The sequence below is a fragment of the Eleutherodactylus coqui genome, chromosome 3 (assembly GCF_035609145.1).
Source record: "Eleutherodactylus coqui strain aEleCoq1 chromosome 3, aEleCoq1.hap1, whole genome shotgun sequence".
Taxonomy (NCBI): Eukaryota; Metazoa; Chordata; class Amphibia; order Anura; family Eleutherodactylidae; genus Eleutherodactylus; species Eleutherodactylus coqui.
The window spans coordinates 281,977,987-282,554,702 of NC_089839.1; the positions used below are offsets into that span (position 1 = coordinate 281,977,987).

At 45.1% G+C, this 576,716-nt stretch overlaps 11 protein-coding genes and 2 long non-coding RNA genes across 23 annotated transcripts; 5 read left to right on the plus strand and 8 right to left on the minus strand.

Annotated features, from left to right (window-relative positions):
- Window positions 1–9,390: 9,390 nt before the first annotated feature.
- Window positions 9,391–34,019, plus strand: ACOT11 (acyl-CoA thioesterase 11). 5 transcript variants are annotated; one of them, XM_066597557.1, is made up of 17 exons: window positions 9,391–9,565; window positions 9,786–9,919; window positions 15,818–15,981; window positions 16,332–16,401; window positions 17,696–17,756; window positions 18,506–18,607; window positions 18,783–18,918; window positions 19,938–20,097; window positions 20,323–20,442; window positions 25,151–25,295; window positions 26,411–26,466; window positions 27,477–27,543; window positions 28,605–28,688; window positions 30,693–30,826; window positions 30,898–31,029; window positions 31,107–31,230; window positions 32,664–34,019. In XM_066597557.1, the coding sequence occupies exons 2-17, from the start codon at window positions 9,915–9,917 to the stop codon at window positions 32,805–32,807; spliced, it is 1,704 nt and encodes a 567-aa protein (XP_066453654.1). In that variant the 5' UTR covers window positions 9,391–9,565; window positions 9,786–9,914; the 3' UTR covers window positions 32,808–34,019. The 5 variants fall into 5 exon arrangements, with proteins under 5 accessions (XP_066453654.1, XP_066453658.1, XP_066453656.1 ...); XM_066597561.1 differs by having other exon boundaries at window positions 9,786–9,896; XM_066597559.1 differs by having other exon boundaries at window positions 9,789–9,919.
- A 2,597-nt stretch (window positions 34,020–36,616) lies between these two features.
- Window positions 36,617–52,039, minus strand: FAM151A (family with sequence similarity 151 member A). Its single transcript, XM_066595013.1, has 9 exons — window positions 51,980–52,039; window positions 51,596–51,809; window positions 48,845–48,985; window positions 46,916–47,065; window positions 45,082–45,241; window positions 44,617–44,844; window positions 42,079–42,218; window positions 39,304–39,441; window positions 36,617–38,387 (listed from the first exon to the last, which is right to left on the minus strand). The coding sequence occupies exons 1-9, from the start codon at window positions 52,037–52,039 to the stop codon at window positions 37,723–37,725; spliced, it is 1,896 nt and encodes a 631-aa protein (XP_066451110.1). The 3' UTR covers window positions 36,617–37,722.
- Window positions 52,040–54,550: 2,511 nt separating this feature from the next.
- TTC4 (tetratricopeptide repeat domain 4) lies at window positions 54,551–79,943 on the minus strand. Its single transcript, XM_066597571.1, has 11 exons — window positions 79,836–79,943; window positions 77,224–77,346; window positions 76,955–77,060; window positions 74,571–74,732; window positions 73,347–73,424; window positions 68,052–68,176; window positions 65,680–65,766; window positions 64,413–64,630; window positions 62,145–62,229; window positions 58,005–58,087; window positions 54,551–57,831 (listed from the first exon to the last, which is right to left on the minus strand). The coding sequence occupies exons 2-11, from the start codon at window positions 77,326–77,328 to the stop codon at window positions 57,729–57,731; spliced, it is 1,152 nt and encodes a 383-aa protein (XP_066453668.1). The 5' UTR covers window positions 77,329–77,346; window positions 79,836–79,943; the 3' UTR covers window positions 54,551–57,728.
- Window positions 79,889–84,864, plus strand: PARS2 (prolyl-tRNA synthetase 2, mitochondrial). The gene is made up of 2 exons (XM_066597570.1): window positions 79,889–80,051; window positions 83,411–84,864. The coding sequence occupies exon 2, from the start codon at window positions 83,419–83,421 to the stop codon at window positions 84,805–84,807; it is 1,389 nt and encodes a 462-aa protein (XP_066453667.1). The 5' UTR covers window positions 79,889–80,051; window positions 83,411–83,418; the 3' UTR covers window positions 84,808–84,864.
- Window positions 84,865–89,585: 4,721 nt separating this feature from the next.
- TTC22 (tetratricopeptide repeat domain 22) lies at window positions 89,586–111,872 on the minus strand. The gene is made up of 7 exons (XM_066597573.1): window positions 111,267–111,872; window positions 100,977–101,032; window positions 98,820–98,935; window positions 97,131–97,249; window positions 95,709–95,870; window positions 94,887–95,039; window positions 89,586–92,278 (listed from the first exon to the last, which is right to left on the minus strand). Exons 1-7 carry the CDS (start codon window positions 111,825–111,827, stop codon window positions 91,748–91,750), a joined length of 1,698 nt encoding a protein of 565 aa, XP_066453670.1. The 5' UTR covers window positions 111,828–111,872; the 3' UTR covers window positions 89,586–91,747.
- Window positions 111,873–215,126: 103,254 nt separating this feature from the next.
- On the minus strand, window positions 215,127–222,968 carry LOC136621809 (uncharacterized). The gene is made up of 2 exons (XR_010791276.1): window positions 221,678–222,968; window positions 215,127–221,643 (listed from the first exon to the last, which is right to left on the minus strand). It is a non-coding gene; the product is annotated as an uncharacterized lncRNA (long non-coding RNA).
- An 11,983-nt stretch (window positions 222,969–234,951) lies between these two features.
- LRP8 (LDL receptor related protein 8) lies at window positions 234,952–469,528 on the plus strand. 3 transcript variants are annotated; one of them, XM_066597574.1, is made up of 19 exons: window positions 234,952–235,079; window positions 236,525–236,647; window positions 354,257–354,385; window positions 383,294–383,422; window positions 432,664–433,032; window positions 433,127–433,249; window positions 437,855–437,983; window positions 443,385–443,504; window positions 444,321–444,446; window positions 445,761–445,932; window positions 451,627–451,854; window positions 452,518–452,636; window positions 453,966–454,105; window positions 454,391–454,532; window positions 457,659–457,811; window positions 460,745–460,981; window positions 462,438–462,506; window positions 463,898–464,076; window positions 467,117–469,528. In XM_066597574.1, exons 1-19 carry the CDS (start codon window positions 235,004–235,006, stop codon window positions 467,153–467,155), a joined length of 2,802 nt encoding a protein of 933 aa, XP_066453671.1. In that variant the 5' UTR covers window positions 234,952–235,003; the 3' UTR covers window positions 467,156–469,528. The 3 variants fall into 3 exon arrangements, with proteins under 3 accessions (XP_066453671.1, XP_066453673.1, XP_066453672.1); XM_066597576.1 differs by lacking the exon at window positions 437,855–437,983; XM_066597575.1 differs by lacking the exon at window positions 236,525–236,647.
- On the minus strand, window positions 340,888–348,739 carry LOC136621813 (uncharacterized). The gene is made up of 2 exons (XR_010791277.1): window positions 347,449–348,739; window positions 340,888–347,414 (listed from the first exon to the last, which is right to left on the minus strand). It is a non-coding gene; the product is annotated as an uncharacterized lncRNA (long non-coding RNA).
- On the minus strand, window positions 397,434–406,702 carry LOC136621811 (uncharacterized). Its single transcript, XM_066597577.1, has 2 exons — window positions 406,568–406,702; window positions 397,434–399,723 (listed from the first exon to the last, which is right to left on the minus strand). Exon 2 carries the CDS (start codon window positions 399,720–399,722, stop codon window positions 398,043–398,045), a length of 1,680 nt encoding a protein of 559 aa, XP_066453674.1. The 5' UTR covers window position 399,723; window positions 406,568–406,702; the 3' UTR covers window positions 397,434–398,042.
- On the minus strand, window positions 455,061–455,753 carry LOC136621812 (uroplakin-2-like). The gene has a single exon (XM_066597578.1). It carries the CDS (start codon window positions 455,739–455,741, stop codon window positions 455,109–455,111), a length of 633 nt encoding a protein of 210 aa, XP_066453675.1. The 5' UTR covers window positions 455,742–455,753; the 3' UTR covers window positions 455,061–455,108.
- Window positions 469,529–506,016: 36,488 nt separating the features above from the next.
- On the plus strand, window positions 506,017–511,656 carry MAGOH (mago homolog, exon junction complex subunit). The gene is made up of 5 exons (XM_066597579.1): window positions 506,017–506,173; window positions 508,800–508,858; window positions 509,734–509,844; window positions 510,946–511,028; window positions 511,462–511,656. Exons 1-5 carry the CDS (start codon window positions 506,086–506,088, stop codon window positions 511,559–511,561), a joined length of 441 nt encoding a protein of 146 aa, XP_066453676.1. The 5' UTR covers window positions 506,017–506,085; the 3' UTR covers window positions 511,562–511,656.
- Window positions 511,657–519,824: 8,168 nt separating this feature from the next.
- On the plus strand, window positions 519,825–532,903 carry CZIB (CXXC motif containing zinc binding protein). 2 transcript variants are annotated; one of them, XM_066597580.1, is made up of 8 exons: window positions 519,825–519,921; window positions 523,724–523,807; window positions 526,198–526,254; window positions 527,119–527,200; window positions 527,800–527,831; window positions 528,645–528,722; window positions 530,790–530,855; window positions 532,682–532,903. In XM_066597580.1, the coding sequence occupies exons 1-8, from the start codon at window positions 519,916–519,918 to the stop codon at window positions 532,757–532,759; spliced, it is 483 nt and encodes a 160-aa protein (XP_066453677.1). In that variant the 5' UTR covers window positions 519,825–519,915; the 3' UTR covers window positions 532,760–532,903. The 2 variants fall into 2 exon arrangements, with proteins under 2 accessions (XP_066453677.1, XP_066453678.1); XM_066597581.1 differs by lacking the exon at window positions 523,724–523,807 and having other exon boundaries at window positions 519,829–519,921.
- A 1,137-nt stretch (window positions 532,904–534,040) lies between these two features.
- CPT2 (carnitine palmitoyltransferase 2) lies at window positions 534,041–549,833 on the minus strand. Of its 4 annotated transcripts, none has more exons than XM_066597583.1 (6): window positions 549,743–549,833; window positions 544,693–544,873; window positions 542,921–543,001; window positions 542,722–542,828; window positions 537,498–538,802; window positions 534,041–535,990 (listed from the first exon to the last, which is right to left on the minus strand). In XM_066597583.1, exons 2-6 carry the CDS (start codon window positions 544,848–544,850, stop codon window positions 535,680–535,682), a joined length of 1,962 nt encoding a protein of 653 aa, XP_066453680.1. In that variant the 5' UTR covers window positions 544,851–544,873; window positions 549,743–549,833; the 3' UTR covers window positions 534,041–535,679. The 4 variants fall into 4 exon arrangements, with proteins under 4 accessions (XP_066453680.1, XP_066453681.1, XP_066453679.1 ...); XM_066597584.1 differs by having other exon boundaries at window positions 549,711–549,764; XM_066597582.1 differs by lacking the exon at window positions 549,743–549,833 and adding an exon at window positions 549,650–549,740.
- Between the last annotated feature and the right edge of the window lie 26,883 nt (window positions 549,834–576,716).

A 576,716-nucleotide genomic window follows, 5' to 3' on the forward strand; every position in this document is an offset into this window, starting at 1 on the left:
CGCGCAAAAATATCGGAATGAAATATATAGCATATAAGCGCATTATTTCAGCGACCAAAATTTCATTTTGCAGAAAAATATAGGTCTTGCCCTATCTTTGGACCGTACAACGCTGGAGGCTCCATTAATTCCTAAAGGAGCCATCAGAAAAGGGAGGTTGAGGGAGTTTAGCAGCGGCTAGCGCTGCTAAAGGCTGGCTGCACATTGCCGGCTCAGATTCCAGATGCAGGATCCCGCAGCGGAATCTGACCCTGTGCCCGGCGGGTGACCCCTGGCTTCTTTTCTTCTTACCTGTACTGTGTATGGTCCAAACGGTTCGCCATCGGACATGTAAAGATTTTCTCGTGCTGTCGCTAGGCGATGATGCACATTCCGCAACCTGTCTGCAATGTTAATTGCAGACGGGCTGCGGGTCACACAGCTTCCATTGCATCGTTAATTGCGGACAGACACCGCACTAAAGTAGAGCATGCTGTGATTTTTCCTCTGTGAGAAGAAAATCGCAATTGATTTCTACTCGCGTGCAGGAAAAGCATGCTATGGAAGGTATTTGCTGCGAAACCCGGCGGTGGCCGCAAGCTCCTGATTCTCCTAGTTCTGCCCACCAAGGGATTTCAGGGCTGCGACGTAATTTCCCTGTATTACGCCATAGCCAGCCATGTGAATGGCCGGAAAAAAAAATCGCAAATAATAGCTGCAACCAAGTCATTCATGCGATATTATGTTGATTTTGTGGTTATTTTTTGTGCTCGGTGCATTTAGCAGGTTAAATACATGGGCGTAAGTGCATTTCAGTTGTGCAAACATGTTGCACATATCGGCAGTATCTAGCCAAAGTGTAAAGTAGCACTCCGCGTGCCCAGGTGCTCTCTAGCCCGGTGCGGACAACCATCATCAGGCTGTATACAATACCTACCCGCAATTGCACCGTCTCTGAAACGGACAAGCAGTGCGTGAAACAAACCGTAAACACTCGCCCTCCTCTGCAAAGAGGTGCCGGATTACGACCCGCGATGCACTGGCTACCCACCAAAGCATAAAAATCGCAATCAAGTCAAACGAACTCTGATCACTATAACCGCCGCCTTTATAACATAGCGGGACCCTCAACGACATCCCAGACTACGACAAAGAGTCAATACCACCTAACCAAACTAAGCAGGCTGCCAAACTCTATCCCCCGGGCCGCACACCCCGCTACAGCGGAGCGTATTTATACATCTCAAACTCCCAACAGCAAGGAGGCCCTCCACAGCTCTTTCAGTGCATATAGACCGCAAACATACCACCGCCGTCCTCCTCCCGCAGGCGGGGCAACCGCAAGTCGTCCAGAATGAGCCGCAGCACTCCCCCACCGATAACAGAGCGCCTCAAGGCCTATGCGCTCGACCCAACAACGGACACCACACGCCGACCACCCAGACTAGAGGAAGACGCAAGTGTGGCCTCAGGCTCGACAACACCTCCAAAAGCAGAAAATGAACCAACGCTCAGGCAAGTCACAGCGCAGCTCTTAGAGGCCATACAAACCAGTACCACCTCCTTAAGCGGGAAAATAGAGGAGGTCAAAATAGATGTAGGCTTGATACGACAAGACATGCAAAACCTCAGAAGCAGAGTGGGGGAGGCCGAGACACGTATATCACAGCTCGAAGACACCATGGCTCCAATACCAGAAAAGCTCACAGAACTCGACAAAGCAGCAAACACCTGGTTCCAGCGAGCAGACGATCTAGAAAACAGACTGCGTAGAAACAATCTTCGGATAATAGGACTACCGGAACGCGCTGAGGGTCAAGATCCTTGCTCATTTATGGAAACCTGGTTGAAAGAACTTTTACCAGAGGCCAAATTTACAACGGCCTTCGCCATCGAGCGGGCCCATAGGGTCCCGGGTCGTCCGCTGCCTCCGGGGGCGCCCCCGAGACCGATGCTGGCAAGACTACTGAGCAGCAAGGATAGAGACATCGCCCTCCAGGCCGCAAGGCGAGCGCAGAACCTCCAATACCAGAACGCTAACATCTCTTTGTTCCCAGATTTTTCGGCTGCCCTGCAGAAAACCAGAGCGTCCTTCGTAGCAATCAAGCGCCGAATGAGGGAAGCCGCTATACCATATTCCATGATGTATCCAGCCCGCCTACGTGTGGTCCACAATGAACGAGCTACTTTCTTCTCCACTCCAGAGGAAGCCGAGGACTGGCTTAACCGCATGCCAAGATCGCCCAGACGCCAATGATCATCGAACAGGTCTACCCTGGGAGGGGGGGGGGGGGGCGATGGACTTGGACTTCCAAACTTGGTCAATCTATTGCTTCACATAATTTCTAAGAACCCACACGTATACACCTGCATTTGACTCCTGTCTGGCTCTCTCCTTCCCCCCCCCCCCTCGCTATTATACTCCCCTGTCCTTCTGGAGGGCCCGGCCCCGGGGGGGGGGGGGGGCGAGAGCCTAAGACACTTGACTATAGTCAGTATTACATCTCTCCATGACTCCCAAGAGAACGGGGAGATATACTTGAGTATGTCCCCGTCCTGCCCCCGCTCTCCCCTCTACTCCCCACTAATGGCCCCCCACTCCCCTACACACTACCATATGGTGAGGTGACCTCGAGTTCTTTCCCCCCCCCCTTTTTTTTTTTTTTTGAGAAAGGGGAGGGGAAAATTACAGATAGAATTTACTATATGCCATACTAAAATGTTTTCTGGTCTAAATATGCATAAGATACTATAGTCGGGCAGAGAAGTTAATGTACCTGTGATATTGGGGGCCTAGAGTTCTATGCAGATTTAATCTGTCTGACTGTGCCCAGTTGTACCATCGTGTTTTAGGTGCACAGTCTTCCCCGTTATCACACGCACGTTCAAGTAATGTTAAACGTTATGATGTTTGTAATACCTAGGCAATTCGCTGTTGATGTAATCACAATCGTTAAGTTTTGGACAAGTTTGTGCAGTGCAACACACGGAATTTGTTCTAATCGGAGCATGGGGATGCACTCCTCGGCCCTTGTTCGGGGGGGCCTGGTGGCTGGCCGGGCGCGGGCTCGACTTCGTTCGGTGGGGTACACTCTCCCGCATAACTATAGAAACACTCGAGTTAAATGGCCAACATAAACATACTCTCCTGGAACGTGAGGGGAATGGGAGCCCCCAGAAAACGTTCTATGATTTTCTCATATGTCAGGAACCATAACCCCCACATAGTGTGCCTCCAGGAGACGCATATGATCTCTGAAAAAACAAAACTATTACAAAAACCATGGGTTCAATGGGCTATACACTCAACTTACTCCTCATATGCCAGAGGAGTGTCCATACTAATCCACAAGCGGCTGCGGTGGGAGCCGGGACGCACAGTCAGAGATCCAGAGGGCAGATTTTTGTTCATCCAGGCGTGGATAGAATCCCAACCCTACGTAATAATCGGGTTATACCTCCCCCCACCAGCCAATATAGCAATCCTATACCAGGCAGCCCAATTCGCCACCCAGTACCCCAACGCTTCCATAATATGTATGGGCGACTTAAATTTGATACTGGACCCCCAATTGGACAGATTTGGCACCCCCGCAGCTCACCCAGCCCAAACCAGCCCCGCACCTCTGATGCAATTCCTACAGGAGGTCGGCTGGCGCGACGTGTGGAGAGTAAGACAACCGGCGACACGTGAATACTCGTGTCATTCCATCGGCAGGAACGCTCTATCCCGAATAGATTACTGTCTTGGCAACGCCAGACTGTGCACTGCAATAACACACATTAAATACCTTACCAGAGGTATATCGGACCATTCACCTATACTCGTAGAAGTCTCCACGCCAGACACACATGCCCATAGGCATAACTGGCGTGTACACCCATTCTGGTTAAACCTATTCGGTACAAATGATAGAGTACCCAACCAACTTTCTGTTTTCCTAGAACTAAATCAGCCAGATACCGACCCGGCGGTGCTGTGGGAGACATTAAAGGCCTTTTTACGAGGCGCTCTAAAATCGTCCATCTCATATATTAAAAGGGAGTCTTCTAGGCTGGAACGCGAGATGGCGTCTCAATACGAACGTCTAGAGGCAGACTACATTGCAGACCCAAACGACGAACGCAGAGAGCAGTGGCTACGGCAGGGCAGGCAATATTTAACTCACCTACAAGAGAAGGCTCGTAGAGCCTCCTTCTTTGTAAAACAGGGGTTTTATGAACTTGGCAATCAGTCCAGTAGCCTATTGGCCACTCTGGTACATCAAAATTCGGCATCGCCGTCGATACTCCGTATCGCGTCGGAAACAGGAGAGATACTCCACCAAAAAGACTTAATAGGAGCAAGATTTCAACGCTTTTATAGAGACCTCTACGCTACTGGACTCCATGTCACACAACAAGAGCTAATAAGCTACCTGTCTAACCTCAATTTTCCTACACTCTCTCTAGACCAACAGACCCTAGTAGATGCCCCATTTACTCTAACAGAACTCTCGGAGGCTCTTCAGGAAATGTCCAATGGTAAAGCCCCAGGCCCAGATGGCCTACCAGTAGAGGTATTTGCAAAGTACCAAGAAATACTCCTGCCCACACTGCTCGAGACCTATAATGCTGCCTATAACAATAAAACACTACCCCCATCCTTCTATGAGGCTACAATCGTACTCATCCTAAAACCAGGAAAAGACGCCCTGGATTGTGACTCGTATAGACCCATATCCCTCCTTAATTCAGACTATAAACTCCTGACAGAAATGCTTGCCCGACGCCTCAATAGCGTCATTCTAGACCTGATACATCCAGACCAAACTGGATTTATGCCGGGCAAATCCACAAGAGAAAACCTACGCAGGGTACAGGTAATAACGCAAATCGGAACGACAGATAAGGCGGATTGGGCCCTGGCTTCACTAGATGCAGCCAAGGCCTTCGATTCCATAGAGTGGCCCTTCCTGCTCCAGGTGCTGAGGAGATTTGGGTTTGGAGACCGCTTTATCCAGTGGATCTCTATAATCTACAAAACACCATTGGCAGCAGTCTCCGTGAACGGCACCTGTTCCACATATTTTCCCCTGTATAGAGGTACCAGACAGGGGTGCCCCCTCTCCCCGCTTCTCTTCGCCCTGGCTATGGAACCGCTGGCCCTCATGCTCCGAGCAAGTCCCTTATACCACGGGATTCAAATCGGAAATCGGGAGGACCGCGTGGCGCTATACGCTGACGACCTTATGCTCTTTATGGCAGACCCAACAACTACCTTGCCTCATGCCATAGACGTCATTAACACGTTTGGATCCTTCTCAGGATTACAGATAAATTGGTCAAAGTCCGCCTTGATGTTAGTATCCACACAAAACCCACTACAATCATTGGACTCACTGTGCGGACTACGAGTCTCTAGAGAATTCAAATACCTGGGAGTTCAGATCACCAATACAACTACTAGAGTCCTAGATCTGAATGTTTATCCATTAATAGACCTATATAGATCCAAATTCAAAGTATGGGGATCACTACCCCTGTCGGTCGCAGGTCGTATTAACCTGATTAAAATGATGGTCTTACCGAAGTGTCTATACATCTTGCAGCACATCTCCGTTCCAGTCCCGACTAGATTTTTCTGAATGATGAACTCCCTCATGACCTCCTTCATATGGGGCAACTCTCGCCCAAAACTTAAACTCTCCACGCTACAGCGACCGAAGGACGAAGCCGGGTCGGCACTCCCAGACTTACTACTATACTACCTAGCCGGCCAATTGATACACTTAAAATGCTGGCTGGAAGACGGTCCACTACCCAATTCAGAGGCCCATCTGGCCCAGACTCTGAACACTTCTAGCCTCTGGCCGTTGCTGGAGCTTCCCGCCACGGCGAGGGGCAAAATACTGCCTATACATAGACTGGCTATGCGGGTCTGGCGCCAGGCAAGGGAGGTGAGCGGATTCTCGGATATAGCCGCAGACATGCCATTGTGGAGAAACCCTGGGCTGGGGGAGCTGCGGTTGCTAGCTGACCTAGAGGTATGGGAACAGCATGGGATAGCTCATTTAGGAGACCTATACAACTCTAATATCCTGCTATCCTTTGAGCAGCTCCAGGCCCAATACCAAATACCTCGACCTCACTTCTACAAATACCTACAAATCCGGCATGCGCTTCAGACCCAATTTCCGCCCACGAGTAGCACTATATCCCATTACCCACTAATTGGAATATTAAGATCGCAAGGGCCCCGCGGACTTATCTCGACATTATATTCCCATCTAACAATTGCAAAAGCCACAAGGAAAATCCCCCCTGCTTTGACTAAGTGGAAGTCTCTGATCCCAATGCTGACGGAGGAGACATTCCATGAGGTGCTGGAGTCGCCGCTGTCCGTCTCCCCCTCAGCAAATAATAAGTTGACTTAACTTTATATAGTCCATCAGTGTTACCTCACCCCGGCGAGACTACATAAAATGGGCAGGACTTCATCCACACAGTGTATCAGATGCACCTGCTCGTATGCTGATTTTTGGCATATGATCTGGGACTGCCCGAGGATCCGATCATACTGGGACGAAGTCATAGATCTGTTATCCACAGTCCTTGAAATCCCAATCCCTGCCACACCAGAAATCTGCCTTTTTGGTATCCTCGATGAGGAGCAGTGGCAACATTATCACAGAGTATTCCTGAGGGAGGTACTGTTCATGGCCAGAAAGGTCATCGCGATGAGATGGATGGACCAGAGGGGTCCGACTGTGGCAATGTGGAAGAAAACCACAAACTCAATTATACCCTACAACAACATAGTATACAAAGCCCGCAAATGCCCGGATAAATTTCAAAAGGTGTGGGGCCAGTGGTGTGACTCCTCGTTGACCTTGTATCCCCCGAAGCCGCTCACATTAGCAATATCAGCGCTACAAAGGCGATAGTAAAACCCTCGAGGAACTGCGGTGAGACAGGGGGATTCGGCCCCGCGCACGGTCAGCCACCCGGAATATCATTATACACCTTTCTTCTCCCTCTGAAAATAAAATAAAACACTTTGAGGGTCCTAACTAGAGATGAGCGAACACGTTCGGCCCCGCCCCTTTTTCGCCCGAACACCGAACTTTGCGAACACCTCGGTGTTCGGGCGAAAAAGTTCGGGGGCCGCCGTGGCAGCGCGGGGGGGTGCGGCGGGGAGCGGGGGGGAGAGGGAGAGAGAGAGGGCTCCCCCCTGTTCCCCGCTACTGCCGCCCGCGCCGCCGCGCATCTCCCCGCCCCCCGGCGGCACCCGGACACTTACGCGCGAACACTCCAGTGTTCGCTAAAGCCGGTGTCCGGGTGCGGATGTGTCCGTTACGGACACGTTCGCTCATCTCTAGTCCTAACCCCGTACCGTAACACGCCCAGCCGATTGGCACATCTCGATGCAAGTACATACTTAAGTGCCTAAGATAAAAGCCACAACAGACCTACGCTTTAAAATGGGCTTTAGCACGGCTATACCTCCCCCCATTACCCTTACCCACCTTCCTACTACTCCTACAATACGATATTATACTGTATGCCTGCCGCCTCTCCCTTGGCTCAGGGCCGGGAAAACCCACTAAATATGATGCAAACTGAAATGTACAAGCCCGATTGGCTTATGTTGCATGTAAGACTTTGTACTGCACAATGTTTCTGTTTTCTTTTCTGTATTCGTTATGTTATTAACTTGTCAATAAAACGAGTTTAAAAAAAAAAAACATGTTGCACATTTGTGCGTCTGAAAGGCGCTTATGCCGTGTGAACAAGCCCTTAGGCCAGCGTCACATGGGCATATTGGCCTGCGCAAAAAAAAAAGAGCAGAACACATTAGGATCAATGGGCTTGCTCACACATATTTTATTCGTGCAAAAAAAAAAAAAAAAAAAAAAAATCGCAGTGTTCTCTATTTTTCTGTGCATTTGCGCACCAGAGATTCCAATAGAAGTCAATGGCGCAATACGCAATACGCTAGGAGATGCATGATATGCTGCATTATTTCACTGGGAAGAAAAACACGTCCAGAACTCAGCCATTTGAATCGGTGCGTCTTTCTATGCCGCACGCAATTGAACATGCCTTGCGGGTGCAAGAAGTATAGTAAAATATACTGATGCGCGCACAAAGACGCAATGTTGATTCTACAAAAATGGGGGGGCCTTACTCCGCACAGATATAACTGTGTCCAGGGGCGTAACAATAGAGGATGCAGGGGACGCGATTGCACGTGAGCCCAGGAGCCTTAGGGGGCCCATAAGGCCTCTCTTCTCCATATAGGGAGCCCGATACTATGAATAAAGCATTATAGTTGGGGGCCCTGTTACAGGTTTTGCATTGGGGCCCGGGAGCTTCAAATTACGCCTCTGAGTGTGTCACAATGTTTTTCCTATGAGGCTTGAATTCCGCACCTGTCAAAATCTGCGCAGCTTTACTTCAAGGCCGCATCATTAAATTCCGCTGCGGAAAAGCTTTGTGGTGCAGAATTTTTTTGGGTGAAAGTCACTAGGAGTTTCGAATGTTAAAAATGCATCGCACGAAAGTCGCAAGTTCGTGCGTTGCTATAAAAAGGAGGCTTCATAGGATGATAAAAAAAAAATACAAAACGCAAAAAAATAGGATTTTTTTTTAATCGCAACATCGCATGAGTGAAAACATCACAAATGGGAACGAAACCATTGAAAGTCATTGGTTTCCTAACGCCGCGTTTTCACTCGCTCTCGCATCGTGCGATTTTATCACCCACGTGAAACCACCCTTAAAAACGCAACTAAATCTGCGCTACTTGACAAAATCTGCATCTGCAGACAATTCCGTGTGTGAAGGTTCCTGAAGGTTGCAAGTTCGATCCCCACATGCGTCAGGTAGCCGGCTCAAGGTTGACTCAGCCTTCCATCCTTCCGAGGTCGGTAAAATGAGAACCCAGCTTGGTGGGGGGTAATTAAGTAATAATTACCTGAAAGCGCTGCGTAATAAGTTGGCGCTATACAAATACCAAGATTTATTTATAGCCGAGACGATTCTCGATTGTACGACCCGGTGACGTCACCGCAAACTCGTCCGTGCAGCCTGTTTGGACGCATCATTGACTTGTTCAAACACGAATTGTTCAGTCCCTGAATGGCGTATGAGAGGGACTGAACGAGCGCCATTTAACCCGGACGATCAGCGAACGAGCCAACGATCATTTTTATGCTTGCGTAAAATGAACAAAAACTGAACAATTCGCCGTTCAGCCGTTGGCTCGCGTTCAGACCGAACGATTCTTTTTCACTTTCGCTCGCTTTTAATCATTGCGTCTAATAGCACCCGACGTCCCGGCTGGTAGAGGTGGTCTGTCTGTAGCGATTGCTAAATTCTGTCCCTCAGAGAAGAGGAAACAATCAGCAGCGACACACGCCGCTCTCCTCACATCTGACACACCACTGACCCAAATCACCAGCACTCAGCGCTCTCCTCCTCCCAGCATTCCCTTCCTCTCCCTCTCCCTGCCTTCCACATGCACAGGACGACTTAAAGTGGCGACGTCTGCAAGCCTGAAGCCGTGTTTCTGAGGGAACCTCTAATATACGGGCGATACAATGTATTACATAGCGTTATAATGTCTTTATCTAAGTACCGGGTGATATAATTAACTCTTTGTATCCTGGAAGGCGCTGTTTTAGCACCGCCCTGATACAATCTAGTCATGTTTGCCTGCAGTAGAAGTTGTAGTGTTTGCTGGGAGCTCAGTGCACAATGTGGCGCTTGTCTCAGGAGCCTACAGATGCGTTATACTAATATGTAATCTTCTTCTATTCCAGCAGGTCCGGCCGGTTTAAGGTTCACTCCACGCCTGTGTTTCTGGATTAAGGAAGTCCTGACGCTCGGGGAGGGACACGAATACTATGCCCTCGTCTGGGGACAGGCAGCAGGTGGAGGGACGCTGACCCATGTCGTAGTAAAGTTTACTCTTTTTCATATACTCTGTTTTGCTGTCATTAACCCTTTCGCCGGCTTCTATCCAACGCTGCGCACGCTTTATATAACTTGTCCCGTGGGTTATGTAACTCTCCGACGCTGTGTGTATTTGCTTTGACTCCCTCTGTCTGGTACTGCGGTGTATAACCAGCTCTTTCTTCGTGTGATCGCATTACTTAGTTAATGCGGTATAACATAACTGGAAAGTTGGCCAGGGTAGCAGTAATAACCAGATATATCGCTTATTATTATTTATTAATCATTTGTGTATGGTGCTAGTGTTCACCACTTTTTTTAGTAGCATGAAAACTTTATTAGGCTAGTTGTTTGTTTTTTGGGGTTTTTTTTGCAAAAAATCCACACGTTTTGGTGTTTTTTATGCAGTGGTAAGGTATTTTTTTCTGGCTCCAGGTATTTGCTTTTGGTCAGTAATAAAACATTAAAAGCCTCCGTAAGAGACTTATTCACAAGGGCGAGCGCGATATCCAAAATCGCTCTCGCCATCGTGCGTCTTTCACGGCGATGCAAAGTGTTTTTGATTAAACATGTGCCTGGTAGGATTGCGTGGTTTGTTTTTTTTACCATTGACTTCAATGGGAAACATAGCCTCACATGCACATCGCGCAGCAGGCCAGTGCCATGGCCTTTAAGATCCCATTGAAAGCAATGAGCGAGGCGTTCCAAGGGAACGCCAAAAGATAGAACACGTTGCGTTTTTTTTCCCCTCACAGCATAAAACTCACATGAGAATATCGCTCTTGTGAATAAGCCCTAAAGCTGCCTCTGCACGGGCCATGTCCACAGTAGGCATTCCAGAACGGAAAACCCGCATCAAATGCGCAGATTTACGGCTCCTTCATACGAGCGTATGTGGAAGTGCGCACGCTTCACTGCAATGTATTTGCGCTATGAACAAGGTTGGTTTGCGCACATTTGTGCATTTTACTGTATTTTTTTGTACATGCAAAGCCTGTTCATATCCGTGCACAACGCAGCCCTAATTTTAAAGGTTATTTAGCCTAATGAGGTTCAGGTGTGTTCTCCCCCCATTAACTTCTAAGGGGACCTTTACTGCACAAATGCGCAGGAAAATAGGCCATGTTCTATTTTTTTATTTTTTTTTGGCGCACACAAAAACGGCAATGTGTACTAACTCATTGAGAATAGCGATCTCTATTCTCTGCATACACTCTGGCAGACAAAATTACTCAGAAATACGGCTTAGCCTAGATGCACCCTGCATAGAGATGAGCGAGCACCAAAATGCTCGGGTGCTCGTTACTCGGGACGAAATTATCGCGATGCTCGAGGGTTCGTTTCGAGTAACGAACCCCATTGAAGTCAATGGGCGACCCGCGCATTTTTGTATATCGCCGATGCTCGCTAAGGTTTTCATTTGTAAAAATCTGGGCAATTCAAGAAAATGATGGGAACGACTTCTGAAAAGCCCTCATTAGCAATGCACACCTTAGCTAAGCACCACACTACCTCCAACAAAGCACAATCACTGCCTGCATGACACTCCGCTGCCACTTCTCCTGGGTTACATGCTGCCCAACCCCCCCCCCCCCCGCACGACGCAGTGTCCACAGCGCACACCAAAGTGTCCCTGCGCAGCCTTCAGCTGCACTCATGCCACGCCACCCTCATGTCTATTTATAAGTGCGTCTGCCATGAGGAGGAACCGCAGGCACACACTGCAGAGGGTTGGCACGGCTAGGCAGCGACCCCCTTTAAAAGGGGCGGGGCGATAGCCCACAATGCTGTACAGAAGCAATGAGAAATATAATCCTGTGCCACCGCCATCAGGAGCTGCACACGTGGGCATAGCAATGGGGAACCTATGTGCCACACACTATTCATTCTGTCAAGGTGTCAGTCAGACCGCGGTTTTTTATAAATACAGGCAGGTACAACTCCGCAATGGGAATTCCGTGTGCATCCACAGCATGGGTGGCTCCCTGGAACCCACCGGCTGTACATAAATGTATCCCATTGCAGTGCCCATCACAGCTCAGGTAACGTCCGATTAAATGCAGGTGGGCTTCGGCCCACACTGCATGCCCCAGTCAGACTGGGGTTCATTAGAAGTGTACACATGGAGTTACAACTCCGTGTGGACCGACAGCATGGGTGGGTGCCAGGAAGCCACCGGCGGTACATAAATATATCCCATTGCAGTGCCCATCACAGCTCAGGTAACGTCCGATTAAATGCAGGTGGGCTTCGGCCCACACTGCATGCCCCAGTCAGACTGGGGTTCATTAGAAGTGTACACATGGAGTTACAACTCCGTGTGGACCGACAGCATGGGTGGGTGCCAGGAAGCCACCGGCGGTACATAAATATATCCCATTGCAGTGCCCATCACAGCTCAGGTAACGTCCGATTAAATGCAGGTGGGCTTCGGCCCACACTGCATGCCCCAGTCAGACTGGGGTTCATTAGAAGTGTACACATGGAGTTACAACTCCGTGTGGACCGACAGCATGGGTGGGTGCCAGGAAGCCACCGGCGGTACATAAATATATCCCATTGCAGTGCCCATCACAGCTGATGTAACGTCAGCTTTAATACAGGTGGGCAAAAAATTAATTGGATTACACTGTAGGCGAGGGCCCCAAAAAATTGGTGTACCAACAGTACTAATGTACCTCAGAAAAATTGCCCATGCCCAACCAAGAGGGCAGGTGAAACCCATTAATCGCTTTGGTTAATGTGGCTTAATTGGTAACTAGGCCTGGAGGCAGCCCAGTTAAAATAAAAATTGGTTCAGGTGAAAGTTTCAACGCTTTAATGAGCATTGAAACGTATAAAAATTGTTTAGAAAAATTATATGACTGAGCCTTGTGGGCCTAAGAAAAATTGCCCGTTCGGCGTGATTACATGAGGTTTCAGGAGGAGGAGCAGGAGGAGGAGGGTGGTTTAGTGGAGGAAGCATACACTGCCGCAGATACCAGCACCGAGCTGGGGCACGCAATTCCGGGGGTGGGTAGGACGTGAGCGGTCCCAGGCTCTGACTCTGTCCCAGCCTCCACTAAATTCACCCAATGTGCCGTCAGGGAGATATAGTGGCCCTGCCCGCCTGTGCTTGTCCACGTGTCCATTGTTAAGTGGACCTTGGCAGTAACCGCGTTGGTGAGGGCGCGTACAATGTTGCGGGAGACGTGGTCGTGCAGGGCTGGGACGGCACATCGGGAAAAGTAGTGGCGACTGGGAACCGAGTAGCGCGGGGCCGCCGCCGCCGCCATCATGCTTTTGAAAGCCTCCGTTCCCACAAGCCTATACGGCAGCATCTCCAGGCTGATCAATTTGGCTATGTGCACGTTTAACGCTTGAGCGTGCGGGTGCGTGGCGGCGTACTTGCGCTTGCGCTCAAACAGTTGCGCTAGCGACGTCTGGACGCTGCGCTGAGAGACATTGCTGGATGGGGCCGAGGACAGCGGAGGTGAGGGTGTGGGTGCAGGCCGGTAGGCACTCGTGCCTGTGTCCTCAGAGGGGGGTTGGATCTCAGTGGCAGGTTGGGGCACAGGGGGAGAGGCAGTGGTGCAAACCGGAGGCGGTGAACGGCCTTCGTCCCACCTTCGTCCCACTTGTGGGGTGCTTGGCCATCATATGCCTGCGTATGCTGGTGGTGGTGGCTCCCCAGCTGATCTTGGCGTGACAAAGGTTGCACACCACTGTTCGTCGGTCGTCAGGCGTCTCTGTGAAAAACTGCCACACCTTAGAGCACCTTGGCCTCTGCAGGGTGGCATGGCGCGAGGGGGCGCTTTGGGAAACAGTTGGTGGATTATTCGGTCTGGCCCTGCCTCTACCCCTGGCCACCGCACTGGCTCGGCTTGTGCCCACACCCTGACTTGGGCCTCCGCGTCCTCGCCCGCGTCCATGTCCTCTAGGCCTACCCCTATCCCTCAGCATGCTGTATTACCAGTAGTGCAGAAACAGAACGCTGTAATTAAATGTGCCGCTTATTGGCCCTTGGAGGCTGACTTCGCTTACGGAACGCACAGCAGAGGCAGAAAAGAATTTTGCGCAAGCCTGCTGTAACACTTAGCTGGCTGCGTATGAATTAGGACAACTACCCCCAGCAGAGACCCAGTACACTGAGAACGGTCACAGGCAGCCCAAATAGATTTTTTTCCCCAAATGTTTTTGGAAAGGCCCACTGCCTATATAGACTAAATATGTCTTCTGTCCCTGCCTCACCACTACTGGCCCTGGACAATGTAAAATTACTGCAGGATGCAATGCTCTGCACGGCCGATATACAAAAAAAAAAAATGTGCAACACTGCAAAAAGCAGCCTCCACACTACTGCACACGGTTAGATGTGGCCCTAAGAAGGACCGTTGGGGTTCTTGAAGCCTAAAATACTCCTAACACTCTCCCTATAGCAGCAGCATCAGCAGCACTTTCCCTGATCTCTGTCAGAACGCATCTGTGGCGAGCCGCGGGCGGGGCCGATTTTTATACTCGGGTGACACCTGATCTCACCAGCCACTCACTGCAGGGGGGTGGTATAGGGCTTGAACGTCGCAGGGGGAAGTTGTAATGCCTTCCCTGTCTTTCTATTGGCCAGAAAAGCGCGCTAACGTCTCAGAGATGAAAGTGAAAGTAACTCGAACATCGCGTGGTGCTCGTCTCGAGTAACGAGCATCTCGAACACGCTAATACTCGAACGAGTATCAAGCTCGGACGAGTACGTTCGCTCATCTCTAACCCTGCACAACATCTGCATGGGTGTCACTAAGGCTCCCTGGCCACAGGCGGGTTTTCATTGCGTTACCCGTGGCGATAATCCGGCCACGGGGAACGCAGTGAAAGCTCTCCATAGCATTGTTATGGGGAGCGTTTCTCCATATCCACGAGCAGAGAATAATTGCGATTCTTCGCTTGCGGGCGGCAATTCGCAGCATGCTGCAAAATTACCGCGATTCTCAGCAGTCAGCCTATCTGTCAGATAGTCTGACAGCGGAGATCTGCCTGCCGGCTCCTGCTTCCCAGGTGGCGGTATCCCATGGCGGATCTCCGCCATGGGATAATGCAACGCCCATGGACAGGCAGCCTTAGGCCTCTTTCACATGGGTGACAGCGATATCACCGTGAGAAAATCACAACAATATTGCATCTGTGTTTTGTGCGATATCGCTGTGTTTTCTCATGGCGATTTTGTGTTGCTCTTTTGCTAGGATTTTCGGGGGGGGGGGGGGGGGAATACAAGCTGCAACAAATTAGGGGGAGAACGCCAATTTACTTGTTTCTGGCTCTTCCATGCGTCAAAAAGTTAAATCTACGTTACCTATGAGCTGGCATAGATTTCTGCTATAATTTACGCCAGTTTCTGCTGAAAATTATTGTAAATTTGTCAAGCCATGATAGCCCTACCACTAATCTCCACCCAGTCTTTTTTAAGGGTTTAAGAGTTACTGAAACAGGGCAAAAGGTTGCAAATTTTGGGGCAAGTACAAAAACGTGTGGCTTTTTTACACCAGTATTCTGGAACACAACCCTATATAAATTCCTTCTCATATGGGAATCCATCCAATGGGTGCGTTCACACACAACTGATTTGCTGCTAATTTTGTTGCCGATTTAGGTTTAGATCTGCAGCAGATTTCATTGCTTCAGTTTGAAATCAGTTGAAAGGGAGAAAACTGCTGAAGAACTGGAGCAAATCAGCTACATGTGAACGCACCCTAGCTATGAGAGTTGCTACAGGACTGTATTCTAGCATCTGCCACCCCTATATGGAGTGCTCACATTGCCCATAGGAACCATTTAGAACAGTTCTTTCATTTTTCTGGTAAATTGCTTTTGGATATTAAAAAAAGTACATTTTTGTAGCTCATTGTATTGAATTTTTCATTATTTCCAGGTCACAGCTATCCTATCGTGCCATGGCGAGTATCAATGGAGATGTACGAAACCCCACGGAGGTGCGTATGAGTCAGATGGTGCTCCCGTGTCACGCCAACCACCGTGGTCAACTCAGTACTGGACAGCTGCTAAAATGGATAGACACGGCAGCCTGCTTGTCAGGTGAGAACACGCATACAACCCACTTATCGGCCTTATATTCAGAATAACCCCATAATTATAGCCAGAGTGCCCTTATAGTTGGTGCTAATAATCCCACAGTCATTGCAAGTCAGAATGCCCACAGGGCCGTGCCTCCATAATAAATGACAATGTATTATAGGTGGTTACAAGAAAGTAATAAGCCTCCTTTGCTTGTTTCCCATCATCTGTCCAGTAGGCTCTCCTAAGACTTACTATCCATAAATAATGTGGTAGTGTGCACTTGTTCTGTAGATAGAGGATTTGCATCAATGCTGAAATTTGTTGACATGCTATAAAGTAACTGCCTTTCTATCCCTCTTTGTCTACAGCCGAAAGGCATGCAGGGTGCCCATGTGTCACCGCCTCCATGGATGACATCTATTTTGAGCAGACAATTAGGTACGGACATGAAACATTACTAGAACAATGAATTTCAGAAACCTTTAACACAATTTTATTTTCCAGTTCTGTCATTTTTACTACCATAAGCTCCACTTGTGTATGATGGACCTTATAAAAGGGCAGCTCCCGCCATAGTATCCTTATCAACATATTGATGACATCATACTACTTAGGGTGCCCATATACATTAGGTAAATGTTGACGATATTGGCAGGATTTGTCGACCATTTAAATTTGTATGGGGGTCAACAGACTTTTTTTTCCTGATGGTAGATGTCATAGGGAAAAAAGGATCGAGCATGTTAAATTTCAGCATGCCCAATCCTTTTATCCTGCAGGAGATAAGCTGCTACCAGTGTCATCTGGCAGAGGCTTCATTCCTTTTCCTCCACTGAGATCACATACATGCTCAGCTGAACAGGTCATGCCTGTACTGTATATGGCTTAATTTGGAAGGGATAGCTGTCACCCCAATCAGGCTATATAGGGAGCTTTAGACGTTGGAAGCATGATTCAAGTATTTGCATCTACTCAAGATTTTGTGGTTCTCTTTTGGATGCAAGAATGCCTTCTTCACACCTCCTCCCAGTAGAGATGAGAAAAGATTCGGGTGCTGGCGGGGGTGAGCGGTGAGTTGCGGAAGTGAGCAGAGGGGAGGCAGGGGGGTGGGGGGAGGAGTGAGAGATCTCCCTCCTGTTTCCCTCCCCGCTCATCCCCGCCACCCCCTGCTCACTCCCGCAACCCACCACTCACCGCCGCCGGCACCCGAATCTTTGCTGACGAGCAGGCAGGTACTCGAAAAGGACGATACTCGCTCGAGTATTGTCCCTTAACGAGTATGCTCGCTCATCTCGAGTTTTGATATACCTGAGAAAATCCAGGTGAGAAACTTTTAGTCGTCCTCCTCAAACTTCCAGAAATCTGAGCATCAGTACAATGAACCACCAAGAAAGATGAACTCCATAAAGACTTTAAAGTGGCTGTCTGGTCCTGGACAAACCTAGATGGCCATACAGCATCCCTGACTACTTGACACACACTGTGCATTAGTATGTATCATTAGTCTAAGACACTACACACTGCTCTGATTGGCCAGTGCTGACGAAGGTGCCATCTATTTGTCCAGGACCAGAGGGTCACTTTAATTGGGTTTAAACCTAGTAGGGAATTTACCTTTATGGTCTGAATTGTAAGATGCATGATGGGAGTGTGAAATAATTGTATACTGGCTGTCACGTGAAGACAAATTATACTAACTTTTCTGTATGACTGCTTTCTTTTTGATTTCCAGCGTAGGACAAGTTGTTAACTTGAAAACAAAAGTCAACCGAGCCTTTAATTCCAGCATGGAGGTTTGTATTGATTATGATGACATTTGAATATGAACTTTTAGATTAAGACACATTTTTGACACAAGTGCAAGCAAATCACCAAGACTGCATTACTACTGGATTATCATAGTCATCTGTAGGAGCAATAAGGACCTTCCCTTCAATAAAGACACTTGCTCTGCAATACATTTATACACTGACATGCCAAGAGTCGTGTGGTGGCAGTATGTAACGCCCACACCTGCATAAATTGTGAGGAGTCATCTTGTGAGTGAGGTTGAACACTGTTGCACTGCTCTATATCGATCTCGCACATTCATGTCTACCAACCTACCCATCCTTTCCACTCTAAGGACCATAGACTATGTTCCCCCTTAATCTGAACCTTCCACTTCCATCTCCAAGATTTTCCCTGAGCTGCACCAGTTCTCTGGAATGCATTACCTCTGACAATCAGGTTATTTCCAAATACCCACCGGTTTAAGTGGGGCCTAAAAACACATCTTTTTAGCGAGGCCTTTTATATGTCCTAATCAAACTCCATTTAAACTTCTTCTATATTCCCCTTTGGAAACATGCCCCCTAATGCACTTCAAATTTGTATATATACGAATATCATCTGGTGCCTGCCTCATACATACTTTATATATACTACCCTATTTACGGTATTTAAGAGATGGCTGGACCACTCTACAGAACAAGCTGGAACAGTGTGCCCCTCTGGAAATTACACCCTAACCGCTATGTTCTTGTATGTTCTTGTCTCTTAGGTAGGAATCCATGTCACCTCTGAAGACTTGTGTAATGGAAAAGAATGGAAAGTCTGTCAGGCATTTGCAACTTTTGTTGCACAACCACAAGGCAATAAAAAAGTAAGACAATCCGAAATATAATATAAATTGTATCATCATTAGCGTAATAGTACAATTCTAATAAATACTAACTATAGCAGCTGTGTAGTAATGATTTCTGTAGTATGGTGCTTGGTGCAAGATGGTTCACTCTATTCTAGCCATGCAACTGCAAAGATGTATTAAATGTCTGCAGGTGAAGCTAAAGCCCTTGAGTCCCGTGACTGAAGAAGAGCACCTGGAGCACAGCATTGCTGCCGAAAGACGGCGCATGAGATTAGTCCATACTGACAATATAAAAGACCTGCTGACCCGAAGCACCCAGCGGGATGGTATGTGTTAGAGGGTCAACATTTTTATCTTTGTTGGCTGTTTTGGGGTTTTCTAACCAATGACAATTGTTTGTGCATAAAGGTGGGGAAACTCGGCAAAAGGGTGGGGACACTCAGTTTTTTTCAACGTTTTTATGCCTTTTTGTCAATTTGCCCTTTAACATGAAAGTCCACCTGCCTAATACCATATATGAGGGTGAGTCAAAAATTATCCGCACTCTGGCTGTAGAATTTATTTTAATCGGCTTTCAGAAAAAGCAAATAATTTTTGTTTGTTTTTTTAACATAAATCGGCCTGCTTTTCAATACGCTTTGTCCATCTGTCAACAAGCTTTCATACTCCCTCAGTAAAAAAATATTTGGGGCTGAGCTGCGAGCAATGAATGCTCCACTGTTTTCACCTCTTCATCAGATGTAAATCTTCATCCTCTTAGGGCTTCTTTCAGGGGTCCAAACAGGATGGAGCAAGTTCAGGACTATAGGGAAGATGCTTTAACATGATATTGTTTCAGTACAAGTCTATCCTGGATTATTGCATAGGCAGAGCCACGGCTGATTTGCAAATGTTTAGTCCACATGCACGCTCAATGTTGTCATCAGTCGTGGACGGACGTCTGGCTCCTTATCATGGCTGACACTTGTGCAACCTCCCTTGAACTTGTCTCTCTGTTCATACACACCTCTCCGCGACAAAATGCTTTCTCCATACTGAGCACAAAGTTTTCGATGAACATCGCCACCCGACACGCATGCTCAAACCATAAAAAAAAAAATCACTGCATGCTGCTCTTCCTTTATGCACATCACAAGTCAGGCAACTGTTTTTTCTTGCACTGCAGTCACAAATAAACTGATGTAATACATTCAAAGCTGCACGGCAATGACTGGGGAGACAGCGACCTACAATGGAAAGAGTTGATAAGACAGTGCGGTGAACAGAAGTTTTGATATAACTGGAGTGCGGATAATTTTTGACTCTCCCTCGTATATAAAATAGTTTTCTTGTATGCAAATTGTAGAAAGAAGCCGGGAAGGAGAGATGAATGGAGAAGTTCTTGCCCAGAAGACTCGTGTGGAGAGTGTTGAACTTGTGCTGCCTCCACATGCCAACCATCAGGGCAATACGTTTGGTGGGCAGATAATGGCCTGGATGGAGAATATTGCCACAATAGCTGCCAGGTATGAACCTTGGATTTATATTCTAAATTGCACCCTCTGTTGACTTTGACAATTGGAATCCTAGATGGCTTACCTCAGAATATTGGGCACATACTAAGACCTTGATAGATTCTATATGAATGTATAATGCACACTCTTATTTACGTCTTGTTTTTGGCATATACCACCCTTCTATTGTCATCATTTAACTCTCTTGGTAACTGGTTGCTTTTCTGATTTGCACAGCCGGCTTTGTCATGCTCACCCGACCTTAAAAGTAATTGAAATGTTCCATTTTCGGGGACCCTCACAAGTCGGGGACCGGTTAATTTTAAAGGCCATCGTCAACAATGCCTTCAAAGACAGGTTAGTACTAAATAGCCTATAATGAGGGCACATGATGTACAGCAAAATTCTTTTAATTTGGCGTCCGTTAGATTGGCATCAGTAGAGACATTTCTAATACAGGCTAGTATTTTCAGAAGCAAAGATAATTATCGCCCAATACTGGGTGTCGTTAAGTAGAGGTATTAATGTTTACATATAGCAAATTGGTAGAAATTAATGGCATATCCAGCAGATGTACTATTTTTATAGAACAGGTGAAGGCCTCCTCTCTCAAACTCCTATTGTTCGGGAGAATGAGAATCCGCTCACCCTAAATTCCACTGGGTGGGGAGAGAATGGCGAGCTGCCTGTGTATGTGCGCAGTTCTTGTCATTGAAGTTAATGAGAGTCATGGAAACAACTGAACACGCTGGCATCTACCTCACCTGGCGAGAAGGATTCAGGGCACCGGGCAAAGGGCTTTAGAATATAAAACTATAGATGAAATATTAATATAATGGCAATATCAAGTGTTATCAGTGGCTAAGATTGGGTCCTTCACAATGTGGTTTAGACCTGGTTGTACACAGGGTGGCTTAATTGCAACTTGCAGTCAACGTAGGGCCTCTTCATCAATGCTATGGCACGGAGGTGAGGTTGGCACCTGAAAATCGCATGGGGATTGAAAACTCACTTGATTAGTAGGGCGCAGTTGCACAGCACCTCTTTCACACTATTTTAGTCTGGCCTATTGTCTAGACTTCTGTGTGAGGAATTCTGATACTTCCAACCATTAGACTAGGTTTGGTAGCACCATACTGCTTTATTTTGTGCTTCATTGTGTATCATGTTTATCTGTGTTGAGGATTAGAGATGAGCGAGTATACTCACTAAGGCACATTACTCGAGCGAGTAGTGCCTTAGCCGAGTATCTCCCCGCTCGTCTCTAAAGATTCGGGGGCCGGGGAGTGGCGGGGGAGAGCGTGGAGGAACGGAGGGGAGATCTCTCTCTCCCTCTCTCCCCATCCCCGCCCCCCCCCCCCCCCGCGCTCCCCGCCGCAACTCACCTGTCACCCGCACCGGCCCCCCGAATCTTTAGAGACGAGCATGGAGATACTCGGCTAAGGCACTACTCGCTCGAGTAATGTGCCTTAGCGAGTATACTCGCTCATCTCTATTGGGGATCTTTTGTGGAACGGTGTCCTTATAAGGGCGAAAAAATTGTGCAATTTTTGTGCTTTGTGAAATGCACAAAACTCGCATGAAAATACAGCCCATTATTTTCAATAGGTGTATGTATATGGACGATTTTTGTCTCGCAGCGATGTGACACAGGGTGTCCATGTGCTGTGGGTCCTGAAAATGTTGGGCATGATTCGCTGTCGCTCATGCATCCTTAGATCTTCCTGCTGGTCTAGGGGAAATGTATGTGCAGTTGTTGCTTTCCACACTCTGCTGCAACCTCGCTCCTACTTTGGATTCCTGTTGGATGCTTGGGCTATAGACTAGGCTCCAGAGAACCAACATGTCAGTCTAAGCTTTGGGGTAGGGTCGCTGTTTGTGCTTGACCCTTGTGGGGTCTTCTGGTTCGGAAGCCCAATATCCACGGGCGGATCTGATTTACGGAATCCACGTGGGGCACCTGCGAATCAAGCCACCCATAGGGCAGCATGGGCATCCGCAAATGGATTAAAGCATGCTGATTTGCAGTGGACCGCCGATCTCGCAGGAGATTTAAAAAGAAAAAGAAGAAAAATCTGTACTGCGCATGTCCGACAGCGAGCCGTGAGGACCATGCACAGTACAGAGAACCCAGAAGTATAGAGGTGAGCGAGTATACTCGCTAAGGCACATTACTCGAGCGAGTAGTGCCTTAGCCGAGTATCTCCCCGCTCGTCTCTAAAGATTCGGGGGCCGGTGCGGGTGACAGGTGAGTTGCAGCGGAGAGCGGGGGGGAAGAGAGGCAGAGACAGATCTCCCCTCCGTTCCTCCCCGCTGGCCCCCGAATCTTTAGAGACAAGCGGGGAGATACTCGGCTAAGGCACTACTTGCTCGAGTAATGTGCCTTAGCGAGTATACTCACATGACTATTGGTGTATAGGTATACGTTTTATGTATTTGGAGTCCCACCTGACACTGGTTACATTTTTTGCGTATATTGGCCTAGACGCTAATAATGACTTTGCCCTTGACATGACATTTGCCTGCAGTTTTCACTGCTTATCTTGCAGTAGATTTACCTTCTACACCTGAAGTAAGTGCAAAGACCAAGGTCATCTGAGATAAAGCTCGGGAGAAGAGAACATTTATGGGTTTATTGCGCCGCTTTTGAAATCTCCAATCTGAAGAGCCATAATAACATATAATAGTTGTGGATTAAGTTGAACATTTCCCAGCATTCCGACAGCAAGTTATTGTTTATCTATTATCGCATGTATATTGAGACACAATTGAGATAATCTGTTTATTATAGTTTACTATTATTCCTATTCTCTGTCTTTTTCTCTCTCTTGTGAACTCTTATGCTATTCCTCTGTTATTCCTCCTGAAAATGTATATATTGGAAACTGGACATTACCATTCCTTTCGTCAATCGGACATGTAGCTACACGCTCATTGTCCAATCAGTACTTAGTGTTAGATCGTTCAGGAACACACTTTATTAATAAGGGAAATGGTAACGCCCAGTTGTCAATTTATTATTTTTCCAGAAGGAATAATAGACACCCCTGCTAAAGAAAAGTCTGTTTATTGGAAATGTCAGGAGAGATGATAGGAGCTTCTTTAACATACACTAGTAAAACAAAAAATTCCATCAAGTTAGAGCAGAAATGGGCAAATCATTGCTGGTCTTTTCTAGTGGCTGGTAAAGACCTGTTCAGACCTCCTTATTGACTTCCATTTAAAATCCCGAAAACGATAGCCCTAGACACAACCCCTCTTGGCAGGAAAACTGCTGAAATGAAGACCAATGGGTCTCTATTTCATCAAGTTTCTGTTTTGTTTTTTTTTCTTGCATCTTTTTCTGGAAGGAATTGCGCAGTCCACCACGTTATTCTCTCCAGCACTAAATACTGGAAATGAATGGAAACCTGGCAAAACAGGTATTCTTTTATTAATAGCCAAGATAGGTTGCCTACTTGGGATTTTAACTGGAATACCTGATGGGACCCCTGAACCAAAGCTATACTGATGTCTGAACAAGCCCTAAAATAAACTTTAAGGAACTCGAAAAGTTAGAACTTTTGTAGATGTATGGGTGACCTGGTCCTTGTGCTTTGTCCAGTCCTGAGTTGGAACCCCTTTTAAATAAGTGTATCTGATTTCCAGTCCTTAAATGATCATTTGAGGATGCAGAGGACTCCTGTTGCAATTTCTGAGGCACTAATGACCTCACCTGTGCAGTAGGAAATCCTGAACACATGATCGGTTGGGGATTTTGAGGACTGGAGTTGAAGGGAAGGGGCTTATTCCGCAGCGCTCTCAGGTAATTTTATTACCCTCCAGCAATCTAGGTACTCATTTAACCAAACTCGGAAGGATGGACAGCTGATTCAACCTTGAACCTGCAACCTTCAGGTCGTGAGTGAGAGCTTAGGACTGCATTCTGCTGCCTTAACACTCTGCGCCACACGAGGCCCAGAGTTGAAAACCACTGCTTTAAATCAAATACTCTATTAGAACATCTAGTGAGGGCAATAACAATTACTGAAAGGCCCCCCAAAATCTTTGCTTAGGGGCAGAGGCATAGCTTGAAGCTTCTGGGCCCCAATGCGAAACTTGTAACAGGGCCCCCAACTATAATGCTTTATTCATAGTACTGGGCTTCCTATATGGAGAAGAGAGGCCTTATGGGCCCCTAAGGCCTCATGTCCACGGGGAAAATCAGATCCGCTGCAGATTCTCCATGTAGAATCTGCAGCGGGTCCCTCCTGCCCCGCGGACATGAGCGCCGAAAATAGCAATTTAAAAACATTTACCTATCCGGCGCGGGCGGGGAATGTCAGCTGTTCCTCACGGCCGGATCTTCATTTTCGGCCGGCGGATGAATTCCTGACGCCGGCGGCACGTCGCCGGCACGTCGTCGACGTGCCGCGCGCATGCGCCGGGCACATCCGCCGAGCCGAAGCAAGGAAGATGCGGCCGTGAGGAACAGCTGACATTCCCCGCCCGCGCCGGATAGGTAAATACTTTAAATTCCTATTTTAGGTCTCCCGCGGATCCGGACGGCTTCCATAGGCTTCAATAGAAGCCCGCGGGAGCCGTCCCCGCGGGAGACCCGCACGAAAATGGAGCATGGTCCAGATTTTTCCATGCTCCATTTTTTTTTAAATCCCTTTTATTGACGATCCGCGGGTATTTATCTACCCGCGGGTGGTCAATGCATCCCTATGGGATGCGGATCCGCATGCGGGAGATCCGCTGCGGATCTTAAATCATATTTTGCCCGTGGACATGAGCCCTAAGGCTCCTGGACCCGGGTGCACCTGGTCTCGGGTGAAACCGCACCCCTTGCATCGCCTATATTTGCGTCCTTGCTTAGGGGGCTATAGTCATTATCATGAGGGCTCATCTGACTCGTCCCACAACATCATGGATTGCCGATGTTGTCCTAGTACTATGAAACCTGTGACTTTCCAGCTGAGGTAGAACTACAATTTTCAAGATGCTCTGCCATTCTCTGACCACAAAGGACGACAATTAGAACATACACGTGGTGATTGTCATTGTGTGATTTTCCTTGCAGTATGGAAGTTGGGGTCTGCGTCGAGGCCTTTTGCCATGATGTAGGTGTACCCCGAAGGCACATCAACAGCGCTTTCATGACTTTCGTCGTTCTAGATGAAAACAATCACACATGTATTTTGCCTCGCATCAAACCTGAGACAGGGGTAAGTGATTCTGCCAGGGTTCCCTGATTCAATCTGCTTTCTCAACATATTTTGACATGTACCATTTTTGTTATTTTTTTTGGCTGCAAACCTTTTTAAAACAATGGCGTATATCATCTGGGCATAAAAACCCTGCCGTTTATACACCGCGCGTGTGTGTGTGTGTGTGTGTGTGTGTGTGTGTGTGTATGAGATATATATATATATGTATGTATATGTATATGTGTATGTGTGTATATATATATATATATATATATCATTTATTTAGTTTTTTTGTGGCGATTTTCATAGATACTGTATATACTCAAGTATAAGCTGAGTCAGTAAGTTTTACCACAACAAACTGGTAAAACTTATTGACTCGAGTATAAGCCTAGCTAGACTTGAGTATATACTAGGTAAAAAAAAACCTGCAATACTCCCCTCCCAGCCGACATCTGTGTCCCCGGTGCAATGGTCTCCCTGGCGGTGCGGCAAGCTGCTTCAGACTCCTTTCTGCTTTCATCTCCCTGCTCGGTTTTCAATTCCCCCACCGTCAGCGCTGTGTAAGTAAGCACTGTGATTGGATCGAGCGCCAGCCAATCCCAGCCGGCGGCACTCGATAAACCGATCACAGCTATTCAGTGATGTCATGCACTGAATGGCTGTGAATGATCGAGCGCCGGCTGCGATTGGCTGGTGCTCGATCCAATTACAGCGCTTACCTACACAACGCTGACGGTGGGGGAATTCAAAGCTGAGCAGGGAGATGACAGCGGGGAGAATTGTCAAGCAGCTTGCCACACCGCCAGGGAGACCATTGCGTCGTGGACACAGACACAGGCTGCGAGGTGAGTATTGCAGTTTTTTTTTTGTATTGTTTTTAAACCTCGCTCGAATATAAGCCAAGGGGAACTTTTCAGCATAAAAGGTATGCTGAAAAACTTGGCTTATACTCGAGTGTATATGGTAATTTAATTTCACTTGATAAGGGAAACTTTATACAGCATAGAGCTGAAGGGTAATGTGCCAACTTGTTTTGCCAGATTATTTAGATATTTATGTTGTGTTTTTATATAGGACTCTTGTTTTTTTTTTTCGTTTTTTTTTAATATATAAATTTTTTTAATTCACAGGATGGAGAAAGACGGTATCGTGAAGCGATTGCTCGTAGGAAAATTAGACTGGACCGGTAAATCAAGAACAATACTGGTTGCTATGTATTCTGTTCAAAATTAAACTGTATCTCCTTACAATTCTATTCTTTGCCTAGAATAGGCACAGTTTTCAACCCGCAAAACCTTACTTATCTGAGGTCTCATCGGGGCTAAGGTGGCCCCATAGCAATAATGGAAATGAAGCCACTAGAGATGAGTGAGTATACTCGCTAAGGCATATTACTCGAGCAAGTAGTGCCTCAGCCGAGTATCTCCCCGCTTGTCTCTAAAGATTCGGGGGCCAGCGGGGGTCGGGGAGGAATGGAGGGGAGATCTCTCTCTCCCTCTCTCCCCCCCACCCCCCCCCCCCCCCCGCTCTCCGCTGCAACTCACCTGTCTCACGCGCCGGCCCCCGAATCTTTAGAGACGAGCGGGGAGATACTCGGCTAAGGCACTACTCGCTCGAGTAATGTGCCTTAGCGAGTATACTCGCTCATCTCTAGAAGCCACCTCATGGTTTATATTCACACCATCAAACCCCAACACAATGCTGCTTCACCTCCTTTCTACCCTTTCCTTGAACCAGAAAATGTCTTCAGGATATATTGGGTTTACATGGATTTTTAGATCTGTTTAGAAGAGAACAAGGACCTTGTAGAGGTTCTCACTGCCCATAGGAAGGCAGCTAATGTAACTGGGCCTCCTATTTAACAAGTCCTATAGCAAATGCCCCGACTTCCAATCTAGTAAGTCCACGTTGGATCCCAAGATGTTTTGTTCTTGGAGGTTTTTCTGATTAAAAAAATAAGAAAATCCACCTGCTCTATATTAAGCAGTTCTACTTGTTGTTTATCTTCTCCATACACAATCCAATTTTCTGCCCAGTTGTTGCAATAGGCACCTAAATTTTTTTACGCATGATCAACACAACCTTCAGCTATTTGCTTCATAGAAAATTTTTGGTGCTAAATATAATTCTAAAGTACCTTTTACTAGAATTAGACCCCGTTACTGAAAATTTACATTGTTTTCTTTGTGCTGACAGCAAATATGTCATCTCCTGTAATCAGTCAGAGGTGCCTCTGTCAGTCCCGTGGGACCCGTGCAATCAGGTAAGTTATTAAGGATCAGCATTCTGCCATGTCAGTGCCCTAAAGGGATTATCCAGGGCTAAGAAAAAATGTACTGTTGGGAAGTCAAGAAAAAGGGCATACTTACCTCCTTCAGTGGATCTGTGTCCAGCTCTGGAGCACCAGTGCCCACCAATCAGAGCCCAGAAGAAGACGGCTGCAGTCATGTGCCGTTCATTGTGCACATGACCACTCAGCCAATCACAGGCTTTATTGGTTATTCTGCCATAAATGGCACTTAACTGTTGAAACCTATGATTTGCTGAGCTGTCATATGCACAATGAATGGCATGTGACTGCAACTGTTTTTGCAGAGGCTCGATCTCCAATGCTGGACGGGGGGCAGTGAAGGGGATGAGAATACCTTTTTTAATCTCTATTGTACATCATTCCACAAAAATAAAAAAAAATTGAGTCCTGGAACCCCGCTTGAATTGGAAATACTAAAATATATGGACCATGTGTTGGGCCCACATGCAAAATCTATAACTGGGCCCCTTCATTGACTCTGTGCCATTTATAATAGTCGTGTCTTATATGGATAAGGAGCCTTTTGGCTTCATCCAACACCAGGAACCAACGGCAGCTGTAGCTCTGTCCCCGTTTATGGATAATTTTAACGAATATAGTTGTTGTTTCTGCGGTTTCTTCTTGTAGGTATTATTTCAAGAAGTAAAAACTCCACGGTATGTACCTATGTACTTGACTGTAAATTACAGAAGCTTTGCACCTAACTAGAAGACCTCCAGGACCTCATGCTCCCCATTCAGCCACTCAGTGCTTTCAGTGGGCTGGCTGGCTGGCTAATGCTGCAGCTTTCTATGTATGCTCCATTCTAACCTGAGCACTGAGCAGGGGGTTGGACCCGATGACCCTGGAGGTCCCTTCCAACTCTACCATTCTATGATAACCTTTCAGTGTAAAATGATCTATCCTGACGATGTAGACCTGGGATTACAGGACCGATTTGATGGACTTGTTATATATACTATAAGCTACTGTATGTACTTGGCTGCTTTTAGTTCAACTTTTATGTTCTGCAGGTTTACCTCAGCTACAACAATGTATCTGCCTTGAAAATGTTGGTCTCTAAAACTGACTGGGTCCTGGCTTCAGAAATTAACAAGGTACGAAATATTAATGCCTTAAATCACTTGTGAGTAGAGATGAGCGAGCGTACTCGGAAAAGCACTACTCGCTCGAGTAATTTGCTTTATCCGAGTATCGCTGTGCTCGGGTCTGAAGATTCGGGTGCCGCTGCGGCTGACAGGTGAGTCGCAGCGGGGAGCAGGGGAGAGCGGGCGGGAGAGAGGGAGAGAAAGATCTTACCTCCGTTCCTCCCAGCTCTCCCCTGCAGCTCCCCGCTCCGTGCCGGCACCCGAATCTTCAGACCCGAGCACAGCGATATTCGGATAAAGCAAATTACTTGAGCGAGTAGTGCTTTTCCGAGTACGCTCGCTCATCTCTACTTGTAAGTATTCTGTTTATTGCTGAATTCAAACACTCTAATGCACACATGTCATGCCATAAACTCCTTTTCTGGGAAGTGTTCTATTATGGCATATTCTAACACATCCATATACGTGAAAGCAAAACAAATTGTATTGGCCACTGATGTGTTGTCCTCATCGTTTACCCCTTTTCTTTCCAACCACCTATATACTTGCAGGGAGGCACTTCAATAGCCAAAAAATGTATAAGAAAAATCCTTGCTACTAATGGGTGTATCTCAGGCTCTATAGAGGCTACAGCATCAAATTGAATCTTGTTTTAAAGCTAAAAAAATTATTAGCTTTAAAACAAAACTGGAATACTGTTTCTAGCTACAATGTAGCCAGAGACAATGGAAGCTGAAGTGAGAGTTGAAGTGACAGCTGTACATACCTGCAGCTTTCATTCCCAGCTGTGTTTCTGCAGGCGATATCTCAGGCTATGTTGCTTTTATGGCATTTATTGTGGTCTTGTTTTAAAGACAAGTGTCTTAAGATGCTTTTAGACATAATGATTATCTTTAAAAAAAACAAAACATTAAAACAAGCAAAAATTAACAATAATCTTTCAAACGTGACCAATGACCCAAACAAAATCGTTTGAATTGTGAACTTTTTGTTCATCATTTAGTTTCGGCAGGACTAAAAATCATAATTGACTCATTCACTTGCGTTTAAACACTCCCTGCACTGTGTTTCATATAGGAATGTGAAACGCTGAGCGGGTTATCTGTGACGTCACTCACTTTTTCAATGGAGAATCGGCTCGTCCAAATAAGGCATTAGCTTGTTGCGTCCATAATACCGGTATGGAGCAAAAAAAGCACTTATTTTACACTCCCATTAAAGTGCCTATAGGTAACACATTACATTAGGCTTTGGAAGTTACTGGGTTACAGTTTGCATAGGGAGATAGAAAATTAGATACCTATAAAAAACATAATTTAATCTGCATGCAAAATTTGGTTGGAAGATTTGGTGTTTTTTTTTTAACGCACACCTCTTATCTGCATAAGAGGTGTGCGTTAAAAGTTCGCATTTAATTTCAAATTTGAATTTACAAGCAACTTTTGCTTATCAGAATATCCAGATTTTTGGTCTTTCCAGTTCATGCAATTTTATGAAGATATGTGCATATATGCACAGTCATTAGTGGTATGGTATTTATGAACTTTGCACATGTTGAAGTTTTTTTTCCAGGAGGTATTGTGTACCTAATTTTCAGCTTGGATCACTCCTTTAGCCACTAATATCAATTTTTAAGTGGTGTGTTTTTTTTTACTTACACTTTGCAAAATTGCATGAAGGTGCCTATATGTATAAAGTGCTGAGTGTGCCACATGTCTGCTTCCAGAAAGTATATTGAGTTTCGTATGAGTTTTTTTTAAATTTTGCAATTTAGGATTTATCGGTACATATTAACAGTGTGAAAATTGTAAAAAGATTACACGGCTAACCAGTCATATTTGGGGCGGGTTACAGTGTGATTGACAGATCTGCTGTAAAATTACAAGCTACGCCACAGTCATGGGAGATCACACCACCATTACCCTGTAAAACATTCCACCATACCTAGGACTATGAACAGCGTAAGGGAGGAGTGACCTACTATATGACAGTCCAGTCCTCCTCTTCACACAGGTCCACCTGTACACACTGGAGGATGGCAAGTTCCTGTCCTTCAAGGTCGAAATCACAGTATCCATCGATGCAAGACAAACCTTCAACCTGCTTTCTGACATGAGCCGTCGCAGTGAGTGGGACCGCTATTACAAGTGAGAGAAAGAACACAAAAATATCCCCTTCGTAATCTCCTCCGGTATTTTATACATTGTGTTCTGTGTAGGGAATGCCAGCTCTTGCAAGAAGTGGATGAGGACGATGCTATTTATCACGTAGTCAGCACTGTGAGGAGCGCAGATGGCAAACTTCAAGATTTCATCATCCTAGCTTCTCGGCGGCCGCCCTGTGATGTTGGGTAAATTCTGATTCTAAACTACTTGTCTATGTAGATCCTCCAATATAACATACTGATGGCATATTTGTCTTTTCCAGAGATCCTTATGTTGTAGCGTTTCGCTCTGTTTCTCTCCCAACTCATCCTCCATGCGAGGAGTACACCCGGGGCGAGACTCTCTGCTCCGGATTCTGTATCTGGTCACAAGGGCCTAGGACAAAGGTATTGTTTGCAGAATCTTGGGTCTTGGTGGGTGGGGGGAAAACCACCTCCTTGAGGAGAGTGCCAAGTTAGAGTGGAGCATTTTATATAGGCCATTCAATGCTTTCTGGAAAAAAGTATGCAAATAGGGGATGGAGAAGACTTTTTGGTATGGATTATATCCTTAGTCACATAGCCAAGGCGTGTTGAAATGGCAAACATTGACGTAAAGGCACCTTCCAATAGGTAGCGCTGGAGGTACTTTTCCATTGCCTATTTGCATAATTTTTAGTAACTTAGTAAAAATGAGCTGGCAGGGAGCAGCAGCAGTGCCAATAGTGTAAGGGCCCATTCACACGGGTAGATTTTCTGTCGATATCCCATCAGTATTTTTACTTAATATGGATTCATTGAGAATACTGTGTGTAGAAAACAAATTGCAGCATGCCCTATTTTGGTCTGTTTTCACAAACTAAAAATCACTCAGTAAAGTCTATGGGTGCAGAAAAAAATGCCATGAATACGCAGTAGCATCCGTATTCAATGCGATTATTTTATTTTTTTGCACACCTTGTTTTCTTTGGGTTGTGACAAAACTGGCAACACTTGGTCAATTTTACATTTGTGCACTAATACACACATACACATGGTTGGAAATGGTGCATTTTCACAGACCAAAATTGCATATGCCTGTGTGAATAAGCCCTGACGGTGCAAAGGTCGCAGTTCCCCCCCCCCCCCCCCCCCCCCCCGAGTCCTAACGTCTGATGGGGGCCTAACATAGGTAAACAATAGTACTATAAATGCCATGAGATAGTTGGGGAGGCTGAGTTATGGATTTTGTCATTATGGCCCAGGAGGTTCACATTACACCTTTGGTAACAACATTCTAATGATCGGTAGGACATCAAGGTCCCTTTCAAACTAGATTTTGAGCATTTATGTAAAATTAATATGCAATGCAAGTAGTATGAAATACATGCCGTATGTTTCACCAAAGAGTCATTTACAGGAAGATACAAACCATAGTAGCTGCCCATAACAGGAAGTCACTGCCTTAAATGTTCCTGCACTTAAGCAGGCCTCTTGGCCTTCGGGACACACAATCCCCATTATAGCTGCTCATCTGTAGTTATGCTCATGTATGTGGTTATAGTTGATGATTTATTGCACATTTGAATATGTGGCCATACAATGGTATTTCTATACCAATTTATTTTTGGCAATGACCGAACCTGCAGAGGCTCTAGTTAAGCCGCTATACTACAATGAACATCTCTCCACCCAAGTTGTTGCTTGGCTCTAATAGGACTTAAGTTTGAGTTGGAGAAAGGGCTGCAGTTAGAAATATCTGGTCATCATACAATCCAATGGTCATGGTCCTGTTGGCGTCAACTTTCATATCAGCGTATCATAATTGAATATTTATTCTTTTCTCAAAATTTCTTCTGCAGGTCTCCTATTACAATCAGTTTACACCAGGAATTGTTTCGCAAGTAACTACCAACATCTCTGGACTGTCATCAGATTTTGCCACAACCTACCAAGCCTGCGAGCGATTTCTTATTGAGAATACAAAGGATTCTAACCAGCAGTGAAGCTTATAGTGTATCTATAGTCCCATCCTTGGATTGAATACCTAAGATATTCATCAGATTGCTGCGTTTATCACCTATCCATAGGCTGGCCATACACATTAGATGAACATCCGGCCAATCATCTGATATGTATGGAGGGGTCTTGACTCTCCTTGAATGGCAGATGGTAAAGGAAGGCTTAAGGCCCTTTTACACACAATGATTATTGCTCAAAAGCTATCTTTTGAGCGATAATTGTTGTATGTAAATGTGTGCCCATCCTACACTTACCGTGCACTTTTCGTCCATCGTTGACTTCAGGTCCTCATGAAATCTTTGACGATAAGATAAGACAGAGCGCACGCCAAGTTCTCCGTGGGCAGCGATGATAACGTTCTTTAACAGCTGTTAACAGCCGCTGTCCTGCTAGAGAACAATAGCGATGTATTTAGAGAACAGACCACCTGTTCTCTAAATACATGCACATGAAGTACTAAAGGGCTGATTAGCCCATTAGTACCTGTGCAAAATGATTGCTCAAAACTGTTTGTTTCTGATGATTTTTTTTATTGATCATCTGTGTGTGTAAATGCACCTTTAGACATGTTGGATTTCAACATATCCAATCCTTTTCTTCTCAAGGGAAATAAGCCGTCTTCAGAGGTGTCTGGCAGCAGCTTATTCTACTCTCTGTATTGCGAATTCATGCATGTTCAGCGGAGCCCAGCTTACATACGTATGGGGGCTCAGGATGAATAACTGCCAGACGAAAAGAGCGTTCAGCCAACAGCTCTAGCCACTGTAAATCATTGTCCATGAATGGCAATAAGTGCGGAGCGGTGCAGCTTAATGACATTTTGATTGACTGTCGTTCTCAAGATTTTGAAACCCTTTGTGCATAAAACACTTTTGGATTCTTGTGTTGTCGTTAGTGGGATTTTGACTGTTGGGCCAATTATACACAAACATACTATGGCCGCATGTCCTGGCCCAACTGCAGGGTTTACTGACCTGAACCGTCACCGTCATAGGAATGTATGATTGTGAGAGTTCGAGTCCGTAACCCACGAGGTCGGGCCAGGACACATGTCATAATATGCAGATGTAATCCATTCATAGGAAACTGATTTTCTAGAGAGATTGCATAAACTACGGTGTGAAATAGTCAGTCTTGTTGATGTCTGAGCATGCAGTGTGTATGTAGACATATTAAAGAAGTGATGTGTAACATCACATGTACTGTGTTATATTAATCTGTATATTATGGATCTAGCTAAATCAACTTTGCGAATGACATCTGTTCTAGATGAATGGCTTCACCATGCCAAGACACACAAAGTCCTTTTTGTTCACCCCCCATGATAAACTGGTCCCAGAGCGTTCTGCTGAGACCTCCAGTCGTAATCTGTGGGCAAACTTGGCAACAAGTGTTCGATTTCTCTGCAGCACTACTACAGGTCAAATGACGCATTACACATTTCTCATTGAAAGCAATAGGGTGCGAGGTCCTCCACGGCAAAAGATAGTCTCTTCTTTGTAGCCAAGAAGATAAAAGGCGAAGAACCTGAGATCTCACTCATAAAGCTAAAAACTCCCTAACTATTTGAATAACTGGCTTTGTAAAGCAGAGATCCCTTTTAAAAGAAATTAATTTTTCATCTGCATCAGTTGCACCTTCTTAATGCCTTTTTAGAAGGGGAAATTCAATTATCTAATAGAACCTGGGCATTATATCAGTAGAAATGCTGAAAATAAACTACAAACCAGGGAAAGGAAAAAAAAAAAGTAAATACATTAGGGAGTTCTCATTAAAGGAGTTATCCTAACAAAATCACTTATCACAGGACAGGTCCCAACTGCTGGGACCACCAACAATCAAGGGTTCCCTGAGTCAATGGAGTGGTCATGCACATGTGGGACCACTGCTCCATAAGGGACTGACAGAGGCAACTGATAGCATGACTTGGCTATCTCCATAGACAGTAAATGCATGTACGCTGCCACTCCATTCACTCGGGGAGCATTGGTCTCGCAATCCCTGGGACTCTTAATCAGTCATTTATCTCCTATCCTGTTGATAGGTGATAAGGGGTTATCCTGCTAGAAGTATTTCATATTTGTTCAGCGTAAAATTACACTATCCTACCAAAAGTAATTGGACATGTGAGCAAGAATCAAAAGTAGTATTTATTTTAATACTTAGTGGAGCCTCCTTTGGCCCTAATGACATCGGATACTTTCCATGACATACTGTCCACTAACATCGGATACACTTCAGCCAGTATTTCCCTCCATTCATCCTGCAAACATCTGGCAAGTTCTCTTAAAGATGATGGTAGTTGTTCATATTACCTGACCCGACATACCAGTTTGACCAAAGATGTTCAGTAGGTTCAGGTCAGGACTCTGTACAGCCAGTCCAATCGTGGAACATTCATATCCTCAAACCAATGTAAAACAGCATTAGATTTGTGACAAGGCCCGTTGTCTTGCAGAAAGTATGGCCGACCATTCCCAGAGTATTACCAGATTGTCGGCAGCACGTTATTGTCTAGAATGTCAGGGTACACCTATGTCTTCATCGTTCTTGTCCCTACGACCAACGGATCAAGAACATGCCGTGTAAAACATCCCCAGACTATAATGGAACCACTGCCGTACTTAACTGTTGGCAAAACCCACTCAAGCAGAACATGGTCCCCAGCATCCTACACACCCAGGTATGTCCATATGATCTGAAGATGGAGTAGAGTGATTCATCATTCCATAGAATGTTCTTTCATCACTCAACTATCCAATGATGATGCTCCTTGTACCAGTGTAGGCAGGCGGATACATTTGTGATGGATGGCTTGTGTGCAGCAGAATAACCCAAATATCCAATAGCGTGCAGTTCCTGTCAAACTAGGGCTGACACCTCCAAGGGTCGACATCTTATGTAGCATTCTACTGATAGGGGTGTCCTAATACTTTTGATAGGGTATATTCTGTTTTGTTTCCAGAGCATGGAAATATTTAGATTTTGCATAGTTGCACCTGACAAAGGTCTTTGTCAAGTTCAACTTTGTCATTTGAACTTGACAAAGACCTTTATAAGGTTGAAACGTTGTTTTATGCTGGATAATTAAAGTGTTGAGATAAAGATCCGTGGATGCTGCTTCTCTTCTATCATATTGATTTCTGCTCCTTCCGGTTCAAGTGGATCCAGGACTGGCAAAGAAGCGCGCATTTTGTTTGCCCGGTTATTTCCTCCCTCTCTATATTGAGGTTTGGCGTGTGCTGTCGTCTCCCGTTCTCTGGTGGCGTGCATAGTTGCACCTGGTGCATCACTAAAATATTTGCACTGAGCAAAGTAGGTAAAAAAAAAATCAATAATTCTTTTTAGGACTGAACGTTCTAAATCAGTGCAGTAAGAGGACAGAGTTGGATCAGTATATTTTGTATAGTATCCTTTTACATGCCAATATTTTGAGATGAACTGTCAGCTCACACTGGACCTTCTTCCCAAACTATCTTAGCCTGTGGCCAAAGACAACCAAGTGCTCCATGAATGAGTAACCCTACCACCACCATCCCACAGTCCAGTAAAGAACTTCTACCAAGAGGTTTTGGGGAACAGGTTTATGAATAATACATACTATGTACATTCATCATCAACTGTTGGAAATGTAAAGCATTTTATGTTCATAGTAACATAGTATGTAAGGCCAAATGAAGACAGTGTCCATCTAGTTCAGCCTGTTTATCCTTCTGTGTTGTTGATCCAGATCTTTATTGAAGATTCTTTGTTTCAATAAACAAACAAGTCGGGTCTCGCAGGACCCAATAAAACCAAGAAATATATAAAAATTAATTACGAAAACATAACTGACCGAACCCAGACTTTGTGCGAAAATAACATTTCCTTTGCCCATCTTGTCGTATGGTTTGTCTCAAAAAGCCCATTTAGACATAACGATTATCGCTCAAAATTCGCTCAAAAGCTGTCTTTTGAGCGATAATCATTGTGTCTAACTGCACTGACATCATACAGTTTTCATTAAGCCATCGCTCATCGTTGTCCTTCAGCATGCTGAAAGACAACGATGAGCCTTATCAGGGATTCACAGCGGGATACAGCTGATACTATTGTTTCAGCTCCATCCTGCTCCCTGATGACAGGCTGGGTATGAAGAACAGAGCGGTCCAGCTGTGTTGTCCATACCCCACTCGGCTGTATAACAGCCGGGCGCTCCGTGCAGAAAAGATCTGGATGCAGAAGACAAGCGGGGACACCCCGCTTGTCTTCTGAATCCTCCGCTCTGAGCACTCAGCAGTATAACAGTAGGGCGCTCGGAGCAGGGAACAGCTGGATGCAGAAGACAAGCGGGGACACCGTGCTTGTCTTCTGCATCCTCCGCTGGCAGCGCAAGGTCATCACTCATCTTGCGCTGTAAATGACACAATGATGATCGCTCAAAAGTCGCTTGGGCGACATCTTTTGAGCGATTATAGTTGTGTCTAAATGGGGCTTAACACATCAAGCGATCTCCTAAGAATTAACCATATCAGCGCAGGCTTATCTTCATTGATAGATTATATTGCTCTAGGCTCCAAGACGAATGGGAAAAAAAACACACAAGAAAAAAAAAAAAAAGAAAACAGGGTTGCTGAGGGGGAAGGTCGGGTATAACTATCCCATGGTCAGTCCGATGTGTCTACCACTTTGTAGACAATTCCAATCTTAGTTTCCCTCTTCTTGAGCTATCAACGTTTAGGCAAGTTTATGGAATTTTATGAAAACAGGGTCTTGAACTCCGTGAAGGACACAAAGTCCAGCCAAGGCTGCCATATTATTGTAAAGCATTTTATAATGAAATTATCCAAAGTAGTTCATATACCTCAAGGTGGTCCTCCAGTGTTGTGCAACAAGTGAGGGTCCTTGAGTGATATCCCTCTACGTGCTATAGATTGTCGGGAACGAATGACGATAATCTGGTGGTAGTTTGTAATAGACACCCCTTTCCATGCAGTCTCTGATGGCCATCAATCCATGATAACCATCCATAAATGTTGCTTGCTCATTCGTGTGTTCCACAGTAAGAGTATACATGGGGGAGGCCTTCATCAGATCCAATGTATTCAGCCAGGTCTTACCTAAGGCAACTGCCTGTAGCTGGAAGGAGACCTCCTGCATGACTCCTTTGCACAGCTGAAGCATATCCTGCACCATCAGCTCTGTGTAACCCATGTCCAAACGTTCCTTAGGCCAACCAGGAGCAATTGTAACAGCCGAGAAGATGGCATTGATGCTACCAATGAAGTCTTCTCCATGGATATAACCAGGTGTACTGAAACTCTCATAAGACACATCCATGCCAATCCACACTGGAAGATATAGAAGATTTTGGTCATTTAGTCTTTTCAGAACATGGAGTGTCTCGTTGAGTGCGACATGGTCTGTTGGTTGAAGGAAAATTCCCCATGGATTATTGCTGCCAGTAATCAACTTTACAAGATCTTCCAGTGGATATGCGGCTGATGACTTTGCAATGCTCACCATTGGAGTAAGAGAACCTTTTGACTGGACTTCTACTTGGAGCGTGAGCATTCCAGAATTGCCTATAGTACACAAAAGGAGGAGGATGGTGTAAATGTACCGATATTTTAAGTATTTGTATGTGTCAACTATAAACCCATTAGGTAGGGCAGTTGTTAGCTGGGGCATTTAGCTGTAAATGCTGTATATATTAGGGAGGTCACCACCTATGGCCGGTTTCACACAGCTGAGAATCTCACGTGAGATTTGTACATTGCGGAACGCACAAATATAAACCCCTTTCTTTTGAATGGGGTCATACACATGAGCAGCATGTCCTATCTTTGGGTGTGCTGTCGCATCACATTGCCCATTGTTTTCAATGGGGCGGGCAAAGCATCGCATGGCGTGCTGAGTGCGATGCAAGGTTTACCATTGAAAACAAAGGGAAACACTCTGATCCTCTGCCACGTCTGTCAACCATGCTGGAGGATTGCTACTTCCCCAAAGTGATGCGAGATGTTTTCGATACAAAAATGCCTCCCATCCTTGAGGAAATCTCACATTGGCCGAGTTTCACAGCCCAATATCGCACTTGTCCTGTGAGATCTCTCTCACTCTCCCCCACGCTCGGATGAGAAGGCAGTTACTCGAGAAGAGCGATGCTCGCTTGAGTAACTGACCTTACCGAGCATGCTCGCTCATCTCTATTCATGTGTATTAACCCATTGAAATGAATGGGTTCTTTTCATGTGTATACTTTATCCATCTTGCAATCAGACAGAACGTGTACTTGAAAATCACCCGTGTAAATATATCCTAAGCAATAGATTTGAAATGCTGAGAACTTTTTCAAGTCACATTTCATCAACAAGCTCTTGTCTTCAAGCGTGAAAGACGGGAACTTGTTGATTGACATGTACCATACTTAGAATATTAATATCATTAAAGTGTCACTTTGGATGTTGTACTCCTATATGACCAGCGCTACTTGCTTACTGGCTAAAAGATTCTGAATGGTGGAGACATTGCCCTCAGCATCAAACCACTTCACCGAAATTCCATCATCATCTTCAGGATGAAAGTACATCTGCAGACGGCCGCCGGAATAGAACAATTTCTTCCTGTTTGGATTCACTTAGAAAAAAAAAATGTCAAAATCACATAGAGCGTCACTTAAAGGTAGAGAAAAGTGTCAAACATGTCCCTTTCCATACAGAGGAGGAACAGAAGTACTACAGACAAGTGCTATATGAATCAAACATAAATCAGCTTGGGAGCTGTATTCTAACTGCACTGACTTCTAACATGTAGTGTGTTAAGTATGTGACTTGGGATTAGTGACTTTGGAAGAGTCACATATTTAATTACTGCAGAGTGATAGGGAGGGGGGGAGGGCGTGTAGGCAGTGACCTGGGACTAAGTAATGGAAATGGGGGTGGAGTGGTGGAAAGGGTTAATATAATTAGAACTGTCAGAATAGTTCATAAGACCCATTTACACGCAAAGCCAATCTTTCAGAGGATTGAAAGATTAACAGGTTAAGCGATCGTTTTGCATAAAGTGCTAATGGACACTTATGTCCCTTAGCAGTTTATTACCTTCATTTGTGTGTAAATTAGCCTCCAGCAGCTCTTTGCAAATCCCAGCATGTGGTCTGGACTGCACTCATCTTTATTGTCTTCACACAGGCTGCTGTGGACTGTCAGCTGAATACAATGTAATCAGCTGCTCCCATGGAGAACATAGTATGTGGTTCCTGCTATCTCTCCCCGGCTGAAGGATAGATTTTATGCTCACCTAAAAGTCAACGTTCAGCCGAAGAGTGAAGGATGGAAGCACTTACAAATAACGATTATCGCTTAAAAGCCATCATTTGAACGGATTTTGAGTGATAATTGTTGCATGTAAATGGGGCAATAGGGATACACTTAAAATAAAAGATAACCAAAAGCTTCTAAACTGTATTGTGATTAGTGCTAGAAGTCTGACCAATACAGTGGATGAACTGAAAGTACTAATGTCTGAGGAAAACTACAATATAGCGGGAATAACGGAGACCGGGTTGAATGCTAACTGTGACTGGGTGGTGAACTAACAAGGTTATAGTCTGTTCAAAAGAGATCATAAAAAACGGAAGGGGGAGGGGTTTGTCTTTATGTAAAATCCTTTTTAACGCCCATATTACAGGAAGATATATGTGAGGGAGATGAAGATGTGGAGTCTCTATGGGTGGAAATACATGGAGGGAAAAACAACATGTTACGATCATGTGGGCAAACTAAGCACCGGGGCCCACACGATCGTGACCGTGGGACGGATACACACGGGTTTCTGGCAACTGACCCTGTGCTACCGGGAGGATGACATGGCCCTACCTAAGCGGGGACATCGCCCCCATAAAGGACGGCCCAGCAGTCTTCGGACCTTGGCCCTAGCTGCTTCTAGGAACCACGCACCAGAACAGGATACCTACACATGCCAGATGACAGGGACAACTGTACAGAGTGAGCTGACACACAGAGCTGTTAGTTGACATTTTGATCAAAACGTGGAAGCTAGTGGGCCACTTCATGGCTCCTGGCTATACCGCTAGTCCCTACACTAACCAGGAGTCCAGCAGCACCGGACACAGATCAGATAGCAAGCTGCAACAGGACAGAACAGAGTGAAGATCACACAGCAAGCTGCAACAGGACAGAACAGAGCACAGATCACACAGCAAGCTGAAGTAACATGACTGCTCACCCTGAACACCAGACAAACACTGACAGGAGCTGGGTTTATATGTGAGCAAAGACCCAGGGGATTGGCTAGCAGGAGATCACCACACCCAGCCAGCTCAATCATTCAACACCTGTGAGCTGTGCTGCTAGACCCCTAGTACTACAGGTCCCAGCAGCACAATGTAACACAACAATAAAATCTTAATTTTTCTATATGCCACCAAATATAACAGAAGCCACCGAAAAACTATTACCGTGTCAAATAGATGAAGCAGAAAATCACAAGGAGGTAATTATTATATGGGACTTTAATTATCTGGATATAAATTGTGAAACTGAAACCTGCAGATTTCATAACAGTAACAACTTTCTGTCAATAACTCAAGGTAATTACCTCACCCAACTCGTACAGGACCCGACTAGAGGGACGGCCATTTTGGTATTAAAAGTAACCAACAGACCTGACAGAATAACAGCAGATAAAAGAAGCAAAGGTGGAGACAGAGAGACTTATTGCCAAAGAGTAAAACTACCCCATATCTGTTAAGTATATAAATAGTAAAACGATTAATACTGAAAGTGTTGGCCCTTTAATAAATAATGTAGGAAAAATTGTAGAAGGTGATGAGGAGAAAACAAATCTATTAAATAGCTTTTTCTCCAGTGTATTCACAGAGGAAAATGAAATGTCAGATTAGATGCAGAGTGATAGAGTAAACTCTCCACTAAATGTCACCAGTCTAACACAGGAAGAAGTGCAGAGCTGCCTTAAAAAGATTAAAATCATCGGGTCCCGATCACAACCACCACTCTATTCAATCCCCTCCTCACTTAAAATGAGGTGGCCAGCCAGATTCGGCCCACAGCCTTGTGTTTGACATGACCTTAAGAGAGGCCCATTACAGCTTAAAAGGTGGCATATTTAAGAATAGATCCACCAAAAGACAGCAGGACACCCATGTGTATTCAGGACATTAATATATATAGATATATGAAGTGTGTGAAGTGGTTAATCTTGTCCATTACTTGCACTGATCTGATAACTTACATGCTATCTGTTTAAATTCTGATAGCAAAGGATCATAAATGTCATAATAGATCTCTTCAGGCCGACTGCTATCTCGGATGAACAAAAGGTCGTCCAGTTTTAGCGGATCCGAACTCCCCTGCCATAAAGTCAGGCTGTACCTGTGGTGATGACATAAGACACCGTTATCATACTGATAGGATCACTGATGTGCTGTTGTGTAACTTATCACAACTTACTCGGAAGGAACTTTATACACAAGTGCTAAAGAAATCAACTTGTCTAGTGGCGAAAGAAAATGCCCCTGAAATATAAAAAAAAGTTCTAAGGCTGTTTTCACACCTGCGGCGGAGATTCTGTTTTCCTGCTGTGACGATGCATGCAGCGTTTTTCTATGTACGCTAGACCACAGCCCAAGGTGTACCAAAATCCAACTTCCAATATCTTGGGCAACATCCAACCAATGCCTTGCATTTATTATCTATCATTCACATGCAGCGTGACTTTAAGACTCCAGGGGGAGCCTAGGGTGGCAGTACCAATGTAGTTCACTGATGGAAGTGCAGGGCAACCCGCCGAATTATCATGGCGTCATTAATAGGTTGCTGGTCTGCATGGTGAACTACATATATGAGAATGGTCTGGCACCCTGTATCCACTATGTGTGGGAGTATACGCCAAGCAGCCACCCCCCTCTGTCTCAAGAGGCAGTGTGAGTGGCTGTCTCATCGGTGTCCTGCACAGGTGTAATTAGCTCCCTCATTTGGTAGTCAGCTACCTGCATGATGAGAGGATGCATCTATATGCACTCCTTACTCAGTAAGTAACGGCCGTTTTCTGTGATTGTTTTTATGTTTCTCTATAATATATACAATTATAACTCCAAAACGAATGCTTCCCTATTACTATGTTAGCGCACAATATCGGAACTGGATTGTTCTCGATACAGTAATAGGGTAAAAAACCGCCCGCGCTATTCAGAACAAACCACCAGGATCAGGCTCCGAACACTTCTTGTTGCAAACTGACCTTGTCACCACCAGGCTGATGGGGGGAGAGGTGCTGAGGTGAAGGGAACGCCCAGAGCTTCTTATGGGCAGCCACATACACACCCTCACTGCTGTGCCCAGAAGTGGGAAGTGGATTGTTGGCGGTATGGCAATGGAATCTGAACCTTCACACCAGTGTCTAGTAAATTTTCTTGCTGGGTTGCCAATAGGTTGCTATGGAAGCGCTCCCACGAACCCTTTCTAGGAGCGCAGAATCTGCGCTTCTAAAAAAGAACGGATAGTGAGTGCCGACTCGCATGTTGGCTCCCTGGTGCGCACTGTCCAGGGTGCTTACCATAGGCTCCTATGGGAGCCGTGGAAGCAGGCTACCCGCACCACAAATGCGTGAACGAGTGGCTCCGCGGAGCTAGGGGCAGCCCGTTCATGCGCATAATCCCTGCATGTCAGCAGCGTGGTTTACACGTTGCTTAGCAGCATGTAAACTACTCTCATCTGACCGAGCCCTAAGGATGGTATTAGGCAGGTGAGGAGTAGTGGCTGGTTTCCTCCATACATAATGCTTAGGATTGAGGCCAGAAAGTTCAATCTTGGCTTCATCAGACCAGTAAATCTTGTTTCTCACAGTCAGAGTCCTTTAGGTGCTTTTTGGGAAATTCCAGGTAGACTTTCATGTGTCTTTTACTGCAAGGCTTCTTTCTGGCCAATGTGCCATAAAGTCCAGATTGGTGGATGCAGTGGTGGTTGACCTGGATGTTTCTCCCATCTGCACACAGGATGTTTGGTGCTCAACCAGAGCGACCACTGGGTTCTTGGTTACCTCTCTTACCAAGGCCCTTCTTCCTGATTACTTAATTTGGTGGGTTGGCAGCTCTAGGAAAAGTCCTGATTGTTTCAAACTTCTTCCATTTAAGAATTATGGAGGCCGCTGGGCTCTTGGGAAGTTTTAGTGCAGCAGAAATATTTTTGTAACCTTCTCCAGATCAATGCCTCCACACAATCCTATCTCTGAACTCTAGAGGCAGTTCTTTCCAACTCATGGCTTAGCTTTGATTCTAATATGCATTGTGAGCTGTGAGACCTTATATAGAGAGGGGTGTGCATTTTCAGATTATGTCCAATGAAGTGAATTTACCCCCGGTGACTCCAATCAAGGTGTAGAAACATCTCAAAGATGATCAAGAGAAATGGGAGGCCCACAGAGCTAAATTTCAATGTTCCATAGCAAAGGATGTGAATACTTAGGTCAATGCAAAATGCTAGTTTTTCATTTTTTTACATTTACAAAAATTTCCAACATTCTGCTTTCACTTCATCATTATGGGGTATTGAGTGCAGAATGATGGGGAAAAACGTGATATTTTTTAAATTTGCACATGTAAAAAAAAAGGCAAAGAAACTGAAGACTTTCCGTACCTACTGCATAAATTCATTGTACTATTTATGTACCGTTTATGTATTCCATACCTCGATGGTATCAAGTAGTTTACAAGTTGTTCTGGGGTAGAGAACTCCATGTATATGCATATATGACCACTACATATCTGCTTACCGGTCAGATTGCCTCAGGAGCCAGTAGAAATTCTCCCATGCTGACCGGGTGAGAACAGCCCGAGCCGGGAAAGTGATTCTTTGGGGCAGATCTTTCACCAGATTGTACATCCTCTCAACCATTTCTCTGGAGTAAGTTCTATTGGAGATGACTGATGGTAAGTATAATGTCACCCAGCCTGGAGAGATGGTGATGTTTGGAAACCGGTCTTGGATTAGTTTTAGAAACCTGCAATTATAGATTATATTGGTTACACAATATGAAAAAAGTCTACTTTCTTTAAGAAACTGTGCCCTCTCTTGTCCAGAGGATGCAGCTGGTATTGCAGCTCAGCCCCATTTACTTGAATGCCCATGGACCGAAGTGGCGCTGCCCATGGCAATTGGCTACATATTAAAGTTCTTGTATATACTAGGCTAGACATCTTGAAACAATAATTTTTGCACAATTTTACCACATACTCACCGTGTCGCATTTACTCCTAGGTCATGATAGACATTGGGACCTGCCATTATATCTGCATTTAGCCATACAGGTCGGTTTATGGGAGTCTTGGAGGACTTGGCAAGTAATATGTCAAGTGATGGGCCCACAGCATTGATACTCTTGAAGTCCAACTTGATACCTGGATGGGATAAAGTGATAACATGGATATCTATAAGACAAAACCATCAAAGTGGGTCTTCATATGGACTCTGGCAGTCTGATGTGATGAGAAGCTGCCCTATCAGGAACATAGATGTACCAATCAAATTCCAGACCACCATTAATGATTTACTGGCTGGTTTCGAAAAAACACATTTTCAGATACCTAAATAGAGCATTATCAGTCATTTGGGACCTGCATTAATTGCAGTGGCTATATCATTTTTAAATTGAGTCTGTCAGCACTTTCGCCGACGTGACATTGCTGACAGCGCTAGTTAGGGCAAAGGGGAGAAAGGTGTAAATATAGCTTTATGGGTGTTTTTAGGGTCCCCAGACTCAGAGAGCCAACTCTGATGCCGATACTACTGAAAACGTAATCAATGTTCTAAGTGTTATGTTTGTTTTATGAGCCGATTGCCTTTGAGAAAGGAAGACGCTATGTTGGTAATGATGGTGTGCGGCCATACTGGAACGCAGGCAGGGTGTTACCACCAAAAAGTGCATCTTCAAGAATATAAAAGGCTCAACATAGGAACACAAGAGGTAGGAGAGTAACACAGCAAAGAGAACAGAAAGACTTTCCTGAATCTTGATATTGTCCCGATATATCTATACATAGTTATTAGGTCGCCCATCAGCTGTATGTTTTCCAAAGTTAATAACGCCAATTTTGATCATCTCTCTGGGTATTGTAGTCCGCCCATTCCATTTATTACTTTAGTTGCCTCCTTTTGTACCGGCTTAAGCTCTGATATGTCCTTCTTGAGTAATGGTGCCCAAAACGGTCCTCAATATTCCATGTGTGGTCTGACCAGTGACTTGTATAGAGGAAGAACAATGTTCTCGTCATGTGCCCCTAGACCTCTTTTGATGCCCCTCATGATCTGATTTTCCTTGGCATCAGCTGCCTGACACTGGTTGCTCCAGTTAAGCTTACAGATAACTAACACACCCAAGTCGTTCTCCATGTCAGTGTTACCCAGTGGTTTCCCATTTAGTGTGTAATGCTGACATGTATTTCCTCTGCCCCTGTGCAGAACCTTCCATTTATCAGTGTTAAACCTCATTTGCCACTTTTCTGTCCCCAACTTATCCAGGTCCATTTGCAATCGCATTCTCTCCTCTCTTGTGTTAATTACTTTACATAGTTTTATATCATCTGCAAATATTGATATTTTCCTGTGCAATCCTTCTACCAGGTCCTGTACAAGTTGGGAAAGGTAATTATCTTTAGATATTGATAAAAAATGATCAGGTTTTAGCTTTCCAGTTTATATCGGGATAGTTCAAGTCCCCGATAATAATTACCCTATTGTCATTTGCTGGTTCATTTATTAGTAATTGATAGTAATAGATTTTCAGTAGCTCCTGTTATATTTGGTGGTCTATACAAAACCCCTATGAGGATTTTATTGTTGTTTTTCCTTCCATGTTTTTTCTCCCATAGAGACTCCATATGTTTATCTTCCTGTAATGTGGGCTGTGAACAGGATTTTACACAGGAGACAAAACCCTTCACCCTTTCTGGTTTTTATGATCCATTTTGAAGAAACTGTAACCCTGTAAGTTCACCGCTTAGTCAGAGCTTTCATCCAGCCAGGTCTCAGTTATTCCCATTATGTCATGTCATTATGTCAAAATTAATTAGTACCTTTTGAAGAATGAAGAACCGCATCCAGCCATTCTTGCAAGGTGTTATCACTATATACATCGGGTGGATGAGCCATAATCGGAATATTTGTCAGATTCTGGGTTCCATATCCTTGTACATTGACATCTGCTTCTAAGACCAGGATACCGCCTGTGGAGTCATACAAACAGTCATCAGGATTATCCTTTTAGCTGTTGTACGGGGGTAGGTCATGTACTTTCATGGATGTTCTAGGAAGTAGGAAACTGAGCACATGCCTTGGGTCCCCATTTCCTTAGGATAAAAGCCCCAGAAGTAACTCAGTGTTGAGGGGTGCACGGGGGAAATATTTTGGAACTCAACAGTAGTATTATGTGTGCTGTTTAAGGAAGTATTATTTTGATACTGCATATTACTTTGGGCATTATGTTGCAGTATTCCAGAAATTATGAGAATGGTCTAAAAAAGGCAAAATGAGCCTTCTTTGGTCAGTGGTGTAACTTGAAGCTCCCGAGCCCCAGTGCAAAGTCTGTTATAGGCCCCCCAACTATCATGAGCCATTTATAATGTTCATGTCTTATGTGGCAGAGGTGTCTTTGGGCCTCCTCAGCCACAAAGGTCCAGTGCACCAGCTACCTCTGCACCCTCCATAATGACGCACTTTGGTGCGTAAGACTAATTTTCTGCAATGCCCACCCTGTGTCCATTTAATAGTTATCAAATCTGTAAATGTATGTTCACACAGTGGAATCTGATGGCCCGGATTCCCTTTGAAATTAAAGAGATGCGAATTTGCAGTGCATTTGTGTAAAATCCACATAAATTACAATTATGACCTTTCGTCTATCACCTTTTGGGTGCATGTACTTATTGTGGAAATGCTGCGGATTGTTGTAGACAGGAGATCCGCAGGTTAGAGTTACCGTTCAGTTACAGCAGAAAATCTGCAGCATTTTTTTTCTCTACATGGGAACAGGATTTGCTTTAATCCCATTCACTTTGATTGTAAACTTTTCTACCGTGGAAAGTCTGCAGCGTTTCCGCAAGGTGTGAACGCGCCCTTTAACAGCTTTTTATTTTTTCCAACTATTACTTGATTGCAGACTGCAAGTAATGGATCTGGAATGAAAGGTTAAACTATACCATGTTCATGTTAGCCATGGTCCTGTGCATAGCCAGCCTTAGTTACATGCGACCCGGGCAGTTGCACAGGACGATAGCTACTAACTTGTAGAGAGGGCACTAGGTGGATGCAGGCTGGAAGTGATCAAACTACCCCCCTTAATTCTGCCCAGTCAGATGATATTCTCCCACTGGTGCCCCGCAACACAATTGCTTTCTTCTGCTACTGTATTTATGTTATTAGCTTGGTTCTGGTGCTGTAATTATGTACTGAGCTTGGTTCTGATGCCGTATTTATGTACTAAGCTTGGGTTTGGTGCTGTATTTAGGTTATCAGCTTGCTTCTGGCATTGTATTTATGTACTAAGCTTTACTCTGGTGCTGTATTTATGTTATTAACTTGGTTCTAGTGCTGTATTTTTGTTATTAACTTGGTTTTGGTGCTGTATTTATGTTATTAGCTTGGTTCTGCCACTGTATCTTTGTAACGAGCTTTGTTCTGGTGCTGTATTTATGGACTAAGCTTTGTTTTGGCATTACATTTACGTTATGTGCTTGGTTCTGGTTCCGTGTTTACTAGCTGAGCTGTTTTGGTGTGGAAATGCTACTAGCTTGCTGCTTTCTGTACAAGTAGAATACAGGCAGACTGCATATCAGTGCAAAAAATATATATATATATATATATAAAATTTTATTCTTAAGGCAGGGGTGGGGGGACCAAAAAATCTCCGCATGCCATCTAACCCAAGCTGGCGCTGGCCCTGCTATGTGATCCTATAGTGATATGAGCATAGGAACTAATGTGAGTACAGTAACATTTATATTTACTGTTCAGTGCTTCCTGCATCTGACTCTTGCTGTTTGCCGCATGATACCAGGTGACAAGTAGTCCATCATGGGCTGCAATTTCTCCTTGTGATACCAGATAATCCAACATGTCTTCTCCAGTGGGGAATGCAGGCTTTGCCCCTAGAAAGGACAGCAGCAGGTTAACAATAAGGGTAGAGGTGATCTACAGCGAGATTTAGCATAGCAACACACAAGGGACTTTGTAGCTCTTATCACTGCTGTTGACTGACCCCGACCAACTGACCATTCAGAAAAAAAAAGACAATTCTGTTTTTCCCTTTACAGCATATCAATATAATTGGTGGGCCCGATTTCTTTGAACCCAACTGATTGTAAGAACAGGGGTGCCCATTCTCAGCAGACAGGTAGCCATGTATCTGTGGTCACCATACATTTCGTTGGCGCTACATGGCGACTTGGCTTGCGCAACAAAATAATATGATTTGTCTGTCACATGCCAACACATTGAAGTCACATGACTATTTTAGGATGCGATTTGGATGGCAGATGTGCGTGATTTAGGATTTCCAACGCTCAATCGATACTCAAAAAAAAATGAAAAAAATAGCTTAGATGTCGCTAATGAGTTGTGGTTGTATACATGTTATGTTTAACTCTATGCTGGGAAAATCGCTTGCAAAGTGTGATCTACGACACAAGTTGTTTTTGTAGGATGGTGTCACAGTTGCATCACTTTGTGTGTAGTAACACGACCGCATTCACAAACGGGACTTGCAACATTGTAATGTAATCTCGCAATCTTTGTGTCAGTGCAGCCCTAGCCTAAAAGTCTATAGGAGATATGAGACAACTGGGTGGGCGCTACGTCTAGAGTTACAAAAAAAATATTAAGAGTATGTTCACAGGTAGCGGAAAATTCCACGGTGCAATCCGCAGCGTTTCTGCACCAAACAAGTAGTGTGAAAACATGCACCATTGGTACGGATTTTGACTCTGCGCATCTATGAACGACTGCCTGTTGACAGTGGATGGAGGCGGCGGGTGGAAGCGATCTCCAGCTCGCTCTGCCTCCATTCAGTGGCCAATTTTCGCTCCTGTGTGAAAGCATAGATCGTTGCGATGACTGTTGGGCGCATGAGAGTAGCGTTTTTGTAGAACGAACGATGCTTTTTTGCATGCGCACCAGTATATTTTACTGCACTATTTGCGTGCGGCAAACAGACGCATCGATTGAAATGGCTGATTAGTAGAGATGAGTGAGCGTACTCGGTTCGGGTGTTTTTGCACTCGAGCACTGCTTTTTCCGAGTAACTGACTACTCAAACAAAAAGATTCGGGGGGCGGCGTGGTGGAGCGGGGGGTAGCAGTGGGGAACAGGGGGGAGCTCTCTCTCTCTCTCCCCCCCCCCCCCACTCCCCTCTGCAACCCCCCGCTCACCCCCGATGCCCCCTGAATCTTTTTGTCCGAGTAGTCAGTTACTCGGAAAAAGTGGTGCTCGAGTGCAAAAACACCCGAAGCGAGTACGCTCGCTCATCTCTACTGATTAGTCTTAATAAGTTCCAGATGTGTTCTTTTTCCAGCGGAATCGCGCAGTGTTTCATGCATCTCCACGGGGACCTTTGGTGCGTAAATGCGCAGGAAAATTAAGCTCACTGTTTTCTTTGCGTGATTGAAATGCACAGAAAAAATAATTGTTCACATTGAAATCATCGAGTTCTATTCTCTACGTATTGCGTGCGCAACTACGCTCGTGTGAATCTAAACAGAGGCCTCATGTCCACAGGCGGCTCAGATTCCGCATGCAGGAGCTCGCAGCGGAATCAGACCCTGCCCATGGCCGAGAATCCTGCATACTCGTCCAGGTCTTCTTTTTTCTGTACTGCGGATGGGTGCGGAAGTGCCATCCGGAGCAGTACAGTTTTTTATTTAAACTCCTGCCTTCCCGCAAAATCCGTAACGTCAACTGCGAACGGGCCGCGGATCAGGCCACTTCCCTTGACATCAATGGAAGCAGTCAGTGTGGGAACCGCAGTAAAATGGAGCATGCTGAGATTTTTCATCCGCGAGCGGAAACGGCAACTGGTTTCCACTCGTAAACATGAATGCCTGCTCCTGATTCTGCAGCAAAAATCCGCCCGTGTGAATGAGGCCTAAGGCATGTGATAGAAAAAAGTTGTGAAACACTCCGACACTTTTTGTATAGACCCAGAGGCACAACAAAAAAACAGTCTATGGGTGTCACATAAGAGATTCATATAGCACAAATCTATAATATGGCACAAGGTGCAAAAAAACAAAACATTAGAATAACCCAAAAATACGGCCGCATGCTTGTATAATGAGTCCGAGATTAAGCAGGAATCGAAAATGGAAGAAAAATGTAGACGCCGCATCAGTGGTTTTCAATACAAGCCGTCCCCATAATAGCCGGACGGGAACATTTTCCTAAATAGGCATCATATATTTGTGATATGAAAACTTTTTAACTGTTCAAAAACTTTTTGGATAAACATTACACTGTTTCTTTTTTGGTCACAAACTGTCTATATGAGGCAACGGAACCTTCCAGTTCTCCTTCGCTTTCTAGCATCGTATCAGAAAAGATACTAAGGAGAAACATCATTCGCCTGCTGGGTGGTAAGCCGCTCCTTTATGATTAACATTGCAGCTATATGATACAGTCTGATGACATGCAGTTTACATTCCATAAGATTTTCATGCTGATTTGCTGTCCGCTCTGATGATTTAAAGCGGCAGTTGATCCCATACCTTTCTTCGGACCATGTCCCAGTGTCAGACAGAGCATCACGATGGTGATGCAAACCCCCAGAAATACACAGGCGCCCGCTACAGTCCTCAGGTCAGACATCGTGCAGCGCTTCGTCCTGGCCAAAAAGTTTTCCTCAGCAAGATGTTGAATGATCCTCAGAGAACGGCCACCTACCCTCTCCGGTTGTAAGTGGCCTCTTCTCAGCTCCACATTCTTGATCGGAGTCCAAAAAAAAAAGCAGTTCTGCCTTTTTCACAAAGAAGACGTCTTCTCACGTTGCAGTTTTGACTGAAGGGACGGGATGCACTAGTCGGACTCTGCACTTGGATCTTGTGTCAATAAAATTCCTTCACGCAAGAAAAAAAGTAATCCAGAGCCGTTACGAAGAGCTGGAGCAGCGATCTAAAGATCATATCTAATGAGTGATCTTCAATAAGTATCATTACACCTTACCTTATGACACCAAGAGTCGGGCCCCGGTCCTCAGCGCTCCGTATCCAATCACTCATCACAGCTCAGTTCTCTGTTTGTTACTAAGAGACTGATGGGGATTACAATTTATTGACCTCACTGATGGGCTTTAAACCTGCACATACATCTTTTTAACCCCTTAAGGACGCGGACCTTGTTTTTTTCCCCATTTTCATTTTTTCTTCTTGCCTTTTAAAAATCATGACTCTTTTATTTATCCATCGCCGTCGCTGTATGAGGGCTTGTTGTTTTTTGCGGGACGAGTTGTATTTTTTAATGGTGCTATTTAATGTACCATATAATGGACTGAAAAACTTTTACAAAATTCTAAGAACTGTACTACTACTTTTTATCAAAGATATTGACATTTTTTTAAATTATTTTCTGTCATCATCTTCTGACCACAATAACTTTTTTTTATTTTTCCATCAATATAGTTGTCCCACCCCTTCTCTCCCCCCCTCCAAGCAGTTTGCAATGGGAGTGGGTGCTAAGCTCTGCCCCCTGTCCATAGCCAGCTAAGCTCCGCCCACTCCTACCATTTCAACCTTCGAAGTGGAGGGTGGAGGAGGGGCAGACAGCCGGTGAGATGGGGGGGGGGGGGGGGAGGAACTGCTTAGATGGAAGCGTATAGCAGCCGGTGGTGAAAATATCCTCTGATATACGCTCGTGTAAAAAAAAGCCATAAATATGTATTTTTGTTTTATTATAAATATGGCAAAAGGGTTGTTGTTTGTTTTTTTAAAAACTTTTATAACTTTTTTTTTTCTACTAATTAGTAAAACTTTATTAATCTAATTTTTACTTTTTCTCTTAATCCCCAAAGGGAAAAACAACTTGCATTGCTTTGATTGTTCCTGCAGTATGATGTAATGCCATAGCATTACATCATGCGGTGATCCGGCATGCATTCTATCAAGCCACCCCACGGGCATGGCTTGATAGGCATTCAGCTATGACAACCCTGGGGCCTTTCAAAAGGCCCCCAGCTGCTACGACACCCGCATGGCTCCCTGCGATCCGGGCCGTATGGGAACCCGGACCATCGGCCGGGGGATTTAAATGCTGCGCGATCTCCCTCTATACATACTGTACGTTCTGTAGCGTTAAGGGGTTAAAGGCAGTCTTGGATGACTACTGACAGCCAGGCTCCTGCTCTAATTGCCAGATGCAGATAAACCTCCTGGCAGTTTAACCCCTTGAATGCCACAATCAATAGCATCTGAAGCATGTAAGCAGATGACAGGGGGAATCCTTCTGTCACCCAATGGCACCCTGCAGTATGAGTGCAAGGGGTGCTGATGCCAGCTGGAAGGCCTATTAGACCCCGACTACAGCAGGGTGTAATAGGCAGCTGTCATAGGCTTAGTAGAATGCACTACAGAAGGGCTCCCACACAATTGCGTTTTTTTAACGCGACTGTCAATGGAACTTTCTAATGTTAAAAAATGCATCACAAGTTTGTGCGTTGCGTTTTGTAACATTAGAAAGTCCCATTGACATCTGCGTTAAAAAAAACGCAACTGTGTGGGAGCCGTAAGTGATGCAGTGCACTGTCCTAGCGATTGGACCATCGCAACTTCAAGTGCCATTGAGAGACTAAAAAAATAGCGCAAACAAAAAGTTCAATAAAGTTTAACTTTAGACAAAATTTGCGCAAGAAAACTGTTAAATTTTTAAGTAAAGAAGCCCAAAACGTGTGTTGCTCAAAATATGGCAACCACATACACATATTCTAAAAACAACCGTACTATTGGCAGTATCATAGGAGAATATGATAAGAATACTGCATAAGACCCCACAAGCATTTGTCAGCGAAGGGTATGAGGTATTACAGCGTTCCCTTGGATGGGATATGCACACCTGCTCAGAGCTCTTGAGGAAAGCCAGCCGATAGTACAATTAAGAGGCGCAAGCCTTTAAATACGTTTGTGCATCTGGCGATACCTCTGTGCACCAGTCTGAAACCTCCACAGCTACGGGCGTACAATGGCTTCAGGTATAAGTTATGGCAGTTAGGCCTCACCTATATGTCAGAGTTTGGTATACAACTCTAAAAAGCTGCAATTTTGATGCCCGCACTTAAACGGCGACTTTTGTATGTAAAAATCTCACATATATTTAAAAGCAACGGGACGCTCTAAATGCACAAGACGTTGCAGCGATGGCGAATGCACCAAAATTACGACTTTTGGACATCAGAATCAGAATAGTGACATCTATGACTTAATAAATAGGCCCTATTGAGATATACAACGTGGAGCACTTCAGGTTTCTATGGGACCGATGGCAAGAAGACAGCAGCCATCACACTATTCTTTCTGTCAAAGATACCAGAAAGCCCAAAAGGACCCCGTTAAAATCAACAGAATCAGTCAAGATTCACCGGTTGGAAAATGGATCTGTCATGGCCGTGTTACAAAAACTGCAGTAAAAGGGGAAATAAAAAACAATAGGCAATCAAAGAAATAGATACCAGAGACTTTATTACATAGCAGGTATTTTTATTCCATATAGTTCCATAATCGGGGATTGAACAATTAGAAAACTTGGACAGTCCTGGGGTATTCAGACCAAGTACATATAATAAACATGTAAAAGTGTATTAAAGCATGACATATTTGTTGTTTCATTCCAGGTGCAGAATAACCCCTGAAATGACACACAAATGTACAGCATAAGGGCTCATGTCCACGGGCGAGTCGGATTCCATATATGGGAGCCCGCGCCAGAATCCGACCCTGCCCACGGCCAACGACCCTGCGTACCTGTCCAGGTGTTTTTTTTTTTTTTCGTGTACTGCTAATGTGTACGGAACTGCCGCCTGGTGCAGCACAGTGTTTTGGTTTTTTTTAAACTCTTGCTTTCCCGTGGCCCGTCCGCAGTGTCAACTGCGGATGGGACGTCTTTCTTTGACTGCAATGGAAGCCGTCCGCACGGATTCCACACCAGAATGCAGCATGCTGTGATTTGTTTCTGGACCCAAAGAGCTGCAAAACAAATCCGCATGCTTTAATTCAGGTGCGAACGCCCATGCTTCCCTATGGGCAGCTTGATTTGCAGATCATCAGTGCGGATTGCACAAATCAAATCCGCCTGTGGACATTGGGCCTAAGGTTAGTTAACCCCTTAGTGGCCACCAATATCCTTTTTACTAACCTCACTAATGGGCTTTAAACCTGCTCATACATCTTTTTAAGGCAACTGCTTAGCTGCCCTACAGCCAGGCTCCGGCTGTAACTGCTAGTAGCAGAGAAACATCAGATTCTGGCAGTTTAAGCCCTTATATGCCAAAATTAATAGCAACTGCAGCATCTAAGCAGAAGATAGGGGAAAGTGTCACCCATCGGTAGTGCAGGGTACCAATGGGTACCCATGGCAGCTGGATGCCTGACAAAGGCCTCCATCTCTTTCCCCCCAAAAATTGTGCCATTAAAGAAAACAACTTGTCCCAAAAAATCAAGCCCTCAGAGCAATGTTAACAAGTTATGGCCCTTGCAATGTGACGATAACAATTGCTTGGACCTGAATGTAAAAAGCAGGCTAGTCACTAAAGGGTTAACAAACCTCATTTACTCACAATGTAAACCAATCCTCCATAGGCTCTCGGCATGTTGCAGATTTCTCAAACTACAGTGTGCCTTATCTCTGTATTATCATTGCAGAAAAATTCATTGCAATTCCATAAGTGAAGTCTTTGGCTCAGTAGAATAGAATGAAAAAAAAAAAAAAATGGGCGGAGCGCCCCCAGTGGACAAATGGGTATAATGTAATTAGAACTTTCATAGGTGGTAGAAAAATAAAGACTACGGTAGTGATAAGGCCAGTTCATATAGATTTCAGGTGCCGCCAACCCAGATAAACACCACAAACTCCCAGGGGCGGGTGTAAGTAACAATACGGCAGTCAGAATGAAGAAAATGCAGGGACAAAGGCACAAACTCATATTGTATCAAGAAAGTACATGTTTCAAGGCAATATTGCCTCTTCCTCAGTATTGCTGGAGGCACACATCAGGTAGTAGCAGCAAGTATCCCTACGCAAGTTCACACAAGGAACCTCTACTAACACGCAGCAATACTGAAGAAGAGGCAATATTGCCTCTAAACACGTCTATACGATGATGCTACGAATAAACAGAGTAGTCGGGCTAATAATCCTGCGTTCCTGTGCTATCAGCATCAGGTTGTGCCTTAGTCCCTGCATTTTCTCTATACACAAGGATATTGGTGCAGATTTACTTCCAGAAAAATGACGCCTTGTGTCTGCTCAGCCTAAAGCAACTGCAGGGAGACGGCGTTTAACTCACAGAAAGAAGAAAGTGCATTAAAAAAAAAGAAACCTTTTGTGTTCATACATTTTTATATCCAAGGCTTAATTTTCTTTCTGCAGTATAAGATTTATTTTCAAGGCATAAATACAAAAAAAATTGAAAGTTCAGCTCTGACTGAACCCTCAGAAACAAAAAACTGGTTCTGTCTCTCTAAGGGCCCGTGTGCACCTGCTTATTGGCTCCATCCAGGGGTCCCATCAGGGTTTTAATTTAAAATCACGCAAACAGCACGCCAAGACAGAAACTATCTTGGCCACTAAGGAAAACTGCGAAAATGGAGACCAAGAAGTCTGCGTTTTGACAGGTTTGTGTTTCTTTATGGCATTTTGTACCGGAAAAAAAATAACATGGCGAATTGCGTTGTTGTTTCCGGCACAAAATGCTGGAAACCTGCCGAAATGGAGACTTGTTAGTAGTTGTTCAGCAGTGTTCCTGAATGACCAAGATAGCACCCCGGGACAGAACCTGTTTTGGAGATTTTAAACTGAAACCATGAAGGGGCCCCTGGACGGAGCTTAAAAAAAAAAAATAAATTAGAAGAGATCAGTCCCTTACTTGGGATCATCAGATTCAAAAATGGAGGGATGGAGTTTTTGATTTGAGCAGACCTGCCTACAGGAGGCCAATATGCAAGCCAAAACCATGACTCCCAGTATGGGTAGAGCAGGGGTACATGTGGCCTCAGACCTACGTAGTAGCAAAAAATCATTAACAATTAAATTGTAAAAGGACAATTGTGTTACTAAAACAACCGATTCTGATGTCACAGCACGGTCAAACCTTGTTCTGCGTCCGTAACGTCACATCACAGTCTTTCACAATTATTAGAGATATGTAATAGAAGTAATATGTAATGGAATCTTCCTTTCCTTATGCTCCATTAGGTGATACAGAAGTCACAGAGAGTAGCCCCCGGCTTAAAAGGGTTGTACAAGGTTAGAAATGGACATGACTGCTATATTCCACAAAGCTCCACATCTGTCCACGAGTTGCGTTTAGTAATGCAGCTCAACTCCACTAAAGTGAATGGGGCTGGGTTGTAATACCAGGTGGTGGACAGGCATGGAACTGATTTTTGGAAGAAAGCGGCCATGTTTTTGTAATTCCATACAACCACCGTAAGCCACTGGCTAGAGAAGCTGGACTCAATAGTCTTCACTTTGTACTGCTGAGGTTTTGGGTGGATTTAGTAAATGTTTCAGATGTGCAGATTCTTCCGCATACAACAACGGGCAAGAGGTGAGCTGAATATCGCGCTGAAGTCTTGCATTATATTCATCTGTCGGCTTTGCACCGAGTCAGTTCCGAGTTCGTAGATCTTTTACGTATCAATGTATCCTCTGACGCTTTTTGTCTGAAAAATAGGTTTTGCAGAAGGTGGATTTCTTCACAAAAATGAGGAAGGACGGCGTGCCGGCTTTCACACAAAACCTAAGAAAAAGCGAAGAATATGTCACAGTACAGCAATAAGTAAACTTACAGAGTTCAGTCAGAGTCACATGACTAGCACCACTATTTCTAGAAACTGTATATATGGGCATTATAGTACATGTCATCCTTTCCCAAACACAATGGCTTTTAATCTTCTCATACACAATTCTCACCTGCTGTGCTGCAGGACCTCTAGTAAGGTGCTCTCTGGATCCACCTGGTAGAAGCACTGAGATGTTTCATCTTCAAAGAAGATCTGCACAACGAGACGAGAAACTGATCAGATAAATAGTTTGCATGAAGCAATCAGTGAGTCCATCCATGATATGCTACAGTCACACATATGTATATTCTTACAGCACCACACTGCGGACTAGATAGGGGGATAACCCCTTAGTGACCAACCCTGTTTGCGCCTTAATGACCAAGCCAAATTTTGCAAATCTGACACGTGTCACTTTAACATGGAAAAACACCAGAAAGGTTTTGCATATCCAAGCGATTCTGACATTGTTTTTTCGCCACATGTTGTACTTCATTTAGGCGGAAAAAAAAGACAGATAGAATTTGTGTTTATTTATTAAAAGCGCCAAAATTGGGAAAATTTTGGAAAAAAAATCGTCTTTTTTCACATTTCCAACTGCAATATCTCAAATATGTGCAAACATAATATAGAAATTTTTGCTAAGATATATATTTCCATCCGTTTATTTTGGGCGCACATTGGAAAAACTTTCGTTTTTTTTTTAACCATTTAGGAGACGTACAAATTTAACATTACTTTTCAGCATTTTGAGGAACACTTTGTTTTCCTACACCAAGCCAAGATTGGAAAGGCTCATAGGAGTCAAAATGATAGATACCCCCACAAATGACCCCATTTTAAAAACTACACCCCTTAACGTATTCACTGAGCGGTGTCATGAGTATTTTAACCCCACAGTTTTTTTTTTTAGGAGTCAATGCAATTTAGAAGAGAAAAACGAACATTTCATATTTTTGCAAATATGTCATTTTAAAGACAGGACTTTTTTCTATAGTACACATGAAAATTAGGATTTGCACCCCAGAATGGATACCCGTTTGTCCCGTGCTCAGAAACATAACCATTGTGGCCCTAGTATTACGTCTGTATGCACAATGGGGCCTAAAATGGAAGGAGCAACCGGTGGCTTTTGGAACAGAAATTTTGCTTGAAGGAGATTTAGGCCCTATTGGACACTTGTAGAGCCATTGAGTGACCAAAACGATGGAGAACCCCCACAAGTGACCCCATTTTGAAAAGTAGACCCCTTAACGAATTTATCTAGGGGTACAATGACTTTTTTGAGTTCACGTTTTTGAATGAATCTAAGCCAAGCCGAAGGAAAAAAATTACGATTTTCATTTTTTTGGTAAGTCTGTCATTTTAAAAGCAGTTTTTTTGTACAGCACATATATGAATGAAGACTTGCACCCCAAAATGGATACCCCTGTTTGTCCTGTGCTCAGAAACATACCCATTGTGGCCCTACTCTTACGTCTGGATGCACAATGGGGCTCAAAATGAAAGGAGCAACCGGTGGCTTTCGGAACAGAAATTTTGCTTGAAGGAGATTTAGTCCCCATTGCCCACTTGTAGAGCCCTTGAGTGACCAAAACGATGGAGAACCCCCACAAGTGACCCCATTTTGAAAAGTAGACCCCTTAACGAATTTATCTAGGGGTACAATGACTTTTTTGAATGAATCTAAGCCAAGCAGAAGGAAAAAATTATGATTTTCATTTTTTTGGCAATTGTGTCAATTTAAAAACAGGTTTTTTGTACAGTGTACATAGGAATGAAGACGGTCACCCCAAAATGGATACCCCCGTTTGTCCCGTGTTCAGAAACATACCCATTGTGGCCCTAATCTACTTACAGGAAACATGGCAAGGCCTATAATGGAAGGAGCACCCGTTGGATTTCAGGGTACAACGGAATAAATTCAAGGCCCCATTGCCCACTTATATGGAAATAAAATTGACTTCCTAAAAATACCCCCCTCCCCCACCATCCCCATTTTTTGGCATTCCCTAAATATTAGATAAAGGTAATAATATAAACTGCGTTTTATGTCTGAAGACAGGGGAAATTACGGAGGCAGGTTGGAATGGGCACATGGGGCAATAAAACCATGTATCCCCCCTCCTCTCATGCTTTTTGGGGGGTATTTCGTGACCTCAGCGGCGGGGATGGGGTGTAAAAAGTGGCGCTCTGTGAGTCTTCGTAAGCTTGCTGAGGTGCGGCGGTCTCACACAGAAGACGCTCAACAAGCTGCTCCTGGAACTGCAGGAAGGCAAGCGTTCCCGCGGCTTCTTGTAAATTGCGTATTACAGGTAGCGGTCTGAATAACGCCGGGCTCACACGGCCGTAGGTGGAATCCGCTTGCGGAGGCCCGCAGCGGATTCCAGCTGTGAGCCGGCTGTGACCCTGCGTACGGCCGCATAATGTACTGCGGCATAACTGCCTACTCACACAGGCGGTCATTCGCAGTACAAATTTTTTGTTGTTGTTTGTATTTCCCGCACCGTCGCTTAGCGATGACGCGGGTACCCGAAGCCCGTATACAAGGTAGTTGCGTATGGGCTGCGGGTATATCCGCGACCACGGAGCACAATGGGCTCTATGCTGCGGATATCCGCGGTAAAATAGAACCTGCTGCGTTCTCTTTTCTGCGAGTGGATTACGCAATTCCAACCCACTAATGTGAGCGGAATTGTGTAATCCAATGCGATTGATCTGCGTAATACCGCGGATCAGACGTACGCGGAATCCGTAATTCCTATCCAGTCATGTGAGACCGACCCATGTTAGATCACTACCTTTTTATCATGTGACCGGGGACAGCTCAACGAGGCCACCCGTCACTGCTCCAGACTCTCGGCGACCAACGGCCGCCGAGAGCAAGGAGATTTTAAGTTTCCTGGGCTCCCCGACTCCTGCGCATGTGTCCGGTATTTTGCCGGCGGTCGCATGCGCAGAATCCGGGTAAGTTCACGGATGAGGATCACGTCAGGGTGCAAATACGGAGGCCTCCGGTAAAAAGTTTCATCTCTTCTCACTGATCGCATCGGTGAGGGGAGATGAAACTAACTTTTTTTAAAACTTTTACGTGATCGTCATTATCCATTGGATAACGGCGAACACGTGATCAGGAACCGCTCACCGCGGCCCCCTGTGACATCTCCAGGCTCTTGGCTAAGTTTTGTAGCCAGGAGCAGGGAGATTTTAAGTTATCCTGGCAATCCACAGCTTTTGCGCATGCGTCTGCCGCTTTGGCGACGGGCGCGTGCGCAGAAGCTGTGGTAAGGTCCGCGGATAAATCCGGGGGCCTTAGGTACGTAATTTCATCCTCCCTCACGGATATGGTCCGTGAGGGGAGATGAAATGTAAGCATTTGAAACTTTTTTTTTAAACTTTTTTTACACTTTTTTTTTTACTTTAAGTGATCACTGCTATCCATTGGATAACAGTGATCATCTTTGCAGTGACATCCCTCTGCTCTTGGCTACACATGGCAGTCAGCAGCAGAGGGATTTCAAATTTCCCGGGTCCTGAGCCTCTCTGTGCACGCGCCCGATGTCAATCATCGGGCGCGCATGCGCAGAAGGGGACTCAGGTCCCGGAAGACGGGGACACCGCTGAGGACCGGGGATGAGTATTTTCACCTCCCCTCATGGATCCGATCCATGAGGGGAGGTGAAATTAACTTTATGTTTACCTTTTTACAACGTTTTCGCGATCGCCGCTATCCGCTACCCTCAGGAGCCGGGAACCAGGAGATTTAAAACTCCCCGGGGCTCCCATTCCTCTGCGCATGCGCGTGACGCAATTCGTCTGGCGCGCATGCGCAGAAGAAGGACCCGTTCTCCGTGGCAGACATCGGGGAAGCCCGGTAAGTACTTTCAGCTGCCCGGATGGATCCGATCCATCCGGGCAGCTGAATCTTTAACTTTTCAAACTTTTTTTTACACTTTTTTGCGATCGGCAGGAAGGGGGGTGGGAGTCTCCGCAGCCCAGGATGACAGCTCCATGCTGTCGGCTACCTGTGGGCACCAACTGCATGGAGCGGTCATGTCCAGAGCCCACGGGGCTTTATTCTCTGTAGGACGCATGTTTTTACGTCCTCAGAGAATAAAGCCCACTTGAGCAGGACGTAAAAAGACTATGGGCTGGTCGTTAAGGGGTTAACCAACCAAAAACATCTATAGCCTATTCACAGGAAGCGTGGTAGTCCCCACTAACCTATGGCTGAAATAACTGAAGGACTGGCTGCCTTTATAGTACTGACCTCCAGATTGTGAGCCACGTATTTTTGGTCTGTATCCCATTGAGGCAAATCCTGTGAGAACATTTCATTCAGGTGATCTATAAATCTTAAAGAAGAAAAGGAAGAAACCATAATAAATATTCTTATATATGTATAACAGTAGGTCTAAAATATCCTGTATAGAATTAAAAAAAGAACCCCCGCACATGGAATTACTGATTGTGTAAACAGTTATTACAGATCAGGTAAGCGCCCTTTTTCACGGGCCGAGAAATCATTCAGATTCACGCGATCAGCAAGAATCCGAACGATTATTGTGCATTCTAAATGCATGGCTGAACGGCGAAGGATAACTTTGTGTCTCGCTCAGCTTCTGCATGCATAGAAACTGAGCGACGGATCAGCCCGGGTTAACAGGCCATCTACGAACGACTGCCTGTTTATGGTGAATGGAGAAGGGAGGGCCGGAACAATCTGTGGCCCCTGCCACCTCCATTCACTAGCAATGGTCATTTTCGTGTAAAATCACAAGAACGATCATCGCTGGGACGGCCTGTTGGGCATCTGCACCCGACAAATCATCCTGTGTAAAAGCACCCTTAGGGTGCCTTCACACTGGAGAAAAAAACCGTACGCGATTCATGCATTACGAGCCGCACAAATCTCATACAAATATGAAACCCATTCTTTTGAATGGTTCATTCACTTTTGCGAGGTTTTCCTGGATGGCACCATGTTGCAATGCTATGGAAAAAAAAAACAAAACGAAAAAAATTGCAGCAGGTTCTTTCGGCGATATCGCCTATTGTTTTCAATGGGTTGGCAGGCAGCAGCGCCAGCCCCATTGAAAGCAATGGGAGAACTCCGCGATCCTCTGCCACAGAATGTGAAAGCCGCGGTGGGGATTCCTTCAGCCCCACAGTGATGCAAGGCTGTTTCCACGTGAAAACGCCTTGCATCCACAGGTTTCACATGGATTGCCAGGGCGATATCGAGCTGTGATTAACGGTCCGATATCGCCCACCCCAGTGTGAAGGAGCCCCAAGTCACAGCTAAGTGTTATATTCATAATACATATGGCAGTTCCATGTATATATTAAGGGGGTTGTCTCACAAAAATTACTTATCACCTATGCACAGGATAGGTAATAACTATCTTGTCGATGGAGGTATGACCACTGGCAATGGAGTCCTGAGTGTCCCCGAATGAAGGGGGCGGTGTTTAAGCATGTGCACTACTCCTCCATTCATTTCAGTGGGACTGCTGAAGACAGTACTTATACTTGGCTATCTCCTAAGCATCAATTCCCTCAAGTGGGTTGTTCAAGGGTTTAAGGAAGTAAAGAGGTTTTCTGCGAGTAAGATACTGACGACATGTCCTCAGCATCGGTCACCAATATTTGATTGTGAGGATCCATGCTAAGGACACCTGCGCATTAGCAGTCTGAAGGAACAGAAGCCCTTGGGTGAGCTCTGCGGCCACTTCTCTGCATACTAGGCACACAATGTATATTTCATAGCAGCTGTGCCTGGTATAGCAGCTCAACCCCATTCAACTGAATAGAAGGGAGCTGCTCTCGGGCCATGCGAGTAACGAACATGACATTACAGGCCTAGGAAGAGGCCAAAGCACACACCAGACTGTGTGACGCATTTCCTGCAGCTACTTTAATTTTTCAAACTTTCGAAAAATCCCTTTAAATTTCCAGAAGCTTCTAACAATATCCTGCAGTGAATTCTGGCATCCCATTCCTTGTGCTGAAGACATGTATGACATCTTAATTATTTCTGTAATGCATTAGGCCTCATGTCCACAGGCGGGTTGGATTCCGCGTACGGGAGCCTGCAGCAGAATCTGACCCGTGTCTGCAGGCGGCGTCCGCGTGGATCTGTATTCTTCCAGGACATATGTACTATGGATGGTCCACATGGCTCGCCGTCGGACATGCGCAGTACAGATTTTTTTTTTTTAAATCTCCTGCTCTTTTTGCGGAATCCGCAGACCATCCACAGTGTCAGCTCCGGGAGGGCCGAGGATCAGACGGCTTCCATTGACTTCAATGGAAGTTGTCTGTGCAGGAACCGCACTGAAATGGAGCATGCTGCATTTTGTTTTCCGGACCAAAAGGTCCACAAAGCAAATCTGCATGCTTTAACTCATTTGCGGACGCCCACATACTTCCCTATAGGTGGCTTGATTTGCGGATGCCCCGCGCGGATTCCGCAAATCAAATCCGCTCGTGGACATTGGGCCTTAGTCAACCTGATCTGTAACACTGAGGGGTCTACCTGGAGTCTTCATGAAATGCAGAGATGAAGTCTGTCTGACTGTGTTCTGGGTAGAAGAACAGCACAGGCCAATGAAGTCGGCCATTTTCATCTAAAACCACTTGTGATCCAGGTACATTTTCAGAACTGGAGATGTCATTAAGCACTGTTCCCGATGTTTCTTCATCTTCATCTTCATCTCCCTTTTTACTTTTTTCAAGTAATTTTATACCTCGATCCTACAGGAAAAGTTCAATACATGTTATACTAGTCAGCGAAAACATAAGAGAAAAATATAGGAGTCAAAGAGTTATTCCAAGGCAGTGAGAAATCAGATAAGTAAATTGGAGGTCAAGATTTAAAAGGAACCCGTCATCACGTCTGAACACTATCAACTAAGTTATGGTGCTCATAAGACAGGCCCCAGGAAGGTGCTATGCCTACTTACCCAGCTCGCGCTCTGTCACCTGTGGACGTCGGTGTGCAGACAGTGCGGCAGGCTCATCTCTGCAGGTCATTACTCCTATAGGGAATAATACATGTGCGTACACAACTGTACGCTGCACTGTCCACACACAGACTTTCAGGGGTGACAGTTCGGGAACGGGAAGCCAGTTGAGTAAGCAAAGCACATCTCCGGACACCTCAGAACATTCCCTAGGAGCACCATAACTTAGCTTATGATGCTCACAAGTGATGATAGGTTCCCTTTAAAGTTCAATTCCAGAGAGAGATCATCCTCTCACTCTCAAAGTTTTCCTTATCTAGGACTATTTGCTGGATTGTCCTACCAGTACAACCCCATTTCAAATTGTAGTCCCTGGTGATGAGCCAATATTACTAGAGGAAAGCGCTGATCCCTACAGGACAAATGTGGTATTACACAGTACTCATTTAAGTGACCTAGTGACCAGATACTCCAGAGTAGGATACACTATTTGCACCTGCTCTCCACTCCGGTTATAATATTAATAGAGTAGGTCACCCTGCTATGAGATAAAATGAGCAGGGGCTGTTTTAAAGGTACAGTGTCTTTAAGAGGATGGATTATTTAAACTGTAGTCTGGGTGAACGATGACAATTTCATAAGGTATTCACATTCTAAAGTAAGCAGGAGGTCAATGCATCTCAGAAACCTGAGAAATAAAGCTTTGGAAATGGGACACTGAGCTATCTCCAGGTAGAGACATGATTTTCCTTTATTAGCCTGGAGATCTGATTTAAGACATTAATCCGCCATCCATAGTGCATCTGTAATATTTACTATTTATATGTCTAACATACTTGCCTTAATTGCAAGGAAAAGGGAATCCTTTTCTGCCTGCTTCTTCTTTTCTGCTTGCTTCAACTTCCTGGCATCTCGCTCTGCAGCCCTCTGTACAAAAAGAAAGCCTTTTATTCCATATTACCCAAAGAAACAACACAGAGCAATTCAGTGGCCCTAAATACCAATAAGAGACAAACAATCAATTGTCCCCATTTGCAATCTGTCCACCATTTGTTCGTACTTTGCAATACTAATTAGAGATGAGCGAGTATACTTGCTAAGGCACATTACTCGAGCGAGTAGGGCCTTAGCCGAGTATCTCCCCGCTCGTCTCTAAAGATTCGGGACCGGCGGGGGGTGACAGGTAAGTTGCGGCGGGGAGCGAGGGGGAGAGAGGGAGAGAGAAATATCCCCTCCGTTCCTCCCCGCTCTCCCCCGCACCGCGCCGGCCCCCGAATCTTTAGAGACGAGCAGGGAGATACTCGGCTAAGGCACTACTCGCTCGAGTAATGTGCTAATGTGCCTTAGCGAGTATACTCGCTCATTTCGAATACCGATCTGACATGTTTGTTATTGTGGCAAACGGTTGTCTGTTGTATTGCACTATTCCTCAACCAACGGCTCAGGAGGTACATGTAGTCATTAGGTCCCCCAGCTGTTGCTAACTGCAGATACCATTACACAGTTGTGGCACCAGGGATGCCAAAGCATTGCTAGAATTTTGCACCAATCAGACATATTTAATATTTTTCCCCCTTTTACTACTTGGCTCAACACCTTCTATTGCATAAATGTCGCTCATGGCCTATAAAAGGTTTAGGACGTTTACACTAAAGATTACAAAGAGTATAGGGAATGAATGTGAGCTGGTGGAGAGCATTCCCTGGTGTATACCTTTGATGTATGCCACTGTATAGGCATACACTGGCATATATTGCCCACTGGCTATCATGTTAAAAGGATACTCTGCAATATACTTATGTTTAGCAGGATGCTTCTAGGTGGAATAGTGTAGGGTATACTGATGTAAAACAGTCCGATGTAGGAAAATGGACACTGTCAAGTGAATGGGGGGCAAAGTAAATGTTTAAAGTATATGCCATGAGTTTTCCTTGAGTATACATTAAGTGCAATATGAATATACCCAAAGGCTAATGGCACACTAGCATATTTTCAGGCTGTGTGCTGTTCTTGTCAGCAATACACATGATTAGTCACCGAAACAGAATAAATTCCCTATAGATTCGTAAACCCTATCACCGAGGGAACCAAAAAATGTAAAATATAATATGAGCGGCGCTCGACATTGCCGTTAAAAGGGAAGATAGTCAGCACAAGAAATCAGATGCAGATTTTCCTTCCATTTTATAACGATTCCGATTGGTTCTTCTAACAGAACCTGGTATTTTATCCTACCAAGACCAATACTAAGTGTTGGCCAGGTGGATGTTTATTTAATTACCAGGTTCTCTAGCAATAGTTTCTGCTTGAATGAGGGGATTGCTCATCATTGAAATTGACCTGAGGATATTACATGTCACTGACACCACTTTGCATAATCAGTGGTAAACACTATAAGTTATCTTACAAATAGTGACAGATACCCTCAGGGTCATAGAGAATCTCCCACAGTAGAGATATATATATATTCATATTCAAGCAAGTGAAGCAACCAATTGTGAATGCCATACAGTTTAATAGAGGTTTTATTAAAATAAAATAAATTAACGGGGCCTTCACGTATTTTAGTTTATCTCCTAATAAAGGTTATATTTTACATTTTTTGGTTCCCTCGATGATACAGCAATACACATGGACATTTTTTCGCATGATCCATGGTCTGAGTGAAAAAACACATAGCATGTCCTATTACAGTCCATTGTCACAGATGAAAAATAGAACGTGCCTGTGCCCGTGTGCTGTCTGATACAACTTGTGCCCAAGTTTCTCAGGCGTAGCCTGCAATTACTCTAGAGTGCCAGTAGCCTTAGAATCTTAACATTTAATGCACTAGATGCTGAAATATGCTGAATTGCACAATACTATCACACATCCTTATTAGAGATGAGCGAGTATACTCGCTAAGGCACATTACTCGAGCGAGTAGTGCCTTAGCCGAGTATATCCCCGCTCATCTCTAAAGATTCGGGGGCCGGCGGGGGGAGAGCGGGGAGGAACGGAGGGGAGATCTCTCTCTCCCTCCCCCCCCCCCCCTGCCGCAACTCACCTGTCACCCGTGCCGGCCCCCGAATCTTTAGAGACGAGCGGGGAGATTCTCGGCTAAGGCACTACTCGCTCGAGTAATGTACCTTAGCGAGTATACTCGCTCATCTCTAATCCTTATACTTAACTGATAACCAGTCCAGCAGTAAGACTGCCAGGTTCTTCCTTACATGGAGTTTATCTGCTTTTGTCCTGGTTTCTAAAAGTTTCTTCTCAGTTGGACTGATCTGTAGGCCTTCATCGCACCACTTCAAAGCTTCAGAATAGTTCTTTATCTCCATGTAGCAAAGAGCACCTAAAACAGGGTCAAAAATACAGTTCATTTAGATAAGACACCAAACGTCTCCTCTTTTATTCTGGCTTACGTTTAGATCAAAACTGGCAAAAAAAGCAAACAAACTATATTTATCCTAAGAGATGCATTCCCAGAAACCAAAGATCCCATCTGCATTGGACTGCGAGACAACTGGATGCAGCAGGAGGTCCCCAGCTGTTCTGTCTGCAATACAAGACCCAGGGATCACTGCTATCAGAGTCGCATATCCGTACCAGTACAAGCTTAGCAATTATAGTAAACTAATTAGCTGTGCATCTAGTTTGCCTTAACCCTTTGCAATCCGATTTTGGATTCAGGGTTTCCTAGGGAGTTTTCTCTTTCTGCCATTATACAATGGCGCCATCTGCTAGCTAGAGCCAGTACTGCAGTATGGGACATGCTGGAGAGGCCCCCTGACAACAGAGCAGCCAGTAATACACAGTATGAACACCCAGCCGGATGTCTTCCGACATCGGAGCTGTACAGCCTTCAATCAGAATGTCTGAATACGTCAGACAGGGGGATTGGAAAGGGTTAACCCTTTACAATCCAATTTTTTGCCACATGCATTTTCCCCAGCTCTAATTTATTTTGTGCGGGAAAGAGGTTGGTGGATTACTTGGAACAACAACATAGAAAACCACACAAATAAATTAACTTAATGATTTTATTAGCAATTTTAGATAAATTAAAATGTTTTTATTTATTTAGACTTATAATTTTTTAACGTGTGATTAGAGATGAGCGAGTATACTCGCTAAAGGCAATTGCTCGAGCGAGCATTGCCTTTAGCGAGTACCTGCCCGCTCGAGCCAAAAGGTTTCGGGTGCCGGCGGCGGGCAGGGAGCTGCGGGGCGGAACGGAGGGGAGATCCCTCTCTTCCCCTTGCTCCCTCCTGCTGACCGCCGCTACTCACCACTCCCCCGCGCCGGCACCCGAACCTTCCGTCTCGAGCGGGCAGGTACTCGCTAAAGGCAATGCTCGCTCGAGCAATTGCCTTTAGCGAGTATACTCGCTCATCTCCTACGTGTGATACTTTTTGAAACAAATTGCAGGATGAAGTCCAGGCTTCCTAGTACATGTTTCACAGTAAAAGGTGGTTTCTCTCCTTCCCCCTTTCTCATTTCTTCTGCTGCAGACTATACAATCCTTTGTTTGTTTTTTGGGGGTTTTGCATTATGAAGTGCGTCTTTCCATTTAGTCGTTCCTCAAGGTCTTCCTCTCTTTCTTGAGTTTCTATTCCTCACATTGCCTACAAGCTGCATGATGAGATTTCTACTGTAGGGAAGATGTGCCTGCATTTTTTTCTCCGCTCTCCTTTTTATCCAATGAGTATAGGATGTAGCTGTTCACAACCACAACTTCCAGCAGCCAGAAGAATAACGTTTTCCACCATTTGTAGGACCTCCTTGTAAATGCATAACATCCGCAGTGCTGATCAGCCTTGTCCCCCCCCCCCCCCCATAAACCTTGTATATTCTAAAATTACTGTCGGCTTTTCAAAGTGCACAGGCTGTTTCTTCCGATAACCGGTGATCAATTGCGTTTGAGGGCCAAAGAACGTGCTAAGCATTGTCACTACCCTCCTGTCGTAGAAGGAGAGGCACGTCATTTTTAAATGGCTTTGATAGGCGCAGAACTGATATTCCTGAAGTTTTTTCTTTTTCAGGTCGCTTGGAAAATGCTTCCGAGAGGCCGTTACTGTTCCAGTAATGTGCATTTTTATTTTATGCAATTCTCAAGCAAGCTGAGGGCTTGTATAGAACCTATCGGCGAATATGTGGTAGCCTGAACCACTGGTTTGGCCTTGCAAAACTTGTGCCATGTGAATAAGAATGCGAGACATAAATGGCAAATCAGGGTGAATGAGGTTTCCGTTGTTGTCTTGCTGTAATAGGGAACATGAGAAAACACACGGCCATTTTCTGAATCACGTAGACAAAAAATTTGCAGGCCCCACTTTGTAGGCTTCTTTGGATTGTAGCACTTTGAATTGAATTCTTCCTTTGAAACCTACTGTGCTCTCGTCTATCGCCACGTTTCTTCCCGGTACATATAGATCTCTGCATTTACTGTCAATATACTCGCTAACATTTTTCGCCTTGCTCCCTCGGGTACGTATACCCCCTTGAGCTGTGACAGGAGAAACTAAATGGAGCATCCAAAATACTTGAAGAAAACGGCGACGAGAGAAAACATCCTTGAAGAATGGGGGTTTGTCCAGCCATTCTTCAGTAAAATAGTCAACCAACTGCGCTTTCAAATTCAGAGCCATATTCAATATGAAGGTGTTCTTTGGCGTTATTTCGTCTGGTGAAGCATTGTTCCAGTAGCGCCATACTGAGTATTTTGTTAGTGGGGTGACTTTCTGTATTTTTTCCGCTACATAAATATTTGTCACAGTCTCTATTTTGTCAAAAAGTTCATCTGTGAAAAACAGCTGGAAATATTCAAGTTCTGTTTTTGGCGAGGAACTTCGAGGAAGGGTGAATCTCTGTTGTGTAACGGAATATGGGAACTTTATAAGATCGCCATCACGATAAATCTTCCAGTTATCTGTAACAGGCTGCGTATTATTGTTGCTTTCTTCATCAGTAGATTCCTCAGATTCACTGGAACTAATATCCCTGTATGATAGAACAGGGTCTTCTTCATGCTCATTTTCATCACTAAAGTCTTCTTGACTGTCGCTGTCCTCACTAATCCATCTCAGAATATCTTCATATTCTGATATGGATTCATATCTGTCATTTTATTCATCGCTGTCATTCCTGTCAGCACTGAACAGCGCTCGATTCTTCATTTACTGAAAGACAGATGTTCCTTCTCCTCTGCTGCCATGTATTCTCTGTCAATACAGGAAAGAACAGGAGTGCAGTCAGTAAATGAAGAATCGAGCGCTGTCCAGTGCTGTTTCCAGCTCACTTACATAAGTGTGTTGGGTGGCCTCCGGCAGCAGAGCGGGGGAGGAAGCACATTCGGGCATTCACTATCAGCACTGATCAGCGCTGGGCTCTTCATTTACTGACTGCACTCATGTTCTTTCTCCCCTCCTGTATTGACGGAGAATACATGGCAGCAGAGCAGAGGAGAAGGAATATCTGTCTTTCAGTAAATGAAGAATCCAGCGCTGTTCAGTGCTGTCTCCAGCTCACTTACTCACATAAAAGGGTGTCGGGTGGCCTGCGACAGCAGAGCGGGGGAGGAAGCAGTGCAGAAACAGCATGTCGGGTCTGTCTCGACATCGGAGCTATAGAGGAAAATGATTATGTCGGGCCAGCCCCGACATTGGATTGGAAAGGGTTAAGACTCCAGCAAATTTCAATTGATTTTTTTTAATTACATGCTTTTTATTGAAGTTTTCAATTTTTTTTAAAAAACCGAACTCACTCTATCCCCCCCCTTCCAGAACCCCCTCCAACCCTTTCCATGTCCCCCCCGTCTCTCACGACATCCCAGCACAATGTATATTCTCTTTAATTCGAACTTCTCACTCCCGCCTCCAAGATTTCTCCAGAGCAGCACCAGTCCACTGGAACGCACTACCGAAGGCTACCCGAGCATTCCAGGACTCACAGAACTTCAGGTGTGCTCTAAAAACGCACCTCTTCAGGGAGGCATACCGCATTCCCTAAACAAACCTTTCTGTACTCCGTCTGATAACATGCTCCCTGACCTACTGACTGCAATCCCTGCTAGCCATCATAAACTGCCCCTGCAGCCATACTGTTTCTGCCGTCACACGGCTGAATGTCTGACCATTGTCTATGTGTATAACATCCCTCACTCTCCACCCCGCCATACCGTGCACATCTCCAGCCCCTTTACCTTCTGTATCACCCTATTATTTGTAGTATGTAAGCTCGTTGGAGCAGGGCCCTCACCCCTATTGTTTCCATCAGCTGATTACTATGTAACCGTGGTTCTGTAATGTTTGTATTTTTTGTCTTTCTGTATTCCCCCTGTCTATGTAAGCGCTGCGGAATATGTTGGCGCTATATAAATAAAGATTATTATTATATGATGTTTACTAGTAAGTTCAGAAATTATTGAGTGCTCCTTCTCTGCACAACTGTCCTCGATGATCCATTACACGAGTTCCTGATAGTGGCTACGTTGCTCCTCTTCCCCCCCTTCCATAGCCCTCCCTTTTGTTTTTTCAACTCTTGTTGATATATAGTAAAGTTGCCAAATATCTTATATAATAACCAAGAATATAATCACCCCCAACTCAGTTGTGTCCCAAAGTGACATTTTACATCAGTCCACTACTGTCACTACTAGCTTCTGCTACAAGGTTATGTGTCCCCCATTCTCTGTGTTCACTCCTAATTGCGTTTTCTCTTAAGTCCACGTGTCTATATTGCTTCCATCATTAACATTCGATCAGTTCAGAGGTGTCAATTCAAATGTTAACATCCCCATCATCCAAATCTTGTCATACTGGTGCTCCGTGTAACGTTTAATATATACCCCCCCCCCCCCTTTCCCAGGACAGGAACCAGGAAGGCTGCTTCATTCAGTCAATGCTGGGCTATCAGTTTCCTTCTGACATAAAGTAATCTTGCCACTGATATTTTTTCACATCTAGTTGTTGGTAAATCATACCCAAGTACACAGACCGAGGGGTATGATCTAGAGTAACCTTATACACATCTATTATAGAACGGACTTCTACCCAGCATCTATTCAGCTTTGGGCATCTCCATACCATCTGTATTAGCCCTGTTGATTGAATCTTACATCGCACACAGAAGGGATTGTCTCTCACTCCGATATTATAAAGACAAGCCAGCATGCGGTATACTCTATGCAACATGTAAAACTACGACAATCTATGTGCCTCACTTGGTGACAATGAGTGCCATTTTTAGGATCTCTTGGCATTGCGATTTTTCCATAGGACCTATGTCTCCTTCCCATTTGTTTTTTATTGTAACTAGATGTCGAGAATTGAGATGACCCTGCAGGTGATTGTATAGCATTGTTAAATTTCAATCGATCAATCCTAATCTACCACCTAATAATTACCAAAAATTAAGAAACATGAACATTCTACACAAACATAACTGAAAATGAGGATTACGATGACGGTTAGTCTGATCTGCATCCATCAAGGCTACTTTTCAGCATAAATAATGCACATTACCTCGAATCACTGCCTTTAAGTGGTCTGGCTTCTGCTTTCTTGCAGCAATTGAATCATTAAGAGATGAACGATAGTTGCCTGGAGGAATAGAATAGTTTAGTTTATGGAAAACAAATTTTAAAAAAATGGTGTCCTAACCTAAAACTACCACAAGATGGCAGGCCAACCCAATTACTGAAGGGCCTTTCCATAAAATAACTTTTATAACATAACCAATCTATATGCATGATCAGCAAGGTCTATCTGCTGGATCCTCCACCAACTCGATCAATCAGGTTCTGATGCCGTTCAAGTCTATAGGAGATACTGACATATCTAGGTGAGAACGTGCAACTACTTCTCTATCGGACATAGACACCACCGCTCTGTGGGATCCTCTGCCAACCTACTAGACATTTCAGTAGTTAAGACATGACAATCCTTAATGGGTAAAATCCGTATAAAATAATTTTTTTAAAACCCGATTAATACTGCATTAGGCATTTTGTGCCCGGTGTTGAGTCTTTTTCTCGTATACGTTGGGAAGACTTATACTTATGACGCAAGGCTACAATCAAAGTCACTGTGCAGGTACACATCACCCATTGACTCGCATTGTAAAAGAGAACCATATGATGGTGTGTACTATTATTGCAGTGGCCCACTGCTGCACTTTTCTATACAGTGAAGGAAAAGGTATGCCCAAACCTACCACGCCAACCGAGGGCAACACTCCGTTAATTGAATAGAGCCCTATGGATATTTTTGACATTTAGGTCGGAACCTTTACACCAAATGCAAGACTCAAAGGCTAAACCGGATACAGCTGGTGCCGAGAAACTCCACTATCCCTGCAGCGGCTGACAGCCGCGGCAGACGTTCCCTGCACCCCTGAAGTGATGCATGGCTGTTTTCACATGAAAATGCCTCACATCCTCGGGGCTTTCACATGGATGGCAAGAACAACATGGGGGCGGGATTCACGGCCCTTATTAGCGCTCGCCTGTGTGAAGTTGCCTTACTCAACTCTTTAGCTTAGGATAGAGTTTCCGCTTATCTGAGGGAAGAGAAGATGAAGGAAGCTTGATACAACCCATTAACTACACCTTTCTTGGCTTCGGTAGAGAACCCCCTTAAATACTACTACTTTTGAAATGACCATTTTCATTGTAATCATCGGGTTGGAATAAATTCATATTTGCGAGAAAGATGAATTTTCCATGATTTGTAGTAACGTGCGCCCACCTAAATGGAACTGGGCCGCCGCCCTGTTGGTGTACAGCACCGCGTTCAGCTCTACATCTTTGCAGTTTTTCTTGATGCCCTCTGTATAAGCAGTGATGGCTTTCTTGTAATTCTTCTCTTTAAAGTAGTCATTCCCCTCTTCTTTACAGGATTGGGCTTGTTCTGTAAGCAGACCATAAGCAACAATTACATAGTGTCACGTGACTGGTACATTGCAACTGAGGAGCATCAATCCTCATCTCATTAGTTATAATCAATGCTAAGGGCTTTTTCCCCATGACTTTAAATTGTTTCACAACCCTTCTGTCCTTCCTGCTTGCTGCTGACCAGACATGTGACTGCTGCAGCCAATCACTAACCACAGCAGTGTCCTTCAATAGCCAATGATTGGCTGCAGCAGTCACATGTCCCGGTCAGCAGCAACCAGGAAGGACAGAGGGGCTGTGAAGCAATTTTAAGTCATGGGAAAATAGAACGACGCTTTGTTCTAGAGATCAGAGCAATCAGACTTTTAAGAGTTATTCCATGGATTAGTGAAAGGAATTCATTTTGGTGCAATGCCTTTAAAGGGAGTTTGTCAGTTTCTATGAGCCCCATAAGCTAAACGCACGGGCTCATAGGAGCAGGCACACCGAGTCTGGGTATATATTATACACTCGTTGTAAAAAAAAAAAAAATCCCTCCCCTATAAGAAGTTGTCAAAATTGAATGAAACTTTCTCTGTGATTGTAACATTGATATAAGTGATTACAATATCAGAGCAAAAGACTAATTAATTGCGTAGAATTGATCCCTTGAAGGGACGACCTAGTACCCTGTTGTACCGCTTCCAGCTGGGATATGAATGTGATACTGGCGGGTATGGAGGCACACAGGTTCTGTATGGTATCCTGCGACACATCACTGCACATTTGCTGTAACTGAGCCTCCAAACCGTGCAAACTCATAGGCTGTCGAAGTTGTCCCAGATGGTCCCATACATGTTCTATTGGCGATAAATCTGGCGACCGAGCAGCCACTGAAGTGTGACAATGTTGTGGGGGCTCCTTTGACTCCCTTGTGTGTGCGGCCGAGCATTATCCTGCTGGAAGCCACCATGAGAGGAACACATGTGGCTGTAGGAAGTCCTGAACGTATCGCTGAGCTGTCATTGTCCCTCGTACCACTTAACAACTGTTGTATACGATGGCCCCCCAGGCCACCATACCAGCAGAGGACAGTGTGCTGTTCCACAGCAAAGGCAGAGTTGAGGGGCTCACCTCGAGGTCTCCTGACACAAACATAGTGTCAGTGTACAAACTAAACCTGAATTTGTCACTAAATACAACCTGGTTTACTTTGCAGCATCCAGTTTCGTTGTTCATGACACCACTACAAACTGAGGTAACAGTGGGTGGGTATCAAAGGCTGTACACGTAATGGGCCCTGTAAGATCAAATATTCTTCAGCCAAGTGCCTGGAAATGGTTCTGTTAGATACAGACCAACAACGATGGTGCCACCTGTCTCTGGATGGCAAACAACCGAACAATTAGAACTGCTCCTCCTTGTTGGACAACCAGACGATCTTCTTTACTGGTGGTCTGTCGGGGGGTCCTGATCCCGGTTTACTTGTGTGCCCTCATGCATCCACTGGTCCCAAAACCTCCTAACAGTCTGGTCAGAACGGCCCGGTGGGGGACAATTCATCAATAAGACCATCCATCTTCTTGCATCCCAATAATGCGCCCCTCTCAGACTCTGGGTAACGGGTGAAATCTCTTCTCTGCGTCGTAGAGGCGTCTAGTGGCCAACAAGCTCTAAAAAAGCGGAAGAAGAGGACACTACACACAAGAGGCCCCCCGAGAGCCTCTTATAGACCATGGGGGGGGGGACCACTCTCAGAACCCCAGGTGACAAGACCATTCATCTAATCACCACAACTTTAATAATCTGTATATTTGCCTGAGCTGTAACTGCATGCAGAGTTTTAATGCAAACCGACAACTTCGCCTTGGGGCTTAATTTTTTATTTTTTTTTTACAATAAGTGAACCCTCCCTCCTCAGTGTTCCCCCATTGTATGCTGTCAAAGCCGCAGCTGTATGCACCGGGGGTGGGGGGCTACATACGCACGTGCACAACATGAGAGCACCAGTCCACTTATTCTACATGCACAACTAGTCCGACGAGTGCATACAACTGCAGCTTTAGGGCGCACAGAGGGGTAACAGTGAGGAAGGAAGGTATAATACATCCCCAGACTCAGCAGGTCTGCTCTTATGAACCCGTGAGTTTAGCTTCTGGGTCTCATAGGAGCTGACAAATTGGTGGGGAGATAAAACACAAAGCATACAGATATTTTAGGATGATGAAGCTTTTATTTACAGGTCATTGACTAAAATACCTTCCACATCAAACAGCATAGACTGGAGGCAGGCCAGCTCCGGGTTTTTCTCTGGGTCAATTTCATCTGGAACTTCCTTCATAAACATAGGGATCTTCTCAAACTCCTGCAGTGTAATAGAAAGCGTTACGTCATCGTACATCACACCGGGTCATAAAACACAGCTTATGGTCAGAAGACAGCACAACAAAGGTATTCTCGAGGAACAAGTACTACAGTGATCCGATTGGTTGTCAATCAGACAAACTACCTACAAGGCAGAGTCTCACCTCCTCCCAGGTCTCCTCATTAAATGCTTTCTCGTACTTCTGTGTTCGGAACTTCTCCATAAACTGATCCATGGTTTCATCTTCCTCCGGCGGCTTTGGATCCATGACAGCAGCGGCTCTGATCTGAAACACAACCACCATTCATGAGATCCAATAGTTTATTTATTTTGGTTGCTAGGGACAACAACGATCTGAGAGGTTCTTACGTACAACTTACTATTTAACGGCATATTCGGTGGCGCATTGCCAGGATGGGCAAAACTTTAAACACAGGCCATGCCATAAATGTTTGCCAAGTGCAAGACTCACCCCTGAGACTCGCAACTATCTCTAGGATGGTGAAAGGGCTGCTGAATTCAAGCTGGAATGGTAACCGCGCACATCTGTGGTTTGTTCCGTTCACGTCTGGAGACAGCCGAGCTCGCTTGCTCAGAAGTTTCCATAACTCCAGTCAAAGTGAATAGATAAGCTGTGGCCTCATCTCCACTCCGTTGCAGTAGCCTGATTTGGTACGGCAGACATAACTCTTATTGAATTCCAAGGGAGCTGTGCCTGCAGTACCAACCTGAGCCACTACAACATGGACAGCACTATCTATTTCCAGCTCTGTCTGCACTGGAAGCAGACCAATCAACTGATTGGTGGGAGGTCCATCGCGGGATCCCTGGCAATCAACTATTGATGACTTATTTTGATAGATCATCAATAGTAAAAGTCCTGGACAACCCCTTTAAACGGGACCTGTCGCGGGCTAGGAGCGCTATAAACTCAGACCAGAGATACTTTTTATACTTACTGGTCTTCCTGGTCCCTCGCTGTCAGCCCTGAAACCAGTGCTCGGTCTGTGCATCATCTCTGCAGTCAGCGTGTGCGCACATACACAGAGAACAGTGGGTGCGCACTGACCGCAGATAGAAGACGGATTCACGGGGGCAGGGCTGACAGTCAGAGATCGGGGATCCTATGGGAAAAAATCCCGGATCCTATAAGATTAGTTTATGGTACTCAAGCAATGTGATAGGCTCCCTTTAAAGGGATTCTGTCATCAGGTTCATACTGCCTGAACTGGGACAGGGATGCCTGTTGCCCCTGTGCTTTACACTGAAGCACTGCAACGTTTCAGAATAAACTGTGAGCTGGGTTTACACGGGTCGGATTCTCACGGATTGGCTGCACCGAAAATACGCAAGAATTCAGCTGGAGAACCGCAGCTGCGGGTTTTGGAGCGGCTTCATTGTCTGCATTTCCGCTGCGGCCATCTCTTCCCATAGACAGGAGAAAGGCTGCTGTGGAAAAAAAATGCACATGCCGCGTCTTTAACGTCCGCGCCGCATGGCCGTTTACGCACTGTTTTTCCGCAATGGATTGGCCGCAGCGTGTGGATGAGATTTTTGCAAACTCTCGTCCTCTTTGTTGGCTAATCCCGGGATTAGGAGCCGTGCGGACAATCTGCAGCAAATCCGCCCTGAGTGAACCCAGCCTTAAAGTTTGACTCAGAGTTGAACCCTGAGTCCCGGGGGCCGGCCGTGCAGACTTCTCCCCGCCCGCTGCACGCAGACTTCTCCCCGCCCGCTGCATGCAGACTTACAGATCTCTTCGCTTTTCTATAGGAGAGAGCTGTCACGTTGCATGCAGCGGGCGGGGAGAAGTCTGCACGGCCCGCCCCCGGGACTCACGGCTCAACTCCGAGTCACACTTCAAAGTGAATTTCTTCTGAAGTGTTGCAGTGCTTCAGTGTAAAGCACAGGGGCGAGAGGCATCCCAGTCCCGGTTGTGTGAACCTGCTGACAGAATCCCTTCAACCCTAGAAATAGGCGCTGGGGTAAGAGAAGCCGAGACCGTTTACTGACGGTTATGACAAGGGGGAGAAGTTGTCAGACAAACTATATAAAAGGAACCCGATAAGATGACACAATCCCGGACCGCCGTCCCGGTCAGTCAGCGGGCCGCCGCAGCTCAGTCCTCATAATGAGGATTCCCCCCCCCAAAAAAAGGATTTCTGCCGCGATTTTATATCAGAAAAATCTATAACGGATTCCGAGTGAACAAACCGCGAGGCGCGCTACTCCGGCGGATCTACACGTGGAGAAACGAACCCACTGCTATCAACGGGCTCCTTCACAGGAGCGCATTATTTACATGTGTGAAAAAATACGCGGCGCGACCTCTGTGGTGCGTATTAAGCATCGCCGTATCCACTGAAGAGCGCGTGCTGGCGCAAAAACGGAGCGAATACGACGGAAACCGGAGTATTCATGCAGCAGACACGCCGGCCCTACAGCGGATTTTTCTGCGTGCGCAAACATGCAGCGTATTTACACGAACAAAAAGCGGCAGCAGCGGACGGAATACGCGCGTGTAAGCGATTGTCGGTCAAAAAACATGCAGCGTAATTATGCGGCCGCGGCGGCTTACACCCGAGTGATCGCGCCTTTAAGAGTTCGTCTACACGAAGGCGTAGTGGCGCACGAGGCAAAATCCGCGTGCGTCAAGCCAATCTCACAACGCTTTTTACAGCATGTACCGCACTAAACACAAGTCTCAAAAAGCGGCCACACCAGAGGCAGGGCATGCTGGTACTTGTAGTTCCCCAACAAGTGAAAGCCAGTTACCTTCCTATCAGCTGGTCGGCGCTCCTTGCAGTCCGGCTCCGGTCCTCCAGCACGCAGCAGCGGCACGCCCGTCTAGCACACACTTCCGGTTTACTCTCTGGTTCCGGGAGTCTAGCGGTGCGCCGCTCTCACCGGTCCCCCATGTTCTTCTTTTCTGCCACTTCCGGATTTCTTTCCCCCTGGAATCCGCCGTTGACTAGCCCAGTACAGTGCCGGGTGAGTGTGCAGGATGTGGGGGCGGCTGGCAGGGATGTGGGGGGCATTCCAAGTACAACCAGACATCTCTGCTTACTAGACTCATTCGCTCTCTTTAATGCCCCCCCTGGACTGCTGGGGGCGCTGTGTTACATGATCCCCTCCTGTCTGCTGAAGGGGTGACAGACAGAAGGCCATATACACGCTTTGTAAACACAATCCGGCCCCTAGAAGTTGTCAATTTTCTGTAAAACTCGGCATGCAGTTCCATCTCAGTAGATACGTAAATGATGAGAGTTGTGGTGATTAGATGAACGGTCTTGTCACCTGAGGCCCTAAAACTGGTTCCCCCCTGGCCTATAAGAGGTTCTCGGAGGCTCCTTGTGTGTAGTGACCTCTTCTTCGGCTTGTGTAGAGCTTGTTGGCCACTAGACGCAGAGAAGAGATTTCACCCGTTACCAGAGTCTGAGAGGGGGCGCATTATTGGGATGTGAGAAGCTGGACGGTCGTATTAACGAATTGTCCCCCACCTGAGCTGTTCTGACCAGACTGTTAGGAGGTGTTGGGACCAGTGGATGCGTGAGGGCACACAAGGTGACCGGGCTCAGGACGCCCCCTACAGACCACCGGTAGAGAGTAGCGTCTAACAAGCAGCCCCAACTGTTTCATTGTCCACCATCCAGATACAGGGGGCGCCATCGTTACACCCCTGTGTCTGTCAGAACTATTTCCAGGCACTTGGCTGAAGGATATTTGGTCTCATGGCATCCATTACCTGTACTGCCTATGACTCCCACCATAGCTTCCATTTGCAGTGGTGTCATGGACGGTGAAACTGGACGCTACAGAGTGGCACCAGGTCGTCTTCAGGTTTAGTTTAGGCACTGTTGACAGCTGTGTTCGTGTCTGGAGACCTAGATGTGAGCGTCTCTATCCTGCCTTTGCTGTGGAGCGGTGCACTGCCCCCTGCTGGTGTGATGGTCTGGGGGGTCATTGTATATGACAGTCGGTCACCCCTAGTAGTGGTACGAGGGGCAATGAGCTCAGCGATATGTTCAGGACATCCTGCAGCCTGTTCCTCTCATGGCGGCTTCCAAGAGGCAGCAGGATAATGCTCGGCCGCACACACAAGGGGGTCACAAGAATGTCCCAACAACATTGTCACTCTTCCATGGCTGCCCGGTCGCCAGATTTATACCCAATAGAACATGTATGGGACCATCTGGGACTTCAACAGTCTACAAGTTTGCACAATCTGGAGGCTCAATTACAACAAATGTGGCCTGATGTCGCAAGATACCATACGGAACCTGGATGCCTCCGTGCCCGCCTGTATCATCTGCGTTTTTTACAATGATACACTCTGGGGGTATTCATCTCACATTGTGGCTTTTGGGATGGGTTTTCACTCATTGCATCGCATGAATTGTGCAGTGAAAATCCCCTCCTTTTCCACAAGAGCGAGCGAGCATGCTGTGGATCTGGATGTCTGTGTTCTGCTGCGAGTCAATGAGGTCCCCCGGCAGTCTGAGATTCCTGCCGGCTCATATAGTGGAAGATAGATTTCCACTTTCACTTGTTAGTACATATCGCTCATTGAGCGCTGTGTACTAAAGAAAGTAGGAGGCAGAAAGGGTTAAAACCCACTTCCTCCTCCTCCGGGTTATCAGCTGTAACTTACAGCTGACAACCCGTCCTGCTTCTGATTGATTGTAGGAGCAGGGGCTTTAATCCCTGCCGTAATTTTACATACGGCTGGGCTTTAAGCCCAGGACCAAGCGCTGTAAATTTACAGTCCTTGGTCCTTAATGGGTTTAAAAAAAAAGAAGTAGCCAGTGCAGGACAGCGTGCGTAAAATACGCTGTTCATGCGCGGGTAAAAACGCGACAATACGCAGGGATGCGCAATTCCCTGCACCGATAAAACACTGTGATTTTTATGCAGCGTATTACCGTACTTTCTTGTGAGCCCGGCCTTATTCAGTAAGGCTAAATCTTTCCTCATGTCCAGGACCTCATCAGGAGTATTAATCCTACTGTACACCTTCGTGTCATCAGCACACAGACTGACCTTACCAATGTATTAAAAAGGATAGGACCAGGACAGACCCTTGTGGTCACCACTAGAATTTTGTCTCTGTTCAGAATACACTTGGTTAACGACAACCCTTTGATATCTTGTAACCGACTGTGAATCCACCGGACTATCAAAGGATTAAGTCCAATTTTCATTAACTGATCTATAAGCTCGTTATGTGGAGTAGTATCAGAGCAATTACTGTAATCTAGATAGGCGATATCCACGGCATCGGCTTCATCCACCACTTGTGTGACATCGTCAAAGAAATCAATGAGATTAGTTTGACCTGATCGGCCCCCGGTAAAGCGGCACTGTTTGGGATCCAACAAGATCTATCTGGCCTGTAGTTCCCGGCTTCTTCTCTACTATCCTCCTTGGGGATCCATCACAATGTAGTTTGATCAAATTACATACTAAGAACCTTGCATTATTTAATGTGGTTAGATTATAGGTATATATACCTCTGATAGTAAATTTATTTTGCGTGCTGTTGCCAATTTTGGTTTCTGCTTCTACTGGGGATCCATCACAGACTGTCTAATCCAAAAGCAATCGTCCTTATAATGAGTCTTATGTGGCTGCCAAATCTAAATGCCCAAGTTCTTCCTATATACATAGTTGGATTTTCCATCTGAGGGACAAATTGAACAAGTGCTTAAAGGGGTTGTACCCAAATTACAAGTTCCACAGGATAGGCAATAACTTGCTGATAAGTGGGGTTCTCATTGCTGAGACCCCCACGAAACTTGAACGGGGGTTCTGTATCTCTGTTTCTTCACTCCCCCTACACTGACGTCCCAATTAATGGAACGCTGGCCAGGTATATGCAGCCGCCACTCCTTTCAGTGGAGCTGGCGGAAAAACCCAAACGTTTGCCACTTGACTATCTCTGGCAGTCCCACTAAAAATGAATGGAGCAGCAGCACACCTGCGCGATCGGTGTGGATTTAGTCCGCTTCCCTATGCAGGGGGTGCAGAATGCCTACATTTAGAAGGAACAGGTACATGGGGCAGCCATTCCTGGAATCGGTGGTGATCTCATTGGTGGGACCCCAATCGATCAGCAAGTTATCCCCTATCCATAGGATAGGGGATGACTTATGATTCTGGTACAACCCATTTAAGTGCTTGTGGGGCTCTTAGGTGAGTCTACCCATTGAACAACCAGTGAACAATGTTTTGGGGCTGTGGTCCAGTACCAAGTCCATGGACAGCAGTGAAGCTAATTGGGGGAGCTCTTTTTTCTTCTTATTTAGTCTTATACATGATTTTTATTATATTATAACTTTTTTTTTTAACAGAGCGTGTGATGAGGACGCTCCTGAGGTCATCGCTACGCCATCTAGCAGCCAGAAGAGCGCACTACAGCGATGCATCCAAAGTTAAACGCCATTTGCTGTCTAGGATTTACCAACCTGGAAACCGGTGGATGGAAAACTCACCTGAAATTCAAGCCAAATCGAATGAGCCCTCCAGCAAGAGTCAGAGACTGTTGTATAAAGCAGGTTTAATCCGACCCGCCAGTCCAGGATGCTTCCACTATCTTCCCCATACTGTGCGCTCCATGGAGAAACTCATTCTAGTAATAGACCGGGCAATGCAGGAGGTTGGAGGGCAGAAGATTGACATGCCAACTCTTTGCTCAGCAGCGTTGTGGAGGCAAAGTGGGCGCTGGGACCTAGTAGGAACAGAGCTGCTCTGTTTGACGGACAGGCACAATCGGGAATACTGCTTGGGGCCCACGCATGAAGAGGCTGTTACCGATTTGGTTGGCACTGAAGGCGGCATCAGCTACAAGCAGCTTCCTTTACTGCTGTACCAGATCACACGGAAATTCAGAGATGAAAAGAGGCCTTGCTTTGGTTTGCTGCGTGGCAGAGAGTTTTACATGAAAGACATGTACACTTTCGATATAAATGAGGAAGCCGCCTATCAAACGTACAACAATGTGTGTGATGCCTACTCCAACATATTCAGCACCCTTGACCTAAAGCATGTCAAAGTCCAAGCCGATACGGGTAATATAGGGGGGAAAATGTCCCATGAGTTTCACCTACCTGCCAGTATTGGTGAGGACAGACTGTTGGTGTGTGGCACTTGTGATTTTGCTGCCAACGTAGAGACTTTGCACCCGGATGAGGAGAATTGTCCGAGCTGTAGAGGGCAGCTGACAGAAAGCAAGGGCATCGAGATTGGGCACACATTCTACCTTGGAACCAAGTACTCCCATATTTTCAATGCCGTATGTATTGATGCTGAGAACAAACCTGTTGTGGCAGAAATGGGTTGCTATGGCATTGGCGTTTCAAGGCTATTGGCAGCATCTTTAGAAGTTCTCTCAACTGAGGAAGATCTTCATTGGCCAAATCTGATTGCCCCATACCAGATTTGTCTCATTCCCCCTAAAAAGGGCAGCAAAGAAATGGCTGCATCGTTCGTCGCAGAAGAACTATATGACGATATATGCACAATTCCATGCATGAGAAATGAGGCCGTTTTAGATGATAGAGTTCACTTAACTATTGGGAAAAGGGTCATGGAAGCCCACCTGTTGGGTTATCCTTATGTGATTGTCATAGGTAAAAAAGCTTTAGAGAGTCCCCCAATGTTTGAAGTACAGAATCACAGGACGGGTGAAGTGCAGTTTCTTTCGAAAGAAGGAGTGTTAAGCTTTATACAAGACGTTCCAGTGATCTAGAGTATATTTTGTAATAAAATGTGTAAAATAAGTATATAATAAAGTTACTTTTTGTTAGATGGTCTCCTGGCTACATACGTTATCAGCTGTAGTCTGTGGGAGAACCCAGCAGTAAGTGTTCTATATGACTACAGTGCCTCCGCAGGCGCATTGGAGCATTACACAGTTTCCATTTCAAACAGGAGACATAATGCCTCGGTAGCACCACCTATTAGAAGGCAGCTTTCTTACAAGTTAAGGTTTGACCTTTTAAAAAGTCTTGTAACATGGCTGGGAATATAAGCCAAAGAAAGAATAATAACAGAGTACAGACAGACTGTTTTGGGGGTTTTGCCCCTCATCAGTACATAGTAAGTTTATAACAAGCGGACCTACTGTACTTTGATGAGGGGTAAAATCTGAGAACAGATATTTTTGGGTTTTGGAGAAGACTCTGGTTTTGGTTTATATTCCCAGTCATGTTATGAGGCCTGTTAAAAGCTCACACATTGACTTTGCAGGAAACCACCTAATAGGTGGCGCTGTAGAGGCATTGTACCATCTCCTATTTGCATACCAAATTTTCCCAGAGGAGCATGCATGGCTTTTTAAGTCTCCTTACACCAGCTTGGTGCTCTCCACAAGGAGGAACTATATCCCTCCCTATAGTTTCCATTGAAATGCATGGATGTGTTAGATCCTCCATAGGGAAAGACTATTTTTGTATCCACCCTCTGAGCTAACAGATGAGGATTTTGAAGATGGGATCTCCCTTCTATTAATTCAGAAGCCTTTAATGAAGTATTTGTAAATGGATTACATTTTTTGAATTTGACCTGTTTCATGCTCTTAAAGGGAACCTTTCGTTGAGTCTACTGAATCTGCCCACAAAAGGGACAGCTGAACCGTACCCGCATCGATCCTGGAGCTCCTGGCACTTGTGCAAGGGTTTGATCACCATGCTTACGACATCTCACGTCACAGTAGTAAAGAGGGGCGGTGTTAGGAGAAGTACGCAGCCTACAGAAATGGTCTTGCCATCCCACCAGAGGTGGTCCGGACCGCCTGTCGGACCTCTCGATGGTAATTTGTAGGAAATGTAAATACATTTGTTTTTAAGGTTGGCTTAGCCTAGGAAAAATAACTTTAGAAATGTGAATTACAGCGTTGTTTTATCAGTATAGGGGGGTTAGTAGCTCCAGGACTGATGATGGGTTCCCTTTAAAGTAATACAAAGAATTATTATCCATATAAAACAGGTATTTTATATTCTCTATATTTTTTTAATCTAACAAAACTACTTGTGATGCCTCAAAGAGCTGAAAAATGCTGCAAAAACAAGACTATGTGAGCTTGGTTTTAAAGAGGTATTACAGGGAAATAATCAATAGTTGATTGGCTGGGGGCTGCCGCACAAATCGGCGCCGCTGCACACAGGTATAGTGGAAGCTGCACCTGCAGTTACAAGCGGCATCCACTACATGGGCCGGAGCCGGAGTTTCCGCTACGTACCCCTGTGTGTAGTGGCACTGACAGTTGAAAAGATGAAATCTGTCATCAGCAAATCATCTATGTCTAAATGCACTTGAAAAGCTAGTTGGATGGCTCTTTACTAGAGATGAGCGAGTATACTTGCTAAGGCACATTACTCGAGCGAGTAGTGCCTTAGCCGAGTATCTCCCCGCTCGTCTCTAAAGATTGGGGGAGAGTGGGGAGGAACGGAGGAGAGATCTCTCTCCCTCTCTTCCCCCTGCAACTCACCTGTCACCTGCGCCGGCCCCCGAATCTTTAGAGACGAGCGGGGAGATACTCGGCTAAGGCACTACTCGCTCGAGTAATGTGCCTTAGCAAGTATACTCGCTAATCTCTACTCTTTACTCATAATTCTCTAATTATCTTCTAGATAGCCGATTGATTCCGTGGTTGTGGAGTATGTCCAAATTGGACACCCCCTTTAATATTTGCTGTGAATTATTTGTAAATGCTGTCGTGGAAATTTCCAGAACGTAAGAGACATGCAAAGTGATATGTTTGGCAGAGCTATGTACAGCCGTTTGGCCAGATGTGTAATGCATCTCTGTACAGGAGAGGTGCTGGTCCTCTGGAGCTCCTGCGGTGGGTAGGGTGGTGGGTTATCTTACCGTCTGGCAGGTTTGTTTGCAAAAACAGAATGATAAGGTCTAAATAAGTGAGGTGACAGAGTAGATGGTTGCAGAGTAGAGATGAGCGAGCGTACTCGTTTAGGGCGTTTTTGCACTCGATCACCGCTTTTTCCGAGTAACTGACTACTTGGGCGAAAAGTTTCGGGGGCGCCGGGGGTGAGCGGGGGGTTGCAGAGAGGAGTGGGGGGGGGGAGCTCCTCCCTGTTCCGCACTGCTACCCCCCCCCCCTCGCTCCACCACGCCGCCCCCCGAATCTTTTCGTCCGAGTAGTCAGTTACTCGGAATAAGCGGTGCTCGAGTGCAAAAACGCCCTAAACGAGTACGCTCGCTCATCTCTATTGCAGAGTAAAACTATGGATTCACTTTTTTGGTCTGTTTTTTTTTTTAGAATTTTGCTTTGGTCAAGGGCAACACAAAAATTTAGGGCAAAAAAGGCTGAAATTGGATATTCTGATAAGGCTTCCAGAAACTGATAAGGATCCTTATCACAGGTTCATTGTCCGTCTTTAATAGCCCACTCTGATATCGCAAGATAAATGATCTAGGAGACGGTGAACTTATGAAATACAGCAAGTCTCCTAGGTCAAAGACCACTTGTTTGCGCTATCGACTCATCACCGTAACCCCAGTGCCCCTCGTAATGTCCAATGCACCAAAATGATTCTACAGGTCTAATAACACTAGAACCCCCGTGGGAGTCCTTTACATTACTGTTCAAATAATAGCAGTGAGTTTGGAAGAGCAAATAAAGCGCAAATCATTAGAATACCTTTATTTCCATAAATGCAAATGCCCCGGAGATGCTACACATTCAGCTCCAAACCAAAACCACCACAACATGTATCCAGTTAATGCTTTATAGGAAGCGAAGAAAAAGGAATTTTTGGTTGTTCAAAAACAACAGTGTCAGAATCTTTCTATAAAAACTCATAAAATATGTCAGATTTCACTTTGCCTTGAATTACTGGACTGATATTTATCGGCACAACTATTGTTTTTGAGAACCTTCTGACATCTGGACTGCATGGAGTCGTCCAACTTCTGGCCCCTCTGAGCAGATATTCCAGTCCAGGAAGATTGTTCTATATTCCACAGTTCGGCATTTTTGGTTTTGCCTCATAAACTGCATTATTGATGTCACCCCACCAGTGCTCTATGAGATTGAGGTCGGGGATTGGGCCGGCCACTCCATTACCTCAATCCTGTTTGTCTGTAAACTAGATGCTGTTCGCTTACTTGTGTGTTTTGGGTCATTTGCGCCATTTCTCTTGGAGCCAGTCAATGTTTTCCTTTGCAAATATTAACCTATTCAGGTCCTGGCTTTTCAACGTGCCGGTAAATTGGATTCACTTAATGGTCTTCTGATAGTAGCAGTACTCACTGGTAAGTTCAGATCTTCTTTGATATGTCTTAAGGCGATCATTGGCTGAGTCTTTGCCGTTTTGGCTATTCGATCTACTCGAACATTAGTCCCCAGCTTCCTTTCGCGTCTTTCAGGTTTGGTTGCCAATTCATAGAATTTTAGATCATTTTAGTTGAGCAGCCTATAATTTGCTATAACCAACGTGCAACATTTGCTCGTTCCTACCTTAAATAAGGGTCAAAATTAACCCCTGTTGTTCCACAGAATTAATGACTTCTTCACTTTAATTGACTCTTCACTGCTGTTATTTTGAAAACTCCCCTTTCAATTAAGATTCGGTTACTGAGAATGCGTGGCACACACACCCCAATTGCGCTAATCTCTTCTTTTGAATGGCGTGATGCTGCGAGGAAAAAAATTGTGCCATGTTCTATTTTTTTTGTGTTCCATTATTTTCAATGGGACATTACATTGCATGGCTCTAGCCAAGCCGTGAAACTCGCGTCAGATCCTAGGAAATTCACAGAAGCGATGCGAGGCGTTTTTGAATGAAAATCGCCTAGCATCCGTGAGTAAAAGGCACGTTGCAAGCACAGTATCGCACTCGCCTGTGTGCAACTATTTTGGGAATTAACCTACTGATGTCCTATCCTGAGGATAAATCATCGGTAGTTAATCAATGGGGGCCCACCAATCAGTTGATCGGCTTGTTGTCAGTGCAGCAGGCCGGACGTTGTCATAGGTGGTCAGGAGAGGAAGTCTAATAGTTGGCTTCAGTCCCATTGAAATCAAAGGGAGTGCTACCTCCTATTATTCTTCTGGCTCCGGTCAGGATTGGACGTCCGATGTTGACAACAATAAAGAGCTGGAAGTGTAATAGAAGTGCAGTAAAGTCAGAGAGTGAAGTCTGCTATTAAACTTTTAGCACTGACCAGCAATGCAAAATTATGCAGCCATTGGCCACCACAGGTAGTGGAGCTTCAGCCATGGACCATGTGTTCTTACCCTGCAATGCTTCTACCCCAGGTGGCCATGTATGCCATGTATCTAGGTGATATTCACTGTGCTTTTAGTATGCAGCATAGGGTGTAATTATAGGCTGGGGTGTACCTTGATGTAATTAGTTTGAGTAGGGGGTCCTCGGCTTGGCTAGGAACACTGAGAAACTGCTCTACACTAGTGATATCCAAGGGGGGGGGGGGGACAATGGGAAGAAGTTGTGTCTCAATGACTTCTAATGTGCTTCAGTCATACAGATTGGATTGACACTGACAAACGTTGGATGATTCATTTTTATTTTTCTATAAAATCACAGTGTTTCTCTTTATTTACACATGAAGGTGACTACAAATACGTGAAAGAACAATAATGACCAAAAGCAACTGGACATCAGTAATTGTATGTTATATTAGATACATTGCTGTAACCAAATCACTGGTTGTGGCTTTATATTATATCAACTGGGTTGTCAAAGCTGGCTTCAAAGGGGTTTTGTCACTTTTTTGCTATTAACTCTTTCCAATCCAATTTGTATCCTGGTTTTCCTAGGGGGCTTACTCTTTTTCAGCCGTTATACAATGGCGCTATCTGCTGGCTAAAGCCAGTACTGCATGAGGTGACACGTTGGATAGGCTCCGACAGCAGAGAAGCTGGCAATATACAGTAAGAGAACCCCGACGGATGTCTTCCAACATCGGAGCTGTACAGCCTTAAATCATAATGTCTTCAGAGGTCAGACAGTGGATTGGAAAGGGTTAATGACCTCCTGATAGGTTATCAATAGGAGATTGACAAAGGTCTGCCGCTCACCATCCCCACAATCAGCTGATCTTCTATCAGTGCAGCGGGGTCGGATATTGTCATCGATGGTCGAGGTCAGAAGTGTAATCGGTGGCAACACTCCCATTGCAATTCATGGGAACAAAGTCATCCATTGCATTTCCAGCCCTGACCACTGATGTGGATATTAGGTCATGGTTAGAAGTTTAATAGACGGCTTTGCTCCCATGGATTTCAATAGGTGTGAAGCTGTCTATTACACTTCCGACCCTGATCGCCAATACAGATGTCCAGCCCTGTGCACTAACAGCAGGCTGGAGGACCAGCTGATTGACGGAGATCTTGAGCAGCGGATCCCTGCTGATCTGCTATTGATGACCTAACCTGAGGATAGGTCAACAGTAGTAAAAAGTGATAATACGCCTTTATAGTGGCCGTTTGCATTAGAGACCAACGCTAGCCAATTCTGGTAGGACTGGCCAACCATCTAATGTGTATTCAATGTTCAGCAGATGCAAGTCCTTCTGCCAAATGAACATGTTGAATGTCAACATGCCCAATGCTTCGTTCTCAAGGGACATAAGCTGTTGCCAAAAGGTGCCTGGCAGTGGTTTATACCCTCCTCCTCCCATGTATGCTTGACCAAACTGAGCGCTCAGGTGTAATGGGAGGGGAGGAGGAACAACTATCAGCCAAACAAGAGTTTGGTTAACAGCTATTGAAATTGTATGAGCACCTTTAGGTTTAGACGTCCCGTTCATCCAGTCCTGTGAGGCTTCAGTGTTTACATCTACTGATGCCATTGCTGAGAACGGCAGCTTTTCTGCATGTACAATAGATTGAGATGACCAATTAACCATAGTTTTATCCTTGATCTTTTCGTAAATCGTTAGGCAAATATTGTTTCAGTAATTTCAAAACTAATGAGTCCTGGTGATGATTGGTCAAGGTCAACAGACTTCAAAGCACATTTCCATCCCAAACATAAAAATTGCTTTATATTAGTAAATCAAAAGGTATAGCCGCAACCTAAGTAATTGTTTCTTCTACTGACATACTATTTTTTATGAGGCGACCATTTTTACAAAAATGACAGGAAGTGCAGCCATATTTGTTGTCACCTTTTGATTCTTTAAAGGGGTTGTGCCAAGATCTAATTTCACTGAGCAGCTCTCTGTTCTGTGTCATAGAGAGGGGTCCTGAGGCAGGGACTCCACTCTATAACTAATTATTTGCCCAAGCAAGACATATGAGTTTGGTGTCTTGGCAGAACCCCTTTAAAGGTCCATTATACTAATTACATTGTGTATGCAGCTTCTCATAGAATGGTAGAGTTGGAAGGGACCTCCATAGTCATCGGGTCAAACCCCCTGCTCAATGCAGGATCACCAGATCATCCCAGACAGATGTCTGTCCAGCTTCTGTTTGAAGACTTCCATTGAAGAATAACTCAACACCTCCTTTGGCAACCTGTTCCACTCATTGATCACCCCCACTGTCTAATATCTAATCTGTGTCTGCAGTACAGTTAGTCATAAACCTAAGCATGTTTTGGAAAATGGGAAGAACCTACAATCCCCATATAGATGAAGTTGATGATGACTATACCGGTGATGACGAAGGGTCTTTCTGCATTGCAGTATGACTGAGCTCTCCACTAGAAGGAAGCTGAGCGGAAACTCATTTTCGGTCTTGGTTTCTTGCCATTGATAGACTGAAACAAAAGCCTTACCAAGTCCATTTTCCCTGCCGCAATCATTGCCTTACAAAGGCTGACAATCTCCGCCGTGTTATTCCTGCATACAGTCTGCAGCTCATGACTTACACTCTCTACTTCATATTTCGTCTGAGCTTCTTTAACCCAAAATTCCACCTCCTGGATCAGCGTCTCGGCGTCGATTTTACTTTGACTGTAGAGGCTGAGTAATACTTCCATTAAATGTCTGAAGGTCTCTGTGGCCGGGGAGTCTTTGCTCTCCAGCTCTATGGCTTTCTTGAAGCACTCGCTCGCATTCTGTTCCTCACCTTTAACTTGCAGGCATTTTCCCTTCAGTAGCTGGAGTTCTGGCAGGGTATTGCCCAGGTCATACTCCGTGGCTTTGGCAATGCAAACTAAGGCATGATTTACGGAGTCTTCATCAATTAACATCAGCTCCTGCACCGCGTCCACACCCATGTAATAACAGACCTCAAATGGAGATAAACAGCGGTTGTAAGAACAATGGTGAGTACTACTGAGCATTACGGTACAGTCATAGGGACGTGCGGAAGCAAGCAGCCATATCATAAAAATATATTGAAGTACGCCCTCGTTTCATACATACTGTACATAGGCATCTTAGAAAATGCATCGAAGACTGATTCTGTGGTGGCTGATTCAGTTTTTGCATGCATTTTTAATTTAAGCAAAAGCAAAGAGGTAACATGACAAAAACTCAAAGCGATGGCCCTTCTTTAAATAAAAGCTGTTCTGACGATCCGTTGAGCACCCTGGGCATAGCTACTCCCAATGAATAGCAGTATACGTATGTCAAGTATAGCTACTATGAACCATGCATTTTCCCTGCCGTAGCTTCCGATGAATGGTCAATCATGTAGTGCATGGATGCTCCAGACTGGGAGCTGCTCTTATATAGCTACTGCTAGTTCCTGAGATTGCTCTTGAGCGGGCTACTTCCCTCTTCATTACATCCATATGTCCTAATAAGGTGCAGTAACTGGGTTTGCCCTCACAAAAACAGACATTCAAACAGGGATTCTGTCACCGGGTTCATTAAGTTTGACTCAGAGTTGAACTCTAAGTCATGGAGGCGGACCATGCTGGCTTTCTCCCTACCCACATCATGCAGCTCTCTCCCCTTTTGTGTATAGGGAGAAAGCTGTCAATCTGAATGCTGTGGGTGGGGAAAGGCTGGTGTGGCACGCCTCAGTGATTTAGCTCCGAGTCATACTTCATGAACGTGATGACAGAATCCCAATAAATTGGTTTAAAGTCTGATAAACAATTTCCCAAATGAGGTTCCTTGGAGTCCTGGGGATCCTCAGAGCTTAGGGTCCTGGTAGAATAAGTGTCCATAGGAGTGCCAATTGAAGATATAACAAGTCAATCGACGCTCATTCAAGAGGACCTTACACTGGATGAAGATCATCCGAACAACCACATAATCATTTACTACTTGCGATCGTTCATGCAGCCATTCATTTCCATGTTTGTTATACCTACATAAAAGATCCAATAAACTGACCACTGGGGCTTATTTAGAAAGGGTAAATAGTGGTGATTGCACAGCTGACCGCTATCTCACCTAACACGGTGCTGCAAATGAAGAGACTGGAGAAAGCTCTGAGAACCACAGGATCAGGTAGTTGAAATCCAACTGCGCAATTCGTATCTCCCTTGACATATTCGTCATCGGGAGAGAGAGCCGAAAGGCCACGATCGGTGTCGGACTTGGGTGCCCATCAGTAAAATTTGTTCCGGGCGCCTGCTATACAGCTACATGTAAGTACTATCTGATCCTTGTTCTCAGCCAATATATTCTAAATACACTTCCTTTCCGCATGGCGCTTATCCACCGAAGCATATGGAGGATCCAGCAGGTGGGTATTGACGGAATCCCGTTCAACCCCAATAGGTGAGAATCCCGGAAGTGGCATCTATGGCATATTCTATCAAGCGTAAGATCACAAGGGATGGTCACGTCGTGGCCAAAAAGGACACCAACAGGCAGTTTTATCACAGAACAATTTTTTAATGGCTGTGCGATTTTTGCAGGTGAAGAGTAGTATTTCCTGCTGGGAGTAATAATCCCTTACTAAGGGGAGAGGAATGATGGTGTGGTGGCCCAAAGTTAATGGGGTCCCCTCAAGAATGTTCTATGTCTGTCTTGTGTCACTGTCTTGTTTGTGGAATGCATCAGATTTATGTGTATTATTGTTTGCAGGACTAAAAGAGCTAATGTCTGGTATGTTCTGTCCTGTCTGGAAAATGTATCGTTTTGTGGTCACGTGATGGTGCAATGTATATGTATTTGCAAGAAAGCAAGGAGAGGAGTTCTAAGTTAGTCAGCCACATGGACACTACAGAGGGGCTGTCAGATCGGTAGTGTGAAGGCATGGAGGAAGCTGGGCGATTTGCCTGCTGCTCAGCTTGGGCCCGTTCAACACAGGAACCCTCTGTGCTACTGCTGAGTACTAAGAGAAAAGAACCGCTTGTCAGCGAGAAGAGAAGGAAGAAAGTATGAGTGTTTTTGCCGGTGGCGAAAGGGATTGCCAGGAGTGAAAGAACCTGCAGATAACTTGGCCTGTGGATTGTTGCCATACCCCGTGGTACTGTCTCTTGCCTTGGACTGTATGAATTGGGCATATATGCTTATGCAGCGCCAGGCCATAGGCAGCAGAAAGAAGCATTAAGACGAAAAGTAATGGGAGGCCCCTGGACCGTCGTCAGGAAGCCGGGACTGACCTGCTACTGTACCTAGATGTCATCTCAACCTGCCTATGCATCTATATCAATAAGTTAACTAGTCGGTATATTATATTGACATATAGGATGGCTGAGATATTGCTCATTGTATGTAGTGCAGTGAGCGCACTGGGCCATGCACCACTCGGGCACGGGCCTAATGCTAGCTCAGGGATCGCCAAGGGATTGACCAGTTCACCTGTGGGCCATTCTGAGCGTAGCCCCAATACACATTGGATAATAGTCTGGACTTACCGAAATCAGTGAGTCAAGCTGATATGCATCCAACATGGCCTAATTAATACATCAACCATAGATTGGCAATACTCACTTGTCCCATTTCCAGATATGTTTTCAGACAAGGATATACATCTATAACGCTTTCCAGGTCCGATTTGGCATTAGTAAGAAGAGTTCTGTCTGGTAATCCTCCCAACCCTAACTTGGCCCGTTCCAAGTCTCGCACATACATCCAGAAGTAAATCTAAGCAGAAGCAAATGCAGAAAAGTTGGTATTCAATGGAAAGAATGCAGATGGAGATCAATTGATTGAAAATCTCACTAGGAACGGCTTCACACGGACGCATTTGTAATGCACAGTGAATAGAACCCATTGATTTCAATGGGTTTGTTCATATGCACGTATTTTGCGTGAGCATTTTGGACATTTTTTTGCGTATTTGTGTAAAGGTCCACATAAAAGTCAATGGGTGTACGCAAATGCGCACACAATATGCAAGGAGATGTGTGAAACGCTGCATGCATAATTGCACTGGAAAAAGAAAGCACTTGGAACTAATTAGCCATTTCAATTGGCGCATTTGTTTGCCGCATGTAAATGCACATGCCATGTAAGCCGAAAAAGTACAATGAAATACGACAATGTGCGTGCAAAAAAAAGCCTCATTCGTAGCGCAAAAGCGTGCTAAGGTGAACACAACTGCACTTATGCTCATGTGAAGCCAGCCTAAAAAATGAGGCAGTGGGTATAACATTGTATTTATGCACATTATAGATAGTTAAGAATGAAATTCAGAGTTGACCTTATATGTAAGGGGGTCATTAATTTAACGATTTTGTGATTAATTTTTCCGTGATTGGGGGGAGCAGTGTACAAATGATTAGGACGCCATATTTTATAGTATCTTATTACCTGGGAACGCGTGCAATAAGCTTGCCAGTTCAGTTTGGGGTCTTGAAGCGCACTAAGTGCCATGTTACAGATTCCAGTAGCCATTTCTTGCTTTCCCAAGAAATGAAATATTTTGGCCAGCCGGTTTAGGATCAGAGGGTCGCCTTTTCCAATTTCTATTGCCTGTTTGTGACAAATAAAGACATGAGTTCTTGACAGATCAACAGTGTATACAAAAAGACGTAATGTGAAGCTCCTGGACCCCGATGCTAAATGTGTACATACCTACCATGTATTACACTATCCTACCAAAAGTACTGGACATCCCTATCAGAAGAATGGATTGTGTCTTATTAGGGTATGACCTAAACCATGTTACATGAGATGCCGACCCTTGGAGGTGTCAGCCATAGCTTGTGACGCAAACTGCACGCTACTGGATATACGGGTTATACCGCTGCACACAAGCCGTCCATCACAAAGTGCAATGCAGTGGGGTGTTGTCATTGAACAGTTGAGCAATGGAAGAAAGTTCTATGGAGTGATGAATCACACTACTCTATCTTCACATCAGATGGACGTACCTGGGTGTGGAGGATGCTGGGGAACACCTCTTGCCTAACTGTGGTGTGCCAACAGGTAAGTACGGCGGAGACTCCATTATGGTCTGGGGATATTTTATGTGGCATGGTCTCAGTATGTTGGTTCTAGTGACAAGAACCATGACAATGAAGGTGTACTCTTATATTCTAGACTATAATGTGCTGTGGACAATGTAGCAATACTCTGGAAATGGTCGGTCATACTTCCGACCAGACAACGCGCCTGGTCACAAATCCAATGCTGTTTTACTTTGGTTTGAGGATATGGATGTTCCATGATTGGACCGCCTGCACAGAGTCCCAACCTGAACCCTACCGAACATCTTTGGGACAATCTGGAATGCCCGGTCAGAAAATCTGAACCTCATCCATCTTCTTTAAGAGAGTTTGCAGGATGAATTGAGGGAAATATCAGCTGAAGTGTATCAGACGTTAGCAGAAAGTATGCCACGGTGAGTATCTGATGTCATTAGGGCCAAAGGAGCCCCACTAAGTATTACCATATGTAATAAATACTACTTTTGATTCTTGCTCAGGTGTTCAATTACTTTGGTAGGACAGTGTATCCTGATCCCTGGTGTTGATTAGTGGTCTAGGAGAACTGGTACCTCTGCACTCCATATACAGCTATGCCCCTGAATGTCTATTACTATCCCAGAACACGTCTACTGCAGTTTATAAGGGTTATGCCAAGATGCACAACCCCTTCCAGAATGTGATGCCTGGGGAAACACCTGATCGCCCCGGGTCCTACCTTCTTACTGACATACAACCTCTACCGCAGGTTACTGTAAACAGTAATAATAGAAACATGTGGAAAACAAGATTTTGTTCAACAGACCTTGCTAAAGCAGTCCAAGGGATCCGTTCCTGAAAATCCGTAGTCGTGAATTCCCATAGGCGTGGTAGAAAACGTAAATTGTTTATCCAGCATCATTCCAATGTAGCACCAGGACAAAGCTAAAATATATGCAATATCGTAAATAAGGAAAGAAGATATACATTCAGCTTATTCACTTTATAGGGTGAGAGGGATCATAACCAATGAAAGGGTTAATAAAGACTTGACCATGGCTAATAGATGTCCAGCCATGTTCAATCACGTCTGGATGTACAAGTGGCATACATCATGCAATTGCTTGTTGTCATCATCTATCGACCCGCCATTCCAATTTTTGCTACCGAACATGTTATATATAGTACTTCGCAAAGATGACAACCTTGCTGACAGTTTCCAATTTTGACCAGCAGAATTGTGGACTCTGCTGTACTATATCACAGGATGCAACGTGGGGTCGGTAGTAGATAAGTAATGCAATGTATTTACAAAGTCAGTCAACTGAATGCAGATTAGATCAATCAGGGGCGTAACTATAGGGGATGCAGAGGATGCAGTTGCACCCGGGCCCCAGAGCCTTAGGGCTCATTCACACGGGCGTCAAAATTGCGTAGACAATAGCTGTGCAAAAAAAAATTGTGTGACTGGATGACTTCGGGGCGGGGCTTCATCACTGGGGGCTCCCTTCATCTCAGCGAGGGTGGAGGGATTTCCCTGCAGGGGAGAAGGAGGAATTCCCCTGTAGTGGGGAGAGAGAGGTTGCACTACAGGGGAGAAGGAGGAATTCCTCTGCAGGTGAACCCCTCTAGCCCTGCTGCGCAGAAATTCCTCCATTTCCCTGCAGGGGAACCTGTCTATCCCAGCTATGGGTGAATTCCTCCAGCTCCGCTGAGATGAAGGGAGTCCCTGGCGATTAAGTGCGTCCCCCGGGGCTTCCCTTCATCGCTCTCTTTCTCTCCCTGCTGCAGGAAAATTCCTTCATCTCCCTTTGCCGGCTGGCTTGCATAGTCTCCCATAGGAGTCTATGGAGACTTCTGCGCTTTGTGCACCAAAGATTTTGTCATTGCTGAATTTCAGTTGCTAATTAGAGATGAGCGAGTATACTCGCTAAGGCACATTACTCGAGCGAGTAGTGCCTTAGCCGAGTATCTCCCCGCTCGTCTCTAATGATTCGGAGGGCGGGAGAGAGCGGGGAGGAACAGAGGGGAGATCTCTCTCTCCCTCTCTCCCCCCTGCTCCCCGCCGCAACTAATCTGTCACCCGCGCCGGCCCCCGAATCTTTAGAGACGAGCGGGGAGATACTCGGCTAAGGCACTACTCACTCGAGTAATGTGCCTTAGCGAGTATACTCGCTCATCTCTATTGCTGATGTCTTATCTTTTTAGGTGCGATTTTTTTTTTTTTTTGCGCCGAATCTCCATAGGAAACTATTGGTTCTAATAGTTGCATTTTGTTTGTGCATGTAAGTTAGTTACAGGTTTCGCATTGGGGCCCAGGAGCTTCAAGTTATTCTTTGAATGATAAAAGTCTGACTCTTCTAGTGTAAGAAGATAAGAGTCACATTGTCGATAAGTCTTTTATTACTGAAGGAAACCGGAATGCCGACCAAGTAATTTAACGTAACAAAAGGATTTGTAAACGGAGTCTGTAATAAGAAACGTGCGCCTGTTGTACCCCACACAATATACGTACCTTTGTAATGATTGTTGGACGACTTTGCAGCTTCCCGTAACAACATCAGTGTCTTGTTATAAAACGGCAGCCGCTTGTTTTCTCCTTTTTCCTTTTTTATCAATATTTCATCTAACCTGTAATCACGGGAAGGAAGCGATGTATTATTATGGCGGTATAGCATGTCAGGACAAGGCGACTGCGTCAGTGAAGCGTAAGCAGTCCCTGCCGTCTGCCTAAACCCCATAGACTTTGAAAGGTGCGGCTGCAAACGTACTCGACCGCTGCTACATTCAAGATCCTCGTTGTGGATTTTTTCAGCAGTGTTTGGATGAGATTTGTTAAAATCTTGTCCAATTAGCCGCTACTGTAATTACGCTACGGATGTTCCACACACAAAACCATCATGGAGAATTCATAGCATATATGTTGCATGCAGTCGTACCATCAACTGAAAAGTCCATAGAGTTAAAGGGGTTGTCCGGGAACTTTTTCTATAGATGACCTATCCTCGGATGATCGGTGGAAGTTCGCCACTCGAGATCCCAACCGGCTGTCAGTATGGACAGGTAGCAGGTCATGCTATCTGTATTGCAGCAACTCAAGTTGGTATTTCATAGAATTCAACAGGAGCTGCACTTAAAATACCAACTTGGGCCACTGCACTAGGGAAAGCGCAATCTGCTTCCTTTGCTGATCCCCACTGCTTACACAACTGACACTTGTGCTGATCGGTTGGGATCATGAGCGGTAGACTGCTGCCGATCATCAATAGAAAAAATGGCCAAGGTCCTGGAAACCAGGGGGTTGCCCAAAGATATAAACTTGTTCCCTATCCACAGTGATTGGTCGGGGCTCACAAGAACGGAGCACCCGTATCCTCCCCTGTGCTGCTGCTCTACTCATCTCTATAGGACTGCCGAAGAGAAGCGGAGAACAGCTCTCAGCCATCTCTAGCAGGTCCATAGAGATGACTGCAGTGGTAGTGGGCATGCTCTACTGCCATTCCATTTATAAGGGCAACATTGCTACCTCCGTCACATGATGGATACCAGCTGTGCCCGATGGACCCCACTAACTGGGGTCTTGCCCATCAAATATAACACAATTTATCATGGCTCTAAAGCGGATGTGAGCGCAGCCTTAACATGTGTTCACACATAGGTGACTTGGGGTGGGTTTTCCACAGCAGACAATCTGCACCAAAATCTGCATTAAATTGCGCAACACTGATGCAGATTTTAACATAGATATACAGCAGACTTCACTCCTTCCAATAGGGTGGCTACACAGGAACATATTTGCGTGCGCAATACACAGGGAATAGAACCCGTTGATATCAGTGAGTCCATTCACATTACCTTTTTCTTTTTTGTGCATAGAGAACCTGCTCTATTTTATGCGCATTTGTACTCCAAAGAAGTCTATGGGCTGCACAAATGCACACGCAATATGCAACGGGGTGCGCAAAATCACAGGGAAAAGAACACATCTGGACCTCATTAGGCTAAATAGCCTTTTAAACCAAGGCTGTGTCCATGTGAACATGCCCTGCACGTTCAGAAAAAGTACAGTAAGATACGCAGAAGTGCCTCGTTCACGGCGCAAATGCATAGCGCTGAGGAGTGAGCAAAAAACGCAGGCATGACCCGCACATTACATGTCCTATTCTCATCTGTGAAAACAGACAAGAATAGGACACGCAATTTTTTTTATCACACGGATCATTTTATCACATGGGTCAATGTGAAAAATCATCCATCTGCACAGCCTCATTGGCCATCATAAGGTCATGTGCTGCCAATGTAATCCATGGACGGCGCACGACTCCTGAGGACTGTTTCATTGCAGAGTCACATCTTGTTCACATTTTTTTCAATCTGTGTTTTTAAAGCTAAGCCAAAATGGAGACAAAATTAATTAAATTGCATAAAAGTTTTATACTTTTTCTGTATTTAGGATCCATTTCTAATTTTGTCTAACTCTGCGCTGTCTGAAATGGGCGTTAACTGTAAGTCGGCTTATAATGAATGGCGGTATCTAGAAGGAAAATCCAAATTCTCACATTCCAAAACTGGCGAACTTTGTTTCCTAGTTATGAACCCTAATGTGTTGGTTTGGTGAAGGTCGACTTTGAGCCATGAATCAGTGTGTGCGTGGTGAGATTATAAAACTTACCTCATACAGAGAGATGCCATTGTGAAAAACCAACTTCTTTTCTCTTCTATGGAGATCTGTACAAGAAGACATTGAATATTAACACATGTATGCTCTACACATCGCTTATGGCACATCACAAGAACATCTCCAGTTAGCAAAGGCAGATTGGCCATAAGCTCCACGGGGAGAAATCCCGGCCGGCCGGTTAAGTCAAAGGCCGGTTAAGTCAAAGGCCGGTCTGGTCAGCCAGGGCTGGCATCAGCACCTGGGCAGTGCCCGAACCAATTGCACTCAAGTGGGCTCTCTGTCGCTGAATTAGGGTTGATGCAAGATGGAACAGTTACTATAGACTTTGCTTTCCCATTGAAGGGCCAAAGCAGGCTGTCTACGGTGAGGGTACCTTTCAGTACAGAAGACATTGTGGCTGCTTTGTATGGAGGAGGTGATAGCGTCTGTGTCATCAAGTAGCTATGGTGTGTCTTCTAATCCCCCTTTTTCACGAATCTGAGCGGGTGCGATTGTGCGCTGCGCTCAGCTCATCCAGGCCCACAAAAACAAGCATCGAACTGATAACATTTCAAAGTACAGATCCAGCATCAGCTACTACTTGTGTTGGCCCCCTCTCTAATTTGGACCCACCTAAGGTGATTTTAGACTCTTTTTCAGGGCCATTATAAATTCCCAATCCACTCCCACCTGTCGGGATGTCTAAAATTTTTCTTACTATAAGAGGGATTTCACATCTGAGCTCGGGAATCCCAGTGGCGGAACCGCTCCGTCTTAGAATGGAACTGAACGGACCCCATTGACCAGAGGTTCCAACCAAGATGTGAAACCACCCTAACGGCACATGTTAATGTTCTACCCTTAATTATCATAGACAGCTGTGGTTCCCGGGCTTGTCCTTCCTTACACCCCCATGGAGATGACTCTGGTTGTTAGGCAGTGTATTTCTAGCAACCAGTCGGTCAGATATGTTCTACTCATCATGCCTCCACTTTTTCATTCTCGGTGTAACGTATCTGCATGTTATTTTGTAAGAAGCCATGAAATCCTGCAGAGATTACAGAAACGAATGGTTAAACAATGCCGCTGATGTTTTCCATGCCGACTTATATTACATAGTATAATACACGGGCGGATTTATACGTGTGCTGTTTGCCTTGGGACACTCCTTTATTTGAGCATGCACGCCAGCAATGACAGATTTATGTAAGGGATACACAATAAAGAAAACAACTGACGCCGGATAATGTATGACTTGTAAAGCGGTAACCTGGTCTGCTAGTAATAATAATGCACACCCTTCATTCTACCGCTGAAACCAACAAAGTCGATATGACTTCCCCGTCTTCCAGTATGCAGTAACGGCCTCTTTGAGGTCTGGGGTTGGCCTGAAACAACCTTGGTTACATAATGCAGAAATGTGATGCACAACTCAAACGGCATAACTAAAACTTTGATTTGTTGTATCTGTGGACTCATTTACCTGCTGAATCTCACATGAATTCTTGAACCTCATTAATTTTAATGGGATTACACCAGTGTAATGGTCAATATGAGTCATGCTAAAGTTGCACGAGGACGCATACAGTGCAGCAGAATGCATTCCTGTAGATGTAACTGTAAGGGGTATTACTTATGTATTGTGCAGGTTCCTTTAAAATGGTATTTAACTGGGCGGACTATGGAAGCGGTAATGGTAAGTTGGCCAGTGCCATGTTGTGTGGTGCGGTAATGCTGTTGGGAGAGACCGGTTAAGACATGACAAAAGCAAGCTACTGCCGACTGGTGTAGAAAGTGGCAAAAAAAAGTAGCCCTACTCCTGAGTGCTTCATAGTATCAAGTGAAGAGTCTGTTTTAATTTCAGAATATGGAGAATTCTTTGTCTTTATATCTACCGTTCCATCAGACTGCTCACTATTTTCCATCTCTGGCATGATGGACTACGTTGCTTGTCAATGAAAGTTATCAACCATCATATAGCATCATGGAGAGCGTCTCCCAGTTGGCGCAACCTTGACCCTGCAGCAGCGAGTTCTTCAACAACCACATCCACTCTGGTTGAGTACTGCTATAACCATATGGGGTCCCAGTGCCCATGACCCACAAAGCAGACCACCAGTGAAGAGAACCCTGGACAATTTAGCCTATTGTGGATCCAAGCAGGGTAATCATGGCTGACCACTCTATTCCATACCTGTTATGCAATAGCCATACTATTCCAAGACCTGTGGAACCAAAGTTTTCATCTATCCCATGCTTTAGTGTTTAAAGCTAAACATATGGTACAATCTAATGAGGGCAGCTCAACTGTTTCCTAACTTCTGGCACCAAAAGAAACAAGAGTTGGGCAAATCTTTTGTTCCACTGGAGATATGTATCACCAAATGTGTCTAGCAGCCACTTATCCCCCCATTCCTATAACAGTGTATGTATATATATATATATATATATATATATATATATATATATATGTTCTGTACATTAAACCATGAATTTATTTAGTATGACAGCTATTTCACGTGACTGCCTATGTAGATTAAAATATAACTAAACTTTTTAAAAACCTATAGCATGGTATAGTGACATGAAAGAAGTTATCGTTGGTGGGGTTGGTATGCTGACAACCCCACCACTCAAGAAAACAAACTGGTAGAAGTGCTCAGCTGTGCCCGTTCAGCTATCATTAGGAGTGGTGTAAGGGACTCCATAGACTTTCTATGGAATCCGTACACCGCTCCAAGCAGTGATAGAAACAGCCGAACAGGCATAGCACTCAAATGAGAGCTTCTGCCTGTATGTTTTAGCGATATCAGTGAGGGTCTTACTAGCCAAACCCCCAACAAGCAAAACTTCTGCCATGTCACTATGACATGTCAAACTGAAACTGAGCAGACCCCATTCTAGTCAATGGAGTGCATTTGGGGCCAATCAGTTCCGTCATAAGACAAATCAGTTTGGCCGGGGTTACCATGCGGTATAGTCACTTTAAGGCCGGTTTCACATCTGGGTTGGAACCTTCAGTCATAGATCCCACTGCAGATCCAGTTCCAAATATCGCTTGTTCTTCCGTCCAAAAGATGGTCTTATTTTTCCTGAATGGACCTGGAAGGCAGAACCCCGAGTGCAGGGGTGAAACCACCCTAACTTAGCAAACAGTTTCAGGATGTTGCAACACTGTTTTAGTACTGTGCAATACTGACTCTGGAGTTGGCAACACTTTCCTAGCTTGTCAGCCCTTGTGAAATCAAGTCACAATCTCTTCTCAACACTCAGCAGACTTGAGATGGCCCTGGGACACACAATGAGTCAAATGGTTTGTACTCATAGTCTCTATGGTGAAATTCCATTCTACCAACAGTGCAACAGGTCTACAACTATAGCTTCGTAAGCTTGGTTCACATTGACCAAAGGCACTTTTGGTGCCAACCAGGAGGCTCAAAGGCTTTCACACAGCACAGTGATTTTGGCTGCACCCAACCTCTCACCAAATTGCAAGGCTCTTTCGTGGCACAAGACTTAAGGCCACACCATACCCTGCATAGACCTCTCGTACTAGCTCAACATTCCACCATCGTGGCCAAAACATCTCCAATTTGCACGTCTTCCCCGGTCATTTGTACCATGCATGGGCACCACCTGGGGTAAGATGTGCCCTACCATTTATCAATGACATTCAGATGTTCCACCAAGAACGGTGACAGTAATGAAACCTTAAAATGGTCCCCAGACTGGGATTCAGTCCATACACACTATGTCCACAAGGGCCATGACAGTGCGTATTACAGAAGACAAATTAAACAGTTGCATAATGAGCATTAGCAGTTTGTGCACTAAACACCAGCGGCTATAACATTTACCCAACTACACAAGGTTAACGTTTTCACCTCCCGACACAATATACTGTGGCCACACAATTTTGTACCAGAATTGATCATTGCAGGTTTTCTGACTACTTGCAGCAAATGGTTAAATCATTGGCATTGACCAAGGTCAATGGAGATTCTCTTCAGATTACATTTGTCAACATTTCAATAAAGAACCTTTTGTGTTTGTTTTAAGATACACGCAATACTATAATGAGCCTATTGTTTCATACGAGCCGTACTAATAAATCTTATATAATCAAAAATAACTTGGGTTCAGTCTGCAAAACAATGACTACTGGATTTGCTGTGTATTTTGCTGTATATAAGGGTGGCCATATATATATACCGGTATATATATATATATATATATATATATATATGTTGTCAGAACCTGCCAATTTCGCTGGTCCAACCAATCATTTTATGGGTCCTCCGAACTCTTCCCTAATGGCAGATGTTGGGAAAGATAAGCATCAGGCAGTTGGATCTCAACTGCCCAAACCTTTCGTTCTCGGGGAGATAAGCTGCCTCCAGAAATGACGGTAGTAGCTTTGTCTCCTCTCTTCCTTCTGAACACACGCACGCTCGGCCGAGTTGAGTGTGCATGTATATGGGTGATGGCAGTGGGGGGGGGGGGTTCGGGTAGGATAATCTGCATGGCAGCTCTAATCACGTTAACTGATACAACTCGGCATGAAGCTACATCAAAGTGCATCTCTATTTCCAATGGTGCTAAAGAGGTAGTCCGTCTCATTCAAACACATTTTGTTAAAAAGGATCAGTGGATGTCCGGATGTTGGCAAGTTCAGCGATCAGTCGTAATCTATAAGAAAACCTGACTGCAAATTTTGATTCCATTATACAGTGCCCGCTGACCACGGAATATGTCCTTAATTCAGCTAGAAGAAGAGGGTATTCCCCTCAAAACGCGTTTTATGCTCGTTTTATCCTAGTATGACTTCTCAATAAAGATCTGATCCTCTATCCATTCTCAAAAACATCCTCAAGTGAAAAGTTGCACCGTGCTCCAGATTTTTTTTTCATTGGCTTGCACATCATCTTATGCCCCCTACCCGTGAGGCATATATATAGCTGTTAGCGCCTTCACATATAGGTTTGACTCAGTCTTATAGCCTCAGCATAGCCTTCACCTTCAGGCACCACCATAGGGTTGCTCCACCAATCCTCTTCTTTCCACACTAGTTAGCTGAGTGTGTAGAAGTGTGTTTTGCACAGTATATGTTGCTTTTACTTTGTACTTTGGGGTTGACACCTCACAATTACCTGCCCATATTACTGGCTGCGAGAATGATAGTCTTATTGGTTGTCAGCTAGAGTGGCAGGTACAGATTTTAGAGTTGACCCATGAAGAGCATGGTGCTACCGGGAAGAGGTACATGGTAACGCTGGTGTTCCTCACCACCACAATGAGACAAGTAGCTACTGGGAAGAGTAGTTATGAGATAACAGGGGAGGTTTGCTGCCAATAGGAGAGAACGTGGGGGATCCATGTGAGGTGCCTATTGGAGTCACTATTGGCATGTGAAATATAGGCTGTGCATGGCTTAGCCATTGGAGAGATTAGTGGTGGGCTGAAAGTCAGGGGGAGTGAGATGAGTCCTGATGGGAGCAGTGGAGAGGGTCTATGGAAGGAAGTGTTCTGCTTCACTGAGCAATCCTGGTTATCCAGGGAGCTGATGAACAGCTAACAAAGACTGTGCCTTGAGACTGGCTAGTGAGGGTGGGTTGCATATCTCTATGGAGGCTACCACCGAAACGGCGTAGGCTGAGTGTACTGTCAGCCGGGCTGTTAAATTCCCATAGCCTGTATCGGTGCGTATTATGCACCAAAATAGGATATGCAATGTTTTTTTTTCACATGGGTGTGAATGGCCCAATAGAACATTAACACCATAATGTGTGTACTCAGAGGCGTAACTTGAAACTTCTGGGTCCCAATGCAAAACCTGTAACAGGGCCCCCAACTATAATACTTTATTCATAGTATTGGGCTCCCTATATAGAGAAGAGAGGCTTTATGGGCCCCCTAAGGCTCCTGGGCCCGGGTGCAACTGCATCCCCTATAGTTACGCCAGTGTGTGTACTGAAACAGTTAAGATTCTGTGCCTACGTTGAGTGTTGTAACTATTAAAAATGACCACAAATATGTTGTTGTATCTGCAGTTATATCTAGTGAAGTTGACCCGTCTGAACTTTATTTGGTCTCTGATTGTCTTTCTTTTAAAGCACTCGAGAAATACCATCCTACATACCAGATGTAAGATTTGGATATCACACACATTCTATTAGTGCTGTTGACGACATGTACAAGGTATTATGAGGGCAAATTCTAGTTCTGCTGCCACTCCCTGACTGCCTAATGTGTCTTGTAAAGTGAACTGTCTGCCGCTGCCCGGGTGCAGAGCACTTATATGGGCCAGGAATTGGGTCGCTGTAATGAGCACCGATCGACAAAGCATGTTGATTAGCTTTATGGAGATGAATGATCATTCGTCTCCATGCTTCTAAATTTCCACGATGAGATGGGCAGGAGAACATTTTTATGCTTGCAGATACGAGCAGATCAGTTGATGAACGAGCGTTTGCGTTTTTTTTGTAAATTTAGATAGACCGACTGCTGCAGAAACAAATGCTCGGGTGAATGATTGTGCCCGATAATCAGCCCATGTGAATGCACCATATGGCAGCTGCACACGAACGTATGCGTAATTGCGCATGCTTCAGCGCAACATATTTGTGCTATAAATGAGGTAGATTTGCGCATGTATTGAATGTCTGCATCAAAACCCACATTTGGGGCGGATTTTGATGCAGGTTTTAGTGCGGAATTTACTACCTCATTGAGGAGAGGTGGATTTCACAGCACATTCGCTGCTAAAAGTGACATCGGCAGCGCATGTCAATTTCCGCAGCGTGTGGATGCAATTTTGAAAGTCCATACTACGGTACTTACTACGGTAAGTGCCAGAGAGAACTGGAGAGAGCACGCGGAAAAATCCACGGCAAATCCGCCCCGTATGACCATGGTCTTAACCTACAAATAATAATAATCGGCCACCATTGCATTACATACAGGTTACCGAATGGGAATGGACTCAGTAATCATGACATAGTAACACTGTCACTATTTGCTTCCTCTTGCCATTGTACGCGGGTCAATGATCCTTGGCTGAACATTTCTTCACCTGATCATTGCTGTGTCTAAATAACACAGTGATCAGCCAACCAGCGAGCAAATGCTCATTAGTCAACTGATCAGTTCTTTAGCAATGCCACAAAACTTCCAAAAACAATGAAAACGTATGGGGGCAAATGACTGTATGAACAATCAATCATCGCCTATACAGTCTGAGGGCCAGGGGCGTAACTAAAGGCTCAGGGGCCCTGATGCAAAAGGTGAGCTGCCCCCCCTCTATCTATATCTGTACCCATACCTAAACAAACCATGCTGCACAGAGACATAACTTGAAGCTTCTGGGCCCCAATGCAAAACCTGTAACAGGGCCCCCAACTATAATGCTTTATTCATAGTATTGGGCTCCCTATATGGAGAAGAGAGGCCTTATGGGCCCCCTAAGGCTCCTGGGCCCGGGTGCAACCGCATCCCCTGCACCCTCTATAGTCACGCCCCTGCTGAGGGCTCTTTCACATGGGCACTGCAACTCCCATCCATTTGCCCGCTCAGACAGCTGGGCTGCATATATACGCCGCAGCCCAGAATACCATTGGCCAGGGGAGAGAGTTCAGCTCTGCTAAATCCCTCCCCATTCTCTCCCCCTCTCCAACCCTTGCTGGCAAAGGGAGCGGGCGGGAGCTTAGCAGAACTAGTGCACTAAACTCCCTCCCCCTCTCCGCTCCAGCCTATAGGACTTTAGCAATGAGCCACTGCTAAACTCCCTCACCCTTCCCTTCTGACAGCTCCCATAGGAGTCTATGGGAACGGCCGGCGTATTCTCGCAAAAGATAGGACAAGTCCTATCTTTTCCGGTCGCGCGTAAAAGTGGCCGGCCGGAATGCTCAGCATATCTTTTTCAGGTGGACGATTTTAAGCAGCAGAACAATGCTTATCTATATTGCATTGGACGCCAGTGCTTCAGATGATCGCGATTTCTGACCGTTTTATTATGGCAAAATATTTGCGATAAAACGCTCGTGTGAAACTAGCCCGAATTAGCCTCATCGCCTGCCACAGACGGAGCCATCTAAAAGGACCTTTAGACCGGATTCACACGGGTGTATTGGAGCATACAATACGCAATGAATAGAACCCATTGATTTCATTGGATTCGTTCACATGCGCATATTTGTCCTGTGCATTTCGCTTGAGCAAAAAAACCTGCAGCACGCTCCATTGTCCTGTACATTTGCGCACCAAAAGTCCCCATAAGAGTCAATGGAGGTGTGCAAATGCGCTAAGAGATGTTTAAAGCACTGCGCAATTGTGCAGGAAAAAGAACACATTACACTAATCAGCCATTTTAATTAGAGCGTAAAATACGCCGATCTGCATACAAAAAAGCCTTGTTCATTCTGCAAAAAATGCTATGCTAACGCGCACCAATACGCATCCACTTGTTTGACGCTGTACTTAGTAGCGGAAACTAAGACGTGTTCACAGTGCAAGGTAATACTCACGGATTCACACGGGCGCAATATGCACAGAAGAGAACCCATTGATTTCAAGTGTGCGCAGATTTTTCTGCGCATTTCGGTCATACAAAACAAAAAACGCAGCATGTTCTACTTTTCTGCACATTTGCACAACAAAGGTCCCCATAGAAGTCAATGGAGGGAATGCGCAAATGTGCAAGCAATACACTAGGAGATGCATGATGTGCTGCGGAAGTGCGCTGGAAAAAGAACACATCTTGAAATGAGTCATTTCATTCTCTTCGTCTTTGTTTGCCACGCACAAATGAATGTGGGCACAAAAAGTACAGTAAAATACGCTGATGCGTGCGCAAAAAAGCATGTTGTTCTGCAAAAAACACTACGCTCAAGTAAATGTGCAGCGATCGTGTGAAGGGCGTCTTAGGGTGGGTTCACATTCACTTGGTTTGCTGTGGATTTTGGCGCAGATCTGCAGCAGATTTCACCGCATGAATTTGAGTTTAATTGAAAGTTTGTATTCCTTTGCAGATGCCTGGCCAAATCCATTACCAAATCTGCAGCAAATCCTCTGCGTGCGAACACGTCCCTACGGTGAATTCACACATGGCAGACTTGTTGCATACTTTTCTGAATAGAGATGGCAGATATCCATGTGATTGCCACGGATTCCACAATGCAAATCCGCCGGTGTACAGGCGGCCTTAAACAGGACACAGCTGCGCAATTCCACACCAAAATCTGCAGATCTAAGACCCCCCGCACACAGAATCCGCGGCGGGCATCTGCACCGTGGATCCGCAGTAAATACCGTCCATAGCATGCTATGGGAAACCGATTCTTCCTGTATACAAGCAGAAATCAATTGCGATTTCTGCTCGTGGAGGAAAAAAAACAAAACAAAACCGCTGCATGCTCCATTTTTGGGCGGATTCTGGGCAGATGGCTTCTATTGAAGTCAATGTTAGCTGTCTGACCCCTGGCCCTTCCACAATGCCATTGCGGAAAGGTTGCGGGTACCCGGGTCATCATCTAACGACAGCATGGGAAAAATAAAAAAAACTGTACTGCACATATCTGACGGTGAGCTATGCGGACCATTCGCAGTTCAGATGGAAAAGGAAGAACACAGGTGTGCGGGGTCACTGGCCGTGGTCAGAGCCAAAATCCCAGTTGTGGGAACTGGTATGCGGAATCCGGCTCTGCCGCGTGCAGGCGGCCTAACTGCAGATTTTTATGTAGAATTGTAGGCAGTAAAAGGTCTCTTAAATTGGGTTCACATGGGGCGGAATTTCCGTCCGGGCGTTTCGCACGGAAATTCCACCGGCAATCTTAAACCCGAGACTAAGCAGCAAAGTGGACAAGATTTGCAAAAATGTCACCACACGCTACGGACAGTCCGCTGTGGCCAAGCCGTGCTGAAACTGACATGCCGCGCAGAATTTCGCAGCATGTAAATTGTATCGCCGTTTCTGGTGCAGGCTCTCTCCTCTCTATGGGGAGAGATGGCCACAGCGGAATACAGGTGAACAAGCCGCTGCAAAACCCGCGGTGTTGAAGCTGGCTTTCTGCTGCGGACATTCCGAGGGTTTCCCTTCCATGTGACAGAGAGTGAAAAGGTCAGTGAGGCCATGTTATCTCTCTGACAGACTGACTGCACTGAGATTTCCTGGTAGATCACTTATCAACACAACTACGAAGACGGAACTGCAAAAGACATAAACTTTCCCCTACTGGCCAACATAGTAGTCAGATAGCACATGCCACGTTACTGTAGACATAGACTACAACCTCTTATTAAACTGACCTTGTGCTTCCCGTAAACCACAGCTTTATCACACAGACTTATTCCTGCTACCAGTTTCTCCATGTTGTCTTTGTCGGTCATCTGTCCAACATCAAACGCGTGAGCATACCCCTGTTCTGCCAGGCAGCGCGCGGCATTAAGTCTCGACTCATTACTGTCACCATGTGTATCCAACTTCATCAGATGAGAGATCTTATCGACACACTTCGAGGCTTCTTCTTCCATATTCAGCCTGTCGTAGACAAAAGCCAAGTTCGACCAAGCGTTTAAATTATTTGGGTCCTGGTTGCAAATGTTTAGGAAGATCTCCTTGGCTTTGTCCACCTCATCCAGGTAGAAGGAGAAGACGCCCAATAAGTTCCTGATTCCACAGTGTTGGAAACTTGAGTCAACTTCTAGCTGGAACTGAAGGGTCTCTCGCTTGAGTTTGATGTCTCTTCTCCTTAAGTGTGGAGGGGTGCAGGACTCAAAGTTGAGGTTCATTTCCAAGTGGAAATAACCGGGGATATATTCAAACTCATCTATGAGAGTTTCTATGTCCACACCAAGTTCTTCCTCCATGGTTGGCCGAGCAGTGATCCTACCTTGTCCTACCTGCTCTCTATACTTGTATGTCTGGTTTGAGTCACCTGGAGCTTTGGGAGGAGCTTTGGCAGGGAGAGGCTGTGAAAAATTCCCTCCTCACCCAAGTGTTTATGTGCAGATTTTGCAGGTCAATGCCACGATTATTACTGCCATCATTTCCTGCTCTCGTGATACATAGAAACATGAGAAGTCTGCCAAGAAAGGGCAGAGAGAATAAAAATGCAAACTTATCCTCTCCTGTGAAGATACAAATCAAGTTAAAACACTATAGAAAAAGAGTTGGTCCAGGACTTTGGGCATTTTTTCTCTTGGGGTCATCAATAGATGATTGTCGGACGGAAGGGGGGGGGGGGGTGAATTGTGCCGCTCGGGATTCCTGGCAGATCAGCTGATTTCCGACAATGTGGTCAGCGTTGAAAGCAGATAGCGCTCCCAATATTGCAGTGGCCCGGTTGGGTACTGCAAGTACAGTTCTCATTGAATTCATTGGGGATTGTGCCTGCAATAACAATGTTGGATGCTGCACTACGGACAGTGCGATCTGCTTCCTGTGCTGTCCATACTGACAGGGGTGCCGGGAATCAGCTGATTGGCAGAAATCTCGGGTGGCAGACCCCCACCATCCAACTACTGGTCAATGACCACGCTATGAGACAACCCCTTTAATATTTCTAGTTTATTTTCACAGATTTTATTATTAACTCTTTAGGCTGGAGTCACACGAACAGATTTGCGCAGCATGCTTTAATTTCCTGCACATTTGTGCGCAGAAATAGCACATATTGAGGTCATTAACCTAATTGCCCATTTTAATGAATGTGAGCATAGTTGTGTGTTTTTTTGCACGTGCAAAAAGTAAAGTAAAAAACACATACGTGCCGCAACTACACAGCACAACTGTTGTACCTTTTGTGCCCGCAAGTCATGTTCTCTTGCGTACTGCAAAAGACAGACAATTGAAATGGCTAATTAGTCTTAATGAGCTCCAGATGTGTTTTTTTTGCCAGCGGAATGACATAGTGCTTCACGCATCACCTTGCGTATTGCGCGTGCATTTGTACACATCCCATTGATTTCTATGGGGACCTTTGGTGTGCAAATATGCAGAAAAATAGAGCATGTTCTATTGTTTTTTTTGCGTGACCAAAATGCACAAATGAGAAATATGGAAATGTGAACAAACCCATTGAAATCAATGGGCTCTATTCTCCGCGTATTGCGCACAAAAATATGCCTGTGTGAACCCAGCCTTAAATCTGTGCTTGATGGATTTCTTCAGTCTCACCATGTGGGTTGGCAGTTAGCCATTTTGGTGGATCAAAAGGGCAATTAGATGCCCACCACTCTCATGAAGTACATGGCATCAGGGATGAGATCTGCCGGGAAATAAGATTGGGGAGTTACACTCCAACTTTCCATGTTTTTCCTGAGGGCGGACGCCCAGGAACTATCTCGCTGCCTCCATGAATATTAGATTATTAAGAAATCCCACCAAAATCCAGATGAACGGCAGCAGGGTCTAAGGGAAAGTCAATGGCCGGGTTCCTGAGATGCTGAACCTCTTATACACACCTGGTTGGGAAAGATCTGGTTCTTGCATTACAATGAATTTGCTCCATTTTTACCCCGAGGGAAGAGACGATGGCAGAAAAAGTGACAAGACTGGGGCGGCAGGTGAATCAGTGAAGAGTAAAGCTGACAGGGCAGTGAAAAGGGTGGAGATCCCAAGGAAAGGAGATAAATCAAGGGTGGTGGCCGTATCTGGAGAGCGGGGAGGAATCATACTTGCATAAATAAGACATTGCACTGGGAGGGGATATTCTGCTCTTGTCTATTTGTCATCTGTTCTTAGCGATATAATTAATGGGTTAAATGTTAATGCCGCGCCCTTTTCAAGATCTCTGCTTGTTGTCTTTGAATGGAAAACTTGTTTACTTCCAGAAGCTAAAATTTTGTCCTCATCATTTGCTGGTCCCATGTGCATTACTCCTTACAGTTAGGGCTCATGTCCACGGGCAAAATGAGATTTAAAATCCGCAGCGGATCTCCCGCGCGCGGATCCGCACCCCATAGGGATGCATTGACCACCCGCGGGTAGATAAATACCCGCGGATCGTCAATAAAAGTGATTTAAAAAAAAATGGAGCATGAAAAAATCTGGACCATGCTCCATTTTCATGCGGGTCTCCCGCGGGGACGGCTCCCGCGGGCTTCTATTGAAGCCTATGGAAGCCGTCCGGATCCGCGGGAGACCTAAAATAGGAATTAAAAGCATTTACTCACCCGCAGCGGGCCGCGAAGCTCTGCTCTTCCTCACGGCCGCCTCTCCCTTGCTTCGGCTCGGCGGATGTGCCCGGCGCATGCGCGCGGCACGTCGATGACGTGCCGGCGACGTGCCGCCAGCGTCAGGAATTCATCCGCCGGCCGAAAATGAAGATCCGGCCGTGAGGAACAGCTGACCTTCCCCGCCCGCTACGGATAGGTAAATGCTTTTAAATTGCTATTTTCAGCGCTCATGTCCGCGGGGCAGGAGGGACCCGCTGCAGATTCTACATGTAGAATCTGCAGCGGATCTGATTTTCCCCGTGGACATGAGGCCTTAAAGGGGCTTTCTGATTGCATTAAAAAAAATGATATATGCCATGGGTACCGCACTTACGCCCCGTACATGTTACTTATCGCATCTGACAGGCTGCATAATCACATCGTTCGTATCCTCTTTCACCCGGCCGTTGCAGGGTTCACTTACTTCCACTGAAGGAACTTCCTTCTGCACTTTGCTGCAATTCCAAGAGACTATAATGAAGAGTTGTCTGATACTGGCACCGGCGCAGTGTGGCGTTGGGATATTGCCAGCTCCTGTATCGTCATCAGGCAGCAGCGGCATCTCTTCTAACTTAAAAATCTCGCTTTTTTTTAGCGCTAAGAGCTAAGTTGCCACAATTGTGCCCTGTGCTCAACATATCCCTGACCACAGGAACCAGATCACATGATCGCCGGGTGCCCCCTGACACAGCAGGGCTGCAGGGTCCTTGCAGACCCAGATCAGCTCGGTTAGTCACTACAGGGGGATGTTTTCCCTGTAACTGGGGCTCCTATGGATGCCCCAGCTACAGCAGAAATGTCTCAAATTGAAAAAAAAAGACAATGTGAATCACCCCCGGAGGTCTTATATGATGTCAGGGGTGACATAGATGTTAAAAAATTAGTTACAAAAATAAGTTAAAACCGGTACAGAAAAAGACCAACCGCCAACCTAAACCGTCGCCATATGCACCCTGTAATCCGAGACAATACAAACTATATATCAAAACGTCCTAAACAAAATGAAGAACCCATTCCTATACTTTATTTTAGTGTAAATACCCAAATTTTAAAAATAAACGATAAATAAAAAAAAAAGTTAATATAATAATTAAAAATAATAGTTAATAAAACTTAAAAAAAACGGAAAAACAATTCAGTGAAAAAATATATATTAAAAAATAGCCCTATATGTCACAAAAAAATGCTGCAAAAATAATTTGGTAGCTGAAGAAAAAAATAAGACCATAAACCACCACATGGGTAAAATCCCTAAAAATTGACAGGTCCTTTAGAACTGAAACACCCTGGTCCTTAATGCCAGTTCATACGGGGGATCGTGATCTCGCCGCGAGAAAATCATGGCAATATCGCAGTTTGTTCCCGCAATTTTTGAGCGTCAGCCGTGCTTTTTCTTGTGAACAATCATGCATCACATCGCAGTTGCCCGCGACTTTATCATGCGAGAAAATCATGCAATTTTATCGCAAGAGAATTAATAGGATTCTCTAATGTTAAAAATGGATCGCATCGCACGAAAATGACAAGTTCATGCTTCGCGATAAAGAAGGAGGCTGCCTAGGGAAACATTGGAGATAAAAAATAGCACATCGCAGAAAAATAAAGCATGTTGCGATTTCTTTTCTTGCAACATAGCATCCATGAAAACATCGCTTATGTGAAGGAAGCCATTGAAAAGCAATGGGTTTCACAAACATGCATTTTGTCGTGCTGTCGCATTGCCGGAAAATCGTGCAGTTAAGTCACTAGTGTGAAATTTGCCTAATATTACGGTAGCAGCAAAGGGGATGAGATTTTAACACAGAAATTGGCCTGAGGTGCGGATTTTAAATCTGTGCTTTGTCTATTCTTACCGTAGATCTATGGTAAACACTTCACCCTTTCCAATCCACTGTCTTCCTACATTCTGATTGCAGCTTGTAGAGCTCCAATGTCAGAAGACGTCCGACAGGGTATTCTTACCATCTATTGCCAGCCACTCCGCTGTTGGAGCCTCTCTGGCGCACACACACTGGCTTTAGCCAGCAGATGGCACTGTTGTATACTACCAAAAAGAGAAAGCCTTTTAGGAAACCCGGAATGCAAAATTGGATTGAAAAGGGTTAAAATCCCCATTGCTGAAATCGTGAAGATGACGGTAATTAATATGCAAATTATATTCAAGAAATGGTCTAACTTTTCGTCATAGGATGAATGAGCTTCACCATAATATCCCATTAATTTGTACATATTATCCATTCATCTTTTATACATCCTGGTCTTATCTCTTTAGCCGCACGCACTAACAGTATGAAGGTTACACCTGATTCACTCTATTACAATGTAACCACTTTTGTACATGCAGTAGTGATGTAAATGTAGCATCTTAGAATGTATTGTTCCGTATACATGACGTTGCCTCGGGCACATGTTTTCCTATTCCTATGCCGCATTACTAAAGTATTCCCCTGGAGAAAGTTATATAATGCCAGTCACTATATGTGTAGATTACGAGTAAGAAGCCCGGCGTCATAACAGTGACATTAATCACACAGTGACATTAACTAGCTAACGAACTGACACATCTGTACCGGCTTGTGTCTGCAGGAATGAAGTTACACAATTAGTTCCAGCATAATGTATGAAGACATAACATACTATAACATACTGTACATATAAGTAAAACATATGGCTTGCCAGGTCTGTTCCCGAAGGGATGGCATAATGGGCTGATATCATTTTGAAGTGACTACTTTCTCAGTTCTGCATCTGGTTCCTCTAATTTGCATGCACACTGTAGTACATTCTAAGCGAAATTAAAACTGAGAGTCGTTAGTGGAGAAGAATTGGTATTTTTAAAACTAGTCCCTATAATATATAAGTTCGTTAGTATTACCTCCTTTAGTTATTTATTCTATCTGAAAATTCCCCGTCTCTTCAGCTGGGTCATGTGATCTGAGATTTACTTGGCTTTATGTTCTCTCAGGAAGTCACTTTTTTATTCACTAGAATTCCTGTTTGATTGTATTACATGGCCTCTACCATACAGGCGCTTCATAGGGGTGGGGGACAGAAACTCCTATCACAGTTACTGAAGATGGTTAGAGGCTTCAGTTATAATGAAGTAGATGACAGTTCATCCTCCCTAACTGTATACTTACAGATTTTTGCTTATTTAGATTAATATAGAGGGTAATGATAATAACACTGCCCTCGTAGCAGGCAGAAATGGTACTGGCTTTAGTTGGTCATATGCTTCTATGCAGAGGCGTAACTTGAAGCTCTTGGGTCCCAATGCAAAGTCTGTAACAGGGCCCTGTGCCTACCATGTGCTTTTTATAATACTGGTGTCTTCTTATGTGATGGAGGGGACTTTGGGCGCACTAAGGCTCCAGGGCCAGGAAGCAACTGCTATCCCTGCACACCCTATAGCTATGCCCCTGATGCTATGTTGATGCATCCTGGAATTGCTAATGTAGTGGCCCAGAGTTAGGGGTCCTCTCCAGCACTTCAGAATACAATATGTGTTTGTTTGGTGCATTGTCTTGAATGAAGAGTGAGCTAGATTTATGTGTATTGGGTGTTTGCAGGCATGAATGGGTTAATGTCTGGTCATTTCTGGGGATGTCTGGAAATGTATCGTTTTGTCCTGTGTGCAGTATAAAAGAAGGATCACATGTCAACGTGAGGGGAGAGAAAATGATAGAAAGGGATGTGAAGGAGAATGCCCGAGCCATGGAAGAGTAAGAGAGGTGATCTGCTGTTCCCGCCAGGGCCTAGCCCTGCAAAGAGACTACCTATGGCCTCCATTTGTAGCAAGTGTGAAAGCCCGGACATAATGGAAACGTGTGGGTGCTCAGCACTGGTACCGCATGCATCCGGAGGAATGGAAAAGTGCTACTAAGTAAGAGGAACGTGAGTGTATGACAGGAGAGAGAGAGTTTGCAGGGGGAGAAATCTTACAGATAACTTAGACTGTGGATTATACCAATGCCCCAAGAATCCTCCATGTTAAACCACTACAATTTTTTTCTGCACAAAGACTGTTTTATTTAGATATAATTTCAAGAATTTAAGTAAACGAACAGAATTGACCATTCTCAGTTCTCATTCAGAAAATACCCTGTGTGTGTATTACATCAAAGAGATCCGCTGCAGAGGACGGAACGGTGGCGTCACGAGTGACAAACAGGACCACAGGTAACCACTAGTTACCCATTTCGTGATCTCCCCCTGTGGTAACGGGGTCGGGTCCCGAGCTACCCTTAGGGAAGGAGACAATAGAGCCACCCGTGACAAGGCCTTTCTCTACCCTGCTGTCTCCTCGGCTGAGGGCCTGCTCCTCAGACGCTGCAATAACACAGCATAGAATGCATGGAGATATCTACACATTAAGATAGCGTCTGAACGGAATCAGAAAGGAAGCTGCACTGAGTAGAAGTGAGTGCAATATACTGGAGAGGTCCAAAGTGTGAGAGACAATCAGGTGATTGATGCAGGGATGGAATACTGTGTTTTCACTGGAGCGACCCTTTAAAGCATGCATTAAATCAGTGTTTCTCAACTTCAGTCCTCAGGGACCCCCAACAGGTCATGTTTTTAGGATATCCTATAGTAAAAACACCTGTGGCAATGTCTGAGGCACTGACAATAATTACATCACCTGTGTAACACTGAGGAAACCCTGAAAACATGACCTGTTGGGGGTCCCTGAGACTGGGGGTACTCACTCCCTTTCCTTTCAGAACCGCTCCCTCCCAATAATAGGCTACTACACAAATGTCTGGCTTTTACAGTGGGATAGGCCACAGCTTTATTAATAACATATTCTTAACATTTATTTAAAATTTTAAAACTTTCAAATAAGCTTTTCCATGCTTCCCCAACAAGACTAACTTTTATTGAGTCCAAAAACGAGGTGCAAGAAAGCCCCCTTGATAACTGGGGATAAAAAAAATACCTTCTCCTGACCCTTGCTGGCATGGAAAGTAACTTCCTGCCTACGCCTCCAGCCGTGACAACTTCCAACCTCCAGCTGTGATTTCCACGACTCCAGAAATCGAAACCCCATCCACCAGCTCCATGGGCGGGCGGGTGTCCTCTTCTTTCTTCTCCTTGATCTACAAGTGTCATGTTCCTCCTCTTCTCACCTAAACTCAACCCTCAATCCCTCCTATTCCTGGTCGCCCAACCCTTTCTGCTCTCCAGTTCCCAGCAGCTTCATTAGCAATATTGCTGCTATACAGGACTGGAGTTGAGAACATTATATCCAATAACAGTGTGCAATGTCAGTGTGCTGCTCTGAAGTCAGCAGGATACTGTTGTGTATTAAGAGAGTTTTTGACTTTTGAGAAAACAGGAATATACACTCTTTGCCCAAAAAATCAAGCCTCTAGAAGGAGTTGTAATTTCCTGTAAAACTCAGCATGCAGTTTTATCTCAGGCAGATATACAAATGAGTAGAGTTGTGGTGATTAGATGAACGGTCTTGCCACCTGAAGGCCCTAACAGTGGTTCCCCCCTTGGCCTATAAGAGGCTCTTGGAGGCCCCTTTTGTGTAGTGACCTCTTCTTCCACTTGTGTAGAGCTTGTTGACCACTAGACGCCTCTACGACGCAGAGAAGAGATGTCACCCCGTTACCAGAGTCTGAGAGGGGCGCATTATTGGGATGCGAGAAACTGGATGGTTGTATCAACAAATTGTTACCCACCGGGCCGTTCTGACCAGATTGTTAGGGGGTGTTGGGACCAGTGGATGTGTAAGGGCACACACACAAGGCTACAGGGCTCAGGACGCCCTCGACAGACCACAAGTAGAAAGGATCATTTGATCACCCAACAAGCACGAGCAGCTCCAACTATTTCGTTGTCCGTCATCCAGAGACTTTTTCTTTGGTGTCATGAACGACAAAACTGGACTGCTACAGAGTGGAACTGGCTGCCTCATTGACAAATCCAGATTTAGTTTGGGCACAGTTTTTGTCTCTGGAGACCTCAGGGTGAGCGATTCAATCCTGTCTTTGCTGTGGAGCCGCATACTGCTCCCACTGGGAGTGTTATGGTCCGGGGGGGCAACGCACATTGCATACGACAGTCGGTCACCCCTAGTAGTGATACGAGGAACAATGACAGCTCAGCGATATGTTTAGGACATCCTGCAGCCACATATGTTCCTCTCATGGCGGCTTCCAAGAGGCATTTTCCAGCAGAATAATGCTGGCCGCACACACAAGTAGGTCACAGGAAACCTCTACAACATTGTCACACTTCTGTAGTCTGCCTGGTCATCAGATTCATTGCCAATAGAACATGTATGGGACCATCTGGGACGCCAACTTCGACAGCCTATGAGGTTGCACAAAGTAGAGGCTCAGTTACAGCAAATGTGGCGTGATATACCGCGGGATACCATACGGAACCTGCATGCCTCCATGTGCGCCCAAGCTGGAGGTGGCCCAACAGGGTACTAGAGCCTCCATGCCCACCCGTATCACACCTTGTATCAAAGCTAGAGGCAGAGCAACAGGGTACTAAAGCCCCCATGCCTGCCATATCACATCTTGTACCCAAGATAGAGGCAGTACAACCTTCATGCCCCCTCCCCCCCCCCCCCCCTGTATCACATCTTTTTCCAAGCTAGAGCCGACCCAACAGAGTACTAGTGCCTCCATGCCCACCGTATCACATCTTGTATCCAAACCAGTGGCAGCCCAACAGGATACTAGAGCCCCCATGCCAGCCGTATCACATCTTGTATCCAAGCTAGAGGTGGTACAACAGGGTACTAGAGCTTCCATTCAAGGGGTCACTTCTCCATAATAAATGATCCTTTTTTTCTGTTATTGTAATCACTTACTTATATCAACGTTGCAATCACACATAGAAAGTTTCATTTGATTCTGACAGCTTCTTCTAGGGGCTTGATTATTTTTGACAATGAGGATAATATTACTGCTTTAGGGTGGCATTATATGGCACAACTATCATCTGAATAGTTGTTCGAAATTGTCAATTGTCTGTTGTTCGTGTGCTCCTTTACACACAGTGATTGTTGTTCACTTATTCAATTTTGTGATCGATGAAGGACAAAATATTCATAAAAGAAGGCGTGAGCCAACCTGCATTCACTGGGAGGCACACGATGAACATGTGCACACTTCCCTGCACAGTTGTTGGATAATCATTGAGCGATAGTGATACCTATTCACACCAGATGATAATAATTAATCAACCAGCGGCTATTATCATGTAAGCTGAAACAGAGCGATTAGCGAACAATGTCTCACCGTATTTACATGGAACAGCTGTCACTTACATTTGCTCTATCAGATGATAGTTGTCCTGTGTAAAGCCTCCTTTTACTAGTGGGGGCCTCATCTGGAATGTGCAGTCTCATTTTGATAGTGGTGTAAAGAGATGCCCAAGGACAAACAAGGACATGGAAAACTTCAGATTCGTCCAGATGTCTGGATATTGACTAGCAGTTGCTCCAATATCTTTTAATCCTTCTGCAGTGATCAAAGGTGACACCAAACACTCTAATATTGACCGAGCAGAGTCCTGGTCAGGAGCCTTGCCTGCTGGGAGCAGAATATATGCTCCCCCGTATGGATTATCCCCAGTCCAAATACACCAAAATATGAACACTCTGTGGTTTGTGGAAAAAAAGGCAACATATCTTGTGTCGGCTCGGAGCTTGTGGAACCATACGGTGACATCACCCTGTCATCTGTGCCGAGCCCACTGCACCGGATTTGAGTAACTCCACCTAACAATGGGGTTATGTGAATGTTATGTTTGTGGAGGACGGAATACTAAAATTGTTAATGTGTTTGGGTGCACTATTACACCTAGGGGGTATAATTAATTTGGGGTTGTTAGGGTAATAACAATAAATGTGTTTCTTAAATCAGCCTAAGCAAACACATGTATGTATGTATATGAGTATGTATATATATATTTATATATATTATTTCTACCCTCATAGGAAATGGCTACCAGTTAAATGGTTAGCTGGTTCAATATTGTTCACTGATCTGTGTGTGTTTCATTCTTGTGCACCATCTCCAACACACACCCCTACGCATCTTTCTCAGCACTGTCTCCAGATGTGATTCTCACAAGAAGTACCTGGGATGCTCATTTCCATGCTTCTTATCTCCTCTCTCGCATTCTTATGGTCCAGGCAGGCATATGAATAAAGTCTATGCTACTTAGAAATTACTTGTTTGGTAGGGGCATTGACATATATTAATCATTAGAGTCATTATATACTAAGCCAATCATGAGTTGTTATGATGTTGGGGGCGTACATTTGTATTGATGCATCATGTCCAACTATATCTGTATTGTTATGATGTTAATAAACCAGAAGGGTATTAGAGAATGACCAACAAGGGCTCAGACTCAAATACATCTTCATGCATGCAACTTCTCATTGTAACCAATTTGGAGCAGATCAGTGAAATCATCTGGAATAAGATATTATTTCCATAACAGGGGCAACATATGGGTATTATTATCTTTGGAGTACATAGGAAGCACTATTACTTTGTGGTGGTGGGTGACAGAATATGATCACTATGGTGGCACTAAAGGGGGTATTTTTACAGTGTAAAGCCACTAAAAAGGGAAAATGTTACCTTGTGAAGGGCACAAAGTGGACATTATTTTTGTATGGGGGCATTATTACATTGGGACATTATTACTTTGTGAGGACACAAAGACAGAATTTTTCAAGTGTGCAAGCACAAAGGGGGTATTGTTACTTAGTGGAAACATTAAGAAGGACAAAATCACCATGGGGCACAAAAAGAGAATTATTACTGTGTTATTTTGTAGGGAACAAAATTGAGTCTAGTGCTGTGTGGGATACAAAGGAGGGAACTATTACTTTGGAGGAGGCATTGATAAAGGCCCCCAGTTTTGCTACAGGCCTGGATTTGTAGTTTGCATGTCAGGTTTAGGGTGACTACCCACTACAGTTTTTTTATCACTGCGAAATTCGCAGCATTTTTTCTTCTGCAGGAATCTATGGGACTTGTAATGTTAAAATCACGATCGCACAAAATTGCAATTTACCGCAAAATCGCGATTTTGCGTGATCGCGAATTTAACATTACAAGTCCCATAGACCCCTGCAGAAAAAAAACACTGAGAATTTCGCTGTGAAAAAAAACTGTAGTGGGTAGTCACCATTAGGCCATATCTGCATGGGTGATGCGATATCGACATGTGAAAATCGCAGCGATATCGCATTGGTGGTCCTTGCAATATCGCTGCGGTTTCTTGCGGCGATACCGCAATTTTGTAACACTACAAAGTTGCAAGTGGTGCTACAAAGTTGCACGACTTTGTAGCACCACTTGCGGGAATTTTCAGGGGGAGGGCTTGAAATATAAGCCCTACCCCGAAAATAAGACGTAGTTGCTGTAAAAAATAAAAAAGAATTATACATCACCCAAGAAGCGCTGTCATCTCCCACAGTGTAATCTCCTCCGGCGCTGTCATCTTCTGTCTTCTCCTCTTCACATCTGGAGCATCTTCTTCCAGCCCTTCCTGGATTGGAGGATCAAAACCCCTGCCTCCAGAAATGGCTGGCTGTGACTGGTTGACGAGCACTGTGGCTCAGCCAATCACATCCAGTGCTTGATAAGCCAATTGCAGCCATTCAATGAGAAGACTCTCTGGAGTTGAAGAGGAGAAGACAGCACTGGAGGAGATCACAGTGCCGGAGATGACAGCGCTTCTTAGGCGATGTATAATTTTTTATTTTATTTTTTACAGCTGATATGGCTTATTTTAGGGCTTTACAGTAGGATCTCCTATTATAAACATTGCATAGCATCGCACGAGAATCGCGTTTTCATGCGATGCAACACAAAAGAAGGCTCCATAGGGAAACATGGGCTACAGAACATGCTGTGATTTTGTAGTCTCGCAATGTCGCAGGCTGCAAAACATTGTTCATAGGGACGAACCCATAGGAAAGCATGGGCTCCACATACAAGCGATTTGTAGCACTGTCGCATCGCTACAAAATCGCACGACAAAATTGCCCATGTGGATACAGCCTTACACTGACAGGCAACGATACTTTGAAATGGTATACATTCCAGAGCATAATGTAAGTGATCAAAGGATCGCACTTCCAGATACTTAAAGGGGTTGTCCCGCGCCGAAACAGGCTCTGTGCGGTCCATTGCCGATTCCAGCCTCCTGATTGGCTGGAATCGGCACATGTGATGGGGCGGAGCTACGAGGACCAGCTCTCCGGCACGAGCTGCCCCATTCACCAGGGAGAAGACCGGACTGCACAAGCGCGTCTAATCGGGCGATTAGATGCTGAAATTAGACGGCACCATGGCGACGGGGATGCTAGCAACGGAGCAGGTAAGTGAATAACTTCTGTATGGCTCATAATTAATGCACGATGTACATTACAAAGTGCATTAATATGGCCATACAGAAGTGCTGAACCCCACTTGCTTTCGCGGGACAACCCCTTTAAGGGAGCAAAAAAGTTAAATTAAGTGATTGGGTGTAGATTTGTTTTAAAATTTTCATCATTTCCTTGCTGTAGTACTAAATCTATCTGAAAGTTTTAGGCCACATCCCACTCCCCGTAAACCACACCCACTTTTCTCTGGATTTTTTCGAAACTAGCGAGTACCAAAAAAAGTAACAAGTTCTTATGCAAAAACAATGTGCGCTGTGATTTGCAACATTTTTGGGCTCAGTTTATGTATTAAATTGAGCCATAATATTTATTTTATACAGCCCTACTTTACATTTATATGCCCCCACCCCCTAGTGTCTTCTTGAGCCATAAGAAAAAATATATAATATTTATTTCTTTTGTTTTCTCCTCCTTGTCTTGCGACAATTAACTTAGCAGAGATTATAGTAAGTCTCATACATGACTGGGATTTAACAAGTACCGCCGGTTTTTCATCTTCTTCATTCCACACTTTCTTGAAGGAGATAACTAGGTTATCTGCTCTCACCCTTCCCTAAGGTCAGCTGAGCTTTGAATTAATATATTCTTTGCAATGATGATGTATTTTAACCCCAGATCCGCGTGTGGATTTAGCCCTGTCTAAAGGCAAAATGTGCTTGCAGAATTTGCAATGCAATTCTGGTTTGGATCAGGAAATCTGCCTTTGTGAATACATATTGAGAGACACTGAACTTTCTCAGATCTCCATCCTCAATAAGGTCCCATTCACACCTGCACCCGGGGCACCGGGGGACTTTAGTTGTTTGGCTCATCCTCAAAGCTAAACAACGTAAATACCGGAACTGTTCGAATCCGGATGGTGTCAAAGGACCCCATTGACTGTAATGGGGGTCTGTCCGTCTTCCAGCATTTTGATCGGCACTTTACCGGACAAAATGGCACAGCAAACTGCACTATTTCATCTGTGATTTTCTGTTGCCTCTGCTCCGGAGACTCCAAATAGGACTTCCAACGTAGATGTGAATGGGGCTAAACCTGTGTGGTCTGTGTAGTACCCCAGAGTTGGGGTCCCTCAGCACTTTCTTAGCTAGCTCTTGTGGATATGTGTGTGTATATGTATTAGTGCTTTGTTATGTGTATTGGCCTTGTCTGGGTGGTCATGTCTGGTGTCTTCACTAACTTACCCTTCCATGACTGTGCAGAATGCACCCTAACCCACTCTGTTACCTGTCAGTCACCCCTAGCTAGGGCTGGGATTGGGTAGAAGGTTTTCCCTGAGCCCAGGATTGGTTAGTGGGGAGAGTATAAAAGGTGAGAGCTTGGGTGGGGTCAAGGGGAGAGTCAAGAGGCTGACAGTGCGTTGGTCTGGAGAGGATGTAGGCAAGTGTGGTCCAGACTTGGCTAGTCTGGGAGCCCAGTCCTGGAGAGTACCCAGTCAAGGCCTGCAGGACAGCCATAGAGGAACTCTTGCTATGGAATCAGTAGGAGAGGAGTCTTCTTCAGCCTTGCCCTAAGGGACCATTTGCCAGGGAAGGAAGTCAGCCACCACAATGGTGAGTTACACTCGTCTCTGCATAGTCAGAAGTCAAAGTGTCTACAGGAGAGCCTGCACTGTTTCCCTCCATTGCTCTACGAATAACCTCCTAGCTCATCTCCGCTTAGCCTGACCTGGCCATCTCACTCTTCTAGTAAGGGATTAAGATATTCTGTTTATATTGTTCTTTATGTCTACTAAATTGTTATGAAAGTGTAAACATTGTCCCAACTCTGCAAGAATTCAGTAAACTGTGTGCCTTCGGTTTTACTGCAACCTATGTGGACTAGTCCCTTTATTTCATTATCGTAACTCATTCAATCATGAAGAACACACTTGTCATCTGTTTTAGTACATTTATTACAAAGGACACATAGTACACAGGATGAATACATTGTAAGGAATTTGCCAGTGCACCAAATGGTGCTGCCAGTCCTCTGCACTTGGCCTGTAGTAAATGGCCACATTCTTAGCCATGTAGATGACTTAGCACCATCATATGTAAAGCTGAAAAACACATAGGTCCACCTAGTGCAGGGTGCAATGTTGATCCAGAGGAAGGCAAAAAACACCATGAGGTAGAAAATTCCATCCCGACTCCAAATCTGGCAATCAGAATAATCCCAGGATCAACCATCTATAGGGCATGTTGATGTTGCACCATGCTGAGGCATCATGGCATCAAAGACCAGATCTTAATTCTCTGAGTAGGACAGCTCCTGGTGATCCTGATATTTTTATCAACACACCAGCGATGGTTGAAGCATCCTGCTGATTTGTGTCCATAAAAAGTTGCGTTATGATTAGAGATGAGCGAGCACCAAAATGCTCGGGTGCTCGTTATTCGGGACGAACTTTTCGCGATGCTCGAGGGTTCGTTTTGAGTAACGAACCCCATTGAAGTCAATGGGCGACCCGAGCATTTTTGTATTTCGCCGATGCTCGCTAAGGTTTCCTTGTGTGAAAATCTGGGCAATTCAAGAAAGTGATGGGAACGACACAGCAACGGATAGGGCAGGCGAGGGGCTACATGTTGGGCTGCATCTCAAGTTCACAGGTCCCACTATTAAGCCACAATAGCGGCAAGAGTGGGCCCCCCCCCTCCCAAAAACTTTTACTTCTGAAAAGCCCTCATTAGCATGGCATACCTTAGCTAAGCACCACACTACCTCCAACAAAGCACAATCACTGCCTGCATGACACTCCACTGCCACTTCTCCTGGGTTACATGCTGCCCAACCGCCCCCCCCTCCCCCCCACAGCGCACACCAAAGTGTCCCTGCGCAGCCTTCAGCTGCCCTAATGCCTCACCACCCTCATGTCTATTTAGAAGTGCGTCTGCCATGAGGAGGAACCGCAGGCACACACTGCAGAGGTTGGCGCGGCTAGGCAGCGACCCTCTTTAAAAGTGGCGGGGCGATAGCCCACAATGCTGTACAGAAGCAATGAGAAATAGAATCCTGTGCCACCGCCATCAGGAGCTGCACACGTGGGCATAGCAATGGGGAACCTATGTGTCACACACTATTCATTCTGTCAAGGTGTCTCTGCATGCCCCAGTCAGACCGGGCTTTTTAATTCATAGACACAGGCAGGTACAACTCCCTATTGTGAAGTCCCTGTCGACCGACAGCATGGGTGGCTTCCTGGAAACCACCGGCGGTACATAAAAATATCCCATTGCAGTGCCCAACACAGCTGAGGTAGTAATGTCGTGCTTAATGCAGGTGGGCTTCGGCCCACACTGCATGCCCCAGTCTGACTGGGGTTCTTTACAAGTGGAAACAGATGCATTTATAATTCCCTGTGGACCCACAGCAGGGGTGGGTGCCAGGAAGCCACCGGCGGTACATAGAAATATCCCATTGCATTGCCCAACACAGCTGAGGTAGTAATGTCGTGCTTAATGCAGGTGGGCTTCGGCCCACACTGCATGCCCCAGTCTGACTGGGGTTCTTTTCAAGTGTACAGATGTAGTAAAAACTCTGTGTGCACCTACAGCATGGGTGGCTCCCTGGAACCCACCGGCGGTACATAGAAATATCCCATTGCATTGCCCAACACAGCTGAGGTAGTAATGTCGTGCTTAATGCAGGTGGGCTTCGGCCCATACTGCATGCCCCAGTCAGACTGGGGTTCTTTTCAAGTGTACAGATGTAGTAAAAACTCCGTGTGCACCTACAGCATGGGTGGGTGCCAGGAAGCCACCGGCGGTACATAGAAATATCCCATTGCATTGCCCAACACAGCTGAGGTAGTAATGTCGTGCTTAATGCAGGTGGGCTAAAAATTTATTTGATTACACTGTAGGCGAGGGCCCACAAAAATTGCTGTATCAACAGTACTAATGTACCTGAAAAAAATTGGCCATGGCCAACCAAGAGGGCAGGTGAAACCCATTAATCGCTTTGGTTAATGTGGCTTAAGTGGTAACTAGGCCTGGAGGCAGCCCAGTTTAACGAAAAATTGGTTCAACTTAAAGTTCCAACGCTTTTCAGAGCATTGAAACATCTAAAAATTGTTTAGAAAAATTATGAGTGAGCCTTGTGGCCCTAAGAAAAATTGCCCGTTCAGCGTGATTACGTGAGGTTTCAGGAGGAGGAGCAGGAGGAGGAGGAGGAGGAATATTAGACACAGATTGATGAAGCAGAAATGTCCCCGTTTTGGATGGTGAGAGAGAACGTAGCTTCCATCCGCGGGTGCAGCCTACGTATTGCTTACGTATTGCTGCTGTCCGCTGGTGGAGAACAGAAGTCTGGGGAAATCCAGGCTTTGTTCATCTTGATGAGTGTTAGCCTGTCGGCACTGTCGGTTGACAGGCGGGTACGCTTATCTGTGATGATTCCCCCAGCCGCACTAAACACCCTCTCCGACAAGACGCTAGCCGCAGGACAAGCAAGCACCTCCAGGGCATACAGAGCTAGTTCAGGCCACGTGTCCAGCTTCGACACCCAGTAGTTGTAGGGGGCAGAGGCGTCACCGAGGATGGTCGTGCGATCGGCTACGTACTCCCTCACCATCCTTTTACAGTGCTCCCGCCGACTCAGCCTTGACTGGGGAGCGGTGACACAGTCTTGCTGGGGAGCCATAAAGCTGGCCAGGCCCTTAAAGACTGTTGCACTGTCTGGGCTGTACATGCTGCTTGATCTACGCACCTCCCCTGCTACATGGCCCTCGGAACTGCGCCTTCTGCCACTAGCGCTGTCGGATGGGAATTTTACCATCAGCTTGTCCGCCAGGGTCCTGTGGTATAGCAACACTCTCGAACCCCTTTCCTCTTCGGGAATGAAACTGGGAAGGTTCTCCTTATAGCGTGGGTCGAGCAGTGTGTACACCCAGTAATCCGTAGTGGCCAGAATGCGTTGAATGCGAGGGTCACGAGAAAGGCATCCTAACATGAAGTCAGCCATGTGTGCCAGGGTACCTGTACGCAACACATGGCTGTCCGCACTAGGAAGATCACTTTCAGGATCCTCCTCCTCCTCCTCCTCAGGCCATACACGCTGAAATGATGACAGGCAACCAGCATGGGTACCGTCAGCAGTGGGCCAAGCTGTCTCTTCCCCCTCCTCCTCATCCTCCTCCTCCTCCTCCTGAACGCGCTGAGATATAGACAGGAGGGTGCTCTGACTATCCAGCGACATACTGTCTTCCCCCGGCTCTGTTTCCGAGCGCAAAGCGGCTGCCTTTATGGTTTGCAGGGAACTTCTCAAGATGCATAGCAGAGGAATGGTGACGCTAATGATTGCAGCATCGCCGCTCACCACCTGGGTAGACTGATCAAAGTTTCAAAGGACCTGGCAGATGTCTGCCAACCAGGCCCACTCTTCTGAAAAGAATTGAGGAGGCTGACTCCCACTGCGCCGCCCATGTTGGAGTTGGTATTCCACTATAGCTCTACGCTGCTCATAGAGCCTAGCCAACATGTGGAGCGTAGAGTTCCAACGTGTGGGCACGTCGCACAGCAGTCGGTGCACTGGCAGATTAAAGCGATATTGCAGGGTGCGCAGGGTGGCAGCGTCCGTGTGGGACTTGCGGAAATGTGCGCAGAGCCGCCGCACCTTTACGAGCAGGTCTGACAAGCGTGGGTAGCTTTTCAGAAAGCGCTGAACCACCAAATTAAAGACGTGGGCCAGGCATGGCACGTGTGTGAGGCTGCCGAGCTGCAGAGCCGCCACCAGGTTACGCCCGTTGTCACACACGACCATGCCCGGTTGGAGGCTCAGCGGCGCAAGCCAACGGTCCGTTTGCTCTGTCAAACCCTGCAGCAGTTCGTGGGCCGTGTGCCTCCTATCTCCTGAGCTGAGTAGTTTCAGCACGGCCTGCTGACGCTTGCCCACCGCTGTGCTGCCACGCCGCGCGACACCGACTGCTGGCGACGTCCTGCTGCTGCTGACACATCTAGATTGCGAGACAGAGGTTGAGGAGGAGGGTGCTTTAGTGGAAGAAGCATACACCGCCGCAGATACCACCACCGAGCTGGGGCCCGCAATTCTGGGGGTGGGTAGGACGTGAGCGGTCCCAGGCTCTGACTCTGTCCCAGCCTCCACTAAATTCACCCAATGTGCCGTCAGGGAGATGTAGTGGCCCTGCCCGCCTGTGCTTGTCCACGTGTCCGTAGTTAAGTGGACCTTGCCACTAACCGCATTGGTGAGGGCGCGTACAATGTTGCGGGAGACGTGGTCGTGCAGGGCTGGGACGGCACATCGGGAAAAGTAGTGGCGACTGGGAACTGAGTAGCGCGGGGCCGCCGCCGCCATCATAGCTTTGAAGGACTCCGTTTCCACAACCCTATACGGCAGCATCTCAAGGCTGATAAATTTGGCTATGTGGACGGTTAACGATTGAGCGTGCGGGTGCGTGGTGGCGTACTTGCGCTTGCGCTCCAACACTTGCGCTAGCGACGGCTGGACTGTGCGGTGCGAGACATTGGTGGATGGGGCCGAGGACAGCGGAGGTGAGGGTGTGGGTGCAGGCCATGAGACGGTTGTGCCTGTGTCCTGAGAGGGAGGTTGTATCTCAGTGGCAGGTTGGGGCACAGGGGGAGAGGCAGCGGTGCAAACCGGAGGCGGTGAACGGCCTTCGTCCCACCTTGTGGGGTGCTTGGCCATCATATGTCTGCGCATGCTGGTGGTGGTGAGGCTGTTGGTGGTGGCTCCCCGGCTGATCTTGGCGCGACAAAGGTTGCACACCACTGTTCGTCGGTCGTCAGGCGTCTCTGTGAAAAACTGCCAGACCTTAGAGCACCTCGGCCTCTGCAGGGTGGCATGGCGCGAGGGTGTGCTTTGGGAAACACTTGGTGGATTATTCAGTCTGGCCCTGCCTCTACCCCTGGCCACCGCACTGCCTCTTGCAACCTGCCCTGCTGATGCCCTTGCCTCCCCCTCTGAAGACCTGTCCTGAGTAGGCGTTGCACACCAGGTGGGGTCAGTCACCTCATCGTCCTGCTGCTCTTCCTCCGAATCCTCTGTGCGCTGCTCCCTTGGACTTACTGCCCTTACTACTACCTCACTGCAAGACAACTGTGTCTCATCGTCATCGTCCTCCTCACCCACAGAAACTTCTTGAGACAGTTGGCGGAAGTCCCCAGCCTCTTCCCCCGGACCCCGGGAACTTTCGAATGGTTGGGCATCAGTGACGATAAACTCCTCTGGTGGGAGAGGAACCGCTGCTGCCCAATCTAAGCAGGGGCCCGAGAACAGTTCCTGGGAGTGTTCCCGCTCCTGAGCAGGTGTCATTGTAGTGGAGTGAGGAGGCTGGGAGGAAGGAGGAGCAGCAGACAGAGGATTCGGATTTGCAGCACTGGACGGCGCAGAACTGTGGGTGGATGATAGCTTGCTCGAAGCACTTTCTGCCATCCAGGACAGGACCTGCTCACACTGCTCATTTTCTAATAAAGGTCTCCCGCGTGGACCCATTAATTGGGCGATGAATGTAGGGACGCCAGAAACGTGCCTCTCTCCTAATCGCGCAGCAGTCGGCTGCGACACACCTGGATCAGGAGCTCGGCCTGTGCCCACACCCTCACTTGGCCCTCCGCGTCCTCGGCCACGTCCACGTCCTCTAGGCCTACCCCTACCCCTCAGCATGCTGTATTACCAGTGATTTGATTTCCCAGGCAGGAAATAAATTGGCGCAAGCCTGCAGGCCAAATATAATGTTTTCGCTTTTTTGCAAAGGGAAGACCCCACTGCGTGTATTCAATGAAAAACAAGAAGTTTAATATCTGTGGTGTGGCCCTCAAAAAGTGTCACACAAGTATAGTGTAGCAGAGTTATTAACTCTAGCAGAGCAGGTATTTGCCAGTCAGGAAAGACAATGGCGCAAGCCTGCAGTAAAGCGTAGCTGGTTGCGTCTGATTTTTGTACGTTGTACACGCAGCACACACGTACACGGAGACCTTAGGACTGACACAGGCTGGCCAAATATAATTTTTTTCCTTTTTAGCAAAGGGAAGACCCCACTGCGTGTATTCAATGAATAATAAATGTCTTCTGGCCCTGCCTACACAATTCTATCCCTGTAGTATTAATGCCGGGTGCAATGCTCTGCACAGACGGTTTTGAGAAGAAAAAAAAATATGCAACACTGCTAACAGCAGCCTGGACAGTACTGCACACGGATAGAAGTGGCCCTAGAAAGGACCGTTGGGGTTCTTGAAGCCTACACTAACTCCTAACACTCTCCCTGCCTAACCCCCACTTCTGTCCCTATTGCTGGGCGCAATGCTCTGCAGATCCAATTTTGGACGGAAAAAAAAAAAAATACTGTGCTAACACAGTACTGCACACTAGTAGATGTGGCCCTGAGAAGGGCCGTTGGGGTTCTTGAAGCCTACACTGACTCCTAACGCTCTCCCTACAGCAGCACCAGCAGCAGCACTTTCCCTCAGCTAAGTCACAAGGCATGTGTGGCGAGCCGCGGGAGGGGCCGATTTTTATACTCGGGTGACATCTGATCGCCCCAGCCACTCACAGCAGGGGGGTGGTATAGGGCTTGAACGTCACAGGGGGAAGTTGTAATGCCTTCCCTGTCTTTCAATTGGCCAGAAAAGCGCGCTAACGTCTCAGAGAGGAAACTGAAAGTAACCGGAACACCGCGTGGTACTCGTTACGAGTAACGAGCATCCTGAACACCCTAATATTCGCACGAATATCAAGCTCGGACGAGTACGTTCGCTCATCTCTAGTTATGATATATTGTCTTCTATGATGGAACTTTCAATCTTCACTCTTTGGTACATGCCGTGATCCTTGTTTCTTCTCGATGGAAGTCATAGTTGGCCCTATTAACATTGAAGAAGAAGTGGATGTTACTTGACATAGATCTACAAGGCAGAGGCGCAACTTAAAGCTTCGGGGCCCCAATGCAAAACCTGTAACATGCCGTGCTCCTAACTTCTTCTTTTTGGAAATCAATACAGGTTCTCTTAATTATCCAAAAGAACTGGATGTTGTTTGAGGTGTATCTACAATGCAATTCTGGTAACTTGAGTGATGTTAAAGGAGATGTCCCGCGCCGAAACGGGTTTTTTTTTTTTTTAAACCCCCCCCCCCGTTCGGCGCGAGACAACCCCGATGCAGGGGTTAAAAAACCCACCCGCACAGCGCTTACCTGAATCCCGGCGGTCCGGCGTCTTCATACTCACCTGCTGAAGATGGCCGCCGGGATCCTCTGTCTTCATGGACCGCAGGGCTTCTGTGCGGTCCATTGCCGATTCCAGCCTCCTGATTGGCTGGAATCGGCACGTGACGGGGCGGAGCTACACGGAGCTACACGGAGCCCCATAGAGAAGAGGAGAAGACCCGGACTGCGCAAGCGCGGCTAATTTGGCCATCGGAGGGCGAAAATTAGTCGGCACCATGGAGACGAGGACGCCAGCAACGGAGCAGGTAAGTATAAAACTTTTTATAACTTCTGTATGGCTCATAATTAATGCACAATGTATATTACAAAGTGCATTATTATGGCCATGCAGAAGTGTATAGACCCACTTGCTGCCTCGGGACAACCCCTTTAACCAGAATTTTGTTACAACTGACCTCTCTGGAAGGAACAGTATATAAATCACATTTTGACAACACTGATGGTAATTCCAATCACACTAGATAATGACGGCTCCAGATGATCCTTTTTCCACTACACCAACAATGGTTATCACTGAGGCATCCTGTTGCTTTGTGTTCAGGGACAGTTGCCATTATGATGTAACCTCCTCCATAGTGAAACCATTCCGTCTCTACTCTTTGGTACATGCCTTGCTTCTAAATTCCCAATGGAAGTCAATGCTGGTCTTACTAGTATTCAAGAAGAGGTATGTGTTACTTAAAGTGGATCTTTAGAGCATCTCTGGTACCTTGAGTGATGTTCTACAGCTGACTTCTTTGGGATGAACAGCATCTTCATCACATTTTGAGAACGCTGATGATAATTCTAATCACACTAGACCAGTGACCTAATATGTATGTAAATGGCTGGTTTAGGTGAAATCACCAGCTCCTTGCCCTACTGGGGTCTAAGAGTTAGATCTTGGCGTCTCTTTATCCTACTTGCAGGAAGAGGTTATGATCCAGCGCTGTGCAGATGGCTTCATATGTCTTCACGGCGCCTCAGTCGAGTAGTTCTTACACCTGGACCTTATTAGGGGTTCTCAGGGTCTGGATTTTTTTCCTTCAGGCGGATTGTTATGCCTTTTCGGGAGAATGTTAAGGACAAATGCTGAAGAAAAAAAAGAACAAATATTATATGAGCAGACGTCATTGAATTCCAAAAACTCTATTATAAATTTACAATTTTTTTTAATATGTGGAGGGCGGTAATTTTATTCTATGAACTATAACATTTCTGGAGCACATAAGACCCTTCACACACCATCTACTCACCTGGAAGTCCGTAAAGTTGGTCAGTTGGTAGGTTGTTAGGAAGAAGCTGCCTACCCACTCAGTCACCATTCCTGCCATTTTTAAGTTCTGCAGAAGATACAGGTAGAGAATAGAAGACGTTAGCCCTCGGTTGTGTTCACCAAATATGATGGTAGGATGATATGTCCAACAATAGCTTCTATTTGACTTTTACGCAGGACACTTGTGGATTACTTAAGATGGCGAAAAGTGAAATAAACTCACCTCCCAACAGCAGCCACTACATAGGTGGAAAAAGAAGCCAACTATACTTACAGCAACTGGAAAGACTTTGTCAAGGAGAAGTAACATAGTGACATTATTATAGTGTTTCTTATATTGTTTGGTCTGATCTATTCTGAATAGAGCAGATGATCTTCAGCAGAGGTGTAACATGAAGCTTCTGGGCCCCAATGCAAAATCTGTAACAGGGCCCCCAACTATTATGCATATTAGTCATAGTACTAGGCTCCCTATATGGAAAAGAGAAGCCTTATGGGCCCCCTAATGCTCGTGGGCCTAGGTGCAACCAAATCCTCTGCATCCCCTATAGTTATGCCCCTGATTTTCAGTGTGTCCAACACACAACATGCGCTTTACGAAAAAAAAAAAACTACATAAAGCTATTTCGAATCACATATGGGTATATACCATCACACACAACACCTCTAAAAACAATATATATCCACTTATCCATTTGCACCTGCTTTGATATTTGATCATTAGGAAAGACTTCATAGATGTCCTACCGTATTATTGTGTAGGTTGTTTTTCTAGTTTTTTTTGCATATTACTTTACCAGCCTGCTATAAAGGATACAGATCAGCAGTACTACGATGGTCAGTAAAGAGGTTGCCAACCTAATATGGCACATGCGCCGACTGCTGTAGGATTTCTTGTACAAGCAAATAGATTGACAAAGGTTGTAGATGGTATTTAGAATGAATGCTAATCCTGCGCTGACCCTATGGATTGTCGGATTGGTCTTAACCTAGAACAAAAACAGATAAATAAATGTCATCAATGGACAACCGAGAATACATAAATAAATAAAATAAATCGTGGTATTTGTATAGCGCCAACTTATTCCGCAGCGCTTTCAGGTAATTATTACTTATTACCCCCCACCAAGCTGGGTTCTCATTTTACCGACCTCGGAAGGATGGAAGGCTGAGTCAACCTTGAGCCGGCTACCTAACTGCAAGAGCTACAGGTCAGGGGTAATTGTAGTGGAGCAGTAATCAAGAGCAACCAATCGGGTATTCCTGGCATTTACTATAGATGACCTATCCACAGGATGCTTTGGGTGCTATCAGTGCAGAAAGGCCGGATGTCTTTGTCAGTTGTCAGAGCCAGAAGTGTAATTGACAACTGCACTCCCATTGGGGGTGAAGCCTTTCTATTACACTTCCGGCTCTGATCACCGATATGGACATGTGGCCCTGTTGCACTGACAGTGAATCAGCTGATCGGTGGGGATCCCTACGATCAACTAGGGATCAATAGTAGATGCCGGAATACCCCTTTAAGATGTCACTAAGCTCTCAGTAATGACCACTCCTGAGCTCTCTATTTATGGTGGGTTTATTTTTTTTTTATAAAACCTGATAACTAACCGAAAAAAAGGCATTCAAGGTGCTTCCAAGGCATACAATCCATCCCATAACGAGAAGAATTCTCTGCCCGATGATGAAACATTTCTCCGATGGATCAGATCGTAGAATCATGAACCTGTACTGGATGTAAGCCATGGCAGTTCCTGGAATAGATATTACGTTATTAGTCAGAGAGTTCCATATGTCATTTCTGTAGACACTTGTGTTAAGCTTCAGGCCCCAATGATGAATATAATCTCCAGTGATGGCCGTCGATCACAGTTGACTATTAGGGAATAATGATCACTGAGCACCGGAACTGCTAAGCTCTTCATGTGTGATCTCCCTATACGAAGCTGCATCCACTTACCTATGATGGAAGAGACCACAAAGACGACTACATAGACTATCGATTCTGGGAAATTGATTCCCGTATCACTGTAAAGAAAAGTGAAATATTGGGTGTTAGTAGGACAGAAGCAACGGAATTCTTTCATCTTATTCAGTAACAGAGGAGACTTTATTTTCCCATTAACCGTTCTCCATAATATGTTCTCACGACCATACACAAGTAGAAGTGAAGAACACTGAAAAAGGTTTACCAAAACTAGTCCTTGGAAAACGTGGAGCCGTTGCCCATACCAACAAATCAGATTGCAGATCTCACATGTCAGTAGCCCTTTGGAAAATACAATCAGCAACCCTACTGGTTTCTATGGGCAGCGGCTTCCCTTCTTTCTACATTGAAATTGTCATTGGTTCCCATTATTTCCTGAATCATTGGACAGTTCAGTGTTTTTTTTGTTTTTTTTTACTGCTATCATTTCTTAACCACATAATTTATCCACTTCCCAATACTATGACTGACAGCCGGTATTCTGCTACAACGGCGGGGATTGCTGAGAACACCGATCCTCGCCATTAAACCCTACATGATCAATGTTGATTGTAACATATACAATCTTCACAGAGAGAGGGCGCTACCTCTGTGACATCATTGGCTCTCTATCATGTAATAACGAAGGGCCGATGGCAAATCGGAAACCAGTCAGTCAATGACCTCTGGGTCTGCTATGGCCTGTGATCGCTATTATAAGCGATAATACACTACATTACAGAAGTACTACAGTGTATAATCTGAGCGATCATGAGATTGCAGGTCAAGTCAGTTCACAAAAAAATTAAAATATATATATACTTGGTATGGCTGAATCTGTAACAACCTGTTTGAACACATTTATAATCCCACATGGCAAATAATATTAAAAAAAAAAAGAAAGCAAAAATATTTTTTTGCTTATTTCACCTCTCAAAAAATGCAATAAAAGTGATCAAATAAATCATATGTGCCCCAAAATGGTACCAATAAAAACTACAGCTCATCACACAAAAAATAAGCCCTAAGAGAATGAAAGTTTCACATAAGTAAGTAAAGTATGTTTAGATGGTTATATGCAGCCATCATGTTGTATTGTTTCAGCCATGTATGCTCGCTTATTGAATTTTGTAGTCTATACAACTTGTTTTCTGGGCGTACTGCCACCATGGTCTGGGAATAAGGCTTATTACTCTGCCTCACATGTATTTGGGGGTTGGCCGCTCCAGACTATGTGCATTTCAGATTGATAGCACATCAGCGCTGACCTTCCCACTGCGCATGCGCTGTTCATATAACACGAGGTTGTGCAAAATAGTTGTTATTGTGTATAAAAAGTTGGAAAGTTCCCGAATGAGACAGAAGCTTCTGGTACCCGTGAGTGAAGCCGTTCATCACGGTTTGAGATTTTTGTTTCCCAATGGGTTGCCTGATACTCAGACGAATGATATTTGCAAGGCCTTTTGGTTATGTAAGTATTTAACCTTTGTTTATATTAACAAAAGCTAACAAAAAGGCTTGATGTTATAGCAAGCTTTTAAACCTACTCAGGGAGGACAAGTTTATAACCATCTTCAACTCAGCCCTATATATTCAAGAGGGTTCCTGTGTGACTATAGGTGATGAGTAGAGATGAGCGAACGTGTTCTTCCGAGCTTGATATTCGTGCGAATATTAGGGTGTTCGTGATGTTCGTTATTCGTAACGAACACCATGCGATGTTCGGGTTACTTTCACTTCCTTCCCTGAGACGTTAGCGCGCTTTTCTGGCCAATTGAAAGACAGGGAAGGCATTACAACTTCCCCCTGCGTCGTTCAAGCCCTATACCACCCCCCTGCAGTGAGTGGCTGGGAAGATCAGGTGTCCGCCGAACATAAAAGTCGGCCCCTCCCGCGGCTCGCCTCAGATGCCTGGTGAGTTAGATGAGGGACAGTGCTGTTTGTACCGGAGCTGCTGTAGGGAAAGAATTGGTAGTTAGTGTAGGCTTCAAGACCCCCCAAAGGTCCTTATTAGGGCCACTGATAGCTGTGTGTTGGCTGCTGTTAGCAGTGGCAATTTTTTTTTTCTCAAAATCGCCTCTGCAGAGCGTTGCACCCGGCATTAGGGACAGAAGTGCTGCATAGGCAGGGAGAGTGTTAGGAGTGAGTGTAGCCTTCAAGAACCTCAACGGTCCTTTCTAGGGCCATATTTAACCGTGTGCAGTACTGTCCAGGCTGCTGTTAGCTGTGCTGCATTTTTTTTTACTTCTCAAAATCGCCTCTGCAGAGCATTGCACCCTCCATTGATACTGCAGGGAAAGAATTGTGTAGGCAGGGCCACAACACAGTTATTATTCATAGAATATACGCAGTGCTGCCTTTTGGTGCAAAAAAACGGAAAATATTTCTATTTGTCCTGCCTCTGTCCGTCCTAAGGGCGGTGGACACGTGTCGGCTGCGTGTGCAACCTTTAAAAATCAGACGCACCCAGCTACGTTTTACTCCTGGCTTCGCCATTTGCTTTCCTTAATTGGGAAAAAAAATACCTGCTCTGCCACAGTTAATAACTCTGCTACCCTCACGTTCTGTGACACATTAGCAGGAAAACAGCACAGTTATTAAACTTCTCATGTTCATAGAATATACGCAGTGCTGCCTTTTGGTGCAAAAAAACGGAAAATAATTCTATTTGTCCTGCCTCTGTCCGTCCTAAGGGCGGTGGACACGTGTCGGCTGCGTCTGCAACCTTTAAAAATCAGACGCACCCAGCTACGTTTTACTCCTGGCTTCGCCATTTGCTTTCCTTAATTGGGAAAAAAAATACCTGCTCTGCCACAGTTAATAACTCTGCTACCCTCACGTTCTGTGACACATTAGCAGGAAAACAGCACAGTTATTAAACTTAGATTATACATTCACTAGAGGCAGTGGGGCCTTTCGTTTTCAAAAAAGGGAAAAAATTATATTTGGCCTGCAGTCTTGCGCCAATTTATTAGCTGCCTGTGAAATCAAATCACTGGTAATACAGCATGCTGAGGGGTAGGGGTAGGCCTAGAGGACGTGGACGCGGCCGAGGACGCGGAGGGCCAAGTCAGGGTGTGGGCACAGGCCGAGCTCCTGATCCAGGTGTGTCGCAGCCGACTGCTGCGCGATTAGGAGAGAGGCACGTTTCTGGCGTCCCCACATTCATCGCCCAATTAATGGGTCCACGCGGGAGACGGTTATTAGAAAATGAGCAGTGTGAGCAGGTCCTGTCCTGGATGGCAGAAAGTGCTTCGAGCAACCTATCGTCAACCCGCAGTTCTGCGCCGTCCACTGCTGCAAATCCGAATCCTCTGTCTGCTGCTCCTCCTTCCTCCCAGCCTCCTCACTCCACTACAATGACACCTGCTCAGGAGCGGGAACACTCCCAGGAACTGTTCTCGGGCCCCTGCTTAGATTGGGCAGCAGCGGTTCCTCTCCCACCAGAGGAGTTTATCGTCACTGATGCCCAACCATTCGAAAGTTCCCGGGGTCCGGGGGAAGAGGCTGGGGACTTCCGCCAACTGTCTCAACAACTTTCTGTGGGTGAGGAGGACGATGACGATCAGACACAGTTGTCTTGCAGTGAGGTAGTAGTAAGGGCAGTAAGTCCGAGGGAGCAGCGCACAGAGGATTCGGAGGAAGAGCAGCAGGACGATGAGGTGACTGACCCCACCTGGTGTGCAACGCTTACTCAGGAGGACAGGTCTTCAGAGGGGGAGTCAAGGGCATCAGCAGGGCAGGTTGCAAGAGGCAGTGCGGTGGCCAGGGGTAGAGGCAGGGCCAGACCGAATAATCCACCAAGTGTTTCCCAAAGCGCCCCCTTGCGCCATGCCCCCCTGCAGAGGCTGAGGTGCTCTAAGGTCTGGCAGTTTTTCACAGAGACGTCTGACGACCGACGAACAGTGGTGTGCAACCTTTGTCGCGCAAAGCTCAGCCGGGGAGCCAACACCAACAGCCTCACCACCACCACCATGCGCAGACATATGATGGCCAAGCACCCCACAAGGTGGAACGAAGGCCGTTCAGTGCCTCCGGTTTGCACCCCTGCCTCTCCCCCTGTGCCCCAACCTGCCACTGAGATGCAACCCCCCTCTCAGGACACAGGCACTACCGTCTCCTGGCCTGCACCCACACCCTCACCTCCGCTGTCTTCGGCCCCATCCAGCAGTGTAGTTCAGCGCACCGTCCAGCCGTCGCTTGCGCAACTGTTGGAGCGCAAGCGCAAGTACGCCGCCACGCACCCGCACGCTCAAACGTTAACCGTCCGCATAGCAAAATTCATCAGCCTTGAGATGCTGCCGTATAGGGTTGTGGAAACGGAGTCCTTCAAAAGTATCATGGAGGCGGCGGCCCCGCGCTACTCAGTTCCCAGTCGCCACTACTTTTCCCGATGTGCCGTCCCAGCCCTGCACGACCACGTCTCCCGCAACATTGTACGCGCCCTCACCAACGCGGTTACTGCCACGGTCCACTTAACTACGGACACGTGGACAAGCACAGGCGGGCAGGGCCACTACATCTCCCTGACGGCACATTGGGTGAATTTAGTGGAGGCTGGGACAGAGTCAGAGCCCGGGACCGCTCACGTCCTACCCACCCCCAGAATTGCGGGCCCCAGCTCGGTGGTGGTATCTGCGGAGGTGTATGCTTCCTCCACTAAAGCACCCTCCTCCTCCTCCTCCTCTGTCTCGCAATCAAGATGTGTTAGCAGCAGCATGTCGCCAGCAGTCGGTGTCGCGCGGTGTGGCAGCACAGCGGTGGGCAAGCGTCAGCAGGCCGTGCTGAAACTACTCAGCTTAGGCGATAAGAGGCACACGGCCCACGAACTGCTGCAGGGTCTGACACAGCAGACCGACCGCTGGCTTGCGCCGCTGAGCCTCCAACCGGGCATGGTCGTGTGTGACAACGGCCGTAACCTGGTGGCGGCTCTGCAGCTCGGCAGCCTCACGCACGTGCCATGCCTGGCCCACGTCTTTAATTTGGTGGTTCAGCGCTTTCTGAAAAGCTACCCACGCTTGTCAGACCTGCTCGTAAAGGCGCGCCGGCTCTGCGCACATTTCCGCAAGTCCCACACGGACGCTGCCACCCTGCGCACCCTGCAACATCACTTTAAGCTGCCAGTGCACCGACTGCTGTGCGATGTGCCCACACGGTGGAACTCTACGCTCCACATGTTGGCCAGGCTCTATGAACAGCGTAGAGCTATAGTCGAATACCAACTCCAACATGGGCGGCGCAGTGGGAGTCAGCCTCCTCAATTCCTTTCAGAAGAGTGGGCCTGGTTGGCAGACATCTGCCATGTCCTTGGTAATTTTGAGGAGTCTACCCAGGTGGTGAGCGGCGATGCTACAATCATTAGCGTCACCATTCCTCTGCTATGCATCTTGAGAAATTCCCTGCAAACCATAAAGGCAGCTGCTTTGCGCTCGGAAACGGGGGCGGGGGAAGACAGTATGCCGCTGGATAGTCAGGGCACCCTCCTGTCTATTTCTCAGCGCGTACAGGAGGAGGAGGAGGAGCATGAGGAGGATGAGGAGGAGGGGGAAGAGACAGCTTGGCCCGCTGCTGACGGTACACCGGCTGATTGCCTGTCATCCTTTCAGCGTGTATGGCCTGAGGAGGAGGAGGAGGAGGAGGAGGAGGAGGATCCTGAAAGTGATCTTCCTAGTGAAGACAGCCATGTGTTGCGTACGGGTACCCTGGCACACATGGCTGACTTCATGTTAGGATGCCTTTCTCGTGACCCTCGTGTTGCACGCATTCTGGCCACTACGGATTACTGGGTGTACACACTGCTCGACCCACGCTATAAGGAGAACCTTCCCAGTCTCATTCCCGAAGAGGAAAGGGGTTCGAGAGTGTTGCTATACCACAGGACCCTGGCGGACAAGCTGATGGTAAAATTCCCAGCCGACAGCGCTAGTGGCAGAAGGCGCAGTACCGAGGGCAAGGTAGCAGGGGATGTGCGTAGATCGAGCAGCATGTACATCCCAGGCAGTGCAACAGTCTTTAAGGGCCTGGCCAGCTTTATGGCTCCCCACCAAGACTGTGTCACCGCTCCCCAGTCACGGCTGAGTCGGCGGGAGCACTGTAAAAGGATGGTGAGGGAGTATGTAGCGGATCGCACGACCATCCTTGGTGACGCCTCTGCCCCCTACAACTACTGGGTGTCGAAGCTGGACACGTGGCCTGAACTAGCGCTGTATGCCCTGGAGGTGCTTGCTTGTCCTGCGGCTAGCGTCTTGTCGGAGAGGGTGTTTAGTGCGGCTGGGGGAATCATCACAGATAAGCGTAGCCGCTTGTCAACCGACAGTGCCGACAGGCTAACACTCATCAAGATGAACAAAGGCTGGATTTCCCCAGACTTCTGTTCTCCACCAGCGGACAGCAGCGATACGTAAGCAATACGTAGGCTGCACCCGCGGATGGAAGCTACGTTCTCTCTCACCATCCAAAACGGGGACATTTCTGCTTCATCAATCTGTGTCTAATATTCCTCCTCCTCCTCCTGCTCCTCCTCCTGAAACCTCACGTAATCACGCTGAACGGGCAATTTTTCTTAGAGCCACAAGGCTCACTCAAATAATTTTTCTGAGCAATTTTTATAAGTTTCAATGCGCTTAAAAGCGTTGGAACTTTAACTTGAACCAATTTTTCGTTACACTGGGCTGCCTCCAGGCCTAGTTACCACTTAAGCCACATTAACCAAAGCGATTCACCTGCCATCTTGGTTGGGCATGGCCAATTTTTACTGAGGTACATTAGTACTGTTGGTACACCAAATTTTTGGGGCCCTCACCTACAGTGTAATCATAGCAATTTGTATGTTCTTCGCCTGCACTCATGGTACAGAAAGGTGTGTGGGGTTGGCGTACACTTTAGCTACATAAATGTAACTTGGGCCTTGGCTATACTAAGGCTACTGAAATGGAACGAAGACTGCGCTCCCGCTATACTGCTGCTTCGGAATTGTTACTGGGGCCTGTCTTGAGTGCTACTATTGCTGACATGGAACGAAGACTGCGCTCCCGCTATACTGCTGCTTCGGAATTGTTACTGGGGCCTGTCTTGAGTGCTACTATTGCTGACATGGAACGAAGACTGCGCTCCCGCTATACTGCTGCTTCGGAATTGTTACTGGGGCCTGTCTTGAGTGCTACTATTGCTGACATGGAATGAAGACTGCGCTCCCGCTATACTGCTGCTTCGGAATTGTTACTGGGGCCTGTCTTGAGTGCTACTATTGCTGACATGGAACGAAGACTGCGCTCCTCCTATAATGCTGCTAGTGATATGTTAGTGGGGCCTGTCCTAATGCTACGGCTGAAATGTTACGAATTCTGGGCTCTGCCTATACCGCTGCTAATGGTATGTCTCTGGGGTGTGGAAACAGAGGCTTCCCAAAGACATGATGGCGGCGAGGCCATTTCCCACCAACGCGGTTACTGTAAAGGTGCATATAACCACGGACACGTGGAGAGGACACGTAGTGCCTCAAAAACATCCCCCTCCTCCTCCAACAGGGAAAACATTCTTGGCAAATGCCTTTGCATTGGTTCGTCTGGTGGCAGTCCAAGAATTTCACCTTTACCGACACAACAAGAGAGCCCCCACACCATCCCCCCGCCACGGCCCACTTAATCCTGGCCGCATTCCGAAAACCAACAAAATACAACCGTGCTACTAGGTCCGCAGTCACCACCACATTACCACCAACGCGGTTACTGTTAAGGTGCATATTACCAGTCTGACTGGGGCATGCAGACACCTTGACAGAATGAATAGTGTGTGGCACATAGGTTCGCCATTGCTATGCCCACGTGTGCAGCTCCTGATGGTGGTGGCACACGATTATATTTCTCATTGCTTCTGTACAGCATTGTGGGCTATCACCCCGCCCCTTTTAAAGAGGGTCGCTGCCTAGCCGTGCCAACCCTCTGCAGTGTGTGCCTGCGGTTCCTCCTCATGGCAGACGCACTTCTAAATAGACATGAGTGTGGCGTGGCATGAGGGCAGCTGAAGGCTGCGCAGGGACACTTTGGTGTGCGCTGTGGGGGGGAGGGGGGGCGGTTGGTCAGCATGTAACCCAGGAGAAGTGGCAGCGGAGTGTCATCCAGGCAGTGATTGTGCTTTGTTGTAGCTAGTGTGGTGCTTAGCAAAGGTATGCCATGCTAATGAGGGCTTTTCAGAAGTAAAAGTTGTTGGGAGGGGGGGCCCACTCTTGCCGGTATTGTGGCTTAATAGTGGGACCTGTGAACTTGAGATGCAGCCCAACATGTAGCCCCTCGCCTGCCCTATCCGTTTCTGTGTCATTCCCATCACTTTCTTGAATTGCCCAGATTTTCACACATGAAAACCTTAGCGAGCATCGGTGAAATACAAAAATGCTCTGGTCGCCCATTGACTTCAATGGGGTTCGTTGTTCGAAACGAACCCTCGAGCATCGCGGGAAGTTCGTTCCGAATAACGAACACCCAAACATTTTGGTGTTCGCTCATCTCTAGTGATGAGAAATCTATAGCACATATAACACACAAGCCTGGTGACCCCCCAACACCAATTTAGGGAACATAAAATTTCACAGCCCTTATCAGTGGACTAATTAAAGGGGTTGTCCCGCGAAACAAAGTGGGGTTATACACTTCTGTATGGCCATATTAATGCACTTTGTAATGTACATTGTGCATTAATTATGAGCCATACAGAAGTTATTCACTTACCTGTTCCGTTGCTAGCGTCCTCGTCTCCATGGTGCCGTCTAATTTCAGCGTCTAATCTCCCGATTAGACGCGCTTGCGCAGTCCGGTCTTCTCCCTTCTGAATGGGGCCGCTCGTGCCGGAGAGCTGCTCCTCGTAGCTCCGCCCCGTCACGTGTGCCGATTCCAGCCAATCAGGAGGCTGGAATCGGCAATGGACCGCACAGAAGACCTGCGGTCCACCGAGGGTGAAGATCCCGGCGGCCATCTTCACAAGGTAAGTAAGAAGTCATCGGAGCGCGAGGATTCGGGTAAGTACTACCCGTTTGGTTTTTTTTATCCCTGCATCAGGTTTGTCTCGCGCCGAACGGGGTGCTATTGAAAAAAAAAACCCGTTTCGGCGCGGAACAACCCCTTTAAGTATTTACTCCCCTACTCATCCTGTTCTGGTATTGTTTTAAGTGCAAATTAATAACACCATGTCTGTGCTTTTTTTTATATGTATGTGTATATATATGTAGATATATATATTTGCATGTGTCTTCAGATCCATAAGCCTGAGGAAGAACCATGAGTAGGTTCAAAAGCTCTCTATAACACAGTGTATTTTTGTTAGCCATTAAAAGGTATCATATCTACAAGATTACGTGGTCTCTCTTGCTGGGAAAAAAATCACATTTTGCTCTACTGGCTAACCCGGTACCAAACTGTTGTGTTCACAAAAGTATACACAATAACACTGTATACAACTGTATTACAGCTGATTCTATTAGTAAATTGCGCTAGATTTAACTCCTTGTCCTTCTTTAAAAGCATATCAGAACCTCAATTGCAAAAACTTGGTAAAACACCCATATGACAGGATTTCCATGGGGCAAAAGTCAAAAAAACCTTAAAAAATATATAATCTTAGTATCATTTTAACTGAACTGATCCACAGAAACAAAAGTTACATAATTTATACTGCATGGCGAATGCCAAAGAATAAACAAAGACAATGGCAGAACTGATGTTCTATTTTAACACCCCCCCACCCTTCCCGCCACAGATTAATAAAACGTAGGCCGGTCTCATGTAAAACGCTGCATGGATCACTGCATACGGTCTGCAGTTAGCCTGAGCCCATCTACAAACAAGCTGCAGCAGCCAACGACAGCACTCAGCAGCCATGGCTAAGGGCTGCCACTGGCTGCTACAGCAGGCTTATGGGATGTCACAGCATAGATAGAGAAGACCGGAGCCAGGGGTGGGGAGTGAAGGGAGGAACGAAGAGAGGTGAGTAACTGCTGATTTGTTCTTTTAACACATGGCGGACCTGGTGACAGGGTTTCCTTAAAGGGGTTGTCCCACGAAAGCAAGTGGGGGTATACACTTCTGTATGGCCATATTAATGCACTTTGTAATGTACATCGTGCATTAATTATGAGCCATACAGAAGTTATTCACTTACCTGCTCCGTTGCTGGCGTCCCCGTCTCCATGGTGCCGTCTAATTTCAGCGTCTAATTGCCCGATTAGACGCGCTTGCGCAGTCCGGTCTTCTCCCTGGTGAATGGGGCCGCTCGTGCCGGAGAGCTGCTCCTTGTAGCTCCGCCCCGTCACGTGTGCCGATTCCAGCCAATCAGGAGGCTGGAATCGGCAATGGAGCGCACAGAGCCCACGGTGCACCATGGGAGAAGACCCGCGGTGCATCGTGGGTGAAGATCCCGGTGGCCATCTTACTAAGGTAAGTAAGAAGTCGCGGGAGCACGGGGAATCGGGTAAGTACTGGACGTTTTTTTTTTTTACCCCTGCATCGGGTTTGTCTCGCGCCGAACGGGGGGGCTATTGAAAAAAAACAAAAACGTTTCGGCACGGGACAACCCCTTTAACTTGGACAACCCCTTCAATACAACAAAAACAATTATACTACAGATAGGAATTTCCCCCACATGCCCTCTTACCTGATATAGGGGTATTTTATATGCCCTTGGATGCTAGTTAGGGCAAATAGGGCACAGATGCCCAACAGCGTCCATGTGACCCAAAGGCAAGGCAAAAATGCCAAACCTCGGATTTCCATGGTGCAAATGAAGAAGATTTGTGGAATAAAAAGTAGCTAGCTAGCTCTCTCTATGCGACTCCTACTCTGTATACACAGATAAGGCGGAGGTTACGTCAGCAGCCAGTTAGATAGGCTCAACACTCTATGATGTCACTAGTCTTCTGTGATGCCGTCCATGCTCCCATCATTGTTGCATCATCGCATTCCGCCTGGAACTCAGCATTGTAGACCTTCTATATTTATATTTCTGAATTTGCATATTCCATAACACTATATCCAACACATTGTAGTGTAATTGCTGTGATTATTATATTCAGGTTCGGGACTATATAATGCCACCTAAAATATAGAAAGGATTTTATAGAAATCTCGATTTAGGCAGGACAGTCCCACTTTGGAACCCTGTGTCCCACCTTCCCCATTGGGACAGCCACTTTTGGGATGTCTGGTCCCCATTAAAGTGATTATCGGCCGGGGTGCTGCAGTTTCCCGGCTGGTAATCACTCTGCGGTGCCACAGTGCCCCTAACTGTAATGCTTTATTCATAGTACTGGGTTCACTATATGGAGAAGAAAGACCTTATGGGCCCCCGTAAAGGTTTGTGGGCCCGGGTGCAACTGCATCCACTGCATCCCCTATAGTTACGCCCCTGTAGGGAACAATATTACTACTTAGGCCGCTGTGGGGTGGTGGGCAGGGTCACTATTACTACTGAGGCCACTGTGGGGGTGGCGTCACTATTACTACTGAGGCGATTGTGTGTGGGGGGGGTGGTCACTATTACTAGTGAGGCCACTATGGGGGGGGGGGGGGGGTGTCACTTACTACTGAGGCTACGGTGGGGGTCACTATTACTACTAAGGCCACTATTACTATTGAGGCCACTGTGGGGGACATTATTACTACTGAGGCCACTGTGTGGATTACCATTACTACTAGAGACGATATAGCGGGCACTACCGTATTTCCCCGAAAATAGGGCACCCCCTGAAAGTAAGACATAGTAAGACATTTGAAGAAGTCCCAAATATAAGGCACCCCCCCCCCCCCCGATAGTAAGGCATAGTAAAGTGTGTTTGTATGTAAGCATGTCCGTCGAACAGAACACCAGATCATGCAGCTGTGATGCTTTTTAGCCCACCGCCGCTGTCCCCTACCTTCACCGTCCGTTGCAGAGCAGCTGCATGCAGGACATGAGACAGTCACTTGCCGCCGATCCCGATGTTCCCTTCTGCGGCCATCGCTTGTAAATGTGCAGGCATGTCAAGAGGCCCATCCCCTGCTGCCATCCCCGTTGTCTCCTACTGCCAGATGTATCGGTAGATCTGCAGACAGTCTGCCGTTACCCCTTCTCCTGTCGCCGTTATCCTGTCCCTGCTGTGCCGTACAAGTGTGCTGTCGTGAGCTCCCCCTGCTGGCTGGAAAATGCGATACTGTACATTCTGTTCCTGCTGTACACGTCTGCTGTGATGAGCTCTCCCTGGTGGCCGAAAGCTGCAATACCATCCCTGATTACAAGTGTTCATTTTTTTTGTTAAATAATAAATGTGAATTCTTCTTCATTGAAAAATAAGACACCCCCTAAAAATAAGACGTAGCGCATATTTGGGAGCAAAAATTAATATGACACGTCTTATTTTCGGGGAAACAGGGTATTACTACTGAGGCCACTCTACACATGGCAGCATACCTCTAGCTGACGTAGAGTATGTTTACATGTGGCAGAAATATTGTCCACAGCAGAAATTTCCACTGCAAATGATGCAGCATTTCTGCATCCAAAGAACAGTCAAAATCGGTACCATTGGTGCGAATAGCGACTGGAAATCAGCGTATCCGCAGATGATTTCATGCTATGCGGCGCTCCCCCTCACCTCCTCCGAAGGCTTCCCGCAGTCAGCGCTCCCCGGCTTCTGATGTTCAGAATACATGACAGACCTCTGAAATCAGTGTCTGTCACTATACAGTAATACCCGCAGCCAAGGCACCATTAGGGACCTTTCACACGGGCCCTAATTAAGACAAAGCCAAATCCGCAGCTGCAGCACACCACGTCAAAATTCAGTTCTGTGGATTTCAGTGCAGAACTTTCCGTGGCTTGTGGGGCGTCCTATTTCCGGCGTCCTTGTGAAAGGTTCCTTAGGGACCTGGTAGGTTCACAATAATGTAATTACATTGAAATTGCGAAGTGATTCAGCATGCAAAAACAACATTTCCCATTAGATGGCGCTGTTTCCTATTTTATAGATTGGGAAGGAGCGCGACAGATGGAGAAATTTGTGAGGGATTCTTCAGATGTCGAAGTTCACAACCGCATTTTGTTTTCCACTTTCCTGTTCCGTCTTAAGAGCAGAACTGAGAAAAATGGATCCAGTAAAATCCCATTGATTTCAATGCGACTGTTTAGTCTCCGTTTTCTTCACTTCCATCTGGTTTCTGCTTTTTTTGAAGGAAAAAAGTCTGACCTGCAGGACTTTTTTTACCTGTCCAGAAAAATGGAAATTGGACGCAATGGACTTCTGTTTTTTTTCCTTTTATATTGGATTCCTTGGGAGACGGACACAAAGGGAAACGGCTTGCAGTGTTATTTCACCCCATTTTCCATCAGAAATCAGTGATGGAGTTTCGGAACAGAACCGCCGCCACTGATGTGAACGAAGCCTTAGAACACAGATGTGACCCAGGCCTAATACTTGCCGTACACCTTAGGGTGGATTCACACTAGCCTTTAATCTCCGTTTTGGCTTTCTGTTTCTCTGTTCCGTTTTCTTTGGAATTAAGATGTAATTTACCGTTTAACACCACAGGGTTACGCCAGATTTACATCCTGGTTGTGTGGCGGTTAAATGGACCGAGCCAATCACACTCCATACAAGATGAGTGCCAGCTGTCTAATTATAGGCCCCCCCTACAACAGCCACGATCAGAGCTGACGCTGATTGCGGCTGTTCATCCTTTAAATACCGCTGTCCATTTTTAAATCCCCCGAATGGCCTTTCCCCGATGAGATTGCGGGGTGACGTTCAGCTGCCATGGTGACGGCAGTCTATTAGGGTTCGCCTGTGGTGCGTATTGATAGACTGCCTGTTACAATACATTATAATGTAATAATGTAGTATTACATTAAACTGTATGAGCGATCAAATTATCACAAGTTCAAGACCCCTATGGACTGAAGAATATATATTTTTAATAATTATTGGAAAACAATAAAAAGGAACCAAAAGTTTTAAAAAACCTTTTCCCATATTGATAAAAAAAATTTTGTATCACTGCGTATGTCAAACTCCAATCTATCAAAGCAACACTTTATTTATTACACATGGTGAATGTCGTCAGAAAAAAAACCCAGAATGCCAGAACTGCACTTTTATTCGTCGCTCGTATCTGTGATCAACAAGTCACATGAACTCCAGAATGGTACCAATAGAAAGTAGTCGGCAGCGCTTTTTATTATTGTGTACCTTCCAATGAATAGACCACCGGCAAGGGATATAAAGTAAGAATTATAGATTCCCCCAATTAATAGTATGACCCAACATCTTACCAAATATATCAAAAACGGACATAATAGCACTCATTGATAGAGATCATGGGTGTTTGTGCATTGAGCTAATTTCTGCAAAAAGCAGACAGCTCTTTCCCACTGTAGTGGCCAAACTTATTGTTACAGGCAAAATTCACATTCATTTCAATTGGAACTTTGCCAGCAATACCAAGCATGGCCACTACAGTGAAAACAGAGCTATCCACTTCCTGCAGAAATTAGCTCAATGCACAAACACACTGGAACAGCATATTGGCAGGGGTCTGGGGCGGCAAACCCCTGCTCATCTACTATTCATTACCTATCCTGCAGATAGGCCATCAATAGTTTACAACTGGACAAGCACTATAAATTGAATTCTTAGAAATGCTTCTGTTTTACAGTTGTCACATGTCAAAAGTGGCAACTTATTCCGTGTCTTCGATATCTTCAGCTCAGACTTGTCGTGTTTTTTCCTGCGGGATTTAATAGTGGAATAACATCTTTCCTGTATGGTAGAAATCTGCAAAAACAATTCCGCAAGACATTGTGAGCTCCTCAGCGGTAAGCGGAAAAAAGATGTGTGGAATTAAAGATGCCCCAAAGAATGACATGGGACTGCAGTTTTATCCAGGCGGCCAATTCGGAAAGTGTGAAAGCTGAATTGGTTTCCTGATATTTATACAGCTTTAAGGCCGACTTCACACGGGCGAGAAAACCGAGCGAGATTTGTGCGTTGCGAGAAGCACAAATATGAACCCCATTCAAAAGAATAGGGTCATACACATGAGCCATGTTTTCCTATGTGGCACCGCAATGTGATGCAGGAAACAAACCGCAGCATGTTCTATCTTGCTGCATGATCTCGCATTGCTTCGCCCATTGTTTTCAATAGGGCCGACGGCAGCATCGCACCACATTCTGCAGTAGGTGCACGCGATGCAAGGTCTCCCATTAAAAACACCAAAAGGATGCCTTGTATTCGCAGGGAAAAAGGGTACGTTCACACGTAGTAGAAATGATGCAGATTTTCCACAGCAGGAAATTGTACAGCAAAATCTGCGGTATTTCCGCATCAAAAACCATTGGCGTGGATTTTGACTCCAAATCAATGATTCCAGCATGCGGCTCCTCTCACTTCGCAATGAGCAGCCCCTCACTGCCGCACACGGAGCAGTCACAGGGGGCTGATGATTGCGAGGTGAGAGGAGCCGCATGCTGGAATCATTGATTTGGAGTCAAAATCCACGCCAATGGTTTTTGATGCGGAAATACCGCAGATTTTGCTGTACAATTTCCTGCTGTGGAAAATCGCCCAAAAGGATCGTATACTTGCATAAAATAAAATGAAGGGAGGAGAGAGCAAGAAGCCGGCTGATATGTCCGTGCTAGCCGATCGATCGGTTTATTTTGGCAATAAAGATGCCCGTTCACCCGCTGGTGTGTAACACCACTCTGTGGATTGGAATGGCAATTAAATGCCTAATTAGGGCAAGCTGTCTTCTTTTACCAGTGTTGTAAGCAGGGTAACTCAGGCGGTTCTATCTAGCCCCTCCCTTCCCCCGGGGAATCCCTCAGTAATGCCTGTAGCTCCGCCCCCTCTTTATCCCTGCTACGGGATTCCCTTGTTCTCCCCTGCATGGGAATTGCTTCTCTCCCCGCTGCTGGGGAATTCTCCCCTGCAGGCTTTCCTTTGGACTCCCTTCGTCTCCCTTTCTCTCTCCCTGCTGCGGGGAAATTCCTTCTACTCTGCGTAGATGTGGGGAACCCCCGGGGAGTCCGCCTTATCCCCGCGGGGACTAAGAGGAGCTTACAGCGGGACATTTAAAATGTGCTTCTGGCTTTAGTGGCACGGCAGCACTCCCTCCCCCGTTCTCTTCATTTGTCTCCCATTCCCATTGTTTAGAAATTTAAACTAAACAATTGGAATGTTTTTCCAGCTCCCATAAGAGTTTATGGAAACTCCTGCGCATCGCGCAGACTTTAGATGCATGCATTACAGTCACGCATGTCCTATCTTTTTAGGTGCGTGTTTTTTGCGCACCTAAAATTCCTTCATCTGAATGTTCCCATGGGAAACCATTGGTTTTATTAGCTGCAAAATTTTTTTACGCACGTGATTTTTGCGCATAGGTCCCCGAGTGAATGAGCCCTTATGTGTGATTTTATTTACACGCTGAAATGCCTGTGCAAATACGTTGGCCTGAATAAGCCCTAAGGGCTTATTTAGACGACCGTATATCAGCTGGGTTTTCACGCCCAGCCGATATACGGCGTCTCTCTCTGCAGGGGGAGGAGGCTGGAAGAGCCGGGAGCAGTGCTCTGAGCTCCCACCCCCTCTCTGCCTCCTCTCCACCCCCCTGCACTATTTTCAATGAGAAGAGGCGGAACATGGCGGAGCTAATTCCCGGAACTTAGCCCCGCCCCATTCTGCCTCCTCTTATTGCAAATAGTGCAGAGGGGTGGGGAGGGGGTGGAGAGGCGGCAGAGAGGGGGCGGGAGCTCAGAGCACTGCTCCCGGCTCTTCCAGCCTCCTCCCCCTGCAGAGAGAGACGCCGTATATCGGCTGGGCGTGAAAACTCAGCTGATATACGGTCGTCTGAATGCACCCTAAAGCTGTATAAATATCAGGAAACCAAGTCAGCAATATCCCCTGTATCATCAAATCTTGTTATCTTCTTTCACACCCAGAGTTAGGTCTCTGTCACACAAACTTACTTGTGCAGAATTATGCATGCGCCAATTTTGCGTGCGCGATACGCAGCAAATATAAGTCATTAATTTCAATGGCTTCATTCACATGCGTCTATTTTCATTCCCGGAAAAGAAACATATGCAGCATGCTCTATTTTCCTGCAAATTTGCACACAGAAATAGCACATATTGAACTAATTATCTTATCTGTTAATTTTAATGAATGCGAGAAAGTTTGCGTGTTTTTTTGTGCGCACAAATGTGCACGGTTTGCGTGCATACAATGTACAGTAAAACACGTACTAGAGCTTGTTATGTTAATATGCGTCGCAAATGAGCTTACGCCCATGTGACGCTGGCCTTTGTGCGTGTCTGCTGTGACCAACATACAAGTGAGAAGTGATACGTGTGGGTTTATTATCTTAATCAAACTGCTCTAAAACGGATTTATGCTCACTATCTGATAACGACCGGAACACGCGAATAGCGCTCTCAGCTCTGACCGTACGCTCTACTAGGATGCCTTTTTTTTTAATCAGATAGTTTTTATTGAAATTATACTTTTGAATACAATTACCCATTAATTTCTACACATTTCTACATGTATAAGTATATATACATATAACATATCATCACCCCACCCAAACAATACAGTCAGTCATAATTATGTTTAGGCCGGCTACACACCACCGGGTCGGATTCTGCATGCGGAAGCCCGTAGCGGAATCAGACCCTGTGCCCGGCTGGCCTCTGTGCGTTTCTGTCTTTTCTTCCCAAAAAAGGATTCTGCATGGACGGCTTCCATTGACGTCAATGGAGGACGTTCGATCCGTGGCCCTTCCGTAATGACATTAAGGGAAGGTCACAGACTCCGCCTAAAGAAAATCATCTGAGTTTTGTGTGCTGGAAGACTCACAAGTCTCACACAAAAATAGAACCCATTATTTGCAATGGGTGTACTTACATGGGGGTCTTTTTAGCAAGAGAGAAAAATTGCAGCATGTTCTATTTTCATGTGAGTTGCACGAGAATAGAACATGCAGATGTGTGGTCTCCCACACATCGCACAGCACATTGGTGGAGTGCCCAGGTGGTGCAATACAAGTCGCATCCAAGAATGCGCCCACCCACTGGCGATTTTTTTTTCTTTGCGTTTTGCGTTTTTTCTCAAGAGCAATTAGAATTGAATGTACTCCTGTCCACTGGCGTTTTTTTGTGCGTTGCGTTGCGATTTTTAACATAGGAACCGTCAGTTGCATATGTGTCCTTATTTTTCTCCTAATGCACCCATGAAAGTCAATGGAAATTAATGGAAAAGCCGCGAAAACGCGGCAGAAAACGCTGCGTTTTTCACGCACGAAAATCGCAAACGCCAGTGGGTGGGCGCCCTAAGGGCTCTTTCATAGGCGTTTGTGCACCTGTTCAGATAACCTGGGCCCAGTGCATATACACTGAGCCCGAATTACCGTCAGGCACGGGGAGACAGTTTAGCTCTGCATCTCCAATCTGATCCTACTACAAACCTTTCGTGATTGAGGGGTGCCATGGACCAGGCACCCCTATGAAGTAAGTCACCACTCACATATATACATATCACTGGAGCGTCAGGAGGGCTTTTTTGTTGTCCAGTATCTCTCTCTGTTCTCTGGTATACCTAGAGCCACCTAGTGACGCTCTCCTACTGGGATGTCGGTCAGACCAGTGCTATTGGATCCCTTATTGGATTTTTCCACCTGGAGGGTCCCGTTACGTCTGGGTGAGTCCCATACGCTTTGAGAAAATCTTCTTTGTTATAACCACCATCCTTTACCATTGGAGCGCTACTATTCTGATTCTTGTTTCTTCACATTTAAAAGAGATATTTTTAGGAATCCGTATACTTACTCCACTCAAATAAATCATGGCCTGCATAATAGCATTTGGAGAAGCAGATGATTCTATAAAGGAGGGCCATGCTTACCCTTCCAGAAAAATTAGATACATATTACATAGAACATATTAAGAGAACCATGTTTCATGAGCATTTTCTTACTAGGGTTGCAGGAGGAATTAAATGACCAAGTTCCACCAACCTGCTTGCCGCATTGTGGCATTTCTCAGTAAAGCAATCAGAATGCATGCCACACCAACTAGTCCTGCACTGAGCACAGGAGACTGGGCGAAAGAGTTGGGCACTTGGCGGTTTGAGAGACAGAAAATGTGAAGCAGTCCAGATAGTGTCCAAACTTGTGGTTCAGGGGCCACAGCTTCGGGTGCATGTGTGTGAGGGGGGGGAGGTGTTTTCTTGGAGATGACAGACCAGGGTGCCATGCTACAATGCCATGGTCCTGGCCACATCACTGAGCATACTTACCATAGAAGCAGAGCTTGCCACCAAGGCCTTGCTTTGGTGTTTATGGTGGGAGGACTTTGGCACTGAACACTTTCCTTTCTGCAGATACCACTAGAGGGAGCTCATTACATACAGATTAATATAATTAGCACTAAACTCTATGCTAGAATTATAAATCTAGTTAGCTCCCCCTAGTGGTGGCTTTCTGCAGTCAGAATTGCATAATTTAACAAATTCCAAAATTAGGGCTCCACAATGGAGGTATATTCTGAAACTAATCAGCGCAGAAAGTTGGACAGGAAACAGGAAGTGGACATTCACTTTAACTTTGTTACGGGAATTTGTGATTTCTGTGTATGCATTGTATTTTCATAGATATTGGATACTTTATCTAGAGAACAAACATCCAGCAATTGATCATTTTCTATCTGGCACGGTTTGCTGCTTCCACAAGACACTTGTCTAAAAGCATTTCATAGCCATTATATGGAAGTTACAGTCATATGCAAACAATGACTGCATGATATAGGATTTCATGCGCCTACGGCTGCTAAGAAGCCCATCCACAATGCAGAAACAATAATTGTATAATATAGCATTTAATGTGCGCCTAGTCAGGAGGAACGTCATTCAAGGACGGCGCATCTCTCTAAACAATGCGGCTTTGTCTTTAAGCTTAGCTGTAACTTTCTCATTAATTCAAATGGAGCGAAACTTATCTTCCATTTTTACAGGGATGTCTGAGAAAACAGCACTTGAGAGCTCCGCAAGCTTCACGAGTGGAAACTCTTTGTTTCCCCTTTTATGTACCAACGGATACAATTAGTTAGACCGATGCCAATCTCGCTTAATAGGTCATGTGTCAATCACACTGCCACGATCTGACACGTAGGACGTGATCGGCGGTCATGTATCGATAGCGTTGTTTATCTGAAACATCTGTTACCATGGCAATAATAAATGTTCTAGTTTTGATACATTTTTTTCTGCCATAGTTGGTTGGATACGCGATGCATGTTTATTGTGTTTTGCTGTCCACACATTTGCTGAAGTAAGGGCTCCTTCACACGGGCGTATTGACGCGTGTAAAACACGTGCAAAGAGGATAGAACCTCTTTGATTTCAATGGGCTCATTTAACCCTTTCCAATCCACTGTCTGACCCCTGAAGACATTATGATTTAAGGCTGTACAGCTCCGATGTTGGAAGATGTCCGTCAGGGTTCTCTTTCTGTATATTGCCAGCCTCTCTGCTGTCAGAGCCTATCCAACACGTCACCTCATGCAGTACTGGCTTTAGCCAGCATATAGCGCCGTTGTGTAACGGCAGAAAAAGAGTAAGCCCCCTAGGAAAACCAGGATACAAATTGGATTGGAAAGGGTTACACTTCCATTTTTAATCAATAGAATATGCTCTATTTTGTGTGCATTTGCAAACCAAAGGGCCCCATAGAAGTCTATGCACGCACTACTCGAGGTGGGTAAAAAAGCACATCCGGACCTCATTAGGCTAAATAGCCTTTTAAATCAGGACAGGGGAGCATGGCGGGTACATGTAGACAGGCCTTGCATGTGCAAGAAAGTACAGTATAATATGCAGACACGCATGCGAAAGCGATTTGTTCATGGCATAAATACGTTACATTGAGGTGCACACAAAAATTAATACGTCTGTGTGAAGGAGCCCTAATAAGGGGTGCCTAATTAAAGCAACCCACCAGTCCTGGGTGAACAATGATGACAGAACAGCTTCTCTGACTATTGGATGCATAGTCTGAAAGAGATTTGTATGCATCAGTAGTCTTAGCGGTCATTTGCAAGGCCGGCCGTATTGCGGATTCTGGTTTGTGCATATGCAGCGTATTTACGGACTGAAATATGCTGATTTTCTGCCCGTTTCTGCCTCCTGGCAGTTTTTTTTACATGCAGCATATTGAAGCTTGTAAAAAAAAAATGCAGAAAATTCCATTGATTTGGTTCATAAATGTGCAGCAAATACACAGGTTTCCTGCATATTTCCTATGTATTCACTTGAACACAATAAAGCCGTGACCATGTCGCAGCTACATATTGCGTTTTCTCACCCATTCACATGCCCGGAATTCCTTCGGACAGGGAGAAATTCTTCAACGGGCTTAATACGTAGAGCCATCTGACATAGTTAGCAGTAATCAGAGGCAGCGCTCCAGTAGGGCAATGAAACAGTTAGTGTATGTATATTTATATCTATACAGGAGAGACTCACCCTGACGTGACCGGTCTACTATTTGAGTCGGTACCGGTCCGCCATCTAATCTAAGTTCGTGTTGAACACTCCAATAAGGGTTAACATCTTGTGATCCACCGGCCTGTACAAGCATCCCATCGGGAGAGCGTCATGAGAAGGCTCTAGGCATAATGTATGCCAGAGGGAATAAAGATATGTACGTGATATCAATAAAAATGCTCAGCGTTCCGATGGCAGAGAGGTTTAAATACTGAGAAAAGTACTTACTTGTCAGGGGTGCCTAGTCCAACGGCACCGCTGATCCCGGAAGGCATATAGTCAAACTTAGGAGATGGTCCAATGAATTACCATATGAATTTTATTGCAGCAACGCGTTTCGGCTTATCACACAAGTCTTTTTCAAGCATGCTTATACAGACCAACATACACAAATATATATATATATATATATATATATATACATATTCTAAAATCTAAAGAAAAAGGTAGCTACCTTTCTCACGTGGAGACGCTGGATTGCAGTGGCTTGCGGCATCCACTGATGACGCTGACTTCTGTCGTGTTCACGTGGTGCAGGAATTTTTGGTGAATATTGGTGGAATGCATGCAGTGCGTTCCATGGGGAATTCCTGCACCACGTGAACGGGACAAAAGTCAGCGTCATCAGTGGATGCCGCAAGCCACTGCAATCCAGCGTCTCCACGTGAGAAAGTAACTACCTCATACAGTCGGCCGAGGCGCAGTGGTGGCCAAAGGATGAGATGAGAGAACTAAGAAGTAGGTCTCATATCTGTCAGACTTTTATGGCATAGCCTGTGGACATACCATAAAAGTCTGAGATTGGAATACTCCTTACACCCCTACCTGATGTGCACCATACATGTACAATGCATATCGGATGTCAGTGTATGGAGCAGGCTCCATGTATGGCAGTCTTTGACCATTTTGACAGCGGACAACCGTCCGAAAGAGCAGTGATCTGAGATACCTCTGCGGCTGTTGACAATTTTAAAACGGCTGTCAATTCTGATAGAGGCATTTCATTGTCCTGAATGGCTCTCTTGCAATGAGATTGCAGGTAGCTGTCCGGGTACTGTAACAGAGGGGCCTTCTAAAGGCTTTCAGGTTTGCTATGAATCATTGCCCCTAAAAAAAAGTGCCTGTGGCGCATCCTCATAGAATTCTGGTAACAATACAGTATAATGCAATACTATGATATTGCATTACACTGTACAATGAAAAGATTGCAAGTTCAAGTCACCTAAGTGGACTAAAAGAAAGGTAAAAAAAAAAGTAAGATAAAGATTTCACTATTAGAAAAAAGTAAAAAGAAAGATAAAAAATATTGAAAAACACTTTCTTCCCAGTCGTTGCATCCAACAATAAAGAATATGAAAAAATTAAAAATTGGTATCACTGTGTCCTTAAAAGTACAATTTATGAAAATATCACATTATTAATTCCACAAGGCGAATACTATCAGAAAACAAAAAACACAACGCTAGAATTAAACTTTTTGGGTCACCCCACCCCCAAGAAAAAAATTGAATAAAAAGCGATCAAAAAAAATCATATGTACCCCAAAATAATACCAAAAAAAATCGACAGCTAACTTCATATCATGTAGATATGTTACTAGAAAAATAAAAAAGTAATTATTCTTTTTAAGTGGGTGGGGGTAAAAGTGAAAAAATAAAGCAAAAAAAGCCGCAGCAGGAAGTGGTAATGAGTATTGACATGCTTTACACAACGTGACAACTAAAGGACGTATATTTTTAATATTTTAGGGGTCAGTTCTCTATAAAATTGATTACCCAAATCTTCCTTGTCAGGAACGACGGCTCGTGGGTTCTCTGTGCCCGCACTGCTGGTCCTGTCACTCAGGCTGCGGGGGTAAGGCGCAGGGGAGCCCCAGTCCTGGTGATCGACCCCTGGCCGCCGTTACCCTGGTCACTGGCTCTGGGCGCCCACTTCCTTGCCCAGGGGACGGGCGCCGAGGTAGCCGGGTTGTTGGGGATGCAGCGCCGTGCCGTTACGCTCTGTGTTCCCATAGCTATGACACCCAGCCGCGCTCTCCATCCTTGCTTGTCTGTAGTGGCGCCGGGCGGCTGGTTTTCCTGATGTCCTCTGATTAGCTCCTGCCGCTGTCAGACTCTCCGCCCCAATCAGCTGCTGGGGCGGGTGTTCTGACAGCTTTTAGCCCTTTCCAATCCAATTTCTATCCTGGTTTTCCAAGGCGGATTACTCTTTTTCTGCTGTTATACAACGGCGCTATCTGCTGGCTAAAGCCAGTACTGCATGAGGTGACACGTTGGATAGGCTCCGACAGCAGAGGGGCTGGCAATATACAGTAAGAGAACCCCTATGGACGTCTTCCAACATCGGAGCTGTACAGCCTTAAATCATAATGTCTACAGAGGTCAGACAGTGGATTGGAAAGGGTTAAAGCTGCTCAGTTCCTAAGAAGGTTGCCAGTGTTTGCTTTGTCTCCAGCTGCACCTGCATACTTCATTACTGATTACCTACTTTGACCCGCTGCTTGGACTTGACTGCGATTTGCCTGACCCTTCTGTACCACATTCCTTCTTGTTGCCGACCCGGATACCCAGACCTGCCTTTGTGTCGTTTGTTTCTGTGTTTATCTGTAAGTCTGACTCTAGCCTCGTGTCCCTAGTCAGGTTAGGGACCGTCGCCCAGTTGTCGCCCTTGGGCTTAGCCTAAGGGGAGAATAAGTAGGGACAGGGGTTGCAGGCGGTTTCCAGGGACTTCCAAACACCCAGACCCCAGTTCCCTGACATTTCTCTTTTTTCCAGATGTCAGTACTAGTGGTGTAGCTATACGGGGTGCTGAGGTAGCAGGAGCTACCGGGCCCTAGAGCTTTAGGGGGCCCAAAGGCCCTGCTATCATATAAGAAAACACCAGTATTCTAAATGGCACATGGATGGTTGAAGGGCCATGTTACAGATTTTGCATTGTGGCCTCCGACATTTAGCCTTGGCCTAATATTTGACGATTCTAGCAATGCCCGGCCTGCTAGTGTTGCACTGATGGTCTTATTAAGAGATCCAACAATGCAGAGGAAAGTTGTGTGAGGGTCTCCATTCTGAACTTTTATATCCGGGTCCAAGAGCCTTTAGCAACGCTTCTTGTCAATACATAAGCAGAATGAATAATATGCTTGGTGCGAGTATCCTATAGGGTGAATGCACAACGGATTTGTCCCAGTAATGTTTGAGACTGAACACTTCCATTTATGTGAAAAGGGCTGTTGTGGAGGCAAAGGACATGCATTTTTGCAAGACAAGTTGGAGACATTTCTGCCACAAATCTGCAGCATGTGCATATACCCACAAAGCGAGGAGCCTTAATTCCAGTCAGGTAACAGATGCTTCACTGAGAACGTTTGTGGTACGGAATTGGAATGAGGCGAGCAGGTTGGTGGGTTTAATCTTCGGAGGGTGACGAGGTGTGAGATCAGACTGCCAGACAGTAAGACATAGTTTATAATTAAAGATTCCAAAAAATATAAAACTGCAGAATACTGGACAGACCCCACATCTCAATGAGCTGATCAATAGGATAACTACACGGGCCCAATATGTCTTCTTGTCAGCGGTTCAATGGTGTGAATACTAAGATTTATTCCTGTTGCTAAATGAAAGAAAATGTGTAAAGAAAATACTTCGTATTGACGGATAAAAGGAAAATAAAGAAAATGCCTGTGATCAGTGTGGGACTGGTGTACCGAGGGCCCACGGGTAGAATTGACTCCAGTGGCCCACCCTACAGTTACATGCAAATACAGAGTCAAGCCACTTTATTATGACCACCAGCTAATATCCAGAGTAACCACCATGTGCCACATGGACAGCAGCTAAACAGGCTGACTCAATAAGGTGCTGGTAGGTTGTCTCAGGTATCGGGAGCTATCCCATTGCATCCCATGCACTGCAGTAAGCATGTCTCCAGATCCATAGAGAAAACACGACGATCAAGGTGGTCCCACAGATGCTCAATTGGGTTCAAGTCTGGGGAATTAGTGGGCCTGGGAAGCACTCGGAAGTCTTGGTCGTCCTTTTCCAACCACTGCTGGACATTTCTAGCCAATGTGACATTTCGTATTGTCTACCTGGAAGATGTCATCTGCTTCAGAGAAGACAAGCAGCCTGCATGGGTGTACGTAATCTGCAAGGATGGATTCATAGCAAGATCTGTTCCGAATGCCTTCCTCCGGGATGAGCGAGCCCAGAGAACACCACGAAAAGATTCCCCCAGACCATAACACTGCCACCGCCAGCGTGTGTTCTTCCAGCAATTGTTGTGGGGGGTTTATTCTTTGAGGTTTCTTGTCTGACAGGTCAATGTCCATCCATTCGAGAATAGATAGGACCTGTCCTATCTTCCCGTGGTTATTTTCAAATTCCTGCACTATGGAACAGAGTTTAAACAACCAGCGAAGAAACCAGGGGAAGAAATTTCTCTAGTTCAGGTGAAACGACGCTCCGTAACGGCAAGCGTAATTTTGATGACCACATTGTATTTTCGCCCTTAGGATAGAGACAGACTAGTGTAAACAGATGATAGTCGCTTTGCACGGGTTATCGCCTCTTCAGAATCTACACCTGTACAGTCTGAAAAAGCATGAGCCCACATCAAGCGGCTATCACCTGTTTGCACTAGTCTGTCCCTACAGTAAGTTTTATAATTTCAATGCAGTGCTTGTTGAACCAACACGACGGCTGTGATTGGCTGAGAGCAGCGCTCGCGGAACCAATCAGAGCCATCGCTTTCTGGAGGAATCCCGCAACCAGGAAGTGATGTTCTTTTGGCGACCGAGGAGTGCAGGATGCGTAGCGGAGCTACAGAACTTTGGAGACCAGCGGGAGGGATCCTGACTGCTCCTGCTAGGTAAGTGAAATAAGACATCCCCTGAAAATAAGACTTAGTGCCTCTTTTGGGGCAAAATTTAATATAAGACAGGGTCTTATTTTCAGAAAAACACGGTAGATCGAGCCTAGTCATGCTCATTTTTTTTATAGAAGTGTGTGTGAGACACTAAAATCTTGGCAACAGGTATAAAGAGAAAGTACATTTACACCACAGAGTAGCGATACAGCAATGGGCAGTAAGTAGCGGCAGAGACTGCACTGACTCCAGGAGGCGGGGCTCTATGGAGGGGGATCAGGCAGAGTTACCCTATCATTATGCAGCTAGATGGCAACAATTGGTTATGCACCACTCGTGTGGGTACAGGAGCGATGGGAGGTTCAGTACACTGACCTTATTAAATATAAAACGGCTCCCAGTACTGGGTTTGTGGCCCATAGGGGGATTCATTGGTTACCTGGTGGGCCAGTCCAACCCCGCAGTCAACACTTTATAAGTTCATCGGGTCCTTGTGATACTTGAGGGCAGATCTTGAGATTGCAGCTCCAGGTAGGGTGGCGTTTATGGTATAGGTCAAAAAAAGACTCTTGACCGTCAAGTTCAGTCTCTATCAGACCTCAATCTTTGATCCAAAAGACGGAACAAGAGAAACCACTACCCATCTACACCTAGTTTTGCCCCAATGCAGGGTAGTGGGAGCACTGGGGATTCCTTTCTGATGCCACGGGTTCATTCATCACTATATTAAATCTTATGAGATAAACGTCGTGCCAGTTTGTAATAGCGCCATTGTATCTGCCATTATTACTTCTTTTGGTAGGGCATTATGCTGTTTGACTATTCTAATGGTGACTTCACACGGGCGTATTTGCACGCACAATAGCAGAGAATAGAACCCTTTGATTTTAATGTGTTCGTTCTCATTTCCAATTTTGTGCTTGTGGAAAAAATGCAGCATGGTCTATTTTTGTGCGCATGTGCACACCAAGGGCCCCCATAGAAGTCTATGGGAGGTACGTAAATGTGGAATACACTGCGCAAATCCATGAAAAAAAAACACATCTGGCCCTCATTAAGCTAAATAGCCTTTTAAATTGGGACGTGGTTGTGTCCTGTGCGCAAATAGTACAGAAAAATGGACTGATACGTGCTCAAATCTAACAAGCTAATAGCGCAAATACATTGCGCTAAAGCATGCACAATGGCACATACGTCCGCGGGAAGCTGCCTTAAGGATACGTTCACAGGTAGGATCTAAGTTGCGTATTTTCCTCTGCAGATTTAGGGCGCCCACCCACTGGCGTTTGCGATTTTCGTGCGTGAAAAACGCAGCGTTTTCGGCGCGTTTTTGCCACGTTTTTCGCGGCGTTTTTCGCGGCATTTTCGTGGCTTTTTCGCGCCTTTTCCATTAATTTCCATTGACATTCATGGGTGCATTAGGAGAAAAATAAGGACACATATGCAACTGACAGTTCCTATGTTAAAAATCGCAACGCACCGCAAAAAAAAACGCCAGTGGACAGGAACACATTCAATTCTAATTGCTCTTGAGAAAAAACGCAAAACGCAAAGAAAAAAAAATCGCCAGTGGGTGGGCGCCCTAATGTGCAGAAAATCTACAGCGGATTACAGTACAAGGAAAATGCCTGACATTTAATGGGATCTCATCCGCGCAATGCAGGAAAAAATGAGCCGTGTCAATTGACCTGCAGTGCGGATTTTATATCAGCAGCATGTCCGTTTATCCTGCGGACTTTCACAGTGGATTGCACCCGTACAGACGAGCAGCAAAAACAAAATCCATGGCAAAACCCACCACATTTACAATATATGCCGTGGAATTTCAGATCTGCGTCCGCACTGAGGTTGGTGTTACATAAATGTAAGTGCAGTTGCGCAATGGGAGTTGCGTATTTGCGCACGCATGTGTGCGTCTTACTGTATTTGTTCCGCACATAAATCACGCAGCCATGCTACCATTCATTGAAATGGGCATGAGTAAAACATGCTTATGTGAATGAACTCATTGAATTCAATAGGTTACATCCACAGCTTGTTGCGCACGCAAATTTTGTGCACTCAAAACGCTGCACATATACGTTAGGGTGACCGATCTTACTATCACACGGGTGTCAAACTAATTTTCACCATGGGCCACATTATCCTTAGAGCTTCTTCAAACAGGCATAAGCAATTTTGCGCTTGACTGAGCACATCGCATTTACACTATGAACGAGTCTTTTTTGCACGCATAGCTGTGCATTTTACTGCACTTTTCGCTCTCGCAGAGCGCGTCCATTTGTGCGCAGCAGACAAGCACACCCCGATTTAAATGGCTGTTTAGCTGAAGGAGTTGCAGATGTGTCCTTTCTTTACGGAATTGTTCAGTGCATTGTGCGCACCTCCCATAGACTTCCATGGGGACCTTTAGCGTACAAATGCGCAGAAGGATAGGGCAGTTCCTATTTTTTGTGCGCATGAGTAATACACACGCAAAAAAATTTGGAATGAACCCTTTGAAAACAATGGGTTCTATTCACTGCGTAAATTTGAAATAAAATGCACCCAAACACGTCCGTGTGAAGGAGCCCTTATGGCTGCCTTCAAAAAGCCGATTGTAATTGTATAGTATTTGCGCAGCGTATTACATGCACAATTTTTGTGCGCATAATACACAGTGAATAGAACCCAATGATTTCAATGGGTATGTTCGTATGAGCGTATTTCTTCGCGCGAAGTGCATTGGCATGAAAAAAATACATGGCATGACCTTTTTTGGTGCATATCATGCACCGCAGTAGCCCAACATTGTAATGAGCCTGTCTGCATTCTTTGCGTTCACAAATGCCCGGCCAGTGGGCCTCGTAAAATGAGGAAGTGGGACGTATTTGGCCCACGGGCCCATGTTTGACATGTGTGCTCTATCACCACTTTTTTTTCATTCTTGCCTCCCTTTGCCTAACCGGACTCTTTAACATTTGGCCCCTGACACTGTGAATCTGTCAAATGGGCAGTTCCTACTATTCACTGCCAATGGGTGATGCTAGACTTGATTGACAGTCTGATGTCACACTGTCACCCATTGACAGTGAGCAGTAGGGATTGCCAACTTGACACCACCAGAAGCCGGACATTGGAAGAGCGCGTGCCGATGAATGGAAGTGAATATGAAAAAAAAGTGTGAGCCCTACTGTACGACTAAATGCTTCCGATTTTGTATGGCGAAAGAGACGAATCCGACAAAAACATGATGTTCCCCATCAGATGCCGCTGACTGTCCCATGAGTTGTATTAATAAGCGCATCTTGCACATTCACCCTGAGCATCTGCGGAGGCCGTAGTACGGGAATAGGCGGCTTACTCAGGAGATTAATCATCTTTCTTAGTACAGAACTAAGTTGCATCAAACTTTAATCCTAGATCCATTCTTTCATCTCTCAGTGAAGTCCCACAATCTGTCGGCATCAATCACTGATCTGCCACAGGCCGCCTGTATAACTTGCCAGAAATCCAACAGACGGGTGCAGATTTACAGCATCCACCATGCAATCTCCTCATTTATCAGATTTTCGGATCTGCTGATAACCAGCCACAATCCTATTATCCGTTATTTATATACCAATATATTCCCCGGGACAGGATGTATCTCTCGCATCGATCACCTTCCTGAACGGCGCTCACAATCTAATTTCTCCCAGGCTACAACATTAGCAACAGTTTCATTGAGTCATTTAGCCAAAGCTTGTTTTTGGAATGTGGGTGGAAGCCTACATGAGCAGTAGGGTAGCCCCGATGCCCATACACAGTATGTACACTGCTCTCCATAGGCAAGAATAAATACACTTCCCTTATGTGATCTGCAGTGGTGTTCAGCTTTTAACATAGGGACTTCAGCTTGTTACCCGGGACTCTGTCCGCGTGGGATTTGTATTTTTTATCTAATCTGTGTTTTGCTGTATACTGAAACGTTAATAAAAAAGTTGAAATTGTGAAAGGGATGTAACTGCAATCTGCTGTCAGCACAGTTCGGTACGTTTTTTTTGGTCTTGTCATCTTATACTAGGATTTAAAGGTTTTGTGGGCTGTATACACGTGACCTGCCAGATACAGTTGCCTATGAGTAAAACATGTTTTTTCTAAATGTACACCTGCTGCCTTAAGGGTGGCTACCCATTAGCAATATTTTTTCCTGCGATGAGAGAGCGAGTTAAAATACATGATTATGTGGCAGACATCTGTGATGCTATCCCATTGCTTTCAATGGGGTCGGCACTGCTGCGTCCCCATCGAAAGCAGTGGGTTGCAGGCAACCTGCGCAGGAAAGCTTTTCGGGGAAGGGCTTGAAATACAAGCCCTTCCCTGAAAATCAGCCTTAGCTGCAAAAAAAAGTTTAAAAAATTATACTCACCCAGAAGAACTGTCCACCTCTTCTCTCCGGCATGGCAGCCTTCTTCTGTCTTCTGGAGGCCGGGGGATGAAAAATTCCCGCCCCCAGAAAGCGCTGGTGTTATTGGCTGAGCACTCAATTAATCACAGGCAGCGCTCAGCCATTAAATGACAGTTGAGCGCTGCCTGTGATTGGTCACAGTGCTCAGGCAATCACAGGCAGCGCTCAGCCATTAAATGACAGTTGAGCGCTGCCTGTGATTGGTCACAGTGCTCAGGCAATCACAGGCAGCACTTAGCCATTCATTCAATTCATTGAATTCAACACCTGTGCGGGAGATCTGCACATCAAGCCACCCATAGGGAATCATGGGTGCCCACGAAATAATTTAAGCAGGCGGATTTGTTTTGCAGACCTTTTGGTCAGGAAAATAAATCGCAGCATGCTCCATTTTTCTGCAGACCCCTGAGGTCAATGGAAGCCGTCCGATTTTTCAAGAAGAGATGAAGAGAAACAGTGCCAGGAACCGAGAGGAAGCTGCAGCAGCGTCGGACAGCGCTTCTAAGGTGATGTATGTGTTTTTTGTTTTTTTTTCCCTTCAGCGAACGCTTAGTTTAGGCTTTTACAGTAGGATTTCCTATAGTCAAATTTGCATCGCACCGCACGAAAATCGCGTTTCCGTGCGATGCAACAGGGAGGAAGGCTCCATAGGGAAACATGGGCTACAAAACCTCACGAGTTGTGGACATATCGCCAGACCCGCAAGGTTTTTGTGTGGGGTTGTTGCATGCTACAAAGCATCGCATGTGTGAAGGAACCCATAGGAAAGCATGGGCGTCACATACATGCGATTTGTAGCATTGTAGCAACGCTACAAAATCGTGCGACTTTGTCACCCGTGTGAAGGAGGCCTTAACCTCAGCTTATGGGAAGGCACTCCTGATAATTTCTTCTTCGACTTGTGAAGCAAAATATGTCTGTTGGTGTCGTACAGCCCGGCTTTCATTTCTTATACTGCTGAGGTAAAATGAAAGCAGCGCTGGGATTGGTTGCTATTTCTTATACTGCTGAGGTAAAATAAAAGCAGCGCTGTGATTGGTTGCTATGGGCAACACAAATTGTCTTTAAAATCTCAATCCATGTTAAAATGTCTTTCGCTCAAGTTTTAATCCTGGGCAACGCCGGGTATCCCTGCTAGCTTAATACTTGCATACGTGCGGCAGCAACATCTGCCTTCGTGTGTCTGCCCGTTTGGGGAGGCCTAGGTTATGATGTGCACTGCCTTCCACTCCACCACACTTAATAATCACTTACGTGCTGCAACGACGTCTGCCCTCACGTGTCTGCAGATTTGTGTAGGCATAGCTTATAATGTGCACCCCATTTCCCATGCCACACGGCGCAGCGTTGGCAGAGAGGTGCGCCTGCGCATCATCAAATAAATCTGTCTTGTCGCGCTCCCTAGAGAACTCTATATATTTTCTGAGACCATGCCATGTAATACATCCCCAGGCCATAACGGAACCTCTGCTGTACAACACACTCAGGCAGAAAGTGTTCCCCAGCATCCTTCACACCTGGGTACGTCCATCAGGTGTGAAGATGTAGTAGCGTGGTTCATCACTCCGTAGAACGTTCTTCTATTGCACTGTCCAGTGACAACACTTCTTGTACAACTGTAGATGGGCCAATGCATCATCTTTGAAAGAACGCACTAGATATTTGCAGGATGAATGAAGGGAAATACCAGCTGTCGTGTATTAGATGTTAGTAGAAAGTATGCCACGAAGAGCATCCAATGTCATTAGGGCAAAAGGAGCCCCACTAAGGGCGCCCACCCACTGGCGTTTTTTTACCTGCGTTTTGCGTTTTTCCTGCACAGGCATACAGATAACATGTGTTCCTGTCCACTGGCGTTTTTTTGGCGTTGCGTTTGCGTTTTTAACATAGGAACTGTCAGTTGCATTTGTGTCCTTATTTTTCTCCTAATGCACCCATGAATGTCAATGGAAATTACCGGAAAAGCCGCGAAAACGCCGCGAAAAACGCGCGGAAAAATCGCGGAAAACGCAAACGCCAGTGTTAATATATGAAAATAAATACTACTTTTGATTCTGTTTGGAAATTTCCCCTGTGACCCCGGAGTGCAGCATAAATTTAAGTAACAAGTTTTCTGTGGATCAGTTTCAGTGTGAATCCACATGATGCTACCTACACAGTTGAGTCAATATTGGGCCGTGAAACTCGTTCCCATATCACATTTGAGATGAATCCTTATTTCTGTTGCACTATGCTGATGGGAGGTCAGAATTTGGCGCAAGCATCATGATTAAAGAACCCTTCATGTCAGCTGGTCAGAACATGTCAGTATTCCCATCATGGGTCATACACATGAGCGATTTGCGCACGACCTCACATGGCCAATTGTTTTTAATGGGGACGGCGACAGCATCGCACTGTGTGCTAAGTGCACGCAAGTGTGATGCAATGCCTCCCCATTGAAAACAATGGGAGACACGCTGCAATCCTGTCAGCGCAACAGTTTAGATATAAAAACGCTTCACATCCGCGGGGAAATCGCATGATGGCGAGTGCAGGGGTGACGCCTGTCACAGGGGTAGCCTCTGGCGAGTCACGGTGACCCAGGAGGGTGCCTGCGGTAAGGGGTTGCTCCCATTTGCTGGGACGGAACAACCTTTTTTCACCCATGAGACAAGTGAAGGATTTGGGGTCTGCCAACTCAGCTGGCTGGGGTTCGGTTCCCAGTACCTGGATAGTGAGCTCTTTAAATTCTAGGAAGCTACTATAGGGATGCTGTACAGATAGAATTTTCAACAGGCTATGGAGGGTTTCAGTTCGAGTTCCCTCTATGAACTGCTCTCTGAGGGCTTGATCTCCCCCATCAGCCTTCTTGGGGTCAGCATGAACTACAGCTTTCATGTCCTCTTGCAAGGATAAAGCATAATCTCTGAAGGATTCACCTCTTGTTTCTTGTTAAAGAATTTCTTTGTAATCTCTGACATGGTGTGTATGTCAAAGATACTCTTTTTTTTATGCTTTTCAGGCCAGGTTTTGGCTTCCTGAGCAGCAGCTTCTTCCAACTGTCCTATAAGAATCTCTACTTTTTGCTCCATGGAGAGCGGGTATAGTCGGAACACAGCTCCCATTTTACTTTTGAATTCCCATAGGGCATGCTTTTCTCTGCTGTATCGCGGCAGCAAGGGGGCGCCAAGACAGTAGGGCACGGTCAGTGGCACAAAACCAGAAGCGTCAGGGATCGGTTTTACACTAGGAGCTGAAAGAGCGTTGGGGGCTTGCAGGGAGCTAGGTTGCTCATTATTGCTACCGTTTGACATTTTGGGATTAGTTTCCTAAGTCCGTTCTGCTGGTGGCACGCTTGTTAGAAATGGGGAGCTGCCCCTTTTAAATTTGGAATTTTTGTGTACAAACATGGAATTGGTCACAGAGGTAACAGATCCTGTTTGTGACACCAATAATCCAGGTACTGCAGTGAGCAGAAGGGGCAGAGATAGCCTAAGTGGATATATAATAACTTTAGCGTTGTCAACGGTGGTGGCTACTCTGACTGAGATGGCTGCTCGTGCAGTTGGAGGATTGCAATGGACCTCTGTGCAGTTAGGGTAATTGTCAGATTGTGAGGCCAGTACCTCTGAGAGTGGACCCGTGTTTGTAGTGCGGTAATAACGAGACAAGTGCACGTAGCTTTTGGGTAAAGCAAAGGTACACAGTTTACTCAACACTTGAAAAAGGTTAAACAACAGTTCACACTTTGCAGATTTCAGTTTAGAATTTACTTCAACAGATTTGCTGTTGGCAAAACGAACACGTATTGATTCCTTAACTATTTCTCTGTCAGGGAAGATGAGCCTGCCAGTCTAAGTTATCTGGGGGTGGTTTCGAATGGTAATTTGTAGAAGTATGGAGGGACTAGTGCACGGCTTGACTGTTCTCCCACTGTCTCCTAGTTATACAGGGACAAGTTACACTCTCTGTTGAGAAGTCCTTTTACTGATTTCGGGCTACTCATTGTGGCTTCCTCCTGTCACTTTTCTCCAACTCCCAACCTCCAGTAACTTCTTAGTTGCTGCAGCTCCACACACTGCTTCCTCTCTCCTCCACATCCAATGACTAACTCCCTCACTTCCTGTCATTTCTGCTCTTTCTCTCCCTCTGATGACTCACTTCCCCGGGCTTGACTTGTCTCCATCAATCAAAAATGAGCAGTTGCCCGGCCGACTAGCTTTAGTCCAATATTCAGGGGAAAACAGTGCCTTTCTCTTGCAGGATGCAGTCTATGTCTCCCTAGGAGGTCATAGCGGGGTATCTAGGACTTGTTAACTGTTTGACTACCCTGTAGAACCCTCTTGGTCACTACACCTGTCTTATGACGCGACGTATAAAATCGGCGTTGCCAATGTGCTACTTTTTTCCTTTGGCCAAAAATCTTTCATGTTAATGAATACATTGGAATTCAATGCTTCACATGGTTGCAATTACCAAATACCTGCATAAAAACGGTTGTGTGATTAAGGCATTAACTGTACAAGTCATGTGGAGGAGAGCTTGAACCAATCTCCTTCAAATGGTGAGAAAATTTTCTGCAATTATAGTCCTGTGTGTTGGCATCCGTATCCTGTCCCCGGTCAGTATATGTGAACAGGTCTTACATCTCCTTACATTACAGGGTTAAGTTCCTTTTTGTGTGTCCGAGGGTAATGCACTCCTGAGTATAAAGTTCCTCAAATTAAAAGGGTTGCCTGTAACACAGAAGGGGAGGGTCTGGGAATATGGTTTTCAGACGGTCATCCTTGTGTAGGGTATGATGGAGTTTCTTTGTGGTCTTCCTTAGTGCCTCTAGCTGTGAATTGTAGGTCACTACTAGCGGTATACGTCCATTTTTCTCTCTCTCCTTGTATTGGAGTAGTTGATTCCTGGGTATCCTGGTGGCTCGGGTGATTTGGTCATCGATTGAGGTGGGGTGGTAGCCCTGACTTATAAATGTCTTTTTGAGATTTCGCAAATGTTCCTCCCTGTCTGTTGGGTTGGAGCAGATCCGATTGTATCTGATGGCCTGGCTGTAGACAATGGACTTTTTGATGTGCTTAGCATGGCAACTGTCCCATCTGAGGTATGTAGGCCGATCAATTGGTTTGCAGTATAGGGTTGTCTGTATTGAGTTTTTGAAAATTTTATGGTGGTGTCCAAAAATGTATCCCTGTAATGTGAGGAACTGCAAGACCAAATAGGTAGATAGTAAACCTACAGCTGATAGTCAGATTAGATATGGCAGAAATTTGACAGTGCTAGTCAGCAAGTCTCAATGGTATTGAAAAATCTAGCTAGCATATCACTGGCAGCAATCAGCCTCCCTTTGGATGACTAGCCCATATATGGCTGATAGTTAGATTAGACATGGCAGTAATTTAGTCAGTGCTGGTTAGTAACTATAACAGCATTGAGATAGCTAGCGTTTTACTGGCAGAACTCAGCCCCTGATGGCTGGTCAGTCTATATGCTATTCAGATAGGTAATTGTTATTATACCTGGAATATCGCACTGGCTTCTATCAACCTGAATATATCAAGGCAAAAAATATATAGCATCTTTGCATTGAAATTTTACTAGATCTTTTTGGTTCCTATTACTCTATAGCATACAGGGTTGTTATTTGTACACCCCTAATACAGCTATATTAACCCTTTAGGTGCTCTTGTAGTGGCCCGAAACACCTATTTCTGTCCCCTCCATAATTGTCATACAGGTCATGTCTTTTATGTGGATGCACTGTGCAAATTGTCTTGTCTTCTGTTATGTGTATTGCACAGCTTCAGCATGCAAGAGGTTAATGTCTGAAAGTGGCTGGGATATGTCTGGAAAAGTATCAAGTCTGTCTTGTCACGTGGTGTCATATGAGTATAAGCATGAGTGATTGAGAGTTGGGCAAGATCTTTTCATCATCTTCAACGGTTGTGAGTGGAGTAGGAGTGCACATGGAGGTACCTTCAACCCTCATGGGGTGAAGTGATGGAAGCGGAGAAGAGGTATCCTGGCATCCCCTATCCGAGGAACCACGTTAGAGTCTGCCGTGCAGCCATTACTTCAGTAAATATCAAGTGAGTGTCTGCAGAGTGTTATTGTGGTACGAGGACTTATAAGCTATTGTTTCTCTGTTATCAGCCTTCAGGCTGAAGCATATTAAACATATATTGTTCAGTTACACATAAGTATAAATGTAATTATAAGTATCTAACAAATGAAATATAGCTATTGTATACTAACTTCACATAATCTTTTAGTTCCCTAACTATGAACATGGGAATGCAATCTCCTTTTCTCAAGGATGTGAAGTTTTGCTATGTGACGTAAGTGGTCATCAAGACAATGGGGCACTGTTGTACCAGGAGCTTGTCCAGGTGCTGATTCTGTATCCCTCCCCCAGTATGTACGTATCTAAAGTGTAAACTGGATGTTGGGATGCAGCGATGATCCCCTTGCTGCCCCCCTTAGCTCTGCCTACCACTACTTTCTGTACATGGAACTAGTATAAGAGATAAGATGAACCAATAAGCATTAGCTTCTAAAAAGTCTGCCTACCTAGTATTTAAGAATCTGTTGTGATGTCACAAGTCAGTCTGGATTTGAGAACCTTTATGTCTCCTAGACTCATTAATGTCGACATTGAATAAATCTTCATTTCCTATGTCCCTGGTATTGTGTTGGATTTCGGCTTCTACATCATCATATCCCCCTCCGGTGGTATTCTGCATCCAGGAATGTGTGCGTCCAGGAGCGGAGCATTACCGATCACGAGACTGTAGGCCTGTCTTTTCTTGCATGAGCGAGTACAGATGAGCGAGCACGCTCGGTAAGGGCAGTTACTCGAGCGGGCCTCGCTTATCTCGAGTAACTGCCTTCTCCTCCGAGTGTGCTCGGGGGTGCAGTAGGGGGCGGGGGAGAGCGGAGGGGGGGAGAGTGAGAGAGATCTCTCTCTCCCCCGCCGCCCCCCGAGCATGCTCGAAGGAGAAGGCAGTTACTTGAGATGAGCGAGGCTCGCTCGAGTAACTGCCCTTACCGAGCGTGCTCGCTATGAGCGAGTAAGCTGTATTCTGCAAAGTCTGAAGTAAAGTTTGCCAGTCACTGTCCGTTCCCAGTGATTGAGTTTCTCAAGTTTAATCATGTGTGGACTCTCTTTATTTCTACCGCCGTAGAATCATTGGTGAGAAGGAACGGTGGAGTCACGAGTGACAACTTCTACAGTCCACTACACAGCTATTCAGTTAGCTGCTGACCTAGTGTTGCCTAGAAGAGGCCTAGCGGTGCCTTGGCCAGGGTTCCATGCGTCCCTCCAGGGAGGAGTCTGGTAGAGCCACCGTGACAAGCCCATCTCTAACCCCTTGCATCTCCTCAGCATGGGCCTCGTGTCTCAGTTGCTGCACTTTTACCATCAAGGATTTATTTATATTTCAAAGAGGCAATTGCTAACATCTGAATGATCCTACTCTAATCAATGCATGCATACTATTGTGATAATTACATAGGGAGAAGAAATATATTCTAGTACTAGATCATAAATAATACTATCAGTATTTCTACTAAACTGACTTAGACCAATAATAAACCTTTTGTTCTGACAGTCATCAGCTGTTACTAACACAATACTAACAGTTGTAGTACAAAATGCTTAAACTATATCTGTCTACCATCTTGAAGATGTTAACCTCACAATGCTGTATGATTGCCCACCAGTGACTAAAGATTGGACATTTTAGTAATCACTAATCGTATTTGCACATATGCTCATCTGAAGAAGCCCTTATGCTGTGGATTTCAACTCTTTCAATACAAGGATTGAATCATGCAGCAGATCCGCAATTAAAAACATGGCCAAACCTGCATCACTTAGGTGCGGATTTGGCCGCTGTGGATTTGGTGCAGGATTGTGGCCTAAAGGGGTCACTGCACCGAGACGGAGACCAATCAAGGTTAAGGCAGTAGCGAAGGGGAAGCCGTACATGACACGGGGGGGCAGATAACCTAAGGGCGGTAAGGTAAGGGTTAAAGAAAGTTAGGGCGGTTTTTGGAATTTTCTGGAACAAGGTAGGGGATTACAGGGATTGGTTGGAATGGTAGGAGGTGGGGCTATATATAAGGAAAGGGGTAGATGCAGCGCCATCTTGTTCTAAGGAGTTTGAGAGTCCCACCCTCCCGCCCGTATAGTTTTGGTGAGAGGTGTGGCGGTACCTTGTTTCTGTCATGGCAGCTTGGCGGGTGGGGGGTCCTTGGAGTCATTGGAAATTGTGGTGGGGGGGGGGGAGTTGGGTGGGCATGGGCTTACCTGCTTAGACCCCCTCCTTAGGTATTGGTATGGTGTCTGGTGCAATTACTTGGCTGGTGGAGGGGGCAGTAGACTCCCTCCGGCTTAAGTGACGGTAGTGGTAGCCACCCAATGGGCGGCCTGTTGCCCTTGAGCCTGTCTGTCCGGCTGTGGGGCTAAGTTCTTTTATAGTTTATAGTTGCACCAGATTTTGTGGCTCCAAGGACTCCCCCTTGTACGTTGTATAATCTTGTTTTTCTATGTTATTTATTGTTTGTTAATAAACTGGCTGCTGTGGCCAATTTAGCCAAAGAAGAAGTCTATGAGTGGTTATTGGGGAAAAGGGGTGAAGGTGGCTACAGTGAAGGGTGTTCTGCCCTCCCTGGGTCATGCCTTTCCCACGGCGGCCACAACAGAGACTGTTATGCTATTCAGTTGCATAATGGACAATTATGCGGTAATCATAAATCCGTATAACATTTCCTAATAATCAGCAGCATCCTACACCATCTCTGTAACTGGATCTCTGCAGCTAAAGCATTAGCCCGATTTAACTCTTCGACACTAGGTTAACTTCTCCGCATCCCAAGTATGTCAATATTGTATTTGATGATTTTTCAGTCCACAACCCGTATTCCCCCGTTGGACAATTATTTTGCTACAAATGAAACAAATATCCGCCTTCTACCCGTCAGTACAAGATGGATACAGTTTGTGCATTGTAACTGGCAATGCAGCAGCTTCCAAGTCTCTTCTTGCCTTATGCAGAGATTTATACCGGAATTAAAGCGTATTAATGAAATCCTCAGATAATAAGAAACGTTGTCTTTTGTAACCAGAGTCTGCTAAAACATAGGCTTATTGTGGTACAAACACAGGAAGAATTGTTCACGTTAAGCCACTTGGATCCCTTATCCACGTGTTGGCTTCTGGGAGGTGAACTCTCTTGTGCATGGATGGCCAAAATTTCAAGGTGCCCACTGACATGGACATTAAAGCGCTCCAAGGCTTCATGCACAGAGCAAATCCCAAACATCCCTTATGTACTCACAAGCATTCTGTGTGCTGCTGTATGATGTCTCCGTGAAGAGCTGTATACTCTCCCAAGGAGGATTCTTCTAGGGAAGATTACCTCCCTAATACAGAGAGTGCTGGAAGCTGCTACAACTCATAGTTTTTACTTAAAGATTCCATATTGGACTATGAAGAAAATGCTGTATGAAGTCCAATTTGATGGAATCCTCCCATTTTTTAGCTCTGCATCAGCATGAGTTTTTGAGGGGTCGCTCCTGTCCAATCTGATCAGTGTGAAGGCGATGGATGCGAAACCACTGGGTCAACCTACCGGGTAGGCGAAAGACCAATCCAGCGAGGTTGACAGCTGACCCTTGGTGATCAGAGGCGAAGATACCAGGCGAATGTGACACAGTCCGGAGAGGAGACCTACAGACAAGATACCTAGCTCTCAGCTTGTACAGGAGAGAATGAACAGCCCTACCTAGAAGCGGGGTTGGCGTTCTGATAAGAACGACCCCGTGGTCTTCCTCTAGGGCCTAGCTAACCCTGACAGGACACAGGTCAAAACACTATAAAAACCAAAAGACAGACTGAGGATGGAAAAAGAGCAGAAACAGAGGGGGTGCAAACAAGAACTAGACAGTGGGGCAGGCGAAGGGCTACCTGACAGGTAGAGTGCAAAGGTAGGAGCACAACAAACAGATGAACACAGCCGGCCTCCCCTGCAACAGTGGGGATTGGCGAGAACAGTAACAGCCCACAATACTTTATCAGCGCTATTAGTGGACATGTTGCCTTTCCATCATATCTGAGAGATCTGCTGCCTCCAACTTCTGCGCTTCTCAAGATGGCATCACTAAGGGGCCATCAAGTGACATCATAACATTACGACCCCAATAAACGCTTGTTGTTTGGCGGTGCGCTGTCCTCTGATTGGTCACTGTACTTCAGACTGCCTTACATATTTTCTGGCTGACCAGCTTAATGAAACGGCATACCCCATCATTATTGCTGCACACACACCAATCTCTATCTTCATCTATCACAGTGATTTCTTGCCCTCTGTCAACTCCATTCACGCATGCTGTCACCGCTGCATTGGGGCCTGAGTAAAAGACATTGGAACAGAGAGTCTGAATGTGCATGCGCAAAGCTATGAGCGTTCAGGGTTTTTATTGCGAGCTGACCAGCTCTGGTTTTAGTTACCGTGTCCGCCCGACCAGCGATGCTGAATAGCCTACAGGTTGGATCCCTTAGAGACCAGAATGAACAAAATACAGAATTAACTATTATAGGTACTCCTCGGAACTCCTCGTCCATTTTTTAATGGGACTTTAAAGGCCATGCCAGTGCCATGCAGTGTGATATTTCTCATTGAGTGCGATGTGATGTTTCTCATTGAAGTCAAACACACATGTGAGGATCGCAATTTCATAGAAGTGATGCAAGGCATTTTTTAATTAAAACCAGTACGCATCACCATTAAAAACACATGCTGGCAAGAGCAATATCTCGCTCATCCTTTGTTAATCTGGCCTAAGGATGGTTTCACATCTTCATCAGAATTTCCAGCCAGAGGTTCCATCTTAGATGCGGGTGAAAATACTGGAAAAAAAGTACTGTATGCAGTAAGCTGGACAGCTGGGCGCAAAGCGGGCACACCCCATTATAGTAAATGGGGTCCCTCCAGAGCTGTACGGTTCTGTCCAGAGACTGAGCCATTTGGTCAATAGGATTCCCCTTTCCTGCTCCCCGAATGGAGTATGAAAGTGGAATCCCCAATGCAGGTGTAAAACCACCCTAAGGCCTTATTCACACAAGGATTGCAATTTTGCGCCTGCCGAACTGCGGCCAAAAATTCGCATGAATGAGAAAACCCCATGACCATGAATATACACCAAGAATACACACCAAGAATATACACCACAGCACGGAATTCCTTCGGACGTCATAAATGCTCAACATGGCTTCGATTATTTAAATAGAGCCAGCTGACATGATTTAGCAGAGCTAGCCGCTGCTAAACTCCCTTCCCATCCTTTTGCCATCAGCTCCCACAGAAGCCTATGGGAGCCGCCAGCTAATCATGGCCGTAAGATAGGGCAAGACCTATCTTTTCCGGCCGCGTCAAAACATCAGCTGTCGTATTTGGCCACCGATGTGCTATCTTCGCCGGACAGACGTTTTTACATGGCTAATAATTACCTATGTGAATGAATGCATTGGGATCCAATGCTTCACCTGGTCACAATTTTCAGCCGATGTTTTATCATTGCTAAATAGAAGCGATTGTGTGACTAATACCTTATGCAAATACAGGGGATGTCCCCTGCATGAAGCCCCTTTATGTGCAAGAATGGAGAACCTCCTTATAACAGCAATCACAGCCTGTCCCATCCATGCATTACATGTACAGCTCATTTAAATGGCCGTCGTGTAATGCTACGATTTCCCTGCAGTGAAAATATATAGCCAGTCGCAGCTTTCCCTGGTAATAGCAGCTGATTGCTTTAACCCTTAGTTGAAATCTTGTAGACGTCCTTGCTTAAACTGTAGCTGCCCCACAATAAGTGCACTTTAAGAGGCTGCATCTAGAAAGATAAGGACCCTCCACATCACAGTAGGAAACACGATAATACCCTATTTTGATTTATGCTATTTTATAATCGTTCATTGTTTGCTGTGGCCTTTGTGCAGAAATGCATGGAAATGTAAATCAATCAGTCCTGGTATGAACAAGACCGTAGGGTTACATTCTCTAACCGAGTGGCAGCAATTTATGCCGCCAAGTAGAGTCTGAGTGACAGGTAACATAAAAGGCCATGGTAGGTCACGGGAATTCAAGTTTATAATTTGTACTAAGCCGTCGCTGAATGGGCCGTGTCCCAGTCACAGCTGAAATTGCAATATGTATTCATTGGCTTTCTATGGTAAAAAGCAAATGTAGAAAGAATGTGAGATAGGACAATGGCCGATATCAGGTGTTTGCCGCACAACACAAGAGGGACAAGGAGCTTAAAAGGAAAGTCTCACTGTCTAACAGTGATTTTACAACTACTAATCCCCCTAATCCTGACATTATAATTGTACATTGGGGGACTTAATGGCATAAGGCACAAAAACAAGTTAAACCTACGTTATTTTAATGAAAAGGGAATCAAGTGAAATGAAATGACTTCTCCTCAAAGAGGGCTTGGTGTGGCCTGAAAGTGTGCCAAGATTCCTTTGGTCACCAGTCTTATACCATGGTGTGATGATGAATAGGCAAAAAAAGCAAATAAAGGCTTTCTTCTTCTATGCAGGAGATATTTTTGCAGTGTTATAGACATGGTGAACAATATCCCTTATGTGGAGTTATGTGGAGAAATTATATCACTTACTGCCTCATTCCCCGTATGATGGCCAACAGTTCATGGCAACAGTGAAACATCATTTTGGGGTATTTCTAAACACGAGAGACCACAGATTAGACTTTTTTCTTCTTCTATTGGTCTTAGACAAGCTAGATGTTACATCCACCGGGCGCACCACGCCTCAGCCAGGATGCAGGGAGGCATCCTAGTAAAAGCGTGAACACACTCACAGTATTTGCAAGAACAGATTACACCACTCCAGACAAAGATAGGAGAAACTTGTCCCTTACCTATCAGGGGAAGTGGGGAACCTCTGCCTAAAAGCAGGGTAGGTGTCCTAATAAGGACGGCCCCGTGGTCTTCACCTAGAACCTGATTATCCCTAATTAGGTACCTGGAGAGATGTACAAAACACATGACAAATCACTGTTCACAACTACACACAGAACAGGACTGTTCACACCTCATGTCTGTCCACCTGCATAGACACACAGAACACATCACTGTTCACACCAATTACACAGAACAGAAATCATAGAATGGTAGACTTGGAAGGAACCTCCAGGGTCAACTGGTCCAACCCCCTGCTCAGCATAGGATTCATCCCAGACAGATGTGTGTCCAGCCTTTGTTTAAACACTTCCATTGAAGGAGAACTCACCACCTCCCATGGTAATCTGTTCTACTTATTGCTCACCCTCACTGTCAGAATGTTTTTGTCTAATATCTAATCTGTATCTACTCCCTTTCAGTTTCATCCCATAGCTTTTAGTCTTTCCTTGTACACATTAGAATCAGGCTGATCCCTCTGCACTGTGACAGCCCTTCAGATATTTGTAGACCGCTATTAAGTCTCCTTTCAGCCTTCTTTTTTGCAAGCTAAATATTTCCAGATCCTTTAACCGTTCTTCATAGGACATGGTTTGCGGACCGCTCACCATCTTGGTAACTCTTCTCTGAACTTGCGCCAGTTTGTCTATGTCTTTTTCAAAGTGGGTGCCCAGAACTGGACACAGTATGCCAGATGAGGTTTGACTAAGGAAGAGTAGAGGGGGATTATTATCTCACGTGATCTAGACTCTATGCTTCTCTTAATACATCCCAGAATTGTGTTTGCCTTTTTGGCTGCTGCATCACATTGTTGACTCATGTTCAGTCTATGATCTATTAGTATACCCAAGTCTTTTTTACATGTGCTGCTGCTTAGCCCAATTCCTCCCATTCTGTATGTGCTTTTTTCATTTTTCTTGCCCAGATGTAGGACTCTGCATTTCTCCTTGTAAAATACCATTTAGTTAGTTGCTGCCCACTGTTCAAGCTTTTCTAGATCTTTTTGAGTACTCTCCCTCTCTTCCCTAGGGTGAGCTATCCCTCCTAGCTTTGTGTCATCAGCAAGTTTGATCAGTTTCCCATCAATTCCTTCCTCCAGATCATTTATAAAAATGTTGAACAACACTGGGTCTAGGACAGAGCCTTGTGGTACCCCACTTGATACATTCTTCCACTTGGATGTGCAGCCATTTATGACCACTCTGAGTACGATCACTCAGCCAGTTCTGAATCCACCTAACAGTTGCCTTGTCAATCCTATATTTGGTCATTTTTTCAATATGTATGGTATGAGATACTTTTTCAAATGCTTTACTAAAGCTAAGATAAACTATATCCATCGCATTTTCCTCATCAACCCAGTCAGTGATTCTGTTATAGAAGGAAATTAGATTCGTCTGGCAGGACTCGTTTGTTACAAACCCATGCTGGCTTTGATTAATTACTCCATTTTTATCCAAGTACTTGCATACATGCTGTTTAATAATTTGTTCAAAGATCTTTCCCGGTATAGAAGTCAGGCTCACAGGCCTGTAGTTTCCTGGATCCACCTTCTTCTCTTTTTTGAAGATAGGGACAAAATCCCCCACTCAGAACTCTCATGCACGCAGATAGTAATTAATAGCTAGTTCAAGCATCCTCACATCAAGGGGAAAGAGTCAGACACCGAACTGACATAAACGGAACAGTGTCAGGCATCACCCACCTGACAACACACAAGACATTAGCTGTCTGCATAAGATGCAGACAGGGGATACAATAATCGTTCAGTGTAAATGCATGCAGCGACTGAACAATGAACGATAATTCATTCGCTTATCATTCGTCGTTCAGTTTAAGCAGGCATAACTACGTAGTTGTTCGTCTACTAATGACTGCCTGTTTACTGTGAATGGAGGCGGGCAGGTGGAAATGGTCTCCAACCCGCTCCACCTCCATTCATTGAGCATTTATTGTTCCTGCGTGAAAGCACAGGACTGATTTTCCCTAGGACAATTGTCAGGCACTTCTGCGACAAACATTCTGCCCTTAGACTAGTTAGGGTGAGGATTTCACTGTCAACTTCATGGAGTTTTCTCATATTTAGGGAGTATACTGCGAATGTTGTGATCCAGGAAAAAAATCCAGCAAAAGGCCAAAAGTAGTCAGAAGAGGATGTCAAAAGTGGCTCTGATAACAGTCGCTACATAGTCAAGGAAATTGCAGCTGCATACAATGCTTGTGCTCCAACTAACATGTCCGTAGCATGGATGGGTTATAACAGTAGACGGCCAGTTCCAGTGCCAGTGCTGTCTAAAAGAAACAGAAAGGCAAAACTCCTGTGGGCAAAAGAGTGCAAAAATTGGATCAATGAGATGATTCCAGATTTCTGTTGCACCATGCTGATGGGGAGGGTCAGAATTTGGCACAAGGAGCATAAGGAGTTCATGACAGCTGTTTACCCTATGGCAGAAGGACACAATCAGCAAGACAATGCACCATGGCCGTGTAGTCATGGCTAGTTTCTTTTCCTCGCTTCCTTGGCCTTCTCAGTGCTCTGATCTCAATAACATACAATATCTCTAAGGCAAGGTAGAACGGGCTGCTCGGAACATGTTAGTACCTCCATATAATTTGCGGCAACTGCAAGAAGCTTCCTGTCCCCATGGGCCAATATTCCTGCAGAACAATTTCAACACCGAGTGGAATCTACTCCACAATGAATTGCAAAGGCCAAATGAGGTCCAACGCGCTACTTGAAGGATATCTATAATAAAGTGGCCATACAGTTTATATCCTCCCTGCTGTTAAAATTCTGCATACTCCACTGGGAACCGTCACCCTACTGGAGGCTGGGAACAGGACTGTGCACAGCACTGCATATCAGATGAAATAGTGACTAGAACTAACATTGCTATGAGGCAAGTTATAGTAAAAGACACATAAAGGTTACAAAAGTTGCAAAATTGTTCTTTCCAACACTCAGATGCTCTTGCAGTATTTCTCCCTCGCATGATAAGTAAAAGTCAGCACATTTGGCAAATAGATGAGCAATTGAGCATACGAATCCAGCACAAAACTCTGAATTTTCTTTTTTGTTCTTGCAGAAGTGTGAAGTCTGCAGTGAACTATTCTGAGGAAGACCCTCAAGTGCCTCTTAATAACCCCGCAGATGCATTTAAGGTTAAAAGTTCCAGGAGAAGTCTATTCGGCGCTGAACAGTAAAAATCAATCTCTTGAGTTTCTACAGCTCAGACCAGCGCTGCAGAGGCTTGAAGAAACTCAGAATACATTAAGAGAAATAGCAACCGATATAATTGGTGAGTTCAGTAAACTGCTTACTGGAGTTATTGATCCTCGTGGCAGCTGCTCCTGCTCTAAGACCGATCCGTCATCATATCAGTGACATAGATTTCTTTATCATACAGTTCAGTAGTTCACTATATTATAAAGTAATGCTATATTATCTAATATACTTATTTACCGGTAATCACATATTGTGCACTACTGTACTGAAACTGGCGATCAGCTGATTACTGCATTTAGTAACCCCCAGTGATAATATCTACTATCAGCTGAAGCTCCGGCTGACCATACATGATAACCCTTTTTTGGAAAATAATTTGCTTTCTGCATTGCTACACTCAAAGACCCAGAGCTTTTTTTTATTTTTCCATGGAAAGAGCTTGTGGGGCCTTGTTTCTTTTCTTTTTTTTTTTACAAAAAAAAAGAGCAAAAATGTGCAAAAAAGTTTTTTATGTGGATTTTTTTTTACTATTTTCATTTATTTATTTATGTCCCTGTAAAGGACTTGAACCTACGATCCCATGATTGCTCAGATAATATACCGCAGTACTTATGTACTGCGGTATATTGACCTGATACTCCTCACAACTGTCAAATATAATGTATCAAATTCTCTGTCAGGTAAGAGTTTGGTCTCCATGCTAATACCTGCTATTTACATAGACACATTATAGCAAACAAATAGCATTGAGGGCGAACACTGTGCCCGATGGGAAAAATTCCATGGCTTTTAACACATGAGTCAGAAAGGGTATCGTTTCTCATTAGGTAGAGTGCCTAGTGGGTGTGAGGAGACTTAGGGCTCCCGCACACTGGCGAGAGCGATATCGGGATGTGATTGACACCCCGATATCGCTCTCACAATCCTTCTTGAAGCCCTGGATGTGAGGTGTTTCTGCAGGGAAACAGCCTCCCATCCCAGCAGGGCTGAAGGAATCTCCTGCCATGGCTGTGATCTTCTCCCATTCTTTCCAATGGCACCAGGCTTATTGAAATCAAAGGGAGATGCCCGCGATCCTTTGCCCTTGCTGTGACAACAGTGGCAGGGGACTCTCCTAAACAACGATTTTCAGGAGAGTGGGGTGCTTGAAATAGTCGTGAAAATTGTCGTGATCCTCACCCATTGATTTCAATGGGGCTCACACTGCTGCCGCTGGCTACATTGGCAAAATTGCAATTGGCTTCATAATTTTGAGATTTCTTGCAGCCTTGCAGTGCTGCGAAATCGTGCGATTCACTCGCCAGTGTGAAGCCACCCTTATAAGGACATGCATGCTCCTCTGGGAAATTTATGCAAATACGGAATGGCACAATGTTTCTGCAGAGCCATCTATTAAACGGTAGCACTCCTGCAAGTCAATGTTTGATCTTTTAATAGTTCTTGTAACGTAGACTGGCTTCGTTTACATTCCCAGTAATATCACAAGACCTGTTAAGAAGTCAGACATTAAAGGGGTTGTCCCGCGCCGAAACGGGTTTTTTTTTTTTTTTTAAACCCCCCCGTTCGGCGCGAGACAACCCCGATGCAGGGGTTAAAAAAACCACCCGCACAGCGCTTACCTGAATCCCGGCGGTCCGGCGTCTTCATACTCACCTGCTGAAGATGGCCGCCGGGATCCTCTGTCTTCATGGACCGCAGGGCTTCTGTGCGGTCCATTGCCGATTCCAGCCTCCTGATTGGCTGGAATCGGCACGTGACGGGGCGGAGCTACACGGAGCTACACGGAGCCCCATAGAGAACAGGAGAAGACCCGGACTGCGCAAGCGCGGCTAATTTGGCCATCGGAGGGCGAAAATTAGTCGGCACCATGGAGACGAGGACGCCAGCAACGGAGCAGGTAAGTATAAAACTTTTTATAACTTCTGTATGGCTCATAATTAATGCACAATGTACATTACAAAGTGCATTATTATGGCCATACAGAAGTGTATAGACCCACTTGCTGCCTCGGGACAACCCCTTTAAGTTGCAGGAATACTGCCTTCTAATAGCTGCTGTAGAGGTAGTCTAGGGTTACAAAAACATGGCTGCTTTCTTCCAAAGACAGGGCCACCCTTGTCCATAGGGTCATGTGTGGTATTACAACTCAGCTCCATTGAAGTGAGCCAAGAAACAACTCAAAGACAACGGTGGTGCTGTGTTTGGCAGAAAGCAGCCATATTTTTCTAACCCTGGACAACCCCTTTAGCGAAGAATCGATCAGCGAACGAATTATCATTCATTGTTCAGTCACTGGCAGCAGGGGCGTAACTATAGAGGGTTCAGGGGATGCGGTTGCACCCGGGCCCAGGAGCCTTAGGGGGCCCATAAGGTCCCTCTTCTTCATATAGGGAGCCCAGTACTATGAATAAAGCATTATAGTTGGGGGCCCTGTTACAGGTTTTGCATTGGGGCCCAGAAGCTTTAAGTTATGCTTCTGTGCAGCATGGTTTAGGTATGGGTACAGGTACAGATACAGATACAGGGGGGGGGCCCAGCTCACCTTTTGCATCAGGGCCCCTGAGCCTTTACTTACGCCCCTGACTGGCAGTGTTTACACTGAACGAATATTGTTCAGTTTTGCGTGACTCTGCGATAAACTGAATGATAATTGTTTTGTGCAAAAGTTCCCTGAAGCAAGCCCTATAGGCCTCGTGTCCACGGACTTTAATGGAAGCCGTCCCTGCAGAATCCGCGGCAAAATGGAGCATGCTACTCCAGAAAACAAACCTGCATGCTTTAATGAAGCTGGGGGCGCCCATGATTGTCTATGGGCAGCTTGAACTCCAGATCATCCACTTGGGTGCCCCACGCGGATTCCGGAATTCAAACCCGCCCGTGGACATGAGTCCTTAGGACAGAAGAGGGAGCAGTGCTCTATTCTGAGAACCACCGAGACAGACACATTGTTGCAAACTGGCAGCTGTTAGAAATATTAGGGCTGTATGGGATTTAATTCCCTGGATAAAAACAAGAATGCATTTTTTTTACTAAAAGCAAGCAGAGATCTTAACAATGGTGAGGTACTGAAACAGAAAGTACCAATTTTTTGTAAGTTTTATAACTTCCATAATAGTTATTAATTTAGATAATTAAGCCTGGCTGTCCCCTAGGTCTGGGTTCACATGGGACCTCAAATCCTGTGAAAATCTCGCAGAATGACCGCACAGAAATACCATGAGATTTCCGCGGGAGAAATGCAGCTTCAAAACCCGCGGTTTTGCCGCCAGCATTCCGCTGCGACCATCTCTTCCCTTAGAGAGGAGAGAGGCCACTGCGGAAATGGGGAAAGAATTGACATGCCGCATCTTTGAATTCCGCACGGCATGTCAATTTCAGCACGGCTTGGCAGCAACGGATCGTCCACAGCGTGTGGACGAGATTTTTGCAAATCTTGTCCACTTTACTGGCTAATCCCGGGATAAAAAGTCGCAAGCGGAATTTCCGTGCAGAAAGTCTGCATGGAAATTCTGCGGCAATTATGCCCCGTGTGAACCCAGCCTTATGGGCATGTTTACACGTAGCAGAAATGCTGCGGATTTTCCACAGTGGGAAAAATCTGTGGCAAAATCCGCAGCATTTCCACATAAGACACAATGTGTGACAAAAAGACACAAAAGAGTCAAAATGAGCTCCATTGGTACAGATTTTGACTTGAAATCAGCTGTTCTACTGCAGCGGATATCAGAAGATACCACGCTCCTTCTCGCCTCCCAAGTCACTTCCGCAGCATCTGACCAGCAGCGCTGCGCTCACTAGAGGCCGCCAGGTGCCCAGTGAAGGAAGCGCCAAGAGTGCAAAGACTTCAGAGGTGAAGAGCGTGTGCGGTATCTTCTGAAATGAGCTCTGGATGCACTCAACTAGTACAACTAAATACTCAACCTAATACAACATAAGCCACCGAAAATCTACTACTGAAGCAAATAGATGAAGCAGCAAATCACAATGAGGTAATTACTATGAGAGACTTTAACTATTCGGATATAAACTGCGAAGCCTTAGGGTGCATTCACATGAACGTATATCGGCTCGGTCTTCACGCCGAGCCGATATACGGTGTCCTCATCTGCAGGGGGGAGGATGGAAGAGCCAGGAGCAGGAACTGAGCTCCCGCCCCCTCTCTGCCCCTCTGCACTATTTGCAATGAAAGGAGGCGGGACGGGGTGGGGCTAAATAGGCAAATTAGCCCCACCCCCTTCAAGCCTCTCCCCATTGCAAATAGTGCAGAGGGGCGGAGAGGAGGCAGAGAGGGGGCGGGAGCTCAGTTCCTGCTCCTGGCTCTTCCATCCTCCCCCCCCCCCCTGCAGATGAGGAGGACGTATATCGGCTCGGCGTGAAAACCGAGCCGATATACGTTCGTGGGAATGCAGCCTTAACCTGCGGATCTCATGAACGTAACAACTTTCTGTTGACTACTAAAGATAATTTAACTTTCCCAATTTGTTTCAGGATCCAACTACGGGGATGGCAATTTGGACTTAATACTAACCAATTGACCTGACAGAATAGCAGTTGTGGGGCATCTGAGAAATATTGATCAGGATATAATAAATTTGAACTTGTCCTTCAATAGGGAATTCTATCAGGGAGCTACGAAAATACTAATGTCAGGTCTGGAGGCTCTCGGGGTCTCCATACCCGCACCCCTGGTCCTAGTTCCTGGGCTGCGGCTGTGCGACGCAGGGGAGGCCCGGTTTTAGTGATATCCCCTGGCTGCCGTGATCCGGTGCAATGGCTACAGGTGTGTGCAGGGGGCGTGTGCCATTGTGATAGACATGATGATTAGTCAGTGTAAAATGTCTATTGATTTGTACTAAACTAGATGTATTACACAGCTGTAGTGACTTTAACTCTTAGAGGCTAATGACTGCATAATTTCATTATAGTAATTGCTGGACAATGGTGAAAAGATGTGCGTTTTGTGACTTCAGCCTAATGTGGAACTCTGCTGCATAAGGAAAGAGTTAAATCACAGTGTTATATGTTATTGCTTGTGTTCATCTTGAGTGTTTTCCCAGTCCTTCCCCATCCCCCCACACAGAATCTTCTTCAAAAAAGAGATATTTACTTTCAGTTTCAAGTTTGGCCACGTTGTTAAGACAAAGGCTCCTACTTGAGAGAGGTGGGGAGAGGGGGAGGCGGGGAATTCTATATAACCCAGTGAATAAGAATATATATATGTTACTGATGTAATCTGTTGCACGCCCATTAAAGGGCGGTTATCATGTGTTATAATAAAAGCCTGAGACTCTACACATTTGGGTAGAGACTCTCCCAGTTTTAGACCAGCATTTGTGTCTGATCTGGTCGATGATGTGTGCACACTATACAATTTGGAAGCTACAGAACTACTCCGAAGCCTGCTGGAGAAAATATGATCTAGCACAAATTGGCGTCCCTGGGTGGGCCGAGTAGAGATTTTTGATTTCTTTCATTCTGGAAAAATACAGAGATCGGCAGATAGCACGCAGAACTCAGGGGCCCGAAAATCTACAGAACACGGTAAGATTCCTTTATGTAAATCTACCGATGTGAGCTGATTTCTAACTGCTAATCTGCCTGTTTCTGATCCAGAGTGATAAATCAATGAAAGGCAGGTAATATAGTTCTTTCTACTCGGAAAAAAACACAGTTTTAACCTGCCTAAGGGGTATTCTGTATGCTGGGTATGATATGTCTGAGACGGTTAAAGATTGTGTATACAAGACCAAGAGATAAATTCTGTGAGGGTTAATGTGTCAGAAGGGCGGACTTGGCTGTTTAAGTCTGAGGGAACACGCCACAGAGAGACACTTACTCCTAGGTAACTAGTGTGAGGTTAGGAAAATTTATGATACACGTATGCACCTGTATGATTGAGCGTGTTATGTTCTCATATGTGGAAAGGTATATACGCGGGAATTACAGCCGTGGTGTGACGGCAGAAGTCTCCGGATATTGTTGAGATCTTGGTCATTGAAAATAATCGTCAGTCTCTGTGTATAGCTAAATGTCCTGTCCAGATTGTGTGCAGGGAGTGCTGTTGGGGATTACTAGTAGAGGGTGGGTTGTTGCAAAGGTAGGTGAGATATATACCTTGAGCCGTTGTGGGTATTCTCCAGTAATCCTGTCTGTTCAGTATTATAGAATTAATGTGCAGTGTTTATTATTGGGGGAGGGTTACTGATAAGAGAGTGGACTGAAGTTAAGCCACTGAAAGCTTTTCCCAGTTAACCTGTTTGTTCCCTTTGCCTATAGTGTTAATGTGAAGAGATGGAATTTGGTAAAGGAGTCTTATTGTGTTCAGAAATTTCAAATAGGATAGAATAAGCAGGCAGAATAGAATACGGGATCAGTGCAGGATGTTTTGGAATATGCAAAACATGTAGAAACGTTTTACAAAGAAAAGGATCAGGAAAAGTTGCAGAAAGAAATGTCAGGTTATGGACAGATAAGCAGAAAGAAAAGAAATGAGTATGGTAAGATAGACTGTAGAAAGTTTTCAGAAGATGAGCAGGAAGCCCAGCAGAAAGAAAGGTGTTTTAGCTAGTTTTTGCTAGGAGGTGGTATAATGTAGGAAAGAGATTCAAGAGGGGAAAGCGTGTAGTGGGGGATGTGTATTGCTTATGAACAATGTAATGCCTTTGTGTTGACTACAGCCCCTCCCTGTAATAGCAGCCGCACTTGCAATGTTTAAAACCCCACATAGTGTGACTCTGCAGCAAATGTGGTGAGCCCTGCCCCCACCCTGAAGTTACTTCCCCCCATGTGCTCACTTTCAGGGTGTGTGATGTTACTTCCGGCCATTCCAATCCGGGATAGGACTAAGCTCCACCCCTTCCTCCTCCAGCAGCCATCTTGCCTCACCTGGGAAACTTGTAGCCCCGCCCCTTTCTGCTTCTGGCAGCCATTTTGCTGCACTTGGGAGGCCTACATTCCCTAATGCCACTATATCCAGTGCTAACCTCATGATTGTCTGAAGTAAGGTTTTGTTTGACCGGACTTTGTTACACTCCAAGATGTGGTCACTTTGGATGTTGGATAAGTTCAGGGAAACAAACCTTTGTGAAGATGCAGCTTGGGACATAGTAGATGACTAAGCTGGTTTATAGTGCATGGAAGATTGGAGTTGATGCATGGGGGACAGAGGCCAGGAATTCATGACAGGGGACGCTCTCTCATGTTCCCAGGGGCTCTGTTTTCCATTGCCTGCTTCTCCAATGGATGTTCAGACAGATGATGTTACGGAAGGCTCCTACAGATGGAATAATTTCCCTATAGTCACCCAGCAAACTTTTTCACGCAATTTGATGAAGTAATTTTACTTTTTATGTGAGAAAGAGGGACTGAATTGCCCAGAGTAGGATGTTAATTCATCCGTATTCTTTAGTTTTTCCTTAAGTCTTTTGTATATTCTAGTGTCAGTCTACACTGAAGCTATAATTATATTCCGACAGGAGAGTGAAAGTTAAACGCTGGATGTTCCCTGAAATACTATTACACTGGGTGACGTAAAATTTTACTTGTGTTGCACCCCCTTGTGTTAAAAAATGCTAACTGCGACCTGGAAAAAAAAAAATTTTTAAGGAGATTTTCGCTCAGACTTCGCTGCATACAATGTCACCTTGACCTACAAAGTGCTTGTTTTTGTGCCTCTTGGTTTCCTTTTTCAACGTTGTACTAGTTTGAACCGATTACTCTTTTTCCATTGAGTACTCTGGTTCAAAAGGGGGGAGGCATAGGTGATCTGGGTCATAAATGATCTAGGTGTTGTAGATCAGCTATTGGGTTTTAAAAAAAAAAAATGAAATAAGATTAAAAGGAAATAAATGATTTTGTGCTACAAGATTCCGAGCCATGTGAAATAGAACATCAACACGATTATTTAGTACTAATACAGTAAGAAACTGCAGGTATGCAAACAGTTACCGGAACCTCTGTTGACGATGCATATGTTGAGCTTTTTGCAGATGGTACCAGGGTGAGGATTGATGACTCCACATCGGATATGCAGTGGTCACACAACAAGATGTCCTAGAAGCAGAAACTCTGCATCCGCATGTCTCAGCACAAGAAGCGGAACTGAAGGCCCTCACTGAGGCAAGTAGAGTGGCGAGAGGTAAGACGGCAACCATTTACACTGACTCCTGGTATGCATCTGGCATAGCTCATGATTACGGCCCAATATGGAAGGCCAGACAGTTTTTACCTTAGCAGGACAACCAATTGAGAATGGTGCAGCGGTGCAGAGTCTCATGGAGGCCCTACTTCTACCTGACAAAGTTGAGAATTTGCACCGATTCCTATACTGGAGAAGCGAGAGACGACACCCTCGCCAACAGCACAGCAAAGGCAGCGGCCCTCAAGCCGTGGAAGAAAGAAGAAAGATACTGACAGCATGAGTCAGTGGTAAAAACTTTGGACATTGGCAAAATTTGGACTTTGATATGCTAAAGACTTTTACAGTTACAAGCCAGCAAGGAAGGAAAGGATAAATGGACTAATATGGGAGCAGCAGAAACAGGACAGTGTGTGTTGAACAGTCAACAGCACTTGCCCACCACAGTTCCTGTATCCCATGATGGCCCAGCTGCTGCACGGAAAGACGTACCTAGTAAAGCAGCAATGACGTCGACGCTTGAAAGAGGACGGGCGACTTCTGGGTTCTCTGTAGCTGCTGCATCATTTGTCCAGTTTAGCATGATCTATGCCATAGGTGGGTCAGGGCAGAAGTAAATTTGCCACATCACACTTGCCGGGACCACTCTACCCATTTCAGGGATTGCAAATTGACTACGTTCAGCTCCCACTTGTTGGGAAGTATGAATACGTGCTTGTTGTTGTTGATGTCTTTGCAGGTTGGAGGCCGACCCTGTTAGCAAGGCAAACAAGTAGGTAACCGCAAAGAAGCTCATGAACGAGGTAAACTGTGAATATGGGGTACCAGAAGTGATTCAGAGTCAGAGGTATAAACTTCGCAGGTGAATGTAACATGTCATGTCTGCTCTGGGTGTATCCCAGGCCTTTTATATACTCTACAACCTTTAGAGTAGTGGAAAGGTGGAGAGACTTAGTGGCACGCTAAAAAGTAAGATACTTAAAAATGACGCCACTTTGGAAAGACTGCCATCCAATAGCCCTATTCAGTGTTATATATGAACCCAGGGGGGATCATACATTATCTCCCTACGAGATTGTTTGGGCTAGCCCCAAGGCTAGGTCGTTACTATCCTCAGTAGTGACAATTACAATCTGATGTGTTGACTAAGTATGTGATTTCCGTTGTTAAAGCACTAACCAAAGCCTATGCACAGGTGTTCTCTTCCAGACTCAGAGGCAGACACTGGGACACATCTTGCAGCCTGGGGATTGGGTGTGCATCAAGAAGTTCCTCAGGAAGCACCCTCTTGAGCCCCAATTTGATGGCCCCTACCAGGTGCTTCTGACTACTGCCACAGCTGTGAAACTAGCCGAAAGAGTTACATGGATCCATGCTTCATACTGTAAGAAAGCTTCAGATCCGGGAGACCAGTCTTAGTTGTGCCAAGGACATTACTCTGGTTAGGGCTAGTGAGAGAGGAGGGTGGCAACTGGAATCCTTAGTCGGAAGAATATGAGGGTATGGTTACCTTCTAGCATAACTCGTCCAATGCACAAGTAGCCGCATATTCCTTCGACTATTGTACTGTGGTCCCGTGTCTAGGCGCAAGATCTCACCGCAGGCCAGTTTTAGCCCAGCCCAGCTGGTTATATGACTTATATACCCGGGGAATACAATATGTTTGCGCCACTGATAGCGTCTGGGGAGAAGACTGCCGTTATTGGGGATTAGTGGGATGGAACGCAGGAACAGACTAGTCCTATAAACCGCGAAGTGCCTTAAATAAGAAAGATAAGAGCGGGAAATCCCTAATTAGTCGTATAACCCTCCTTGAGAATAATAAGGACAGCAGGTATTGGAAGGCTGAACTTAGTATGTTGCTTGGTTTTAATGCGGTTTTTACATTAACCATGGGAGATCCAAGCCCGGGGGACGGGGGGACTTACAGTCTGGGGACATACCGGTACGGGAGGACAGATCCCTTAGGGAAGTTTAAAAAAATAAGGGATATGGTAGATGCACCCGAATGGAAGCCACACTTAGTCCCGTGCCCATAATTAACCCCCTCCGCCGTAAGATAAAGACCTTGACGAACATGATGATCATAGCCGACCCTACCTTTGAGGACACCTTGACAATAGCGACTGGCTACTCTGACCAGAATCTCTGGTTGGAGTTGATGAGGTACAATGCTAACAGGAGCAACAAGTCTAACTGTTGCGTGTGCGGTAGTGCCCGACTACACTCGGGGATGGTCCCCCTAAATCTCCCGGTAGATGCTGAAGAGTGGTTTATTAGTCTCTTCACGAACATTTCCACTAATTACACTGTCCGTGAGAAGTGGAAGAAGGAATACTCTATAACTACTTAAGTGTTTTGCACCGGAGAGAGTATTACTGACTACCCTGGAAACTACACCTGCCAGGCAAATGGGCAGGGTGGAGGGAGATTTTTGGGGAACTCACTAACGGGGATTGCTCCTCCTACGGTACGATAGGAGGGGAATGGATGCAGAATCAGGTCCAGTCCTTAGGAGACGTTTACTGGCTTTGTGGAGACATGAGGTAGAGGACCCGCCTGGAGGGTAATTGGACAGGGGAGTGTGCCTTAGTAAAGCCCTTATGCTCCTCCACATCCTGTCAGACAGCATTGAGGATAATGAGGTTACCCCCAATAGTTAAAGGAGATGTCCCGCGCCGAAACGGGTTTTTTTTTTTTTAATCCCCCCCCCCGTTCGGCGCGAGACAACCCCGATGCAGGGGTTAAAAAAACCACCCGCACAGCGCTTACCTGAATCCCGGCGGTCCGGCGTCTTCATACTCACCTGCTGAAGATGGCCGCCGGGATCCTCTGTCTTCATGGACCGCAGGGCTTCTGTGCGGTCCATTGCCGATTCCAGCCTCCTGATTGGCTGGAATCGGCACGTGACGGGGCGGAGCTACACGGAGCTACACGGAGCCCCATAGAGAACAGGAGAAGACCCGGACTGCGCAAGCGCGGCTAATTTGGCCATCGGAGGGCGAAAATTAGTCGGCACCATGGAGACGAGGACGCCAGCAACGGAGCAGGTAAGTATAAAACTTTTTATAACTTCTGTATGGCTCATAATTAATGCACAATGTACATTACAAAGTGCATTATTATGGCCATGCAGAAGTGTATAGACCCACTTGCTGCCTCGGGACATCTCCTTTAATTTATCTCGATCCAACTCTGTCTGTGTTTTGTGGTTATCCTGTCATGTTGGTCTATCCTTGTTTTCCGCATAGGTACGGCGGTTCCTTCCAGTCTTGTCACTAGGTAGTGTAGGGTCAGTGCAGGCGGCCTGGACGTGTACACCATCTGGGCTATTTCCAGGAGGGACATTGGTGTGGGTGAAGATTAGGGAGTCCCAGGCCGTGCGTACCTGTGCACACTACTAGTATTGTAACATTATACTAGAGCGAGAAGAGAGACTCCTGGTGGTAGTTTTGATCTACACGTGTACATTGACGTCATAGGGTAGCCAAGGGGGGTACCTGACGAGTTTTAAAACTAGAGACCAAGTTAAAACTAGATTCGAGTCCATTTTCCTGATCATTAGGGTAAATAAAATGTTGACTGGATTAATTATGTTTATTATAATTAGCAGCGGTTTATAAATTATACTAGAGACGCCTTATAGGGACTAGTCGACCAATAGGACCTACCTCGACTATGACTTTTCAAAATAGAATGGCCTTAGATATGATTTTAGCTAAAAAGGGGAGTGTCTGTAAGATGATAGGGGAGACTTGTTGTACCTACATCCCAGACGTCACGTGACCCACGGGTAAAGACGCAGTTGCCATTAAAGAAGCTGACCGCACTAACTTAAAAGAGCTAACCTTTGGGACCGGTACTCGCCATGGATGAGCGGGTGGTAAAGGATCCTGGCACAGACGGGCGTCGCTGTTGTATGTGAACTGATTATCTTTTTCGTTCCAGTCTGCTGTGTTATCCCCTGTGTCAGAGAGACCTGTGAAACTGATGCTGGAAAAGCCGCTCCCACAATGAGTTTGCAGGATGCATCCCCAGAAGGAGTGGACAAGTCCTACACCCCCTTGAAGACCCTAAATCGAACCTTCAATACGCTCCGATTATAGGCTCACACGCAGAGAACTGTGAAAATTTGACGGGAAGAGTGAGAGGATAGACATTTTAAGGGGGGATTGTGATAGACATGATGATTAGTCAGTGTAAAATGTCTATTGATTTGTACTAAACTAGATGTATTACGCAGCTGTAGTGACTTTAACTCTTAGAGGCTAATGACTGCATAATTTCATTATAGTAATTGCTGGACAATGGTGAAAAGATGTGTGTTTTGTGACTTCAGCCTAATGTGGAACTCTGCTGCATAAGGAAAGAGTTAAATCACAGTGTTATATGTTATTGCTTGTGTTCATCTTGAGTGTTTTCCCAGTCCTTCCCCATCCCCCCACACAGAATCTTCTTCAACAAAGAGATATTTACTTTCAGTTTCAGGTTTGGCCACGTTGTTAAGACAAAGGCTCCTACTTGAGAGAGGTGGGGAGAGGGGGAGGCGGGGAATTCTATATAACCCAGCGAATAAGAATATATATATGTTACTGATGTAATCTGTTGCACGCCCATTAAAGGGCGGTTATCATGTGTTATAATAAAAGCCTGAGACTCTACACATTTGGGTAGAGACTCTCCCAGTTTTAGACCAGCATTTGTGTCTGATCTGGTCGATGATGTGTGCACACTGTACAATTTGGAAGCTACAGAAATACCCCGAAGCCTGCTGGAGAAAATATGATCTAGCACACCTTGTTAGCCGGGTTCTGGGGACGCTGCGGATTACCTCCCCGCGCTGTGTTCCCGTTACCATGACACCGTAGCGCGCCTGCTCTTTATTCGCTGTTTGTTGTCTGGATCTCTGCTCTGCACTCTCTGCGCTATGTCTGGATCCTTGCTCTGGACTGTCTGGGTGATGTCTAGGTCTCTGCCTGTCATTTGCAGGCACTGGGGGCTGTTCTCCCAGCGCCCTGGGATTGGCTCCTGTTGCTGTCAGGCTCCCCGCCCCAATCAGCTGCTGGGGCGGGAGTTCTGACAGCATTTAAAAGTTCAGTGTTCCTTTCCCCAGTGCCAGTGTATGTTAGGTCTTCCTGCTACACTCACATATCCTGTATTTGATGCTCTGTTTTTTGACTACTGCTTGGACCTGACCCCTTGTACTGCGTTCTCTCCAGTTGCCGACTCGGATTGCCTGACCTGTTTTGTGTCTGTTTGTTTTTCCATTGTCCGTTAGTCTGACTCCTGCCCCACATCCCTAGTGAGCGTAGGGACTGTTGCCCAGTTGTCGCCCTGGGGTATAGCCCAGGGGGGCAAGTAGGTAGGGACAGGGGTTGCAGGCTGTTTCTCAGGGACTTCCTGTACCCGGACCCCAGTCCTTGACAACTAAACTTTAGGAAGAGAGCATTCAAGCAGCTCAGAGAAGCCCTTAACCTTATTGACTGGGACTCAAAAGTAAGAGTACAGACAATAAATGGGAAATGTTTAAAAAAAATCTTTAAAACTTACTGTGTGCGGCTTGTACCTTTACAGGAATAAAAGGGTTAGGAATAGGAGAAATCAATGTGGCTCAATAAAGATGTAAAGGGGGCAATAAACAACAAAATAGCATTTAAACTACTAAGACAAGAAGGCAGCAAAGAAGCATTAAAAATCTATGAGGAAAAATAAATTTTGTAAAAAGCAGATAAAAGCAGCAAAGATGAAGACGGACAGTTAAACTAACCCTAAACTGTTCTTCAATTATATAAATAGTAAAAAGATTAATACTGAAAGTGTTGGCCCTGTAATAAATAATGTAAGAAAAATTGTAGAGGATGATGAGGAGAAAGCGACGAAGACACATTAAAAAGCTATAAGGAAAAAAATAATGTAAAAAGCTAATAAAAGCAGCAAAGGTGGAGACGGACTGACTTATTGCCAAGGAGAGTAAAACTAACCCTAAACTGTTCTTTAACTATATAAGCAGAAAAAGATTAAAAAAGAAAGAGCTGGCCCTTTAAAAAGTAATGAGGGAAAAATAGGATGATGAGGAGAAAGTAATTGTGTTAAATACTTATTTCTCCAGTGTATTTTCTCAGAAAAATGAAATGTCAGATGAGATGCTGAGTGATAACGTAAACTCTCTATTAAATGTCACCAGTCTCACCCAGAAAGAAGTGTGAAGATGCCTTAAATACATAAAAGAGATAAATCACCGGGTCCCAATGCTGTACACCACCCGGTTTTAAGGGAATTAAGTAAAGTGATACATAGACCTTTGTTTCTTATGGATTCTATAGTGATGGGGTCTGTTTCACTGGTTTGGCACATAGCCAATGTGCTGCTGATATTCAAGAAGGGGTCAAAAAGTGAACCTGGAAACTACAGGCCAGTAAGTCTTACTTTAATTGGGAGTAAAATATTTGAAGGGTTTTTTAGAGACGCTATCCTGGAGGACCTCAAGAAAAACAGCTGTATTACTCCGTATCAGTATGCGTTTATTAGCCTGATTAGCTTCTACGAGGAGGTAAGTTCTAGACTGGACCAGGGAGAGTCACTGGATCTTGTGTATCTGGGCTTTTCCAAAGTGTTTGATACTGTGCTGTATAGAAGGTCGGTATATAAAATGAGAATGCTTAGTCTGGGCGAGAAAGTGTGTAAGTAACTGGCTCAATAATAGAAAAGAGAAGGTAGTTACTAACCCCTTAACACCACAGGGCATAAAATTACGTTCTGGCAGGGTGGTAGTTTATGCAACAGGACGTAAACTTACGTTCTCTGGATGGCGCAGGCTCAGAAGTGACTGATGGATGGCCTTCTGCTGCAACAGTGGGGATAAATGAGAACACCAATCCTTGCTCTTAACCCTTTGCATTCCGCAATAAATGTACATCGCGGCATGTAAAAGGTTCACAGAGGGAGCGCAGGGTTCACATCGCGAGGGAACGATGGGTTTCCAGGGCAGACAGATGCCATGCAATGGTGTCTGAGCCTGCCATGGCATGTGATTGCTATTGTGAGCAATAATGCATAGCAGTACAGGGGTACTGCAATGCATTCTGATAGTGATCAGAGCTTTTTTGGTTCAAGTCCTCCTCTACAGGGACATAAAAAATGTATAACATTTTTTAGTTAACTGTAAACTTAACTGGGCCCACCAGTGTCAAACTACTGCTGCCAAGGGAAATAGGATTATGGGGTGCATCAAAGGAGGAAAAAGAGCACATGACAAGTTATTGCTCAGACCACAAATATAATATTTTGTACAGTTCTGGGACTAGTACTCAAGAAGGATATATCAGAGCTTGAGTGGGTACAAAGACAGGCAACTAAAGTAATAAATGGAATGGCCAGACTACAATACCTTGAGAGGTTTAGAGAAAAGATGGCTGAGAGGAGACTTAATAGCCGTCTGCAAATATCTGAAGGCCTGTCACAGTGCAGAGGGATCAGCCCTATTCTCATCTGCACAAGGAAAGACTAGAAGCAATGGGATGAAACTGAAAGGGAGGAGACACAGATTAGTTATTAGACAGTGATGGTGATCAATGAGTGGAACAGGTTACCACGGGAGGGGGTGAGTTCTCCTTCAATGAAAGTGTTCAAGCAAAGGCTGGACAAATATCTGTCTGGGATGACTTAGTGAATCCTGCACTGAGCAGGGGGTTGGACCCAATGACCCTTGAAGTGCCTTCCAACTCTACCATTCTAGGATTTTATGAACTATATATACATATATTAAGGGCAATACAGAGATCTTTCCCACAATTTATTTATACTCTAGACAGTAACAAGGGGGCACCCTCTACTTCTAGAGGAAAGAAGCTTCCTAGAGTGCATAGAAGGGGGTTCTTTACTGTAAGAGCAGTGAGACTATGGAACCCTCTGCCTGAGGATGTGGTGATGGTGAAAAAGAGTACAAGAGGGACCTGGACAACTTTCTTGAATGTTAAAATATTACATGTTATAGTCACTGATTACTTCAGAAGGGTCGGTGATCCGGAGATTATTCTGATTACCAGAGTCGGGAAGGAATTTTTTCCCCCAAAATCAGGAAAATTGGTTTCTATCTCAGAGTTGTTTTTCATTTTTTGCCTTTTTCTGGATTAACATTGGGGGCAAAAAGGGTGAACTTGGTAGACATAGGCTGGCTTCACATGGGTGTATGGGTATTTGCGTGCGCTAGAGCGCTGCGTTTTTGTGGAATGAGCAAAGCTTTTTTGCACACACATTGACTTGTTTTACTGTACGTTTTGCACCTGCAAGACATGTTAATTTGCACGCGCAAAACAAAGATGCACCGACTGAAATGGCTAATTAGTCCTAATACGTTCCAGATGTGTCCTTATCCTGCGCAATTACGCAGTGTTTCACGCATCCCCTTGCGTATTGCACCCCAATTTGCACATTCTCATTGACTTCTATAGGGACTTTTGGTGCGCAAATAAGCAGAAAAATAGAGCATGTTGTTTTTTTTTGTGTAACTGAAATGCATGTGCAAGATACAGAAATGTGAATGAGCCCATTGAAATCAATGCCTGAGTGAAGCCGGCCTTACACACTATGTTACTATGTAGCAGCTTCTACTTACTGTTTGCCTTCTACAGAATGCAGCACCTGCTTATTTAATGATGTGTATTTTCCAGATCATTTTATCTCCTTCCGGTTGTAATTACATAATTATTATGTAATAATCCAGATGAAATCTTATCTCCTTCCACACTGACATCCTGTAGAGGACTGATTAATCACAGATTAGAAATGCTATCTGAAATCCAAGGATACAGCGCATCAGATAACCTGAGATATCATGTCTAGGTTCATTAACCTTCTGCCATTCTTAAAGGCGCTGTACCACAATTGCAAGTTATACCCTATACAGAGGATAGGGAATGACTTGCTGATAAGTGGGAGTCTCTACATCGAGATCACTGCTGATCTCAAGAACAGTGGTCCCCGTTCTCCTTACTGCATCCACTGCAGTGAGGAGGAGACTAAATAGAGAGGTGGTCGTGCAAGCGCACTAGCGCTCCATTCACTTTCAATGGCACTCCAGAGATACCCAAATGGGTGCGCTCAGCTATTTCCGTCAGCCCCTTTGAAATGAATAGAGTGCTGACTTCCGCAACTCAGGAGGCTCTGAAGGGTGCTTTGCTGCTTCAAATGACATAAAATTTGGACAATGGCCACTTCACACAATGTGCTCGTCATTTATTTAAAAATGTAGTCAAAAAGTAGCCAATAGGTGGCGCTGTAGCGGACCCTGTCTACTGTGACAGACCTACATCAGTGTCAGATCTCAAGGACAGCATTCATGGGTATTCGATAGCAATTAAGGCCTTAGTCAGACGGGCGTTTTTTGCCGCGATTTGCGGATCGCATGACGGATGCGCATCCGCAAATCGCGTGACCGGTGCGCGCAAGTCGCCCGCAAATCGCCCGAAAATCTGCTCCTAGCCGCGTTTCATTAGAAACGGGCCGGAGCTGTCCAGCGCATTGCATTCAATGGAGACGGCAATACAGCCGTCTCCATTGAAAGCAATGCGCTGCGGGCGAGCCCGGGATGAATTGTCGGTAAGGGCTTAAATATATAAGCCCTTACCTGCAATGCATCCTAAAATGTGTTAAAATAAAAAAAAATTGCATTCTCACCTTCTGCCTGCAGCTCCGGGCAGCCGTCCTGCAGTGGGTGTGAAGGGGGTGTGAGTCAGACCTGCCCCCTGATTGGCTCAGCGCTGAGCCAATCAGAGGCATGCCTCACTCACACCCATTCATGAATTCATGAATGGATGTGAGTCAGACCTGCCCCTGATTGGCTCAGCGCTGAGAGGCAGCAGTCACTCACCCATTCATGAATTCATGAATGGGTGTGTGAGTGAAACCGGCCTCTGATTGGTCAGGCTGTGACCAATCAGAGCAGATCATTCAGCAGGCGGGGATTTTAAAGCCCCGCCGGCTGAATAGTGCCGAGAAGCAGTTCAGGAGAACTGACAGCGGCCGCGGCTGGACTCCGGCTGCAGCGGAAAGGTGAGTATACAATTTTTTTTTATTTTAACACATTTTAGCATGAATTGCAGGGAAGGGTTTATATATTTAACCCCTTCCCGACAATTAACCCTGCGCACGCCGGCAGCCCATTGCTTTCAATGGAGCGGCTGTATTGCCGCTCCATTGAATTCAATGGGCAAACATCGTTCTTCTCTGCCACAGCTGTTACAGCTGTGGCAGAGAAGAATGATTTGTCTTCTATATGTTCTCAATGGGGTCGGCGCTGCTGCCGCCGGCCCCATTGAGCGCATATACAGAAGCGAACAGGAATCGCAGATCGCAGATAGGTGCGATCTGCGATTTTTTGTTCTATAATTTTTCGGACGAGCGCATAAAAAGCGCTCATGTGTCCGATACCATTGCGAAGCAATGGTTTTAAAAAATCGCCGGACGCATGCGCATGCGCAAATCGCGGCAAAAAACGCCCGTCTGACTAAGCCCTCAAGCTGACGCACTGTGTTCTGCATTGGAAAACATGTGAATGGAGAGCGTTGTTAAAAACCAAGGGGGACATTTGTAGTATGCCTTACACTGCTACAGTGCCACCTTTTGGCAAATTTTTTGCTTTTTTTTTTCTTCTCAGAAATGGCGAGCGCATCATCTGAAGTAAGTGGCCACTGTCCAAATTTCATCTTATTTGAAGCAGCAGAACACCCTCCAGAAGTTTAATATATAAATATATACATATATATATATATATATATATATATATATATATATATATATATATATATATATACACACACACATACAATGTATTGTGGCAGTGTGGCCACTGAAGTGGTAGGTTTACATCACTGGAGGCCAGATTAAGGGCTTCTTAAAATGGGTGTGTTTCAGTCCTATTATGTGGACATGATAATTACAGCCACATAACGGGACAAAACGAAACTACAGTTTCAATGGTTTCGTTTTCATTAAAGGTATTCTCGCCCATTAATACTAGGGGCAAGAAAAGATAGGACTTGACCTATCTTTCTCACACGTAGTTAATGCTACTGTTATGTTAACCCTTTCCAATCCACTGTCTGATGTCTTCCTACATTCTGATTGAAGCTTGTACAGCTCAAATGTCAGAAGACGTCCAACAGGGTATTCTTACCGTCTGTTGCCAGCCACTCTGCTGTCGGAGCCTCTCTGAAGTACACACACTGGCTTTAGCCAGCAGATGGCACCGTTGTATAACAGCAAAAAAAGAAAGCCTTTTAGGAAACTCTAAATCCAAAATTGGATTGGAAAGGGTTAATACTACGTGCACGAAAGATAGGGCAGGACCCTATCTTGCTTTTTTTTTTAACTTGCACACAGAGTTTGAATGGCTCGATTTAAAAAAAAAAGTTCTGGTTAATGTGCGACAATGCTTCATAATGGCGAACATAGTTGTGCATATGTTTTTGCCCTAAAGAGTAAGGTTTGGCATGAAAAAGGGTTCTTCCCAGTGTAGGTGCTGACTAAAGAGGTCAATTAGCAGCCAAGTGGAAGAGTGGAAAGTCCTTCCCACAGTGGCTCCTGAACAAGGAAAAAGACAGACACTGTTAAGGCCTTTGGAAGCTGTGGGACAACATTCGACCTTGATACATTTCGACATCATTCTTACATAACCTACAATAAAAAAAGGACATCCAAACACACAGAATCTATAAGAAGGTGATGTCTTCCAAGGAAACTCTGTATAACTGAGAGCTCAACCATTTATTCATCGTCCGCCTTCCTGACCACATCAACTAGTTATAGAGACAATGAAGAAAGAAAGTCATAGACACCAAGACAGTCCCTCCTTACAGGCCACAGTCTTCACCATATAAATGGCTGATCCTATCTGTAGTTCATGTTGATGCTGAACCGTATTATCAGGACTACATTTTTTTTCTCCGGGGTTGGACAGCTCCAGATACTGATGTCTTCTTCCATACACCAGTAATCACAATAGTTGAAGCTTCCTGCTTTGTATCCAGGATCGTTGCAGTTATGACATATATCTCTACCATGGTGGAACTTGCAGTCATTACTCTTTGGGACATGCTGCACTCCTCATTCTCAGTTATCGGGAGCTAATGCTGGTTCTACCAACATCCTAGAAGAGGTGGAGGTAACTTTGATACCATTAGGGCTGTTTTCGGACTGATAGTCTCATCACCGTCACATTACAGCAAAGTGGATAGTAACCAGTGGTCTACATATGTATATGGCCAGCTGAGGTGAAATCATTGGCTCCATGTCCTGCTGGGGTCCTAGGGTTAGGTCTTCACAACCTTTCATCCTACCTATAAGCAGACATTAGGATCCAGCACTGTCCAGATGGTTTTGCTTGTCTCGCTAGCGTGTAGTCCCCTGGATATCACCCCTAGATCTTTGGGGTCTTTTTCCTCAGGCTGATGAAGACACCTTCTCTGGACATCATCAAAAACTAACATTAAAAAGAAGAAACAATTATCATAAACTAGTTCTATAAGATAAATTACTTCTCATCTGAAATGCGTCTTCGGCACATAAAACCTTCACACATCATCTACTTACCTGGAAGTCTACAAATTCATCAATTGGCATATTGCCAGGCAGGAAAAGCCCAGCTATTCGGCCAACGTGCCTGTCATAGGGAGGGTCTGCAGGACAGAGAGGAACAAAATAGAAGGTGATAGTACCCGGCCGTACTTACAGCGGCTCTGGTGTGTGATATTTTGGGAGGATGATATATCCACCAAAACTCTCTATATTACTGTTACATGTGAGTGAAGAGTGACAAACTTACCTAAAAACGTCTAATACATAGATAGAAGAGGTCGCTAATATCTGCAGCATCTGGAAGGATGTGTTAAGGAAACATAAAAGTAGTCTATTGTTATAGAGTTTCCTATACCGTCATATATGGTCTATGCTACAATGGCGTCACACGAGAGGGAATATTCTCCAATGTATCCAACACACATATATTGGGTATACTAATAGATCATAGGCTGAACATGAGTCAACAACGTGATGCAGCAGCCAAAAAGGCAAACTTTAAGAGAAGCATAGAGTCTAGATCACATGAGGTAATTATCCCCCTCTACTCTTCCTTAGTCAGACCTCATCTGGAATACTGTGTCCAGTTCTGGGCACCCTGCTTTAAAAAAGACATAGACAAACTGTAGCAAGTTCAGAGAAGAGTTACCAAGATGGTGAGCAGTCTGCAAATCATGTCCTATGAGGAACGGTTAAAGGATCTCGAAATGTTTAGCTTGCAAAAAAGAAGGCTGAGAGGAGACTTAATAGAGGTCTACAAATATCTGAAGGTCTGTCACAGTGCAGAGGGATCAGCCCTATTCTCATTTGCACGAGGAAAGACTAGAAGCAATGAGATGAAGCTGAAAGGGAGGAGACACAGATTAGATATTAGACAGTGAGGGGGATCAATGAGTGGAACAGGTTACCACGGGAGGTGGTGAGTAGTCCTTCAATGGAATTGTTCAAACAAAGGCTGGACAAATATCTGTCTGGGATGATTTAGTGAATCCTGCACTGCGCAGGGGGTTGGACCAGATGACACTGGAGGTCCCTTCCAACTCTACCATTCTATGATTCCTGTTCTGTGTTATTGGTGTGAACAGCAATGTGTTCTGTGTGTCTATGCAGGGGGCCAGACATGAGGTGTGAACAGTCCTGTTCTGTGTGTGGGTGTGAACAGTGATGTGTCATGTGTTTTGTACATTTCTCCAGGTACCTAATTAGGGATAATCAGGTTCTAGGTGAAGACCACGGGGCCGTCCTTATTAGGATGCCTACCCTGCTTTTAGGCAGGGGTTCCCCACTTCCCCTGATTAGTAATGAACAAGTTTCTCCTATCTTTGTCTGGAGTGGTGTAATCTGTTCTTGCATATACTGTGAGTGTGTTTGCGCTTTTACTAGGACTCCTCCCTGCGTCGTAGCTGAGGCGTGGTGCGCCCGGTGGATGTAACATCTAGCTTGTCTAAGACCAATCTAAGACCAAAGTCTAATCTGTGGTCTCTCATGTTTAGAAATACTCAAAAATGATGTTTCACTGTTGCCAGGAACTGTTGTCGAACGATGAACCATGCGTTTCTGGCATGAACCATGAACTACAAGTTGTTTACACTCATTAAAGAACTATAAACCATGAGCTATTTACATCGATTTGAACCAAGAACGAATAATTATTTCATATCGCTCTTGCCTGTGCACTCATTATATCAGAGTTAATTTTGGGCACTAACCCGGTCGAGTCACATTGACTGTAGATACTGCATATTAAAATACCCCCAAGTATATACAAGGTCTAAGAACAGAAGACTAATATACATCAGTCTATGTTCTAGAAGGGAACTTAATACACCACTAGGTCCTTCTGATCACAGGACGACCTTCATCTATCTATATATATATAAAGCTGAAAGCCCTCACTGACTCACTGACTGACTGACTGACTCGCCAAAAGTTCTCCAACTTCCCGATGTCGTAGAAACATGAATTTTGGCAGAAGCATAGATTATCTCCAAAATAGGAAAAGTAATTGGGTCCCAACTCGATTATTCAATTCTAGCGCAAAAGAATTAGCGTCAACATTTTACGTGCGGAATGAAATTTTCTCACTTTCTGGTGTCCTAGAAACGGGAAATTTGGCACGAGCATTGATTATGTCATAAATAGGAAAAGCGAATGGGTCCCAACTCCATTATTCAATTCTAGCGCAAAAGAATTGGCGTCGAAATTTTACGTGCGGAATGTAATTTTTTCACTTTCCGGTGTCATAGAAACGGGAAATTTGGCACGAGCATCGATGATGTCATGAATAGGAAAAGCTAATGGGTCCCAACTCGATTATTCAATTATATGTGCAAAAGAATTAGCGTCAAAATTTTACGTGCGGAATGTAATTTCTTCACTTTCCAGTGTCATAGAAACAGGAAATTTGGCACGAGCATTGATTATGTCATAAATAGGAAAAGCGAATGGGTCCCAACTCCATTATTCAATTCTATGCGCAAAAGAATTGGCGTCCAAATTTTACGTATGGAATCTAATTTCCTCACTTTCCGGTGTGAAATTTGGCACGAGCATTGATTATGTCATATATAGGAAAAGCTAATGGGTCCCAACTCAATTATTCAATTCTATGTGTAAAAGAATTAGCGTCGAAATTTTACGTGCGGAATGTAATTTTCTCACTTTCCGGTGTCATAGAAACGGGAAATTTGGCACGAGCATTGATTGTGTCGTAAATATGAAAAAGCGAATGGGTCCCAACTCCATTATTCAATTCTATGGCAAAAGAATTAGCGTCCAAATTTTACGTACGGAATGTAATTTTCTCACTTTCTGGTGTCATAGAAACATGAAATTTGGCACGAGCATTGATTATGTCATAAATAGTAAAAGCTAATGGGTCCCAACTCCATTATTCAATTCTACACGCAAAAGAATTGGCGTCGAAATTTTACGTGCGGAATGTGATTTTTTCACTTCCCGGTGTCATAGAAACGGGAAATTTGGCACGAGCATTCATTATGTCATAAATAGGAAAAGCTAATGGGTCCTAACTCCATTATTCAATTCTATGCGCAAAAGAATTAGCGTCCAAATTTTACGTGCGGAATGTAATTTTCTCACTTTCCGGTGTCATAGAAACGGGAAATTTGGCACGAGCATTGATTGTGTCGTAAATATGAAAAAGTGAAAGGGTCCCAACTCCATTATTCAATTCTATGGCAAAAGAATTAGCGTCCAAATTTTACGTACGGAATGTAATTTTCTCACTTTCTGGTGTCATAGAAACATGAAATTTGGCACGAGCATTGATTATGTCATAAATAGTAAAAACTAATGGGTCCCAACTCCATTATTCAATTCTATGCGCAAAAGAATTGGCGTCGAAATTTTACGTGCGGAATGTAATTTTTTCACTTTCCGGTGTCATAGAAACGGGAAATTTGACACGAGCATTCATTATGTCATAAATAGGAAAAGCTAATGGGTCCCAACTCCATTATTCAATTCTATGCGCAAAAGAATTAGCGTCCAAATTTTACGTGCGGAATGTAATTTTCTCACTTTCCGGTGTCATAGAAACGGGAAATTTGGCACGAGCATTGATTATGTCATGAATAATAAAAGCTAATGGGTCCCAACTCCATTATTCAATTCTTTGCGCAAAAGAATTAGTGTCCAAATTTTACGTGCGGAATGTAATTTTCTCACTTTCTGGTGTCAAAGAAACGGGAAATTTGGCACGAGCATTGATTATGTCATAAATAGGAAAAGCTAATGGGTCCCAACTCCATTATTCAATTCTATGCGCAAAAGTATTAGCGTCCAAATTTTATGTGCGGAATGTAATTTTCTCACTTTCTGGTGTCATAGAAGCGGGAAATTTGGCACGAGCATTGATTATGTCATAAATAGGAAAAGCTAATGGGTCCCAACTCCATTATTCAATTCTATGCGCAAAAGAATTAGTGTCCAAATTTTATGTACGTAATCTAATTCTCTCACTTCCTGATGTCATTTTATAAAAAGGAAGCGTTGCATGGTTACCTCCCCGTGGTGTTTCCTGGGTAACGCAGAGAACTATGCCAAATGGTGAACATATGTTTTTCCTCAGTATCTCTAAAGTAACCACGACTTCATAAGAATTTCTGTGTGAACACCAGATAAACACCAGTACCAAATTAACTCGGGCGAAGCCGGGTATATCAGCTAGTACCTTATAATTGCAAAATCCCCTTGAGGGGTTTACTCACAGGAAGTAACATACTTGTTTTTGTATTTTTGTGTTGTTTGTCCTTTAGCCTTCTATATTTTAATTTTTGTAAACATTAAAAGTTATATTTTAGAATCTAACCTGTGAAAGTGTTCAGGCATACCTAGATTCTCCTGTCACAGTGAATTATACCTAGGCACAAAGATACAAATCACATAACACACAGTTCTTAACATTCTACTAGTATCAATACAGTATATTGGAAACAGTGTTTCGAACTCCAGTCTATTATGTAAGCTCATGCTACTGTAACACCATCCCAGTCTGTAACTGCAAGTAACACAAATTTGGCTGATTTAAAAGGCTATGCAGCCTAATTAGTCCCTGATGTTTTCAATTTCCCTGTGAAATCGCACAGTTCTTTGCGCAATTGCGTGGGGATCGGGTGCGCATTTGCGTATCCCCCATAGACTCCTATGGTGCTTTTGGTGCACAAATGCGCACTAAAATAGAGCATTCGTGTGTTTTTCTGCACATGCAAAATGCATGCGCAAAAGTGAAAATGAGAAAGAACCCATTGAAACGCGCTCATGTGAAGCCGCCCTAGGCATGCTCAGTTCTGCCATGCCAAAATTAGGTGAAACTTTTTGACACATGCTATAATTTTGACGCATCGTCTGGCCATTGCAAAAGCAATATTTTAATATTTTAGGCGAGTCCCTTAGAGCAGGAGCACTCTACTTATCTGCGCTTTTCACTTGCCCTTTTTTTTAACTCTACATAGTAACATAGTATGTAAGGCTGAATGAAGACAGTGCCCATCTAGTTCAGCCTGTTTATCCTCCTGTGTTGTTGATCCAGAGGAAGGCAAAAAACCCCAAGAGGCAGGAGCCAATTAGCTCTTTTGGGGGAAAAATTCCTTCCCGACTCCCTAATGGCAGTCAGACTAATCCCTGGATCAACCCCTAATAGTTCCTACCTGCCTGTATACCCGGATTAACAATTAACCCTTTTCAATCCAATGTCGGGCCTGCCCCGACATCATCATTTCCCTCCACAGCTCCGATGTCGGGACAGGCCCGACACTGCAGTGCAGGAGTGCATCTGCACCTGATCATCAGAAACATCGGGTGCAGATGCACTCCTACACTGATCCTCATCAAGGACCCCCGAGGAGAAGGCAGAAAGGGTTTTTAACCCTTTCTGCCTTCTCCTTTACACATAACATAGCGCTCAATTAGCGCTATGTAATGTAGATCGATTCTGGCTGGCGATCATGTGACCGCCGGTGTTACCTGACCCCCAGCGGTCCCATGATCGCCGAGCCAGGAGGCAGAAGGGAGAATGCGGAAGTATTACTGCCGCATTCCCCCCACGGTGCAGTGAGCACCTGCACCCTCCTGAACTTTGTCAGATCAGGAGGGTGCAGGGAAAATGTATTTTTTCTAATCAATTCTCCCCATCTCCAATTTATTTGGAGCTGGGGAGAATGGATGAGAAAAAAATAAATGGATTGGAAAGGGTTAACCTAAGATTTATATCCTGTAATATCCTTCCCAGAAAGACATCTAGTCCCCTTTTAAACTCCTCTATGGATTTTGCCATCACCACATCCTCAGGCAGAGAGTTCCACAGTCTCACTGCTCTTACAGTAAAGAACCCTTTTCTGTCTCAGAACTACTTTTTTTCTCTTTTCTCCAAAAGGTCTCATTTTCTCTCCAGATAACACATAGGAGCACCTTCCTTCTCTCTCCACATCTCATATCTGTCTTTACTACCCTACAAATCACACTCTGCCCCTTAGAGCAAGCATTTTTTATCTCTGACCCTTAGGCCGGGCTCACACGAGTGGGTTGGATTCCGCATGTGGGAGGCCTGCAGCAGATTCTGACTGTAAGTCTGGTCAGTGACTCTGTATATGGCACTAACCTGTATTGTAGATGACCGCGGAGGCTCACATGCGATCATGTGCAGTACAGTTTCTTTTGTTTGTATTTCCCGCGATGTCGCTAAACGATGACACGGGTACCTGAAGCCCATACTCAATGTTAATTGTGTATAGGATATGCGTCGGGCGCCTCCATTGACATCAATGGTGGCCGTCCACGCTGATCAGCAGCAAAATAGATCATGCTGCAATTTTTTTTGTCCGCTCATGGAATACGCAATTCATATCTGGGAATGAATAATCAAAAATGCATGCGTTTCAATGCCCGTGTTTTACTACAGAAAGTCAGCGCGGACACCAATAGTGGAATTCGCAATTGAAATCCGGTCGTGTGATACCAGCTTTACCCCTGCACACATGTCACTCTCCATACCTAACTCTGTGCCCTGCAGTGAGGGGCTGCTTATTGCAACCCAGTGAGAGGAGCCGCAGACCGATAGCTGCAGATCTGCAGTTGGTGCAGATTTTGACTCTGTTTCTGATGCGAAATTGCTGCGGATTTGCTGCAGAATTTTCTGCTGCGGAAAATTTGCAGCATTTTCACTACGTGTGAATATATCATTAAAGAAGCAGCATTTGTGCATAACAGTTATTAAGCACTCCTGTCCTGTAAAGGAATTGAGACACAAAGTAACTCATCATTATACAATCATTAACGCTCTATTTGCATAAAACCGCCATGTTTGGAAATGCCACCAGGCAGATGAAGAGAAAATACTACTGATGTTTCCTTATTGAGCCATAGGTTCCATGTACTACTGAATACTGAAAACTTCCTTCTTCCTTCCCGTATTGACTCATAAAGGACTGTACTAACCAGATACTTAATTACCGTAGAGTTACATAAACCCCAAGCATTTCTGCCGTGTGTGTATATAGAGTATATACTATACACTGGCATGCTTGCTTTTCCTTTACCTTACACAAATTTTGTTAATTGCTCCTTACTGCCCCACAAAATTTGGGGTAAGCAAGAATTTGGGTACAGAGAAAAGGTAGTATATCACAGGGTCAGACTACACAGGGTTTGTAGTCTGTAACCATGGAGAGTCTGCATAGGAGCTGTATACAAAAAAAACGTTGGGTATAATTAATCATGAAGATGTACAACTGTCCCCAAGTTCGATGGTCGGTCCCTGAGTGCTCCATTAGCAAGGCTTCCTAGCAGAGGGCATAGTGTTCACAAGCATTGAATGGAACAGCGGTCGCTCATGTGCGGTGCTGCACCATTTATTTTCAGTGGCACTGCTGAAGGTAGCCGAGCTCTATTGAAATGAATGAAGTGGCGCCACGCAGGCATGACCACTGCTCTGTTCAATCTCTACGTCACTGAGGGTGATGACAGAGAGCCTCAAGTGATGAGAAGAGTGGGACATGGGACCCCCTTTATAAAACACCTTCCCAGTCCATGTACTTGGCTTTCTGAGCACATGATTGTCTCAGTATACAGATAGGAGGCTCTGAACAATAGTGAGACATTATATATTATGCATATAGTGCCAAAATGATCATCACTCTGTAAAAACATAGTTTTTTCTCAGGTTTTAGAAGCAGAATAGCGTACCCATAAGTATTTTTGAAGCTGGCTGCGCTGCAGCTCTTTGCCCCTCCTGAGTGAGCCAACTTCTGCTAGCGGCATAGCAACGTGGGTTAAAGCATCAAAATTTGCCCTAGAGCAATGGTGGCACCGCTGCGTCTTGATTTACTACACGGGCTTAGATCTGATGGCCTCTTTGACGCTCTTCAAGATCAAGGATGCTCCGTGACAGCTCATTTAACATTTATAAATGCGGACCTTGTGTGTATATATAGCAGAGCTGACGCCGTCATTCAGCATCCTTAGAACAGCGTTGATTAGAGATGTTTGATGCCGCGCTAATTGTTTAGAACAGAGTTCAGGAAGCTTTCACTGTATTTGTAGAAGAATGATTCCCAAATGTACTTCTATGACAATGCAAACTGTAGTTTTAACAAGGAGCTGGGTGGGTATGACGGGCACTACACTGCAACGCCAGTCATCTGCAACCTCAATAACAGCTGCTATGTCGGTGGTGGACAACCTGACTGTTGGTTTGGGTTTCACAAAGTATTGCAGCATGACCACATAGTGTTACACGTTTACAGACAGGATAGTATGATGCAATGCTAATGCTATAAGCTGATGTAAGGTCAGCGTTTGCTGACAGTATATCTTGCTGGGTGGCTCATATTGCTGTGAACCCCGGGCATTAATCATGGCCTCAAATACTTCGGTGCATTTCAACCTTATAATTTGGAAAAGGCTCTTGCGTAAGAAAACCCTGTCATTAGATATTTCATAAGAGGAAATCAATTAGCTGCCCCAGAAATCCTGTCATCCTGCAAAAATTCGGACAAATTTGCTACGTATAGATAATGTATAATATAACCTCAGCATAGCCTATTAGTCCTATAACAGGGTCAGATTTTCTATGTGAATCTTGATACACTTGCAGGACCCTACTTGAGGATGGTGCAGTAACCTCATTTTTTTTTTAATCCGCAGGAAACATAAGTGTAGCAGTTACCATCACAATGTGTACAAGCTTGTTAGTTACAGAGTCTATGCAAGGCACAGTGCTTGGCAGTTGCAGTAATGATACAAGGGTTGGCAGTTACAGTCTCTTTAAAAAGGCACTTAACTTGCTGGTTGCAAATAACAAGAAAATGTTTCTCAATGAGAGGACACAGCTTAAAGGGAACTTGGGAAAACTGTTAAGTGGACCAAGTCATTGCATGTGATCTGTTGCGCTCAGTTTTTCTCTGTTCAAGTGAGTGTATGGTGCACGTAACAGAAGCTGCAACTAATAAGCTAATTGCCCTGCAAAAGGACCATAACCATTAAAGCGAGACTGTCACTCAGGGCTCTGAGTCATGGGGACAGGGCCACCCCACCTTCTCCCTGCCAGCATAATCTACAGTGACTGCTCTCTCTCTGTTTGTGTATAGAGAGCGCTGTCTGTCTAGATGATGAGGGTGGGGAGAAGGTGGGGTGGCCCTTTCCCATGACTCAGAGCCTCACTCTGAGTCAAACTTCAAAGTATATTCATTCTGAAGAATGTCCCTATGACTCAGGGCACCCTTCTAAGTCAAAGTTCAAGATATATTTATTCAGCATTTCAAAATAACACATGCGCAATGTGGATACCTGTCCCAGGGACATGCTGCCTGTGGTTCGGTCAGCATAAACCTGATGACAGGCTCCCTTTAATAGTTACAATGTCTTTGCAGTAAGAAAAAGATAAAAACTGCAAAGGAGGATGCAGAAAGGCTGATTGCCAAAGAGAGCAAAAATAACCCTAAACTATTTTTCAATTATATAAACGGTAAAAGCATTTGCACTGAAAGCACTGGCCTTTTAACAAATAATGCAGGAGAAACCATAGAAGAAGATGGGGAATAGGTGAATCTATTAAATAGTTCTTTCTAAAGTATATTCACAAGAGAAAAGGAAATTTCACACGAAATGCAGAGGGATAAAATGAACCCCACACTAAATATCACCTGCCTAATGCAGAAGGAAGTGCAGAGTCAGCTAAAAACGATTAAAATCGAAAAATCACCGGGTTCAGATGAAATATACCCAAGGGTTCTAAGGGAACTAAGTGACGTGATAGACAGACCGTTATTTCTTATATTTAGGGACTCTATTAAGACTGGGGTTCTATCGCTGGATTGGCACATTGCCAATGTAGTTCCAATGTGCAAAAAGGGTCAAGAAGAGAGCCTGGTAACTACAGGCCGGTAAGTCTCACTTTAATTGGAAAAATATTCAAGGGGTTTCTGAGAGATGCCATCATGTAATACCTCATGGAAAACAACGGTATATCTCCTCATCAGCATGGGTTCATGAGGGGACAATCATGTCAAACCAACTTGATCAGCTTCTAGAACGAAGTAAGTTCTAGGCTGGACCTGGGAGAGGCTATTGATCTTGTATATTTCAGTTCTTCTAAAGCATTTGACACCGTGCCGCATAATAGGTTAATATATTAAATGAGACAGCTTGGTCTGGGTGAAAACGTGTGTAGTTGGGTAAAGAACTGGCTCGGAGATAGAAAGCAGAGGGTGGTAATGTGCTGGATTACGGTTTTCTCCAGCAGGCTTTGGGGTATTTTGTCGCTTTCCTAATTGTGTGGAAGCAGTATGCGCACACTGACCAAGTCAAACACAAGGTATGAATCTCATGTTAAAAATGGCTCTCCGTCCAGAAACAGCCAGACAGGGCCTTTTATTGTACAGACACACAATGGGCGTGCAACAGGTTACATCAGTAACATATAGGATTCTCATTTGTCGGATCATACAGAATCCCCCACCTCTCTGCCCACCTCTCTGCCCACCCTCTCTCACGTCCGCCATAGTATGGACTTTGTATTCTTTAGCATGCAGACAACCTTAAGGAATTCTGTGTAGTTGACAAGATGTGTTTAACTAGCTTGTGTTTGAAGAGTGGAAGGGGGCCTAGGTAAACACACAGGATATACACGACACTATGGCCCTTTAACTTCTTAGAAACTGGTTGAGCAACTTCGATGTATTTAGAGCAAATACATCACCCATCCATTGGCTAGCAAATACCATGATTAGATTGTGTGTGTCCTTTGAACTCCTCAGAGCTGAAAGTCATTACAATAGCAAAATACATTTGGGTTATATACAAATAGCGATAGACATTTTATACTAAATAATTATCATGTCTATCACAATCCCCCCTTAAAATGTCTATCCTCTAATTCTTTATCTAATTTTCACAGTCTTCTGCGCATGAGCCTATAACCGGAGCGCGTTGAAGGTTCGTTTTAGGGTCTTCAAGGGGGTGTAGGACTTGTCCACTCCTTCTGGGGATGCATCCAGCAAACTCATGATGGGAGCGGCTTTTCCAGCATCAGTTTCACAGGTCTCTCTGACACAGGGGATAACACAGCAGACTAGAACAGAAAAGGTAATCATCAGTTCACATACAACAGCGACGCCCGTCTATGCCAGGATCCTTTACCACCCGCTCATCCATGGCGAGTGCTGGTCCCAAAAGTTAGCTCTTTTTAGTCAGTGTGGTCAGCTTCTTAATGGCAACTGCGTCTTTACCCGCGGGTCACGTGTCGTCTAGGATGTAGGTACAACAAGTCTCCCCTATCATCTTACAGACACTCCCCTTTTTAGCTAAAGTCATATCTAAGGTCATTCTATTTTAAAAGTCATAGTCGAGGTAGGTCCTATTGGTCGACTAGTCCCTATAAGGCGTCTCTAGTATAATTTATAAACCACTGCTAATTATAATAAACATAATTAATCCAGTCAACATTTATTTACCCTAATGATCAGGAAAATGGACTCGAATCTAGTTTTAACTTGGTCTCTAATTTTTAAAACTTGTCAGGTACCCCCCTTGGCTATCCCATGACGTCAATGTACACGTGTAGATCAAAACTACCACCAGGGGTCTCTCTTCTCGCTCTAGTATAATGTTACAATACTAGTAGCGTGCACAGGTACGCACGGCGTGGGACTCCCTAATCTTCACCCACACCAATGTCCCTCCTGGAGATAGTCCTAATGGTGAACACGTCCAAGTCGCCTCACCCTTGCGTCAGGGTTTTCCCACTGCCCGTAAGTCCCTACTCCTAGGAGGGGGGGGATCCCTACCTCACCTCAGAGGGAGGCCATGGATTCCCTGGGCTCATTTCCGGGCATCCATACCCTCTATCTGTACAAGTTAACACCCCACAGGGTGTGCCCTCGCCGGAACCTAAGGTCTTCTGCACTATCCCTAGGCAAATGGGAATTCCACTGACAATCCATCTTAGGAGATCGGGGCAGGCGCAGTACTAGTACATTTCTCCTTTTTCTTTGGTAGCGCATGTGGTTGGCATTATCGGAACTGGCTCTTCATCTTTTTCAAACAAGGGAAACGTTGGTGTCTGACAGGATGTGGAGGAGCATAAGGGCTTTACTAAGGCACACTCCCCTGTCCAATTACCCTCCAGGCGGGTCCTCTACCTCATGTCTCCACAAAGCCAGTAAACGTCTCCTAAGGACTGGACCTGATTCTGCATCTATTCCCCTCCTATCATACTGTAGGAGGAGCAATACCCGTTGGTGAGTTCCCCAAAAATCTCCCTCCACCCTGCCTATTTGCCTGGCAGGTGTAGTTTCCAGGGTAGTCAGTAATACTCTCTCCGGTGCAAAACACTTAAGTAGTTATAGAGTATTCCTTCTTCCATTTCTCACGGACAGTGTAATTAGCGGAAATGTTCGTGAAGAGACTAATAAACCACTCTTCAGCATCTACAGGGAGATTTAGGGGGACCATCCCCGAGTGTAGTCGGGCACTACCGCACACGCAACAGTTAGACTTGTTGCTCCTGTTAGCATTGTACCTCATCAACTCCAACCAGAGATTCTGGTCAGAGTAGCCAGTCGCTACTGTCAAGGTGTCCTCAAAAGTAGGGTCGGCTATGATCATCATGTTCGTCAAGGTCTTTATCTTACGGCGGAGGGGGTTAATTATGGGCACGGGACTAAGTGAAGGCTTCCATTCGGCTGCATCTACCATACCCCTTATTTTAAACTTCCCTAAGGGATCTATCCTCCCGTACCGGTATGTCCCCAGACTATAAGTCTCCCCGTCCCCCGGGCTTGGATCTCCCATGGTTAATGTAAAAACCGCATTAAAACCAAGCAACATACTAAGTTCAGCCTTCCAATACCTGCTGTCATTATTCTCAAGGAGGGTTATACGACTAATTAGGGATTTCCCGCTCCTATTTTTCTTATTTAAGGCACTTCGCGGTTTATAGGACTAGTCTGTTCCTGCGTTCCATCCCACTAATCCCCAATAACGGCAGTCTTCTCCCCAGACGTTATCAGTGGCGCAAACATATTGTATTCCCCGGGTATATAAGTCATATAACCAGCTGGACTGAGCTAAATCTGGCCTGCGGTGGGATCTTGCGCCTAGACACGGGACCACAGTACAATAGTCGAAGGAATATGCGGCTACTTGAGCATTGGACGAGTTATACCAGAAGGTAACCATACCCTCATATTCTTCCGACTAAGGATTCCAGTTGCCACCCTCCTCTCTCACTAGCCCTAACCAGAGTAACGTCTTTGGCACAACTAAGACTGGTCTCCCGGATCTGAAGCTTTCTTACAGTATGAAGCATGGATCCATGTAAGTCTTTCGGCTAGTTTCACAGCTGTGGCAGTAGTCAGAAGCACCTGGTAGGGGCCATCAAATCGGGGCTCAGGAGGGTGCTTCCTGGGGAACTTCTTGATGCACACCCAATCCCCAGGCTGCAAGATATGTGTCCCAGTGTCTGCCTCTGAGTCTGGAAGAGAACACCTGTGCATAGGCTTTGGTTAGTTCTTTAACAACGGAAATCACATACTCAGTCAACACATCAGATTGTAATTGTAACTACTGAGGATAGTAACGACCTAGTCTTGGGGCTAGCCCAAACAATCTCGTAGGGAGATAATGTATAATCCCCCCTGGGTTCATATCTAACACTGTATAAGGCTATTGGATGACAGTCTTTCCAAAGTGGCGTCATTTTTAAGTATCTTACTTTTAGCGTGCCACTACGTCTCTCCACCTTTCCACTACACTAAAGGTGGTACAGTATGTAAAAGGCCTGGGATACACCCAGAGCAGACATGACATGTTACATTCACCTGCGAAGTTTATACCTCTGTCTGACTCTGAATCACCTCTGGTACCCCATATTCACAGTTTACCTCGTTCATGAGCTTCTTTGCGGTTACCTACTTGTTTACCTTGGTAACAGGGTCGGCCTCCAACCTGCAAAGACATCAACAACAAGCACGTATTCCTACTTCCCAACAAGTGGGAGCTGAACGTAGTCAATTTGCAATCCCTGAAATGGGTAGAGTGGTCCCGGCAAGTGTGGTGTGGCAAATTTACTTCTGCCCTGACTTACCCATGGCATAGATCATGCTAAACCGGACAAATGATGCAGCAGCTACAGAGAACCTAGAAGTCGCCCAACCTCTTTCAAGCGTCGTCGTCATTACTGCTTTACTAGGTGGGTCTTTCCGTCCATCAGCTGGGCCATCATGGGATACAGGAACTGTGGTGGGCAAGTGCTGTTGACTGTTCACCACACGCTGTCCTGTTTCTGCTGCTCCCATATTAGTCCATTTATTCTTTCCTTCCTTGCTGGCTTGTAACTGTAAAAGTCTTTAGCATATCAAAGTCCAAATTTTTGTCAATGTCCAAAGTTTTTTGCCACTGACTCATGCTGTCAGTATCTTTCTTCTTTCTTCCACGGCTTGAGGGCCGCTGCCTTTGCTGCGCTGTCAGCGAGTGTGTCGTCTCTCGCCTCTCCAGTGTAGGAATCGGTGCGAACTCTCAACTTTGTCAGGTAGAAGTAGGGCCTCCATGCGACTCTGTACCGTTGCACCATTCTCAATTGGTTGTCCTACTAAGGTAAAAAACTGTCTGGCCTTCCATATTGGGCCGTAATCATGAGCTATGCCAAATGCATACCAGGAGTCAGTGTAAAGGATTGCCGGTCTTACCTCTCGCCACTCTACACGCCTCAGTGAGGGCCTTCCATTCCGCTTATTGTACTGTGACATGCGGAGGCAGAGCTTCTGCTTCTAGGACATCTTGTTGTGTGACCACTGCATATCCGATGTGGAGTCATCAATCCTCACCCTGGTACCATCTGCAAAAAGCTCAACATATGCATTATCAACAGGGGTTCTGGTAACTGTTTGCATATCTGCAGTTTCTTACTGAATTAGTACTAAATAATCGTGCTGATGTTCTATTTCACATGGCTCGGAACCTTGTAGCACAAAATCATTTATTTATTTTTTTCAAACCCAATAGCTGATCTACAACACCTAGATCATCTATGACCCAGATCACCTATGCCTCCCCCCTTTTGAACCGCAATACTCAATGGAAAAAGAGTCATTGCGTTCAAACTAGTAAACCAAGAGGCACAAAAACAAGCACTTTGTAGGTCAAGGTGACATTGTATGCAGCGAAGTCTGAGCGAAAATCTCCTTAAAAAAAAATTTTTTTTTATTTCAGGTCGCAGTTAGCATTTTTTAACACAAGGGGGCGCCACACAATTCAAATTTTACGTCACCCAGTGTAATAGTATTTCAGGGTATGGCCAGCGTTTAGCTTTTACTCTCCTGTCGGAATATAATTATAGCTTCAGTGTAGACTGACACTAGAATATACAAAAGGCTTAAAGAAAAACTAAAGAATACGGATGACTTAACATCCTACTCTGGGCAATTCAGTCCCTCTTTCTTCACATAAAAAGTAAAATTACTTCACCAAATTGCATGAAAAAGTTTGCTGGGTGACTATAGGGAAATTATTCCATCTGTAGGAGCCTTCCATAACATCATCTGTCTGAGCATCCATTGGAGAAGCGGGCAGTGGAAAACAGAGCCCCTGGGAACATGAGAGAGCGTCCCCTGTCATGTATTCCCGGCCTCTGCCCCCCATGCATCAACTCCAATCTTCCATGCGCTATAAACCAGCTTAGTCATCTACTATGTCCCAAGCTGCATCTCCACAAAGGTTTGTTTCCCTGAACTTATCACACATCCAAAGTGGCCACATCTTGGAGCGTAACAAAGTCTGGTCAAACAAAACCTTACTTCAGACAATCATGATGTTAGCACTGGATACAGTGGCATTGGGAAATATAGGCTTCCCAAATGCAGCAAAATGGCCGCCAGAGGCAGAAAGGGGCGGGGCTACAAATCTCCCAAGTGAGGCAAAATGGCTGCCGGAGGAACGGGCGGGGCCAGGGGCAGCAGCACTCCCAGGTGAGGCAAAATGGCTGCTGAGTAGCAGCACTTCCAGGTGAGGCAAGATGGCTGCTGGAGGAGGAAGGGGCGGGGCCAGGTCCTGTCCCGGATGGGGAGGGACCGGAAGTAACATCACACACCCTGAAAGTGAGCACATGGGGGGAAGTAACTTCAGGGTGGGGGCAGGCCTCACTACATTTACTGCAGAGTCACACTATGTTGGATTGTAAACATTGCAAGCACGGCCGCCATTACAGGGAGGGGCCGCAGTCAACACAAAGACATTACATTGTTCATAAGCAATACACATACCCCCCTACATGCTTTCCCCTCTTCAATCTCTTAACTACATTATACCTCCTTCTAGCAATCTAAAAACACATTTCTTTCTGCTAGGCTTCCTGCTCATCTTCTGAAAACTTTCTACAACCTATCTTACCTGTCCATGACCTAACATTTCTTTCTGCAACTTTTCCTGGTCCTTCTCTTTGTATAACATTTCTACATGTTCAGTAAACTCTGCTGCCTTCAGCAACCAGATGACAAGCTCTCTGACCTTTGGCCTTGCTCACTTTGCTCAACTCTATGCTACCTGCTTATTCTAGCCTATTCGAAGTTTCTGCACACAGTACTGTTTCTCTTGTAAAATCTGCTTTCTTCAAATCCTTCCCATATAACCTCTTTCCCACTCAGATTACAATGCACATTAATTCTACAAAACACAGGGAACGACAAAGTAAACAGAAAGGGTTAATTGGAAAAAGCTTTCAGCTCACTCTTATCAGCAGCCCTCCCCCCAACAATAAACACTGCACATTCTTTCTATAATACCAGACAGACGGGATTACTGGAGAATACCCACAACGGCTCAAGGTATATATATATCTCATCCACCTTTATATCAACCCAAGGTATATATCTCATCTACCTTTATATCAACCCAAGGTCTACTAGCAATCCCGAAGAGCACTTCCTGTACACGTCTTAGACAGGACATTTAGCTATACACAGAGACTGACGATTATTTTCAATGACCAAAACCTCAATAATATTCTGGAGAAATCAGCCGTCACAAAGCACGACTATACTTCATACGTATATACCTTTCCACATATGAGAACATAACACGCTCAATCATAAAGTTAAGTATACGTATCATAAATCTTCCTAACCTCACACTAGTTTTACCTAGGAGCACGTGTCACTGGCGTGTTCCCTCAGACTTAAACAGCCGAGTCCGCCCTCCCGACACATTAACCCTCACAGAATTTATCTCTTGGTCTTGTATACACAATTTTTAACCGTCTCAGACATAACAGCATACACAGCGTACAAAATACCCCTAGACAGGTAACGTGGTGATTTTCCCGAGTGGACAGAACTAGAGTTATTACCTGTCTTTCAGTGAAGGTCCAGTCTGGCTCAGGAACAGGCAGAAAAGCAGTCAGAACCCAGCTTTGACACAGGTAGATAAAGCAATCTTACCGTGTTCTGTAGATTTTCGGGCCCCTGAGTTCTGCGTGCCATCTGCCGATCTCTGTACGTTCCAGGCTGTGACCTCACAGATCCACTCGCTCACCCAGGGACTCCAATTGTGCTGGATTACGGTTTTCTCCAGCAGGCTTTGGGGTATTTTGTCGCTTTCCTAATTGTGTGGAAGCAGTATGCGCACACTGACCAAGTCAAACACAAGGTATGAATCTCATGTTAAAAATGGCTCTCCGTCCAGAAACAGCCAGACAGGGCCTTTTATTGTACAGACACACAATGGGCGTGCAACAGGTTACATCAGTAACATATAGGATTCTCATTTGTCGGATCATACAGAATCCCCCACCTCTCTGCCCACCTCTCTGCCCACCCTCTCTCACGTCCGCCATAGTATGGACTTTGTATTCTTTAGCATGCAGACAACCTTAAGGAATTCTGTGTAGTTGACAAGATGTGTTTAACTAGCTTGTGTTTGAAGAGTGGAAGGGGGCCTAGGTAAACACACAGGATATACACGACACTATGGCCCTTTAACTTCTTAGAAACTGGTTGAGCAACTTCGATGTATTTAGAGCAAATACATCACCCATCCATTGGCTAGCAAATACCATGATTAGATTGTGTGTGTCCTTTGAACTCCTCAGAGCTGAAAGTCATTACAATAGCAAAATACATTTGGGTTATATACAAATAGCGATAGACATTTTATACTAAATAATTATCATGTCTATCACAGTAATAAATCGTTTGTGCTCTGATTGGGCCACTGTTGGTAGTAGAGTGCCACAGAGTTCAGTACTAGGCCCCATTCTTTTCAATATATTTATCAATGACCTGATAGAGGGGCTGCACAGTAAAATGTCAATTTTTGCAGATAATACAAAATTATACAAGATAATTAATACAACAGAGGACAAGGTACGGCTACAAACGGACCTAGATAAACTGGGGGCTTGGGTGGAAAAATGGCAAATGATGTTCAATGTTGATAAATGTAAGGTTATGCACATGGGCAGGAAATATAGATGTCACCAATATACACTAAAGGGGGTACTGCTAGGGAAAAGTGATATGGAAAAAGACCTGGGGGTACTACCGTGTTTCCCCGATAGTAAGACACCCCCGATTGTAAGACGTATCGGGGGTGTCAGGGGGGTCGGCCAATGTAAGCCGTACCCCGAAAGTAAGACATACCGTAAAAAGAAAAAATCATTACTCACCTCCCCCGGCGTTCTGTCGCGCTCCGGCAGGATGTCGCTCGCTCCTCGTCCCCGGCGCAGCATTGCTTTCTGAATGCGGGGGCTTGAAATCCCCGCCTCCAGAAAGCTAATACACACGCCGTCAGCCAGTTACAGAATGGCTGTGATTGGCTGAAGGCGCACGTGGCTTCAGCCAATCACACTATTCAATGACATCATTGAATGGCTGTGATTGGCTGAAGGCGCACGTGGCTTCAGCCAATCACACCCATTCAATGATGTCATTGAATAGTGTGATTGGCTGAAGCCACGTGCGCCTTCAGCCAATCACAGCCATTCAATGCTGTCATTGAATGGCTGTAACTGGCTGACGGCGTGTGTATTAGCTTTCTGGAGGCGGGGATTTCAAGCCCCGCATTCAGAAAGCAATGCTGCGCCGGGGACGAGGAGCGAGCGACATCCTGCCGGAGCGCGACAGAACGCCGGGGGAGGTGAGTAATGATTTTTTTTTATTATAAGACATACCCCGAAAGTAAGACATAGTCTGGCTTTTGGGGATAAAAAGAAAGTAAGACACTGTCTTACTTTCGGGGAAACACGGTAGTTGACTATAGACTTAACTGGAGCAATTCCAGTCAGCTGCTGCAAAAACAAATAAAGTCTTGGGGTGCATTAAGAGAGGTATAGGCGCGAGGGACGAGAACATTATTCTTCCACTATATAAGGCACTTGTCAGGCCCCACATGGAATACTGTGTACAGTTCTGGACACTGGTGCTCAGGAAAGACATTGCAATGCTTGAGGAGGTTCAAAGACTGATAACTAAATTAATAAACAGAATGGAAGGATTAGAATACCCAGAGAGGCTATCAAAATTGGGATTATTCACCCGAGAAATGAGACGGTTGAGGGGCGACCAAATAACTGTATAAATACATTAGGGGACAATACAAGGATCTCTCCCATGATCTGTTTGTACCCAGGATTATGACAGGATTAGGTAACAAGAAGGAAGAAGGTTTCATAGAAGGAGATTCTTTATTTAAAGACCAGTGAGACTGTGGAACTCTTTGCCTGAGGACGTGGTGATGGCAAAATCGATAGAGGAGTTTAAGAGGAGACTTGATGTCTTTTTAGAGTGCTATGATATTACAGAATATAGATATTAAATAGTCAGAATGCGTTGTTGATAGGGGGATCTTCTGACTGCTGGACTTGGAATCAGGAAGAAACCTTCTCTGAAGACTGTTGGTCCATGGACTATTCTGATTGCCATTATGGAATCGGTTAAGACTTTATTCCCCCAGGGTGGGGTAATTGGCTTCTGCAGGTTTTTTGCCTTCCTCTAGATCAACATAGGAGAGCAGAAACAGGCTGAACTGAATGGAAATTGTCTTTTTTCGGCCTAGCATACTATGTTACTATGTTGCAGTTTCTGTTACTTGCACCGTACACTCACTTGAAAAGAGCAAAACTAAGTGCAACAGGTTACACCCAATGACTTGGTTTATTGAGAGTTTTTCCAGAGTGCCAATAGCCCACAGTATAGACTTCCATTTAGTGGTCCAGAACCATCCCATTTTACCAAGAATACTTGCTGAAGAAGATTCTCTACAGGCCACAACCCCACACAACATCACAGTCCACAGTCCAAGAGGCAAGGGCAGACGATCACCTCCGACAGGGTTTCAAGGTCTTTGGCTTAGCCGTGTGCTTGCTGACCCTATCCAATCTCATAGGAAAATACATATCATTCTTGTAGTCCAGTCAGTCTTTAGTTCATCAACAATGCTGTACTCAGTGCCACTGCACCACAATAAGAACCACGAGATGTCAGAAGCTACCTTCATGGCTCTGTGCTCAGCATCTGCATGTTACTTAGGACCAATTACATATATTATAATAATACCTGGCTGTTAACTGTTTAGACTTCACAGTACCTGCAAGTAAATGTGGTTAGTACATAACATAGAAAAACAGTGCAAAAGCAATATGGCGATGCTGAACGTGACAGTACTAGTTATGGTTACTAGGAAATTGGCAGTCCACGGCATAACGAATGGTAGCACAGTTCAGTTCACACCTTTGGTTAAGGGGTAAGGTACAAGGTGGCATATACATATTGGACTACCAGGTACCCATAAGGAGTTTAGTTAACTACAGGGGTGCTCCAAGCCTTTATGCTGCCTGAGACAAAGTGGCACACTGTCCCCCCAGGGGCAAAATAAACCACCAGTCATTTTACAGGCATTGAAAGCATCAATATATACGATACCCAACACATATTTGAACCTTTGAGACCTGTCTAAAGTGACAGCGTAAAAGCGCCACCAATAATGTCCTCCTTAATGACCCCAGTATTAATAGTGTGCGCTTTAATGGCCTTGATAGTAATAGTGACTCTGTTCACGTCTGCAGTCTTAACAGTGACTCCCATAGTGGCCCCAGTATTAATAATGACCTCCACAGTGGCCCTAATATTAATAGTGACCCCCATAGTGGCCTCAGTATTAATAATGACCTCCATAGTGGAACCAATATTAATAGTGACCCCCATAGTGGCCTCAATATTATTAGTGACCCCCATAGTGGCCTCAATATTAATAATGACCTCCATAGTGGACCCAATATTAATAGTGACCCCCATAGTGGCCCCAGTAGTAATAGTGACCCCTGTACTAGACCTCTAGCTGTTCAGCAACTTCAAAAGGAGTGCAATCACTTTGGCCGTAGGTCTGTTTAGCCGCCACATTGTGTTCAGGAACGCAGATGCCAGGGGAAGAGGTTAGACATCCCAGACTACAGTGCGTAGGCTGAGCTACTGACAGAGTGAATGAAATACTTGTGGGGTTTAAGCCCAGCCACCTCGCAGCTGTCAATTATTGCTACCAACCATTAATATGGCTGGTAAAAAATAGATACTAGTTGGGTGGCAAGCCCAATACCTCCTCACTGAGACCCTGCAGACTGCCGCCTGAGGCAGCAGGCTCAGGTTGCCTCATGGTAGGGGCACCCTTGGATAAGTATATATAAGTATATTAAATAAAATACTGTACCATGGGGTAGTAAGGGGCTCATGGCCATTACTGACTGGTGGTCCAGATAATTGTGCCTGTCCCTGGCTGCATGCATTATATGGCTCAGTGCAAATAAATGGGCAACAGTGCAGAGGTGAAACCAGATAATTGCTCCAGGTTGACAGCAGCAGAAATTATGTAGAACAGGTCAAATATTGGGAGGAGGATGTTATCAGAATGTACTTGCTACGTACTCTTGTGAAGACAAAGCATTAAGATCTTGATGTAATGGCTCCGTTAAATGCAAACAAGTTCATAAAACCGTCTGCCATGTCTATTCCAGTAAACGGTGAACTTATTAGAGTGAGTCAATCCATTAATATTACTTGATTAAGATCAATTTAAAATGATCTGCCGCATGGTTGATCCTTATTTTAATGTAATTGAGAACATTTTAAACATTTATCAAGAGATCAGGAATGAGATAACCTGCGACAGGAATATTTAAAGGCATCAAAATCCCGTTTCATACACAGTCCTTTGATATGGTGCGCACGTCACTTCAAAGGCAATGGGAGCTTTTGCCACAATAAAGTAAGTAATACACGTTTACTTGAAAGAACGAGAGATTTCTGTCTTATTTAATATTGTAAAAGTAAATTTCAAAGTCATTTTCGAAAAAAAAAAATTAAGAATGAAATCATTTTAAGAAACTGTAGAACTTTACTGAGGGGCCGAAATGAAGAATATAAATCTCATCTATTGGAATTTTCCCTATTTGGGCCTTGAATTGGTCAAAATAATGTAATTGTGATGTCAGAAATTCCTACCCCACTGCTGAATATAGAGAGCTCAATGCAGCCACAAGTCAGGACCACGGGCAAGTTGCTTATGGATGCATGCTGCAGTTAAGTGCAACCCAGGGGCATAGCTAAAGGTTCATGGGCCCGGGAGCAAAAGTTTATCTTGGGGCCCCCAAACTTTTCTTAACCCCTTAACACAGAGGCGTAACTTGAAGCTCCCGGGCCCCGATGCAAAGCCTGTAACAGGCCTCCCAATTATAATGCTTTATTCATAGTACTGGGCTCCCTATATGGAAAAGAGAGGCCTTATGGGCCCCCCTAATGCCCCTGGGCCCGGGTGCAACTGCATCCCCTGCACCCTCTATAGTTACGCCAGTGGTGCAACCTAAGTCAACAGGTTTGATCCACTGCACTGCAGAGTTTTCTTCTGCCTCTTGTGACTGATAAACATAATGTATTCCTAAGGGCTTCTTCAGACGGATGTATTTGAGCGCGTATGTTTTGCATGCATTAAAATGCGTGTAAATACTTTCATCCAAAGAAGTCCTTAGGAATATATTGTAGTCATCCGGGGAATAGAACCCACTGATGTCAATAAGTTCTTTCACATGAACGCCTTTTTTGCATGCATTTCGGTTGGGTGCAAGAAAATAGGACCTGCTCTTTCTTTCTGCGTATTTGCACAGTAATGGTCCCCATAGTAGTCTATGGGAGGTGCGCAATATGCTGCACAATTCCATGAAGTGGAGAACATATCTGGACCTCATTAAAATCTGCATCAACATCTGCACTTAGATTCTCATGTTGCAGCCATCATATGCCATTCATTGTGCACATGACCACTTAGCCAATCACAGGCTTCGCTGGTCACGTGACATTCATGGCAAAAACACCACTGAAGCCTGTGATTCGTTGAAATACACCTGACTGCTGTAGCTTGTTCTGGGGTCAGAGCGACAGGGACTGGAGTTCCTGCCACAAGCAAGGGGACATTGACGGAGGCGTGTGTGTCTTTTTTTATTTTACCCCATCACTACCGCTAATTTTTAAGTCCCTTTAACTACAATCACCCCTGACTGACAGCCTTCCCTGCATGTACATACACAGATAGGTGTCAATCATTGATAGGACCACCCATTGGACTGTTCAGCTCAGAAGTTACAAGGGGCGTTCATTAAAGATTTCCCCAGCCCCATTTCCTGTGGACTGAGAGCAAGGAAACTTGGCACGGTTATTAGTCCTTCTCTACATAGGTGCCACCTAGGGACACATATCTCTTTATGTTACTGTAAACACCTCGCTTGTAAAAGTGGACAGGTTGCTCCAAAAGCCACGTTGTGAATTCAGAGAGAAGGTGGAAGTCCAATCTTGCGAGGTCAGGTGAATAAAGGGGAAGGAGGTAGATTTTCATACCCGCAGCAGCGTGCCTCGAATATGTGAGTTGTGAACTGGGCACTGTCTTGCAGAAGGCGTACACCTTTCGTGAGCATGCCACGTCTCTTGGTTTAAGATGGCCTCCCACAATTTCCGCAGCAGTGAAGCATAGTATGCCCCTGTTGTCATGAGAAATCCATCAAGACTACTTCATGCCGGTCCCAAAAGACTATGAGCATGACCTTTCCTGCCAAGGGTTGGGCACGTGCCTTCTTTGGAGGCGGTGAGTCCGGATGCTTCCATTGCATCGACTGGACTTTAGTCTCCGGATCATAGTGATGGACCCGGCTTTCATCCTGTGTGATCAGTCTGTTGAAAAAATTCTCCAGGTTTCCATGGCACATCGTTAAAAGAGCTTGGGAGCATTTGACTTGTTCCTGCTTCTGGAAAGATGTAAGCAGCTGGTGAGCCCAGCGAGTGGATACCTTATGTATATGAAGATGGCCTTGGATGATCTTTTTCACGGACCCCACACTAACCTTGACATTTTTGGCTAGGTCACAAATGGTTACACGGTGATCTTCCAAAATGGTAGCCTCCACTTGCTGGATGGTGCGTTCATCGATAAGCAGAGTGGGGTCGCCCTGGAATTGGAGCCGTTTCCACTGAAGTCCGACCACATTTGAATTGATGATGCCAGTTCTTGACTACATCATATGATGGGGAATCCTCTCCAAAAACCTCTTCGAACGTCTTCCTTGGTGTGCAGCCTTTCGAGTAAAGGAACTTGATGACTGCTCTGTATTCCACTGGGTCCATTATCAGACCTCGCACCACTTGAACACCTGTAAAAGAAAGACCGTTATCAGTTCAGAGTTGCAAATTGGCACGTAACCTATAGAGACTTATATCATTACATATCTGCGGTTTCAGCATCCTGCGATAAATAGAACTCGGTCAGGGAAAATCTTTAATGAACGCCCTTCGTATACTGGATCTTTCCCTATAAAACTATATATCAATCTGCACAGCTCCTCCTGCTCCACAACATCACGCCTGCAGTTTGAACAGCATATTCGAGCTGACAGATTTCCTTTAGGCCGCCTGCACACGAGCGGAAATCCCGCCGCGGGATTTCTGCCGCTGAAAGTTTGCATAGGAGTGCATTAAAATACGCACTCCTATGCAGACGGCCGCGGTTTGGCCGCGCGAAATCTCGCGCGGCAAACAAACCGCGGCATGTCCTAATTTTCTGCGGGGCACGCACTCACCCGGCCGCCGGCTCCGGTCTGCGCATGCGCCGGCTGCGCGGCAGCCGGCACATGAAAGAGCCGGGGCCGCCAGGCGCGGGTGAGTACGCGCTCGTCCCTGCAGGCGCTCGGGTCGGATCGCGCGGCGAGAATTCTCGCTGCCGGATCCGACCCGCTCGTCTGCAGGCGGCCTATATAAGAATGAGTCCCATCTTCTCTCTTGTAGATTCCATTAGCCTGTATCCACTCACAATGCTGCTTGTACCTTATCCAAGCTAAGGGTTCACTTCTGGGTTCAGTCCAGGAGTGCTTTTCTCCGGCTGGTCTCGACACACAAGCTAGTACTCCTTTCTAGGCTGAAAACAACCTGCGACTTTGGGTTCTGTATGCTATTTGTGAGGAGCAGGGGCAGATTTCTATCCTACTCAACTCACTACACTCTCTGCTTTGACCAAAACCCTTCTAGAAACTTTTAACACCTTCTAACGCCAACCCCTCCTCTCACATAGATATCTGTCAATCAGGGCTGAGGAAACCAGAAGGGCTAGATAACTGTAGATGATTTTCCATCTCCTGGGACAGGGCAGAGATACAAATGCAGTACAATATTTAGATATGTGACACAGTCTTCCTGAGATGCTAACATGTGCCTGACGGATCCTCCAATGTAGATGTGAACAAAGCTGAAAAAACATAACAGTGGTCTTGTGAGCGTCTGCACGAACAGATTAACCCCTCAATAGTGTTTAGCCTTTTGTGACCAAATGAAACTACAAGGAGTGTGTAAATTCCACAATGTTACTTAAAGTTGTGCGCTGCACTGTTGCTTTAAGGGTGAGTTCAGACACAGCGGAATGCTAGCCAAAATTCCTCACCAATGTACATTCATTGAATGGCTGTGATTGGTACATCGAGCGCTGGCTCTGATTGGCTGAGAGCGGTGCTTGAGAGCCAATCAGAGCAATCTCTTGCTGAAGGCGGGATTTTCAACCCTGCTACCAGTAAGAGATGGTCCTTTGGAGGCTGTCAACTTCACCAAAGCCGGCGGGGACTCGGAGAGCAGCTGCAGGGACCCGGACGGCGCCGGCTAGGTGAGTATTCCTTTTTTTTCACATACTGTAGCTAGGGCGTTTAAAAACGCTGAAACGTCCCAAAATAGAACATGTGTGACTCGAAAATCGCGGCACTTTTCTGCAGCTGTCTCCGCCTCTGTGTGTGGTTCCATTGAAAACAAAGGGCGCATTGTACCGCTATTAGAGTGGTGCTGAAAGCGCCACACTTATCGCAGTAAAAAGCACCTATGTGAGGGGGGCCTTACAGATGAGAAGATCTGCAAATTCATGCTGCAGATTTATAGAGTTTCGGCATGCTCTTTTTGCTCCATTGTAGTGCAATGAGTGAATTCCATGGTCAAAGACAAAGCAAAATCTGCACCAAAATCAAAATTTGCTTAAAGGGGTTGTCCTGCGCCGAAAGGTTTTTTTTTTTTTTTTTTTTAACCCCCCCCCCCCGTTCGGCGCGAGACAACCCCGATGCAGGGGTTAAAAAAACAACCCGCACAGCGCTTACCTGAATCCCGGCGGTCCGGCGTCTTCATACTTACCTGCTGAAGATGGCCGCCGGGATCCTCTGTCTCCGTGGACCGCAGGGCTTCTGTGCGGTCCATTGCCGATTCCAGCCTCCTGATTGGCTGGAATCGGCACGTGACGGGGCGGAGCTACACGGAGCCGGCATTCTACACGAGCGGCCCCATAGAAGACTGCAGAAGACCCGGACTGCGCAAGCGCGGCTAATTTGGCCATCGGAGGGCGAAAATTAGTCGGCTCCATGGGAACGAGGACGCCAGCAACGGAGCAGGTAAGTATAAAACTTTTTATAACTTCTGTATGGCTCATAATTAATGCACAATGTACATTACAAAGGGCATTATTATGGCCATACAGAAGTGTATAGACCCACTTGCTGCCGCGGGACAACCCCTTTAATAATTTTGGTGGGGATTTACTCCATAATGTGTCATCATAGTAACTATGACTTGACAAATTGTAATGGCACACACGCAGAGAATGGCAGCATGGCTGTGTATATTGGAGGCTAATATCAGGGGCATACCTATAGGGGATGCGGTTGCTCCCGGCCCCAGGACCCTAAGGGGGCCCATAAGGCCTCTCTTCTCCATATAGTAAGCCTAGTACTATGAAAAAAGCATTATAGTTGGGGGCCCTGTTACAGATTTTGCATTGGGGCCCAGAAGCTTCAAGTTACGCCTTTGCATGGCATTGTATGAAAAAAGGGCCTTAAGTAGTGGGTTCCATGAAGAACGAGGAGTTCTGATGATGAAGCATATGTCTTCAGCATGGTTACGTATTGTGTTGACATGAAACACGAAGAAGCTGAGGTATATGCTCCCGCAGGAGTTGTGCTGGGAAGGATGTTGCTAAGAAGCCCTGTGTGAGCAGACGTAGTCGTCATAGTGGAGATACCCCTGTTGAGTTCCGAGCCGTTGCCAGAGAGAGCCCAAGTTCTGCCGGATGAGTAATGCCTGGGGAGCGAGATTACTAGAGACTGAATACAGCCAAGCAGTACTGAGAGCCATTGCCATATGCTGCTTCCGCCAGATTGAAACCCCCTGTTACTACTGTTCCTTGAAAGTTTCCTTAGTGAAGAACTATTAAAGCATCACATAGCGCTATCTCTTCTCTCCACCACCACCTTGTTTCACCCCGCAAGACACAGTATATGATTATTAGGACTTCATGAAGTCCGTATTGTCTATAGCTGGTGCAAGTCCCCAAGCTCTGGTAGCAGGGGTCGGTCCCATTCTCCCTGACCCAGTTGGTGCGCCTGAAGTTAGCTTAGACTTTTATCATATGATTGTACACTGTGATATGCCACAGTTCTGAACTTTTCCTAAACTTTGTGTCATTGTGCCAGTTTTTCTTTTTTCTTACTAGAAAAATTATACTTGTATCTTTCATCTCAATGGTGGTTTCTCCAGTAAGAAATAAACCCATAGCTAAAAATTCCTGGAAAGGGTTAAATAAGGCCCGTCTTTTCCATCATCCTCACCACTTTTCGAAAATATAAGGGGAACTTAGAAGATGGGGAGGTGCCATCAGCGGTTGAACAGATTTACTATAATTTACACCCGAAACTGGCATAAATTTGGGGAAAATTGAAGCCAGTGCATAGTGTAGATTTGACATTCTAGGTCATGGGATGGCCAGTGATGCGCCAAAGTTACTGAAGCCTTTTAATACATTTGGTGCATTTCACTCCGGTTCATTATAGATTAACCCTTTCCAATCCAATTTGTATCGTGGTTTTCCTAGGGGGCTTACTCTTTTTCTGTCATTATACAACGGCGCTATCTGCTGGCTAAAGCCAGTACTGCATGAGGTGACACATTGGATAGGCTCCGACAGCAGAGAGGCTGGCAATATACAGTAAGAGAACCCCGGCGGACGTCTTCCAACATCGGAGCTGTAAAATCCTAAATCATAATGTCTTCAGACGTCAGACAGTGGATTGGAAAGGGTTAAGGGCTCATTCACATCTACGCTTTTGTTTTCCGTTTAGCTTTTTCATCTGAGAAGCAGCCAAGCAGAAAACAATGGTTCTGTTCAAGGGCTCATTTACATTTGTGTTTGGGGGTTCCGTTTTCCTGCTCCATCCGGGGAACCGTAAAACAGCAACCCTGGCCAAATGGATCTGTCTTATGATGGAAGCAATTTGTGCAGAACCAACTGATTAACTATAATGGGGTCAGTTTGCTTTCCGCTCGACCATCCGGTATTTCATGTTAAAGCCTATAGTCAATGGGTGATGAATGAATGGATACATTTGGGTTTCGTTCCATTTTTGATGTATGTTTTACAGATCCGTTTTTAAATGCGCAGGGCAGAAGATTGAAAAGGCAAAAGAATTAAAGCGGATGTAATCGGAAGCAAATGGAAACAAACTGATAGAAACGGTTCCTTTCTTTAATGAATCCATCTACCAGAGCCGTTAAAAAAAAGAAAACTATGGTTTCCATTTTTTCTGTCTTAACTCCGTATTATAGTCCATTCCATGTTTTTAAAAATTGATCCGTTCAAAATGGAAATAAAAACGCTGATGTGTCTGAGCCCTGAGGTTGTATTTACACGGTCATACGAAATAGGACCCATATCGCACTTGTAAGCCTGTGATTTTCAGTATCCACCTATGCATTTCTGCAATAATAATACACGATTCGCATCGCTATACACACGTTTTTTCATGCCTGTGAAAAAAATTGTATGTGTCGTCAATAGTTAAAATGGAAAAAATGCATCGCACTCCCAGGAAAATTGCATTTAAATGCCAGTGCAATGCGTGTTTTTTTTGCTCCCATACAGAATATGGGGTGATTCTCGCAGCAGAATCGCTATATATAGGACATGCTGCGATTTTTTAATCTCGCACTATAGGTTTTTTAGAATGAAAATCGGAAATTAACCCATTGAATATCATGGGTGCGTGAGCGGTGAGCGCCGTGCATTTCACAATGACACAGACTCACGCGTTATCACCTGTGTAAATACCGCTAAGACAGGTGTAAAAAAAACATCCATCTAAGTAAATTCCTCTGATTGTACCAAAACTGCCACAACTAGAGCACTGCTGTATGATGCCCTCAAAATGCCATTGGCAGCATTTGGCCACTGCAGTAAATAACATAATAACAAATCCTATGTTTTCACTATTGATATGAACTGAATTTCTGTAGACGGAGGCGTTTTAGTGTCGTAGACTCCATGGTAATCCAGCCTGAACCCTGCTGAGACTTCTAGTCCCCGTGTGTAGCCTGTAGAGATCAGTTCCCGGACACTAAGGAGTTAATCGAACAGTTTGTTTTGCATTTCCTCCTCTTCCCCGCCCACATGGGGGCGTGTCACACACCGCAGGATGACAGCGGCTACGCCCCTCCGTTTGATTGCCTCCGGATAGCCACGCCTCCTCTTGTCAAAGCCTTACGTGGAACGCTTGCAGGTTTCTGGAGGCCCCGCCCCCTGGCGGTCACACCCCTGTGGGCGGATCTCTGGCCATCAGTGCTCAGGCTGCCGGCTCCATGCGCCCCGGGACCCGGCGGAGGCACCATGAGGAGCGGCTGCAGCAGCGGGGCCATCCCGGGCCTCCTACTGTTGCTGGTGCTGGGGACCCGCACTGGAAGAGGTAAGGACGCGGGGACGGGGCTTCATTATCGTGTTCATCTGTCTCCTGTGCGGTGTCTCCTCCTCCATCACATCCAGGCCGGGCTACATCAGCTCCAGCAGCCGCGACCCCCATCACTGGCTCCCCTCTGTCACCCCCCTCTGTCTGTGCCCACCGCATTCTCCTTGTGCCCGTTTCACCTCTACCCATGCACTTCACCCTTGGTGCCCTTTCACTTCCTGTGCATATGCTGCGACTTCCCTGCGATTTCAGTAATGCCACTTTCAATAGATGCCAGTAAAAATGCCCCCCTGCTGCTGCAGTTCTGCACCATTTCCATAAACTCCTATGGGAGGGGGGGCTGCAAAGTTTTGCAGGTTGCTCTGTGGAGCAGTAGATTGGGTGGCACATACTGGGCACTTTACTGCCAACATCTTGTACAATGGCTTCTGCCCAGTGCCAGTGTGTAGCAAAAAGGAGCCTGGCATGTGCAGTAATAACATAATACCGCCAAGTGGTGCGTAATCTCTGTGTAGGATGTGTTGCAGCTACTTAGTACCATGATTGGGCGACTAAATTTGTGCAAGAATCTGGGGAAAAGTTGCAGTCGGTTGTAACTTTTGTGCCATCCGAGACTGGCACAATCTGGCTAGGCGCACACTTGCGTTACAAATCGTCCATGTTGCATCTATGGGTGCAGCTCCTTGTTCCATCCGTGTAAAGTCAATTTTTTAACTTCTGAGTGCCATCCGTTTTTACTTCCATCAAAAAAAAAGAAGCTGGACAAGACCCAATTCTTCTTTTTTTTCTGCATCTCGGGCAAAAGCGGGCAGCACACGGACCGCACACAGATGGCATAGGAGTACTGTCTTTTTTTTTTTTCTATCCCCATTCATTTGAATGGGTGAGCCTTGCCTGTACGGCTGGATCTGCACGGGTCAGTGCGACTTCAGTCCGAGGGGGAAAAAAAAAGGTTTTCCGGCGAAGCATTTTGTGAGACAAACACAAGGCGTTCCGTATGCTATCCGTTTTTTAATCGGGGACTCCACGCGGATGAAAAAAACCGCTAGTGCGCTGGAGGCTCCTGTAGAAGAAGTGTGCGAGAAGTGACACTGACAGTCCTAGGAGGAACATTAGGTTGCACATCTCCATTCACACAGAAGTTGCATCCAGTTATGTAACGCACCTGCCCCAGAAATCGTTGGCACGTCCGCCGGTTTCACACTTCCGCTCGGGTTATACCCTCCAAATACAGGGTTTGCCACTTTGATGAACCTCATATGCTAAACTAGTACCCCCTTACCCCTGGCGTGTCCTCTTGCCCCATCGTATCATAGTCACACCATCACTCAGTAATGCACGTATCGTCTAATGGCTCATCACACCCATCATCTAACTTTCGTCACAAATTCACCCACTCCACCCCCCCAGTTAGTACCCCACTCACCCTCTGGCTTTTTCCCTAGCGCTGCCCCCCTCTGATTGTGAGGAGAACCAGTTCCAATGCTCAAACCAGCGCTGCATCCCCAGCCTGTGGAGATGTGATGAGGATGATGATTGCTCGGATAACAGTGATGAGGAGGGCTGCCGTGAGTATGGGGTACAGGGGGGGCAGCGAGATTGCCTGTTCTCTTACACTGTTTTGCCACCTAAGGAGTAGAAGCTTCATACTCTACTAAGTGTGATAATAGGGAACTGTTGGGATTCAGTTGGCACTGGATTGCCCATATGGGCATATGTGTTGATTGGCATAAAGAAGATATTACAGTGATGAAGATGCATAGAAAAGAGGCTCTTAAACATCTGGTTTGGCGGTACTCAAGCTCAGTGATTCGTAAATTACATTTTCTGTAGTTTCCTTAAATACGTTATGTCGCTGGAGCAATCCGAAGACAGATTGAGAGGGAGACAAATTCCCGACAGTTGCCCTGGGAACCTGTCAACAAAGCACACAGCGCCATTTATGATTGCCCATACTCTGCCTATGGGAAACAGGGTAGAGTCTGCATGCATTATATGTACCTGATGGCGGATGTACTGTGTATTCAGGACTCCTCTCCGAACAGCAAGGTCTATTAGACAATTTCTCGTGAAAAATTGTAGTTACTTCACACAAATCCCAAGATCCAAGTTAGAAATTTGCCCTGGCCGTTAGTTTCTGAGTGGGCATTATATGCGTTATCGTCAATTATAATGCACAATCCATAAAGAAAAGCTTCTGATTTAGGCTACGTTTACACGGGTGAGCGCGATTTCGAGCCGAGAAACTTGGACTAATATCGCGCTTGCAATTTTCATATCTCATCTCATGTGTGAAATCATGATTTTTCAGACACGTGAGAAGATCGCAACTGCTTCCCATAGACTTCAATGGGAAAATAAATCGCACTCGCATGCACATTGCATTTTTTTCCCAAGGTCCCATAGGCAACACTGGGTGATTCCTTTAATGGAAAGACCCCAAAACAGAACATGCTACGAGCCTAAAATCACTTGTGTGAGTAAACCCATTCACAAGAATGAGTTTCATATGCGGGCGAGACTTGTGTAAGATTCTCACCCGTGTGAATAAGTCCTTAGGTTGGGGTCTCATCAGTGTGTTCACACATCTGATTTGCTATGGATTTTGGCGCAGATTTTTCAGCTGAGGCCCTGCTGACTGTATCTGCCATCACATTGACCGTAAAGCATGGGTCAGTCTCCACGGTTTACTAGCCATATGATGTCAAAGTTGGCTGACGGTGAGCAGTGGGAACTACCCGCTGGACACATTCACAGCGCTGGGAGCTGAATCTAAGGAGAACTGGAACGGGGTGAATATGAGTAAAAGAAAGACTTCAATAGAGTCAGCAGGGCCTTGACTGCAAAGCTATTCTCCCGGCCCCGCTGACATGAGAACATGATGGGTCCTCTTTAAGGGCTTCAATCTGTCTTTTTTCTGTTACATTTTGAGAAGGAAAATTCAATCTTTGCCCAAATGGATCTGTCTTGTGACGGAACCAGGTGGACTCTGTTGACTTCCATGGGGTCTGTTCAGCTTCCATTGTGCTGATTTGTCTAGGATATCTGGACGGCTCTATCCTGGAGGCCCTGAATTTGAGCCTTATGTTACAATGTATACCAGTGACAGTATTGCTACATTGTTTCTATAACACTCATAATAGAATTTACATTGGGCACCTTAGGAGCAAGCTAGTGGGCCATGTGCCCTGGCTGCCAAGAAGGACACCAACAAGCCATTCTTAGTTGGGGTATTTAGTTATGGGGCTAATGCAGCAAGCTGAACTCCCCGTAGCAGCTCAAAACAAATATGTTCTAGGATAGTGTTTCTAAAAGGGACATACCCATTTCAGACTTTTATGCCATAACTACAGGATATTGGTGGAACCCGCACCTGACTTGAGAACAGAGGTCCTCGGATTATGGAAACAACACAGCATAGCAAAGTCAGCTATCTTAATTCTGGCCACCTCTGCAATCAATGGTAGGCTGGATTTAGCAGAGGTAGCCTCGTTGGGCAGGATAAGGTTTAGGAGCCACTCTTCTTAACATAGATGTGGCCCTCATCTATTGTACTTATGCTATATACTGTGGATTTGACATAAGGGTCTAAGATACAAATACCTCTTTAGGGTTTCTAGATCACGTACCCACTAATCAGATAAAGTACATCAGATATTCCCAAAAAGACCCCTCCTAAGGTCATGGTGTGTACCCCATGGGAATCGCATACCACAGATAGGGAACCTATCTCATGTGGTCTTCAGTATCACATGTGTAAGATCTGATATTTAACATCCTGAATATAATGTCCCGTTGTTGTTGTGTTTGGCCAGTCATTCATGTCTTCAACTCATCAGCAAAATCCATTAGTTATCTCTGTGCTATTCATGTTATGAGCTATGACTTGTATTCGTAAGACCACCAGTGTAAATGTTATGCATTAAATGTATGAGTCATCTGTCTCGAGAATGGAGGTCCTCGAGTTACGGAGACAACGTAGCACAGTTGAGCTTGTCTGTTTCTGTAATCCCGGCCACCTCCGTTGAATCACAGCTTTGTTGTGTCAGCCAGAGGCCAACTCTCCGGTCACAATGAGGTCTGGGGACCAACGCTCTCGACATTGGTGGAACCCGCATCTATGAGAGATCCTGTGGATATTCATTAAATGTCTAAGGTGGTAATAGTTAGTGATAACTTTTTGGAAAGTCATAAAGGAACACTTATGGTTCTTTGTGTAGGAAGTCCACTTTCCCAGGCAAATCTATAAATTTGACTAGTTCTCATTAATAGCATAAAAAGAATTGAATATAGAAATATTTAAGATCTAAATTGCACCGTATGATGGATTAATATACAAATGGGGGTTTAATATACAGTTAGGAACCGTACAGAATGTTTTTGGAGCAATATAGTAAGTTTATTATTTGCAAATCTATTTCCAAGGTCAAAAGGAGGGACGTTTAAGGGACTTACGTCAAAAGTATGGACAAAAGAGGGCCACTAGTGAGATACTCTTTGGTGTTTCTAAACCACATGCCCTCCTAACTGATAAAACACATCAAATGTTTCGAGGAGGACAGTGTATGTTTACCCCATTAGTCACAGTGTGTACACCATGGGAGGCACGTACCACCGGGTGAGAACCGAGGTCATGTGTTATTCTTCGATATCTGTATGGTATCACATGTTGATGATCTGATATTTGACATCCCGGATAATAATGTCTTATGTTTGTGTTTTGCCAGTTATTCATGTTTCGTACTAATCTGCAAAAATCTATGTGACGGCCGTGTCTTGTGTTCATATGACCACCTGGTAATGAGGCACCTGTTGTATACGGCATGCACATTCTGCGGTATCTATTAGTTTGTGCATTCCGCTTCTTCTTTCTTCAGCTTGTCATATCCATGTTTATCAGATCCACTGGATATAGCCGCTCTTTCTGAATGAACACTGTCACACAAGACCCATTGGCTGCGGCGCAGCATCAGATGAAGTCACATGTAGCAGAGGTACCCAGTAGCAGTGCAGAGTTTACATACACACCCCTGACCCTGTGTACTAGAGGGTGTTTCCAGCATTAACCATTGCAACTCCTTCCTTCCTGCACTAAATCAGCAGCATTTATCACACAATGATGGCTGATGATCAGCAACACGTGTTGGTGGGGGGTGTCTTTCTACTGACTGAGGTTCAGTGCATTAACCTGGGTGATACATCGTCAATATCCGCAGTGATATATTGCGTTGCTACCCCTGGTTTTGTCTTGCACGTCTCGTCTGTGTATACACAAGCACTGCAGTTTCTGGTTACACGAGGAAATGAATGCGTGTCCTGCTTTGTCATGCTGTCAAGGCTTTGTCAATCGACCCCGCCTCATGGTGACATATGTGGCGTTAATGCGGCCACGCTTTCTTGTTAAGGGGCTTTCATGCTGTAATGTGCTTTGCATTTTGACAGGTTTTCCTGTACAACACCTGAATATTAAAGAATTATAGTGTTGAGTATTATAATGCATGTATAGGCGGTGTGTTTAGTGTGCCAACTTATGGGATTACTGCCAGCAGTCAGTGATTGTGATTTTATAGGTTTAGCCTGTTTGAATGGTAAAATTTTTTTTTATTCCCCCAGTCTGGGAAGAGAAGGGGCTGCAAAATACTTTAGGCGCCGCTTATCTCTAGAATCAACATCTAGATCTTTAAAACCCAGCAAGGCCAGCTCATTTTTTTTCCCTCACCCACTAAGACTTCGAAGGAGAAATCATACACACTGTTTTTGTTTGGATCGACCAATACACTGGGGAACACAATTTTTGGTGACTTGAGATGTTAGAACTAAAGATGAGCGAGCACCGAAATGCTCAGATCCGCATTATTCGAGTCGAGCTTTTCGCAAAATTCGAGAGCTCTACTCGAGTAACGAACCCACAATGGGAGACTCTAGCATTTTTGTATGTGGAACGCAGGGTCACAAGCTTTTTTTTTCCCCTTGGTTTCCCCCTCTCCTTCCCCTTCCCACCAGACCAAAAATTTTCAAATGACACGCGCTGCGTCGCGGTGGGGAGGGGCCAAAAGCTGGGTCGGGGTCGAACACTATTTGATGCTCGTTCGAGTAACAAGCACCATCGAGTACGCTAATGCTCGAACGAGCATCAAGCTCAGAGTACGTTCGCTCAACTCTAGTTAGAACTTTTTTGGAGTGTTTTAGGGTCATAGATTCTGAAAATGACATTAGTTTTCTCCATCAGGTCTGCTAATCAAGATATGACATATGTCCATATAAATGTTTACATGTACACATATTGTATTATGCATGTAATGACGGCCAATCAAAAGCTGAAGGTACAAAGGTAAATTTCAAAAAGCCTAGAAAACAAACAAAATAAAAGTTTCCTTATTGAGATGTCGATGAAACTACATTTTTGTGATTTCCTGCGATGAGATGTTCCTGGACATTCGCGCTGGATGTTTCACCAGTAGTCCGCCATCATAGATGTATCCCATCGTCCGCAATCCGGTTCTTCCACGGTCACCAGTAGTCCGCCATCATATGCGTCTCCCATCGTCTGCAGTCCGGTTCTTCCACGGTCACCAGTAGTCCGCCATCATATGCGTCTCCCATCGTCCGCAGTCCGTTCTTCCACGGTCACCAGTAGTCCGCCATCATATGCGTCTCCCATCGTCCGCAGTCCTGTTCTTCCACGGTTACCAGTAGTCCGCCATCATATGCGTCTCCCATCGTCCGCAGTTCTGTTCTTCCGCGGTCACCAGTAGTTCGCCATCATATGCGTCTCCCACGGTCACCATGAGACCGCCATCATATGCGTCTCCCATCGTCCGCAGTCCGGTTCTTCCACGGTCACCAGTAGTCCGCCATCATATGCGTCTTCCATCGTCCGCAGTCCTGTTCTTCCATGGTCACCAGTAGTCCGCCATCATATGCGTCTCCCATCGTCCGCAGTCCTGTTCTTCCATGGTCACCAGTAGTCCGCCATCATATGCGTCTCCCATCGTCCGCAGTCCTGTTCTTCCATGGTCGCCAGTAGTCCGCCATCATATGCGTCTCCCATCGTCTGCAGTCCTGTTCTTCCATGGTCACCAGTAGTCCGCCATCATATGCGTCTCCCATCGTCCGCAGTCCTGTTCTTCCATGGTCGCCAGTGGTCCGCCATCATATGCGTCTCCCACGGTCACCAGTAGTCCGCCATCATATGCCTCTCCCATCGGCCGCAGTCCTGCTCTTCCACGGTCACCAGTAGTCCACCATCATATGCCTCTCCCATCAGCCGCAGTCCTGCTCTTCCACGGTCACCAGTAGTCCGCCATCATATGCATCTCCCATCGTCCGCAGTCCGTTCTTCCACGGTCACCAGTAGTCCGCCATCATATGCGTCTCCCATTGTCCGCAGTCCTGTTCTTCCATGGTCACCAGTAGTCCGCCATCATATGCGTCTCCCATCGTCCGCAGTTCGGTTCTTCCACGGTCACCAGTAGTTCGCCATCATATGCGTCTCCCACGGTCACCATGAGACCGCCATCATATGCGTCTCCCATCGTCCGCAGTCCTGTTCTTCCATGGTCGCCAGTAGTCCGCCATCATATGCGTCTCCCACGGTCACCAGTAGTCTGCCATCATATGCCTCTCCCATCGGCCGCAGTCCTGCTCTTCCACGGTCACCAGTAGTCCGCCATCATATGCCTCTCCCATCGGCCGCAGTCCTGCTCTTCCACGGTCACCAGTAGTCCGCCATCATATGCGTCTCTCATCGTCCGCAGTCTGTTCTTCCACGGTCACCAGTAGTCCGCCATCATATGCGTCTCTCATCGGCCGCAGTCCTGTTCTTCCACGGTCCATATTTCCTGTTGAAATCATTCACCCTGTTCATCTCTTGCATCACCAAGACAATCTGGAAATCGATCCAGAATGACTGTCGGTCCTGCAGTCTGATGCTCATGTTACACCCAAGTGTTCAGAAGTAGAAGTGAGCTTATTCTGCACAAGGTCACCGGAGTTACCGGCCTTAAGGTTCCCAAGGAAATGCTTTACAACCCTACAAAACAACAACTGCTCCTCAAAGCTGTCCGCTGAATCTTGGAAACGCTGGTCTTTCACGAGTGCCCGGATTTGTGGTCCATCGAATTTCTCTGCTTTTAGCTTCTCCATGCTCATCGCAGGAATGTTCTACATTTGTAGCTGCAACACGTTCCATTTCTCTTCAATGTCTTTACACATTGTTTCATCAACCCAAGGTTGATGTGCGGTGGTGGCGATATGTACCATATGTACTAACAGTAAGCAAATGCTGGTGGGAAATAAGTATAACAAAAATAGATAACATCAGTAATATCTCAAGAACTAGAGCTCCTAGAATGCAATGGATGTTTTTTTTCGGAATCAGCGGCATAAAAATACCCAGAATAAGGTCTAAAATTCCAGGCACCATGAACATTGTTTTTTTTGTGTTCTCCAGTGTAATGTAATCCCTTTTCCTTCATGAAACGGTCATCTAGGACACTACTGGTCATGATGGGATAACTACTTTCTTGGCACTGTTGACATCAGTGTTCAGGGTTTCAGTTTTTCTATTCCACCATTGAAGCCCGAAAATGGAATGCCTGCCAGGAACTGGTCCGTCCTATGGTGGAACAAATAGGCACTGGATGAACCCCGTTAGTTATAATAAGGTCAATTCTGCTTTCGTCATTTTCTCGGACAACAAAAAGCACAGCATGCAGCACTATTTTGAACAGGATTTCGGGATAGATCTGTGCCAGAGGCCTCGAGTGGAGCATCTGATGCGGATGTAAACAGTCTTATGCGGCTAGGGATTCATTTTCTCATCTGTCAGCTTGGATGTCAAAAGAATTGTAGCGCACACTGTATAAGGGGTCTAAACTGCATTCACTGGGTGGCCTAAGGGGGCCAGTTGGCCACTGCCAGATAGTAAACTTCAAGGGTTTGTTTGTGTATAGAAATGAGCGAGCATGCTCGTTCGAGCATTAGCATACTCGAAGTACTCGTTACTCAAGCCGAGCAGCATGCGGCGCTCGAGAAAATTTTGACCCTATCCTCCCCACCTGTTTTCAATGTTTTTTTTTTTTACATTTTTTTAACACTAAAATTATTGTTTTTCAGGGAAGGGCTTATATGTAAAGTCCTTCCATGAAAAACAATTCAGGGGTGCTGGCAGAGCATTGTTTTCAATGGAGCCGCCAGCAGCAGCCGCAGCTCCATTGAAAGCAACGCAGAGCATGGGGCACCTTGAAAAATGCTCGAGCCTCCCATTGACTTTAATGGGGTTCGTTACTCAAGCCGAGCTCTCGGGCATTACAAAAAGCTTGGCTTGAGTAACGAGCTTGCTCATCTCTATTTGTGTACTGTGACATCACTGTTGTTATTCCTTTACCGTGCTCCATTGGCTTGGTGCTGGGACTTTACCGTGCCCCATTGGCTTGGTGCTGGGACTTTACCGTGCCCCATTGGCTTGGTGCTGGGACTTTACCGCGCCCCATTGGCTTGGGGCTGGGACTTCACCGCGCCCCATTGGCTTGGCGCTGGGACTTCACCGCGCCCCATTGGCTTGGCGCTGGGACTTCACCGCGCCCCATTGGCTTGGCGCTGGGACTTCACCGCGCCCCATTGGCTTGGCGCTGGGACTTCACCGTGCCCCATTGGCTTGGCGCTGGGACTTCACCGTGCCCCACTGGCTTGGCGCTGGGACTTCACCGCGCCCCACTGGCTTGGCGCTGGGACTTCACCGCGCCCCACTGGCTTGGCGCTGGGACTTCACCGCGCCCCACTGGCTTGGCGCTGGGACTTCACCGCGCCCCACTGGCTTGGCGCTGGGACTTCACCGCGCCCCACTGGCTTGGCGCTGGGACTTCACCGCGCCCCACTGGCTTGGCGCTGGGACTTCACCGCGCCCCACTGGCTTGGCGCTGGGACTTCACCGCGCCCCACTGGCTTGGCGCTGGGACTTCACCGCGCCCCACTGGCTTGGCGCTGGGACTTCACCGCGCCCCACTGGCTTGGCGCTGGGACTTCCCCGCGCGACACTGGCTTGGCGCTGGGACTTCATCGTATGCATTATCCCTACACTGTATTATCATGGTGCCCCATTAGCTCTGTACAGTGATGTCACTATGTGCATTATTCCCATACTGTGACATCATACTGTGTGCAGTAATCCTTTTCTATGATTTCAGTGTTTATTATACATGTACTGTAACATCGCTATGTCGGTTTCTGTTTTGTGACATTACTTTGCGCATTATTCCTTTACAGTGAAACCCTCTGACCATGGTCGCTGCACTGTGACCACTAATCTTGTATTATTTGACTTTGGTCACTACTTCTGTACTATGACATCACTGACTTTGTTATCCCTTTACATACTCAAGGTTGTAAGTTTCATTGCAGTTGTAATTGGAAAGTGCTACGTTCGCGTAAATCAACATGTAGCCAGATTTCGCTGCCAATTCATGGCTAATCTGCATGTGTTATATGCGAACCTTGCCAGGAATTGTGTAGCAAGGACGAAATCCACTATCCAATCTGTGACACTTCCGCACATTATCATGGTTTTCAATACACTTTTTTTTGTCACACTTGTTTGATTTGTAAGAAAAAAAAAGTGTCTTAATCTCTTTTACTGCTAAAAACCAAGAAGCCAAAAATTGCATCCAAGAAATGGCTTACTTACATCGACGTGTTTTCCGTCCATGTGCTGTTTGTGTCGTACATGGACCCATTACTACCTGTGAGGCTATACACATGAGCAAAGTTTTTTTAATTTTTTATTTTTAACACGAACTGCCTATGTGGAAAAAAAAACTTGTAACATATCCTATTCTTGTCAGTATTCATGAACAAGAGTAGAACATGTTGTTTGCACTCTCCATACAGATTGGATGGCACACAGATGGGTGTTCATGTGCCGTCCGATGTGAGTTGCGTCCAAGATTCTCAGGCGCAACTTGAAATATGGCTGCCTGAATAAAGACTTGCTGTTACTCTCATGCAGGGCTCAAGTATGACGACCCTCATGGATGTCACATCAAACAGGCAAAGGTAAATGAATCCCACAGTAAGGCCAGCTGCACACGACTGGGTTGGATTCTGCATGCAGGAGCCTGCAACTAAATCTGTGTCCGGCGACTCTGCGTACTTGCTTTCTTCTGTATTGTGGATGACTATGGCCACTCACCGTCGGTCATTCGCAGTACAGAGTTTTTTGTTTTTGTTTTTTTTTTATTATTGTTTTTCCTGTGCCGTTGCTAGGTGAAGATGTGGGTACCCGCGACCTATCTGCAATGTCAATTGCGGATAAGCCGCAGGTCGGATGGCTTCCATTGACTTAAATGGAAGCTGTCAGTGCGGATCCTGCTGAAAAATAGTGCATGCTGTAATTTTATTTCTGCTTGTGGAAAACGATGTCTGCTCATGTGTGCGGACATGCAAATGTTCTATTCTTTCAATGGGTATGGAATGCCGTGGATGACTATTGCGGATTCCACAACTCAAATCTGATCGTGTGCCATCGGCCTAAAAAGTATCACCAATGGTACTTGGCTGCAGACAATCGCTGCCACATTAGATTCCTCAGACAGGGAAGTAACCAGCACCCATGTAGAGGCGGGCCCACAATCAACTTTCATTATAGCTAATTGGCTGGCTAGGGGAACACTTCCCTGTCATCCAATCAGTCCATACACCAGAGAAGATATTGTAGCATGGAAGAGAAGGGAACAGACAACACCTAGGGGAACTTTTGCAGTAACGAGAAGGAGACTTTCTACTACTTTTTTTTTTTTTTTCTCAAATCCTACCCACGTTCTGATGCCATTTGTTGGCAATGTCTACATTTCATAGGTGACCACCCTGCCTATACATACAATAGACACAAATTTTGTGGTCCCTGGTGGTAGTTCAATGCAACATGCTGAGCAGGAAATACCAGATTGCCTGGTCAGTCAGTTCACAAGTTGAGAAAGCAAGTGCTTAAAATCAGGTGCTTTTTTTTAATTTTTCACTGTTTTGTGTAGTTGTGGTTTCCCCCAATCCCATAAATGAAAAAAAAAAAAACTTTATTAGAAGAAAAATGTTTTTTTTTTTAATACTCTTTATGTAAAACGGCCGTTATGAAACACAAGCTACACATGTGATCACATCTCCTGACCATATAATTCATTTATGCATAATCATATTTTCACAGTAAAGATCAGAACTTTTAATATTTACGGATAAGATCACTGAAGCGAATCACCGCTGTTCTGTCACGTGCGTTTTTTGCTGTGATAAGCCTAAAGTATGGAGCCTGGATGGATCCTCAGACGTCTTGTAGAGATGTGTGAAGTTATAATGCAGGCAGAAGGGGTTGCTGAAATGTTAAACTGAATTATTAATGTGAGTTTTACTTGTCTGTTTGCCGGATATAAGACTAATTGGTATTGGCCATTAAGGTCTGAGCGGAGAGTTCTTTATGCAGATTTTTGACGTTGCATGTGAGGGGCGCTATATGTAGTTCTGCTTGGTGTGCACTTATCTGATGTAAATATCACGCTTCTAAATGGCGGTTAGGGAAATATGCAGATGAGATATAGTTGTAATGCTGTGTGCTATATTTATACTGTATAACTAATGTTGCTTCTTCTGAACTGTGCTAATGGTAAGCTTAGTTCTGCTACGTGGTGGAGCTGAATCAGCACCATTCGCAGAAACCAGAGCTTGTGTCGCCTAAGATGACATCACTCTTCCGGGATTTAAAGGAATATTCCCACCGATCCTATAGATCACAGCCAAAGATGTCACATATGATACGTTTAAGTTGAAAAATTGAAAGCTGAGTATAAGTTAAAAAGAAAAAAATCTATATATGTGGGAGCAAGCTAAGTTACAGTATCGTTAAAGGGGCAGAAAATGACTTTCAACCTTGACCTGTTCTAATTCTGCACTAATGAGTTATGTTGAAGAGGTTTTCCACATTGAATAATCCCTTTTTGCTAGACTGGCTGCCAATAATAAAGCTATCACAGGATCTTGCTGCTGGGATCCCTATTAATCAGCTATGATTTGTGATCGAACTTGGTAGCACATGTTCATTCTCCCTACAGCACCTCCACAGGGGAACTGAAGCATTGCACAGTTCCAATTAAAATCAAAGAGACATCCGGGTAATGCAAGACTTATTGGATCCTCCAAAGTGAGAAACTCTCTTTTATTATCCACTCTCCACCTTAACTTAGTGATGAGGGTCCTGAATAGGAGAGCCCCCTACTAACACAGATTTTTTTTTTTTTTTTAATTCCAAAACCTCATTATGCCTCTGTATGAACTCACATAGGATCCAACTCGGTGGTGTAGCTATAGAAGTCACAGTGCAATGTTTTTTAAAGTTCTCTTATAAATATGCTGTCTGATGGGGACAATTTTTGGAGGGGCCCATTAAATGACCCCCTAACACTAATTTAGAGACAATAAAAGTTAAGTGCAAATTAATCACACCATGTCTGTGCTTTGCCATATGTATAGGTGTGTATATGTGCATGCCTCTTTAGATCTATTTCACTATACCTGAGGAAGAACCCTGAGTAGGTTGGAAAGCTCGCTATAGCATCATGTATTTTTGTTAGCCATTAAAAGCTATCCTATCTACAAGATTACTTAGTTTCTCTTACTGAGAACAATCACATTAAACTTTGAAGCACAAAGCAAAATCCCATGGTTGATAGATAGTGATGAGCGAGCATACTCGCTAAGGGCAATGGAACGAGTAAGCATTGCCCTTAGCGAGTACCTGCCTGCTCGAGAGAAAAAGTTCGGGTGCCGGCAGCGGGCAGGGAGCTGCGGGGAGGAACGGAGGGGAGATCTCTTCCCCCCCCCGCCCCCCTCCCCCCCGCTCCACCCTGCTGACTTCCACAACTCACCGCTCCCCCGCGCCGGCACCCGAACCTTGTCTCTATTGCTAGTGTTGCAGCGATTGATTACTAAAGAGAACTAATGATTTAGTGAGAAGTTCTGAGCTGGTATGGCCTACAGCTATGAAGAGTACTTGCAGGGGAGGGGGGCCCAAGCTGTACTTTTGCACCAGGGCCCATGAGCTTTTAGTTGCACTCCTGATTTAACATTCCAACTCCTTGTAACATTGACTGACAATCCAGCACTCATGGAAGTGCATCATTTAAAGAATGTAATTGCAAGCAAGTCTCAGAAACCGAGACATTTCAGCCTTACATAGACCTTCCTAAAATGCTTTGATTGAAGATGAAATAGAACTCCCAGCAAGTAAAGAAAAACGCTGTGAACTGCGACATCCGTCACCATGGATCACCCACTCCATGGCGACCAATGTTAGAGTTCACAGGGCTTTTCTTTACGTGCTATGTGTATATTTCTTCTGCAATCCAGGTGTCTGAGGAAGGTTCATGGAGGCTTCGAAACGTGTCTGTTTCTATGGATTACTTGCAATAAATTGTTTAATGCATTTTCATCAGCGCCATATTCTGCATTTCCCTGTGTATGAAATTTGAGACACACGGAAAGGTTTACAGATGCCATATTATGATTTCATTCAAAGTCTTAGACCTCATGTCCACTTGCATGCACGGACACCACTGCTGAATCCTGCAGTAGTATCCGTACGTGCCCAAGGACATGGAGAGGAAAAAAACAATTTCCTACCTCTCTGAGTCCAGCGCGGGTCTCCTCTGCGCCGGCCGGATCTTCTTTCTTCAGCGCGGCAGATGCTTACGGGAACGCCGGCCGACGCTCCCGTCACATGCGCAGTGCTATCTTTTTTTATTCTAAATCTCCTGCTCTCCTGTGTATCCGCGGCACAGCACAAAAATCGTGGATGCGGACGGCTTCCATTTTCTACAATGGAAGCCGCGGGAGCCGTCTGTATGGGAGACCCGCAGGTAAATAGAGCATGCTGCGATTTCTTCCTGTACGCTGGGAAGAAATAACATCCTATGCTTTTAGCTGCCCTACGGATGTTAATGCACCCCTATGGGCAGCAAGACATGAGGGCCACGCAAGGATTTTATAAATAAAATCCACACGTGGACATTGGGCCTTAGGCCGGGCTCACATGAATGGGTCGGATTTTGCAAGTGGATATCCACAAATTGCGTATGTTTTCCTTGCGAATGTACATTTAAGAACAACGTATCATCCGCGTATAAGAGCAAACGTAAGCAGGGAATGACATTATAAAGTTGCCGAACCCCCTGGAAACACCCTTCTATCACTCAGGTGACCGCCCAGGCAACATTCTCTGGTGCTGTCGTCATGAGAGCTGTTCTGAGAACCATGCCTTCAGAATCGGATACTGCTCTCTTGCCTTGGCTGGTGTATACTACTTTTTTTTCGAAAGTAGTATAAACCACTTTGAATCTGTGTCCATACGCAATGTAATTGTGTGCAATGCGGATTGAATGCATCCATAGAGATCAATGGAGCTCATATGTGCAAAATCTGCGGTAAAATAGAGCATGCTGCAATATTTCTTCTGCTCACGGAATCTGTAATTCTTACCTGCAAGGGTGAGCGAATCGGCGAAAGTCGATGCATTTCAATGCCCACGTATCAGATACGTGGACCTCGATCGTAGAATCTGCAATTCAGATCTGTTCATATGAGACCGTCCTTACAAAGCCGTAATATACCATTGTTCACAAGACCTCGTTGCGCTCCTTTCCTGACTTTAATTCTATGTGATCTTTATTGCGCCGTAAATCGCGTGTAAGCTTACAAGTACGTGTCACTTTTCTTTCATCTACATGTTTTCTTATTGCAAAATAAATCCTGTTTCGCTGCATCTAAAAATAATCCCGTCGCTCTGACATGACATTTGCAGGTATGTTTGATTGCATTCCTAGTGACAGTGGGTGTCGCTCAACCAAGACCTCCGTTTAGTCCCAGCCTAAAGCGACCTCAGTGATGCGCGTCCAAGGTGCTGGTTTGACAGAACGGAATATACTGCATGTCATAAACATTCTGGTATTTCCACAACTACAGCTAGGATTGTATATTTATTCAGAAGCCTTTTCGGTGCCATCAAGTCTATTTATAAGGTTTTTCGGAACTGTCCTGCAGCTGTTTGCTGCGCTGCGGGAAGTACCCTGAGGGTGCGTTTACACGTCGCTGATTTGCTGTGGATTTTGGTGCTGGCGTATCGCCCCATAAATTTTAGTTCAATTGAAAGGATCTTCCGTGCAACAGAATCCACAGCAAATGGGCTACGTTCACACGGGGCAGGAATGCTGCGGAACTTTCTGCGCCAAATTCCACAGCATTTCTGCATAAGAAACTGTGTAACTTCCGCAGCGGGTTTTGACTGCTACATCGCTCCCCCTCACAGCGTACCCCACTACACCTCACCGAGCAGCCTCAAGTGAGTGCCAAGACGCTGGTCAGGTGATTTGGGAGCGACCTCAAATTCTGCAGCGTTTCCGTTCCGTGTGACGCCGCTTCCAATTCACCTGACCAGGTGTTCTGGGTTCACCAGAGGCTGCGGATGACGCATGATAGAGCACAATGTGTTGCGAAGTAAGGGGAAGGGCCAAAGCTGCTGAAATCAGCTGCGGATACACGGCTGATTCCTGGTCAACATGTAAATGGTGCGAATTGAGCGGTCTTTCTGCACGTATTGGCGTATTTTACTGTACTTTCTCACATAGAGCACGTTCATTTGTGAGGTCAGTAAGACGCAGCGCTTGAAATGGCTAATTAGTTCAAAATATCTTCTTTTTCCAACGCAGCATACTACGCATCTTCTTGCATATTATGCGCACTTTGCGCACACCCATTGACTTATATGGGGCCTTTTGGTGCGCAGAAAAGTCAAGCATGCTCTGTTTCAGGTTTGTTTTTTTTTATTTTATCTTTTTCCACGGCTGAAATGTGCATATATAATACGGAATTGTGAACAAACCCATTGAAATCAATGCGTTCTATTCTCTGCGTTGTGTGCACGCAAATACGCCCGTGTGAAGGAGCCCTAAGTTGATGAAAATGGACTATTTGTGTTTGTTTTGTTTTTTTGAGGGATTAAAAGACGTAGCCTGGGTTCACAAGAGACGGAAGTCCCGCGAAAATCTCGCGGGTTGGCTGCACCAGAAAAAATGCAGGTTCAAAACCCGCGGCTTTCTCTCCGCATAGAGAGGAGCGGGAAACAAAAAGAATTGATATGCTGCTGAATTGAATTTCACGCCACATGTTCGTTTCCGCTCGGCTTTGCCGCCCTGTATGCACGAGATTTTTGCAAAATCTCGTGCACATGGCCAGCTAACCCCGGGATTAGAAGCTGCGGGCGAAATTGCCGCACGGAAATTGCACGACAATTCCTTCCCGTGCGAACCCAGCCGTAGCCTGTTATGTTTTTCTGTTTTAAGCAAAAATGTATACTTTTTAAAAAATATTTCAGTCAATGAAAAACGGATCGAAACGTATGGCCGTATGCTACTGTACGCATAACATTTACATTTTTTTGTGATCAGGGTGGAAACATTATTAGAAAATTAAAGTGAAAAATGTATACATTTTTTTTACAAAAAACAGTTCAAAATGTAGATCACATATACGATTTTAAAAATGTAAACAGATGCCTAAAACGCATGCGTTTTTTTTTCATGTACGTTTCTCGCATACGTGAAAGTGTCAGTGTGGACGGCGCTTAATAAGGATATTTTGTACTGAATAAACGTTCTCCGAAAGCCCTCTCATTCCAGTATGATTGAACATATACGCCCAGTTTGAACACCTGAAATGGCCAATATGCTGGTAAATGTATATAGTTCCGTCTGGCAGAGTCACTGTGATAAATGTGGCGCGTTTTACGACCCTCTAGTGTGTTTTTACTAGACTGTATCAGTAAATCTTTCCAATGCAAGCCTCATACAAAGTGTGCAGAACCTCGGCTGCTGTGATATTGCATTTGGCTTTGCTGGTTGACTCTCCATAGATGTAATATGGATATCTGTGGAGTCGCCACTATAAAGCTCAGGATCTGTAATGTCAGGTTGTTATGGGCCTCATTTATCCCAGCTGCCTCACAGAATCTCCTTGTTGCCCATAGCAACCAATCAGAGCTCAGCTTTCATTTTACCTCAGCAGTTAAGGAAATGAAAGCTGTGCTCTGATTGGTTGCTATGGGCAACGAGGAGGGTCTTTTAGCCAGCTTTGATGAAGTAAATTGACCTTTCATATAGTGTCCGGTATATCCATATATCCAATGCTAACGTGTAAACGCTCATCTCTGCTGGTTAAGATGGCGTGTTTCCATGGCATAGCAGCATAGAAGCTTCGTAGGTGCGCAAGTCATATGGCAAAAAGCGCTAGGATATCATTCACGGGGCGTATTCACAGGAATGATATTCCCTCTGAAGTCAATGGGAAACACTTGCGACCCTATCACACGCTGGAGGATCGCGATTTCACATAAGCAATGGGATTTAATCCAAAAAGCTTTGCATCGCCGTGAAATATGCATGTCGTCAAACGTGATATCGGGCCTAGTTTCTCGCCCTGATATCGTACTCGCCCATGTGAATGTAGCCTAAGGCCTCATGTCCACTGGCGGATCGGTTTTCACATGTGGAAACCACTTGCGGGTGATCCCGGATGTAATGGTTTTTCTGTGCGGATTACGCGATAAAAAATACGCAACCGCGCCTCCCAGCCTTTTCCCCACCTCCCTCATTAATTTTAACCTTTAAATCTGCAATTAAATTATGGATCATCCGCTACCATTGACTTCTATTGAGCCCGCCTGCACTGAAATGGAGCATGCTGCGTTCCCCCCCCCCCCCCCCCCCCACAGCGGGAGGTCCGCAATTCAAATCTACATGCTTAAATACAGTTGCAGATGTCAATGCTTCCATATGGGCACTTTGACTTGCAGATCTTCCGTGTAGGTGACCCGTACGCATTCCGCAATTCAAATCTGCCCATAGACATGAGCCCTTAGGCCGGCCTTACACAGATGGAATTCACGCAAAATGCAGCAAATAGAATACAGGAAAAATCCTCATAGCACAAAAACGTTGCGCTAAGGTGCGCACAATTGCGCCTATGTGTCAATAATAAAGACCCTAATAAAGTGGTGGGTTTTTTAGAAGAGAATTCACAGGTACGGCTGTTCTACGAGCAGAGAGCTGCCATCCCTCCCGTACGGCTAAGGCGATGCCCATTGATGAGTTAATCAGAGCGAGACGCACGTGTTCACAGAAAACACATTATACCACCGCTGAAGGGAATATACGCCAGCGCTCTAAAACATGCAGATATAAGGATTGGATATTAAAGGGCTGTTACTAAAGTAGATAATCTAACAGGGATGATTTGGTGGATAGAAAGACAAGATCGAAGACCCCCAATTAATTTTTTTTTCTCCCTACGGTGTACAGCAAGAATTTTGGCACTATTAAAAAAATCTTTTTTTTTTTTCTCTCTTCTCCCTCATATTTCCCTATTTTTAAAACGTGTGTGTGTGTGTGCGTGCGTGCGTGCGTGCGTGCGTGCGTGTTGCGGAATAAGTTGGCGCTATACAAATAAAGATTATTATATATATATATATATACTGCACCTGCAGAATTTGAACCCTTCAAAATCAAAGGGTTCTTTCACATCTCAGTATTTTACATGTGCATTTCGCTGGCATGAAAAAATACACAACATGCTCTATTTTCCGCAAGAGCCAATGGGCTTGCGTAAATGTGCTTTAAGTATATAGAAAACCTGCGTATTCCCAGAGCGTATGGGCACAAACTCAATAAGATTGTGTCTATACACAGGTTAACCCACTCCAACCCCAGCAGCGAAATACAGGGGTGCATTTCGACCACCGTGTTCACGCGAATGTTCATGTGAAGCCAGCCTAAATAGTCACTCACACGGATGCATGTTTGCTGCGTATTACGCCAGTGTGAGTGATCTCTTAGACTCACTCACACGGGTGTAATAATATGCACATAAACTCATGTGAGTGAATTATGGAGCATATTCATGACCTAGACAGGAATAATAACGCTTCCGGTGTAGCATGTCACTTCCTGGAACATCCTTCAGGCTCTTGGCATCCATTCAGGTTCTGCGGAATTGAAAAACCGCTCCCCTAATAGTTGTAATTGTAACCTTGATATAAGTAAGTGATTACACTATCAGAGCAAAAGGAATTTATTGAGGAGAACTGATCCCTTGAACAGAGGCTCTAGTACCCTGTTGTACCGCCTCTAAGCTTGGATACAAGATGTGGTATGGGCTGGCATTGAGGCTCTAGTACCTTGTTGTACCACCTCTGGCGTGGATGCAAGATGTGAGTTGGGCAGGTTTGGATGCTCTACTATCCTGGTGGGCCGCCTCCAGCTTGGATACAAGATGTGATACAGGTGGGCATGGAGGCTCTAGCACCCTGTTGTAATACCTCTAGCGTGGATGCAAGATGTGAGTCGGGCAAGCATGGAGGCTCTAGTACCCTGTTGGACCACCTCCAGCTTGGATACAAGATATGATACAGGTGGGCATGGAGGCTCTAGTACCTTGTTGTACCACCTCTAGCGTGGATGCAAGATGTGAGTTGGGCAGGCATGGATGCTCTACTACCCTGGTGGGCCGCCTCCAGCTTGGATACAAGATGTGATACTGGTGGGCATGGAGGCTCTAGCACCCTGTTGTAATACCTCTAGCTTGGATGCAAGATGTGATACGGGTGGACATTGAGGCTGTAGTACCCTTTTGTACTGCTTCTAGCTTGGATGCAAGATGTGATACGGGCAGGCATAGAGGCTCTAGTACCCTGTTGTACTACCTCTAGCTTGGATGCAAGATGTGATACCGGCTGGTATGGAGGTTCTAGTACCCTGATGGGCCCCCTCTAGCTTTTAGATAGAAGATGTGATACGGGCGGGCACGGAGGCACACAGGTTCCGTATGGTATCTTGCGACATATCAGTCCACATTTGTTGTAACTGAGCTTCTAGATCATGTAAACTTGTAGGCTGTCGAAGTTGACATCCCAGATGGTCCCATACATGTTCTATTGGCGATAGATCTGGTGACCGGACAGCCACGGAAGTGTGACAATGTTGTGGAGGTTTCCCGTGACCCCCTTGTGTGTGCGGCTGAGCATTATCCTGCAGGAGGGCTAACACACATGGCTGCAGGATGTCCTGAACATACTGGTATCACTGAGCTGTCGTCCCTCATAGCACTATTAGGGGTGACCAACTGTCATGCTATGTGTGCCGCTCCACAACAGGCACAGGATAGAGGCGCCCACCCCTAGGACACCAGACATGCACATGGCTGTCGTTCGTGCCCAAAGTATACCTGGATTCATCACTGAAGACCACCTGGTACCACTCCCAAAGAATTCCACTTTCATCACTCATGACTCCACTGTAAATGTAGGCGATGGAGGGTGGGTGTCGAAAGCTGTACACGTAGTAGGCAGCAGGAGACCAAATGTCCTTCAGCCACGTGCCTGCAAACTTTTCCAACAGATATAGGGGCTCTGCAACAATGGTGCCACTTATCTGTAGATGGCAGACAACTAAACAGCTGGAGCTCCTTATGCTTTTTGAACAATTAGACGATCATCTCTGCTCGTGGTGTGTCGGGGGTGTCCTGATCCCGGTCACCTTATGGGTATTAGTGTATTTTGACGCCACCGGAAGCTAGAGGTTTAACAGGAGGAATGCCCATCTCACACCCCTAGCTCCCGATTGCCTCAAGCCTGTAAGGTCCTTTTTTTTTCAGTCGCACAGCTGGCCTCCTGTCAGCCCCACAGGCCCCCCACTCTCTGTGTGTTCGCGACTGCTGCACACTGCAGGGAGGGCGACAGGGAAGCGGCTCTGGCGCCCACCCCCTACCGCTCCCTTACTGTCTGCTGCCCTCCAGCCTCCGCATCCCCCTGCCTCCCTCCCTCAGTGACAGTCAGGGCCGCGGGTCCCCCACTCCGTCTGTGTTGGTGGCCACTGCAGAGTGAAGGGAGGCCGACAGGGAAGCGATTCTGCTGTCCCTGCCGCTCCCTCACTGTCCGCCACTGGCCTCCAGCCTCCGCGTCCCCCTCTCCCTCCATTACTCACTGTGAGACATCGCAGTACTGCGGTCGCTGCTGCTGCTGCCGCTGGTCCCCCAGATGCCGGCACGCCGCTGCTGACTGCAGGGAGCCCCACGGGGAAGCGGTCTTCTGTCGCCGCTCACTCTGTCTCCCCCCACCGCTGCACAATGCAGGCAGTCGGCTGGGAAAGCCGCTGTGCCGCCGCTCCCTCACTGTCCAGGTACGCAGCCCGCGCCAATGCCGGCTAAGGCGCTGTTAGTGAGTGCCAGGACCTGACGGAGGAGTGGCCGGCCCGTCAAGAAGACCGTATCTTGCTGCCACCCACACTTCCGGTGGCATCAAGATACACTAACACCCACCTTATGTACCCTCACACATCCACTGATCCCAACATCTCCTCCGATAGCCTTTATAGGCCAAGGGTGGAACCACTTTTAGGGCCTCAGGTGACAAGACCGTTCATCTAATCGCATCACAACTAATAATTTGTAGATCTGCCTGAGATGGAACTACATGCCGAGTTTTGCCGGAAATTAACCACTTCTAGAGGCTAGATTATTTATATATTTTTGGACATGGTGTTACACGGTACCTTCAATTTGTGATTTTTATATCCGTTTTGAAATAAAGAGGATTCTTTTACGGAGCCGGGATTTGGCTCTCGATATACATTGTAATTAGCAAATGTGGCTTTGTAGAACACCGTGGAAAGCAAACCATCTCTTAGGGAGAGTATTTTTCTCCCTAAATGCCTTGAAATACATTTATTTTACTGTGTTTTTTTTTTCTTTAACTCTTTCTCCCTAATTTTTAATTTGCAAAGCAGGGCAAGTGGTTTATCTTTTTTTATATCCAGCCTTAAGCGGATTTGCATCGACTCTCCTAGAAAACGCGGATAGTATTCTGTTTACCTAAGGATCTGGCAACTTCATTCCCTATTTATATAATCCAATTTAATGTGTGGTTTTATAATAAGCTTGTTGAATAATTTAATCCAATACAGATTAAAAAACTGTGCGTGGCGATCATATATGCTGTATACCCACGGCACGTGTCGTCACAACGCCAACGTTTTTAGATTGGATTGGGAGGATTCCCGACTATTCTCTCATGATTTATATTGGATTTTCTTTTTTTAAACCCTGTAATCTATATTTTGCGCTTTAAACGTCAGCTGTCATATAATCTGTGGCATTTCTTACCATCGAGTCTAAGTGAAAATTTCGGATTTGTAAGTATTTAGTACTTGTAGGAATAAGCCATGGATGTTGGCATACTTGTCGTAGCCAAGTTGTAGTGTTGGTATGGGTCCCCTGTGGGTGCAGAAGTCACCACTTCACCATGAAGTACCAAATCACAATACCATTTATTGGAATACCTAAAAATGGCGCAAATTGGTATGCTTCATTTGGCCATAGCTATGACTAGGGGCTGCAATGAAACTGTATGGTAGTGGTTTGTCCACATGGTTTTTGTTTTTTTTTCTTGTTTACATTTAGAGCATACGCCAGGAACATTTTTGACGTACATGCTAAACATGTCTGTAGGCACCAATAGTCCAATGAAGGCTATTTTGGCCTCCGTTTGGCTGGTAAATGCCCTTCCTATACGGAAACAAAATGGTAAGAGATGGCTATTTGACTACACTATGAAGTCCACTGCGAAAAAGTACATGTTAAACGTATAGTTTTATAAATAATCTAGTCGCCTATGGGTGATGGATGCCGCTGTACAGAATCCGTCACAAGCCGTTCATTATACGTATGCGTCATTAACTTTTCAATTGCTTTTCTGCACATATCTGGGAAACGAATGCCATTCTAGCCTATGGGTGATGGATGTACTAAATGTATGCCTATCAGCAGGTGGCATCCGTCACTCATAGACTACGATGGCATCGATTTAACAGGTGCGTCATGATAAGCTAGTGAAAACCTCATGATTTATCAATTAACCCTTTCCAATCCACTGTCTGACCTCTGAAGACATTATGATTTAAGGCTGTACAGCTCCGATGTTGGAAGACATCCGTCTGGGTTCCCTTACTGTATATTACCAGCCTCTCTGCTATCGAAACCTATCCAACGTGTCACCTCATGCAGTACTGGCTTTAGCCAGCAGATAGCGCCATTGTGTAATGGCAAAAAAAGAGTAATCCCCCTAGGAAAACCAGGATAGAAATTGGATTGGAAAGGGTTAAACATTATAGTCTATAGGTGACGGATGCCCTTGTTGGGCATCTGTCACGGTTTCCATTTAACATAGGCATATGGAGTTTTTCCTGATGTATATCTTAAACGGAAGAAAAATCGTAATGTGAACAGGGTGTATGAGTGGCTTTATTCGTTTGCTAGTTGTTTCATGTAACTACATGTTCCATGTAAAGTCACCCTAAGCTTTAGACCTCTTTCTCAAAGGGACCTATGCGCGCAAAAATCATGCACCTAGAAAAACCTGTGGCTATTAGAACCAATGGTTTTCTATGGGAACATTCAGATGTTTTTCGCGCATCTAAAATTCCTTCATCTGAACGCTCCGATAAGAAATCATTGGTTCTAATAGCCGCAAGTATTTTTTAACGCCTGTGATTTTTTGCGTGCGTAGGTCCCCATGTGAAAGAGGCCTTAAAGGAAGTCTGAGAGGGTCTTAAACACACCTCCTGTCTCATCAGCTGCTTGGACTACGTCTTTGTCCATCCCTCATGCTTTACACTGCAACTCCGCATCCTCCCTTATTTGCAGATCCTGGGAATATGGATTTGTGTTTTTTCTTTTATTCTTTTTTTTTTTTTTCTTGCTTTTAAATAGTCTGAGGTTAGTTTCCCTTTAAGAATATTGAGTTATATATTCATGTAGGGTTGCCATCCATCCAGAAATTCCATAAAAACGGGGTACTTTTTTCCATTATTGGTGAAAAAACTAGATCTGTGAGAGACTGCTGATAATTGAGCGGATTATTAGGACTATAATTGTCGTCATTTTATAGCTCGCAGTAAATGCTGATAACGAGCTCATTTTAGTATCTGACCTATGACATGTATGACTTCTTTTATCATTCATTATGGCTTTCACATTTGTCCCGTAAATGTTGGCTGTTCGTGATTTTTGGATACATGGTCAGGAAAAAAATAAAAATTCAGGTTTGCAATTCTGTATTGCTACCCTTAGAAAATAGCAATTTTTAATATAATCATAACCCCTGGTAGATGGGTGCGGGCGCTGGTCACTAATCCTTCTATACTTCTGTCCCCAATGAGCATCTTTTGAGGAGTGTCTCTTCCATTAGTGAGATTGTCTCTGGGGCAACCTATAAAGCTTGTATCATTGGTGGGACTCTGTAAAGGACCCTCAGAACATGTCCTTTGTATTAGTACACATTAGTCTTCAGGAAAGGCTGTGAACATCCCCTCACCAGGGGCGTAACTGTAAAGGGTGCAGGGGATGCGCTTGCACCCAGGCCCAGGAGCCTTAGGGGGCCCATAAGGCCTCTCTTCTCCATATAGGGAGCCCAGTACTATGAATAAAGCATTATAGTTGGGGGCCCTGTTACAGGTTTTGCATTGGGGCCCAGAAGCTTCAAGTTATGCCTCTGTGTAGCATGGTTTAGGTATGGGTACGGTTACAGAAAGAGGGGGGGACCCCAGCTCACCTTTTGCATCAGGGCCCCTGAGCCTTTAGTTACGCCCCTGCCCCTCACCTCTGTGCTTTTGCACCCAGATGGCTGAGGTGTCAAATCAACTTTGAGAGCAGAGAGTAACCGGAGCAGGAAACAGAACATATGTTCATCGTATTGGTGTCTGAAAAAGTTAAACTTTTCCAAAGTCTGATGAAACTAATCCTATATACTGTATACATGCTGAATGAACTACAAGCAGCGTGACTTGGGACAGATCTACACAGTGCGACCGGCATTGCAGAATCCTGTACTGTTTCAGAGATCGCTGTACTTGCTGTGGGCAAGGAGACCCTCTTGGACTGGAGACCTCCGTTCCCAAGTCAAACTGGCAAACTTCAAAGTGTATTTATCATGAAATGCCGCAGCGTTTCAGTATAACGCTTACATTTGCGCAGTGGGCAGATCTGTCCGTGGTTCGGGCAGCATGAACCCGGTGACAGGTTCCCTTTAAAAGTATTTTTATACATGGTGATGATGTATATCTGCCACAGGCTGTCGTGCATACTGAGAGTTGTAGTTTTGTAGCATCTGTAGAGCCACGTGTCGTGGAGCTGCTATACACCGGTGTCATCGGTTTCGGTCTCCGGGCTGCATAGTGTGATACTCGTAGGCTCGATGACTCTCCGCAGTGAAGCGGAATGGGATACAAAAACATGCAGCTTGTAATGTTAACTCCGCTATGGCTGGACTTACCCTGTCCTTTTTCTTTCATTGAATTAAAGGGGGTTTCTACTTTTTTTTACTTTTTTTAAAACATTTTTTTACATATTATGGGCATCTGAGCTAAAACCACAATGACAAGCGGCTGCTCTCTGGACTCTTTCTGCTTGGTTGATTTTTGAAGGCTTTGCACAAAAAGCTGGTTTGGTGACCTTTTAGTGTTCAGCCTACAGGTGTTGTTGTAGTGAATGTACATTTGAAAACCCAAAAGAATAGTCGCTTGTTCAATGTTAAGTACATGTAATGGGCAGGGGTGCAGAAATTGTTTTGGAGGCCATTTATTAGCACCGCATGCCCAACCTGCAACCTGGTGACCAAATGTGGCCTGAGATCAGACTGGATGGGCCATGTACAGGAGAAAGTAGTTTTGTGACACTTTGGCACTTTAGAAAGAAGTAGATTACCTGAAAAGGTGTCCGTCTATCCATGCAGTTTCCTTCATTGTTGTTTTATAGGAGTTGTGAAATACTAAACTGTTGCCAACACCGAGAATGGAGAGGACCACATACACGCTTGGTCCCCATATGGCCATAGGTGCTGCCTACATAGACTTATTCACAAATGAATGAGTCTAAATAGGTGGAAGGTGCCGTCATGTGATTGGTCAAGAGGACACTAAACTCCCTTATTATACATCGAAGATCAATCCTTCTCCCCGGTGATTTGGTGGGTGGGTGTTCCTACACTTTCTGACTTCACCTTGCTCAGTTGTTTCATCAGTCGAGGCTCATGTTGGTGACAAAGGCTCACACACTGTACCAGTTTTTCCTGAAGTCTTCCTGTAAAGTCTCAATTTCTGCTAAAGGGGTTATCGAGGACTTAAAGGGGTTTTCCAGGCTATTTTTGTTAATGATTTATCTCCGGGATAGGTCATCAACAGTTGATTGGTTGTGGTCCCACGTGGGACTCCGAGTGATCAGCTGTTTGGGTGCCCACTGCTAACAGCAAAACACACAGGGTATGAAGCAGTTCGCTCTGTAGCTTTAGGCGCTGGTAATTGCATTCGCAACTGTCACTGATTTTAATGGGAGCTACACTTGCAGTTACTAGCGCCAGCCACCACATGGGCGGAGCTATCTGCTTCCGCTTTGTATTTTATGTTTTTTTTTGTCGTTGACAATGGACATCAGGACAGCTGATTGGTTTGAACCCAAAAATGGCAACAGCACGCAAAATAAATTTACTATCAGAGGTATACATACCTATAATCCATACTCTAACCACATGCAAGGTTCTGATGAGTTTGAGTCCCGGGTCGTGGACCCCACCTGATCAACTATTGATGACCTACCCCTACCAGCCAGAGCAGACAGTTGCTGATGGTGAATATTTCAGAAGCTAGATCTGCTGATTTGTTGGTCCAGCTCGTATCTGAAAATGGGCTGTCTTCATTAGATAGTCTCTTTTAAAGTTGCCTCCCAAAAATTGACTTTTACCACCGTAGAGACCCCTACCGATCTCGAGAACGAGGGTCCCTTATCTGATCTCTCCTGTTTTCACTGCACCCCTCACCCCCTCCCCCTTCCCCATAGTGAGAAGGAGATTGAATGGAGTAGTGGTCGAGCATTCGCAGGGCTGCCCCATTCATCTTCAGTGGGAGTGCTGGTGATAGACAAGCACTTGTATTTTGCTATTTCTGTCAGCCCCGTTGAAATAAAGAGTAGCGTCATGCATTCTTCACCGTTGCTCCATTCAATATCCTCACTGCGGGGTGTGCAGTAAAGTGAGGAGGCACTCAATAGTTAAACCCCCACTAATCACACTTTTAGCACCTATTCTGTGGATTGGTGATGAAACTCATTTTGGGAATACCCCTTCAAGCCAAATAGAAAATAAGCTCTGTGGGCACTTGCCCTCTTGTAGTAAGTCGGTGTTCAGGAAATGCACCAAAAGGTTTTCTATAGTAGAATGTAGGATTACTAAAGACACATTCACACAGTGGCTAATAGCTGTATGTTTTTGTTTTTTTTTGTTTGGGGATTTTTTTTTGGCCTTATCCCACACACAAGTCTACATGATGGTGGAAGTCTGGGTGCCGAGACCCTTCCCATTGCTAGAATGATAGGGCTTTGTACTCCTTGGGGTGCTTGTGCCCCTTCAGTGTGGGACGGTGTCAGCATCTGGAAAACCCTGGCAGCTGCCGGGGCCTGCTGAGCTTGGTTTGGGCCCACTCGGGTGGGATTGATCCAGTCCTAAATCTTACCATTAATTAGAATCTGTGTCTTAAAGACACGGATACAATTTTCTATGACTTCAGGAAGCCAAGTGTTTCCTACTCTAGCATCTTCTCTATCATGCTGGGTACGTGATGATGTCATCATGCTGCTTGCATCATTCCACATGATCCTAGCTAAAAGAGGCCAAAGCCAGAGGATTGATGCCAGGGAGTGTGATGGAGGAGAGTGAGCGTATTCTTATATTGCTGGGGCACAGTAGGGCCTCAGGAGTACAATGGGGCTTATGAATAACTCAGGGAGCACAGTGGAGCCTATAAATGTCTCTGGGCATAGTGGGATGTATAAATGTCTCGGCTCACACAGTGGGGCCTAGAAATGACAAAAGGGGCCCATGTAAACCTGGAGCTCATCCTGCCACCAGCCTCTATTAATTTCACAGAGTTAGGAACGGTTAGGCTGGGCTGTGTTAAAATCGCAGTGTTTTGCTGGAGTAGAGAACCGCGTATTCCTGCATACTATCACATTTTTGAATGCGTGAGCTTGTGCATGAACAGCGTATTTAATGCACGCTGTCCCGCATTGCCTTTTCTTCACATAGGTTGTTTTTTTTTCTTCTATCAACATGCATAAAAAAATGCCATATACACGCATATCTACAACGTTCTGAATGCACCCATAGAAAACAATAGGGCTGTACGCATGTAATACACAGTAAAATAGAACATGCTGCGTTCTTTTCTAGTGAATGGAACAATCAAAATCAATGTACTTTCATGAACGCCGTGTAAATTGCGCACGTAATTCACAATTTAAACACTTTCGTGTGAGCCCAGCCTTTTTACTGTTTGCTTGTTTATTCTTTAGTTTGATAACTTTTTGTTACTTTTGCAGTTTCTTAAATACATTTTGACACCAACGTAGTTCAGTAAACAGAGGAAGGGCCCACTGACTCTGTATATATGATCTCAGGTACTCCCTCTCACATTAGGACCCCCTTCTTTTTGACTCCCCCTGCAGCTTAAAAGATTATTCTTGAAGTTTTACGCATTCTTCTCTGATTCGACCTTTTCTTCTCAGTCTGACACTGTTGATCAAACCCCCTGTTTCATCCCGCTGTCTTCTTTCAGTTGGAAGTTCCGCTTCAGGGTGTGCGACCCCCAAATGGCTTTTGTTGCTGTGTGAAATCACTGATGATGGGGTCTATGGGGTATAGATACAAAGGCTTTTATATAGAGCATTTGTGCATTGGGACGTCTGTGAAGGGAAGTGTGAATGAATAGTCCTAGGTATTTAGGAATGTAGGTTTGTAATTTTATACTGTATTACATGTCTCTCCTTTTTTTTTTTTTTCCCTCCATTTATTTGTACTCTGCAGAATTATCGTTATTGTTGCCTTTTAATTGGTTCTTCTGTTTCACAGATTAGCAAATTCAATTACCTCTGTTTTTGTTCCTTTAGTTAAACCAATTATCAGGGGTAGCGCCATCCTGCTGTAAGAGTCTTCAATATGAGGATAACTTGCGATCTGCCGGCTTCTTCTGTATTCTGCATCAACATTCAGGGAGCTTACCTTGTAGCTGTCTTGCATCATTAGTTTTACACTAAAGTGGCGGATTGCTGCATTAACCGAGGGACTAGCTACTTATCACCTATATCAGGCTAATTTACAAGGATCGTGATCACTCACTGATACTTTTTATATAGCCGTAGAAAACTAGACTAGAGCAAACCTTATTACTGTAATGCACATCAACCGAAATTTTCCATTGATGTGCCCTTAATACTTGTATAAATGTCACCTTCCGATATCAAAAACTGGTGGCGCTTCATAGGCGCTGTTCATTTCTTTTTGTAGATGGTAATGAAAAACACACTTTCCAAGTGCTAATGTAGTGGCCCAGTACACCATCCTGGTCCCCTCCAAAAATGTCATACATGTTTATCCTACGTTGATGCACTGAGCAAACCTGTCTTGTCTTTTTCAGTGTGTGTTGCAGGTATTACTGCATCTTGACGCCACCAGGAATTCCTGGTGGAGCCAAGATTGACAGGGGGGGGGGTGACGCCCCCTGTACCTGATTGGCTGCACAGGGTGTTAGGCAGCAGGTCCTGCAAGGTCACTAAAAATGAGTAGAAAAGCCATAGAGCTGCCGGTGTCGCTGCAGCCACGCAACCCCAGGAGCAAGTGCCTTCTACGGTGGTGGCGGAGGGCCAGAAGCTGGAATCCCCCCTCTATTTAGAAGCGCTGCTCGCCGTTGGCAGCAGGGAAGCCAAACCGAACAGACTGTGCTTTACTGGGTGCTGCCGTCACAGACCACTGATGTGGACGTTGAAATGGAACTGACAGCCGCCGCCTGGGACGGAGGCGTGAGCCGGCAGCCGGGGCATATAGGTGAGTGGTCGGCTGGGAGCGTAGCACGCATGCCAGAAATGCTGGCCGGCACAGAGCACACATGCTGCAGCGTCTGCATAGATGTGTCTGAACGCTGCAGCCTTAGCCTGAGGGTTACTATAGTTCTTAGGCTTACATTATGGCATGTACATGCTGCCATATTACAGCGATAATATGGCAGCATTGACAGGTAATAATGTAAGCCTAAAAAGTATAGTAACCCTCAGGCTGAGGCTGCAGTGCAGGGACAAATCAATTCACACAGTGCTGCTAGGATCTTCATGGTCTTACCCTATCAGGAGCTGGGGGTGTGAGAGGGGCGTTCCTCCTGTCAAACCCCTAGCTTCTGGTGGCGTCAATATACAATAATACCTTTGTTGCACAGCTGCAGCGCTAGAAGGGTTAAGTGTTCAATAAAATCCAGAGCCTGCATGTAAATGTATTAAGTCTGTCATGTGATGTGATATGAGAGAGAATATAAATGGGAGTGCTTGAGAGCTGGAAAGGGTCTTCATCTTCAACCTGTGTTCCATTTACCAAACACAGATGATTTGAGTTCCACCAAACACAGAGCCACATGAAAGCACCTTCAGCTTCCTTGTGAAGATGGAAGAAGAGGAGAGATTTTCCCGTGCTGATTGTGCTCTGGATGTGAGTAGAGTGAGCCCCCAAAGCAGAGAGAGAGAGAGCAATTGTAAGTAACTACTTCTTCTCAAGGCTAGTGCAGAGGAACTACTTCACTGTCTAATTTTCCTATGTGGCCGTCTTGAGCCTAGATCACCGCGTAGAGGCACACCCTGTAATTGACACCCCCTTGTGTCTTCCAGACTGGGTGGAGGTTACTACAAAAGAAATAATCACTGTTCACACGTGCGTTTTTGAGCTTGTGAGAGCCATGTGGAGGTACTGCGTTTTGAAGACTAGCCTTTTTACCTGCACGGTGAAGTCTATAAGTGAATTGCCTTGTAATAATTGTTCAAAGTTTGTCAAAGTAGAAGTTCGCCAGGCTCTATCCGTTCCTAGGGACCCGTAGTACTAAGAAACTGTCTAAGACTGCATTTATTTCTCTGCCGAGGGTCATACTGATGGAACATCAACTGATTTTCCCTGTGCTATTGGGGGAATAAAAGAATGCAAGCTATCTATAAGCAGAGAGATGGTGAGGGAACACTTAGCTAATGTAAATGAATTCAAGTCTCAAGCTCCAGATGAATTACAGTCTAGGATACTAAAGGAAGCAGCGGAGGTAATTGCTGAACCACTCGCCATAATCTTTGAAAATTCCTGGAGAACAGAAGTCCCAGAAGATTGGAAAAGGGCAAATGTTGATCCGATCTTCAAAAAACGGAAGAAGTTTGATACAGGAAACTACAGGCCTGTGAGCTTGACTTCTATACCGGTAAAGATCTTTGAACAAATTATTAAACAGCATGTATGCAAATAGTTGGATAAAAATAGAGTAATTAACCAGAGCCAGTATGGATTTGTAACAAACAAGTCATGCCAGACTAATCTAATTTCCTTCTATGACAGAATCACTTACTAGGTTGATCAGGAAAATGCGATGGATATAGTATATCTTAACTTTAGTAAAGCATTTGAAAAAGTATCTCATACCATACTTATTGCAAAAAATGACCAAATATAGGATTGACAAGGGAACTGTTAGGTACGAACACTGGCTGAGTGTTCGTACTCAAATAGTGGTCATAATTGGCTGCACATCCAAGTGGGGTTACCACAAGGCTCTGTCCTAGGCCCAGTGTTGTTCAACAGTTATATAAATGATCTGGAGGAGAGAATTGATGGGAAACTGACCAAATTTTCTGACGACACAAAGCTAGGAGGGCTAGCTAACACTAGGGAAGAGAGAGAGTATTCAAAAAGATCTAGAAAAATTTGAACAGAATGGTATTTAACAAGGAGAAATGCAGAGTCCTACATCTGGGCAAGAAAAATGAAAAAAAGCACATACATAATGGGGAGGAATTGAGCTAAGCAGCAGCACATGTGAAAAAGACTTGGGTATACTAATAGATCATAGACTGAACATGAGTCAACAATGTGATGCAGCAGCCAAAAAGGCAAACACAATTCTGGGATGTATTAAGAGAAGCATAGAGTCTAGATCACGTGAGGTCATTATACCCCTCTACTCTTCCTTAGTCAGACCTCATCTGGAATACTGTGTCCAGTTCTGGGCACCCCACTTTAAAAAAGACATAGACAAACTGGAGCAAGTTCAGAGAACAGCTACCAAGATGGTGAGCAGTCTGCAAATCATGTCCTATGAGGAACGGTTAAAGGATCTGGGAATGTTTAGCTTGCAAAAAAGAAGGCCGAAAGGAGACTTAATAGCTGTCTACAAATATCTGAAGGGCTGTCACAGTGCAGAGGGATCAGCCCTATTCTCATTTGTACAAGGAAAGACTAGAAGCAATGGGATGAAACTGAAAGGGAGGAGACACAGATTAGATATTAGACACTAAGGGTGATCAATGAGTGGAACAGGTTACCACGGGAGGTGGTAAGTTCTCCTTCAATGGAAGTGTTCAAAGAAAGACTGGACAGACATCTGTCTGGGATGACTTAGTGAATCCTGCACTGAGCAGGGGGTTGGACCCGATGACCCTGGAGGTCCCTTCCAACGCTACCATTCTATAATTTATCCTGGGATCAGGGGGTAGCCTTACTCTTCAATTTCCCACCCTATCTTAAATTGGGTATTGAGGGACACCACTATGCATGAGACTACTTGGGCCGGTTTCACATCTGTGTCAGGACCTCCGATTCTATATGTACCATATATGAAGTTTTACCTTTTCCTTTCTAATAAAATTCAGATACTAATATTGTTATGAAAAATGGTAACCGTATATTTTTTGACTATAAAGAACAAATACGATAAGAGAAGTTATATATTTCGTCATGTAACTAAAAATTTTGAACAAAAAAAAAATCTTATTTACATAGTTTCCACTGCAATGGCACCAAAAAAGCAAGTATCTGGGGACATAGGGTAGTTAAAGGTTATAGGGTGAATCTTTAGGCCGGTGTTACATAAACGTATTTGCGTTGCGCATTTGTGAGCGTGTGTGCTTGTTTTACTGTACTTTTTGCACACTTATGGTGCGCATTTGCTTGCACAAAAAAACGCAACCATGTTCCTATTCATTGAAATGGGCAACTAGTGTAATTAGTTCAATATGTGCCATTTTTGTGCACAAATACGTGGGATAATAGAGCATGCCATGTTTTTGGTTTTGCTGTTCTTGTGATCACTGGGCGTCCCAAAGGTTTAAACCCTCAGGCATTTGTGCATTCATCATCTATTCTATCAATGAGTAACAAATATATTTAGCGGGAGACTCCTATAAGTACAGTCAATGTTATGGTTTTGGAAAATAATATGAGACGGCGCTCAACCCACTGTAATGAAATGCCACTGCAATAAATGAATGGGACTTACCTGGCGTAGGCGGGTGGGTCTCGTGAGGGACCCCCCACCTAACACCTCCACGTCCCAGTAAACGTTGTATATATCGAATTCCAATTCCTGGAAGACTTCAATCCAAATTTTCTAAGACTCCTCTCTCCAGTCCGGAAAACAAGGAAAGCGGTGCAAAGAGCCAGCAAGGATCTGTCGCACCCCTAGGATAGGGATGCGACTCCGTATACACGAATATAAAGAAAAAAGCCAAAAAAGGATCCAGCGCTCCAAAGCAGATCTCTTTAGCCCAGTAAATACAAGGCCCTTTAAACTTAAACTTAAAACTTGAAAAAGTCGCTGTTATGCGACGAAACGCGTCGGACATATTCTCAATAAAAGTATCCATATGTTTTGAAGTTTAAAGGACCTTGTATTTACTGGGCTAAAGAGATCTGCTTTGGAGGGCTGGATCCTTTTTTGGCTTTTTTCTTTATATTAATGTTATGGTTTTAGTGTGTGTTCAAAATATCCTGCCTATTTTATACCCAGGACTGTGACAGTAAGGCTGCCTGTCCACGGGCATTTTTGAATTGCGTTTCCCGTGGTGATAATCAGGCGGGGAACGCAGGCTCCTGCTCCCAGGCGGCGGCTCCTGTGGCGGATATCCACCGCGGGATACCGCAACGCCCGTGGAGAGGCAGCCCTACAATGAGACGATGGAACTCTCTGCCTGAGGACATGGTGATGGCAAATTTAAAAGGTGTTCAGGGCCCCTCTTGTTCTCTTTCTCGAGCGATATTATATGTTTTATAGTCATTAATAACTTCAAAAGGGTTGTTGATCCGGGGATTATACCAATTGCGAGATTGGAGTTGGGAAGGAATTTTTTCCCTTAGATGGGGAAAATTGGCTTCTATCTCCATTTGGGTTTTTTACCTTCTTCTGGATCAACATTGGGGGTTAATAGGCTGAACTGGATGGACATGTCTTTTTTAAACCTTACATACTATGTTACTATTTAGACCAGTATTCTGTTCACATTCTCGTGGTTCACCCCGCTAGTCGTCATCCTTCCCTTTAACATTGAACATAATTGCCTTTCCCTACCTTTTCTGGTCTTACAGCAGGACTCTACTCTGTTTTCCAGGGTGATTATTTGGGAGGCGAAATGCACACAGGAGAAGAATTCCTCTTGTTTTATCTGCTGGGCTGTTAATAACAGTTCCCACATATATCCTACAATGAACAAAAAACTCCCGCCGGGATAAATAAGGAGTGATAGAGATGGCCTCTGCGGGCGCTCCAACTAAGAAGAACTTCTGAAAAAACCGGAGGGATTATATAGCTGTATACATGGACAAGCTGGGGAAATATTAGAGAGTGATAAATAATGTGACTGGCTGGGATGTAACGTTCTGCTTGTTCTGTGCTGTGTCTTTGTTCTAAGACGAAAGTCTGAGAATCAGTGTGGATCTTCTAATTCCCAGCTAGTTTCCATAGGTGGTTCCGGTGTCCATGGCTTGTTTACCCACTTCTTACTGTATGCCCACTTCAGGTATCTAGCAGCTCTCTTTACATGCAGTTGCCTTAGCGGTAATTGTATACATTGTAGCAGAATGTTTAGATGGTTACAGTTCAGTTTTATTATAGGCTAATTAGATACATGATACAGTTGCAATGAAAATTTATCCCCCCCCCCCCACGCGAATTAGGTTTATTTTCCAAATTTACAAACCTTCAGCTCTTTGCAAAGAAAAAAAAAACATTGGACAAGAACAATTAAAATGGCTCAACACAACTAATTTTTTCAACAAATTTAACACAAAATGCCACTTTTAAGGACCACTACAGAATTATATTCAACCTCTTATGAGTAGAATCCCTCATAAGATTTGCAAATCAGATGTTTTGTCAAGTGCACCTGATGCAACTAATCAAGGGCTTCATTAGTTGCATCAGGTGTATTTGAGATAAAACACCAACTACCTGGACTGGCTAGGGCTTTGTTGACTGTCGCATTTGATTACATGTAGGGCACTATTGCACGTGCTGTTACTGCCCCGTAGGAGCTAAAACTGTTTTATTTGGGGGGTGGGGAGAGGGGGATTTGGGTACCTTTTGAGCAATTCTTGACTAAAATCACCCAAAAATATGGCACGCTGCAATTTTTCTAACCTGCTGCATTGCTGCAAGAGAAAAATCACACGCATTTAAAAAAATTGATTGTTGTCCTGGGCGATTTCTGTGCATTTCGCAACGCACAAATCTAGTATTAAAATCATCCGTGTAAATGCTCCCTTAGAAACCATACTGTATGTTACTTTGTTTCATATTTACATTTACTCAGGTTGATCTATGTGGTTTCAATACCCAGTATATACTCATACGGAGGAATGTATTTACCATATTTTATCCATACACAGCAGTCTGCAAGCGAGACTAATCCCGTCTCTGCTGCGTTTGGTTCCTTGGCGTTTGTGAATGACGTGTGATAGAGCATGCCAAGTAAATTTCGGAAAATCACACCATTTCTATTGAGGTACCAGATTGGAAGTACTTGCATCCTCTCGGATGAGGTCCCTATCACATGGTGTCTCTATAGAACTTCAGCGCTGATGTTAATGACATATAGGCTACTCTGCGATACCAACGTTGGCATATATGTGCATTGGTGACAACTGGTGTGTCTCGACACAGATAACTCTTTAATCCCTGGCTCTTGAGACCCTTGGTAAACCCCTTCTGCCAGGGGAAGATTTACCCGCATCAGCCAAAATGTAGTTCTACATGGGGATCATACAAATGAATGGCTGTTTCTGTAATACATGGACAGAGAGACCCTCTTTGTCCACAGAACCACCTTTAAACTGCACAAGACCTTTTTAAGGGTACGGTTAAGTGAGCTTTACCTACCGTAGGTAATGCTCGTAATTTACCACTAATTGCCAGGCTACAACTGAACTTCCAACTTCAGCCTGGCAATTAGCAGTAAACTGCTGGCACTAGTGGCAGCCGCTGATGCTCGTGTGATAGTACCCTTATTGGGCTAATTTGTAAAAGTTTTGCTGATTTGACAGTCATTAGGATACGTAGGCAAATTAATTGGCCAAGGGTGAGATTTGCTTTTGACAAATAGGAGGATAATAAATCAATGATGCATTCTATTCTATAGATCAGCAAATTAGTGAAACGGGCAAAAACTGCAAAACTGTTCACTCGTCTCTATGTGCGAAATATGTATCTCTCATCCTAGATAATGGATTTACACAATTTTTATAGCTTCTCTTCTAAGCAAATGTGCATGAAAATTTTTCAACTACTTGTCATAGCCAGAGGCATTAATATCTTCTGCTACAGTGGTCTATGTGCTGGGAAAGACTGATTCAGATGTTCAAAGTGGATTTCATGCTGCACTATATGCAAAGTAAGACCTCATGCACACGGCGCGGAGGTTGTATACCGCCACACCAAGTCTGGTATGGTTGCCATCTATGCAGCCGTTTGGGATTCTTCTGTGCAGCCGTACATTGCTTCTAGGGCCGAAAGTCTTGTATAATTGGCATCCAATTGAACATGCTGCAATTTTTGAAATTGGAGGTACTGTCAAGGCCTCATGCACTTTTAGAGGTGAGGTGCTTTGTATGGCTTGGTCTAAAATGGAGCTGTAATATGGCCATGTGCATGAGATTATTCAAAGAGGTTTCCTAATTACCGAGTTTGCAAAGATGATAACAACTACAAATGACCATTCTAAGCCCTAAATGCACGGTCGCCCATTTTACTGAGAATTGGGGTCCATGCATGCAACAAAGGTGCATAGAGTGTGGTTCAAAAAGAATGCCACAAAAGTAAAGTTGATTTATGAATTGACATACAATAGACATGGAAGAACTCTTTAAATTTGTAATGGACCTTACAGATGTTGGTGACACTAGACTATGTTGGGCACCGTTGATGACACTAGACGACACCTGTGTAGTGGAATCGATAAGAGGATATATTGGGACAAGTCTGGGCAGAATTGGACTACTGTCTTGGCATATGCTGTGCCAACAACAGCGCCCACGTCAAACATCTGTGAGGTGCATGAAGTACTTAGAGTCCTTCTGTTGTTTTCATGTCATTCTGACTGTTGTCACTTCATATATGAAGAAATCTGCTTTACCTTTGCACCATTCGTTCTGAATCACACTGTATAAGAGGCGGCATGCAGACTTCCTACCGTTCTGTATTACGGATCCATAGACACTATATACGCCTCTGTGTGTTACTCTGTATGCTCCCCTAAGATATTCTTCTTTTTAATGCAAATTGGCATAAATCGCAACCCTTTTAGAGTTTGGTTTGAGAAAGCATGGCATTAAAATCCAGATTAAGCCACCAATGATGTAGTCATTTATTTTCTGCCCCTATGTGACTAGGAAATTGAGGGGAAGTTGAATGACAACCCCTGTGAGAACTGTAACGTGATCATGTTCATGGTCCTCCAACTTTTACCTGAAAAGGATATAACCAAGAAACAGCTGAGTAGTGTTCCTTGTTATGATCGACCGGGAGCTAAAATCATCCTGAGCCAAGTTTTAGCAAAAGTCGCCAAAATATTGGCTAAGCACTTCTGCTAAGGACAAGGACAAGTGCGTTGGCTTAGTACTGCTGCCTCAGTGCTGGAGTTCTAGGTTTGAATCTGACCTTGATGGGGATTTGAACCTGAGGGACCCCAGCGCTGCAAGGCAGCACTGCTAACCACAGTGTAGGGGATAACTTGCTGATTGGTGGGGGTCTTAACATTGACATCCTTGCCGATCTTGAGAACCAGAGTGCCTGGTAGTTCTTTTTGTAAGGTTACTGGACCCCTGCAGCGAGAAGGAGATTGAATGGAGCGCTGGTTAATTGAATAGAGTTACACTGTTTCTTTAGCTCCCTAGTTATGCTTACAATGACTTCTATGGAAGTTACGGAAACGGCGTAATGTGGGGCATTTGGCATTTCCATCCTCCTGGCAATCGCATTCAAGATATCTGGTGGCAGTGGAGGCCAAAGGAGATGCTAGAAGTGGGACCCACCCTTAACAGACTTTGGTTATGCCACAAAAGTCTGAGATGAGAATACCCCTTTAAAAAGCTCTGTAAGTTTACTTTTTTAATATCTTTTTACCCTCCACTGACGTCCCCAAAGGCTGAGGAAATTGATTCTGCAGATTTTTTTTTTTTCGACACCTAAGAGAAAAATGGCGACTGACCTTGTGATTTTGGGGAGGGATAGGAAAATAGAATTGCAATAGTTCCTTTCTGTTTATAACACACACTCAATTAAACCCTCGTTTGAAGTTTAAAGGAGCACAATGTCGTTTCTGTTTGTGCCCGCTTTAATCTCCTAGCAGCTATTTATTAAGAGCGCTCCACTTCATACCCTGTTAGCGCTGCTGCTGCTCTGAACGGTCTTTTGTGTGTGGAGTGGGGCAGAGAGGGTGTTGTGAGGAGGAGGCTTTGTATCACGGAAATTGTATTTGCATGCACGTTGTGAATCCCTCCACCTATACGTGGATGTATAGTGCCGCTGTTGTATGTACCATTCTTATCGTCTAATGGATTTGTTTCCTTTCTCCATGGAAGCGCTATGCGGCCGTATACGTCATGCTAGAGATGCCAGGCTGGGCATGAAGTGGACAAAGAATGTTGGAGTTTGAGCAGTTCCTGAACGCGATCAGACTGCAGAGTGTCATTTGGAACAGGAGGCTTTGTGCAGAGGGGCATGTAGGCCAACAACCGCCCCCCGGAGAGGGGAAAAGGATGGAGGATTTAGTCTTTCCCCAGATTTGGATTACCTAGTCTTTAAATGACAGAATAAAATAATTAGTGTCAGGTATACGCTAAATTGCAGCAGGAAAAAGCTTGTAGACTCTGGTATGTGTGTGTATAACTGTTTTGCTGGGGTAATGACAATTAAAAAAGACTAGAGGGCAAGAGATGGGGTGGAAAGCCTCTTGACCAAGGGTGCTAGGCCCCTTGTGCTACCTGTGGCATTTAATGATGGAAGGGGTGGGAAGGGACTTGTTAATTATATAGCGCAAACTTATTCCGCAGCCTTATTAGGTAATTTATATTTAATACCCCCTAGCAAGCTGGGTACTCATTTTACCGACCTTGGATGGATGGCTTGGTCAACCTTGAGCCACGTGGGGATTGAACCCGCAACCTTCAGGTCATGAGCGAGCGCTTAGGACTACATTCTTAAGCCTTAACACTATGGCCCATGGATGGTGCTTCCGGTAATGTTCCTCTTACCCGTCACCTCAAAATATCCACAGTATGGCCCCCAGAATCCTCCACTGTCTTATGGTAGCAAACAGGGCTTGGTTTTATTACCTTGCTTGCGGTTCTTGTGGCCTCTTCCACTCTGATCCAAGAACTTTACTGCATCTTTTCTGCACTCCTCTCTCTGTCAAACTGTGCCCTCCACTCTTCAGGGCTTCCCTCAACCATGTAAGCCTTGCTCCACCGCTGACCATGGGTACTTTGCCACTCATCAGGGAAACCCACCATTGGCTTCTGTACTCCTTACCCATCCCGGCAGTTAGGTTTGCTGCGCCGCCCTTTCCCAGCATGGTGGCTCATTTTCAGCTTCTTATGGTTTCCCTGAGGGTTGGTCCTCCCAAGGGTTATGGCTAGTATATACACATGGGATATACTGGAATGGAAAATCTGTGGCAGAAATTCTAGGGGTGTTTTTCTCAAAAGTGGTCTTAAGTAAGTAAGACTCGCCCCTTCATTGGCTGGTGCCAAGAGCTGGTGGAAAGAGTCTGTCGAATCTGGTGCAATCTGATATCTATGTCTGCTGCATTTAAAAAAGGTGGTTGATCAGTTGGCCGACTCCTCCTTATTGTATTAAGTTGTTATATTGTATCTTTATTGTATGTTGATCTACATGCATTTAAGACTCTGCTCACATCTGGATTGGAGGCTCTGTCCGGAGCCTCTGGCACAAAATCCCAGATGGCGTGGCATGCTCACTATTTTTTTGGAGAAAATGCTTGATAGCATGACTGAAACCTTGGTGGTTTTTTTTATGATCGGCAACTTGTGGCCACGGCAGCTTGCAAGTCGTAGCATGGCCGGATTGACTTCAATGAAAGTGCAAGGGTTGCAAGGCAACAAGGTGATCCTTTGGGCATGGCACAGGTTATATGACTAAGTCACTGTATCCTAATTCTTACTTTCAAGATGAATGGAAACAAGAACCCTTTTATGAAGTGATCCTAACATGAGTCGAGACTTTCTGTGCTGGCTGCTGCAGCCCCTACTGACATTTATGGCATAACCTTTGGGGTATAATGAGACAACCCTTTAAAGAGAACCTATAGGCATGTTTGCAGCCACTAAACCACTAGCATGTTGTGAGGCAGCTGTAGTTTAACTTTCTAAATTTGTTCCTGTGACACACAGCCGTTTCAGCATAAGGCTAATGAGAAGATGGAACAATACCTCTGCAGCGCCATCTATTGGAAGGCAGCATTCCTGCAAGTCAATGTCAAACTTTTTAGACAAGTCTTATAACAATGAATGTGAATTGTAAGCCAGCTATCTCTGTGTAGTATTCTGGCAGTCATTGTTATAAGACTTGTCTAAAAAGTCTGACATTGACTTGCAGGAATGCTGCCTTCTATAGGAGGCTCTGCAGAGGTGGTATACCATCTTTCCAATTGCATATTACCCAGAAGTGCATGGATGGCCTTATAAGTCTTCTCATACACCTCCTAGGTGCTCTCCTTAGGCCTCATGTCCACGGGGAAAATCAGGCCCGCTACGGATTCTCCATGTAGAATCTGCAGCGGGTCCCTCCTGCCCCGCGGACATGAGCGCTTAAAATAGGAATAAATCAGAATTAACTTACCTCTCACACGCTCCGGATACTTCCTTCGCTGCGGCGTCATCTTCTCTCGTCGCGGCCGGATCTTCTTTCTTCGGCTCGGCGGATGTGCATGATGACGTCGGTGACGTGCCCCGCGCATGCGCCGGGCCGAAGCAAAATGATCCGGCCGCGACTGAGAGAAGATGGCGCCGCGGCGAAGAGAAGAACCGGAGCGTGTGAGTAAAATCTGATTTTTGTGTCCCGCGGATCCGGACGGCTTCCATAGGCTTCAATAGAAGCCCGCGGGAGCCGTCCCCGCGGGAGACCCGCATGAAAATGGAGCATGGTCCAGATTTTTTCATGCTCCATTTTTTTTAAAATCACTTTTATTGACGATCCGCGGGTATTTATCTACCCCGCGGGTGGTCAATGCATTCCTATGGGATGCGGATCCGCGGGCAGGAGAAGAGTTAAAATCCGCTGCGGATTTTAATTCTTATTTTGCCCGTGGACATGAGCCCTAAGGAGAAATGATACCCTACCTGAACATAAGGCTAGGTACACACGACCGTAGCTCTGAGTTGCTTCTGAAGGATTTGGGCACAACTCGCATCATACAGCAGACCCATCCAGGGGCTGACCGATATACATGGATGATGTACAATCAAGGGCATTGCATGTCCTATTTCTCAGACAGAGTTTTTACGTAGACTGTGGGTCCATATGAAAAAATGTCCACGTCAATGTCCATAGCCTTATAGGGTACAGTGGGGCCCATGTGCTGTCCATGGAATTACATGGCTAGAAAATAAAGCTGCCGTGTGAACCTAGCCTTAGAAAGAGGAGTTGCAGCCTACCAGAGATGAGTCCGGGAGTCTCCTCTGGGGGCCTTACATGTGTCTATTACATACATTAGGTCCACGACAGTACAGGTGCATTGTAAAGGAAGCTAGAACAGCATGTACAGTGAAATGTGGTGCATTGTTCTAGTTCTCTGCTTCATATGCACATTGCGTAGACTACAGTATGCGAGTGTGATTGAGATTAATATATATTAATTTCTCAAATTACTATTTGATAGTTTTAATGCTGCAAAGTAAGAATGCATGCTAAAGATCTACATCAAATCAATATTTGGTGTGACCATCCTTTGCCTTCAAAACAGCATCAGTTCTTCTAGACACTTGCAAGCAGTTCTTGAAGGAACTCGGCCGATAGTTGTTCCAGACCTCTTGGAGAACTAAGCATATATCTTCTGTGGATGTAGGCTTGTTCAAATCCTTCTGTCTTTTTATATAGACACACAGTTAGTCTGTTGAGATCAGGGCTCTATGGAGGCCATATAATCACTTCCAAGACTCCTTGTTCTTCTTTATACTGAAGATAGTTCTTAATGACATTGGCTTAGGCCTCATGTCCACGGGGAAAATCAGATCCGCTGCAGATTCTCCATGTAGAATCTGCAGCGGGTCCCTCCTGCCCCGCGGACATGAGCGCTGAAAATAGAAATTTAAAAGCATTTACCTATCCGTAGCGTGCGGGGAAGGTCAGCTGTTCCTCACGGCCGGATCTTCATTTTCGGCCGGCGGATGAATTCCTGACGCCGGCGGCACGTCGCCGGCACGTCGTCGACGTGCCGCGCGCATGCGCCGGGCACATCCGCCGAGCCGAAGCAAGGGAGATGCGGCCGTGAGGAAGAGAAGAGCTTCGCGGTCCGCTGCGGTGAGTAAATGCTTTAAATTCCTATTTTAGGTCTCCCGCGGATCCGGACGGCTTCCATAGGCTTCAATAGAAGCCCGCGGGAGCCGACCCCGCGGGAGACCCGCACGAAAATGGAGCATGGTCCAGATTTTTTCATGCTCCATTTTTTTTTAAATGCCTTTTATTGACGATCCGCGGGTATTTATCTACCCGCGGGTGGTCAATGCATCCCTATGGGGTGCGGATCCGCGCGCGGGAGATCCGCTGCGGATTTTAAATCACATTTTGCCCGTGGACATGAGCCCTTAATGTTTGAGGTCATTATCCTGCTGAAGAATAAATTTGGAGCCAATCGGACACCCCCAATGGTATTGCATGATGGATATGTATTTGCCTGTGTTTCTCAGTATTGAGGAGACCATTAATCCTGACCAAATCCCCATTCCCATTGGCTGAAATGCAGCACGGAACTTACATGCTTACACCATGCTTCACTGCTGCCTGCAGATACTCATTACTGTCCCACTCTCCAGACCTTCAGTGAACAAACTGCCTTCTGTTACAGCCAAATATTTAAAATTTTGACTCATTAGTGCAGAACTCCTGCTGCCATTTTTCTGCACCCTTAGGTTCCAATGTGTTTTTTTTTTTTTTTTTGCATAATCGAATCGCTTGGCCTTGTTTCTACGTCAAAGGTATGTTTGGTTTTTTTTGGCCATGATTCTTCCATGAAGACCACTTCTGGCCCAAATTTTCTGAACAGTAGATGGGTGTACCCGGGTCCCACTGGTTTCTGCCAGTTTTGAGTTGAGGGCACTACTGGACATCGTCCAATTTCAAAGGGAAGGACGCATGATGCGTCTTTCATCTGCTGCAGTAAGTTTCCTTGGCCGACCACTGCATCTTCAGTCCTTAATGTTGCCTATTTCATTGCGTTTCTTGAAAGGTTTGAATAGTACACATTGCTTTGAAAACTTTGCCTGAATGAGACCTTTCCAATGCAGTATAACCATCTTGTGTCTTGTTGTGGTGTATGGCTTGTGACCTGAAACGGTCTTCTAGAATCTCACCTTTGTAGTAGTTTGACTGGTCCTGTTGAGCTGTGTAGTAGTTTTAAGCCTCCTACACAGCTGTTTCAGTATAATTCTAAAAAAATTATTTAATTTATGTGTATTTTTTCCTTTACATACAAAGGTATATACTGCACCATACCCACCACTCTACAAACTTTTAGACATCCTCCATTTTTCAACTTCCATTGAAGATCTGCAAAGCGTTCCGCAATCTGTTCTGTTTCTTTAATTTGAAACTGTTTAATTTTTTACCTTCTTGAGATAACTTCATGGAAGATCTGAACAGTTTGGGAAGAAAATGTAATACCCAATGAGATCCGTGCATCTGTATACCAATCTGAATTTTATCTACTCCAGGGGTCACTATAATTGCTGTACACATTCATCATCTTCTTATGTTCCAACTTCTCGGAGGAAGGTGCAACTGTAAACAAGAAACAACACAAGAGCCTTGTAGATGTGAAGATTTTAGAAGGGAACATGTTCTGCTGGAAAGAAGAAAGAGAATGGTAGATTAGAAATGTATGAGGAACTCTCTCATTAAGCTCAGAGTGGTGAGGATAGGATTTAAACCCGGTCAAGCCATGTCAGATCTCCTCCAGATTGTGGCCCTTATTGTCCATGAAAGCCGTAAATTTGCTGGAGATGAATATGTGAACGTTTTAGATGTCCTAGATGACAAGACGCAGTATAGTAAAATATGCCCTCGTAATGCTGATATACACTCAGCCATGTCAGGCAGAGGTAATAAAAAGGGCTAAAGCGCTCATCTATAATTTAGGAAAAAGATACTGGGAACAATGAGGAGTATATCAAGGCAGCATACGCTGCAGTATCAGGATCTGTATACCCATGTACCCCTGATAAATGGTGCATAGCATTCTCCTGAGTGCTCTGATCATGAGGAAAGGAACAACGATCAGCAGTTTTCAAGACATTTTTATATCCGTCTACATAAAGTGTTGAACTTCCAAATGTTTTGCTGCATTTCCTTTTTTCTTCTCTGGTTGCTTTTAACGTCAGGTTAAAAATGTTGCTACTTACCTGTTAGTGGAGCGCAGTGAGATCATGCTGTCCGCAGAGAGTAGATATATCACAGACCTATAAAGGTAAGCAACGTTGGTGAGGTAGAGACGTAAAGAGGTATTACAGAAGTTATTGGAGATCTGCCATGATGAAGAAGAAAAAGTTTTTGTACACTGAAGAGAAGCGGTCATGTTTGGCTTTGGCAAAAACATTGGGGGAAATATTCCAAATACTGCTCTTAACCCTTTCCAATCCACTGTTTGACATCTAAAGACATTATGATTTAAGGCTGTACAGCTCTGATGTTGGAAGACGTCCGTCGGGGTTCTCTTACTGTATATTGCCAGCATCTCCGCTGTCGGAGCCTATCCAACGTGTCACCTCATGCAGTACTGGCTTTAGCCAGCATATAGCGCCGTTGTATAACGGCAGAAAGAGTAAGCCCCCTAGGAAAACCAGGATACAAATTGGATTGGAAAGGGTTAATATTTCTAGTGGTGTACGATGTGTCTAGTATCTAAAGAGGCGCACGTCTCGGTTTTCCCGTGTCCCTACAAAGAAATGTATGCCAGACTCATGTATTTGTGGTATAATTTATGCCAGTTTTTTAGCATAAATTATATGTAAATGTGTAGATCTGGGGTAGGCATGCCCCTTTTTGGGAAAGTAATGGAGAGTGGTGCAGAACACAGTCACAAGCCTTGCACAAAATTTTTGTGGTCGTTTTTACGCCAAAAACTGGCATGAAATTGTTTGCATATACATAATTACTTTCATATAATTATTTTTGCTTAAACTATATTAAAATTTAATAGAGATCAATTAAGATACTGTTTTGCCTTATGGAGACTACCAGCTTGCATAGGGTGTCTTAGAGGCCAAGCAGTGCTCCCTGGGAAAAGGTACACAAATTAGCTCTACTCTAAAGGAAAGAAAACTCCAAAAGTCAATATGTGGCACTAGAGAAACGGTTAACTGAACTTCAGTAAAAGAGGTTGTCTGCGTTCAAAACTAATGCATATCACCTATCACCGTGCGGTCTGGCGCCACAGCATCTGATAGGTGACATCACCCAGCCAGAAGGCCTGCCGATGTCCCTTAAACCTGTCACTCATGTGTCTACATTAGAAGCACTGAGGCAGGTTTAAGGACATCACTGAAGACCTCCCACTCTTAGAAAACTATTTTTTTTTTCTTTTAGCTCTTAAAGGGAAACCTATCTGCAGCATATTAAAGAGCTACTTTAGCCAAAACCCTTTTTTCCATCCCTGCCCCTTCACTTGATTGCCTGTCACACTCTGGGCATCTCCTATGTTACAATCGCTTCCATACAGTGCAACCTCCTATCTGATACCTCTCAGGCACCATCTTGATGCTGAGATTTATCCCTGCTGATTTTCTTTATGCACTGCTAACACTCTCATGATGTATCAACACAGCATCACATGACCAGCTGGAGCCAGTATCATCTCTGCCTGCTGGAGGGGCACAGATTACCTTCTGTATTTTATATTTCTCTATTAAACTACATACCTTAAGTATATCCTTAGGAGGTTGAACTAGGATCTCCTTCATTATGTCTGTGTGACAGGAGCTGTGTAATCATCATCAGTAGCTGTTACAGCAGTTTGTGTCCCTCTCTAAAGAGCTTGTGTAGTAGGATGCATCACACAGCACTTATGCTGACTAAAAAACTGACGTCTTGCATCCCATAGGGATGCATTGGACACCCGCAAGTAGTAAAATACCTGCGGATGTCATTTTTCCGTTCAGGCACGGATCCGCGTGCGGGAAAAAATCCAGACATGCTCCATTTTCGTGCGGGTCTCCCGCGGGGACGGCTCCCGCAGGCTTCTATTGAAGCCTATGGAAGCCGTCCGGATCCGCGGAGCACCCGTACCAGAATTAAAACTCACCTCTCCGGACGCTGCGGTTCTTTCCTCCTTCGCGGCCGGATCTTCTTTCTTCGGCCTGGCGTATGTGCCCGGCGCATGAGCGCGGCATGCTGCTGCTGTGCCGAGCACATCCGCCGGGCCGAAAAAAGAAGATCCGGCTGTGGAGGAGGGAAGAACCGCAGCGTCTGGAGAGGTGAGTTTATTCTTATTTTTAGGCCTCATGTCCGCGGGGCAGGAGGGACCCGCTGCGAATTCTGCATGGAGAATCCGCAGCGGGCCTGATTTTCTCCATGGACATGAGGCCTAAGTCACTATAGTTTAAAGGGGTTTTCCAGGCAAAGGTACTATTAATGACCTGACCTATTCTGAGGATGGGTCATTAATGGTACATCAATCCTTGATCAGCTGGGGGTCTACCGCTCGGGATCCCAGCCAATCGGGAGTCAGCTTTCAGCACCAGGATAGACCTGTGTTTTGGGATGGCAGTGGAGGTTGGAGGGAGGAGGTGAGTATGGCGTCTTTTATGTTTTGACAGAATGGTAGGTACATTTCTAAAATTATTTTTTGCTTCCAGACAACCTTTTTAAGTTCACTTTGTATGTGACTGGAGAAGAACACATAATGAAACTCAAAATCGGCAGAAAATAAGTAAAGGCAAGGTATTTGCAAAGTTACTCAATTGTTGTATGTAGTTTTGAATTGTGAAACGCAAAACGAGAAGCTGTCACCGTTGACGAAAAGCACTTCCGATCACTCTTCCTTGTTTTAAAAGACAAGGGGTGTAGAAATCGTATGCAATGGTCATCTTGATGCGCTATAAGGCTTATGAAGGCTTCTTGACACATTAGTTCATCACCTCTTGGAGTAGGAAATTGGTGAGGGTATTCGAGAATACTTCCGTAACAGCGAAGCTTGACAATGAAGATGCGCTCCTCTAATGTCAAGACCTTCACAACGCCAGGATATAGTGTCGTGTTTATGATTGACGAAGGGGCTTTCCACTTCAAAACTTGTTTCTATGGACTTTTTTTAACCCCTAAAGGACCAGGGTGTGTCAGTTCAAAAGGGACAAAAGTATAGGAATGGTTTCCTCATCTTGTTTTACAAGTTTTGATATATAATTTGTATACTTTCGGATTACAGGGAGCATATGGTGATTGTTTTGGTTGGTCGTTTTCATACACATATTCTGTAATTTTTTTTAATTTTGGTAAATATCCCCCGGTAGTAGCAGTAGAACTGGTTTGGGTCTGCTAAGATCCTGCAGATCTGCTGTGGCTGGTGGCACACAGCGATCATATGATCGCCAGGTCGACACTTCCGCTTTCTCTATTCACTACATAGCACTTATTGAACGCTATGTAGCCTGCAAGCGAGAAGGCAGAAGCAGTTAAAAACTGCTTCTACCTTCTCCTCTGGGTCCTCGTCTGTGACGAACAGCCGAGGACCCAACCTGCTCCTGCTACATTGCAGGAGCTTTAATCCCAAGGGCGTATTTTTACTATCTACCAAGATGAAAGTCCAGGTCATTTGGTGGATTACAATAAGTTGGATGTATTGTATTTTGGAGTTTCTTAAAGGGTTTGGCATTTCTACTTGCTTTTTTTGGGAGGGGGGGAGTGCATCTCCATTGTCAAGCTTCATTGTCAATACACTCTGATGTTTTTGGAGGTCTCCATGTTTGGCAATTGCAGTATACCCCAAGATATTGTTTCAGCCTCCATAGATGATTATGTGCAACATCAGAAGATGAGTAGATTTAGTATTCATTCCATTTGCCCTTTGTGGGGATTACTGCCCAAAGAAGTAAGTGCTCTACCTGTTTCTTAGCTACTTCTGTAACAAGACGCCAAATGGCTACACATGGTGTTTCTAGGACCATGCGGTCTAGCGCTGTAGGGATCCTTTGTGCTTCTCTATAGACATAATGCTAAAGCAACGATCCACAGATGAAAATCACTACGATAATGTCAATTTTTTTCGCGTTTATTATCTACAAAAGCTCTTCTTCAAAAGAAGCATTTGTCCTGATTGTCTTTGGGATTACTAATTTAAATCCTTAAAACGTGGGACGCACTCGACTGAATAACAAAAATGTATAAAACCGTACAGCTATAAGAAAGTGATTATATTACGAAGTGTAATAAAACAGTAAAGCCCTTCTAGATCTCTACATTAAAGTGCTTCATATCCGCCGCAAATTGGCCAAGATGAGAAGCCCTTTGGGCATGCAGGCTAATCGAAGATGGGGGCCAATGTTCATGACGTTTCTTGAGAAATCCATTAAATATAATTTGCACTTTGGAATTGAACTATATGTATTTTTTTTTTTTTTTACTCAAGATGTATTGAAATCCTGTGCTCACTTTTTTATCTGGTGTTTTTTCCTGCTTTGTAACAGCAGGGAGGAACTATTGATTTACTGTATCACGGGCCGTGGCTGGAATGATTGTAGCGCCTGAACTGACGAGAATCATGCTGTGAAGTGGGAGATAAAAGTGGTGCAGTGTTACATCTTTGTAAATTGACTCTTGATGATTTTTTAAGATGAGCATATGTGTTGATTAAATGGCTTTTTATGATATTGACTACAGAACATACTGTGTGTTTCTGTCTGAGATAGGAAGATTAGGTTGTGCGCCTCGAGGAGGACAGGGAGTGATGTGAGTAAATACAGCAGCGGTATCCTTGCCGTGGCTTTCACCCGAAGTGATATTCACTTCAGAAAGAGAGGGAAGGTCAGAAAACTTTAGTTTAGGGTATTTGGACATCATAGGGAAGCATCGCCTGCTTCTGGAGAAAATTCTAGAGACTCCACAATCGGCTAGCCGGAGTGGTGAGCTGCCTCGAAGAAGGTTTCTCAGCCCGCAGGACACTAGCGGCTATGTGCTATGGGGTCGAAGAATCGTTTGTAATAGTGTGTCTTCTCGCTTCATCAAGAAATGTTTCAAATATGTTGCAACGGAATGTCTTATGAAAGAAAAACAAAAAAGTTGCACAGCTTGAGCCCCCCAAAAATTTCTATGGTGACTGATCCTCGTTTTTAAGAGCAGAGCATGGAAGCAAGTGAGAATTTTAGTCCTGCTTGTCGACTGTTAGCTTAATGGTTTTTGGCTTTTTAAAAATTTTCGTGCTTTTTGTTATGCAGTTTTTGTTTCCCTTTTTTAGGTTTCTGGATTTTTTTTTTCATTGTGTTAAAACTCAAAAACGAAGGCCGTTTTCACACGATTTTTGCATGATGCGAGAGTGAGTGAAAACGCAGAATCATGAAATCAATGATTTTCAATGTTTTCATTCCCACTTGCAATGTTTTCACTCATGCGATGTTGTGAGATTTAAAAATCACAGCATGTCCTATATTTCAGCGTTTTGTGTTTATTTATTTTTTTGTGGGTTTTTGTTTTTTTCTGTAGCCCATGTCTCACTATGGAGCTTTCTTGATATTACATCGTAACGCCTGAACTTGCTATTTTTGGGCCATGTGTTTTTAACATTAGAAAGTCTTCGAAAATCCCGGGCGGCAGTGATGCAATGTGCGATTTTTCACAAGAAAAAGCATTGATGATGCTCAAGAATTGCCTAATTTTTGCAGCAGTTTTCTTGCAGTGATATCGCCATTGCCCATGTGAAACGAGCCCGACAGTGATACGTTTTTTTTCCACGTGCGCAGTACATGGTAGCAATCTTTACATTGGCTTTCAATTGTGCCTCTCACATATAGCACCCAAAATGCATGTGTAAAAAAGAAAAAAAAAAGAAAAAAAAAAAAAGCGGCATGCACTATCTTGGCGTGTATTACATGTATGGGGATTGTTGCCACACAGCAAATACAAAATTTATTGCGTGCATGCTGCATGCTCTTGCGCGAGAAATCTAAGGGCTCATTCAGACAAGTGTATGCATATTCGATCAGTGTAAACGGTACTGATTTCCCTTGTTTTTGTCTCTGTGCCATGTGTCACATGTAGAGATGAGCGAGCACGCTCGGATGCATCACTCTTGTCGAGTAACTGCTTACTGGTCTGAACAGGCTCGGTGGGGCAGTGGGGGTGAGCGGCGGGCGGCGGTGGTTAGTGGGGCAGAGAGAGAGAGATCTCACTCTGCCTCCCGCCGCCCCCCTGAGCACACTCTGACCAGTAAGCAGTTACTTGAGAAGAGCGATGCTCGCTCAAGTAACTTCTGTCTCCGAGCGTGCTCGCTCATCTCTAGTCACATCTTTTTCAAGGCCTCAAAAAACAAAAACTGAAGAAGGCCCAATTGACATCCCACTTTTTTTTTCTCTTTTCCGATAAAGGAGCACTTAATATGATACCTTTTTATCAGCACCTCTCAATCTGCACCAGTTTCTTGCCAGTCTGGATCTGCGTCCAATAAAGAAAGAAGTGCAGTGCCGGAGGTGCTGATGGAGGGGATCGAAGACATGCCTCCCCACAGCAGTCATTTGGTACTATACAGGAGGGCAACCTCAGTGTTGAGGGGGCCTGAAAATATAGAACGTCACAAGATTACATTATAGTAAGTTGCTCACAGGCCACACATCTAGTGCCATCTACTTATTCTATAGAAGCTGGTGGCCAACCCTTAGAAGCTGGTGGCCAACCCTTAGAAGCTGGTGGCCAACCCTTAGAAGCTGGTGGCCAACCCTTGTAAGTGTTAACCAGCTGTAAGTTGTTAATGGCCGCACAGTTGACAGCTTACAGCTAGTGAACACAATGTACTCTGTAAAGGTCGCTGCACTCTCATAAACTGTGAATGGAGCGGTAGTGTGCATGCATGACTAACACTCCTTTGAAATTGGGAATTCGGAACCCCCTGCTGCTAAAATGTAACTTTTATTGATGCATTAAAAAAGCATTGTTTATTACCAACCAGTTGTGATAAAAACACATGATGGCAACTAGGAAAAAAAAATATTACGGACAGGAGAGAGAACTTTCTCCCCTAAATATGTAGTGGGTGGAAATCCACTTGAGTAGAACTAGAACTTGGGCCTTGGTATCTGCAGCAGAAGTTCTAGGAATATTGCTATGAAACTTGGCAGGAATTAAAAATTCTCCCCACCCCACTTGCTACAAATGTAACTGAGGACAGCTTCTTCAGGGGCCAGGGGCAAATGGCCTTATTTGCATTTTTGCCACCATGTGTTTTAGCATCACTGGTTGGTTATGGACAATAACTTTTTAATGCATCAATAAGTTATCTTTGAGGTGAATGGGGCTTTAGGTTTTCACCTGTGCTTTTTGGGACACTTTTTTTGCTTTATGAAGCTGCAATACCAGACCTAACCTATGGACGTATGTGGTGCTGTTTTTGGATGTAATGCTCAACAAGGGTTTTAAAGCACTTATCACTCAAAAATGATTAATCCACACAAGGTGATAAATGCTCAATCACTGTCTGTCCGACCCCCCCCCCCCCTCCCTCCTGCCCCATCCCTGCCTCCCAGGAAATCACTAAAACTTTGCACCCAGAGTACGCTGGATAAATGCAGCATTAGTGCACCCTTGTGACCACTGCTCCCTTCACTTCTGTGCGGCTAACTGATATCCGTTATAGCACATTAACCATGTTTGTCTAAGTCTAGACAACCCCTTTAAATATCAATTTTATCCCTGATTTGCCATTTTCTAGTTGTCATGAGTCACCTAAATAGCGCTGAGAGCCTTTATTAAATTTAGTGATACTGTATATACGGCAGTATGTGAGTCTATAGGGGGTTGTATTAAAGAACGGTTATGTCTGATTTGCTGTATTATATTTTACGGTTTTTGCCTATTTTTCTGTTTGTTCTCCGTTGTGCATTTCTCTAATTTGATAACTTCATATTACAGCAAAGCCGCATCCCTATATTAGCATAATCATGTAATATCCGTGTCTCCTGGGGTCATTCTACCATATGCTGCAAAGTGCATATTAGTTTTGCCCTACTTTTGACCGTCTGCGTTTGAATAAAAAAATAATAATAATTTCTGCCTATCACGCACGGCTTTGGAAGTATTGGCCGCCTTTTGAGCATCATACATGCAAATGATTTAATTTTCACGCTACGTTCCGCAATGACCCCCAGTGTTACCAGCTTGTACCTACTCTAAAATGTAATTCTCTAAATAATCTGCCTTATTAATTGAGTTCATTCAGCTTCCACCTAATGTCAGGTGCACCGCCGGTGGCTTTTTAATATTCTTCCCAAGCTCGTAATTACATATGTTGCAGGACTGCGCCTTTCATCATCTCTCGTGTTGAAGGTGTGGTCTTCAGGGACCTCAGGTCTTCTGAGATGATTATAATTTTTCTAGTGTCAAGAGGAATCGTCGGCCTTCTGGGGACTGATTTGTTCTTCAAGTTAATTTATACCTCTTCTTGAGGAAGACTGAAATACTTTATTACGGTTTGAATATTCCTTGAAGGAGCATTCATATGCCATTATGGCTAGATTGGACTAACTTAAGGGCTCGACTGTTCTATTGTCACCCTAAATTATGGAATTTTGACTTTTCAGATAGAAGGAGCGTTCTGAATTTTTGCTACTTTCGTAATTTTTTGCTTTGGGAGTTTTTCTGCAGTTTATAGATGCATTTTGAGCTATTTCAGAGGGTCTGGATGCCTTTCTTGTGCGTCTACAATATTACATGCTTTATAGTCCCTGATGACTTTAGAAGGGTTGTTGATCAAGAAATTACACAAATTGCCAGACTGGAGTCGGGAAGGAATTTTTTCCCCCTTAGGTCGTTTTCACACGGCCGAGAAAACCGCATGAGATTTGTGTGTTGTGAGACGCACAAATATGAACCCCATCCTTTTGAATCGGGTCTTACACTAGTGATTTTTTTTTTTCCCCCACAGCGCACCACGATGCGGGAAACAGATCAGGGCATGTTTTATCTTTGGGCATGCCCTTGCATCCCATTGTTTTCAGTGGGGCTGGTGGCAGCATCCCACCCCATGCTAGGTGCACTCGGTGCAATGCTAGGTTTTTCCATTGAAAACAATGGGAGAAACTCTGTCATCCTCCGCTGCGGCTTTCAACCGCAGCGGAGGATAGCTCCTTCCCCAAAGTGATGCAAGGCGGTTTTGAGATATAAAAATGCCTTGCATCCACTGGAAAATCACATGTTGGTGAGTGCAATATTGGGCCGTTAATCACATCGCTACTGTGAGGTTGACCTTAAATGAGGAAAATTGGCTCCTATTTTTTATTTTTTTTGCCTTCCTCTGCCCAACTTTGAGCAGTAATAGGCTGAATTGGATGGACATATGTTTTGGGATCGGGAAGCAATTTTTTCCCTTAAATGAGGAAATTTGTCTCATAATTCTTTTTTTTTTTTTTTTGGCTTCCTCTGGATCGACTCTGAAGGAAAATAGGCTGAACTCGATGGGCATGTCTTTTTTTTTCCTCAGCCTCAAATACTGTTACTATGTACATGGTTTTCCTGTAAACAGACAATAATTCTCAATTACATTATCAGCCACGTGTCCTAACAGCTTAGTGTAAATGACCCACAATGCAAAGTATTGAAAAAGTTTTTCAACACCGTTGACACTGTAAAGTTGTGGTTTTAATAGCAAAGATCTTCCTAATAGCAGTTGGTGCTATAAGTGTCAAAAAGAATGGTGGTTTTTCAGTGTAGAAGGGTGTCATGAACCAGGACTTAGAGCCCTTAAGTAAGAGTAACTGCCCCTCTGGCGCATCTGGCCAGTTCATGTGTTACATTTGTGGCTGTTTGTTTATATGGCCAGCCTGTAATACTACTATTTTCTGCTGCAGGAGAAATGAGTGGTAGGCTGGACAAAGACCTGCAATGATCAGCTGATCACAAAGGTGGATAATTTTTAGGGAATGGCATGTCTAGGACCATGCCTTTGATTTGCCGATGATGCACACTGTGACCAAATGGATGTTTTTGGGGTGCAGCTCAGAGTTTCAGTGTTCCTGCTGATGTGCATTAAAAAGCATGTGTTTGATGCCCTTTCTGCAGGGGATCTGCCTGTTGACAGGCTTTCTTTATTTGTGTGATAGTATCACTGAGATTCATTTTTGTTAGGTCTACCTTTTGGAGGTTTACATCATACATAAATGGAGTCTGCGTCTTTATGGTTTAATTTAACAACAAACAAATCAAAAAATTACATTAAAGTGGTTGCATATTGACAAGGGGATGATATTTGTACTTGAGAGCAGTGGGGTACCTAGTGGTTGCCCCATGAAAAGAACTTATTGCATATTCACAAGGGGATATTTGTACTTGAGATCGGTGGGGTACCTAGTGGTTGGACCGCCAACTATCAGATACTATTCCCTGGGAGATGGGGAATAAATACTTTTCATTGGGCAACGACTTTAACCCCCTTAATGACACTTTTTTTTTTACCAGGTTTTTCTTCCAAAAGTTAAAAAAAATAATATCTATTTATCCATTGATGTAGCTGAGGGCTTGTTTTTTGCGGGACGAGTTGTTTTTCAAAGGTCCTATTTGATGTACCATATAATGTGCTGAATAACTTTTCAAAATTTCTAAGTAGTGAAATGGAAAAATATTAAATTCTGCCATCTTTAGGGGACGTTTGTTTTTAAGGAGTAGACACTATGGTAAGAATAACATGATGACTTTATTCTATGGGTCACGATTAGGATACAAAATTTCTATAGATTTTTTTTTCTTTTTTTGCTGTAAGAATTTTAAAAATATCTCTTTGGAAAAAAATAACCTTACTTTCTATTGTCAATGTCTGGCAGCCATAACTTTTTTTTTTTTTCCGCTGTCGAAAGCTCATTTTTTGAGGGATGTCCTGCAGTTTCTATAGGTACTATTTTGGAGTACAGATGACTTCCCTTTTTTGTTTCATTTTTTCTTGAAGACAGGGTAATATAAAAAAAAAAAATCACAATTCTAAAAACCTTTTTTTTTTTTTTGTTGGACTTGCAGTTGTTTGACTGAGTATAATGCAATACCAGTATTGCGTTATATTGTGTTTTGTCAGTTAGTCTATCAAGCCATGCCACAAGCATGGTTTGATACACAATCTGCCATAATAACCCTGGGCGCATTCACAAGGCCCCAGGCTGCATAGCAACCGAATGGCATTTCGTGATCTCATTGGGGGGGGGGGGGGGGGGCATTTGGGACCTCAGAATACTGATCAGGGCATTTACATGCCGTTGTCGGAACTGCCCCATGCAAACCCCCAGTACGTAACTGTAGCCTCTGCGTTAAAATTGATTTTGTAGAAATTGAACTTGGTGGGTTTACACAGAACAACTATCACTCAGGTACTGTGTTTCCCCGAAAATAAGACAGTGCCTTATATTAATTTTTGTTCAAAAAGGTTTAACTTTTTTACATGTATAGCTGCCTGGACACTATTTAAATTAACTTTTTAAATTAACTGTTAGCAGGGCTTAATTTTGGAGTAGGGCTTATATTTCAAGCATCCTCAAAAAGCCTGAAAAATCATTTTGGATCCTCAAAAATTCTGGAAAATCATGCTATGTCTTATTTTCAGGGAAACAGGGTAATCACTGGAAATAGTCGCTATTACCACAATGTTGCCATACCATTTCTTTTTGTGCCTTTTTACAGAGCAGTTGTTACTGTTTGCGGTCCCTGAAGCTCACACCTTCCCGCAAAGTTATCAGCTAGTTATTGAAAGATAATCGATTGCCTGTTTATACCAGACTATAATTAATCTACTATTTACCCGTGACTATTTTGGTTGTCATGAAGTGACTAGTGAACGGCTTATCACTCATCATCCAATTGGTGGCTGTGATATCACGGAAGACCTATAACTTTAACTTTCGCCCTGTTGTGAGATTTGGACAGTAGTTCTAGTTAAAGCCATCCTTATTCTGTTGTATCAGCTACAACCTTCATGTTTAAAAAAAAAAAGAGTCACTTAGCAGCATGTATAGACCATCCCCTGATATAACCGGGATATCCCAATTGGTGACATTATCTGTTCGGCACTATCCATGAAGCCAAGCTGTACATTTTTTAGAATGCATATTTTCCCTGTTCCAACAGTATATTGAAGGCTGCCGGCACGGCGTTCTCCACTTCTTTCCCAGTGTTTGTTGATGCTCGCTGCTGCAGGCATTGATGCTCACCTTCAGCTTAGCTCTCGCTGTTCTCATCTTACTAGAAGAAGGGTCATATTGTGGCGCAGAGCTCCAGGTAATATGATTGAATATTGTACGTCGGTTGCACCCTCATGAGCCATTGCAAATACTAAGCATATAAACACAACCTGTCAGTATTTGCTCTCCAGTCATTTGCTTAACCTTTTTACTGTTTGTCCTAAACTGCAAGTTATGCACTCATTGTGTAAACTAATCCGGCATCTAGAAGGAGTTGTCGAAAGCGAATGAAACTTTATATGTTTGATTTGTAACTTTTTGAAATAAGTGATGACAATATCAGCACAAAAGGATAATTGATTGTGGAAAACTGGACTCTAGTACCCTGTTGTACCGCCTCTAGCTTGGATACAAGATGTGATATGGGTGGGCATGGAGGATCTAGTACCCTGTTGTACCGCCTCTAGCTTGGATACAAGATGTGACATGGGCGGGTATGGAGGCTCTAGTACCGTGTTGCACCGCCTTTAGCTTAGATACAAGATGTGATACTGACGGGCATGGAGGCTTTAGTACCTTGTTGGGCCGCCTCTAGCTTGGATACAAGATGTGATACGAGTGGGCATGGAGGCTTTAGTACTCTGTTGTACCACCTCTAGTTCAGATGCAAGATGTGATACAGGGAGGAATAGACTTTAGTACCCTGTTGTATCGCCTCTAGCTTGGACACAAGATGTGACACCGCGGGCATGGAGGCTCTAGTACCCTGTTGTACCCCCTCTAGCTTAGATGCAAGATGTGATACTGGTGTGCATGGAGGCGCTAGTACCCTGTTGTACCGCCTCTAGCTTGGATACAAGATGTGATACGAGTGGGCATGGAGGCTTTAGTACCCTGTTGTACCACCTCTAGCTCAGATGCAAGATGTTATACAGGTGGGAATAGAGGCTTTAGTACCCTGTTGTATCGCCTTTAGCTTGGATACAAGATGTGATACGGCGGGCATGGAAGCTCTAGTAACCTGTTGTACCCCTTTAGCTTGGATACAAGATGTGATACTGGTGGGCATGGAGGCTCTAGTACCGTGTTGTACCTCCTCTAGCTTAGATACAAGATGTGATACTGGTGTGCATGGAGGCTCTAGTACCCTATTGTCCCATTTACTGATAACTGGTTCACCCTGTTTCTTTTTTTAACTACTGGACTCATGAACCTTCAAGCTCCTAAAGCGGAATTGGTAAAAATCCCCTGGGAATCCACAACAGCATTCGCATGTGTAATATGGGGATTTTGAAAGGGGTGAAATCCAAGGTGAACATTTATAGAAGAAATCGACATGCCGTAGATTTAAAAATTTGCACCGCAGGTACGTTTTTGTGTGGAAAACTTTTTTGTAGTTGATATTATTCATCTACTCACTTTTTTTAAATTTCATTTTTCATCCATTTCCGAACAGGTGACACTTAAAGGGACGACCCAGTTTTAGGACAAAATTCTGTCCTAGAACCAGAGGAAGAGGGAAGTATATTACCTGCAGTTGTTCTTTTCTGCCGTTCCTCCAGCCCGCTGGTTCATGGTCCTGTTTTTGGCTGTCCAAGATGACCGATTCAATCTTCAGACTACCGAATCCCCACAATGCATTGGTAGTTTTAGACTTCTTTTTGATTAACCAAAGCTCCTCATGCGATCAGTCAGAGAACAGTGTGCATTAGGTTTAGAAAACAGTTACAGCCATCTTGGAAGGCCGAAAACAGCGGCCGAAAACGGTGAATTAGAGGAACGGCTGGTAATATACCCCTCTCTCCTCCTATCCTGAGATGGGTCACCTTAAATGAACACTTAATGGTTGAATCTTTTCCATAAAGCCAATGGTCACCAATAATAAATGCACTTTAAAAAAAAATTGTAAATGGGGAAATTGTGTATTTTGGGTGTAGTTACTTTTTACATATGTGACTTCTTTTAGTTCGTCTAATATGATCTGGCTTTCGTCATGAATAGCGACGACAGTAATGATGATTTATGAAACGACCCTTTTTAAAGGGCAGTTCCCTTCAACTCCTCACCCCCCAAGAACACGGGGCAGTTTCCATCCACAATCCTCTTATTCTGCCTGATTAGGTCCCGACTCTTCCCATCCATCTCGTGTTTGGCATTTTTTGCTTTGACTTTAAGTTTTTCCGAAACAAAATGTTTCCCTTTTTGCAGTCAAATTCCTGCCTTTTTGCCCTGAATCACCAAGGGTTTCTATTGAGAATAAAACAAACAGCTCTTAATGTCCTGTCTAGACTCGTACAAGAGTGTCATGATTGGGGGCTTGTATTGGGGTTTGTCAGAACCCGGCACTAAGACGGAAATAGGACATCCGTCTTCAGGGAACAAAACGGCAGCTTTATCTGCGGCGGATCCCTGGACAGAATCAGCTCATTATTAATCGAGAATCGATGTATAACAGAACAAGGACAGGCGAGGTGTGAGAACAGAGAAAGCCTATTGTTCACCATGGCTATTGTGCTACCGGCTCTATAGACCTTACACCGAGCTGTATGGCTCCCATTTGTCACTTAGTTCAGAACCCTTAGCAGAATTAATGGGTTGACCGCCAGTTGTGTTCAATAGATATAATAATCACAGGAGCATAATATGCTACAACCTCTCGGCTACGTGTCTACCGGGAAGCGGCGTACCAAGAAGAGTTTTTTTTCTTCCTCTGTTTAATTGGGACCAAATTGTACATCAAAACTTCCTGTGTTGTGCGCGCCGCTTATCCCAACTTTACATTTAAGAGACGATTAATTTTGTATGATGTTAGAGTGGGTTCCAAAGGGAAAAAGTGGTAAAGATTTAAAGAGAGACTCCACCCCTAATGTATTTGTACAGCCAGCCTGCATGTATTAATACAGTATAGTGGCAAGTTAAAAGGGGGGAAAAAATTGTATATTTCTGATATTGGGGTAGATTTATAAAAAAACTGGTGCCCACTAGTATGTTAGATGTGGTTAGTAATGTTGCCTTGCAGCACTGGGGTCCTTAGGTTCAAATCTAACCAGGAACAACATCTGCATAGAGTTTGTTCTCCCTACGTTTGGATGAGTTTCCTCCCATACCAAAGACCTACGGATAGGTGAATATAGATTGTGAGCTCCAATGGGGGTAGAACCCAATATCAAGGGATGCTAAGTGCTGGGTAATATGTATGCGCTATATAAATAAAGATGATTAACCCATTCCAATCCAATTTATATCCTGGTTTTCTTATGGGGGCTTACTCTTTTCCTGCCGTTATACAACGGCGCTATATGCTGGCTAAAGCCGGTACTGCATGAGGTGACATGTTGGATAGGCTCCAACAGCAGAGAGGCTGGCAGTATACAGTAAGAGAACCCCGACGGATGTCTTCCAACATCGGAGCTGTACAGCCTTAAATCCTAATGTCTTTAGAGGTCAGACAGTGGATTGGAAAGTGTTAATGTTATTACAGGGCAGGCCTCTTTTACATCTGCGCTGGTACCTCCGTTCGGAGGTTCCGTCGCAGATCCGGTGCAAAATACCCATAGAGCGTTGCATGCAGAGCGTTTTCGTCCAGTAGAATGACATACAGCTGAGCAGAAACCAAGAGGACTCCATTATAGTTAATGGGGTCCGTTTAGTGCTGTTCGGTTCCATCCTGAGACAAAGCCGTTTGGCTGCAGGGATTCCCCTTTCCTACTCCCTGAACAGAGCAAGAAAGTGGAACCCGGGGCCAAGTGTGAAACCACCATTAATCTGTCAGGCCATGGGAGGCAATAACCTCCTGCTAAGTCTCATCTACTGTAGGCAAAAGTGGTAAGCATGGTAAGACTGGTTCATTCAGCTGGGGGATCCCCCTTTCCCGTTCCTATAATGGAGCAGGAAAATGGAACTTCCGACACAGATGTGAAATCAACCACAGTCACTTTAAATTAAGGAATTTATTATTGTAGGCCCCATTAAGACAGGGACTAGTGTGAGTGTGCCTATTATTCTGTGTATTTTATTGGTGTTTTATAAATTTAATACATGGCAAAATGGAACATGGAGGTTCCAGAACATCACCGCTTTTGCAAACTGTGCAGTTAGTTGATATTCACATGTGCAGTTCCATTTGCAGCCACTAGTGCTGATCTGACGCAAAATCCTGGACAAAGTAGTGCCACATAGTGTGCTTTATTATCCAGTAAAATATAAATCGGCATGATGGAAAGTCAACGGACTCTGCCTGTCATGTGTCGAATCCAGGAACTCCACTATTCTTGTTCAGCTTGTATGACAGAACTGAAAAAGGGGAATATACAGTGCCAATGTGAAAGACTTTAAAGGGGTTTTCTGGGACTTTTGATGACCTATCCTCCAGATAGGTCATCAATAGTGGATTGGCCAAGGTCCACCAGTTGAAATCTCTGCTGATCCCTGAGCCAGCTGTCAGTATGGACAGCATTACAAACAGTGCTGTTCATATTGCAGGCGTCCTGTAGGCACAGCTCCCATTGAACGCATTGGGAGCTGTGCCTGTAGTACCAGCCTGAGCTGCTGCAATGTCGACAGCATTATCTGCTTCACGCTGTCCGTACTAAAAGCGGTGTTTGGGAATCCGCTGATCAGCAGTTATCATGTGTTGAGGGCCTCCACCGATCAACTATATGACCTATCCTGAGGATAAATCGTCAATAGTAAAAGTCCCGGAAAACCCATTTAAAGGTGTTGTCTAAAATTACTTAAAAAGGCCCTATTATCTTTAATAAAAATGGCACCACTTTTGCCTACAGTTTCTGTCTGGTATTGAAACTCGGTCCCATTGACTCGAATGAGGCTGAGCTGCAATATCAGACTCTGCCCATGGACGAAAGTGGCGCTGTTTCTGCAAAAAGGGCAATAGATATATTTTTCTAATCTCAGAAAACTCCTTTAAACACAACAGCTCGCAGGCATGTTCTTCGTAAATGTAGGTTTTCCCGTTCGCTGTCATCTGCATTCTACCCAGACGACCCGCTGGACAGATTTTGTAAAGTATTAGAACTCCTATTATCTCGGCGATTGTGTTTCGCTCATAACACGAAGCGTAGAAAACGTCTGCCTCCTTGTTCTCCAACAATTGCTGCCACCGATGGGTGTATTTATTACAGCATACACACGTACTCGCCCCCTACTATAATAAACCATTGTTTTTTATTGCATGCAATTTCGCTTAGCGGAAAAACGGAACCTTCTACTTTTCCGTCTCCAGTTGTAGGAGAAGCCATAACTGTAAATAGTTGCTTTTTAATATTAATGATGTAACGCAGCGCTGGTGGATATTCTATACATAGCTGGTTATTAATTAATAGTAACTTCATCATCAGCCTCGCACTATGGGAGAATGACCCAATTTTCGGTGCACACTCGCTCACACGGGCGCTGCATAATATGCGCACACTTTTCACGCGTGTATTATGTAGTGCTAGAAGCCCACTGATTTCTGTTAGGGCGCTCGCCTGCATTTTTTCACGTGGGGGAAAAAAAAACAATGTCCCATTTTGGTGCGTAGACTGCGCCAATATACACTATGGGGATTTCGCATACACAACAAATAAGTATTTTCACACTTACGCCCGTGTGAGTTAGCCCTTGGACTGATGCTTTGAGCAAGGCTGGTCATACACGCGTGAGCATAGGAACTAATACAAAAAAAATCATAATACCATGAAGTCCACGAATCCTGATCAGTTTCTAATAAAGCGGTCTAAGGTTAGTTTTAGATAAGCGCGTTGATATATATCTGTAATATGGATCCGTAATACGGAAGTGTTATAGATGATGTTATAACCATACGTCATTAGTAGAGATGAGCGAGCGTACTCGGTTCGGGTGTTTTTGCACTCGAGCACCGCTTTTTCCGAGTAACTGACTACTTGGATGAAAAGATTCGGGGGGCGGCATGGTGGAGCCAGGGGTAGCAGTGGGGAACAGGGGGGAGCCCCCCCCCCCCCACTCCCCTCTGCTGCAACCCCCCGCTCACCCCCGGCGCCCCCCCGAACCGAGTACGCTCGCTCATCTCTAGTCATTAGTATTTGGTTTGTATGTGCTGCCATTGGTTTTACTTTCTACTGGACAATTACGGATCTGTATTGGCCAATAGAGAATAATGCTAATGAATGCAAATACGGAGGCAGAAACAGACAAAAATAAGGCATACTGCGTTTTTAAAGCATGGCCATGACAAATACGGTCATGTGACTAGATACATAGACTTGCATCCAGCTCTGTAATACGGTGAACAAAAAACACAGAGCTAACAGAGTTAAAATACGCTTGTCTGAAACAGGCCTACTCGCCCCATATATCGGCTGAGCGAAAGCGCTGTGTGTGAGTAACGCCGTGGGAGACCCCTGCCGTTTTACACATACGCCTCTGGAATAAGCCCTTAGTGATATTATCACAGTACTAATGTACCTCTAAACCTAGTCTGATATCAGCTCTTCAGTGATCGTGATTATAGTGCATTTACCACCAGTGATCACAGCTGACTTCTCTTGTTAGTCACCTGCTTTTCTTCATCCATTTTCTTCTCTATCTAGGCCCAGATCACCATGAAGACTGCTTTCAGCCTCAACTCGTTTAGGTAGACTCTCAGCATCTTGCTACTGCTCCCAATGAATCTCTCAGTACCCCATCGTAGTAATGGTGCCCTCTCTGTGGCCTCACAAAGTAATGGTTTATTCTCTGTGGCTCCACTTACAGGGGTAATCCAGATTGATGACCTACTCTTAAGATAGACCATCACTATCTGATGGTTCGTTTACACGTGCGTTCAATCCTGTTCACGCTCAGAAGGCCATATTATTGCAGCCATTCTGAGTACTACAGGCTCGTCCCATTCACTTGAATTGGACATGCCTCCTGCTGATGGTTGGGAGGCATGGAGTCCTACAGTCCATTTCAGAAGTTCTGTGTTTCTACTAAACTCAACTTGGATCACCTTATGGTCCGGGTGTCTGTGTTTGTATTACAATCGCTACAACCGCTACGTGAAATTGGGCTAGCACTCAGGATGTAAACTGGTTTGGGGCTTTTCTGTACTGACAAGGGGTTAAACAAAAATACACATGTATGTTTTTTGTATCCTGTAACCGATAGGCCTCTACAGAGTCATTATGCACAATAATTGACTTTTTTGTTACGGTGTGTAATTATTTTTGTTGTGCTTTTATAATGATGTGTGGTATTTCTACAGGCTTTTCTGTGGGCGGCCGTTCATTTCTGTATGGATTTTTTTTTTTCCCGTCCCACTTGGCTCTGCTTACAAAAGACTTTAGGACTACATGAAGGCAATACAAGAGTCCAGGTATTGAGCCGTAATGACAGAGTGAATAGTTCAGCTCCTCATGTGCGGCTCCCTTCTGGCAGCTTTAATCCTGGGTTAACCTTTTTTACACATGGGGTCTCCTCCTGGCTCTTGCCGCAGTAGAAATGAAGCGCGTGTTTGATTGCAGCTGGTTAATCCCGATCATCTCCTGCTTATCTCATAGCCTCAGATCTGGACATCTCACATAGACCTGACTCCTACAGACAGATGGGAGCCAGTTATATAACTTGCCAGTCTCTGCCTCGCTCCTCAGTCTGTCTCTGTCTTCTGCCAGTTACTCTTCTGGGGTCTTGAGAACTCTTGCCAACTTTTTGAGGTCCATTTTATTAAAAGCGGAGTGTGATTGTTCCATATTCGCTGTCAGACTAAAAATTAACTAATGTGCGAGGCCCCCCGATCACGGCAATAATGAGTAGTCACAGCGTGAGTGATGGAGTGAGGGGAATAAGTAGATTGCTGCCCGCGTCACGGTCATTTTAGCGTATTAGATCTACTTGAATGTGTAGAAGGAACCTTGGTCGGGTTGTCAGTGTGACATTATGAAGAAGAGTCTGACTGCTGTGCCTAATAACTAGTCATGAAGACGTCTTGTTACTTCGGCACAGCAGGGAGTTGCAGCGGCGATGTGAAAGTTTGATGTAAGATATGTGATAAAGTTATGAGTTAAATAGACTTTATAATGCATCTTCCTGTATAGCTGAAGATCTACTAAAGGAATAGTTCAGATTTCAGTGACTGCCTCAGTAAGGATAGATTAGGCTGCCTTCACATCTGCGGCGTGGATTCCGTTTTCCGGAAAGGGGGATCCACTGGCTGAACGACTGAACCGAACAGTGCTGAACTGACCCCATTGACTATAATTGGGTCCGTTAGTTTCCGCTCAACTGTGTGGCATTTAACTGCTGATTCTGCGACGGTTCCAATATAGATGTGAAGGCAACCTAATCTGTATATGGTTCATTCTAGGACAAATCGCCAGAGGAGTAACACCCGACCATCTCCTATTTGCACATTTTGTTCTTTATTAGATTGTATATAAAAAAATCTCAATTTTTTTTCGCCCCATAGCATTATGGGGTCAAGAAATACTCGAGGGTTAATTATCTGAAGGTCACAAAGAACCATCATTTTTGATAATTCATATGTCGGGAAGGAAGGAAGATGCGCAAGGTGTCATTCTCCTTTGTAATAATATGCGATTTATAACATATCTTTCCTAATGTTGTACTTCCAATACAAGTTAAAGTAAAACTGAAACAAAAAGTTCAAATATTTTCTTTTAATTGAGCTACTCCACAGAAAAAGCTGATATATCACCGAGGGGGGAGAGCTGACAGATCTCAGCGGTGAGCCTATCTGACAGATGGGCTAACCGCGGAGAATCGCGGCATGCCGCAATTTAAGTCCCGCGAGTGAAGAATCGCTATGATTCTCCGCTCCTGGACAGGGGGCTGCACTTTCCATAGCAACACTATGGAAAATGTGCACTGCATTACTCGCAGACGGATTATCGCCGCAAGTAACACAATGCACAATTGTCCGTGGACAGGAGACCTAATTAAAAAGTTGATTAGAGGGGAAAAACAGCTACAATGATCTCAAATGCCTTGAAGTGGCAACCAAACCTGAAAGACGTGGAAGGAAGTGGGGAACTGCTGTTTTGAATGGATCGAAGAATAGCCAAAACCGCAAAGACTCATCCAATGATCACCTTAAGAAATATCAAAGAAGATCTGAACTTACCAGTGAGTGCTGCTACCATCAGAAGACCATTAAGTGAAGCCAAGTTACCGGCAAGAACTCCCTACAAAGTCCGTTTTGTTGAAAAAACATGTCCTGAATAGGTTAATAGGAACACATTGACTGGCTCCAAGAAAAATGGCGCAATATTTTGTGGACTCATGACAGCTAAATTTTTCTTAGGTCTGGTGGCCGCAGACGATATGTCAGACCCCTGAGCACTGAACTGAAGCCACAGGAAAGCATGGTGGTACAAAAATCACAATATGGGTTTTCTCATACCGCGATGTTGGACTTTTTTATCGCATTTGACAAATCATGGATCAGTGTGAATATATCGATTAATACTCGAGGAGATCATGTTACCCTATGCCGAAGAACAGGGTGAAATAACGCAGCATTCGGCGCTATTTCGTCCTCTAAATTCCGACAAAATGCTGGACTGATGGCCGGAAATCAAATAGACCCCCATTGCAGTCAACGTAGGGCCGTTCAGCACCTTTGAGTTCCATCATAAGATGTGACCGTTCGTCCAAGTGGTTTCATTATCCTGGCCGCCGAACGGAGGGGGAAGATGGAATCCCCTAACACTGATGTAAACGAGCTCTTATTATAATGGTTTTACGCCTAATTTGTTTTTCCATACTCTCACTGCTATCTGTTTGAACACTACTGTAATGCAGGAGCCGGGTTTTTCGGAAAATTGTGTGTTCTGATAACCGGATCTGTGCGAGAGTGATATAATGAATACAGATGCTGTTCGCAAATACAGATATGTCCGCGGCCCTCGCAGTGCAGGCGGACCGTCTCAATTATACTGGCATAAACTCAGCCATTAGATTGTGCGCCTTGTAGATCAAAGGTGGGTAAGCTGCGGTTTCCCAGGTGATGTGAAAGCATATATCCCACATACCCCGGCAGCCGAGATAATGAATCCTCATACACCAGAGCAAGAAGAACGGACTGTGCATACAGAAGGCTTCCAGAATCTGTCTATACAAAGAATCCCTTAGGCCTGTGCAACACTAACGGATTTGCGCAAAATTTGTGCACGCAATACGCAGCGAATTGATCCCATTGATTAGTTTTAAATGGGTTTGTTCACATTATAGTATTTTGCCCGCTCATTTCATTCGTGCAAAAAAAATTAGAACATGGTTTATTTTCATGTGCAAATTAAACTAATTAACTTTAATTGCCATTTCAATGAATAGGAGTGTGCTTCCGTGTTTTTTGCATGCGAAAATGCGCACGATTTGCATGCGCAAGAAGTACAGTAAAACGCATGCGTGCCGAATACTCAACGCCCGTTGCGCGGATACGCAGCACAAGTGCTTGTATAAATGCGCGTACGCCTGTGTGACGCCGGTCTTACAGTCATCCTGGCAGGTCTTATATGTATTCCTCAGAAAATAACTGTTCTGGAGCATCTTTTCTTAGAATTCATCTGTATTGTGTAGTTCCTCGGTTATTCCTCCTGGAAGTGTAGAAATTGACAGATAGGTATGACCCTTCATAATTGATACTGTTCATTCAGCTCTAGACTGTGTAGGGACACATCCTGTTATCAAGAGGAGTATTTTTTTTCCAGGTATCCATTAATTCCCAGGCGGAATAACAGAGGAACTGCAGAGTGCAGAGATATAAGAAAATATACTCCAACATTTTTATTTCATGGAAGATACAAGTATATACTAAAGCTGACAGTTGCCTTTTAAAGGGGTTGTACCACGCAAAGAACGTATTCGCCATCTTATCCTATGGATATGGAATAAGTATCTGGTTGGGGGTTTGACAGCTAGGGCCCCCTTCGATCACAAGACCAGGGGTCCCATGTGTTCACTGACGAATGGAGCTGTGGTCATGTGTTACTGCCCCGTTCATTTTTAGGAAAATATGAGAGATAGTCGAACCCTTGTACTTGCTTATTTCTGTCAATCTCATAGAGATGAATTGAGCAGCAGTGCGCATGCGTGCCCACCGCTCCATTTATTTGGGTACATTCGAGAACACCATTTTTTTTTTTTGTGGGACAACCTGTTTAACCAAACACTTTACGTAGACACTGAGGACTTACAAATTCTGTTCTGCTCTCCTCATGTCTCTGCTACAATCTCTGCTTCCTACTGGGCACTTTCATATATAAGTTGTTGCTTGTCACGGGCTTTATCAGCTTGACATGTCTACGTGCGGCTACTACTTGGCCATCAAAAGGGTAATGTGGCCCAAGAAATACACTATCCCACCAAAAGTATTCGGACCCCGTTATCAGTAGAATGGATCATGTGTTGTTAGCATGTCACCGTGCTGCCATAAGATGCCGACCCTTGGAGGTGTCAGCCATAGTTTGTGACGGGAACTGCACGCTATTGAATATACAGGTTATTCCGCTGCACACAAAGCCGTCCATTATGAAGTACATTGCATTGACCTCCAATGGTGCAAGGAGTGTTGTCATTGGACAGATGAGTGATGGAAGAACGTCTATGGAGTGACGAATCGCACTACTTTATCTTCACATCAGATGGACATACCCGGGTGTGGAGGATCCTGGAGTATACCTTTTAGCCTGAGTGTGTTGTGCGAATAGTAAAAGAGAATCTGTCGGCTGCTTTGACCCCTATAATTTGAAGCATGCTAAGTAGTCCTCCCATTCTAAGCTTAGAATGGGAGGACTACTTGGCATGCTACTCCATGGATTGCAGCATCGGGGTTCAATGCTAACATCAGGGGAACGGCAGGGAAGGCAATTACAAAACTTGCATCCCTGGACTCAGTGGGTCAGGAACGTTGAGCCTATACAGGTTCCATTATGGTCTGGAGGTGTTTTAAGCGACCTGGTCTCGGTCCGTTGGTTGTAGTAACAAAGGCCATGAACCTGGAGGTGTACCTTGATGATGATGTGCTGCCAACAATGTGGTAATACTCTGAGAATGGTCAGCCATACTTCCAACAAGACAACAAACCTTGTCACAAATCCAACGCTGCTTTACTTTGGTTTGAGGATATGGATGTTCATGATTGGACTGGCTGCACAGAGTCCCGACCTAAACCTACTGAATATCTTTGAGATGAACTGCAGCATCGAGTCAGGAAATATGAACTGAAATCTTCGTTGAGAGAACTTGCCAGATGTTTGCAGGGTGAATGGAGGGAAATGCCAGCTGAAGTGTGTCAGACGTTAGTAGAAAGTATGCCATGGAAAGAATCCAATGCCATTAGGGCCAAAGGAGGCCCCAATAATGACCCTTTTTTTTATGGAGCAGTCATTGTTCACATTCTCGTTGGATCGTAGAAATCGGAACGAAAATCGTTAAAAGTAAACGCATGCAGTGACTGAACGACGAATGATTTGTTCACTTATCATTCTTCATTCATTTTTTGCACACATAACTGAACTATTATTGGCGCGTCTAAACCCGTAGTCAGTCGTTCATGTATGAACGACTACCTGTAGACCGCGAATAGAGGCCGGCTGGTACGATCCCCGTCCCCCATTCACGGAGTGATGATCGCTCCTGTGTAACAGCCACAATCGTCTTCTGTAAAAGAACCCCAAGTATTAACCAGTGTAAATAAATACTTTTGATACTTGCTCGGATGTCTAATTACTTCTGGTAGAGTAGTGTAAGTAGTTTTTGAGTGATGTAGCAGATGGAAGATGTCGATTTTTGCTCATGCTGACTTCAGCTATAGCAAGTACGTCACTTGATCAGTGGGGGCAGATATGAAAAGTTTCCTAAACTCTGCAGTTATCCCATAATACATTACAAAGAAGCCACGTGTAACCTATATTAACCTGTTTTCAGCTTTCACATTTCGGTAATTGGTTATTTAATAATTCCAGTAACTGTACCCATCTGTACATGGCAAGACTTCTGCATCAAGGGAAAATTGGGGACATGCTGCTGGTGACAAGTATCTAGCTGGATAATTATGTTTCGGTCCCAATTAGAGAACACCCTGCAGATGGCTACATTGAATTTTTGGCTTGCAGTATAATATAGCGTACTTGTACCACTTGTGCAGACTATGAATATTTTGGTTGCTTATTGTGTATTGCGCTGCATGAAATGCTTTTGTCACTTTATCTGTGATGAATGCCAACTGTCACCGGTGGGGGGTTATAAACACGTGTGGTCCTTCAGCGAAGCAGTCACCGCTCATAAAGCGTCTTGATGTCTTATCCGGTTGGAGAATAAATAATCAAGTCAGTGGTTCTGCCCTCCTCACATAGGAAAAGGGATGTGGACAATGTCCAAACCTAAATTATTGTGGGTTCGGGTCGTGGATTTATATCAAGGGTTCTAGTTTGGATACAGAGTTTGTATGTTATTCCTTGGTTTCGTCTGGATACTTCTAGGGCATTTGGGTTACATTGTGAGCCAAAAATTTCAAGTTTTTGAATTGCTCTTTTCACTACCCAAGAAACCACATAAATTCTACGTAACTTTGGAAAGTTGACAATGGGGCTGCCATTATAGCGAAGTGGTCACATAGTCTTCCCAGTTACAATCCCTTACTAATTAATAGGGGTCTGACCAGAGGCGTAACTTGAAGCTCCCGGGCCCCAGTGCAAAACCTGTAACAGGGCCTCCAGCTATAATGCTTTATTCATAGTACTGGGCTCCCTATATGGAGAAGAGAGGCCTTATGAGCCCCCTAAGGTTCTTGGGCCCGGGTGCAACCGCATCCCCTGCATCCTCTATAGTTACGCCCCTGGGTCTGACTATTGGAAACCCATCGAACCCTAAAGTGAAGGGGCTCAGTAACTGGTTTTTCCCCTTTACAATGACTCTGTGCAAGGAACTAAAACACAGCCATTTTTTAAGCCAAGAGTGTCACTGCCAAGTTTTTCCCCCCCATACCCATGTCAAAGGCCATTCACTCGCCTAACTAGTACCCCAAATTGCACTGATAAGCGACAAATGCCCTGAAATAGCTGTCTGTAGATTAGTGTTACAGAAACTTAAAAAAAATAGAAATGCCCAGAAAAAAAACTTTAAAATCTTTTTGCGCTCTTTTCCCATTTTGTTTAAACTTTTTTAAATACAGGTTTGGTGTTGTCGCATCCGTAACTACCTGTACGATGCATTGAACACCTTTTTTTTTTAACCTGCATGGCAAATACTATTTTTAAAAAATGGAGCCTAGATGCCTTATTTGTTCATTTCGCCTCCCAAAAAAATGCAATGAAAGTGCTCAAAAAAAGCTATATGTACTCCAAAGTGATAGCAATAAAAACTACAGCTCGTTTTGGAAACAACAAGCCCTCACAAAGCTCTGTCAATGGAAAAATTAAAGTTATCGCTTTTGAAATGTGGAGCCGAAAAAAAAAAAAAAAAATGTTCCAGTCGTTAGATTCAAAATAGGCCATGTGACTAAGGGGTTAACAGATGAGAGGTGGTTGCTTTGGGCAACTACTCTTTTACTCTGCACCAACTTTAGTACATGGCCCTTATTTTGTCGCAGCATTTTTGAATTTTACTAGGTTTTCTTTCCCAATGTCATGTACAACTGTGCAACCAATTGAGCACCTTTTCCAATATGGGAACAGGTTCTCCAGTCTTCACTGATATATCGAAGTCCAGCCTGTTCTTTTGGGAGATTCTAGCTAGATCATTGGAATGGACCATAATATGCTCTAGGTACCGGTTTAGAAATGCTTTTGCTTTTACCGAAATATGAATCTAATAAAAAAAACATTTTATCGGAAGATATAAATAATAAAATTATAAAGGCTTATTCACATGGGCAATTTTTGGAAATGGACCAATGTAAAAAATAAAGAAAATTGCAGAAGGTCCTATTCTGGCGTGCTTCTCGGACCAAATTCGTCTATTTAGGTCAATGGGTGTGGTTAAAAAAACAGAATACACTTAAGTTTTACGTCACATGGTCTTGGTCTGTTGGCTGTAGTGGCAAGAACCATGAACACTGAGGTGTACTTGGACATTCTAGACAAGAATGTGTTGCGGACAATATGGTAATACTTTGGGAATGGTCGGCCATATTTCCAACAAGACTTTGGGAATGGTCAGCCATACTTCCAACAAGACAACGTGCCGTGTCACAAATACAACGCTCTTTTAAGTTTGAGGATATGGATGTTTTACGATTGGACTTACAGCGTCCAACCTGAACCCTACTGAACATCTTTGGAACCAACTGTAACGGTGTCCATCTTTGGACACTGTTACAGTTGGTGGAAAGTATCAGATGTCATTAGGGCCAAAGGGGGGCCCCACTAAGTATTAACATATGGAAATACTATTTATTGATGTTCAGGTGTCCAGTTACTTTTGATAGGACACTGCGGAGGATAGGTGACTGATAATTTGAAGTATTATGAGAACAAGATGCTCCAAAATCTTGGCAAGTCTCCAGATGTCAAATAGATTGTTTCTCATAGAAAAGTGAAGAATGGGGTTCAAGAACCGGCAGATGTATATGGATTGTCAGTGAGGTATAGTCATACGCTGGTTTTCACGCACCCATGCAGTATATTTACTCACTCAGCCGCCCACATCAGGTATGTACGTGTCCTCCTCCACGTCATTAAGTGAAGTGACTCAACTTGCAGGTAATTTCATTAAAGTGTAGGTGTTTCCAGAGTGACGGCCAGAAGGGAGAGAAAAAGTTATAGTTCCTGTGTAGAAAATCATGTAATCACTGTGTGCAAATCCTGCTGGAGAGCCTCCGTGTTCCTGCCAGAATCCACTAGGACTCTGAATTCATTAATTACACAGGCAGTACTCAGGAATAGTCTAACCCTGGTGGGAAGGGGAGCTGCCGTTCCCAGTAGGGCTTCTTCACATCCCCAAATTTGAAAGTCCTTTTTAATGAGCGGCGTCATCGTGTAGGAAATATGCATCTACATTTCCCGGCTGCTCATTTAGCTGTGTATAAATGTTTCATTATTGGTTATGTAAGGTATTTCTACAAAAGTGATGATTTGTGTCATTTATTCCTCCAGGTGTGATTAAAATTACTATATTTACACCGGTTTTACTGCTTTGTGGCTATGAAGCTATGTAAAAGACACCAGGGGGAATTTATCATAGTACTTTTGCCAGTTTTCTGGTGTAAAATAAAAAGTTGTAAAGTTTGGTACGCTCCTTTTTTGTGAAAAATTTTGGACTTTGTGGTAAGTGGATTGACCTCGGCCAATCCACTATGGATGACCTCTCAGGAGGATAGGTCGTCAAAAGTAAAAGTCCCGGAAAACCCCTTTTAAAGTCTTTCACATTGGCACTGTATATCCCCATTCTTTGGTTTGCCCACAGTAGATGAGACTTAGCAGGAGGTTATTGCCTCCCATGGCCTGACAGATTAAGGATGGTTTCACACCTGCACCCTGGTTACACTTTCTTGCTCTGTTCGGGGAACAGGAAAGGGGAGTCCCTGCAACTGAACAGCGCCGAATAGACTCCATTGACTATAATGGTGGCCATTGCACTGCAGACAGCATACTGCAGGTTGCAGAGCCAGGATGAGCTCGCTCGCAAGTCCGGGGCCCACATTCTTGAAAGTTTTACATCATGTTCTAGCTTCTCCCTGCTTTGTGTGAGGACCTTTTCCCAACCGCTTGCCTACTTTTCTGCATATTCTGTTACAGCATGACATTAGGATCATGGCCTACACCAACTCCAAACATTCTCTTAACCCTTCCTGCCTTGTAGAGGGGAAGAGCTGAGGCTCTGACATGACCTGTTGATGGATGGTGCCTGATGAAATAAAGATTGATAGTGCAGATATTCTTTTATAAGACTTGCTTTTATTTAAGATCAGCGAGTCCAATGTGTTTCGAGTTACAGAGACCTCTTCATCAGACAGTTGGATTGCACAATAACAGGTGAATGAAAAAACTCCACATAGTCCAGGTAATGCAAATGTATTGACCGTTGGTGGCCAGTGGTTTTGTTTAGATGGTTGGAGGCAGTAGAAAAAAAGTTGTCTGATGAAGAGGTCTGTACACATCGTAACGCATTACACTTGCGGGTCTTGAATAAAAGCAATTCCTATTAAAGAATATCTACACCCTCGGTCTTTCTTCAAAGTCACCATGACTGACAGGTCGTGCCAGAACCTCAGCTCTTCCACTCTAATTTGCAGCTCTAATATGACCTTTGGTCATCCAGTGTGCTAGGCCGGCAGCACTTATTCTCTGTTGACCTTCTCGGCACGTTCTACTCCGAGTCTTTCTGCAAGGTTTCTCTGCCCGTTTTCTTTCCCTCCTTCCTGCCTAATGACATATATTAACAGCACAGGTGGGAAGATGTTATCTTGAAAGGTCATTTAGCATTTGTACACATTAGGTGAAAAACGCTTTTTTTTGTAGAATTTGTGGCTATATATATTTTCTGTATGTTCTTTGAATACATTTTAGCAAGTCCGAGAAATGAGTTAAAGTGCTGCTATCCATGAATGATGCTTCCTGTAGCTCTTTCTGCCTGACATTCAGTTATAAGAATTGGCAAGTCCATATATAGACGCTTTCATAAACCAAATCAATGTTCAACAGAATGAAGACTATTGATGGACTGGCTGAAATCGATTTCTCTTTATCCTCATGAATATTAGTTCTGCTTAGAAAATGATTGTTGTCTCTGAATGTCAGCAGCGGGTGTTCTCAGTTTGGTTTCGTCAAGTCGGTCAGATTTGATTGACCATCTGACGTCACCCATTGAAAATAGAGATGTCAACCTCGAGGAGTCCTTCACGGGGTGAGACTTGAGCAACAGGTTGAGGGTGGACCCTTTTAAAATGGGTGTGGCTTATGTAAAAAGGCAGGGCTAACTAAATTTAGACCCCCTATATTATCAAACTTCAGATCAGACCACCAAATTAATTTGACACCTTAAATATAAAATGTCCTCATATCCCTTATATAAATGACTCCATAGCAGAACCACTAAATATATGCAGACCCCAGATAAGACTATATACTATACTTAGAACTCAACAGGAGTGAGGAGGATAAGTATATGTGTCAGGACCCAGTGCATCAATAGGCAGAGCTAGGAACAAGAACTTGGAACGAGGAGGGTTAAGGCCCATTTATATGATAATATACTGTATATGATAAGATAATGTTTCAAAGGACTGAAAGATTGAAAGTTTTTCCGATCTATTTGCATAATCTGTTAATGGCCCATAACACTTCATTTGCATGTAAAAGGACCTACAGGAGCTGTTTGCAGAGCCCAGCATTGGATTAATCACACGCCCAGCTGCACACACAGCTGCATTGTTCTCCTTGAGGCTCCCGACACATTACAATGTTATCTCCCAGCTCCCGTGGAGATAACAGCATGCAGTCTAGTGAGAGTTCACCTTAAAATCATCCTTCAAACAAAAGCTGCATGATGCCTGTGTTTACATGTAACGATTATCCCTAATTTTGAATGGCTTTTGAGCAATAATCGTTACTTGTAAATGGGCCTTTAAGCTTCTTTTATACACATATCAGGCGTTTGATGAGCACAGATTGTCTTTACAGATTGCAGGTGATCGTTCGTCCCCCAAGCTCTTTAATTTCTGTCAGCAGCACATCCCCATTTATAAGAGGGGGGTGCTGATAAGTCCTTGACTTTGAACCACAAAAATATTGATAGAACAATAAATTTTCAGTTTTTCTATGTATTGCCCTTGGATGTGACTGCACTTCTGACTGTGGTATTGCAACTTCTTCAACCCATACACATGGAATTCCTTTGGTTGGGCAGCAAACTAAGCATCAGCCGCTACAATTGTGTCAGAAATGGAGGCAAATTTGGCTTCCTTGAGGTCTTTCTTCAAATTAGAAAACTGATGATAGTCTGAGGGTGTTGGATCAGGCGAATAAGGAGACTGGTTCACCACCTTGAAGTAAAGGTCAGCCAGTTTGCTCAGGATGATGGCCGTTGAGTGGGACGAGGCGTTATGTAAGAACATAAAAGAACAAATGGAAAGTGCGCCACAAGGTCCTGATGTTCCCTTTAAAATCACCTTTCTCAAATCACCTAAACATAGGGAGAGCTGCAGGGTGGAGAGGGGTTTCTCAGTTGAGAGCCCCCCAAGAAAGACAAGAAAACAATAAACTGTTAAAAACACTCTGCGCTGCCAGAGATGGTGAGCAAAAAAAGATTTTAGCCTCTATTTCATAAGTAAGGTAAAAAATAAACACTTACTCTATAGGAGGGGGGTATGTGATGCAGAATCCCCCTCCTTGTAGTGAAGACTCCAGATAATCAAACCAATCCTCTTTACGCCCAATGTAAAAGAAGGTTCTTCAAAGGTTTATTCTCCTCCTCCAAACCCGGATGCCGTGTAAACACAACACCCAAGTTAAGAGCGGACAAATACAAATGCCGTAAGCGTATAAAACACAGATGCAGAACGGACAACGCGTTTCAGTACCTCCACGGTACCTTTCTCAAGTCCAGCCTGGACTTACGGCATTTGTATTTGTCCGCTCTTAACTTGGGTGTTGTGTTTACACGGCATCCGGGTTTGGAGGAGGAGAATAAACCTTTGAAGAACCTTCTTTTACATTGGGCGTAAAGAGGATTGGTTTGATTATCTGGAGTCTTCACTACAAGGAGGGGGATTCTGCATCACATACCCCCCTCCTATAGAGTAAGTGTTTATTTTTTACCTTACTTATGAAATAGAGGCTAAAATCTTTTTTTGCTCACCATCTCTGGCAGCGCAGAGTGTTTTTAACAGTTTATTGTTTTTATGTAAGAACATGACACCTTGGGTCAACTTTCTACACCTTTTAGATTACAACACCTACTTCAATTTATCCAGAAGTGTTGTATAATTCACAGCCATGATAGTAGACCCTTTGGAAGGTAATCCACAAGCAATATGCCATCTTTATCCCAGAAGTCAGATGTCATCACCTTGGATGACGACTTCTGAACCTCTTTGGAAGTGGGGAACCACTGTATCTCCATTCAATTTTTTTTGACTGCTCTTTTGACTCAAGATCATACATAAAAATCCATGTCTCATCAATCATTACCACTTAAAGGGGTTGTCTCGCGGCAAGCATCAAAATTTAACATTACCCCATTCCCCCTGTCTCCCCCCTGGCATAAAATAGCAAATTGAAGCGGTTTTTAAACCGCTTGCTACTCACCGATCCGACGAAATAAGGAGTTTAAAAAATCTTCTCCCTAAGATGGCCGCCGGTCCTTTCCCAGGGATGCACTGCGGTTTTCTCCCATGGTGCACCGCGGGTCTTCTCCCATGGTGCACCATGGGCTCTGTGCGTTCCATTGCCGATTCTAGCCTCCTGATTGGCTGGAATCGGCACACGTGACGGGGCGGAGCTACGATGACGACGCGGTGACCAGCTATCCGGCATGAGCGGCCCCATTCATCAGGCAGAAGACCGCACAGCGCAAGCGCGTCTAAAAAAGCAAGAAGCTAGCGAAATTAGACGGAGCCATGGAGACGTGGACGCTAGCAACGGAGCAGATAAGTGAATAACTTCTGTATGGCTCATATTTAATGCACGATGTATATTACAAAGTGCATTAATATGGCCATACAGAAGTGTATAACCCCACTTGCTTTCGCGAGACAACCCCTTTAAGACAGGAAAGCATCGGCATCCTACTGCAAACGCTGCAGAATTCCCTGGGAGGCTTGCACTCAGGCTCGCTTTTGATCCGCTTATAAACATTTGGAGGATCCAATTGATAGACATCTCCCTCTTACCCAGATGATCATGGATTTTGGGCCCAATGTTTCTCTGGAAATGTTCAGAGCCTCTGTTATCTTCTTAGCAGAAGTTTGCAGGTTTTCCAAAATCAAGGATGTGGTCTATGGTTTCTGGAATGGTCACCTCCTGGAGGTCTCTTGGAACTGTCTTAATCGTTGGTGTTGAAGTGTTGGGTTTTAAATTGGCAACCCAATTTTTCTCTGTAGAGTATGAAGGGCACTTGTTGCCTTATGTTTGCACCATGTAAACCTGAATGTGTTTTGGCCGCCATCCGTTTCAGAAACAGGAACTTCATCACTACTTAGCTCGCCTTTGCAGTAACATCTGCTGAAGACTCCGCCATGTTGTCTTCAAACCTGCATAACTTAAGAATAGCACATGAGATCATGCCAAAATTTTTTCACATTTTACTGCCCATGGCGGTTCCGGTGAGTTGAAGATATATCTTTGTTCAGTAGGTCAATGGCCTCCTGCAAGTAGCTGGTTGTGTTTTTCACCAGTGGTTTGAGGACACCTTCTACCCATTCTGAGATTCCTTCCGTTGAGGGTTCCCACTGCTTAGAGAATTGGACTCCCTGGATGGCCAGCTTTGTGTATCTTCGGGTAAGAAGGGTGAACATATCTGGATAGGTCACATAAAATATATGTAATCCACAATATTATCTGATATACAAGCTGAATTTCCAACCAAGGTTCTCTTACTGCATTTACAAGAGTCCTGTGCTCTACGTTAACTGGCTACGCCTGGGGACATGAACTAATGATAAGAATTCCATCTGTAGAAATGACGGATATTTTTGTGCAGTTGGTCAGTACTGATAAATTCTTCCAGAATAAATGCTTCCATAGGCGAATGTTTAACTCGTTCATTTCGAGGTTGTTTCAAACCTCAGAGCATGCCAGAAATGTTTAGATTAATTACCAGAAGGGCAGAAATTGAAGTGTCCTAGATTAATATACAAGGCCTCTATTACATCTCCATATAACCTCTGAGTTGTACGATGCCATAATACAGAAGTCTATAGAACCCTACCGTTCTACCATATGCTTCCAATTTCATATGAAGGCGTGCAGTTACTTTCTTGGATAAATACAGTATCGGAAGTCCGATGTCATTAGGGCCAAAGGAGCCCCATTAGGTATTAACATATGGAAATAAATACTACTTTTGATTCTCACATCAATTACTTTTGATGGGATAGTGTCTCTCTAATTCTGGCCCCCAATGCCCCTGGCCTATCTGAATGCTGGGACTTATGAAAACCGCATATTGCTGTTTGCTCAGTAATTTTCTTAAGTCCCATAGAAGTCAATGGTTGTTACAGAAACACAGTGAGCATAGTGCAGCTCATTTGACTTTTTCCATAAGTCTCTACCACCCTGTCTACTGCGTAGGCAGGAGCGATGGGGCCAAAACTACAGCTAGGTGTGGGTGCTGGAGGTGGGACCTGCATCAATCAGACCTTCATAGCATATGCTGTTACCTGGAAAACCTCAGATTGGAATTAATGGTCCATTTTACACAGGCGAAATTCTCAGCACGATATAACGAGCGCCGATCAATATGAAAGTTTTACGGGGTTTTTTTTGGGGGGGGGGGGTTATATTTTTTTTATTTTTTTTTTACTACGCGGGCCAAGAATCTGCTTATGGGAATGAATTATCACGAATACGACCGTTTATCCCCATAAGCCACATGTACATCTGCCCGCTTACACCGGTAGGTGTATTGCCGATCAGCATGCACTTCTTTATGAGCCGATGATTGTTGGTCGCTTTTACAAGGCCGAATGGTCAGGTGAACAAGTTTTCGGAGGAACACTTGGACGCGATATTCGACCTGTGTAAGAGGGCCATAATTGTCAGACTTTGTTGCTTTGGAGATGGGCAGCGTTGGAGGTGTCGGGCAGATTCTTACCCCCACCGTTCTTACGAATTACATGCCCAATTGGATAAGAGAAACTGGCATGTAAATGGGGCTTTCATGGAAGTTGTTTGACTTGCCAAATAATCCTTCTGCCAAGAGCCTAATCTATGGCTTGTTTTCAGGACACGAGTATATTGCATTAAATCATCAGCAGAGGGTCTAGTGAAGATTTTTGCATATAGAATTTGGAATGCGTATTCTGGGGGGTCGTAATACCTGCTGGTTAAAGGGACACTGGTGATTTTTTTTTTTTTTTTTCCATTCATTCGTTATGTAGCTAGCCCCCTAGTATAAATAAGTGAGCTAGTGTTACCTATCTGAGACTCCTGGCTTCTTTCTCCTCAGATGGTCATGTGATCTTAATTTAGACCAGCTCATAAGAACTACTTGGGGTTATGTATTCATTGTCTATTCAGTTTCTCAATCTGTTTGATGTTATTACATGACCCCTAGCACAGACACTGCCTAAGGCCGCCTGCAGACGAGCGGGTCGCCGCGGGACCCGACCCGAGCGCCTGCAGGGACGAGCGCGTACTCACCCGCGCCCGGCGTCCCCCGGGCATGTCAGCACAGAAATAGGACATGCCGCAGTTTGTTTGCCGCGTGAGATTTCGCGCGACCAAACCGCGGCCGTCTGCATAGGATTGCGTCTGCAGGCGGCCTAAAGGAGGACACAGCCACTCCTGTCACAGTTACTGATGATCATCACACAGGTATAATAGAGGAGATCACAGCTCATCCCCTTGACTGTATATTTATGGTCTCCTGCAGCTTATTTAGAAGAATATAGAAGGTAATGTTAATTAAACTGTCCCCCAGCAGGCAAAAATGGTATAGCCTCAGCTAATGGTATGCTAATCACTATCAAGATGGTGCCTGATATGTATGAGACAGGAGGTTGCATTGCAGGTAAGTGTCTGCAATACATAGATGACCCCTTCAGAGTGTAACTGGTTGTCAGGTAAGGAGGCAGCGATAGAAAAATGTGTTTTCGCCAGAGTGGCCCTTTAATGACTTGAGGATAGGAATTACTGTTAGGGTGGAGAAGAGTTGTCTGGAGAAGCAGGGGGAGGGGGATCCCACGCAGGGTTATCGCACAGAGAATGGATGCAGCAGAGGGTTTTCCTTCTTCTGAAGCAGGTGTCACTTTTCAGCTCTTGATATTTAATGTTTTCTAGCAGATTGCAGGTTGCTTCTATTGGCCATGTAATCAATGCACTTGTCTGATTCCATCAGCAGCTCCATCCATTATTTGCAGCAGAGTCTGACAGCCGCTGGGAAGATGGGGACCAAACCGAGCGTTAGGCGAACAGATGCTGTACAGTAAATAGCTGAACATAGGATTAATCCGGGATATAATTATATAGGATTCCAACATCTTCTATAGGCTCGGTATGCATGACTTCAGGGAAAATTAAGACCGCTTTCACACCTGCATTAGGGCTCAGTCCAGGGTTTCCATCTTTGCTCCGTTTTTGCAGGAGAGAAACAAAAAAAAAACGTATCTTTTTTTCCCCATTGATTTCCAAGGGGCCTTAAAAAAAAAAGACAAAAAAAAAGAAAAACAGAAAGCAAACAATAGGGCTTCCATTTGCTTGCTTTCCATCAGGTTTCCTTTTTTTTCTGGGCTCAGTCTGCAGTGTTCTGCTTCCGTCCAAAAAAACTGAATAGAAGCCACATTCAATGGGGAAAAAACGGATCAGTTTTTTTTCTCACTGTGCAGTTTTGTCAGGGAAAGAAGAGACACCACACACGGAGGTCTGGTATAGTTCCTCACACGGGGACATGACTGCGCACTTTATTACAGATTACATGGGATCTTATACCCTTTGGTCACATCACTAGGAATGGGTGATGGACTCATTGGCTCAAATTCACAGCATAACCATATATGTTAAGTCCGGATTTCCGGCTGAGACACTGATGATTATATACGTAGTTGAACAGTCGTTATCTAGATATGGCGCTTCTGGGAAAACAGCCAAGTACGCGGCCTTCTTGTTCGGTTCTGTATCATCTCTGAATTTCTGGAAACATCTCTCTCAGCCTTGCAAACTTTTGGAATATCTGATGTAAGGCGACATATAAGTTTTTCTCATTTTAACTTTGAATAGAACTTGCATACAGGTATAAAAGCATAAAAAAACATATGGCAATATATACATATATACCCTCACAGTTTCTCTCCTCCAAATACGGAACATAGACACGAAAACGCTGAACTGAGCCTTAACATAGGTGTGAAAGCAACCTTACACATTTACCGCCATTTAACAATTTTATTTACGCGATCTCCGAGACCAAAAGTGATTTTGTTCTTAGAATATTTCTATACATAAGGAAAATATTTAAAGAAAACGTTGTACATCTGTGGGCTAATGAGGTTATCCAAACTTTTAAAACTGATTGCCTTTAATCAATATCTTATCATTTGGGGTCTGCTGGAGGAGAAAGTTAAAGGAGATGTCCCGAGGCAGCAAGTGGGTCTATACACTTCTGTATGGCCATAATAATGCACTTTGTAATGTACATTGTGCATTAATTATGAGCCATACAGAAGTTATAAAAAGTTTTATACTTACCTGCTCCGTTGCTGGCGTCCTCGTCTCCATGGAGCCGACTAATTTTTGGCCTCCGATGGCCAAATTAGCCGCGCTTGCGCAGTCCGGGTCTTCAGCTTTCTTCTATGGAGCCGCTCGTGCCAGAGAGGGGCTCCGTGTAGCTCCGCCCCGTCACGTGCCGATTCCAGCCAATCAGGAGGCTGGAATCGGCAGTGGACCGCACAGAAGAGCTGCGGTCCACGAAGGTAGAAGATCCCGGCGGCCATCTTCAGCGGTAAGTATTGAAGTCACCGGACCGCCGGGATTCAGGTAAGCGCTGTGCGGGTGGTTTTTTTAACCCCTGCATCGGGGTTGTCTCGCGCCGAACGGGGGGGGGGTTTAAAAAAAAAAAAACCCGTTTCGGCGCGGGACATCTCCTTTAATCTGGCCAGGCAAAACGAAAGGGGGTGGGGGTGGGGGGGTGGGGGGTGATCACTCCAAGCCTAAATCCGCCTAGTTCACCTCCAAAAGTTGGTGGGTGGCACCCTGAGTTGCACTTGGCTAAGGTCACCCATTCAATCGGTTCGTTAGAAACAATAGATACTTTGTTGTTTACGTTGCACATTAATACTGCATTTGGTATTAAAGGGAATCGATCAGCTTGAGTATGAAGAGCTGAGCAGATTTCTATATATAATTTTATGGGGAAAGATCCAGTATAACTTGTATTTTTATTAATTTCTGTATCTGCTTATTCTGAGCCGAACAGTCCAATGGGCGGAGCTATTAGTGATTGACATCTATTTCTACATACACACTCCTACACAGCTGTCAATCTGTGTAGGAGTGTGTATATAGAAATAGTTGTCAAGCACTGATGGGACCACTCACTGCACCATTAAAGGGGTTGTACCAGAATTTCAAGCTTTCCCCTACCCACAGGATATGGAATAACTTGCTGTGGGGGTCTCGCCACTGAGAGCCTCACCAATCTTGATAACAGGGGTACCGTATACCGCTCTCCTGTCAGTGCAGGGGTTGCTTTTCCTCTTGCAGTGACGTCGCTCTGAATGGAGTGCTGGCCGCACATGCACCCTTAGCACTTCATTCATTTCAATGGGGCTGAAGAAAATGTCCAGGAGGGTGCCACTTGGGTATCTTGGCAGTTGCATAGAAAGTGTATAGAGCACTCATTGCAAGGGCAGTAAACCCTCAGTGAGGAGGACAGAGGACACAGAACCTATTGTAGAGATTGGCATGGATCTCAGCAGGGAGACCCTACTGATCAGTAAGTTATCCCCTATACTGTGCATAGGTGATAACTAGAAATTCAGGTACAGCCCCTTTAATGGTCCAGTGGGTGGTCCTGTAAGTGATTTACAGCTATTTCTGTATACACACTCCTACACAGATAGCTGTCAATCACTGATTACCTCGCCCACTGGACCTTTAAGGTCATAATAAGCAGAGATATAATTGAATAAAGTACTAGTTCTCCTGAATCTTTCCCCATAAAACTATATATCAATCTTCTCAGCTCCTCCTGCTCTATAACATACTGCCTGCAGCTTGGACAACATGTTCAAGCTGACAGATTCCCTTTAATTTAGCCGGAGATGCTCATACTGTCTCGGATGTCTGCACATTCAGTATGCACATTGTTTCCGCATCACTATTTAGGATCAAAATAGAAAATGCTGACCGCTGGTGTTTAGCAGATCTGTAGATTGTAGATGTGCGAAGAGAGTCTATATATGAGGTTGTCTAAGATGTCAAGGCGCCTGAGGAGATTATGAACACTATATGAATGATACTAGCAGGAATTGTAATGTCTTTCTCTTCCTTTCTTTACCGTCTTGTATCTGCCAGTCATCTAATATGCAGAGAATACAATAGCCTGAACATCTTTCCTCCGTCACAAGGTTGGTGTACTGTAGCGCAGCAAGGTGACCAGCCTGCTGTCAGCCCTCGCACATCGCCGAATGGGATTAGTCTTATTAGACGGGAGATGATCCCTGGGGAAACGGGGGAGTTCAAGGTTGTTTCTCTCTTGGAGAATCGGAAAAGCGATGTCATCAGTCTCAGATGCCAAGGTGGCCATGATTATACCTTAGTCCGTACTTAGATTATGTCTACAATCTCACGTTTCCAGTAGTTTCAAACACAAGTGGTTTTTGGAAAAGCGTTGCGTTTTTTTCATGCAGTAATATTTCCCGTTTCTTTTTGCATTCACTTCCAGCGTTGTTCAGATAACGGATGATCTTGTACTTCCCCCCCCCCCCCCCCCTCCCCTTCTCCCTGCTTGATCGGCTTCCGATTTTCGTGCATTAAAAAACTGCAGTGGCGGTTTCCAAAAAAAGCTGTTTTTGTGACCAACCTTACCAGCAGTAGAGTATACTTCGATGTGGCCTGCAAAATTTCCCAAGCAGTTGGGGTAGTTCACATGGCGGAATCCAGGGCGAATTCTTCTGCGCAGATTCTGCTCCTAAGCCACAACAAAAATCCAAGGCTAGGCCCGATATTTTGTTGCGGGTCTTCATATTGATTCAGCCAGGGGCGTAACAAAAGGCTCAGGGGCCCTGATGCAAAAGGTGAGTTGGGCCCCCCCCCCTCTATCTGTATCTGTACCCGTACCCATACCTAAACCATGCTGCACAGAGACATAACTTGAAGCTTCTGGGCCCCAATGCAAAACCTGTAACAGGGCCCCCAACTATAATGCTTTATTCATAGTACTGGGCTCCCTATATGGAGAAGAGAGGCCTTATGGCCCCCTAAGGCTCCTGGGCCCGGGTGCAACCGCATCCCCTACACCCTCTATAGTTACGCCCCTGGATTCAGCCCTTTCAATGAGAATATCTGCATGTGGGATTTTCAATGAGATTCTACATGGATCTGCGTTTGAAGTGACAAGTCCCTTATGAATGCAGGTTCGCGGTGAAAATTCGGCACGCAGATTTTCCCGTTGGTGGGGCTAAATCCGTGGCAGAACTATATGGTTTGGTTGCAGTTAGAGGTGGAATATGTACAGCAAAATTCGTGCCAGATTCTGCCATTGTGAAAATACCCATACGGCACAGGATCTTGCTGATAAAGTCGGCAAGATCGCGCTGCCATTGGGTGGAATTGCAGATGCAAGCCAGTACCTGTTGTGTGGGAACGCACGACTAGGCTATATTCACACAGGGTGGATTTGCTGTGGATTTTCCATGTAGGCTCTCTGCAATCTATAATATTTAGGGTATGCTCGCATGTAGCAGAAATGCTGCAGAATTCCGCAGCATTTCTGCATTAAACGCCATGTCAAAATCCACAAAAATTTTTGTGATATTCCGAAGCATTTCTGCTACATGTGAACAAAAAATGGACTGTTTCAACCACAACTGACATTCAGTTTAACAGTTACAATTAATAGTTACTGCGCTGCTTTTTGTTCAATTTCTTTTGGCATTTTATCCATTTCAAGCGTGTTGCTTTTTATAGGAAAACTGTCCTTTTTTTTTTTTTCCCCTTTAAATGTTGCATTTTTTTATACCATTTATTTTATTTATTTTTTAGTCCCTGAAGGGTACTAACTGTGTGAGTGTTTAATCGCTAGAGTAGTATACTGTGTTACTTATGTAGCGCATTCTAGTAATCCCATGACAGCAGCCTATTAGACTCTAGGGTCTAATAGGCTGCGTTACATGGCAGACATGGAGCCCTTTGTCGGGCTTCCAGCTGCTGTGGGAACCCATTAGTACTCTGCGGTCGCAATGCGGGGTGCCAATGGGTGACAGATAGAGATGAGCGAGCATACTTGCTAAGGGCAGTTGCTCGATCAAGCATTGTCCTTAGCGAGTACCTGCCCGCTCGGAAGAAAAGATTCGGCTGCCAACGGTGGGCAGGGAGCGGCAGGGAGGAACGGAGGGGAGATCTCCCCCCCCCCCCCCCCCCCCCCCCCGCTCCCCCCTGCAACTCGCCTCTCACCCGCATCGGCAGCCAAACCTTTTCTTCCGAGCGGGCAGGTACTCACTAAGGACAATGCTCGATTGAGTAATTGTCCTTAGCGAGTATGCTCGCTCATCTCTAGTGACAGAAAAAGCGCCTTCCTCCTGTCATCTGCTTAAATGCTGCAGTTGCTATTGATAGTGGCCTGTAAGAGTTTAAATCTGAGGTCTCTCCGTTCCTGGCTGTTAGAGCAGGAGCCTGGCTGTCAGTAGCTTGTCAAACCACCACCTTTATAAAAAGCTGTTTGTGCAGTTTAAAGCCCATTATTGAGGTCTATTAAAACGCGTCTTGCAGTCTCTAACGAGTTAAAGACTCTCTGTACTTCTCCTTTAACAATATCATTAGAGCACTCCATTGTGAGCCTTTCACAGAGTTCACCTTGTGGTTTTATTGCTGTTTTAGCAGCAATTTTTGCAAAACTGTGATGGAGCTGCAATGTGTGAGCGCAGCCTAAAAGTGGTAACGCTGCTACTTTTAGATTAATGTGAGGGTTGAGCAATCATTTTTTATTTTTAATTTAGAAGTGAGACCCCGACACCGGCGTTCTGCATTCTGGACTCGGATGTGCCAGTTACATTTTTAACTGTGCAGTTAATTGCATCAGCAGAGATTTGCGTTTGGGTTCACAGCGGCGTAATCAAAGCGTGTCACCGTACTTGCTGGCAGGTTAGAGCCGGGGGATTTTTTGTCTGAAGGTGTTTAATCAGGAGCTGTCCATTTCCTAGTGATGGTGTTGCTTGTTTTCTGCCGCAGCGGCATGTTAAATGATTGAGTAATGTAGTTTGTTGAAGTGTGCGAAGCTGTGAAACTTTATGATAGACTCGGAGTCAAAATCAACCGTGATCTCAGCCTTGGGGAGAGTGCAGAGACACAATACTGTCTGTAATAAGAAGTCTGCTTTCTGTGTTTGCTCTGGCTTTAATTTTAATCTGTTGCTCACTTTTACCCGCCAGAGGGATGAGGTGTCTTCAATGGAATTACAGCTCATAAAATTCTTATCTTCATGATCATGACTTTAACATAGTTTGAAAGGCTGAAAAAAGACCATCCATCGATCCATCCAATCATTTCGGCCTAATTTCGTGCAGTGTTGATCCAGAAGAAGGCAATAAAAAACCTCAATGAGGTAGAAGCCAATTTACCTTATTATAAGAAAAAAAATTCCTTCCCGACTCCCAATCTGAAAATCGGAATAATCCCCGGATCACCGACCCTTCTGAAGTAATCAGTGATATAACATGTAATATTGTATTACTCATGTAACAGATCCAGGCCCCTCTTGTACTCTATTAGTGAGTTTGCCATCACCACGTCCTCAGGCAGAGAGTTCCATAGTCTCACTGCTTTTACAGTAAAGAACCCCCTTCTATGTCTGTGTAGAAACCTTCTTTCCTCTAGAGGTAGAGGGCGCCACCTTGTTAGAGTTACTGGGTATAAATAGATGATGGGAGAGATCTCTGTATTGTCCCCTGATATATTTATACATTAGTTGTTAGGTCGTCCTTCAGACTTTTTTTTCCCTAAACTAAATATCCCCAATTTTGATAACCTTCTGGGTATTGTAGTCCCTCCATTTATTACTTTAGTTGCCCGCCTTTGTACCCGCTCAAGCTCTGATACGTCCTTCTTGAGTACCACTGCCCAAAACTGTCCACAATATTCCAGGCGTGTTCTGACCAATGACTTGTAAAGAGGAAGAACAATGTTCTCATCATGTGCCTCTAGACCTCTTTTCATGCACCCCATGATCCGATTTGGCTTGGCAGCAGCTGCCTGACACTGGCTGCTTCAGTTAATCTTACAGTTCACTAAAATCCCTAAGTCCCTTTCAATGTCAGTTTTGTAAGGTTTTCCCATTTAAGAAGTAACCTTGGCTTGTACTTTTACTTCCCATGTCTGGGATATCTCAAGCATTGACATTCATATGCCGGAGTGATATTCGCTCTCCTTCTGTATGCTTTCTGTTATGTCTTCTGTCCAAACAGTGGAGATAAAAATGTGCTTACAAATAGGAGTTTTGCTTTAGCTATGTGATATTTTTGTATGTACTATAGCAGCTACATTATTGTTTCAACAAAGTTGCAACCTGACTTGGGGCGCCTTCACACAAACTTATTGTTTCAGCATATTTAAAGGGTGGGTAATATGCTGCACCAATCGGCCATAGGATCTCATGTTGTCACTCGCAAATATTACATGAAATACGTGCACAATAAAGATCGCAGGATGTTTAATCATGGTGTGTATTACGCGTGCCTACATGCCAAGGTAGCGCCTGGCGATGGGCGGCACACAACAGGTGCACAATGTCATTGCGTATTTGCTGCGCACCTGTCTGATGTGGACGGCATACAGTGAATTATGCTTATGTGAAGCCGCCTATAGACGTTTCTCCACCAAATTGTCTTGAGATTGTATGCGAATCCCTTATGGGGATTTTTTATATATGTACCTTTTTTTATTCTTTAGTAACTCTTGCCTGGTGATGGTTGGGTTGTACTCATGTCGCACCCATTGATGCTAAAACTGTTGACCCAACATGACTTGGTATATCTAGATCTTCTATGACTCCTGCCCTCATATCATGAATATCACTTCGCTCTGGAACCCATTTTTGTTTTTTGGTTTTGGACTATATTGTTGTAACAGGGATGTCCTTGTGAATTCCCTTCTGCAAACACCTATACATAACACCATCACGTGACCACAAACGATACATTTTCCAGACAGGACAGAACATAGCAGACTTTAAGCTTTTCAGTCCTGCAACCATCCAATACACATAAATCAAATGCACTCCACAAATAAGACCCTGACAAGACATTGACCTGAGACAAACCTAGAACATTCTGGAGAGGACACCATTAACTCTGGGCCACTACATATAGAAAAGCACGGTTTGAAAAAAAAAAAGGCATTCTAAGATATATGCTAGCCCCAAATGTGTATCCTTTCAGCCGCCTTCTGGTCAGTGGAGCCCTATGGTTACATTCCACCTATACACAGGGAGATTTTCCTATCATATGCATCAATGTAAAAGCTTGGTACGAGCTGCGTTTACAGCGGGCCAACTATCGCCTAAAATCACATGCTTGAGGATCTTTTGACCGATTTTGGCTTGTGTAAAAGCGCCCTCAGTCTCGTAACCTTTCACAAGTTCTCTGAATGCTTGTACGTTCATCGTCATATTTCCAAACCGTACAAGTTCCTCAAATCGGGCTGTAAATGCCAGCTGGAAAAGGGAAAGTAATGTCTTCTGCCAAACCACTCCCAGGAGCCATCTGACAAGCGTGTTACTGGAGTGACTGGTGAAAATGGGACGCTGCCAGTGTTATTAATAGGGCCGAAGGACTCATGAAGCCGTTTTATTGTAAATGGCGTAGACAAACCAACCGTGTGCATTATTAAAGCAGAAAGGGAAATGGGTCAAAACTTAAGTTTCTTAAATGGAATTCTTCTGTATTCTGCATAATTCTGCTTTTAAGAGCGTTTAACAATTTAAAGAGGCACTCCGGGGAAACTTTGTGTGCAATGGACAGAATATAAAGAGGTAATGCAGTTGCCAAGACGCTGTGGTTTGGATCCCCGTCGTCCAAAGTTTGAGCCCTGTTATGACTTGCTATCTCCTACGGAGTTTGCTGTATGGACTGCAAGTCCTTTTCTCTATTTATTCCTATGGCAGCTGCAATGTGAATCTCATAGAAATGGATTAAGGAAATGACTCGACGATCTGTAAATGCATTAACTGCGCGGCTATCTCTTTATGTCCATTGCACTCCAAGGAAATGCTAAAAGAAACTTTGTGCTCCTTTTTTAAACTTTTTCATAAAGCTTTGCTGTGACTTCTCAGAAGTTTTTTTTTGTGAGGGTCCCGATGCTGAAACTTCCACTGATGGCTAAAATGAAGGGGCTGAAGTGCCACAAGCCAAGCTCTGTACGCTTTCACCTGTGATCCAGAAGTGGTTTACGGTTTTGAGATTTTCTATTGGGCTCATACACTGCTTCCAGGCAGTGCAAAAACGGTTGATTAGGCACAATGCTCAGATAAACACCTTGCCCCTTCATCTTCACAATCAGGTGGGGTCAGAACTGATCAAAAATTCACTATGACAACATATCAGCCGTATGCTGAAAGTTTACTTACACTTCTATATAGATATAGTAGTGTTAGGACGTGTTTTTTGCAGGACCACCTGTGATATTGTATTGGTACCATTTTGGAGCCCATACAACTTTTTGATTGCTTTTTATAAAAAATTTTTTTTAGAGACAGGGTGACCAAAAAAGGGCAATTCTGGCATTTTATTTTTCTGACTGCATTCACGGTGTTGGATAAATGTGTTACTTTGATAGATTGGGCTTTCACGGACATGGCAGTACCACACGTTTTTGTTTTTTTACCGTATTTTGATTTTAATGTTATAAATATGGGTATAGGATTTTTTTTTTTTTTTTTTTTTAACTCTTACTACATTTTATTTTTTCTAATAATTTAGTAGAGATGAAGGTTCGGCTGCCGGTGCAAGTGACAGATGAGTTGCGGCAGTCGGCGGGGGAGGGGGGGAGAAAGGGGGAGAGAGATCTCCCCTCCGTTCCTCCCCGCTCTCCCCCGCAGCTCCCCGCCCCCCGCTGCCGGCAGCCAAATCTTTGCTCCCGAGCGGGCAGGTACTCACTAAGAGCAATGCTCACTCGAGCAATTGCCCTTAGCGAGTATACTCGCTCATCTCTAATAATTTGTAAAACTTTTAACTTATTTTTCAATTCTTTTAGTCCCCAGAGGGGGACTTGAACTTGCGATCATTTGATCACTTATACAGTATAATGTAATACCATAGTATTACCTCAGGCACGTCTTTATAGGCATTCATTCATGGCAGCCCTGTAGGCCTTTAGAAGGCCCTGGCTGCCATGGCAACAGAATGGCACCCTATGATCTCATTGTAGGAGGGCCACTCGGGCCCCTGAAAACCGATTGGCAGGTTAATAGCCCCAATCAGCCTGAGTCCTGATCGCAGCTGTTGCAGGCGGGGATCAGCTGTCTAAATCCCTGTCCATACAAACCCTGCATGCCCAGAAAGTAAATTAATCCCCTGGGGCATTAAGGGGCTAATGGGGTTGTACCAAAATTGACCTTTGTCACCTATGCACATGATGGTTGATAAAAGTCTGATCGGTGGCGGTTTCAACATTGAGACCCCTACTGATTCAGAGAATGGGAGTTCTGTGTCACCCTCTTCTCATCGCTGTGGGCTTGCTGCACCTACCTGCAGTGACGCTTCATTCAATTGGGCTGGAGGAAATGGCACAAGTATAAGCAGTCGCCTGTGTCTGTCAGTCTCATTGAAGACAAATGGTGCACTACCGCACGTTCGTGTCCACTGCTGCATTTAGTTTCCTCCCTGCGAAGGGTATAGGGGGGTGAGTTTGCAGTGAGGAGGAGCCATCTCCTCCTCACTGCAAACTCACCCCCCTATACCCTTCGCAGGGAGGAAACTAAATGCAGCAGTGGACACGAACGTGCGGTAGTGCACCATTTGTCTTCAATGAGACTGACAGACACAGGCGACTGCTTATACTTGTGCCATTTCCTCCAGCCCAATTGAATTGGACATGGAACCCCTGTTCCCTGTTGTCCCCATGGACATGGAACCCCTGTTCTCAGGATCAGTGGGGATCTCTGCGTTGAGAGCCCCACCGATCAGACTTTTAACACCTTTCCTATTGATAGATGATAAAAGTCAATTTTGGATATATTTAACAACTTTGGAAGTACTTTGAGATTTTTTTCTGTACTGAATTATATTAACTATTTTACAATCCTTTCTCTAGTTACTTAAAAAAATTCTGCTGGTTGCCCTTGGAAACAGACTACAGCTCTTCTCCACTCTGCTGTCAGTCATGTGACCTCACAGCTGAGCTCTTAATAGTGTTAATATCATTTGAGCTCCCCAGCGTACCTCTCTCTGAAATTAGAACGTTGAATTTGACTGTAGACATAAATGTGGAAGGAATTTCATGGAACTTTTTTGAAAAAAGTTAAATATTTGCAAACTCTCAACGTATTATGTAGATTTTACGCACAATTTGTTCTAATTTTGGCTCAAACAATTTTTTTTGCCTTTTTAGAAGGCTTAGTAAATGCTTGGTCTATGTGGTATATGCTGCCTGAATAAAAATTGACATTTACAAAGAGAATGATTTGCATAAAACCTTTTCTATACGTTCAGCTTTGCCTACATAATTACATATCAGGATGTGCCAAGCTAGAAGAGCGCGGTTCATATAATTATTATTTTCAGACTAGATTGCTCTGCTCTCGCACAATCCTCACCTCCTTACACCTCAAACACACAGTCCCAATTTTGCTTGACCCTACTTTTGGATATAGAGTCCCCATTATTCAGACTTCATATGTTTTAAGAACTTCTGAGACCCTTTAAAGGGATTTTCTGAGAGTCAAACCTTCATCGTCTATTTGCTTAGATGCAATACCAGGCACAGCTTCCCGTACGGACTACAGGATGGCTGGGGTCTCTTCCTTCTCGTGACTGTTGATGGATCAATCAAACATTGATGGTCTCTTCAAAGAGTAGACCATTAATATTTGACTCTGGGAAAGACCCTTTAAGCAAAGACCTCTTTAAGATGGCTGCTAAAGCTCTGAGGATGGAGTGCTGTTGAGTATGCCTACCCTGTTTCCCTGAAAATAAGACATACCCTGAAAATAAGAAATAGCATGATTTTTCAGGCTTTTTGAGGATGCTTGAAATATAAGCCCTACTCCAAAATTAAGCCCTGCTAACAGTTAATTTAAAAAGTCAATTTAAATATTGTCCAGGCAGCTATACATGTAAAAAAAAGTTAAACCTTTTTGAACAAAAATTAATATAAGACACTGTCTTATTTTCGGGGAAACAGGGTAACATCCAACTGAAAGGGACACTTGGGAGGAGCATTGTTGGAAAAGCTTTGCCTATACACAGACCATCTTCTTACTGCTTCACCCAAATCTATGGAATTATTGTTTTTGGCGTCCATAGACTTCATTGGGGCCACCCATCAGCTGGTAGACTGGTATCAGGTGGATGTAGGCTAAGGGCAACTGCCCCCCTTAGGTCTGCTTGACCAGATAATCTGGGGCTACATGCAGCATCTTGATCCTAGCTCTTTCTTCTCCCCTCTGATGTTTCAAGTGCCACGGTAAGCCCATCAGCACCCCTGCAACACAATAGTTTAGTACTACTATTTGTTTTGAGCTTGTTTCTGCAGCCGTATTTATATTATGAGCTTGGCTCTGTTATTGTACTTAAGCACTGAGGTTGAATAGTGCTGTATTTATTTTATGAGCTTGGTTCTGGTATTGTATCTATGTACTGAGGTAGGTTTGTGATGTTTTTATGTTGTTAGCTTGGTTCTGGTACAATTATTTGTTCGCTGAGCTGTTCTGTTTTGCGTAATTCTGTATCTTATTGCTTTTTGCAAAAGCAGAATACAGGCAGACTATATAAAGCATTTTTTTTCTTAAAGGGGTGGGGGAGAGGGCACCATCCAACCTAAAGCTGGTATTGGATACCATACACATTTGGAAGGGGTATATGGCCCCCATGACCTATATAATCTCAGTATTCAGCAGATTCTCAATAGAATAAACGCATCCTGCAAGCATAATTGTGTGAACGATCCTTCTGCAGCTTGTTCGGCTTGGGCGAAAACCTTTGTTGTCCATGGCGCTCTACAATCGTTACTTCCCAATTGCATCCAAACCAGCTCTGCGCTAAGGAAACGTATTTGGTCGTATGAAGATTTTCTGCGCTAGATTAAGAATAATATGGATTGAACGGCACTTCAAACGGTTTGTAGTGAAGTGCGGCCAATGGAACCGTAATTAAAGCACAAGGATCCTGAGGCTAAGCTTCTTCCAGCTCGCCATGCTGTGCAGTAATTATTGAGAAGCTGAGTTATTACAGCGTGCTGTCACTCAATTTCCTTGATCCATTCTGTTACTCTTTGCTATAACTCTGCAGATATTTTGTGTGGCCCTGTGTGGAGAGTTTTAATACCTGCTGCACATTATTAGAGATAAGCAAATAAGTGACAGTAAGACTGTTTTTAAGTCTTTGATATAATTTCATTAACTAGCATAGAACTCATGTCATCCACATGGCTGTATTCTGGCTCTGCGCATCCTTTAAGTTCCACAGAGCCATAATGGCGCACCCGTATGCTACTATGAGGTCCTATTGTACCGCCATATACCTCCAGTGCCATATAGCGGTTGTGCTATGTTCTATTGGGCGCCTTATTTTGGAGTTATTCTCCACTTGTAGTATGCAAGAGGTCGAACAGCCACTTCAAGGCATTTTCTGCCTTCAGATGGTCTGGTGCTCAAGGACCTTCTCTAGACCATAGCCAGTAACATAGTAACGTAGTTTAGAAGACTAAGAAAAAGACCTGCAGTAAGTCCAGCCGGTTCAGTCTAATACAGCCCTGGAGTTGTACGTGTACCCCGTGTCATTTTTGTATTCCTTATCACAGGACCTTTTTTAGGATGCATTGTCAGTGATGGCGAATCTTTTTAAAGACTGAGTGCCCAAACTGCAACCCAAAACTCACATATTAATCACAAAGTGCCAATATGTCAGGGGGCGGGGCTTATCACGACATATGTTTTTTACCTTCTTCGTTCTTAAAAAGACAAGGCTGTTTTAAAATAGACCGGGTGCAGATTTTGACTGCTTTTGGATGTGGAAATGCTGTGGAATTTGTCACGGAAATTTCCGCTGAGGACGTTCTGCAACATTTCCACCTCGTGTAAACATATCCCAGCAGTGATAGTGATCCCCCAAAGCGTCCCCAGCAGTAATATTGACCCCCAGCAGTAGGAGTGATCCCATAGAGCGGCCCCAGCAGTAATAGTGACACCTAGAGAGGCTTTAGCGGTTATAGTGACCCCCCCCCCCACAGCGGCCCTAGCGGTAATAGTGACATCCCACAGTGGCCCTCCAGTAGTAATAGTGACACTGTACAGTGGTCCCAGTGGTAATGGTGACATCCATCAGTGGCCCCCCAGTAGTAATAGTGACATCCTACAGTGGCCCCCCAGTAGTAATAGTGACATCCCACAGTGGCACCCCAGTAGTAATAGTGACATCCCACAGTGGCCCCTCCAGTAGTAATAGTGACATCCCACAGTAGCCCTAGTAGTAATAGTGACATCCCACAGTGGTCCCAGTAGTAATAGTGACATCCCACAGCAGCCACAGCGGTAATAGTGACACCCTACAGTGGTCCCCAGTAGTAATGGTGACACCCCACAGCGTCCCCATTAGTAATAGTGAAATCCCACAGTAGCCAGTAATAATAGTGACATCCCACAGTGGCCCCCAGTAGTAATAGTGATACCCTACAGTGGCCCCTGTAGTAGTAGCGCCCCCTCCCCTCCCCGAGACCCATATTTCCCCACCACCACCAAATCCTCTGCATGACGCTGCTGCCACTGATCCCAGGTGTACATTGTGACGTGCTGCAGGACGCCTCCTTCCCTCCCCTGCCCTCGCGGAACCAAGTAGGGGATGTCAGGGGAGAGGGTAGGAGGATCCTGGCTTCACACTGATGTCAGCAATGCTGAGTGAATACTGGCAGGGGAGCTGCGGCACCCCTACTAGTATTCACTAATGTGGTGAGTGACCGATGGCGGCGCGTGCCAGCAGGGAAGGCTCTGAGTGCCACCTCTGGCACACATGCCATAGGATCGCCACCACTGCATTATGTAGTAGTGAGCATATAGTTGCTTACGACTACCAACATTACCAATAATTCATCATCTAAACTCAGTATACGTTGCGTATTACTTACAAGAGTACTTAAGCCAACATGCGTGGTTTGCTCATGGTTTGTCCGTATACAGGTGTTACAAATCCAGGTCTTTGTCATGTCTGGCCTTAGTTATATACAACCTGTGCGGTCATACAGTGTACTAGCCACCAGCTTGTAGGGGGGCACCGGACAGATCTAGGCCGGGGATGATTGCATCCCCCTTAGGTCCACTTGGCCAGATCCTCTTTCTCCATGTGGTTGTGTCTTTTTGGAGCTGCATGAATCATCTTCCTCCTGGCTCTGGCTCCTTCTCTCTGATGTTCAAATGTGCCTCTGGCAGCCCATTGGTCCCCTCACAACACCATTTTAGTTCTGCTACTATATTTATGAGCGTGGTTCTAGAGCTGTATTGATATTATGAGCTTGGTTCTGGAATTGTGTCTATATACTGAGGTTGACTCATTCTGTATTTATGAGCTTTGTTCTTGTATTGCATCTAGGTACTGAGGTTGGTTCTGGTGCTGTATTTATGTTATGAGCTTGGTCCTGGTATTGCATCTAGGTACTGAGGTTGGTTCTGGTGCTGTATTTATGTTATGAGCTTGGTCCTGGTATTGCATCTAGGTACTGAGGTTGGTTCTGGTGCTGTATTTATGTTATGAGCTTGGTTCTGGTACAGTATTCACTGAGTATGGGTATGCTGCTATCTTGCTGCTTTCTCACGAGCAGAATACAGGCAAACTGCTTATCATTGCAATATGTAATTGTATTCTTATGACTGGGAAGACTATTTTGCACAAGGTGCCATCGAGCCTAAGGCCCGCAATGGTCTTTGTTACATCTGTTTCTCGGAAAGCTGGGCAACAAATAAGCTCACCACTCCAGCTGTAAGAGACCTTTCACACATGCAGAATATTTCTGCAGGATGGACTTCTTCTCCATTACCCTCGTGCGTATATTCGGATATTGTTGTAGAGTTTTCAGCGTCTTTAGGCGCATCTTTAGTATCCTTCATGAGGACCAACCCAAGTGGCCGCAGGCTTCAAGAACATTTCTCTGAGCTGTTAGTGTCCTCCTTATGACTATCGGGGATCCTTCACACAAACGTATTGTTACAGCATACTCCACAAGCAAAACCCGCTGTACCAATCTTCCGTAGGATCCCATGTTGCCGATCACGTATATCGCTCGCAATAAAGATCACATTTTCTTGTATCTTGGCATGTCCTACGCACATATACACACCAAGATAGTGCATGTTGATCGGCGGCCTGCAGCAAATGGGCACGGTCATAGCGTACTTGCTGCATGCCGTTTGCCTATCACATGCAGGCGGCACGCAGCAAATTACGCTTTTGTCAGGCCGCCCTTAGGGGTGACTGACTGTCATATGGGATGGTGACCCAGATGATCACACCATCAGTGGGGGCAGTGTGCCACTCTACAGCAAAGGTGGTATTGAAGCACGGGCGTAACTATAGGGGATGCGGGGGATGCGGTTGCACCCGGGCCTAGGAGCCTTAGGGGCCCATAAGGCCTCTCTTCTCCATATAGTAAGCCTAGTAGTATGAATAAAGCATTATAGTTGGGGGCCCTGTTACAGATTTTGCATTGGGGCCCAGAAGCTTCACAATACGCCTCTGGATTGAAGTGCTCACTACGAGGTCTCCATACTCGAACACAACAGTTGCCAACTCCGAAACAGAACCAAGAATTGTCGCGAAAGACGATATGGTTCCAGTCCATAGCAGTCCAGGTTTCTCATTCATGACACCACTGCAAAAAAAGGTGTTGGGGTGTTAAAGGCAAGTTACGTAACGGGTGCCGTGACACCAAATTTCCTTCTGCTGAGCTCCTGGAAATGATCCGGGCAGATACTGCTCTGTAACACAAAGTGGCACCCGTGTCTGGATGGCGGACAATGAAAACTGTTGGATCTGCTTGTGCTTGTCGGTAGATCAAACAACCCTCTCTACTGGTGGTCTGTCTGGGCCATGTGGAGCCTGTTCGCCTTGTGTGCGTGCCTAGATAGCGGGTCGTTAATCGAAACGACCATCCTGCTTCTTTTTTCCAATGACGTACCCCCTCTCAAAGTCCGCCAACCGGGCAAAAATGTTTTCGAGAGCGTCCTAGAGGAATGTCTAGTGGTCAAAGATCTCTCAAAGGTCCACTACACAAGAAAGCCTTCCTATAGGGCAACGGGGGAAGCACTTTTACAGCCTCTGGTGGCAAGACCATTCATCCAATCAGCCCACAACTGTGATCTTATGTATCTGCCTGAGATGTAACTGCATGCCGAGTTTTGCAGCAGAATGCATTTACTTTTTTGTCAATCAGTGTAACATGAAGGGTCCGGAAGAATGTTGTAAACTGCTTTCATAATTTATTGATTAAATACCCTAACCAGAGGCGTAACTTGAAGCTCCTGGGCCCCAATGCAAAACCTGGAACGGGGCCCCCAACTATAATGCTTTATTCATAGTACTGGGCTCCCTATATGGAGAAGAGAGTCCTTATGGGCCCCCCAAGGCTCCTGGGCCCGGGTGCAACCGCATCCCCTGCATCTTCTATAGTTACGCCCCTGGCCCTAACCATTTTAAAATGCCAACCATAAGAAGTCCTCTATTATTCATCTTGCACAGTAGTGTATATATAGTTAGCCATATCATTAGGTGTGGAACACAACAAGGTCCGTGAGCTCTACAATAGTCTTGTAATAGGAACATAAAGTTAGAAAAGTGGTTCTGCTGTGCTTTTTATGATGTAGGCTTGTGTGTGTGAGATTGAACCGGTTGCAGGGTTGGTGCGTCACGGTTTCAGGATGGCACATAGGAAGCACCTTCTTTTTCTTTGAAAATATAACTTTTTGGACCAGTTGCAGCATTAACAGGTTACGCTCCACATGAGGACTTGTGTACGTTTTAACGTTCCGTACTAAAGCGATAGTATAAACTTGCTTAAAGCAAAATTACTTCTCATCACTTGGCATCTTTCGCTGACTTATACATCTTACTCTGTTCCTCTATAGTTCCTCCTGGCAGCAGCAAGGCACACAGCATTCCGATTTTCCTAGCGTAATTTTGCATCTCATTACCTGCGGCATAAAGTCCAGAGGTCGTCACATCATCGTCATCATTAACTAGTGGTTTCTCTCCCGTGTTACACACTACTCTAGATCTTGCCTGCTGTGTCATCTTAAGCGTATGACTTGCTGCGCCATCACATTTTCTTTGTCATATTGCATATCTGTATTAACACTTTTTATATTACACTCTGTGCACAATACTTTATATAACATTGTAACCCATATAACACATTAACCCTTGATTCAAGGCTTTGCTTGACTATATGCTATGGCGCCATAACTCTGATTTACTATGGTACAGTCCTAGGAGTCCATTTACACCCCACCCTGGCCAGGGATTTAATCTTATGGGGTAACGGGGGTCGTAGACCACTTAAGCTTCAGTTGTCATCCGGTGCAGGTTTTTGGCACCACCACCACCACGGTGACCAGCCTCCCTCACACCAGGGATGTGGCTAGTCTGCTGTCTTTGGCCCCCGAAGATGTTGGGGCCCTTTTATTCTCTCTTTATTCTCCAGCCTGCTGTGTAGCGCCTCAGTAATGGCCGCTGCCATGATATTTAAACTGGCTGGTGCTGCTTTGCTCCGCTGCAGACTCTACTTCTGCGCCACAGGTCTCCCTGGACTTGACACTGTCCCTTTAAGTTAGGGCTCATTCACATGAGCATATATACGCTGCGTATTTATGCACACTTTTTTGCGTGAATAGAGCCCATTGATTTCAATGGGTTCATGCACATTTGCATATTTTAGCGGAGTTTTTCGGTCACGTAAAAATGAAAAACTGCTGCATGTCTTATCTTTGTGCATATTTATGTGCCATAATACTATATTAGTCCGCGCTCACACGGCCGTATCTCTGTGTGCAGGCTGCGAGATATGCATGTGCGGCACGCAGTCCGTACGCAATGACCTTATGTACTGGCTGTGTGCCGCCCATCATGATGTACTATCTTGGCATGTATGCACGTGCCATACGCACCAAGATAAAGCATTCCGCAATTTTTTTTTTCCTTAAACGCATATTTTGCGCAATTCTTGTGAGCGATAACATGGTTCCCTATGAAAGATGGGTACAGTGTATTTTGCATGCAAAACAAGTGAACGGAGTACGCTATACCGACCCATTCTTGAGCACCTGGCTTCAAGTATATGGAGCGCGTAATTAGGCTGCACAAACATATATGTCCTTGCATGTATACGTTTTTGCACAGTGCATTTCCATAAACGAAACCTTCCCTTACCGTAGAAATTCTGTCCTTTTTAGTAATATCTGGGCACCTTGCACATAAAACACACGAACTGCCTTGGCACTCTCTATTGTCTGCAGCACTAATGCAGAACGAGCGGTCCCCGAAACGTGTTACCATTTTCCGATCTGCATTGAACAGCAATAAGCATTTAACTTTGCCCTCTTTTACATTCCGGTTCTTTGTCCCTTTAAGGGCTCCTTTTGTATTACACCACGGTTGTCTCAGATATTCCATGCGTTGAGTAAGAATCTCCCTGTGCCGCACATTCAGAATTGTACGTCATTACCCTGATTGAGGATGGGGGGGCGGTTACCCTTCCTGTGGATACAAATGATGGGGCTGTATCCCCACGGAGTATGTGTTTGTGTGTCCCGTCTAGGTCAGAGGATTAAGGGGCCTAATTCTCCCAGCAGAGAAAAACAAGCCTTGCCGTTGAGCTCTGCAGGCCAGCATCGCCGTACAAGCCATGGTCTTATTATCTGCAGCTTCCGAGCATATCAGCGGCGTGCGATATAATGCATTAGGTCTCTGCCATATGGCACTTAAACATGGGAGTAGAAATAGTGTACTTTGTTGCAACCTACACAATGTAGCAGCATGTTGCCATAGAGCCCGGTTATTGCTACATTGTATGCCAGAGACCCATGCGCTGAGATGTTGTCTAGTAGGTTGGATACGAGTGCTCCGAGCGGATATGGATTTTGTAATACTTATGTTTCTGTCATGCCTTGTAATCCTCATAAAGAGTTAGATTTTTCTTTTTTTTGCAAACTCCCTAGAGCCGAGGTTACTATGTGACCCGGGGCTTTGTGGCGCGATTCACAGCAAAGTGACAAGCTGAGGCTCGCACATGATAATATGCAGTTGACCGATCGCCGTTCCCATAGAGCAAGGGACAGTGTAAGACATTAATAACCTACCGCTTTGTTCTCTATTTGTCGACTGTGACCCCAATGACTCCCTGTTTACTCAGTCGCCCCTTACATTTGCATGCAGCTTTGGTGCTTGCTGCAGCAGAGGTGATTTGTATTCTAATGGCGGCTGTTGTCTTGGCAACGTGCTGGAGACTTGGAAACTCGTGTTTGGGAAAAAAAAGGAAGTTTTCGGCAGGCAGTGCTTGCCGATTCTTAGAGTGAACGAAAAAAAAAAAAACGGGCTGCTTCGTTGTTCCTGAAGGAGTTAGAGGTTGGCGTAGGTTATCATCCTGTCCTGGCGTCCCTTTCTGCGCGCACATCATCCGCTAATCCCTGCTACACGGAAGGCTTTACACAATATTAAAGTTTAATCCTCCTGTTGGGCACATGCTGGTTCAGGAGACGGGAGAGCATTGTGTACACCTTCTATTGCGGTGCAATAATAGCTACTGATCGATCTCCTAATGATGGGCTCCTTTACATCTTGTAGTCGAAAATGTATTGCCAAGATAGAGGTTCAGATTCTTGGAAATAACCGCGTGGAATTTCGTGATTTACGGCCATTTTTGCAGGGTTAAAGTTATGGATTTTCTTGTAATTGTAATCCATTAAAGCTTCCGTCGCATCAACAGCAAAGACGTGCGTCTTATGGCAGCTAATAGGCAATTGATTTCCGTTTTCGTAAAGACAGCATTTTGGGCTCCTGTTGGTCTCGCTCCTGACATTCTCAAAGATGATTATGTCATTGGTTTTACCTGGACGAGTTTTAGCTTCCACCAATAGGAAGTATCTTCACGCTCTCTTGGAAACTCATGCCTCCCATCCTATTATGTTGGCACATGACGTACGAAGCGGATGTTGGCGGTACGGCAATACAGTTTGAACTTTACCGCCAAGATCTAGTAAATTTTCTTGCCATGTGACAGATGACAGTAGAAAGTCAGTCTTACAAAATTGCATCTGACATGAAATTGCATATAAAGCAAAGGGGGGTGTCATTGAATTCATAGAATGGTAGAGTTGGAAGGGACCTCCAGGGTCATCCGGTCCAACCCCCTGCTCAGTGCAGGATCACTAAATCATCCCAGACAGATGTCTGTCCAGCCTCTGTTTGAAGACTTCCATTGAAGGAGAACTCACCAACTCCTGTGGCAACCTGTTCCACTCATTGATCACCATCACTGTCTAATATCTAATCTGTGTCTCCTCTCTTTTTAGTTTCCTCCCATTGTTTCTAGTCTTTCCTTGTGCAAATGAGAAATTACACCATGCGGATAATGTGGGACCTATTGACCTTCATTTGGCACTTGCTGAAGATTCACATGGGTGTTTCATCCCATTGCTTTTAGTCTTTCCTTGCGCAAATGAGAATAGGGCTGCACAGGGTTCTGCCCTAATCTCCTTTGCACAAAAAAAAAAGATTAGAAGTGATGGGATGAAACTGAAAGGGAGGAGGCAGATTAGATATTAGAAAAACTTTTTGATAGTGAGGGTGATCAATGAGTGGAACAGGTTGCCATGGGAGGTGGTGAGTTCTCCTTCAATGGAAGTGTTCAAACAAAGGCTGGACAAATATCTGTCTGGAATGATCTAGTGATCCTGCATTGAGCAGGGGGTTGGACTTGATGACCCTGGAGGTCCCTTCTAACTCTACGATTCTCCGATTTATTAGTGAGGCAGCGGGTGGAATATCTTAAGTGTCGACCGCGATGTGAAAGACAAGCCTAGTTCCAGATGGCCATGCACAACCGTGACGTGACAAAATAAAGAGTATTACGATCAGTTCATTCGCAAATCATTCTTTCCAACGCATTGAAGCCGATATCCAGCTGCTTACACAGTTCCCTGGTTGTAAACCACCGATTTTGTGCTGATGAGCTGATCAAGACGCTCTTCATTTTGTGGTGTAACAGCTGCGCATGGCCATTCAGAATGGGGTTTATCTTTCATGCTGCTGTCAACACTGTTCAAATATGTTTGATTCCCATGCATGCTTTATGCTAATTGGCGTCATACTTTTGTCAGTTATCTGCAATGGAATAATGTGGTTCTGCATATTGCAGGTCAGGGAAGTCGCAGGTAACATACACTCATCAAATTAAACTTTCTATGTGTGATTGTAACTTTGATATACATACGTGATTACAATATCTGAGCAAAAGGGATCATTTATTGTGGAAAACTGACCCCCTGAAGGAAGGCTTTAGTACCTTGATGCATTGCCTCTAGCTTGGATACAGGATGTGATACAGGTGGGCATGGAGGCTCTAGTACCGTGTTGTACTGCCTCTAGCTTGGATACAAGATGTGATAGAGGAGAGCATGGAGGCACTATACCCTGTTGTACCACCTCAGGCTTGGATACAAGATGTAATATGGGCAGGCATTGAGGCTCTAGTACCCTGTTGTACCGCCTCTAGCTTGGATACAAGGACTGATCCATTTTATTTCAGTTTCTGCAAATAAGGGAGATAGAACACTACCTCTGCAGCGCCACCTATTGCACAGCAGCATTTCTTCAAATCAATGTGCAACTTTTTAACAAGTCTGTGAAACAAAGATTGGAAATAGGAAACCAAGCCAGAATCCATACACAGACAGCTGTTTCGGGGTGTTTGCCTCTCATCAGTGTGCAGTAGATTTCTGGCTTGACTGGTGTGACGCCTGTGATGTGGGTCAAGAGGGGTGTCATCACTCCTTAACAAGAGCACCCAAAAAATGTGTGGAAACACCTAGGGGGGTGAGTGGATCTGGGGGGATGGCATTGTCTCTCCCCTAGGAGAGCACCCAGAAGGAGTGTGAAAGAGGAGACTTAGAGGAGCATGGATGGCCTTATGAGTAATTTATGCAAATAAGGAAGATGGACAATACCTCTGCAGCGCCACCTATTGGATGGCAGCATTTCTTCAAATCAATGAGCAACTTTTTAACAAGTGTGTGAAACAAAGATTGAGAATAGGTAAACAAGTCAGAATCCATACACAGACAGCTGTTTCGGGGTGTTTGCCCCTCATCAGTGTGCAGTAGGTTTCTGGCTTGAGTGGTGTGAAGCCTGTGATGTGGGTCAAGAGGGGTTTCGTCACTCCTAAATGAGAGCACCGAAAAAGTGTGTGGAGACACCCAGGGGGTGAGTGGGTCTCCTCCAAAAACTGCGCGGAGATGACAGAAACCCTAAACTGACCCCAACATAGGTGTGAAAGCAGCCCAATCTATGAGGGTCCCACCCGACTATCAGCAGATTAAGGAAACCTTCTAACAAGATGAGTCGTCCGAAACAGATCTCTCTTTTTAAATTCTGCATCTATTGTGCTGGATTACGGTTTTCTCCAGCAGGCTTTGGGGTATTTTGTCGCTTTCCAAATTGTGTGGAAGCAGTATGCGCACACTGACCAAGTCAAACACAAGGTATGAATCTCATGTTAAAAATGGCTCTCCGTCCAGAAACAGCCAGACAGGGCCTTTTATTGTACAGACACACAATGGGCGTGCAACAGGTTACATCAGTAACATATAGGATTCTCATTTGTCGGATCATACAGAATCCCCCACCTCTCTGCCCACCTCTCTGCCCACCCTCTCTCACGTCCGCCATAGTATGGACTTTGTATTCTTTAGCATGCAGACAACCTTAAGGAATTCTGTGTAGTTGACAAGATGTGTTTAACTAGCTTGTGTTTGAAGAGTGGAAGGGGGCCTAGGTAAACACACAGGATATACACGACACTATGGCCCTTTAACTTCTTAGAAACTGGTTGAGCAACTTCGATGTATTTAGAGCAAATACATCACCCATCCATTGGCTAGCAAATACCATGATTAGATTGTGTGTGTCCTTTGAACTCCTCAGAGCTGAAAGTCATTACAATAGCAAAATACATTTGGGTTATATACAAATAGCGATAGACATTTTATACTAAATAATTATCATGTCTATCACAATCCCCCCTTAAAATGTCTATCCTCTAATTCTTTATCTAATTTTCACAGTCTTCTGCGCATGAGCCTATAACCGGAGCGCGTTGAAGGTTCGTTTTAGGGTCTTCAAGGGGGTGTAGGACTTGTCCACTCCTTCTGGGGATGCATCCAGCAAACTCATGATGGGAGCGGCTTTTCCAGCATCAGTTTCACAGGTCTCTCTGACACAGGGGATAACACAGCGGACTAGAACAGAAAAGGTAACCATCAGTTCACATACAACAGCGACGCCCGTCTGTGCCAGGATCCTTTACCACCCGCTCATCCATGGCGAGTGCTGGTCCCAAAAGTTAGCTCTTTTTAGTTAGTGCGGTCAGCTTCTTAATGGCAAGTGCGTCTTTACCCGCGGGTCACGTGTCGTCTAGGATGTAGGTATGACAAGTCTCCCCTATCATCTTTCAGACACTCCCCTTTTTAGCTAAAGTCGTCTCTAAGGCCATTCTATTTTTAAAAAAGTCATAGTCGAGGTAGGTCCTATTGGTCGACTAGTCCCTATAAGGCGTCTCTAGTATAATTTATAAACCACTGCTAATTATAATAAACATAATTAATCCAGTCAACATTTATTTACCCTAATGATCAGGAAAGTGGACTCGAATCTAGTTTTAACTTGGTCTCTAATTTTTAAAACTTGTCAGGTACCCCCCTTGGCTATCCCATGACGTCAATGTACACGTGTAGATCAAAACTACCACCAGGGGTCTCTCTTCTCGCTCTAGTATAATGTTACAATACTAGTAGCGTGCACAGGTACGCACGGCGTGGGACTCCCTAATCTTCACCCACACCAATGTCCCTCCTGGAGATAGTCCTAATGGTGAACACGTCCAAGTCGCCTCACCCTTGCGTCAGGGTTTTCCCACTGCCCGTAAGTCCCTACTCCTAGGAGGGGGGGGATCCCTACCTCACCTCAGAGGGAGGCCATGGATTCCCTGGGCTCATTTCCGGGCATCCATACCCTCTATCTGTACAAGTTAACACCCCACAGGGTGTGCCCTCGCCGGAACCTAAGGTCTTCTGCACTATCCCTAGGCAAATGGGAATTCCACTGACAATCCATCTTAGGAGATCGGGGCAGGCGCAGTACTAGTACATTTCTCCTTTTTCTTTGGTAGCGCATGTGGTTGGCATTATCGGAACTGGCTCTTCATCTTTTTCAAACAAGGGAAACGTTGGTGTCTGACAGGATGTGGAGGAGCATAAGGGCTTTACTAAGGCACACTCCCCTGTCCAATTACCCTCCAGGCGGGTCCTCTACCTCATGTCTCCACAAAGCCAGTAAACGTCTCCTAAGGACTGGACCTGATTCTGCATCTATTCCCCTCCTATCATACTGTAGGAGGAGCAATACCCGTTGGTGAGTTCCCCAAAAATCTCCCTCCACCCTGCCTATTTGCCTGGCAGGTGTAGTTTCCAGGGTAGTCAGTAATACTCTCTCTCCGGTGCAAAACACTTAAGTAGTTATAGAGTATTCCTTCTTCCATTTCTCACGGACAGTGTAATTAGCGGAAATGTTCGTGAAGAGACTAATAAACCACTCTTCAGCATCTACAGGGAGATTTAGGGGGACCATCCCCGAGTGTAGTCGGGCACTACCGCACACGCAACAGTTAGACTTGTTGCTCCTGTTAGCATTGTACCTCATCAACTCCAACCAGAAATTCTGGTCAGAGTAGCCAGTCGCTACTGTCAAGGTGTCCTCAAAAGTAGGGTCGGCTATGATCATCATGTTCGTCAAGGTCTTTATCTTACGGCGGAGGGGGTTAATTATGGGCACGGGACTAAGTGAAGGCTTCCATTCGGCTGCATCTACCATACCCCTTATTTTAAACTTCCCTAAGGGATCTATCCTCCCGTACCGGTATGTCCCCAGACTATAAGTCTCCCCGTCCCCCGGGCTTGGATCTCCCATGGTTAATGTAAAAACCGCATTAAAACCAAGCAACATACTAAGTTCAGCCTTCCAATACCTGCTGTCCTTATTATTCTCAAGGAGGGTTATACGACTAATTAGGGATTTCCCGCTCCTATTTTTCTTATTTAAGGCACTTCGCGGTTTATAGGACTAGTCTGTTCCTGCGTTCCATCCCACTAATCCCCAATAACGGCAGTCTTCTCCCCAGACGTTATCAGTGGCGCAAACATATTGTATTCCCCGGGTATATAAGTCATATAACCAGCTGGACTGAGCTAAATCTGGCCTGCGGTGGGATCTTGCGCCTAGACACGGGACCACAGTACAATAGTCGAAGGAATATGCGGCTACTTGAGCATTGGACGAGTTATACTAGAAGGTAACCATACCCCCATATTCTTCCGACTAAGGATTCCAGTTGCTACCTTCCTCTCTCACTAGCCCTAACCAGAGTAACGTCTTTGGCACAACTAAGACTGGTCTCCCGGATCTGAAGCTTTCTTACAGTATGAAGCGTTGATCCATGTAAGTCTTTCGGCTAGTTTCACAGCTGTGGCAGTAGTCAGAAGCACCTGGTAGGGGCCATCAAATCGGGGCTCAGGAGGGTGCTTCCTGGGGAACTTCTTGATGCACACCCAATCCCCAGGCTGCAAGATATGTGTCCCAGTGTCTGCCTCTGAGTCTGGAAGAGAACACCTGTGCATAGGCTTTGGTTAGTTCTTTAACAACGGAAATCACATACTCAGTCAACACATCAGATTGTAATTGTAACTACTGAGGATAGTAACGACCTAGTCTTGGGGCTAGCCCAAACAATCTCGTAGGGAGATAATGTATAATCCCCCCTGGGTTCATATCTAACACTTGTATAAGGCTATTGGATGACAGTCTTTCCAAAGTGGCGTCATTTTTAAGTATCTTACTTTTAGCGTGCCACTACGTCTCTCCACCTTTCCACTACACTAAAGGTGGTACAGTATGTAAAAGGCCTGGGATACACCCAGAGCAGACATGACATGTTACATTCACCTGCGAAGTTTATACCTCTGTCTGACTCTGAATCACCTCTGGTACCCCATATTCACAGTTTACCTCGTTCATGAGCTTCTTTGCGGTTACCTACTTGTTTACCTTGGTAACAGGGTCGGCCTCCAACCTGCAAAGACATCAACAACAAGCACGTATTCCTACTTCCCAACAAGTGGGAGCTGAACGTAGTCAATTTGCAATCCCTGAAATGGGTAGAGTGGTCCCGGCAAGTGTGGTGTGGCAAATTTACTTCTGCCCTGACTTACCCATGGCATAGATCATGCTAAACCGGACAAATGATGCAGCAGCTACAGAGAACCTAGAAGTCGCCCAACCTCTTTCAAGCGTCGTCGTCATTACTGCTTTACTAGGTGGGTCTTTCCGTCCATCAGCTGGGCCATCATGGGATACAGGAACTGTGGTGGGCAAGTGCTGTTGACTGTTCACCACACGCTGTCCTGTTTCTGCTGCTCCCATATTAGTCCATTTATTCTTTCCTTCCTTGCTGGCTTGTAACTGTAAAAGTCTTTAGCATATCAAAGTCCAAATTTTTGTCAATGTCCAAAGTTTTTTTACCACTGACTCATGCTGTCAGTATCTTTCTTCTTTCTTCCACGGCTTGAGGGCCGCTGCCTTTGCTGCGCTGTCAGCGAGGGTGTCGTCTCTCGCCTCTCCAGTGTAGGAATCGGTGCGAACTCTCAACTTTGTCAGGTAGAAGCAGGGCCTCCATGCGACTCTGTACCGTTGCACCATTCTCAATTGGTTGTCCTGCTAAGGTAAAAAACTGTCTGGCCTTCCATATTGGGCCGTAATCATGAGCTATGCCAAATGCATACCAGGAGTCAGTGTAAAGGATTGCCGGTCTTACCTCTCGCCACTCTACACGCCTCAGTGAGGGCCTTCCATTCCGCTTATTGTACTGTGACATGCGGAGGCAGAGCTTCTGCTTCTAGGACATCTTGTTGTGTGACCACTGCATATCCGATGTGGAGTCATCAATCCTCACCCTGGTACCATCTGCAAAAAGCTCAACATATGCATTATCAACAGGGGTTCTGGTAACTGTTTGCATATCTGCAGTTTCTTACTGAATTAGTACTAAATAATCGTGCTGATGTTCTATTTCACATGGCTCGGAACCTTGTAGCACAAAATCATTTATTTATTTTTTTCAAACCCAATAGCTGATCTACAACACCTAGATCATCTATGACCCAGATCACCTATGCCTCCCCCCTTTTGAACCGCAATACTCAATGGAAAAAGAGTCATTGCGTTCAAACTAGTAAACCAAGAGGCACAAAAACAAGCACTTTGTAGGTCAAGGTGACATTGTATGCAGCGAAGTCTGAGCGAAAATCTCCTTAAAAAAAAATTTTTTTTTATTTCAGGTCGCAGTTAGCATTTTTTAACACAAGGGGGCGCCACACAATTCAAATTTTACGTCACCCAGTGTAATAGTATTTCAGGGTATGGCCAGCGTTTAGCTTTTACTCTCCTGTCGGAATATAATTATAGCTTCAGTGTAGACTGACACTAGAATATACAAAAGGCTTAAAGAAAAACTAAAGAATACGGATGACTTAACATCCTACTCTGGGCAATTCAGTCCCTCTTTCTTCACATAAAAAGTAAAATTACTTCACCAAATTGCATGAAAAAGTTTGCTGGGTGACTATAGGGAAATTATTCCATCTGTAGGAGCCTTCCATAACATCATCTGTCTGAGCATCCATTGGAGAAGCGGGCAGTGGAAAACAGAGCCCCTGGGAACATGAGAGAGCGTCCCCTGTCATGTATTCCCGGCCTCTGCCCCCCATGCATCAACTCCAATCTTCCATGCGCTATAAACCAGCTTAGTCATCTACTATGTCCCAAGCTGCATCTCCACAAAGGTTTGTTTCCCTGAACTTATCACACATCCAAAGTGGCCACATCTTGGAGCGTAACAAAGTCTGGTCAAACAAAACCTTACTTCAGACAATCATGATGTTAGCACTGGATACAGTGGCATTGGGAAATATAGGCTTCCCAAATGCAGCAAAATGGCCGCCAGAGGCAGAAAGGGGCGGGGCTACAAATCTCCCAAGTGAGGCAAAATGGCTGCCGGAGGAACGGGCGGGGCCAGGGGCAGCAGCACTCCCAGGTGAGGCAAAATGGCTGCTGAGTAGCAGCACTTCCAGGTGAGGCAAGATGGCTGCTGGAGGAGGAAGGGGCGGGGCCAGGTCCTGTCCCGGATGGGGAGGGACCGGAAGTAACATCACACACCCTGAAAGTGAGCACATGGGGGGAAGTAACTTCAGGGTGGGGGCAGGCCTCACTACATTTACTGCAGAGTCACACTATGTTGGATTGTAAACATTGCAAGCACGGCCGCCATTACAGGGAGGGGCCGCAGTCAACACAAAGACATTACATTGTTCATAAGCAATACACATACCCCCCTACATGCTTTCCCCTCTTCAATCTCTTAACTACATTATACCTCCTTCTAGCAATCTAAAAACACATTTCTTTCTGCTAGGCTTCCTGCTCATCTTCTGAAAACTTTCTACAACCTATCTTACCTGTCCATGACCTAACATTTCTTTCTGCAACTTTTCCTGGTCCTTCTCTTTGTATAACATTTCTACATGTTCAGTAAACTCTGCTGCCTTCAGCAACCAGATGACAAGCTCTCTGACCTTTGGCCTTGCTCACTTTGCTCAACTCTATGCTACCTGCTTATTCTAGCCTATTCGAAGTTTCTGCACACAGTACTGTTTCTCTTGTAAAATCTGCTTTCTTCAAATCCTTCCCATATAACCTCTTTCCCACTCAGATTACAATGCACATTAATTCTACAAAACACAGGGAACGACAAAGTAAACAGAAAGGGTTAATTGGAAAAAGCTTTCAGCTCACTCTTATCAGCAGCCCTCCCCCCAACAATAAACACTGCACATTCTTTCTATAATACCAGACAGACGGGATTACTGGAGAATACCCACAACGGCTCAAGGTATATATATATCTCATCCACCTTTATATCAACCCAAGGTATATATCTCATCTACCTTTATATCAACCCAAGGTCTACTAGCAATCCCGAAGAGCACTTCCTGTACACGTCTTAGACAGGACATTTAGCTATACACAGAGACTGACGATTATTTTCAATGACCAAAACCTCAATAATATTCTGGAGAAATCAGCCGTCACAAAGCACGACTATACTTCATACGTATATACCTTTCCACATATGAGAACATAACACGCTCAATCATAAAGTTAAGTATACGTATCATAAATCTTCCTAACCTCACACTAGTTTTACCTAGGAGCACGTGTCACTGGCGTGTTCCCTCAGACTTAAACAGCCGAGTCCGCCCTCCCGACACATTAACCCTCACAGAATTTATCTCTTGGTCTTGTATACACAATTTTTAACCGTCTCAGACATAACAGCATACACAGCGTACAAAATACCCCTAGACAGGTAACGTGGTGATTTTCCCGAGTGGACAGAACTAGAGTTATTACCTGTCTTTCAGTGAAGGTCCAGTCTGGCTCAGGAACAGGCAGAAAAGCAGTCAGAACCCAGCTTTGACACAGGTAGATAAAGCAATCTTACCGTGTTCTGTAGATTTTCGGGCCCCTGAGTTCTGCGTGCCATCTGCCGATCTCTGTACGTTCCAGGCTGTGACCTCACAGATCCACTCGCTCACCCAGGGACTCCAATTGTGCTGGATTACGGTTTTCTCCAGCAGGCTTTGGGGTATTTTGTCGCTTTCCAAATTGTGTGGAAGCAGTATGCGCACACTGACCAAGTCAAACACAAGGTATGAATCTCATGTTAAAAATGGCTCTCCGTCCAGAAACAGCCAGACAGGGCCTTTTATTGTACAGACACACAATGGGCGTGCAACAGGTTACATCAGTAACATATAGGATTCTCATTTGTCGGATCATACAGAATCCCCCACCTCTCTGCCCACCTCTCTGCCCACCCTCTCTCACGTCCGCCATAGTATGGACTTTGTATTCTTTAGCATGCAGACAACCTTAAGGAATTCTGTGTAGTTGACAAGATGTGTTTAACTAGCTTGTGTTTGAAGAGTGGAAGGGGGCCTAGGTAAACACACAGGATATACACGACACTATGGCCCTTTAACTTCTTAGAAACTGGTTGAGCAACTTCGATGTATTTAGAGCAAATACATCACCCATCCATTGGCTAGCAAATACCATGATTAGATTGTGTGTGTCCTTTGAACTCCTCAGAGCTGAAAGTCATTACAATAGCAAAATACATTTGGGTTATATACAAATAGCGATAGACATTTTATACTAAATAATTATCATGTCTATCACACTATATTCAGGTCGCACGTTTGCATATTTCTTTTCCTTTCGCCTTAGGAGTTATGCAAATGATGCGTTGCAGCGTCATACTTCACACGGTATCTTCACATACTATAGCGTGCTGTGTTTATGGAAAGCATGTTGGAGAAGCAGTGATATTAAAGTAATGCTCAGCCTGGATGTTGGGCACTGCGGTACGCGGCTTTACGAGGATATTAGAGACAGAATTTAAATTCCTACATCTCACCTGCCGTGGGAGCCGCTCTGTGATTAAATGTGCTCGCTGAATGGTAATGGCACTGGCAGACTTTCTGGGCACCTCTGCTCCTTGGACAAGTGACTTCACAATTTCCATATATATTTGCTGGTCGTTGCACACGAAAAGGGCAGCGCTGTTAGGTACTGCAGTGAACGGCTGTGCGCAGCGCTGCTCCATTCGTCTCTATGGGACTGTGGATATAGCAGGGTGCTCCATCCCCCGACAGTCCCATATAGGTGACATGCGTGACCACCACTCCATTCGGGCACACTCATGACCCTCGTTTTCATGATTGGTGGGAGTTTCAGCGTTTTTTTTGTTTTTTTTTGTTGTTTTTTTTTTTGGGGGGGGGGGGCAGTATTGCAGTATAACAGAGATCTGCATTACATGAAATATATTTATTTCACAGGTTCATCATATACTTTGTTTGGTATCAGGGTAATTTTAACGTAGTATTTTTAAGGAAAACACCATTTTTTGCAACATTTTTCTTCATGTTTATTTTTGCTGTTTGCATAAAAAGTGGACAGATGTTAGTTGTAAGTCAGTAGGGAGCTGTGCAATCTATTGCAAACTGTTTTTTCGCTTTTGTTTTTCTGTATTATTGGTACTTTTTTTTTTCTAGGTATGGCATTTTTTCATATTTTTTTTACCCATGGATTACTCTTTGGGGGGGGATTAGGACACATGAAAAATGCGTATCTGTGAAAAAATGCAACCAAAGAAATGCTTGTTGGGGAAAAAAATATTCAATTCATGCAGTTTTGTTTTTTTTTTGAATAAGCTGTGAAAAATGCAACAAAATCTGTGAAGGAAGCCTAAGGACCCATTCCTACAGGCGTATTTGCTGTCTGGGCTGTCAGTATGTTTGCTGACGGACCCGTTTTAAAGGGAGTTAAGTCATGCATGTAAAAAATGTGCGTTAAAAAAATTCAAAAAACGGACCATGTCCTGTTTTGGTTCATACTTGCGGACCAAAATTGCCCATGAAAATCTATGGAAGCTTAAAAATAAATAAATAAAAAATGCAGCTAACATGAATATTAAAAGCATGCGTGCTTCAATTCTTACTCACATTGCCAGCAAACAGTGAGGTAAGAAAGGGATGTCAATTGGGCATTTTTTTTTTTTAAACATGTCCGAAAAGCGTTAAAAAAAAGTTCTTGTGACCTGGCTTACTGACATGTCAGAAGTATTGATCAATGAGACTCCAGGTGCTTTGACCCCCAACTAAAATGTGAGTGGGCAGAAGCACTCTGCTAAGCGCTGCACCCATTTGACGGTTTCTGTACGTTCTCGGAAAGTTGTATGGGCCCCATAGAAGGTCTGTGGCATCTGTACCGCTGATGGGAGACAAACTCATACCTGAGAGCTTCCACCATTCGTTTTTATGGTTGGTGGAAGTTTCAGCAGTGGGATCCCAATGGTCACTTTTTTTTAAGTATTATTGCATTTCAGCATAATTATCATAATTACTATAGAAAACCGTAACATAAAATGTTGTGATATCACTTTTAAGGGGTTACAAAACCATGGCTGCCTTCTTCCAAATACCATACCACCCTTGTCCATGGGTTGTCTGGTATTGTAGCTCACCTTCCATTCACTTCAGTGGAGCTCAGCTGTAATATCAAACACAACCCTATGGACAAGGGTGGTGCTGTGTTTGGAAGAAAGCAGCCATGTTGCTTTTCTAACGCTGCACAACCCCTTTAAGGTTGGCCACAGTACAGATTCATGTCTTCAACATTCGAAAAACTTAACCCCACTACATCCATATATGTTGGTTTCTTAAAGCTGGTCCTTTAGAAGTGTCTATTTCCAGCCAAAACTTGCGTAGAGACATTTAAAATAACCGGTCTTACCATCCCTTTCTCACAACTCCAGGAGCTCCCCTGTGTCCTCTTAAGGCAGATCCAAGCAGATGATTCTGTCTTCTGTCTAACGCAGGTAATAAGTGTTGTCAGGGTTCTTGGATGATCTTGTAGTGGTTACAAGAAAACCTGTCAAGCGGCAAGATCTCTCGCTTGGCTTGTGAGACGTTTGAGGGATTCTGGTGAAGACAGTGGGAGATATTTTGTTACTATTTGTCTACTTACGTTACTTCTATAGTGATTAATTATCTACTTCGCAGAATGGGGCTGCAAGATATTTTCCGTATCTTCAGGTGCCACAAACTAATTGCCTTATCTCTGGGACATACAGGGAACGTATGAAGCAAAATGCATTAGAATTCAATTGCAAGATGCGCCAAAACAATCAAGTATATTGTGAGTCCCAAAGTAAGTGTTGAGAGGAAAGGACAGATGACTTTGCTGCGCCAAGTTTATTAAAGATGTGACCTTTTGTAGTGCAAATTAACATTAAAATTTAGCATGCCCGAGCCTTTGTTCTCGAGGGAAATAAGTCACCGTCAAAGGTGTCTGGCAGTGACTTATTTCCCTCTTCACATTGACAACGCACCAAGTCTGCATTTGTATGGGAGTTTGTTAGACATTAGCTATTTGCCAACATCTGTTGAAAGTGTACAGCCGTCTTATCGTGCCTCGAAGGTTGCATCATGTATCCGATCATACAAGACGAATCTCGCCCATGGTTCAATACTGCTGATTCCATAGGAAGCCCATCAGGCATGATTAAAGCAACCCTCTGGTTTCGAGACATTATTCTCATCTCCTCCGATCCAGGAATGAATTTTATTACCTGCAGTTGTTCTTTTCTGCCATCCCTCCAGTCCTACATTTTTGAAGGTTCTGTTTTTGGCTTTCCAAAATGACTGATCTTCAGACTACCTAATCCCCACAGTGTATTCGGTATGTTAGACTACTAATGCACTATTACTGCTCTCTGATTGGCTACAGCTGCTTATGTGATCAGCAGTGCACAGTGTGTATTAGCTAGATAAAAAATTGCTGCATCCGCTTTAGACAGCCAAAAACGGGGCCCAAAACTAACAAATCAGGGGGCCAGCAGAGAAGGACATTTGGATGTAAAATACTCCCTCCTTTTGACCCTGTTTTGTCCCAAAACCAGAGGGTTACTTTAAATACTGTAGGTTGTTGGAGTAACCGGAGAACCAAGGATGTAACTGTAGGGGCTACAAAGTGGGCTCTGGTGCCAAAACGGGACCAAAATGCCACATAAGAGAACACAAGTACTGTATACTATATACATGGTAGGTGTGGGCTCTGTTACAGATTTTGTATTGGGGTCCAGGGGCTTAAAGTTACATCTTTGTAGAGAACCAAAACAAGCCATGTGATTAACGAGAACCTAGATTTTACATAACTGTTTGTTTAGTACGTTTATTCGGTTGTCCAACATGCATCAGAGCCGTCTAGTTTCCCATTGTAGGTATTTATTACAGCGGCCTTAGACTTCCTTATAAATAATTATTTAGCCACATTGTTAACTAAGCTGCAGACTGAATATGTTCAAGCTGCTACTTGGTAACCGGGAACATAGCCCATGGGTGACTTCACCGGATCGCCACACACTTTCGGAGATTTGTCTTCATCACTCAAGACTATTGGTGCGTATTCAGGAGGAATGGGGAGCTGGGATTCGGTAAAAAGAAAAAGTGCAAAAGTGGCAATCAATATGGTTGCCCCTACTAATAATTTTACGAAAAAATGGTAGCCCCATCGATTGGTAAGCGTGGTTTGCTATGTGGCCTCTTTTTTTGGACCTGTGCCAAGAGGTTGCATTGCCTCCAACTCATTTTCAGGAATGAAATGCATTTTCCACTTTCCCTGTATGCTACTGTTGCAGCAGTTATGGAAACCACCTCCCGGAGTTTATTCTCACTACCAATTGAAATGAGGGCAACATGCATGCCCTCATACTCTTTCCAGGGGCCTCGTAGTAGCCGCATGGGTAACTGTACATTGCAAAGATCCATCTAATAATGTTTTTATGCCTAGGTCTGTAAGAAACATTAGGATGCATCCACTTCATTCAGAGGGGAGGTTTCACCATCATCTTAAGTGGTGATTCTTTACTGTAAGAGCATTGAGACACGGGTGTTGTAATGGCTGACTCAGTTATTCAGACCTCTCTTGAACTTATTTTCATAAAATGTAATATTACAAGTTATGGTTACTAGATTTATGAAGATGAGACGTTGATTTACTCTGATTGCTAATTTTTGGCATCTGGAAAGAATCTTTCCCATAATATGGGACAATTGGCATCTGCTTCATAGAGGTTTTGCTTTCTTCTGGATCAGCATTGTAGATTGGACTTGATGAACCTGTCTTTTTTTTTTTTTGTTCATCCTCTCCAATTATCTAACTATGATAAAGTCCAACTATGGCAATAAAAGGGAAAATAGTGCTTCATAGTGCAGAAATACTCCAAATCCACTTATGTTGAATGAATGATGCCGAATGTGAAGCTTCTGACCTGGTGGGGTTGTGCAGGTAGCATCACACACTGAAGAACGTTGCAGAGCCGCAGCCCTTCTACTGATTTAAAGCTGGCAGGCAGGTCCTTGAATAACCAGCAAGAGATGAGCAAGAAAGGGGGTGATTGACACTGTTACCAAGTTGCAAGGAGGACCGAAGATTCTGGCTAGGTAAGTTGAAAAGGAAATTTATTGGCGACACCTTTCTGACCTGGATTCAATGGTTTGAAGACCATGCTGATCTGGCTCCGAAAAGTGTTGCCAATAAAGTTCCTAAACCTACCTAACCAAGATCTCTGGTCCTTCTTGGAACTTTGGCAGCAGCGCTGATCATCTTCTTTCTTCATCTCTTGCAAGACCAACTTGCTGTTGGTGGTTTAGTTGTTCACGACCTTCGGTGACCCTAAAGGCGAGCTCCCTCCATGTTTTTTGGTTTTGCACTGCTTCTTTCAGTTGGTTGATATTCATGGCAGTATCAGCTTTGACCAACTACAACACATCAAAAACTAAAATATATCCATGTTTTGGCAACTAGGCAGTAAGAGCAAAGTTTATCCGTAGATATAAGACTAAAAATGTAGTGATCAGTAAATATACAAGTTTGGTGGAGCATCGCAAGGTCTTCCCTCAGTATTTATGTACTGGGGGGGTCTGTCATACCAGAAGTTGCTCAGATACTAGCATTCGTCTAGTCCTGGTTTGCGCTGTAGGACTATAGTTTACAACGGGCATCTAGAAGAAAGGGGCTCCTTAGGTGGAATTATTGTATAGCTTGTCCTACATGAAGCATAACATTCATGTCTTTGAAGAATTTTTAAAGTTATTTTGTATCTAATGGTCCTAATTCTTATTGCAGCCAAGACAACCTGCGCAGAGACTGACTTCACCTGTGACAATGGCCACTGTGTTTCAGCCCGTTGGAAGTGTGACGGTGAGGAGGAATGTCCCGATGGAAGTGACGAGTCTGAAGCCACCTGCAGTTACAGTAAGTAGCAGAGTGGAATATTTCCCATTTTATAGCTTATATTGGACTCACTAAAACTTCAGACTCCATAAACATACCATTAAAAGCAACTAAACATACAATATAAGAACTGAAAAAAGCGTGCATGCACTCCGGGGGGGGGGGGGGGGGGGGGGGGGGGTTGGAGTTCTTGGGTGCTTTTTTTCTACTTATCCCTTCTAGAAAACAAATATGAAGTAGGCAACTTTTACCTTGGTTCTACAGAAATGGAGAACTAGAGATTAAATCAGCCACAATTATGGATTCCCCTTCATTGTTTACTTCGCACAGTGCCATACAATTGATTGTCTGATCCCACCGTTCGGTTCAGTTGACTTTTATGGGACTGAGTTGCAGGGCTATGCAGCCGGACCTGCTAACTAGAACATGACAGAACCTCTTTAACCCCTTAATGACTTGGCCTATTTTGGGCTTAAGGACGCAACAATTTTTGGCGGATTTTCTTCTCCGTTTATCAAAAGTCATAACTTTTTTATTTTTCTGTTGACGTGGTCATATAGGGGCTTGTTTTTTGTGTGGCGAACTGTAGTTTTTATCGGCGTCATTTTTGGGTACATTAACTATATTGTAGAACTTTCTTTTTTTTTTTTTATGATGATAGGGAGAGAAAACGCATCAATTCTACCATAGATTTTTTTTTTTTTTACAGCGTTAATCATGCAGCATAAATGAGACATTTCATTTTTTCTGCGGACTGGTACGGTTACAACGATACCAAAATTCTTACTTTTTTTTAGTTTTTTCCACTTTTCTGCAATAAAAACCCTTTTTTTGGAAATCTTTTTTTTTTTTTTCCCCCTAAATCGCTGCATTCAAAGTCCTGTAACTTTTTTTATTTTTTGATGTACGGAGCTCTGTGAGGGCTTATTTTTTGTGAGACGAGCTGTAGTTTTTACTGGTACTATTTCGGGGTACATACGGCTTTTTTGATCACTTTTAATGCGTTTTTAGTGAGGCAAAATGCTAAAAATTAGCATTTTTGCCTCAGTTTTTTAGCATTTTTTTTGCGTTTTTTTCTGTGCATAGTCAACAGCATGTGCAACTTATTCTATGCGTCGTTACGGACGCGACAATATCAAATATGTAGGGTTTTAATTTTTTTTTTACCTTTTTTATGCTAATCTGAGAAAAAACATAAAATGTTTTTTTTCCTTTTTTTTACATTTTTTTTTTCATTCATTTTTTTAATCTTTGTTTTTTTTTTACACCTTTTGTGTCCCCCTGGGGGACTCTGACCACTGCCCTGATGATCGCTGTCATAAGGCATCGCAGAGCTACTGCTCTGCCATGCCTTATCGCTTATACAGCGATCTCAGGCACTGGTAACACAGGACGCCAGTGTCTGGCGTCCTGTTACCATGGCGACAGGTTGGGCTCTCGTGATAACATCGCGAGAGCCGGCCGGAGACACAGAGGGAGCGCGCAGCCCTACTTAGATCGCGGCAGGGAAGGGGTTAACAGCGGGGGGCGCATATCCGATGCCCCCCCCCCCCCCGCTGTTGCAGCGGGACGCAGGCTGTGACTGACAGCCGGCTCCGGCTGCGGGATAGCGCGGGATCATATGTGATCCCGCGCTATCTCCAGGACACGTAAGTTTACGGAAGGGGTTAAGAATGAGCCATTAACATCTGATTAGCAGCAATCCAACTCCCAGCAACACTGCCGATCAACTTAATTGAGTTGCAACCAAGGCTCTCCGGTCTCCAATGATGTCGTTTTTTTTTTCTTCTACTGCCCCTCTATTTCTCCATATAGGAAAAGAGAGCGACCTTGTTAGAGTCAGTGGGGCTGCAATTGCAAAACTATATAGCTGGCTCCGCTGATATGAGAACATGATAGATCCTGTTTAAATTAGTTGCAGCAAAAAAGCCTTATAACCTATCCACAATGATAAAAGTCTGAGCGTTGGGTCTCTCTGCTCAGGTCTCCACCTGTTCCAAGAACAGGGTTCCCGTGTCTCTTTCCTCCTCACTGTGGGCTCGCTGCACCCTCTGCAGTGAGGAGGAGACTGAATGGCGCGGCGGTTGCCACTCAATCAATGGGATTGCCAAAGATACCAGAGCACTTTGTCCGACAGCCCCATGAAACGGAGGGCCGCCATGCATATACGACCACCACTCCATTCAAACACCTCATCACTGCGGGGGTGCAGTGACCCTGGAAGAGGGACCCCTGTTCACAGGATCGGTGGGGATCTCAGTAGTGATATCCCCACAAATTAGACTTCTATTGCCCATCCTGTGGATAGGCAAAAAAGGGGTTGAACCAACATTTTAAAGCAGATTTTAAGGATACTATAGTCTTGGAAACCTTGTTCATTTCAATGCAACATGCTTGGGGGAACATCTTTGAACTAAAAGCCAATGGGGCAGGCCCATCCATTCCAGCAATTGATGTTGGTCCCATTTGTTCTCAATGGGGAGAAGGGAGTCAGACCGCCACCAGAGGTGTCTGTTAGGTATCTTCCCTAGAACAAAATAATCCGCCATGTTTAAATCCAACATCCCGACCCTTCTTCTCCCCATCATCAGCCTTCAGAGAGGAGTCCGGCCACTCCCATACACATTAGTTGGTCAGCTGGTCCCGCTGAAATCGGTGGGTTTGGCATCGATAATTGAATCTGTATGGCCACCTTTTAGTTTGATTGACTTGTCTTCCCTTCAAGGTCAAGTAAAACACCATGTAGGACCCCTAGCGCCGCCGACACTTGGGTGGTTGTCCCATGTTCTCCTATTATAATACCCTCAGAATTTATGCTCCTCATTAACCCCGTATAGTTTCCCTTTTGTTTTGAACTTCTGTCCTTTTTCTACTCCAGTAATCCGTGTGGAAAAGGGCAAACGTTAATGTCTAGCCTTGCAGTTTAATATAATGTCTGATTCCACGCTGTTCTGGAGCCCGCGGGTCACGGCAGCAGATTCAGAGCGGATAATTCCCACGCTATTTCATGCATCAGCCGTTCTTTGAGTTTCCCGTCCATCACACAATCTTCACATCAGACCGGCAGAATCTGCAAGATCAGTTTTTGTAATGCTTTTATTTCTCTTAATAACAATGACTGAGATTTCATTATTGGTGTGAAGAGCGGCCGGGATGTTTCTGAGACTGTAATTAATCTGACATCTGTCTCAGGGACGCAGATCTGATCATAGACCCATCTCCTCAAATCTCTGGAGTGGGGGGGGGGGGAGGGGGGAGGAGAACGTCGTAGAAAAACAGGAATTTTTTTTTCTTTTTCCATGAGAATATTGTGCGTGATGATGGTAAAATGTCAGCGTCCCCGGAGATTGTTGTAACATTTGTCGTTTCAAAACACGTTTATTCTCTGGAGAATCGCATAGTATGATTATAGAGATTGAGGCTTTGAACAGATGACACAGGAGCGGGGCTTGCCCAGTGCTCTTTATTGGCTTCGTTATTATATGATGACCCCGTTTTGTTCTAAGAGTTTAACCGCTACGTAAAGAGCGCTTCAGTCATCACCGTGTTCTATAATACATGGGATTATGTATTGGAGGCCACTAAAGAGTGACCTTATGAAGACTCAAGACCAGGTCTTGGAACTCCTTGGAGACTTCTTATCTAACAGTCTTTATAGTATGAATACTTTTTTGGTTCGAAATGACACCTCAGTTGCTGCAGAATCTCTTTCTGGAGATTAAAATGGATCCTCCCAGAATTTAATTACATATGAGATGACCATTACAATGGTCTGCTGTAGCTGTGATGGAAAATCACTTTCTTTTAGTGTCGATGTCCCTCAAGATTCTAAGGTTTTGACATTTTAAAGCGGTATTCTCATAATATAGGTGATAAAAGTATGATCGGCGGGGGTCTCCTCTCAAAGACCACTATCTATTCCCCGAAAATGGTGTCTCATGTCTTCCTCTCTTCTTCGTTGTAGGCCCACTGCACCCACCATAGTGAAGAGATGATTGAATGGAGCAGCAGGTGCACATGGGTGGTGCTGCTCCATTCATCTTCAATGGGACGGCTGAAGATGGCCGAGTGCTTGTATTTGGCTATTTCATTAGCCCGATTAAAATGAATAAAGTGGCACCGTTCATACTTGACTGCTGCTCCATTCAGTTTCCAAATCCCTGGGGGTTGGGGGGCCGGGGGCAAAGGGGATGAGCGCACAGTAAGGAGGGGGACACAGGATTCCAGTTCTTGGCATCACTGGAGGCATCTCACTGCTGAGATCAGGTTTTTATCTCAAAAGTATTGAATTATATTTTATGCAGTATTGTTGTGTGCATACTATATGTGCCGTGTGCAAAAGACATGCATTGTAGTGAAATTTTACTAACTGGGTCTCAGACACTGAGCATGCAGCTTTGTCATAATTAACCTTTTTTGTGATGTTTCACTAGGAGAGAAGTATCGTACATGCTGTGGACTTTGAATTGTTGCATTGGAACAATGAAGAAGAGTATTTTGGAAACATCACTTGGGTGTTTCTCACTGTACTCTTCTCTGATGCTTTGAATAATAATTTGGCATACCTGATTGATAAGGCTACCATACTCTGTGTATATCACCTAAATTAAGTGATTATAAAAGTCAATTTTGGGATAACTCCTTTAAAGAGACTTGTTTTTTCGTATAGCACCAACTTATTCCGCAGCGCTTTCAGGTAATTTATTTATTACCTCCCACAAGCTGGGTACTCATTTTACCGACCTTGGAAGAATGGAAGGCGGAGTCAACCTTGAGTCGGCTACCTAAATCATGCAGGGATTGAACCTGCAACATGCAGGTCATGAGCAAGAGCTTAGAACTGCATACTGCTGCCTTAACACTCTGTGCCACAGGAGGCCCAGCCTTTAAAGCAGACCTATCAGGTGCCCTGACAAGCAGGACAGGCTATATTCCTTTATATTCCTTTTTTTATTTTATTTTTTGTGGAGATCCTACCTCTCTTTCCCCCAACCTGTCACTTATGGAGCCTGACACCAATCTGCTACCAAGTGGGTGGTCTCCACTGCCCAGTGTCAATCAAACATGACAGTAGACATTGACACTGGGTGGTGGAGACTGCCCACTTGACAGTAGACTGGTGTTACTGGAGCTCTTGCGGGTGAATGGAAACGTAGGGGGGAGGGGGATAGGGAATGGTAGAAAAATTTAAAATACAGATGTAGTGTCGGGGCGCAGCTGTAAGGATATACAGCCCATTCTGCTTTTCAGAGGAACTGGTAGTTCCTCTTTACGAACAAGGATTATAATAGGTTAAAATTTAAAGTTTTTTTCCTTTTAAACATCTGACATGGGACAAGTCTGAAGATGTCTGGTGGGGGTTTTCTGTATATTTTTTGGCCAACGATTACTAGTATGTAGAAGCCATGATGCTCCCTCCAGAGCCACATTCCTTGGTCTTCAAATTTTGTGATCTTCAACTCCTCCAAGTTTGTATTCGTAAGTCTCACATTTACTGCAATAGGACTGTAGAGTCTGTGTGATATGATTAGAAGTTTACCACCCACACCCCCAGTTAGGGGGCAAATGGACTTTTTTAGTAGAGACCGCATACCATGGGCATAACTAGAAAAGACTGGACCACATAGCAAACATTTGAATGGAGCCCCACCCTCCTTTTTTCTGTATAACCTCCTGGCTACCATAGTTGATGTTGACCTCAGTATCTACTAGAGTAAACAGGACCACCCTAGCCATTACAGCGGGATGTCAGCTTTATATTACAGGTGATGGTGTGGGCTCAACTAACCCATGGTGAATCTTTGAAGATTATATCACCCTACTGTAAGAATGCACTTTGTTGCCCATAGCAAACCAATCAGAACTCAGCTTTTATATATTAATGAGCTCTTGATAAATCTCCACCATTATCTGGTTTCCATTGCATGATATGTCTACAGCAGTGTTGTCACTATTAAAGTTCTAACTCTTGTAAATTACCTCAAATTAAAATGGATCAATGTTTCTTTGGAAGGACGCTCCAGCCTTTTTATAACTGGGTACGAATAACACAGATATCACTGAGTTCATAAAACGGCGCTATTTACTTCCAAACCACAAGAGAACCGCCATTAACCTCTGCGTTGATCTCTCGTTGGCAATGCTCTGGTGGCTGTTTTTGGAAGGGTATTAACAAGAACAGTGAGCCATCGTGGATATCCATCTTTCTTTGAAAAGTTGCACATCTTTCTGAAAAAGTGGCTACATATTGCTTCCCTCTGGGGCTTGGAAACCTCTAAAAAAAAGCAAGCTCCACAATTGACTGGAATATCCGGACGCAACACAGTTGAAGTTTATAACTTTTATCGTAAAGTATGCCGTGTCTACTTTTGTACGAACCCCATTTTGCTTGGTGGCCCTGGTCATTCTGTTCAAGTTGGCGAGTCTTGCGTTAGTCATGAAATAAAATACCATAGCTGTCGTGCCCCGGATTGTGGACATGGCAACAATGTCAGCTGTTGGGTATATAGAATTTGTTCCTGACAGAAGTGCTGAATTTTGATGTGTGGTGCGCCCAGTTCAATAGGCACGGATTCCTGGGCTGCCTACAAGCGGCACTGAATTTCAGTCATGAATGTGTCAACCACAATAATCCAAAATTTCTACTCCTTTCTCCAACTGGTACCCAGATGGAACATATATAGAGTCTTACTGGAAGAATCGTAAGGCTCGTAAGATTAAAAGGGGTGTTCTGTTCTTCGTGACTTGTTTCCAACATGCCTGGCAGAATTCAGATCGGTTCTGCAAAAGCTAATTTAACACACTGCTCTACTATATGAAGCATTTTCCAGTTAAGGATTAGGTATCGTCATTAATTTTTTTTTTAATGTTTATTCTTATGTTCAACATTTGTGTTAAGTGACATTAGGTGGACAAGATCTTCACTTGATCCTTTTTTTTTTTGTGCTACCCATTAGACAGACAGAACTATACATCTATTTGCAGGAACACAATGCTAAAAGGATGTCCAGTTCCACCTTTTTTTGCGGGGAGGGATTCATGTGTTTTAAAGGAAGTGCGTGACCACATTTATGATGTCCTATGTAAGGGTAGCATGAAGTAGTGAGAGACAAACTAGAAGAAAGAAGAAAAAAACATTGTCCAGTCCTAAAAGTACCTGATAGTCACATGCTATTCATCATTCATGTGACCACCGCAGCGAATCAGTGGCCTCAGCAGTAACATGCATTCGTGCACACATGACCTCTGAGAACAGTGATTGGCTGCAGTGGTCATGTGAATGATGCACATGACCACTTCCAGAGCTGCTTGGACTGGCGTGGTGGCACACTTGAAAAGGCACGTATGGTTATTTTGCTTTTTTTATGCCATCTAGACCAAACTAACTCTCTCCTGGTAAATTGTTACAAATCCTAGCAATTCCCATTAAAACAAACATTTTCTCCAATGGTTTATAGCTTGATAAAGTCACCAAAGCCCAAGGTTAGACATCACAGGTTGCCATCTATGTATTTCCCTATTTTGTGTTCCTAGGCCTGCTGTCTACCCCCACCCATAAGTTGTCTGTCTCCCATGTCTTGGACCTTGCTTACCCTTTCCTGGTCATCTCTAAGTACACCGATACTGGGATGCATGGCAGTGGCAGCGTCATCTAATCCAGGAGGAGCTTTGGAGTTGGCATGGTGTAGGCAGTGAGGAGGTGTAAGGGTGGGGCTCTATTCCAAAGTTTGCTATGTGGTCCATCTTTTTCTAGTTATGCCCTTACACAATGCCACAAGATGCAGTGAACTGCGCCACAAAAGCTATGGAGAAATATGACAATGAGAAGACCCTGAAACTTACTAGGAACTTCAGAGGGAGGTCCCACTCCTCAGTAAGGTCCTAAAAACGTACTAGGGATTCTAAAGAGAGAGCAGGGCCAGCATTGAGAGCAGCTAGTGCAGCCAAAGACAGCCAAAGACTGAGTGACAGTCCTGCAGAGCGTGAGGAGTCTTGTAGAAGAGTGCAAAGAGGTGAAGTCTGGAGCTCCTAAAGGGATGCTGAGACCCAACATGCTGTAGGACTATAACTGAGTGCCAACGCTGTGGAGGAGCAACAAGCTGCAAGTGAGTGTACAAACTACGGGTCTACCAGACTGAAATCCACAGGAGAATATTGGAGATTTCTTCAGCATCAGGATCATAAGGAATGCCGGCCTCTTAAAAAGCTGAATTTAGTGACTTTCAGGGATTAGAAGGCCCGCTAAGAGTGTAATGAAACCAGTAAGGCTCCAACATCTGGTACGTGCTGTTGCTGGGAACTCTTATTACACAGAGCCTAGGAACGTTGGGATAACCTTGTTGGAGACCTTGCATATATTCCCCAGAAGTCCGTGTAGCACAGTGTGTTGTAATTCACAACTCTTTACGTTAAATTGCATACAGACTGAGGGCATCCCATATCGAAGTGAGTTGCCCTATCGGTGTGGGAACCGTGCCCAGTACCTGTTCCATAAGAAGTGTACCCTATTGTTCTCTATAGCGCCTACTATAAGTGTTTAGTCGTTAGGTATGGCACGTAACGGTTTTTGTGCTCATGCTGTTTTCTAAATTACATAATCATCTTTCTGTGTAGTTCATTAGTTGTAATAATAGTTTCTATTTTTGTAACTCCGTTGTCACCTCATCCTGTAAACTGCAGGGGGTGGACAAAAATATGGAAACGCCGTACGAAATGCATGCCTTTAAAATAGGTCTCTACATGTTTTATTGAAATATCATTTTTAATCCCATGTAACTTAAGTGGAGGTAATATGACACAGATGCTACTGGGCAGAAGTAAACATCTGCCCGAGCAACAAGGTTCCATTTCTCAGGGGTTTAAGCCACTTAGCTGCTGTTACTACTGGCTCCCAAAACCACCCAGAGCAGGGCAAGAGGTGAAGCAAACAGAAATTTATCTGGAAAACTCTCAGCCAATTGGAATTTAAAAAGGCAGCTCAATGCTAATGATTAAAATCTAGAGATGAGCGATTGTACTCGTTTAGGGCGATTTCGCAAGCACCGCTTTTTTCGAGTAACGGACTACTCGGGCAAAAAGATTCAGGGGGCGCTGGGGGTGAGCGGGGGGTTACAGAGGGAAGTGGGGGGGGGAGAGAGCTCCCCCCTGTTCCCCACTGCTACCCCCCACTCCACCACGCCGCCCCCCGGCACCCCCGAATCTTTTCGCCCAAGTAGGCAGTTACTCGAAAAAAGCCGTGCTTGCGAAATCGCCCTAAACGAATACGTTCGCTCATCTCTATTAAAATCTCATACATTTCGTACAGCGTTTTCATATTTTTGTCCACCTCTGTCGCACACCATCACCCTCTCCAGAGGTGCAGTGTCTGTGCATCATGACGGCAGGGCTTCACACAGAGGGCAGGAGGGAACCTCGCCTTGATGGACAGGACAGTGTGTATTGTATTACATGGCGCTGTGCCTGGTTGGACGTAGGGTGGGCATGAATAGCAGGGAAGGGAGCAATGACTGCCATTCTGCATTTTGCACGGACCACAGCCCGGGTCCCCCTGACAACACGGGCTCCGTAGCAGCCACTGTGGTTGCTACAGTGGTATTTCTGCCACTGCCACACAGTTAGGGCACCGCAATGGCTCAATGATTAGCATTGTTACCTTTCAGCTTCGAGGTCCTGGTTTTGAATTCGACCAAGGGCAACATCTGCAAAGAGTTTGTATGTTCTCTGCATGTTGGTGTGAGTTTCCTTCCACATACTAAACACTTAAGAGGTCAAATTGAAATTTTAGATTGTGCGCCCCGATGGGGACATGGATTGATGTGGGCGACTTCGATCTCTAAACGGTGCATTTAAAGTTGAATTGAGTTCTCATGTAAATTGTAAGCTCTTCGGCCAACGAGCTCCAGTCATTTTATACTTATTCCATCGTGTTGATAAAGAAATGACTTCTTACTCGAGTACCCTCTTCATCTTCATCTCTTAGATCCTGAAGAATTAAGCAGTTACTAGGAGAACGTGCCCTCTGTATGTAATTACCTGGCCTAGGGGCACAAACACCCACGCTAGACACGGTACCCGTGTAAAGCCAGACGGAACATTTTGAAGCCTTTGTTTATGAGCGCAGGCTTCTTGGTGAAATGTTTGTCTTCTAAATGTCACAGCTTGAAGAACGCTTCCCATTAGCATAAATGAAGACTTTAGGTGTAAAGCGTAATCACAGTGGGAAGCGCGCAGCACTTGATATTTATGTTCCGTGCCCGGTGATGATGAATATGGTAGAAGCTCAGAGAGGTTGCAGCCATGTTATCCACTGCAGCAGCTTACTATAACGTAGAGTACAAAGTCGCTAGGAACAAAAGACAGATCATTAATCGCCCCGTAACACGCCCGCTTCAATGGCACAGGGAGCTATTTCAGCATCCAGGCAATACATAAAATGCAGCTTTGAACCAGCGGGCCCACTTACATCGTAGTCATTGCTGTATACATGATATCATATCATCTGCTGATGAAATGGGAATTTGTCAAATACCTTCATTTCCCCAACTGCACAATGAAATCACCTTACATGGCCCATTAGCTCACATATACTGACTCTCATCCCGGAGTACAATATATAGGCCAATGACTAGCATTATATACCACTTATTGCCGAGTACCCAGGGGCCTTGCTGTCTTCAACACCATTGATTTATTATGTGCCTATAAAGGTTGCATAATGTGATGCACAATTTTTAACTGGGATATCAAGTATTGTACACATGATATATACTGTATCAGATACTCCCAGTCTGCATATGGTTCTTAGCGTATAGTGGTATACACTATTCTACCAAAAGTAATTGGGCACCTGAGGTTCCTTTGGCCCTAATGACATTGGATACTCTCCATGGCATACTTCTATGAATGTCTGGCACATTTCAGCTGGTGTTTCCCTCCATTCATCCTGCAAACCTCTGTCGAGTTCTCTCAAAGAAGGTGGACACTGTTCATATTTCCTGGCCCATTGTTTCAGTTCATCCTAAAGATGTTCAGTCTGGTTTAAGTTGGGTGTCTGTGCAGCCAGTGCAATTGTGGAACATCCATATCCTCAAACCAATATGAAACGGTGTTGGATTTGTGACGAGGCGTGTTGTCTTGTTGGAAGTATGGCTGACCATTCCCAGAGTATTACCACATTGTTGGCAGCACATTATTGTCCAACATGTCAAGGTACACCTCCGTGTTCATGGTTCATGCCATTACAACCGACGGACTGAGACCATGCCACGTAAAACATCCCCAGACCATAATGGAACCTTCACCAAACTTAACTGTTGGCACAACACACTCAGGCAGAAGGTGTTCCCCAGCATCCTCCACACCCGGGTACATTCAACTTATATGAAGATGTAGTAGCATGATTCATCACTCCATAGAACGTTTTTCCATTGCTCAACTGTACAATGACAACGCACCATTGTAGACGGACCGATTTATCATTTTTGAGGGAATTTACCAGACATTTACAGGATGATTGGAGGGAAGTATAGATGAGCGAGCGTACTCGCTAAGGGCAAATACTCGAGCGAGTATTGCCTTTTGCGAGTACCTGCCCGCTCGTCTCAAAAGATTCGGGTGCCGGTGGGGGTGAGTTGCGGGAGTAAGGGGGGGGGGGGGTTGGGGGGGGAGAGAGATCTCCCTCCCCACCTTCCCTGCATTCCTCCCCGCCTTTACCCACCGGCACCCAAATCTTTTGAGACGAGCGGGCAGCTACTCGCAAAAGGCAATACTCGCTTGAGTAATTGCCCTTAGCGAGTTCGCTCGCTCATCTCTAGAGGGAAGTACTAGCTGAAGTGTGTTAGATGTTAGTAGAAAGTATGCCACAGAGAGTATCTAATGTTATTGAGGCCAAAAGCTCCCCATTAAGTATTAAAGGGGTTGTCCCGCGCCGAAACGGGTTTTTTTTTTTTTCCAACCCCCCCCCCGTTCGGCGCGAGACAACCCCGATGCAGGGACGTACAGACAGCTTACCGGAGCGCTTACCTTGATCCCCGCGCTCCGGTGACTTCTATACTTACCTGTGAAGATGGCCGCCGGGAACCTCTTGCTTCGTGGACCGCAGCTCTTCTGTGCGGTCCACTGCCGATTCCAGCCTCCTGATTGGCTGGAATCGGCACGTGACGGGGCGGAGCTACACGGAGCCGCTCTCTGGCACGAGCGGCTCCATAGAAGACTACAGAAGACCCGGACTGCGCAAGCGCGGCTAATTTGGCCATCGGAGGGCGAAAATTAGTCGGGCTCCATGGGAACGAGGACGCTAACAACGGAGCAGGTAAGTAAAAAACTTTTTATAACTTCTGTATGGCTCATAATTAATGCACAATGTATATTACAAAGTGCATTATTATGGCCATACAGAAGTGTATAGACCCACTTGCTGCCTCGGGACAACCCCTTTAACATGTAAATGAGTAATACTTTTTGATTCTTGCTCAGGTGTCCAATTACTTTTAGTAGGATAGTGTATACTCTTCTCACTGGTACACCGGTAGTCCAATACTGTATTGCATACTATGCCTGTCATATATGGAATGTTCTTTTTCCATTTCGAATAATGTGCACTATTGAAATGGAGAAAACTGTTGCCATCCACTGTTAAAATACGTCCTCGTCACAATTTTATTGTACTCCTATCCCAAGATCAAATCTAAATATTCGATCTCAGTGGCAGAAGTTTTGCCTGTGAATTCAAGGTTAAAATCATTATTATTTACATTTGTCTTAAAAGCCTTAAACTCGCTATCTGGCCCCTCCCAAATAAAAATAAGATCACCAATATACCGTTTGTAGAAAACAATATTATCAGACCTTTTGTGATGTATTTTATTATAGTCTGCAGTCTTCGCTGTTTTATCGAAAATTGTTATTATTCTGCATGTATTACTATGTATATATTGCTGTTATTTCATCCATTCATCCACCATGTAATGTTTTTTTGTATTGTTTTTTATTTATTTTCATTTACCGTATATACTCGAGTATAAGCCGAGTCAATAAGTTTTACCACAAAAAACTGGTAACTTATTGACTTGAGTATAAGCCCAGCTATACTCGAGTATATACTAGGTAAAGAAAAAATGCAATACTCACCACCCAGCCTGCGTGTGTGTCACCGGCGCGATGGTCCCCCCCGATGCTGCTTGAGAATTCTTCCCGCTGTCATCTCCCTGCTCGGCTTTGAATTCCCCGCCATCAGCGCTGTGTAAGTAAGCGCTGTGATTGGATCGAGTGCCAGCCAATCACAGCCGGCGCTCGATAAACCTATCACAGCCATAGAGTGATGTCATCCACTGAATGGCTGTGAATGATCGAGCGACGGTTGTGATTGGCTCGCCCTCAATCCAATCACAGCGGTTACCTATACAGCGCTGAGGGCGGGGGAATTCAAAGCTGAGCAGGGAGAAGACAGCGGGGAGAAATCTCAAGCAGCTTGCCGCACCGCCGAGGAGACTATCACACCAGGGACACAGATGCAGGGTGGGAGGCGAGTATTGCGGGGTGTTTTTTTTTTGTTTTTTTTACCTCACTCGAGTATAAGCCGACGGGGGCTTTTTCAGCATTACAAAATGTGCTGAAAAACTTGGCGTATATATGATATTTATTTAGTTTTCTCTTCCTTTCTCTCTTTTTTTTCTTCACTGTACCCTTGTTTTATATTCATCCGTGGTTTGCCATTGTTCATGTACTGTTAGTTATCCCAGCACTGCTGATGTAGAGGTTTACCCCGAAACGCGTTTATTAGCTGGATTTTAATTTTAATATTCTAAATAAAACAAGAAGTGGGATGTTCATCCTATTGTTCTGGTACCTTTATTGGAACCCCTGGAGAGTTGCGCCTACACAGCAGATTTTTCTTTTAGCATATACTGTATATACTGCGGCCTGATTTCAATGGCCGGTATGGTGTAGGTTTTTATCAAAGATAGTGCAGGGTTATAGAGTATTCCCAATCACTGGTAGAGCTATATTCTGTGCCGTGTCACTGATAATCCAATGGTATACAGTATATACTATCCCCCAGGCTAGTGGTGCATACACTCAATGACCACTTTATTAGAGATCCCGGTCCTCTCACGATTGGAGCTTTAACTAGATGGAATTTAGACTCGTGACCCCGAGGTGCAGCAGTAAAATAAAGTTACAAGTTTCCTGTGGATGACTTATAGTATGACTCCACATTAGATGGGAAAATCCAGAAACTGAGCGACTTCTAACTCCTCAATGAAAGGGGTCAAAGGAGGATGTAAAGGAATCGTTCTGATGAAGAGGTTGAATGCAGTTTAGGCAAATCGCAGGTGAACACAAAGCTGGTGCTCCAACTAACATGTCCAAACGCACAACTTCTTGTTCCTTAGCACAGATGGGCTATAATAGCAATCCGTTTCAGCGCCAAAAATAGGAAGGTGAAACTCCAGTGAGCAAAAGCGTGCACAAATTGGATCAATGATCAGTGGAAAAACATCACCTGGTCAGATGAATTCAGATTTCTGTTGCACCATACTGAGACGAGGGTCAGAATGTGGCGCAAGCAGCATGAATAGATGGACCCTTCCTGTTGGGTGACAACCATTCAGGTTGGTGGAGTAGCAGTAATGGTGGGGGGAATGTTTTCTTAGCACATACTGGGTCCTCTGATATCTCTGAATGGATAACATGAGGAATTGCTGCAGTTCTGAAGGCCAAAGGAGGTCCAACGTACTCTTAGATGAGGGGTATCTAATAAAGTGTCCACTGAGTATATACTATCCCCTCTCATTAGTAGCCTTGTGATATATACTTATTAGAGATGAGCGAACACCAAAATGTTCGGGTGTTCGTTATTCGTAACGAACTTCCCGTGATGCTCGAGGGTTCGTTTCGAACAACGAACCCCATTGAAGTCAATGGGCGACCAGAACATTTTTGTATTTTGCCGATGCTCGCTAAGGTTTTCATGTGTGAAAATCTGGGCAATTCAGGAAAGTGATGGGAATGACACAGTGACGGATAGGGCAGGCGAGGGGCTACATGTTGGGCTGCATCCTAAGTTCACAGGTCCCACTATTAAGCCACAATAGCGGCAAGAGTGGGCCCCCCCCCCCTCCCAACAACTTTTACTTCTGAAAAGCGCTCATTAGCATGGCATACCTTTGCTAAGCACCACACTACCTCCAACAAAGCACAATCACTGCCTGCATGACACTCCACTGCCACTTCTCCTGAGTTACATGCTGCCCAACCGCACCCCCTCCCCCCCACAGCGCACACCAAAGTGTCCCTGCGCAGCCTTCAGCTGCCCTCATGCCACACCACGCTCATGTCTATTTAGAATTGCGTCTGCCATGACGAGGGACCGCAGGCATACACTGCAGAGGTTGGCACGGCTAGGCAGCGACCCTCTTTAAAAGTGGCGGAGCGATAGCCCACAATGCTGTACAGAAGCAATGAGAAATAGAATCCTGTGCCACCGCCATCTGGAGCTGCACACGTGGGCATAGCAATGGGGAACCTATGTGCCACACACTATTCATTCTGTCAAGGTGTCTGCATGCCCCAGTCAGACCGGGCTTTTTAATTCATAGACACAGGCAGGTACAACTCCCTATTGTGAAGTCCCTGTCGACCCACAGCATGGGTGGCTCCCTGGAACCCACCGGCGGTACACAAAAATATCCCATTGCATTGCCCAACACAGCTGAGGTAGTAATGTCGTGCGTAATACAGGTGGGCTTCGGCCCACACTGCATGCCCCAGTCAGACTGGGATTCTTTACAAGTGGACACATGTAGGTTTAACTCCCTGTGGACCCACTGCCTGGGTGGGTGCCAGGAAGCCACCGGCGGTACATAGAAATATCCCATTGCATTGCCCAACACAGCTGAGGTAGTAATGTCGTGCGTAATACAGGTGTGCTTCGGCCCACACTGCATGCCCCAGTCAGACTGGGATTCTTTACAAGTGGACACATGTAGGTTTAACTCCCTGTGGACCCACTGCCTGGGTGGGTGCCAGGAAGCCACCGGCGGTACATAGAAATATCCCATTGCATTGCCCAACACAGCTGAGGTAGTAATGTCGTGCGTAATACAGGTGGGCTTCGGCCCACACTGCATGCCCCGGTCAGACGGGTTCTTTAGAAGTGTACAGATGTATTAAAAACTCAGTGTGCACCTACAGCATGGGTGGCTCCCTGGAACCCACCGGCGGTACACAAAAATATCCCATTGCATTGCCCAACACAGCTGAGGTAACGTCAGCTGTAATGCAGGTGGGCTAAAAATTAATTTGATTACACTGTAGGCGAGGGCCCACACAAATTGCTGTATCAACAGTACTAATGTACATCCCAAAAATTGGCCATGGCCAGCCAAGAGGGCAGGTGAAACCCATTAATCGCTTTGGTTAATGTGGCTTAAGTGGTAACTAGGCCTGGAGGCAGCCCAGTGTAACGAAAAATTGGTTCAAGTTAAAGTTCCAATGCTTTTAAGCGCATTGAAACTTATAAAAATTGTTCTGAAAAATTATTTGAGTGAGCCTTGTGGCCCTAAGAAAAATTGCCCGTTCAGCGTGATTACGTGAGGTTTCAGGAGGTGGAGCAGGAGGAGGAGGAGGAGGAATATTAGACACAGATTGATGAAGCAGAAATGTCCCCGTTTTGGATGGTGAGAGAGAACGTAGCTTCCATCCGCGGGTGCAGCCTACGTATTGCTTACGTATCGCTGCTGTCCGCTGGTGGAGAACAGAAGTCTGGGGAAATCCAGCCTTTGTTCATCTTGATGAGTGTTAGCCTGTCGGCACTGTCGGTTGACAAGCGGCTACGCTTATCTGTGATGATTCCCCCAGCCGCACTAAACACCCTCTCCGACAACACGCTAGCCGCAGGACAAGCAAGCACCTCAAGGGCATACAGGGCTAGTTCAGGCCACGTGTCCAGCTTCGACACCCAGTAGTTGTAGGGGGCAGAGGCGTCACCAAGGATGGTCGTGCGATCCGCTACGTACTCCCTCACCATCCTTTTGCAGTGCTCCCGCCGACTCAGCCGTGACTGGGGAGCGGTGACACAGTCTTGGTGGGGAGCCATAAAGCTGGCCAGGCCCTTAAAGACTGTTGCACTGCCTGGGATGTACATGCTGCTCGATCTACGCACATCCCCTGCAACATGGCCCTCGGAACTGCGCCTTCTGCCACTAGCGCTGTCGGCTGGGAATTTTACCATCAGCTTGTCCGCAAGGGTCCTGTGGTATAGCAACACTCTCGAACCCCTTTCCTCTTCGGGAATCAGAGTGGGCAGGTTCTCCTTATACCGTGGATCGAGCAGTGTGTACACCCAGTAATCCGTAGTGGCCAGAATGCGTGCAACGCGAGGGTCACGAGAAAGGCATCCTAACATGAAGTCAGCCATGTGTGCCAGGGTACCTGTACGCAACACATGGCTGTCTTCACTAGGAAGATCACTTTCAGGATCCTCCTCCTCCTCCTCCTCCTCCTCAGGCCATACACGCTGAAAGGATGACAGGCAATCAGCCGGTGTACCGTCAGCAGCGGGCCAAGCTGTCTCTTCCCCCTCCTCCTCATCCTCCTCATGCTCCTCCTCCTCCTCCTGTACGCGCTGAGAAATAGACAGGAGGGTGCCCTGACTATCCAGCGGCATACTGTCTTCCCCCGCCCCCGTTTCCGAGCGCAAAGCAGCTGCCTTTATGGTTTGCAGGGAATTTCTCAAGATGCATAGCAGAGGAATGGTGACGCTAATGATTGTAGCATCGCCGCTCACCACCTGGGTAGACTCCTCAAAATTACCAAGGACATGGCAGATGTCTGCCAACCAGGCCCACTCTTCTGAAAGGAATTGAGGAGGCTGACTCCCACTGCGCCGCCCATGTTGGAGTTGGTATTCGACTATAGCTCTCCGTTGTTCATAGAGCCTGGCCAACATGTGGAGCGTAGAGTTCCACCGTGTGGGCACGTCGCACAGCAGTCGGTGCACTGGCAGCTTAAAGTGATGTTGCAGGGTGCGCAGGGTGGCAGCGTCCGTGTGGGACTTGCGGAAATGTGCGCAGAGCCGGCGCGCCTTTACGAGCAGGTCTGACAAGCGTGGGTAGCTTTTCAGAAACCGCTGAACCACCAAATTAAAGACGTGGGCCAGGCATGGCACGTGCGTGAGGCTGCCAAGCTGCAGAGCCGCCACCAGGTTACGGCCGTTGTCACACACGACCATGCCCGGTTGGAGGCTCAGCGGCGCAAGCCAGCGGTCGGTCTGCTGTGTCAGACCCTGCAGCAGTTCGTGGGCCGTGTGCCTCTTATCGCCTAAGCTGAGTAGTTTCAGCACGGCCTGCTGACGCTTGCCCACCGCTGTGCTGCCACACCGCGCGACACCGACTGCTGGCGACATGCTGCTGCTAACACATCTTGATTGTGAGACAGAGGAGGAGGAGGAGGAGGAGGGTGCTTTAGTGGAGGAAGCATACACCTCCGCAGATACCAGCACCGAGCTGGGGCCCGCAATTCTGGGGGTGGGTAGGACGTGAGCGGTCCCAGGCTCTGACTCTGTCCCAGCCTCCACTAAATTCACCCAATGTGCCGTCAGGGAGATGTAGTGGCCCTGCCCGCCTGTGCTTGTCCACGTGTCCGTAGTTAAGTGGACCGTGGCAGTAACCGCGTTGGTGAGGGCGCGCACAATGTTGCGGGAGACGTGGTCGTGCAGGGCTGGGACGGCACATCGGGAAAAGTAGTGGCGACTGGGAACTGAGTAGCGCGGGGCCGCCGCCTCCATGATACTTTTGAAGGACTCCGTTTCCACAACCCTATACGGCAGCATCTCAAGGCTGATGAATTTTGCGATGCGGACGGTTAACGTTTGAGCGTGCGGGTGCGTGGCGGCGTACTTGCGCTTGCGCTCGAACACTTGCGCAAGCGACGGCTGAACGGTGCGCTGAACTACACTGCTGGATGGGGCCGAGGACAGCGGAGATGAGGGTGTGGGTGCAGGCCATGAGGCGGTAGTGCCTGTGTCCTGAGAGGGGGGTTGCATCTCAGTGGCAGGTTGGGGCACAGGGGGAGAGGCAGGGGTGCAAACCGGAGACGGTGAACGGCCTTTGTCCCACCTTGCGGGGTGCTTGGCCATCATATGTCTGCGCATGGTGGTGGTGGTGAGGCTGTTGGTGTTGGCTCCCCGGCTGAGCTTTGCGCGACAAAGGTTGCACACCACTGTTCGTCGGTCGTCAGGCGTCTCTGTGAAAAACTGCCAGACCTTAGAGCACCTCGGCCTACGCAGGGTGGCATGGCGCGAGGGGGCGCTTTGGGAAACACTTGGTGGATTATTCGGTCTGGCCCTGCCTCTACCCCTGGCCACCGCACTGCCTCTTGCAACCTGCCCTGCTGATGCCCTTGACTCCCCCTCTGAAGACCTGTCCTCCTGAGTAAGCGTTGCACACCAGGTGGGGTCAGTCACCTCATCGTCCTGCTGCTCTTCCTCCGAATCCTCTGTGCGCTGCTCCCTGGGACTTACTGCCCTTACTACTACCTCACTGCAAGACAACTGTGTCTGATCGTCATCGTCCTCCTCACCCACAGAAAGTTGTTGAGACAGTTGGCGGAAGTCCCCAGCCTCTTCCCCCGGACCCCGGGAACTTTCGAATGGTTGGGCATCAGTGACGATAAACTCCTCTGGTGGGAGAGGAACCGCTGCTGCCCAATCTAAGCAGGGGCCCGAGAACAGTTCCTGGGAGTGTTCCCGCTCCTGAGCAGGTGTCATTGTAGTGGACTGAGGAGGCTGGGAGGAAGGAGGAGCAGCAGACAGAGGATTCGGATTGGCAGCAGTGGACGGCGCAGAACTGCGGGTAGACGATAGGTTGCTCGAAGCACTTTCTGCCATCCAGGACAGGACCTGCTCACACTGCTCATTTTCTAATAACCGTCTCCCGCGTGGACCCATTAATTGGGCGATGAATGTGGGGACGCCAGAAACGTGCCTCTCTCCTAATCGCGCAGCAGACAGCTGCGACACACCTGGATCAGGAGCTTGGCCTGTGCCCACACCCTCACTTGGCCCTCCGCGTCCTCGGCCACGTCCACGTCCACGTCCTCTAGGCTTACCCCTACCCCTCAGCATGCTGTATTACCAGTGATTAGATTTCCCAGGCAGGAAATAAATTGGCGCAAGACTGCAGGCCAAATATAATTTTTGCCCTTTTTGGAAAACGAAAGGCCCCACTGCCTCTAGTGAATGAATTATCTAAGTTTAATAACTGTGCTGTGTCCCTGCTTATGTGTCACAGAACGTGAGGGTAGCAGAGTTATTATAACTCTTGGAGAGCAGGTATTTTTTTTCCCAATTAAGGAAAGCAAATGGCGAACCCAGCAGTAAAGCGTAGCTGGGTGCGTATGATTTAGCAATGTTTTTCACGCAGCTCACACGTCTACACAGGCGTAAGGACGGACACAGGCTGGACAAATAGATTTGTTTTCAGTTTTTTCCCACCAACAGGCAGCACTGCGTATATTCAATGAACCTGCGAAGTTTAATAACTGCGCTGTGTCCCTGCTTATGTGTCACAGAACGTGAGGGTAGCAGAGTTATTATAACTCTTGGAGAGCAGGTATTTTTTTTTCCCAATTAAGGAAAGCAAATGGCGAACCCAGCAGTAAAGCGTAGCTGGCTGCGTATGATTTAGCAATGTTTTTCACGCAGCTCACACGTCTACACAGGCGTAAGGACGGACACAGGCTGGACAAATAGATTTGTTTTCAGTTTTTTCCCACCAACAGGCAGCACTGCGTATATTCAATGAACCTGCGAAGTTTAATAACTGCGCTGTGTCCCTGCTTATGTGTCACAGAACGTGAGGGTAGCAGAGTTATTATAACTCTTGGAGAGCAGGTATTTTTTTTCCCAATTAAGGAAAGCAAATGGCGAACCCAGCAGTAAAGCGCAGCTGGGTGCGTATGATTTAGCAATGTTTTTCACGCAGCTCACACGTCTACACAGGCGTAAGGACGGACACAGGCTGGACAAATAGATTTGTTTTCAGTTTTTTCCCACCAACAGGCAGCACTGCGTATATTCAATGAACCTGCGAAGTTTAATAACTGCGCTGTGTCCCTGCTTATGTGTCACAGAACGTGAGGGTAGCAGAGTTATTATAACTCTTGGAGAGCAGGTATTTTTTTTTCCCAATTAAGGAAAGCAAATGGCGAACCCAGCAGTAAAGCGTAGCTGGCTGCGTATGATTTAGCAATGTTTTTCACGCAGCTCACACGTCTACACAGGCGTAAGGACGGACACAGGCTGGACAAATAGATTTGTTTTCAGTTTTTTCCCACCAACAGGCAGCACTGCGTATATTCAATGAACCTGCGAAGTTTAATAACTGCGCTGTGTCCCTGCTTATGTGTCACAGAACGTGAGGGTAGCAGAGTTATTATAACTCTTGGAGAGCAGGTATTTTTTTTTCCCAATTAAGGAAAGCAAATGGCGAACCCAGCAGTAAAGCGTAGCTGGCTGCGTATGATTTAGCAATGTTTTTCACGCAGCTCACACGTCTACACAGGCGTAAGGACGGACACAGGCTGGACAAATAGATTTGTTTTCAGTTTTTTCCCACCAACAGGCAGCACTGCGTATATTCTATGAATAATAACTGTGTTGTGGCCCTGCCTATACAATTCTTTCCCTGCAGTATCAATGGAGGGTGCAATGCTCTGCAGAGGCGATTTTGAGAAGCCCAAAAAAAATGCAGCACAGCCAACAGCAGCCTGGACAGTACTGCACACGGATAAATATGGCCCTAGAAAGGACCGTTGAGGTTCTTGAAGGCTACACTCACTCCTAACACTCTCCCTGCCTATGCAGCACTTCTGTCCCTAATGCCAGGTGCAACGGTCTGCAGAGGCGATTTTGAGAAAAAAAAAAAAATCCCACTGCTAACAGCAGCCAACACACAGCTATCAGTGGCCCTAATAAGGACCTTTGGGGGGTCTTGAAGCCTACACTAACTACCAATTCTTTCCCTACAGCAGCTCCGGTATAAACAGCACTGTCCCTCATCTAACTCACACCGCATCTGAGGCGAGCCGCGGGAGGGGCCGACTTTTATATTAGGCGAACACCTGATCTCGCCAGCCACTCACAGCAGGGGGGTGGTATAGGGCTTAAACGTTGCAGGGGGAAGTTGTAATGCCTTCCCTGTCTTTCAATTGGCCAGAAAAGCGCGCTAACGTCTCAGGGAAGGAAGTGAAAGTAACCAGAACACCGCATGGTGTTCGTCACGAATAACGAACATCCCGAACACCCTAATATTCGCACGAATATCAAGCTCGGACGAACGCGTTCGCTCATCTCTAATACTTATCCTCATTATTAGTAGGCCAGTGGTATGCGTTTCGATGTACGGTATATCTTAGGCTGCTTTCACTCCTTCGTTAGGGTCAGTTCAGGGTTTTGGTCTCACTCCTCTATTTTTGGAGGACTGAAATAAAAAAAAATTTTCTCTACCATGTTTCCCCAAAAATAAGACCCTGTCTTATATTTTTTACCCCAAAATAGGTGATAGGTCTTATTTTCAGGGGATGTCTTACCTAGCAGGCTCGGTCCCTCCTGCTGCTCTCTGGAGCTCTGATGCGCCTCTTGCAGTCCTCGGCTGCCCACAGAAGATCACTTCCTGTTTTTCGGGATTCTTAAATCCCACCTCCAGGAAGCTGTGCGTCGCTCGAGAACCAATCAATGCAGCTTGGCGAGCCTGATAGGTAATGTTTCTTTTTCTTTTAATGTAATGCAGCTAGGGCTTATTTTCGGGCTAGGGCTTATTTCAAGCCTCCCAAAAAATCCCCAAAAATCAGGGTAGGACTTATTTTCCGAAAAACAGGGTATTTATTTCAATGGGGTTTAAAAAAAAATGGAAAGACTTCAGTTTGCTTTTATTCTGTTAGGTTTCCATTTTTGAGGACAGGAAAATAGGGCAGTCTGTAGGATTATTTTTCCGTTTAAAACAAAAAGTCAATAAACTGAAAATCTGATAAATGGGAGTAAATGAAAGCCTTTGTTTGCTTTCCATTTTTTTTCTTTTTGAAGCCCTATTAAAATCGATACTGAAAAAAACGTATCTGGCGTTCCCCCCCCCCCCCCCCCCCGTTTTTTATTTTATTTTCTCTCCTCCAAAAATGGAGCACAGAGACGTAAACCCCGAACTGACCCTAACGCAGGTATGAAAGCAGGCTAATGCCTCATTAATGTTACAAGCACTTAATGAATTGACTTGCTGTACCCTAATAAATCGGCCCAGAAAATCTGTCTCCATTCTGCGACGTAAATATCACAGTGGAGAGCCGAGCCAGAGACCATGAATTGTGACTTTGTTCTAATGGAGGAAAGCTGGTTGCGGAGTAATTCTGCGAGCCAAACAGCTTTTTTCCTTTTGGAGATCAGTGCACAGAAGTAATCTGGCTTTATATATAGGAAGTGCTACAAATATAGAACTAATTAACTGGCAAGTCTCGCAAGAGGAAGAACCTAGTTCATTCAGAGCTCTGATAGGCGGCAATGCAATTAGTCACATGCATAGTCATTAAAAACCCAGTTGGGTATACGAGCAGTACGTCCTGGCGGGGGGCGAGTGGGGGCACTGGCATCGGCCCAATACCGTGCATAGATCTTGATTCCTTTCATAGGCCAGAGTCTTTCATTTGTTACTATATCCCCACCTTCGGTTACTCCCCTACTTAAAAATCATAATCTCTCTTTACTGAACCGTCGTTGTAAATTACATTTCTTTCTGTCGCCTGGATGGCGTATATTAATAAGGCTTGATCCGGATGTCTTGGCAGGAACGGCAACTTTAACATTCTCCATCCTCTTCTTTTTTTTTTTTCTCCACTACCTGCTGGGCTTTTATTAGCAGGCGGTTAGAAAAGTACAATGTAAATACTGCGGTTCCCGAAGCAGGAAAGAAAATTGTTAGAGTAGTTGATGCATTACAAGGGGAGGTGAGGGTCGTTGGAAGTGCCATGTAGAAAGTCTGATGTTATTTACTACCATGTTAACCCATAGCAACCTAGCCATAAAGACCATTTTTTGGTAACCATGCAGTAGTTCAGGATTAGTACTGTGTCTTTTAACACTTTAGCGACCAGCCTATCTTGTGCCTTAAGGACCAAGTGATTTTCATTGTTGAATTGCAAAAGCCATTAGTTGTTGATATAGCCATATGAGGGCTTTTTTTTTTTTCTGGACAGGTTGTACTTTATAATGGTGTATTACCCCAGAGTGGTAGCCACTTTATGAAAACTGTGTGTGTATATATCTTTATGTTAAATTGTGTGTGTATTACCTTAAATATGTTAATTAGATGTGCTTCTACAAACAAACCTCACATGGCAAATTTACCCTAACCTGCTCTCACACCTGTCAGCCTTACCCTAGCTAGCTAAGAGATTGGATAGTTAGCTTTCTGCTAGCTCAGGATTGGTTAGCAGGGAGAGTATAAAAGGTAGAGAGCGGGTGGGGTTAGGGAGTTACATCTAGAAGTCTAGCCAGCTGAGTTTGAAGGAGAAAGCCAGTGTGGTGGGAAGTTAGAACATTTAAGTGTGAGTACTCAAACTACAATAAATGTTTAGCAGAGAAAAGAGAGACAGAGAGAGAGAGAGAGAAGCAGAAAATGAAAGAAAATTAAGTCAGCAAGTCATAGTCAATGTAATAGTCAAAGCCTGAAGAAAAGTTCTGAAACCATCACTGTTGGAAAGTGTAATTCAAAGTGGTCATCTGCTTAAGTGAATTTAATGTAATCCTTGTCGTTATTGCAAGTTTTCACAAATCCTCCCTCTCTCCCTGAAAATGAAGAGTTAACTTGTTTTTATCATCTAAGTCTGCTTCCTGGAGTGCTTCCCACCAACTACAATATCTGAACTGAGGTACAACACGACACTGCAGGAGAGCAAGGACTACTACCTCCTTTATTGTTTAGTTCTCCACTTTTTGTGTTTTATTATTTCTGTTCGGAATGGGTCGCTACACATATACAGACTGGTGTCATGACAAACCAACACGTTCCCCTACCCGGCTCCGTAGGTAGCGCCCCACTAGGGTATCACCATCTTACCCTGCCTGACCCCACGGGCAGCAGGCGTTCATATCTGCCAATATTTTTACCACTGTGTAGTTAGACTTTAAGACCTACCTTTTTCCTTTCTGCCAGGAGGGGCAGCAAAGCCACCGTGACTACCATCTCATTTTTCCCTAGCTGCTTAACACCACCTAGGTCTGGGTCACTGCAACAGCAGCTCTCTGGAATACATATAATATGCAGTATAACTTTTATTCCATTTTTTAGGGGAGATAAAAAAAACACATTTCAAAATTCCGCCTTTATTTTTGGGTTTTGTTTTTACAGCATTCACTATTTGGTAAAAATAAAATAAGTTTTATCTGGATCAGAACAATTACAGAAATGCAATGTTTATGTAGATTTTTTTTATAATATTTTTTACTACTTTTCCGCTATAAGAAACGATTATTAAAGAAGAACAATTGAATCTGCATTACCGAATTCTAAGACTCCATGACATTTGTGAGGTCTTGTTTTCTGTGGGAAGAGTTGTAGTTTTTTATTGGTACCATTTTTAAGGTACATGTGAGTTTTTTGGATTGCTTTTTATGACTTTTTTTTGGGAGGTGAGCAAAAGAAAATAGCAATTCTGGAATTTATATTCAAAATTTTTTTTTCATTTTGGGAAATAAATAATATTTTCATTGTCTGGGTTCATTCAAATGCAGTGATACTGTATGTGTTACTATAAAATAAATAAAAAATGTCATTTTATTCATGTAAAATGGGTTTTCGTGTGGGGGAAAAGTGTACTTTTTTAAAACTTTTTTTTTTTCTTTAATGAAACTTTATTTAACTTTTTTGACACTATTTTTTTAGCCACTGTATTTGATAGATCACTAGGATAGTACACTGCATTACTTATGTAGTGCATTCTCCAAGCCCATGACAGCAGCCTATTAGACCATTTAGACCCCGCCTCCTGCAGAGTCTGAGTTACACAGCAGGCATGGAGGACTTTCTCAGGCTTCCAGCTGCCATTGGAGCCCATTGGTACCTTGCGATTGCATTGCAGGGTGCCAATGGGTGACAAAAAGCCCACTCCCTCTGTCATCTACTTACATGCTGCAAATGCTATTGATTGTGGCATGTAAGGGGGTAAAGCTGCCAGGGTTTAAGGTTTCTCTGCTATTGGTGTTTAGAGCAGGAACCTGGCTGTCAGTAGTCAGCCAAGCCACCACTTTAAAAAGATGTATGTGCAGGTTTAGAGCCAATTAGTGAGATCAGTTAAACAGCCGTATTGGTGGTCACTAACTGGTTAATCATTAGGGCTTCTAGCGTTGAATGGGAAGAGGGTAGCGTCTGCATGAAGTTTGTAAGTTCTTCGGTAGCATCAAGGGTTACTATAAAAAGCTAATATTTGGACAGGGGGCGAATGTTTAAGATGCCCCCCAATTGGGGATACTTCATGCAGGACTAAAAATAAGTACACTATTCCAAAAGGCATTGACAGAAATTCCATGGTTCCAGTCCAGGAAGTCAACTCTGCAGGGAACTTGTGGAAGAACATCCGGTCGCACGGTCTCCCCAGTCCTCAGCTTTGCTGTTTAGCGGAGGCAACTATGTGGTAGCAGAAACAAGTAACTTTGTTTATTCAACTCGAACACTGAAGACTTTTCTCCTGATGCCGGGCTTGGTCTTGGGATGGCGCTCCATTGCAGACGTTCTTTTTTGCTTCACATTGAGCCTAGCTCTACACAGGGCAAAACAAGGGGCACTTGCTCACTCTAAAACTGCTGCGCCACACTGCTACGTGTCCAGGGCGCTCTTAATGAATCCTGCGTCGCCAATTAGTGTTTAGGCAAATAAACCTAATATAACAATTGCCAGCACAATTAAACATTATAAAGCCTTGTTAGGGGCACCTTGTTTCAAACACACGGTGTTGCTATTGGACTTGGTTGAGGGTTAAAAGGGTGGAGAGTAAATTTTTGTACTTTTCACCTTTTTAACCCTTTGCAATCCAATTTTGGCTAGAGCCAGTACTGCGGTATGGGACATGCTGGAGAGGCCCCTGACAACAGAGCGGCCAGTAATCTACAGTAAGAATACCCTGCCGGACGTCTTCCGACATCGGAGCTGTACAGCCTTCAATCAGAATGTCTTTAGACGTCAGACAGTGCATTGGAAAGGGTTAAAATATCCCTTACTTGGGTATCAACTTTGTATAGGGAATCCGCAGGAGAAGTAGCAACTACTGATGCACCTCTATACCATCTGGAAGTCAAGGTACAGGTCCTAGGATCCTTGTTGTGCGGATAGAATAGGCACATTTATATAAGTAGACATTCTCTACTGCTTGCTAAGCAAACTAGTTGGTGTTTGTGCTGCTCCTTTAAGACAACAATGCCCTGAGCAGGCATTACCTATAGCAGCCCAGGCTTGCTAACAAGTAGCGTAGATGGCCACAGGGCACAGCAAGTGTCTCATTGCTGTATCGTATAGCTAAATTGATCTTCGTAGACTAGTACGCAACTTGGAGACCATGTGGTCTCATTGAGTCTTAATTGAATTTGAGACCTATTAAAGTAATTGCGTTCTTTATACAGTACTGTCAAATACTGTGAGATCTCTTTGGGGCGGCTAGTCAAAATTGCAAGAACAAAACCAGTTTTCTAGAGGCACAAGAGAGACTAATAACTGGTCTAGACCTGGAGTGATCTTCTCAAAGAGATGGTCTTTCAGACTGGCTTCACTTGTATGTGGATACTATGTAAGTAACTAATATTCAATCGACCTCTCTGTTTTTGAGTTATCCCCAAATATAATAATGCTCTCTTTATAGCACATAATATGTAGTAGTAATGCTGACTGACACACCTTATGTACTGGTGGTTGAACGTAAAGTAATTATATCTATGACCAGCCCTACTTTAAAGAAGGTTTGTCTTGGTGGGACTCTGTAGTTCCTGGTTAATGTTTTGGATAAAGCTCAGGATTTAGAGATTCAGATCTCCAACCTTTCTCTTGATTATATCCAAATGGACCGCATCTTACACGATGTTGACCTTTTTGCTTCAGTGCCCTCGCAGAGGGAACTACAGACTTCAAGACAGAACTAGAGAGGTTTGGCCATTTGCACATTGGACAAGAAAAGACCAGGAGGTCTGAATTTCCAGACGCTGTATTGTATTCCTTCCTGTTGAATAATCCCTGTGAGAACGTCTTGTGTGTTGAAGAAGCACATACTAAATTGGTCTTTCTTGGTTTTAACCACTAAAATAATCAATTTCCCTGCTAATTTCTGGGTGTTTCTGCCGTCCCAAATCTTGCATATAGCCAACAGTAAAATTTGCTATGGTTGGTTGGAAAGCTTGGGCTCAGTCTTCACAGAGACAGATTATCAGGTTTGAGCATTCCTCTGAACGCTCATTTGCCCAACAGTCAAGCTGTGTAAAGGTAAATTGGTCGTTGGTAGTACCTCTTACCTAGTGTAGAGCCGGACGGTGGACTGTGAGGAAACCAAGTCTTGTGCCTTTTAAAGAAAATGAAACTAGCACCAGTCAACCCTCATGTCTATCGGTGTTCGTTACATTGGGTTGACAATTTGGCCTATGTAAAAGGACGATTACTCACTCACAATAGAGGCCATACGATTTTCTTGTTGACTCTCTTGCTGCTGAATGTTTTTATGGTGGAGTTGGGGCTCCGTGGGACTGGTTGCCTATAATGCCTCTGACAAGTCTATAACGTTTCGGTTTATGTTAGCTCTGTGGGTCACATCTAAACATGATGTCTTAGGCTTGATGATAAAGTAAAAGTCTTTTTTGCTTCATTTTGCTTCATATTGACCAAAAACTTTTTACTACCTTCGCAGTGAAACAGAAATGTGCTGCTGAGAAGTTCAGCTGCGGAGAGTCCAGCAATAAATGTATCCCAACCACCTGGAGGTGCGATGGAGAAAGGGACTGTGAAAATGGTGTAGATGAGACGGACTGTCCTACTGGTGAGTTAGTTATGAAACTTTACTGTTGCCTTCCTTCTATAATCTGACCTGCCATCGCTTCCCAGTATCTATTGGCGCAAATATGAGCAAAGAATGTCATTTGCCACAGTAGGAGAGTGGCTGTATGGCATATATCTTGGGGTCCTCATCCATATTAGGCTTTAGCTATCCAAACCTGGCGATAACGGGTGGGCTGGATACCTGTCTAAAGTGTATGGGGAAAGAAGTATTGGAGATGTTGAGTTTCAGTGCCTGATCCTTTTGTTTCCAGGTGATAAGCCAGTGCCAGAGTTGGCTACCATTTACCTCCCTAAACACACCTATGGAAGGCAATGTACACAGCCTTACTTTACAGTATTTGGTGAAAGACCGTATGTATATGATGACGCATAAATGTCCACCTAGCTTAACCCTACACAGGTTCACATTCTTGGGTCATACCTACAAATATGAATGTGTATTCTCAAAGGATGACTTAAATCTTGGCTTATATGACTATATCTATAATTAAGACTAATTGCATGCAGTAAGTGGGTGGCATTGGTTACCCTCATCCAATAGCTTTTTTCATAGTTTTTATTAATTGAATCAAATTACAGTACAGCTGAAACCCCAGTGGTGTAGTAACCCCTTTTGGTGTTGGCATCAGGGAAAAAAACTGAAGTAACAGGCGGTGAGTGGTTTTAGTTGGCATGTCTCTCTGCAACAAATAGACTAAGAGAATTGGCCTGGCTCATATGGAAGAGGAAATTCTACACAGATTGTGTAAACCAGGCCCTTATGCTGTCACAAAGGGTATATCCTGGCAAAGAATCACTCTGGGAAGTACCCAAATTTACATGAAAGGCCATGTTAATCTGGTAATCTACCATGCTAATCGCAACGTCTCAATGACCCTTTCTTGAGCAAGAGAAAACTCTACAAGGATCTGTAGGCAGAGGTTGAGAATAATGCGGTAATTGACCAATACCGAAAGAAAAAAAAGTAGAAGCCCCCTAAAACTCCACTGAATAGGAGGGGTATACAATGTCTGATTTATTTTAGTGCCCACCTGTTTTGCCCTTTTAAGCAGTTTCTTAACACATTCTACTGTAGGGATTATTACACATTGGGGGATCCCTTTTGCATATAAATTATTAAATTAGATTTTATTATGTCCCTGTATAGGACTTTAACCAGTGATTTTATGATTGCTGAGATGATGCACTGCAGTACTTCAACTATTCTACCTCTACTACTCTGACAAGCCATGGCACGCCCAGATGACATTGGCTGATGCCCAGTTGTCCTGGCAATCCCTTGTCGCTCTGTGTTTTTATGGCCGAGGGCTGATGAAATCACTGGGGAAGTGCCCCACCCTCTGTTTACCTTGTACATGCTGTGATCAACATTGATCACGGCATGTAAGGGGTTAACTGGGGGAACCCTTACCTGCTAATGGTGTGTATATATACACATTTTGGGGGGGAAGGGGTTGTGCATAATATAAAAAATATGTATTAAAACTTGAATTGCAGTCTAAGGGAGTGCAAGGATTCATGTCAAATGCTCATTTGGTCTTGGGTAGCTCCCTTTCTTGGTGATCTAGAACATGAAGTTCATATTCCCTGGTGTTCTAGAGTAGGTGGATGGTTAACGACTGGTGGCCTGGAGTAGAATAGGAGGTACGTATTTTTTCTTATTGGTCTAGGGTAAAAATGGGGGATAATACCTAATGGTGAAGGCTATATTGGGGTGAGGTTATTAGATATGTAAAATAGAGGATTTCCATATGGTAGCTCATAAAATGTTTTTCAGACCCCTTATAGCTTAAAGGACTGTTGCCAAGTTTGAGAAATTAATTTCAGTTGACACTGTGATTTGGATTTATTTCATTATTAAGCTATGTTATAATAATCTTTATTTGTATAGCGCCAACATATTCCGCAGCGCTTACAAAGACAGGGGGATGCAGAAAGACAAAAAATACATAGTAATCAGTTGATGGAAACAATAGGGGTGCGGGTCCTGCTTCAACGAGCTTACATACTACAAGTAATGGGGGGGATACAGAAGGTAAAGGGGCTGGCGCTGTGTGCGCGGTATGTCGAGGTGGAGAGTGAGGGACTCTATACACATAGACAATGGTCAGACATTAGACAGTGTGATGGCCGAAACGGTATGACTGCAGGAGCGGTTTATGATGGCTAGCAGGAATTGCAGTCAGTAGGTCAGGGAGCATGTTATCAGGCGGAGTACAGAGGGGTTTGTTTAGGGAATGCGGAATGCCTCCCTGAAGAGGTGCGTTTTTAGAGCACGCCTGAAGTTCTGCGAGTCCTGGATTCCTCGCGTAGCCTTTGGTAGTGCGTTCCAGAGGACTGGTGCTGCTCTGGAGAAGTCTTGGAGGCAGGAGTGAGAAGTTCGAATTAAAGGGGCGCACAGTCTGGTTTCGTTAGCTATGTAAAGGCTTTTGCTCCTTCTCTTTGTCCATTATGCCCACATATTTGTCTATTATTCCCACAGAATACAGTTAAGTCATTTTTGCCACAGTGTGTATGCCGTAAAAACAAGATATATATATATACACACACACACACACACACCAAAAGATGGTGAAATTGTATTTTTTCTATTCCTCTCTACTTTAGAAATTTTTAATAGCCATTCAGTATATTCTATACCAGGGGTCCCCAACTCCAATCCTCAGGGACCACCAACAGGTCATGTTTTCAGGATATCCTATGGTAAGAACACCTGTGGCAATGTCTGAGGCACCGACAATAATTACATCACCTGTGCAATACTGAGGAAATCCTGAAAACCTGACCTGTTGGGGGTCCCTGAGGACTGGAGTTGGGGAACACTGATCTATACAGTAGTCTATTATATGCTACCATTGAAAATACAAGTCATCCTGCAAAAAACAAGCCCACAGTCAGCTACATCGATGGAAATATAAGGGGTTAATATAACGTAACGGGATAAATACAAAGGTAAGCTATTATGAAGTTTGGCACCAGTGGAAACAAATTACTTTTACAGAATACAAGCCGTTGTATACATTTACAGCGCTGTAATAAGCAGAGTACAGACTGCTGTAGCCGGGTTGTATCCTGCGGACTGTGCCTGCAGGGCAGCAATGGGAAGCACAACATAACCGGCAGCCCTCCAGGCTTATCAGAATAACTTCTTTCACAACTTGGAGAATAAAAAAAAAAGTTTTGATAAGAAAACAAAACTTTGGCAGATGAGATGAAACGTCAACGTACAGTCCACCCTCTGCATAGCCTGTGATGGGTATTAATATACCCGGATGGCAGACATCAAATACAGAATGGACTGTGAGAGCTGTCTACTTGTCCCGAACACTTTACTTCTGTAAGATCACGCCTCATGCAGCTGTCTTTGTATAAAACATCACAAGCCCCGCTCATATATGTTTCATAAAAAATACTTGGCACTGAGTTCTCTCTCTACACAGTGAATGCAGATCAGGGCTCACGGACGGTTGTACCTAAACGAGGGGGTCCCCGAAGGCTGCAGATTACTAAAGCGCTAAGCAAAACATGTTGGCAAGAGCATTAAATAAACAAGATATTTTAGAGAATATGCAGATTAGGACGTCAGAAGAACAAACCCACACTTAACGAAGAGTAAACATCTCCTTACGGGGATGCAAATCCATACATAGCAATTACATGTTGGCTTGCTGCAGGCTAACCTGTTCCTTATTCGGGCTCTGCCAGATCACGTGGCAGGTAATGGATAATAACCAAGATAGATTTTGCTTTCAGCCCTTAATTAAAGAAAATCAAGTTATTTAGGTTTTAATTGGTTTCTGTCATTTGATTTATAGCGTATACTAGCAGCCTTCAGCTGCTGCAAAACTACAACTCATGAGAGTTGTAGTCTTGCATTAGCTAGGAATGACATAGGCTGAAGACCACTGGTATGTACCAATGGTGCCCAACTGGGCTGCCAAGCCACCATAGGTCATGCAAAAAACCTTTAAGCTTAATGAGTAACTGCACTTTGGGTAAAACTTTTGACATGTTGCACTGACATGTTAAAAGTTTTTTACGAGGAGTCTGGTTGCTAAGACACCTGCCAATCGCTGAAGTGAAGAGGTTGCAGCGCCTGCTTGACTGCTGTGGCCCTTTTGGCTGTCTCTGCAGCCTGTCTGTTCCAGCTGAAGAGGGATGCATAGACTTCTGAAGACCTCTACGGATCCATTTTTGACTGCCAAAAGGAGTCGGCAAAGACTGCTGAAGAGACGCATTTCGGCAATTAGCAGGAGCCTCGGCACCCCACTGATAAAAACTTTCAAAATGTTTTTTAAAAGTGCAGCTACTCGTTAAATCATGAAAATGGGAAAGTCATGGCCCCCTACCTTTTGCTGTCAGGGCATGTTGGGCTTCTAGTTTTGTAGCAGCTGGCGAGCCATTGGCTCCCAACTAGGCTGCCAAGCCACCATTGATCTCATAGAAAGCCTTGAAGGATTTAGACAGTTGAGAAGATGGGAAAGTCATTCACTTTTGATTATGAGGACTAAACAAATTATGGGAACCAGTTAGCTTTCGAGGGGCGCTGCTTCTGCTTTGGGAGAGACCAGTTACTATAGGGTGTTTTACATGCAATTCTTCCTACAAAAAGATATGCAAATTAGCGCTCCTCCAGAAAGAAGAAAATTGCGTCTTTTATGCTACTGTTGTGGCCCAGAGTTAATGGGGTCCACTCCAGAATATTTGTCTCGTGCACTGTCTTGTTTGTGGAATGCATCAGGTTTATGTGTATTGGATGGATGCAGGCATGAATGGGTTAATGTCTGGTCATGTCTGGGAAATGTATCGTTTTGTCTGGTGTGGTATAAACGTTCCCGGTTCCTGTTCAGAAAAGTGTACTTTGTGCGTGGACTACTTTATTTCCTGGAATTTACATCTCCAAAGATCCACCGCAGATGGCGGAACATTGGCGTCACCAATGACAAGTTGGACTACAGGTAACCATGGTTACTGTTCCTGTGATCTCCCCCAGCAGTAACGAGGTCGGGTCCCGAGCTTACCCCTAGAGAGGAGACGTTAGAGCCCCGTGACAAGGTTGACTCTCTACCCCACTGTCTTCTTGGCTGACTGCCTGCTCCTCGGATGCTGAACTACCTATAGGTATTTGCATTGTAGGTCACTGGCCAACCCATTAAAGGGGTTGTACCAAGATAGACTTCTATCATATATACATAGGATAGATGATATGTCTCATCAGTTGGGACCCCGGCCGATCAACTAATTAAAGAGGCGTGGCGCTTGAGTGAGCTCTGTGACTGCTTCTCAGTCCTGTGACATCACATTCATTGGTCACATGGCTTGAAAACGTCTCAGTCCCATACAGTTGAATAGGATTAAGCTGCTATACCAAACACAGCCACTATAGAACGTTCGGCGCTATGCCTGGTACGGGTGAAGCCACAACGGCGCTCACCGGAGCATTGCTGTCATTTTACTCAGCTGATCATTGGAGATCCCAAGTTGCCATCTCCCACCAATGAACTATTTGACTTATGCTGAGGCTAGGTCTTCAATTGTTTAGTGCTGGAAAATCCCTTTAATTTTGACTGCCATAAGATTTTTTTGTCTCTTAACTTTATTAAGAAAACAATGTAATATCGATGAGCTGGTGTGTTTAACTTTCCTGCAGGAGTCACAGGCCAGTCTCCTGCAGATAAGAACAAATGTAAGCCTGTTTGTGTAGAACTCGCTGTCGTTGTTTATGTTTGATTTTGGATTTTCTCTATTCTTTTTCTTTTGTATCTTGCTGACTTGTTCGTTACCGTTGCCATGGTAACCGCCTCTGATACGGGGAGGACCCTCCAGCACGTGTCTCTTTGTCTTCCTAGAAAGATTAAATGACTGACTAGCCCGGGAGTCATGTGATGTCACACGAGGTCACAGGTTTTGTCCACTCAGCTAGCGATACTCCCCCCATTTTTAACTCTTGTCTCCCCTGTGCCCTCACGATATTCATTCCTGTGTATTGACACGTGGCAGTCATTGTTTTACCTGACCCGTTATCTTCCCACGCTCGTTAATAATCTCTGCTGGTATTTCAGCAGTTGCTGCTGCTGTTGAGGATGTATTGGCCAAATATGAAAAAAAAAAACCTCATCCAACCAAAACAAATACGGGGGAATCAAGTGCAATTTGAAAGACCCATTTTTAAATACCATATTAGGGCATTCTCCTTTCTTATGAGGGGTCCCTCGTTCAGGACCTTCATCAATAAGCCAACGCAGAGAACGACTACAAAGGGCACATTTCTCTTTCTTTCTTTCTTCCCTCTCCCCTTCGTCTCCGTCTCCCCCTCGTCTCCGTCTCCCCCTCGTCTCCGTCTCCCCCTCGTCTCCGTCTCCCCCTCGTCTCCGTCTCCCCCTCGTCTCCGTCTCCCCCTCGTCTCCGTCTCCCCCTCGTCTCCGTCTCCCCCTCGTCTCCGTCTCCCCCTCGTCTCCGTCTCCCCCTCGTCTCCGTCTCCCCCTCGTCTCCGTCTCCCCCTCGTCTCCGTCTCCCCCTCGTCTCCGTCTCCCCCTCGTCTCCGTCTCCCCCTCGTCTCCGTCTCCCCCTCGTCTCCGTCTCCCCCTCGTCTCCGTCTCCCCCTCGTCTCCGTCTCCCCCTCGTCTCCGTCTCCCCCTCGTCTCCGTCTCCCCCTCGTCTCCGTCTCCCCCTCGTCTCCGTCTCCCCCTCGTCTCCGTCTCCCCCTCGTCTCCGTCTCCCCCTCGTCTCCGTCTCCCCCTCGTCTCCGTCTCCCCCTCGTCTCCGTCTCCCCCTCGTCTCCGTCTCCCCCTCGTCTCCGTCTCCCCCTCGTCTCCGTCTCCCCCTCGTCTCCGTCTCCCCCTCGTCTCCGTCTCCCCCTCGTCTCCGTCTCCCCCTCGTCTCCGTCTCCCCCTCGTCTCCGTCTCCCCCTCGTCTCCGTCTCCCCCTCGTCTCCGTCTCCCCCTCGTCTCCGTCTCCCCCTCGTCTCCGTCTCCCCCTCGTCTCCGTCTCCCCCTCGTCTCCTTTTCTTAGCAATACTTTGTCCATGTATTACAGAGACAATTGACTGCAGTAAGCACCATGTCATGCTTCAGTTCTCCTGTGGTGGCGCTGTAGGGAAGTTGAACACATGCCTAAAAGTTTCCCTGCAGGTTACGGCTCAATGCCTTTTGGGTTCTAACAGCGTGATTCAGTGATCAGCTTATTTTTGGATTTTGTCCTCATAAAAAAAGGGATTTTTCAAAGCAAAGAACCCCTTTAACCACTTGCTTGCCAATGACCCATGTCATATATCCTGGCAGAGAAGCACTTTTGTAGCCAAGAATAAAATCTGATATGTCCTTAAGCCGTTCCCACTCTGTGATTTATATTTACAGCATCGACAGGAAGGTGTGAGCGTGAAATGCCTTATATTTACAGCACAGAGGTATCACGGGCCCGGCAGCTGAGCCCACATCATCCACCATGGGAATCGGCTGTAATGTACATCCAGGCTGCCACTGCAAAGGCTGGGAGTGGAGCCAACACCGATTCCAGCCATTTAACCCATTAGATGTTGCAATTAACACCGACCGCAGCATCTAAGAAGTTTAATAGAAGGGAGCTGCTTCTATCAGTCTATTGTCTCCTAAGTTAAGGCGCATTTACACACACAGAAGATCGCTCACAATTCATCAGAAACTCAGTTTTGAGCAATCATTTTGCATTAGGTGCTAATGGGCTGATTAGCCTATTAGTAGCTAACTAGCTTTATTTGCATGTATTTAGAGAACAGCGAGTGGTCTGTTCTTTAAATATATCGCTATTGTTCTCCAGCAGGACAGCTGTTGAAAGAATGTTATCAGCGCTGGAGAACTCAGCATGCGGTCCCTCTCATCAGTCCCGATGGTTTTGAAGCTGAGCTGAACTCAGCGATGGACGAAAAGTGCATGATGGGCACACATTTACACGCAACGATTATCGCTCAAAAGATGGCTTTTGAGCGATAATCGTTGTGTGTAAAAGGGCCTTTATTGTCCACTGTCTATTGTCAAGAGATGTTATCTGTATTACTAGATGAAGCAGAACAGGAAGTAGATGGAGGAAGGGGATGAGTCATCAGGCTCATTGAAGTCTATGAAAGCAGAAGGGACAGATAGGAGCACACAAACTAATGGAGAGTTTTTTTAACTGTTTTTTCACATCTACACTGCTCAGTAGTGCTCTACAATGAAAATGTTATGGCTGTGTGTTACAGGCAGTTAGAGAGCACAATCTACAGTTTTCTGTGCACAGTCTATAGAACATGGTACAGCAGCTAGGCTCCTCTTGACATTTCTTAGAGGATTGAAAATCAGATGTACACCCTGCTGAGAGGAAAAATAAGGGACACGTATAGGATACAAGCCATAAAATGGCCAGAAATAGTGTTATACATCATGCACACACAGCAGCTTATTCTGATACGTTAGGTACAGTTTAAGGACATAGTGCTAAAATCTCTAGATCAGGCTAGTTGTGATCTTGGGTTTTCTTTAAAGCCAAGAGCAAGATTTTGGCTCTAGTCATGATCTAGCCAAAGCTAGGGCATACTGAAGTCAAACCAGCATAGATTTGTATCACTTACTTCAGCCTGGGTGAAGCAGGGGAGGTGGGTTGTGGAGGATGCGTTGCAAGGAGAGGAGAATGATGTAAAATCTTGTAGTATTCGTAATCACTGTTTGATGCAAAGTTGCATGAAGGTGGCTGTGTGTAAATATTAATATTTTTATTAATGTGCTAGCAATAAAGCAATTTGTGCCAAAAATACAGCGGGCTGTACGGTAAATTACAAAATGTGAAATCGTGTAAAGAATGATAATCCTCGCATGGCAGGAGATGTGGCCCCTTCCACATGTTGCTTTAGATTTTTGTTTTATTATTTTTTTTGTTAGCTGGCAGATTATTTACACATTGGCCATCAAAGTTGAAAGATTTCTTATAAACTCTGGGGTAAATTTACTAATATTAGCTAATAGCCCGTACAAACGTAGACTAGACTGTCTTAAAATACGCCAGAATTATCACAGTGGCTCATGCTAAATGGCAAATATGGTGCATCTTTAGACTGTCTAGAATCGTAGAATGGTAGAGTTGGAAGGGACCTCCAGGGTCATCGGATCCAACCCCCTGCTCAGTGCAGGATTTCTAGTCCAGTGATGGCGAACCTTTTAGAGACACAGTGCCCAAACTGCAACCCAAGACCAACTTATTTATCGCAAAGTGTCAACACGTCAGGGGGCAGTTTGACTGCTTTTGGATGCAGAAATACTGTGGAATTTGCCACAGAAATTTCCACTGAGGACATTCTGCAGCATTTCCACCTCGTGTAAACATATCCCAGCGGAAATAGTGACCCCCCCCCCCCCCCCCAGAGCGGCCCAAGCGGTGATATTTAACCCCCTCCCCCCTGCGGCCCCAGCGGTAATAATGACTCCCCCAGAGCGGCTCTAGCAGTAATAGTGACCCCCCCCCCCCCCCCCAGAGCGGCCCTAGCGGTAATAGAGCCTCCCCAGAGCGGCTTCAGTGGTTATAGGGCCATCCCACAGCGGCCCCCAGTAGTAATAGGGCCATCCCACAGCGGCCCCCAGTAGTAATAGGGCCATCCCACAGCGGCCCCCAGTAGTAATAGTGACATCCCACAGCGGCCCCCAGTAGTAATAGTGACATCCCACAGCGGCCCCCAGTAGTAATAGTGCCATCCCACAGCGGCCCCCAGTAGTAATAGTGCCATCTCACAGCGGCCCCGCAGTAGTAACAGTGCCATCTCACAGCGGCCCCGCAGTAGTAACAGTGACATCCCACAGCGGCCCCGCAGTAGTAATAGTGACATCCCACAGCGGCCCCGCAGTAGTAATAGTGACATCCCACAGCGGCCCCGCAGTAGTAATAGTGACATCCCACAGCGGCCCCGCAGTAGTAATAGTGACATCCCACAGCGGCCCCGCAGTAGTAATAGTGACATCCCACAGCGGCCCCGCAGTAGTAATAGTGACATCCCACAGCGGCCCCGCAGTAGTAATAGTGACATCCCACAGCGGCCCCGCAGTAGTAATAGTGACATCCCACAGCGGCCCCGCAGTAGTAATGGTGACATTCCATAGCGGCGCCCAGTAGTAATAGTGACATTCCACAGCGGCCCCCAGTAGTAATAGGGACATCCCACAGTGTCCCCAGTAGTAATAGCGCCCCCCTGAGACCCATATACTTACCCCCCGTGGCCACTAACGTGGTGAGCGGCCGATGGCGGTGAGCGCCAGCAGGGAGGGCTCTGCATGCTGCCTCTGGCACACGAGCCATAGGTTCACCACCACTGGTCTAGTTTAACTTTATACCACTTTGACCATTTTCACACGGCCGAGAAAATCGCACAAGATTTCTGCATTGCAAACTTTGGTAGTAGTTTGAGTTGTGCACTCTACATGCATATTGATTTACTGGCGCGCACTGCATGGCTGTTGATTGACTGGCATACTCTATTTCATCACAACTGTGGATAAAGGTTAAATATTGTAGGAGTATTTGGGCAATCTGGCTTAAAGGGTTTTTCCAGGGATGATGATATTGCTGACCTGTCCTCAGGATACATCATCAATAATTGATCAGCCAGGGTCGGCCACCAACTGATGAGCCTGCTGACAGCACTGCAAATACACAGGTGTCGGAGCGAAAGCAGATGCTCCGATCCTTGTGTAGTGGCTGGTGCTTGTAACTGCAGCTACGGCTCCCATTTGATTTCAGTCTGTAATTGCAAGTGCATCTCTAACGCCGGCCACTACACAGGGGACAGAGCATTTGCTTCCGCTCCGACACCTGTGCATTTGTGGCACTGTCAGTGGAAGCACAATCAGCTGATCAGTGAGGGTCTTTGTATAAAAAGACACTAAGTCTCAATAGCAGATCCATCAGTGAGGCTGGACTGACAGCTTGGTTTTCATCGCTCCTCTCCTGCCCTTTAAGGGCCTTTTTACATGGGATGATTGTCGGGCATAGGAGTGCCCGACAATTGTCCCAGCGATAATTGCTCCTGCGCTTTTACACAGGAGAGATGATTGTTCAGCAACTTTGTTATGGTCCTTAATTAGCAGGTAAGAAGAGTGCAGGAGAGGAAAGAGCAGAGGGGGAACTCAGCCAGCAGTCCGGCCTCACTGATGGATCTCCTATTGAGACTTATCTGTATGTAGACACTGCAGTAGATTTAGAAGACAATGGTGAAAATTAATTAAGGCCGGGTTCAAATCTGCACTGGAACTTCCATCCAGCATGAAACATCGGTAGAAATAGGGCTGCTGAGCGGAAACCAAACTGACCCCTTTATAGTCAATGGAGTCCATTCGGCGCTGTTCAGTTCTAAGACGGAGTCTTTCGGCCAGAGGATTCCCCTTTTCCGTTCCCCGAACGGAGCAGGAATCCAGAATTCCAACGCAAATGATCATCAGCCCAAAAAGTCTATTTACCTGCGGCTCCATTCACCACGTCACACGCTGAAATCCCGGTCATGTGAAAATGTCCCCCAAAGGTGTCCATAGCCTTTTAGAAAGTGCCGGCCAGAAGAGACTTTGTGTTCTTTACTATTTTCTTTCTAGTAGTACTTTTTTAGGCTCCGCTCGCACCGCCATCGCGGTTTTCTTCTGAACTATGCTATGACATTCATTTTTTCTAACTGATCCTAACTAATCCTGATGGATTCCACCGACTTGTAATGGGTCCGTCAGGTCTATTCAGTCCATCGTTTAGTAAAGCATTCTCTATTAGAGCGGCCCGATTGATTTCATGTGACAGTGAGCGGTAAAAGTCACAATGTTGTTGGGTGATTGATGCGCTCTACCACATGTGGAGCCGTTCTGCCGGGCGCATTATAGGCAAAGCACATTTTAGTTTTCATTGTCCGGAGACCTTCAACTGTCAAATGAGAATTTTTGTGTGGCTGATCCCTCCAGTGGTTATTTTATGAAATTGCAATCAGGCTGGAAGAATTAGAAGCGGAGGGCCATTAAAACCTATCAACTGCCTGCAGTTGCACAAAGGAAAAAGTAATAGTTTCGAGTCTCGCCCACAACTTTCGAAAATAATTTTGAAATGACTAATAAAATGGTCTGTTGTAAATATGTGTGTGAGTTGCAAATGGTGCAGAAATTGCTTCAAAGCTGGTAAAAATAGGGCACTTTTTACCAGTGGCTGTGGAAAAATAATTAGTGTGGTTTTTTTTTTGGTTTTTTTTCACAAAATCATTATGAATCGGGACTCCAGATTCCGACGTCTATTAAAATCAATAGTAGTAAAAATTGGGTTCTCTAATTTGGCCTCCAAAATGTTCCTTGAACAGCAGAGGTGGTGGCCCAGTGGTTAGCACTGCTACCTTGCAGTGGTGGGGTCCTAGGTTTAAATCCTCATCAAGGTCCGATTCGAACCTAGAACTCCATAACAACAAGGCAGCTGTGCCAAGCCAACGTACCCGTCCTGTCTGCTCACAGCACTGAGTCAATATATTGGCAATATTTTGCTAAAAATCTGATAAGCTTATCAGGGGTCAATATACATAAGTCCAGAGGTAAACTTGCCCTGGACCGCCACAGGTCAGCTGTGTGCCAGAAGCACACAGCTCAGAGCACTCTATACTGACCCGGAATGGTATTGTAGGCTGCATTGTCATTCAAATGGGCACTTTCCCTGCAGTACTATTTTGGGCCACTGCAGAGTGTACAGAGCTGTTGTCAGCTATTTGGGACTCCAATGAACAGGTAATCAGTGGGGATCCAGGGTGGTGGAAACCTTCTGATCTACTATTAATGACCTGTCCTGTGGAGCTCCCTTTTAACATAGACTTTTAGATCACCAGATACATGCCATGCCATTGAGATGTGTGTATGCAGCAAACTCGGGAGTTGAGTCCACTTCATACTAGGTCGCTATCAACTGTTTTGGACAGTTGACAACTGCTGTGATTGGAGCTAACTATTTAGATCATGCAATCAAAACTGACTATGCATTGCAACAGCCAGACAGACAGAAGCCCCCTCCCTTTCCCAGCTTGACTATTGTGGTGTGCCGATAGGTTAACATGGCAGCACAGAGCCTGGTGAAGGTTCCTAGGGCTGCCGTGCATGGATGTCTATCAAGTCTTGTCCGTGACAGGATTTGAAGCACAACACTGAAAATTACTATCTATAGCCATACTGAAGCATTACAGTACAAGCGATCACAAGTTCAAATCCCCTACAGTGAATTTAAAAAAAATGTAGTAAGTTTAAATAATCCTTTTTTGTTTTTACTTTTTTAAGGATTTTAAGTTTACCATTTTTTCCATAAAAAATCCAAACTATTAAAAAATATGTATTTGGTATCACTGTGTTTTGTAAAAGTTTGAACTATTTAAATATCATATTATTTATCCATTAGGGCTGTGTCAGATGACCGTAGATCGGCCGGGTATTCACGCCGGCTGATATTCGGCGTCTGTCTGCAGGGGGAGGAGGCTAGAAGAGCCGGGAGCAGTGCTCTGAGCTCCCGCCCCCTCTCTGCCTCCTCTCCGCCCCTCTGCACTATTTTCAATGAGGGAAGGCTGGACGGGGGGGGGGGGAGCTAATTCCCAGAAATTAGCCCCGCCCCGTCTTCTCTCATTGCAAGAAGTGCAGAGGGGCGGAAAAGGGTTGGAGAGTAGGCAGAGAGGGGGGCGGGAGCTCAGAGCACTGCTCCCGGATCTTCCAGCCTCCTCCCCCTGCAGACAGAGACACCGTATATCGGCATGAATACCCGGCCGATATACGGTCGTCTGAAACAGCCCTTACTGTGAGCACCATAAAAAATGTACAGATTTCCAGAATTGCTGTTTTTGGGGGGGGGTTTTATTACCCCAGCTCAGCAAAAGTTTATAAAAAGGGATCAAAAAGATGTATTGTACCCCAACATAGTACTAATAAAAACTACAGCTTGCCCCCCAAAATTGAGCCCTTATGCTGCCCCATCAATTAAAAATAAAGTCATGGGTCTTAGAATATGGCAATTTTTGTTTCAAAAAAGTTTATTTACTTTTAAAAAGTAGTAAAAACATAAAAAGTAAAAAGTGGTAAAACATAAATTTGCTGTAACTTATACAGAGTGAAATCTACCCCGCTTTTTCAGTACATTACATGGCACCAGTAAAAAAATGCAACTCACAAAAAACAAGCCCTCCTATAGCTATGTCAACCGTAAAATAAAAAAGCTGATTGCTCTTGAAAGCCGAGATGAAACTGTAAAAAATTTTTAAAAATCTCTGGACTTGAAGAGGTTGAACTTCCACTAGTTTGTTAAAATTAACTAAAACCACATCATGCATCCAAACTGTGCCGGATTATCAGTTTATGGGTGATTTCAGCCACACTGCTCTCTATAGACTATGACTGGTATTGCAGCTCATCTGCTTTCACAGTGAATGAGACTGAGCTGCAATACCAAACTTGACCCATGGACAATAGGGGTGCTATTTCTGACCCATAGGAGACTTTTTAACCCAGAATCGCTCCACTAGAAATAACTTTTTGTATCTTATGTATTCATTTATTGTATGAATTGGAAACTGTTCATTCTAGTGGTTGGATGAAATTCTTGGTAACTAAGGACCTTCACAGAACCTCTGCCCACGGAATTAGTGGTTTATGAGTACTAGGATCGACAATTTTAATCTTGCATCCTTTTGATTTTAGAACATCCAGATTGAGTCGTTTTCCATTTGAAATGCTACTAGGGTCGTCCTTGTAACGCTTAATCTCTGGACTCTCCACCTCCCATTCCACGACTCTGTTGTGCAGAGTACGCTCATGCTTCTTCCACACCTCCTTCATGGCTTTGAGTTCTTGAATTGCAAAGATGTCCTTCTTCATAAGAGGTTGAAGGATACCACTTGCAAAACGATAAAATTTCCGGTTACTATTTAAGATCTGCGCCATCCAGGCTTCATCCTTCACAAATATCTGAACGTTGCAGGCCTCGTTTTCGGCCAACCCAGGAACCACGGGTATGTTGAGTTGGACTTGCTTCTTCAAACCATTCAATGCAGCCTTCGATTTATTGTCCCAATCACATCTTGCCAAAATTTTGCGGAAAATGCCAAATCCTGGAATATATTGGCTTACATCATCTAAACTTTTGAGGATCGTTCGCAAGTCATCTGCATTTGTATACCGTGTAATCTCCTTTACCTTCTTTAGAACATTCCTACCAAGTCGAACTCCATCTTCAGTTATTTCTCGCCCTAAAAAAGTCACCACAGGCTTGCACTTGTACTCAATTTGGCTTATTGTAAAGCTATTGTCCGTCAGATGGCGCGCTAGGTTTTCTGTGAATTTGACGCACTCCTCCATGGTCTCTGCAGATATCAGGATGTCATCGATGTAGTAGGTCATACGTTTCTTCATGTTCTGAGGCAACTGCTCGAGTACCTTCTCCAGAGCCTCACTAAGTCTATTGTTTTTATTTTGGAACTTCCCAGGCAACCTGTTCCAGACATATTGCCTGCCTAAGAAGGTAAAGGCAGTTTTGTACTTGGTGTAGGTGTCTAGAGGAATTTGCCATTCTGCATAGAAAAGCCTAAAAACAGAATAATACTTGCCCAGGGTTATATCTTCGATGGCCTTAGATCTGTTCTCATTCGGGTGGCAAGCCTCCTTAGCTGAACATTCATTCAGATCCCAAAAATGAAATATAATTTTGACCTTTCCGTTGGCTTTGCTAGTAAGTGAAATGCGGGCATTACAGACACTATTGCATGGTTCAATTAAGTTTCTCCTCTGCCAACTAGCGATAACTCTTCTTGCGTCGCTTATTAGACTCTTTTTTAAATATGTCTGATGAAACCAACTGGGATCTATGTCTCCCATTATTAACACAGGAGGTACGCAAGTCACAAAACTTTTGGCCATGTTGGCCTGCATCAAGCCTAGATCACGAAGTTGCTTCCATCCAATTACGTTTTTTTGGAAAGTTGGTACAAATATGATTTCCCCAGTGGTTGCATGACCATTAATGGAAATGGTTTCTTCGATGAGTCTTCCGTTAGCTTTTTCCTCTCCATTTTCCATAGCAATTTCTATCTCCCTTCCAAGGAGTGTTCCCTCTCGACACTCGGTCAGGATGGTGTAGAAGGAATGAGGATCTGCTGTCACGGTTATCTCCATTTCACGTCCATTCATGTCTATTTTCACAGTCATAGTCTGATTCTTTGGGTACTGCGGATATGTAGGATGGTGGTTCGATGCATAATTCCCATTTATTACGCGTTCGGGATGGCTCGTTGCTCCAGGCATTCTGAGAAGAGAGAGACTCGTTAGAGCGCATAGGGCCACAAAAAGTCATTGTGTATTATTGAGTGTAGGTTCATTCTGGACCCTGTATAATTTAAAGCGGTGTTCCCATTGTAGACTTCTATGGCATAAAAGTCTGATAGGAGCAATTCCCACCTCTGGGATCCGCACGTATCTCCTGTTCTGGCCAACACTCTTGGCCACCCTTAATGCGTTGACTGGGGTGGTTGGGAAATTGGAGATAGAGTGCTATGCGGTTTACATACCTCGCATTGAAATCATTGGGAGTTATGCCAACAGCATAGCACAGTGAAATACGTTGTTTCCGTAACAGTTTGCATAAATGCTATTGTCTTCTATGGGAGTTACAGAAATGGTGTGGTTTAGCAGAATTCTACGGTTTCCTTTAACCTGACCACCTCCTATTCAGCAGTATGGCTGGGATGAAGAAACTGCTTGTAAGTAACTATTAAAAGGGTTGTCCATGATTAGTATTAGTAAATAAAATTCAAAGAAGTCCATGATTATGTAAAATTAAAAAAAAAAAAAGGGGGGTCAGCGTCTTTCCTAAAATGGCACCACCCTTTATTAACCCCTTCAGTGGCACACCTGGAAAATCTCCTAAAAATCGGTGTTGAAATGTGCTGAAAACTACCTAAACCTGCCACTGAAGGGGTTAAAGGATGTGTGATATTGCATCTCATCTAGAGATGAGCGAGCGTACTCGGTTCGGGTGTTTTTAAACTAGAGCACCGCTTTTTCCAAGTAACTCAGTACTCTGACGAAAAGATTCGGGGGGCGGCGTGATGGAGCCGGGGGTAGCAGTGGGGTACAGGGGGGAGCTCTTCCACTCCCCTCTGAAACGGGGGGTCCCCGGCGCCCCCCCCCCCCCCCCCCCCGAATCTTTTCGTCCGAGTAGTCAGTTACTCGGAAAAAGCGGTGCAAAAACACCTGAACCGAATACGTTCGCTCATTTCTAATCTCATCCCATTCACTAGAATGGTCATCTTCACCTTTTTTTTTGTCAGTTAGGTGATACAGCCACCGATTTACGCATATCACATGTCAATAAGGGTGGTTTCACATCTGCGGCGTTGATTCAGTCTTCCTGCTTCTTTCAGGGAGCAGGAAAGGGGATACCCTTGTGGCCAAATCAAGTCTGTCTTATGACTGAACCGAATATCCCTAAATGGACCCCAGTGACTGCAATCGGTCTGTTCAGTTTCCGCTCAGAAGCCCGGCATTTTACTGCATGCTGTGCTTTTTCTTTTGGTATTTTGTGCCAGAATCTCTGACTGGAGGATCAAACACCAATGTGAACCCACCCCGACGTCATTTTAAAGAATAGCTTAATGGGGTACTCCCATCCTAACCATTTATGACATATCCTCGGGATAAGTCAACAATAATTGATCGCCAGTGGTGGACTGCTCTGGTCATAGTGGACAGTGCTGGAGGCAGATGGTGCTGTCTGTATTGCAGTGGCCTGGTTTGGTACGACAGGCGCAGCTTCCATTGAATTCGGCATTAACAGCGGTTTCTGCTTCCAGTGTTGTATTCACTGACTGAAGGCTGGGTGATCAGCAGGAATCTCGAGCAGCGGACCCTTGCCAATTGCTATTGATGACCTACCATCGCAATAAGCCTCCATCACACGGGCGACACGGTATCAGCGCGAGAAAATTGTCCATGTGACATCGCTGCGTCTTCTTGTGGCAATACCGCAATTTTGTAGCATCACATGCAAGGATTTTTTGGGGAGGGGGCTTTAAATATAAGCCCTACCCTGAAAATGAGCTGTAGCTGAAGAGAAAAAGAAGTGTGTATATATAGCCTCTCCTGCACTGTCTGGGGCGCTGCCGCAGTTTCTTCCCCGGGTCCCAGCACTGCTTCTCTTCATCAGCTGGCCAGGGATTAAAAAATCCCTGGCTCCTGGAAGTGCTGGTTGTGAATGGCTGACTCTTAGCCAATCACAGCCAGTGCTCAATGAATGGCTGTGGTTGATTCAATGACAGCCATTCATCGAGCACTGGCTGTGATTGTCTAAGTGTCAGCCAATCACAGCCAGCGCTTCCAGGAGGCAGTGATTTTTTTCAAACGCCGGCCAGAAGATGAAGAAGAGAAGCAGTGCGGCGACCCGGGAGAAGCTGCGGTGGAGAGTGATTCTAAGGTGTGTTTTTTATTATTATTTTTGTTTTCTTCTGCAGTTAGGGCTTAGATTATGCTTTGACAGTAGGATTTCCTACTGTCAAAGTTGCATCACACCACACGAAAATCGAGTTTTCATGCGATGAAACAGAGAGGAAGGCTCCATTGGGAAACATGGGCTACAAAACCTTGCGCGTCGTTGGCATATCGCCGGACCTGCAAGATTAATGTGTCGTGTTGTTGCATGCTACAAAACATCGCATGTGTGAAGGAACCCATAGGAAAGCATGGGCGTCACATACATGCGATTTGTAGCATTGTAGCCAGAGATGAGCGAGCACCCAAATGCTCGGGTCCATGTTATTAGAGTCTAGCTTTTCGTAAAATTCGAGAGAGAGCTCTACTCGAGTAACGAACCCCATTGACTACAATGGGAGACTCGAGCATTTTTGTATGTGGGACTCCGGGTGCCGAGCTTTTTTTTTTTTTTCTTGGTTCGTTTCTCTCTCTGTCTCTCTCTCTGTTTGTGTGTGTGTCTCTCTCTCTGTCTGTCTGTCTGGCTGGCTGGCTCTCTCTCAAAACAGGCACGTCACAGCGGGGAGGAGCCAAAGCTGGGGCGGGGTCGAATGCGATTTGATGCTCGTTCGAGTAACGAGTACCATCGAGTATGCTAATACTCGAACGAGCATCAAGCTCGCCATTCGCTCAACTCTAATTGTAGCCTAAGGTCTCTTTCACATGGGAGACAAAGTCGTGCAATTTTGTGGCGTTGCTACAATGCTACAAATCGCATGTATGTGAAGCCCATGCTTTCCTACAGGTTCCTTCACACATGCGATTTTTTTATTTATTTATTTATTTTTTTGGAGCATGCAACAACTCAACACATAAACGTCACGGGTCAGATGATATGCCCCCAACACGCGAGGTTTTGTAGCCCGTGTTTTCCTATGGAGCCTTGCTCTCTGTTGCATCGCAAATGTGATTTTTGTGCAGTGCGATGCAACTTTGACAGTGGGAAATACTACTGTCAAAGCCAAATCTAAACCCTAGCTGCAGAAAAAAAATAAAAAAAAACACATACATCACCTTAGAAGTGCTCTCCGCCGCAGCTTCTCGCTGGGTCCTGGCACTGCTTCTCTTTTTCATCTTCTGTCCAGAAATTGAAAAATCCCCGCCTCCTGGAAGTGCTGGCTGTGATTGGCTGACACTTGGCTAATTACAACCAGTGCTCGATGAATGGCTGTGGTTGGCTAAGAGTTCATCTCTGAACAACAGCCTGTTTACTGTGAATGGAGGCTGGCGGTCAGAGCAATCTCCAGCTCACTCCTATGTGAAAGGTCCCTAAGGGGCAGATGTACCAATGCTGTTTAATGGACTGGGCACACTCAGACAGTCTTAAAATGCTCCAGTTCTATTACTTGGGCTCTGCTGGATGATAAATCTGGCGCATTTTTAGATTGTCTAGTCTAAAGGCCCATTTAGACACGATTCTCGCTTGAAATTCGCTCAAAGCCATCTTTTGAGCGATAACCGTTGCGTCTAAATGCACGAACATCATGCAGTTTCTGTGCACGATTCGTTTCTCGCTAAATTCTAGTTTTCTTGAATTGCGCGAGGAACTCTTATCAGCAGTGCAGGCTGTAATCGCAGTCAGCAGCGCTGATAAGATTCTTTCAGCTTGTGTTCGGCTCGTAGTTTACAGCGGGACGTGAGCTGTAAGCGAGAACAATGCAGCTGTTTGCTTATGCAGAACATTGTTCTCCGAGCGAGAGTGGCGGTGTCCCGCTCCACCTGTATGGCTTTTTAGCAGCTAATTAGCTACTATAGACTAATCAAAGATGATCACTCAAAACTGTCACACTGTCAGCGTAAATGGGGTCTAAGTTTATCCAATCTATTAGCTGACTTAGATTTTGCGCTAAATTTACTGCTCACATGCATTTTCTCTTTGGAAAAAAACTTTATCGTCAGAGCATGCTGCGATTATATGCAAAATAATCGCTGTAAAAGCGAGAAAAACTGCCACTATGAAAAACCTAATGTGTGGGGGGCATTTCATAGTTTCTGTTGAAGCCGCAGGTGCTCAATAGAACACTGAAAGCAGGGGGATTTTTGGCCAGAAAAAAAAAAAAAAAACCTAAAAAAAATTTTAACGTTCTTGCAAAAACAGACTGTGAAAGCCGCCTTATGATCTCGTCTTTTCTCTTCTCCTGCCTTCCCAGAAGTGTCCCCTTCTCCCTCTCTGACCCCTCACCCCTCTTATCTTCCTCGCCATGTGATATATTGCCTATATCCGACCTCCTACATAGACTCTGGACAGCCGCTATGTGAGATATGTGATATTGAACACCTGCGGCTCTGACCAGGCTGGTAAAATCCATCCAGTATGCATCTGTTCTGAGCTGGGACCTGTAGTGCCTGGGACTACTGCAAGTGTATCTGTAGTTGTGTATGACTGAGTATACGATGCATAGATTGCTGGAAGACTGTGTGTGTAATTATTTATATATATATATATATATATAATTTGCGTGTGTGTGTGTGTGTGTGTGTGTGTGTGTATGTATGTATATATATATATATATATATATATATATAACAGTGTACGTTTGGGGGTCACACGAGCGTAATTTCACCACATTTCACGTGTGCGATGTATGTGTGGGTAATACGCAGTGAATGGAGTCCATGAAAGTACATTGATTTCCATTGATGCATTCACACCTACGAATATTCCTTTGTGTATAATAAATGTTCTTTTTTTTTTTTTTGCCACATGACAGAGCCCTATTGTTCCCTATGGCTGTGTAATCAACGCTGTACATACAGTTACATTACGTGTGTGCAGCGTTTAATGCGCGCCGTTGCGAAGTGGGAAATGTTAAAAAAAAAAAAAAGGAACCAGAAAAACTGCATGCAATGCACAGTGAATAACGCCTGTAAATTTCGATCGGTTCGTTCACATGTGCGGATTTTTTCCTGCGCATTTTGAACACACAACAAAAAAAAATACAGCATGTTCTATTCTTATGCATATTTGCACACCAAGTCCCATAGAAGTCAATGGGGATGCACAAATCAGCGCATCAATAAGCAAGAAGAGTGGAATTTGTTAGCCATTTCAATGGCTGGCAGCAGTGCGTATTTTTTGAGCGCGCAAAAAGTGCAGCGTTCATTATGCAGAAATGTGGCGCTCATGCGCACGCAAAAATGGATTTGTTTGTATGAAGCCGGATTAAAGTTGGATGATTCCAGCAATGTTCTAATAGCAACATAAGGCGCTCTACTATACTAGATACAAAGTTTATTTGCTTGCCTTAAAGGGAATTAGCAGACGACCCCTTAAGAAAGTGCATCTAAGATGCTTTTTATGAACCGCAGCGCTTACACAATGTAATGGAGTGTGCCTTTCAGGAAGTCCGCTGAGATAAACTTGCAGCCGCCCCCGGACCCAAAACTTTTTTTAAAAGTTTTTTCCTTTAAATAAAGTTTTCTCTATGTATGTCAGATGTCACCGATATTGGAAGTGAATCTACATGAGGTCACAACCGACTAATTCGGTTATTTATTTGAATAAAGTTTTTTTTTTGTTGTTGTTAGCTCTGACAGGGTTAAAAATTTAAACTAGTCTAAAAACATCCAATCATGGGCCATGGAGTACCAAAGCAAAACTGCTCCCTAGAAAGGACACTGAACTGTTGAGATGCATTTGGAAGCAGTCTATTGTTCTCTGTTATCAGCTGATATACTTTGTTCTTCAGTGGAATGGCTGACATATGCCCATTCGCACCACATTTTTGCAAACGGGGTTGTTGCGTACTTGCGCATGCAACTGTGGTTTTTACTGTACGCTTTTGCACGTGCAAACCGTACACATTCGCTGGTGGGGACACAACCGTACTCAGCCATTTAAATGGCCAATTCGTTTCATGACTTTAAAATGTTTCCGGCGCAGGAAAATAGAACATGCTGCTTATTTTTTTGCACAACGGAATTGCGCACGCAAAATTTGTGCATGTGAACGAACCCAATGAAATCCATGGCATCTATATTCTGCGTATTGCACGCGCCGACAGAGAAATGGAACGTTTATTGCTGTCGTTTTAGAATCGGACGGGGCGAGCAAAATGGCTCTGATACGAGGAGGATGCAGTAAAACAATTTATATATAAACAGACTCGGATTTGATTAATCTGATAGGCTTACAGCAGTCACATGACCAAACACCATGGAAGAGATCAAAGGCGGTCAGCAAAAGCTGGGGAAAACGCAAATCGGTGATCCCAGCTCTGGAGCGCACTTGGTAATTGGAGCCGTACAACATGTTGGGCAGTGATCCGCTGAGACGCTCGCTAATGCCAGGAAGACTCCTTTAACCATTTCCATGCTGTAAAAGGATCGATCAGATGGGACCGTTTACAGATCTGAAAAAAGTGCATTACAATGCAAGTAAAGTTTTTTTGTTTTTTTGTTTTTTTTTTATAAAACGCCATTCGCACAGTCTGGAATGATCTGCGCAGATTTTCCTGTCCACAGCAATGCCGTATAGGTTGCAGATACGTTGCAGCATACATGGCCGGTGTGGATTCTGCAACGGGTTTGCGCCATATGTCAATATAGTCTAAGAGGACTTGCTGACAACTCGGTGCCAAAAAGGCCGCACCCCTTATATATGACATATTTGTTGGACCACTTACTTGGACGTTCTGGTTCCGGATTTCAGTCCAGACTTGTTCAATACCACTCAATGCACTCGTCCTGCAGACAAAAGCTCTATCCAGCTGTGCTCACTTGTGAAAACAAAAGTACAAGTAGAGGAAGTCCCCTACCACACCCCATTAGGCAACATTTACCACCCCCTTTGGGGAGGGCGGCGCTCACATCAAGGCCAGAGATGGGAGAGGACAAAGAGATGGAAAGTTTATTGCTGTAGTTTCAGAATCAGTGACTAGAAGTTAAAGGTCCGTTTACACCAATGGATACATTGTTTGTCAGAGTTCGCTCCGGCAGCCTGTTTATACAGACAGATACATTGTTGGCTCATTCAAATGAGAAATCATTCAATCATTCACTGTATAAGTGCATGAGAAGGACTGAATGATTTGTGAACGAACCAATGACTATTTTTATGCATGCTTAAAATGAGCAAAATATGATTTATTGTTCATTTTCATTCTTTTGAATGATTTTTTTTTTTTGTAATGAGCGTTCCGTGTAAAAGGGCCCTAATTAGAGATGAGCGAGTATACTCGCTAAGGCACATTACTCGATCGAGTAGTGCCTTAACCGAGTATCTCCCCACTCGTCTCTAAAGATTTGGGAGCCGGCGGGGGAGAGCGGGGAGGAACGGAGGGGAGATCTCTCTCTCCCTCTCCCCCCCCCCCCCCCCCCGCTCCCCGCCGCAACTCACCTGTCAGCCGCACCGGCCCCGAATCTTTAGAGATGAGCGGGGAGATACTCGGCTAAGGCACTACTCGCTCATCTCTAGCCCTAATACATATGGGACTTGTATGTACATTCAGTGTGTTATATACAGTGTATGTAACGCACCGTGGTCACAATAGTTAAAACTTCAGAGTTAGTCTGGTTTCCTCTTTTTATAGACTTTGCACTGATAAGATGTCGATGTTCTTGTCCGGAAACCGTTTTGTCATGGAAAAGTCTGAAGAAGATTGTAGCAGAGGGAGAAGGAAGAGCAGAATACGGGGAAAATGACTAAACTGCGTTTACACGGACTGATTATTGTTCAGAAAACAAGACAAACTGAACAATAATCGTTAGTGTAAACACAAGCCAGCGGCGAACAAGAATCATGCCGTTCTCGTTCATCCAGTTTCAGCCGACATAAAATTCAGTGCCGACTGGTGCACTGCTATCGTTGTGCCGTTTAAACCCTGATCGTTCACATAGGAATTTGAAACACTGAACGATTAGAGTTGGCGGAAGTAGCTCAAGTGGGGGGTGACAACTCTTGCCTGGTCACGATGGTGGCTAGTCAGCCTATGAGGATAGCTCGAGCTGTAGGTGGGTTTGTAAAGGGCTTTTTGGCTAATGGAATTAGTGTTGATTTTTTTTGTGACGCCAGTGCCTTAATAGAATATATTCCCTTGGTGGACTAATGAGACCAGTCAGATAGTGGTACAGTAAACCTGAAGGCACACAGTTTACTTAGACTGGTTGAACCAGTGCAATGCACACATTCGTGTTACAGCCATTGGTAAAGTTCGCTACATCTTCCCCCATCACATCGGAAGGCAACCATTAATTCTTTAACACTCATTTAGGATGAGATGAGGTTGCAAAGTTGAGTAGGACACCTGCTGGACTCTGGGGTTATTCTACTGGTTGAGACTAGCACTGTAAGGAATGGGTTAGCTTGGTGTGCAGAGCACCTTTTGGGGAGCTGTGGGGTATGGTGCAGGCTCTGAGGGGAAACTAACTCCTGACTGTGCAGGCAGGGGGTAAGTATAGAGGGTGCAGTTGTACACGATCCCAGGAGCCTTAGGGGGCCCATAAAGTCTTCTTCCCCATATTGCAAACCAATACTAAGCTTAATAGTTGAGAGCCCAGTTCCAGGTTTTGCACTAGGGGCCCAGTTCCAGATTTTGTACTGGTTGCTAAAGCACTGTTGCTAGGCAGATCTTATTTAACCCTATTGACAGGGAAAATAGGGGTTTGCCCCCTATATCCCCATAAGGGCTCATAGTGAGGTCCCTAGGACCTATTAAGGGGGTTGTCCCGCGGCAGCAAGTGGGTCTATACACTTCTGTATGGCCATATTAATGCACTTTGTAATATACATTGTGCATTAATTATGAGCCATACAGAAGTTATAAAAAGTTTTATACTTACCTGCTCCGTTGCTAGCGTCCTCGTCTCCATGGTGCCGACTAATTTTCGCCCTCCGATGGCCAAATTAGCCGCGCTTGCGCAGTCCGGGTCTTCTCCTGTCTTCTATGGAGCTGCTCGTGCAGAATGCAGGCTCCGTGTAGCTCCGCACCGTCACGTGCCGATTCCAGCCAATCAGGAGGCTGGAATCGGCAATGGACCGCACAGAAGAGCTGCGGTCCACGGAGACAGAGGATCCCGGCGGCCATCTTCAGCGGTAAGTATTGAAGTCACCGGAGCGCGGGGATTAAGGTAAGCGCTCCGGTAAGCTTTCTTTACCTCCCTGCATCGGGGTTGTCTCGCGCCGACCGGGGGGGTTGAAAAAAAAAAAAACCCGTTTCGGCGCGGGACAACCCCTTTAACCCTTTCCAATCCAATTTTGTATCCTGGTTTTCCTAGGGGGTTTACTCTTTTCTGTCGTTATACAACAGCGCTATATGCTGGCTAAAGCCAGTACTGCATGAGGTGACACATTGGATAGACTCTGACAGCAGAGAGGCTGGCAATATACAGTAAGGGAACCCCAACAGATGTCTTCCAACATCGGAGCTGTACAGCCTTAACCCCTTGAGTGGCACACCCGGAAATTTTCCGGGACGAGCTCCACTGCTCATAGCAACATAGCCCGGAAGATTTCCGGGCTATGTATCACTATGGGAGCTGCAGAGCACAATGCCACAAGCTGTGGTAGTGTGCTCTGCCTGCACAGACCCACAGAGAACAAAGCAGGACTTTGAAAAACCAGCAGAAGATATTGCCGACACTGCTTTGTTTACAGGTTGCCATAGAGACCATCGGCTTGTCAGAAGCAAGCCAATGGTCTCTGTGACAGGGAGAGCTTGGTGCTTGGCTGTTAGAGGACAGCTAGGTACCAGCTCTTATAGCAGAGATCAGAGAAAACCTCCGATCTCTGCTGTGTTAACCCTTTACATGCTGCAGTCTATGTGACTGCAGCATGTAAAGGGCTGTCACCATCGGACCCCCGGAATGTGATCAGGGGGTCCTGATGGATCCCTGTGGAAGTCCCCTAAAGGGGCAAAAGAAAAAAAATTTAAAAAAAAAAAAAAAAAGTAAAAAAATTATTTAAAAAAATTAAAAAAACACTTGTCTCCCTTTACTTTGTAAAAAATCAAAAATACAATCACACGTGGTATCCGTGTGCGTCGTAATGACCCAGAGAAGGAAGTTAATACATTATTTAACCCCTTAATGACATGGCCCCTTTTTTTCTTTTTTCCCCATTTCTTTTTTTCCTCCCCCCTGTTTAAAAAAATCACAACTTGTCCCACAAAAAACAAGCCCTCACATGGCCATGTCAATGGAAAAATGAAAAAGTTATGGCTCTTGAGACGCAACTGCAAAACTAGTTGAAATTCAATGATTAGACCATTTTAAAAAACCTGCCCTGGTGGGCACGACAGGGTGGTAGGAAACCTGCCACTCAAGGGGTTAAATCATAATGTCTTTAGAAGTCAGTGGATTTGAAAGGGTTAACCTTAAGACTGCCCTGTAAGACCCTCTGGGTCACTACAACTGCACACTTCCCAACGAGAATTGCGCAGTCTAAAAAGGCTGCCCGAGTGCGGATAAAAACGAAAATAGGGAGATTCTTGGTTCGTGTAAAAGGGGTGTTAGACTGGCTTTTTATACAGTCCATTTAGAGCAGCTGCGAGCTGGCATATACTTCAGCTATAATTTACACCAGATTCTGGCATAAGTTGTAGTAAATCCTATGGACCTGAGTCCGCACCACCTTCTCTCTTTTTTTTTTTTTTTGGAAACATTTTGTAACTTTGGTAGGGGTAGATAAAGTAATGTTTGTGATGAGTACATTTTAATATTCATAGAAAGTAAAGCTCCACCCCCACCCCGCTATACACACGCATGCTCCGGTCACTAGTGTGAATATGTAGAGGGGAGTAGCCACGGCTAAACACCTTCTGGTGGCTGCTGATCTCGCCTTAATGCAAAAGAATCGGTCGCTGGAATTCAGCATGTCTGATCCTTGTTTCTACCTACATTATTTGTGCGTGCAGTCTGGAGGCCTCCGTACACATAAGATAGTTAGTCGGTCTCGCTGAAAATAGGCGAGTTTAACTGACTTTTTTGTGTGTATACGGGGCTCCTAAAAGGGTTTTTTGTGACTAAACTATTGATGACCTCCTAAGGGATAGGTCATGAGATTGGCGGGAGTCCACAGCTCAGGATCCCTGCTTTTCCATACCAGGCACAGCGCTGTATGGCATACAGTGGTTGTGCCTGGCACTGCAGCTCTGTCCCACTCACTTGAAAGGGGCTGATGTGCTCTCAGGCTATTTGACCAATGAATTGAATATCCCAAGCCGGAGAAGAGGCTGCAGTACTGGTATCCCCTGCCTGTTCACTCAGCTGATTGGCAGGGATCCTGAGCAGCAGACCTCCAATGATCAACCAGTGATGACCTATCCTGAGGATAGGTCCTCAGGAGTTTAGCCCTGGATAACGTCATTAAGTCCAAGTGACCTTTTAATTGTGCTCCCTTTAATTTTCCTTTTATCTTGCCAAGTAAATTGGAAAGCGTTCCTGAAAATGGTTTATTATTTTATTTTATTTTTTTTTGTAGTCATTGTTTTTTGTTTTTTTTTAATTTCTTTTCTCTGATGACATCATGAGACAAGACCCAAATATCCAGTTACTGTAACAGGTTTCCATGTTTTTACATTAATGAACCATGAATATATAAACGACTGGTGGGGTCCGACAATGGGACTACCACGGATCGGCAGGACTGTGCAGTATCAGTAATAGTGTGGCTCATTCATTGAGGACGCATATGGATAGCGCTGTGTCAGGTACAGCACCCCGGCTCTAGTAATTGCCACAGCCCTTCTTGAAGATTATTATAGGGCTACCGGGGTCTGGACCCCACTAGTCAGATATAGATAGCCCATCTTCTGGCTTTTTTTCAGAGTTTTGACCCTCACTGATCAGAATGCTGTGCATGCCTACAGGGAAGTTGGGAGAAATCTAAAGAATATGGCCACATGTCATCAGAAAATGACAGATTTTTTTTCTTAACTGGTTTCTACGAGCAAAAATTTTTTTTAGAATTTTTGGTGATTTTTTTAAAATTTATTTATTTATTTTTAAATGCTAAAATCCTGAAGTTTTCCTAATTAAAGACTAATAACAGTCTCATACTGGCTGTTCTGTAGAGATCACTTCTCAGCAGTCATTTCATTGTCATCACAGACAGGATTACAGTGAAAAGTGACACAGGAACAACTATTCACATTAGGTGATAGTTACAGCTGACCTCCTCCCCAACCCTGCACAAGTCACAGAGCGTGCCCACAGCACACTCTCATAAAAGCCAATGAGTTCTCCCCTGTCTTTTATTAGTTTATATACTTAGAGGGGCAACATATTCGCATATATTGTCCTCACTCACATTCGCTCCCTTTCCCTATCGGTGCTCACAATCTAAATTCCAAATGAACCTATTAGTTTCCTCCCACCCTCCAAAATTATACGGAGTACCAAGAACAAGCATACAAACTCAATGCAGGTGTTGGCCTTGGCCAAATTTGAATCCAGGATCCTGCAGGCAGCATTACTAGTTAGCTGCCACAAACTAAGGCCGCCTGCACTCGGCCGGGTCAGATTCTGCCTGCGGGATCCCACAGTGGAATCCGACCCTTTGCCCGGCCAGCGACCACAGCGTAACTGTCTGCCATCTTCATATCTGCGCTACTAATGTGCCAGCCGTTGCACATGCGCAGTACAGCTGGCGCGGATCTCGCAACCTTTCCGCAGTGATTGCAGAAGGGTCGCGGGTCGGACGGCTTCCATTAACTTCCATGGAAGCCACACAGAATCGCAGCATGCTGCAATTTCTCCTCCACGAGCGGAAAATCGCAATCTATTTCAGCACATGGGCAGGAAATCGCGTTTTGCCTATGCATGCTATGGGCGGCATTTGCTGCAGAATCCGGAGGCAGACGCCCACTACTGATTCCGCAATGCAAATCCGCTTGTGTGCAGGCGGCCTAAGACACCCAGATGGCCGGATTCGCATGGGCATTTTTGTGCGCATGAGCCTGTGTTTTATTGTGTTTTTTGCATATTTGCTTATGCAAAAAACATGCGCGCATGCACCCACTGATTTCAATGGGCAATTAAGTTAGTTTAATATGTGTTGTTTGTGCACAATATGCATAAAAGTGAAATGTGGTGTATTTTTTTTTTTTTTTCGTGTGTGAACGAAACGCAGGAGCAAAATACGCTATTGTAAATGAACCTATTGAAATCAATGGGTTCTATTCACTGCACGCTGCACATGCCAATTTTTTGTGCACAATGCGCTGCGCAAATGCGTTCCTGTGAATAAGCCCTACAAGTGGTAAGCTGCAGAGCCACAGGTTGCAGATCACTTCAGACAGTGCTGCGCATTATAGGATTAGATACACCAGTTTAGCAACAAAGTATTATTGTAACCCGTTGGTCACCTCATAATAATCACTTTTTTAGTTGCTTCACGCTCTACAAATTGCTTGTGAGTATAAGCTGGCATGGAAACGGGAAAGCTGATGGAACGGAAAATAATGAGCAGCGTTATCTGGGTAATGAGGTTCGGAATGTGCGGCACGTTCCTCTTACAAATGTACTTCTATTGTGGCTTTTACAAAGTTTGCAAAGAATCGATAAGCTCCGGCAGCGAGAGACAGAGACGCCCGACAAGTACCGCTTACAATTGATTTGGAGTTGGTATGGATTGTGAGCGGGTTACCCAAAATACACCATCGAAGTCATAAACGTCAGTATGATGAGTTTATATCCTGTGATGTAACCCAAGTAGCCAATGGCGTAGTGTAGGCGCCCAAAATCTAAAGAGTACTGTACTAATTTCTCCTGCTTCCCTTTTTGGAAGCTGAGGCTTATGGTGCTCTCTGATTATGCCCCGGTAACATAGAGGGGGCAAGCGGTTTATGAATTATGCACAAAAGCTTCCATGTTAGGATGTCATTGATGGGCTTGAGTATCATTAGGTGGAATTTGGCTGTACGCACGTGAAAGCTGACGGCTGTCCATGGATGCGCATGTTGGCCTATGTTGATCGATTAATTATGGGGGATAAGTAGTTGCCAGACACTTCTGATATGGCTTATCTTATCTGTCTCAGGATAGAATGGGTTAAGCCCCATTTACACAGAACGACTGTCAGGCAAACTGTGCCCAACACTCGTCCCCAATTGTACACGCGGGAACGGCTCTTGGGCATCGTTCGCCCCACAGTTGTCCTGTGTAAATGGGGCTTTAAAGGGGTTTCAAGTTGTAAACTATTGATGGCTTATCCACAGAATAGATAGTAAGGCCCAATGTCCATGAGCAGATTTGAATTGCGGAATCCATGTGTCACACCCGCACACATGATCTGCGGTTCAGACCGCCCATAGGGAAACATGGGCGTCCGAAGCTGAATTAAAGCATGCGGATTTGATTTACGGACAGCATGCACTATTGCGGTTCCCACATGGACAGCTTCCATTGAAGTCAAATGACATCGCAGACGGGCCGCAGGTTCCCAGGGATAAGCATGAGATTAAGAAAAAAAATCTGTACGAGCGAGCTGTGCGGAACATCCACAGCACAGATAACTTGAAAAAAAGGAATCCACGTGGACGCCACCCTCACACATAGGTAAGCAGGGTCTCCCGCCACGGTTATGGGATGGATTCTGTGCGGGATCTGACCTGCTTGTGGACATGAGACCTAAATCAGTAGAGGTCTGCCTCCCAAGTTCCCTGCTATTCACCTGGCCGATGCACTTGTACACTGAGCTGATTTCTGCCGGAAGCAGACAGCTCCGTTCCCATTGCAGTGGCCAGGCTTGATATTGCAGACATAGTTCCCATTGAGGTGAATAGGAGCTTTACGTGTAATACCAAGCTGAGCCACTGCAGTGGGAACGGAGCTGTGTGCTTCCTGCAGAAATCAGCTGCGTGCATAAAACTAACCAATATAGTGAACAGCTGATCAGTGAGGGTGCAGGGTGGCAGACCCCCGCCGATCTATTATTGATGGCCTAACCTGAGGATAGGTTATCAATAGTTTACTACTCGAAAACCCTTTTAATAAGTAATCGATTCAACCCTTGTTTCTTCTGGATGTCGCACGTTGGATTGTTGAACTATCTTATTGGAAATGGCTTAGTCAGCTGATTAATGTGTAATGCGTTTGGCCACCTTCGCTGGTTATCCTTGCCCAACCACACGACCATTGGCTGCACTATTTACTGACCAAATCATGTGACCATTGGCCACTACAAGTGGGTATGGTTTGGCTGCATGCCCCCAGCTAGACTGTGTCTTCAGCTAAAGAGCCTATCCCACCAAAAACACTTATAACCTGTCCAGAAGATAGATGATAAATCTATGATCGCTGAGGTCTGACCGCTGCGACCCCCACGAATCACGAGAACACCACACTGCTCCATTGACTTCTGTAGGACTCTGAGATAACCAATCACATCACTTCAGCAGCACTCATCTTTGCTTATAATGTTTTTTATGATTTTATTGGGAATTTTAATAAAACTAGGCATTTATATTTTTCACTATTTTGGCATATGCTTGACCATGTTGTCCCCTTTGATTCTCTTTTTATACAATTTTTTTTTGTTGTCTTTTTAGTACCTTTTTGCTTGTTTTTCTCTCTTCTGTGCCAACTTTGAAGTTTCTACCTAAGTTATGGTGGCTTTAAATGGGACAACAATTGTCCGAATAGTCGCTAGATAGAGCAAATATAAGCAATAGTGTAAACTCCGCCATCAACTGTGTGATGAGCGTGAATTCATTCGCTAGTCGCTTCGTTTCAACTCGACTAAAAAAAGTCGCTGGTTGATTACCGTCTGGCATAAACAGGTGATGGTTGTCGTTCAATGACTAGCCAACAACTTTGCAGGCAGCTGTGCACTTGTTCGGTGTGCCTCTCCCACCCAATGCTGCTCGGCTCCGGCATTTTTTGAACATTTTGCCATTCCACTTAACGCTCATTGGTTCCCGAAAAGACATAAATACACGTGAGCGATCCTCAGCTGAACAGTCCCTGCTGGTCTACGAAAGAACACTCGCTGCTACAGTCTTTGGCCGGTTTTGGTCTTTGAAGATACATTCGCTGCTGTGGTTTCTCGCTGGTTTGGCTTTCAATGAAACACTCGGTGCTGCAGGCTCTCGCAACAGAGTGTTCACTCAAAGACCACTTGGACGTGTCTATGTGCATTCAGTGGACTCGGCAACCAATGAAGCAGGCGTTGGGCAGGGGGTCGGAATTTCAAATACACACCAGCCAAAGAACTTCAGGCCCTCTAACTAGTCAGCAAACAGTAATGTGACCCATGTAAATGTTCCCAACAATCACTCTGTGCAAAAGTACACAAATAACCGTCATTCAGACGCTTTAGTGACTATTTCGAGTAACTAATATGACAGTTGTCCCATGTAAAGCCACCCTTATCTGGGATGTGAAATCTGTCAAGGTTTCAGATAGGGACTGTAGTAAAAAGAGATCAATAAAGTGTCCCCCAGCTGTCCAGTATCAATCAGCTGACGTTCAGGACACTAGAAAAGCTGAGTGGACATCCTTTCCCCTTGCTAGATAGATATTAGAAGGGTAGATAGATACCAGAGTGATAGATAAAGATATGAGATTGATAGAAATGCATTGTGATGTGGAGGTTGTAGTCTGTCAGTCATTTTGTATAGTTTGTTGAAAGGGTATTATTGTATCTTGACGCCACCAGGAGTTGCTGGTGGAGTCTAGATTGACAGGGGGTGACGCCCCCTCAACGTGATTGGCTGCAGTGCTTCAGTAACGGGAAAAATTTTCGAGGGGATTCTGAGAGACGCCATCGATGAGTACCTCAAGGAGATTAAGGGAATAACTCCTCACCAGCATGGATTCATGAAGGGTCGCTCATGTCAGACAAATCTGATCAGTTTCTACGATGAAGTAAGCTCTAAGCTGGACCTGGGAGAATCTATTGATCTTGTATATCTGGACTTCTCTAAAGCCTTTGACACCGTGCCACATAATAGGCTAATATACAAAATGAGGCAGCTCGGACTGGGCGAAAACGTGTGTAAGTGGGTAGAAAATTGGCTCAACGATAGAAAGCAGAGGGTGGTAATAAATGGTTCGTACTCTGATTGGACCACAGTCGCTAGTGGGGTGCCACAGGGCTCAGTATTAGGCCCCACTCTGTTCAACATATTTATTAATGACCTGATAGAGGGGCTGCACAGCAAAATATCAATATTTGCAGATGACACAAAATTATACAATATAATTAATGCAACGGAAGACAATGTGCGGCTACAAACGGACCTGGATAAGATGGGGGCTTGGGCAGAAAAATGGCAAATGAAGTTCAATGTTGAAAAATGTAAGACTATGCACATGGGCAGGAGGAACGGATGTCACCAATACTCACTTAATGGGGTACCACTAGGGAAAAGTGATATGGAAAAGGATCTGGGGGTACTAGTGGATAATAGACTAAACTGGAGTAACCAATGCCAGTCAGCTGCTGCAAAGGCAAATAAAGTCTTGGGGTGCATCAAAAGAGGTATAGTGGCGAAGGACGAGAACATTATCCTTCCATTATATAAGGCACTTGTCAGGCCTCACATGGAATACTGCGTACAATTCTGGACACCGGTGCTCAGGAAAGATGTCACAGTGCTTGAGGGGGTTCAAAGAAGGGCAACTAAACTAATACATGGAATGACGGGACTGGAATACCCAGAGAGGCTATCCAAATTGGGACTATTTACTCTTGAAAAAAGAAGGTTAAGAGGCGACCAAATAACCATGTATAAGTACATGAGGGGACAACACATGGATCTCTCCCGCGATCTGTTTACACCCAGGACCACAAAGGTAACAAGAGGACATCCGCTACGATTAGAGGAAAGTAGGTTTCATCACCAACACAGAAAGGGGTTCTTTACTGTAAGAGCAGTTAGACTGTGGAACTCTCTACCGGAGGAAGTGGTGATGGCAAAATCCATAGAGGAGTTTAAAAGGGGACTTGATGTCTTTCTGGAGAGGAAGGATATTACAGGATATAAATATTAGGTTAAGTGTCAATCCGGGTATATAGGCAGGTAGGAACTATTAGGGGTTGATCCAGGGAACAGTCTGATTGCCATTAGGGAGTCGGGAAGGAATTTTTCCCCCAAAAGGGCTAATTGGCTTCTGGCCTTGGGGTTTTTTGCCTTCCTCTGGATCAACACAGTAGGATAGACAGGCTGGACTAGATGGACAATGTCTTCATTCGGCCTTACATACTATGTTACTATGTTACTATGTTATTGGTGAGGTCCTGCAAGGGCACTAAAGTCATGTGTAGAAGGCATAGAGGGGTTGCTGCTGCTGCTTCCGCACAGCCCCAGGATGACAGACATGGCCGGCGTCCCCTATCACAGAGGTGGCCGACGTCTTCAGACATTTATTCGGTACAGCGGGCGTCAGGGGTAACAGAGGCGGGCGCCCTCACCCACCAGAGAGGCGGCCGCCGTATTCGGAGAGGTCACCGGGGGAGCGCCCATCACCCAGCTGAGTGGTGCCCGGCGCCACACAGCAGTCAGGCGGCCCACCGGCTGGGAGCACGCAGCCGCTGGGACGGACGCCAGTGAGACGTGAGTTGCCGGGCAGGGGGGGTAAACCAGGCAGAAATGACGGCCGTTCCGCAGCAGACACAGGCGGCAGCACAGAAATCGATCCACAGTGTGATGCTAGGACTTTACACAGTTGGCCCTATTGGGAGCTAGGGGGTTGACAGGGGCGTTACTCCTGTCACACCCATAGCGCCCGGTGGCGTCAAGATACACTAATACCTGTAGAAAGAAGGGTTAGATGCCTTTCCGCGTATAGGAAAGCTGAGTGCTGTAGGAAGCTTTGAGCAGCAGGCTTCAAAGAGTCGTCACATCCCCCCCAGGGGTCTCTGATGTCCTACAGCCCTTCTGAAGCCAGAGCCAGGAAATGTTTATATTCGGAGATAAGGAGAGGAAATAGGCTTCACACCCCAGTAGCTCTTTCTTTCCCTTAGGGTGCCCACCCACTGGCGTTTTTTTTCCCTGCGAAATTCGCAGCATTTTGTTTCTCTGCAGGGGTCTATGGGACTTGTAATGTTAAAATCGCGATCGCGCAAAATCGCAATTTACCGCGAAATCGCGATTTTGCGCGATCGCGATTTTAACATTACAAGTCCCATAGACCCCTGCAGAGAAAAAAATGCTGCGAATTTCGCAGGGAAAAAAAACGCAAGTGGGTGGGCGCCCTTACTGGTCCAAAAAGTCATAACTGACCTGATAACTTTTGGAGCCAAAGTTAACAAAAGAACGTGCCCTTAAGGGCTCCCACACACTTGCATTTTTGGTGCATTGTGTTGCGTTTTTAACATTAGAAAGTCGCATTGACAATCGCATTAACAAAAAAATGCAGCGTTACAAAAACGCAAGTGTGTGGGAGCCCTAAGACCAAGAAAAATGTAATTTAGGAATTATGAAAGATCTGTATGTCACAGTCCGCTGACGATATTTTGTGGAATGTCGCATCACCGCAAATAAGATGCAGGGTCTCCCATATTGGCACGATGCTCAGGAACCGAGAATAGCGTATCTTGGACCAGAAACATTCAAAACTACTCATATGTGGGCTCAAAACGCACGTAAAATCACAACAGGAAACCTCATTGTCATACTTTCATGGTGGGTCACACCCACACGGAGTTATGGCGAAGATATGTATTCTAGGGATTATCTGTTCCAAGGTAAGCCAGCCCCTACGAGCGGCTGGAAGGAACTAAATGGGAGTTACCCCAGTGATAGTTTAAAAATCGCACACGGACGTGTTTGGGGTCAGCCCCTTGGAGGTCACGTGGGGTCTGGTCCGCAGTTCTGGTGCGACTCCACGCCAAAGAATGGTAACACTCTTACTTTAATCCCTGTTGTGTTACTGTCTGTGATATCACATGTACGTCTCTTGCTGATTATCTTGTAGCATCATTTTTGTATTTTTCTGTAAATAAGCTTTGCTCTTTTGTTTGAGAATTAAACATTAATTTAATTAGTGCGCCTCGTCCGTGTTACATGAAACCATATTCTCCGAAGATTGTATTCATAACTCTGGTGCCAATTTACTGTAACGAAACTGGTGGTGGCAGCTGTAAGCATATTGTGGAGCTCTGGAGTGCATTACAACGGATCAGGCGGTGATTTGAGCTTCCGCTTCGCATGTGTGCAGAAGTCTGGGAAAGCTGGGTACAAAGCAGCCTGTATACTAACGTCCGCCAGCTTGCAATACTGCAGAGTGTTTAAGGACCGAGGCAGGATCGATAGGCATCGTCCTTTCCCCTCTCTCCTCTTGTCCAGTGAAGGACAAGTTGGTTTACAGTGCAGGGCCAGGCGGATGGCTGTAGAGTTGTGGCTGTGGCTCATGGTCACTTTTCTGGTGTCTTGGAAAGTTGGGTACCAGTCACTCCACAACCTAAGAGCCTTTCCTCCTCCCCCTCACCTTGCTATGTGACAGAGACAACAATAAGATGGTCCTTATCTGGGATATAAAAATTCCTATTTGCTCTGAGTCATCTCTAGAGACTTTGCTGTTTGGTTGGGCTTACAACACTGGGTGTGCGCTGAGCCTTTCCATCTCGGAGTACTAGTCAAAATGGCATCAAATGGCATTTTGACTATTAGGCTGGCTGCACACGAACAGATTTGCATTGCGAAACCCACAGCGGGCATCTGGAACACGAACCCGCAGCAAATACTGTTTGTAACATGCTATGGAAAAGTGCTTCTTCCTGCATACAAGCGGAAATCCATGTCATTGCGGAAAGGTCACAGGTACCCGCGTCATCACCTGGCGTCGGCGCAAGTGGGGTAGGGATTTAAAAAAAAAAAAAAAAGTACTGCGCATGTTCAACGGCGAGCCTTGCGAACCATCCACAGTACAGAAAAAGAAGACAAGAAGTAGGTCCGCGCGGTAGCCAACTCAGCACCCGGTCGGATTCTGCTGCGGGCTCCTGCATGTGGAATCCGACCCGTTTGTGTGCAGATGGCCTAAGAGAGTATTATTTAGGTAGATCATTATACATGTATTAGACATCAGTTTACGCAAGTTTTTCTCAAGACTTTGGCCTGTGTGTGGTTAGGAGGATGTCCTCTTCTCATATGTCTTTGTGGGAAATAACACACGTTGACATGCTAGGACAACATTAATCAAGTGTTCACTGTTCAGCCTAACTTTCACATACTCCTAAGGGATGCTTGAGAGATGAGTCAACCAAAAAACTCCCTTCTTTCTTGTAAATGTTGCCTAATTCCAGTCAAATTAGGTTCAACCAGAAAGTAGAGTAAAGGTAATGGAGAACCAAGTCCATAGGATATTAAAGACTATCCGACTTCACCATCATTTCCCCTGTTCTTGTCCTCCCTGGAGCATAGGAGTGTGACCTTCGCCAAGGATGATACCTGCTCTCTCCTTGCCTATTCCAAGTTCTGCCCCAACTTAGGCCAGTCTCACATGACCAGATTTGAATTGTGGATTCCGCGATCGGCGTCTATGCAGCATTTCCGTGGTAAAACGTGGGAATTAAAGGTCATGCATTTTCGAATTTTTCTTCACACTCAGATACGTATTGCGTATTCTGTAAGCAGAAGAAAAATCGCAGCATGCTCTATTTTACTGCTGAATCCGGGCAGATGACCTCCATCGATGTCAACCGCTAAGTGACGGCATGGGAAATACAAGAAGAAAAAAAAAGGACTGTACTACACATGACCGCCTGCGAGCCTCCGCAGTCATATGCAATACAGTAAAGTGCTCAGGGTCACCGCAGCACTCACTGCCGGAATCCTCTGTGGGTCTACCGCATGCGAAATGCGACCAGTTTGTGGGATCCCGGCGTTACATTGTGTGAAGTACAAGGCTGTCCATTGGGGATCACAAGATCCAGAACATCATCTAGTTTAGGCCTTGCTATTCCTAATGATTTACAAGACAAATCTTTATCACCACACTCACAACTAAGATCAGAAGGACATCATGTAGGAAACTCACGAAAAATTCTAGATATCATTCCACCCAAACCTTTAACCCTTTCCAATCCATTGTCTGACGTCTGAAGACCTTATGATTTAAGGCTGTACAGCTCCGATGTTGGTAGACTTCCGTTGGGGTTCTCTTACTGTATATTGCCAGCCTCTCTGCTGTCAGAGCCTATCCAACGTGTCACCTCATGCAGTACTGGCTTTAGACAGCAGATAGCGCTGTTGTACAACGGCAGAAAAAGAGTAAGGCCCCTAGGAAGACCAGGATACAAATTGGACTGGAAAAGGTTAAACCAATTAAGTGGTTTTAATGAGGACAGCCGTTCCGGCCATGCTGAATCTAATTCTGAATTGCTTTATAATACTGTTCTTTCCCTTTGGTAGCCTGCTGTGTGTCATGAGTCACTTCAAGATTCATGAAGAGTCAATATAGTGCAACATGATGGACCTAGAATTTGGCAAAGGCCACCTTGTGATACTGTAAGACAATCCAATACTACAGTCTGCTGATTGGTTATTTACCAATATTAATTAGTGTATGTACTCTGTAGATCAATAGCATCAGCCTAAAAAAATCTGTAATATTGTCAAAAGCCTCTCCTAATTTGGGGTACCAAACTAATTTTCACCGATGGCCACATCAGCCTTATGGGTGCCTTCAAAGGGCCGAATGTAATTGTATAGTAAGGACTAGTTCACATGAGCGTATTACGCACACAATACTCAGTGAATAGAACCCGATGATTTCAGTTGGTTCGTTCACGTGAGCGTATTTCTTCATGCAAATAAATGTGGCATGACCTATTTTGGTGTGTACTACGCACCACAATAGGCCATTGAAATGGGCAGGCGCAAATGCGCAGTGAATACGCAAGAAACCTGCTCACTTGTGCACCATTTCACTGAGCCGGTCTGCGTTTTTGTTTTTTTGTGTGTGTATTTGTATACATAAAAATACTAGATCTGCTGAAAACCGTTGGCGTCTGCAATTTTTGGTCTTGCGAATACGCAATGTATTTTTATGTACATGTGAACAAGCCCCAATGGTGACCCCCATAGTGGCAGCAGAAGTAACACTGCCCCCATAGTGGTCCCAGGAGTAATAGTGATCCTCGTACTGGTTGCAGTAGTAACTGTAACAGCGGTCAGGAGAGATCAGCGGCCACAGACTCTGCGCTGCAGGCAGGCGAGTAGAATTCCTTTAAAGGGTTATCCAGGCAGCGCCCGCCAGGATAACCAGGTGTTGGAGTGTTAGTGCTTCTCTTACGTATCCCGAAACCGAAATACATGGATGGAGCTCACCTTTAGGGTCACTGAGGGCCGTGAATGACTAAACGGCTAACAACAACATACAACAACATATTCCACCTACAAGGCTGGGTTCACACAGTGCGGATTTGCCGCGGATTGCCGTTGCATATCCTCACTGCGGCAAAACCGCTGCGTTTGCAGTGCAATGCAGCATAAATGAGATTTGCCAAAAAGCTGTTCTCACAGTGCTCATTTTTTCCGCACAGTCGCAGTGCGGAAATGCAACTGCGGCGCGGTTTTCAAAGATGCAGCATGTTTATTCTACGGTCTTTTCCACAGCGCTTTTTTGTCCATGGACCTCTATTGACCTCTATTGAAAAAGTAAAAAAGCGCTGCGGGAAAAAAACGCACGAAAATCCGCAAGCCCAAATTAACCTGTAAAGCGGTTTTGCCGCAGAAGCAGTTCTTCTGCGGCAAAACCGCAACGGAAAAACCGCAGCAAATCTGCCCTGTGTGAACCCAGCCTTAGCCTTATTTCTGCACACTCCATCGACTTCTGCAAAAAGATTAAACTGTTTCTCATAGATGAAAGCTCGTTTAGTGAAGTATCCTAAAAGATAAGCCAAGAGTTTTCTGTCATTGTTTGATGATAATTAGAAGGATCACATGGGCGTAAAGGTTTATTTCTGCTTGTGTCTACGGACGTATAGGTTCAGCTTCATCGCCCGGCCGGGCTCTTTATACTCCTCCTCATCCTCTATGACATACCCACCATTATCTCCGCAATGTGTTCTATTGCCTGAAGGAAGCGTAGCTATTTTTGGCGAAGTGTATTTCTCTCTTAAACGTGGGAGGAACCTTTTTTTTTATCTGAGTTTTCAGTCTCCGTCTCAGAGTTTCCAGTTTCTATTTCACACTGAACAGAAAAAACAATCTTCAACTCCTGAGCAGAAATTTCCCCAAGTTCTAACGAGCCAAGTGGTTTATTGTTCAATCTGTTTTATTTTTAAAAAAATTCTGATGAAATAAACGTTTCAAGAAGGTCGTGCAGGACTCTGGGAAAAGAAAATTAACATCTATAATAACGCAAAATAGAACAATTTGGAACAACGCCTACTGTCATGTGTCCCTGAAAATAAGACACTGTCTTATATTTTTGCCTCAAAAGAGACAGTGTCTTATACTTACCCAGCTGCCGGCGTCTGTGTCCATCACGCTGGTCGCCACGCTGCTGCAGTCCTCAGCGCTGACAGGATTCTCTTCTACTGGTAACGGGGCATTGATTACCCAGCCTCCGGTAAGCGCTGTGATTTGATCGAGCGCCAGCCAATCAGAGCCGGCACTGAAGGAACCAATCACAGCCATTTAGTGATGTTATTCACTGAATGGCTATGAATAATCGAGCGCCGGCTTTGATTGGCTGGTGCTCGATCCAATCACAGTGCTCTCTTACTGGAGGCTGGGTATTCAAAGCCCTGTCACTAGAAAAGAATCCTGTCAGCGCTGAGGACTGCAGCCTGCCACAGCGCCGGAGACCAGCGCAAGGGACACAGACGCCGGCAGCTAGGTGAGTATTGCTTTTTTTTTTTAAACCTAGTGTAGCTAGGGCTTATTTTCAGTGGGAAGGCTTATATTTCAAACTCCCTTTCCCCCGAAAAATAAGTGCAGGGCTTATTTTCGGGGTAGGGCTTATTTTTAGGGAAAACTATATCTTTTAACTTTTATGATGTCTATTACCTTCGGATGAGGATCTAGATTAAGCACCTCAGGTAAAGCCTTTGTGATTTATTATAGCCTCTTCCATCCTCAATGTTTAGTTAAAGGACTTACCTACTTTTGTTGTTAAATTCACTTACCACCATGTTGTGTGTTGTGCACCTGGTTACAGGCAATGCTACTGTAGTTCTACTTGGTTCCTCATCTCATAAGGGTGCTAGATTCCAACATGTATGTATGAATAATTCTTCTTCTGACAAAAGGTATGACTAGTGGCATTGTCTTGGCAGAAACGGGAGAACGTAAACCTCTCGAACTATCAGATGCGGGATACAATCCGATGATACTTAATAAACGTATTACTCCATTCCTGGCCCCCTTCATCCGTACCGAGAGCTGCCAGTGGAATAGTAATGCTTATAATCCATGTGGAAAGATACTTCCCTTTACCTAAGGTGGGGCAAATGTTTTGCAATGGGAAGCGTGAATGTTGGCTTTCCACTTTCACAGATGTTAGAGTAATCAGTTGAACTTGATAAGGACCCTCAAATCATGGTTCCAAGTTCCTCCACCCATGTTTTCGAATTGCGACCAAGTTTCCTGGCTGCTGGTTGTATTTGCCTTGTAGTGATGATGGATCTGGAATGGAACTGAAGACACATTTGTGAATTCGCTCTAACGTTTTCTATGATGCTCCTACATAAGAGGTTAGGTCTGAGTGAAGCATCTGTAGTTGAGGGCCGATGACATCACAGAGAGAGCGTGCCAAGATGTACATTGATCACGGGATGTAAGGGGTTAAGAGCAGGGATCGGTCGTCTTATTGATTCCCTCACTTCTAAGCCCACACCATCCATATTGCATTATGTCCTGTTGCATTAACTACCGCCCTTCCAGTACATAAATTTACATTCTGTGGCATCGAGGGGTTAAGAGTAGCGCAAGCTGCAATGGCTCTGATAAATAATGGGAGCCCTTAATTACTACATCAAGCTCACAGGAATAATGTCCTGAAGGTCATTGTCCCCCCCCCGTGTTTATCGGCCGCCGTTTTCACAGTCGGCTAATGTATGCTACCATCTGTGGCATTAAAGCTCGTAAACAGGTGCACAAATCTAACGTTTTTGCGCTTGTTCACATGGCATGGGCCCGGGCACATATACGCAGAGGCTGCCATGCCGTTGCCCTTTTCCCCTCCCTTCCCCTCGCAGGCTCACCTCTGCTCTCCTCCCCGCTAGCTCTTTGCAATGGGAGGGGGCGGGACGGGGGGAGAGCTAAGCCCCATCCCGCCTCTTCCCATTGCTGGCTGCAGACAAGGGGCCGGGAGAGGGTGGGGCCTAGCTCTGCCCCGTCTCGCCCCTTGTCCACACCCAGCAATGGGAGGAGGCAGGACAGGTTGGTTCTTAGCTGTGTCCCTGTCCTGCTCCCTCCCATTGCAATCAGCCAGAGGGGAGGAGAGAAAAGGGAGGGAGTTTGGCAGCCACGCTACTAGACTCCCTCCCACCTCCCCTCTCCGGCCGCTGTCATTGGCTCCCATAGGAGCCCATGCAGCGCCCAGGTATTCCGGCCGAAATGAAGGTTCTCAGTGTTCTTCTACTTGCTGCTCGTACAATTGCTGGCTTTCTGTCATCAGTGATGTTTCATCTGTGCTGAAATGCAATATCCTAAGAACGCTACTTTTCGTTTTTGCTATCTGTAATTTCTCTTTAGAGACTTCACTGCTCAAAGATATGAGGAGGAATTGAGTCTCTATCGAGCGAATTTCTCTAGTTGGCGTACAAAGTATGAAGCCATCAACATAATGTAGCAATTGTGTCTATTCATTTTTTGGATGCCAAGATGTTAGTACATAAGCTAATGCTTCAGAAAAGGCGGATGGCGATGTTGCTCCTCCTTGTGGCACCCTTGTCTGGCCTAGCTGTCTAACTTCATGGCTCGAGGCCAGAAATAATTGACTTTCAGTTCTCTTTCCACTGAAAAGTACGCGTTGGCTAAGACTATTATTAAATAGACAGCACTTAAAGGAGATGTCCCGCGCCGAAACGGTTTTTTTTTTTTTTTCAACCCCCCCCCCCCCCCGTTCGGCGCGAGACAACCCCGATGCAGGGAAGTAAAGGAAGCTTACCGGAGCGCTTACCTTAATCCCCGCGCTCCGGTGACTTCAATACTTACCGCTGAAGATGGCCGCCGGGATCCTCTGTCTTCGTGGACCGCAGCTCTTCTGTGCGGTCCATTGCCGATTCCAGCCTCCTGATTGGCTGGAATCGGCACGTGACGGGGCGGAGCTACACGGAGCCGCTCTCTGGCACGAGCGGCTCCATAGAAGACTACAGAAGACCCGGACTGCGCAAGCGCGGCTAATTTGGCCATCGGAGGCCGAAAATTAGTCGGCACCATGGAGACGAGGACGCTAGCAACGGAGCAGGTAAGTATAAAACTTTTTATAACTTCTGTATGGCTCATAATTAATGCACAATGTATATTACAAAGTGCATTATTATGGCCATACAGAAGTGTATAGACCCACTTGCTGCCTCGGGACAACCCCTTTAAGGGGTTTTGATTCAACGGTGTGTGGGCGTGGGTTTGGTACAGTTGGAGTACCTATAATCATTAGTTTAACCCTTTCCAATCCACTGTCTGACATCTAAAGACATTCTGATTGAAGGCTGTACAACTCCGATGTCGGAAGACGTCCGGTCAGGGTATTCTTACTGTAGATTACTGGCCGCTCTGTTGTCACGGGCCTCTCCGGCATGTCACATACTGTAGTACTGGCTCTAGCCAGCAGATGGCGCCATTGTAAAATGGCAGAAAGAGAAAGCCCCCTAGGAAACAACAGTGTAACAAATTGTTTTAGTCTAATTGTTACTGGGGCTACCTTTTAAAGGCCCGCATCCGTTTTTATCCTTGACCCATAATTAGTCCAGTACATCTTGTACAGTTGATTCAATTTCATCATCCTGGAGATGATCTTTTTCCTCAACCTGAACCCTCCCTAGAAGGGTAGTAAGTATTTGTCTTTCCAAACCATATGACTGTATTGATTGCTCTTAGTATATCTGCCCCAATTAAATTAACTGGGCAATCTTCTGATACCAACATTTGATTACTTAAGTCAACGGTGCCAGGAAAAGGCAGGTTGCAAAAACCCACACTCCAAAGTGTTTAAGTGGGTGATAGATGGATTTTGGAGTATAGATGCTCTAGTGTTTATTCCATAAGCACAGGACAATTAGTGCAATACAGGAAATTCGAAGGACTTAGGCTGCCTGTCCACGGGCGATGATCCGCTTGCAATAAATCACCCGCGGATCACACTATGAAAAGTTTTCTATAGGCAAACTACGGAAAGCGCAGCCCCATATCCATGAGCGGAGAATCATAGTGATTTCCCCGCGAGCGGGATTGAAATCACAGCATGCTGCGATTTGCCGCGATTCTCTGCGGTGAGCCTATCAGATAGGCTCATCACAGAGACCTGTCAGTGCTCCCCCCTCCTCTCCCGTGGCGTAATATCGCCAGCAATATTCTGTCACGGCCGTGGACAGGCAGCCTTACTGCTGTCCACATCAGGTGAGTCCTAACGTTTTATAATTCTACTGCTTTAATATATTCACTTTCTCGGCGCGCTGTCCTAAACTCATCTGTGTAACAGTGTCTGCCAGTCGGGAAGGGTATCCTCTCTCCTTAAGGAGAGCACCTAGAAAGAGTGTGAGGAGACACCTAAGGAGGTGAGTGGGGAGACATATCAAGCCCATTCATGCTCCTCTGGGAAATATGCAAATAAGGTAGATGGAACAATACCTCTACAGCGCCACCTATTGGAAGGCAGCATTCCTGCAAATCAATGTTAGACCTTTCATACAAATCTTTAGAATAATGATTGGGAATTGACCAAAATCCAGAAAACCATGCACATAAAGCTGTTTCGGGGATTTTGCCCCTCATCAGTGTGCAGTAGACTTCTGGCTTGGCTAGTGAGAGTGTGTCTGCCAGGCGCACTTGGAGTGGTTTTGTTTGTTTTAATGAACTTAGACCCATTCCCCTTGTTTTAAAAAAAAAATTTGCCAGTATCAGATCATCTGAGACTCCTGTATCAAGGATACAATCTATAGGCTGCCTACGGATGGCCGGGTCGGATCCCGCTGTGAGAATTCTCACAGCGGGACCCAACCCGTGCCACTGCAGGGACCGGTGTGGGTCTCACCTTCTCCCGCGGGTCCGGCTCTGTGATCTGACGGCGCTTGCGCAGAGCGGAGCCGGGGCGCCACGAGCGACATTTCTGTGCGGGCCTTTGCGAGACCCACGCAGAAATAGATTTCACGCAGACAAATCGCTGCTGTCTGCCAAGGATTGCGGTTTTTAATGCAATCCTATGGCAGCAGCCACGGGTGGAAATTCAGCGGGAAATCCTGCTGCAGAATTTCCGCCCGTGTGCAGGGGGCCATAGTATTTCCTTCAAGTAATGTTAATTGAATGAATTATTGCTTTTGGATTTACCTCAGGGGGAAACTACAATTACAGGACTAAACTGGGAGCCGCCTATTTCCTAGTCTGATTATTTCTCTGCGGTGACCATCTGTATTTGTGTGTTTCCTTGTACTTTACTCTTTCCTTTCAATGGGCAATCCTACATATGACGCCTTCCATCACGCCCATAACTCAATCCCCTTCTACGATACTCTTCTCTATTGACTTTACCTGGTTTTTACCTACCTGCTATATTCCCTTCCTTTGGCACTACGGTAGCGCCAGGGGAGGAGAGGCCAGTAGCGCCAGGGGAGGAGAGGCCGGTAGCGCCAGGGGAGGAGAGGCCGGTAGCGCCAGGGGAGGAGAGGCCGGTAGCGCCAGGGGAGGAGAGGCCGGTAGCGCCAGGGGAGGAGAGGCCGGTAGCGCCAGGGGAGGCGAGGCCGGTAGCGTCAGGAGAGGCCATTGCTAAAGTCACACCAGGAGGGGCAGTCGGAGAGGTCATCATTGGCATAGGGGACTGTTTCTGTGCCTTCTTTGTTTTCTCTTATTAAACTGTTCCTCTCTACTTCTTGCCACCACTAATGACTGTTCTAATGGGGTGAAGAACCTTGTTCAATTCTGACTTTATTCCCGTAATCCATTAATAAAACCCGTTCTGTACAGCCGCACATCTTTGCTTGTGGCTGTATTAATATCATATTCATGATCTGCAAATACATCTAATACATCTTGCATGATATTTACTTACCGATTCCCCAGCACCCTGGAAAGCGTCAGGTAACCCCGTAGTAAGTTCATGAGCAAATTGTATGGTTCATTCTTAGGGAAGTTTCCACATTTTTTGGAGGCGAAGGTGGAAACCCATCTCCCCCTCCACCCACCCCAGAAATTCGGCCATTGTTTCTGGGTCTTGCTTTTAACCATTCAGTAAAAATAACATAATTTTCTTATCTGGTGCCGAGTTTTTAAAGGTGTTTTTTATTTTTTTTTTACTACTTTTATACAATAAAAAACAACTGAAGTTGACTTTCCAGTGATAGTTTGTCCCGCATAAAAGCGGAACCCGAAAGGATACCGAGTGAGAAATCGCTAGTGAGCTGAACCATGCAACTAATGAGCACTGTAAACAGGCAGTCGTTCATCTATGAATGACTGCCTGTTCATAGTGAATGAAGGCAGGCGGCCAGATGAGATCTGCAGCTTGCTCCACCGCCATCCACTGAAAGACTATCCCTCCTGTGTGAAAGCCCGGGAGAGATAGTCATTCCGAATGAAAGTATCGTTAATCACCTGTCATAATTCCAGGATATGTATCGTACGTACCACAAATGATACATTTCCTATTTCCCGTTACTTATAACGCTAACATATCCCACAACGCCATACAACGATCACACACTTTAGTCCCTGCTAGTTTGTTTGGATTGTGGGTACAACCTTGGAGGTAAAGTGCCTCCGATTTTCTCCTCCTCTGTGAAGTCTCCTTGTTACTTTATTATTCTCTGCCCTACGATTTTTCTATTCAATATCCTTGACATTCCGGGAACGCTGATAAATCATTGTGTTTAATTAGAACATTCCTTTCTCCGGCTGCAGACTATTCTGTGGTTTCACTTATGGAGATAGACATTTGAGGGGGAGGAAAAATAATTGGTGTCACATCAAGAAGGTGGCTGAAAAAAAAAAGTCTGAGAATGGGGGCAGCGGATTGATAACAGAACAATGGAGCCTTTTTCCTGTATTTCTTTAAAAATGTTGTATGAGAGTTAAAATGGTCTGGCTATTTTTTTGCACCACTGGTGTCCGTGGGCGTTGACTGGTAATTTAAACACTTTTTTTTTTTTTTTTTTTTTACATCTTACTACTTTACTGATTTTTTTTTTTTTTTAATGCTCTATTGCCTTCTGTGTCAGAGGCCTTGTTCGGAGCTTGTGGCGCAGATTTAGCATAAAATAGTGCAATATACTGCGCTATTTTGACTGGTACAATGCCAGGCGACATGAAAGTCACACAGTGGGCACCATTATAGTCAGTAGGGATCTATCAGGTACTGTTTATCTTAGTAAAATGCTAGATCCAGAACTTAGTTTAGTTGTTTGGCTGATCCTGACCATGGAAACCCAAGCACATATGTTAAAAAAAAAAAAAACCCTTAAAGTGACCCTCAGGTTTTGGGGTAAAAAATTTTTTTCTCCACCATGCCTCCTTTTCGCTGGTTCTGGGTCTCATTTTCAGGTGTCCTAGATAGCCACCATCATTTTCTAACTACGCCATGCAAGTAGGAAGATGGAACAATACCTTTACAGCGCCACCTATTGAAAGGCAGCATTCCTGCAAGTCAATGTCAGACTTAAGCCTTGTAACATTGATTGGGAATTGTGAGCCAAAGCCAGAATCCTCTCCGGAAGGAAAAGATAACCATGTAGAGACAGCCGTTTCGGGTGATTGCCCCTCATCAGTGTACAGCATGTTTCTGGCTTGGCTAGTGAGTGCACACTGATGAAGGGCAATCACCCCGAAACAGCTGTCTTTACATGGTTATCTTTTCCTTCTGGAGAAGATTCTGGCTTTGGCTCACAATTCCCAGTGTTTGTTACAAGGTTTGTTAAAAAGTCAAACATTGACTTGCAGGAATGCTGCCTTCCAGTAGGTGGCGCTGTAGAGGCATTGTTGCATCTTACCATTTGCATATTTCCCAGAGGAGCCATGGATGGCGTTATAAGTCTTCTCATACCTTCTAGGTGCTGCTCTCCCTAAGGAGAAATGATACCCTTCCTAACTACATTGTGTACAGCTCTGTTGGCCAGTTCTGATCACATGAGCAGTGATGGCCAATCACAGAGCAGGTAAAGTACATTGGTAGTCCTAACACTAACAAATGCAGTATAGGTAATTAGGTAGTCTAAAAATGGTAGTGGCCATCATGTGCACCCAAAAACCAGAACTGGGAAAGAGGAGGGACGGGTAAGAAAATCAAGTACAAGTAATATTCCCCCTCTGGTCCAGTGGCATAATTTTGTCAAAGAATTGGGAGTCGCTTTAATATATCTTTATAGTGGTTGGAGTTTGTTTAACTGATACCCGCTATAGACCTAAAAGGGAATTTATCACTAACTGTTAACCAGAATTGTGGCATAAAAAGTCACAAATTTTGGCGTACACGTCTTGTGTAAAAATTTGGGACTTTTCTTTTTATACAGTCCTCGGCACTTTTCTGAAAAGTAGGTGGGCCTAATGGGAAGGACATGGCCTCTCATGGCCCAGAAAATGAACTATAATTCTCCTTCTGCATGCAGTATTCTACTTCCAGATGGATATACAGTTTTTTTTATTTGCATAGTGAAATGTCTCGGTTTGTGTCTTTTGCGCAGGCTGCCCGCGTGGAGAGTTCCAGTGCCGCAATACCTTCTGCATCTCTGCAAGCTTTGTGTGTGACGGCGTTGATAGCTGCGGGGACAAAAGCGATGAAGAGGATTGCACCTTAGTCACGTGTAAACCAGGACAGTTTCGCTGTGGGAAGGGCGTTTGTATTCCCGAGAAGTGGGTGTGCGACGGACAAGCTGATTGTGCGGACCAGTCGGACGAATCTGAGGATCGCTGCGGTCTGAAAAGTCAGCCACAGGCAGTGACGCAGTGTGGGGCACAAGAGTTCAGATGTGGGAACGGCAAGTGTGTTCATCTGAACTGGAGGTGTGACGGTGACCGGGACTGCAAGGACAACTCCGATGAGAAGGATTGCCGTGAGTACAGCCACATTGTAGTCACAGAGAAAGTAACCCGTTGGATTATGATTGGCGAAAAATAATGTTAATGTGCACTTTCCCATTCTCCCAGCTATGGTATCCTGTCGTCCGGATGAGTTTCAGTGCGGAGATGGGTCCTGTGTTTATGGGATGTATCAGTGTAATGGAGTCAGAGATTGCCTTGATGGCAGCGATGAGATGGGATGCCGCACTGGTAAGTTCGGTTTGTGATCTCTGCTGGGGCATAACATAAAGGAGTATTCCCAAAATTGACATTCATTGTGTATCCATTGGATTAGCCTTAAACATCGGATAGATGGATGTCCCCATGGGAACGGTGGGACCCCCGTATCTACCTTCATTCCTCACTGCACCCTCCGCTGCTCCATTTCACTCTATGGGACTGTTGAGGTAGCCAAGTGTTGTACTCCGCTTTTCTTCAGTAGCCCCGTAGGGTTGAATGAAGCGGCTGCACACATGCTCAACTCCTGCTCCATTTAAGCTCTTCCTCACTGTTCCCCCTATGACTGATGAGACTCCTAACAGTAGACCTTAATCCCATGAACAGGCTGATTTTAAGCTGGCCATACTCGCCAAATTAAAAGCCTGCCAAACCCAATGATTTTAGTGGGATCGTCGGACAGCTTTATTTGTATTGGGAACATCAGACTCTGCCCTGAATGCAGATAACGATGGGGAGGGTGGGATTGGGAAAGTTGGCTTTCTAAATACTTGTTCATTTGTCTTTGCGGAAGATAAGCTGCTACCTAAGGGGTCTAGATGGGGTCGTGGGGGGTCTGGTAGTAGCTAATTCCTCCCTCCCCATCGAAATAAATTACAACACTCAGTTGACCCTGTGAGAGTTATGGTGGACTTATTGAATAGTACCCAGCTTTTCCAGAACCAGATATAACTAAGTAAAGGCTAAACAAAAGTTTATCCAACTTCACAAAAGTAGACAACCCAACTAATTGTATTGTAACTACCTCGATGTAAAATACGTTTGTGCCAAAGACGACAAAAGTACTATAGAACTTATATAATTTTTCTGATTAGCCATTAAAAGTTTTTGCAAACTTCCAGAGCACAGAGGCCCATTAATCAGGCAGTTTGTAAATGAATGACTGAAGGAAGAGCATAATATCAAAAATATGGTACACCATATTGGCCATGTTGGTCACAAAATGAGAAGGCAGGAGACCTTGGAGATGATGCTGATGTTGGGGAAAGTAGAAGGCTAAAAGTAGAGGGGTGACCAAGGGCAAGATAGATGGATGGATGATATCCTTCAGGTGAGGGACTGGACCTTGGTGGAGTTGGGGGTGGTAACAACAGACAGGAAGCTCTGGTGTGGGCTGGTCTGCGAGGTTACGAAGAGTTGGAAGTGACCGAACGAATAAACAACATGTTACACCAAGACATTTGTATGTAACTTGACTCTCCTCTAGAAGGAAAAAAAAAGCTGCCTCTTTAAAACCCCTATCGGTAACTACCCTGTAAGTCACTGTCCTACCCATTAATGAGCCTTGAAACATGACTAGAGATTTTAGTGAAGGCAGAGGATCCTCCAGAAAGAAGTAGGGTATCACTTGGATGTCTCTTCGCTCTGGATGAGTTATTCCTAGTCATGTTCCAAGGCTCTTTAATGTGTTGACTTGGACTTACAGGATAACTACTTGTAGCTGGTTTTTAGTGCCTTTTAAATGGAACAGTAATTGGATAAAGTGAATTTTTTTTAGAAGGACGTTCATTCCCAGTTATTGCCCCATGTTAAGATGGCAACAATCGGTCAACAAAAGAGCAAACGCACTTTTGTTGGCTAAAGTGCATCTTTTATGTGGTCGGAAAAAAAAGGCGCCTTTCTCACCCCCCCATTTCCAAGCGTTTTGAGTTCACCTTTACACCTCTCTTGGATAAGATTAAAACAGATCTAAATAAGCTTAAAACCTATGGAGTATCTTGGCTGGGGAAAACCTCAGCTGTTAAGATGTTACTTCTCCCAAAAATTCATTTTTTTTGCAAAGCACATCCAATCAACTATACAGTCATTTGTTTGGGGAAGGAGGAAAACTAGGGTCAGAGCCAGTATTTTCTTTTTACACTGGACATAGAAGGTGAAGTGAGGCCTCTCCCTGTTATTCAACATTAAAGAGCCACAATTTAGATCTTTGTGGTTACATGGTACTTCAAAATCTTGGGTTTGGGCGGAAAATGTCTTTGGGTAGGCGTTCTATTCAACTCTGTTTTTTGTGCCGCTAATTTTTTGGCATCGGCTTAAGCAGTAAATCTCCCACTGTCCGGGCTATAATCGAGGTCTGGAACACAGTAGCCACAAAAATGAAATTATTATGACGGTCAATGTATAACCTTGATCTAGATATTCTTGAAGTATCAATTCAACATTTTTCTATTATCTCTTGGGAATTGAGAGGTATTTTGCAGCTAAGTCAGCTCTGGCATGATGGGGTATTTCTTTCTCTTGAGGAGCTGGAATCTAGGTATCAGTTTTATAAATACCTACAAATCTCCTACATTCTGTATTCTCCTCTGCCTAAACCCGTAGTGGTGAACCTATGGCGTGCATGCCAGAGAGCGGTACTCTAGGACTCTTAGGACTCTTTAGGCATGCGCGCTGTCGCCCCAGCACAGACAACTGCAGGGCACTGACGTCACCGCTAAGTAATAATTGTTCCATGTAAATGGCCATGTTGGCACTTCGCGATGAATAAGTGGGTTTTGGGTTGCAGTTTTGCCACTCTGTCTCTTAAAGGTTCACCATCACTGGCCTAGGATAACCATTCCCTCTTAGCTGGATCCTTTGATGCCTTCATGTTCTGGTACTAATAAAGGCCTAACCATGTGTTATTAAAGATTAAATACTTTCAACCCTTGTCCTCTGTTTGAATTACAAGATAGATCAATTTTTTTTAAGCTTCTGAATCCATTAAACATATTGAAAATGCCTGCGAAATATTGCACAAGTGGTACCTTACCCCGATTTAGGTTTAATAGGATCTCTCCCCAAAACTGCTGGAGATCCAACCTCTCAAATGGTTCTTTTATACATTGGTGGACAGCTTTTTAGGCTCAAATCTTCAATTTATGTAAAAAAAATATGTGGTATTTTACCAACCCCTGCACTGGCTCTTCTAGCTATAGGTATAGACTAGAGATGAGCGAGTATACTCACTAAGGCACATTACTCGAGTGAGTAGTGCCTTACCCGAGTATCTCCCCGCTCGTCTCTAAAGATTTGGGGGGCGGTGGGGGAGAGCGGGGAGGAACAGAGGAAAAATCTCTCTCTCCCCCCCTCCCCCCCGCTCCCCGCCCCAACTCACCTGTCACCCGCTCCGGCAGCTGAATCTTTAGAGACGAGCGGGGAGATACTCGGCTAAGGCACTACTCGCTCGAGTAATGTGCCTTAGCGAGTATACTCGCTCATCTCTAGTATAGACAAAGTCTTCAAACAGAGGCTGGACAGACATCTGGGATGATTTAGTGATCCTGAGCATTGAGCAGGGGGTTTGGACCCGATGACCCCGGAGGTCCCTTCCAACTCTTCCATTCTATGATTTCCCTAGATCTTTCCAAATTATTCTCCTTCCTATTTTAATAGTGACAAGTGTGTGTATTGCTCAACATTGGAGAAACAAATTCAATCCCATCTTCATGGGTTTTAATAAAAGGAGTAAACCATAACTGATGGTTTGAATTTAGGAGTTCTGTGCAGCAAATAATAATGCAAGGTTCAGACCTGATTGGAAGGTCTGGTTGGATTGCAAATTTAATTTCTTGCCTATCTAATGGTGGTTTCACACCTGCATTGGAGGTTCCACCACAGATCCAGCTCAAAATGCAGGAAGAAAAAGTGCTACATGCAATGCTTTTTCTTCCGGCCAAAAGCCGGGCAGCTGGGTGGAAACCTAACAGACCCCACTAAAGCATCCTCGGTCCAGCAATGAGGCGGAACTGTTTGGCTGTGGGGATTCTCCTTTTCTGCTCGTCGAATGGAACAGGACACCCCCTAAGAGATCTGTGAGTCAAACTGTTCGATAATGCCTTGCTTGACAATATTTTGTCATTCTGCTCTATGTTAGTGGCTACATTTGTTCTATTGTTTATACAATCACCTTTTTAAATTGTCCAAAAATTCAATGTAATAAAAATTAATGTTAAACAAAAAAATCTAGTTTTCGGCAGCCGGTCTCTCCATGTAAACGGGGGATATGTTGCTGATGTTATGCAAGCTGTATGGAACCCGATTGACCGCATTAATGACTATTCAAAACCATATAATTTGCATTTGACCGTGTAAAAGCCCCTTTAAATAAGTATTCACTTATGTTGTCGATTGGATTGCATGCAGCGCTTTTTCTTTCATCCAAAAGCCAGGCAACTAAGCAGAAACTGAACGAACCCCGTTATAGTCAATGGGTTCCCTTCTGGGCCGTTCAACCATTGGGGATTCCCCTTTCCTTTCCCCCCAAATGGAGCATGAAAACAGAACTCGGGGCGCAGATGTGAAACCACCCTTAAAGGACCTACAGAAAAACGTTTTCTTCCTTCTGAAGGAGAGCTAATTAGCATACACAGGTCTTGGTGCAACATACTTTGAAAGTTGTGCTCTTTTTTTTGCAAGCCCGCCCGATGAAGGGGCCTCTGTGCTCCGCAGGCCTGCAAATATAATTTTTTGGTTAGCCAATACAATACTTTTGTCTCTCGACACACAAGTGCGGTTATTTTTTATCACACAACTGTTCTGGCAAACACGGTAGCACAGTATTTTTGCAGCGACCAGTAATGCTGATTTACTTTGCAGCAGTGGAAGCGCCATGTGATGCAGAGGGAACATTTCAGTGCAAAAGTGGGGAATGCATTGACATTCGGAAAGTGTGTGACTCTCATCAGGACTGCCGTGACTGGTCTGATGAACCTCTAAGAGAATGTGGTGAGTTTTCTTGGGTCAGTCGCCTTCACTGTATGGCACTGTATATCCATTAAAGCAACCCTCCGGTCCCAGGACAAAATTTGTCCAAGGACCGAAGGTGGGGGATATTAGATTACCTAGTATCATCCTCTTCCGGTTTTGTCTGCTGACCCGCCTCTTTCCTGGAACCCCTCTTCATATGTTTAAGATGGTCACAATGATTCTTGGCGAATCCAATGCACACTATGGTGGTGGTGTATTGGTAGTCTTAAGACCTCACGCTCTTCTATGATTGGTCAGTGATGCTCATATGAGCAGCAGTAGCCAATCGGGAAGCAGCAAACACTGTCTGACTACCAAAGAACAGTGTGCATTGAGTAGTAATCACAGTGCCATTGCCGTGTTGGAGGACTGAAGAGACTCCAGGAACATGCGGATCGACAATGGAACCTGAAAGTTGACTGCATCAGGTTATATAACTCTCCCCCCATCCCCTTCCCTTCCCTTTCTTCTGGTCAATGGACTGATTTTGTCCCGGGACCAGAGGGCTGATTTAAACTGCATAAAATCGGCATTTGCATTAGTAAGCATATATCAGTATGATGGTATATGTCACATGTTCATTTGCAGGATTCCACTGTATAAAGTAGTGCCGCATACAGCACTATTCTATAACCTGAGAAAAAGGTATATAGATATATACTGTCTAACCAAAAGTAATTGGACACCTGAGCAAGAATCAGAAGTGGTATTTATATCCATATGTTAATACTTAATGGGGCTCCTTTGGCTCTAATGACATCGGATACTCTCTGTAGCATACTTTCTACTAACATCTCATACACTTCAGCTGGTATTTCCCTCCATTCATCCTGCAAATCTATGGCAGGTTCTCTCAAAGATGGTGCATTGGCCTATCTACATTGGTGCAAGGAGAGTAGTCATTGGACAGTGAGCAATAGAAGAATGTTCTACGTAGTTCTACGTAATGTGCTGCCGACAATGTGGTAATACTCTGGGAATGGTCAGCAATACTTCCAACAAGACAACACACCTTGTCACAAATCCAATGCTGTGTTACGTTGGTTGAGGGGTATGGATGTTCCACGATCGGACTGACTTACACAGAGTCCCAACCTGAACCCTGGAACTTCAGGTCAGGAAATATGAACAAGCGTCCATATTCTTTGAGAGAACTCGTCAGACATTTGCAGGATGAATGGAGGGAAATACTAGCTGAAGTGCATTAAACATTAGTAGAAAGTATGCCACAGAGTATCCAATGTCATTACAGCCAAAGGAGCCCCACTGAGTATTAACATATGGAAATAAATACCTCTTGATTCTTCTTCAGGTGTCCAATTTCTTTTCGTAGGATAGTGTATACCCGCTTGATGCCAAAGAACACCCTTTTGATCTCCAGCTGGTGTCTGGGGCCTCTGGATACGATTGGCTTATCTGTGGGAAGCCTTTCTAGTGCGTATGGCAAATAGACTCTGCAAATGCAGTGCGATATTAGTTTTCCACGTGTTTCATTATTTTTGTGCGGATAGTAACAGAACTGAGATTTCCGCTACTTCCACATGAAGAGAATAGAAGTTGGATCCTGCAGCAGTTCAATTCACATGGGACCCAGAGGCAGCATTGGATCACATTTACAGACTAAGTAAACCTCATGTAATAGTAATGTGTTGGTTTTCTGTAAACTCGGATCCCTGTTCTCATTAAGCTTTAATAACTCAAACAAACTTCAGGATTTCAGCTGTCTGAGCTCTTGCCCAAATCTCTTCCGCTAGGCTCCAAGCGAAACAGCGGCCTGCATGTAATAACTAGGATATACTGACAGTCTACATGGGGTAGTAAATTAACATTTATGTTTAACGAGAACCGGTCAGCTCTGACATATCTGATTTAGTAAATACAGCTTCATTTCTTAGAACTCCGCATGATGCTGTTCCACAATTATTCCTCCTGGAAGTGTTTGAATAAATTAACAACCGGGTGTTATTATATCTCTTGTTAGTGTTATGAGGCTTGTATAAAGAGTCTAACATTGACTTGCAGGAATGCTGCCTTCCGGTAGGTGTCGCTGCAGAGGTATTGTTCACTCTTCCTTATTTACATATTTCCCAGAGGAGCATGGATGACCTTATAAGTCTCCTGCAAATAAGGAAGATGGAAACATACCTCTGCAGCGCCACCTATTGGATGGCAGCATTCCTTCAAATCAATGTAAGACTCTTTAACAAGTTTGTAAAACAATGATTGGGAATAGGAAACCAAGCCAGAAAACCATACACACACCGCTTTTTCGGGTGTTCACTCACCTTCTAGCTGCTCTCCTTAAGGAGAACCGATACCCTTCCCAACTCTTGTCCAAGTGTCATATGGCTACATAGTCTGACTATGCCCAATCATTGCTGATAAGCTCAGACTGTGTAGAGGCATTTTTACAATTTCTCACTCCATGTAAAAGACCATAACTTCTCAGTTGTCAATTTATTCATACATTTCCAGGAAGAGTAATTGAGGAAATACATAATTGATAGCACTTATTGTGCCATAAGACATAACTTTGAGTTTAACCCCTTCCTGCAGATGGATGTACTAATTCATCCTAATGACTGTGTTCATGCTGCAATAGACCATAAGAGTATGTTCACACTGCAGAATTTTGGTTCCATGGTAAAGTCGCGTCCCATTGCTTTCATTGAAAATCCACGCCATAGTCAATATGGATTTTAAAAACGCATTCTGCAAAAAAAGTGACGTCACTTCTTAACGTGGATTCCATGCCTTATCCACATTGGGAATCCCACGCACGATCTGCGAGTTTACATGCGCACAGCCACAGCGGAAATCCGCAGCTTAGGGTCGTTTAAAAAAAAAAAAGTTCAAGCGAAAGTGAGCTCTAATCATCCGGTCTAAACGCGAGCCAACCACAAATGAGGATCATTCGCTTTTCATTTGTCTATTTTATGCAGACATAAAAATGATCGTTGGCTCGTTCGCTTATCGTTCGGGTTAAACAGCGCTCGTTCAGTCCTTTTCATTCACTTATACACGGACTGAGCGGTTCTCGTTTGAACGAGCCAACAATGCATTAGTGGGTCTGAACAGGCTGCGTGAGTGCGAACGAGTTAGCGGTGACGTCACTCGCTCGTTCAAACGAGAATTGGCTCGTCTAAAAGGACCTTTTAGCTGCAGTTTTTAAAAGTGGATTCCACCATGTGAACCTATCTTAAGCATATGTCGAGTAAACGCATGGGAACAGTAGCCATGCCCATATCATCGGCAGCGGGTGTCAGCTGTAATATACAGCTGACATGCCACTGCAATCGGCTACCTCTGATCTGGGCTGTTGAACACCTTAGATGCCGCAGTCAATAGCAATCATGGAGTGCCGATTAGTTTTCATGGCGGCCAGGGGCCTTACAAGAGCCTCCAGGTTTGCCCAAAGCAACTGCCTTATATATGATCTACACTGACAGGCAGTAATGCTTTTTAATAAAAAGATCAGAGTACCTCCGCTTCCAGTAAAATGCTAGGTATATGATACCTCTACAGTCATAGCAAACAATACAGAAGGATAGCACATTATTTAAACACTGCCTATGACATAACATAAAAACATTTGTGGAATTGCTACTTTTACCTCCATTCCTCCCATTAAAAAAAAAAAAAATTATAAAAAAAAAAAAAAAAGAGGCAAAATAACTCCAACCAGTCTCACAAAAAATAAAATTTAATACCGTTTCCCTGAAAATAAGAAATTCCCTGAAAATAAGACCTAGCGTGATTTCAGGCTTTTTGAAGATGCTTGAAATATAAGCCCTGCTCCAAAATTAAGCCCTGCTAACAGTTAATTAAAAAAGTCCATTTAAATAGTGTCCAGGCAGCTATACATGTAAAAAAGTTAAACCTTTTTTGAACAAAAATTAATATAACACACTGTCTTATTTTCGGGGAAACACTGTACCCCAAATTGGTGCCAATAAAACTACAACTCATCTCCAAGAAACGGACTCGTACGGCTGTGTCAACAGAATCATGAAAAACCTCTAGCTCTTGGAATGTATTGATCGAAAACAATTGCCGCATCCTTTCAGGGAACCTGACACATTGAAATTACAGTCTAATCTGCCAGCAGAAGGTTATAGAGCAGGAGCGCTGAGCAGATCGATATACTGTATAGTGTTATGGGTATGAATTCAGCGTTACTTGAATTTCATTGGGAGATTGAACAATGACACTGCAGCACCACCTATAGGAAGGCAGCATTCCTGCAAGTCATTGTTAGTCTCTTTATACAAGCCTTCTAACAATGACTGGAAATTGAAAGCCAAGCCAGAATCCATACACAGACAGCTGTTTCGAGGTCTCCCACCAAGCCAGAAACCTACTGCACACTGATGAGCGGCAAACACCCCTAAACAGCTGTCTGTTTGTAGCCTGAAAGAACCCATTGGAAACAATGAGCTTCACATACATGCGTGTTGTAGCGAGATTTTGTAGCCCGTGTGAAAAAGGCCAAAAACCCATGGTCGTTACAGCTTTTTCTGCATGCACGCTCGTATGAGGAGGGCTGTCAATCTGGAGTAGCACCGCCCACTGGACTTCAAAGCATTGAAAGAACAGAGATTTAAAACGCATAAAACACAAGTTATACTGAATAATCATTTTTCACAAAACTGTACATCGATCTGCTCCGCTCCTCCTGCTCTATCACATGCTGCCCATAGGTTGGAACACATCTTCAAGGTGACTGGTTCCCTTTAAGGCCCAAGACTCTGGCCTTAGGGGATTAAAGACCCTCCAGTTTCAGGACAAAATTCTGTCCTGGGACCAGATAGAGAAGAGGGGAAAGTGGTAGATTGCCCGTAGTTGTTGTTCTCTGCCGGCCATCCAATTCCATGTGCTATTTTTGGCTGTCCAGGATGGCATTGGTGGTGTTAGACTATCAATGCACTATACCTGCTCTCTGATTGGCCAGGGCTCCTCACATGAGTAGCCTCGGCCAATTAGAGAGCAGTGCACATTGTGCATTAGGCAGTTAGATAGTTGTGACATCCATCATGGACTGCCAAACCTAGGGCTTGGAATTGGTGGATAGGAGAACAACAACTATAGGTGATATTCACCCCCTTCCCAATTTGATCGCAACACCGGAGGGTTGCTTTATTAGTTCTACTCCGTTTGTTTATTTACAAGAATTTTCTAGAGATTTATCATCAAAACTATTACACTAAAAGTGGAGATATTTCCCATTAAGATGCAAAAAATACTGTAATATAATTGGTTGCTACGGGCAACTATTTGTTTGATTAAATCCCAAGATTCATTTTAATTAAGAAAAAAAAAACAATGTTTGGGGGTATTTTTTTTCATTCAGTGTCCTATAAAACAATTCATCCTTTCCCAGGTGTCAACGAGTGCTTGATGAATAATGGCGGTTGTTCACACATCTGCAAGGATCTGAAGGTGGGACATGAATGTGACTGCCCCACGGGCTACAAGTTAATTGACAAAAAAACCTGCGGAGGTAAGTAATACACAATGTTTTTCAATCGTCTTCTTTTCAGCCTCTTATCAATCTGTTGGCCTGTAGAGGTGGCCATACACATTAGATGAACGTTGACAAGACCCGCCAAGCCCAGCTGACCATCTAATGTGTATTGAGGTGTCCCAACTCTACAACAGCTATTGGAGGAAAGAAGGATCGGGCATGTTAGATTTCAACATGCCCCATCATTTTGTTCTCAAAGGAGATAAGCTGTTATTAGAAGTGTCTGGCCGCAGATTGGGGCCCTTTTCTACGAAACTACTATTAATCGGTTAACCATTAGATTGTGCGAAACTGGCCGATAATCGTTTAGTGTAGACTCAGCCAACAATTAGACGACGAATGATAATTCGTTTGCTTTGTTCATCTTTCATTTTATGGAGGCATAAAGCTTGATCATAATAGACAGGTGTAAACAGGCAGTTCATCTTTGAATGACTGCCTGTTGACTCTGAATGGAGGTGGGCGGCCAAAAGACCTCTCAAAGCACTCCACCTCCATTCAATGAGCTCCTGTATGGAAGCACAAAAGGACGACCATCTTTGGGTGACTCTTAGGCGCTTTAGCATCTGACAATCATCCTGTGGACAACCACCCTTGCTCCCCGTTGAAACTCTATGCATGATTGGCCAAGCCCAGTGCTCCTTCTGGAAAACTAGCGGATGCTTTCCTGGAGAACCCCTTTAATTTTTTAGTTTTTTTTTTCTTCGACCTCACCAGCCCTGAAGGTCATATATGTTTATTTTGTATTTCCATTGCACATTCCCATATATCGCCTTGTTTGTTTGATTCCAGACATTGACGAGTGTGAGAACCCCGATGCGTGCAGTCAGATGTGTGTCAATTATAAGGGAGATTATAAATGTGAATGCTATGAAGGATTTCAGATGGACAGCGTGACGAAGACGTGCAAAGCTGCAGGTGAGTGTCGGGGACATCTACGTCCGCAAGGAACGTGTAATGACGAGAAGCAGCATTGCATAAAGTTACTTATTCACGAGCTTACAACGAGGAACATGTTTACAAGATGTTTTGGCATAAAGACAATATCGAGAAGCCTGGAGGGAGTAGCGTAAAGGCAATGAGTCAAGTACTCAGCGGTACGTTAGCATATGTCCATTACAAGGTCTTCTGGATAGTCGCTGTGCACACTCACATGGGGACTAATGAACAAAGTTGGAGGTAGATGCCAATTATGATACAAAGCAGAACTTTGTAGCCCTATTGATATATTGGCCGTGTAATCTAGAGATTTGCTTTCTTGTTTCTTTTGTTGGAAATCTGTTCAAAAAGGTTTTTAGAATGCAAAATGGGTATTTAGATACCCGCTTAAAGGGGTTATCCAGTCAAATTAAACTTCTGGAAATTACTCCTCCTGCTGGAAAAACACAAGTTGCCATACTCTCCTCCACTAACACGCCTCCGTTTCGCTAGGGCCCGGTCTCCTGTTACTTTCTACTTCCTGTCTAAGTTATGACATCCCTACAGAGGGACGTGTGTAGCCAATCAGCGGCTCACTCCGTCCAGTGATTAATTGCAGTCATTACATGTGCCTCTTGTCAGTGATGTCATCACTAAAGCAGGGGAACGGGCACCTTGGAACCGGAGTGGTAAGGAATCGGGTGAGGTGAATATGGTGACTTTTTAAATGTTTTGTTTCCTGCAGACTGAGCAGATATGTGACTGTCAGTCCGCTTCCCATTGCAACAGCAGGGATCGGTGAAGACACTGATCCCCGCTCTTAACCCCTTACATGCTGCGATCAATGGGTAAAGAGCTCTCACAGGGAGTGCGCTGCCTCTGGTGTCCGGGCCAGACATGGCCTGTGATCGGGATACATCAGGATTGGAGCAGAAGCCGCTGCTCCGACCCCTGTGTAGTAGCCAGTGCTGTAATTACAAGCACAGCTCTTATTGAAATCACTTGCTGCTGCGCTTGTAATTACAGGCTGGGGTCCCATTGATTTCAATGAGAACTGCGTCTGCAATTACAAGCACGGGCCACAACACAAGGGACTAAGCAGCGGCTTCCACTCCGACCCAGGTGTATCTGGGCCCTGCCTGGATAACCCCTGGTTAAGGTTCAATGCCCGGCCAATAGGCCTTGTGTATGACGTATGATATAGCTGGCCACTTTTATATACATAGAGTATTCGCTTGGACGATTAATATTAGACTGTCGTTTACTGTTGAAGTCGCATGTAAGAAGTTGTGAATCCCTTCCTGTCTCCTACAGGACAGAGTCCGTACCTGATCTTTACAAACCGCCATGAACTCCGCCAAATCGACCTAGTGCGCAGAGATTATACACGTCTCGCCTCGCAACTAAAAAATGTCGTGTCTCTGGACGTAGAGGTGATAAGCAAAAAGATCTACTGGTGTGACCTCTTCCATCGCAAAATTTACAGGTAAGCACTTCAGAAAAGTGCATCCAGTAAATATCTTTTGTTGCCCCCGCTGGGCGTGTTTTTGAAGTGTTACTCTTATCTTTTATCATTAACCCTTTGCAATCCAATTTTGGATTCAGGGTTTCCTAGGGGGCTTTCTCTTTCTGCCATTATACAATGGCGCCATCTGCTGGCTAGAGCCAGTACTGCAGTATGTGACATGCCGGAGAGGTCCCAGACAACAGAGCGTCCAGTAATTGTAATTCTTACAGTTAATACAGTAAGAATACCCTGCCGGACGTCTTCCAACATCAGAGCTGAAAAGCCTGCAATCAGAATGTCTTTGGACGTCAGACAGTGGATTGGAAAGGGTTAAATGATAAGGTACACATCCATACGGTGCGGTGCAAAATGCATATGTCTGCCTGTGACCGATACCAGAGATGTAAGCACTTCCACCCTCTTTCTGGATCAGATTCTGATACATGAAATACGAGGTTGGATGTCTAAAAATGTATCAAGTATAAAATAACTGTTGCAGATATAGGATTGTAATGTTCATGCACTCTTTAATGTCTCCATATTAGAGACACAATTGTTTCTTCTAGTCAGCAATGACTGCGATATCTTAGAATTCCTCAAAGGGGTTATAAAGTTATCACCCATCCACATGACCACTGTAGTATAAAGAGATGAATAAAGTCCCCCCAGTGGTCCATTATCAATCAGCTGCCGTTCAGGACACTAGTAAAGTTGAGTTGACGTCCTTCCCCTTTGAATTTCCCCTTACTAGGTATATATTAGACAGGTATTGCGTATCTCGGACCAGATGAATCCAAAACTACTCGTGTGGGCTCAACACGCACGTAAAATCACAACAGGAGACATCATTGTCATATTTTCATGGTGGGTCACACCCACATGGAGTTATGAAGGAAATATGTATTCTAGGGATTATCTGTTCCAAGGTAAGCCAGCCCCTACGAGGGGCTGGAAGGAACTAAATGGGAGTTACCTCAGTGAGAGTTTAAAAATCGCACACGGACGTGTTTGGGGTCAGCCCCTTGGAGGTCACATACGTGAGGTCTGGTCCGATGTTCTGGCGCGACTCCACGCCAAAGAATGGTAACACTCTTACTTTAATCCCTGTTGTGTTACTGTCTGTGATATCACATGTATGTCTCTTGCTGATTATCTTGTAACATCATTTTTGTATTTTTCTGTAAATAAGCTTTGTTCTTTTCTTTGAGAATTAAACATTAATTTAATTAGTGCGCCTCGTCCGTGTTACACGAAACCATATTCTCCGAAGATTGTATTCATAAATCAGGTTACAATTTACCGTAACGAAACTGGTGGTGGCAGCTGTAAGCATATTGTGGAGCTCTGGAGTGCGTTAGAACGGATCAGGCGGTGATTTGAGCTTTCACTTTGCATCTGTGCAGAAGTCGGGGAAAGCTGGGTACAAATCAGCCTGTATCCTAACGACTGCCAGCTTGCAATACTACAGAGTGTTTGATGACCGAGGAGGGATCGATAGGTATCGTCCCTTCCCCTCTCTACGCTTGTCTGGTGAAGGACAAGTTGATTTACAGTGCAGGGCCAGGCGGATTGCTGTAGAGTTGTGGCTGTGGCTCATGGTCGCTTTTCTGGTCCTGGAAAGCTGGGTACCAGTCACTCCACAATGTAAGAGCATTTCCTCCTCGCCCTACCCTGCTACATGACAACCACCACTTCATCCATGCAAGGACCATCAGGACTGCCGTTCTCAAGATTCCCAGTGACTGGACCAGCACCGATTTATAAAGTTATTCCCTATCTTGTGTCCTAACTTTATACCTTAGCACAACCCCTTTAATTTTAATCAATGTGGTGATGTGATAGTTGCCATACATGGACACTTCACACTCCAGTTGGTGTCTTCTCTTCAAGTAACATATTATGTTAGGCCGAAAAAAGACGTGTCCATCTAGCTCAGCCTATTACTTCCCCAAATGTTGATCCAGAGGAAGGTAAAAATCCTCAATGAAGTAGAAGCTAATTTTCCCCATTTTTAAGGAAAAAATTCTGACTCCAATCCAGCAATCAGAATAACCCCCAGATCAACAACCCTTCTGAAGTGATCAGTGACTATAATGTTTAACATTTTAGCACTCAAGAAAGGCATCCAGGCCCCTCTTGTACTCTTCTAGTGAGTTCACCATCACCACGTCCTCAGGCAGAGTTTTCCACAGTCTCACTGCTCTTACAGTAAAGAACCCCCTTCTATTCAGTGTAGAGATCTTCTTTTTTTTTTTTTTTTTTTTCAAAAGTGAATAACCCCAATTTTGATAGCCTCTCTGGGTATTGTAGTCCATTCATTCCTTTTATTACTGTAGTTGCCCTTTTGTACCAAGTTCAGCTCTGATAAGTCCTTCTTGAGTACCGCTGCCCAAAACTGTCCACAGTATTCCATGTGAGGTCTGAGCAGTGACTTGTAAAGAGGAAGAACAATATTCTTGTCATGTGCCCCTTAATGAAGTTCCCTCCTTGTACTTTCTGATCCACATTTGGATCTGTTACTTCCCTTTGTTTTCTACAGCCTTTTGTTCTCCTCCTGCCTGGAGATGCCCCGTCTTACCCTCTTAGGCCAAGAAACTTTTGTTCATCAGACTAAACTATTTCTCTCATACAAATGAAAAGAAAAGATGCTGCTACCACCCACTCATCAAACCAAGGCCTCATGTCCACCGGCGGGTCGGATTCCGCTGCGGGCTCCCAGCAGCGGCGTTCGCGCTTACCCGACATCATCTTGTTCTTTCTGTACTGTGGATGGTTCGCACAGCTCGCTATCAGACATGCGCAGTACAGATTTTATATTTAAATCTTCTGCTTTTCCCACGGAATCCGCGGCCCATCCACAATGTCAATTGAGGACAGGCCGTAGGTCAGACAGCTTCCATTGACTTCAATGGAAGCCATCCGTGCGGGAACCGCAGGAAATGGAGCATGCTGCGATTTTTTTATTTTTTTTTTCATCCGCAAGCGGAAACTGCAATTGGTTTCCACTCGTGTGCATGAAGAATCATTTTTCCATCGCATGCTATAGAGGGTTATTGCTGCGGAATGCCCACCCCGGACCCCGCAGCAAAGACTGCAGCACATATAATGAGGTAGTACACAAAATTTTTCCAGTCGCTATCCAGTTTCTGTGTTTGTACAGATGTCAAGTGCATTTCTGAGCAAGGAGCATGGGGGATACTGTTGGATGAAGGGATGGTATTCTGAGAAACAATGGTTGTTACTTAACACTTTCCCAGCACACGATGATTGGGCCACGACTGCAAGGAAGTTAACATATTGGCACTCACCCTATCTTGCATTCTTCTTCCTCTCAGGTTGAACAAAAATTGCACCCCAATATAGTCCATACACCGCAGATATAGGCTGCGCCACTTGTGCGTTGAGTCCCCAACTTATATATATGTAGCTATCCAGCAGGCAAAGGGTTAAACACTCCTAAAGGGGCTTTTAGATGTCGAAACGCAAGCCAACAACTGAAAGAGAATCATCGCTGGCTCCTTCACTGAACGTTCGGTTTAAACAGCAAATTATTCAGGTTTTCATATTAATTTATGCAGCAAACGTTAAGACTGAACGATTCGCATTTGAACGAGCCAACGATTCATCTGCCTGTCTAAATAGGCTGCCCGAGGGTGAATGAGCGAGCCGTGACGTCACTCGCTTGTTCAAATGAGAATCGGCCAGTGACTGAATGCTCATTCCTGATCACTGACCCGTGTAAAGCTGCCCAGCGATCCAACTAGAAGTGTTAAATATTCTACATGAGCTCAAAAAATGATGGTCAGCGGGGATGTGCAGCTGCTGCTCAGTTAAAGCCAATGTGGCGTGATCTGCTGCAGGATACCCATACGGAACCTGTATGACTCCAAGCTAGAGGTGGTATAACAGGGTACTAGAGCCTACATGCCCACCCGTATCTCATCTTGTATCCAAGCTAGAGGTGGTACAACAGGGTACTAGAGCCTCCATGCCCTCCCGTATCTCATCTTGTATCCAAGCTAGAGGTGGTACAACAGGGTACTAGAGCCTCCATGCCCTCCCGTATCTCATCTTGTATCCAAGCTAGAGGTGGTACAACAGGGTACTAGAGCCTCCATGCCCTCCCGTATCACATCTTGTATCCAAGCTAGAGGTGGTACAACAGGGTACTAGAACCTCCATACCCCCCCATCATATCTTGTATCCAAGCTAAAGGCGATACAACAGGGTACTAGAGCCTCCATACCCCCCGTATCACATCTTGTATCCAAACTAGAGGTGATACAACTGGGTACAAGAGCCTCTATGACTGCCCGTATGACATCTTATATCCAAGCTAGAGGCAGTACAACAGGGTACTAGAACCTCTATATCCCCCGTATCATATCTTGTATCCAAGCTAAAGGCGGTACAACAGGGTACTAGAGCCTCCATACCCCCCGTATAACATCTTGTATCCAAACTAGAGGTGGTACAACAGGGTACTAGAGCCTCCATGACCGCCCGTATCCAAGCTAGAGGCGGTACAACAGGGTAGTAGAGCCTCCATACCCCCCTTATCACAGCTTGTATCCAAGCTAGAGGCGGTACAACAGTGTACTAGAGCCTCTGACCGCCCGTATCATATCTTGTATCCAAGCTAGAGGCGGTACAACAGGGTACTAGAACCTCCATGCCCACCAGTATCACAGCTTGTATCCAAGCTAAAGGTGGTACAACAGGGTACTAGAGCCTCCATGACCGCCCGTATCACATCTTGTATCCAAGCTAAAGGTGGTACAACAGGGTACTAGAGCTTCCATGACCGCCCGTATCACATCTTGCATCTCCCTTCAAGGGGTCAGTTTTCCACAGCAAATAAATCATTTTATTCTGATATTGTAATCACTTCTTTATGTCAGTATTATAATCACACAGAAAGTTTCATTCGATTCCGACAACTCCTAGGGGAGGGATTATTTTTGACGATGAGTGTATAATTAGAGGTTTCTTCGTACACTTGTATACAACAGAACACTTGGGTCTCCATCTATCCTATACAGAACGCTGCAGACATGCAGGATGGAGCGCCCTCTACTGTTATGTAGCTAGGTGAAGATGGATTTCTCAGCCCCGTCTTCATCTAGCTGCATAGCAGAAGAGGGTTTTTATTTTTAAGAAAATCAGAATGGGCTGATAAAACATTTAGCAAAAATGCTCAGAATCACCTATTCTGCACGATTAAAAAATAAAGTGTTTATACTCTTTTTAAAACGCCGCCTGAAAGCAGGGAATGTGATAAAATAACAAGATGACTGTTACTCCACTGCTAAATTCCCTGCCGCCCCAGGGACACCGCTGTGGTGGTCTCTGTTAACATACTGCAGTGATAATAATCCGACCACCCTCACAGGATGGCTGCAGCCAGTCACGGCCATCACTGGTCACATGCCAATGTGCTACCATCACCCCTGGGGACAATGATTGACTACAGCGATAATATGAGCGTCCTCCGGGAACCCCAAACTGTTAGAAAGAAGGTGCTTGTTCAGTCTTCAAACCATCATGTCAAGACACTCCGACGCAAAGGCCTTCCCATCCCGCTATAGTTTTCCAAAGTCCGTGCGCCATCATACGACTTTGCATCGAGCATTCCATGTGCTGGAACAATAACGTTCCTGATTATTTTTGCAGTGCTCCCCTGGATCGGGCTGCAGACCCCGCAGAACATGTTGTCTTAGTTAACAGCCATCTCCACTCCCCCGAGGGTCTTGCTGTGGACTGGATCCACAAGAACATTTACTGGACAGATTCCGGAAATAAGACTATTTCTGTAGCAACTAACGATGGCTGCAAACGGAAAACACTCTTTAACCAGAGCCTGGGAGACCCGAGAGCCATTGCAGTGGACCCTACAACAGGGTGAGTTCTAGTATGTAGAGGACACAATGGGGAAATGTCTTAGAGGTTCCTCATGATGCATTTTGTAGTGGACCATACCAAGTCCAGTAATGTAAATGTCCACTTATGGGTTGCTGTAGAAGTATATGGAGTGGACATACTACAGTGGGAACATATAGCTGTATGATAGCAGATGTGTCAGTCTTCTGTGCCCTGTACAAAGCACTGACTACCATCTCCCATGCAATATTAAATGCTACATGATTAAAGGGGCCGTCAGGGATTTTACTATTGATGATTTATCCACAGGATAGGTAAATCAATAGTTGATCGTTGGGGATCCGCCACTCAGGATCCCTGCTGATCAGCTGTTCTCCAGACCCATTGTCAGTGGGGACAGCGCTAAAAGCAGATAGGACTGTCTGTATTGCAGCTGCATGATTTGGTACAGCTCTCATTTTAATCAATGGGAGCTGTGCCTGTAATACCAAACTGGGCCACTGCAATGCTGACAGCGCTGTCTGCTTCCAGTTGTGTCTGCACTAACAGTGAGCCAGCCCATCAACTATTCATAACCTATCCTGAGGATATATACAATTGTTTTTCTATATACAGTATGTTGCATATGTTATTACATTAGCATTTGAGTGATTTAGTATTATTCCTACATATGTTTGCTTTCAGGTTCATGTTCTGGTCGGACTGGGGAGACCCCGCTAAGATAGAGAAGGCTGGCCTGAACGGGGGTGACCGCCAGGTGCTGGTCTCTGATGAAATTGAGTGGCCCAATGGCATTTCGTTAGGTAGGTAACAGTATGATGCGGAACATGACAGGTTACACAACCTTCCGTTTTAATGGGTTACAGTAGTGTGTCGCCTGCAATTTATGCCATAGGCAAACTATTAATCAGGGTTTGTGAGTGGCAGGGATAGATTTGATTTTCTTATTTAGGACAGTCTTGCTTGGAGGCTGTTCACATCACATCATGATTTAGTTATCCATAAAACATAGACATTTTAATATGGAAAAAAAAATACTAAAAAGTGTTGCATGATCTACTGATGGAGCACTGTCCTGCATAGTGTAATATACATATGCAGAACAGCCTTCAACATCGGAGCTCTGTTCTGCATAGTGTAATATACATATGCAGATCAGCCTACAACATCAGAGCTCTGTCCTGCATAGTGTAATATAGATCTGCAAAACGGCCTTCAACATCGGAGCTCTGTTCTGCATAGTGTAATATACATATGCCGATCAGCCTACAACATCAGAGCTCTGTCCTGCATAGTGTAATATAGATATGCAAAACGGCCTTCAACATCGGAGCTCTGTCCTGCATAGTGTAATACAGAATAGTTTCCCACATCAAAGAGCTGTCCTGCATACTCTAGTCATTTTTAATTGACCTATATCGCCGTCTGTCTGTCATTAAAGAAATTAGAAATGAATAGAGCCTTGTAATATAAATATATGTTATATCCATCTATTTGCAGGATTATTACAAATTATCTTCCTGATGTGAAACACTCACAACTCGCGTTTTCTTTTCAACAAAATTGCTAATAAAGTCATGGCAATTTATGATTTTTCGGTTTTAACTCTCCCATTGGTCTATGTATACTTGCATTTCCTATAAAATTACCGTTCTGGACAATCTTTTCTTTTGTTTGGTGCCGTTTCTCAATTATTCCTCCTGGAAATGTGTATAAATAAATTGACAACTGAATGCCGCCATTCTCCTTTTCAGTGAGGCGTGTCTAACTCTGTGCAATAAGTTTGTTGTAAGTGCCAAACTGTAGGGATGCACCCTCTGATAAAGAGAATGGTAACGCCCAGTTGTCTGTTTGTTCCAACCTTCCCAAGAGGAATGACAGAGGGTTAGTGCAACACAGAATTTTAAGAAAAGATGCCCCAAGATTGTTATTTCATAGAGAATATATGCGTTTACTAAAGTGGACAACTCTGGAGAGCTGACAGGTCCTCTTTAAGTGCCATCAGACAGGTGGCGACATGTTTGTTCAGTGAAGTGTCCTTTATAAAGTCCATAATCCCCTGCGTCATGCATCAGCTTGTACGTTCTAGGTTTCTGTGCTCTATCATTGATTATCCCGTCTTATTACTCCAGATGTGCTGACCCACCGTTTGTATTGGGTGGACTCGAAGCTCCATACCCTCTCCAGCGTGGACTTCAATGGCTCGAACAGGAAGCTGCTTATCTTCTCTGAGGAGAAACTCAGTCACCCATTTGGTCTGGCGGTGTTTGAGGTGAAAGCCCTATACTGTAATATAGGATAGGTGATCAATGTATGATCGCTGAGGGCCACATAGCGTTTGGCTGGTTCCTCCAGTCCCATAGACTTTGGTGCTGCAACGTGCATGCTCGACTGCGCGCTCCAAATGTGTCGTCCTCGTGGCCATGTGATGAGGAGGAACAGGACAGGCACCCATAGCGATCATATAATTACCACCAATGCTACAGAAATGTTTTTAGTCTAAATCTACCTACTTTTATTTCACTTCTGTTAATCTTCCCCCTCTTTGGTCCTCCAGGATAAGGTGTTTTGGACCGATCTGGAGAATGAAGCCATCTTCAGCGCCAACAGATTGACTGGAAAAGATATTTATCTCCTGGCTGAGAATCTCAACAATCCTCATGATATTGTTGTAGTTCATCAGTTGAAGCAACCAAAAGGTACAAGGGGCTTCTGTTCCGTAAAGTGTCTGAGGCCAATTATAATTATTGGTTGGCATGTATGTGTGCACAAATAGATATTCAGGTTAGTCTCTGGTACCCACCTTACAAGAGACTGTCCATTGACTGATGGGTTTTGAGGTACAGTCATACCTCTACTTTCGTCGCCGTCTTCTTTCGCCGGTTTCCAGTTTCGCCAATTCTTCAGCACAGAATTACACCTCTACTTACATTGCTTGCTCCCAGTCTCACTGGCGGCCGCCGGCCCACGTGACCTTGCTGTCCAATCACAGACGTTCATGGATTGCTCCAATCACAGCCATTCATGGATGAATGGCTGTGATTAGAGCATCCAGCGCTGGCTGTGATTGGCTGAGTGGGCTGTCACTCAGCCGACTCACCCAATCAGAGCAATCTCTTGCTGGGGGGCGGGGAATTCTTTTTTTTTTTTTTTTTTTTTTTTTTTTTTTTTTAGATTTTGAAAGTTTTATTTTTAAACAAAGCAATAAAAATATCTTAGGGGGCAGGTTTTCTCCATTTTCAGTGTAGGTTAGTTTATTTCAGTGAAGATGTGGGCTACTTGGGTTTTCCAAAAGTAACAGCAAGGCCAACAAGTAGCAGGAACATGGCAATACTGAGCAGGACTGTGATGACCACCATTCCTCCAGAACGTCCTTCAAAGGAAGCCTTCATTTCTCTTGGGTTTGGAGGCAGATCTCGGGTCTTGAAGGGCTGCGACCAGTTTGTGTACGCAATCTCTTTATTACCATCATTATACAAAATAAAGCGTATCGTATAAGCAGTTCCAGGCAAAATTTTTATAACCTGGTTGGCATTCTGATTACTGATGTCTGGTCCTACTTGAAATACATAGAGATCTGTTGGTGAACGTTCTCCAAACAAGGATGAAAACTGTGGTACTTGAAATTTGTGTGGAACAACATAGGTTTCATTGCTGTTATCAGTGATCTGGACCTGCACTTCTATCTGGGAAGTAATCCTTGGGGCCACTGATGTATCCAACGCCTGGAGCATCCATTCCTCATACAAGCAGTAAGGTGGCTTCAGCCAGATGACAGTTGATAAAATTCTATCCTTGGAAAAGAGTGAAATTTTGTATTCATCCAGGAGCAGCGGCTTCCGCTGAGAGAGAACACACCGTGTAACAAATAAGGCGGCCAGTAACCCTATGCCCAGTATGTGCCTCATCTCCCCAGCGCTGCAGTGTTGGAGGCGGGGAATTCAATCCCCGTCACTAGCAACAGATGCTTTGCCGGCTTGACAAGCGCCCGGCAGCCGGGCAGAAGCTTCGAAAGCAGTGGTGGGGACCCCAACGGCACCTGAAAGGTGAGTATTGAGATATATTCCTCCTCCCCCCCCCCCCCCCCCCCAGGTAGTGTAACTAGAGAATTAAGCGCTTCCAGAAACGCAGTACCAAGCTGTCTCTCAATTTTGGCGGCGCTGAAACTGCTGCCCATTCATTTCAATGGGTGACACAGGGCCGAAGACGCTTGTGTGAACAGCCCTGTTGAAGTGATTGGGAGTGTTATATAGCGTTTAGCGCTACTCTGAAAAAGCAGCGTTAAAAACTGTACAAAAATGTGGTTTGGTGTGTTTTTTAGAATGTCTATAACAAATTAATTGGATTTACATTGATTCCTATGCAAATAATTGCCTGGAGTTGTTTATTGGTTTCAAGTTTAGCCGATTGCTTTCGGATGGATTACCAACGAGACTAGAGGTTTTACTGTATTTGTTTTCATATCGGTTTTTAGTATGTAGTTACTATGGTCGCATTTATACTGTTGTATATATGAGGGTATCCTCCACTAGTGGTGTTCGTCATGATCGGCCCGGCTATAAAATCAGGCCGATCATCCTGATCCGATTTGTAGCACAAATCTCCAAAATATTGGCTTTGAGCAGAAATGACGGGTGTGTTGGCTTGATCCTGCTCCCTCTTAGTGCTGGAGTACTAGGTTTCAATCTGACCCTGATGGGGATTTGAACCTGGGACCCCACCATTGAAAGGCAGCAGTGCTAACCACTGGAATGCCAGCACCGCCACCGCTTTTCAATCTTTTTTTAAATCTGGTCAGTCACTTCCGACCCAATTATTTCAATAATCGCTCAACACTATTCTCCACCCATGGCCATGTACAAAACACACCCAGGGTCCGCTCCTGATATTGGTGGTCTTTAAGCGTCAGAATAATGGTAGGCATTCTGTCTACTTCACTCTTGGATAGACAAGTTCAGGGCATGTTTACCCAAATAGCCATGAACACCCATAGCTTAATGGGTCATGGCATCTGCCACGATTTGCCCATTGCTGGCACCAGCCCTGATGTCAACAATAAGATATTTTTGGAGAATGTGTGTTAAGGTTACATAAAGTGTTCCTAATTTTTGTCAAATGTAAGAGTTTTTATGCCAGTCAGAGGTTAACTACATATTTTAGCAATATATTATCAGTGTTTGTTTAAGCTAAACAGCGCCATTGCGGTCTATAGGCTGTGTCTGGTATTACTTTTCAGACTCATTCAGGTACACTGTAGCCCTAGTGTACTGTGCAAATAATATATTATTAACCACTTACCTACTGCATAACGTGAATATATATCATGAAGTTGTGAACGGTGTGTGACGTATGCTTGGGAGTTGAGTTCTTTCCAGCTGGCGCCCCATCGGCTTCGGCCTTGTGACTGCTCCCTGAGGGAGCATAGCCGTGCAGAGCCTAGGGAAGGCTCCAAGGGCTACTATACATGAATACCTATCATGCATTTCTACTTGTCTGGAAAAAGAGGATCAGCGGCGCTGCTGGAGAATAGGACCGAAAAGTAGATTTATGTAACCATTGCCTGTGGTAGGGCTTTATTGGCAAAACTGAAAATTACTATATACCGCAATATTAAAGTATTGCGGTATGTAATACAATTGATCAAGTGATTGGAATGTCAAGTCCCCTATGGGTACTAAAAAAATGTAGAGCAAGGTTTACTAAAATAAAAAAATAGAAAGTGAAATAAAAATTTTATGTCATTTTTTTTGTCCATGAAAAAAATTGTGTAAGTTAAAAATGCAGAAAACAAGCTATTGACTGTTCAATGACTTAATGTTTTGCAGCTGTAAACGCCTGTAACCAAGGCCCATTTCCTAATGGTGGATGTGAATACCTGTGCCTGGCAGCCCCTCAAATTTCTGTCCACTCTCCAAAATACACATGTGCCTGTGCTGATGGTGTGGAGTTGGGGCCGGATATGAGGAGCTGTGGTAAAGGTAAGACAGTAGAATGTGGGGTGAAGGGGTTTAGTGCATCAGGAACTAAATCCTCGATGGAAAGATATTGATGATGCGCTGGAAATATAGTATAGATAAAGATATCAATAGAATTAAAGTGAACCTGTCAGGCTTTTTTTTTTAATCTGGCGATTGCAAAGAATAGAGGCGGCTACGCTGAGCTCAGGGATATAGTGTTTCTATTATTTTATTCAGTGTTTTCATGTGAAAATACTCCATATTTTGCCAGGATTTGCAGTAAGAGCCTGTGAGACCTGCTTGCCCCTCCCACCCACACAAAGAGCCTGTGAGACCTGCTTACCCCTCTCACCCACACAGAGCCTGTGAGACCTGCTTGCCCCTCTCACCCACACAAAGAGCCTGTGAGACCTGCTTGCCCCTCCCACCCACACAAAGAGCCTGTGAGACCTGCTTACCCCTCTCACCCACACAAAGAGCCTGTGAGACCTGCTTGCCCCTCTCACCCACACACAAAGAGCCTGTGAGACCTGCTTGCCCCTCTCACCCACACAAAGAGCCTGTGAGACCTGCTTGCCCCTCCCACCCACACAGAGCCTGTGAGACCTGCTTACCCCTCTCACCCACACAAAGAGCCTATGAGACCTGCTTGCCCCTCTCACCCACACAAAGAGCCTGTGAGACCTGCTTGCCCCTCCCACCCACACAAAGGGCCTGTGAAACCTGCTTGCCCCTCCCACCCACACAAAGAGCTTGTGAGACCTGCTTACCCCTCTCACCCACACAAAGAGCCTGTGAGACCTGCTTGCCCCTCCCACCCACACAAAGAGCTTGTGAGACCTGCTTACCCCTCTCACCCACACAAAGAGCCTGTGAGACCTGCTTGCCCCTCTCACCCATACAAAGAGCCTGTGAGACCTGCTTGCCCCTCTCACCCACACAAAGAGCCTGTGAGACCTGCTTGCCCCTCCCACCCACACAAAGAGCCTGTGAGACCTGCTTGCCCCTCCCACCCACACACAAAGAGCCTGTGAGACCTGCTTGCCCCTCCCACCCACACACAAAGAGCCTGTGAGACCTGCTTGCCCCTCCCACCCACACACAAAGAGCCTGTGAGACCTGCTTGCCCCTCCCACCCACACACAAAGAGCCTGTGAGACCTGCTTGCCCCTCCCACCCACACACAAAGAGCCTGTGAGACCTGCTTGCCCCTCCCACCCACACAAAGGGCCTGTGAAACCTGCTTGCCCCTCCCACCCACACAAAGAGCTTGTGAGACCTGCTTACCCCTCTCACCCACACAAAGAGCCTGTGAAACCTGCTTGCCCCTCCCACCCACACAAAGAGCTTGTGAGACCTGCTTACCCCTCTCACCCACACAAAGAGCCTGTGAGACCTGCTTGCCCCTCTCACCCATACAAAGAGCCTGTGAGACCTGCTTGCCCCTCTCACCCACACAAAGAGCCTGTGAGACCTGCTTGCCCCTCCCACCCACACAAAGAGCCTGTGAGACCTGCTTGCCCCTCCCACCCACACACAAAGAGCCTGTGAGACCTGCTTGCCCCTCCCACCCACACACAAAGAGCCTGTGAGACCTGCTTGCCCCTCCCACCCACACACAAAGAGCCTGTGAGACCTGCTTGCCCCTCCCACCCACACACAAAGAGCCTGTGAGACCTGCTTGCCCCTCCCACCCACACACAAAGAGCCTGTGAGACCTGCTTGCCCCTCCCACCCACACAAAAAGAGCCTGTGAGACCTGCTTGCCCCTCCCACCCACACAAAAAGAGCCTGTGAGACCTGCTTGCCCCTCCGACCCACATGTAGAGAAAGCCTGAGAGTCGTCCTCCCGATACCCATAATCTGTGATTTGAACATCATTTTGGTATACAAACTCATACAAGAAACTCTGTCAATCAGTGTGGGGGGACGGGTGAAGGAGGACCCACATGTTTTCTATAACAAATATTGGCAGCATAGTAACTCGCCTTTTATAAAAAAAAAAAAACCTCTGAATCAAAGCATAGAAAACTACTTCTCCCCAAACTCCACGTCTCCTTCTTCAATAAAGGTGACCCTCAGACACAAGACCTGACGGTTCTACTTTTAAAGGGCCACTCTAGTGACATTTTTCTAATTTATGTAACTATTCTTTCAGTGTGTGTGTGTGTGTGTGTGTGTGTGTGTGTGTATGTGTATATATATATGTATGTGTGTGTGTGTGTATGTATATATGTGTGTGTATATATATATATATATATATATATAATGTGTGTGTGTGTGTGTGTGTATAGAGAGAAAGATATTACATTGTTTAGTTATTCCTTTATACCCGAGTCCTTCTGCTCAGATGGGTCATGTGATCTCATTCTAACCACCTGATAATTACTTGGCTTTATGTTCTCTCAAAACGTCATTTCAGAATATTTTCTGTTTGATGATATTGCATGGACTCTACCACACAAGCTCTTCGCAGGGAAAGGAGGACACAGACACTCTCATTATAGTTACTGCTGATGATCAGAGGCTCCTGTCACACAGTTATAATGAAGGAGATCACAGCTCATCCTCCTGACTGTATGATTATGGTCTTTTGCTTATTTAGGTGAATACAGAAGGTGATGGCAATGTCCTCCCAGCAGAGGATAATACAGGCTCTAGCTGGTCATGTGATACTGTGCTGATGCATCATGGGACGGTTAGCAGAACATAAAAAAAAGCGAGCAGGAAAAAAAATCAAATTGTCAAGGTGGTGGTTGATAAATATCAGACAGGAGGCTGCACTGCATAAAATGACTGCAGGCAGTATACATAGGAGACCTCCAGAGTGTGACGGGCAATCAGTTGAAGGGGCAAGGATAGAAAAATGTGGTCCTTAAATTAAAAACGTGGAAATGTAATATCCATTACATATATAATAAGAGCGAATATTGTCATTTCCTTCCTTTTATTAGTTGCAGTGATTACAACTACTCAAGCAACTGTCCCACCGCTCCTGACGGAGTCTCCTACTACAGAGTCCATTCTTACTACAGTTACCAAGACTACTGCAAAGCCGCAGTCCACCACCGTCACTACCACTGGGATAACCTATCATTCCAGCCCTACTGACAACCTCCGAACTACCTCTACGTCCAGCCACAGAGAAATGCGGGTTACGACTACTGCGAACAACAGCGTCTACCAGCACTGTAAGAGCCTCTTATGTTGTCCCGCTACCCCCCTACCTTGGATACAATCCAGTAGCTGCTCTAAAATATACCTATGTCAATATACAGGGTCCATTTTTTTGTACAATTTCTTGCCTAACCATCCAAAGAACAACCATTTAACCCTTTAAGGACCAAGCGTGCTAAATAAAACTGAAAAACAGTCAGTAAAAACACATAAAAAACCGCCCTATATGTTACGGGGGAAAAAAGCGCAGCAAAAATAATTATGGTAGCTGAAGGAAAAAAAACAGGGCAGTAAAACGACCACATGGGTAAAATCCCTAAGAAGTCTCTGGTACAAAACCGCCTCATTCCTAAGGGGTTAACTAGGAATTGTTACTTAACCAGTTCCTCAATATTTTAGTTTAGTTTCATGAAACATTCAGCTTCACTTAAGGACAAGGCCCTTTTTTCCCCCCTCATTTTTGTTTTTTTTGCCCCACTTTTAAAAAATCACCACTCCTTTATTTATCCATCGACGTGGCTGTCTGAGGGCTTGTTTTATGTGGGACGAGGTGTATTTCTCAATGCTACTTATATAATGTACCATAACAATTATTTATTATTATTACATTATTATATAATGTACTGAAAAAGTTTTAAAAGATTCAAAATGGAGTGAAATGAAGAAAAAAAATCACAATTCCACTATCTTCGGGGTTAGGGTCTTGTTTCTATGGCGTACACACTGCAATAAAATTCACATGCTAACTTTATTCTATGGGTCAGTATGAGAACTACAATACTAAATTTATATTTTATTTTTTTTGCTGCACTACTTTAAAAATAAATAAAAATAGAGTATCATTGGAAAAAACTAAAATTATTTTCTGCAGCCATAATTTTTTTTCGTTTTTTTTTTTGTCTACATAGCTGTGTGAGGGCTTGTATTTTGTGGGACGTCCTGTAGTTTCTATTAGTACCATTTCTGAGTACATACGACTTTTTGATTGCTTTTTATCACATTTTTTCTTGGAGATGGGGGGACAGGAAAATACATAACGTCAGAGATGAGGGGGGGGGGGGTGGACGATGTTTATTGTGCGGGGTAAATAATACGTTGCTTGGTTAGATTGGACTTTTATGGACTCAGCGATACTAAATATGTGTTTGCCATATTTATAATTTTAAAAAATCTAACTAAAAAAAAGCAAAGGGGTATTTTCAAAACTTTTATTACTTTTAATAATAAAAAAATTTGAAAACTAATTTTGACTTTTTTCTTCTTGTTTTTAGTCCCCATAGGGGACAAGAACTTTTGATGGTTTGATCACTCCTGTAGAATGACGTAATACCATAGTATTACATTCAACCGCCATCTGACAGACTGTTGACGATACTATATGCTCTTGTGTTGTATACAGATTTTCGCTGCTTCGGTCTACATGTATTACAGTCAGATCTTCTAATCAGTAATGTTTTTTTGTCTTTTTAGATGGTAATGCAGATTCTGACCTCAGGTCCACACTGACGGCCGCAGTCATTGGTGTAGCAGTACCCGTGGGTGAGTAAAGTAGAGATACAATCACTAATAGATGAAAAGTTTTGGTCTTCTGAAATGTTGGCAATGGAGGAAGCCTTGGAACCTGATGGACCCCATTATAAATCAGTGGTGTCTGTCGGGCACTGAAGATATAAATATGTATAATGGATCTGCCACTGCATTGTAATCTCTGTTGATGATGTACATAGAGCCTAACACATACAATGGAAACCTAACGCAACCTAAGCCCACTTGGCTCTTTCAGCCATTGTATGCTATGTGTAGATTCCGTATGAATTAATCTATACATTGAATAATAATAGTTTAAAAATGGGTACCGTAGGAGGCATAGAGGCATGACCAGAGTCCTAATATGGAGGCATGACTAGAGATGAGCGAGTATACTCGCTAAGGCACATTATTAGAGCGAGTAGTGCCTTAGCCGAGTATCTCCCCGCTTGTCTCTAAAGATTCGGGGGGCAGCAGGGGGCGGGGAGCGGCGGGGAGGAACGGAGGGGAGATCTCTCTCTCCCTCTCTCCCCCCCGCTCCCCGCCACAACTCACCTGTCACCCGTGCCGGCCCCCGAATCTTTAGAGATGAGTTGGGAGATACTCGGCTAAGGCGATACTCGCTCGAGTAATGTGCCTTAGCAAGTATGCTCGCTCATCTCTAGTGATGACCAGAGTCCTAGTATGGGGTCATGCCCAGAGTCCTAGTATGGGGTCATGCCCAGAGTCCTAGTATGGGGTCATGCCCAGAGTCCTAGTATGGGGTCATGCCCAGAGTCCTAGTATGGGGTCATGCCCAGAGTCCTAGTATGGGGTCATGCCCAGAGTCCTAGTATGGGGTCATGCCCAGAGTCCTAGTATGGGGTCATGCCCAGAGTCCTATTATTATGGAGTCACGCCAATTTTTGGCATTGGTTGAAGAATTGATTCACAAAGTTTCCTGAAATTGGAATAACCTTTTTACTGTTTTCGCGATGTCTGCAGTAATATGTAACAGAGATGTGTTATAGCATATCGTACCCAGGACTGCCGGTAAAACTGCTGTAATACCTTCTTTATATTATAGTCAGTTGCAACGATTTACATCACAAATTCAGCTCTGCTACATATCTAATATTAGAATCCGACAAATGCCTCCTACAACCCGCTGCTACAGCAAATGTGTCGTTTATAGCGTGACGTCTATGCAGATAATGTTAGCGACAGTTTCTCACTATAGCCTGAGTACATGGAGCAGACCTCCTCATGTCGCACTGCGCAGCGTAGCGGTGCTGAATGTTTATTAAGAACCACCAGTTACAGATCTGTGGTCTCTTTATATTTCCATATTTTCTGTGCCATCTTGTTCTTGATTTGCTCACACAGCCACCGATCCTCATCTGTCACCTCTTCCTGTCTCTTAGCTGTTCTCACCCTCCTTTGTCTGTCTGGATATCTCATATGGAGAAACTGGAAGAGGAAGAATACAAAGAGCATGAATTTTGATAATCCAGTCTACCGGAAAACAACTGAAGAGGAAGAAGAGGAGGAAGAAGAGATCCACATTGGCCGAACGTCTCAGATCGGGCATGTCTATCCAGCTGTGAGTACTGCAGCTATGGCCACAAAATAGAAATATATGTACATGTCATAGTACTCTGATGCTCGAGTTGCGGCAAGTGGTGGCACAGCATAGGCCCAAAGTAAATCTTGCATTGGTTTGGGCACCAACTTTGAGATTGATGATACAAGTACGGGGTACCTAAGCGATCAATCTTAACCCCTTAACGACCGCCCCATCAGGAAACTACATCCTCAGTAAGTGGGCTTTAATCCTAGAGGACGTAGTTTTATGCATCCTCTTTGGATTAATGCCCACTTGCCTAAGGACGTGACAGCTCCATGCTGTCGGTGCCCGCAGGTAGCCGACAGCATGGAGCTGTCATCCCAGGATGTGGGCAGTCCCCCCCCCCCGGCATTACGATCTGCGCTATCCAATGGATCGCAATAAAGTAAATAAAACAGTGAAAAAATGTAGTAATTCAGCTGCCCTGATGGATTGGATCCATCAGGGCAGTAGAAAATACTCACCCGGCTTCTCTGCGTTGCCCCCGAGGATTCTGGTCCTCCCGGAACCCGCCGGCGGTCTTCTGCGCGTGCGCACCAGACAATGACGTCACGGGCATGCGCAGAAGCCCGGGAGACCCCGGCAAATTTTAAATCTCCTGAAGGAGCCGGGATAGCGGCGGTCGCGAAAAAGTTAAAGAAAGTTAAAAAAAAGTTTCAGTTTCACCTCCCCTCATGGATCGGATCCATGAGGGGAGGTGAAAATACTCACCTCGGTCCTCCCCGAGGTCCCTGTCTTCGCACGCGCGCCCGATGTCAATCATCGGGCGCGTGCACAGGCGGGTTCGAGCCCTGGGAAATTTAAAATCCCTCTGCTCCTGGCTGCCATGTGTAGCCCGGAGCAGAGGGATGTCACTGGGGACATGATCACTGTCATCCAATGGATGACAGTGATCACGTAAAGTAAAAGAAAAGTAAAAAAAAAAAAGTTTAAAAAAAAGTTGGAAAATCTTACGTCTCATCACCCCCCACGGATCATATCCGTGAGGGAGGATGAAATTACGTACCTAAGGCCTGCGGATTTATCCGCGGACCTTACCCCAGCTTCTGCGCACGCGCCGTCGCCAAAGTGGCGGACGCATGCGCAAAAGCTGTGAATTGCCAGCGTAACTTAAAATCTCCCTGCTCCTGGCTACAAAACTTAGCCGAGAGCCTGGAGATTTCACGGAGATCCGTGGTGAGCGGTTCCTGATCACGTGTTCGCCGTTATCCAATGGATAATGGCGATCACGTAAAAGTAAAAAAAAGGTGAAGGTTCATCTCCCCTCACAGATGTGATCGGTGAGAGGAGATGAAACTTTTTACCGGAGGCCTCCGTATTTGCACCCCGACGCGATCTTTTTCCGTGAACTTTCCCAGATTCTGCGCATGCGACCGCCGGCAAAACACCGGACACATGCGCAGGAGGCGGGGAGCCCAGGAAATGTTAAATCTCCTTGCTCCCAGCGACCAATGGTCACCGAGAGTCTGGAGCAGTGACGGGTGGCCTCATTGAGCGGTCCACGGTCAAGTGATAAAAAGGTAGCGATCTAACTTTGGTCGGTCTCACACGACCGGATAGGAATTACGGATTCTGCATGCGTCTGATCCGCGGTAATACGCAGATCAATCGCATTGGATTACACAATTTTTTTAAGGTGTCAATTTTTATTCCGTACAAGTGGGCAATGGGGCCTGGAATTTATTCAGTTGTGCCCAGAAATCCAACAGGTGTTCCCTCCATTATAGGCTTAACCATGTGTCCTATAAGTAGATTAGGGCCACAATGGGTATGTTTTTGAACACGGGACAAACGGGGGTATCCATTTTGGGGTGACCGTCTTCATTCCTATGTACACTGTACAAAAAAAAACTGTTTTTAAATTGTCAAAATTGCCAAAAAAATGACATTTGTAATTTTTTTCCTTCTGCTTTGCTTAGATTCATTCAAATCCTGTGGGGTTAAAATACACAGTACACCCCTAGATGAATTCGTTAAGGGGTCTAGTTTTCAAAATGGGGTCACTTGTGGGGGTTCTCTGTCGTTTTGGCAGCTCAAGGGCTCTACAAGTGGGCAATGGGGCCTAAATCACCTTCATGCTAAATTTCAGTTCTGAAAACCACCGACTACTCCTTACATTTTGGGCCCCGTTGTGCATCCAGACATAAGATTAGGGCCACAATGGGTATGTCTCTGAACACGGGACAAACAGGGGTATCCATTTTGGGGTGCAAGTCTTCATTCATGTGTGTGCTGTACAAAAAAAGCAGTTTTTAAAATGATTGAATTGACAAAAAAACGAAAATCACAATTTTTTACTTTTGCTTTGCTAGAATTCATTCAAAAACTGTGGGGTCAAAATATGCAGTACACCCCTAGATAAATTCGTTAAGGGGTCTAGTTTGCAAAATGGGGTCATTTGTGGAGGATCTCTTTGGTTTTGGCCGCTCAAGAGCTCTACAAAAGTGCTATGGGGCCTAAAACTCCTTCAAGGAAAATCTATGTTCTTAAAGCCACCGACTACTCCTTTCGTTTTGGGCCCCATTGTGCATCCAGACATAAGATTAGGGCCACAATGGGTATGTTTCTGAACACGGGAGAAACGGGGGTATCCATTTTGGGGTGTCAATCCTCATTTTCATGGGCACTATAGGAAAAAAATATGTCTTTAAAATGACATATTTGCAAAAATAGGAAATTTTATTTTTTCTCCTCTAAATTTAATTAATTCCTGAAAAAAACGGTGGGGTCAAAATACTCCTGACCCCCCTCAGTGGATACATTAAGGGGTGTAGTTTTTAAAATGGGGTCATTTGGGGGGGTATCTATTATTCTCTCTTAGTTTCTAATCATAGTTCCAAACACCTATACTGTGCCTTCTGTAAGCCGCAGGTTGTAGGTGATCTTGCAGAGACCCAGCTGTGCTCTCTAGTAGATGTGATCTCGTGATCTCCTTGCTGAGTAGTCACTTTGGTCTTCTGTCAGCCGCCTCATATCATGTCCTCATTTTGTATTCTATGTTGTTTTTTTTTCCCAGCGAGTGGCATTGAGCCTAGAAGATGACGGTTTGCCCTGAGGATTGAAACCATGTCTGACACTTTTTCTCAGTTGAGCGAAGAACATCAGCAAATCTGTCACCGGTCCTGAGTTTCTCAGCATGTGACAAGTCAACGATGATATGTCATGATCTGCCGTGCCAGGCCCCGGACGAGGCATATCTGTTACTAATCTGTGACACGTAACGGATTTGAGTCTAATGCATAAGGTGTCTTGAATCCCAGGAACTACAAGATTTCATAGGTCTGATGCGACAAGCATCAGAAATTTTTATACGCTCACCACCGAAATTCCTAAACCCGCTGTTATTTATTTTGGTGATGGACAACCACAAAAGTGTAATAATTCAAACATCCAAAGGATGTAAGGGTTTCTATGTATAATCTTTTATACACATTTTTACTTGATCTTCGGCCGAGGCATGCCCTCCTCTCGTCTTTCCCTCCCCGCTATGTATATAGCCGTCTCCTGGGACACCCCGCCGTTTTAAAATGTTATATTTATAGAACTTTTTTTGTACATAACAAAAACTTTGTGGTTCTCCATCAGCATATGCATTAAATTAATGATGAAAATTTAGATTTTTTTTTGTAGGATATTTATTAACCTGGGTGTGTTTGGGGGTGATTGGGAAAGGGAGGTTCGCTCTGTAAATAGGACAGGGATGAGAGTATTTATTTTTTTGTATGTTCCGGGTTTATATGTTTGCAGTAGGGGGAACACTGGTTCAGTTACTGTAGGAGGAACTTTAAATACGGTACTTATTACTATTTTTATAGGTTCCCTTTCTCGGTCTGCGGTAAAAAAAATATATATAGTTCAATTGTAATCTTGGGACTGGAGGAAAAAAATTGTAAAAAGACTAAATTTTTAGTAGTAATACAGAAAAAAAAAATCTGAACATTAGAAGGCAATATTTGGAAGCCATGTTTTAACTTTGAAGTTCTCAAATACATAGTTGGCTAATACGCTAAATCGCGATGTGGCTTCTATGGAACAGGTTGAGTAGATGTTAGTTTTATATTTGTGGGATGATGAAGTATGACTCCAGTAACTCAAAAATTTGTTCTGACGCTCAAGAGTCGGCATTTGTGATTGCAGATTATGAAATGGCTGCGTTGTCTTTGGTTATCAAGTTTCATAAACGGGTTATCCGGTTACGGGACAACACTTTTTGTACAGGTCCGTTCATGCTGAAATGACAAAAGGACCTGTACTTGCCTGACCTCAGCCCCTGCGATCTAGCACTATGACCCCGCCGATCTCCATGCGATGTCCTCGGCCATCACTTGCCGGCAATCGGAGGCTGTAGCGTCATCGTTCTGAACTCCTGGCGTCACGGCGCTCGGGATGTGAACACTGATGTCACGAGTACAGAATGATGATGCTGCAGCCTCCTATTAGATGACAGCGGGTGGATGTGATCAAACACCAGTAGATTGGCGGGGCCTTAGCACTAGGCAGTTCCTTTTTGTTATTTTAGTATCGTTGGACTGTCCCGTAACAGAATAACCCCTTTAAGGGCTTCTACACGTGGGGCGATGATACCACAAGCGATTGTTCATTCTCAATCATTGCCCCACGTAAACCTTGAACGACAGATGATAGTTTTACTTGTTTGTTGTTCATTGCATCTTTTATATGGACTTGATTTGTTGGCAGCAAATCCCTTCCTGTCAATACTGTGAATGAGGAACAAATGTTTGTTCCTATAATCGTTCATTTGAATACCTTTTGATTATTGAATACTATAAATACTAGTAATTGAGCACCGATCAACTTACTTAATCACTGATTGGTGCACGTTAGAGACTCTGTCACCATCTTTTTGCACCTCTCTCTGAGGGCACCGTATAGAAAAGACTGTCCCACTGATCGCAGTCATATGTCGGTTGTGTGGATCTGTGCAGTAGTTTAGGAGAAAATTACATTTTAATAGTGGCAGCACATGCACAGAGGACTACTTAAAGTAGTCCTCGATATTCATGAGCTGCAGGCTAGCCACACTCTCCCCGCCCTCCAGCTAGTGATTGGCTGCTGTCAGCCAATTACTGTGCATAGAGATAAAGCTGCCAATCAGTGGCTGGAGGGTGAGTTGGTGTGGCTAGGCTGCAGCTCTTGAGTATGCAAGACTGCTTGAAGTAGTCCTCTATGTATGAGCTGCTACTGATAAAATGCAAGTTTCTCCCAAACTACTGCACTGATTCAAACAGCAGATATATCCGTGTAATCAGTGTCACGGGCACTACATTATGCTGCTCTCAGTGAGGGCTTCAAAAAGATGTTGACAGATTCCCTTTAATGGGGTTCTGTCAGCAAAAAAAAAAAAATTCTATACTTGTTCCTCACCGGGCCAATCAGCAGACACGTCCTCGTCTTCCCATGTCCCTCCTGCAGGCTGTATAAGGCAGTGTAGAAGCTGGCAAAGTTCCAGCTTCCACAACTGCCTTGGCCACTGCCAGGGGGCAAGTACTTCCATCCGGGCCAGTGGTTGGCACGTGATGTGTCACTCCTACGCCGGCCGCGTCTAGCCTCTGGAGTCGATGGCATGCGCACTCGCCGACGCGGCCGGCATAGGAGTGACGTGTCGCGTGCCAACCACTGACCAGGGCGGAAGCACTTGTCGCCCGGCAGGGGTCGAGGCAGTTGTGGAAGCTGGAACTTTTCCAGCTTCTGCACTGCCTTATACAGCCTGCAGGAGGGACATGCAAGACGAGGAGGTGTCTGGTGACCGGCCCGGTGAGGAACAGGTGAGGATAGAATTATTTTTTTTGCTTACAGAACCCCTCTAAAGGCAATTTATCTGGACACTTGCTGTTCCTGACTTCTTGGTAAAGACGCACTTGACTGACTGGCAATGCTGGGTCTAGCTATCACAGAAGGGGTAAAATGTTGTATCCACCATATGCATAACGTGTAGGCAGTCATTTTGGAAGTTATGGTATGGGATCAAGTAACACGATGGATGGCTGCTTCTACTAGCATCCGTCATTGGAAAGCGAGTAAGCTGTGATTCTGTCAGCACTGTTGTATACGGCCTCTAGCACATGGCTGTATTGGGGTATGTTCACACATCACGAATTTTCTGCATCTTGAAAAAATACCCAGCAATTTCGCACCAAATTCCATATGGTAGAAAACATTTTATTGTTGGTCTACAGCAGATTTCACTCCGTCAGTTGCTGAAAATTCGCAACAAATCGGCTACAGGTGAACACACGCTAATAGGGATGCCATAGTGATGGCTTGAACTTCTACTGTCCTTTTGTAGGTCTCCAATTTTCTACGGACAGACAGTTTTTTGTGTTTTTTTTAAATTATTGGATTAGTATAAAATGTGGTATGTTCCATCGGACTCTGTAATGTACAAGGATAGTTCTAGAAGCGTTGGAGGAGACTATCTCTATATACTTGAAGCCCAACGGAGCATAGACGTCGGGGCATAAAGACTGTACAGCTCTGTAGTGAGGAGCCAGATAGGCTCCTTGCATTGCCATACAGGTTCCATGGACACGTGACCGCCTGTGCATGAAGCTGAAGGCTGAGTAACGTGGTAATGGCAACTTAAAGGTACCGGCTTATATACATTATGAGCCTAATGTATAAGAACTAATGACCAGAAGTGAGGGGTCATCCCCCTTAGCAATTGATGAGGTTAATATTTTAATTTCCTAACCTGCAGGGGTAAAAAGGAAACCGGAATCCAGTTGGTTCCTATAGGCACATTTTGGCTATACAACTTTAATACTTTTTTGCCTATAATGGGTGGTTTATCATCTTTACTCGTAAATTGAAGGTAGAAGGGGATAATTTGGTGCTAATATAATGTACAGTTTACTATTTTACTCGCATGGGGCTAATTTGTAATGTACTAGTCTGTAAACAATTGTATATTTCATTCTACCCCCAAAACTTAATGGATGGAGCCATTTAAGAAAAAAATCCAACTCCCGTTGCCGGTAAGAGGCTCCTGAGGCATTAAGCTGTTCTATTTTGTGTGCCCCCTACAACTTGCATGACTTCAGACATCCTGTTAGACTTTAAGTGAGAACGGTTTTGGATGTTTCAGCTACATAAAATATTTTTATATTGGGTTTTCTTCGTTTCCATCCGGAGCTAAATTCAGAATTCTGCTGGTTTTCTTGCTAGCAGTGATCAGTCCATTGCAGAAGCTCAGATAACGGTAAAGCCTCATGCTCATGGCAGAGACGGATGCTCAAAGCCTGTAAGGTGCACACCGAGTCCTTATGGCTCCACTATGAAGAATTTAGCACCCCATTGCAATATGGTGCCTCCATAATATGGCATCCTATGGTGCTCTTTATCTCAAATTCATGCAAAATACAGAGTAGAGCCCCATAAAATTAAGAGTTTTCTGAGTACCTTTAAAATTAAGGGGAGGTGGGGGGTGCATGGTATATTGAGAAACAAGACTTATATACTCCTTCCCGTTGGGCGCTGCTCCCCCATCTTCGCTCCGGTCTTCTAGTTACTTTGGTGGCAATGGTCACATGGGTTGTTTACCCATATGACCACTGCAGCCAATAGGAGGCTGGACATGGATGTCATCGGTGAAGTCCCGTAAACCTTGCCGGAGCTATTAACATTAGTGGCTCACTTGACAGGTTTATGGGATGTCACATGGTGTTCTCGCCCAGCGACTCGCCTGCTAGGAGCTATGGCACCGGACTGCCCAAACGGTTGGCTCGGCACCACAGTAAGTGTATTGATTTTGTATAGTTTGGAGTATGGGGGCAAAATTATATAAAAAAAATAACTTGGAAAACCCCTTTAAAGCTCTTTACTAAAATGGCATAGGAAAGTCAGAGAGGGATTCCCTGCTTGGGACTTTCCTTCTATGGCTGAAACGGAGAGCCACTTTATAAGAACAGCTCCCATCTGATGGACTTTGTGCTGTGCTTGTAGTTACCGCATGGCCATTCATGTGAATGGCCATCTTATAATACTACATTTCCCCTGCAGCAGCTTACCTCAGGAACATCACCTGTGGTATCGGGAGCTAAACCCAGGCTATGAGGCCAGAGGATATGCATCTTGGCACTAGCTGTTTTAAAGGGGACCCGTCATCATGTTTGAGCTTCATAGGCTACATTATGGGGCTCAAACGTCAGGGAACAGGGAGCTGCTTCATATTCACTGGGTTCTCCGTTCCTGCGTTGTTTCCTTGCGAAGTTCAGCAATTATGTAGGATTGATGGCCAACTTTGCCGTTAGTGTCGGGTTAGGGTACATTTACACGGGCCAACAGTTGCCCAAGTGATCGCTCAAAAGAGTTGTTATGGGCGACTGTTGGAGTCACTTGGTTTTCTGCTCACCTAAAACCTAAGCGACTGAGGGCCTGTTTAAGCAGGTAGCCCTTCATCTGTGAACACCTGTCTGAATGGAGGTGGTTGGCCGGAAGAGATCTCAGGTGTGCTGAGCCACCATTCAGTCAAGAATCTTCGAAGGGCAACAGTTGTCCCGTGTAAAAAAAAATAAAAAATAAAAAAATACCCTTACTTGCGGGACAGTATAATAGATCTGCGCTCTTGTCAGTTTCCAAGGACAGCCAGGAGAATTTTGAAAGCATCTCTGGATATGAATGAGAAAAAGGAATGGATTAACACCAAATTGGCACAAAATAAACTCTGCTTGAGGTTTTTGCATATTACTGCCTCTAAGAGTACTGATGAATCAGCCAGGTTTTGTAAGACTTGTTTCCCTGCATTTCTTCTTTCATGGTTGGCAATTGAAATATGTTGTTTTTCACCCCCCACCCCCCCCCCCCACCCCCCATTTCTAGGTTTTTGTCATCCCATCTCTGTTGGAATAAAAAGTATATTTTATTTTTAAAGATATAAATGTCATAATTTTTATTTTAGATTTCGGATTTATTTTTCTAGGATTCATCCCATCACCGTAGATGTTTTTCTTGTGTTTGCTTGATGTGATCGTATTTTCTTACTTTTACTCCATATATTGATATTGCCTTAAATAAATGGTGTTTCCTTCCTGTGCTGTAAGTTGTCGCAATCCCAAACTACACGTAAATTGACCTGTTCTTCCCTCAATTAAAGGGGTTGTCTGGGACCTCTGGGATTTTTATATACAACGCTTGAATGGCGAGGTCCACCTCTCAGGATTCCTGCCAATCAGCTGATCGTCAAGCCCTCTGTCACTGTGGACAGCTGCTGTCTGTATTGCAGTGGCCTGGTTAGGTACTGCAGGCACAGTTCCCACAGAATTCAAAATGGCCGATGTAATCTTCAGACCACCGAATACTCCATATTGCATTGGTAGTGTTGGCTTACCATTGCTCTTTGATTTGTCAAGGCTGCTCCCATGATCAGTGCTGGCCAATCAGAGAGCAGTGTAGTGTGTATAAGGTTATTAGAAAATTGCAATGGCCATCTTGGATGGCTTAAAACAGAACCTGGAACTGGTAGTTGGAAAGGGAGTTGAGAAAAACTGCAGGGGATATATACCCTTCCTTCCCTCCGGTCCGAAAATTGCAGGGTCGCTTTAAAGAGATATCTTTCATAATGGAAGATCACAATAAATCCTATAGACACAGTAACTCAAAAAGCATCATATTGCGAAGCTGTATTGTGTCCTGGTCTAAGTGCTAAATGGGTAGCCTAAAGGAAAGCGGGTCATATGCTAAAAGGCATATATTGTACTTCACTTCATATTCCCTCCTTGGCATTGCTAGCTGGCTGAAAGGGTCTACATGACTCGCTCTGGGACTCCAAAGAAGTTTTCTTCTACTATTGATTCCGAAAAAAATGTATAAGGTCTCTCCTGGGTAGTCAGCAGGCGAAACGGGATAAGTGAGGGTGAGCCGCCATGTATGATCATTATTATACGCAGCGTCCATCTTTTGGTCCCCCTGTTTGGCGGTTTCTTGCATTTTAAGAGAGGTGCATCCTAATAAGTTCTTTAAGTACCGGCACTTCCCTATTTAGTTTTGCCTGTAATGAGCTACTCATGATGCTACGCAAAGCCATATCTAATCAGGAAGCAGGTTGTATCCGCTCACTGTACCCCCATAAACCTGCAGATGCAAAGGATGTTGGGTAACGATGACACATCTGATAACTGACCTCAGGGTAGGAAAATATATTACCATTTGAGGGTTTCTCCTCATTCGATAACAAACGTGATCTAACTTTGCGTTGACTTTTTTAGGGGCTTTTGGACATTTATAGGGTTCTTGGTTGATACTCGGGACGTTTTAGTCTGTCAGACAAACATTTCTGGCCATTAGAAAGTTTTAATTTAGTGGGTGACTCAGAGCACAGATATAATGCCAACTACTTCATGTTGGCATACATGTATATAAATGTATGTATGAGTGTGTATGAGTGTGTGGATGTGTATATAGAGGTACATACAGCGCACATCATGCAGATCTGTCAGTGGATGCATTGCAGGCGGGCCTAGCATTGTACGAGGGCACTTTACATTAATCTAACCGACATAGATACAGATCAACCAAAGCTGTTCATATTTTATAAGATAAGGGTTGAATTTCTTAAATTTTACATTTTGTTCGGTGTGTCTTTTTTTATATGTGATGTTTATCTGGACTCGGACTCCCTTGATATTAGAGAGGTCATTGAACGCCGACATTCCCTCAGGTGGGTGTAGAAATTGACATCCTGGCTGTGGTGGGCAGTGGGTATGGCATGAGCTCTGATGTTGTGGTTTAGGAGATACATCTGTAAATAATTGCCATGTCTTAACCCATATTTTTAACTTGTTGTACAATTACGACCTGTTTCTACATAGACAAATTAAACTTTTTTTACCCTACGTCTTTGTGGTGTGTGCAGTTATTGCAGTATTACAGTTCCAGAAGTCCTACTAGACCACCAGAAATACAGTGCCAACCATCCGGAAGACCTGAAACAGAGAGACGGGCTGGTATAGTGTGAAGTAAAAAACCTGATCACTATAGGTGTGTGTTCAAGCATCCTTTGGCAACCTTATCCTTCAGGACTGCAGCGACAACGTTTCTCTACACAAGCTTCTTGCCCTTCAGCAGTCGAAATTCTATAGCTAGCTCTCGGGCCTTCATCTCCAGTTACACTCGCTGTGGATGAAGGTGTAGGGACACCGGTTGCCATCATGACAGAGAGATATACATCGATAAATATATTTGATGCTGGTAATTGCTTCTGTATATTTGGCTCTAAACAAATCCCATCAACAATTAAAGGTGCAGTTCAGATGACATTACAGCTCTAGATTTACATATCCATAGGGCATCATTCACCAATGGGCTGGTATACCTAGGAATAACTAACTCTGCGCTGCACTGACAATGGGCCGGAGGATTAGCCAGCAGGGCAATCCCAAGCGGTGGATCCCTCTGATCAACTATTAATGGCCTTTACAGAGTATGGGCCATCAATAGTAAATGCCTGGAAGCAAAACTTTAAATGCTACTATATAGTTACCCAAAAAGGATGATCACAAAATATATCCGGCCTGTTCATAGCAATGATGGATCCTCTTTAAGGGCATAATGCAGCATCCACACAAGAACCAAAATCCAAAGCGCCACTGATGGAGTGATGGCTTAGCTCCCTTCACAGATATAGATAAAAATTAATAACGTTTATTGAGTTATTTAAAAGAACGTGGGTTTACACTGACACGAACACACACACAAATAGGAGACAAAAACAAGAAAGAAACCAAAGAATAAGACCCTGGTTTAAGGTAAACTGGGAGATTCAGCTCTTTGATGATGGAGAGGTAAGTATATTTATCCCTTTATGGTGTACGAATGGATAACCTTACGGGATTAATATGGACATAGTTTGTTGAGGGGTAGGTGATATCCAATATATCAGATCTGGATATATCGTTCGTACTAGGATATCCTCAAACCAAGTGTGTATATGTCCTTATTGAGAAAGAAATATCAATCTAGACCTCTATTTGTATATTGAATCCCCAGTAATGCCACATTAATTTGAAGGTTGTTTTTAGCTAGGGTCTGGTCATGGTGCACTATGATAGTATTGTTGACCAGATCCCACAAAAAACATACTCTTACAATGCCAAAATTGGCTTTGGCGTACGGTAGAAGTAGGTCTACCGATTAAGCGTTCGCCAAAAGGTAATATAGTGGCGTAGAAAGTAGACTTATGCTCAGAGATAGACTCAAAAGCCAAGATTGGTTTTTGCGTTTGGCAGGTGTAGGTCTACCAGTTAGACGTTCGCCAAAAAATAATATATTGGCGTTTAAAGAGTAGACTTATGCTCGAAGATGGGCTCGACGCGTTTCCCTACCCAATTTTTTGGATAGTTCCTCAGGAGCAAAAGGTACGTATACCATCAATACAACTTTAGTCCTTTTACTGTGGACCATTCAAAACCAGGGTTGGTGAAAGAGAGAATTTTCTCGACAATAAATTGATTCTCCGATGAATAATATCACCGGTTTCTTGTTAGAAGAATGCCACAACATATGTAGTATGCATTCCCACTATTACTCTTCTGTCTAGGTGTGCCCCTCAGATATCCACATTGGCTGTTAGGCCGGTCGATTATTGATCACAACCGTCGGTTCAATAAGTCGATATGTGGAATAGACTAGAGCCAGGTAACCATTGGTATATATCAGTGGCTCAGCAGGAAATCATCCTATTCTGAGTTAACACCGATATAGCCTTGGTTTCCTATATGTCTGAATGCTCAGTCTTATTGAGAGGTTGCATAAGCAGGGTCCCCACAGGTTAGTGAATGACTCCTGTTTTATCGGTGATACGGCTATCTATCAGTTTCTATATAGCCAGAGTACCATACGATAATACTACTGCAATGTTCAGAAAGCCGGAGGCAGAAAGAACCCAATTGGTAATTACAGGGTTAATGCTTAGCAGAGCAGTTGTAGTTGTAATTACAAGCTCAGCAAAGCAATTGCAGAAAAAGCCTAGACAGGAGGACAGCCCCACCCCTAGAAATTAGCCCCATCCACAGTCAGAAGGGACCTGGGTAAGTGGTCCAAATAGGGAGAGCAAAAGATAGTGCCTGCGGCTCTGATGGTGAGCGGCCGGCTATGAGGTGGTGAAGCTCATGTCAGGGGTTTTAAAGGGATCACTCCTCCTCTAGAGGGGAGGAGGAAGGACTGGGTAGCCTATCGAAGCCTTAAGGGGGCGGTCTCATCCGCACTTATTTACTACTCAATGTATGTGTAAGTCCAAGATAGTTATGTTATGATTTTCAGCACTATAATTCGGGCAGAGTTATTAGGCGACCGAAACCGCAGAATCGCTGCAGTCGATCGCCCCTGCTGCCTCCCGATCGCTCTCCTCACTGGCGGTGTTGTTACTTCCGCGTTCCACCTTGGAACGCTCAGCATGATGCGTGGATAACGTCATCACGCTAATAGGACGCCCTCTAGTGTAACGCGGTGACGTCTGTGGCGTGCCGCGTCACTATGGGGGTGGTCGAAGCGGGACGTGCGAGGCGACAGCGCTCCATGTTGGAACGCCCCGTGCGCTATGCAATTACGTCAGCACGTCAGGTGGACGCCAGATCGGCAGTGCCGCAGCTACGCCGCTGATGCGTTCCAAACCGGAACGCATCACGTGTTGCGCCAGCTACGTAAGCACCGCTGATCTCAAGCATTTGGAGAGCGTTATTGCCGACAAGCTGTCCCATATAATGGGCGGAGCAAGCTGGTCCAGGTAACATAGCGCTATAGCTTGTAGTAAATTATAGAGAGTATATATATATAGAGGCGGAGTTACTGATGGTAATCATAGTGGGGAATTAAGGCTATGAGTACAGGATTCCCTGGTATTGTTGCTAAGTTTACAGATATAAACCCCTTCTTTGCATCATAATATAATAATTTTCAGCATTAGCTTAGTCAGATGTAAATCCAGTTAGATTACATTGATGCCTATTTGATATGTCAGAGACTATATTTATAGGTGCCTAATAATTGAATATATATGGACAATGCCGTAGGGTAATACCTAGCTATGTCAATTGGAAGGTCCAATAAGTAATCATATTTTGAGGAATTAGGTAGTCAAAGCTTATAGAAAACAGTTGAAGTTCAGAATTGCGTTGAGGCCGTCCGGTTTAACTGTGTTTAATCTAAAGATCCAACTGGCTTCCTTTTGCAGGAGTTTTTTATCTATATCACCGCGTCTTGCATTGGTTCGTAAAAGTTCAATGCCTTGAAATTTTAGATCTTTCACTTCCCCATTATGAACATCGCGAAAATGATCTGCGAGTGGGGTCGATTCACCGCGGCAAATATTACCCACGTGCCCCAGGATGCGTCGCCGGAATTCTTGGATGGTCTTTCCGACGTAGTTCCTGGGGCACGGGCAAGACGCCATATAGATAATGTTACGTGTTCTACAATTTATGAAATCACGGTTTTGATAAATCTTGCCTGTACTTGCACTCATGAATGTGTTAGTCTTGAAAATAAATTTGCAAGCTACACAGTTATGGCAGGGAAAGGTCCCGGATGGTTTCTGTCTAGTAAGCCAGTTTTCTTTAGGTTCCGTTGTTAGATGACTCTTCACTAAATGATCCCGGATGTTGTGTCCTCTCCGGAATGTGATCAGAGGATCAGATGGCAGGGTTTCTGTAAGGTCCGGATCGTTTTTGATTATACTCCAATAATGTTGGAGTATTTGTCGCACCTTATATGTGTCAGTATCAAAGGTTCCAATTATCCTTGGAATCGGAGTCTCTTCTCTTGTTTTATGAACAAGCAGATCCTGTCTTGATTGTTTTTTTGCGTGTTCATATGCACTCTCAATGATATTACATGGATAGTCCCTGTCCAGAAATCTTTGTCTTAGGCCACTGCTTTTCTGTTCAAACTCGTGGTCGTCAGAACAGTTCCGTCTAACCCTCAAGAACTGTCCCTTCGGGATACCGCGTTTAAGGGCGAATGGGTGGTGACTATCCCATTTTAGGAGGCTATTCGTCGCTGTTGTCTTACGATGAAGTGTGGAGGAGATGGTACCATCCTCTCTTTTAGATATCCATAGGTCTAGAAAGGCTACTGATTTCAAGTTAATCTCTGCTGTTAGTTTCAGATTTAAGTCATTAATGTTAAGTGTGTTTATGAAACTTTGAAGAGATATTTCGGTGCCTGCCCATAGAATCAAGATATCGTCTATAAAGCGTAGCCATAATACAATTTTGTCCGACCACTCGTTGTTGGTATAGACGAACTTTTCCTCCCACCAGCCCAGGTAGAGATTGGCGTACGATGGGGCACATGATGTCCCCATCGCCGTCCCCCTGGACTGGTGGAAGTACTTCGTATCGAAAAGAAAGTAATTGTGGGTTAGCACAAAGGACAAGAATTCCAGGACATGGTGACTGTGTTGCGAGAATTGGAGACCCCTTTGTTCAAGGAAGAATTGCGTCGCTTGGATACCTCCTGTGTGAGGGATGGAACTATAAAGAGATTCCACGTCAAGCGTCACAAGAAGAGTATCTGGGTCAACAGTGATTCCCTCCAGCATCTTGAGAACATCTGTAGTATCTTGTACATGGGACCTTAGTGAAGTGACGAACGGTCTCAAGATTTTATCTATATAGATACTTAAGTTTTGTGTAAGATTATTCACTCCGGAGACTATAGGTCTTCCACGGAGAGGGTTGAGTCCCTTATGTATTTTAGGAAGGGCATAGAAAGTCGCAATGGTCGGATGTTCTAGATAGATAAAGTCACACTCTTGTTGAGTAATGCATTTAGCTTCAAGAGCCTTTTGTAAGAGATTTCTGAGTTCCAACTGATAGCGTAAAGTGGGATCAGAGGGTAGTATCTTATATGTGGATGTATCTTTTAGTATTTGATGACACATCGTTACATAATTTTCCCTGTTCATAATTACTACATTGCCTCCCTTATCGGCTGATTTTATAACCAGGTTGGTATTGGTTTTTAATTTTTGTAATGCCGCACTTTCCTTTTGAGTTAAATTTGATTGTGTTTTACGGGGTTTAATTAACTTGAGATCTTCTGTTACTAATCTTTCAAAAATGTCCAATTCTGGACAGGAGAAAGATGGAGGATTTTTTATACTGGATGGCTTCAAATCAGTAAATGGTCCAACTCCCATCGGTCTCGTATTTTCATCCTCAAGTTGCTGCAGGAGGTCTAGTGCTGGAAGGTCAGTTGATTCCAGTCCCAGTTCCCTTGCGCGTTCACGGTTCTTTGTCATAAAGAATTTGCGCCATCTTAATTTACGTGTGAAGAGGGAGATGTCCTTCGCCCACACGAACGCATCGAATTTGGTCGTGGGGACGAAGGACAGCCCCCTCTCCAGCACTTGTTGCTCTTCACCCGATAGAGTGTAATCAGACAGATTAATTATTTGTAATCTATCTGTGGATTTAGGATTCGAGTATGTGGGGGTCCTGTCTGGGTTTGCGCCCGAGTAGCCCCTCACATATGCACACATATTTGGATTCAAAATTCTCTTCTTCCTCGTAGGAAGTATTGTGTGATGGGCTGTTCTAAAAAACTTTCAGCTTGTGTTCTTCTACCGCGACCCTGTTGTTGTGGAGGATTACGTGGCCGTCTGGGAGGTTTAGGGGCTCTTCTCGGTCTATTTCTCTCACTATCAGAATGGTCAACTTCAGAGGAGCTGGCGTCTGTCTCGGAACGTGTGTCTCTCTCCAAATAGACTTTGTTGGTTTTAAAGTCTTGGAGATCCCTATTAAATTGGATATGTTTACGTTCCTTTATTTGAGATGTCAGTTTCTCTATATTTATCTGTAAAATCTTTTCCTTTGCTGCAAAGTCTGCGTCAGAGGCGAAGGTTTTAGCTTTCTCTAATAGATCATTTAGTTTTTTCTGGTTATCAGTTAGTGTTTGTTTCTCCTCCTCAAGTAGAAGTTTGATCAGTTGGAGAGAAAAAGATGTGGACTCATTTTCCCATTTTTTAATGAAGTCCGGATTTTTTATTCTCCTGGGCGGAATAATAGGGTTTCTTAGGCCCCTTGGGACTATTTTGTGTTCATCATATCTCTGCAGACCTTGAACTTCCCACCAATTTCGCGTAAATTCGCGGTATTGTGTGGTTAGTTCTTTGAAGCATGTGTCCAAAGAATAGCTTTGTGATTGATAACCTAATTCCCCTTCTGAAAACACGGCACCGGCGTCTGACAGCCACTGGGTGGCAGTGAGGTCCCTCGAAAGGAAACCGGCCATACCAATTCAAAGTCAACGAGAAATCACAGTGGTATAGAAATCTATATATAAATTTTGAAACCCTTCACAGATATAGATAAAAATTAATAACGTTTATTGAGTTATTTAAAAGAACGTGGGTTTACACTGACACGAACACACACACAAATAGGAGACAAAAACAAGAAAGAAACCAAAGAATAAGACCCTGGTTTAAGGTAAACTGGGAGATTCAGCTCTTTGATGATGGAGAGGTAAGTATATTTATCCCTTTATGGTGTACGAATGGATAACCTTACGGGATTAATATGGACATAGTTTGTTGAGGGGTAGGTGATATCCAATATATCAGATCTGGATATATCGTTCGTACTAGGATATCCTCAAACCAAGTGTGTATATGTCCTTATTGAGAAAGAAATATCAATCTAGACCTCTATTTGTATATTGAATCCCCAGTAATGCCACATTAATTTGAAGGTTGTTTTTAGCTAGGGTCTGGTCATGGTGCACTATGATAGTATTGTTGACCAGATCCCACAAAAAACATACTCTTACAATGCCAAAATTGGCTTTGGCGTACGGTAGAAGTAGGTCTACCGATTAAGCGTTCGCCAAAAGGTAATATAGTGGCGTAGAAAGTAGACTTATGCTCAGAGATAGACTCAAAAGCCAAGATTGGTTTTTGCGTTTGGCAGGTGTAGGTCTACCAGTTAGACGTTCGCCAAAAAATAATATATTGGCGTTTAAAGAGTAGACTTATGCTCGAAGATGGGCTCGACGCGTTTCCCTACCCAATTTTTTGGATAGTTCCTCAGGAGCAAAAGGTACGTATACCATCAATACAACTTTAGTCCTTTTACTGTGGACCATTCAAAACCAGGGTTGGTGAAAGAGAGAATTTTCTCGACAATAAATTGATTCTCCGATGAATAATATCACCGGTTTCTTGTTAGAAGAATGCCACAACATATGTAGTATGCATTCCCACTATTACTCTTCTGTCTAGGTGTGCCCCTCAGATATCCACATTGGCTGTTAGGCCGGTCGATTATTGATCACAACCGTCGGTTCAATAAGTCGATATGTGGAATAGACTAGAGCCAGGTAACCATTGGTATATATCAGTGGCTCAGCAGGAAATCATCCTATTCTGAGTTAACACCGATATAGCCTTGGTTTCCTATATGTCTGAATGCTCAGTCTTATTGAGAGGTTGCATAAGCAGGGTCCCCACAGGTTAGTGAATGACTCCTGTTTTATCGGTGATACGGCTATCTATCAGTTTCTATATAGCCAGAGTACCATACGATAATACTACTGCAATGTTCAGAAAGCCGGAGGCAGAAAGAACCCAATTGGTAATTACAGGGTTAATGCTTAGCAGAGCAGTTGTAGTTGTAATTACAAGCTCAGCAAAGCAATTGCAGAAAAAGCCTAGACAGGAGGACAGCACCACCCCTAGAAATTAGCCCCATCCACAGTCAGATGGGACCTGGGTAAGTGGTCCAAATAGGGAGAGCAAAAGATAGTGCCTGCGGCTCTGATGGTGAGCGGCCGGCTATGAGGTGGTGAAGCTCATGTCAGGGGTTTTAAAGGGATCACTCCTCCTCTAGAGGGGAGGAGGAAGGACTGGGTAGCCTATCGAAGCCTTAAGGGGGCGGTCTCATCCGCACTTATTTACTACTCAATGTATGTGTAAGTCCAAGATAGTTATGTTATGATTTTCAGCACTATAATTCGGGCAGAGTTATTAGGCGACCGAAACCGCAGAATCGCTGCAGTCGATCGCCCCTGCTGCCTCCCGATCGCTCTCCTCACTGGCGGTGTTGTTACTTCCGCGTTCCACCTTGGAACGCTCAGCATGATGCGTGGATAACGTCATCACGCTAATAGGACGCCCTCTAGTGTAACGCGGTGACGTCTGTGGCGTGCCGCGTCACTATGGGGGTGGTCGAAGCGGGACGTGCGAGGCGACAGCGCTCCATGTTGGAACGCCCCGTGCGCTATGCAATTACGTCAGCACGTCAGGTGGACGCCAGATCGGCAGTGCCGCAGCTACGCCGCTGATGCGTTCCAAACCGGAACGCATCACGTGTTGCGCCAGCTACGTAAGCACCGCTGATCTCAAGCATTTGGAGAGCGTTATTGCCGACAAGCTGTCCCATATAATGGGCGGAGCAAGCTGGTCCAGGTAACATAGCGCTATAGCTTGTAGTAAATTATAGAGAGTATATATATAGAGGTGGAGTTACTGATGGTAATCATAGTGGGGAATTAAGGCTATGAGTACAGGATTCCCTGGTATTGTTGCTAAGTTTACAGATATAAACCCCTTCTTTGCATCATAATATAATAATTTTCAGCATTAGCTTAGTCAGATGTAAATCCAGTTAGATTACATTGATGCCTATTTGATATGTCAGAGACTATATTTATAGGTGCCTAATAATTGAATATATATGGACAATGCCGTAGGGTAATACCTAGCTATGTCAATTGGAAGGTCCAATAAGTAATCATATTTTGAGGAATTAGGTAGTCAAAGCTTATAGAAAACAGTTGAAGTTCAGAATTGCGTTGAGGCCGTCCGGTTTAACTGTGTTTAATCTAAAGATCCAACTGGCTTCCTTTTGCAGGAGTTTTTTATCTATATCACCGCGTCTTGCATTGGTTCGTAAAAGTTCAATGCCTTGAAATTTTAGATCTTTCACTTCCCCATTATGAACATCGCGAAAATGATCTGCGAGTGGGGTCGATTCACCGCGGCAAATATTGCCCACGTGCCCCAGGATGCGTCGCCGGAATTCTTGGATGGTCTTTCCGACGTAGTTCCTGGGGCACGGGCAAGACGCCATATAGATAATGTTACGTGTTCTACAATTTATGAAATCACGGTTTTGATAAATCTTGCCTGTACTTGCACTCATGAATGTGTTAGTCTTGAAAATAAATTTGCAAGCTACACAGTTATGGCAGGGAAAGGTCCCGGATGGTTTCTGTCTAGTAAGCCAGTTTTCTTTAGGTTCCGTTGTTAGATGACTCTTCACTAAATGATCCCGGATGTTGTGTCCTCTCCGGAATGTGATCATCGGATCAGATGGCAAAGTTTCTGTAAGGTCCGGATCGTTTTTGATTATACTCCAATAATGTTGGAGTATTTGTCGCACCTTATATGTGTCAGTATCAAAGGTTCCAATTATCCTTGGAATCGGAGTCTCTTCTCTTGTTTTATGAACAAGCAGATCCTGTCTTGATCTCAATAAGACTGAGCAACCTCTCAATAAGACTGAGCATTCAGACATATAGGAAACCAAGGCTATATCGGTGTTAACTCAGAATAGGATGATTTCCTGCTGAGCCACTGATATATACCAATGGTTACCTGGCTCTAGTCTATTCCACATATCGACTTATTGAACCGACGGTTGTGATCAATAATCGACCGGCCTAACAGCCAATGTGGATATCTGAGGGGCACACCTAGACAGAAGAGTAATAGTGGGAATGCATACTACATATGTTGTGGCATTCTTCTAACAAGAAACCGGTGATATTATTCATCGGAGAATCAATTTATTGTCGAGAAAATTCTCTCTTTCACCAACCCTGGTTTTGAATGGTCCACAGTAAAAGGACTAAAGTTGTATTGATGGTATACGTACCTTTTGCTCCTGAGGAACTATCCAAAAAATTGGGTAGGGAAACGCGTCGAGCCCATCTTCGAGCATAAGTCTACTCTTTAAACGCCAATATATTATTTTTTGGCGAACGTCTAACTGGTAGACCTACACCTGCCAAACGCAAAAACCAATCTTGGCTTTTGAGTCTATCTCTGAGCATAAGTCTACTTTCTACGCCACTATATTACCTTTTGGCGAACGCTTAATCGGTAGACCTACTTCTACCGTACGCCAAAGCCAATTTTGGCATTGTAAGAGTATGTTTTTTGTGGGATCTGGTCAACAATACTATCATAGTGCACCATGACCAGACCCTAGCTAAAAACAACCTTCAAATTAAAGGAACTGCCGGAGCCGAAAAACCCAGGGTGTAGGCGGGAGGCAGGCATGACGGGGTTAACGGGGAGTGAAAGGGTTAATTGTAGAAAGCTGGGAGTAAGAGAAGGAGGGGTGAGTGGGGAGAGAAAAGAGCGGCAAGAAAGAGGAAGGGGAGGGGTTAAAATTCAAAGAGGAGCAGTTGGAGCCGAGACGTGGAAGAGTGAAGAAGCAAGAAGAACAGCGACGACCAGACCAAGAGGGAAGAAAAAGGTAAAAAGGTGAAGAGGGAAGACCGGGAAGAAAAGGAGAAGACTAGGAAGGGAGAAGAGGGAAGACCAAGAAAGGTGAAGAGGGAAGACCAAGAAAGGTGAAGAGAGAAGACCAGGAGCCGGGAAGAGGCAGCGGGAAGTGAGAAGAGAAGCCATAGAAGAGGAGCGGAATATCGGCGGGGAGAGAAGAAAGGCAGCGGGGCGAAGACTGTAGAAGAAAGTCCCGACGTCCACTTACCGGGTGAAGAAATGGAAGAGATGCTGAGGAGGATCCGGGCTGAAGCGGAGGAGAGGGACCTCACCTGGCTGGTGAGGCTGATTGACGGACCCGCGGGAGAGGCTGCGCCGGCCCCGGCTGCAGCTCCGATGTTTCCAATGCCGGAGGAAAGCGGGAGAAGACCGAGGAGGGCTCGGGTGCCGGTCAGGTTGAGCCCGGAGCAGGCGCCTGCTCGGCGGCGCCGCGTGCGGAGCCCCTCCCCCGCCCCACCACGAGATGTTCCTCCTGCAACCCCTACGGGCAGGGGAAGGAGGCCGGGGGGGGCGGCTGCACGCCGGAACATCAGAGCAGCTCCGGATGTAAGGGAGCAGGAGAGGGCGAATGTGCAGCAAACAGCGGCAGCATCGGAGAGGAGGCAGGGAGCGGGGGGAGATGCACCCGGACATGTGCCGGTCGGGGCACCCGCCAGACGCAGCAACAGGCCAGACAATGGGGGCAGCAGACAGCGCCCCATCAGGCAACAGCAGGCCGAAGATGGGGGCAGCAGGCAGCGCCCCAGCATCACAGAGGCGGCCAAGCGCGCATCGGCGCCACGAAAAGCGGCTGGGACCAGAACAGAGCGGTTTCAGCCAGGAGGAGAGCTACCAGCAGCAAGGATCGACGACCCGGAGGACGATGAGAGTCAGCAGCAGGACGTGGGAGCAGCGGCTGGTGGGTACACAGCCCCCTCGCAGCCAGGTGAGAGATCTATGTCGGTATTGTCCAATGCGCTCAGCCATGTGGCGCGTACGGGAGTTAGGTCAGGGGCGCAAGCAGGCGGTGGCGCAGCGACGCTTAACGTGCCGGGCGGGGGCGATATGGGAGCGTTGCTGGGTGTGTTGTGTGGGTTACTTATGCGTCAGGGGGGGGAGGGAGTAGGGCAAGCCACGCCGCCTGTGGCGGCGGACATAGCGCCGTGTAGAGCGTCATCCAGCGTCACGAGCGGCCCAAGCGGAAGCTCGTCTGGGGGGACTGGGGGTGAACAGGCGGTGTGGGGAGCCATAGAACAGCCCTCCCCTTCAGTGGTGTCAGCATGGAGCTCGGACATAGGCTCGCAGGGGGACAGGAGACAGGCAGCAAGCGGGAGTGCGGGCGTTAACCAGTCAGTAACGGTAGCGGTGCAGACGGAAAAAGATGGGGACGGGGTTAGATTGGATGATAGAGCCAGGGGGGAGGTGTACGTCTGCTTCGAGGGCCCCCTGGGGGCCCATCTGAAGAAAGAAGTTAGAGAGAAAATATGGAGGGATGAATATGTCGAAATATTCTCCCTCCTCCCCTTGGAGAAATTTAACCTTGACAAGGGGAAGAGAACCGAATTCAAAAAGGAGGAAGAGGAGAAGCGGAGGTGGCGTCTGATCCCACAGACGTTCACTAACTGGCTCCAAGCGTTCGCCATTCTGGCAAGCGTGATTGGGGAAAAAGCGCCGGAAAATTGTTCCGGCCTTTTTTGCTACCTAGACTCGATTGGCGAAGCCTATCGGGTTTACGGTGGACAGACCTGGCTGCGATACGACGAGCAGTTCAGGCAGCGTAAGGCGGTGCGTCCCTCCATTCGGTGGGACCAAAAAGATATCGGGCTGTGGCTGAGGGTGATGGCCCCGGCACGGCTAGGACATCCCTTTCAAGGAGGCGCCGGGTCTTCGGGCTCGGCCTCTACTTACGGATCAGGACAAGGAGGGCAGGCTGGAGGGAATCGGCCCGGATTTTGTTGGCAATTCAATGAAGGCCAATGTAAATTCGGGGCGACATGCAAGTTCAAACATGCATGTTCCCATTGTAGCGCCCAGTCCCACGGGGCGGTCAGATGTTTCAAAAAAGGTCGGGGTAGAGGTGCAGGGGGTGTTCCAAAAAGGGATGACCCCAGTGAGGGTGGCAGAGATGGCACCCTTTCTAAATAAATATCCAGATAGGGAAAAGGCGGAATTACTGTTGAACGGTTTTTTAGACGGTTTTGTTATCCCACCCCCGGCTCACGCGGTCCCCTTTTCGGTTAAAAATTTGCGTTCGGCGCGGGAGCACCCGGGGGTGGTGGGGAAGAAGCTCGCGAAGGAAGTGAGGCTAGGCCGCATGGCCGGCCCCTTTTCCGAACCCCCTGTTCCAGATTTGGTGGTGTCGCCACTTGGCGTGGTGCCGAAAAAAGAGCCGAATGAGTTTCGGCTAATTCACCACCTATCCTATCCAAAAGGGTCCTCGGTGAATGACGGAATTGACCCTGACATTTGTTCAGTAGTTTATACGTCATTCGATGCGGCCGTTCGGTGGGTTAGAAAATACGGTAGGGGGGCTTTGTTGGCAAAGGTCGATATTGAATCGGCCTTTCGCCTACTGCCGGTGGCACCTGAGAGCATTAGACTACTGGGGTGTTTTTGGGAGGGAGAATTCTTCGCGGATCGCTGTTTGCCTATGGGATGTTCCATCTCATGCGCATACTTCGAGGCCTTTAGCACATTCCTCGAATGGGTGGTAAGGGATACCGCGGCAGTACAATCGGTCATCCATTATCTGGATGACTTCTTGTGCGTTGGTCCCGGGGGGTCGCCACTTTGTGCGACCCTACTGGGTACGGTCCAGTGGGTGGCAGAGCGGTTTGGTGTACCGCTGGCCCCGGAAAAAACGGAGGGCCCCACAACCTGCCTTAGTTTTTTGGGCATTTCCATCGATACAGATGCAATGGAGTGCCGACTGCCGGAAAATAAATTGCGCGATTTGCAGGGGGAGGTGCAGTTTGCGCGTTCCGCCAAAAAAGTCACGTTGCGACGTTTGCAATCCTTGCTGGGCAAGCTTAACTTTGCCTGCAGAATCATGCCTATGGGCCGGGTCTTCTGCAGGCGGATGGCGGCAGCGACGGCAGGGGTGAGCGCTCCCCATCATTTTATTAGGTTAGGATCGGGACACAAAAACGATCTGGCGGTTTGGGACGCTTTTTTGAAGCGTTACAACGGCAGGTCGGTTATGATGGCCGAAGTCAGCGAAAACGCAGACTGGGAGCTGTTCACGGACGCAGCTGGGGGGGCAGGTTTTGGGGCCTATTTTCAGGGCAAGTGGTGTGTTGGCGAATGGCCAGAACAGTGGAAGCGAGAGGGCCTGGTTCGGAACCTGGTGCTATTGGAGCTATTTCCAATAGTTGTAGCGGTGGCGCTTTGGGGGGCTCACTTTCGGGATCGAAAGGTGAGGTTTCACTGCGACAACTTGGGGGTTGTGCAGGTCATCAATAATATGACGGCCTCATCTCCCCCAGTTGTTAATTTATTGCGGCACTTAGTACTTGAAGCGCTGGCACTGAACATCTGGATAGTAGCGGTTCACGTTCCAGGAGTCCATAATTCAATTGCGGATGCTCTCTCTCGCTTTCAGTGGGAGCGGTTCCGGACGCTGGCGCCGGGAGCGGAGCAGACGGGGAGGCGGTGCCCTCAACAGCTCTGGAACGTGGTAAGCGAGCAGTGGGGGACTTGATTTCACAATCACTGGCTCGGGGGACGAGAGCGGCGTATAGCGCTGCGTGGACGGAGTGGGAGGATTGGATGGAGCAATGTGGGGGGGCTTATTCGACGGATGATAGGGTAGGAATGTTATTGAGTTGGTTGGGAAGGGGTTCCAGGGAAGGGTGGACACTGGGGCGGGTTAACAGGTTTATGGCCGGGGTAGCATTTGGGTGTAAACTAAAAGGGGTAGTAGACGTGACAAAAAACTTTATTGTAAGACAGGCGTTAAAGGGTTTTAGGAGAGGGAAGGGGCGGCCAGATACGAGAAGGCCAGTGTCTTTTGGCATCTTAGAAAGGTTGGGGGGGGCCATAGACTCGGTTTGCGGGGAAAATTTTGAGCGTTTGTTGTTTAAAGCGGTTTTTTCCCTGGCGTTTTTTGGGGCTTTTCGGGTGGGAGAATTAGTTTCACCAAGCAAGGCGGTAGGGGGAGGAGTGCAGAGGGAGGACGTTAGGTTGGTGAAGGATCGACTGGAAATTTTTGTGCGACGGTCTAAGACAGATCAGGAGGGGAGGGGACAACTGGTACGGTTGGGAAAGGTCGCAGGGGCTGTTATGTGCCCGATTAGAGCTTTCAATAACTATAGTCAAGTTGCAGGGGGGGGTAGCGGTCCATTGTTTCGACACCGGGACGGGCAATTTTTGTCGCGTTTCCAATTCACGGCGGTTTTTAAGAGAGCGTTAGAGGAGGCGGGTTTTGATAGCTCGCAGTTTGGGTCCCATTCCTTCAGAATCGGGGCAGCGACGGAGGCCACGGTTCAGGGTATGGACGAGCAGGCGGTGAGAAGGATAGGGCGTTGGGATTCGGCACGATTTAGGTCATATGTACGACCACACCTGTTATAATTAAGAGTTGTAAGGTATTTAAAGAAATTAATATTAAAAAAAAAAAAAAAAAAATATATATATATATATATATATATATATATATATATAAATAAATAAAAAAAAATAAAAAAAAAAAAAAAAAAAAAAAAAAAAAAATTTTTGTTTAATAATAAAAAAGTGGATTTATTTGTCTGTGATTGGTTCTGTTTTGTTTTCTTTCAGGTTGTCCTCAAGCTTTAGTGTGGATATTAGGACACTCTTTTGTTTTTTGGGGGGCTGAGCGGGCTAGGGTTAGGTCTAACGGGAGACAGCTTCGGTTTGCTAGGAGTGAGGCGTTACTCAGGTGGATTGGGATTAGGGGGATGCTGTGGGGTAGGGTGATAGAAGAAGTGGAAAGAGGAATAGAGTTGGATAGAGTGCCGGACGTACTGGTCCTGCACGCCGGGGGGAATGATTTGGGGCAGAGACCGTTTAGAGACTTATCTAGGGACATTAGGTATGACATACTTAGATTGATGTCGTCATACCCGGGATTAAAAATAGTCTGGTCGGAGATAGTCCCCAGAAAAACGTGGAGGGGGGTGAGATCAATTAAGGGGTTAGACAAAGCCAGAATCAAATTGAACAGGGAAGTTTCACGCTTCGTTGGGCAGCGAGGGGGTTTGGCCATTAGGCATATTGATTTGGAACGGGGTATAGGCAACTACTGGAGGTCGGATGGGGTCCATCTGAACGAGATAGGGACAGATTTATGGATGGAGGGGATTCAGGAAGGAATCGAGCGAGCGTTGTTGTTGTGGCGGGCGGCGCAGGCTTGAGGGGGTCAAGCCGTGCTGGCAGTGGAGGGGTCCCGTGGAGTCAGAAAGTGGGGGTAGTAGGGGGTAACAGGGAGCTGGATAGCTTCCGTTCCCCTCGGTAAACTGTTTGTTAGAACTGTCGCCTATGGGAGTAGCAAGGCGGTGCCTTGCAGTGGTTTTGGGATGGGTTAGCCAGGTTATGGCTAGCCGTCCTCAGGGTCCGGATGAGGCGACCTGAGACGAAGTGGAGAGTGCCGGGCCCCCGTGTCTGTCGACTTGCGGCCGGGGCACTTGTAGGGAAGTAGTGTTGCCCGAGTCCGCCATGCGACGGGTGACAGGCACAACTACTTCCAGTTTTTCTGGTAAGGCGACAGTCCGGGGGTAGGGCTCCATGGGATCCCTTCCCAGGTTATCTGCGGTTAAAAATTGGTTATTTTACTGTTGATGTTTGTTGTTTAAATAAATGTGGCTGCTGTGGCCATTAATTAATCCAATATTGGTGTTGCGTGGTTTGTAAGGTATGGAGGTAAAGGGAGGTGGGGATAGGTCACAGTGCCCGGCGACTCCGTAATACCCTAGTCAAGGAACTGCCGGAGCCGAAAAACCCAGGGTGTAGGCGGGAGGCAGGCATGACGGGGTTAACGGGGAGTGAAAGGGTTAATTGTAGAAAGCTGGGAGTAAGAGAAGGAGGGGTGAGTGGGGAGAGAAAAGAGCGGCAAGAAAGAGGAAGGGGAGGGGTTAAAATTCAAAGAGGAGCAGTTGGAGCCGAGACGTGGAAGAGTCCCACCCGCCCGCCCTGGAAGATAGGGGTTGGGGAAGGGGGGGGGGCAAACTGTCATGGCAGCAGGGGGATGGAGGGGTCCCGTGGAGTCAGAAAGTGGGGGTAGTAGGGGGTAACAGGGAGCTGGATAGCTTCCGTTCCCCTCGGTAAACTGTTTGTTAGAACTGTCGCCTATGGGAGTAGCAAGGCGGTGCCTTGCAGTGGTTTTGGGATGGGTTAGCCAGGTTATGGCTAGCCGTCCTCAGGGTCCGGATGAGGCGACCTGAGACGAAGTGGAGAGTGCCGGGCCCCCGTGTCTGTCGACTTGCGGCCGGGGCACTTGTAGGGAAGTAGTGTTGCCCGAGTCCGCCATGCGACGGGTGACAGGCACAACTACTTCCAGTTTTTCTGGTAAGGCGACAGTCCGGGGGTAGGGCTCCATGGGATCCCTTCCCAGGTTATCTGCGGTTAAAAATTGGTTATTTTACTGTTGATGTTTGTTGTTTAAATAAATGTGGCTGCTGTGGCCATTAATTAATCCAATATTGGTGTTGCGTGGTTTGTAAGGTATGGAGGTAAAGGGAGGTGGGGATAGGTCACAGTGCCCGGCGACTCCGTAATACCCTAGTCATGTGGCATTACTGGGGATTCAATATACAAATAGAGGTCTAGATTGATATTTCTTTCTCAATAAGGACATATACACACTTGGTTTGAGGATATCCTAGTACGAACGATATATCCAGATCTGATATATTGGATATCACCTACCCCTCAACAAACTATGTCCATATTAATCCCGTAAGGTTATCCATTCGTACACCATAAAGGGATAAATATACTTACCTCTCCATCATCAAAGAGCTGAATCTCCCAGTTTACCTTAAACCAGGGTCTTATTCTTTGGTTTCTTTCTTGTTTTTGTCTCCTATTTGTGTGTGTGTTCGTGTCAGTGTAAACCCACGTTCTTTTAAATAACTCAATAAACGTTATTAATTTTTATCTATATCTGTGAAGGGTTTCAAAATTTATATATAGATTTCTATACCACTGTGATTTCTCGTTGACTTTGAATTGGTATGGCCGGTTTCCTTTCGAGGGACCTCACTGCCACCCAGTGGCTGTCAGACGCCGGTGCCGTGTTTTCAGAAGGGGAATTAGGTTATCAATCACAAAGCTATTCTTTGGACACATGCTTCAAAGAACTAACCACACAATACCGCGAATTTACGCGAAATTGGTGGGAAGTTCAAGGTCTGCAGAGATATGATGAACACAAAATAGTCCCAAGGGGCCTAAGAAACCCTATTATTCCGCCCAGGAGAATAAAAAATCCGGACTTCATTAAAAAATGGGAAAATGAGTCCACATCTTTTTCTCTCCAACTGATCAAACTTCTACTTGAGGAGGAGAAACAAACACTAACTGATAACCAGAAAAAACTAAATGATCTATTAGAGAAAGCTAAAACCTTCGCCTCTGACGCAGACTTTGCAGCAAAGGAAAAGATTTTACAGATAAATATAGAGAAACTGACATCTCAAATAAAGGAACGTAAACATATCCAATTTAATAGGGATCTCCAAGACTTTAAAACCAACAAAGTCTATTTGGAGAGAGACACACGTTCCGAGACAGACGCCAGCTCCTCTGAAGTTGACCATTCTGATAGTGAGAGAAATAGACCGAGAAGAGCCCCTAAACCTCCCAGACGGCCACGTAATCCTCCACAACAACAGGGTCGCGGTAGAAGAACACAAGCTGAAAGTTTTTTAGAACAGCCCATCACACAATACTTCCTACGAGGAAGAAGAGAATTTTGAATCCAAATATGTGTGCATATGTGAGGGGCTACTCGGGCGCAAACCCAGACAGGACCCCCACATACTCGAATCCTAAATCCACAGATAGATTACAAATAATTAATCTGTCTGATTACACTCTATCGGGTGAAGAGCAACAAGTGCTGGAGAGGGGGCTGTCCTTCGTCCCCACGACCAAATTCGATGCGTTCGTGTGGGCGAAGGACATCTCCCTCTTCACACGTAAATTAAGATGGCGCAAATTCTTTATGACAAAGAACCGTGAACGCGCAAGGGAACTGGGACTGGAATCAACTGACCTTCCAGCACTAGACCTCCTGCAGCAACTTGAGGATGAAAATACGAGACCGATGGGAGTTGGACCATTTACTGATTTGAAGCCATCCAGTATAAAAAATCCTCCATCTTTCTCCTGTCCAGAATTGGACATTTTTGAAAGATTAGTAACAGAAGATCTCAAGTTAATTAAACCCCGTAAAACACAATCAAATTTAACTCAAAAGGAAAGTGCGGCATTACAAAAATTAAAAACCAATACCAACCTGGTTATAAAATCAGCCGATAAGGGAGGCAATGTAGTAATTATGAACAGGGAAAATTATGTAACGATGTGTCATCAAATACTAAAAGATACATCCACATATAAGATACTACCCTCTGATCCCACTTTACGCTATCAGTTGGAACTCAGAAATCTCTTACAAAAGGCTCTTGAAGCTAAATGCATTACTCAACAAGAGTGTGACTTTATCTATCTAGAACATCCGACCATTGCGACTTTCTATGCCCTTCCTAAAATACATAAGGGACTCAACCCTCTCCGTGGAAGACCTATAGTCTCCGGAGTGAATAATCTTACACAAAACTTAAGTATCTATATAGATAAAATCTTGAGACCGTTCGTCACTTCACTAAGGTCCCATGTACAAGATACTACAGATGTTCTCAAGATGCTGGAGGGAATCACTGTTGACCCAGATACTCTTCTTGTGACGCTTGACGTGGAATCTCTTTATAGTTCCATCCCTCACACAGGAGGTATCCAAGCGACGCAATTCTTCCTTGAACAAAGGGGTCTCCAATTCTCGCAACACAGTCACCATGTCCTGGAATTCTTGTCCTTTGTGCTAACCCACAATTACTTTCTTTTCGATACGAAGTACTTCCACCAGTCCAGGGGGACGGCGATGGGGACATCATGTGCCCCATCGTACGCCAATCTCTACCTGGGCTGGTGGGAGGAAAAGTTCGTCTATACCAACAACGAGTGGTCGGACAAAATTGTATTATGGCTACGCTTTATAGACGATATCTTGATTCTATGGGCAGGCACCGAAATATCTCTTCAAAGTTTCATAAACACACTTAACATTAATGACTTAAATCTGAAACTAACAGCAGAGATTAACTTGAAATCAGTAGCCTTTCTAGACCTATGGATATCTAAAAGAGAGGATGGTACCATCTCCTCCACACTTCATCGTAAGACAACAGCGACGAATAGCCTCCTAAAATGGGATAGTCACCACCCATTCGCCCTTAAACGCGGTATCCCGAAGGGACAGTTCTTGAGGGTTAGACGGAACTGTTCTGACGACCACGAGTTTGAACAGAAAAGCAGTGGCCTAAGACAAAGATTTCTGGACAGGGACTATCCATGTAATATCATTGAGAGTGCATATGAACACGCAAAAAAACAATCAAGACAGGATCTGCTTGTTCATAAAACAAGAGAAGAGACTCCGATTCCAAGGATAATTGGAACCTTTGATACTGACACATATAAGGTGCGACAAATACTCCAACATTATTGGAGTATAATCAAAAACGATCCGGACCTTACAGAAACTTTGCCATCTGATCCTCTGATCACATTCCGGAGAGGACACAACATCCGGGATCATTTAGTGAAGAGTCATCTAACAACGGAACCTAAAGAAAACTGGCTTACTAGACAGAAACCATCCGGGACCTTTCCCTGCCATAACTGTGTAGCTTGCAAATTTATTTTCAAGACTAACACATTCATGAGTGCAAGTACAGGCAAGATTTATCAAAACCGTGATTTCATAAATTGTAGAACACGTAACATTATCTATATGGCGTCTTGCCCGTGCCCCAGGAACTACGTCGGAAAGACCATCCAAGAATTCCGGCGACGCATCCTGGGGCACGTGGGCAATATTTGCCGCGGTGAATCGACCCCACTCGCAGATCATTTTCGCGATGTTCATAATGGGGAAGTGAAAGATCTAAAATTTCAAGGCATTGAACTTTTACGAACCAATGCAAGACGCGGTGATATAGATAAAAAACTCCTGCAAAAGGAAGCCAGTTGGATCTTTAGATTAAACACAGTTAAACCGGACGGCCTCAACGCAATTCTGAACTTCAACTGTTTTCTATAAGCTTTGACTACCTAATTCCTCAAAATATGATTACTTATTGGACCTTCCAATTGACATAGCTAGGTATTACCCTACGGCATTGTCCATATATATTCAATTATTAGGCACCTATAAATATAGTCTCTGACATATCAAATAGGCATCAATGTAATCTAACTGGATTTACATCTGACTAAGCTAATGCTGAAAATTATTATATTATGATGCAAAGAAGGGGTTTATATCTGTAAACTTAGCAACAATACCAGGGAATCCTGTACTCATAGCCTTAATTCCCCACTATGATTACCATCAGTAACTCCACCTCTATATATATACTCTCTATAATTTACTACAAGCTATAGCGCTATGTTACCTGGACCAGCTTGCTCCGCCCATTATATGGGACAGCTTGTCGGCAATAACGCTCTCCAAATGCTTGAGATCAGCGGTGCTTACGTAGCTGGCGCAACACGTGATGCGTTCCGGTTTGGAACGCATCAGCGGCGTAGCTGCGGCACTGCCGATCTGGCGTCCACCTGACGTGCTGACGTAATTGCATAGCGCACGGGGCGTTCCAACATGGAGCGTTGTCGCCTCGCACGTCCCGCTTCGACCACCCCCATAGTGACGCGGCACGCCACAGACGTCACCGCGTTACACTAGAGGGCGTCCTATTAGCGTGATGACGTTATCCACGCATCATGCTGAGCGTTCCAAGGTGGAACGCGGAAGTAACAACACCGCCAGTGAGGAGAGCGATCGGGAGGCAGCAGGGGCGATCGACTGCAGCGATTCTGCGGTTTCGGTCGCCTAATAACTCTGCCCAAATTATAGTGCTGAAAATCATAACATAACTATCTTGGACTTACACATACATTGAGTAGTAAATAAGTGCGGATGAGACCGCCCCCTTAAGGCTTCGATAGGCTACCCAGTCCTTCCTCCTCCCCTCTAGAGGAGGAGTGATCCCTTTAAAACCCCTGACATGAGCTTCACCACCTCATAGCCGGCCGCTCACCATCAGAGCCGCAGGCACTATCTTTTGCTCTCCCTATTTGGACCACTTACCCAGGTCCCATCTGACTGTGGATGGGGCTAATTTCTAGGGGTGGTGCTGTCCTCCTGTCTAGGCATTTTCTGCAATTGCTTTGCTGAGCTTGTAATTACAACTACAACTGCTCTGCTAAGCATTAACCCTGTAATTACCAATTGGGTTCTTTCTGCCTCCGGCTTTCTGAACATTGCAGTAGTATTATCGTATGGTACTCTGGCTATATAGAAACTGATAGATAGCCGTATCACCGATAAAACAGGAGTCATTCACTAACCTGTGGGGACCCTGCTTATGCAACCTCTCAATAAGACTGAGCATTCAGACATATAGGAAACCAAGGCTATATCGGTGTTAACTCAGAATAGGATGATTTCCTGCTGAGCCACTGATATATACCAATGGTTACCTGGCTCTAGTCTATTCCACATATCGACTTATTGAACCGACGGTTGTGATCAATAATCGACCGGCCTAACAGCCAATGTGGATATCTGAGGGGCACACCTAGACAGAAGAGTAATAGTGGGAATGCATACTACATATGTTGTGGCATTCTTCTAACAAGAAACCGGTGATATTATTCATCGGAGAATCAATTTATTGTCGAGAAAATTCTCTCTTTCACCAACCCTGGTTTTGAATGGTCCACAGTAAAAGGACTAAAGTTGTATTGATGGTATACGTACCTTTTGCTCCTGAGGAACTATCCAAAAAATTGGGTAGGGAAACGCGTCGAGCCCATCTTCGAGCATAAGTCTACTCTTTAAACGCCAATATATTATTTTTTGGCGAACGTCTAACTGGTAGACCTACACCTGCCAAACGCAAAAACCAATCTTGGCTTTTGAGTCTATCTCTGAGCATAAGTCTACTTTCTACGCCACTATATTACCTTTTGGCGAACGCTTAATCGGTAGACCTACTTCTACCGTACGCCAAAGCCAATTTTGGCATTGTAAGAGTATGTTTTTTGTGGGATCTGGTCAACAATACTATCATAGTGCACCATGACCAGACCCTAGCTAAAAACAACCTTCAAATTAATGTGGCATTACTGGGGATTCAATATACAAATAGAGGTCTAGATTGATATTTCTTTCTCAATAAGGACATATACACACTTGGTTTGAGGATATCCTAGTACGAACGATATATCCAGATCTGATATATTGGATATCACCTACCCCTCAACAAACTATGTCCATATTAATCCCGTAAGGTTATCCATTCGTACACCATAAAGGGATAAATATACTTACCTCTCCATCATCAAAGAGCTGAATCTCCCAGTTTACCTTAAACCAGGGTCTTATTCTTTGGTTTCTTTCTTGTTTTTGTCTCCTATTTGTGTGTGTGTTCGTGTCAGTGTAAACCCACGTTCTTTTAAATAACTCAATAAACGTTATTAATTTTTATCTATATCTGTGAAGGGTTTCAAAATTTATATATAGATTTCTATACCACTGTGATTTCTCTTAGTGATGGCTTAGCTGGACTGTTCTCCATCAAACATTTTCTTTAAAACATCACCAGGTATAGCGGAAGAAAATATATTTGAACTGCTTTTAGACCAAAATACGCCTTTTTACTCACCTCGCTAATGGGCTTCAAACCTGCACATACATCTTTTTAAGGCAATGGCTTGGCTGACTACTCGCAGTCAGGATCCTACTGTAACAGCCAGGAATGGAGAAACCTCAGATCTCAGCTGTTGAACCTCTTACATAACACAATCAATAGCAACTGCAGCGTTTAAGCAGATGACAGGAGCAGAGGTTCCTTCCGTCACCCATTGCCACTCGCAGTGCTATCACAAGGTACCAATGGATTCCCGTGGCAGCCAGAAGCTTGACAAAGGCTCCCATGTCTGCCATGTAACTCGGCCTATTAGGCCTCACCTCTGGCAGAGCCTAATAGGCTGCTGTCATAGTCTTAGTAGAACGCACTACATAGGTAATGCAGTGTACTATCCTAACAATCAAGTCCCCTAAGCGGCTAAAAAATAGAATTAAAAAAGTTCAATACAGTTTAATTTAAAGAAAGAAAATACACATTTTTTTTTCCTACAAAAACTGTTTCAAAAGAGTAAAATACTCCAAAAATTTAAAAAGGCAACATGTAATTGTTATTACCACATTCATAGCAACTCAGACAATGAAAATATTTTATTTATCCTGCATGATGTATGCCATGAAAATAATTGTAAAACGAAAAGCCAGAATTGGCTATTTTTCTTTTGTTCGCCTCCAAAACGCATAATAAAAAGCAATCAAAAAGTCAAATGTACCTCAAGTGGTGGCAATAAAAACTAGAACTCTTCTTTTTAAAACGTGGCATAAGGCCCTATTTAAGGCATAAAATAAGCTGTTCTCTAAGGGGTTAAGGCATATATAAACAGGACGCTATAAGAACAATCTTCATTATCTGCCAGAAGAGGTAAATGGTTACGGCCCCTAAGCTTTCATAGTGTGTCAATCAACCTCCATCGTGTACAGTGTTTATACATTTGGTGGCACCTGATGATGGCTGTCTTTCTCAAACAGTGACCTCTGATGGTGATATGGAGAACAATATGCTTGTCTTCCAGCCCCATAAATTTAGTGGATCCATGAGGTAGAAGGAACAGAATACTAAGACCTGTGTACAGATGAAACGAATGGCACAATGTTGGAAACCAGGCTTGCCCAGCTATTAAATAGGGTTCCCGTGCATCTACTGTTGGGTAGATTGGATGCCTTGTTCTCCCAGGCCTCTGACAGTAGTACCACCTATAGTGCCCTTATGGCTGCCCTATACATAAGCACATCATTTTAGCAATAATATATAAGCATATTGTGATGGGGAGATATACTAACAGTAATGTAATATAAAGTGGAACATGAATGAGCTAATAAAAAAATCTAGTGATCGGTTCAGCCCTCTTCTATTCAAGCCAGGGGAACGCAGTGGTATCACTAAAAGTGCATAACTGCCACAATAATTCTCAAACAACTAGTATTAAACTATAGGCATCCAAGGGTGCATGTAAGAAATCCAGTGGCCATCCATCTAGACATACAGAACATGCACTGCTCCAACTAGAAGAATACAGGATGAGGCCACAATAAAATCACTGATGGGTGAAGTGAAAAACATTGATTTTCCTGGGACAATAGTGCCTGTTGGTGGGAGTTAGTACACAACATCAAGAGAACGGTCAGTTCTTGACGTTAATGTGTTGGACGCAAGTAGAATGGGCAAGTGTAAGGATCTGAGTGACTTCAACAATGGCCAAATTGTGTGGGCTAGACGAGTGGGTCAGAGCATCTCTGAAATGGTTGTTCCCAGTATGCATCTCTAGTACCTACCAGAAGTAGTCCAAGGAACACCCCTTTGAACCAGCAACAGAGTGAAGAGCACCCAAGGCTCATTGATGTGTGTGGACAGTGAAGTCTGCCCATCTGGTCTAGTGCCACAGAAGAGCTACTGTAGTTGCTGAAAAGGTTCCTGCTGGCCATGATAGAAAGGCGTCTGATCCCACAGGGCGTTACAACTAGCTGTCTATTGGGCTGTATAGAGGAGCTGCAAACCGGTCAGAATGCCCTTACTGACCCCTGTCCACCGCCGAAAGCACCTACAATGCGCACGTGAGTTTCAGAATTGGATCATGGAGGAATGGAAGAAGGTGGCCTCGTCCGATGACTCATGCTTCCTCTTGTATCTTGTGGAAGGCCAATGCGTGTATGTCGCTTACCTGGCGAAGACACGGCACCCGGATACGCTATTGGAAGAAAAGTAAGCGGAGCAGTTCAATGCTCTGGGCAATGTTCTGCTGGGCACTTGGGTCCTGGCATTTACATGGATGTGACACCTACCTAAACAGACCAAGCACCTCCCCCCCCCCCCCCCCCTTCGTAGCAGCGCTATTCTCTCCTGGCAGCACCTCCTTTTAGCAAGATCACGCCACCAGAGAACGGGAGACGACAGCACACGCCAAACCTCAATATAGAGAGGGAGGAAATAGCCAGGCAAACAAAATGCGCGCTTCTTTGCCAGTCCTGGATCCACTTGAACCGGAAGGAGCAGAAATCAATATAATAGAAAAGAAGCAGCATCCATGGATCTTTATCTCAACACTTTAATTATCCAGCATAAAACAACGTTTCAACCTTATAAAGGTCTTTGTCAAGTTCTTTTTGAACTTGACAAAGACCTTAATAAGGTTGAAACGTTGTTTTATGCTGGATAATTAAAGTGTTGAGATAAAGATCCGTGGATGCTGCTTCTTTCCTTTTAGCAAGATAATGCGCTCGGCCCCACTGCAAAACCTTTTCAGGAATGGTTTTAGGAACATGGCAAGGGTTGAAGGTGTAATCCATGTATGTGACCGCATCCAAGGGTATCAAATGATAATAAAGACCTTTATTGTAAAAAAGATAGTAATGTTTCACCCCATCTGGGTCTTTGTCACGCTACAACTAAGTGCCTGCTAAGTTCAAAACGCATAAGGATACTCGATTTATGAATTTGTACTATGGTTAATTTGAGCACGTTACCCTAATAAAGCAGGGACTTTATATAAAGATGAATTTGCCAGTGCTGGACAAACCTTATCAAGCGTCATTGTCATACCCAGTAACTGGCCTGGAGGAACACGTTTCTAGTGCACCACATCCCTTCCTCGGTACAGCTGTATCTACAAACATGCTAAATTGGGGGACTGAATTCCCATCCTTTCTGAATTACACTCGCACATAGTGGAATTTCCGCAGCAGGAAATCAAATGCGGATATTTGTACAGATCTGTGTCAAAATTAGCGTTTTTGATGTGGATTTCATTTGAAGAGGTGAAATCCACTCGGAGATTCAGCAGCATTAATGAACATGGATTTAAAAGTCGCTCCGCAAATCAACTTACGCTGCAGGTTTTCTTCACAGCAAATAGCTGAGATTCCTTGAAATCTCATCCACGCTGTCTGTACTATAAAGTAATGTGGATTTTCTGTAGCCAATTCCACTGCGGGGAAAACCACAGCGTTTCTACAATGTGTGAACTTAGTGTGTACCTTGTTGACACCTGGCGGGAGCGCTGCAGATTTGGAATTTGCTGTGGATAAACTGCACTACAGATGACATGGAAGAGACTTCAAAAAATCTCATCTACGTGTTGCATAAATGATACTGCAGGGTGGATTTTAAATCCACAGCATGTAATTTTGTGCTGCGGATTTTCAACACTGATTTCACCTTTTCAAATGAAGGAGGTGGGGTGGGGTATATCTAAAATCTGTGTCAAGATCTGCATGATCCATGTGTCACATGTGTCCTTTTGGTGACAGATAACCCACAAGTACCGAAATCTGTCTGAAATTTTTCACCTTAGGCCGGTGTTGGGGAAATTTCAATGGATTGCTTATATGCTTATAAATTATAGTGATATGACCGGTCATGAGAACGCAGGGACACGCCGAGATGGTGGTATCTGTGTAGCATCTGGTTTATTCTCTCATATGCTCATTCTTTATAAGATTTTACAAAGCGAGTGGCTTTATGCCAAATACAATTAAAATTAATAAGCACATATAGTGATTTAAAACATATCAGCTTATCAATATGTCCTCCTCTGCAGGTGTTAATCTGGAGATACATTCCTGTAAGCTCGTTAGTAGGTTTCGGAAAAAAATTATCTAAAGATGAGAACAGGACAGAAACCTTGTGGTACTCCAATTAATATTTCCAGGTGGATTATTCAGACTGAAATCTAACATATTTCTAGGTGAAAGTTGAAAACCATACAAATATATATATGTATTATAGCAGACAAGCAAATGCAAAAAGAGACAACATGGAGTCTTTGTAGTCCATCTTTAAGGGCAGCCCTTACACTGGCGTCACACAGGTGGATTCCTCTTGTGATCCGTGTGCAGGATCCACAGCAAAACGCACGCATTGAAAGGCATGTAATATCGCTTTTACGCTCCCAGTCACGGATACGAATTGTGTATTCTGTGAGTGGAGGAAAAGAATAGCAGCATGCTCTATTTTGCTGTGGACGGCCTCTATTCAATGGCGAAGTCAATGGAAGCCGTCTGATCCGCAATTAACATTGCGTATGGGCCACGTGTACCCACATCAATGCTAAGCAATGGCGTGGGAAATACAAACATTAAAAAAAAAAACTGTACTGCGCATGAACGCCAGTGAGCCGCCGCGGTCATCCGCAATACAGAACAATTCAGGTATGCAGTGTTGCTGGCCAGGCTAACGTCCAGAATCTGCTGGGGGCCTCCTGCATGCAGAATCCGGTCCGCTCGTGTGAGTCTGGCCTTGGACCGTGCATACATGGGCATATTTGCATTGTAGAATCCGAGCCGGCGTCCGCCTCCGGATTGTACAGCAAAAATACTGCCCATAAACATGCTATTGAAAATTGCTTTTTACTGTCCACGAACGGATATCAATTGTGATTTTTGGCTAGCAGAGGAACAATCGCAGCATGTTCTATTTCCGCATGGATGGCTTCTATTGAAGTCAATGGAAGCTGTCCGATCCGCGGCACTTCCGCAATGACATTGTGGAAAGGTTGTGGATTCTGTGTCATCACCTAGCGATGACGCGGGCAAAGCAGATGTCTGGTTTTTTAAACTGGACTGCGCATGTCCGATGGTCCGCAGTACAGTTTAAAAGAAGAAATTTCAGGTACGTGCGAATGCTGGCTGCTGTCAGAGCCAGATTCCGCATGCAGACTCCGACCTGGCCATCTGCAGGAGGCCTTACATTGACGAGCAATAATGTTTTGATATACAGAGTATACCAAAGCAGCCAAATGATAGTCCTTTAGGGCAGTGTTCCCCAACTCCAGTCCTCAGGGACTGCCAACAGGTCATGTTTTCAGGATTTTCTCAGTATTGCACAGGTGATGTAATTATTGTCGGTGCCTCAGACATTGCCACAGGTGTTCTTACCATAGGATATCCTGAAAACATGACCTGTTGGTGGTCCCTGAGGACTGGAGTTGGGGACCCCTGCTTTAGGGCATATGCGTTTTTGTGCACACCTCCACACAACGTAATTGCACTATGAACAAGGAATTTTTGTGCTCGCAGGACAAGTACATTTGTGTGCGGCAGATGAACACGCCCCCATTTAAATAGCTATTTAGCCTAATTAGTTCCAGATGTGTTCTTTCTCCTGCGGAACAGCGCAGCGTCTTATGCATCGCCTTGCATATTGCTCGCGCACTTGTGCATCCCCATAAACTTCTATGGGACCTTTTGGCGTATACAAGTAGAGCATGCTTTGGTTTTTCCTGCGCAAAACCAAATGAAATGTGAATGAACCCATTAAAATCAATGGGTTTCCTTCTCTACGGATTGCGCACACAAATTTTGTGAAGGCAAAACCACGTGCAAATACGCCCTTAGGCTAAATAAATACATGTTTAATAAAGTTTACTTTAGGTACCCTTACGTGGGGCAGTTATTGCTGGAAACAGTGAATTCGGGTGATAATCGTCCAATGTACATGTGGCTGCCAACAGGGAACAACAGAGAAATCGCTCACTTGTTGGAGTCAATTAAATGGCTGCCTGTTTGCAGCGAGTACAGTCGGAATGGCTGGAACAACCTCCAACCTATTCCAACTCCATCCACGGAACGACTATTGCTCCTGCGTAAAGGTACCTTAAAAAAAATGTACAAGTAAAAAATATAAAGATTTTTGCCATAATAGTGGTTTTATTTTGTAGCAGTATTGAAGAACTCACACGTGTATAGTATCACCGCGGTCATCACACCCCGTATACTAAAGTCAACACTAGTATATAGAGAGTGAGAGAAAAAGGGAAAAAAAATAACTGTAGTTACATAGCAGATGAAAAAAACAGAAACTCTTTCATTTAGCTGTGATTTCACAATGTTGCAGACTGTAAGCTGGAGCTTCTGCAGCCGACATCCCCAGCGTATCTGTCCCATGTGAGCGCAGCCTTATGGCAGGGGTTAGGGTGGTCTCACATCTGCGTCGGATCCTCCGGTTGAGATTCCATCACCGATCCGGCGCAAAATACTGTAAGGCTGAGTTCCCACGGGGCAGATTCCCGACGAAAATCCCGCGGTTTGGCTGCAGCGAAAAACCACGAGATTTCCGCCTGGAGGACCGCTGCTTCAAAACCCGTGGCGGTTTAGAAGCAGCCCAGCCACTCGCTCTTCCGCTGCGGCCGACGCTCCCATAGAGGAGTGCGCGGCCGCAGTGGGAAGAAAAAAAGATGGACATGCTGCGGTTGGCAAATCCGCGCTGCAGCGGCGGCTTCTGCTGGCTTAGCCGCAGTGGATTTGCTGTCCCGTGTGGATGAGATTTCTGAGAAATCTCGTCCACATGGCTGGCTAATCCAAGGATTAGCGGCCGCAGGCGGATTTGCCGTGGCGAAATTCCGCACAGAATTTCCGAGGCAAATCCGCCCCGTGTGAATGCAGCCTAAGAAAAAGCCAGGCAGCTGAACGGAGAGCGAATGGTCCCCATTATAGTCAATGGAGTCTATTCAGCACGGTTCAGTTCCGTCGTAAGATGGAACCATTCGGCCAGGAGATCCCGGAAGGGAACAGGAAAGTGGAACCCCCAACACAGATTTGAAACCACCCTTATTATGGGAGCAATCGCAAAGTATAATGATGAATATACCTTATAGCTCTATTTCCTCCCCAAATTGGCCAAAAATAATGTAGTTTCCCATAGCAACCAATTTGCTACGTTCTTATTCCAAAGAGCCTCTGAACGATAAGCGGTGGAATCTGGTTGCCATGGGAAAACTCCTCTCCCCTTTATTTTACGCCACTTTTGATACATCTCACGCACACGCGCATTCCATTGTTAGAAACATCAAAACCACAGGTATCCGCCATTTTGTCGTAGACCACACACTACTACATAGAGAGCTGTGTGAGACATACACTGCGCATGCGACCTCTAGTGAACAGCGGCAGCGAATACAGCTCATCAGTCCGCCCTTTCTCCTCATTGGTTGATTCAGTAGGCGCGCTTAGTTACGTCAACAGGCGGCAGGACGTCATTGTCTGGCGCCGGGTGAACGAGGAGGTGTCGTCATTCTAGAGCGCGGACGGGACCATCATGGGCAGCGACTTCTATCTCCGCTATTATGTCGGCCACAAAGGGAAATTCGGCCACGAGTTCTTAGAGTTTGAGTTCCGGCCTGACGGTGAGAAGCGGGGAGCTATAGGCCGGGGTAGCGGGGCGGTGTGTGACCTGGCGGCGCCGGTCTGGGGTCCTGTATCCCAGCAGCTTCAGCAGTCCGGCGCTCGGCGTGATGGTGAATGTGCTTCCTCGTCAATAAGCGACCTAAAGTGACTTCCTGTGACTTCTTTGTTAACCCCTTCCTGCCTCGCAGCCAGTTCTCAGTTTTTTTTTTTAATACCTTTTTCATCTGTGCTTTCCAAAAGCCAAATCATGTATTGTTATTAATGCTATCAGGCCGGCCGCACACTGATGTATTGGCATCGCGTATTACACGGGTAATGGCGTCACAGTTGCGTCTAGTTATTGCGTATGACGCCCTCGGGTTCTTGTATTGGTGTAACAAGCTCTGAGCTCGTCTCGTTCCCATCGGCGCGTTTGGGTTGTTTTCGTGTTCTGTTAAGCCGAAAAATGTTATCCAGCGCCCAAACAGAACCGTCATATAGCGGCGCGGAATGGCGCTGCGCGGACCCCGCTGACTATACCGCGGTCCTTTCAGTTTCGGCCTTCTAGGCGATGTGGGTACAGAATGGATTTTCTGTGTGAACCTTTGCACGGAAAATCTGCGGCATTCACAGTAAACGCAAAGCGGATGAGCTGCGGAAATTGCCCTGCGGACCGGGTTTTGGCTCTGCAGCGCGTGGATTGGAGCACCGGATTTTTGGTGTAAATTCTACCTCTTCAAATGGGGGAAGGAGGGATGAATTCCGAACCAAAATCCGCCCAAACGGCGTCCTTGTTGCTGCGGATGATCCGTGTTCTGACCGCTGCAGATGTTTCGCCGCGTCCCTTGTGCACATTGCCTTACAGGGCGAATAGCGCAGCAAGCGCTGCTGATTTGTCCTGTTGAACAGAATTCGGCAGCGAGGCGCGCTCACATCTGCGTCGGCTGCTCTGCTCAGTCTCTGGCAGAAAGTAGCGCAGCAAACTGATATTGTGTCCAGCAAAATGCCGGAGGGAACCTGTTGTAGTCAGAAGCGCGGGACTCCGTCGTAGGACTTACCCGTTAGGGATCCCGGGTAGCAGGAAGCAGGAAACACAAATGCAGATGTGAATGGAATCTACAAACCGCTTTGTTTTGCTGTATTCTGCCCTCTAACTTATTTTTCCCATTTGTAGAGTGGTGTGGGGGTGATATATATAATTTTTCTCCCCTTGTGGGGTGAGCTGTGGTTTTTAGGTTGTACCTTTTTGGGGTAGATACGGCCTTTGTTCACTTTTAATTTAACTTTTGGCTGACGAGGTGACCAAAACACCACAATTCTGCTGTTCTAGAGGTTTTGTTTCCCCATTATCCCTACAGAATAATTAATGCAGTGGTTTTTAATTTATTTATTTTTTATACACTTGTTTACTTTTTTTTCCCCCCTAAGATCCGCAAGAGGATTTGAACACACAATGGCTCGTATAATATATTGCAGTACTTCTGTACTGCAATGTATTTGGCCATACAGGTGTATTTGCGTCCGCAGTACGCAAAGAATAGAACCCATTGATTTCAATGGCGTTAGTCACATTTCCGTATTTGGCACTTGAGTTTCATTGCACGAGGCCAGTATGATGTCAATGCGCATACGCTCGTGTCCAGGAGCCCTCAAGGCCCTTTTACATGCAATGAAAATCTCACATTTCTCGATGAGGATTTTTATTGTGGCTGAAACTGACGACCGAGAAGCTCACGCTTCTTGTTCATTCATTGGCTCGCGGTTAAACTGATCTGAGCTACAGAATCCTGAAGTCCCGGTTGCTGCTGCTGCTCTTCTTGCCGGTGTCCTTCCGAACTGCTGGCTGGGGAATGCGTTTTCAGCTGTCCAGGATAGTTGTCAAATTTTCTCACTAACTAATGGAAACTGATTGGCCAGTGCTAATTACGATGGCAAATCAGAGATCATGTGAGCGGTCTTGTACTACCAATGCACTGTGGGGATCAGGTAGTCTGAAGATTGCGCCGACTGTCTCGGACAACTGAAAACAAGAACCAGAAGCGGCAGATCAGAGGAGTATCGGCACAAAAGACCAACAGCAGCTTATATGGCTGCTCTCTGTGGTCCCAAAACAGGGGGGATGCTTTATATCCCTGTCCTTGTCCAAATATCTGATATACCTTGTAATCAGTAAGGACCATGCACGCCTTGTCACTTTCCTCCTGTACTCATATCAGATCGTGTGACTATTTTCTTTTAAGTGTACCAATTAGAAACTGTCTACTTTCTGGATGAGCCCCCGGAGCTGTAGGTTGTGTGCGGTGCTGCACCTTCAGCTACTGCTGGATGGATATCTATCTATCTATCTATCTATCCCATATCTATCTATCCCATATCTATCTATCCCATATCTATCTATCCCATATCTATCTATCCCATATCTATCTATCCCATATCTATCTATCCCATATCTATCTATCCCATATCTATCTATCCCATATCTATCTATCCCATATCTATCTATCCCATATCTATCTATCCCATATCTATCTATCCCATATCTATCTATCTATATCTCTTTGCTTGAGGTGTGACTGTAGTTGGATTCATCCAAGATAACTCATTAATAGAAGAGATTTTAATACATAATGTTTATCTATTTTACAGGTAAACTCCGTTACGCCAATAATAGTAATTACAAGAATGACGTCATGATCAGGAAGGAGGTAAGTCTGCGCTGGAGTTACACAGCACTAGACTAATGCCCCATATACACAAGAAGACTATCGGCCTAACGATCTGCACGAGCGGGTGACGTCACCACTAGTTGTTAGCGCAGGTGCAGAGCGTTTAGACTTCTTGCTCAGCGCTTCACCTTCTATTGGTGCTTTAGTGATGCTTTCAATAACGTGAATAGGCAGCAACATGATTGTTTGTTAATTTAGCTTTTCGGTGATAGGTTTACAATTAGAATTATACTTCAGTAAGAGCTAATGCCCATGGCCGGATTTCTGCCGCAATTCGCGCGGTGAAAATGCACAGCATTATGCTGCAGCTATTGGGTTCTATTGTACCTAATAGCTCAATGTTCATGCTGCAGAATTCCGCAGCGTGAAAGAAACCACCGCATGCTCTAATTGCCGCATGAATACGCGCATCTGGCTTCCATTGTAGTCAATGGAAGCCGGCTGACATGCTATATTTCCACTCTAGCACAGCGGAAGTATCACGTGATTACGCATTCCCGCCGGCAACGTCATTCCGCACTGCCTGCGCTGTACAGTGTATGCGCATCGGCTTGCCAGGCGGGACGCGCACAGCTAATCTGGAGAGGGGAATATGGGGTCTTTTGGGGGGGCGCTGTGACTGACTCCGCTGCTATATTTCCCTAGCGGCCGTGGGCACGAGGCCTAAGGTGGGACCAATAGGTGCCCCTCAGAGGCGAGACTTCTCTGATCAGCTGTTCTCTGGGGGAACCACATAATGTCTGTCCTGGAACTCAGCAACCAGTTAGATTATCTCTCTGCTTTTTATTGTAAATGAATGATGTTCCCGATGATCAAGGCATTGTTAATGGATTTTGGCAATCCTCTCCTTCCAGTCATACGTGCACAAGAGTGTGATGGAAGAGTTAAAACGAATCATAGACGACAGTGAAATCACAAAAGAAGATGATGCCCTTTGGCCCCCTCCTGACAGAGTGGGTCGACAGGTATGCTTCACTTTCATTCTGCATAGAGTATTAAAATGTTTTTTCCCAGCGGTAATAGGTGCCAAATCGCTTGGATTTGCCATGAGTCTATGAACGGCGGGGTCCGACCTCTAAGACTTTTACCGCATGTGCAGCAGCGCCCCCAGTCACCTGGCACTGCAGAGAACTGCGGCTGTTCCCATTCTCCTGAAAAGGGCTATGTTGCAGTTCTGTGCGCAACATGTGGCTGGGGTACTGAAGTGCAGAGAGAACCAGTTAAAGGGACACGGCACTAAACCGGGGATCAGTGGGGGCTCCGGATATTAAACCTCCATCAATCATAAAGTGATGACATGTCCTAGCGATATGCCGCCACCTTATAAAAAGCAGATAACCCTTTAAAGTTGTTTTTTTTGGGGGGGGGGGGGGGGGGGATCTTTTGTTTGTTGTTTTTTTTTTTTTGTCTGACTTAAAGGGAACCTGTCGCCTATAATTTGATTTATGGTTCTGTAGAGCGGTGACAGGTTCCATTTTAATTTTTTTATATTGTTTTGGGCTCCTTGCCTCAAATTATATAAAAGCAATCTATTCACCGTGGCATTATGGCATCTGACGGATGACCTCACTGGGTCTCTTGGCCTGGTGATGTCCCGTAAATCTGTCACTGATGACGTCCCTGCCATGCCTCCCACCTATTGGCTGCGGTGGTCGCCTGGTTGGGTTAACAACATGACTGGTGTAAACAGACGTCTGTAGCTGGTGGCAGGGGAGCAGCGTGGTAGCAGGGAGGGGTGTATTGTGTGTTGTTTTTTTTTACTTCCATGCATGACACCCGCGCTTCCAGTGCCACCAAAACTCGGAAAACCCCTTCAATCCACTTGGCTGAGGGTAATTTATCTGGTCTCACCTTGTCCAGATGCAGGTGCTTCACTACTGCCGCTACATTTGTTCTTGTCATTACAGAGGTTTGCTTCTTTGATGCCAGTAGATCTCCTATGTTGCTCTCTGTATCTGAATGTGGTAGTTTACATTCAGCCATTCTCGTAGAGGGGAATAAGACCCCCGTACAGCACACATCAGTAGTGCCGGGTGATATTAATGCTTGTTCTCTTCATGTTGCAGGAGCTGGAGATCGTGATCGGTGATGAGCACATATCCTTCACTACTTCAAAAATTGGTTCCCTTATCGATGTGAATCAGTCGAAGTGAGTTTTCCTCCTCTTTTTATGTTTTGGATGTAATGTGGGTCATCTCAGCCAATCGCCACTAGTCTGGCTGTAGTCCCTGCTGGTCAGCTAATATCATCAAGGGAACCTGCAGAGACCCTGTATGGGATGTATAGGGGTGCCAAGTCTGCTAGAGAAGCCATTGGGTCTCCATTATCCCCTTATGAATTTGGGAGGTGGGGGCGGTCTGATCTGTGATGGCCGTATGACCTAATGGGCACAACTCCTTCAGGTTGTGTTCACACAAAGCATTTCTGAAGCTGAAATTGTCCTATCCATCTGAAGACGGTTCTCATGTGTTTCTATATGTTCTGGATCAAGAAATGGATTATGAGGGGGTTGGATTTGGATGGCTACATCGGTGCTATATAAGTGTGAAGTCTTGTAATGCCTCGGTTTTTCTGTCTTGCAGGGACCCGGAGGGACTCCGAGTTTTCTATTACCTCGTTCAGGACCTGAAGTGTCTGGTCTTCAGTTTGATTGGACTTCACTTTAAGATTAAACCCATCTAGGCGTCTTGGGGGGAGGGGCGCACCGTGTATTTTATTTTCTTGTATGGTTCTTTTGTTTTTACAGATTGCTTTAATAAAATTGTGGAATTCTATAATGGGAACAACTTCTTCCTTCCTGCTCAGGGGAATGTAATTGTCATAAACATCATAGATAAATCATGTTCATCTAAGGCCAGGCTCCAACTAGCTTCTAGTAAAACGCGGTGTTTTATCGGCATGTTGTGCTGCGATCGCCGCAGTTGTGTTCGTGTATTGGCACACGCTGTCATGCATTGGCGTCCTGGTTTCAAATTTTTATTTTTTTACTTGTTTTTATTTCCTAGCAACGTGTATAAAATGGCGCACATACGCAATATAATTGTGTGCACACCATTTTCTTACACATCAATAGGGCTGTGTAGCGTGTAACACACGGTAAAATACAATATGCTGCATTCTTTTTATTTATTTTTTTTCTTGTATATTATACGCAATGAATATACGCAAGTGTGAATGGATGAATGAAAATCGATGTACTTTCATTCACTCCACCGCGTACGCACGCAATTAAATTACACTCGTGTGAGCCTGCCCTAAGGCTGCTATTGTACATCAGTGTTTCTCTCCTACAAAATGCAGGCAGAGAAACGCTGGTTGCAGATGGACTTGTGACTGAACGAGAAGTTCAAGCGCCGGCTGCAATCAGTGTAGCTCCACCTGCGGTTTGCAGAAGTGAAATGCTGCTGTGTAATAGCAGCCAAAGGCCAAATTCCCATGGACAGTAAATGCTGCAGTATTCCACTGGCGGAATTGCGGAAGCAATTCTGCAGCATTTAGAGTAGAAGCCATGTGGAGGAGAGTTCAGAAAACCTGCAACAAATCCGCGGTATTTTTTTTAAAAGACTGCAAATCCGCAGCCCTTCTGCGTACGCTGCAGAATTTAACCCTTGAAATCCGGAATTTAAAATATGGCCAAATCCGCACAGATACTGCAGCAAAATTGCTGCAGGCATTCTGTTACGGAACACCTGCAGCAATTTTGCCACATGTGAAGGTATCTTCAGGATGGTTTGATCATCATCATCCCACTTGTACAAATCAAACTGATCATCACAAACTGTTACTTCAACAGCTGAAGTTATACGAGTTCATATCTTCAGAAGATCTAAGATGTCAACTAGCCCATGTTCTCTAAAAGGGGTTGTCCAGTTTGGAAAATTCTTTCATGGTAGAAGGATCCTCTGACAATGAGATGACCACATGCTGCTCTGCTGATAGAGCTGCAATGATCTGTGGGAAATCTGGCAGTAAGTCAGTTGGCCGCGGCAGCGTTGCCTCCCATTCTCCTGGCATCGGTGCTCACATTCTGACCGCCATGATGCCAGGAGTTCGGGAATGTCCTGCTGCAACAGTGCCCTGACGTCTGGTAATTTAAACACCAATGCATCTTGTATGAAAGAAGGACACTGCAGTAAAAAGTATCCATAAATCCTAAAAGAAACTCAAACAGGAGACGAGAGATACACCCAGTACCAGTAAAGAGCCCAGAAGGACAATGGTTTCACCGTTGAAATCAATGGTGTAACCTGGATCACCGCACGGCGGTACCTCTTCAACCTTACATTTATTGCCCATATGAACATAGACTTTACAGTACTGCAATACTCTTATATTATTAAAGGCAGTGACCGCACTACATTTGGTCCTGATAATGCTGAGATGAAATGATGTAAAGCGGTCGATACACTAGCAGTTCTGAGGCCGTCTGGAGAGTTCTGGCGTTCCCCACATATAAAGGTTTCCAACAGTTGCTGTGCATTTGGAAATTGGCCTGTGTGTGTGTATTTAAACCCCTTAGTGACGGCCCCATTGCCTTTTTGCGTCCAGGCCTGCTGGGCTTAATTCCTAGAGGACGTAAAAACATGCCAACCCTATGGGAATGAAAGCCCTGCAGGCTTAGGACGTGATAGCTCCATGCTGCCGGTTACCGGAGGTAGCCTACAGCGTGGAGCTGTCATCCAGGGTCTCGGGACCCCATCCCCAGTCACGCAATCGCCGGATACCGGCGATCGCGTTAAAGTCTATGTAAAGGGAGTTAAAGTTTCAGCTCCCCTTACGGATCAGATCCGTAAGGGGAGCTCAGAGTACTCACTCCGCGCTGTCCAGCATCTTCCCGGTTCTTGGGCGTCTGCGAATGCGCGCCAGACGCATTACGTCACGCGCGTGTGCAGAGAGCCGGGAGGCCCGGGAAATTTAAAAGCTCACGGCTAGTATGAGTAGCCGAGAGCAGGGAGCTGTCACCGGGAGCAGCTGTATGCGGTACCCGGTCACATGATTGCTGCTATCCAATGGATAGCAGTGATCATGTAAAAGTACAAACAAAAGTTTAAAGTAAAGAAAAAAGTTTGTTTCATCTCCCCTCATGAATCCTATCCATGAGTGGAGATGAAATTAGGTACCTAAAGCCCCCAGATTTATCCGTGGACCTTGCCCGGCTTCTGCGTACGCGTCCGTCGCCAAAATTGCGGACGCAGGCGCAAAAGCCGCAGATTGGCGGGGTAATTTAAAATCTCCCCGACCCTGGCTACTAAATGTAGCCAAGAGCCTGGAGATTTCATGGGGTGCCATGGTACGTGTTTCCCAGTCACGTGATCGCTGTTATCCAATGGTAACGGCGATCACGTAAAAGTAAAAAAAAGCTAAATTTTCACCCCCCGTCACGGATCGGATCCGTGAGGGGAGGTGAAATTACTTAAATAAGGCCACCGGCGAGGTACCCTGATGGGATCCTTATCCGCGGACATTTCCCCAGCGGACGCAAGCGCAGAAGCTGGGGAGGGCAAGAGGAAATTTAAAATCTCCTGGCTCCTAAAGGTAGCCAAGAGCTTGGAGATGTCACGGGGGGCCGCAGTGAGCGGTCTTCGGTCACGTGATCGCCATTATCCAGTTTGGGCCCCGTTGTGCATCCAGAAGAAGATTAGGGCCACAATGGGTATGGTTCTGAGCATGGGACAAATGGGGGTATACATTTTGGGTTGAAAGTCTTTATTCCTATGTATGCTGTACAAAAAAACCTATTTTTAAATGACATTATTGCCAAAAAAACAAAAATCGTAATTTTTTTCCTTTTGCTTTGCGTTATTTAAAGACAGTGGAGTCAAAATACGCAGTAACCCCCTAGATGAATGCGTTAAGAGGTCTAGTTTTTAAAAAGGGGTCCTTTTGCGGGTGTTCTCTATCGTTTTGGTCGCTCAAGGGTTCTGTTAGTGGGCAATGGGGCCTAAATCACCTTCAACCAAAATGTCTGTTCTGAAAACCACCGGCTGCTCCTTTTGGTTTGGGCCCCGTTATGCATACGGACAAAAAATTAGGGCCACAACAGGTATGTTTCTGAACACGGGACAAACGGAGGTATCCATTTTTGGGTGAAAGCCTCCATTCATATGTCTGCTGTCCAAAAAAACCTGTTTTTAAAATCACATAATTGATTAAAAAAAAAAAAAAAAAAAATCGTAATTTTTTTTCTTCTGCTTTGCTTTGATTCATTCAAAAACTGTTGGGTCAAAATACACAGTACACCCCTAGATGAATGCGTTAAGGGGTGTTGTTTGCAAAATGATGTCATTTGTGGGGGTCCTCCGTGTTTTGGCCGCTCCAGGGGTCTACAAGTGAGCAATGGGGCCTAAAACGCCTTCAAGCAAAATGTCTGATCTGAAAGCCACTGGTTGCTCCTTTTCGGTTTGGGCCCCATTGTGAATATGGACAGAAGATTAGGGCCACAATGGGTATGTTTCTGAACACGGGACAAACAGGGGGGGTCCATTTTGATGTGTAAATCCTCATTTTCATGTGCACTATAGAAAAAAATCCTGTGTGTAAAATTACGTATTTGCAAAAATATGAAATTTGTATTTTTTTTCTACTCTAAATTGCATTAATTCCTGAAAAGAAACTGTGGGGTCAAAATACTCCTGACCCCCCTCAGTGAATACATTAAGGGGTGTAGTTTTTAAAATGGGGTCATTTGTGGAGTTCTCTATAATTCTGACACCTATGAGCCTTTGCAATCTTGGCTTGGTGCCGGAAAATAAAGCGTTCCTCAAAATGTTGATAATTAATGTTAAATTTGTACGTCTCCTAAATGGTTAAAAAGAAACCGAAAGTTTTTCAAACGTGCATTCAGAATAAAGTGAACAGATGGAAATATATATCTGAGCAAAAATTTGTACAGTATGTTTGCACATATTTGAGATATGCAAAACCTTTACGGAGTTAAGATATGTTAAGTGACACACGTCAGATTTCCAAAATTTGGCTCTGTCACTGAGGTGCAAACAGGCTTCGTCACTAAGGGGTTAATTCAAATGATGACAATAATTTGCTACAGAAGGTTAACAGCCCCCAAAAAGTACTTTTTTTTTTTTTTTTTACCTATACTTTTTGCTAAAACTTCCTTGTGTGGAAGTTCCTTCCTACTATGTATGTAAAGGTAACCGATTTGAGAGGAGAAATTGTGGAAATGACGTTGATGTCCGGTGGAAGAAAAAAGGGATCAAGCTTTGGGCAGCGTGCACACCCTCCACCCTAATAATGCTGTGACTGCTTTTATCTCCCACTTTATGAAATTAGAGGTCCAACGTCATTTGTGGATTTGAAGACTAATCCTATTGTCCACCCGATCGGTCTGTACGGCTCCATAGGCTTGCTGGAGGATGACCAGCACTGGGCTGCCACTATGGAAGAAGCTTCTCTTTGTGATTCTCCATTCAGACTGCAGGAACTCTTCTCTGTAGTTGTTGATATTTATTCAACTATGAGACACTTTGTGTCTTTGGGAAGAAGACCAGGATAGTATGGGAGGACGTAAAGCGTCACATAGTGTCAGAAGGGCAAGAAATTGTTCACATTGTGGATGAAAACGCAGTTTTGTCTTTGGGAGGACAATGTGTAGATCTCTATGGCTTACCTCAAACTACAAGATGTGATACAGTCTTACAAAACTGAGATTGCCTTAGATCTGTCACAAGACCACTTTCTTGGCACAAGCCGTGTCTGATAACGAAAGTTTAACTGAAGAACTGCTTCAAGTTTACAAAAAAAAATGTAGAAAGTGTTGAGAAGGGCGCCGGTCAAATATTTTTCCTGGGAGTACGGGCAAAACGTGTCCTAAATTGACTACTAGTCAGAATATGCAAAGATCTTGCGATAGCCTTGGCTGCCGCCTCTTCTGGCATTGCTACGGTAGATGGAGGTAAGACGGCTCGTTCTGTACTTAAATCTGGTGCCTGTAGAGACCCTTCTGTGCAACATATCAAGGCAGAGTGATACCGGTATGGCGCAGGTGCTGAAAGAGACTCCGCTAGTAGCACAGGATGAATGCTCTAAGGCTCATAAAGGTGGAGAGGTTAGCCGAACGCTAAAGAATATAAGGGCTATTGATGGCTTAATGGGGGAGGGGGGGGGGGGGTTACCGTTCTCTGAGCTGGAGACTTTCAGCAAACTTTACCCCAAACCGACGAAGTAAGTAAGGTCATGTTTGATATCTCCAGATATGTGGCCGTAATAACATGACTTCGACTTCAGAGGCGACGCTTCCGATGGATATTTTTCAGAGATGTTACTTAAAATAGGAGACTGAGAAGACTTTACACTTGAGGGTAAGACCATCAGATCACCAAGTTTAGTCTTAGTGGTGACAGCTCTTACCGAGTTGACCGTGACCCCCTGACATCATAGGGAAGCCCCTAAATTGGTTATGTTAGTGTGTTATTTGATCTCCCCAAATTGACACAGCAGCTGCTGTTAACCCCTTAATGACACAGGGTGTAAAGCTGTGCCCTGAAGGTTAGGAGTGTGTATGGAGGAGGATCGCGGGTAGATTGGGCCCCATACAATGCGGGTGTTGGCTGTTTCTTATAACCGACACCTCGTAACAGCTGCGACAAGCCGCGCCACTCATTGGAGCTGTTAGCCCTATGAATGCCGCTGTCATTTCTGACCGTGGCATTTAAATGCCCGACTGATGTTTGTTAGTCCCGTACGGCCCACTGCAATGAGACGGGTTGCCGTGTGAATACCATGAAAGGCCCCAGGGCTGCGATTGCAGAGTGCGTGTAAAGCTATGCGTGTCCGTTCGCAGTATGATGTAATGCTTTGGCATTACATCGTGCTGCAGGAGCGATCAAAGCATCGCATGTTGTGATCCCCTGTGGGGACTTAAAAAAAAAAAGAAAAGCAAGCGGGTTTAAATTTAATTTAAAAAAAGGTAATAAGTTTAAAAAAACAAAAACCTTTTGCCGTATTTATAATGAGAGTCTAAATGATTAAACAAAACATATATATTTGATAGCACTCCGTCCGCAAAAGTCCGATCTATCAAAGTGACGCCTAATCTGCCCCGCAGGGTGAAGGTTGTCAGAAAAAACACTGGAATTTCGCTTTTTTTGTTCACCCCGTCTCTAAGACAAAAACCCAAAAAGTCGTATGCACTCCAAAATGGTATCTATAAAAACTACAGGACCTCCCGCAAAAAATGAGCCCCGCACAACTGTGTTGACAGAAAAATAAAAACTTTATGGCCATCAGAAGATGGAGATATTTTTAAAATAAATTAAATATCTTTGAAAAAAAAATAAAAGTAGTTCAGCAAAAAACAAAACAAAAACTAGAAATTTGGTATCGTAGTAAACGTACCGACCCACAGAATGTAGTCATGTCATTTTTATTGCCGTTTGTGCGCAATACAAAAAAGATGCGCCGAAAGATGATAGAATTTCGGGTTGTTTTTTCTCCATTTCCCTCCACTTGGAGTTTTAAAAAAATGTTTTAGTCCATTATAGGGTACGTTAAATAGCACCACTGAAAAATACAACTCGGTCCGCAAAAACCAGACAACGGCGGCGATGGATAAATAAAAGAGTTATGCTTTTATAAAAGGGGGAGGAGAAACCAAAAATGGGGGGAAAAAACACCCTCATTCTTAGATTTTTGGGTCTCGGACTTTCGGTCCTACATCAAAAATGCTCATGAGAAATCACCCCGTGGGAGTTCAGGTCAGTCGGATAGAAATCGCGCAGGAAAATCGTTCTAGTGAACGCACCCTCAGACTAACTTCACACGGACGAGCGCGATATCTGGTCGTGAAACTTGGCCCAATATCGCATCGCCATCATGTGTTTTTGTGTTAACACCTTGCATTACTTCAGGGAAGCAGGTACAAACGGAGGATTGTGTTGTTCTTGCCATTGTTAAATCTCGCATCGCACTCGCAGGCCACGCAATGCCGCGACGGACACATTGAAAACAATAGGTGATCCGCGGCGTTCCGAGGAAACGCCCAAAGATAGGACGTGCCGCGATTCTTCCTGTGATGTGACGCGGGGGGGGAAAAGCAACTCGTAATGCACAAATCTTGTGCAATTTTCTCACCTGTGTGAAGCCGGTCTTAAGGGTATGTTCACACATTACAGATATGCTGCGGAATTTCCACAGCGGAAGATTCTGACGCAAATTCCGCAGCATTTCCATTAAAAAAAACCCTTTCGAAATCCACTTTACGGCTGCGTTTCCATGAAAAAAATGCAGTGAATACGTACGCAAAAAACCACACACCAAATACGTATATATGCGAGGTAACGCGGCAGCGTGCGGACCAATATCACACTCAAAAACTGCACTTCTACGTAAGTTTGCGATACGTTTAGCGAGAGCGACTCATCACCTCACCGCACGGGCCATTTACACATTGTTCCCATAGTAAAAATAGAAAGAAATGCATCGCACTCACACGTGAGCACAGCGCCATTTTTTTTTTTTTGGTTCCCATAAGAATTAATAGGAAATTCTCGGTGGAATCGCGGCGAAATAGGACACGCTGCGATTTTTCGCGCTCACACTATCGATGTGAGTGAAAAATGACTCCTGTATATTAACCCTTTTAAATCGGTAGGTTGGCGCTATACAAATAAAGATTATGATTATTATTTTCCTGCGCGAGTTCCGTCCGTCTCGCAATCAGGCGGAACTGGTGTAAGGAAATCATTCCTGTAAATACACCCTAAATATCACTGCAGCTCAGGTGTATTTTAGCCGCCTGTGATATAGAAAGAACATCATGGCCGCTGGTGAACATCCTCTCCTGACTAAACAGTGACAGTGGTCAGAAAGCCGGGGTTCAGTCCCTCCATGACAGGCTCTTTTATTCCATAGCAGTAATTACACACTACTACCAGCAGGTGGCGATGTTCTACCACCTCCTAGCTTCACACACTGTGCAGCAGTCTCCCTGGTCACGTGACGCCGCTGTGGTTGAACTCTTTACGACGGGTGTAGATTGATTTCGTTCTATGCCGTAAAGCAAATACCCCCGTGACGTCATGGTGGTAAGTTCTCGATGAAGTTTCACTCCCTGCACCCATTGCACGTCCCATTCTCTGTATTACAAGAAGAGCAGCCTGCAAGAAGGCGGGGGGTTAAATATATCCTTATAGTAGAGCCTCAGTATATACGTTCATGTCACCATAGTCTTATGGAAGGCTTGTCTCTTACTAATCACCTGTGCATGAGACATATGTGTATATATGTATGTGTCTCTGTGTTTGTCCCTGCAAATCTTGCACTTTGCACCCTGTAGTCCTATTTTGTGGCTCTCTAGCAGTTGCAGGACTACAATTCCCAGCATGCCTCTGACAGCTTCTTTATGGCAGGGCATGCTGGGAGTTGTAGTTTTGTAACTGCTAGAAAGCCATGCAATGGGGGACTTTTATGTATCATCAAATAACTGTATTCTACGACATTAGGCCCCCTGGGGGATAAAGCAAAAAAATACGACCGCTATAGGCCTGTTGGCCATGGAGGATCCACAGTACGGGCTCATTCACACCTCCGTATTTTCATTGCGTATTACGCACGCCATGCATGTAGTGAATGGAGTCGTTGAAAGTAAATGGATTTTCATTGACCCATTCATATTAGCGTGTAGATACGTGCAAGAAAAATAGCGCAGCATGTTCTATTTCCCCACGTACAAAGTAGCGTGAGCTCTAGTCTTTTCTAGGGGCAGCGTATGCAACGCTGTCCATATACAAGAATATGAATAAGCCCTAAGGCTGACTCACATGGCCGTATTTGCGCAGCGTATTGCGTTTGCAGTACGCAGTGAATAGAAGCCATTGATTTCATTGGGTTCATTCACATGTCAGTATTTTGCACGCACATTCGGCCGTGCCAAAAAAACCACAACATGCTCTATTTCCTACGTATTTGGGCAGTGCAGGAGCCCCTTGTAATCAATGGACTTGCACAGATGCGCAGGAATCCTGGAGCACGTACGTACAAAACCGATGACATTTTGTGCCCGTGTGTGTGCGGGGCATTTGGGCACACAAAAATCTGAGCCGCCAAAATACGTGGCTGTAATGCGTTTTGGCTGTGTGAACACTGCGTGTTCGCGTGGCAGAATTGCGCCCATGTTAATCCGGCCCAGAGCGCTTGTACACGGATACGTTTTCTGGTCAATTTTCAGACCAAAAAAATTGGTCCAAAAATCAGATGGAAATCTTCCCCCTTCATGTGAATAGTTTTACCCACATGGCCTTTTCTAGACTAATAGACCGAGAGAAAAAAAAATTACCGTATGCCCTGTTTTTGTCCAATTCGCAGTGTGCGATGTCCTGCGCCTCGGACCGCACACGGATGGGATGTCTGTGCAGTCCGATCTAAGTTGTAGAGAATATGGGGCGCAACTTTTCACAGCGTCCATGTAGCCTAAATCTGAAAATCCACAACAGCAAAACTGCCCCAAAATGTGCAGATTTGTCAGATTTCACCTTTGGCGTTGCAATCGGTAAAATCTGCTTGTAAACCTACAGCTTAAATTCACACGTTACCGGTTTACAATTTGCAACACGTCAAATTTTTGCGTAGATTTAATGCAGAATTTGTTTCTTGCATGTAAATTAGAATTATTTAAATATCGTTCATTTCACATTCTGGATTTCATAAATGCTGCGAATTTTCCGCATGGAAATTCTGCAAAGAAACCTACAGGGGATCCTCCTGGTGTGGGGACGTAACTGGGGATCCGCCTGGCGTGGCGACGTAACTGGGGATCCGCCTGGCGTGGCGACGTAACTGGGGATCCGCCTGGTGTGGCGACGTAACTGGGGATCCGCCTGGTGTGGCGACGTAACTGGGGACCCGCCTGGTGTGGCGACGTAACTGGGGACCCGCCTGGTGTGGCGACGTAACTGGGGACCCGCCTGGTGTGGCGACGTAACTGGGGACCCGCCTGGTGTGGCGACGTAACTGGGGACCCGCCTGGTGTGGCGACGTAACTGGGGACCCGCCTGGTGTGGCGACGTAACTGGGGACCCGCCTGGTGTGGCGACGTAACTGGGGACCCGCCTGGTGTGGCGACGTAACTGGGGACCCGCCTGGTGTGGCGACGTAACTGGGGATCCGCCTGGTGTGGCGACGTAACTGGGGATCCGCCTGGTGTGGCGACGTACCTGGGGATCCGCCTGGTGTGGCGACGTAACTGGGGATCCGCCTGGTGTGGCGACGTAACTGGGGATCCGCCTGGTGTGGCGACGTAACTGGGGATCCGCCTGGTGTGGCGACGTAACTGGGGATCCGCCTGGTGTGGCGACGTAACTGGGGATCCGCCTGGTGTGGCGACGTAACTGGGGATCCGCCTGGTGTGGCGACGTAACTGGGGATCCGCCTGGTGTGGCGACGTAACTGGGGATCCGCCTGGTGTGGCGACGTACCTGGGGATCCGCCTGGTGTGGCGACGTACCTGGGGATCCGCCTGGTGTGGCGACGTACCTGGGGATCCGCCTGGTGTGGCGACGTACCTGGGGATCCGCCTGGTGTGGCGACGTACCTGGGGAGCCGCCTGGTGTGGCGACGTAACTGGGGAGCCGCCTGGTGTGGCGACGTAACTGGGGAGCCGCCTGGTGTGGCGACGTAACTGGGGAGCCGCCTGGTGTGGCGACGTAACTGGGGAGCCGCCTGGTGTGGCGACGTAACTGGGGAGCCGCCTGGTGTGGCGACGTAACTGGGGATCCGCCTGGTGTGGCGACGTAACTGGGGATCCGCCTGGTGTGGCGACGTAACTGGGGATCCGCCTGGTGTGGCGACGTACCTGGGGAGCCGCCTGGTGTGGCGACGTACCTGGGGAGCCGCCTGGTGTGGCGACGTACCTGGGGAGCCGCCTGGTGTGGCGACGTACCTGGGGAGCCGCCTGGTGTGGCGACGTACCTGGGGAGCCGCCTGGTGTGGCGACGTACCTGGGGAGCCGCCTGGTGTGGCGACGTACCTGGGGAGCCGCCTGGTGTGGCGACGTACCTGGGGAGCCGCCTGGTGTGGCGACGTACCTGGGGAGCCGCCTGGTGTGGCGACGTAACTGGGGAGCCGCCTGGTGTGGCGACGTAACTGGGGAGCCGCCTGGTGTGGCGACGTAACTGGGGAGCCGCCTGGTGTGGCGACGTAACTGGGGAGCCGCCTGGTGTGGCGACGTAACTGGTGACCCCACTAATTCAGCCTGCGGCGCCTGTGAATGCGGAATTCATACCGTTTAGGGATATATCTGCACGGAATAATGAACGCACTGCGGAGTTTAGAATCCACAGTGTGCGCTTTATTGTACAGATCCCACAATGCACTGCAGCTGGGCTGATATGTGGCAGATATCTGAGATTCAACTGCGCATTTTGTAAATGCGGCCTTAAAATGTTAGCGTCATAAGGACATGTCAAAAGTTTTGATCGCTTTGGGTCCGGCTGCGGAGACCCCCACTGATCGCTGGAATGAGACAGCTGATGCGCTCATCAGAACTCTGCCGCTGCTCATCGAAGACGGTCCCATAGACTTTCTGTGGAGTCCATCTTCAGCTAGCGGGCAGTGACGCCACTTGGACAAGCACTCTAGTGCCTCATTCTAGTAATCAGTAGGGCTCAGCAGCCGAATCCCTATAACATGTCAAAAGTTTTTAGAAAGCGCAGCTACACTTTCAGCATAATGCAAAGTACCCACTAAATGGTATGCCAATGTAGTCCATTCATGAATGTCAACAGTCTACCCCGTGTGACACTACAACTCCCAGCACTGATCTACACTGGGTTTGTGAGTTGTTGGACAGCTGTAAAGTGTTCAGTTTTCTCTCTTTATGATGCCTTGTAGAAGTTTGCGTTACAATTGAAGGCCAATCTAGAAAACGTCACACGGCTGCGGCCGGAGGGGGATGATTTCCGTTGGTTCCTAAAGGTGAGGGGATATTTTGCTTTTTACATGCTGTGAGTATCGTGTGTGTGTGTGTGTATGTATATATATAATAAAATCTTGTATGTCTCTATTGTATATTCTGCTCAGGATTATCATGTGGAGACTTTACCATGATTGAAGAGCAGTTTTTAAAAAACTTTTGACATGTCAGAACAATATGTCAAAAGTATTGATGGGGGAGGGGCTGGGTTTCCCACTGATCACTGAAATTAGGAGGCCTTCACACTGGTGTCAAAATCGTGTGAGATTTGTGCGTTGTGGCTTCATTCACACTTGCGATGTTTTTCTGCATGGCACCGAATTGCAAAGCTATGCAGGAAAAAGATCGCAGCCTGTTCTATCTTTGTGCGATGTTGCCCATTGTTTTTAGCAGGGCCTGACACATCAATAGTTTATGCACCGTGCAGTTGCTTTTTACATACAGGCAGTTGTATGTGTTGAGCTAATTTCATACTTAGCAGAATTTTCTGAAATGTATGAAAAGCATTGCTGAATTAGGTGCTGGTTTGCATCAAAATCTGCCTGTAACATGTGGATTGTAATGCAGATTTTGATAGATTTCAACTAGAGATGAGCGAGCACACTCAAATACTCAAGCGAATACTCGAGAAAAGATACAGGGGGCAACACACCGCTCACCCCCGCCGCCACCCGAATCTTTTCTCATGAGCAGGCAGGTACTCGAAAAGAACGATACTCGCTCAAGTATTTGCCCTTAGCGAGTATGCTCGCTCATCTCTAATTTCAACTTCTCATTTAAATATGTAAATTTTGCATTGAAAATCAGCAGTTTACATTGTAGAATCATTCCAACAACCTGTAAATGGGATTTCGCAAAATCCTATTTACTTTGCTGCTACTGTAATACGCTGCGGAAAATCCACAGCGTATTCGCCACATATGACCATATCCTCCCCTTTGATAAGTGAAAGAGTACGGGAATTGTTTTTCTGGAGGGCACTGCTATGTTGCACTAAAGTGTATACAGTCCGTGTTACCATTCTGGTGCATTGCTGCTGTTTGGCACTTATAGCTTAATCTGCACTTTAATAAGCGAGTCATTTTTTTTTCATTATTGCCTTCCTTAAAAAAAAAAAAAAAAAAAAAAAGTCAATTTATTAAACTTTTTTTTTTTTTACTTTTTAGTCCCAGTAGAGGGTCTTCTGATCGCTTCTGTAATACATTGCAATACATCTATATTGCAGTATATCCATATCGCAATGTGTTATACCTGCCTTTGGCCTTATGCTGAGCAAATGTACCGTACATGGCAATCCACTGGCACCCCAAAGATACATCGATGGACTTACAGAGGGAGTGCGCCCCCTCTGATAGCACAATGGTGCTGCTGATCCAGGGCATTACACCAGGAACTTGGAACATCAATAGGGAGTTATTCCGCTGGGCTGTAGGAAAAAAAATCTGCTGCATAAATTGTCCTGTGGGGCGGAGTTTAAATCCGGAATTTGCAAGTAGGAACACAAAAAAAAAGGTGTAATCCCTTTCTCTGTCTTATTCAGGTAAGGGCTCATGCCCACGGGCCATTTGCGTAACACGCCGCGGGTCATTGCACAGCGTTTTAAACATTTTCCAGCCATACACTCTGCCATCAGGGACCGCATATGGCTGCGCATGGCCACGAATCACACGCTCACGGACATGCGCAGTGCGATATTTATTTATTTAAATTCCCTGCTTTGTTCAGGACGGGATGCATACGAAAACGCTGCACATATGCAATGTATTGCGTCTGGACAGCGTATCATACGCTGCCCATACAAATGTATAGGGCTCATGCTGCTTACGAGAAATGGAGCATGCTGCCATTTATTTCTCTTGTGTTTTTAAACGCAATGTCCACACGCCGGTGTGCATGGATCTGTGAAAGGCCATTGACTTGCATTGACTCCATTTACCGTGTATCAGGCGTCCGTGCAACTCGCATGTGATACGCGGTGAAAACACGGTCGTGGACGTGAGACATAAGACTGTATGGAGCAGGGAAAAGATGCAGAAGTTCTCGATCTGCAGAAGCAAATCTGTGCCAAAATGGTGCAGATTTACTGCTGAGGAATTCCTTGCAGATTGGCCCCGTGTGAACGCACCCTTACTAATGGACAATGTATGAATATATACTAAAAATCACAAAATATGAGATTCATTGGGAGCGATACTTCTTATCTGTGCTGTCGCTAGTCAGGTGTTACACACTATGGCTAATTTAAATGAACAGTTTCAATTTGTGGGAAAACTACAACTCCCAGCATGCCTTGCAATGCTGAGACTAATTATTTTACACATTTGGAGAGTTACAAGTTAAAGATCCATAATCTTAATTTTATAACACATTTTTTCATTTTCTTCTCTTATAGCTGAAATGTGGAAACTGTGGCGAAGTGTCGGATAAATGGCAGTATATCACAGTGCAGGTGAGAAGGGTTAGCTGCCACGTATTTCTGCCTGTTAAGCCATTCCTGTCCAGTGTTAATAAAGTGCCTGCAGAAATTCAATATACTGCAATACTGAAGTGTTGTAGTATATTGTATAAACAATCAAACGATCACTAACTAGTTCAAGTCCCCTATGGGGGGCTAAAAGCAAGTACAAATAAGTGAAGTAAAGTTTGTTTTTAATTATTAGAAAAATTATCATTTTTTAAATTCCCTTCTCCCACTTTTGAAATAACAAATATGTCGTTTTTTTAATTATTTTTAATCACCAAATCCATAAAAGTTTGATTTATTAAAATAATGCATTATTTATCCTGCATATTGAACGTCATCAGAAAAAATATACACAACGCCATAAAAGTAGTGGCACAAAAAGAAAACAATATAAATTTGTTATTGTCGTAATCACACTAAATAGCAGAATAAAATGAACATATTATTTTTGCTGCACCCCGTACACTGTAAAAGCTACCCCCATCCCCCAAAAATAGCGTAATGGCATTTTTTTCCATTTCACTCCACTTTTAATGTACTGAGTATGAGTTTACATTTTTCTATGGTACATTAAACGGAACCATAGTGGCATACGGCTCATGCCGCAAAATACAAACCCTCAGATAGCAACTTCCACAGAATTAATAAAGTTTTTATTTATTTATTTTTTTTGAAAATGGGGAGGAGAAAACGAGGATGAAAAATGGCCGCTTTCTCGAAGGCTTAAATAGTAGTTTGGATATGAATGCTTACATGCGGGTGAACATATTAGACAAGTGTCATGTACAGGTTTGAGTCTGGTAATTGCCTGCCATTATTTTCGCCTTTCATTACTCCCTTCGCTCCTAGGACAGCGTTCCTCTAAAGGGTGGGAGAAGCAGCGCCAGTATGGTGCAGAAGTGTAAGCTCTGCTCGCGAGAAAACTCCATAGGTGAGTCATAGTAAAGCATTGGAGTACTTTGGACAAAGCCTCCTTGTTAGAAGGGTCTCCCGACCATGAGCTGATCACAAGGTGACCCCTAACATTCACCTGTAGTCTGAAAGGCAGTCTTCATATGCTCTGCAGCGCCACCACAGGAGAAATAAAGCATTACACAGTTCCTATTGAAATTACATGTTGCCAGCTACATAGATCACGGTAGGGAAGGGGTTAACAGCGGGGGTCGCTGTACTGATTCACTCCGGCTGTTGCAGCGGGAGGCCGGCTATCGTTGACAGCCGGCTCCCACTTCCGAATAGCGCGGGATCTCTCCTGATCTCACGCTATACACAGGAAGTATGTGTACGTCCTGTTGTGTTAAGTACTTCTCTGCCACGACATACATTTACGTTCTGTGGCGGGAAGGGGTTAAATTTGCTAACCAGTCTTTAAAGTGGTTGTCTGGGTACGGATGAATTTTTTAACATTGATGCAACTTAATTAACAATAAAAGCAGTGGTACTCGCCCATTCGTTCTGACTTCACCGTATGGCGGCATCTACCGCAGATGTGCTAATAGATTGTAGTAACCTGCTCCTTTCTCTGCACAGATATATTGAAAGCCTCGCTGAAGCCGTACAACGTAAGTGACTTCTGAGACTACATTTGTCGGTGCAATGTTCTGTTACATACGGTATGTAGCTTACTAGCCATCTCCATATATGTCCATGGTGACTGGATTAATGAGTTGATATTGTAAGATGATGCAGCATCAGAGCATTATTCCAGCAGTCCCATGCACATAGAAGAACAGCAAAATTCCGTTAAGGGCTTATTCAGCCGACCGTATATCGGCCGCGTATTCACGCCGGCCGATATACGGCGTCCCTCCCTGCAGGGGGAGGAGGCTGGAAGAGCCGGGAGCAGTGCACTGAGCTCTCATTGCAAATAGTGCCGAGGGGCGGAGAGGGGGTGGGAGCTCAGAGCACTGCTCCCGGCCCTTCCAGCCTCCTCCCCCTGCAGAGAGGGACGCCATATATCGGCCGGCGTGAATACTCGGCCGATATACGGTCGCCTGAATAAGCCCTAAGGGTGCATTCACACCTCACTGATTCGCTGCAGAATTTGTCACAGATTTTGGAGCATGGGAACATATTCAGTGTCAACATTATATTTTCAGATGTTTTCCTAATGTTTGTCTGCCCTTACAAGTAGGTAGAGGGTGATTTTCCATGAGCACTAGCAGCCGCTGCTAATTCTCACAATTTACCATTAGTGGTAAATGATGTGCATATATGGTGAAAGCAGCCTCCCATCACTGCAGGGAATCCCTTCACCCCGTTGGTTAGGAAGGGAAAGATTGCTTCCTGTATGTAACAAGTAGGACGTCTACGACGAGGAGAGTCATTCTTGCTCTCGGTTTCATCATATTGTTTTGCCCTTTTATCATAATCAGGCTGAAGACAGTGAACGCTTCAAAACCATACTGGAGTTTGAGTGTCGAGGTCTAGAGCCGGTCGATTTTCAACCACAGGTAAATTTTTAAGCATTCCGATCGATGAGCAGTTTTTTCCTGGCCGAAAACTAAAATCTGAAACATGCTGGCTATGATCAAATTTATCGACGACACAAAGCTAGGAGGGATAGCTAATACTAGAGGAGAGAGAGGATTCAAAAAGATCTAGACAAGCTTGAACAGTGGGTGGCGACTAACAGAATGATATTTAACAAGGAGAAATGTAAAGTCCTACATCTGGGCAAGAAATAGAGAATGAGAGGAATTGGGCTAAGCAGCAACACATGTGAAAAAGACTTGGGTATACTAATAGATCATAGACTGAACATGAGTCAACAATGTGATGCAGCAGCAAAAAAAAGGCAAACACAATTCTGGGATATATTAAGAGAAGCATAGAGTCTAGATCACGTGAGGTTATTATCCTCCTCTACTCTTCCTTAGTCAGACCTCATCTGGAATACTGTGTCCAGTTCTGGGCACCCCACTTTAAATAAGACAGACAAACTGGAGCAAGTTCAGAGAAGAGCTACCCGGATGGTGAGCGGTCTGCAAATCATGTCCTATGAGGAACGGTTAAAGGATCTGGGAATGTTTAGCTTGCAGAAAAGAGATATTCCGGTTATGCAAAGTTGCTGTCAAATAAATGTTGCTGTCAGAAGTTATTAAACTTTGCAGTGTGGTTCTGCTTCGGACTTTGTGTCTGTAGCTCTATAGACCATCACCTTCTCCTGCACTTCAGAAGAGTTTATTCCCAGGTTGCCCTGAATACAACCTGTAGGCATTCCAGCAATACAGATTGGGCTTGTTCCATAGAATTGACCAGGGATGTTTTTTTTTTTTCCTCTTCAGCTCTTGGGACCGGATTGCTGACCAATAGCAGGGTGGCGCTTAGTGGAGGCGCACACAGGAAGGAAGTACAGAGCAGGGAATTATGCAAAATGGAGTTTTAAGCTGCATTTCAGCAGAGATGTGGCGGCCATCCTGGAAAATAGTGATGCAGGGAAACATCAGAGACGGAGGATAAGAGGATAATGGCTGCTCGATTTATATCCATAACCAGCTGTCCATAAAATAATTTTTTTTTTATTTATTTTTTTTGTGAGGCGAAAAGAACAAAAGAGTTTTTGATTTTGTTTTTTTTTAATAGCATTTGCATGCCGGAAATTTTTTTTTATTAAGTTTACTGTACGGGTCTTTAGCTATGCAACGATACTAAACGTGGCTTTTAAGATTACTTTTTTTTTAAGAAAAAAGGGGAAAAGTTTGCAAAAAAGTATTCTCACCGATCCCTACTGTTGCAGCAGTCACAGCTGGCTCACGCTGCAGATGGCTCAGACTCAGCTCCTAGGCCTGTGCCATCTATAGGATATAATTATATATTTTTGCAGGCGTCCATCTATGCCCTGGGGCTGGAAGGAGTCAGTAAAATTGCATAACTGTTCCATATACTAACCACATAAAAATTAAGGTTCTTGGTGCATATCTGCATCAAAACATGTGGGCCCATCCGCTACGTTCAGGTGACCATTACTGGACAAAAGATCAGGTATGCTGAAATCCAACATGCCAAATTTATCTTTTCTGACATCAACCATTGGGGGTGATCCTAGTGACCCCCATACACATTAGATGGTCAACATATCCCGCCGGAATCGCCAGCTGATGTGTACGTAATGTGCGTGGTGACCTTTAGTAAACTGTTCCCGGTCTTCCCTTGTTGTGTGAATAGTGATGATTGCAGTTTTATTGCGCAGTTTTAGAATGTGCCTTAATCTCTTTATTAGATTACAGATTAGTCACAGCTCTATCACAGCACAGGTCACAGGGATTGCAAATCAATATACGTAACCGGAGTTACACAATGCCGTCATGTATTCACTGCCAGATGGTCACCGCCGATATATTTATAATCCCTATGGACTGCACCGCAGGCCGCATAACTCTTCAGTAATGTACGCTGCTTGTTAACAATGTTAGAAACCCTACATACATTAATCTATTGGTGGACTGAATAGAAGAGGAAGAATGAAGAAAAATGACTGTAATGACAATTCCTTGTTCTTCCCCATTATTTTCCTGCAGGCCGGATTTGCCGCAGAAGGGGCCGAGACTGGGACTCCTTTCCCCGACATTAACCTGCAGGAAAAGGTTTGTGTTCTGTGCACATTTACCAAAAACATTGTGCAAGATCTATAGAATCTGCTTTATATGAAATATGGAAAGCGTGAACTGCAGCAGCGCCCGTCTGCGCCGGCTAGTTGACTGGTAGCCGTAGCGCGTGGAAAGGGTTGTCCAGATGAGACCATATACACAAAAGTCATGGGCAACCCAGAATCACTTCTGAACGAAAAGAGATGCAAGTAGGAGACTTTGTAGAACACTTAGATGGGTGGGGATAACTTTTGGCACTGTGGTGGTGTCTGTTGCCTAACTTTGTGGCAGCCATATTGGATTCAGTCGAAAGAACTTCAGTGGAAAAGGGTGTGATGGGATATACCATTTAAGGTTAGAATTTAATCAAATGGATCGGTGTGATCATTTTTTTCAATACTGCAATTATTTTTGAGTTATAGATAATGTCATATTGAGTATTTAATAAAGTTATGTTGAATTGTGCAGTATAAAAAAAAACTGATTTTTAGGTAATTTTCAGAAACCGCCATTAACAATCCAAGACAGAACTAAAATCATCCTGATGGTTCATGTAAGGTGGCCAAAGCATTCAATCAAGAACACCCAGGAATACGCCAGTGAGTGCACAAGGGTCATATTCACACAACTTCTGTTGCAGTTTGTATGGGCGCCACTTGTGTGTCTTGATTCGCGCCAGGCTTCTGCTGCTCTTCTGTGGACCTTTTGTGAAATCAGCAGCACAGCTGTCTTCCTGGGTGTTCTTGTGTGAAGGCCATCTCATGTGAACTTCGGTTACCGACCATCAGGATGATCTCCGTTCTGTCCTGGAGTGTTAGGCTGAGTTCACACAGGGCGGATTCCCGTCGGAAATCTCACGGTTTGGCCGCAGCAAAAACCGCAAGATTTCCGCCGGGAGAACCGCCGCGGTTTAAGCCGCGGTGGCTTTGAAGCGGCTCGGCCGCATGCCTTTCCGTTGCGGCCGGCGCTCCCATAGAGGAGAGCGCAGCCGTGACGTAAATAAACAAAAAAGGAAAGGTAAATAGACATGCTGCATCTTTTCAACCGGATTTACCGCAGCGGATTAGCCGTCCCGTGTGGATGAGATTTCTGAGAAATCTCGTCCACATGGCTGGCTAATCCCGAGATTAGCGGCTGCTGGCGGATTTGCTGCGGGCGGATCTGCTGTGGCAAAACCGCTGCAAATCCGCCCTGTGTGAACCCAGCCTTAACGGCATCTTCTGCTACCTGAAAAGACATGTGATGAGTGTTTTACATATCGCATAATTCAACATAACTTTATTAATACTCAACAAATCATCTATTACTCAAAAATGGCTGCAGATATTGAAAAAACCTGCACCTATCATTTTTTGTTGATATTCTACCCTTTAAGAGTAACTGCATTTTCAGAAAACTTGACGTCATAGAGACATGCCAACAGTACTGATCAGTGGGTGCCCTACTGCTGAGACCCCCTACTGATCACTAGAATGGGGGGAGCTGACGTGCTTGCAGTAGCTAAAGACTGCCTCATAGCAATGCCCCTCTATGAGGCAGTCTTTAGGTACTGGAAATAGCCGAAAATGAGCAAATGCAGCCGAGAGGGCACAGCGCTTGGGTGAGCATAGCAGCCCCTCCCTGTATTCTAGCGATCAGTGGGGGGCTCAGCAGCGGGTTCTCCACTCATCAATACCTTTTAATAAAAGGGCAGGTAAACTTTAAGTCATATATCGCTCCCCCCCCTTATATAATATATACACACTATGATAGATGTATTATTTGCTCTTTGCTCTAGTTAGACCAACTTCATTATTGACCGTCCGTCATTTCTTCTCTTTTAGGACTGGACAGATTATGATGAGAAGGCCAAAGAATCCGTGGGGATCTACGAGGTGACACATCAATTTAAAAAGTGCTAACTTCATCCGACTATCATTTATCATGGGTCAGGGATCTGTCAAACAGTTACACATCAAATATGGACATTGCCAAACATTTACATTGTACACAACGCCGTCTGATCATTGCAAAGATCTAATGTAAAATAAACCTGTTAAAGCTTTTTTCATTCGTTTTTTGATGTTTTTTTTTTTTCTCGGTGCCGATTCTATCAAAAACTGGTAAGAAATTTATTAAAGGGGTTGTCCCGCGCCGAAACGGGGTTTTTTTTTTTTTTAAACCCCCCCCCCCCCCCTGTTCGGCGCGAGACAACCCCGATGCAGGGGTTAAAAAAACCACCCGCACAGCGCTTACCTGAATCCCGGCGGTCCGGCGTCTTCATACTCACCTGCTGAAGATGGCCGCCGGGATCCTCTGTCTTCATGGACCGCAGGGCTTCTGTGCGGTCCATTGCCGATTCCAGCCTCCTGATTGGCTGGAATCGGCACGTGACGGGGCGGAGCTACACGGAGCCCCATTCAGAAGAGAAGAAGACCCGGACTGCGCAAGCGCGGCTAATTTGGCCATCGGAGGGCGAAAATTAGTCGGCACCATGGAGACGAGGACGCCAGCAACGGAGCAGGTAAGTATAAAACTTTTGATAACTTCTGTATGGCTCATAATTAATGCACAATGTACATTACAAAGTGCATTATTATGGCCATGCAGAAGTGTATAGACCCACTTGCTGCCGCGGGACAACCCCTTTAACAACTTATTTTTTTAATATTTTTTTAATTGCCTGTTTGGATATTTTCACACACAGTGAAACCTTTCCCTATGAAAAATCCACATCGAAATCTGCACTGAAATCCGCCCGTGATTCTGTATTTAGTGCAGATGTTAATGGCGGGATGTCACTCATGACGTTGGAACGAATGAATCTTTTGCAGTGAGTTTTCCACAAGTAGGTGAAGGTCGCATTCAGACGAGTGGATTTCAAATCCGTATTTCATCTACATTTTGCAGACCATACTACGAAGCTGATGACAATCTGTAGGGCTATTTTGGGTGTTTTATAGCCATATTTAAAGAGTACCTGCACTTTGCCTGCAGCGCTTGGGCTCCATCGGACGTTTTCGTCTCCTCCCGGACGCGCTGTACGGGCCGTCTTCTTCTGTCGGGTGGAGCCAAAAAAGGAATGACAGTACGAGCGCTGCAGACAAAGTAAAATACGCAGCATGCACTGACTTAGTGTTTTTGCTGAGAAATACCCCCATTACAGTCTATGGAGTGATTAAACACAGATGCATCCATATTGCTTCAGTATTTCATCAATATTTGCATTCCTTTATTTTTTCCGACAAGTAGGAAAAATACCATTATAATAGACATATACACAAACTCCTATGGAACAGGCCTTAGCCTAGGTGACACTTACATGAAAACAACCATTCATGTTACATCCGCAAAAAAAAAGATCTTTTTTCCTGTATGCAGTGTTTTTCATGTCCGCAAAAAACCCTGAAACAAGACCAATTCTTTTTCCTGCAGAGAGATAGATATATATATATATATATCTATATAAAACGGACCGAATGCTGTCTATATTTTTTCTCTTGCCATTGACGTAAATGGGAAGTCTCAGCATCTGTAAAACAGACCAAAGTAGTGCCCGCGATGAGCCTTTACATGCAGTTCATGACTGCGTAAAAAGAACCCGCTAGTGTATGTTGCCACGTTGAGTAATACAGGTCCGTATGTTGTCCCGCCGTCTTCATATTTTTATATTTTATTTAACAGATGGATGAAAAAAATGCAAGTGCGCCTCCGCCATTTGAGTATGATCCAACGGAAAGGAAATGCTGCAGATTTTCCTTGTGAATCCCCCACACAGAAAAATCCGCAGCATTCACAGTGTAAGCGATGAGGACGAGATATTAAAAAAAACTCATCCACAAGGTGCGGAAAAACTCTTCACAAGATCTGCAGCGTACCAATTTATGGTGCATACTTCATCTCTTCAAAGCAGGGAGCGACATCCGCACAAGGTGTTGCGGATTTTCCACTTTAGAAAATCCATTTCATTTCCATCCTCTTAGGGTGGCCTCACACGGGCGTATGCGCACTTGCACACGCCTCAGTGCGACTAATTTGTGCCGTGAACAAGGCCTTTTTTTTGTCCAAGTTGGCATATGGCACCCAACTTTTTCTGCCCGCTGAGCATGGGCTTTCTTTGCACGTGGGACACAAATACACCCCAATTTAAATGGCTTTTCTGTGGTGTTCTTCCAACGGAATTGCGCAGTGTTTCATGCATCTCCTTGCATATGTACGCATCCCGCATTGATGCCTACGGTAACCCTTGGAGCGCAAATGCACACAAAAATAGAGCATGCTGTTTTGTTTTGTGTGTGCACGAACCTATTGAAATCAATGGGTTCTTCTCTCTGCATATTGCGTGCAAACATTTTGCACGCTCAAATGCACCCGTGAGAAGTAGCCCTTAGGCCGTGTTCATATCTGCTTTGAGGGCTGCATGGGGCACTATTATGCGGTCCTTTTGTGTTTCCGTCTTTTTACCACTGGATGCAGTCAAGCATGAGGACAAAGAGAAGGCACAATAAATACAAACCTGACATTCTCAGCACCGTTTTACATGTTTGCATACCGTTGATAGAGTCTTTACATCCATTGAGAATTAGTGACACCATGAAGCCAGTGTCTCACAGTATAGAAAAAGTGTATCGAAACTTTAAAAAGTTCTTAAGTACAACAGCCAATGTCAAATCAACAAAAATTAAAAGAGCTTTACTTTGGTATAGATTCCATCTATGGACAATCACGTTTTATGGGCTGTTATGTCTACGGCCTGCTCAGCTACACTGTGAGGACAGAAGGAAGGAGGAAGAAAGGCGGTGAAATCATTCAGTGTCCGGCTGTCGGGGTTTCATTATTTCTTCACACTACTTTGAAAATGTCCTCCAAGGACTGATGTACACACTGCACAAACTGCTTCACGTCACGAGCCGGGTAGGCAGTTACATTGCAACCGATCCAGTCGTCATGTACACCATAGCCCACGCCGAATCCATCTGGGACCACGGGGGCAAAGCCTCCGAGCTGCACGGCCGGACTGGTCAGGGTGCTGGTAGAGAGGACGTTATGATTGATTCGGGCATAGGCTGGATCCTGGAATAGGTCTGGAACATTCATGCCCTTGCCAGCCGCCAGGTATCTCAAGGCGAACAGGTGCCTGTCAAAGCCCTGACCTGCAAAAGAGGGGGCAAAAAAGTCAATGAATATTTACAAAATAAGGCATAACTTATGATTTACTTTAGAAACTGGTATATCTAAAGCTGTCAGTGTGGGCGGCCACGCCCCGCCAACAAAGCCCCCCCCCCCCACTTTTCAAAAACCTTCAAAAGGCTGAAAAGTCACAAAAGTGTCACTTTTCTTTATCAGTAAATTGGCGTAAAGCCTTCATAAAGGTCCCCTTAGTGTTTTGAAATGTCTCCCTTCCCTCATACTTTGCAAATTTGTTTTGTGAGTAGAATTCTGAAAGAAAGTTTGGAATTCTGACAGGCCGAAAGTATCTGCAAGTCAAAAAGTTCCAACAATTTTTTTATTGCATTGTACAACTCCATTTTAAAACAGGCGTCTGCTTCAAACTACAACTTATCCATATTCCTCAGTAGTCCTTATAGTCCCTGTTGAGTCTACACTCTTAAGCTACCTACACACAGGCGAGCGCAAAATCGGGCAAAGAAACTCGGCCTGATACCTCACTCACCAGCGTTCATTTTCACGCCGATGCGAGGAGGTTTTCTGGCTAAACGCCTCCCATCACTTCTGTAAAGTAGCGATTCCCCGGCGCGGCTTTCAGACGCTTTAGAGGATGGACAAGTGTTTCCCATTTTCAATGGGAAATCTGGCATCGGAATCGCGTGCCAGTAGTTGGCCGTTCAATGTGTTTACTGTGCCATCGAAAACAATGGATGATGCATTACGAAGAGTGCGAAAACATAGGACATGCAGCGATTTAAAAAAAAATTTTTTTTTTGCCCATATATATGACTCCATTCAAAAGAATAAGGTTCAAATTCGCAAGAAGTTTGTGCGTCTCGCAACTCACAAATCTCGCTCGAATTTCTTGGCTGCGTGAAACCGGCCTTAAGGTCCTTTTAGACCAACCAAATTCTCTACCCAGTCTAACGAGCCCAGGTTGAAACGCTTGTCCATTTGTGCTCATATCATTTTCCTTCACACAGGCTGAGAATCGGATTTGTGGATGATTGATTGTACATTACAATTGTTTGTCTCCAGACTGGCTGCACATTTTCCCATTCACACAGGTGAAGCTGAACGATCGTTCATCAGCTGATTGGTGATCCTTTTACACGCCCCAATTTTCGGAAGAAAGATCGTTCAGAGAACCATTCAGGCTAGATAATTGGGCTGTGTAGAAAGCCCATTTGGTCACTTTCAGACAAGCAAATTACAGGCACTTTTTTACGCATTATCAGTGCATTTTTGCACCCCGTGTTACGGACAAGTTTGACTGGGACGCTCCTCCATAATATGGGTACAAAAATGCACCTTTATAATACACAACCCCAGAGCAGAGAGCCGCTTCAAAAGATTGTCTCTCCCTCTGTAGGACCTGATACGATCCAATACTTTGGATGACATGCAATGTTTCATTTCCATCCTAGGGTTGGTAGGGGGGGGGAAATGGAGAAGTTAGACCTAGCACTTCGCTATCAGAATATTACTCACCCATCGCGGCTTCTTTTGTGAGTTGTCCATGATACTTGGAGCAGTCGTGCAGCATTTCCTTAAGCTGTGCCGGAGTATGCTCAGAAGGATTCTTGACGAAAGCTTCGGAGCACTTCTTGGTGTAAATGGAAGCAGGACGGATGGTCTCTGTCCGGCCATGTTTGAAGGCTGCCGTACTACACGATTCATAAGTTGCAGTTGTTTGCCCATACTGCCGGAGAAAGGCCATTTGGAAGGAGAGTTGAGCAACGGCGTCAGGGCTGAGCTTCTTCGTTTTCAGGAGCTCCTTCCCTCCCCTCTTAAATTCCATGGTCTCAATGGTCAGCGGACTCACCAACGCTTCAAATTTCTTTTTAGCATCAGATACTGCTGCTTTGAGCGAGTCGTTAAGATTGAAGGTAAGTTTTTGTACGGCCGTACTGGAGTCCACAGCGGCGGGAGCGCTCTGAGGCGATACACTAGGCCTCTCGGTGCTGTCCTTGAAAACCTCGTTTTGGAACCGTAGAACAGCGACTCCATCTCCCCAAGAATGCTCGAAATTAATCGCTGCCGTACCGTCCGCCGTCATGATGATACTGAATGATTTATCAAACCAGCGGTTCATACCGGATCCGTGGAGCATATTGTGCGACAACTGAATGGGATCTGTAGTTGGAAAATCATCCAGACATAAGCAGAACACGGCTGAATCGATTTTCTTTAGTGCCTCTTCGTTGCCATTGTCAAGAAGTTTTTGCCTTACTAGAGCCCAGGTATTTCTATTCTCACTTGTCAGATACCCCAAGGGGAATTCGGGGGCCGGGCAGGAATCGGACAGGATGTGCTTCAGATGAGCATGGATTTCTGATGCCTTCACTATGTTCCCATCTTTATCTAACACATCAAAAACATAAAAGTTCCCCCTGCGGAGGACCAGAAGATGTCTTCCTTTTTCATCTGTCTTAAGTTCATCTTTGTTAAGAGTTGGTATGCGGGTGGAGTTGAAGAGACGGAAATATTGAGACATGTCTAACGGGTACGCGTTGACCAAGTACGCCCCATACCATGAAAGGGAGGACGGCACAAGACGAATAAGCTTCCTAAATTTCTGTGTGTCACTTTTAGCCGGATTCAAGTGGAAAATCTCTGGCTCCAACCAACCGGCTCGAATGGTCTTTAGAAAACGCATGGCGGACACGGTCATGTTTGTAGCCCTGAGAAGCTGGTTGTTATACTCTGGCCTTGGATCCGAGGTAAAGGACATGAATGGGTTAAAATTGAGAACAATGGACTCGCGAGCACAGAGATACATGTCAAACCACGGAGCTGCAAGTGAAAGATGAAGAAAAATCGTTAGAATGAAATATCTAAAGAAGAGATGATAGTTTTAGGTCCAAACCCTATGCAGATTAGTTTAACTTCTTCCAATCCACTGTCTGACGTCTTCCTACATTCTGATTGAAGCTTGTACAGCTCCAATGTCAGAAGACATCAGACAGGGTATTCTTACCATCTATTGCTAGCCACTCCGCTGTCAGAGCCGCTCTGGCGCACACACTGGCTTTAGCCAGCAGATGGCACTATTGTATACCAGCAAAAAAGGGAAAGCCTTTTAGGAAACCCTGAATCCAAAATTGTATTGGAAAGGGTTAATATATATCTTTATAGCAGTGTTGGCTGATTTTTTTTCTGATACAAAACTCCAAATTCCCTGTAAAGACAAAGCTAAAACATAAAATTCAGACAGACTGCAGTCACCACTAGAGGGCACTTATTGAGTTCAGTCTACGCGAATACAGTAAGAGAGACTGTAGTAGTAAGCTCTCTCTTGAGAAAAGTTTAATGTGAGCTGAAAAGTTACACAGGTGCTAATAGAAGCATCCTGTAGCAGAGTGCTGCCCTGCTGTACTTCCTAATACAGATTACAAAGACTTTTGATCTGGTGTAATTGCACTTGCAGCACCTTATATTTTATCCAGTGCTGCTGTATCTTGAGTCAGTAAGCTCCCTCTAGTGGTGGCTGCAGGCAGTCAGATTTTTAGATTTTAACTCTGTGGGGAGAGTTACCGATCCGGTTTCACAGGGTAAACTGAAAAGAAAAATCTGCACCAATTTTCATACTATTTGGTGCAGGTTTGCAGCAAATTTTAACCCTTCAATTTAAATTTAATTGAAAAGGTGAAATCCACAGGCAATCTGCACGAAATGGTCCGAAAAATTTGCAGCAGATCAGCTAGTTTAGGGTTGCTGTGATGTTTACACTATTAAAAAGGATTAGTAAATCTACCTCATAGGGTTAAAAAAATAAAAGGTGACGGTCACAAAATGAATGGAGATGTAATCTCACATGCGCACCAATGCGCCATTCATTTCAAAAAGGAACTGCTGGAGACAGAGTTCAGGAACTGGACTATCACCATCAATTTAACTGAAATGAATGGAGTAATGGTGCGTATGTTTGACCAAAACTCCATTCAAACAAAGGGGCATGGGACCGTCAATCTCATGATCCGTGATGATCCCAGTGGTTGGACCCTCATTGATCATATAGCCCTATCCTGTCCTGTAAATAGGAGAGAACGTTATTTTATGGGACAACCCCTTTAATGCAGATGTGAACACAATGTTAATGTGGTGCAAGGCATGAACATCGGTTTTCTGGTGCGAATTGGACCACAATTCTGGCACGTTAGCTTTAGTAAGGCTGAGTTCACACTTTAGCATTCTTCCTATCAATGCAGTTTTGTAGAAAACGGAAGCAAAAAAGAAAGTATCTGTGAAGAAGGTGGTGGTGGTGGTGGTGGTGGTGGTGGTATTGCAATGCTGGGGGTGCCAGGCTCAAATCTCATCAAGGGCAACACCAACTTTGAAAAACTCCATACAGCCAACACCCTTGGTCAGATTTGAACCTACAACTCCAGCACTGCAGAGCAACAGTGCTAATGACTGAGCCACCATACCTTGGAGCGTCGGGGTTCTAGGTTCATGTTTGACTATGGACAACATCTGCATGGAGGTTGTATGTTCTCATTGTGTTTATTCTTCGAGCATGGTGGCTCAGTCGTTACCACTGCTTCCTTGCAATGCTGGATTTCTAGGTTCAAATCTGACTAAAGGTGATGGCTGGATGGAGTTTTTCAAGGTTAGTGTTACCCATGATGAGATTTGTACCTAGGACCCCAGCCGTTTTCTAATTATACTTTTTTTTTTTTTAATTCTGTTGTCTGTATATAACTGTAGGGGGCAGTCTGTTTGCTGTACAGAGATGCTTTAAAGTATGTGTGAAACTCAAGGCCCATTGGCCGAACCCGGCCCACCATATCACTTTATGTAGCCCGCAAGGTCGGTACGCAGAAAGCCTCTTCCAGATCAGAGGGCCCCGAGCTGTTCCGGGAAGAACCCCTGGCGTTCTGTGGACTACTTTGTAGCCCGCTACAGGGTACTGGGATTGCGACCGCCAGCTTGGTCCTCCACTCTGACGTAGGCTGCATGCACACTGAGCACTGTGGCCGTCACTGCAGCCCCCAGAGCCTTTGGTGTATACTTCCCCGTTTGCTACTTCCACTGAGCCTATCCTGCAGTACCATCACGGCTGATACCGGTACCGAGAGGCGGCTTGTACATACCGGCTGATCCTCACTACCATCCTGCAGTGATCAGAGAGGACGTTGTGTTAGGGCTTATTGGAAGGTAATGAGCTCAGACCACCACCTATTGTGCATGGTGGATAATGTGTTATCTACATATAGGTGTCGCCTATGTTGAAATCTTGCCTGTGATAATGAGAGGATTAATAATCTCTACAGAACACAAAGCATTATTAGACGCAGGCCAGGCTCACACGGGAGAATTCCAATTGCAGAATCCGCGATCGGGCATTCTGCGACAAAACACAGGCATGTACTTTTGCTTTTTTCGTTTTCACACTTGCGGATATGAATTTGTGAGTGGAAGAAAAATCGCAGCATATTCTATTTTGCTGCGGACTCCGCACAGACTGCCTCGAGTTAACAGTGCGTATGGGCTGTGGGTACCTGTGTCACTGCTTAGCAACGGCGCGGGAAATACAAATATTGGGGGTTGGGCGGAAACTGTACTGCGCATGACCGACGGGGAGCTGCGGCAGTTATACGCAATACATAAAATTCAGGTACGTGGGGTCGCTGTCCGGGCTCCCACATGTGGAATCCAGTGCGCCCGTGTGAGCCCAGCTTCAGTAGTTAGTGCGAGAACTGCAGGATTTCAGAATATATATATATATATATATATATATATATATATATATATATATATATATATATTTTTTTTTTACATATAGAGTGACATTGTAAATTTTCAATGCCCCCCAAAATGAAAATCCCCCCCAAAATTTGACCTTCTTAAGCCCAAAATAGGCTGTGCCCTAATGGGTTAAATGGTTTAAATATTAAATTTAAAATGTATCACCAAAAATTATTTAACCCATTAAGGGCACGGCCTATTAACCCATTAAGGGCACGGCCTATTAACCCATTAAGGGCACGGCCTATTAACCCATTAAGGGCACGGCCTATTAACCCATTAAGGGCACGGCCTATTAACCCATTAAGGGCACGGCCTATTAACCCATTAAGGGCACGGCCTATTAACCCATTAAGGGCACGGCCTATTTTGGGTTTAAGAAAGTCACAATTTTTGGGGGGGTTTTCACGTCCACTTTTTAAAAGCCATAACTTTTTTGAAATTTTCTATCCACATGGCATATACACTTTATATAATCAACACTTATGTGACGTATAAGGGCTTAAAGGGGTTGTCCCGTGATAGCAAGTGGTGTTAAGCACTTCTGTATGGCTCATATTTAATGCACGATGTATATTACAAAGTGCATTAAAATGGCCATACAGAAGTGTATAACCCCACTTGCTATCACGGGACAACCCCTTTAACAGCGGGAATCAGTATTTGCACTCACCGTGATAGGCCGGCTACCAGACAGCCAGGGCATTAACTTATATTCCCCAACGTTGAAGGGTTAAAAAGATGCTTAACATAAAAACTTGATTCACACAATAGGTCATTTTCTGGTGATCTATTCCCTTCATATAACATAAACCGTTCTCCAGGGTCCCACAGATTATAGACCCCTCTCATCCAGCCGGGCCCTATAACGGTAGTGGCTGTGGGGCATGTCCACCCCACAACCCTCCAGAGCTTGCGGTAGTTTTCCTAACCAGATCTTATCCCATCTAGGATGGCGGATTACCAGAGATGTAGCTGGTGTGCTTGTTCTGCTGATCCTGCAGGACGAGCTCCTCGTGCAGCTGCTTGCCCACCCCGCTCTGGAAATTATGTGCCAGCTGCTCCGTCTTGCTGAAAGATAGAATGATCGTTACGGTGGTGAATGTGAGAACGTAAGAGTCTGTTTATTAATGGGCACCAGCGCTATTGTAGTATGGCCGTACCGGAACTGCTCGTCGTCCAGGAGAGGTCGTTGTGCATTCAAGTATCGTTTTATTGTGTCCTCGAGTTTAGGAACAGGTAACCTAAAAAACCCAAGGAAAAGAATTTGTACATGAGCAATTATACAGAAATGCATATCAATGTGTTGGAACCCAGAGCTAATGAGATGACACAGAAATGCAGACAAACAAGCTTCCCCGGTACGGACTGTACTTGTCAGCTGCACCACACAGATTGGCATTGCCATGTAGCGCTTCAGTAACAACCATAGCAGCAACAAGTTTGCAAAGATACATCTTGTTACATTAGTTTAGGAGTTAAAGGGGTCGTACCAGAATTAACTTAACCCTTTCCAATCAAATTTGTATCCTGGTTTTCCTAGGGGGGCTTACTCTTTTTCTGCCATAATAAAATGGCGCTATCTGCTGGCTATAGCCAGTACTGCATGAGGTGACACGTTGGATAGGCTCCAACAGCAGAGAGTCTGGCAATATACAGTAAGGGAACCCCGATGGATGTCTTCCAACATCAGAGATGTGTTGCCTTAAATCATAATGTCTTCAGAGGTCAGACAGTGGATTGGAAAGGGTTAATATTCTGATGGGTGGGGATCTCACCACTGATCCTAAAAACAGGAGACCCCTGTCCCGCTCTACTCGACAATGTGGGTTGCTTCTGCCACCTGCAACAATGTACTTTTGAATGGAGCATGCTGAAAGACAAGGATGAGCCTTATCAGGGATTCACAGCGGGATACAGCTGATACTATTGTTTCAGCTGTATCCAGTCCCTGATGACAGGCTTGGGTATGAAGAACAGAGCGCTCCAGCCCTGTTCTCCATACCTGGCATGGAGCGCTCGGCTGTGGAACAGCTGGGCTCTACGTGCAGAAAACATCTGGATGCAGAAGACAAGCGGGGCACCCCACTTGTCTTCTGCAGCCTCCGCTCCGAGCGCTCGACTGTATAACAGCCGGGCGCTCAGAGCTGAGAACAGCTGGATGCAGAAGACAAGCGGCGACACCCCGCTTGTCTTCTGCAGCCTCCGCTCCGAGCACTCAGATGTATAATAGCCGGCGCTCGCAGCGGGAAACAGCTGGATGCAGAAGACAAGCGGGGACGTCCCGCTTGTCTTCTGCATCCTCCACTGGCAGCGCAAGCGGATCACTCATCTTGAGTGATCATCTTGGGCTGCAAATGACACAGCGATGATCGCTCAAAAGTCGCTCGAGTGACATCTTTTGAGTGATAATCGTTGTGTCTAAATGGGCCCTAATAAATGTAGACTTTAACCCCTTAAGGACTAAGCATAGTAAATATACAGCGCTCGGTCCTGGCTGTCAGACACAGATGAGGACCCAGAGGAGAATGGAGAATTGTGAAGACCATGTGAATGACCCCTAGGAGGTCTTATAGGACATAATGGGGGACATGAATGGTAAAAAAAAAAGTCACAAAAACAAGTTTAAAAAAAATACAGAGTAAAATAAATATGTGTACACACACACACACACACACACACACACACACACACACGAAAATGACCCAAAGCCGACACCAACAAAACAGTCGCCATATGCACCGTAGTCCAAAACTATACTTATTACATATAAAACTGTCTGAAACAAAATGAGGGACCCATACCATATCTAGTTAGTATATTTACACTACAATAAATTAATTTTAGCTTTTTACCCTTTAAAGAACATAACTGCGACTTTTGCAATTCTAACCAATTTAATTTAAAACTATCCAACAGATGATATTAGTCCCACCTGGGTAGACTCTTCTGGAAGTGCATGGTGGGGACGATGCTTCTGTGCAGGTATTCTGTGTCCCCACTTCCGGAGCTGTATGCCCTGAGCAGGACGGAGCCCGGGGCACACGATGAACCCCCTTTCAAGAAGCAGGACTTAGTCAGTAGACGAGCCATGTTCACCAGCAGAATCGAGAAACCTAGAGAAATGAAGAAGTCTGGAGAATTACCACAATCTCCTACACGTTTCACTCCTAGATTCAAGGGGCTCATCAGGACCATGAACCAATACCTTGTGTCACGGGAAAACTTCCAACCATCAACAACTGTATACAGCACCAGATATAAATATATAATGTGTGTTCCTACCCACATAAGCAGATATGGACCAAATCCCATATCCCAGAAGCTCCCATATTGAGTCTATAGTATATCAGAGTATCAGTTAATAGTCATTTCTCACAGGGAGTTGATCTTTAGGTAGAGCAAGGTAGGATTAGGTTCCTGTGTGGGGGTCGTCCTTCTCAGGGCGGTTACTCCGTTAGATCATCTACAGGCATGGGATGGATTAGGTTCAAATAGTTTTTTTTGTTAGAGTTAATAAAAGTTATGTTTTATTATATGATACAGTACGCCCTTCAGTTATTTTTATAGGTTTTCAATGTGCAACGTTTTATTGTGTCAGGCGAAATAGCAACTGAACAAAGAATCACAGCAAAAAAAACCCAAAAAACTTTATACAGGCACAGGAGAAACTGGTACAGCCAAAACACTACTAGCAAAGCTATACAAAATCCCACGACCATAAAGTGAATAAATAAATCATAGCAACTTTATTATGCACTGTACTAGAACGGGTTCAGAAGATATCAACAGCAGTGCAGCCTGAGGAGCTGACAGTGCGACTGCTGCCATTTACATAGATAAGTCCATAGTTCAGGCGGCATGTCCCTAGCAACCAGTCTGTCTAACATTGCCCAGTAGTAGTCAGCCTTACCAATGACACGGGGCGATGAGCAGGACGTAAGCCATGCTTTTATCTATCGCCTCTTGGCGTTGCCCCTATTTTCTGCAGATATCACATCGTGCAAAACGGATAATTCATTGATTGATTGTGGCACATTTTATATCCACAACATTGTGACAACTAAGGCCACACGTGGCGACATTGATCCATAGCAGAGAATGCTGCAAATCCACGTGTTGCTTGCAGGTTTTGCTACAGAACAGAAATTGCACCCCTATACATTGATGGGGTGAAATCCACAGCCTTTCCGCAACATAAGGGCTCATTCACACGGGCAAATCAATGGCGTCCATATTACATTCGTAAAAAAATACGGAAGCATGGGAAAAAAAAAAAAACACTCGTGTGATTGGGTCATAAGGCTCGTTTCACACGGGCGAATGAGATATCGAGCCGTGAAACACGTCCCAATATCGCACTTCCCAGCACGCAATTTCCCTGCGGATGCAAGGCGTTTTGTATCTAAAACATCTCACATCACTCCGGGGAAGTAGTGATCCTCCAGCTAACAGCCACGCAGGAGGATCGCGGGCTGCTCCCCGTTGTTTTCAGTGGGAAACCTCGCATCGCACTCACGTGCATCTAACATACGGTGCAATGCTTTACCGACCCATTGAGAACAATGGGCGATGCGAGGGCACGCCCAAAGATAGGGAGAGCATCGCTTAGGTGTATGACCCCATTCAAGAGAATGAGGTTCATATTCGTGTGACTAGCAACACATGAAATCCGCTCATGATTTTGTTCGCAAAACTTGAAAAAAAAATCCGCCATGCATTTGCTGTAAAATCCCCAGCCTTGGATTTCTGCGATGGGTTTGCAGCGACATAGGAATCGGCCCTATTCCATAGGGCTGAACGGCACGGGGCCGATGTCATGCGGATTCGGCGTCATTAGGTAACACGCCCCTTCTTGTTCCCCGCGTCGTGGACTTCAAATCCACATACGGGAATGTTTATAGCATCTGAACTATGGTGCAGATTCCCAGGGCAATCAATGCCAAAGCCACATTGCAATGCAGGTGTGAACAGACCCTAAGGCTAGGGTCACACAGGGCGGATTTGCCGCGGATTGCCGTTGCATATCCGCACTGCGGCAAAACCGCTGCGTTTGCAGTGCAACGCGGCACAAATGAGATTTGCCAAAAAGCTGTTCTCACAGTGTGGATTTTTTCCGCACAGCCGCAGTGTGGAAATGCAACTGCGGCGCGGTTTTCAAAGATGCAGCATGTTCATTCTACAGTCTTTTCCGCAGCGCTTTTTTTTGTCCATAGACCTCTGTGGACGCAGCCAAATCCGCGGCAAAAAGTAAAAGCGATGCGGAAAAAAACGCTTGCGGATTTTTCTGCACAAACATCTGCAAGCCCAAATTAACCTTTGAAGCGGTTTTGTTGCAGAAGCAGTTCTTCTGCGGCAAAACCGCAATGGAAAAAATGCGGCAAAACCGGGGCAAATCTGCCCTGTGTGAACCCAGCCTAAGGGCGCCCACCCACTGGTGTTTGCGATTTTCGTGCGTGAAAAACGCAGCGTTTTCGCGGCGTTTTTTGCCGCGTTTTCGCGGCGTTTTCCATTAATTTCCATTGACTTTCATGGGTGCATTAGGAGAAAAATAAGGACACATATGCAACTGACAGTTCCTATGTTAAAAATCGCAACGCAACGCAAAAAAAAACGCCAGTGGACAGGAGTACATTCAATTCTAATTGCTTTTGAGAAAAAATGCAAAACGCAAAGAAAAAAAAAAAATCGCCAGTGGGTGGGCGCCCTAAAGGTGAAGTCACACATGGAATTGCTAAGAAGCAAACCCCATTGACTTATATCTGACACAGTCCGAAGACTCTAGTCATGGCATGGATTTACGATTCCGCAATATGTGATCTACCCAAAGGCTAACTTCACACGGGCGATTGCGATATTGCGCTTGCCAACATGTGATTTCCCCGCACATGCAAGGCGTTTTTATGTCAAAACCGCCTCCCATCACTTCAGAGGGCGGTTTCTGCCATTGTTTTCCATTGAGAGACCTCGCATCGCATTGCGTGAGCCTAGCATGTGGTGCGACGCTGCCGCCGGCCCTATTGAAAACAATGGGAGATGCGATGCAAGAGCACGTCTAAAGATAGGACATGCGGTGTGATGCGATACGGGAAAACATCGCTCAAGTGTATGACCTCATTCAAAAGGATGAGGTTCATATTCGTGCGAGATTTGTGCGTCGCGCAACACACAGATCTTCCACGATTTTATTGCCAGCGTGAAGCCGGCCGTTTTTACACAGCTGAGAAAATCGTGTGAAACGTGTGTGTTGCGAGACGCGCAAATATGAACCTCATTCTTGTGAAAATAATTGCGGCACGTCCCATCTTTGGGCGATGTCTCGGAACGCCTCACTCATTGTTTTCAGGAAAAACAGTGCGCGGCGTACGAGGTGCGAGCAATGCGATGCGAGATTTTCCCCATTGAAAACAATGGGAAACACTTGCGGATCCTCCAGTGCAGCCGAGAGCCGCGCCATGGAATCGCTGCTCCCCTTAAATGATGCCAGGCATTTCTGGCACAAACGCCCTGCATCTACGGGTAAGTTGCACATTCCTAAATGAAATAGTGGGATGAGCTTCATGGCCCAATATCGTGCTTGCCCGTGTGAATTAAGCCTAAGGCCGCCCGCACAAAGGCACATTTTTGCTACGGGATTCGGAATGGGCGACCACCTCCGGGTTCCACAGCAATAACCCTTCACACCATGCAACGGCAAAGTGATTTTTCATGCCCAAAAGCGAAAATCAATTGCGATGAAAAAAATACCAGCATGCTCCATTTACCTGCAGTTCCCGCACAGACAGCTTCCATTGAAGTCAATGGAAGCCATCTGACCCGCGGCCTGTCCGCAATTAACATTGCAGACGGGCTGCGGATTACGTGGGAAAAGCAGGAGTTTAAAAAAAAAAAAATTGTACTGTGCACGTCCAACAGCGAGCTGCGCCGACCATCCGCAGTGCAGAAAACAAGAAGAAACCACAGGTACGTGGCAATGCCGGCCGGGCACAGCGTCAGACTCCGCTGCGGGCTCCCGTGTGCATAAGCCGACCCGCCCGTGTGCATGCTGCAGATTTAAATTCCACACTGCATTTCAATTTGCGCATTTTTTTTTCTGCAGTTCGCGCACAAGATTTTGAACCTCAAATCCACATTGCTGCTACTGTTAATGCTGCGGGGGGTCCAGACGGAAAATCCGCCCTGTGTGAACACGGTCGTAGGGAATGTCCATGTGCTGGATTCCGCCACGGAATTTTCTACGTGGAATTTGCCTTGAAAACTGCGCAGAAATCCGTGGCTATTCTGCCGAGGATCCGGTCCTGTCAACAAGCAAAAAAAATTAAAAAATTCGAACACAGGATTTTTAACGTATTCCTGCGCAGAAATCCACGTGACGAAGTGACATGTCACTTGCAGATCTGTGCCAGAAATTTGGCATGTGGGTTGTGCCCGCTGACAGGCTGAACCTGCGCACGGCTTCATAGCCGAAGCTGCAGACGGCACTCGCTGTTCCAACACCTCCGCGGTCTTGCTGTCCGCACGGTAAGAAAATCTGCAGCAAATCCACCTGAGGATGTCACCAGAAATCCGGAACAAACCTGTAACATGCAGATTTCGCCCCGGCGCATTGAAAGGGAAGGAAATTTGCGGTGAAAATCTGGAAGAAATGGCGCACAGAAATTCCGCTGCACGTGAAATGTACAAATAACGTAAAATCTGACACAAAACATCAGTCTTGTGGCCACATTCAAATCTATTGGAAAAAAAAATAACTAAGTTCAAAGTTTCTCAGCCCCTGCCCAAAGTTGTCATTAGTCCAGTAGTGAAATGACAGGTGTTGCGTTACCAGTTTCCTCTCCCCCCAACTAATCATATCATATGTATTGAGTCGTCGTTCTGCTCGTCCACCATACCCGGGTTATGTCCTCCCGCTCCGCGTACTGTCAGCGTACTGTCACCGCACCGTCCTGTTACCTTTGCCCCAGTTCCGTGCGCCCCGGTCTCACCTTTACCCCTCCCCTTGTGTCCTCTCCGGCTTCAAATCAAGGATAGGTGTAACGCGCAATTCTGTCCCCCGGAAACATTCATACCAAGTAAAGGTTCCGGGGGACAGAGCTGCAGATACGTGACAACCCCAATATAAATGAAGGTGCAGTGTGAGGGGCTTTCTTCTTCCTCTGTACACACAGGACTGAAGGGACACGTTACCCCCTCCTCATGGAAGCTTTTTTTACCTCAGCATGTCAAAGCCCTAAATACGTTTTCTTTTCCAGCTGTATTTTACACATATTTTAGCAACATTCTTGTTGAAGAAAAAAAAAGTTCACCGTAAATCGATAAGATACGGAAAAATTATATGAAACTGGCACCTTTTTAGTGATTAAGGCGGTTTTACATGGACGTATGCATAATTGCGTATGCCTTAGCACAACATAGTTGCGCTATGAACAAGGCATTTATGTGCACGTATTGGTGTATTTTACCGCACTTTTTCTGCCTGCGGGGCGTGTTTATTTATGTGCGAGGCACAAAGACGCACCGATTAAAACGGATGTGGATGAGATTTCAAGAAATCCCACCCGTACGCTGTGAAAATTGAGCTGCGATACGTATTTTAAATTCGCACCGTGTTAATTTATGCAGTGGATATGAAAAGTCTACACACCCCTGTAAAAACGCCACGCTTTCAGCCTCATGTCCACGGGGGATTTGATTTGCGGAATCTGCGCAGGTCACCCCCTGCAGAAGATCCGCAACTCAGGTCGCCCATAGGGAAGCATGGACGTGCGCACCTCAATTAAAACATGCAGATATGTTTTCTGGATTCCGCATGCAGAGAATAAATTGCAGCATGCTCCATTTTAGGGCTGATTTCGTGCGTACGGTTTCCTTGGAAGTCAATGGAAGCCATCAAATCTGCGGCCCGTCCACGGGAAAGCAGGAGTGTAAAAAATAACTGCACTGTGCATGTGCGTCAGCTCGCCGGTCGGTGCTGCTGCACGCATGCGCAGTACAGAAAATGGAAGACCATCAGACAGGTACGCAGGGTCCTCAGCCGCGGGCAGGGTCGGATTCCACTGTGGGCAACCGCATGTGAGATTCAACCTGCCCGTTGACACGAGGCCTTTGTCATGTTAAAAAATCTGACAAAACGAATCATTTCCCGCTCTGATCTCTGTTAAAAAACTTTTTTTTAAAAATCACTGCGCATGTCCGTGAGCATGTGATTCGCGAGGATGCGCAGTGCCGTACTCAGCCATTTATGCGAAATCCGGCTAACCCCCGTGTGCAGCTGGCCTTAGGTTGCGGGACCCACGTCATCGCCTAGCGACGGCACAGGAGACATAAACATTTAGAAACAATAATGTGCATTGTGCATATCCGACGGCTCGCCAGCCACCATTGCCAGTACAGAAGAAGAGAAGAAATGACGGGTACACACGGACACCAGCCGGGCACAGGGTCGGATTCCGCTGCGGGATCCTGCATCCAGAATCTGATCCGTCAGTGTGCTCTGCATACCATTTTATTTACCCTTTATGTATCATTATTATTGTTTTACTACAACATAAATGGGGCCCCCATTATGGCATCCAGGTTTGCCAGTAAGGGCAATAGGACCCGGTGTTTGATTCCTGTTTCATGCCCATTAAAATGACCTCGGGCGAATGTTCCACCTCTTGGTTTGCCAACAATGCAGTTCCTCTTCGGAGGAAGGATATGGTCTTGCTAACTTGTAAAAAAAGGGAGAGTGCAATCAGAGCTGGGGCCCCGTCTCTCCAAGGGCCCCAAAGCAGTTGCATGGTCTACCTCTATGGTACGTTCGCCCCTGGTGCGCTTCATGTATGGGTAAATACCAAACTTGTTATCAGTAAGGGCTCCCGCACACGGCAGAGCTGGATGTTACATGCAGAATCCAGCACAGAGTACGGCCCCGGCAGCAGCGGCAGCCGCACATACCTGCTTACTTTCGTTTTCATCTGTATTGTAGATGCTCCGCACGGCGAGCTGCCGGATTATATACGAATTATATATGTCTTGCGGAACTGTTGCTGTGGATTTCTAACATACAGGAGATGTAATTCCGTAAAACGTCCCTAAGGGATTTTTTGCGCAGAACTTAACATAGAATCCTAGCTAATTCCACATCAAATGCATGGCAAGTCCGCATCCCATTAGCATCAATGAGAATCGACGCTGCGGTCCATACAGCGAAAATGTTTTTCTGCATACGGATTTCAAATGCACATCTGAAAAAAAAAGTAGTAACATGTCACTTCTTGATATAAATTCCACGTGGGGATCTGGCCATTGATAAAGTCTAAAGTGCCATGAGGATCCACTCCGAAATATTTGCATAGCAGAAATCCTCAGCGGTTCTTAGAGGTGGAATATATACGGAAAAATCTGCGTCAAATTCCACCGCCTGAACATACTAATGGCGTCTGCGGACGGGCGATATCGTGCACGCAAAATCACTCGCACAAAACACCGAGAATAGAACCCATTCATTTCATTGAGTTCCCTCACATTTTGTGTTTCTGCACTTAATTTTCGCTTGCGTGAAAATATACGTACATGCGCCATTTTTGTGCACGCCTAAGGTACCATAGGAATTTATGGGGGTGCGCAAATACGCACTCCATCCGCACAAAATGACGCACTGAATTGTGGGATTTTGCGGTGCTAATCGATAACACCGCGGACTAATTAGACTGCACAAGCCTGGCAGCGCAGAAACGTATAGTAAAATGCACGGATATGCACGTGATAGTCTGCGCTATCACTTCCTTCACAGCGCTATTCGGTCACGCTATCGCGAGCGTTTCTACGCCCATCTGCAGAAACCCTAATGCCGGCTTCCCACAAGCATACGCGTATTTGCACACACTTGAGCGCTGCGTTTTTGCGGAAAACGATGTTTTTTTGTACAAGTATCTGTGCAATGTACTGTACGTGTTGCGCCCGCAATGCACGTTCATTTACATACAGCTAGCAGACGCACCAATTAAAACGGCTAATTGGTCTTAATGAGTTCCAGGTGTGTTCTTTTCCCGCACAATTACGCAGTGTTTCATGCATGTCCTTGCGTATTCTGTGCACATTTGCGCACTCCCCATTGACCTCTATTGGGGATTTGGTGCGCAAATCCGCAGACAGAGCATAGGAAAATGTACACACAAAATATGGAAACGTGAGCAAACCCATTGAAATCAATATGTTCTATTCTCTGCATATTGCGTGCGCAAATCCGTCCGTGTGAAGCCGCCATAAATGGTGCAGATTTTGCCCTGGCTTTTTGTGCATATTTGCAGCAAGTTCTCATCTATACATTTCAATGGTTGGGACCCACTGTCAAAATCCATAGCATGAATTGACATTCTGCGGAGTTAACATTTCTCATTCACTGACAACAAGCAGAGGTCTTGAAAATAGTTGCGAATTGATACATATATTAGAAAATGTATCATTTTTTCTTACATAGCGATAACCCATATCATGTTTATTCTGCATTATTGCTTTTCACATTACATGTCGTGGTAAATAACGGCTTTAAAGGGTTAAAAGATTTCAGGCAGGAATCCATTTTCTTCATAGCGGCGGTTCATATTGTCCGATATTAAGGATTATTGACGGTCGCAGCGAGCCCTCCGCTGTATGTATGTCTTCTTGTTGTACAGGCATATTCTTTTCAAATTATCCCAAGCTCCCTAATCTCCTCCCAGGCTCCTAATGATGAAGTCAGTAATAGGATTGGGGGTATTAATTTGGGACAGTAATGCCAGCTGCATGGCTTATGGGTGAGGGGTGACCTTGTGGGCTGGCCAGCCTGTGCTGGCTTTGATCTGATCTCTAGGGAACGTGAGTTGGCTTTTCCCAGAGTGGCATAGTCCCTCTGCGGGGCACTCATCATCCCCTGGGCATTTTGGGACACAATGGCAGGGGCATTGGATGCAGTACTGGCTCGAGCCAAGGATGTGTGCAAGAGGAATGGTCTGCTTATTCTCTCAGTGCTATCTGTTATTATAGGATGCCTCTTGGGATTCTTTCTTAGGACAAGACGTCTCACGGAGCAGGTCGGTAGCAATTGTCTACATTGTGTTTTTGGAGGGGGATTAGAAGCTTGCGGATACAAGCGGAGCATAATGCTGAATAATTAAGATGAAACGGGTTTTGAGGACAGTTGAGGGCGCACGCTGCCATCAGAGATAATGTATATGTACACTAGGTGTGCTTTATTCACAGTCTGCTCTCACCCCAGCGTTAGGGTCAGTTCAGGATTTCCGTCTCTCTGCTTTGGAGGAGAGAAACTGAAATAAAATGGAGAGTTTTTTTCTCCTTTGATTTCAATGGGCTTCAAAAAACCAGAAAGTCTTCCATTTGCTTATGTTATCTGGACGGAAAAATAACGCTGCAGACTGCGCTATTTTCCCGCCCCCCCCCCCCCAAAAAAACGGAATAGAAGTAAATAGAAGCCTTTCTGTTTGCTTTCCGTTTTTTTTTAAACCCCATTGAAATCAATCAGGGAAAAAAAACGGATCTGTTTTATTTAATTTCCTCTTCTCCAAAAACGGAGGAGAGAGATGGACACCCTGAACTGACCCTAACGCAGGTGCGGAAGCAGCTAATCCAATGTTAATATGTCCCTTCACTGAATAATGTAAAATACCTGTGTGATACGTGTATATCCATGATACATATGCCCCTCTACAACCTGACTGTCCAGATTGTTGTGGTTGAAATATCTGGGTCTTAATTATTTAGGGTGGAGCTTATCAGTTTAACGGCAAGGCTTGGAAGGATTTTGGACACGGCCGAAATGTTTAGTAATTTCCACATTTAGGCTGGATTCAGACGACCGTATATCGGCTGCGTTTTCACGCCGAGCCGATATACGTCGTCTCTCTCTGCAGGGGGGGGAGCCTGGAAGAGCCAGGAGCAGTGCTCTGAGCTCCCGCCCCCTCTCTGCCTCTTCTCCACCCCTCTGCACTATTTGCAATGGGGAGAGGCGGGGCGGGGCTAATTCTCAGAACTTAGCCCCGCCCATCCCGCCTCCTTTCATTGCAAATAGTGCAGAGGGGTGGAGAGGAGGCAGAGAGGGGGCGGGAGCTCAGAGCACTGCTCCTGGCTCTTCCATCCCCCCCCCCCTGCAGATGAGGACACCGTATATCGGCTCAGCGTGAAAACCCAGCCGATATATGTTCCTCTGAATCCAGCCTTAGGTATATTGCAAAGTATACTAATCTGACGTCAATAAACTCTTCCTGCTGATTCTAGTGTTATCTCTTAAAGAGTCCACAGCAGACTTCATTATTGTTGCCAAACATATTTACTTTATCATCGGATGTCCGGATGTAAACAATATTCAGCCAGCTCTGCTCCCAAATTTTGTAAGTTGTACAATTGGACGACCGTTCATCATGACTTCCTCATTTTCACCCGACCTGGTTGAGTCATACAATAGTCATACATGGTGAGATATTATATACTATATATATATAGTAGCGGTGCAGTGCACAGGGGGGCCTGTAGAGGGCCAGAGACAGGACTCCTGGTGCGAGTGTGAACCAAGGGGTGGAGCAGGAACCAGATAAAAGCCGGTTCCTGCCAAAGACAAGGGAGAGAGACAGCTCAGTGGAGCTGGGAGGGCTGCTAGCCCAGGGTCTGGTGCAGACCAAGAAGGCCAGAGGTTGACAGTGTGAGACCCCTAACCTCAACACCTGAGAGAGAACCACGCAGCACAGGAAGGTGTTGCAGGCTGGTGGCCTGAAAAGGCAAGAGTCCAACAGGGGACGCCCCTGGACTCCCACCCAAGTTGGTGTGTTTATGGACATTGATGAGATTTGCTGTACTGTGACGTGCTGTGAAATAAACGCTGTCAGGAGCCAGACAAAAGATATATGCTATTCCTGAGCCGTATTTACCCGTGTGGTGCGCCATTTCTGGCATGAGAGGTCAGTGATCCCAAGGCAAAAGTACCCCCCCCTTGCTACTATAATATATATATATATACCGCTTCCACTTTATCAACAGCGCTGCCGGCATACATGTTGTAACTTGATCTCAAGACATTTGTTGGGTGAAGTGTTGAGTGAATCCAACCAGTAGAAGTGTCAAATTTTACTAAAAGTTTGGTTCGGCAGGAACCTAAACTAAGCTTTTAGCAAAGCTGTACCCAGAACAGAGTTCTACTGGTTCAGTTGACTCTATACTAGTATATGACACTGTCTAAGATCCATAAAAGCCCTGTATAACAGTCCAATGGAATGATCAAACTGAGAACTGCGTCATACTGAGAAATAGTGATGAGTGAATTTTTGAAAGAGTCAGTTTGGCCGCTTTGCCAAACTTTTGCAAAAAGTTTGGTTTGGTCCGAATTAGTTTGAATCAAATCAGACATTCTTCAAAGCCCATAAAACTGGTGTACAACACTGTCTAGAAGCCATAAAGCCCTGTATAATTATACCTCTTAGACAGTGTTCTACACCACTTTTAGGGGTTTTGGTGAACTTTGGCAAACCGGCTAAACCAAACTTTTCAAAAGTTTGCTCATCACTAGTTTCCAGCATGATGCAATTCTTAGTTTGATCACTGCATTGGGCTTTAGCTCTGTTACCTCCTTACACCACATCAGATTCTCCAAATTAAGATATGAGCAACAGAGACAAGCTGGCATGGTCTTATTGTGGATGGACATCTTAGAAGGCAAAGACACAGTATGTCCCTAATGCTTCAGTTTGGTTAATTTTGGATACATTGTCAGTGTCACCATATCCATTAAAAAGTCAACACTGTAAGAATTTTTTGGTTCTTACAAACACAAGACCTTATGGACCATTGGTTTACTTACTGTCGTGTGACTGTCTTGAGAATAAGGTCATGTGTGGTCAGCGTCAACGCATGAGTCCTCAGAAACCCTCTATGCTCCACCATCAAGATCTCATAAATCAATTAGCTATATTTAGGCCGTCACATGAAAACAAATGTGTGAGAGATTTCTCTTCTAGTATTGCTGTCACGTGACCCTGATGGACCTCTCTTTGTCTTGCGTTCTACAGGAGATTAGTTACTTTCAGTTTCCTGGGGAACTCTTAATGCGGATGCTGAAGATGCTCATCCTGCCCCTTGTGGTGTCAAGGTAATAAGATGTCTTCTGTTTTCTCCATCTTTGAGAATATTGGATTGTTTTCCTTTACTTGTTGACGTTGATCTATCAGAGGTTGAACGCTCTAGACCAGCGTCGTTGTTGTATGGTGAATTATGGACTTTGGTGTTGCTTGTACATTCTTTGCAGGATGGTTCATAATTGTAAGATGTTCGAAATGGTTTGAAACGCAATAGGATTGCTAGAACAGAATGGCAGGAGACACAACTATGATGGAGTTGTGGTGGCCTTCACCTAATTCCAACCATGCCAATGGATGACAGGGGCATCATACCCAATGCCTGCCTTCGTACTTAGATCTGCAACAATTTAGAAGCCATGGAAAATCACAAAGCCACTTAACTGCTCTTGATGTTCCTGATTGGGAGGACCTCTTTTCGTTTTAGTCTTGATTGACTCACTGTGAAATTAAACATGGGAATTCCATATAGTTTTTTAATGTGTTTCGATGACATAAAAATATGGACGGCCCATGCTAAGAAAAGCCAGTTTTTACTCAATGGAAGTCCTGTCCCTAGATCCCCACTGATCGGCACATGATGAGTGATGAGCTGTAGTTTTTATTGGTATCATTTGGGGTACATATGACTTTCTTGATCACTTTTATTGCATTTTTTGAGAGGTGACTGAACCCCCCAAAATTTGGTTCTGTTTTTCCTTTTTTAAATAGCATTTGCCATGGGGATAAAAAGTGTTCAATTTATTGTACAGGTCATTACAGAGGTGGTGATACCCAACATGAATTTGTTTTAATTCATTTTAAAAAAAGGGAAATTATGCCAAAAAATATATTTTTTTATTATTTTTTTACTTACATATTTTCTTGACAGTATTTATTTAATTTTTTTACATTTTCTATGTCCCTATAGGGGACTTGAACTTAAAATCTTATGATCACTCAGATAATATACTGCACTACATCTTTACTGCGGTGTATTATCTGTTTTTGTGAAAAGTCATGACAGACCTGGAGGCAACTCCCGAGCCTGCGCCATCTACATGCCATACATGTACGGCATTTTGCGTGTACCCCTTCCCTCTTAGGATATGCATGTACGTCATGGTGTGGTAGGGCAATAAAGGGGACCTGTCACATGGTCTGATCAATGGGACGGCTGCATATTTCTATAGCCATGTCCCCTCTGATAACTTCTGATTCTTTATTTTGGTTTTAGCCCTCTTTCCTATTTGATCTCAGTGGCTATAGTAACTTTTAGAGTCCTCTACTTATCCACTGTGAAGTGGGTTGGTCTTCACCACTCAATATCAATTAGGCATCACGTCAGCCATTGATACTGGCCGTTGGAGACCATCCCACTTCCTATTGGGCTCTGAACATAAGGGCTCATTCACACAGGCGAATGCAGTTTTGGTTGGTGAAATACGCAGCGTTTTTCCTGCGAGTACACATGCATATTTGGTGAGTATTTTGTTTTGTATGCATTTTTTGTGCGCATATTCACTGCGGTTTTTTTTCACGGGTGCAAAGAAAATAAGGACTCCTTCCCACGGGCATATTTGAGTTAAATTTACGCGCAGTACACGATGTGAATGAATTTGTACATGTTTCCAGATTTTGCACTTGCATTTCTCATGTGTACAAAAAAATAGTAATTTCTCTAAAAGTCTATGGAGGTGCGCAAATGTGCGTGCAATATGTGAGGGGATGCGTGAAACACTGCGCAATTCTGCAGGAAAAAAACACATCTGGAACCCAGATGTGAAATCATTTATATTGGGGTGTGTTCGTCTGCCGCTCGCAAATGAACATGCCCTACGTGCACTAAAAACACAGTAAAATACGCCAATGTGCTCGCAAGAAAGCTTCTACGTAATGCAAATACGTTGCAATGAGGCATGTGCAAAAACACATACGCCCGTGTGAAGGAGCCTTAAGGCCCAATTGATGTCACTATTTTTTTAACCACTGTCAGATGCCAAGATATGTAACAACGCAGTGAATACGTATGCAACCGCGTATTTGATGCGGTTTTACATGATCCCATAGACTTTAATGGTGTCCATGATACAGACCGAATAGAACATGCTGCATGTAAAATATGCATATTAAAAAAGGCATGTCTAAATAACCCAATGTAAATCAATGGGGCCCAAGATAGAACATGCGCAATTTGTTTCCTGCATCGCATCACGGTGCCGTGCAGGAAAACATCACTCATGTGTATGACCCCATTCATATATAGGTGAGATTTTCTCGCCCATGTGAAGGCAGCCTAAGGCATGTGCATTTTTGCTCATGCCTCATCACAATGTATTTGCGCTATGTATACAGATTTTTTTTGCACGCGTATTTTACCGTGCTTTTCACGTACGTAGGACATGTTCATTTCCACTAGGCCGACAAAGAGCCCAATTTAAATGCCTATTTAGCCTATTAAGTTGCAGATGTCGTCTTTTTCCTGCAGAATTGCGCAGTGTTTCTCGCAATCATGTATTGCATGTGCATTTGCGCACCCTCATCTACCTCTATGGACACCTTTGGTGTGCAAATACGCATAAAAATAGAGCGGGTTCTATTTTTGTGTGCGTTTGACAAATGTGCGAACAAAATCGGGAAATGTGTATGAACCCACTGACGCCAAAGCATTCTATTTGCTGAGTATTGCACGCGTACATTTTGCAAAATACGCCCATGTGACGAAGCCCTAAAACCAAAATAAAGACACTGGAGGAATTCGTAGGGATGCAGCTGTAAAGGTATCCAGCCTGACAGATCATCCCCTTTAAAATCTGGTGATATCATGTTCGCCCTTGATCATTTAGTAAATGGGTAATCCATGCGTTCCTATCCTACTGGCAGGGAGTGCACAGACCTTTTTAACATCAACTTTCATTACCATGGCCAATGATAACCTGCCATAAGCCAGCACTGCAGAGATACAATGTAACATTCTGCTGTCATTCTGATGATTTCTGGCTCCTGGCTGTCATGGCTTTCGCTGAGTACACAACGCTGTGGGTCAGTAACTGGCACAACGAGCACATGAGCATCTGGAGACTCAGAGGGGGAGCTGGATAAAGTCTAAGACTTATTTTAATCTATATATTAATTGCATACACCAATCCAATGCAACATGGAGATATTAACTTGGAAGGCAGATTAATAATATCATGGCGGTATTGCAGAAGCAGCTGTTACCAGCTATACCTTCATATTTCCACGCTGTCTCATCCGCTTAATATAAGATATAGGAATAATAGGACATGTAGAGTGAGGGGGCAGCAACAGCTTATCCTTTGTCTTCCCGCAAGGTATAGATATCATAGAGGTGCTGCTGTCAAGGCTGCTGAGGGTAGAACAGCCCCACCGGGGACCGCCGGCATCACTGGAAAGAAGGGGATGAACACAGAGGCATAACTTGAAGCTTCTGGGCCCCGATGCAAAACTTGTAACAGGGCCCCCAACTATAATGCTTTACTCATAGTACTGGGTTCCCTCTATGGAGAAGAGAGGCCTTATGGGCCCCCTAATGCTCCTGGGCCCGGGTGCAACCGCACCCCCTATAGTTACGCCCCTGGATGAACAGTCTATGTATCATTATGCATTTCTTTCCGAGGAGGGCTGACAAGGGGAGAACATGCCCTCCTGTCCTGGGATTGGTGCTGTTAGTTGTGATGTCAAAACAGGAAGATAAAGCAGACACTTTAGGGCTTCTTCACACAAGCGCAAGCCCATTTGCGCGCCCCTCAACTATGCGTTTTTGCAGAACGTACAATGCTATTTTTTTGCACGTCTTAGGCCGGGCTCACACAGGCGGATTCCAATAGTGGAATCTGTGTCCGCGTGAAGGATCCGCAGCTCCGCACAGCAAGACCCAGCCATTACAAGGCATTTAGTTTTTCTCTTTTGCTCACACTTGTGGATACGAATTACGTATTCCGCAAGCGGAGGAAAAAACGTAGGGTGCTGTATTTTGCTGCGGACTTGAAGTCAATGCAGGCCGTCCAAGCCGGAGCCCATATGCAAATAATATTTGGGAAAAAAAACTGTGCTCCGCATGACCGACTGTGAACCGTCGTGGTCACCCTCATTGCAGTAAATTTGGGTACGCAGGGACGGCCTAGCGGTGTATTGTACTGTATGCTTTCTGCCCGCACGACATGTTCATTTGCAAGCGGGACACAAAAATGCACTAATTGAAATGGCTAATTTATCTAATGGATTGCAGATGTGTTTTGCACAAACCTACATCACGTTTTTTCTTTTTGCACAAACGCAAAGCGTTAGAATGAACCGAATCAATGGGTTCTATTTGCTGTGTATTGCCCATGTAAACGCGCCCGTGTGCAGCCGTCCTTAGGCTGGCTTCACACGAATGTTGGCGTATTTGCACGGGCCTGAGCACTGCGGTTTTGTGAAATGAATGGTACTTTTTTGTGTTCGCATCAGAATATTTTACCGTACTTTTTAAACCCACCAGAAATGTTCATTTGCATGCGGCAAGCAAAGATGCATCGATTAAATTGGTTAATTAGTCTTAATGAGTTCCAGATGTTCTTTTCCCAGTGGAATTGCGCAGCATTTCACGCATCTCCTCGCACATTGCATCAGCATTTTTTATTGTAGATTTCAAATTTACGGCTCGAGTAAATATAGTTGTTGCAAATCTCAGATGCCTTAGGCCTCCTTACCACGAACGGATTTCTGCCGCGTAATTCACGCCGGAAATCCGCTGCGTTGCCCGCAGCTATTAGGTTCTATTGAACCTAATAGCTCAGGCCTCACGGTGCGGAATTCCACTCCGGAATACCGCACCGTGAATTCACCCGTCCTCACCCGCGGCATGCTCTATTTGCCGCGGGTGTACGCGCGGACGGCTTCCATTGCAGTCAATGGAAGCCGTCCCTTCACGCTATCTTCCGTTGTAGTACAGCGGAAGATAGCGTGAAAACGCTTCCCCGCCTACCGCTGCCGCGTCATGTGACGCGGTGGGCATGTCATGTGATGGCGTGTCACATGACGCGGCGGCGGTGGGCCAGGAAGCGTCATGCGGGAGCGAGGACGCTGGATCCGCAGGTAAGTTTGGGGTCTCCTGGGGGGCGCCGTGACGCGGAGCCCGTCACGGCCGTGTGCAGCTGGCCTTAAAGCAGGGGTCCCCAACTCCAGTCCTCAGGGACCACCAACAGGTCATGTTTTCAGGATCTCCTATAGTAAGAACACCTGTGGCAATGTCTGAGGCACCGACAATAATTACATCACCTGTGCAACACTGAGGAAATCCTGAAAACATGACCTGTTGGAGGTCCCTGAGGACTGGAGTTGGGGAACCCTGCCTTAAAGCAACCGTCTGGCTCTGCTACTGGAACCGGAGGGGAAGGTGGTACATTATTTGCTTCCGGGTCCTGTTTTCGGACATCCAAACTAGTCAACGCAATCTTCAGACTACCTAATCCCCAGTGCATTGATAGTATAACACTAGGAATTCACTCATATCTGCTTTCTGATTGGACAGAGCAGCTCATGTGATCAGCACTGGCCAATCAGAGAACAGTGCATGAGGTACTTAGAACATTACTACAGCCCTCTTGGATGGCCAAAAACAGGGCCCACAACTGGCAGATTGGAGGGGCAGCAGAGAAGAACAACTACATTTCTTCCCCTGAATCTGGAGGACTGCTTTAAAAGTTCCAACATTCATAACTTTTTTTTTAAATTCGATATACCTGTATGCGGCCTTCGATTTAGTGAGACGAATTATTTTTAGGAAACATTTCTGGGTGCAGATAATATATTAAATAACTTTTTATTTATTTTTTGAGCAGGGGAATTAAAAAAAAAGAAAAAGCGCTCCCTGCAAATGGGGGAAAACATCAAACACGTGCGAGATTCTCGAACGTGTGAAACTAGCCAAAAACAGCAATGTTGTCATTGTTTTGCGGGTTCTATCTTTTTTGGTGTTATGCAGCTTATAAACACCACGAGAATCCCACGGTGACTGCTGGGACGGCCGGCGCAGACTGCGCGATTCTCGTTCAGCGTCTCACATTCGTAGGAACGATTAGTGTTGAAACCGCACAAGAAATGTGAATCTGAAGTCTAAACGTTTCGTGTAGCCGCAGAGTTAGCCATACGGTATAAATAACATGTAGACGATATCCTGCGGGGCATTACGATTATGAAGATACCACGTTGATAAGGTATTTTGTTCTGTAAAACTTTGAAAAACACAAAAAAGCGCTTTCTATTTACAAAATAAGGGCGGCTTCACATAAACGTAAATGCTCGCCATAGCGCTATGTATTAGCGCATGAATAAGGTTGATTGAGGTACATTTGCGCATACTGCTCTACATTTTGCGCTCAGAGCCAGTTTACAGGCGTGCGGCACACCCTTTCTATGGATTAAATGGCTATTTAAGCCTAATAAGGTCCAGATGTGTTCTTTTCCATGTGTTCTGCGCAGTGTTTCATGCTTGCCCCTCCGTATTTGTGCTCCTCCCATACACTTCCATGGGGCGATTGGCGGCACGCAGTGAGCATGCAGTAAATTACGGCCGCTTGAGCCTGGTCTGAGATGATGATGTAATTTATTATCATCTCTCCATGCAATACCACAGCTGACCAGACAAAAAAGTGGGGCCTATCAGAGGCAGGGTCACCGCCCGTTCTCCTGGCATCAGTGCTCACATCCTGGGCATCATGATGCCAGGAGTTCTGATTGCTGACTCTGCGGCCCCTGATTGCTTGCAGCGGTCAGGTGACTTCTAGTGACGTCGGTGATGCATAATGGCTGCAGTGATGGATTACGGCGGCAGAAGACGGGTAAGTACCGCTCCCTTTGTTTTAGCACAGTGTGGCCTAAAGGAGGAATGTTGTCCGGTAGCAAGACAATTTCTTTAAAACATGGTGTCTAGGGTTCGTATTCATCTGATATTTGTGCATCTCACAACGCACAAATCTCACGCGAGTTTCTCAGCCGCCTGAATACAGCCTAAGGCCGATTTCACGCTGGCGTATTTGCGCACGTATTACGCATAGAATGGAACCCATCAATTTCAGTGAGTGTATGGACATTTCCTATTTTTCTGCATTTGTCCGCACCAAAGGTCCCCACAGAAGTCAATGGGGGGGGGGGGGTGCAAATCGCAAGCATTACACAAGGAGATGCAAGAAAGACTGAAAGATGCGCGCAAATGTACTTGTGCCCTTGTGAAGCCCACGTTAGGGCTTAAACGCATGGCCGTGTTTTAGTCCCGTCTAGAGGCTGTGAAAAAGGCAAAACATAACAAAACCATTGATTTCAACGTGCGAGAAAAGTTAGGGCCGAACCTACCTAAAAAAAAAATAAAAAAAAAACAATTACAAAATTATACAATATAATTAATGCAACGGAGGACAATGTGCGGCTACAAACTGGCCTAGATAAGCTGGGGGCTTGGGCAGAAAAATGGCAAATGAAGTTCAATGTTGATAAATGTAAGGTTATGCACATGGGCAGCAAGAATGGATGTCACCAATATTCACTTAATGGGGTACTGCTAGGGAAAAGTGCTATGGAAAAAGACCTGGGGGTACTAGTGGATTGTAGACTAAACTGGAGTAACCAATGCCAGTCAGCTGCTGCAAAGGCAAATAAAGTCTTGGGGTGCATTAAAAGAAGTATAGGGGCGAAGGACGAGAACATTATCCTCCCACTATATAAGGCACTTGTCAGGCCTCACATGGAATACTGCGTACAGTTCTGGTCACCGCTGCTCAGGAAAGATGTCACAGTGCTGGAGGGGGTTCAAAGAAGGGCAACTAAACTAATACATGGAATGACGGGACTGGAATACCCAGAGAGGCTATCCAAATTGGGATTATTTACTCTAGAAAAAAGAAGGTTAAGAGGCGACCAAATAACTATGTATAAATACATGAGGGGACAATACAAGGATCTCTCCTATGATCTGTTTATACCCAGGACTGCGACGGTAACGAGAGGACATCCGCTAAGTTTAGAGGAAAGCAGGTTTCATCACCAACATAGAAAGGGATTCTTTACTGTTAGAGCAGTGAGGCTGTGGAACTCTCTGCCTGAGGACGTGGTGATGGCAAAATCCATAGAGGAGTTTAAAAGGGGACTTGATGTCTTTCTGGAGAGGAAGGATATTATAGGTTATAAATCCTAGGTTAATTGTTAATCCGGGTATACAGGGAGGTAGGAACTATCAGGGGTTGATCCAGGGAACAGTCTGATTGCCATTAGGGAGTCGGGAAGGAATTTTTTCCCAAAAGGGCTAATTGGCTTCTGCTCTTGGGGTTTTTTGCCTTTCTCTGGATCAACAAAACAGGAGGCTAAACAGGCTGAACTAGATGGACAATGTCTTCATTCAGCCTTACGAACTATGTTACTATGTTACTATATCTTCCTACTTTTTTTTACCTGCGCACAAAAGCACCGAAATTTGAACAGTTAAAAAAATAAACCAATTTAACCGCTTCATGCGCTGATACGCTCCTTAGTGGTGAGTGTATTTGTGCAAGCCCCCGTCTAAAGCCCTTAGGCACGTATTATTTTGCTTGCGTAATACGCTGTGCCATTGATTTACATTGCGCCATTCAAACCTGCGGTTTTTATATGCATGAAAAAAATGCAGGATGTCCTATTTTGCTGCACATTACACTCATAATATGCACATTTCGTATCGTCTAGCGCTTGAAATACACAGTAAATATTCATGTTCCATGCGTGTTTGCCACGTACTGCGTGTTATGCACGTTTACAAATGTGTGATATACGCAGGCTATATACGCTTGTCTGAGTGAGCCCCAAGGTCGGGTAAGCAATAGATTAGAGAATTAAATGACATCACTCTTTTATATAATTTTAGGCATTTTTGTAACATTTCGGAGATGGAACCAAACCAGATGCCCAGCAGGGGGCAGCAGAACAGGGACATTTCTCCTACTGCACATTAGTGGGTAAAATCTAACAAATAATGTGTAAAATGGTGTAACATGGACCAGCGTGATGTGAAGGAGTACTGAGCGCAGGCCAAGAACATCGGTAGTGTGGAAATGTATGATATGTGGTAATTAGCAGAAAGTTTCACACTCATTTTGTAGCTTTGTGGCCAAAGGCAAATTTGAAATATTCTCTCTTCTTCAACCTCACCCTAAAAATTGAAATACATGTATTTTATAATTAGGGGGAGGTAATTCCTGCATTTTGATATGCAAGTTAAGGCAATTGTGCCATGTGGTCATAAGTGAAAGGCAGATGTCATTAAGAGCTGTCACTCCATACTAACCGCCACAATCAGAGGAAACTCTGATCCCGGCCATTAACCCCATTCAGTGGAAGGTTTATTATTACCATGTCAGCGCAGCAAGCGCTGGAGATTTTCCTGAGGTAATTCGAAGTGGCAAACGTGTACAGTGGCACAATAACTGTGTTCTGGCCAGCATTTCAGCACTAGAGCTGTTTACAGAAATCTTCCAGGGTTTAACTGCATAGTCAGTGCAGCAAGCCCCGGAGATTTTCTGGGCGTGCCACTAAAGGGGTTAATCTCGTGAAAGTGTCTTCACACCAAAATCCGCAGGTCTAAGAGTAAGTTTAGATGGCAGAATTTGCTGTGAATTCTGCCTTTAATATCAACGTCTTCTTAACATGGTTTTTGGCACAGATCCGCATGCGGAAGTCTGATCCAAAAACACCTTTCTGTGTATTTCTGCACCAAGAAATGACACGTCAATACTGAATTCAGATTTTGCTCTTTTATAAGGCAAGTTTTGCAGGTGGATCCACGCCAAAACATCCGCACATCAAACCGCCCCTAGGGAGGCACGGGCATCTGCTCCTGAATTAAAGCATGCGGATTTGTTTTGCGGAACTGTTGATGCGGGAAAACAAAGCGCAGCATGCGGCATGTTAGTGCGGATTCCGATGTGGATTTTAAAGGCGGAGTTGATGTGGAATTTTCTGTGGCAATTCTACCTCTAAAGGTAAGTTCACATGGTGGAATTCCCAGCGGGCCTCTAAAAACTGCAGTAAAATCCACGACTATCTTATATGGCTTTTGACGTGGATCTGTGGGCAGATTTTAGTCCTGTCAATGGGCAATTCTGATGCAGAAACGAATGTTTCCGCCCGTTTCCACATCAAGAACTGATACGTTGTTTTCGCTGGTAGACTTTGCCCATAAACACATCAAAATCCACACGGATCTTGGCGTGGATTTTGGTGTGGATCTACAGCAGACATCACCCTTTCTAGACAATAAAGTTAGGATGCTTTCACATCTGTGCTGGATATTCCGCTTTCCTGCTCGCGACCGAACAGCGCCCGACGGACCCCATTGACTATAATGGGGTCCGTCCGCTTTCCAACCAGCTGCCCGGCTTTTGAACAGAAAAAAAGGCACTAGCAAAAACTGGCATCATAGAAGAGGGTCCTCCATTTGGAACCGCCAGTCTGTAGTTTGCTCTCAGTCCGGTGGAATTAGCGCACCCATGTGTTTCATGATGCTATTGAGTCATTCTGGGCTGCTGCAGGGACATGTAGTCCTGGGGATTCATTAGTGCTGCTTGTTGTGATCGGCCAAGCAATAAAATCGTGCCGAAAATTGGATCAGTTAATTCCTCCCGATTTTTTTTGTTAGATATCGGATTACCACTGGGGGCGCCAGGGTCTGGTTGGTGCGGGGTGCTCATCCGGGTGCTGCAGGGGCCTGGTCTGACAGCTCTGTCCGGGGTTCCCCCACTCTGGTGGTTTGTCGCGGCGGCCGGCAGCGCGTCTGTCCGCTGGTTGGCCGCTCGGCGCTCCAGCTTGCATATTGTGTGCACATTTGTACCCCCGCCCCCATAGACTTCTATGGGGCACCCTGGTGCACAAAATAGAGCAAGTTTTATTTTTTGCCTGCAAGAAAAAAATGTAAATATGTGAGCAAACCCATTGAAATCAATGCGTTCTATTCCCTGCCTATTTTACACGCAAATTTTGCATGCAAATATGCATATGTGCATGGGCGTAACTATAGGGGATGTGGTTGTACCCGGGCCCACAAGCCTTAGGGGCCCGTAAGGCCTCTCCTCTCCATATAAGGAGCCCAGTACTATGAATATAATATTATAGTTGGTGGTCCCCGTTACAGATTTTGCATTTGGTTCCAGAAACTTTAAGTTGCACCTCTGCCCGTTTGAAGGAGCCCTAATAGAAGAAAAAAGACACACTCTTAACTCCCATCAATTTTAATGGGAGTTGGGATCAGCTGCTCCGATGGACGATAACTCTTTAACATCAGGTTGGGAATATTTTACTAATTGCTGAACACTACTAATTTATCAGGTGTGAAAAAAAAATTGGACCGGCTTGTTTTTAAAAAATGGATGTCTCCATCAGGCACACCTTTAGGCTGGGTTCTCACAGGGCGGAATCCCGCCAAAAATCTTGCGGTTTTGCCACAGCAAAAAAAAACAAGACATTCACAGTTCTGCCGAACAACACGTACAAGGGAGTGCCTCGGCTTGTCTCTTCTTTCCTATGAAGACTAAGGGTAGCACAGGGGGTGGAGTTAATATGTACCACCAGTTCTTTGGCTTCTTGCACACTGCAGAGAGATGGCTGATAGATATTTTTTATAATGCAGTGTGTGGATAGATGGTGGAGGGGGGCTGCCAAAAATAACCTCCATTTGAGGGTTTCTTTAAAGGGAACCTGTCATGTCCCCTAAAACTAAGGTGATTCTTTGCAATTGGGTATGTGTGGAGGGCCATGCATGTCTAGACAATAAGCACTATGAAATGCAAACTTATCATGTCACGACTAGAGATGAGCGAGCATACTCACTAAGGACAATTACTCGAGCGAGCATTGTCCTTAGCGAGTACCTGCCCGCTCGGAAGAAAAGGTTCGGCTGCCGGCGGTGGGCGGGGAGTGGCAGGGGAGAACTCTCTCTCCCTCTCCCCCCCCCCCCCTGTACCAGCGAGAGACAATCTTGAACCCTGACTCTTGAAGTTTACTGGATATAAAGTATTTATGCGTAAAGGTGTACATTTTTTTGTTTTTGTTCTTCCATCTCTCTGTGGGGAGGGTAGTGGAGACAGAAGTACTGGGACGGAGATATGTGATAATGTTTCCGTGGACATCTATGATCCATTTTGGAGGAAATGCTGTGCTTTGTCTTTGTGGTTATCTCACCAATGTTGAAATATCCCTTTCTCCATACCCGGGGGAAAGCCCAGATTACCCAGGACAGGAAAAAGGGGGGAAGGTGCTGAAGATACCTCCAATCTAGGAAGGGTCTTCAATATCACTTTCAATGTGCGTCCTACTGTGATGTGATTTTTTCATACTTATGGGAATTTTATCTAGAAGCCATGATAATGCGGTCCAAGGTACAGGTGTAATACTTTGTTCTAGCGATATGCATTGTTTTAGATTCTCATGCCAATGCCAATCTATGACTCATGCTAGACATGATGCTTGATGGTATGCCGTCAGGTTTGGCAGTCCCAGACCTCCCTTCCAGCTTAGATCTGTAAAGAGTACAACAGGCAAAATGTGGAGAGTTATCTGCCCAGATGAATTGGTTCACTAAAGAGTTTAGACGTTTGATGAAGAACTTGGGAATAGAGATGGGTAGTGCCTGAAAAACATAGAGGATACGTGGGAGGTCGTTCATTTTGAAAATGGAACATCTGCCCAGCCATGAGAATAGGCCTTTTGTTAAATTGTTTAAGTCTCATCTAATTTCGTTTAATAGGTTCTGGAAATTAGCCGTATATAAACCCTTCCTGTCTGCGGTCAAGTGAATGCCTAAATATTTTATGTGGGTAGTAGCCCAATGAAAGGAAAAGGAGTCTTTGAGCTCCGTCACCAACGATTGCGGAAGAGAGATATTAAGTGACGATTTTTGGTAATTAATTATGAAATTGGAGAGTTGGACGTAATTGCGGAATTCCAGTAATAAATTAGGAAGTGATATGTGTGGTTAAGATATAAAGAATAATAAGTCGTCTGCGTATCCCGCCACTTTGTGTGTTGTGTTTCCTTTTTTTTTTTTTTTTAAATAAATTCTTTATTGCATTTATTTAATCAATTAACAACTTGGTTATGACTTTCCAAAATCAACACTGTTCACATTCAGAATACTGGGAGATTAGAAAGTCAAAAAACATTTTCCAGATATATGTAATAAACATGACATGAGGTATATTACTGATGGCCAGAACTTGCCGATCTTCATTGCTCCGTCTATAGACCTTTTCATTGAGCACTATGTTGGCCTTCATACCTCTATGCACTGTAACTTAGATTCAAGAGTAGCTAACAAAACAAACAGGACACATGAGGGGTACGCAGGGAGATTGCGGGAGAGGATAAAGCAAGTAGTAGCACTGAAAACGAGAAAGTGGGTATATGAAAGGAGGTGAGTTAATTAGTTTGGGGATTAAGAAGCCGTCGATCTTCTTCTGAATCTTGAAACACTATCCAGTGGTACCATGTTCTTCGAAACCCTTCTTGTGTACCTTTTAGGGACGCAGAAAGGTCCTCCATCTCCATAATCCAATTAACTGTGTTTATCCATAATGCCAACAATGGCGGGTGTTGTTGGCTTTATTAATCCTTGATATATTGGGGTTGGATCTGACCTGTCCTAGAAAGCGTTGCAGACATATAATAAAAAGGAGAGGCGAAAGCGGGCATCTCTGTCTTGTCCCATCTTTTATGTTAAAAAAGGAGAAGTATCCATTGGCCTTCACTGCGGCTGTTGGGGAAGAGCAGAGGCTAGAGATCCAAGTTAGCATATTAGTGCCTCCGGGTGATGCATTTTTTTATACTCACCCCCCCTGTGATCCACCAGTGTCCAACTCTGAAGTTGATGCGCGACGCAAAAATCGGACTCTTGTCTACGTCCCGTGCGCGCTCTCTCTCATAGACTTGTATAGGAGAACGCATACACTGGACTTTGAAATCAGTCTGATTTTCGTGCTGCGCACCGACCTCAGAGGGAGGGGGGGGGGGAGGAACCGCTGGAAGAAGATGGATGTTAGGAGAGGAAGACGTTTTCTGTGTCCCTGCAAGTAAGAATTACTGCGGTGTGATAGAATATTACTACACTGACATCATCCTTATTTTTCATAAGTTTTTGGACTGAGCTGCACACAATTGTATCTTCCTCTCTGATATAAGAACCTTTTAGGCCTGTACAAGTTTTTATCTGCGGACAGCAGAGATCTTGAAAACGGTGAGGAATTAAAAGCACGTAGAGGCAGATTTATCCGGCATAAGTACACTGAAAAATCTGGTGTTCATACCGAATGTGTTACTTACTTTTACCCCTTCCATTGATATCAGGTTGCCTTGCAACTTACTCCCCTCTTCGCAGTCCTGCGGTATTTCTTTTCGCAGCCGCGGCTTGGGCTATCATGGCAAATGGCACCTCCTGATGATGTCAGGTCGAGCCATCTATGAAAAAAAGGAATAAGCCTACCTTCCATTTCCTCAGGCTCAGACTGGCCGACAGGGGAACAAGTGAATCCCCAGTGGGCACTGAGCCTGGGTGGGCCCCCAGTCCCCATATGAGCTGCAGACCGAATCTGTACACATCATGTGAATGGCAGTCTACCAATTTCTAACTGCTGTATTCTCACTCTATATACTTCAGTGGAAACAGGGCTGCATGCAAACGCAGCCACCTTTTTACTGAGGTATATGGGGAATGCAGAGGTGAGGAATTTGTAAATGGAGTTTATGTAGTGGCCCAGTACACCATCCTGGTCCCCTCCATAAATGTCATACATGTTTGTCCTATGCACTGTGCAAACCTGTCTTGTTTCCAGTATGGATGTTGCACAGCTGCAGTGCTAGAAGGGTTAAGTGTTCAATGAAATCCAAAGCCTGCATGTAAATGTATCAAGTCTGTCATGTCATGTGGTATGAGAGAGTGTATAAATAGGAGTGATTGAGAGCGGGAAAAGGTCCTCCATCTTGTCTGCGATCTGAGTTCCACTTAACACAGAGCCACATGGAGGCACCTTCAGCCTCCTTGTGGTGAAGATGGAAGAGGAGGAGAGATCTCCCATGTTGCTTGTGTTCTGGATGTGAGTGGAGTGAGCCCCCAAGAGTAAGGAAGAGCATTTGTAAGTACCTACTTCTTCTCAAGGTGAGTGCAGAGGTACTAATCAGTTCTTAAGTTTTCCTACGCGGCCGTCCAGAGCTAGGCTCACCACGTAGAGGTACACCTTTTAATTGTCACACCCACGCGTCTCCAAGGCTGGGTGGAGGTACCTCAAGCTAATAATTGCTGTCAAAGTGTCTGTGGAGTGACCCTACCCCTTTCCTCCTCTGGAGTGTTCCCCTTCCAGGAGCAGTTCCTGGCAGATAACGTAGACTGCAGGACCAGTGTCATCCTGAGTTTCCTCCCTGACCTCAAATCTTTTGTCTTGCCTGCGCAGTAAAGACTGTAATTGAACTGCCTAGTACTACCTGTTTAAAGTTTCCAAGTAAAGTTTATGCCGAGCTCTAACCATTCCTAGAGACCCACGGTACTCAAGAACTGTTTGTGGCTGCATTTATTCTCCGCCGAGGGTCATAGTGGTGTGTGAAGAAACTGTGGCATCACCCGTGACAACTACAACTCCTATTATCCTGTTTTGTGGGCATCTCCCTGTCCTAGGGGTGTCCCCAGTGGCCTGCAGTGATACTCTGGCCTTGGCTGCGTGTGTTCCCTCCAGGAAAGAGTTTGGTAAATGTCGCCATGACAAGCCAGCACTCTACCCTCCCAGCTCCCCACGTATGTCAGGTGTCCAGGATCTCCCTATGAGATGCTGAATTTAGGTAATATTTGCGTGTGACTCGACAGGGATACTTTCTTTGTGTTGTAGAGTTTCTAAACTTAACTCTGACCTTGACTTTGTTCCTGGATATTGCTTTTGTCTTGTTGCTTGGGTTTGGTACTGGTAGGTCTACTTCAGCTTTTGAACCTTAGCCCTTGACCTTTGCCCTCTGATTACATTCCTGTCAGTCGCATCCTGACTATTCTCCAGATGACGGCCCTTAGCGCCATCCCTGATTATGCTACTGCTTCTGTCACCACATCTGCACCTGATCAATGAATATTTGAGAGAACGCATTTGGACATTTGCAGGATGAATGGAGGGAAATACCTGCTGAAGTATATCTGATGTCATTAGGGCCGAAGGAACCCTACTAAGTAATAACATATGGAAATAAATGCTATTAATTTTTCCTATGGGGTCCAATTACTTTTGGTAGGATATTTTAACATTTTTATGAAGCCTCTGCTTTCACTATGAGTTCGGGGGCTACGTTCAGCTGTCCGGCATTTTGCCCTGCATGCAGGACTTTTTCCTCCAGCATTTTGTGCCAGATCTGCGATGTAGATGTGAAAGCAGTAGAGATGAGCGAGCGTACTCGCTAAGGCAAACTACTTGAGCGAGTAGTACCTTATGCGAGTACCTGTCCGCTCGTCTCTAAAGATTTGGGTGCCGGCCGGGGAGAGCGGTGAGTTGCGGGAGTGAGCAGGGAGGAGCGGGGGAGAGTGAGTGAGGGGGACATCTTCCCCCCGTTCCTTCCTGCTCTCCCCCGCCGGCACTCGAATCTTTAGACACAAGCGGGCAGGTACTCGCATAAGGCACTACTCGCTCAAGTAGTTTGCCTTAGCGAGTACGCTCGCTAATCTCTGGAAAGCAGCCTAACAGTAAGATTCTCCTTGTTGCCTGTAGCAGCCAATCAGAGCTCAACTTTTATGTCCTAAACAGCTCTGTAAAAATGAAATCTGCGCTGTGATGGGTTGCTAAGGGCAACAAGACTAGTTAGACTGCTTTGATAAATTAGAATACCCAATAGGTGCGAGTCCCCCATCTGCACCCTTCTCCTATAGGGACAATGCGGGTCTAGTGATCAGGTTCAGCAAGCCACCATATTGTCCATCCACTTTAATGAAGAGATGGCTGAGCTTGAAATTTATGGGTGTTAGGCCGGGCTCACAAGTGCGGATTTTGCGTGAGCAATTCCGTCACACAAAAAAATACGCAGCGTGTTCTGTTTTCCAGGGAAACACAACATATGAAACTAATTACACTAATTTGCCATTTTGAAAGGCTGGGACGGTACAGAGGCACACGTAAAAACACAATGCCCAATGTGCAAATAAACGGTGCAAATATGCGTGTAAATGTACATATGCCCATGTGAATCTGGCTTAACACTGCAAATGCACCTTGGGCAGCGGAAAACCTGGGCCCAGAACTCTCAGATCAGAGGGGAGACAGGGAAGATCAACTGCAGGTAATATACTCCTACCCTGTTTCCCCCGAAATAAGAGCTGCCCTGAAAATAAGCCCTAACATGATTCTTATGGAGGTTTGAAATATAAGCCCTACCCTGAAAATAAGCCCTAGCTGCATAACAAAAAAAAGAAGGAATACATTACCTAGTAGGCTCGGAAATGCCACGGCTCAGCCAATCCATAAATCCTGCCTCCACAACGCGATGACTGTGATATGACCGCAAGAAGCGCGTTGGAGCTCCGAAGAGCATCAGGAGGGACCTTCATCGAGTATAATAAGACATTCCCCAAAAATAAGACCTAGTGCCTCTTTTGGGGCAAAATTTAATATAAAACAGGGTCTTATTTTCGGGGAAACACGGTAGCTTCATTCAATCCCAGGAAAGAATTTTGTTCCGAAACCGGAAGGTCACTTTAACCCTTTCCAATCCACTGTCTGACATCTGAAGACATTCTGATTGAAGGCTGTACAGCTCCGATGTCGGAAGTCATCCGGCAGGGTATTCTTATTGTATATTACTGGCCGCTCTGTTGTTGGGGGCCTCTCTGGCATGCCACATACTGCAGTACTGGCTCTAGCCAGCAGATGACGCCATTGTAAAATGGCAAAAATAGAAAGCCCCCTAGGAAAGCCTGAATCCAAAATTGGATTTCAAAGGGTTAAAAGAAAAACTGCAGCAGAAATCTGCACGCTTAGGCACAGATTTGCACTGATAGCTGCTGCAGAGCCACATGTGGATTACTGGGGGACACCGCAGGAGCAGGGGAATGGGTGAGTATGAGACACGGCTCTCCGGTCTCCACACCACCTAAATTATAGGCACCATAACTTCATTTTTGGTGCTTATAGTGGATGACGGGTTCCCTTTAATAAGAAGTTATAATAGAGAACCTGAAACAGCGGCCATGGACATGTCAGGTATTTGTACTTTCCACATGAGTTGCACTCACTTCTCCTGGCCGCCGTCCCGGGATCCACAAATCACTTGTGCTGAATGATCTCTCTGCCAGATGTTTTGATGGATTTGGTTGCTGCAGTGTATTTTATTAATTTCCATTTCTATCACTAATACTCATAAAACCAAATGGTAAAAGGCAATAAAAACATCAAGTAAGTGCCAAGATCTCGTTTCTTGGAGCCACTTGCATATAATAAGATCTCAACAATCCCTGAAGACCCTGACTGTTTTGGGTAATTTAGTGGTTCTTTTGAAGAATATATAAAGAGCAACCTGGAAATTAAATAATAGAATCATATCATGAATTATATCCTTTTTTTTCCAGTTTAGCCCTCATTAGGAGTTCAGTGGCGCAACAGCGACTTTAAAGCAAACCTCCATCTTTTATCATCCTCATCGTTTTTGGTCCAAAATTCAGTGCTGATTTCTTGCTTCATATATCTTTATATAGAAGTTGGAGCTTCCGTTTTCTAATATTTATCTCCAAATCCCTTCTATAGACTTATTTAAAGTGGTTGTCCCACAAAATGAAGTTATCTCCAATTCACAGGATAGGGACTAACTATCTGATCGGTGGTTGTCCGGAGATTGGGATTCCACCAATCATGAGAACAAGAGTTCTAAAGGCTCCCGAATGGAGCAGTGGTCATACTTGGGATTGCCAGAAGTAGTCAAGTTCAAGCAGGTAAAAACTTACTTTTCATGGACGTATCATAGGTCAACCAAACCGTTTACCTTATGCCCTGCAAGTGGAAGAGTCTCCTTAAAGTTGTTGTCTATGTTGCACAATCCATTTTTGTTAGACTCATCCGCCGATGATCAGCTGATCATAAATTGTCCTGCTGGTAAACCCCCAACAGTCATCGGTAATCTGTATGGCGGAGTCTTTCAATAAATAATCATTTGCTTGTAGACCCCTTGAAGTTTGACTGCAAATTAGTTCTGGGTTCATTTAGTTGGATGTCTTTGATAACCAACTTCTTATGTTCATTTAGGTTATTCTAAAGTGCTACAGAGCTGCTCTTAGTATGAGTCTCAGCTAAGACGGTATGCCTTATGACGGCCTGCAGCTGCAGGACAGGTATCAAGGGAGATCGCGGGGTGATCTCCCTCCATACATCGCAGCTTTTTCTTACAGCTCACACCCGGCGGCAACCGTTCCAATAAGCAGCACGGCTCATCGGAGCTGTTAACCATTTAAATGCCGCTGTCAATTCTGACAGCAGCATTTAAATCTCACAAACGATTTTCAGTGGTCCCATATGGCCCCCCGCGATAAGATCGCAGGGAGACATGGGGGTGTCATGGCAGCCGGGAAGGCCTCAGGGCTGTTTTGGCAGAATTCCTATCAATCCATGCCTGTGGGGTGGCTTGATAGACTGCCTGGACGATAGCAGTATGATGTAATGCTATGGCATTACATGATACTGCAGGAGCGATCAAAGCACCACAAGCTGTTGTCCCCTCTGGGGGCTAAAAAAAACAAAAACAAAATAAAATCAATAAAGTATTACTAATTATTTATTAAAAAAAGTTATAAAAGTTAAAAAAAAAACCTTTTGCCATATTTAGAGTAACAGAATCTAAATAAACAAAA

What these genes read in the sequence shown, in the direction of transcription:
- ACOT11 (XM_066597557.1), top strand. An exon ending in CCTTTAATTCCAGCATGGAG is followed by an intron (nt 17,757 to 18,505) that starts GTTTGTATTGAT and finishes CTTGTCTCTTAG; the next exon opens with GTAGGAATCCATGTCACCTC. An exon ending in CACAAGGGCCTAGGACAAAG is followed by an intron (nt 31,231 to 32,663) that starts GTATTGTTTGCA and finishes TTTCTTCTGCAG; the next exon opens with GTCTCCTATTACAATCAGTT.
- FAM151A (XM_066595013.1), bottom strand. Translation starts at nt 52,039, where the DNA reads ATGATACTTATTGAAGATCACTCATTAGATATGATCTTTAGATCGCTG. An exon ending in GGTTCTTCATTCTTCAAAAG is followed by an intron (nt 45,242 to 46,915) that starts GTACTAATTAAT and finishes TATCCCATCCAG; the next exon opens with GTATCAAGTTGGACTTCAAG. An exon ending in CATTCAGAATCTTTTAGCCA is followed by an intron (nt 38,388 to 39,303) that starts GTAAGCAAGTAG and finishes TGTGTACTATAG; the next exon opens with GCAATTCTGGAATGCTCACG.
- TTC4 (XM_066597571.1), bottom strand. Translation starts at nt 77,328, where the DNA reads ATGGATCCAAAGCCGCCGGAGGAAGATGAAACCATGGATCAGTTTATG. An exon ending in CCCTTTTCCTTGCAATTAAG is followed by an intron (nt 64,631 to 65,679) that starts GCAAGTATGTTA and finishes CTTTTCCTGTAG; the next exon opens with GATCGAGGTATAAAATTACT. An exon ending in GAGGTCCTGCAGCACAGCAG is followed by an intron (nt 57,832 to 58,004) that starts GTGAGAATTGTG and finishes GCTTTTTCTTAG; the next exon opens with GTTTTGTGTGAAAGCCGGCA.
- PARS2 (XM_066597570.1), top strand. Translation starts at nt 83,419, where the DNA reads ATGAGGACGCTCCTGAGGTCATCGCTACGCCATCTAGCAGCCAGAAGA.
- TTC22 (XM_066597573.1), bottom strand. Translation starts at nt 111,827, where the DNA reads ATGGAGGAAGAACTTGGTGTGGACATAGAAACTCTCATAGATGAGTTT. An exon ending in ATGGCATCTCTCTGTATGAG is followed by an intron (nt 98,936 to 100,976) that starts GTAAGTTTTATA and finishes CCGTGATTACAG; the next exon opens with GTTAGATGAAATATTGATAA. An exon ending in CCTTGGACTGCTTTAGCAAG is followed by an intron (nt 95,871 to 97,130) that starts GTCTGTTGAACA and finishes TGTCACAAACAG; the next exon opens with GCAATAGAAATTGGAAAAGG.
- LRP8 (XM_066597574.1), top strand. Translation starts at nt 235,004, where the DNA reads ATGAGGAGCGGCTGCAGCAGCGGGGCCATCCCGGGCCTCCTACTGTTG. An exon ending in TGAGATGGGATGCCGCACTG is followed by an intron (nt 433,250 to 437,854) that starts GTAAGTTCGGTT and finishes TTTACTTTGCAG; the next exon opens with CAGTGGAAGCGCCATGTGAT. An exon ending in TTGGTCTGGCGGTGTTTGAG is followed by an intron (nt 454,106 to 454,390) that starts GTGAAAGCCCTA and finishes TTGGTCCTCCAG; the next exon opens with GATAAGGTGTTTTGGACCGA.
- LOC136621811 (XM_066597577.1), bottom strand. Translation starts at nt 399,722, where the DNA reads ATGCCTGGAGCAACGAGCCATCCCGAACGCGTAATAAATGGGAATTAT.
- LOC136621812 (XM_066597578.1), bottom strand. Translation starts at nt 455,741, where the DNA reads ATGAGGCACATACTGGGCATAGGGTTACTGGCCGCCTTATTTGTTACA.
- MAGOH (XM_066597579.1), top strand. Translation starts at nt 506,086, where the DNA reads ATGGGCAGCGACTTCTATCTCCGCTATTATGTCGGCCACAAAGGGAAA. An exon ending in GTTTGAGTTCCGGCCTGACG is followed by an intron (nt 506,174 to 508,799) that starts GTGAGAAGCGGG and finishes TCTATTTTACAG; the next exon opens with GTAAACTCCGTTACGCCAAT. An exon ending in CTGACAGAGTGGGTCGACAG is followed by an intron (nt 509,845 to 510,945) that starts GTATGCTTCACT and finishes TTCATGTTGCAG; the next exon opens with GAGCTGGAGATCGTGATCGG.
- CZIB (XM_066597580.1), top strand. An exon ending in CGGTCGATTTTCAACCACAG is followed by an intron (nt 528,723 to 530,789) that starts GTAAATTTTTAA and finishes ATTTTCCTGCAG; the next exon opens with GCCGGATTTGCCGCAGAAGG. An exon ending in ACATTAACCTGCAGGAAAAG is followed by an intron (nt 530,856 to 532,681) that starts GTTTGTGTTCTG and finishes CTTCTCTTTTAG; the next exon opens with GACTGGACAGATTATGATGA.
- CPT2 (XM_066597583.1), bottom strand. Translation starts at nt 544,850, where the DNA reads ATGGCTCGTCTACTGACTAAGTCCTGCTTCTTGAAAGGGGGTTCATCG. An exon ending in TTCCAGAAGAGTCTACCCAG is followed by an intron (nt 543,002 to 544,692) that starts GTGGGACTAATA and finishes TGGGTTTTTTAG; the next exon opens with GTTACCTGTTCCTAAACTCG. An exon ending in CACAAAAGAAGCCGCGATGG is followed by an intron (nt 535,991 to 537,497) that starts GTGAGTAATATT and finishes CCTCTTTTGCAG; the next exon opens with GTCAGGGCTTTGACAGGCAC.